At 44.6% G+C, this 576,716-nt stretch overlaps 3 protein-coding genes, 1 long non-coding RNA gene, 1 other non-coding gene and 1 pseudogene across 5 annotated transcripts; 2 read left to right on the plus strand and 4 right to left on the minus strand.

Moving 5' to 3' along the window:
- The first annotated feature begins 12,645 nt into the window (after nt 1-12,645).
- Nucleotides 12,646-417,575, plus strand: LOC142599252 (uncharacterized). Its single transcript, XR_012832881.1, has 3 exons — nt 12,646-12,755; nt 62,555-62,653; nt 417,488-417,575. It is a non-coding gene; the product is annotated as an uncharacterized LOC142599252 (long non-coding RNA).
- Nucleotides 142,410-182,254, minus strand: LOC142599295 (spliceosome-associated protein CWC27 homolog; annotated as a pseudogene).
- On the minus strand, nt 184,247-248,289 carry LOC142599198 (regulator of G-protein signaling 7-binding protein-like). Its single transcript, XM_075739104.1, has 6 exons — nt 247,619-248,289; nt 244,650-244,816; nt 213,274-213,404; nt 190,290-190,437; nt 188,767-188,837; nt 184,247-184,956 (listed from the first exon to the last, which is right to left on the minus strand). The coding sequence occupies exons 1-6, from the start codon at nt 247,769-247,771 to the stop codon at nt 184,865-184,867; spliced, it is 762 nt and encodes a 253-aa protein (XP_075595219.1). The 5' UTR covers nt 247,772-248,289; the 3' UTR covers nt 184,247-184,864.
- On the minus strand, nt 330,118-385,425 carry LOC142599296 (E3 ubiquitin-protein ligase RNF180-like). The gene is given in 11 exon segments (XM_075739168.1): nt 330,118-330,122; nt 330,373-330,469; nt 330,471-330,499; nt 336,933-337,158; nt 376,513-376,544; nt 380,005-380,055; nt 380,058-380,112; nt 380,599-380,768; nt 380,771-380,953; nt 384,376-384,469; nt 385,363-385,425. Coding segments are annotated over 11 exon segments (1,005 nt in total).
- TRNAK-CUU (transfer RNA lysine (anticodon CUU)) lies at nt 408,874-408,946 on the plus strand. The gene has a single exon. It is a non-coding gene; the product is annotated as a tRNA-Lys (tRNA).
- Nucleotides 417,576-558,193: 140,618 nt separating the features above from the next.
- Nucleotides 558,194-559,694, minus strand: LOC142599346 (uncharacterized). Its single transcript, XM_075739213.1, is given in 2 exon segments — nt 558,194-559,250; nt 559,252-559,694. Coding segments are annotated over 2 exon segments (1,500 nt in total).
- Nucleotides 559,695-576,716: the final 17,022 nt, after the last annotated feature.

A 576,716-nucleotide genomic window follows, 5' to 3' on the forward strand; every position in this document is an offset into this window, starting at 1 on the left:
ATTATCAACAACTAGATATCAGTAGTTACTCAGAAAGGAATAGGAAAGATAGTGATTAGACTCTATAAAAGTCTTTAAAAGACTGGTTATATTACCGAGACAAAAAAATATCAGACATGAAGGCCAGTCCTTCAGATGTTCAGAGATCATGGAAAGGCTGAATACTTCTTGGAGAACTTAGAAGCACATTGGTGTAGCTCAGAAGGATCTCAAAATAGCAGTGAAATCCAAGGACCACAAAATTTATGCTGTATGTTATCCTTCATCCTCAAAGAGCTGCATCAATTCCAGTGCTATCCTGCTTCCTTGGGGTCACTCTACACTTCAGGTGAGTCTATTAGTCTACCTCCATCTCATCCATCAATCTTTAAAATATTTACCACCCCCAACACAGAGTTTTAGTAGGACTTACAACTATACAAGACAAAAATGTCTCTGTGGTGGGTTGACCCTGGCTGGGGGCCAGGTGCCCACCAGAGCCGCTCTATCACTCCCCCTCATTCACTAGACAGGGGAGAAAAGGTATAACGAAAAGCTTGTGGGTCGAGATAAGGACAGGGAGAGATCATTCACTAATTATCATCACGAGCAAAACAGACTGAACTGAGAGAGGGAATTCATCTAATTTATTACTAAGCAAAACAGAGTAGAGGAATGAGAAATAAAATCAAATCTTAAAACACCTCCCCCCACCCCTCCCATCTTCCCGGGCTCAACTTCACTCCTGGCTTCAAACCTCTGCCCCCCTCAGCAGCACAGGGGGACGGGGAGTGGGGGTTACGGTCAGTTCATCATGCGGTGCTTCTGCCGCTTCTTAATCCTCAGGGGGAGGACTCCTCTCATCGTTCCCCTGCTCCAGCATGGGGTCCCTCTCATGGGAGACAGTCCTTCACGAACTTCTCCAACGTGAGTCCTTCCCACAGGCTACAGTCCTTCATGAACTGCTCCAGCGTGGGTCTCTCCCATGGGGTGCAGACCTTCAGGAGCAAACTGCTCCAGCATGGGTCCCCCACAGGGTCACAAGTCCTGTCAGCAAACCTGCTCTGGTGTGGGCTCCTCTCTCCACGGGTCCACAGGTCCTGCCAGGAGCTTGCTCCAGCATGGGCTTCCCACGGGGCCACAGCCTCCTTCAGATGCCTCCACCTGCTCCAGCATGGGATCCTCCACAGGCTGCAGGTGGAATCTCTACACCCCCTCATCCTCCCTCCATGGGCTGCAGGGGGACAGCCTGCTTCACCATGGTCTGCAGGGGAATCTTGCTCCGGCGCCTGGAGCACCTCCTCCCCCTCCTTCTGCACTGACCTTGGTGTCTGCAGAGTTTCTTACATCTTCTCACTCCTCTCTCTGGCTGCATAAGCGCTCTCTAACTGTTTTTTTTCTTTCTTAAATATGTTATCACAGAGGCGCAGATTGGCTTGGCCTTGGCCAGCGGTGGGTCCGTCTTGGAGCCGGCTGGCATTGGCTCTATCAGACACAGGGGTAGCTTCTAGCAGCTTCTCACAGAAGCCACCCCTGTAGCCCCCCCCCCGCTACCAAAACCTTGCCATGCAAAACCAACACAGTCTCCTACTGCTCAGCCTTATTTTCCCCGAGTGCTAAACCAGGATATTTTAGCTGACTCCTGCTACATCGGCTCTCTTCACATTTGGTGTTTCTGTTACTCCTTAAAATCACACTTAACAGTAACTAGGATTTCAGAAGCACATAGTGAAATTTAACTAGAGGCCATCAGCAGAGTAATTTTGAAGGCAGGAGGTGCTGCTAACTCCTTTCACAACTTATTTCCAGCTATCAGGAAGAAAATTAACTCTATCCCTGCTGAAACCAGGACAAACAGGTAAAGCAAAAGCCCTGCACACAAGCAAAGCAAAACAAGGAATTCATTCACTAATTCCCAGAGGCAGGCAGGTATTCAGCCATCTCCAGGAAAGAAGGGTGTGATGGGTTGACCCTGGCTGCAGGTCAGGTGCCCACTAAAGCCACTCTATCACTCCCCCTCCTCAACTGGACAGGGGAGAGAAAATATAATGAAAGGCTCATGGGTCAAGATAAGGACAGGGAGAGATCATTTACCATCACAGACAAAACAGACTCAACTTGGGAAAATTAATTTAATTTATTACCAATCAAATCAGAGTAATGAGAAAAAAAAAATCTTAAAAAACACCTTCCCCCCACCCCTCCCTTCTTCCCAGGCTTAACTTCACTCCATAATTCTCTACCTATTCCTCCTGAGCAGCACAGGAGGATGAGGAATGGGGGTTGCTGCCAGTTCATCACAAGTTGCCTCTGCCACTCCATACTCCGCAGGGAAGGACTCCTCACACTCTTCCCCTGCTCCAGCGTGGGGTCCCTCTCACAGGAGACAGTCCTCCACAAACTTCTCCAACACGAGTCCTTCCCACAGGCTACAGTTCTTCACAAACTGCTCCAGTGTGGGTCTCTCCCACAGGGTACAGTCCTTCAGGAACAGGCTGCTCCAGCATGGGTCCCCCACAGGGTCACAAGTCCTGCCAGCAAACCAGCTCTGGTGTGGGATCTTTTCTCTCCACAGATCCTGCCAGGAGCTTGTTCCAGTGCGGGCTTCCCACGGGGCCACAGCCTCCTTCAGGTGCCTCCACCTGCTCCAGCGTGGGGTCCTCCATGGGCTGCAAGTGGATATCTGCTCCACCATCATCCTCTATGGGCTGCAGGGGGACGAACTGCTTCACCATGGTCTTCTCCACAGGCTGCAGGGGGATCTCTGCTCCAGCACCTGGAGCACCTCCTCCCCCTCCTTCTGCACTGACCTTGGTGGCTGCAGAGTTGTTTCTCTCACATCTTCTCACTCCTCTCTTATGGCTGAAATTGCTCCTGGTGATTTTTTGTTTTTTGGTTTTTTTCCCCTTCTTAAATATGTTATCAGAGAGGCGCTTACCACCATTGCTGATTGGCTCAGCCTTGGACATCAGCAGGTCTGTCTTGGAACCAGCTGGCATTGGCTCTGTCGGACATAGGGGAAGCTTCTGGCATCTTCTCACAGAAGCCACCCCTGTAGCCCCCCCTCAGCTATCAAACCCTTGCCACGCAAACCCAATATAATAACACACTGATTATTTTAGTTGTTGCCAAGCAGTTAGGGATTTTTCAGCTTCTCATAGTAGCCTGTCAATGAGAAGGCAAGGGGCACCCAAGACGCTGGAAGGGGAAACAGCCGGGACTGATGACCCAAACTATCCAAAGGGATATGCCATACCATATAACGTCAAGTTTTGTATATAACTGAGGGTTGGCCAGGAGGCAGGGCAGCTCAGGAACTAGCTGAGCATTGGCTTTAAGTGGTGAGAAATTGTGCTGGTTATCACTTGTTTTGTATATTCTTTTATCATTATCCCTCCTCTTCTGTCCTATTAAACTGTCTTTACCTTAACCCATGAGTATTATTTTTTATTTTTCTTTTCCAACTCTCTCTCCTATCCCACTGGGAGGGGAGGGAGTGAGCAAAACATCTGTGTGGTTGTTTTAGCTGCTGGCTGGCTTAAAAAAACAGTTTAATAGTGTCATGGTTATCTCAACCAAAGGGTTTTCTCACTTTTACTCTTCTGATTCTCCCCCATGCCACTGGGGGGGCGGAGTGAGCAAGTGGCTGTGTGGTGCTCAGTTGCCAGCTGGGGTTAAACCACAACAGAGGGGTAAAAAATAAAAAGGATTCACTAAACAGAAAAAAGAGCCTGGTTTGCAAAACAAATGAAAAATGAAGAGTGTTATTTTTCCTCGATCAAATGTGACCAGCAGTAAACACAGAAATCCAAATCCAAAAACTCACCATCCTTCATCAATATCTACTTCAGGTTCAGAAACCTCGTTTTCAGGAATTTCTTCAATTGCCTGGGTTACCTTTGATTTAAATCAACAGTGCCAGTGTCTGAAATACATGGTTTTAGAGAAGTTATATACATTTATACACAACAGGTATATACAACATCTTAAAACTATTTTTATTTTGAGAAATTGTACAATGAGATGGAAGGGAGATCTTTCCTATAAATTTCAGGGACACTGTAGAGAGGCAAGTGAGGGACAGAGAATGCATTGAGAGCACGCACTGAGAACAAGAAAGCACGAGCAAGCAATGTCAAGGCAGCAAAAGCAAGCAGGGAGAGGAGGGGCACACATGTGAAAGTGCAATTTCCTGGCCATCTAGTGAAATCAAACTGCATATTTAAGGAACAAAAACTTGTGGCTACTTACAAAATAAAATAGCTGATTAAATAACACTGATCACTGACAATGAATTTTACTGTTTGAACCTGCTATTTTCTTCTTGTAAAGCAATCCATTGCATAAGTTACAGAGCATTCAAGCATGAAGACCTAGTTTGATTGATATTTATACACTTTGCATTTACATTTTACATTATGTACTGACATTAAAAATTTCAAAGCTTTTAACTTGAATACAATGAACCACCTTAACTAATTCTACATACACAGGTTCTTATGCTCCATACATCAAGTTCATACTGTCTTTCAGCTACAACAAAGTCACTGAATCTCAGGTGACACCTTGTCATGGTTTAACCCCAGGCCAGTAACTGAGCACCACACAGCTGCTCACTCACTCCTCCTCCCACAAGGGTATAAGGAGGAGAATGGAAAAAAAAAACCCTCATGGGTTGAGATAAAGATAGTTTAATAGGATAACAAAGGAAAAGAATAATAACAATATCAATACCAATAACACAAGTGATATACAAATGCAATTGCTCACCACATGTGAAAGGTTAAAAAAAACCAACAACCCACTACTCAACACCCAGTCTGTTTCGGAACAGCAAATCTGCCTCCTGACTAGCTTCCCCAGTTTATATATGGAGCATGACATTATATGGTAGGGAATATCCCTTTGGCCAGTCTGGGTCAGCTGTCCTGGCTATGCTCTCCCAGCTTCTTGTGCACCTGGCAGAGCATGAGAAGCTAAAAAGTCCTTGACTTAGTGTAGACACCACAACTACCTACCAACAACTAAAAACATCAGTGTGTTATCAATATTATTCTCATATTAAATCCAAAACACATGTCCTGGTTTCAGCTGAGAGGATTGATTTTTCTTCATAGTAGCTAGTGTGGGGATATGTTTTGGATTTGTGCTGGAGACAGCATTGATAATATAGAGATGTTTTTGTTCTATGGACCTGTTGTTGAGCAGTGTTTACGCGGGGCCAAGGCCTTTTCTGCTCCTCGCACTGCCCTGCCAGCGGGACGGCTGGGGGTGCACAAGGAGTTGGGAGGGGACATAGACAGTACAGGTGACCCAAACGAGCCAAAGGGGGTATTCCATACCATGTGACATCACGCTCAGCATAAAAGGGGGCTAGCCGGGGAGGGGCAGCAGCAGCTTCAGGACGCGTGGCTCGGGGACAGTCCGGTTTCGGGGCAGGTCTGAGCGTGCGGTCTGAGTTGTACGGTCCTCGGGTGAGAAACTGCATTCTGTATCACCAGTTTCGTATACTCTGTTAAGTACTGTTTTGTTTTGTCTTGTCTTCCCCTCTCCCTTTGCAATCCTAGTAAACTGTCCTTATACCAACCCACCAGGTCTTGTCTTTTTCCTTCCCATTCTCCTCCCCATCCCACTGAGGGGGGGGGGGGGGGGAAGTGAACAAGCGGCTGCGTGGTGCTCAGCTGCCGGCTGGGGTAAAACCACGACAACACACCACTATACCAGCTGCTAGAAAGGAAAAATAACTATCTATCTCAGCTGAAACCAGGACAGTATCCATCCCTTATTCCAAACCAGGACACACCTGAAGATCATACTACAGGTCTTGTTTCTGATCACCTGAGAAGAGATTTTGATTATACAAGAATTGTATGCCTGAGCCTTGTGATGGGAGAGGGGTCGCAGGGTTTTTAAAAAAAAAAAAAAAAAAGGCAGACCATAAGAAAAATTTGCACAGCCCTCTGTTAAGGGCAGGTTTAAGAGGGTTTTTTGAACTTGTTTTCTTTATTTTCTGTTTAATCTTCTGTTTAACATGGGAGAGAGAAAAATTTTTTAAAAAATTGAGCCTGCAAATCATTCAAATTCTATAGCTTTCTATGCTATTGCAAAAAAAATCCATACTTGAAACATCTGAGACAGTAAATCTCTGCCTAAGCTATCAGTTGAAAAACACAACAAAAAACACTAACCCTTTTTAAATGAAATTGGGACCAAAATCACATTACTTTGGCTTGAATAGGAGGGGGAGGAGGTGTTCCAAGTGCTAGAGTAGAGATTCCCCTGTAGGGGAGAGTGTGGTAAGGCAGGCTGTTTCCTTACAGCCTATGGATGATGATGGTGGAGCAGATAGATATCTGCAGCCTGTGGAGGTACATGAAGGAGGCTGTGATGTTGGGGGAAGTCTCTGCTAGACCAAGCTCCTGGCAGGACCTGTGGAGAGAGGAGCTTGTGCTGGAGCAGATTTGCTGGCAGGACTTGTGACCCCATGGGGAACCCATGCTGGAGCAGTCTGGTCCTGAAGGACTGTACCCCATGGAAGAGACCTACACTGAAACAATTTGTGAAGAACTGCAGCCCGTGGGAAGGAATCATGTTGGAGAAGTTCATGGAGGACCATCTCCCATGAGAGGGGCCCCATGCTGGAGCAGGGGAAGAGTGTGAGGAGTCCCTCCCCTGAGGAGGAAGGAGTGGCAGAAACAACATGTGATGAACTGACCATATCCCCTATTTCCTGTCCCTCTGTGCTGCTGGGGGGACTAGGTAGAGAATTCTGGAATAAAGTTAAGCCCGGGAAGAAGGGAGGGGTGGGGGGAAGGTGTTTTAAAATTTGATTTTAATTCTCATTACTCTGTTTCATTTGGTAATAAATTAGATGATTTTTTTTTGAAGTTGAGTCTGTTTTGTCTGTGATAGTAATTGGTGAATGATCTATCCTTGTCCTTATCTTGACCCATGAGCCTCTCATTATATTTTCTCTCCCCTATTCAGTTGAGAAAGGGGAGTGATAGAGCGGTTTTGGTGGGCACCTGGCCTCCAGCCAACCCACCACAGGGACCTAATTTTGTCAAGCTTGATATGAAGGTCAAGACCATCATATAGTGCTGTGGTTCCTTTTTTTTTTCAACTCTATTGCAAAAGATTTGGAGGGACTGCGGTATGCTGACTGTGGCAAATATAAAGCAGTAGCCACTAATCTATTTTTACGTATTAAAAGAGTTGTTTACATTTTTAAAAGGTTGTTCCTACCAATGAGTCTCTCTTCCAGATGTTTTCTTTTGCTTGCTAATTACTTGACTTTATTCATGCAGACATGAAATAATTTTATTGAAGAATTGTTACTAATCAAAATTGAATGTTTTGTTTATATTAAAAAATAGACAGTGTTTGTGGTTTTGAAATGATTGTTTGCAGTTTTCAGAAGTTTTAAAATATGTTAGAAACCCACTGAATGAGTAATCTTGAAAATCCTTCCTGTTGTATTACTTACATTTAATGTGGAGTAATAGGTTATAAGACCTCATGGAGAAATAAAAGCATGTCTTCTTTAAGTCATTTTAATGAAAGGTGCAGAAATATGATGTATACGAGTGCATAACTTTTTTGGTTGACTCACTGAAATTAGTTCAGGTGGATCTGATTATCTTTTGTCTGACCTATGAAAAGGCTTTCCTAGGAGGTAGAGAGAATGAAGTTGAGGATTAGAAAAACTCTCACAGGCAAACACCCAAAAAACAATCTCAAGAGAAAGCTTAAGCTGAAATTTATATTATTTGTGTTAACAGTAAGTGACAACCCTATGAGTGTGATAAAAATACACAAAACTCACATCTTCAGGGGGATTTAACCTATTTGTATGAGAATTATATTTGAGCTGCACTAGATTAATATTCTAGTCAAAAGACATGTATGTCTAAGGATCACATCTTCTTGAAATTCTGCTTATATATATTAAAGTTTGGATCACAGGTTTAAATGGTTTTGGCCAGTACCTGAGGGAATTATTCATGTGGGAGACGGTTTATTATGACCCAGACAATGCGCAGTTACACACAGATCCTGCTGAAGTCCAATTCGCACAACCCACGTGGCAGAAGCTTGTACAGAGCACACCATTGTCATATGCCAATTCATTGGTTGTGATGGACTGGTAAGATTAAGAGGGGCATATGGAGGATAAATTGGCAAGCCAACTCTGGCAATATGAAGAAAGTCTCTCTTCCTCCCTTGTCTTGGCTGTAGAGAAACTGTCCCAGGAGGAGGTCAAGCAATTCAGAGAGGATTTGTCCTACTCCCCACCTGTATGGACCAGTATCTCGGCTATTAGGAGTAAGCATTCCTCTGCTCAAGAGAGAGGGTATAGAGGGTAGACACCACGAGGTATCCTGTGGTTTTACCTGCATGACCACAGAGAGGACATGAGGAAGTGGGATGGAAAACCTGCCGCAACCCTAGAGGCATGAGTACATGTTTTTCCCTGCAATTCAATCACAAATAAGGGTTCTTCCAGGAAAACTGCTGGTCCAGTCTCCAGTGGGCAGTTCCTCAGAAAGAGCAGAAGAGGTGATCTTACTTCTGATCTCATGGAAGGAGCTTCTGATTCGTATTTACAAGAAGTGAGTAACAAGGTTGAGATTTGAACTCACATGGGCCACACAAATCTGCACCAACTGAGACTCCCTGATTCCCATCCATAAGCTGATTCATCAACTGGAGGGTCAGGGAGTGATCAGCAGAACCCACTCACCCTTTAACAGTCCCATATGGCCAGTGCGGAAGTCCAATGGAGAGTGGAGGCTGACCGTAGACTACTGTGGCCTGAATGAAGTCACACCGTCGATGAGTGCTGCTGTGACAGACATGCTGGAACTTCAATATGAACTGGAGTCAAAGGCAGCCAAATGGTATGCCACAATTGATATCGCTAATGCATTTTTCTCGATCCCTTTGGCAGCAGAGTGCAGGCCACAGTTTGCCTTCACTTGGAGGGGCGTCCAGTACACCTGGAATCGACTGCCCCAGGGACAGAAACACAGCCCCACCATTTGCCATGGACTGCTCCAGGCTGCACTGGAAAAGGGTGAAGCCCAAGAGCACCTGCAATACATAGATGACATCATTGTATGGGGCAACTCAGCAGCAGAAGTTTCTGAGAAAGGGAAGAAAATAGTCCAAATCCTTCTGACAGCTGGTTTTGCCATAAAATGAAATAAGATCAAGGGACCTGCACAGGACATCCAATTTTTAGGAATAAAATGGCAAGATGGGCGTCATCAGATCCCAATGGACAATAACAGCTCTGTCTCTGCTGACTAGCAAAACGGAAACACAAGCTTTCTTAGGTGTTGTGGGTTTTTGGAGGATGCGTATTCCAAATTACAGTCTGATTGTAAGCCCTCTTCATGAATTGACCTGGAAGAAGAACAATTTCAAATGTGGCACTTAGCGACAAGCCTTTGAACAAATTAAACAGGAAATAGTCCATGCAGTAGCCCTTGGGCCAGTCCAGGCAGAATAAGATGTGGAAAATATGCTCTGCACCACAGCTGGGGAGAACGGCCCTACCTGGAGTCTCTGGCAGAAAGCACCAGGGGAGAATCAAAGTCCATTGCTGTGGTTTTGGAGTCAGGGATACATACAGAGGGTGCAAGGCCTGCTATACTCCAACTGAAAAAGAGATATTGGCAGCATATGAAGAGGTTAGGGCTGGTTTGGAAGTGATTGGTACTGAAGCACAGCTCCTCTTAGCATCCTGACTGCCGATGTTGGGCTGGATGTCGAAAGAGAGGGTCCCTTCGCATTGTGAGAAAGCATCGAAGGTGGAAGGCTGCTGTATGAAGTCGTACATGACAAGTCACAGAAGCTGCTGAAGGAGAAGGTGAATCCAGTCAGTTTGCAGAGGTGAAAGCCATCCAGCTGGCTCTAGACATTGCTGAAAGAGAAAAGTGACTGATGCTCTACCTCTGTACTGACTCCATGGATGGTGACAAACGCCCTGTGGGGGTGGTTGCAGCAATGGAAACAGAGCAACTGGCAGCTCAGAGGCAAACCCATCTGGGCTGCCCCATTGTGGCAAGATACTGCTGCCCGGCTAGAGAAGCTGGTTGTAAAGGTACGTCATGTAGATGCCCACGTACCCAAGAGTTGGGCCACTGAGGAACATCAGAACAACCAGCAGGTGGATCAGGCTGCTAAGATTGAAGTAGCTCAGGTGGATTTGGACTGGCAACATAGCTCACTGGGCCTATGACACTTCAGGCCATCAAGGAAGGGATGCAACATATAGATGGGCTCGTGATTGAGGGGTGGACTCAACCATGGATGCTATTGCACAGGTTATCCATGAATGTGAAACATGCACTGTGATCAAGCAAGCCAAGTGGTTAAAGCCTCTCTGGTATGAAGGACGATGGTTGAAATATAAATATGGGGAGGCCTGGCAAATATCACACTCCCACAAACCTGCCAAGGCAAGAGCTATGTACTTGTAATGGTCAAAGCAACCACTGGATGGCTGGAAACATATCCTGTGTCCCATGCCACCACCCAGAATACTACCCTGGGCCTTTAAAAGCAAGTCCTGTGGTGGCATGGGACACAGGATATGTCCATGGCACCCCAGAAAGAATTGAGTCATACAATGGGAGTCATTTCCGGAACAGCCTCATATACACCTGGGCTAAAGAGCATGGCATTGAGTGGGCGTATCACATCCCCTACCATGCACCAGCCTCCAGGAAAATCAAACGATACATTGGGTTACACGTTTAGCAAAGGCCACCTGGTTAGTCAACACTAGGGAGTCTGCCAATCAAGCTGGCCCTGCCCAATCGTAACTTTGAGATACTGTAGAAGGAGACAAAGTTCCTGTAGTGCGCATGAAGAATATGTTAGGGAAGGCAGTCTGGCTTACTCTTGCCTCGGGCAAAGGCAAACTCATCCATGGGATTGTTTTTGCTCAAGGACCTGGGTATACTTAGTGAGTAATGCAGAAGGATGAGTAGTCTAATGTTAGGCAATGCCCAACAGACTGGGCATCGGGTTGGCTTTTTTTTCTTTCTGCATATGGTGAGCAATTGCATTTGTGCATTACTTGTTTTATTATTATTATTTTCCTTTGTTATCCTATTAAATTGTCTTTATCTCATCCCACAAGGTTTTTTCCATTCCTCCCTGTGCACTTGAGGAGAGGGAGTGAGAGCAGCTTGGTGGACACCTGACATCCAGCCAAGGTCAACTCACCACAGCTAGTGACATTTATATATCCAGCTATAGCTCAATTATTAGAAGTGTAGTAAGTAGCAGAGTGTTTGACTGCCATCAAATCATCATCTAATTACTATCTAGATTATCATTTAAATAACTGTTTAATTGCCATTCAATTATTGCTTAATCACCATTTGATTACTATCTAATCATAGATTAATTATCATTTGATCATACTTTAATCATTAATAAAACCCTTTTAGTTAACCCAACGATAGCTTGTCTTAATACACCTGTGACAAACTGGCATAGTCATCAGGATGGCGGATTCAATCACTGACTACTGTCGTGGTTTTACCCCAGCCGGCAGCTGAGCACCATGCAGCCGCTCGTTCACTCCCCCCTCATCAGGATGGGGGAGAGAATTGGAAGAGTTAAAGTGAGAAAACTCGTGGGTTGAGATAAAGACAGTTTAATAGGTAAAGCAAAAGCCGCGCGAACAAGGAAAGCAAAGCAAGGAATTCATTCACCGCTTCCCATGGGCAGGCAGGTGTTGAGCCACCTCCAGGAAAGCAGGGCTCTGTCACGCGTAACGGTTACTTGGGAAGACAAACGCCATCGCTCCAAACGCTGCTACCCCCCCTCCTCTTCCCCCAAGCTTGTTATAGACTGAGCATGACATCATATAGTATGGAATATCCCTTTGGTCAGTTTGGGTCACCTGTCCTGTCTGTGTCTCCTCCCAACTTCTTGTGCACCCCCAGCCATCCCGCTGGCAGGGCAGTGCAAGAAGCAGAAAAGGTCTTGGCCCCGTGTAAACACTGCTCAAGAATAAGTCCATAGAACAAAAACATCTCTATATTATCCATGCTGTCTCCAGCACAAATCCAAAACATATCCCCACACTAGCTACTATGAAGAAAATCAATCCTCTCAGCTGAAACCAGGACACTACTTACGGAAGCATAGAGCTAACTCTTCACCAAAATTTTCGGACAATTAGGCGTGTGAAAAGTGGGATAATTGGGATAAGATAAAAAAATCAGTTAAACCTTGCAAGAGGGAAACTGAAAGAGGGTAAAGAGAAGGGAATAATATGCAAAATGTTGGGAATGTGTTTGGGAGCTGCATATCAGTATAAGGAATTGTGGTGGGTTGACCCTCTCTGAGGGCCAGATGCCCACCAGAGCCGCTCTATCACTCCCCTCTTTCATTAGACAGGGGAGAAAAAGTACAACGAAAAAAAAACCTTATGGGTCGAGATAAGGACAGGGAGAGATCATTCACTAATTATCATCACGAGCAAAACAGACTGAACTGAGAGAGGGAATTCATCTTATTTATTACTAAGCAAAACAGAGTAGAGGAATGAGAAATAAAACCAAATCTTAAAACACCTCCCCCCACCCCTCCCATCTTCCCGGGCTCAACTTCACTCCTGGCTTCAAACCTCCGCCCCCCTCAGCGGCACAGGAGGACGGGGAGTGGGGGTTACGGTCAGTTCCTCACGCGGTGTTTCTGCCGCCTCTTCATCCTCAGGGGGAGGACTCCTCTCATCGTTCCCCTGCTCCAGCGTGGGGTCCCTCTCATGGGAGACAGTCGTCCATGAACTTCTCCAACGTGAGTCCTTCCCACAGGCTACAGTCCTTCATGAACTGCTCCAGCGTGGGTCTCTCCCATGGGGTGCAGACCTTCAGGAGCAAACTGCTCCAGCGTGGGTCCCCCACGGGGTCACAAGTCCTGTCAGCAAACCTGCTCTGGCATGGGCTCCTCTCTCCACGGGTCCACAGGTCCTGCCAGAAGCTTGCTCCAGCATGGGCTTCCCACGGGATCACAGCCTCCTTCAGGTGTCTCCACCTGCTCCAGCGTGGGGTCCTCCACAGGTTGTAGGTGGAATCGCTACACCCCCTCATCCTCCCTCCATGGGCTGCAGGGGGACAGCCTGCTTCACCATGGTCTTCACCACGGGCTGCAGGGGAATCTCTGCTCCGGCGCCTGGAGCACCTCCTCCCCCTCCTTCTTCACTGACCTTGGTGGCTGCAGATGGTCTTACATCTTCTCACTCCTCTCTCCGGTTGCAAAAGCGCTCTCTAACTATTTTTGTCTTTCTTAAATATGTTATCACAGAGGCGCTGATTGGCTTGGCCTTGGCCAGCGACGGGTCCATCTTGGAGCCGGCTGGCATTGGCTCTGTCAGACACAGGGGAAGCTTCTAGCAGCTTCTCACAGAAGCCACCCCTGTAGCCCCCCCTGCTACCAAAACCTTGCCACAAAAAACCAACACAGCAATGTAAAGAACAGGAAATGAGTGTGTCACAAGTTGAGATTGAACAAAGAAAGTGATAAGAAATGCTGTTATCTCTGCGAATAGACCAGTTGCAGAAACAACTCCAAAAAAGAAAAACACAGGAAGCTAGAGCATAAACTAGAACTCATGATAATTTGGGCCCTCAACCCCCCCAGATCCTGTGAAAATTTGTAAGCTAATAATTTCTCCGGAAGATTGGGAAGGAGATATTTGGGAGGACCCTGATCAAAAACTTAGTAATGAGAGTGAATTAGGGGCTACCTTAAAGTCTGATTAATCTATTATTAAAACTGAGGTATCTGCTGGACATTAAGGTGGCAACTGGTGAAATTCCATTAAAATCACTCCGTGGGACCCCATTCAACTGGTCAGTCTGCATGAAAAATATGGATAGAAGCCTGGTGAGAGCAAGACTGAATATCTGTGCCATGTCTCCTTAGCTGGAGGAGACTGTATTATGTTAGATCAAGGCGAAGGGGATGGCTTTTGGGGACCAGGAATGTTCTTGAATGAGGGACTAGGCCCTTACACTGAACCACACTCTATTACATGCCAAGTAGCATATTGGGCAGGGGACATAGACCCTCGAGATAGAGGGGAGCCCACTGCTATACCAATAAGATCATTAACAGTGAACTTTCTACTGCTGTTAAAAAAGCAGCCTGCCTCCAGGCTATGAATGACAGGGGTGCACATGGTAATTACCCTATCTTTGCTCCTGTAGACTACTAATGAGGGAAGCCCCTGTTGGTTTAAAACTGTACCTCATTGCAAAAAGGGATGAAATAAGACAAAACATAGAACATAACACTCAGGAGGGTCAGGATGTCCAACCCTGCCTCTGACTCATCCCAACCTGGACAGAATTGATGCATGGCATTGTACATCATAGTTGAGAAATGGGGAAGAGATGAACTGACACCAGCAGGGTGATCCCGAGCTGATACAGACAGCAGACAGATCCAGCAAGTAAGACAGACTCCCCAGAACCCCTGACACTTTCCCCAAACTCATAAACCCCCTGGTGAGGTAGTGGACCCCCAGAAAAGGCATAATGAACTTGGACTGCCAGCCCAGAGGATTGAAGCTTATCAAGGGCGGCCCTCATATTCATGTTCCATTCGGCCCCCAAAGACAACAAGTAAAATTTTAAATTGACACAGGAGCTCAAATTTCAATAATTTCAAGTTTGAATTCCCAAAGAATTAACATTAAGCCTGGCTAAGGAAGGATTAACATAACAGAATTTTCCAGCAAAAGTGAAATATGTCCCGTAGCTACAGTAAACTTGTTATTGCCAGGGGAGAAAAGGATATCAAGGCACCAATTAGCAGCAGTTTCAGGGAAGGAAAATGTTTTAGGCTTTGATGTATTACAAGGATGAGTTTGGAAACTGCTGGATGGTAGTGTTTGGTCTTTTGACTGCCTGGAGTGTCCTTGGTTAGCTGAGTGAAAATTAGCAGCTACCTGTGGGAGTCAGTTAACTGGCATAGTTCGTTTGCTGTGAGCTGCACCCACGCTGCCTGACTCAAAATAACTAATGTCCCTCAGTATCCTATCTCTGCTGCTGCCCAGACAGGTATTGCGGAGGTCATAGCTGACCTAGGGAAAAAAAAGACACATTATCTCCCGTACGCACTCCCCATATAATTTCCCAGTGTGGCCAGTTAAAAAAACAGATGGGAGATGGTGCCTAACCATAGCCTATAGAAAGTTAAATGCAAACACTGCTCCTTTTGCTGCTGCCATCCCCAACATTGCTATCCTCCAAGCTGCTGCTCACCCCTGGATGGCGGTACTAGATGTAAACGATATGTTCTTTATGGTGCCGCTGCAGGAGGAGGATAAAAGAAAATTTGCTTTTACTTGGGACAGGATACAATTTATTTTTAACAGACTTCCTTAGGGCTATAATAATTCACCCACTATAGCTCACACAGTGCTGGCTGAATTGTTGCAAATTGTTTAAATTCCTCCTGAAATTAAGTGTTACCAATACATAGATGATATCTTGATTGGCGGACATTCTCCCGAACTGGTAGGACAAGATGCTGCCGCTGTTTGGCAAGCACTGTATGATGCAGAGGTTGAAGTCCCCCGCAACAAATGCCAGGGACCCAGTAAAGAGGTGAAATTTCTAGGTACCTGGTGGGTAGTTGGGAGTGCTGCTGTACCCTTGGATACCCTAAAGGACCTAGAAAATTCAGAAATGCCTAACAATAGCAAGGAACTGCAATGACTGCTCGGAACTTTAGGATACTGGAGGAAACACATACTAGGATTTTCAATTATAGCATGACCCCTATATTCCCTATTACAGAAAGGAAAGTCATGGGATTTTAGAAAAAAACTTGAAGAGGCAATAAAGACACTAATAGCTGAACTAAGGACCTACCAGTCATTAGAACTGATACATCCACTAGACCCTATAATTGTAGAATGGGGATCTGCAGAACATGGAACCTATTGCAACTTATTCCAGTTAGGACCCAATGGACCTAAATGGCCCCTACTATTCAATTCTACTTCATTTAAGGACACCGAGCAACAGTATTCAGAATGGGAAAAGGATTTATTATCTTTGGTTAGAGCAATAAAACAGGTTGAAAAATTGCACCAAGGACAACCTGTGCAAATCCGAGGCCCCTTTAACCTATTGGACTCAGTCTTGAAGGGATCAGCACCCCCCTGAGGGAATAGCACAGAAACCCACTGTCTGAAAATGGCATGCCTATCTGACAGGAGTGGCAGAAAACATGCATCTTTCTGAAGGGCCTATTAAACCTTCTAAGTTACAAATGACAGTTAACACCAATATACTCATGCTAGTGCAACCCTTCAAACCCTCTCCCATCATCTCTGCTCTCCCTTTTTTGACCAGAAGATTCCATAAAAAATATATGGTTCACAGATGCATCGGCTAAGAGACTAGGGAGGAAATGGAAATACAAAGTGGTCGCCCTGGAGGTGACAATCAGTCAGCAAAGGATCAAAGAAGGAGAAGGTAGTGCCCAAGTAGGAGAATTGCAGGCAGCAGTAATAGCAGCCAAACAGGGAGCTAACAATCTACATGGATTCTTATGCTGTATGGGCTGGTGCAACCCAATGGTTATGTCAGTGGGAAGCCTTAAACTGTGAGGTAAATTGCGTGCCTGTGTGGAGGAAATAATATTGGCAAAATCTTTTAAGTACATCCTGGGAAAAAGAAGAGAATCCCTTAATGGTAAGTTGGGTGAAAGCTCACTCTGATAAACCAGATGTAGCTTGAAAGCGAAACAATTAAGCAGATGCCTTAACCCGCTGTTGTGGTTTAACCGAGCCAGCAACTAAACACCACACAGCCGCTCACTCCCTCCCCCCGCGTCGGGATGGGGGAGAGAATTGGAAAAGTGAAAGTGAGAAAACTCATGGGTTGAGATAAAGACAGTTTAATAGGTAAAGCAAGAGCCACGCAAGCAAGCAAAGCAAGACAAGGAATTTATTCACCACTTCCCATTGACAGGCAGATGTGCAGCCATCTCCAGGAAAGCAGGGCTCTATCACGCATAATTACTTGGGAAGACAAACGCCATCATTCCGAATGTCCCCCTCTTCCTTCTTTTTCCCCTAGCTTTATATGCTGAGCATGACGTCATATCGTATGGAATATCTCTTTGTTCAGTTGGGGTCAGCTGTCCCAGCTGTGTCCCCTCCCAGCTTCTTGTGCACCCCCAGCCTACTCCCTGGTGGGGTGGTGTGAGAAGCAGAAAAGGCCTTGAGGGGCAATGAAGTTGGTAAAGGATCTAGAGAACAGGTCTTATGAGGAGCAGCTGAGGGATCTGGGGGTGTTTAGTCTGGAGAAAAGGAGACTGAGGGGAGACCTTATTGCTCTCTACAACTACCTGAAAGGAGGTTGTAGCGAGGTGGGTGTCGGTCTCTTCTCCCAAGTAACAAGTGATAGGACAAGAGGAAATGGCCTCAAGTTGTGCCAGGGGAGGTTTAGATTGGATATTAAGAAAAATTTCTTCACCAAAAGGGTTATCAATCCTTGGAGCAGGCTGCCCAGAGAGGTGGTTGAGTCACCATCCCTGGAGGTATTTAAAAGACGTGTAGATATGCTCCTTAGGGACACAGTTTAGTGGTGTACTTGGCAGTGCTAGGTTAACGGTTGGACTTGATGATCTTAAAGGTCTTTTCCAACCAAAAGGATTCTATGATTCTATGACTCTGTGTAAGCACTGCTCAACAATAACAAAAACATCTCTATATTATCAACACTGTTTCAAGCACAAATCCAAAACATAGCCTCATACTAGTTACTGTGAAGAAAATTAACTCTATCCCAGCCAAAACCAGCACACCCTCATACATAGTATTAAAATAGAAAACCCAGAACAGGAAGGAGAGTGGTATCGACTGGGAGAATGGCTACATCAACATCTGGGACACATCGGTAGGGAAACTTTGTATTTTTCAGCACAAAGTTGAGGATGGCCTCTCAGTCAAGCCACATGTGCAACTATTATCTCTGAGTGCCCTCAGTGCAGGCTGAAACTTAACACCAATCACCCAGCTAAAGCACCTCCATTACACATAAGCCAAGGCAAAACATTGTGGTCAACCTGGCAAATCGACTACATTGGTCCATTAAAACCATCATCAGGATATAAATATATTTTAACTGAAGTAGAAGTCATTTCAGGATTAATCATGGCTTATATGTGCCAAACGAACACAGGCTGAAATACAGTTTGTGGCTTATCTTCTTGATTTTCAGGATTACCAACACCCAATGTAATGCAAAGTGACAATGGCTCATATTTCTCCATTAAGGAAGTGCAGGAATGGGCAAAACAAGAAGGAATTCAATGGCTATTCCACACTTCCTATTATCCCCAATCAAACAGGATAATAGAGAGAGCAAATGGTTTGTTAAATAAAAATCTTAAACCACATGAACCTCACTGGGATACTTGATTGTCTGAGGTAGTTCAATGGTTAAATAACTGATATGGCCCAACCAGGAGCCCAGTTGGTTGTGCATTTTTTTCCATCAGCACCTCATTAAACACCCCCATCAGATGTAAAAATGTACCCTATTGCCCTTCAATCAGGGCAACCTGTTGTAGTCGAGTTACCACAATTTGGCACTGTCCCAATGACACTAAAAAAACTCTGTGGCCCTTTGGCCTGGGAAGCAAAAGATAGCAGTGGAACTAAAGATGGCATTAGTGCTAGGTGGATATATCCTAGCTATTAACCAAAAGGGATAACTAGTCTGGAGCCACCCTGCTGAGACTTGTGTTACTTTCTCTTTTCAGGAATGATACCGGGAATGATACTGGAATGCCTCCCTTGGAGATCAGACTGATCATTGGAGGGATATTCATCCTTCTCGTAGGAGCAATCATTGTCAACATGAACCAGATCGTGTTTACACTTTGACAAGCCTGTGGTGGGTTGACCCTGGCTAGAGGCCAGGTGCCCACCAGAGATGCTCTATCACTCCCCCTCCTTCACTAGACAGGGGAGAAAAGGTATAATGAAATGCTTGTGGGTTGAAATAAGGACAGGGAGAGATCATTCACTAATTGTCATCATGAGCAAAACAGACCGAACTTAGAGAGGGAATTCATCTAATTTATTACTAAGCAACACAGAGTAGAGGAATGAGAAATAAAACCAAATCTTAAAACACCTCCCCCCACCCCTCCCTTCTTCCCGGGCTCAACTTCACTCCCGGCTTCAAACCTCCGCCCCCCTCAGTGGCACAGGGGGACAGGGAGTGGGGGTTACAGTCAGTTGATCACATGTTTTCTGCCGTTCTTTCATCCTCAGGGGGAGGACTCCCCCACTCCAGCATGGGGTCCCTCTCATGGAAGACAGTCGTCCATGAACTTCTCCAACGTGAGTCCTTCCCACGGGCTACAGTCCTTCATGAACTGCTCCAGCGTGGGTCTCTCCCATGGGGTGCAGACCTTCAGGAGCAAACTGCTCCAGTGTGGGTCCCCCACAGAGTTACAGCCTCCTTCAGGTGCCTCCACCTGCTCCAAGGTGGGGTCCTCCACAGGTTGTAGGTGGAATCTCTACACCCCCTCATCCTTCCTCCATGGGCTGCAGGGGGACAGCCTGCTTCACCATGGTCTTCACCACGGGCTGCAGGGGAATCTCTGCTCCGGCACCTAGAGCACCTCCTCCCCCTCCTTCTGCACTGACCTTGGTGTCTGCAGATGTTCTTACATCTTCTCACTCCTCTCTCTCAGGCTGCAAAAGCTCTCTCTAACTGTTTTTCTCTTTCTTAAATATGTTATCAGAGAGGCGCTGATTGGCTTGGCCTTGGCCAGCGGCGGGTCCATCTTGGAGCCAGCTGGCATTGGCTCTATCAGACACAGGGGAAGCTTCTAATAGCTTCTCACAGAAGCCACCCCTGTAGCCCCCCCTGCTACCAAAACCTTGCCACGCAAACCCAATACAAGCCCAATGCACGGGGTGAAGGCCCTCGCTACTTTTATTTGTGCTAGTGAACACAGTAACTGTAGTACATTCTGCATCATACGTGATTGAAATTGTTGGAAATACAGGAATATTGGGAGAACCAACACAAAAATCTAACAATGACAATCACTGGTAGTCACAATTGTAAAAGCAAATCAGAGTCACCTTATTTCTGCTACACCAGGTGACAGAATCTCTATTGAATGTAAGGTGACAAATTATTCAACAAGAAACACCTATGTGGTCATCAAGAAGATAAATCACACTCAATCAAAAAGCAGAATAGATTGTCCTTCATGCCCAAATCATATAATTAGTTTCCTCTTTAATGACACAATTATAGAAGCAGTTTGCCTGTGGACAGATAAAGGGAGAGAGAGCAAAAATGGACTATACTTAAAGGTCACGCTAACATCTACCCCTAGACCTCACACTATATCAACAACTACCCCTACTACCTATCAACTTACTCCCTATTCTATTATTCCCACAACTGACCAAGCTACATATCCACAAATCCATGATTGGACCCTATGCTATTAAATATACAGGACAATAACAAATCATATTTAACCCATCATGGTCCCTGAAAAAGTTAGAACTGTCTATGTCTAGTAATATCTCTATAGTGCACCCTCAGTGTACTCCCTTCTTGAAAACCTCCTTTTCTGGATGGCTAGCATGGTTACATGGACAAACATTACAGAGAAATGCACAACGTAGAAGGAAAAGGTACATTACAGGAGCTTTAGAAACAGGACTCGGAATATTTAATTGCATGGGTGTAGAGGTACTTGCAAACAAACTAGATACAGCAACCTCTGACTTACACAAGCTAGAACACCCTTTATGATCTTCCTTATTAACTTTAGGAACCAGTTAATGGCTTGCAGCCGATGCTTTCCCCAGATGGGAGCAAAGAAACAAAGCAGACAATCAATGTCTATTAAAGGTGTTAAGCATTGTACAAGCCAACATCTCACTTTCTTTAAGCTTTATTCAGGCCCAATTATGGATACAATCCACTGTTTTTGCAATAGTGAGGGAAGGAGATGAAGGAATTCTCCCAGCAGAAATATGAAAAGTAATATGGAATAATGCCACACAATTTGAAAAAGACTTCCAATCATGGTGGTATTTGGAAAATTTTACATACGACCCACATAAACATGTCACAACCACCTTTGTATTGACAATCCATAGTGCCTCTGTGTACACCATCTATTATTGCCCTAGGATTAAATCATGATGGTACTCTACCCAATGAGTCATAGAACTTGGGCTAGGCAATACAACACCTGGCAAACTATAGACACCGAAGCATGTGCTGTGAGAGAACAAAGGCTTATTTGTGAAAGGAAATACAATAAAAGCCCAAGATATTTGCTTAGATACACAACAAAATGTCTGTCATTTTGAAATTCACCCCAAAGAAGCAACTGATTCTATGCTAGTTTATATAGGGAATGGATGTGTCTGTATAAGAATCCTTTGTGAAAACTTAATTATTAATGGAAATTTTACCTATAATGTGTCCAATCAATCAAATGTATGTGTTTGTAACTTTGTAAACATTACTTAATGTGACTTTAATTATACAGCCCCAGTGATCTCATGCACACTTAAAAGAAAATTACACTCTATCAAGACCTTTTACCTTCCCTCATTGGAATGGAATTGACACTGCTTCACAAGCTACTGGAACATAGAGACTTACAAGCTTTATTGCAAAAGACATTGCAACAAAGCAAAAACACATTGATAACTGTACATCACAATGGAGAAGAAATACACTGCATACTAGAAAGAATGAAGAAGGATGGGGAGCACTGCTAGTGGGAAACCCTATTAGGATGGTCTCAAATGGCAACAGGTGTATTGAACGCCACTTTACATCCCATGATAATAATGTTCGCCCTTGCAGTAATTTGTATTGTTATTGTCTTTTTATATATTTGACTTTGGTTTTTAGCCTGATCAGTATATCTCATTGTAAAATGCACAAAATATCTTGCTACTGATTATGTGAAACCATCTGATTGTGTGGAACTGTCTTATAATTAACCCTTTTAATTTTTGTATTTATCACTTAATCATCCACTAGATAACATGATGCCATTACCGCCTCATATTTATAGCACAGAGGCAAGAGATGACCATACCACTGCTCTGTGAAGTGAATTGACTGTAGTCATGGGTTGGAGTGTGACAGATGCACCCACTCTGACTGAGTGAACAATACTTTGGTTCAGGCATCACCCACAAGTAGGCCTGACTGAAATCAGCCTTGCTGTGCAAACCTTGAGAATTGTGCTAGGCCACATGTTATCAGGAGCTAACAGTACCAGCCTGAGCTGGGACTAGACAAAACTAAAACTGCTCTGGCTGCACATCTGCATGTACACCAAAGAGGAATTTGACTACGAGTCAATCACTTTATGCTATAAATACCTGTAGCCCCCCCCATGGCCCCAAGCCCATTGAGCTCCCCTGTACAGCAGCAGGATGCATGGCAGTGACCTCCCCCTTGAGCAGGGATGCCTCTCAAGGCCTTTGAGGTTGAGAGACCCCTTACCCAGCATCTGATATCTATAATGAGCTAAGTGACATTTTACATTAGGCCTAAAAGTATATCATATGCTAGCAACATTTATATATCCAGCTATAGCTTAATTATTAGAAGTGTAGTAAGTAGTAGAGTGTTTGACTGTCACTGTCAAGTCACTGTCTAATTACCATTCAATTACTGCTTAATCACAATTTGATTACCATTTGATTTTCATTCATTATCATTTGATCATCATTTAATCATTAATAAACCCCTTATAATTAATCCCACAATGATGAATTCACTTAATTCACCTGCAACAGTATGCACAAATACAGAGCTTGTGAAAAGCACTAGCAAAAGATGACTGACATTGCAAAGGTATTCAAGGAATCAACTACAGCAATAGGTCTTAATTTTCAGTAGCATAGAAAAAGCAACACTAAGCCAGATTAACAGCTTTTACTTAAAACAACAGTTCTACTTTTCTATCCTGAGAAGAAAATCATAGGGGAAGGATAAAGAGACTTTTTTGATTCAAGTAACTTCCTCACTTTTATATAAATTTGGGATAATATGGTAAGCAAGCTTCATTACAACACTAATCTAGTATACTGCAACATTTTCTTATTAAAGTTGTACACCAGGAACAACATACATGCCAGTAAAAGTTATACGTTTAAAATATTGTCCTGGGTTCAGCCAGGATAGAGTTAATTTTCAGCAGAAGCTGGGATGGGACACAGCCAGGACAGGTGACCCAAACTAGCCAAAGGGAATATTCCATACCATGTGACATCATGCTCAGTATAAAAGGGGGGCTAGTCGGGGAGGGGCAGCATGGCTCCAGGATGCGTGGCTTGGGGACGGAAGCGGTCTGGCTTCGGTCTGAGTCTGAGCTTGCGGTCTGAGTTGTACAGTCCTTGGGTGAGAAACTGCATTGTATATCACCAGTTGTGTATATTCTGTTAAGTACTGTTGTTGTTATTTCCCTCTCCCTTTGCTGTCCCAGTAAACTGTCCTTATCCCAACCCATGAGGTTTTGCCTTTGTCTTCCCATTCTCCTCCCCATCCCACTGGGGGAGGAGGGGGTGAGCAAGCAGCCGCATGGTGTTCAGCTGCCAGCTGGGGCTAAACCATGACAAATATGTAGAGTGCCAGAAGGTAGAGAGATGTACTCGGATCTCGTTAAAGTGGTAGCAGTAGGAAGTTTTTGAAGATCTTCCAGGTGCCTGGGAACTACAGGGTTTTCTTCCCAAAGTACATTGACAAGTACAGTACAATTCTGCTCTCTCTTCCTCCCGGAGAAACTGATTCTTCTTCATAACACAGCAAGAGGGTGTTACAAATGGCACTTAGAGTAACAAAGCCTAGCACATCAGAAGTTTTCCTGTAAGAGGGACATTCTTTCTCTCAGTTATCTTAAGCTATTGTGGAATGAAGAACAAACTATCGCATGACACCCTCCCCCTTTTTTTTTTTCTCCAACAAGGGAGTTTTGTACAGAACAAAGAAGGTCCTAATTCCTAGAGAACCTAATTCTAAAATATTTTTTCAAGCTCCCTCTATGATCAGTACTAGGTCAATAAAGGATTTTGATACTTGGCTCCTTATAGATTCTAAATGTCCTATTTTTTTTTATTCCTAGGCTCACTTTACCAAGTTAGGTAGATGAGAAAGGTAATCTAAAAAGCCTGCATGCTAAAGAGGAAGCCACCAGAACTGATTAATAGGCAAGTCAGGCTATAGTCAGAAGCCAGATTTACTGGAACAGAACTAGAAATAATTGACTTCTTTAAACAGAAAAATATCAAATTGATGAGGTAGGGCAAAATCAAAATAAGGGACTACAAATCAGTACCTGCCTCTACATCTTTGAAGCATAGGTCTTTGCATGCAGTAAATTTGCACCCAGGTTTCCTATAACTTAGCTGTTGTTGGTTTGTAGCCAATTATGCAGTTGCCTCCTGTCCCTGGAAAGTTTCTGTTGCTGCAGATGCATAGCTGTGTGTCTGCTCTATGCTCCTCTCACTGCTCTCAGTCCCGCTGCTATGCTGCAGGCTCCCTGCTTCTTCCTCTTCTTGCCACTTCCTGCAGGCTAGAAGCTGTCCTCCCTCCCTCAACACAGACAGGTACTTCCAGAGCAGGTGTAATCTCCTCCTCTGCCTACTTACCCCCATTTTGAAGGGCCAAAATGCACAAATGGAAAACAAATGAGTAACTCAACTGCATTTTCTCTTCCTGAAATGGCATGGCCAATGTTGCATGCAAAACCAAAACCCATTTCCTTCCTAAATTTCATTTTATGAAAATAGAAAAGTAGCTCATTCTTTAAAATGCTAATCTTTTATCTCCATAGTTTGTGAAGAGTGTTTCAGTGAAATTGCTTAAGTATCAAGCTGTATTCCACCTTGCAAATATTCCTTCTAAAATTAGACAACAAGGACCAAATTTCCTACTACCAGTGATTTTTTTTTATAGCTTTTGAAGGTAAACTACATTTTATAGTAAATGAAAGCCATAACTTTCAAAATACAGGCTAGCACTAGCTTATACATAAACGACAGCTTTTATCTGAAGTAGCTTAGCCTACTTATTTTTCTACCGCAATCTCCTAACTACATAGCCCTCAATATCTTTTTCTGACTGAAGTTGGAACATCCTGAAAGATAACAGCTGTTACTTACCCATAGGCTTATACTATTTTAGGGCCAAGCACAATGGTCATCAACTGTCTCAACCATCTGCTCTGTATTCAAGATCAAGCAAAGAAATAACTGTGTATATATGTGTGTGTATATGCATGCATATAATAAATTATATATTGAATGTTTCCAAAGACAAGAATTATAGATCATATTCTTTTTCTCTAAGTAACATTGCAAAAACTCTAGGAGACTTAGCTCCAAGAAGCACTATGAGAAAACAAAACCAAAAAAACTACCTGTTGAAGCCTAAAACTGGAATGAAGCAATATGTCGTGGTTTTACCCCAGCCGGCAGCTGAGCACCATGCAGCCGCTCGTTCACTCCGCCCCATCGGGATGGGGGAGAGAACTGGAAGAGTGAAAGTGAGAAAACTCGTGGGTTGAGATAAAGACAGTTTAACAGGTAAAGCAAAAGCCGCGCGCACAAGCAAAGCAAGGAAGTCATTCACCACTTCCCATGGGCAGGCAGGCGTTCAGCCACCTCCAGGAAAGCAGGACTCTGTCACGCGTAACGGTTACTTGGTGACGTGGTTTAGCCCCAGCCGGTATCTAAGTGCCACGCGCCGCTAGCTCACCCCTCCCCCAGCGGGATGGGGAGGAGAACGGAAAAACAACGGCAAAGCCTCAAGGGTTGGGATAAGGGCAGTTTACTGGGACAGCAAGGGAGAGGGAAAACAATCAACGACAGTGCTGATAACAGATAGTAACAATGGGTGATAACAGAGAACGATTTTACCGATCCGACGACCGACCGGACGCTCGACCCGTCCCGGAGCCACCCGACACGCCGAACCCGCCCCTGCCCGACTAGCCCCCTTTTATGGTGAGCATGATGTCACATGGTATGGAATAGCCCCCGGCCAGCTTGGCTCACCTGTCCTGGCTCCTTGGGAAATTAACTCTATCCTTGCCAGAACCAGGACACTTGGGAAGACAAACGCCATCGCTCCAAACGCCGCCGCCCCCCCTCCTCTTCCCCCAAGCTCGTTATAGACTGAGCATGACGTCATATAGTATGGAATATCCCTTTGGTCAGTTTGGGTCACCTGTCCTGTCTGTGTCTCCTCCCAACTTCTTGTGCACCCCCAGCCATCCCGCTGGCAGGGCAGTGTGAGAAGCAGAAAAGGCCTTGGCCCCGTGTAAACACTGCTCAACAATAGGTCCATAGAACAAAAACATCTCTATATTATCCATGCTGTCTCCAGCACAAATCCAAAACATATCCCCACACTAGCTACTATGAAGAAAATCAATCCTCTCAGCTGAAACCAGGACACAATATCAAAAGAATTATTCATTTTTCCTGATCATATTAGAGTTGACTGAAATCAGAATGTTAATTCTGCAGAAAATTGAAAAAAAAAATCTAGCCAAAGAGTTTCAGAACAAAATGTGTAACTCCAGAATTTTTAGGTTACTTCCTTAGAACAAATCAAATTGTTTTATCTAGAAAATTTCTAACAAAATCAAGTCTACGAATACCTTTGAATTTCTAGTTCAAATGTGGCTGAGTATCCACTAATTTGATATGACTGATGGCAACTCCAGAATCTAGGAGCTATAACTTGGGTAACTTTAGGTTGATATCTAATTGCACCCTAAAGACACCATGCATGGTGAAACTATTAGCTTTCCTGGTAAACTATTTGAATATATGCTCAACAAACACCTCTACGCTGTTATCTTGGTCACCACTTGGGCTTCTCTTCAGCAGAATAAATAATTTATACTTTTTAACTTAAAGGAAAGGATGTTCTCCTAGCTTTTATCACCTCCGTCTACTTCAGAAGTCCCTGCAGTTTTTCCACAATCCTTTTGACCATGGACTTCAGAATGAGACATACTGACAGGTTCCAGCATTCCCATAGATCTCTGCTGATGGTGTACTTGGTACCTTAGTTTTAACTCGCCAAGGAACACGAGGTCATCACTGCACTGAGCACTCACATTATTTTACACAATATCTCTAAACCCATCTCTAAGCCACTTCTTTCCAAAATGTCATTCAGTAGTTGTAATATCCTGCAGCTACAACCTGCATTTCTGATTTCCAATTGTATAATCTAGCATTTAGTTGTATTACAAGTTTTTTTAATTGCATTGTGGCCACTTAGGTATTCAATTCCCATTATTTGTAACAGTCTGTTCTCATGTACTCTACCATTTTCTTATAAAGACTTAAGAAAATAAAAATAAGAATGTCAGTGTCTTTAAAACAAATGTTTGATACAAATCTACCTGTCCTATAAACACTGTACCAACTCATTTTTTTATAAATCAAAAAAGTCACCTCTCTTTAAACCTGTATCATCCCCTCTCTCCAGTTTCCCCAAAAGGCAACATAATTAGCTACTACCTACAAAATCACACTAACCAGAATCAGTTAAAGCTTTAGTCTATTTCTTTTCTGAGGAGTGTACCAAACAATGCATTCTGTTATACCTGGTTAGGAATGAAGCAAGGCTAACCCATCTTCATTTCTCTACATCATACCTTTTGCCATGTTTAGACTCTGAAATAGCAGTTCTACAGTTCTTTGGAATTCCCGTAGTTTTCCAATTTTTATTAAAATTGAACACTAGTAGAGCAGAAAACATTCCATTTTCACCCAAGTTCTTGGACTTAAATTAGCTAGGCCTGTTGTCTGAAAATGTTTAACCTTAAAAGATGCTGCCCAACTTCCCTCTTTTTAATGGATGTGAACTTTTTATTCCACTCACATTATGCACGTTCCACATTCCACACACAGAACATAAATACCTATTGAATAATTTTTCATTTTCTATATAATGTTTTTACCATCTCAGTATGGCAGATGACTCAATATATAACCTACCTAGGGTTTTTTCCCCCCTCCTTTTTAATCTAAGCTGTTTAAGAAATGCCTCCTTGCTCACTTTAAGCCTCATGGTAATGCCATCAATACTTCATTGACTTTTGGCCTTTCTTGTTGGTATCTGTATTTTGATTTGACACTTTCTTAGCCACTTCCTTTTTCTTTTTCACTGATTTCATTTTTTTTTTTAATCCAGAATGTTTTCTTTCCAGTGTGAGGCATCCCTGAACAATTCTTATATTTTGATAACACTTCATTCTGCCTTTAATTTTCCAACTCAGTTATACAAATTAAATTAAATCCAATAATGAACACTATTTGCCTGCTAATCTCTAAGCCAGCAATAAAGTAGATCAATGTATCTGAAACAATTCAACTTGCACCTAATGACTAAGAAGTACCTTTTCTCACTTCATCGCAGCAGAAATACCTTCATGATTCATTGCAGTTTTATGTACTTTATGGCGAAGCAGGCCTCAGACATGCAGAAGTATCAGTCTGGAAAATCTTTCAATGTTCCTCTATTTTCTATGATCTCAAGACTAAAATATTCTTTTCATTGATTGTTTCTATACATAAGTTGCAAGAGTTTCTTGACTCCAAGTCTAAGACTGTTTCAGAGATTCATGTCACAAGCCATATAAAGTAAGAATACCCTAGAAGCCTAGAGACATCCACATGACTGAACAGACTCCACACACAATCTGATGGAGACTGTTTGACCTTCTGTAATCCTCCTATTGAATTTGAAAGAAAGCAGATTTTAGCAGATCAAGATTCCATCCCTATGAAATGCAATGGGAAGCAGTGGCTTGAACACAAGACTAAAAGTTAATAACATAACTTTTATCTTGGTTCTGTCACTAAGGATCTACCCACAAGTGAGTAAGCACACACTTGCTACACTGTGCCCTTAACTGATGAGCTGTCAGCAAGAGAAGATAAAAAACTCATGACAGTACTGCTATGGTACACAGTTTCAGTACCTTAGCCATTTTACTGATTCAAGCTCAGTTGTTTTTTGGTTTGGTTAAAGTGTGTGCAAAACCCACTTGTACTGCTTGTTTACTACAGGAGAACTTCCATCTCTCAGCTTTTAGCTGCACCAGTATGAAAGCTTTATATTTCAATATAATTTTAATAGTAGAGTTTTCTACAGTTACCTTTATAACATCATGTCCTGTCCCACTCAGTGGGTTAGGGTGAGGTTAACTTTTAAATTCTCTGTGTGGTAATCAGGAGTAACGACAATTACTCTAGAGGTTCAGACAAATCACAAATTTACTTAAAACTCAGCAGAACTACAAAAGATAGTGGCTTGTCAAAAGATATAACAATACTTAAAACTTAGCAGAACTACGAAAGGTAATGGCTTAGCAAAACTTGTGACGATATTATCTTGATGTGCTGAAAATGAAGTTAGAGACAAAGAGAATGAGAGAGAGAGAGAAAAAGAGAGAGAGAGAGAGAGAAAAGATATCACCACCCTTGGATCCAGCGATGTTCTCTGCTTGTAGTGGTAGTCCTCAGGTGGTGGGCGCATGCCAAGAGCTTGTGTTTCCCCTTTTTATAATCCAAAATGCTCCGCATAGGCGGGGGTCTGTCATCACTGAGCAGGTGCAGTATGTGCTCAGGAATGTTCCAGAAATGAGTCAGTGGGTTGTGGGGGTCTTGGGGGGTCTCACTGTCCCTCCCCACTTCGGGGTCAACTGAGTGATGGCCTTTCATGGGCACGCACGCACAGGACACAGATTGTCTTTTGCCTACATGTTTCAGGAATAGGGGAAGGGGCTCACAAGACAGTATCCTGCCTCCGCAGGTTCTGTCCTTGGCTGAGACAGATGTCTGTGCCATTTCCTCAACATTCCCTTGACATTCCCTCATTATCAGTTTATCCCTGCTTGGGTCAAGATGGATGTTTGCGACATTCATTTTTTATCAGGGCCTTACACATCATATATTCCATGCTTCAGCTTTCTAATAAATCTTTTTTTTTTCTTCTGTATTTTAAATCAGGAATTAATGCTTAGTTAATAAAGAATATAATCAATTGGAAATTTAGCCAAATATTCGAAGTTAAATGAATAAACTTGTTTCTAAGTGCCATGTACTGAAGGTGTCTTGCTGCAAGTAATAAGGGGTCTTCTGAATTTACAAAGTAACTACCTAATTCAAAAAGGAGAAGTTCTATATTCAACTTGACTTTGGCAGAAGAAAAGAACTGATTACAGAAATAAACACTAATTGTGACTTTGGTGTAAGTGACCATATGATTATACTTGCTATGCACAAACACAAAACCACTCCTCTCTCTCTCTAAATATATGTCTCTGTACTTGTATGCTCATGCACACATGTATATAAACCATAACTATATGTATTTATTTAAGCCTATAAAATCTGTAACTAATAAAATATATATGATACACAGACACAAATAAGACCTAGAGAAGCATAGTACCTTATTCAACTGTGATTTAGGGAAAAAGGTGGTTGCATATACTCAAAACTGTAATTTAGATATTCCCCATCCAGTGATGGCAAAGCCCAGTAGATGCTAAAGTTCATTTGATGCCTATATTTCAATCACAAAATGCCTTAGAACTTAGCCTTCCATGCATTTCCAAATTAATCCCAAATCCAGTCTAAACTCCACTGCAATTCAGAGTAGTCACCGCTCCCCTTCTAAACTCTACCTAAGCCCTTAGAGGGGCCCAAATTGCTTGAGGTTAGCCTAACACACGGTTATGCACTGATCCTGGTACAAACAATATCAAACAAGGAGACATTCTTTAAAAACTCAAGTACTTTGGTGGTGCCAGAACTTTACAGATAGCCTCACAGTCAGAGGATTCTCTCAGATAAATGTGAATTTATAATGGAGGAACTATTCAGTGACTGAGCAGCTGAAAGACTATGGTGTATTCTCCATCACTGGACTTGGTATTTTTCTAAAACGTATGCTGTAGTTGAAGGAAGAATTAATTCAGGGAAGTGCTGTTTTCTGTAATAATGAATATTAGATTAAATTATTATTTTTGATGTGTTGTGGTTTAAGCCGGCCAGCAGCTAAAACCACTAGACAACTGTTTGCTTGCTCCCCACACACACAGTGGGATGGAGGAGAGAACAGAAAAGAAAAAAAAGATAAAACTCGTGAGTTGAGATAAAGACAGTTTAATAGGACAGAAAAGGAAAATAATAATAATAATATATACAAAACAAGTGATACACAGCACAATTGCTCACTGACCAAAGGTGATGCTCAGCAAGTTCCTGAGCTGCACCACCTCCCGATCAACCCCCAGTTATATAGGGAGCATGATGTCATATGGTATGGAATATCCCTTTGGTCAGTTTGGGTCAGCTGTCCTGGCTGTGTCCCCTCCCAGCTTCTTGGGCATCCCCGCCTTCTCGTTGGCAGGCCCCTATGAGAAGCTGAAAAGTCCTTGACTGCTTGGCAACAGCTAAAAACATCAGTGTGTTATCAATATTATTCTCATCCTAAATCCAAAACACAGCACTACACCAGCTGCTAGGAAGAAAATTAACTCTATCCCTGCCGAAATCAGGACATGATGGCATAGCATGTTATTTCCCTTTCTATTTTTATGGTATTATAATCACATTGTTTTTATTTTTAACGGCCATTTTATTTCATTTGTTTTTCTGACTTTTCATTCAGCAGCATCAGAGAAAAATTACCAACTGGCTATCATTAAATGATAAAATTATTTAGTAAGTGTTGTTCAAAGTAAACACATCAGAACAAGAAAAAAAAGAAATACTCTTGTTAATTTTACAAAGTAATTTTATAATGTTATAAATAATAAAATCATTCCAAGATTGTCACATAAAAGTTTAATTTTGACATGAGCAGCATCCTTTAACATCTTTTGTCAAAGAGTTTAAGTTTTCCCTTACACTGCTCCCCAGTGTAAACTATTCTAGAAATTATATACATATACCTGTATAATTAAAGAAAATTAAAAGCAAAGTATTTTAACACTGCTTCTGTGAATTTCATAGCAGAATGGATGATGCTAATTTAGTTTAGATAAGCCAAATAAAAATCAAGCTGTAGTTCAATATCATCACTTCATAATGTAAGCTAACAGCCTGGAAAGAAGTCCTGGATTCAATTCTCTCCTATTACAGACAGTCACATTTCTTTTCCCAAATTTATTAATTCCATAAAAAGCACATTCCATATTATCTTTCTTAAATTTATTAATGATAATTTTCAATGCCTATTATATATCATTAGCACCCATGATTTATACGGAAAGGTCATTCTAGAACTGACAAGCAGACACTTCAGTAATATCAGGGACAATAAGGAAGAATCTCTGTTCAGATGATAGATTTCAATTTCTGGTAGATACTCTTGAAAAATGCATAATATTCTGTTCAAGAATTCCAATTTTACATTAAAATATAAGTAGTGTTTCCGAATAGAGAACTCAAATGATAAAACAAAATAATATAAAATGTCATGTTTGTACAACTAATTGATATGCAGAATGTGTGGAAGAATCAAGGGAAATGTCTGCTCTACAATGTCACAGATTTGAAGCCTTTCCTGATATTCCCCCTTCAGCCTCTTGGGGTACCTGCAGAACATACAGTTATTGGAATGGATAGCAAATTCCCCCATTTGGCATATAGATCTAAGACTTTTCTAGGGTTCAAGAATCTTATGCTGTTTCTTGACTTAAACGGGACTTGGTATATTACAGTTTGCAATTAGTACTATAACTCTTTGCTTAAAAAATTTCTGCCCTGAAAGAGTATATGGATGAATTTCCAGTATTTATATATTTTATCTAGGACTTCTGAAAGATTTCAGTGCTGAAATCCGACTGGCATTTTTATTAGAGAGTACGCTGGCAACCATTACTGTCTTTCCATTTCCATAAATCTGAGTGTAAATAAGCAGATCACATAATTAAAGCATCAGATAATTGGCATTCTATTTTAATGTAATTATGCATACTGGAATATAAACTACATTGTATGTTAGCAATCTCAGTACTGAGCAATGAATTCTCACAGGCCGAGACTGATGAAGAATGTTACCATTTTATTTTGTTGGGAGAAGATTAGCAAAACAGCAGGGCCTGCAGACTGAGCATGAAGTATAAACTTGCACAAGGAGAAGATAGATATTAAGGGAAAACCAAAATCTTTCATTAAGGCAACTAAGACAGCTGGAGAGGGAAAAGAAACCCACAAATTTCAAGGCACATAAGCTCTTCTTCAGGTAGTTTATTTTTCTTCCACAGGTTGCCTAATAAATGGTATTAGCTTTCCCTAAAAACTCTCTTCACTTACATTGTTCAGCCACCAGTTACACTACCAGAAACTGCAGATGTATGCATTAGGGCATATATAGAAGCATATATCACAGTTTTAGCTTAAGGCTGATTTTATGCACTATCTGTACTTCTATGTTCACAGCAGATTCTGGAACAGATAGGAGAACCTAAATTTTCCCAGTGTAAGAGAATAACCTAACTTTGGCTAAACATAGGCAATACTGTTAAACTAAAACAAATAAGCAGAAAAACTGCAGGAGACTGCCAGCATCTCTCATCCAGAACCATGGTATATCTATCTAGATTGCAAATGCCTAGCTTAATGCAAGATAGAAATGCATTTACCTTTTTTCTTTTTTGTAATAGTACACCACAATGGTGATTCACAGCTGTTGTAATTAAGAAGTTTTCCTCCTCTTCTGTCACTTGGCTTGCAGGAAGAATTCTTGTTTTAGTCCCGTACTGCATGATCTTCTGACTTAAGTTTCACCTTGTTTCTATCATTCAAGCTTTTGAGATCATCCAATTTTCCATTAGAGTATTCCTGTCTAAGTTATTCCTATCTCATTAACATTACTTTCCAACTTTCTACTATCTACAAACTTCATTTAAGAAACTTTGGGGGTTTTCATATTTAAAGTACTACTTAAAACCTGAAATAAGAACTATCCTAATAAACTTGACTAAAATAATAACTGCTCTTTCAACATAATTTATGTTCTCCTTTAACCAACTTCTTACCTATTTTACAGTTCTTGTTCTAAATTTCCATCTCTTTCACTTTAGCCGTTTCCTCCAGATTAATCCAGAGTAAGTTTTATCATACATATTCAGCCTAGAAAAAAAGATTACTTTTGCTCAGGAAAGACCTAAAGACAGGTTAGTTTGACAGAATCTCCTTTAGTAAACCAATTGTCATGGTTTAACCACCAGGCAGCCAAACACCACACAGCCACTCGCTCACTCTCCCCCTCAGTAGGATGGGGGAGAGAATCAGGGAAAAAAAAGTAAAATTTGTGGCTCGAGATAAAAACAGTTTAATAGGACAGCGAATGAAGACAAAATAATAACAATAATAATGATAAAAGAATATACAAAACAAGTGATGCACAATGCAATTGCTCACCACCCACTTACTGAAAAGCCCAGACTGTTCCTGAGAAGTGATCACACCCCCTCCGGCCAACTCCTCCAGTTTATATAATGAGCATGACATCATATGGTATGGAATATCCCTTTGGCCAGTTTGGGTCAGCTGTCCTGGCTACGCTCCCTCCCAGCTTCTTGTGCACCTCCTTGCTGACAGAGCATGGGAAGCTGAAAAGTCCTTGACTTATTATAAGCGTTACTTAGTAACAACTAAAACGTTAGTGTGTTATCAACATTATTCTCATACTAAAACCAAATCACAGCACCATGCTAGCTACTAGGAAGAACTTTATCCCAACCAAAACCAGGACACCAAATCAACCTATTTTTCTATTCTCTACTAATCTTTGTCTATAATTATTCTTACTTTCAAATCTAGACTATTGTATTATATTGTTCTGCTATCTCACAGAAAGTGAACCAAATCCATCAGTCATTCTGAAAATTTAGAAAGATGGTTTCACCAGATAAGTCAGAGAAGTTCTAATGTCTTAGATAAAAGTACTAAATGCTTTAGAAGTAACATGGATGCTTCCTGTAAAACAATAAAAGTATTGGATGCAATGCAAAGCTCACAAAAAAACAAACCAGAAAGACAACGAATTAAAGTGTGACTAAACAAGGTTTAAGAGGTTATTCAAGCCAAATAACTTTATATCTGTAAACCTAGGGCTGTTAGAATAGATTGTAGAAGGTCATATGTTAGAAGATGTATAAAAGATGCTATGACAAATTTTAAAGATGAAACAGATGAAGGTATTAATGTTAAAATCATAGAATCATAGAATCACAGAATCATAGAATCATAGAATGGTTTGGGCTGGAAGGGACCTCAAAGATCACCTAGTTCCAACCCCCCTGCCATGGGCAGGGACACCCTCCACTAGACCAGGTTGCCCAAGGCCTCATCCAACCTGGTCTTGAACACTTCCAGGGAGGGGGGATACACAACCTCTCTGGGCAACCTGTTCCAGTGCCTCACCACCCTCACAGTAAAGAATTTCTTTCTAACATCTAATCTAAATCGACCCTCCTTCAGCTTAAACTCATTACCCCTTGTCCTGTCACTACACTCCCTGATAAACAGTCCCTCCCCATCTTTCCTGGAGGCCCCATTCAGATACTGGAAGGCTGCAATTAGATCTCCCCAGAGCCTTCTCTTCTCCAGGCTGAACAATCCCAACTCTCTCAGCCTGTCCTCATAGGAGAGGTGCTCCAGCCCTCTTATGAACTTTGTGGCCCTCCTCTGGACTCGCTCCAACAGCTCCATGTCTCTCTTGTACTGGGGCCCCCAGAGCTGGATGCAGTACTCCAGGTGGGGGGGTCTCACAAGAGCGGAGTAGAGGGGCAGGATCACCTCCCTTGACCTGCTGGTCACACTTCTTTTGATGCAGCCCAGGACACGGTTGGCTTTCTGGGCTGCAAGCATGCATTGTTGGCTCACGTTGAGCTTTTCATCCACCAACATCCCCAAGTCCTTCTCCTCAGGGCTGCTCTCAGTCCATTCTCTGCCCATCCTCTAGCAGTGCTTGGGATTGTGCCGACCCATGTGCAAGACCTTGCACTTGGCCTTGTTGAAATTCATGCGGTTCGCACGGGCCCACCTCTCCAGCCTCTCAAGATCCCTTTGGACAGCCTCCTTCCCCTCCAATGTTTTGACCACTACCAGAGAGCTTGGTATTGTCGGCAAACTTGCTGAGGGTGCACTCGATCCCACTGTCCATGTCGCCGACAAAGATGTTAAATAGTGCTGGTCCCAGTACCAACCCCTGAGGAATGCCACTCGTCACCTTTCTCCACTTGGACATTGAGCCGTTGACCACAACTCTTTGAGGGCAACCGTCCAGCCAATTCCTTATCCACCGAGTGGGCCATCCATCGAATCCATGTCTCTCCAATTTAGAGACAAGGATGTCATATGGAACAGTGTCAAATGCTTTTCACAAGTCCAGGTAGATGATGTCTGTTGCTCTTCCCTTGTCCACCAATGCTGTAACCCCATCATAGAAGGCCACCGAGTTTGTCAGGCACGATTTGCCCCTAGTGAAGCCATGTTGGCTGTCACCAATCACCTCCTTTTTTTCTGTGTGCCTGAGCATAGTCTCCAGGAGGGTCTGCTCCATGATCTTGCCAGGCACGGAGGTGAGACTGACTGGCCTGTAGTTCCCTGGGTCTTCCTTGTTTCCCTTCTTAAAAATGGGGGTTATGTTTCCCCTCTTCCAGTCGGCAGGAACTTCGCTGGACTGCCAGGACTTCTCAAATATGATGGAGAGTGGCCTGGCCACTTCATCTGCCAGTTCCCTCAAGACCCGCGGATGCATCTCATCAGGTCCCATGGACTTGTGCACCTTCAGGTTCCTTAGATATTCTCGAACCTGATCTTCTCCTACAGTGGGCAGTTCTGCATTCTCCCAGTCCCTGCCTTTCCCTTCTGTGACTTGGGCAGTGTGGCTCAAGAACCTGCCAGTGAAGACTGAGGGAAAGAAGTCGTTGAGTACCTCAGCCTTCTCCATATCCTGGGAAATCAGGTCACCCATTTCATTCCGGAGGGGACCCATGTTTTCCCTCGTCCTCCTTTTATCACTAACATACCTATAGAAGCTTTTCTTGTTGCCCTTGATGTCCCTGGCCAGACTAATTTCTGTCAGGGCTTTATCTTTCCTAACCTGATCCCTGGCTGCTCAGACAGTTTCTCTGTATTCCTCCCAGGCTACCTGCCCTTGCTTCCACCCTCTGTAGGCTTCCTTTTTTTTGTTTGACTTTGCCCAGGAGCTCCTTGTTCATCCATGGGGGCCTCCTGGCATTGTTGCCTGACTTCCTCTTGGTTGGGATGCATCGCTCCTGAGCTTGGAGGAGGTGACCCTTGAATATTAGCCAGCTGTCTTGGGCCCCTCTTCCTTCCAGGGCTTTGTCCCATGGTATTCTACCAAGCAGGTCCCTGAAGAGGCCAAAGTCTGCTCTCCTCAAGTCCAGGGCAGTGAGCTTAGTGCACGCCCTCCTTGCTGCCCTGAGGATCCTGAATTCCACCATTTCATGGTCACTGCAGCCAAGGCTGCCCTTGAGCTTCACATCCCCTACCAGGCCCTCCTTGTTGGTGAGAACAAGGTCCAGCATGGCACCTCTCCTCGTGGGCTCCTCTATCACTTGGAGGAGGAAGTTGTCAACAACACATTCCAGGAACATCCTGGATTGCTTGTGCCCTGCTGCATTGTCCCTCCAGCAGATGTCGGGGTGGTTGAAGTCCCCCATAAGGACCAGGGCTTGTGAACGTGAGGCTGCTCCTATCTGCCTATAGAGGGCCTCATCCGCTTGATCTCCCTGGTCAGGTGGCCTGTAGCAGACCCCCACTATGATGTCCCCTGCCCCAGCCCTCCCTTTAATCCTGACCCATAGGCTCTCAGTCAGCTCCTCATCCATCCCCAGGTGGAACTCCATGCACTCCAGCTGGTCATTGACATAGAGGGTGACGCCCCCTCCTTGTCTGCCCTGCCTGTCCTTCCTAAAGACCCTGTACCCTTCCATCCCAACACTCCAGTCATAGGAGCTATCCCACCACGTCTCTGTAATGCCAATAAGGTCATAGCCTTGCAGGCAGACACACGTCTCCAGCTCCCCATGCTCCATGCGTTCGCGTAGAGACATTTCACTTGTGCCCCCAATGAGGCTGACATTGGCTGGAGTGGCTGGAATTCTTTTGATGTATTCTCCCAGTGTTTCCCTGTTGGTTCCCGTTGCATCTGGAGCCCCTGGCTCGTCTCCTCTAGGCTTCGAGCATGCTGCAGTGTGTCCAGCACGTCTCTCAGCAATAGGCTGAGGGTCCTCACCAGCACCTTGTCCCTCCAACCTGGGCACATCATCCCACAACATGTCGCTGGCAAGCCTGATGTTATCCCCCTCCCCCTTCGAGCCTAGTTTAAAGCTCTGTCAATGAGCCCTGCTAGTTCCTGGGCAAAGATCCTCTTCCTCCTTTGAGAGAGGTGAATCCCATCAGAGTTCAAGTCTGGTGCCATGTAAGCCATCCCATTGTCAAAGAACCCAAAGTTGTGGTGTTGACACCAGCCACAGAGCCATGCATTTATGGACTGTGTCTGCCTGTTCCTCCCAACATTGCTGCCCTCACCTGGAAGGAGGGAGGAGAATATTACCTGTGCTCCAGATCCCTTCAGTGACTGTCCCAAGACCCTGAAGTCCCTTTTGATTGCTTTTGTGGTACGTGTCTCTGCTTCATCCCCACCCATATGGAGGAGCAGTAGTGGGACTTCTAATATCTGACTTAAGGAGACATTCAGTAAAATCTCAGTAAATTATAAAAAAAAAAGATAAAATATTTTTTACTCTTCAAATGAGACCACACATCTCTTTTGGGCACAATTTCTTTGGAGTAAAAACCTTCATATGATTAAAAGCATCTCAGACGTTTACAAGAAAGCCAGGAACATCTCTTTAGAACAATTAATGCTAAAAATGAATTTCAGAGGAAACATAAAACTTCATTCCTTAGGACCCTCTAATTATTATAAAATCAGCTTATGCCTATTGCTGATGAATTCCTCTCGCACTTCCCTGAGGCAAATGGTACTGGCCACTGGCCAGCCAATTCCACTTGCAGATTCCTACATCAACAATGGAGGCAAAGCCATGTAGGACAGCAGCACATCCCTAATTAAGATTTTCCTATCCAAATCTCACTTTGACCCTCCATTTTACAAAAAGTGTCATCAGTGCTCATGGTTACTAAGTATCAAAACATTTATATCAGCATCAGAGCCTTCAAAAGAAAATTATGTGAGGAACAATGGAATTAACTCTCTCTATACTCTATTAATATCAGTATACCATAGGACGTTTTAAATATCTAAATGGACGGATTAAACTAAGAGCACAATATATGCCAATTACATATCACTATTTCTTGGAAATTGGATAAAACACTTTCTCTGAGTTTTGCCTGCTATTTCCCAACATCTGATAAAAGTTTATAACAGATGGAAGTGATTGCAAAGTGAACAGCACTCCCTTCATGTTCTCCATTCTGCTGATTTAATCACAAACACGCTGAATCTGAGTAATGAAACAATAGACTTGTTGATGAGATCACCAAATGGCTTCCATAAAAACCTATCAGACACTGTAAAATATAGCCATCACAGACGTACAGAATTCTTTTCTAACCTATCATATCACCTGTCTATACAAAATATTAAATTCTGTCATAGGAGCAGCCTTAAATAAAACAAATAGTTAACTTTACTTAATTTGTAATTAGAGTGAAAAGCCAGATTCAAAAAAGAAAATCTTACAAAAAAAATGTTTCATAGAATTAGCTGGCCTAGACATTTCTAGATTTTAGCATCCTTCCCTATTATGAAATGGCAACATTATTCCCAAGTGAGTCTGCTCTGCAGTCTCTGTGTAATGCATATTTTAAACAAATCATATTAAAATGCTCTGCTACTGCAAACTACTACTGTGAACTCTGTTTGAGTACACAGTAGTTAGTAGTTGTATTAACTTAAAAAAAAGGCTCAAAGCACATGCCGAGGTGTTTGCAAGATCAAACTGACTGAAAGACTGGTTAAACATTCTACTCAATCTACTTACTGTATTCCTCCACAAATAAGTACAAATTCTCTTTTTACTACAACTCAAAATGAACAGATCTCTGAAGAGAAACAAAATAACTTAATTCTTCTAAAACCTCAAAATTACGTAAAACTGCTTTTCTATACATAAAAATGTGCACTGGTTCTGGCAAGGATAGAGTTAAATTCACAAGGAGCCAGGACAGGTGAGCCAAGCTGGCCGGGGGCTATTCCATACCATGTGACATCATGCTCACCATAAAAGGGGGCTAGTCGGGCAGGGGCGGGTTTGGCGTGTCGGCGTGGCTCCGGGACGGGTCGAGCGTCCGGTGGGTCGGTCGTCGGGTCGGTAAATCGTTCTCTGTTATCACCCATTGTGAATATCTGTTATCAGCACTGTTGTTGATTGTTTCCCTCTCCCTTGCTGTCCCAGTAAACTGCCCTTATCCCAACCCTTGAGGCTTTGCCGTTGTCTTTTCCGTTCTCCTCCCCATCCTGCCGGGGGAGGAGTGAGCGAGCGGCGCGTGGCACTTAGCTACCCGCTGGGGCTAAACCACGTCAGTCCTTTTTTTGGACCCAACGTGGGGCCCGAAGGGTTGTGATAACGACAAGTCTGACCCAAGTGTGTTAAAACAAAGTTGTTATAAGCATTTATAATGTTATTGAAACAGTCACTGGTCATAATGATGTTCTGTTTGGTCACATGGCTCTGGTTTGTAAACCCGTGTTTACTCTATGCAATCCCTGTGGTGCTGTTTATCACCTCTGGGAGAGGGGTTCGTGTTCTCATGTTGTTGTATTGTGTGATAATGACTTATGATAAGATATCATTGACAGTGATGAGTTTGAGCTGGTATGTGTATGTAGCATTTTGGTCAGGCCCGTACCTTGGTCAATATCTTTCAGAATTGATTAATAATTGGACCCAATCTATGGGGAAGACAGGGGGGGATACCTTCTCCCACTCTTTCACCTCCCCTTTTCCCTTTTTGTTGGTTACAACAATTTTTGAGAATTTTGAATACCCTTTGTCCAGGCCAGTATATTCCTATTGCTAGGTCTCCTGCATGCTTTCCCACTCCTGTTCAGGGTTAGCAAAAATCTTTTCAAGAGTACCACCCAGGGATCTTCCCCAAGGCTGAATGGTCAGGGCTGGCATGGCATGTGGGAGAGTATGGGTGGGTATCTAGAGACCTTTTCACCCCCAATGGTTTGGAGCTTCACTCCCGAACAACTGCAAGACCCTGATAAAATGGTAGAATATTTGAAAGGAAAATGCTGTGGGGATTCCAAGGAGACACAACTGACTGTGCTGTGCTGGGCCCTGGCCACAATCTCTCAAATGCTGCTTGATAGTAGACAGCACCATCCAGAGGGAGAGAGCGGACCCACAGGCACTGCAGCTGCCCAAACCCCCGCAACAGGCACTGCAGTTGAGCCAAAAGATCAACCCATACCAGTATCAGTCACCCCTATACGCAAAAAGAAATACACAAGGAAATTGGTTCGCTTAGTGAAAGATGATGATGAACCGGGGCCATCACGAGAACAAGAAGAAGAGCCAGAACCAGAAGTGATCACCCGATCCCTGTCCCTGAGTGAGCTGCGAGATATGCGGAAAGATTTCAGCCGCCTTCCAGGGGAGCATATTATTACCTGGCTGCTCCGCTGCTGGGATAACGGGGCCAGTAGCCTGGAATTGGAGGGCAGGGAGGCCAAGCAGCTGGGATCCTTGTCTAGGGAAGGGGGCATTGACAAGGCAATTGGGAAGAAGGCACAGGCCCTTAGCTTCTGGAGGCGACTCCTGTCAAGTGTGAGGGAAAGGTATCCTTTCAGTGAAGATGTCGTATGTCGGCCAGGCAAGTGGACCACTATGGAGAGAGGTATTCAATATCTGAGGGAATTAGCTGTGCGGGAGATGGTTTATTATGATCCGGACAATGCACAGTTGCCCACAGACCCCGATGAAGTCCGCTGTACCCGACCCATGTGGCGAAAATTTGTACGAAGTGCACCATCATCGTACGCCAACTCACTGGCACTAATCGACTGGAAGAGTGAAGAGGCACCCACGGTGGACGAAGCGGCTGGCTGACTCCAGCAATATGAAGAGACCCTTTCTTCCTCCCTCATCTTGGCTGTGGAGAAACTGTCTCAGGACGTCCAGCAACTCAAAGAGGATATATCTTACTCCCCACCTGTACAGACCCGCATTTCAGCTGTTAGGAGTAAGCGTTTCTCTGCTCCAGAGAGGGGATATAGAGCATACGCACCACGAGGTATCCTGTGGTTTTTCCTGCGTGACCACGGAGAAGACATGAGGAAATGGGATGGGAAGCCCACCTCAACCCTGCAGGCACGCGTACATGAGCTACAAGGCAAGACAGTCATAAAAAGGCACTCTTCCAGGAAGAATGCTGCTCCAGTTTCCACCGGGCAGCCCCCCAGACCAAGTGAAAGGCCAGATCGCACTTATGATCCTCTCAAAGGGACTTCTAAGTCCTTTTTGCAAGAGGTGAGTAGTGACTATGATGAGCAGGATTAGAGGGGCCCTGCCTCCAGCCAGGTGGAGGAAAGGGACAATAGGGTTTATTGGACTGTGTGGATCCGATGGCCTGGCACATCGAACCCACAGGAGTACAAAGCCCTAGTGGACATGGGTGCACAGTGTATCCTAATGCCATCGAACTATGAAGGGGTGGAACCGATCTCTATTTCTGGTGTGACGGGAGGATCCCAACAGTTGACTCTGGAGGCTGAAGTAAGTCTGGGAATGACTGGGAAAAGCACCCCATTGTGACTGGCCCAGAGGCTCCGTGCATCTTGGGCATAGACTACCTCCAGAAAGGGTATTTCAAAGACCCAAAAGGGTACCAATGGGCTTTTGGAATAGCTGCCTTAGAAGCGGAGGAAATTGAACATTTGTCTAGTTTGCCTGGTCTCTCGGAGGACCCTTCTGTTGTAGGGTTGCTGAAGGTTGAAGAGCAACAGGTGCCGATTGCTACCACAACCGTGCACCGATGGCAATACCGCACCAACAGAGACTCCCTGGTTCCCATCCACAAGCTAATTCATCAACTGGAGGGTCAAGGAGTGATCAGCAGAACCCACTCACCCTTTAACAGTCCCATATGGCCAGTGTGGAAGTCCAAAGGAGAGTGGAGCATGACAGTAGACTATCGTGGCCTGAATGAAGTCACACTGCCCATGAGTGCTGCCGTGCCAGACATCCTGGAACTTCAATATGAACTGGAGTCAAAGGCAGCCAAATGGTATGCCACAATTGATATAGCTAATGCATTTTTCTCAATCCCTTTGGCAGCGGAGTGAAGGCCTTCACTTGGAGAGGTGTCCAGTACACCTGGAATCGACTGCCCCAGGGGTGGAAACACAGCCCCACCATTTGCCGTGGACTGATCCAGGCTGCACTGGTGTCGCGTGAAAGGGTACAAGTCTGATATGTGGCTGAGGGAGGCCCTCCCGTTGAGTCACGAGGTTCAGAAAGGACCCCCTTGCTTTCTAAACTCCTTCTCAGAGAGGAGCCTAGGTGCTGCTAGGTCCAGTCTTAGTCCCAGACTTGGTCAACGGTTTATGTCTAAAGGGTTATGTGTGTAGCCACTTATCAGAGTCAACGTTTGCCTGTCAGAGCCCCACTAAGGACTTTCACTGAAACAGTTTCGCAAAGTTGAAAAGAAAAAATAGGTAATTTATTGAAGCGACAGATATAAAAGTTCGGAATTGCCGTTGATAAATGCACTAACTGCAACGATTTTGAGCTCAAGTTAATAGTTCAGCGCTTTTGTTAATGATAGTTTTCCCGGGGTAACATCCGACATAATCGGAGGTGCAAGTCTTACCAAAGAGGCGTCCCTGCTTGGGGAGGAGAGAGGTCTAGGCCCGTCGACCCGTCCGGATAGTTGGAGTTCTCGTCCTCAGAAAAGAGGATTCTAAATGCCAGATTTATATTTTTGGCGAGGTGGGACTAAGTCAGGTATTGTGTGTCGATTGGCCCTTAACAAGGCTTGTTGTGCAGTTGATCGGGGCTGGGGGGGGAAGTGGCAGAGAACAAAGGCATTCAGTACAGAGGAGCGGTGGTCTGTTTAGTTTTACCAAAGTAAGGTCAAGCTGTGAAGGCTCCCCCTCACCCCAGGCATCACTTAGTTGATTAAGGAGCAGACCTGTCAGGCGCTGCATCTTGTTAAGATGAACAAATTGCTCATCTCCTGCCCCTGTTCAGGTCCAGTGCTTATCAGTGCAAGATAAGCAAGTTGCTCAATCCCTGCTCTCGCCCAAGCTGGACTCCCCCAGGGCCCCTTCTGCTGGGTCATAATGGCCCTGTATTTGGCACCAGCAAGCCTGGACAAGTCTGGCACCCCACATTATCCACCCTGTGACTTTAGTCACAACTCGCCAAGAGGAACATCATATAATTTGGATTTAGGCGGGTTGAGGGATCCATCTCTCTCTCCCGTGTTTTCATTCTCATAATTTTCAATAGGGGATGGTATTAAAGGGACATATTCAGGATCACAGACTTGAAGCATCCTGACTTGTGCAGTTACAGCTCTAGTTATCGTAGTTTTCACACATGACAATCCAATTCCAACAATAACAATCATTATGATAAACATTAATGCATACTGGATTAGATTCTGAATCCATCCACTCACTTTTAATCCAAACCAACTGAAAACTTTTGAAATCCACCCAGTCCACTGCCAGTCTCCTGGTTTCATTTTCTCACGGAGTTCGCGGGTCTGGTCTGCAATTTTTCTCATTTCATCCATCGCTTCGTGCAAGGTAACAGACACATTTGGGATTGAAACACAACAAGTTTCATTGGGATAGGTGTTATTTAGCCACCCACAAACGCCGTTCTCCTTCAATAGTAGTATATCCAAGGCCAATCGATTTTGTAAGGTCATCTGTGAGGTTGCTTGTAGCTGGGTGTTGCTAGCCTCGATGGCAGTTCGTGTCCAATTAGCAAGAGTCTCTACTTGCCACGTTAGATTTTCTATAGAAAGTCGATTGTTAACTATTACTGTCCAGTGACCCCAGAATGCTTTCATGGCTAAATTTATCCTCATTCCCGGTGTATAACAACTTGGCCATGACGTGGGGGGTAATACGTTTCTCTTTGTTCTGTACCCTCTTACTTTTGTCAATGATTGAGTGTAATTAAAAGCTATTGTAGGACATAAACTTGGAAGTCCTAAAGTGCATTCCAACCCATCCCAATAGGGTTGAATGTAATCCGATATCAGTCCATCAGAACATACCCATATGGTCTCAGGTGGTGCAGGTAACATTAGAGTGGTACATGTACTGTTTTCTACTACGCTACGCGTGGAGTGTCCATTCCTATAATGTCTCGTAGGGATTCTACATTTACCAGAATTGTACACTGACCAGACAGTGATGTTTCCAGGCGTCACCTCCTTTTTACAGTCTGGTGCTGGCCCAGGGATTGGAGCACTATAATTATGACACAGACATATACTTCGTAAGGCATGATAGAGGTCTGAGGCAAACCATACCCATAGATAATCATCAATATTGGAGCAATTTATTTTGTTAGTACAATTCCATAACCTGTCTGGTCCCAATGGCGTGGTATATTGGGGTCTCCTCACCCATTGTTCAAAACGTTTTTTGTGATCATTGGTGGTCCATATGCAAGATAAGTTAGTAGATTGTGGGCCACAGTCAGATCCATACTTAGAAGGAAACTCAATACACCATTCAGCTTCTACTGGGACATTATATTGGAATGTAATAGGCAAACCCCAGAACGGCCGAGGAGGCTGATTAAGCCAAGGTACCTCAGTGCAACTGATATTTGCAGGTACATTGTTGTTATCAGCTGCTCTGCGTGGGTTTATCCAAGGATTCTGTGGCCAATATTGCATAGTGCAATTGGTATCCCATATAATGCTAAGGTTAAGGCCCAAGGGATATGTATAGTTTAAAGAAGTAGTATTTTCTACATTCATCCATGTTAAGTCTTGTATTAGTGTCATTTCTTTTCCACAGATCAGACAGTGCTCCACTTAGGTCAAGAGGAATCACCATAAAAGGGAGTCCCTCCGCAGGGGTTGTTGGCATCATTAAGCAAGTAGTGCCCTGAGTCCACTCCATCATCCTAAAAAATCCTTGCATTAGCTTAAAAGCAGTGTTGTCCTGTAACATCTCTAAGGTTCTTTTACTTCTTCGATCATAGTCTCTATGGATCACACACACAATTACTATACCTAACACATATATATATTAAACTTATCCTAAAACTACTCACACATAATAGGCTCATAATCAGAACTTTGGTTACTACTTAACAGTAAATAGTACAAACAGAACAGCAGTAATGATAAACACAGTTAAGCCTGGAATATATTCCAAACCAACATTTTACTAAACGCACAAATTATTTCAACTGTGGCCTCAAACAATATCACAGTTTTGTTAACCATGGCCATATTAAAACTTTGGTTTCCAGATAAGTATGAGAATTAGAAATAGAAATATGCAACAAATAAAAATCAGTAGCCCTTGGGGGCACTCTAGATTGGTGTAGGGGAGTCCGTGATCCCAGGTGCAATTTCCTGTCATTCGGAGTACCTGTGAACACAAAAGAAGTGCTCGGTTTTGATTTGACCGGCAGATATTAGGTTAGAAGGTGGGTACTATCCACCTAGTGCTGATTCGATGGAGTTTTCCAGAACTGTCTTTCGCTTCCCAAGCATAAAGATTCTTTGGAGTTGTTAGTACCATTGCCACTGGCCCAATGTGAGGCATTTTAACCAGCACAGGCTGGCCTGCATAAAAGCCAGTAGGGTATTCCCCAGGTTTTACATCTGCCTTTGGCACTAAAGTTGTGGCAGAAGCACAAAAAGCTTTCATCTTTGGGCAACCGTCTCCGCTCCATCTATTGTTTAATTGATAGATGGCACTGGACAGTCGTAGATGCCATCCAGATTCATGAGTTTTAGCAAATCGCTTGACCAAGCCATTTGTTCGCTCCACAATACCATTGGCTTGGGGGTAGTAAGGAGTATGGAATACCCACCGGATGCCTTCTTCCTTTGCCCAGTCTTGTACTACTGTAGCTGAAAAATGTGACCCGTTATCACTTTGAATCTCTTCAGGAAGGGGAAGTGTACTAAACCATTCCTTCAGACTATGGACTGTGTTTTCACCAGTGGCAGCTGCGACAGCTGTAGCCATGGTAACTCCTGCAATGACTTCCACTCCCACCAGTATGTATTTTTTACCCCCTGAGGGTCATAGTGGGCCAATGTAGTCGATCTGCCAGGTGTGCCACAGTGTTTTCTTGTCCCGGATATGCAGGGGAGGTGCTTTACTTGGATGATCTTTGTTAAGTCGCAGACGACATTGTGAACAGGCAGTTACTACTTGCTCACACAGCTTTACTGATATGGGCCATCCTCGGGCTATACCTTCTCGATACAAATCGGCTCGCCCAGTGTGGCCTCGTTTTATGTGCAACCATTCAAGCAAGCGTTCCCATTCACGCTCATTACTCACGACATCAATTTTCTGTAGTCGTGTGAGGCTATCGACTTGTTGATTGAACTGGGCAGCAATAGAAGCTGATCGATCATGCCCTTTCACCCATCCCATATGCAGCAGCCTTTGTTCTCCTATTTCTAGCAATTGTTTCCAGCTGTCAGTTTGCCAGACTGGGACTCTGTTTACCTGCCAGTCATTGACTGCCCAGTGGCCTACCCACTCTGTGGCTCCTTTAAAAACAGCATATGAGTCGGTGTAGATATGGCTGGCACCATGTCGGGCGGCTAGTAGGACTGCCCTAAGCTCCCCTACTTGTGCACTTCCTTTACCTGTTTCGCTTAACTTTTCCCCCGTGGCCACTTCCAGCACCACGGCCTTATAATTCCACTCATTGTTTTGCCTGTAAGATGATGCATCAGTGAACCATACCCCTTTAAGGTCACTGCCTTCCTTCAGAGGAGGTGCCTCCTGAATTGGAGATGGTTTGCTTGGTGGAGTTTGGAATAACAATGTGCTGCCTATATCTTTCTGCAATTTAGATACTTTAATGCTGCCTTCCGTAATAGGCATGATGTCATTGATACTTTCCAGGTAGGTGTACCATTTACGGACTGTAGGCTTCTGGGCAATGCCTGCAGGTGGTGCCGTACCCTTCCGAACTATATCCAGAAGACGGAAAGGTCCCCGAATGATCACACTCTGTTCTTTTCTTATCTGTTCCACTTTTTTCACTGCTCGCACTAAGGATAGCAAGCCTTTTTCAAGGTCTGAATATCTCATTTCGGTGTCATTGAAAGAATGGGAGCTAAACTCTAGCGGTCTCTCTGGCCCTTCTGGTCCCTTTTGCCATAGGTTACAATGGGAACCATGTTCACTGAATCCCCACTCTACGTGGATAGGGTCAGTCGGGTGCAAGGGGCCTAGCTGTTGAAATAGCCTCAGTTCTCTTATTAACAATTCTAATGCAGTCTTGTGCTGTTTAGTCCATTCCCATGATTTACCTTTCCTGAGCAGATTGTATAAGGGACGGGCAATAATAGAAAAACCAGGGATATGTTTGCGCCAATAGCCTAAGGTTCCCAGAGCTTGCTGTAACTCCTTGATGCTAGATGGATTCCGCCCATGCTCTATTTTTTCCAGAGTGTCGGGGGGAATAGAGGCGGCTCCTTTAATCCACCAAACTCCCAGGAACTTAACCTCCCGGGCAGGTCCCTGACACTTGGATGGGGGAATGTCTAGTCCCAAAGTCATCAATTTTTCTTGTATACCTTCCATGGTATGCCCGACTTCCTCTGAGTTTTCTCCTCCTATCAGTATGTCATCAATATATTGATAGATCGTGACACCCTGTGGGCTGGGAATTTCTGATAAAACCTTCGCCAAAGCATTGTGAGCAATGGTGGGGGAGTGTTTATAACCCTGAGGCAGCCTATTAAAGGTGTACTGTACCCCTTTCCAGGTAAAAGCGAATTGGGTTTTATCGTGTTCCTGGAGTGGGATCATAAAGAACATATCTTTGACATCTAAAGTTGCCATCCATGGGTGCGATGCTCCCTGAATTTGGGTTACTAATTCTGCAATGTTTGGTACGGCTGCTGTTAAAGGTGCAGTATTGGCATTCAATTGCCTATAATCAATTGTAAGCCGCCACTGTCCATTTGGCTTTTTTACTGGCCAGACAGGAGAATTATAGGGGCAGTGTGTGCGAGTGATAATACCTCTTTTTTCTAAATCTGTTACCACCCCGTCAATGCTCGAGTGTGCGGCTGCTGGCAGGGGGTACTGCTTTACATTAGTAATTCTTGATGGGGGTAGAGGTATAGACATCTCTAATAAGTTTATAGCTTTAGTTTCATCCTCTTCAAGCCATGCTATTTCTCCATCACCTCGTCCGGCGAAACTCCAGGGTGCCCCATCGGGGAGTTTCCACACTCTGCCATACAACACATCAAATCCCAATATGTTGGTGTTTGCAACACCGACCAGTACTTCAGTGCGGGTCAATTTGCTCTCGCCTGGGAGCCACAAGGCAATTTTTGCTGTGGGGCATTCCTTTACGATCCCATCAATCCCTGTAAATTTTACCTTACGGCGACCGGGTTTCACATTTAGGCATTCCGCGGTCTCCTTGGTGATTACTGACATTTGAGCACCCGTATCAATGAGGAAATATGTAAAAATTCTCCTTGGTCCTACTGGAATAGCAATGACAGGTTCGTGGTGTTTATCAAAGAGCCATTGTATAGTTAGCACTTGCCGGGCAGGGTGGCTCACTGTCCTCCCCGGGGATGCAAGTTTTTTGTTGGAGTATCTACTAAATCAATCAGCTCCTGCTGTGGGGCTGAGGGCAAGGATCTAACAGGAATCGATTTATTTCCAGCCGTCTGACTTCCCCCCACTGAATCAATTCTTTGGCTTAGTGATTGTACCAGAGCTCGGAGATCAGCAGTGGATGTGCCGTATAGTAATTGTCGTGGCACTCCCATCGCCAAGGCTCTGCGCCACAGATCATTACGTTCCTTATCAAACTTTAGTTTGAACTCTGATTTAGGCTTAGTGGTGTGGACCTGACGAACTCGTCGAGGGGGTGGTTCTGGCGGTTTCCCAGTGGTCGGTCCAATCCAACCCATGCGGCGCCCATAATTCACTATCTCTTGTACAAACTCGCTCCAGGTGGGAATTGACTGATCCCTGTGTCTCCCAACTCGGGGTGCACGGTAAGGTACAGCATTAGCCTCCCCGGTGGCTCTGATCCTATCCTGGACATTAGCTACATATGTCTTTAGGCTGTCCGGGAGGCCACGGATGAGGGGAGTTAACCTTGCTGGGTCAATAGGGGCTAGCATTGGGGATTTCCTTAACACATCCCTCTCATACATTGCTTGTATGCAGGCTGCCTTTTGTACCGACACAGCCAAGTCAGAGAATCCTGATGTTTTGATAACAAGGGGATCTCCTCTTTCTTGCGGGTCTATGCTGCCAGCCCAATAGGCAGCCCGTGTCGTTAATGAATAATTATGATTGCCTGGTGTAGTGGTTAAAAACACTCCAGGGCCCCAATAGCCTCCTGCTTCTTCCTCGCTTAGTAAAATTCGGTCCCCCCCCCGTAAGGGAGACTCGCCACACGTATTCCGTCTCGGACTCCTCCGGGTTCCTGGAATACTTTTCCTGCAACTTTGCTAATTCAGCAGGAGACCAGGGAATAGTGCGTACAGTAGTACGAACATCATCATCCCCCTCATTTGTAGTTTCAGTTTTAATCAGTGGTCGTATAGGCACAGGTTCTGGGGTAAGATCAAAATCTTCCACCGGTTCATCATTATCGTTATCATACCAGATGTCTCCATCCCATGTCTCGGGATCTGCACAGTGTATTAATTTGCGGATCTGTTTAGCCGAGACCGAGGATGGCATTTGATTCAGTAAAAGATTTAACTTTTCCTGCAGTTGTTTTTCTCGCCTTTCCGCTGAGGCTAATAGCATTTTAAGTTCCCTATTTTCTGTTTCTAAGCTTTGGTTTTCAATCACGAGGGCATCTACTCGTGTTCCCAATTTCTCTCTGTTTTCCTTTTCAAAGGTTAATGAAGTTTTCAATACTTCATTTTCTGATTTCAGAGAGGCATATTCTACATCTGCAATTTGTTCGGGGGGAGGGGACTCTTTAATTTCCCTTTGTGCACAGGATAAACAAGCCCCCAACACTGCACAAACAATTCCTTTGCCTTTACCTTTTTTAATCTTTTGCTCACTTCTACACTGTTCTATCCTCTCTATCACTTTGTCCTCATCTTTCCAAAATTTTTGGGCCCATTCTATTCCCGCTTGGGATGGTGCACACTTATATTTTTGCAGCAGTTTATCCATGGCAATCCTGTCCGTGACGCCAATTTTACTGTCGCGTGAAAGGGTACAAGTCTGATATGTGGCTGAGGGAGGCCCTCCCGTTGAGTCACGAGGTTCAGAAAGGACCCCCTTGCTTTCTAAACTCCTTCTCAGAGAGGAGCCTAGGTGCGGCTAGGTCCAGTCTTAGTCCCAGACTTGGTCAACGGTTTATGTCTAAAGGGTTATGTGTGTAGCCACTTATCAGAGTCAACGTTTGCCTGTCAGAGCCCCACTAAGGACTTTCACTGAAACAGTTTCGCAAAGTTGAAAAGAAAAAATAGGTAATTTATTGAAGCGACAGATATAAAAGTTCGGAATTGCCGTTGATAAATGCACTAACTGCAACGATTTTGAGCTCAAGTTAATAGTTCAGCGCTTTTGTGAATGATAGTTTTCCCGGGGTAACATCCGACATAATCGGAGGCGCAAGTCTTACCAAAGAGGCGTCCCTGCTTGGGGAGGAGAGAGGTCTAGGCCCGTCGACCCGTCCGGATAGTTGGAGTTCTCGTCCTCAGAAAAGAGGATTCTAAATGCCAGATTTATATTTTTGGCGAGGTGGGACTAAGTCAGGTATTGTGTGTCGATTGGCCCTTAACAAGGCTTGTTGTGCAGTTGATCGGGGCTGGGGGGGGAAGTGGCAGAGAACAAAGGCATTCAGTACAGAGGAGCGGTGGTCTGTTTAGTTTTACCAAAGTAATGTCAAGCTGTGAAGGCTCCCCCTCACCCCAGGTGTCACTTAGTTGATTAAGGAGCAGACCCGTCAGGCGCTGCATCTTGTTAAGATGAACAAATTGCTCATCTCCTGCCCCTGTTCAGGTCCAGTGCTTATCAGTGCAAGATAAGCAAGTTGCTCAATCCCTGCTCTCGCCCAAGCTGGACTCCCCCAGGGCCCCTTCTGCTGGGTCATAACGGCCCTGTATTCGGCACCAACAAGCCTGGATAAGTCTGGCACCCCACAACTGGAAAAGGGTGAAGCCCCAGAACACCTGCAATACATTGATGACATCATTGTATGGGGCAACTCAGCAGAGGAAGTTTCTGAGAAAGGGAAGAAAATAATCCAAATCCTGCTGCAGGCTGGCTTTGCCATAAAGCGAAGTAAGGTGAAGGGGCCTGCACAGGAAATCCAATTTTCAGGAATAAGGTGGCATGATGGGCAGTGTCAGATCCCAATGGATATTATCAACAAAATAGCAGCCATGTCCCCACCAACCAACAAAAAGGAGACACAGGCCTTCTTAGGCGTTGTGGGTTTCTGGAGAATGCACATTCCGAATTACAGTCTGAATGTAAGCCCTCTCTACCATGTAACCCGGAAGAAGAATGATTTCAAATGGGGCCCTGAGCAACGACAAGCTTTCGAACAAATTAAACAAGAAATAGTTCATGCCATAGCTCTTGGGCCAGTCCGGGCAGGACTATATGTAAAGAATGTGCTGTACACCGCAGCCGGGGAGAATGGCCCTACCTGGAGTCTCTGGCAGAAAGCACCAGGGGAGACTCGAGGTCGACCCCTGGGGTTTTGGAGTCGGGGATACAGAGGATCCGAGGCCCGCTACACTCCAACGGAAAAGGAGATATTGGCAGCCTATGAAGGGGTTCGAGCTGCTTCAGAGGTGATTGGCACTGAAGCACAGCTCCTCTTGGCACCCCGACTGCCAGCGCTGGGCTGGATGTTCAAAGAGAGGGTGCCCTCTAGACATCACGCAACCGATGCTACGTGAAGTGGGTTGCACTGATCACACAACGGGCTCGAATAGGAAGCCCCAGTCGTCCAGGGATTCTGGAAGTGATCACAGACTGGCCAGAAGGGAAAGATTTCGGAATGTCGCCAGAGGAGGAGGTGACATGTGCTGAAGAAGCCCCACCATATAATAAACTGCCAGAAGATGAGAAGCCATATGCCCTCTTCACTGATGGGTCCTGTCGCATTGTGGGAAAGCATCGAAGGTGGAAGGCCGCTGTATGGAGTCCTACACAGCGAGTTGCAGAAGCTGCTGAAGGAGAAGGTGAATCGAGCCAGTTTGTAGAGGTGAAAGCCATCCAGCTGGCTCTAGACGTTGCTGAAAGAGAAAAGCGGCCAATGCTGTACCTCTACACTGACTCACGGATGGTGGCCAATGCCCTGTGGGGGTGGTTACAGCAGTGGAAGCAGAGCAACGGGCAATGCAGAGGCAAACCCATCTGGGCTGCCCCATTGTGGCAAGATATTGCTGCCCGGCTAGAGAAGCTGGTTGTAAAGGTATGTCATGTAGATGCCCATGTACCCAAGAGTCAGGCCACTGAGGAACATCCAAACAACCAGCAGGTGGATCAGGCTGCCAAGATTGAAGTGGCTCAGGTGGATTTGGACTGGCAGCATAAGGGTGAATTATTTCTAGCTCGGTGGGCCCATGAGGCCTCAGGCCATCAAGGAAGAGATGCAACCTATAGGTGGGGTCGTGATCAAGGGGTGGACTTGACCATGGATGCCATCTCACAGGTCATCCATCAATGTGAAACGTGCGCTGCAATCAAGCAAGCCAAGCGGGTAAAGCCTCTGTGGTATGGAGGCCGATGGTTGAAATATAAATATGGGGAAGCATGGCAAGTCGACTACATCACGCTCCCACAAACCCGCCAAGGCAAGCATTATGTTCTTACAATGGTGGAAGCAACCACTGGGTGGTTGGAAACATATCCTGTGCCCCATGGCACTGCCTGGAACTCTATTCTGGGTCTTGAAAAGCAAGTCCTGTGGCGACATGGCACCCCAGACAGAACTGAGTCAGACAATGATGGGACTCATTTTTGGAACAACCTCATAGACACCTGGGCCAAAGAGCATGGCATTGAGTGGGTGTATCACATCCCCTACCATGCGCCAGCCTCTGGGAAAATTGAAAGGTGCAATGGACTGCTAAAAACTACCCTGAGAGCAATGGGTGGTGGGACCCTCAAGCACTGGGACACACATTTAGCAAAGGCCACCTGGTTAGTTAACACTAGGGGATCAGCCAATCCAGCTGGCCCTGCCCAATCAAAACTTCCACGCCCTGTAGAAGGGGATAAAGTTCCTGTAGTGCACATGAAAAATATGTTGGGTAAAACAGTTTGGGTTATCCCTGCTTCAGGCAAAGGCAAGCCCATCTGCAGGATTGCTTTTGCTCAGGGACCAGGGTGCACTTGGTGGGTGATGAGAAAGGATGGGGAAGTCCGATGTGTACCCCAAGGGGATTTGATTTTGGGTGAAAATAGCCAATAATTTAAATTGCATGATGTTAATAGCAATATACTGTATCAACTGTATGACCATAAGAATCACCCAAAACTAATGAAGGATGGACTTTGAAACTGAACAAAGTGCCATGATGATGGAACTAGAACTGCCTTCAGCAACTGGTGCCCAGGATCTTCACTGAAAATCACATCTTTGATGCCCAGACTGTGAGCATGGACCATGCCAGATGCACCAGCCGTGACAACTCCGGGTGCAGCGTGCAACAATCCAGCAGCACGCACCATTGCTCCTGCCCTGAGAGACTCTAATGGCAGATGGAACCCAAAGCCATGGACTAAATGGACTCGACAGACATTTTAGAGCGATAGCCCATAGAGTAAGGCAATGAGATCTGTAAAATAATCTGGGCATGACGTAGATGGTATGGAATAAGGGGTGGATAATGTCTTGGTTCTGGCAAGGATAGAGTTAATTTCCCAAGAAGCCAGGACAGGTGAGCCAAGCTGGCCGGGGACTTTTCCATACCATGTGACATCATGCTCACCATAAAAGGGGGCTAGTCAGGCAGGGGCGGGTTCGGCGTGTCGGCGTGGCTCTGGGATGGGTCGAGCGTCCAGTCAGTTGGTCGTTGGATCGGTAAAATCGTTCTCTGTTATGACCCATTGTTACTATCTGTTATCAGCACTGTTGTTGATTGTTTTCCCTCTCCCTTGCTGTCCCAGTAAACTGCCCTTATCCCAACCCTCGAGGCTTTGCCGTTGTTTTTCCGTTCTCCTCCCCATCCCGCCGGGGGAGGGGTGAGTGAGCAGTGTGTGGCACTTAGCTACCGGCTGGGGCTAAACCATGTCAACATGTCATCAACTTAATGTCAGTTTAAAGTCAAGAAGCAATCACTGAGCCTCACTCAAAGCTAACAAAACCCTCCTCTTTCCAGAAAGTACTATTTTAGCCTTAAAAGGTCCAACAGGGTGATTCATCCAGCCTGAAGATCATTACTGTCTGCCCCCTCTTCTAGAAGCTCCTCTGATCCAGACAAGGGAGAGCAGACTGGAAAGAATTTTTCTGGCAGCAAGAAAAAAAAACCTAGCTGGAGCACTGCCTTCCCCAATCCCTCTTTTGTCACATCAAGGACCACATGTACATGACGCGATGGAGGAGGGACACAGGACTCTCAGGGAAAGTGAAAAGCCAGGATTTCCACTGTCAGAACAATTTCTCTGGCTTACATCATACTTCTTGCCCAGGTATGAGTGGCTCCTGAAGACAGAGAGCGCTAGGTAGAGGCTGGATGAAATACTCTGGTAGCAGCATCCTGCGCCTTGTTTCTCTTTTCCTGTTTAAGGCAGAAAACAGGCATGCACAGTAAATACAGCACTTCAGGGAACTGATCTTCAGAGATGTACTGTGCAATGCATTCACAACAAGCAGGGTAACATTTCAGAAATTCTCTATCTGGAAAAACGATGTAGCTCACTCACCAATCAAACACCATAACTCAGCCTACAACTGCTTTTGTCTCAAAACACAAGGGCAGTTAAGAGGACCATTGAAGAACTCCTTGCCTTATTTTTATGATCCCCTATATCTAAATATGATGACAGAAGAGGCGGACAACATTCAATTGGGATTTCAGTGAGAATGGGCCATCAAGTCCCTCTGGCTGTCCAGTGAAAGAAGACATCCCTCATGTCTCACCACTTCCAAAGTTTGTTCACAATTCAAAATCCAGTCATTAGAGACTGAATGCGATTAGCGATGCTAGATATGGACATTTCATATGGAAGGTGAATTAGAACGTAAATAGAGATTTGAATGAGCCTAAAAATGATATCCAAACAAATATGGGATAGAAATGTCTTCAACAGAAGGAAAGCTACAGGAGTTATTATTTTTCATATGAGAAGGACTTGCAGGTATAAAATGAAACTGCAAGACAGTAGATTTAAAACAAACAAGAGGAAATATTGTCCACACTGCTTAGAATTAAACTGAGGAATGTATTGTCATATCATAGAGATCAAAAGCATGAACAGGTTCAAAGCAGCTAGATCTATTCACGGAAGAAAAATACACCAAAGACCATTAAACACAACAGGACAAATGAACTTTCTGACTAAATAACCCTTAAACTTGAGATTGCTGGAAACAGGAAAAGTTCCCCAGTAGTATCTTAGACTTACCCTACTTCTGGCAACTGTCAGACAGGATATTTGGCTAAATGGATCTTTGATCTAATCAAGCACAGTTTATTCTTAAATCAATTATAACTTCTAAACACCTGAAATTTATTACTTTGAATTAGCAGTACATAAGCGTGGAACGATATTTTCCATACTGGACAGGTCCATGTCTAAAAGTCGAGAAATACATTTGGTTTTTTGCTTGATTTTTGGATGATATACCTTTTATGTAAAAATATTCCTCAGAGAAAGCAATCTGGCATTTTCTCATTTTGAATGGAGAGAAAGTAAGCATTTTCACAGCTCTAAGAAAGATCAGCTTCTTTTTTATGTAACTGGAAAAACCTTGATAGAACTTTGAAAGCAACAGCTGTGGGATATGTAAAGGTAAAACAAACAAACAAACAAAAAGTTTCTATTTTTCATGTAATGCATGAATGGTTACATAAGGAAGGAGTTTAATAAGCACTAGATGGATTTTGAAATATAGTCAAAGCCTGAATAAGTATTTAGGACCTGTGTAAACTTCTTCCATATTGAGCAGTGTTGTGGTTTACCCCCTGCCGGCAACTAAGCACCAGACAGCCGTTCGCTCACTCCCCCCCGTGGCGGGATGGGGGAGAGAATCGGAAGAGTAAAAGTGAGAAAACTCATGGGTTGAGATAAAAACAATTTAATAGGTAAAGTGAAAGTTGTGAGTGTAAGCAAAGACAGACAAGTGTTGTGGTTTAAGCCCTAGCTGGCAGCTGAGCACCACGCAGCCAGTTGCTCACTCCTCCCCCAATGGGATGGGGAGAAGAAAGGGAAAGACAAAGGCAAAACCTCGTGGATTGGGATAAGGACAGTTTATTGGGACAGCAAAGGGAGAGGGAAACAACAACAGTACTGATAACGGAATATAGACAACTGGTGATAACAGAAAGCAATTTACCCCAATCCGCCTCTCCTGGATTAGCCCTCTTTTATGGTGAGCATTACGTCACATGGTATGGAATAGCTCCCTGGCCAGCTTGGCTCACCAGTCCTGGCTCCTTGTGAAAATTAACTCTATCCTCGCCAAAACCAGGACCACCCCCCTTCCTTCCTCTCCCCCCAGCCCCTTATATGCTGAGCGTGACGTCATACGATATGGAATATCCCTTTGGTCAGTTGGGGTCAGCTGTTCTACTTGTGCCTCCTCCCAACTTCTTGTGCACCCCCAGCCTACTCGCTGGCGGGGCAGTGTGAGAAGCATAAAAGGCCTTGACTATTTGTAAGCACTGCTGAATGATAACAAAGCCATCTCTATATTATCAACACTGTTTCCAGCAAAAATCCAAAACTACTGTGAAGAAAAATTAACTCTATCTCAGCAGAAACCAGGACATTATCTACCCCTTATTTCATACCATTTACATCATCCTCAGGTCCGACACTATCCAATGCATCCTCATTAACCACCATCACCCTTCTCATCCCTTGATATAATATGCATATATCATTCCCTTAGTCTGTGGACCACCCTTTTAAAATGTCCATAAAATGTCCACAAAATGTCCATTGAGTTCATTTAGCCCATGACTTTTGTCTCCATCTGTTATGGTGGTCACTCAGGACAGGAGAGGTGGTGTGATGCGTGGAGTTACTGGGCACCAAAGCCATCTCAGGTCGGGTCCACTGCTGCACTTGCATTGCTTCTTGTAAGGCTTGTTCTCCATTGGTTCAGGTGGTTCCTGCTACAGTAATTCCTGTAACATGCAACTCAAGTCCTGGGTTACAACAATTTAAAGATATTTCCATTACAATCTCCACCCCTGGTCCCTTTGGACACGATCATTGGGTTTACCATTGCAATGAACTCTTCCCTTTGCCCCTGCTCCAGCTTGGACTTATCCACAGGCTGCAGTCCCTTAGGGGAGTACCTGCTCCAAGTGGAGCCTTATCCATGAGCCACAGTCTCTCCAGGGGTGAGTCTATGCTGTGGCATAGACTTATCCACAGCCACAGTCGCTTCGAGGTGCACCTGTTCCAGAGTGGCCTTCTCCATTGGCCACAATGCCTTCATAGGTATACTTGCTCCAGCGTGGCCTTGCCCACAGTCACAGTCACTCCAGTCCCTTCAGAAATAAACCTGCCCTGTTGTGGGCTCATCCATGGCCACACACTTTAAGGTGCTCCAGCATGACCCCATGCACAGCCACCAATGCTTCAAGGTGTACCTTCTCCAGCGTGGACTTATCCTTGGGCCACAATCCCTTCAGAGGTATACCTGCTGCAGCAAAGACATAGCCACGGCCACAGACGCTTCAACATATACCTGCTCTGGTGTGGTCTTATTCATGGCTACAGATGCTTCAGGGTGTCCAGGGTGTCCTGGTCCCACATGGACTCATCCACAGGTCACAGTTCCTTTGACTCGAGTGCACATTGGAGTTCCAGCCTGTTCAGTACAGCAGCACAGAAACAGCAGCGATGCCCTGGCCATGTGCCAGCCCAGGCACATCGCCATTGCTGTTATCAACATGTTCCCAGGCCCAGTAGAGTAAGAAGATAAGCAGTACAGCAGTACAGCGAGCAGTGAAAGCAAAAAGCAGACACTAACGAGATCTATACTCTACTATACAGTAAGGCAAGCAAGCCCCATGGCTAGCACAGGGACCTGTCAATTAATAGCTAGACAACACTTTGAGCCCTACGTTGGGTGCCAAAATGACTGTCATGGTTTAGCCACGGCCGGCAACTAAACACCACATAGCCACTTGCTCACTCGCCCCACCGGCAGGATGGGAGACAGAATCAGAAAAGTGAAAGTGAGAAAATTCATGGGTTGAGATAAAGACAGTTTAATAAGTAAAGCAAAACTGCACAAGCAAGCAAAGCAAGACAAGGAATTCATTCACCACTTCCCATCGACTCTGTGTAAGCACTGCTCAACAATAACAAAAACATCTCTATATTATCAACATTGTTTCCAGCACAAATGCAAAATATAGCCCCATACTAGCTACTCTGAAGAAAAATTAACTCTATCTCAACTGAAACCAGGACAAGCAGTTAACACATAACAGTTATGCCATAGCTGATGTAGAGTTATCCAGCAAATGCCTGAAGACTATAGAAGTAATTACACTGATGTATGCACAATCAGGAAAACTCCCTGAGCTTCCCACAGTGTTGAGCACATATTTGTGCGCCCAGTATATTCTGTGCATCTGATGTTTTCCTTTTAACTATAAAATTAGTCCTCCAAATCGCCAACATATTAGCTTCACAGTAAGAACACTAAAAAACAATTCAGCAAGTTAAAGTTCCTATAGCAACGATTAAAATCTGTGAAGTCTGTGAAGAAGAGAAAGTTAGGTCCATTAACTCAGTTATGAATGAATTAAAAAAAAATTACCTGGACTTGTGCAAAGCATTTCACACTGTTCCATATGACATCCTTGTCTCTAAATTGGAGAGACATGGATTTGATGGATGGACCACTTGGTGGATAAGGAATTGGCTGGATGGTCGCACTCAAAGAGTTGTGGTCAATGGCTCAATGTCCAAGTGGAGAACGGTGACGAGTGGTGTTCCTCAGGGGTCGGTACTGGGACATCTTTGTCGGTGACATGGACAGTGGGATCGAGTGTACCCTCAGCAAGTTTGTTAACAACACTAAGCTGTGTGGTGTGGTTGAAACACTGGAGGGAAGTGATGCCATCCAGAGGGACCTTGACAGGCTGGAGAGGTGGGCCCGTGCGAACCGCATGAAGTTCAGCAAGGCCAAGTGCAAGGCCCTGCATATGGGCTGGGGCAATCCCAAGCACAACTACAGGCTGGGTGGAGAATGGATTGAAAGCAGCCCTGAGGAAAAGGACTTCGGGGTATTGGCGGATGAGAAGCATATCATGAGCCAGCAATGCGCGTTTGCAGCCCAGAAAGCCAACCGTGTCCTGGACTGCATCAAAAGAAGCGTGACCAGCAGGTCGAGGGAGGTGATTCTGCCCCTCTACTCCACTCTCGTGAGACCCCACCTGGAGTACTGCATCCAGCTCCTGGGCCCCCAACATAAGGACATTGAACTGTTGGAGCAAGTCCAGAGGAGGGCCACGAAGATGATCAGAGGGCTGGCGTACCAGAAGGCTCCGGGGAGACCTAATTGCGGCCTTCCAGTACCTGAAGGGGACCTACAGGAAATCTGGAGAGCAAATTTTTACAAGGGCTGCATGGTGCTTAGTTGCCAACTGGGGTTAAACCATGACATAGGACAAGGGGTAATGGCTTTAAACTGAAAGAGGGCAGATTTAGATTAGATGTTAGGAAGAAATTCTTTACTGTGAGCGTGGCGAGACACTGGAACAGGTTGCCCAGGGAGGTTGTGGATGCCCCCTCCCTGGAAGTGTTCAAGGCCAGGTTGGATGGGGCTTTGGGCAACCTGGTGTAGTGGAGGGTGTCCCTGCCCATGGCAGGGGGGTTGGAACTAGATGATCTTTGAGGTCCCTTCCAACCCAAACCATTCTGTGATCCCATACAGGAAAAAAATAACTAGTAAGAAGCACAATCTGAGCTCTAGGTTATTTTACAGCAGAATATTTGTGCTGATCTGCTCCTTACCCCAGACGGATTTCACATTCTTATGAAGCAGCTCCATCTCTAATCTCTTCCTTTACCCATTCCCTTCTCACTTGAAGAAAGAACAGCTTCAAAATCCCTCTTACATTATTATCCCACATATATACTACAATTAAGCATGGACTGTATGTGAGCCAGAAAATCATTTTGAAATCTCTTTAAATTGAATAAAAAGGTTTTTTAAATTGAGCTAAAGAAAGTATCAAAGAAATTTCAATCAAATAAAAATATGCTTTATTTTTACAGTAGAACTTAAACTTGACCTGAATCATCTGATATAATAAAAGTTGGCTTCAGATGATCATCTCACCCTCTGATGTAATTAAAAACATTTATTTTGATTTAAAAAGCAAAGCAGGTAATTGACTGATACTGAATATTATTTCTATCAAATCTATTTTATGATGCTTAACATTATTTTTTATTCTAGTAGCAATAACAGAAATAACAGATTGGCATAATTAACCAAGTTAATTATTTCCATTATAAGTAGAGTCTCCAATCCTGCAGACACTTCGTACTTTGCTTTACATCTTGTGGTGGGTCGACCCTGGCTGGACACTAGGTGCCCACCAAAGTCGCTCTATCACTCCCCCTTCTCAAATGGACAGGGGAGAGAAAATATAATGAAAGGCTCGTGGGTCAAGATAAGGACAGGGAGAGATCACTCACCAATTATCGTCATGGGCAAAACAGACTGAACTTAGAAAAATTCATCTAATTTATTACCAAACAAAACAGAGTAGAGTAATGAGAAATAAAATCAAATCTTAAAACACCTTCCCCCACCCCTCCCTTCTTCCCAGGCTTAACTTCACTCCTGATTTGTCTGTCTCCTTCCCTCCAGCGGCACAGAGGGACAGGGAATGGGGGTTGTGGTCAGTTCATCATAAGCTGTCTCTGCTACTCCTTCCTCCTAAGGGGGAGGACTCCTCACACTCTTCCCCTGCTCCACTGTGGGGTCCCTCTCACAGGAGACAGTCCTTCACGAACTTCTCCAACGTGAGCCCTTCCCACGGGCTACAGTCCTTCACAAACTGCTCCAGCATGGGTCTCTCCCATGGGGTGCAGACCTTCAGGAGCAAACTGCTCCAGCGTGGGGTCCCCCACGGGGTCACAAGTCCTGTCAGCAAACCTGCTCCCACGTGGAATTCTCTCTCCATGGGTCCACAGGTCCTGCCAGGAGCTTGCTCCAGCGAGGGCTTCCCACAGGGTCACAGCCTCCTTCAGGTGCCTCCACCTGCTCTGGTGTGGGGTCTTCCATGGTCTGCAGGGTGGACGTCTGCTCCACCATCATCTTCCATGGGCTGCAGGGGGACAACCTGCCTCACCATGGTCGTCACAGACTGCAGGGGAATCTCTGCTCTGGCACCTGTAGCAGCTCCTCCCCTTCCTTCTTCATTGACATTGTTGTTTTCAAAGTTGTTTCTCACATCTTCTCACTCATCTCTCTGGTTGCAAAAACTGCCACTAGTTTTTTGGGTTTTTTTTCATTATTAAACATGTTATCACAGAGGTGCTACCACCATTGCTGACTGGCTTGGCCTTGGCCAGTGGCGGGTCTGTCTTGGAGCTGGCTGGTATTGGCTCTATCAGACCTAAGGGAAGCTTCTAACAACTTCTTGCAGAAGCCACCTCTGTAGACCCAGCCCCACTACCAAACCCTTGCCATGCAAAGCCAATACACATCTAAATAATTCCACTGTGTTATTCAAAGTACAGTATAATTTATTATACCTGTATCTGTGTCCTCGTTTCAGCTGAAATACAGTTAATTTTCTTCATTGTAGCTAGTATGGGGCTATGTTTTGCATTTGTCCTGAAAACAGTGTTGATTGATTGATAATATAGAGATGTTTTAGTTACTGCTGAGCAGTGCTTACACAGAGTCAAGGCCTTTTCTGCTTCTCACACCACCCCACAAGCGAGTAGGCTAGGGGTGCACAAGAAGTTGGGAGGGGACACAGCTGGGACAGCTGACCCCAACTGACCAAAGGGATATTGCATACCATATGACATCATGCTCAGCATATAAGGGGTTGTGGGGAGGGGGGAGCGGGGACATGTGGACTGATGACATTTGTCTTCCCAAGTAACCATTATGCATGATGGAGCCCTGCTTTGCTGGAGAAGACTGAACACCTGCCTGCCGATGGGGAGTAGTGAATGAATTCCATGCTTTGCTTTGCTTTGCTTTGCTTGTGTGCTTTTGCTTTCCCTATTAAACTGTCTTTATCTCAACCCATGAGTTTTCTCACTTTTACTCTTCCAATTGCCTCCCCCAACCTGCCGGGGGGGAGTGAGTGAGCAGCTGTGTGGTGCTTAGTTGCTAGCTGGGTTTAAACCAAAACAATCTGAAAAATATATTAAATTATAAAAAAAATTGTAAGAATATTAATCGTATTATATAGACTTAAAAATCTCGAGACTAAAAGTTTAAAATCTACAAACACTTCCAAACAATTACTTAATCTTATGTTTGAGCATTTGCAAGAGAGTTGTAAGTCGATATCCATGGACTGTGCTTCCATTCCAAGTATTCTGCACTTAGTATTTTCCTCTTTTTAGGTTTCAGTCAATTAAATTTTTGTCTTTACCAGTCTAATTTATTATAAAACAGTTGCCTAAATGTTATATTTAAGCTGGCATAGATATCATTTTTACATTTAGTATCACAAGAACAGGTCTTGTAACAATGCCACCATGACATTAATTTGATCAGTGCTGTTAGAGGGCACTTATTTGTCAAATATAAACATTTTATTATGTAAACAATATTTTTACCATATTTAAGTAAAGTAATTGATTTTAAAAACATCTTCTGAATAATGGAACTGCTTTACTATTGCTTAAATTCCAGAGGAGGGCCACAAAGATGATCAGAGGGCTGGAGCACCTCTCCCATGAGGACAGGCTGAGAGAGTTGGGATTGTTCAGCCTGGAGAAAAGAAGGCTCCGGGGAGACCTTATTGCAGCCTTCCAGTACCTGAAGGGGGCCTACAGGAAAGATGGTGAGGGACTGTTGTCCTGGTTCTAGCAAGGATAGAGTTAATTTCACAAGGAGCCAGGACAGGTGAGCCAAGCTGGCCGGGGGCTATTCCATACCATGTGACGTCATGCTCACCATAAAAGGGGGCTAGTCGGGCAGGGGCGGGCTCGGCATGGCTCCGGATGGGCTGAGTGTCTGGTTGGTTGGTCCTCGGATTGGTAAATCGTTCTCTGTTATCACCCATTGTTACTATCTGTTATCAGCAGTGTTGTTGATTGTTTTCCCTCTCCCTTGCTGTCCCAGTAAACTGCCCTTATCCCAACCCCCGAGGCTTTGCCGTTGTTTTTCCCTTCTCCTCCCCATCCCGCCGGGGGAGGGGTGAGCGAGCTGCCCGTGGCACTTAGCTGCCGGCTGGGGCTAAACCACGTCAACTGTTTATCAGGGAGTCTAGTGATAGGACAAGGGGTAATGGGTTTAAGCTGAAGGAGGGTCGATTTAGATTAGATGTTAGAAAGAAATTCTTTACTGTGAGGGTGGTGAGGCACTGGAACAGGTTGCCCAAAGAGGTTGTGGAGGCCCCATCTCTGGAAGTGTTTAAGGCCAGCTTGGATGAGGCTTTGGGCAACCTGGTCTAGTGGAGGGTGTCCCTGTCCATGGCAAGGGAGTTGGAACTAGATGATCTTTGAGGTCCCTTCCAACCCTAACCATTCTATGATTCTATGATTCTATGAAAGAATTTACTGCATAATATACCAAAACTCCTCATACACTATCAACATTTTTACATGTTTTACACTATAAAGTAATGAAAATTATTCTTGGTACAGATGAGTTCCATTAGACGGACAAGAAAAGCAGTTCAGCTGTAACACTAATGAAATATTTCTATGGTTTGCTGAAGACAGTGCTCATTTGTGTTACAAGACAAATGCTGGTGACTGGACTAGTGGATCCCACCTGTGGAACATCTCATCATCATAAACAATGCTTTTAACAATGTTTCTAATTAAATATGTAATTTTAAGGATGAACCTTGTTTTGTGATAAAATTCTCAGAGTTGATAGAAGTCTATTTGTCCAAAAAGCTGGGATTCTTAGCATTAAACTATATATTATCTCTCAGTTGGTTTGAATTTAAACTGTTTTATTAGCTAAAAATATTGAAGTCTACCCACTAAACCAAAACTCAGAGCTTAACAAGTCAAACAGTTGAAATAATGATAACATCTGGAGGATACCCTTTTAAAAAAAATTCATTTTCTTACTAAAATTACTGGAAGAGAACATTTATTGCCAATCAAGATCAATGAAGTAAAATAATACAATGAAGAAAAATATCAAGATATCATAGCAAGAAGTAGTCTTACTGGAACAATATAAAATTAAAAAGTCTGCCAATAATCTTTCTACTAGGGTGCATCTTCTCTTTTAGTTTGTACATTACACCTGTTATTCACTGCTAGAATAACAAAGGTCACTGAAACACAGAGAATTGATCCCATAGTCTTCAACAGTACTTTTCCTTTATCTAAAAATAAACCAACAACAACAGAAAAAATGAAAGAATTTTAATAGTATTTCTCCTTTCTATCATAAAGTGCATGCATAATAAAATAAAAAATAATACATGTACAGTAATTTAGGTTTTTTACTTAAAAATTCATAGCTACTAACAGAACTATAAGTTACTTCTCTTTTACCACCATTAGCATTTCAGATCTGGTTTTCATTTGTTGATTAGTCAGTAAAATCCTATTCTTATTTTCACTGATCTACTAATGATTATCAATAAATATTCTCAAATTAGGAATGCTAGTTGAAATTTTATGTAAAACTCTTTCTCATGGCTTTTAAGTTACCAAAACTCAAATTCTCACAGCAGTTGTTAGAGTTCATCTGATTTTTACATTTTAAAACTAAAAATACTTTGATGGTTGTAAAATAAATCAATAGTCACTCCTCATTCAAGCTATCTGTATCAAAATTTTATGCTAAACATATTTTATATCTGTAATATCCATGCATTTTCCTAAAAAAAAATGTAATTCATCTCATTCTTAAAAAAGTTGTCAGATAGTAAATGGAAGGATACAGAGTTCACATTCTAAAGAGATAAATACAGACAAAGAAAACAGATAAGACTAAATTGAGATGTGTCAGTCGTTTAACTTGTAGAAAACAAATTTTTATTATTCCTGTTGATTGCCCTAACACTCATTTTTGGGCACCAGGCAGCTTGAGTTATGTTATCTGTGGGCATTTAAACAGTACCAGCAAGTACCTTAACTTTCCAAACTCATTTTTCCATAGAAAGTAGAATGCCAAATAACTGTTTGGAGACGTGAAAATGTAAAAAGAATGATCATAGAATCATAGAATGGTTTGGGTTGCAAGGGACCTCAAAGATCATCTAGTTCCAACCCCTTCTGCTGCGGGCAGGGACACCCTCTACTAGACCAGGTTGCCCAAAGCCCCATCCAACCTGGCCTTAAACACTTCCAGGGAGGGGGCCTCCACAACCTCTCTGGGTAACCTGTTCCAGTGCCTCACCACCCTCACAGTAAATAATTTCTTCCTAACATCTAATCTAAATCGACCCTCCTTCAGCTTGAACTCATTACCCCCTGTCCTGTCACTACACTCCCTGATAAACAGTCCCTCCCCATCTTTCCTGTAGGCCCCCTTCAGGTATTGGAAGGCTGCCATAAGGTCTCCCCAGAGCCTTCTTTTCTCCAGGCTGAACCATCCCAACTCTCTCAGCCTGTCCTCATAGGAGAGGTGCTCCAGCCCTCTGATCAGCTTTGTGGCCCTCCCCTGGACTTGCTCCAACAGCTCCATGTCTCTCCTGTACTGGGGCCCCCAGAGCTGGATGCAGTACTCCAGGTGGGGTCTCACAAGAGTGGAGTAGAGGGGCAGAATCACCTCCCTCGACCTGCTGGTCACGCCTCTTTTGATGCAGCCCAGGGCACGGTTGGCTTTCTGGGCTGCAAGCACGCATTGCCAGCTCATGTTGAGCTTCTCATCAATCAATACCCCCAAGTCCTTCTCCTCAGGGCTGCTCTCAATCCATTCTCTGCCCAGCCTATAGTTGTGTTTGGGATTGCCCCAACCCACATGCAGGACCTTGCACTTGGCCTTGTTGAACTTCATGTGGTTCGCATTGGCTCACCTCTCAAGCCTGTCAAGGTCACTCTTCCCTTATCCAGCAATGCTGTATCCCCATCATAGAATTCCACCAAGTTTGTCAGGCACGATTTGCCCTTAGTAAAGCCATGTTGGCTGTCTCCAGTCACCTCCTTATTTTTCACGTGCCTGAGCATAGCTTCCAAGAGGATCTTATCAGTTTTGCTAATTTAACTTGGTTTAATCATTGCCACTGATTTATTAGATATATTAAGCTGTTAAAAATATTTTTATATGGACTGAGACCTCTATTTTCATTCATTTTATTGTTGCCTGGTCACACAGTATAGGAAAATGGTTATGTCAGGGCTAAATGCCCAGAACATTTGAAGCATCTCATGCTGAAACAACAGCGGTCTTTGTTGGACACCATCTGCTAGCAGAATTATTTATTATTTACAGAATAAATAAAATCATTGTGTGTCTATTAATACAGATGCATTGCACTTCCACAAACTGAATTACATTTATGCTCAGACTACATACTATTAATGTAAGAAGTGTTTCATTTTACATTATGACTGAGCTGGAGTTATAGTGATGCAACACACACGAGATAAGCTTGTTCCATGTGGCCAGATGACTTCAGAAATATTTGATTTTGCTCTTTTGGTTTTTACACAGTCTGCCATGCTTTTAATACCACAAATATTACCTTTCAGTGATCATCCATGTTTTGAATTTGTTAGTATTGCTCATCATTTTGTGTTTTTTCACTAGCTATTAGACATGAGTGAACTGACTTGGCTAAATTATTAATCAGACAAGAAACAGCCCATTAATAAAATCTGCAGACACTAAATAATTATATTCAGTAAGAAAATAGAAATGCATTAAAATACTTATAAAAATTAAAATATGGACGGAAATGAATTCTGTCTTGAAAAGTGCAAGAAAATCATCTGGGAAAAATAGTTAAAAGTACAGATTGTCAATAGGAAGAACCAAATAGTAACATGAAACCCACAGACAATGCAAACAAACCTAATTAAAACCAGCATTGTGGCTATATTCACAGTTCCCTTTAAAATTTTTTGTGGAATTAATATTCTCATCATAACAGTCCTGGCTGAAATTTCATTGTGAAGAATGACATGACAAATGATTTTTGGAAAAGCTAGTTCAAAATTTGTAGCAAACAATTTTTAAAACTGGAGGAAGAAAATGGAAAAAAATCTACTAGGTTACCTAGTTTATCTGCTTCCTCATTTCTACAAGACATGTACTTAAACTGAGAGTACCAAAAAGTGGTATCTGGAATAATCATTTCCTTATGTTTCATAATTTGGAAAATATTTCTGGTATCCAGTTCAAATATTCTAATTCTCCTCTCCTTTCTAGCATCCTGAATCTTTTCTGTTCTTGTCCTTTAAAAACTGCCATAAGTAACATAGAAGCATAGAATCATTTAGGTTGGAAAAGACCGTTAAGATCATCGAGACCAGTCGTTAACCTAACACTACCAAATCCACCACTAAACCACCACATCTACAAGTACCTCCAGGGATGGTGACTCAACCACTTCCCTAGGTAGCCTATTCCAATGCTTGACAACTCTTTCAGTGAAGAAATTTTTCCTAATATCCAATCTAAACCTCCCCTGACGCAACTTGGGAGGCTATTTCCTCTTGTCTTATCACTTCTTACTCGGGAGAAGAGACCGACACCCACCTCTATGCAACCTCCTTTCAGGTAGTTGTACAGAGCAATAAGGTCTCCCCTCAGCCTCCTTTTCTCCAGACTAAACAACCTCAGTTCCCTCAGCCACTCCTCCATAAGACTTGTTCTCTAGATCCTTCACCAGCTTCGTTGCCCTTCTCTGGACATGCTCCAGCACCTCAATGTCCTTCTTGTACTGAGGGGCCCAAAACTGAACACAGTATCTGAGGTGCAGCCTCACCAGTGACGAGTACAGGGGGATGATCACTTCCTTAGTCCTGCTGGCCACACTATTCCTGATACAAGCCAGAAGGCTATTGGCCTTCTTGGCCACCTGGGCACACTGCTGGCTCATATTCAGCCAGCTATCGACCAATCCCTCAGGTCCTTTTCTGCCAGGCAGCTTTCCAGGCACTCTTCCCCAAGCCTGTAGCGTTGCATGGGGTTGTTGTGACCCAAGTGCAGGACCCGGCACTTAGCCTTGTTGAACCTCATACAGTTGGCCTCAGCCCATTGATCCAGCCTGCCCAGATCCCTCTGCAGAGCCTTCCTACCCTCAAGCAGATCAACACTCCCACCCAACTTGGTGTCGTCTGCAAACTTACTGAGGGTGCACTCAATCCCCTCGTCCAGAACATCGATAAAGATATTAAAGAGAACTGGCCCCAATACTGAGCCCTGGAGAACACCACTGGTGACTGGCCACCAACTGGATTTATCTCCATTCACCACAGCTCTTTCCGCCCGACCATCCAGCCAGTTTTTTACCCAGCAAAGCGTATGCCCATTCAAGTCATGAGCAGCCAATTTCTCCAAGAGAATGCTGTGGGAAACAGTGTCAAAGGCTTTACTAAAGTCTAGGTAGACAACATCCACAGCCTTTCCCTCATCCACTAAGTGGGTCACCTTGTCATAGAAGGAGATCAGGTTAGTCAAGCAGGACATGCCTTTCATAAACCCATGCTGACTGGACCTGATCACCTGGTTGTCCTGTATGTGGCATGTGATGGCACTCAAGATGATCTGCTCCATAACCTTCCCCAGCACTGAGGTCAGACTGACAGGCCTGTATTTCCCCAGATCCTCCTTCCGGCCCTTCTTGTGGATGGATGTCACATTGGCTAACCTCCAGTCAACTGGGACCTCCCCGGTTACCCAGGACTGCTGATAAATGATTCAATGTGGCTTGGTGAGCAAACATGCTATTTTACACCCTTAGATGTGAGTAGATAATAAAGCTTTAGAGGTGATCATGTTTCCACTGTATACATACTGAGGTGATCACAAATACAAAATAAATCATATTTGCTTAATATTGAATTAAAATGTCAGTTAAAGCTGCTCAGTAGTAATTAATCTTGTAGTTCTACTATATTAATTCAATTCTTATCATTTTTTGTAAGTCAAACCATATAAAATGTGTTTGGTTAAAATTATATGCAATTATCTTCCTAAACTGAGTGGAATCCAGAGATACCAAAAGATGCACATGCACTTTCCAAACAGATTTTTGGACAGATTAGCACTCAAAATGCATTAAATAATTCTAATGGTAACTGGCTCCTTTTGAGTTTTCCTCATCCCTTATTAGGTATTGTACTTTTTAAAGAAGAAAAAATAAATACAAAATGCCCAATTTGTAAAGAAAAGCTAGATAGCTATTTTCATGAGTTCATAAAGCAATTAATATTTCTAAGTGAATAAAAAGAGAAGTTCCATGATCTATGATGGTGGGTGGTTGTGGCCATTGGAAGACAAAACCAGTAAAAAAAGAGTATTAAATATCTATATGTCTAGTACTCTGCAAGTAACTCATTAATATTCTGTATAAATGCCTTCCAAAACATACTCCTAATTGAGTTTACTATTTACACTGTCACATCCTTAAAATTCTGACTTCCGAGAAAAGGCTGGTCTTCATATTTGATATAATTTAGGGGAGGAAAACAGTCAGTGTTCATAATTTTCTCAAGTAATGTATTAATAAACAGACTGCAGCTCTATAACTGTTTCACTAGTAAAATATTATACATATTTTCTAATTTTCTTGTATAAAAGAATAATCTCACCTACATATCTGTTCTCAGAAATGACCAAACAGTCATGAACCACAGCACATTTTTTTTAAAATAAGTCTTACAAGAACAAAACATAGAAAAGAAAGATAAATAATTATTTATACTACTGACATTTATATTGCAGGTGTGTTGGGTTTGCCTGGCAAGGTTTGGGTAGCGGGGGGGGGGCTATAGGGATGGCTCCTGTGAGAAGCTGCTAGAAGCTTCCCCTGTGTCTGATAGAGCCAATGCCAGCCGGCTCCAGGATGGACCCGCCCCTGGCCAAGGCCAAGCCAATCAGTGCCTCTGTGATAACATATTTAAGAAAGAGAAAAACAGTTAGAGAGCGCTTTTGCAGCCAGAGAGAGGAGGGAGAAGATGTAAGAAACTCTGCAGCCACCAAGGTCAGTGCAGAAGGAGGGGGAGGAGGTGCTCCAGGTGCCGGAGCAGAGATCCCCCTGCAGCCCGTGGTGAAGACCATGGTGAAGCAGGCTGTCCCCCTGCAGCCCATGGAGGGAGGATGATGGGGAGCAGAGATTCCACCTGCAGCCTGTGGAGGATCCCATGCTGGAGCAGGTGGAGGCACCTGAAGGAGGCTGTGACCCCGTGGGAAGCCCGCGCTGGAGCAAGCTCCTGGCAGGACCCGTGGAGAGAGGAGCCCACGCCAGAGCAGGTTTGCTGACAGGACTTGTGACCCCGTGGGGGACCCATGCTCGAGCAGTCTGTTCCTGAAGGTCTGCACCCCGTGGGAGAGAGTCACGTTGGAGAAGTTCATGAAGGACTGTCTCCCGTGAGAGGGACCCCGTGCTGGAGCAGGGGAAAGATGAGAGGAGTCCTCCCCCTGAGGATGAAGAAGCGGCAGAAACACCACATCATGAACTGACCGTAACCCCCATTCCCCGTCCCCCTGTGCCGCTCTGGGGGCAGAGGTTTGAAGCCGGGAGTGAAGTTGAGCCGGGGAAGATGGGAGGGGTGGGGGGATGTGTTTTAAGATTTGGTTTTGTTTCTCATTCCTCTAGTCTGTTTTGCTTAGTAATAAATTAGATGAATTCCCTCTCTAAGTTCAGTTTGTTTTGCTCATGATGATAATTGGTGAGTGATCTCTCCCTGTCCTTATCTCGACCCACAAGTTTTTTATTATACCTTTTCTGCCCTGTTTAGTGAACAAAGGAGTGATAGAGTGGCTCTGGTGGGCACCTGGCCCCCAGCCAGAGTCAACCCACCACAGCAGGAAATTTCACAATTATAAAACCAAACTCTGTTAATTAAAATTTCAGTGACAAAGCAAGCAATACATGCAGAAACTTTCTTGTAACTCATTACTTTACAAATAATTTCCCTTCTTTATCATCTTGCTCAACAAGAGATTTGCATATGAATGTGTGTATAATACAAGCCCTTAAACACCAGCAATAGTTTACTTGATTTTGGTACACATAACATGATAAAAGTATTCCCATTGCATTTTTTAAGTACACTTGATGTAAACAGTGTATATAAAAAGTAATGAAAAATTGAACTGCGCACTTACAGGGAAGTTGTTGTGCTGACATGTTTCATAGAATCATAGAATGGTTTGGGTTGGAAGGGACCTCAAAGATCATCTAGTTCCAACTCCCTTGCCATGGACAGGGACACCCTCCACTAGACCAGGTTGCCCAAAGCCTCATCCAACCTGGCCTTAAACACTTCCAGGGCCTCCACAACCTCTTTAGGCAACCTGTTCCAGTGCCTCACCACCCTCACAGTGAAGAATTTCTTCCTAACATCTAATCTAAATCGACCCTCTTTTAGCTTAAACCCATTACCCCTTGTCCTGTCACTACACTCCCTGATAAACAGTCCCTCACCAGCTTTCCTGTAGGCCCCCTTCAGGTACTGGATGGCTGCAATTAGGTCTCCCCAGAGCCTTCTCTTCTCCAGGCTGAACAATCCCAACTCTCTCAGCCTGTCCTCATGGGAGAGGTGCTCCAGCCCTCTGATCAGTTTTTTCCCCAAGTCCTTCTCCTCAGGGCTGCTCTCAATCCATTCTCTGCCCAGCCTATAGTCGTGCTTGGGATTGCCCTGACCCATGTGCAGGACCTTGCACTTGGCCTTCTTGAACTTCATGTGGTTCGCACGGGCCCACCTCTCAAGCCTGTCAAGATCCCTCTGGATGGCATCCCTTCCCTCCAGTGTGTCGACCACACCTCACAGCTTGGTGTTGTTGGTAAACTTGCTGAGGGTGCACTCAGTCCCGCTGTCCATGTCACTGCTGTCCATGTTGCCAACAAAGATGTTAAACAACGCCAGTTCCAGTACTGACCCTTGAGGAACGCCACTCGTCACCGTTCTCCACTTGGACATTGAGCTGTTAACCACAGCTCTTTGAGTGCGACCATCCAGCCAATTCCTTATCCACTGAGTGGTCCATCCATCGAATCCATGTCTCTCCAATTTAGAGACAAGGATGTCATGCGGGACAGTGTCAAATGCTTTGCATAAGTCCAGCATGTCCCATGGCTGCATAAATCCATCTTTTATGCGGGTTGCCTCCATCTGCTCTTGGGGTTTGGTTTTTTTTTTGTTTTTTTTTTAAAGTTTTAAAGTTTGTTCACAAGTTATTTTGTAGTCTTTCTTTCCTCATTTTTTTTTTTTCCTGATAATGAACCCTGCACTGGGCTGGCTGCTAGCCAGCTACTTTCATGCACTCTTTCTGAAGGTACTTAACATCAGCTTCGTGTGGCTTGGATGCAGAAAAAACTATTCTGTTTTCCTCATGAGAGTCACATTGATTGTCTTAACAGTCTGTGTTCTGCATCAGTGCAACTGTAAAAATCTCCCCAAGTTTTCTGTCTCACTGTGTTACTAGATAAGAAAAACATCATCCAGACCATCTTTGACATAAATATTTGAGAGTCTAAAAAAAAAAAAAAGTTAAAAAAACCCCATGGAGTCAATCTAGTCCCAGCATTTATTTTAGGTACAAAAGTGCTTGATGCTAACTTAGTTATTCATCACAGTCAAGCATTATTGTGTTTGACACCAACTTTGGCTTGTGGCTCATTAATTTTCCAGTAGTTACTCTTGCAACGTTTTTTCCTTCCTTTCTATCAGTTATTTAGGTAGTTGTAGTTTCTACACTAAGTCAAGGACTTGTCAGCATCCCATCAGGTGCACAAGAAGCTGGGAGAGCATAGCCAGGACAGCCGAGCCAGACTGGCCAAAGGGGATATTCCCTGCCATATAATGTCATGCTCAGTATATACCTGGGTGTTGTGGTTTAACCCCAGCTGGCAACTAAGCACCACACAGCTGCTCACTCACTCCCTCCCAACAGGATGGGGGAGAGAATCAGGAGAATAAAAGTGAGAAAACTCGTAGGTTGAGATAAAGACAGTTTAATAGGTAAAGCAAAAGCCACGTGTCCAAGCAAAGCAAGGAATTCATTCACTACTTCCCATCAGCAGGCAGGTGTTCAGCCATCTCCAGGAAACCAGGGCTCCATCATGCATAATGGTTACTTGGGAAGACAAATGTCATCAGTCCACATGTCCCCGCTCCCCCCTCCCCACAACCCCTTATATGCTGAGCATGATGTCATATGTTATGGAATATCCCTTTGGTCAGGTGGAGTCAGCTGTCCTGTCTGTGTCCCCTCCCAGCTTCTTGTGCACACTGACCCTATCTCACTGGTGGGATGGGGTGAGAAGCAAAGGCCTTGACTCTGTGTAAGCACTGCTTAGCAAGAACAAAAACATCCCTGTATTATCAACAGTTTTCAGGACAAATGCAACACATAGCCCCATACTAGCTACTATGAAGAAAATTAACTCTATCCCAGCCAAAATAAGTACAGTGTACAAAAACTTGTTACAGAACAGTGAATGTTAACTGTCTTAAAGCACTGTTCACTCAGATGCCCTCCTTTCAGACAGTGCGAGCAATCTTTTTCTGACCACACCTGTCCCATAGGAGTCTCCAGTGGAGTAGCAATGTTATGTTTTGGTCTCAATTAATGAAAAAAGTACCCTTTCCTCTACTTGGGGGTGTGAGAGAGAGATAGACTACTGGAATCACACCCTGCCTTCCCTGGGACAGGCCCAACAGGCAGGCAGGGTGCATGACATGGAGGATTCCCTATCCTCTCTTGACCTGGCTGAACACAATGGCTTAAGGGAGACGGGGCAATGGCGACAAGTTCCTGCCTGGTGCAGCAGACGCATCTGCCCTGTGACTACCCCGCCTTCCCAGATGCCCTTGCATAACAGGTATGAGGCTCTGCAAGTGGACCTGAACAATAAGGAGGATGATGGTTCATCTAGCTTGGAGGTGTTGCCGAGGTTAAGTTGGCCTACGCGCTGCATCAAAACTGCTTCCATAAAGAAAATAAGACAGGTCATTGTCATAGGAGACTCCCTTCTGAAGGGAACAGAAGGCCCAATACGCAGACTGGACCCAGTTGTCGTGGTTTAGGCCCAGCCAGCAGCAGGGTACCATGCGGCCGCTCGCTCACCCCTCCCCCAGCATGATGGGGAGGAAAAGTATAACAAAAGGATTGGGTCGAGATAAGGACAGGGAGAGATCACTCACTAATTATCGTCACGAGCAAAACAGACTGAACTTAGAAAGGAGATTCATCTAATTTATTACTAAACAAACCAGAGTAGAGCAATGAGAAAATAACATCAACTCTTAAAACACCTCCCCCCACCCCTCCCATCTTCCCTGGCTCAACTTCACTCCTGGCTTCAACCTCCTCCCCGCCTCAGCAGCATGGGGGGGGGGGGGGGGGGGCGGGGAATGGGGGTTACGGTCAGTTCAGCGCACGTTGTTTCTGCCGCTTGTCCTCAGGGGGAGGACTCCTCTCAACGTTCCCCTGCTCCAACATGCAGTCTCTCCCACGGGCTACAGTCCTTCACGAACTGCTCCAGCGTGGTCTCTTCCATGGGGTGCAGACCTTCAGGAACAGACTGCTCCAGTGCTGGGTCCCCCACAGGGTCACAAGTCCTGTCAGCAAACCTGCCCTGGCATGGGCTCCCCTCTCCATGGGTCTACCGGTCCGGCCAGGAACTTGCTCCAGCCTGGGCTTCCCACGAGGCCACAGCCTCCTTCAGGTGCCTCCACCTGCTCCAGCATGGGATCCCCCACAGGCTGCAGGTGGAATCTCTACACCCCCTCATCCTTCCTCCATGGGCTGCAGGGGGACAGCCTGTTTCACCATGGTCTTCTCCATGGGCTGCAGGGGGATCTCTGCTCCGGCGCCTGGAGCACCTCCTCCCCCTCCTTCTTCACTGACCTTGGTGTCTGCAGAGTTTCTTACATCTTCTCACTCCTCTCTCCAGCTGCAAAAACTTCCCCCAACTGTTTGGTTTTTTTTTCTCTTTCTTAAATATGTTATCAGAGAGGCGCTGATTGGCTTGGCCTTGGCCAGGGGCGGGCCCATCTTGGAGCCGGCTGGCATTGCCTCTGTCAGACACAGTGGAAGCTTCTAGCAGCTTCTCACAGGAGCCATCCCTATAGCCCCCACCCGCTACCAAAACCTTGCCACGCAAACCCAACACACCACTTCTTAGCGAAGTCTGCTGTCTCTCTGGGGCTCGAGTTAAAGATGTGAGAGAAAGCTTCCAGCTCTGGTAGGGCCCTCAAATTATTATCCATTGTTGATTTTTCAGGTAGGCAGGGATGAAGTTGCAACAAGAAGTCCAAGGGCAATTGAGAGAGAGACTTTAGGGCCTTGGGACAACTGGTTAAGGGATCAGGGGCACAAGTATTCTCCTCTATCCCTCCAGTTGCAGGGAATGATGAGGGGAGAAACAGGAAGAGCCAGCTTATCAATACCTGGCTCCAGGCCTGGTGTCACTGGCAGGATTTTGGGGATTTTTTTTGATCATGGGTCGGTCTACACGATACCAGGCCGGCTGGCAACGGATGGGGTATACCTGTTTCAAAGGGGGAAAAGGATTTTTGCACCGGAGTTAGCAGGGCTCATTGAAAGAGCTTTAAACTAGATTTGAAGGGGGAAGGGGATAAAAGCAGGCTCGCTAGAGATAAGCCTGGGAGTGGCACACCAATGTTTGTGGGATGGTGTGCTAGCGAGGTCCTTCGGTCTGCCATCTCAGTGAAGGTAGGAGATGGAGACCCATGCGACAGCAAAGACGCAAGGGTTGTTGATGGGTTAGAAACCACGGAAGGTCAGGTAGGAATTAGGGCTTTTCCCCTCAAAAAGGTGGTGGGATCAGTAGCCCAACTGAAGTGCATCTACACCAATGCACACAGCATGGGTAACAAACAGGAGGACCTGGAAGCCATTGTGCAGCGGGAAAGCTATGATATAGTTGCCATCATGGAAACATGGTGGGATGTCTCACACAACTGGAGTGCTGCAATGGATGGCTATAAACTCTTCAGAAGGGATAGGCAAGGAAGGAGAGGTGGTGGGATAGCCATGTATGTTAGGGAGTGTTTTGATTGTTTAGAGCTTGGCGATGGTGATGAAAGGGTTGAGTGTTTATGGGTAAGAATCAGGGGAAAGACCAACAAGGCAGATATCGTGGTGGGAGTCTGTTATAGACCACCCAACCAGGATGAAGAGGCAAATGAAATATTCTATAAGCAGCTGGGAGAAGTCTCACAATTGCTAGCCTTTGTTCTTGTGGGGGACAATTTACCAGATGTCTGCTGGAAATACAATACAGCAGAGAGGAAACAGTCTAGGAGGTTCCTGGAGGGTGTGGAAGATAACTTCCTGGCACAGCTGGTGAGTGAGCCAACTAGGGAAGGCGCCCCACTGGACTTGTTGTTTGCGAACAGAGAAGGACTTGTGGGTGATGTGATGGGTGGAGGCTGTCTTGGGCATAGTGATCATGAAATGATAAAGTTTTTGATCCTTGGAGAAATAAGGAGGGGGGTGAGCAGAACTGGCATCTTGGACTTCTGGAGGGCAGACTTTGGCCTGCTTAGGAGCCTGGTTGACAGAGTCCCTTGGGAGGCAGTCCTGAAGGACAAAGGAGTCCAGGAAGGCTGGACATTCTTCAAGAAGGAAGTCCTAAAGGTGCAGGAGCAGGCCGTCCCCATGTGCCAAAAGATGGGCTGGTGGGGAAGAACACCAGCCTGGCTGAACAGAGCAGCTTTGACTGGGGCTCAGGAAAAAAAGGAGAGTTTATGGCCTTTGGAAGAAGGGACAGGCAACTCAGGAGGACTACAAAGATGTTGTGAGGTTACACAGGTAGAAAATTAGAAGGGCCAAAGTCCAGCTAGAACTTAATCTGGCTACTGCTGTAAAATATAGTAAAAAATGTTTCTATGAATACATTAACAACAATAGGATGACTAAGGAGAATCTCCATCCTTTGTTGGATGTGGGGGGAAAAATAGTGTCAAAGGATGAGGAAAAGGCTGAGGTACTTAATGCCGCCTTTGCCTCAGTCTTTAGCAGTAAGACCAGTTGTTCTCCGGGTACCCAGCCCCTTGAGCTGGAAGACAGGGACAGGGAGCAGAATGAAGCCCCCATAATCCAAGGGGAAATGGTTAGTGACCTGCTACACCTCTTAGACACACACAAGTCTATGGGGCCGGATGGGATCCACCCAGGGGTACTGAGGGAGCTGGTGGAAGTGCTCACCAAGCCACTTTCCATCATTTATCAGCAGTCCTGGCTAACTGGGGAGGTCCCAGTTGACTGGAGGTTAGCCAATGTGATGCCCATCCACAGGAAGGGCCAGAAGGAGGATCCAAGGAACTACAGGCCTGTCGGTCTGACCTCAGTGCCTGGCAAGATCATGGAGCAGACCCTCCTGGAGACTATGCTCAGGCACATGGAAAACAAGGAGGTGATTGGTGACAGCCAACACGGCTTCCCTAAGGGCAAATCGTGCCTGACAAACTCGGTGGCCTTCTATAATGGGGTTACAGCGTTGGTGGACAAGGGAAGAGCGACAGACATCATCTACCTGGACTTGTGCAAAGCATTTGACACTGTTCCATATGACATCCTTGTCTCTAAATTGGAGAGACATGGATTCGATGGATGGACCACTTGGTGGATAAGGAATTGGCTGGACGGTTGCCCTCAAAGAGTTGTGGTCAACGGCTCAATGTCCAAGTGGAGAAAGGTGACGAGTGGCATTCCTCAGGGGTTGGTACTGGGACCGGCACTGTTCAACATCTTTGTCGGCGACATGGACAGTGGGATCGAGTGCACCCTCAGCAAGTTTGCCGACAACACCAAGCTCTCTGGTAGTGGTCAAAACGTTGGAGGGGAAGGAGGCTGTCCAAAGGGATCTTGACAGTCTGGAGAGGTGGGCCCGTGCAAACCACATGAAATTCAACGTGTCCAAGTGCAAGGTTCTGCACATGGGTTGGGGCAATCCCAAGCACTGCTAGAGGATGGGCAGAGAATGGACTGAGAGCAGCCCTGAGGAGAAGGACTTGGGAGTGTTGGTGGATGAAAAGCTCAACGTGAGCCGACAATGCATGCTTGCAGTCCAGAAAGCCAACCGTGTCCTGGGCTGCATCAAAAGAAGTGTGACCAACAGGTCGAGGGAGGTGATCCTGCCCCTCTACTCCACTCTTGTGAGACCCCCCCACCTGGAGTACTGCATACAGCTCTGGGGGCCCCAGTACAGGAGACACATGGAGCTGTTGGAGGGAGTCCAGAGGAGGGCCACAAAGTTCATAAGAGGGCTGGAGCACCTCTCCTATGAGGACAGGCTGAGAGAGTTGGGATTGTTCAGCCTGGAGAAGAGAAGGCTCCGGGGAGACCTTCTAGCAGCCATCCAATACCTGAAGGGGGCTTACAGGAAATCCAGAGAGGAACTTTTTACAAGGGCATGTAGTGACAGGACAAGGGGTAATGGGTTTAAGCTAAAAGAGGTTCGATTTAGATTAGATGTTAGGAAGAAATTCTTTACTGTGAGGGTGGTGAGGCACTGGAACAGGTTGCCCAGAGAGGTTGTGTATCCCCCCTCCCTGGAAGTGTTCAAGGCCAGGTTGGATGGGGCTTTGGGCAACCTGGTCTAGCAGAGGATTCTATGTAGTTTATAGATTCTATGGTTCTGTGTATAGTTTTCTCTCCCTACTTCATCTGCCAGTGTTGCAATAGTAGGATGCAATAGTATGGGCAACCTAGTCTAGTGGAGGATGTCCTGCCCATGGCAGAGCGCTTTGAACTAGATGATCTTTAAGGTCCCTTCCAACCCAAACCATTCTGTGATTCTATGATTCTATGAAACCAGGACAGTATCCACCCTTTATTCTATACCATCCACATCATGTTCACGTCCCAATACACTGCACACGTTCAAATACACGACCGCTTTTCCTGTCTTTTGATATATACAGACAGATATCATTCCCTTAGTCAATGGACCACCACTGTGAATTGTCTGTAAAATGTTCATAAATTTCCACTGAGTTCCTTTAGTCCGTGACTTTGGGCTCCATCTGTCATAACAGTCTCTCAGGGCAGGGGAGATGGTGTGTGATGGTGGATTGTTGCATGTTGCATCTGGAGCTCATAGCTAATGTATCTGGCGTGGCACATGCTCACGGTCTGCAGGTTGAAGATGTCAGTCTCAAGAAAGTTGCTGGGTGCTCGTTACTGAAGCCAGTTCTGGTTTCATCACCTCTGCACCTTGTTCGATTTCATCAAAGTTCATCCTTCATTAATTTGGATAATTCTTACTCTAATATTGTTATTATGACATGAAGCAATCATAAAAATAATGACATGCATTATTATGTAGCAATCAACATCATATAGTTTAAATCATTGGCTATTTGTCGTGGTTTAGCCCCAGCCGGCAGCTGAGCACCATGCGGCTGCTCACTCACACACATACAACCCCCCCGGCGACATGGGGAAGAGAATAGGAAAGACAAAGGCAAAACCTTGTGGGTTAGCATAAGAATAGTTTATTGGGACAGCAAAGGGAGAGGGAAATAACAACAACAGTGCTTAACAGAATATACACAATGGTGATACACAATGCAGTTTCTCACCCAATGACCGTACAACTCAGTACGCACACTCAGACCTCAGACCGCACACTCAGACCCATCCCGAAGCCGGACCGTCCCCAAGCCACACATCCTAGAGCTGCCCCGCCCCTCCCCGACTAGCTCCCTTTTATACTGAGCATGATGTCACATGGTATGGAATACCCCCTTTGGCTAGTTTGGGTCACCTGTCCTGGCTGTGTCCCATCCCAGCTTCTGGTGAAAACTAACTCTATCCTAGCTGAACCCTGGACATTATCCACCCTTTATTCCATACCATCTACCTCATGCCCAGACCTACACTTCCCAATTAATCAACACCATTTTCCCTGTGTTTGAGAGAGATATATACACATATACACGGATATCATCCCCTTAGTCTATAGGCCATCCCTCTATGGTGTCCTTTGAGTTCATTTAACCTGTGACTTTGGGCTCCATCTGTCATAACAGTCTCTCAGGGCAGGAGTGATGACATGTGCTGTTGGATTGCTGCATGCTGCATCTGGAACTCGCAGCTGTGTGCCTGGCGTGGTCCATGCTCATGGTCTGTGGGTTGATGTTGATTTTTCAAGGAAGTTGGTGGGCGCCGATTGCTAAGGCCAGTTCTAGTTCCATCATCATGGTATTCATCCTTCATTAGATTGGGTGATTCTTACTGTAATACTGTTGATACAGCATATAGTAATTGTGGCAATGATAACGTACAATGACAGGGTTATTCAGCAATTAACAACAGACAATTTAATTTATTGGCTATTCTCACCCAAAATCAGATCCCCTTGAGGTACACATCGGACTTCCCCATCCTTCTGCATCACCCACCAAGTGCACTCAGGTCCTAAAGCAAAAGCAATCCCGCATATGTATTTGCTTTTGCCTGAAGCAGGGCTAACCCAGACTGTCTTCCCTAGCACATACTTCATAAGTACTATGGGGACTTTATCCCCTTCTACAGGGCGTGGAAGTTTTCACTGGGCAGGGCCAGCTCGATTAGTAGACCCCCTAGAGTTAACAAACCAGGTGGCTTTTGCTAAATGTGTATCCCAATGTTTGAGGGTTCCACCACTCATTGTTCTCAGTGTAGTCTTTAGCAGTCCATTGTATCGCTCAATTTTCCCAGAAGCTGGTGCATGGTAGGGGATGTGATACACCCACTCAATGCCATGCTCTTTGGCCCAGGTGTCTATGAGGTTGTTCCAGAAATGAGTCCCATTGTCTGACCCATTTCTTTCTGGGGTGCCATGTCTCCACAAGACTTGCTTTTGAAGGCCCAGGATAGTGTTCCAGGCAGTGGCATGGGGCACAGGATATGTTTCCAGCCATCCGGTGGTTGCTTCCACCATTGTAATTACAGAGCACTTTCTCTGGCAGCTTTATGGGAGTGTGATATAATTGATCTTCCAGACCTCCCCATATTTATATTTCAGCCATCATCTTCCATACCACAGAGGCTTTAATTGCTTGACTTGTTTCATCGCAGCGCATGTTTCATATTCATGGATAACCTGTGCAATAGTATCCATGCTCAAGTCCACCTCTTGATCACGAGCCCATCTATATGTTGTATCTATTCCTTGATGGCCTGAGGTGTCATGGGCCCACCGAGCTATAAATAATTCACCCTTATGTTGCCAGTCCAAATCCACCTGAGCCACTTCAATCTGAGCAGCCTGATCCACCTGCTGGTTGTTCTGATGTTCCTCAGTGGCCCGACTCTTGGGTACATGGGCATCTACATGACGTACTTTTACAATCAGCTTCTCCAGCTGTGCAGCAGTATCTTGCCACAATGGGGCAGCCCAGATGGGTTTGCCTCTGAGCTGCCAGTTGCTCTGTTTCCATTGCTGCAACCACCCCCACAGGGCGTTTGTCACCATCCATGGAGTCAGTACAGAGGTCGAGCATGGGCCACTATTCTCTTTCAGCAATGTCTAGAGCCGGCTGGATGGCTTTCACTTCTGCAAACTGGCTCGATTCACCTTCTCCTTCAGCAGCTTCTGCAACTCATCCTGTAGGTCTCCATACAGCAGCCTTCCACCTCCGATGTTTTCCCACAATGCGACAGGACCCATCGGTGAACAGGGCATATGGCTTCTCACTTTCTGGTTGTTTATTATACGGTGGGGCTTCTTCAGCACGTGTCACCTCCTCCTCTGGTGACATTCTGAAATCTTTGCCTTCTGGCCAGTCTGTGATCACTTCCAGAATTCCTGGACGACTGGGGCTTCCTAATCGAGCCCGCTATTTGATCAGTGCAACCCACTTACTCCAGATAGTATCAGTTGCTTGGTGTGTAGAGGGGATCCTCTCTTTGAACATCCAGCCCAGCGCCGGCAGTCGGGGTGCCAGGAGGAGCTGTGCTTCAGTACCAATCACTTCCAAAGCGGCTCGAATCCCTTCATATGCTGCCAATATCTCTTTTTCAGTTGGAGTGTAGCAGGCCTCGAATCCTCTGTATCCCCAACTCCAAAACCCCAGGGGTCGACCTCAAGTCTCCCCTGGTGCTTTCTGCCAGAGACTCCAAGTAGTGCCATTCTCCCCGGCTGTGGTGTTGAGCATGTTTTTTTACATCTGGTCCTACTTGGACTGGCCCAAGGGCTACTGCATGAAATGTTTCCTGTTTAATTTGTTCGAAAGCTTGTCGTTGCTCAGGGCCCCATTTTAAATCATTCTTCTTCTGGGTCATTTGATAAAGAGGACTTAGAATAAAACTGTAATTTGGGATATGCATCCTCCAACAACCCACAGTGCCTAAGAAGGCTTGTGTTTCTTTTTTTTTCCAGTCCACAAATTAGCTTATGGATGGGAATCAGGGAGTCTTGGTTGGTGCAATATTGCACTGTTTTTGTAGCAATTGAAACCTGTTGTTCTTTAACCCTCAGGGACCCCACAACAGAAGGGTCCTCCGAGAGACCAGGCAAAGTAGACAGACGTTCAGTTTCCTCTCACTCCAAGGTAACTATTCCAAAAGCCCACTGGTACCTTTTTGGGTCCTTGAAATACCCTCCCTTGAGGTAGTCTATGCCAAGGAATCATGGAGTCTCTGGGCAAGTCACAATGGAGTGCTTTTCCCAGTCATTCCCAGTTAGACTCACTTCAGCCTCCAGTACAGTTAGCTGTTGGAATCCTCCTGTCACTCCAGAAATAGAGATGGGTTTTGCTCCTTTATAGCTCAATGGCTGTATTGGCTTTGTTGGCAAGGTTTTGGTAGCAGGGAGGCTAAAGGGGGAGGTTTGTGAGAAGCTGCTAGAAGCTTCCCCCATTTCTGACAGAGCCAGTGCCAGCCAGCTCCAAGACGGGCCTGCTGCTGGCCAAGGCCATGCCACTCAGCGATGGTGGTAGCGCTCTGTGATAACATATTTGAGGACAAAAAAAACCCCCCAAAAAAAGTAGGAAGTGCAGCCAGAGAAAGGAGTGAGAATATATTAGAAGAACAACACTGTAGACACCAAGGTCAGTGCAGAAGGAGGGGGAGGAGGTACTCCAGGCACCGGAGCAGAGATCCCCCTGCAGCCCATGGTGAAGACCATGGTGTGGCAGGCTGTCCCCCTGCAGCCCATGGAGGTTGATGGTGAAGCAGAGATTCCACCTGCAGCCCATGGAGGACCCCACGCCAGAGCAGGTGGAGGCACCTGAAGGAGGCTGTGGCCCCGTGGGAAGCCCTCGCTGGAGCAAGCTCCTGGCAGGACCTGTGGACCCATGGAGAGAGGACCCCACGCCAGAGCAGGTTTGCTGGCAGGACTTGTGACCCCGTGGGGGACCCAACACTGGAGCAGTCTGCTCCTGAAGGTCTGCACCCCGTGGGAGAGACTCACGCTGGAGCAGTTTGTGAAGAATTGTAGCCTGTGGGAAGGACTCGCGTTGGAGAAGTTCGTGAAGGACTGTCTCCTGTGAGAGGGACCCCACGCTGGAGCAGGGGAAGAGTGTGAGGAGTCCTCCCCCTGAGGAGGAAGGAGCAGCAGAGACAACGTGTGATGAACTGACCACAACCCCCATTCCCCGTCCCTCTGTGCTGCTGGGTGGGAGTATGTAGAGAATTCGGGAGTGAAGTTGAGCCCGGGAAGAAGGGAGGGGTGGGGGGAGGTGTTTTAAGATTTGATTTTATTTCTCATTGCTCTACTCTGTTTTGTTTGGTAATAAATTAGATGAATTTTTTTCTAAGTTGAGTCTGTTTCACCCATGATGGGAAATGGTGAGTGATCTCTCCCTGTCCTTATGTTCACTCACGAGCCTTTCATTATATTTTCTCTCCCCTGTGCAGTTGAGGAGTGGGAGTGATAGAGTGGCTTTGGTGGGCACCTGGCTCCCAGCCAGGGTCAACCCACCACAAGTTCACAGATGTCAGTCATATAAATGAGGGATATAATGACAAGGATGGAATAAAATCCTAATAATCTATTTCTTCAGATATTCTGAAGAAAAAGGTAGACTTCTAGCATGGTAGCAAAGGATGTATTTATTAAAGCATGTATTGTAAAGAAGTGAAGAGAGAAGCAGCAGAATAAAAGGCAGCTTTGTAAGCATGCTAGGGAAAGGGAAAGCCAGCTGTCACATTTCTAGATGAAAAACTCTGAAAAAGTCTAATTTTAAATAACTATGTTTTGAGGGTAGTCTAACATTTTTCCAGAAAATCATGTCCAGGTAAAACTCTGACATGACAAAAAGAAAAATAACCAGATAGAACAGTGAAAATACATGTACGTGACAGTGCCTATCTAAATTAAGAAAAAAACCCAGCACAGCCTTTCTTAAAATAAATCTTGATAAATTCATGAAAGGGATTGTATAATTTGGTACCTGCAATAGCAGGAGCCTGTTCTGAATGCACTCGAAGGTCCCTTTTATACCTCTGTTCCTAGATTCCTAAATGCTCCCCTACAAGCAGAATAAAATAGGCCTTTGTTTACCCAAGAATTTCCTGGCAGTAAGCATATATTTATTAAAACCACTTCCCACGTGACAAAAGAATAAGCACAAACTTTGCTATCTTGAGGACATAACATTTGCCTATGATCTATTTTTATTACTCATTAACAAACAAATGCCCCCCATTTCCCTACACATGCTTTACAGTCTATGGTGAAAAGCATAAGGTTTGCAGTTCTAACATTGTCATTACATTAGCAATTCTTAATCAAATATGATACTACACAGACAAGGACAAGAAAGATTTTTATCCCACTTATATACAATTTGTTAGAGTTTTTTCCTTTCCTTTACGGAATCAGTGACTGAAAAAGAAGGGGGACAAAGTATCAGAGGGGCTACGTCACTCTTCTCAGGTATCATTAAAAACAAAATCCTTTCTGTCTGTCCTGGTTTCAGCTGAGAGGATTGATTTTTCTTCGTAGTAGCTAGTGTGGGGATATGTTTTGGATTTGTGCTGGAGACAGCACTGATAATATAGAGATGTTTTTGTTCTATGGACCTGTTGTTGAGCAGTGTTTACGCGGGGCCAAGGCCTTTTCTGCTCCTCGCACTGCCCTGCCAGCGGGACGGCTGGGGGTGCACAAGGAGTTGGGAGGGGACATAGACAGTACAGGTGACCCAAACGAGCCAAAGGGGGTATTCCATACCATGTGACATCATGCTCAGCATAAAAGGGGGCTAGCCGGGGAGGGGCAGCAGCAGCTTCAGGACGCGTGGCTCGGGGACAGTCCGGTTTCGGGGCAGGTCTGAGCGTGCGGTCTGAGTTGTACGGTCCTTGGGTGAGAAACTGCATTCTGTATCACCAGTTTCGTATACTCTGTTAAGTACTGTTTTGTTTTGTTTTGTCTTGTCTTCCCCTCTCCCTTTGCAATCCTAGTAAACTGTCCTTATACCAACCCACCAGGTCTTGTCTTTTTCCTTCCCATTCTCCTCCCCATCCCACTGGGGGGGGGGGGGGAAGTGAACAAGCGGCTGCGTGGTGCTCAGCTGCCGGCTGGGGTAAAACCACGACACTGTCAAATCTTGAGATAAAGACTCAAATGTCTAAATGGGGTATCATAAGGGAATTTCTCCACAGGTCTAACTGGCATGAAATTTTGAGAGTTCTCCTTCTTGCTACAGATCGCTCACCAAATTGGTGGGCAGATTGCCCACCAAACTGCTGCGGGAACAACAGCAGTGGAGAGAGGAGTGAGAATATGCAAGAGAAAGAACTATGCAGACACCAAGGTCAGTGAAGCAGGAAGGAGAGGAGGTGCTCCAGGCACCACAGCAGAGATTCCCCTGCAGCCCACAATGAAGACCATGTTGAGGCAAGCTGTGCCCCTGCAGCCCATGGAGGTTAATGGTGGAGCAGATATCCTCCTGCAGCCTGTGGAGGACCCCATGCTGGAACAGGTGGATGTACCTGAAGAAGGCTGTGACCCCCGTGGGAAGCCTGTGCTGGAGCAGGATCCTGGCAGGACCTGTGACCCCATGGGGGACTCATGCTGGAGCAGTCTGTTCCTGAAGGACTGCACCCTGTGGAAAGGACACACACACTGGAGCTGTTCATGAAGAACTGCAGCCCGTGGGAAGGACTCATGTTGGAAAAGTTTGTGGAGGACTGTCTCCTGTGGGAGGGACCCCACTGTGGAGAAGAGGAAGAGTGTGAGGAGGAAAGAGTGGCAGAGACAGTGTGTGATGAACTGACTGCAACCCCCATTCCCCGTCCCCTTGTGCCGCTCAGGGGGAAGAGGTAGAAAATTCCAAAGTAAAGTTGAGCCTGGGAAGAAAGGAGGGGTAGGGGAAAGGTGTTTTAAGATTTTGTTTTATTTCTCATTATTCTACTCTGATTTTATTGGTAATAAATTAACCAATTAAACTAATTTCCCCAAGTCGAGTTTGTTTTGCCCATGGCAGTAATTGCTGAGTGATCTCCCTGTCCTTATCTTGACCCACTAGCCTCTTGTTATATTTGCTCCCCCAATCCAGCTGAGGAGGGGGAGTGATAGAGCAGCTTTGGTGGGTGCCAGCTTGCAGACAGGCTCAACCCTGCACAGTCCTTTCTGGCATCCACGAGGTCACAGCCTCCTTTGGGCACATCTGTTACTGGAAAGCGGCAAAATAATTCACTCTCTAAGACTTATTTTGAAGTTTTAGAAAGCAGGCATTCTTTATTGCAGCGCTGGGTGCATGGGGGATAACTCCACCTAATGTGCACACCCAAAAGACAAAACTAGCAAGTATTTATACTATGTTAATATACATATTCAGTATATTTCCGAGTAGTGCTTATCACATTCATGGATTTTCTGGGAACTCGTTAGCATATGCTAATGTCTTTCGCGCATGTTTGTTGGCACCTCCAGGTGGTCGTCTGGGGTCTTCAGACTCAGTCCTGGTATCACCTAAGCCTTATCCCTCAAGGCTGGTTTTGTGATCACCTTGTAACTTTCTTATCTTTACGCATCTGTTCTTCCAAGGCCGAGCTGTTTAAAATGAGATTGTTCCAGAGCTTCTTATCTTACAACTAATTATTTTCTAAGTTACAATGGTTTCCCTTTTGTTTGGTTACATCTATTGAGCAATGGCTCTAATTGCTTGAATTGATCTTAATATTTCAATATCCACAAGTATCACATCCACCTGCTTTGGTGTGGAGTCCTCCTCAGGCTGCAGGTAGATATCTATCTGTTCCACCATTAACCTCCGTGGGCTGCAGGAGGACAGCCTGCCTCACCATGGTCTTCACCATGGGCTGCAGGGGAATCTCTGCTACCCAACTCTGCCCTCCCCTAAAAAAAAAAAGAACCACCCCTCTCCCCCCCAACACAAATAAAACCCCAAAACCACCAAAAACAAAGTGGAGTTTGCTTTGAAAACCACAGCCTTATCTGAAACAGAAATCACTATATAGTTATTGACCTTTATAAGTAAGAGTATAAAAAAAACCCACTGTCCTGAGGAAGCGTAAGCATAACTACCTCTAGAAGAATTAGAAATTCTGACTGAGAATTTGCATGCCGAATCCTGTGTGTCACTGCAAAACTGCTGCTGAGCTCCTGTTCACTCGCTTCCCGTGGCTCTCAAAGCTTAACTTGGCATCTCTGAAAGTTCTCACTGAAAATGCTTAAATTGTTTATCATCACATACTCCCAAACACATGCAAAACCCCAAAATATCAAAATTAATGGATATTTAAAAAAAACATTAAAATAATGAAAACCATAACTCTTATGACAGCCATGACAAAAATGCAGACCTCAGACAGCACACTCAGACCCATCCCGAAGCCGGACAGTCCCCAAGCCACACATCCTAGAGCTGCCCCGCCCCTCCCCGACTAGCTCCCTTTTATACTGAGCATGATGTCACATGGTATGGAATACCCCCTTTGGCTAGTTTGGGTCACCTGTCCTGGCTGTGTTCCATCCCAGCTTCTGCTGAAAATTAACTCTATCCTAGCCGAACCAAGGACACGTATTCTTCTCACTCTTCACTTTCTTGCCTATTTCTATCCCTCATCCCTTGTTGTTCCCACCCATACTCCTCTCCTGTTTTCTGAGAAGACGATCTCATTTCAACTCCACAGGAAAGACAGAGAGGCAACATTTTTGCTTGAAGCATCTTCATTTGGACCATCTACATACATTAAAGAAAAATGGGGACTAATGTTAGTTACCACATAATCTATAGTGATTAAAAATTTCCTGGGTTTATCTTTTATTTTATGATTTGAGGCAGAACATATAAGAAAGCATTAAAGATCTGCTTATCTGAGGATATATCTCACTATCAAATTGACCCGTCAAGATCATTACTGCTTCATGTTTTAAACTGTCTTATGTCTATTAATGGATGAATATATATTAAACTGTAACTTCTTTAAGATTGATACTTATTTTATTTATCCATTATTTTTCACAAAAGTGTCTAAGTAGCAATTACCAGATTTTCTGGACAATGAACAACCCCTCAGAGTTAATTGTAGACTACAAGTGCATCCTCATCACACATCAAACTGAATATACTAAAAAAAGTATGTAGTTCTGTAAACTACTTATTATAATAAGACCACATCGCAGTCAATGGATGACAAATTGGAACAACTCAGTTATAATGCAGAGAAGCTTCCCTCATGTCCGATAGAGCCAGTTCCAGCTGGCTTCAGGACGGACCCGCCGCTGGGCAAGGCCGAGCCAATCAGTGACAGTGGTAGCACCTCTTTGATAACATATTTAAGAGGAGGAAAAAAACTGCTGCACAACAGCAGCCAGAAGAGAGGAGTGAGAATATGTGAGAGAAACAACTCTGCAGACACCAAGGTCAGTGAAGGAGGAGGTGCTCCAGGTGTCAGAACAGAGATTCCTCTGCAGCTCGTGGTGAAGACCATGGTGAGATAGGCTTCCCCTCTGCAGCCCATGGAGGATGATGGTAAGCAGATATCCACCTGCAGCCTGTGGAGGACTCCACATCGGAGCAGGTAGAAGCACCCAAAGGAGGCTGTGACCCCATGGAGAGCCTGCACTGGAGTGGGCTCCTGGCAGGACCTGTGGGGGACCCACACTGGAGTAGTCTATTCCTGGAGGACTGCACCCCATGAAAAGGACCCACGCTGGAGCAGTTCATGCAATACTGCAGCCTGTGGGAAGGACCCACGTTGGAGAAGTTTGTGGAGGACTGTCTCCTGTGGGAGGGACCCCACACTGGAGCAGGGGAAGAGCATGAGGAGGAAGGAGTAGCAGAGACAACTGACCATAACCCCCATTCCCCATCCCCCTGCACCACTCAGGGGGAGGAGGTAGAGAACTGGGGAGTGAAGTTGAGCCTGGGAAGGAGGGAGGGGTGGGGAAAAGGTGTTTTTAAGATTTGTTTTTATTTCTCATTACTCTGATTTGATTGGTAATAAATTAAATTAATTTCCCAGAGTTGAATTTGTTTTGCCTCTGACAGTAACTGGTGAGTGATCTCCCTGTCCTTATGTCGACCCATGAGCCTTTTGTTATATTTTTTTCTCTCCCCTGTCCTGCTGAGGAGGGGGAGTGATAGAGCAGCTTGGTGGGCACCTGGCAGCCAGCCAAGGTCAACCCACCACATTCCCTCATGTGAGATGTTCTAATGTCCTAATATCCCTGAGGAGTAACAAGCTGACTGGATAGCCATCCTGTAGCATTAGTCCAGCCCTTTAACACTTTCCTGGTAATAAAGGCAGTCTCTAAAATATGCCATCCTCTATAGAGTATAGCAGTACCTGGTTTAGTTATTAGTAAAGGTAGCTTGGGACAAAGACCATTTTATCATGGTATTCTCCAGAAAACAAGATGAAACTACATGAATTTACAAAATCAGTTTCATTTATAGACACACCTATTTTTACTTTTTAACATATTAGAATACAACAGAAACATTATTTTCTAATAATAGTTTCATTTAAAAAGATGTCCTAAACATATGATATTTGGCCTTCATACTTTGATTTTACCAGCATCTTTAATTTTATATTCAAGGTACAGGGCAATACAAAGAATAAATAGCTGTACAGAGAAAAGGGTGAAGCTGGTCATTTATAATTTGCTGCAAAATGCCTGAATAAAAAATCGTACCAGACAGGAAACCATTGTCCATTTATAACAATAGACACAGCTAAAGTTATACAGGTATGCATCTTTGAGCACATATAGAAAAATTACATTTTGAAATTTTCTTTTTATGTTAGGAATTAAAACCTAAAAATGGAAAAGGACTAACAATGTAGTGGGAAAAAAATAAATTCAAAGATTCAAGAAAGATTCAACAGATCTTTCTGTTCTCTGAGAAAGCCAAATATGATGTCTGAAGTTGATATATTTTTCTGTTGTCTTGAGTTACCCTCAAAGTGGAAAGAACAACTACTAAAATTTAAGCAGTCCAAAAAAAACCCAACAGGGCCAAGCAATTTGCATCCAAATATTTTAAAAAAAGAAGCTTAAAGAGATTTCTGAACCATGAGGAATGCTGGTTGCAAATAACAGAACAGGAGGGAAATTCTAGATAAGTGAAGGGAGAAAGGGGGGAGGGAATTGTAATGCTAATTGTTCTTGAGCAAAAATAACAGAACCATTAACACAGAACCATGAAAAATTACTTTAATTTTATTTCTATGGACATAGAGAAATGAGAGACTGCCACCTTGTGTGAAGGAACAAAACACACAATTTCTGGCCAAGTTTACACATGACAAAGACTGGGGAAAAAGTAAAATGCCACAAAAGGAAGGTTAATATTAAATCTACTTAATTTATCATACAAAGTTCAAGGGTGATTTGGTCACAGTTTGCAAGTGAAGTTGGATGTGCTAACAGAAGGATAGCAGACAAAAGTAAAAAAGAGTCTAATGGCTCTAAGATGAAGCAAGGCAAAAGGTGAACCAAAAAGCAGCAGCATTTTTATTTATTTAACAAGAAAGGCAATCAACCAAAGAAAATTTTAGTGATATCTTTCAGAATAAATCTCTACATTAAAATGGAATTTTTTTCCACCAAATGATAAGAGATAAAAGAATTTAAGAGTGTCATGTGTGCTCTATTAGGTAAAACACTAGATTAAATGATCACAGCAGTCTATTAGTTCCAGCAATCATGACACTTGCAGCAGAAGGTTGGAGAATCTAGCTTGAAAGTGCCATGTTTTACTCCCTTGTTCTCAAATAAACTCCTTATTCTCAAACAGACAAATAACTGAGCTGCAAGAAGTTATCCAACTTACCACTCATTTCAAGTAAGTAATCTCACAGAAAGGAAACTGAGGGGAAAAGAAAACAAACTCAAAATTCCTTACCAAAATGTAACAGTAAAGATAAGTTCACACAAAAAAAAGTTAAACATTGTTAATACTTTATTATTAAAAGATTCTATTATATTTATTTATTGCATAAATATCTATAATGAGTATAGATTACACTCAAGCACACAGGGCACTGAAATGGGTTTATGAGCAGGTAATTAATGAATGTATATATAAAAATTACTTTACAAGAGTATAGCAAAATATTAGTCATACTTAATATCCTATCAACATTCTCTGTAAGGTTGCCTCTCAGTACAATGCAGGTATGTTTTCAGAGGTAATAGGTTTTTCTTGTCTCTATGACCATCAACTCCATGTACCGTGCTGTATGTTGAGACCTAATATTTTTACACTACAGTCATTCAATGTAAAATTCAAGAGATCAGTATAGAGGCAGAAACCAATACATATCATCACTGGTTGCATGTCTATGTTGACAACACAGCTGAACAATTAATAAAAAATAAACAGTTACACATGTTTTGCAAGTAAAATGCTTCACTGTTTAAGTGAAGTATGTGTAATCTTAACTGAGACAGTATGCAACCAGAGTTGTCATTTATATCCAAAATAAATTTGAAACTGTGAAGTTTAATGGTAAAATGATTGAACCTGAAGGATATTATTAATACTATTACTATCTCTTAGCTATCTAGATAAAGGTTTAAAACGTTCATGTGGAAAGCAAAACACCATATCATATAATTGCGTTCAATCTTTGCAATAAAACCCAACAGAAAAAAAATTTTAAAAAATATAAATTGAGTAACTTGAATTTCTTTATGAGAGCTTTTGCAGAAACAGCACAAATATTTAACAATATTTAACAAATATGTTTGTGGAAATCCATCAACCGGTGATAAGATATTAACAAAAAACACAGACTGAAATTGCAACTATTACCATTTACAACAAAAATTAGTCTGTTTATGGGAGACACACATACATTGTACACATACACAGTTTTAACTTCCATAGAACCTGCTATATAATTTCTATTTAAAACACAACCATACCCTTCTCATTCTGGTAGTTCACAACTGTGAGGAAACAGTATTGTTATCACAAGAAATCCGGAAAGAACAACTGAAAGACTTTTGTAAGTCTGGATTTGTGAAGTTCACTGCAGAATTTAGTCCAGGAATGATAACCTATAAATATGGTCCACAATGATCCATTTAGCAATACTTGAAAGCATTAAAGATTTAGACCATAAGAACAGTGCAATGCTCAGGGTTTGGTTTGTTCCTTTTTTGGGTAAATATAGAGAATAGATTTCTAAAAGTAAAAATGCATATTTTACAAAGCATCTCCTCAGGAAATGTGTGGGTCAATATAGTATATTCTGGTCTTCAGTTCTAGAAAATACCACTACTTACTTGCTTTTAAATATAAAGATCAAGTTGTCTGTTAAGCTAGAAGAATAATTGCCTTCAACAGAATTGTGAATTTGATTGCTAGAAACATTGAAGAAAGATTTATGAAGAATCATTTAATCTGAAATAGCATTCCTGAAATCAAATCCTTAGGATTCATACAATATCCACCAGAAGTATGCAGGCAGCAATGCAGCAAACAATCTATAATTAATATAAATATATCTGTGAAAAGTCTTGAAAATGTGCCCTTAAAATAAAAGTAGTAGACTAAATACAACTACCATCATCACAGAATCACAGAATCACAGAGTGGTAGGGGTTGGAAGGGACCTCTGGAGATCATCTAGTCCAACCCCCATGCTAGAGCAGGATCACCTAGAGCAGGTTGCACAGGATTGTGTCCAGGCAGGTTTCAAATATCTCCAGAGAAGGAGACTCCACAACCTCTCTGGGCAACCTGGTCCAGTGCTTGGTCACCCTCAAAGTGAAGAAGTTTTTTCTCATATCCAGATGGAACTTCCTGTGTTCCAGTTTGTGCCCGTTGCCTCTTGTCCTGTCACTGGGCGCCACTGAAAAGAGTCTGGCCCCTTCCTCTAGACATCCACCCTTTAGATATTTATAAGCATTGATGAGATCCCCCTCAGTCTTCTCTTCTCCAGGCTAAACAGACCCAGCTCTCAGCCTTTCCTCATACAAGAGATGTTCAAGTCCCCTAATCATCCTCATAGCCCACTGCTGGACTCTCTCCAGTAGTTCCCGGTCTTTCTTGAGCTGGGGAGCCCAGAAATGGACACAGTACTCCAGATGTTGTGGCCTCACCAGGGCAGAGTAGAGGGGGAGGACAACCTCCCTCGACCTGCTGGCCACACTCTTCTTAATCCACCCCAGGATACCATTGACCTTCTTGGCCACGAGGGCACATTGCTGGCTCATGGAGAGCTTGTGGTCCACCAGGACTCCCAGGTCCTTCTCTGCAGCGCTGCTTCCCATCAGGTCAACCCCTAACCTGTGCTGGTGCTTGGGGTTATTCCTCCCTAGGTGCAGGACCCTACACTTGCCCTTATTGAATTTCATACGGTTCCTCTTTGCCCAACTCTCTAGCCTGTCCAGATCTTGCTGAATGGCAGCACAGCCTTCTGGTGTATTGGCCACTCCTCCCAGTTTTGTATCATCAGCAAACTTGCTGAGGTTACCTCTGTCCCCTCGTCCAGGTCATTGATGGATATTTTTGAATAAGACCGGACCAAGCACTCACCCCTGGGGCACACCACTAGCTACAGGCCTCCAACTAGACTCTGCGCCACTTAACGCAACCCTCTGGGCCTTGCCGTTCGGCCAGTTCTCAATCCACCTCACTGTCTACTCATCCAATCCACAATTAGCTATTAAAGTTACTCTCAAATAATTTCGTTTGTCACTTTTTACCAAAGAAAACAGATTTAAACATGAGCATACTGGCAAAAAATGTCTTCAAACTTTCTTCAAATATTCTATGCCCACATTTAGAAGAAATAGGAGAAAACCACAAAGCTAAGAAGGTAAATTATCTAGATACAAATGTATTCACAAAAATCAAACGTACTTTTATACAGAAATTCTTCTTATTATTGTATTTAAGGACAGTCACCATTTAACTTAAAAATTTCAAAGTGATTTAGAAAAGCTGATGTATTATAAATGAAATAACCACCATTTTACTGTGCAAATCTGCTCAGCTCAGAAAGTTGATAATTTATTTTATTATTACCAAACTACCAATTACTACTGTTAACTATTAACTATCAAAAACTTATCACAGCAACCTTTTAGGCAAGAATGGAATTTAACTTCTTTTTATTCATGCAACATTATTAATTATAAAGATTCCACAACCAGACTCTGATAACCAACTTGACTTGTTCTACACAATATTAAAAATATCTATTAGCTATTTGGCTCTTTAATATTTTAATTATTTTACATGACTTACTACATTATACCACAACTTGACTGTCTAGAGACAAACAGCAGATGTGATGGATAAAGAAAATGTTTTCACATACTGTAGTCATCCTTCACTTCAGTACCACTAAGATGTACTGTTCATATTTACAAAAAATGTATTCTGTAATTTTGTAAACAAGAACCTCATAGTGTCTTTTCCCATGCTACTCAACTCTGAAACAAAGAAAGGAAACAGAGTATGAACATTTAGCAACTAAAAAGTACATGGCCATATCACTGTTAAATCCATCTTGTTATGTTACCAAAAAAAAAAAAAAAAAAAAAAATCACATGTGCAGAACTGAGAACACTCCAACACTTTTAAATGATATCTTGCTCACCATATAATCCTAACAATTTGTCATGGTTTTACCTCATCTGTCAGCTAAGCACCACACAACTGCTCACTCACTCCCTGCCCCAGTGGGATGGGGGAGAGAATCGGAAAAGTAAATTGAGAAAACTCATGGGTTCAGATAAAGACAGTTTAATAGGTAAAGCAAAAGCTGCACGCGCAAGCAAAGCAAAACAAGGAATTCATTCACCACTTCCCATGGGCAGGCAGGTGTTCAGCCATCTCCAGGAAAGCAGGGTTCCATCACGCGTAACGGTGACTTGGGAAGACAAACTCCATCACTCCGAACACTGCCACCCCCCACAGTCCTTCCTCTTCCCTAAGCCCCTTATAAGCTGAGCATGACATCATATGGTATGAAATATCCCTTTGGGCAGTTTGGGTCACCTGTCCTGTCTGTGTCCCCTCCCAACTTCTTGTGCACCCCTAGCCTACTCGCTGGCAGGGTGGTGTGAGAAGCAGAAAAGGCCTTGACTCTGTGTAAGCACTGTTCAATAACAACAAAAACATGTCTATATAACAAAAACATCTCTATATTATCAACACTGTTTTCAGCACAAATCCAAAACATAGCCCCATACTAGCTACTATGAAGAAAAATTAACTCTATCTCAGCTGAAACCAGGACACAATTCACTGTATAATAAGGATTACACATTCCCACCTTCCATCATGCTAACTGCATTTTCACAGGTCGTCTACACATCCTTTTTTCCAGGTGAGTGGATGGATGCACAAACTTCACCTAAAAACACACTGACTCTTGCCAATTGGCAGCAGGATGAAATATACCACAGTAACAATCCCATCTTTGTTCCAGGCTAACACTATATCCATTAATATGCTTTGATGCTTAGCCAAGAAAAATATCAGTGCTGGGATTTTGGGGTTTGTGCCCAAACAATCTGGGTTTGTGTTTAATATAGTATAGTTTGCTTTTAAGTTAGTGCCAATCATTGACTCTACAAAGAATATATCAGATTATTTTTTCTTTACAATGAATATTATTAAGGTAAAGAATACAGAAAAATCTAGATTATTTTGAGAAGAATAAATCAACCATGCAATTCTTAGCACTAAGTAAATGGTCTTATTTAGAAAAATAAAGTATTTCTAAAACCAATTCTGAAGTAATCTTTCTTTCCTGTATGTCAGTTATATATGTCTGAAATACTAAATTTCTTGAACAAAATATAAAAATGCAAATGAAAAAGAACACACTAGCTTCTTAAGCTTACAGATAACTTAAGGATTTATTTTTACCAAAGGAAAAGACGATCATCCTTTTCATTTTCTGAAAAAATTAAAAAGAGCACTTCATCAGTTAAAAAGTAACTGATCACCAGTTTTAAAGAAGAGCGGATACAATTTAAAACATTACATTTAACTAAAAATCAAATATTATTGCTTAAAGAAAATTAGTCAGACTGAAGTGTGTCATGCCTCATGCATTGAGGAAAAGGAGTATGTAAATCAAAATAAAATATTACATGTACTTTAAAGCATTAGTACTATAATATTACCTGAGAAGATGAGAAAAATCCCAATAACCAAATGACTTGATAAAACATATGATAAGGATTAATACAAAAGTGAGCACTATTCAAGGATGCCATCCCTGATTGTAATATTAATGTCTAAGTATTTTATGTGGTGTGCTGCAGGCAGAAGGTCATGCACATTTTTGACAGCATTAAAAATTGCTTGTCTTTGACCGCTAGCTTCTGGCCCTTGGCTTTGTAGCTGACTTTTTAAAATTTGATTTACTGGGATTGTATGAGAGATCTATTTTACAAGGAACTCCACAAGCAACTATAACATTGAGACAAAAATGGCAAGAACAAGTGGCCAAGGGGACAGGAAAGGAAGGTGATAATCTCTTGAGACAGCCTTATGAAAAAAAAAACAAGTTGTTACTCAGTCCCAAGGGTGAAGGTCTTATTCTGTCATTTTAGCCAAAATAATCCTTCCTCTCCTTTATCCTTCATACCACACAATGATTGTAAAATTGCAGTTCCAAGGAATTTCAGTGGTTCTCAGGCTTATGTTTATGAACTTTTAATTACATTAATAGTTTCACTGGAATGTAAACATTTGCAGAACTGAGCAATTTCCATATGACTGGATAAATGGCAATATCTGTTAGCAGCTTGGTTTCAAATCCATATTGAATTTATATGCTATAAGTCACTCAAAGCATACTAAATACACACAAATTAATGTGGAAGCATATCAAAACAAACATGTAGGTAGGTATGACTGTAAGGTATTATATGGCCTGCAGTATGGTCTGTGTATGGTATTATTACAAAATCAGGATATCAATACCGGAACAAATATTCAGAAACCATTCCCTTCTTTCAGATACTCTTAAAATGTATAGGACGAAGCCTCTTTCTTTTTTCCTCTTATATCTAAAGTGAATTTGTGTGGTGGGTTGACCTTGGCTGGATGCCAGGTGTCCACCAAGCTGCTCTAGCACTCACCTCCTCAGCAGGACGGGGAGGGGAGAAAATTAGGATGGAAAAAACCCCAAACTCGTGGGTCAAGATAAAGGCAGTTTAACAGAGCAAAAGCAACAGGCCACGCATGGAAGTAAAGAGAAAAAAACAACCAAACAAAAGATATATTCTCTACTTTCCATCAGGGGGGATGTCCAGCCACTTCCCAGGAAGCAGGGCTTCAGTACGCATAGCGGTTGCTCCCGGAACACAAATGTCATAAATAACGAATGCCTCTACTTCCTCCTCCTTTCTCTTAGCTTTTATTGCTGAGCAGACGTCATATGGTATGGAATATCCCTTTGGTCACTTTGGGTCAGCTGTCCTGGCTATGTCCCCTCCCAAGATCTTGCCCACCCCCCACCCTACTGGTGAAGGGGGAATGTCAGAGAGACAGCCTCGATGCTGTGCTGGCACTGCTCAGTAGTAGCCAAAACACTGGTGTGCTGTCAATGCCTTTCTAGCTACCAATACATAGCACAGTACTATGAGGGCTGCTATGGGGAAAATTAACTCCATTTCAGTCAGACCCAATACAATTTCCACCCCTTATTCCATACCATTTGCATCATGCTCAAGTCCCACATAATTTAATACATATATATATCTTCTAACCATTCCATTGTAATTAATTGTCATTACTGAAATCCCCAATTACCAACACTTACAGATTTAACTACATACTTAAACCATCTGTATGCTAAACATACAGATTTATACATTCTCATTATCGACTATCCCCTGTCCTTTAACAGCCAGATATTACTCTCCCATTCCATGGGCTTCATCCACTCCTCCTGTCACCGAAATCCGGGAATAAACCTCGTAACACCAATGTAGTGTTAAAAGGCAGGCATTCTTTATTGCAGCGCTGGATGCACGGGGGATAGCTCCACCCAACGTGCATGCCAGGTGATCACCAACACACAGGTTATGTAGGATCAAAACATACATATTCATCATCTTTCTCAGAAAGGGCAGTCCTATGATAATCATTTCTTAGAATTCATTTCCATATTCTCCTCCCCATCACGCATGCTCAGTGATTTGAGTCGGTGGTCCTCAAGGGTCTCTGGTGGTCATCAGTGGTCTCGCACCCGTGTCCGCTGGGTGACCCTCTTCTTGTGGGCATGCGCAGTACCCTTGCTGTGGATGCACCTGTCCATAACGACTTCATAAGATTAATATCTCCAAGCCTATTGTTCAGTTTGGTAGGGATTGTACATGGAACATAGCAGCATTGTACCTTGCCATGGTCAGTTAGCTTCATTACCTATTACCTTGGTTACAAACTAATTATCTCAACCTGATTCTATAGTTTCTGTTTCACGGTCCCTATCCTACGGTTACACTCCAGATATTCACAAACAGGCTGTGACTTAAGCCCCATCTCTCAAGATGGGTGTTCAGGACAGGAGAAGCAGTATGTTCAATTGTTGGACACCAGCACTGGCTTGGTTTGGGTCATTGTTGCACTCATCTGGTTCCTTGTGAAACTCACTCTGTTGGTTCAGGTTGTTCCTGCTACTTTACTTCCTAGAACATACAACTCGCATCACAGGTTAAATCTCCTTGAGGCACACACTGGGTCTCCCCATCCTCTGCATTACCCACCAAGTACACCCAGATCCTTGAACAAAGACAATCCTACAAATGAGTTTGCCTTTTCCGATGGGAGGAGCAATTCACACTGCCTTCCCCAGCCACTTCCCCTTGTGCACTATGGGGACCTTATCTCCTCCCACAGTATGTAGGGGTTTTGTTTGGGCAGGACCAGGACAGTTAGCAGATCCTCTGGTGGTAACCAGCCAAGTGGCTTCTGCTAAATTGGTATCCCAGTGCTTCAATGCTCCATTGCCCAATGCCCTCAACATAGTCTTTAACAGACCATTATATATCTCTCCATCTTTCCAGAGTGTCGTGGTTTAACCCCAGCCTGTAACTAAGCACCATGCAGCCACTCACTCATCACTCTCCCTCAAAGTAGATGGAGAGGGGAATGGAAAAAAACTTCATTGGTTGAGATAAAGACAATTTAATAGGATAACAAAGAAAGAGAATAATAATAGCAGCACCAGCAGCACCAGTGATGCACAAATGCAATTGCTCGCCACACACAAAAGGAAAATAAAACAATCTGATGCCCAGTGTGTTTCCGAGCAGCGATTCTGCCTCCCAGCTAGCTCACAGAGTTATATAGGAGCATGACGTTCTATGGCAGGGAATATCCATTTGGCCAGTCAGGGTCAGCTCCCCTGGCTATGCTCTCCCAGCTTGTGCACCTGGCAGATGCAGGTCCTTGACTTAGTGTAGACACTAAAACTACCTAGCAACAACTAAAAACATCAGTCTGTTATCAATATTATTCTCATACTAAATCCAAAACACAGCACTATACCAGCCACTAGAATGAAAACTAACTCTATCTCAGCTGAAACCAGGACAGTATCCACCCCTTATTCCATACCATCTACATCATGTCCAGGTCCTATACTTCCCAATAGATTCCAATTAATCGCCATCACTTTTCCTGTCTTTTGATATGTACACACAAATATCATTCCCTTCAGGCTATGGGCCATCCGTCTAAAATATCCGTTGAGTACATTTAGTCCACAAATTTTGGGATCCATCTGTCATAAAAGTCTCTCAGAGCAAGAGAGATGGTGTGTGATTTTTGGATAGAATCTGGAGCTTGTAGCTGATGTATCTGGTGCAGTCCATGCTCACTGTATGTGGGCTGAAGATGTCAGTCTTGAGGAAATTGCTGGGCACTTGTTGCTGAATTCAGTTCTGGTTTCATCACAGCTGCACCTTGCTCAGTTTCATCAGAGTTTCTTCTTCATTAGTCTGGATGATTCTTACTGTAATACCATTGTTATGGCATATAGCAATCATAGTAGTGATGACATAGAGTATTATGTAGCAATAAACATCATACAATTAAAATAATTGACTAGTCTCACCCAAAATCAAATCCCCTTGAGGTACACACCAAACTTCCCCATCCTTTCTCATCACCCACCAAGCGCACCCTGGTCCCTGAGCAAAAGCAATCCCGCAGATGGGCTTGCCTTTGCCTGAAGCAGGGATAACCCAAACTGTTTTACCCAACATATTTTTCATGTGCACTACAGGAACTTTATCCCCTTCTACAGGGCGTGGGAATTTTGATTGGGCAGGGCCAGCTCGATTGGCAGATCCCCTAGTGTTAACTAACCAGGTGGCCTTTGCTAAATGTGTGTCCCAGTGTTTGAGGGTCTCACCACCCATTGCTCTCAGCGCAGTCTTTAGCAGTCCATTGCACCTTTCAATTTTCCCAGAGGCTGGTGCATGGTAGGGGATGTGATACACCCACTCAATGCCATGCTCTTTGGCCCAGGTGTCTATGAGGTTGTTCCGAAAATGAGTCCTGTTGTCTGACTCAATTCTCTCTGGGGTGCCATGTCGCCATAGGACTTGCTTTTCAAGGCCCAGAATAGTGTTCCAGGCAGTGGCATGGGGCACAGGATATGTTTCCAGCCACCCAGCGGTTGCTTCCACCACGGTAAGGACATAGCGCTTGCCTTGCTGGGTTTGTGGGAGTGTGATGTAATTAATCTTCCAGGCCTCCCCATATTTATATTTCAGCCATCGTCCTCCATACCATAGAGGCTTTACCCGCTTGGCTTGCTTGATTGCAGGACACGTTTCACATTAATGGCTAACCTGTGAGATAGCGTCCATGATCAAGTCAACCCCTCGATCACGACCCCACCTATATATTGCATCCCTTCCTTGATGTCCTGAGGCGTCATGGGCCCAGCGAGCTATAAATAATTCACCCTTACGCTGCCAGTCCAAATCCACCTGAGCCACTTCAATCTTGGCAGCCTGATCCACCTGCTGGTTGTTCTGATGTTCCTCAGTGGCCCAACCTGGACATCTATGTGACGTACTTTTACAGCTAGCTTCTCTAGCCGGGAAGCAATATCTTGCCACAATCGGGCAGCCCAGATGGGTTTACCCCTGCGCTGCCAATTGGTCTTCTTCCACTGCTGTAGCCACCCCCATAGGGCATTTGCCACCATCCAGGACTCAGTATAGAGGTAGAGTACTTGCCACTTTTCTCGTTCAGCAATCTTTAGGGCTAGCTGAATGGCTTTCACTTCTGCGAACTGACTTGACTCACCTTCTCCTTCAGTGGCCTCAATGACTTGTCATGTGGGACTCCATACAGCAGCTTTCCACTTCAGATGGTTTCCTCCAACACGACAGGATCCATCAGTAAACAAAGCATAATGCCTTTCATCTTCTAGTAGCTCATTATATGGTGGTGCCTCTTGGGCACGAGCCACCTCCTCAGGCAGTGCTCCAAAATCTCTGCCTTCTGGCCAGTCCATGATCTCTTCCAGGGTTCCTGGGTGGTTGGGTTTCCCCAGTCGAGCTCGTTGTGTGATTGATCACCCACTTACTCCATGTAGCACGAGTTGCATGATGCATAGGTGGGATGTTTCCTTTGAACATCCAGTGTAGCAGGGGCAATCACGGTGCCAAGAGGAGAGATGCTTCTGTACCTACAACTTCTGAAGTGGCTCGAACCCCCTCATATGCTGCTAGGATCTCTTTTTCAGTTGAGATGTAGTGGGCTTCTGATCCATGATACCCCCGGCTCCAAAACGCTAATGGTCGACCTCGGGTTTCTCCTGATGTTTTCTGCCAGAGGCTCCAGGTGAGACCATGCTCCACAGCTGCAGTGTAGAGTACATTTTGCACAGCTGGTCCTCTTCGGACAGGCCCAAGAGCTACTGCATTAGCTATTTCCTGTTCAATATGCTCAAAGACTTGTTGTTGCTAAGGGCTCCAGTCAAAAATAGTTCTTTTTTCGGGTTACTCAACAGAGAGGGCTCACAAGCTGACTATAACCTGGAATATGCATTCTTCAGATCACCAGAAGGCCTAGGAAAGATTGTGTTTCCAGGTTGCTATCTTGTTGACCACATCCATAGGCACACTGCAGTGTCCATCCTGCCATTTTATTCCCAAGAAGTGAATCTCCTGTGCAGGTCCCTTGACCTTGCTTTTCTTTATGATGAAACCAGCTTTCAGAAGAATCTGAATTACTCTTTTTCCCTTCTCAAACACTTCTCCTGCCTTGTTGTCCCGCATGATGCTGTCATCTATGTATTGTAGATGTTCAGGGGCATCATTCTTTTCCACTGCAGTTTGGATTAGTCCATGACACATGGTAGGACTATGCTTCCACCCCTGGGGCAGTCGATTCCAGGTGTATTGGACATCCCTCCATGTGAAAGCAAACTGTGGTCTGCATTCTGCTACCAAAGTAATTGAGAAAAAAAGTACTGGCAATGTCAATTGTAGCATACCACTTGACTGCCTTCGACTCCAGTTCGTATTAGAGCTCTAACATGTTTCGTACAGCAGCACTCAGTGGTGGCGTCACATCTTTCAGGCCACGATAGTCTCCTGTTAACCTCCACTCTCCATCAGACTTTTGCACTGGCCATATGGGACTATTAAAAGTTGAGTAAGTCTTGCTGATGACTCCTGTTGTGGTTTAACCCCAGCCGCAGCTGAGCACCACACGGCTGCTCGTTCACCCCTCCCCCAGCAGGATGGGGAGGAGAATGGGAAAGACAAAGGCAAAACCTCGTGGGTTGGGATAAGGATAGTTTACTGCGTGTCCTGGTTCTGGCAAGGATAGAGTTAATTTCACAAGGAGCCAGGACAGGTGAGCCAAGCTGGCCAGGGGCTATTCCATACCATGGGACGTCATGCTCACCATAAAAGAGGGCTAGTCGAGGAGGGGCAGGCTCGGTGTGGCTCCAGGATGGGCTGAGCGTTTGGTCGGGTCCTGGGATTGTAAATTGCTTTCTGTTATCACCCATTGTGAATATCTGTTATCGGTGCTGCTGTTGATTGTTTCCCTCTCCCTTGCCATCCCAGCAAACTGCCCTTATCCCAACCCAAAGGTTTTGCCTTTGTTTTTCCATTCTCCTCCCCATCCCACCGGGGGAGGGCTGAGCGAGCAGTGGCGTGGTGCTCAGCTGCCGGCTGCCGGCTGGGGCTAAACCACGTCAGACAGTCTGGGTTACTCCTGCTTCGGGCAAAGGCAAGCCCATCTGCAGGATTGCTTTTGCTCAGGGGCCAGGGTGCACTTGGTGGGTGATGAGAAAGGATGGGGAAGTCCGATGTGTACCTCGAGGAGATTTGATTTTGGGTGAGAATAGCCAATACGTTACGTTGCATGATGTTAATTGCTATATGCTGTATCGATGGTATGATCATAAGACAGCTCCATCTTTTCCCATGGGCTGATCCAGACTGAACTGGAACAGCGTGAAGCTCCAGAACACCTGCAATAGATTGATGATAGCACTGTCTGGGACACAATAGCAGCAGAAGTTTTAGAGAAAGGGCAGAACATAGTCCAAACCCTTCTGAAAGCCAGTTTTGCTATAAACCAAGGTAAGATCAAGGGACCTGCACAGGACATCCAGTTTTTAGGAATAAAATGACATGACAAGCATCGTCAGATCCCAATGGATGTGATCAAAAAATAACAACTATGTCTCCGCCAACTAACAAAAAGGAAACACAACCTTTCTTAGGCGTTCCAGGCTCTTGGAGGATGCGTATCCCAAATTACAGTCTGAATTGTAAGCCCTCTTTATCAATCGGCCCAGTAGAAGAATGATTTCAAATGGGGCTCTGAGCAACGACAAGGCTTTGAACAAATTAAGCAGGAAATCGTTCACGCAGTAGCTCTTGGGCCAGTCCGGGCAGGACCAGATGTAAAGAATATGTGCTCTACACTGCAGCCGAGGGGAATGGCCCTACCTGGAGTCTCTGGCAGAAAGCACCAGGGGAGACTTGAGGTTGACCCCTAGGGGTTTGTATTTGAGGACGCAGAGGATTCAAGGCCCACTACACTCCAACTGAAAGAGAGATATTGGCAGCATATGAAGGGGCTTGATCTGCTTCAGAAGTGATTGGTACTGAAGCACAGCTCCTCCTGGCACCCCGACTGCCGGCGCTGGGCTGGATGTTCAAAGAGAGGGTGCCCTCTAGACATCATGCGACCGATGCTACATGGAGCAAGGGGATTGCACTGATCACGCAGTGGGCTCGAACAGGAAACCCCAATCGCCCAGGACTGGCCAGAAGGCAAAGATTTTGGAATGTCGCCAGAGAAGGAGGTGACACGTGCTGAAGAGCCCCCGCCTTATAATAAACTGCCAGAGAATGAGAAGCCATATGCCCTGTTCACTGATGTGTCCTGTCGCATTGTGGGAAAACATCGGAGGTGGAAGGCCGCTGTATGGAGTCCTACACGGCGAGTTGCAGAAGCTGATGAAGGAGAAGGCGAATCGAGCTAGTTTGCAGAAGTGAAAGCCATCCAGCTGGCTCTAGACGTTGCTGAAAGAGCGTAGTGGCCGATGCTCGACCTCCATACTGACTCCATGGATGGTGACAAACGCCCTGTGGGGGTGGTTGCAGCAATGGAAACAGAGCAACTGGCAGCTCAGAGGCAAACCCATCTGGGCTGCCCCATTGTGGCAAGATACTGCTGCACAGCTGGAGAAGCTGATTGTAAAAGTACGTCATGTAGATGCCCACGTACCCAAGAGTCGGGCCACTGAGGAACATCCAAACAACCAGCAGGTGAATCAGGCTGCTCAGATTGAAGTGGCTCAGGTGGATTTGGACTGGCAACATAAGGGTGAATTATTTATAGCTCGTTGGGCCCATGACGCCTCAGGCCGTCAGGGAGGAGATGCAACCTATAGGTGGGGTCGTGATCGAGGGGTGGACTTGACCATGGATGCTATCTCAGAGGTCGTCCATGAATGTGAAACGTGCGCTGCAATCAAGTCAAACAAGCCATGAAAGCCTCCGCGGTATTGAGGACAATGACTGAAAGAGAAATATGGGGAGGCCTGGCAGATTGATCGCATCACGCTCCCACAAACCCAGCAAGGCAAACGCTATGTTCTTACAGTGGTGGAGGCAACCACTGTGTGGCTGGAAACATATCCCGTGCCCCATGCCGCCGCCCGAAACACTATCCTCGGCCTTGAAAAGCAAGTCTTGTGGCAACATGGCACCCCAGAAAGAATTGAGTCAGACAACAGGACTCATTTCCAGAACAACCTCATAGACACCTGGGCCAAAGAGCATGGCATCGAATGAATGTATTAGATGCCCTATCATGCACCAGCCTCTGGGAAAAGCAAAGGCCGCCTGGTTACTTAACGCAAGGGGATCTACCAATCGAAGTGGCCCTGCCCCATCAAAAGTTTCACGACCTGTAGAAGGAGATAAAGTTCCTGTACTGCACATGAAGAATATTTTTGGGAAGACAGTGTCCTGGTTCTGGCTAGGAGAGAGTTAATTTTCAGAAGGAGCCAGGGCAGGTGAGCCAAGCTGGCCAGGGGCTATTCCATACCATGGGACATCATGCTCACCATAAAAGGGGGCCAGTCGGGCAGGGGCGGGCTCGGTGTGGCTCCGGGACGGGCTGAGCATCCGGTCGGTTGGTCGTTGGATCTGTAAAATCGTTCTCTGTTATCACCCATTGTGAATATCTGTTATCAGTACTGTTGTTGATTGTTTCCCTCTCCCTTGCTGTCCCAGTAAACTGCCCTTATCCCAACCCTTGAGGCTTTGCCGTTGTTTTTCCATTCTCCTCCCCATCCCGCCGGGGGAGGAGTGAGTGAGTGGCGCGTGGCACTTAGCTACCCGCTGGGGCTAAACCACGTCAGTCCTTTTTTGGCACCCAACGCGGGGCCCGAAGGGTTGTGATAACGACAAGTCTGACCCAAGTGTGTTAAAACAAAGTTGTTATAAGCATTTATGATGTTATTGAAACAGTCACTGGTCATAATGATGTTCTGTTTGGTCACATGGCTCTGGTTTGTAAACCCGTGTTTACTCTATGCAATCCCTGTGGTGCTGTTTATCACCTCTGGGAGAGGGGTTCGTGTTCTCATGTTGTTGTATTGTGTGATAATGACTTATGATAAGATATCATTGACAGTCATGGGTCTGAGCTGGTATGTGTATGTAGCATTTTGGTCAGGCCCGTACCTCGGTCAATATCTTTCAGAATTGATTAATAATTGGACCCAATCTATGGGGAAGACGGGGGGGATATCTTCTCCCACTCTTTCACCTCCTCTTTTCCCTTTTGGTTGGTTACAACAATTTTTGAGAATTTTGAATACCCTTGGAATGTTCATGCCAGTATATTCCTATTGCTAGGTCTCCTGAATGTTTTCCCACTCCTGTTCAGGGTTAGCAAAAATCTTTTCAAGAGTACCACCCAGGGATCTTCCCCAAGGCTGAATGGTCAGGGCTGGCATGGCATGTGGGAGAGTATGGGCGGGTATCTAGAGACCTTTTTGTCACCAAAATCCGGGAATAAACCTCGTAACACCAATGTAGTGTTAAAAGGCAGGCATTCTTTATTGCAGCGCTGGATGCACAGGGGATAGTTCCACCTAACGTGCATACCTAGCCTACAAACATGCACATATTTATATTCTTCAATACACACATGGTTACAATTACATCACATAGTTACATAGTTACTTCATTATGATTGGTGTAAAACTTTCTCGCTTTGCTTTTAAAGCTATATACTTAAAGAAATTCAGAGAGCATGCCCAGTGAGGGGTGGTCGTACCTTGGAGGTGGGTAGCTTTTAGCATGGAGGTGTGTTTTGGTATTATAATGAGATTATAATGAACAAAGTTCACTCAAAGGACATGATTTTGACAGAAAATGAAATATTATTTGGCTCATGTACCAACCATGCAGTTTATCAGTTCCATGGTACATACCAACCACACAGTTTATCAGTTCCATGGTACCACCAAGCTCTCAGGTCCTCATTCCTAAAATATTTTTCTCATTCCCTACTACTGCTAATAATCTCATCTTGATCCTATCACCACGGTTAAAAAGTTAAACACATCGGTTACATTTTCACCCCCAATGGTTTGGAGCTTCACTCCCAAACAACTGCAAGACCCTGATAAAATGGTGGAATATTTGAAAGGAAAATGCTGTGGGGATTGAAGGAGACACAACTGACTGCGCTGTGCTGGGCCCTGGCCACAATCTATCAAACGCTGCTTGATAGTAGACAGCACCATCCAGAGGGTGAAAGCGGACCCACAGGCACTGCAGCTGCCCAAGCCTCCGCAACAGGCACTGCAGCTGCCCAAACCCCCGCAACAGGCACTGTAGTCGAGCCAAAAGATCAACCCACACCAGTATCAGTCGCCCCTATACGCAAAAAGAAATACACAAGGAAATCGGTTTGCTTAGTGAAAGATGATGATGAACCAGGACCATCACGAGAACAAGAAGAAGAGCCAGAACCAGAAGTGATCACTCGATCCCTGTCCCTGAGTGAGCTGCAAGATATGCGGAAAGATTTCAGCTGCCTTCCAGGGGAGCATATTATTACCTGGCTGCTCCGCTGCTGGGATAACGGGGCCAGTAGCCTGGAATTGGAGGGCAGGGAGGCCAAGCAGCTGGGATCCTTGTCTAGGGAAGGGGGAATTGACAAGGCAATTGGGAAGAAGGCACAGGCCCTTAGCCTCTGGAGGCGCCTCCTGTCAAGTGTGAGGGAAAGGTATCCTTTCAGCGAAGATGTCGTATGTCGGCCAGGCAAGTGGACCACTATGGAGAGAGGTATTCAATATCTGAGGGAATTAGCTGTGCGGGAGATGGTTTATTATGATCCGGACAATGCACAGTTGCCCACAGACCCCGATGAAGTCCACTGTACCCGACCCATGTGGCGAAAATTTGTACGAAGTGCACCATCATCGTACGCCAACTCACTGGCAGTAATCGACTGGAAGAGTGAAGAGGCACCCACGGTGGACGAAGTGGCTGGCTGACTCCAGCAATATGAAGAGACCCTTTCTTCCTCCCTCGTCTCGGCTGTGGAGAAACTGTCTCAGGACGTCCGGCAACTCAAAGAGGATATATCTTACTCCCCACCTGTACAGACCCGCATTTCAGCTGTTAGGAGTAAGCGTTTTTCTGCTCCAGAGAGGGGATATAGAGCATACACACCACGAGGTATCCTGTGGTTTTTCCTGCGTGACCACGGAGAGGACATGAGGAAATGGGATGGGAAGCCCACCTCAACCCTGCGGGCACGCGTACATGAGCTACAAGGCAAGACAGTCATAAAAAGGGACTCTTCCAGAAAGAATGCTGCTCCAGTTTCCACCGGGCAGCCCCCCAGACCACATGAAAGGCCAGATGGCACTTCTGATCCTCTCAAAGGGACTTCTAAGTCCTTTTTGCAAGAGGTGACTAGTGACTATGATGAGCAGGATTAGAGGGGCCCTGCCTCCAGCCAGGTGGAGGAAAGGGACAATAGGGTTTATTGCACTGTGTGGATCTGATGGCCTGGCACATCGAACCCACAAGAGTACAAAGCCCTAGTGGACACGGGTGCACAGTATACGCTAATGCCATCGAACTATGAAGGGGTGGAACCGATATCTATTTCTGGTGTGACGGGGGGATCCCAACAGTTGACTCTGCTGGAGGCTGAAGTAAGTCTAACAGACTTACTTAAGCAGAGGAAATTGAACCATTGTCTAGTCTGCCCGGTCTCTCAGAGGACCCTTCTGTTGTAGGGTTGCTGAAGGTTGAAGAGCAACAGGTGCCAATTGCTACCACAACCGTGCACCGGCGGCAATACCGCACAAACAGAGACTCCCTGGTTCACATCCACAAGCTAATTCGTCAACTGGAGGGTCAGGGAGTGATCAGCAGAACCCACTCACCCTTTAACAGTCCCATATGGCCAGTGCGGAAGTCCAATGGAGAGTGGAGGCTGACAATAGACTATCGTGGCCTGAATGAAGTCACACCGCCCATGAGTGCTGCCGTGCCAGACATCCTGGAACTTCAATATGAACTGGAGTCAAAGGCAGCCAAGTGGTATGCCACAACTGATATAGCTAATGCATTTTTCTCGATCCCTTTGGCAGCAGAGTGCAGGCCACAGTTTGCCTTCACTTGGAGGGGCGTCCAGTACACCTGGAATCGACTGCCCCAGGGGTGGAAACACAGCCCCACCATTTGCCATGGACTGATCCAGGCTGCACTGGAAAAGGGTGAAGCTCCAGAGCACCTGCAATACATTGATGACATCATTGTATGGGGCAGCACGGCAGAAGAAGTTTTTGAGAAAGGGAAGAAAATAATCCAAATCCTGCTGCAGGCTGGCTTTGCCATAAAACAAAGTAAGGTGAAGGGGCCTGCGCAGGAAATCCAATTTTCAGGAATAAGGTGGCATGATGGGCAGCGTCAGATCCCAATGGATATTATCAACAAAATAGCAGCCATGTCCCCACCGACCAACAAAAAGGAGACACAGGCCGCCTTAGGTGTTGTGGGTTTCTGGCGAATGCACATTCCGAATTACAGTCTGATAGTAAGCCCTCTCTACCATGTAACCCGGAAGAAGAATGATTTCAAATGGGGCCCTGAGCAACGACAAGCTTTTGAACAAATTAAACAAGAAATAGTTCATGCCGTAGCTCTTGGGCCAGTCCGGGCAGGACCAGATGTAAAAAATGTGCTGTACACCGCAGCCGGGGAGAATGGCCCTACCTGGAGTCTCTGGCAGAAAGCACCAGGGGAGACTCGAGGTCGACCCCTGGGGTTTTGGAGTAGGGGATATAGAGGATCCGAGGCCTGCTACACTCCAACGGAAAAGGAGATATTGGCAGCCTACGAAGGGGTTCGAGCTGCTTCAGAGGTGATTGGCACTGAAGCACAGCTCCTCTTGGCACCCCGACTGCCAGTGCTGGGTTGGATTTTCGAAGAGAGGGCTCCTTCTACACATCACGCAACCAATGCTACGTGGAGTAAGTGGGTTGCACTGATTACATAGTGGGCTCAAATAGGAAACCCCAATCGCCCAGGAATTCTGGAAGTGATCACAGACTGGCCAGAAGGGAAAGATTTCGGAATGTCGCCAGAGGAGGAGGTGACACGTGCTGAAGAAGCCCCACCGTATAATAAACTAACAGAAGATGAGAAGCCATATGCCCTCTTCACTGATGGGTCCTGTCGCATTGTGGGAAAGCATTGAAGGTGGAAGGCCGCTGTATGGAGTCCTACAGGACGAGTCGCAGAAGCTGCTGAAGGAGAAGGTGAATCGAGCCAGTTTGCAGAGGTGAAAGCCATCCAGCTGGCTTTAGACATTGCTGAAAGAGAAAAGTGGCCGATGCTCGACCTCTATACTGAGTCATGGATGGTGGCCAATGCCCTGTGGGGGTGGTTACAGCAGTGGAAGCAGAGCAACTGGCAGCTCAGAGGCAAACCCATCTGGGCTGCCCCATTGTGGCAAGATATTGCTGCCCGGCTAGAGAAGCTGGTTGTAAAGGTACGTCATGTAGATGCCCATGTACCCAAGAGTCAGGCCACTGAGGAACATCAGAACAACCAGCAGGTAGATCAGGCTGCCAAGATTGAAGTGGCTCAGGTGGATTTGGACTGGCAGCGTAAGGGTGAATTATTTCTAGCTCGCTGGGCCCATGACGCCTCAGGTCATCAAGGAAGAGATGCGACATATAGATGGGTCCATGATCAAGGGGTGGACTTGACCATGGATGCCATCTCCCAGGTCATCCATCAATGTGAAACGTGCGCCGCAATCAAGCAAGCCAAGTGGGTAAAGCCTCTGTGGTATGGAGGCCGATGGTTGAAATATAAATATGGGGAAGCATGGCAAATCGACTACATCACGCTCCCACAAACCCGCCAAGGCAAGCGTTATGTTCTTACAATGGTGGAAGCAACCACTGGGTGGCTGGAAACATATCCTGTGCCCCATGGCACTGCCTGGAACTCTATTCTGGGTCTTGAAAAGCAAGTCCTGTGGCGACATGGCACCCCAGAGAGAATTGAGTCAGACAATGATGGGACTCATTTTCGGAACAACCTCATAGACACCTGGGCCAAAGAGCATGGCATTGAGTGGGTGTATCACATCCCCTACCATGCACCAGCCTCTGGGAAAATTGAAAGGTACAATGGGCTGCTAAAAGCTACCCTCAGAGCAATGGGTGGTGGGACCCTCAAGCACTGGGACACACATTTAGCAAAGGCCACCTGGTTAGTTAACACTAGGGGATCTGCCAATCAAGCTGGCCCTGCCCAGTCAAAACTTCCACGCCCTGTAGAAGGGGATAAAGTTCCTGTAGTGCACATGAAAAATATGTTGGGTAGAACAGTTTGGGTTATCCCTGCTTCAGGCAAAGGCAAGCCCATCTGCGGGATTGCTTTTGCTCAGGGACCAGGCTGCACTTGGTGGGTGATGAAAAAGGATGGGGAAGTCCGGTGTGTACCCCAAGGGGATTTGCTTTTGGGTGAGAATAGCCAATAAATTAAATTGTATGATGTTAATAGCGATATACTGTATCAATGGTATGACCATAAGAATCACCCGAAACTAATGAAGGATGGACTCTGATGAAACTGAGCCAAGTGCCACGATGATGGAACTAGAACTGACTTCAGCAAGTGGTGCCCAGGAACTTCACTGAAAATCACATCTTTGACATCCAGACTGTGAGCATGGACCATACCAGATACACCGGCTGTGAAAACTCCAGATGCAGCATGCAACAATACAGCAGCACGCACCATTGCTCCTGCCCTGAGAGACTGTAATGGCAGATGGAACCCAAAGCCATGGACTAAATGAACTCGATGGACATTTTAGAGGGATGGCCCATAGAGTAAGGCAATGAGATCTGTGAAATAATCTGGGCGTGACGTAGATGGTATGGAATAAGGGGTGGATAATGTCCTGGTTCTGGCAAGGATAGAGTTAATGTTCACAAGGAGCCAGGACAGGTGAGCCAAGCTGGCCAGGGGGCTATTCTATACCATGTGACGTCATGCTCACCATAAATGGGGGCTAGTCGGGCAGGGGCGCAGTTCAGTGTGGCTCTGGGATGGGTTGAGTGTCTCCTGGGGGTCCTTGGATCTGTAAATTGTTTTCTGTTATCACCCATTGTGAATATCTGTTATCAGTAGTGTCGTTGATTGTTTTCCCTCTCCCTTGCTGTCCCAGTAAACTGCCCTTATCCCAACCCTCAAGGCTTTGCCTTTGTTTTTCTGTTCTCCTCCCCATCCTGCTGGGGGAGGGGTGGGTGAGGGAGCAGTGCATGGCACTCAGCTGCCAGCTGGGGCTTAACCAGGTCAGGTATCTAAATACTGGAATAGATTACACTCTCCATCTAAATATGGACCAAACTACACTCTCTCAATATCTACAAATTATGTTGTGGGATGCTGGACTTGTCTAGGCTTGCTGGTGCCGAATACAGGGTCACTGTGAGTCAGCAGGAAGTAGCAGGGTCTGACTTGAGCAAGAGTGCAGATTGAGCAACTTATTTATCTTGCACTGATAAGCACTGGACCTGAACAGGGGCAGGAGATGAGCAATTTGTTCATCTTAACAAGATGCAGCGCCTGACGGGTCTGCTCCTTAATCAACTAAGTGACGCCTGGGGTGAGGGGGAGCCTTCACAGCTTGACGTTACTTTGGTAAAACTAAACAGACCACCGCTCCTCTGTACTGAATGCCTTTGTTCTCTGCCACTTCCCCCCCCAGCCCCGATCAACTGCACAACAAGCCTTGTTAAGGGCCAATCGGCACACAATACCTGACTTAGTCCCACCTCGCCAAAAATATAAATCTGGCATTTAGAATCCTCTTTTCTGAGGACGAGAACTCCAACTATCCGGACGGGTCGACGGGCCTGGACCTCTCTCCTCCCCAAGCAGGGACGCCTCTTTGGTAAGACTTGCGCCTCCGATTATGTCGGATGTTACCCCGGGAAAACTATCATTAACAAAAGTGCTGAACTATTAACTTGAGCTCAAAATTGTTGCAGTTAGTGCATTTATCAATGGCAATTCCGAACTTTTATATCTGTCGCTCCAATAAATTACCTATTTTTCTTTTCAGCTTTGTGAAACTGTTTCAGTGAAAGTCCTTAGTGGGGCTCTGACAGGCAAATGTTGTCTCTGATAAGTGGCTACACACATAATCCTTTAGACGTAAACCGTTGACCAAGTCTGGGACTAAGACTGGACCTAGCCGCACCTAGGCTCCTCTCTGAGAAGGAGTTTAGAAAGCAAAGGAGTCCTTTCTGAACCTCGTGACTCAATGGGAGGACCTCCCTCAGCCACACATCAGACTTGTACCCTTCACCACAAAAGCCTGGAAAGTTTTGTTGGTGAAGATGGAGGCATTGAATGCCTCAGTCTTTCCTGCATACACTGTTACTGAATCACCCACTTCATTCAACAGCAGACCTATATTTTTCTGTGCTTAATCTTTTACTGTTCATATAATGGTAGAAGTTCTTCTAGTTGCCTTTTATGTTCCTTGCCAGTTTCAACTCTAGTCGAGCTTTGGCTTTCCTAACAGCATTCCTACATGCCCTGACAACATTCCCATATTCCTCCTTTGTAGCCTGTCCTCACTTCAATCTCCAGCATACATCCATTTTGTACCAGACAGCAGTCGCAAGTTCCCTGTTTAGCCAGTCTCTTGACACATCTATTTTTTTTTAATCCCAGAGTACTGGGATAGACCATACTTGTGTTTGAAGATGTCAGCTCTCTTGAGCTCATTGGCCATTCAGAGCTGCCTCCTACAGGATACCACCTACCAGTTCCACAAATAAACCCAAGTCTAATTCTCTTGATGTCCCAGGTTTGCACTCTGCTATTTGCCTTCCCCACTTCACTCAGGAACCACTGATAATGATGGAGATACAGAGATGAAAAAGTATTACTGTCCTCCTTAATTCATTACTAAAATATCTTTTTAGTAAACCACTGCTAAAATGGGGACACTTGAAATCTTGTAGAACAGCCTGATTTTTTGGTAAGCTAGAATTATATAAGCTAATTTCTGAGGTCACATCTATCAATAACTTTGCTTTCTGTGGGGAAAACAAATTTATTTAAATCAAAAGACTATATTAGACCACAGAAATTTGGGGAGGGGGGCGGGGTACACTGTACTGTACCCCAACATATGCAAACAAAATTGTTAATGTGTTCACATAACAAACTTCAACATACGATGCATATAACTCCATGCATAAATGACCGAGATACAGGTCATAAACAACAATCCAAGACAATTTTCATGATTGTAAATTAACTGTTTCCTATACTTCAGCTCATATCTTTGATAGGGGTAAAGAATCATGGACAACATATTTTAAAGACTGCATTCCAAAGGAATTTACAGCAACTTCATACTAAATATTTTCTGAAAAACTAGGAGCTTATTAATTTTACAGTGAAACACAGAAGCCAGAAGCATTTTAAGACTGAAATTAAGAATGTTTATACCCAAGAGATAAACCACTTAGAGTAACACTCAAGTTTGTACCTGTGAATGCAAACATGGTGATACATAACACATGTGATTCCCTCAACAGCAAGGAAATGAGAAGTGTAAAAAAAACATTGCATAGAAATGGAACTGTTATAAATAACAAAGAAGTTACAGATTTTCAACAATTGCAAGAATTCTTCCATTCTAGAATTATGGGAGGCTCATTATGATGACTGCATTATAAGCACAAGGTAATAAGTGCACAGTAAATGCATTTAGAACAAAATATTCTGCTATATATTATTAATTTTTAAAAATATTATCAATTCTTCATTTATAGCAATTGCAGATTTACAGAGAGAAGAAAAAGTCTTGATTTAAAGGTCTTAAAAGACTTCCATGAGATCACACATAAAATTGCCTTTGGCTATCCTACGCCACAGTACTATGGAAGAGCTTTAGGAAAGCAATCTTGCATGCTCAGTGTGTCAGTGTTTATTCAGACGCTAAGAAAATGTCATGGTGTCTTAGAACTATATGCATTTTAATATGTTTATTCTACAGTGCTTTTAGATAACTTACTGCATGGTCTGAAATGGACTTAACAAGAACTTGAGCATATCTGCCTAGCATTATTAACTATTTTTATTACTATTGTGCCTAGATGACAAGGTGACAGTGTGGATGCAAGTCATTTGACTAAGTGCAGATATCTATAAGTAAACTAGTTACTTCATCATACCTTTTAACAAATGGAGGGGGAAAAAAAAGTCAGAGGAATTACACCTCAAAAAGTGTTATACACTTATTTTGAGGATGAAGCAAATAATTTCTTGTATATACACACACAGTAGATGTCTAAAGCTTCACAAGATTATTTTTATTATACCTATGACAAGCAACATGCATTCTACATACAAAAACTAGGAATGCAAAGGAGTTGCAATATAGCTACTATTAACTACAATACTGTAGTGGTTTAGCCCCAGCTGGCAGCTGAGCACCACGCAGCTGCTCGTTCACTCCCCACCCCCGCTCCCCTCTCCTGGTGGGATGGGGAGGAGAATTGGAAGGAAAAGGCAAAACCTTGTGGATTGGGATAAGGACAGTTTACTGGGACAGCAAAGGGAGAGGGAAAAAAAAACCCCAACAACAGTACTGATAACGGAATATACAAAACTGGTGATACACAATGCAGTTTCTCACCCAAGGACCGTACAACTCAGACTGCATGCTCAGACCCATCCCGAAGTCAGATCGTCCCCGAGCCGTGCATCCCGGAGCTGTGCATCCCGGAGCTGTGTCGCCCCTCCCTGACTAGTCTCCCTTCTATGCTGAGCATGATGTCACATGGTATGGAATACTCCCTTTGGCTAGTTTGGGTCACCTGTCCTGTCTGCGTCCCCTCCCAACTTCTTGTGCACCCTCAGCCATCCCGCTGGCAGGGCAGTGTGAGAAGCAGAAAAGGCCTTGACTCTGTGTAAGCACTGCTCAACAGCAACAGGTCTATATAACAAAAGCATCCCTGTGTTATCAATAGTGTTTCCAGCACAAATCCAAAACATAGCCCCATACCAGCTACTATGAAGAAAATTAACCCTCTCAGCTGAAACCAGGACAAATACTATTACTATTTATCTCCTTATGATAGCCACTGATGACTTACAAACCAAAAGAAATGCAATTGCTTAGTTCAACTGCACTTCATAGGATTATTAGGAGAAAAATATACAACAGGAAATGCAAACACAGAATTAAATTCAAGTGATGCTAACTACTCAAAAAGAAGAGTCAGCTTTTCTTCCTCAGTACTTGAGCTATTCTAGACACTTATTTCATATTGCTATTTAATAACACATCCATTATAACAGTGCAACTGAAATTGTTGACTGTACAGTGAAAAACTGTAGTCAACTGTACTCTATTTGGACACTGCATGTCTTGCAAACAAGAAGCAGCAAAAATTTTTAAAAGCTAGTAACCATGTGTGTAGCACTTGAGCTCCACCTACAGGATGAAAACAAATGTAAAAATAATATTTTTAATTACCAAACTAGAAGAGGACCATTTACTCTGAAGTCTTCGGACGATCATCTCAAGCCACTGCCATTTCACAAACTTGATTTAATGCTGATAAATTTGATTCCAATTGCAATGATGGCAAACACTTCTTTTATCTGTATACATTCCTTCATGTAAACAGCTATTCTATATTTTGAAGTTTAGATTTAAACTTTCTAAAAAAAACCAAACAAGAGACCTGTGGAATTTCTTTAGCAACTTGCCAGAATGAGTGGCAAATTCTTTTTCCCCAAGGTTTCATATCTAATACAAAATTAGAAAGAGTCTCAAATTATTTTTTAAAACATACACAAAAGGTTCAAATGCATACTGAAATGACTAAAATTAACTTCACCATCTGAGCACTCCAAGTCTGATTGCATTTAGAAGAAGTGGTCTTGGATATCAGTACCATGACTTTGAAAAGATGTCTATTGTTTCCATATTATTTCCCTGAAACAGATGTGTAAACTCCTGACTTCACAAATGGATTTGTATTAAAAGAAACATGACTGATACAAATGAATACGGATTTGTAGAAAAAGTCATGCATGTTAAAAGACACCATTCTGAAAAAAAAATATTTCAATTATTCTATTAACACATTTAAATATCTGATGAGATGAACAATTCTGATAGATATCAGATGTTTCTTGGTCCTCTGATATGTTTGTAGACATTCCCCTTCAAGCGATGTATGGTGGATCCAACTTTTTGTTTGATATTCACACCTCCCACATCACCTGCTCCACACACACTTGGACTACAGTGGGTGGTGAAGTCCAATGAGAATATTATCAATCATCTCCAGTACACTTACAAAAAAAGGTCACTATTCCAGACAATGACACTTGATAATGTTTATCTTGCTTTATCTCATCAGATCTCAAAGTTAATAACACCTTATTTATATCAAACAATACTATACCTTTTATTTTCATGCCAGAGGATGCCAGGCTATCATTTGGAAAATAATAAGAGTCTAGAAATTGATGTTACTTGTGGTACTAAGCAGTGTCTTCCAGGGCTATGGCTCCCAACTGCTAAAAAGTCATCCAATAAAACCCCCTTTTAAGTCAAGATAATCCATTTGGCTATAATACTACTCCTACTTCCCTAAAAGAGTGGAATAACCAGAAACACACCACACCAACCTTCCATGAGCAGAGCCAACAGCTTATGGAATGCCTACACAAATGTATCTGAAAATCGGATAAAATACTATGCGAGCTTGGGCATAGAATATCTCATTCCTAAGAGTATGCACTAGCTTTCTGTTCCCTTCATGCTACAAACTTGCTATTACACCTTAGGCAAGTTTAGTTCTAGCAACCATCCCTGCAAAACCCCACAGACATTTAAACAGATTAGCGGACAGTTTGTTGCACAGATAAGTAGGTAGTAAGAACGTACAGAGTGCAATGTCTTCTGCTATTCCAAAGATGCTGTTTGGCTTCCACGTACCTGAAGGTACTTTTTCAGAGAAAGCTTTCCTTGGAGAACTTTCTGGCTCCTTCCCTACACTATCTAATACAGCTATCTAACAATAATATTTATTTGTCCAATGCTGACCACATAAGAACCTAGCCTAGGTGTCGTGGTTTAACCCAGCCAGCAGCTAAAACAACCACACAGTTGTTCACTCACTTTCCCCTCACAGTGGGATGGGGGAGAGAAACGAAAAGTAAGAAAACAGTAAAACTCATGGGTTGAGATAAAGACAATTTAATAGGACAGAAAGGGAAGAAAATAATAATAATAATAATAATGATAAAAGAATATACAAAACAAGTGATGAACAGCACAATTGCTCACCACCCAAAGCCAATGCTCAGCTAGTTTCTGAGCTGCCCCAGCCAACTCTCCAGTTATATACAGAGCATGATGTTGTATGGTATGGAATATCTCTTTGGTTACTTTGGGTCGCCTGCCCTGGCTGTGTCCCCTCCCAGCTTCTTGGGTGCCCCATGCCTTCTCGTTGGCAGGCCACTATGAGAAGCTGAAAAGTCCTTGACTACTTGGCAACAACTAAAAACATTGGTGTGTTATCAACATTATTCTCATCCTAAATCCAAAACACAGCACTACACCAGCTGCTAGGAAGAAAATTAACTCTGTCCCTGCTGAAACCAGGACACTAGGTCATTCCTAATTGTTTACAAATTCATAAGACTGACTTCACAGATTTTATTAATATTTGTCTCCATGATCAAGGACAGTTCATTGACTCTGAGAAGCTTATACTTATTCTGTATTGAGGAATATTATGAGTAACGTTACAAATATTACTCAGGTCCTGGATTAATCAATGACTGAAGACACAGTACTGAAAAACAGGAACTACTTTCTTCTGCAGTCAGGAAAATGCTTCAGCACAATATTTCTGCAATATTTGAGACTGAAATCTCCCTGATGTATTCTCCTCCCATATACTGACATATAATCATTTTAATTGACACAGGATAAATATTCATGCAATTTACCACTGAGATTATGCATTGATCTCAACTTTATGACTAATAACCAGATTTTGAGATCCAAATTATCCATCATCCTCCTTGATCCCAGTATACTTTCTGTGGACCAGCTGTCTACAGTAGAGATAGTACAGCCACCAACTTCTAAAGCAGCTGCATAGTATGACATCAAAGACGGCAAAAAGGAAAAATAGCCTGAATAAACTGAGCATGACGTCATATGGTATGCAATATCCCTTTGGTCAGTTTGGGTCAGCTGTCCTGTCTGTGTCTCCTCCCAACTTCTTGTTCACCCCCAGCCATCCCGCTGGCAAGGCAGTGCGAGAAGCAGAAAAGGCCTTGGCTCTGTGTAAGCACTGCTCAACAATAGGTCCATAGAACAAAAACACCTCTGTATTATCAACACTGTTTCCAGCACAAATCCAAAACATAGCCCCATACTAGCTACTATGAAGAAAATCAATCCTCTCAGCTGAAACCAGGACATTATCCACCCCTTATTCCATACTATTTACGTCATGCTCAAGTCCCACACAATTCAATACATCCTCATTAACCACCACCACCCTTCTCATCACTTGATAGAATATAATATGCTGATATCATTCCCTTAGTCTGTGGACCACCCTTTTAAAATGTCCGTAAATGTCCACAAAATGTCCATTGGGTTCACTCGTTCCACAACCTTGGGCTCCATCCGCCATGGTGATCACTCAGGACAGGAGAGGTGGTGTGATGCATGGAGTTACTGGGCACCAAAAGCAGCTCGGGTCAGGTCCACTGCTGCACTTGCGCTGCTTCCTGTAAGGCTTGTTCTCCATTGGTTCGGGTGATTTCTGCTACAGTAATTCCTGTAACATGCAACTCAAATCATGGGTTACAACAATTTAAAGGTAAACCCATTACAATCTCCACCCCTGGCCCCTTCGAGTCAGACCATCAAGTTTACCATTGCAATGAACACCTCCCCTTGCCCCTGCTCTGGCTTGGACTTATCCACAGGCTGCAGTCCCTTAGGGGTGTACCTGCTCCAAGTGGAGCCTTATCCATGAGCCACAGTCTCTCCAGGGGTACACCTGCTGCGGCATAGACTTATCCACAGCCACAGTCACTTCGAGGTGCACCTGTTCCAGCATGGCCTTCTCCATGGGCCACAGTGCCTTCATAGGTATACTTGCTCCAGCGTGGCCTTGCCCACAGTCACAGTCGCTTCAGTCCTTTCAGAAATAAACCTGCCCTGTCGTGGGCTCGTCCATGGCCACACACTTTGAAATGTTCCAGCATGACCCCATGCACAGCCACTGATGCTTCAAGGTGTACCTGCTGCAGCATGGACTTATCCTTGCCACAGATGCTTCGAGGTGTACCTTCTCCAGCGTGGACTTATCCTTGGCTCACAATCCTTCCAGAGGTATACCTGCTGCAGCACAGACACAACCAGAGCCACAGACACTTCGAGATATACCTGCTGTGGCACAGACATAACCATGGCCACAGATGCTTCGAGATATACCTGCTGCAGCACGGACACAACCATGGCCACAGATGCTTTGGGGTGTCCTACTCCCAAGTGGACTCATCCACAGGTCACAGTCCCTTCGACTCCAGTGCACACAGGAGTTCCAGCCTGTCCAGGACAGCAGCACAGAAACAGCAGCGATGCCCTGGCCATCTGCCAGCCCAGGCACATCGCCATTGCTGTTATCAACATGTTCCCAGGCACAGCACAGTAAGATGATAAGCAGTACAGCAGTACAGCAAGCAGCGAAAGCACAAAGCAGCCACTAACGAGCACTGGACTCTACTATACAGTAAGGCAAGCAAGCCCCATGGCAAGCACAGGAGCCTGCCAATGAATAGCTAAACAGCTAATACTAAATAGCTAATAACAGCTATAAATTCAATCTAGCACACTCCAACCAACTCTGTCGTTATCTCAAATCCTTCGAGCCCCACGTTGGGCGCCAAAAAAGTCTGTCATGGTTTTACCCCAGCTGGCAGCTGAGCACCATGCAGTCGCTCGCTCACTCCCCCTAGTGGGATGGGGGAGAGAATTGGAAGAGTTAAGGTGAGAAAACTCGTGGGTTGAGATAAAGACAGTTTAATAGGTAAAGCAAAAGCTGCGCGCACAAGCAAAGCAAGACAAGGAATTCATTCACCACTTCCCATGGGCAGGCAGGTGTTCAGCCATCTCCAGGAAAGCAGGGCTCCATCACACATAATGGTTACTTGGGAAGACAAATGCCATCACTCCGAACGCTGCCGCCCCCCTTCTTCCTCTTCCCCCAAGCTCTTTATTAGCTGAGCATGACATCATATGGTATGGAATATCTGTTTGGGTCACTTGTCCTGGCTATGTCCTCTCCCAACTTCTTCTGCACCCCCAGCCATACTGCTGGCAGTGTGAGAAGCAGAAAAGGCCTTGACTCTGTGTAAGCACTGCTCAACAACAGGTCTATATAACAAAAGCATCCCTGTGTTATCAACACTGTTTCCAGCACAAATCCAAAACATAGCCCCATACTAGCTACTGTGAAGAAAATTAACCCTCTCAGCTGAAACCAGGACAAAGTCTCAATACTGGAAGACCATCGTGTGTTACCAGAGATAAAGCAGCTACAAAACTCAATCTTACAACTGTGTAGAAAGTCAAAGTAAAACATGATAAATACATATAAATACTCTTCATTTATAACTCATAGGGGAAAATAAATAGAAAAAGTCCTGTAAGAGGTATCAATAAGTGCCCAGTGTAACAAAAATGTAATTTAACTCTTTAATTTAAACTGTCAAATGAAACTAAGAAATGAGAAAGGCATAGACAATTTCATCTTCCACAGTCGGGGATGGAAGGGTAAATCTAGTGTAATACTAACCTATCAACATAGTTCTGGTTTTGGCAGGGATAGAATTAATTTCCTTTCTAGCAGCTGGTGTAGTACTGTGTTTTGGATTTAGGATGAGAATAATGTTGATAACACACCAATGTTTTTAGCTGTTGCCAAGTAGTCAAGGACTTTTCAGCTTCTCATAGTGGCCTGCCAACGAGAAGGCATGGGGCACCCAAGAAGCTGGGAGGGGACACAGCCAGGGCAGGCGACCCAAAGTAACCAAAGAGATATTCCATACCATACAACATCATGTCCTGTTTAAACTGAGGGGTGGGCTGCATGGCAGCTGGGGGCTGGGGGTCTTGCGCAGCATTGACTTCAGCGTGATAGTGTTTGTCTTCCCAAGTAACCGCTACGTGTGATAGAGCCCTACTTTCCTGGACATGGCTGAACACCTGCCTGCTGTTGGGAAGTGGTGAATGAATTCCTTGTCTTGTTCTCCTTGCGCGTGTGGGCTGGGAGGCTGGGCAACTGGGGGGTCTTGTATAGCATTGACTTCAGGTGCTAAGAAATTGTGCTGTTCATCACTTGTTTTGTGTATATATTATTATTATCCTTTTTGTGTTTCTACTATTAAACTGTTTTTTTCTCAGCCCACAAGTTGTCTCACTTTCAGTCTTCTGATTTTCTCCCTCATCCCACCGGGGTGGGGTGGGGGAGTGAGCAAGCGGCTGCATGGTGCTTAGTTGCCAGCCAGGGCTAAACCATGACAGTCCTTTTTGGCACCCAACGTGGGGCTCAAAGAGTTGAGATAACAACAGATGTGACCAGATAATGTTAAATTAGCTGCAAGCGTACATTATAACAGCTTAATAGTTGCTGGACACAATGTTGTATTATTTGTTCACATGGTTGTGTTATGTGAGTCATTAATATTATGTATTTACTACGGTGCTGTTTAACTTTTCTGGGAGCTGGAGGAGGATGTTCCTTTTGCTGCACAGTGTTCTACTCGCTTATGATTAGATAACATTATTAGTCATGAGAATATTTTGGTTTGTGTATTCAGCATTCCTGTCTCTTCCGTACCGTGGGTGCTATCTCCTAGGAAGTATTATTTCAGACAACATCCAGGTGAGTATGTTACCACCTGGCTGCTCCGATGCTGGGATAATGGGGCCAGTAACCTGGAATTAGAGTCTAGGAAAGCCAAGAAGCTGGGATTCCTGTCTAGGGAAGGGGGCACTGACAATGTGATTGGGAAAAAACACAATCCCACAATCATAGAGTCATCATAGAATCATAGAATGGTTTGGGTTGGAAGGAACCTCAAAGATCATCTAGTTCCAACCCCCTCTGCTGCGGGCAGGGACACCCTCCACTAGACCACATTGCCCAAAGCCCCATCCAACCTGGCCTTAAAGACTTCCAGGGAGGGGGCCTCCACAACCTCTCTGGGTAACCTGTTCCAGTGCCTCACCACCCTCACAGTAAAAAATTTCTTCCTAACATCTAATCTAAATCGACCCTCCTTCAGCTTGAAACCATTACCCCTTGTCCTGTCACTACACTCCCTGATAAACAGTCCCTCACCAGCTTTCCTGTAGGCCCCCTTCAGGTACTGGAAGGCTGCCATAAGGTCTCCCCAGAGCCGCCTTTTCTCCAGGCTGAACCATCCCAACTCTCTCAGCCTGTCCTCATAGGAGAGGTGTTCCAGCCCTCTCATCAGCTTCATGGCCCTCCCCTGGACTTGCTCCAACAGCTCCATGTCTTTCTTGTACCAGGGCCCCCAGAGCTGGATGCAGTACTCCAGGTGGGGGGTTCTCACAAGAGTAGAGGGGCAGAATCACCTCCCTTGACCTGCTGGTCACACTTCTTTTGATGCAGCCCAGGACACGGTTGGCTTTCTGGGCTGCAAGCGCACACTGCCGGCTCATGCTGAGCTTCTCATCAATCAATAATCCCAAGTCCTTCTCCTCAGGGCTGCTCTCAGTCCATTCTCTGCCCAGCCTGTAGTTGTACTTGGGATTGCCCCAACCCACATGCAGGACCTTGCACTTGGCCTTGTTGAACTTCATGTGGTTCGCACGAGCCCACCTCTCCAGCCTGTCAAGGTCCCTCTGGATGGCATCCCTTCCCTCCAGCGTGTCGACCACACCACACAGCTTGGTGTCGTCGGCAAACTTGCTGAGGGTGCGCTCGATCCCACTGTCCATGTTGCCGACAAAGATGTTGAACAGTGCTGGTCCCACTACCGACCCCTGAGGAATGCCACTCGTCACCGTTCTCCACTTGGACATTGAACCATAGACCACAACTCTTTGAGGGCGACCATCCAGCCAATTCTTTATCCACCGAGTGGTCCATCCATCAAATCCATGTCTCTCCAACTTAGAGACAGTGTCAAATGCTTTGCGCAAGTCCAGGTAGATGATGTTAGTTGCTCTTCCCTTATCCACCAGTGCTGTAATGCCATCATAGAAGGTGACCAAATTTTTTAGGCATGATTTCACAAATTCACAGATTCACAGATTGGTAGGGGTTGGAAGGGACCTCTGGAGATCATCTAGTCCAACCTTTCTGATAGAGCTGGGTCACTATAGAGTATGTTGCACAGGATTGCATCCAGACAGGTTTCGAATATCTCCAGAGAATGAGACTCCACTACCTCTCTGGGCAGTCTGTTCCAGTGCTTGGTCACCCTCAAAGTGAAGAAGTTTTTCCTCATATGCAGACGTGTTCCTGTGTTCCAGTTTGTGCCCATTGCCCCTTGTCCTGTCGCTGGGCACCAGTGAAAAGAGTCTGGCCCCTTCCTCTAGGCATCCACCCTTTAGGTATTTATAAGCATTGATGAGATCCCCTCTCAGTCTTCTCTTCTCCAGGCTAAACAGACCCAGCTCTCTCAGCCTTTCCTCATATGAGAGATGCTCCAGTCCCCTAATCATCTTTGTTGACCCCCGCTGGACTCACTCCAGTAGTTCCCTGTCTTTCTTGAACTGAGGAGCCCAGAACTGGACACAGTACTCCAGATGTTGTGGCCTCACCAGGGCAGAGTAGAGGGGGAGGATAACCTCCCTCAACCTGCTGACTGTGCTCTTCTTAATCCACCCCAGGATACCATTGGCCTTCTTGGCCACAAGGGCACATTGCTGGCTCATGCTTAACTTCTTGTCCACCAAGACTCCCAGGTCCTTCTCCGCAGTGCTGCTTCCCAGCAGGTCAACCCCTAACCTGTACTGGTGCTTGGGGGTATTCCTCCCTAGGTGCAGGACCCTACACTTGCCCTTGTTGAATTTCATATGGTTCCTCTCCACCCAACTCTCTAGTCTGTCCAGGTCTCGCTGAATGGCAGCACAGCCTTCTGGTATGTCGGCCACTCCTTCCAGCTTAGTATCGTCAGTGAATTTGCCCTTAGTTAATCCATGTTGGCTGCCATGAATCACATCCTTCTTTTCCATGTGCCTGAGCATAGTCTCCAGGAGGGTCTGCTCCATGACCTTGGCAGGCACGGAGGTGAGATGGACCATTTTATAGTTCCCCAGTTCTTCCTTTTTTCCCTTCTTAAAAATAGGGGTTATGTTTCCCCTTTTCCAGTCAGTGGGAACGTCACCAGACTGCCACAACTTCTCTAATATGATGGACAGCAGCTTAGCCCCTTCATCCGCCAGTTCCCTCAGGACTCACAGATGCATCTCATCAGGTCCCATGGACTTGTGCACCTTCAGGTTCCTTAGATATTCTCGAACCTGATCTTCTCCTACAGTGGGCAGTTCTTCATTCTCCCAGTCCCTGCCTTTGCCTTCTGTGACCTGGGCAGTGTGGCTCAAGCATTTGCCAGTGAAGACTGAGGCAAAGAAGTCATTGAGTACCTCAGCCTTCTCCATATCCTGGGTAACCAGTTCATCCATTTCATTCTGGAGGGGACCCATGTTTTCCCTCGTCCTCCTTTTATCACTGACATACCTATAGAAGCTTTTCTTGTTGTCCTTGATATCCCTGGCCAGATTTAATTCTATCAGGGCTTTGGCTTTCCTAACCTGATCCCTGGCTGCTCGGACAGTTTCTCTGTATTCCTCTGTGTTGGTTTTGCGTGGCAAGGTTTTGGTAGCGGGGGGGCTACAGGGGTGGCTTCTGTGAGAAGCTGTTAGAAGCTACCCCTGTGTCTGATAGAGCCAATGCCAGCCGGCTCCAAGACGGACCCGCCGCTGGCCAAGGCCAAGCCAATCAGCGCCTCTGTGATAACATATTTAAGAAAGAGAAAAACAGTTAGAGGGAGAGCTTTTGCAACCGGAGAGAGGAGTGAGAAGATGTAAGAACATCTGCAGACACCAAGGTCAGTGAAGAAGGAGGGGGAGGAGGTGCTCCAGGCGCCGGAGCAAGATTCCCCTGCAGCCCATGGAGGGAGGATGAGGGGGTGTAGAGATTCCACCTGCAGCCTGTGGAGGACCCCACACCGGAGCAGGTGGAGACACCTGAAGGAGGCTGTGACCCCGTGGGAAGCCCGCACTGGAGCAAGCTCCTGGCAGGACCTGTGGACCCATGGAGAGAGGAGCCCACGCCAGAGCAGGTTTGCTGACAGGACTTGTGACCCCGTGGGGGACCCACGCTGGAGCAGTCTGCTCCTGAAGGTCTGCACCCCGTGGAGGAGACTCACGTTGGAGAAGGTCATGAAGGACTGTCTCCTGTGAGAGGGACCCCACGCTGGAGCGGGGGAACGATGAGTCCTCCCCCTGAGGATGAAGAGGCGGCAGAGACACCGCGTGATGAACTGACCGTAACCCCCACTCCCCGTCCCCCTGTGCCGCTGGGGGGGCGGAGGTTGAAGCCGGGAGTGAAGTTGAGCCCGGGAAGATGGGAGGGGTGGGGGGAGGTGTTTTTAAGATTTGGTTTTATTTCTCATTCCTCTACTCTGTTTTGCTTAGTAATAAATAAGATGAATTCCCTCTCTAAGTTCGGTCTGTTTTGCTCGTGATGATAACTAGTGAGCGATCTCTCCCTGTCCTTATCTCGACCCACAAGCTTTTTGTTATAGTTTTTCTCCCCTGTCTAGTTAAGGAGGGGGAGTGATAGAGCGTCTTTGGTGGGCACCTGGCCTCCAGCCACCGTCAACCCACCACACTCCTTTATCACTTTGAGGAGGAAGTTGTCACCAACACATTCCAGGAACTTCCTGGATTGCTTGCACTCAGCTGCATTGTCCCTCCAACAGATGTCAGGGTGGTTGAAGTCCCCCATAAGGACCAGGGCTTGTGAGCGTGAGGCTGCTCCTATCTGCCTATAGAGGGCTTCATCTGCTCCATCTCCCTGGTCAGGTGGCCTGTAGCAGACCCCCACTATGATGTCCCCTGCCCCTGCCATTCCTTTAATCCTGACCCATAAGCCTCTTGGTTGGCTCCTCATTCATCCCCAGGTGGAGCTCCATGCATTCCAGCTGGTCATTGACATAGAGGGCAACGCCCCCTCCTCTTCTCCCCTGCCTGTCCTTCCTAAAAAGCCTGTATCCTTCCATCCCAACTCTCCAGTCATAGGAGCCATCCCACCACGTCTCTGTAATGCCAATAAGGTCATAGCCCTGCAGGTGTGTGCACCTCTCCAAGTCCTCTTGCTTGTTCCCCATGCTACATGTGTTTGCATAGAGGCATTTCATTTGGGCCCCCGATGAGGCTGACTTACTGGCTGGAATTCCTTTGATGTATTTTTCCAGTGTTTCCCTGTTTGTTCATATTGCCTCTGGAGCCCCTGACTCATCTCCTCTAGACTCCAAGTGTGCTGCAGCATGTCCAGCATGTCTCTGAGCAACAGGCTGAGGGCCCTTGCTGGCACCCCATCCCTCCAACAGAAGAAATATGTTTAGGGAAGACAGTCTGGGTTACTCCTGCTTCGGGTAAAGGCAAACCCATCTGTGGGATTGCTTTTGCTCCAGGACCTGGGTGCACTTTGTTTGGCAGTGCAGAAGGATGAGACAGTCCAATGTATACCTCAGGGGGATTTGATTTTGGGTGAGAAGAGACAATGATTTTAATTCTATAATGTTTACTGCTATAATGTAATGCGTGTCATCATTATTATGATTGCTATTGACGTGGTATAGCCCCAGCCGGCAGCTGAGCACCACGCACTGCTCGCTCACCCCTCCCCCAGCGGGATGGGGAGGAGAACGGAAAAACAACGGCAAAGCCTCGTGGGTTGGGATAAGGACAGTTTACTGGGACAGCAAGGGAGAGGGAAATAATCAACAGCAGTACTGATAACAGATATTCACAATGGGTGATAACAGAAAGCAATTTACCGATCCAAGGACCGACCAACCAGATGCTCAGGCCGTCCTGGAGCCATGCGGAGCCCGCCCCTCCTCGACTAGCCCCCTTTTATGGTGAGCATGATGTCACATGGTATGGAATAACCCCTTGGCCAGCTTGGCTCACCTGTCCTGGCGCCTTGTGAAATTAACTCTATCCTAGCCAGAACCAGGACAGCTATATGCTATAGTAATAGTATTAAAGTAAGAATTATCCAATTTAATGAAGAATGAACTTTGATGAAACTGATCAAAATGCAGAGGTGATGAAACCAGAACTGGCTTTAGCAACGAGCATCCAGCAACTTCCGCGAGACTGACATCTCAACCCGCAGAGCGTGAGCATGGACTACACCGTATGCATCAGCTACAAGTTCCGGATGCAGCATGCAGCAATCCACCATCACACACCATCTTTCCTGCCCTGAAAGATGGTTATGACAGATGGATCCCAAAGTCATGGACTAAAGGAACTCAGTGGACATTTTTGTGGACATTTATGAACATTTTATAGACATTTTACAGTGGTGGTCCATTGACTAAGAAAATTATATCTATGTGTATATATCAAAAAAGACAGAAAAAATGATGTTGATTAATGGCAATATCTTGGAAAATATGGGACCTGGACATGACGTAGATGGTATAGAATAAGGGGTGGATACTGTCCTGGTTTCGGCAGGGCTTGAGTTAATTTTCTTTCTAGCGGCTGGTATAGTGCTGTGGTTTGGATTTACAATGAGAATAATGTTGATAACACACCAATGTTTTTAGTTGTTGCCAAGTAGTCAAGGACTTTTCAGCTTCTCATAGTGGCCTGCCAATGAGAAGGCATGGGGCGCCCAAGAAACTGGGAGGGGCTGCAGCCAGGACAGCTGACCCAAACTGACCAAAGAGATATTCCATACCATATGATTTCATGTCCTCTTTATAACTGGGGGGTGGGTTGAGAGGCTGCGCAGCAGCAGAGCATTGACTTTGGAGTGATGGCATTTGTCTTCCCAAGTAACTGTTATGTGTGATGGAGCCCTGCTTTCCTGGAGATGGCTGAACACCTGCCTGCCCATGGGAAGTGGTGAATGAATTATTTGTCTTGTTCTGCTTGCGCGTGTGGGCTGGGAGGCTGGGCAGCTGGGGGGTCTTGTGTAGCGTTGACTTCAGGTGGTAAGAAATTGTGCTGTTCATCACTTGTTTTGTGTATCATTATTATTATTATTATTATTATTAATTATCCTTTTTGTGTTTGTCCTATTAAACTGTTTTTATTTCAAGTCATGATTTCTCTCACTTTCACTCTTCCAGTTTTCTCCTCCATCCCATCGGGGGTTGGGTGGGGGCGTGAGCGAGCGGCTGCGTGATGCTTAGTTGCCAGCCAGGGCTAAACCATGACAGTTTTAACTGCAAAACTGGAATTTAGCAGAAAATCTAACTGTAAACAAGCTGAAGGACAAACCCCAAAACAAAACATGATAATTACCTGCAACTAGTTGTTTTCTTTTCTATGTTAGTTTCTTCCTCTTGAAGTGGCTGCTTAACAGTTTCACTCATATCAATTTTCAACTTTTTGGCAATGCGTTCTTTTATTCAAAATCTCTCATTGCTAGCAGCTTCACCTTCTACACTATCAACATCTTAATCATGTTCTTCTTCCTCCTTTATTGATTTAAAATGATAAAAACTTCTCTTTTAGCTTTTTTTTTTAACTACAGAATTTTGAATATGGAATGTTTTTTAAAAAAGATAAACTCTTAAAAAATAAACCAAACAAAACTTCGTTTCAAAGCAAACCTTTCAAACAAGTATATCCTTATTTGCTTCAGAGGGAATACAAAATTAGAAATATGATAATTAAACATTTTTTCTTATTCAAATTACATCTTTTTTATATTGCTTAAAAAAAAACCCAAAACTAAAATGTTCTGTTCTAAACTGTAAACCCTTACAGGTCTGCAGAAGACCTCATAGCAATGTGGTATTAATCTGGTTACTGTTCACTGATCCAAAGTTTGATTAAGGCAATACATTAACCATTTCCTTCATTTTCCATTAAAAGGAAACAAAAATCATTAAAAGTTTCCTGCCAGAGGGGTATGCTACAGTCATGACGATTGGACTTGATGATCTTAGGTCTTTTCCAACCTTAAAGATTCTATGATTCTATGATGGGATCGAAGAGGTTTGCCCATCAGTCTCCATGAGGAAATTTACAAATACCACGTTGATCAAAAGAGGTTGTGAAAACCTGTGGAAACAATCATCATCCCCATTTGCTATAGAAGTACTATGCTTCCAGGCCAGAAAGGGGTTAAACCACCTAAGTTCGAAGACATTTGGAGGAAGAAATAAGTCATTCCTCTCAGCAATGAAGCATCAATGTGACTAGACCAAGGGTTCTAAGTTTGACTACTGCACCTCGAAGCTTCCCTGAAGAAGGAAGCCTGCATGAATCTTCATGGAAGGATGCCAGTTCAGAGACGAGATGGCATATCTCTTTATATTTATTTTGGAATGGTACTAATTAGCCAAATAGAAAGCATCACATGCTATGTGATTGTAATTTTAACCACACAGAGAGAAAGGACAGACTTATAAATGGTATTCAAGAGGACCATACTGTATCCAGGAGACTGCCAGGACATCAGCACTTGGAGAGGAACACTCTAAAGACAGTGTACACATCTTGGATGTGACTGACAGGTAGGAGGAGGAGTAGCACAAAGACCATCATGTCCATAAACATGGAGGGAGAGAGGGGAGAAAAATAAAAAGCAGCGAGATGCACAAATTGGGAAGACAAGAGAAAAATCAAGAGCTGGATTTCAGATGCTGAATTTGAGTCACTGTTTAGGAATCTTCAGACTACCAGGCTTTGATTTTAAATTTAGACAAAAGAAGACCAGTCAGGAATAAAAAATGAAATCTGTGAATATTCAGCACAGTAAAATAGCAGAATATTGTCAATGAAATAGCTGAAAGGTTGTTGTGGGGGCTTGTTCTTTTTAAATAAGGGAAAGAGAAAAGTGAAACAGGACCAGCATTTCACCTAATTTCCTATAAAGTTATTGTTTGACAGAGGATATAGTGAAACTTACCAAAGGATTTGCTTGTCATGGAGACAGAATGACAACAGACCTGAATGGCAGGAGGCAGAATCCAGAAAAGGAACATGACACAACTGTGTTCAAGGTGTTTAACAGTCAAGGATGAAGACAGACTTCTGGTGGAGACAAGAGCATTTCACTGAAACACAAGTAGCTGGAGAGGAGAATTTCTAGGAAAAAAAAATGGACAACTCCAGACAAATTGCAATTACTCAGTAGTAAGCTAATTAAAAATTACAAAAATGTGAGTAATGGGAGGGGGATTCCATGGATATTATTTTAAAATGGGAGAGACAAAATAGTTCAACTTGTCCAACTCAGCTGAATCCCCTACTCCCAGAACCTTCTATTCCCCTCACTCTGGACAGGATTTCACCAATTTCTTCTAAAAAAAACCCCAAAAAACAAAAATGAGAAAATATGGTATAACCTTCCTCCTCAACCCCTTCCCTCCTGCAACTCTTTTCTCCTGCCCAGTCTCCTCCTTCAGTCCCTCTTCTGTCCTCATTAACTCCATCTGATCTTGTATCTTTTTAGACTCATTTTTCTGAAGTCTCATTACCAACTAATATACTTAACACATTTCCAGCCCAGAGTGGGCTACATGACAACTTGGAAAGGAAGCAGCTGTTCAGGTGGACGATGGTGTTCCCCTAGTGACACAGAAATGCAAAACTGCCGGTCTGGAAGCTCTACTATTTTTGCTGTTGTTAAGTGAGTAGAGTTGCCCTATTCTTCTGTTTGGTCTTGGAAACAAATATGTAATGAGAGATTTTGTGTCAGAATGACTCATGGCTACTGTATCTAATATAATTTTGAGAAGATTATTGATTGGGGGGTGGTGGTGTAGAATATCAAGTTTTAGCTATCCATAATATTACATGAAGCTTCCTGTTCTTTAACTACCTAGTAAATGGAGAGAGGAAAACAAGTTGCATAGAAAAGGGAAACAGAGGAAGGTCACTGGTGGAAAAAAGTTTCTTTCTTGTGAACACATTATATATAATGTTTTCATTTATGACAGGCACAAAAAGACGCTTAATGAATAGTGATGAGGTATTGTTAATACAAAGGATCTGACTCTCGGAGCATGAAATCTATGACCTTGAGGACTGCAGTAAGAGAAACAGGATGATATTTAATAGCATATAGGGAATAATAACTAGAGTTTCCCTTACATGCTAGAGACTTGTTATTTGGGGGAGGTAGGGAGATATGGAAGAATTATTTGCTCATAGAATGACTATAAAACTACTGACATTGCAGTCATGCAAATGTGAAAGTGATCCTGCGATGTATTAACTGAAATAAATCCAAGAGAGATAATAAAGTACTAGTACCACTTTACAAGGTTCAGTTAGCTGCCTGAAATGCTAGATTCTACCTAATATCATTCAATGAAATGAAATCTAAGGAGAGCATCTGCAGAAAAAGGCCTCCCCATTTCCTACTTCATGACATTATTATAACAGCAGATTAGTTAGTGTCGTGGTTTAGGCCCAGCCGGCAGCAGAGCACCACACGGCCGCTCACTCACCCCTCCCCCAGCGGGATGGGGAGGAGAAGTATAACAAAAAGCTTGGGTCGAGATAAGGACAGGGAGAGATCACTCACTAATTATCGTCACGAGCAAAACAGACTGAACTGAGAGAAGAAATTCATCTAATTTATTACTAAGCAAAACAGACTAGAGGAATGAGAAATAAAATCCAATCTTAAAACACCTCCCCCCACCCCTCCCTTCTTCCCGGGCTCAATTTCACTCCTGCCTTCAACCTCCTCTCTGCCTCAGCGGCACAGGGGGACGGGGAATGGGGGTTACGGTCAGTTCATCACACGGTGTTTCTGCCGCTTCTTCATCCTCAGGGGGAGGACTCCTCTCATCGCCCCCCTGCTACCAAAACCTTGCCACGCAAACTCAACATAGTTAGGCTGAAAAATAAAATCGAAATAAATATACCTAAGATGTCCCTGTTTAATATCCCCCAAATCCAGTTCATTTAACAAAGGGCTATTTGAACATTTGAAGGATCATTAATTAAGTACCATTCTCAGAACCCTTCTAACACTTAAACGCTCCTGTATAGCACGAATTAAAAAGGAGAAGAGTCCAAGAACCTGATATCATACTATGCTTTGTGGAAAAAGCAACAGGAAATAGTTGAAGCAGACTGATTTCTTTTTGTTTAGGCACAAGAATGGGAAAGACTCTGTCTTTCCTTCACTTCCACAGTGCATCAGCTAACAAGGCAGTACCTACGCATGGTGGATAGACATGGAAAACAGTATTTTCAGGATTCAGTTTGGGGAATGGGAGATTATGTTCCCAGTCAAATATTACATCCTTGTCTCAACAGCAACTCAAAGGACTATCCCCATGACCTATAGCTGGAGGCAAAGACATACTTCAGCTAGTAACCTTATTCTGCACCATGTATGACAATCTCCTTTTAATTAAAACATAAAATTATAGAATCATTTAGGTTGGAAAAGACCCTTAAGATCACTGAGTCCAACTGTTAACCTAACATTGCCAAGTCCACCACTAAACCATGTCTCCAAGCGCCACATCTACACAGCTTTTAAATACCTCCAGGGATGGTGACTCAACCACTTTCCTGTGCTTCACAAGCCTTTCGGTGAAGAAATTTTTCCTAATACCAATCTAAACCTCCCCTGGCACAACCTGAGGCTGTTTCCTCTCATCCTATCACTTGTTACCTGGGAAAAGACACAGAATCTCTCACCAAAAGTTTTTAAGAAAATGTCCTGGTTTCAGGTATAATAGAGTTAATTTTCACAAGGAGCCAGGACAGGTGAGTCAAGCTGGCCAGGGGACTATTCCATACCATGTGACATCATGCTCACCATAAAAGGGGGCTAGTCAGGGAGGGGCAGGTCGATGCAGCTCCAGGTCTGTGTGTGGGCTCAGTGTCTGTTCTGTTGTCTGGTTGGTAAATTGCCTTGTGTTATCACCCGTTTTGTATATTCAGTTATAAGTTGTTGTTATTTTCAACTTCCTTTACTGTCCCACTAAACTGTTCTTATCCCAACCCATGAGTTACACCTTTGTCTTCCGATTCTCCTCCCCATCCCACTGGGGGAGGGGTGACCGAGCGGCCACCAATGTGGGGCAAGAAGGGTTGAGATAATGACAGATTTGAAAGGAGCATGTTAAAACAAAGTTGTGATAAGTATTTATAATGTTATTTAAACACTGAATGGTCACAATGGTGTTTTGTTTGGTCATGTGGCTCTCGTATGTAAACCCGTACTTGATGTATATATTCCCTGCATGGTGTTTATCATATCTCGGAGAGGAGTAATGATTTTCATTTTGATGTATTGTGTGATATCGATTTATGATAAGATAACATCGATGGTCATGAGTCTAAGCTAGTATTGGTATGTGGCATTTCTGTCATGCCCATATCTTGGACAACATCTCAGAATTCTTTAATAATCATAGCCAATCGATGGGGAACACAGAGGGGGATACCTTCTCCAAATTGTTCACCTCCCCTTTTTCCTTTTGGTTGGTTACAACAGCTTTTGAGAATTTTGAATACCCTTGGAACATTCAGGCCAGCATGTTCCTATAGCTAGGTCTCCTGCATGTTTTCCAAGTCCTGTTCAGGGTTAGCAAAAAAGTGTTTTAAGAATACCACCCAGGGATCTTCCCCGAGGCTGAATATTCAGGGCTGACATGGCATGTGGGAGAGTATGGGCAGGAGCTTCACTCCTGAACAACTACAGGACCCTGATAAAGTGGTAGAATATTTGAAAGGAAAATGCTGTGGGTATTCCAAGGAGGCATGACTTAATGCACTGTGCTGGGCCCTGGCCACTATCTAGCAAAAACTGCTCGATAGTAGGCAGCATCATCAAGGGGAAGAGAGGGAAAACAGACCAACAGGCAATGCAGATACCCAACCCCCATGACAGGCACTGTGGCTACTCAAACCCCTGTGACAGGGACTGCAGGGGAACCAAAAAACCAACCTGTACTGGTATCAGTCGCCCCTATACACAAGAAGAAATACACCAAGAAATCAGTTGGCTTAGTGAAGGATGATGAACCAGGACCATCACGAGAACAGGAGGAAGAGCCAGAACCAGAAGTGATCACCCGATCCCTGTCCCTGAGTGAGCTGCGAGACATGACAAAAGATTTCAGCTGCCTTCCAGGGGAGCACATCATTACCTGGCTGCTCCGCTGCTGGGATAACGGGGCCAGCAGCCTGGAATTGGAGGGTAGGGAGGCCAAGCAGTTGGGATCCCTGTCTAGGGAAGGGGGCATTGACAAGGTGATTGAGGAAAAAGACACAAGTCCTCAGCCTCAGGAGTCAACTCCTGTCAAGTGTGAAGGAAAGGTACCCCTTCAGTGAAAATGTATGTTGGCCAGGCAAGTGGACCACTATGGAGGGAGGTATTCAATATCTGAGGGAATTAGCTGTGCGGGAGATGGTTTATCATGACCCGGACAATGAGCAGTTACCCACAGTTCCTCCTGGCACCACGACTGCCAGTGTTGGGCTGGATGTTCAAAGAGAAGATCTCCTCTACACATCATGCAACTCATGCTACGTGGAGTAAATGGGTCGCACTGATCACACAGCAGGCTCGAACAGGAAACCCTAATCGTCCAGGAATTCTGGAAGTGATCACAGATTGGCCAGAAGGGAAAGATTTCGGAATGTCACCAGAGGAGAAGGTGACGTGCTGAAGAGGCGGCACTGTATAATAAACTGCCAGAAAGTGAGAAGCAATATGCCCTGTTCACTGATGGATCCTGTCGCATTGTGGGAAAACGTCAGAGGTGGAAGGCTGCTGTATGGAGTCCTAGACAATGAGTTGCAGAAGCTGCTGAAGGAGAAGGTGAATCAAGCCAGTTTGCAGAGGTGAAAGCCATCCAACTGGCTTTATACATTGCTGAACAAGAGACAAACCCATCCGGGCTGCCCCATTGTGGCAAGATATTGCTGCCCGGCTAGAGAAGCTGGTTGTAAAGGTAGGTCATGTAGATGCCCACGTACCCAAGAGTTGGGCCCCTGAGGAACATCAGAACAACCAGCAGGTGGATCGGGCTGCCAAGATTGAAGTGGCTCAGGTGGATTTGGACTGGCAACATAAGGGTGAACTATTTATAGCTTGTCAGGCCCATGACACCTCAGGCCATCAAGGAAGAGATGGAACATATAGATGGGCTCGTGATTGAGGGGTGGACTTGACAATGGATGCTATCTCACAGGTCATCCATCAATGTGAAACATGCGCTGCAATCAAGCAAGCCAAGCGGGTAAAGCCTGTCTGGTATGGAGGACAATGGCTGAAATATAAATATGGGAGACCTGGAAGATTAATTACATCACACTCCCACAAACCCGCCAAGGCAAGCGTTATGTGCTTACAATGGTGGAAGCAACCACCGGATGGCTGGAAACATATCCCGTGCCCCATGCCACCGCCTGAAACACTATCCTGGGCCTTGAAAAAAGTCCTGTGGTGACATGGCACCCCAGAAAGAATTGAGTCAGACAATGGGACTCATTTCTGGAACAATCTCATAGACACCTGGGCCAAAGAGCATGGCATTGAGTGGGTGTATCACATCCCCTACCATGCACCAGCCTCTGGGAAAATCAAGCGATACAATGGACTGCTAAAGACTACTCTGAGCGCAATGGGTGGTGGGACCTTCAAACATTGGGATACACATTTAGCAAAGGCCACCTGATTAGTTAACACTAGGGGATCTCCCAATCAAGCTGGCCCTGCACAATCAAAACTTCCACGTATTGTAAAAGTGGATAAAGTCCCCATACTGCACATGAAGAATATGTTGGGGAAGACAGTTTGGATTACTTCTGCTTTGGGAAAGGCAAAGCCATCTGCTGGGTTCCTTTGCTTTAGGACCCAGATGCACTAGGTGGGTAATGCAGAAGGATGGGGAAGTCCGATGTGTACCTCAAGGGAATTTGATTTTGAATGTGTGTTGGATTTGCATGGCAAGGTTTTGGTAGCGGGGGGGGCTACAGGGGTGGCTTCTGTGAGAAGATGCTAGAAGTTTCCCCCATGTCTGATAGAGCCAATGCCAGCCGGCTCCAAGACAGATCCGCCGCTGGCCAAGGCCAAGCCAATCAGCGCCTCTGTGATAACATATTTAAGAAGGAAAAAAACAGTTAGAGGGAGAGCTTTTGCAACCGGAGAGAGGAGTGAGAAGATGTAAGAAACTCTGCAGACACCAAGGTCAGTGCAGAAGGAGAGGGAGGAGGTGCTCCAGGCGCCGGAGCAAAGAGCCCCCGGCAGCCTGTGGAGAAGACCCACGCTGGAGCAGTTCGTGAAGGACTGTAGCCCGTGAGAGGGACCCCACGTTGGAGCAGGGGAACAATGAGAGGAGTTCTCCCCCTGAGGCGGAAGGAGCGGCAGAAACAACGTGTGATCAACTGATTGCAACCCCCATTTCCCCATCCCCCTGTGCTACTGAGGTGGGAGTAGGTAGAAAGTCAGGAGTGAAGTTGAGCCCGGGAAGAAGGGAGGGGTGGGGGGAGGTGTTTTAAGATTTTATTTTATTTCTCATTCCTCTACTCTGTTTTGCTTAGTAATAAATTAGATGAATTTCCTCTCTCAGTTCAGTCTGTTTTGCTCGTGACGATAATTAGTGAGTGATCTCTCCCTGTCCTTATCTCAACCCATAAGCTTTTTGTTATACTTTTTCTCCCCGTCTAGTGAGTGAGGGGAGTGATAGAGCGGCTCTGGTGGGCACCTGGCCCCCAGCCAGGGTCAACCCACCACAGATTGAGAATAGCCAATAAATTAAATTGTAAGATGTTAATTGCTAAATAACTCTGCTATTTTATGTCATCATTGCTACAGTTGCTATATGCTACATCAATGAGATTACCATAAGAATCACCGAAATTAATGAAGGATGAACTTTGATCAAAGTGAGCAAAGGGCCACAATGATAGAACTAAAACTGATTGGTGCCCAGCAACTTCCTTGAAATTGACATCTTCAACATGCAGACTGCAAGCATGGACCATGCCAGATACACCCGGCCGCAAAGTCTGGATGCGTCATGCAACAATCCAGCAGCACACACCATTTCTCCTGCCCTGAGAGACTGTTATGACAGATGGAGCCCAAAGTCGTGGACTAAATGAACTCAACGGACATTTTGGAGGGATGGCCTATAGACTAATGTAATGATATCTGTGTATGCATATATATCTCTCTCTCAAAGATGGAGAAAGTGGTAGTGATTAATTGGAAGTGTAGGATCTGGGCATGACATAGATGGTATGAAATAAGGGGCGGATAATGTCATGGTTTCAGCTAGGATAGAGTTAATTTTCACAAGGAGCCAGGACAGGTGAGTCAAACTGGCCAAGGGAGTATGCCATACAATGTGACATCATGCTCACCATGTGAGTAGAGTGTCCTGTTGTTGGGTCATTAAATTGCTTTCTGTTATCACTAGTTGTGTATATTCTAAGTACTGGGGTTTTTATTTCCCTCTCCCTTTGCTGTCCCAGTAAACTGTCCTCATCCCAACCCATGAGTTTCACCTTTGTCTTCCGATTCTCCTCCCCATCCCACTGGGGTAGGGGTGAGCGATCAGCTGTGTGGTGCTCAGCTGCCAGCAGGGGCTAAACCAGGACAGGAAACTAAGTATCCCTGAGGCGATGGGGAAGGTCCACACATGAAGAAATAAATGATGAAAAGACAGGAAACAAAAGTTACAAGCAAACAATCAGTTCTTGCAAAGGAGGAAGATCATTAGTGTATATCCACAGTAGTCTGTGCTATGGCTTCAGCTGTTCACTGAACTCAGTAACAAAGCAGGCAAGCAGCCAGGTCACTGAGATTTTTGATAATACTAAGTTACTCAGGATAGTAAAGACAAGAGTAGACTGAAGAACTGCTGAAGGAACTGAATGATGAGACAATAAAATGATAGATGAAGTTTGAAGTAGATAAAACTAAAGCTACACATATGGTGAAAAGGAATCCCACAATACAGGACAAGGAGCTCTAGCTGACCATCAATGATCATAAGCAAATTCTTGGAGTTGATATGTTTTTATGGAATTGTCTCAGCTCAATACTCAACAGTGGTTAAAAAAAGCAAATCAGAAGTTAAGAAGTATAAAAAAAGAAACTGAGAACAAACCAAAGACCATCTTTATGTAAACATATAGATTTACGATTCACCTTCACTTTTAATACATTGTTTAGATTTGGTTGCAAAAAAAAATTTAGAACAGAAAAAGAGTCAAAGAAGAACAACAACAAGAATAACCACAGGTACAGAACAACTGCATGAGCAAAAGTTGAGTAGGCTTTAAAAGTTCAGGATAGAGAAGAGATGGCCTAAGAAGGGATTGTGGTAAAGAGAAGTATAAAGGGACTGACTGCTCACTGTCTCTTCCAGCATAAGAGTTAGAAGCTATCAAATAATAGTAGCAGCCAGGTTCAGAACAAAAAGGGGAGGTACTTCCTTCTTGCAACAGACAGGAGGACATGAACGTAAAAAAAACCCAAAAAAACTAAAACAAACCCCAATCAAAAAAAACCCCAAATAAAAACCCACCACATTACAAAAAGAGACTAAAAGAGCTCTATTAAGGATTACTAAATAGATGAACCAAATCAAACTCTGACAATCCCCTGAACGGAAAGTAGATGGAGACTGGGAGACTATTCAGCAAAACAATGTTTGTCTTGCTTTTATTTTTTGTTGGGCATCCACTGATGGCCACTGTTGGTGACAGCATAGTGGGCTAGAGGAACATTTGGTCCAATTGAGCATTGCCATCCTTACTTTCTTAAAGAGTAGCAAACAAACAATGAGCATACATGATGCTAATTAGGTCTAAAAAAAAAAAGTAAATCTATTCTAGAAATTGGAAATCATGTATTAACCTTTTGACAGCAGGAACTAAGCTTAGATGTGGATCATCCTTCATGAGATCATGACTACTTTTACTTTTTTCCTTCATGCTCTGGTTAAAAAAAAAAAAAAAAGAAAAAAGTGTTATAATTTCAGTTTTTGAGAGAGTAGATGGTAAAAAAAGGGTAATGGTAAGATAAAGATAACTTCTTTATCATTACTTTTAACCTAAGCACTAAGCATAAACACTTCAAACAGTAGAAGAACAGAGAAAGCGTTCATTTCATGTGACTAGTTCTAGAGGAGCATCAAGTCCATGGATTTAAAAGGTATTTTGGCAATAAAAATGCACTTCATTTTAAAGTAAGGAGAAGGAAAAAAAAAAAGATTGTCTAATCATCACAATTATTACACATCATTGTCGTGGTTTAACCCCAGCTGGCAGCTAAGCACCATGCCGCTGCTCACTCACTCCCCTGTGGCGGGATCAGGGGAGACAATCACAAGAGTAAAAGTGAGAAAAACTCATGGGTTGAGATAAAGACAGTTTAATAGGTAAAGCAAAAGCTGCATGTGCAATCAAAGCAAAACAAGGAATTCATTCACTACTTCCCATCAGCAGGCAGGTGTTCAGCCATCTCTAGGAAAGCAGGGCTCCATCACGCGTAATGGTTACTTGGGAAGACAAATGCCATCACTCCAAAGGTCCCGTGCCTCCTTCCTCTTCCCCCATCTCCTTATATGCTGAGCATGACGTCATATGGTATGGAATATCCCTTTGGTCAGTTGGGGTCAGCTGTCCTGTCTGTGTCCCCTCCCAGCTTCTTGTGCACCCCAACCTACTCGCTGGCAGGACGGTGCAAGAAGCAGAAAAGGCCTTGACTCTGTGTAAGCATTACTCAACAACAAAACCATGTCTATATAACAAAAACATGTCTATATTATCAACGCTCTTTTCAGCATAAATCCAAAACATAGCCCCATACTAGCTACTATGAAGAAAATTAACTCTATCCCAGCCAAAACAAGCACAATTATAAAGATACATGGTCAATACATTATATACTTGAGTGAAGAGGTAAATGAATAAGAACGAACTTGACTTTCCAATAATAGCATTTGGCAACTCAGAGAACAATTATGTACAAATCAGTACTTATCACTCGGCAGGATACAAATTACTTCCCTAGGAAGAAAAGGGAAAAAAAAAAAGGAAATTAACCACCTGCAATATACCGTGCAGGAATCATCTACTGAAGCAAATAATCAAATCTAACAACACGTAAGGTCTTCAGATAGAAAGACCGCAGTAAGAAAGCATTTCCTATGATAATCCAAAAAGTACACTGAAATTTCAGACTCAAATCAGACTGAAAATCTATTACAGAAACAGTCTGTAATGTGACCTGAATGTCTCCATTTCAGCTGCATCTTATAATCCTTTTATGAAGATAGCAATAGCGTGGATAATAAAGTATCATAAATTTAAACACACCTTCCATTTTTTATTATGTAGAAAAAAGATGACTAACATTCAGCAACATGAAAAATTACTTCCTTCAACAAGTAATTTGTGTGTGTCTGTTCAAGAGCTACATGGAACCTAAGACAGGTACTTAGCACCTTTGTAAACAGCTCCAAGCAAGTTCAGGAAATTAAATAAGCAGTTTGGACATTGAAAGCTTCAGTTTAACCACTAAGCAACAACCAGTGGGGGCCACACTGTTAGGCCCCAAGTGCCTTAATGGCCCTGAGGAGTCTTACCTGGAACTCCTCGGCCCATGAGCACAATTTCAGATCAGGCCTGGGAATAAAGTCACTGCCTGGGCCATGTCAGAGGTCTACTTATGTCTAAACCCATCTTCTGGATAGGCCCATGTGGTGGGTTGACCCTGGCTGGGGGCCAGGTGCCCACCAGAGCCACTCTATCACTCCCCCTCCTTCACTAGACAGGGGAGAGAAAATATAACGAAAGGCTTGTGGGCCGAGATAAGGACAGGGAGAGATCATTCACCAATTATCATCACAGGCAAGACAGACTGAACTTAGAGAGAAAATTCATCTAATTTATTACTAAGCAAAACAGAGTAGAGGAATGAGAAATAAAATAAAATCTTAAAACACCTCCCCCCACCCCTCCCTTCTTCCCGGGCTCAACTTCACTCCTGACTTTCTACCTACTCCCACCTCAGTAGCACAGGGGGATGGGGAAATGGGGGTTGCAATCAGTTGATCACACGTTGTTTCTGCCGCTCCTTCCGCCTCAGGGGGAGAACTCCTCACACTCTTCCCCTGCTCCAGCATGGGGTCCCTCTCATGGGAGACAGTCCTCCACGAACTTCTCCAATGTGAGTCCTTCCCAGGGGCTACGATTCTTCACAAACTGCTCCAGCATGGGTCTCTCCCACAGGGTGTAGTCCTTCAGGAGCAGACTGCTCCAGCGTGGGTCCCCCACGGGGTCACAAGTCCTGCCAGCAAACCTGCTCTGGCGTGGGCTCCTCTCTCCATGGGTCCACAGGTCCTGCCAGGAGCTTGCTCCAGCGAGGGCTTCCCATGGGGCCACAGCCTCCTTCAGGTGCCTCCACCTGCTCCGGCGTGGGGTCCTCCACGGGCTGCAGGTGGAATCTCTACACCCCCTCATCCTCCCTCCATGGCCTGCAGGGGGACAGCCTGCTTCACCATGGTCTTCACCATGGGCTGCAGGGTGATCTCTGCTCCAGCACCTGGAGCACCTCCTCCCCTTCCTTCTGCACTGACCTTGGTGTCTGCAGAGTTTCTTACATCTTCTCACTCCTCTCTCCGGCTGCAAAAGCTCCCCCCCAAGTTGTTTTTTTTTCCCTTCTTAAATATGTTATCACAGAGGCGTTGATTGGCTTGGCCTTGGCCAGTGGCGGGTCCATCTTGGAGCCGGCTGGCATTGACTCTATCAGACACGGGGGAAGCTTCTAGCAGCTTCTCACAGAAGCCACCCCTGTATCCCCCCCCCCCCCCACTACCAAAACCTTGCCACACAAACCCAATACAGCCCGTTGAAGTCACATCGTAGCCTTGTCTCCAACCGCATCTCTTACTGCTCCCAACTGGACTCTCTAGATGGGGACCTTAGTCTTGGTTATTGCTTACCTTGTCCAGGACTGTTGATAGGTCCTGTTATCAGCAACCAATTCTGCGTGCTATATCCAGACCCTGTAGGACTGTGCCCTGCCAGTGAGCACACTGCCTGTGCTGGACTCACTCTTCGGTCCAGGCTCACCCTCCCTCATGTGGCTATCCTGCTCATGGCACTCCCTGACACAAACGTTCCTAATCCTGTGATCTCTGCTTTCTATAACCTCCTGGGGTACACATTTTCTTTCTAAGACTCTTACCCTCTATAATGTAATAATGTAGAGACTCTCCTGATAAAGAAGACAGAATTTGATCTGTAAAAAAAAAGGTGATGCAAATGAAAAACAGTTGGTCACCACCCTCTGACAGATGCCCAGCCAGTCCCTGAGCAGTGTTTGCGCTCCCCACCCAACTCCCCCTAGCTTTATATGCTGAGCATGATGTCATATGGTACGGAATATCCCTTTGGCTAGTTGGGGTCAGGTGTCCTGGCTATACCCCCTCCCATCTTCTTGTGCATATCCAGCTTTCTTGCTGACAGGGCATGAGAAGCTGAAAAGTCCTTGACTTAGTGTAAGCACTACTTAGCAACAACTAAAACATCAGTGTGTTATCAACATTATTCTCATACTAAATCCAAAACACAGCACTATACCAGCTATTGGGAAGAAAATTAACTCTATCCCAGCCAAAACCAGGACACCTTATTAAGTTGAAACAAGCAAGACTTACTGCATCTGGCAACCAAAAAAATTTACAGATTTTGAATTTGTAGATGTAAGAGAATTCCATTCTCAGCTCTGACATTCAATTTTTGTTACTGAAGAAAGAGAATGAAAGTTGGTGCTGAAGTCCACATACCAAGATTAAGATAATGTCCAGACCTACAGAGATACTGATCTAGAACTATTAGAGACAAGTAGTGAGGTTTGGAAAAGAAGTTTTCATTCTGTTATAAAGAATGAATAGGAATTCTTTCTAAACAGTTGATTTAGTTATTTTCCCAGCTACAGCTAGTCAAGAATTTAGTCAGGACAAATATGATGATAACTTTTATTGCTGTTAACTTTTTTATTGATGTTTTATTGATAACTTTTTGACACAGGTGGTGGAGGAGCCCACAAGGAGAGGAGTGCTGCTGGACCATGTACTACTGAACAAAGAAGAACTGGTTGGGGATGTGAAGGATGGGGGCAGCCTTGGCTGCAGTGACCATGAGATGGTGGAGTTCAGGATCCTGCGTGGAAGGAGCAGGGCAATAAATAGGATTACAACCCTGGAGTTCAGGAGAGCTAACTGTGGCCTCTTCAAAGACCTGCTTGGGAGAACCTCATGGGTTAGGGCTCTAGAAGGTAGGGGGACCCAAGAGAGCTGGTCAATATTCAAGCACCACTTCTTCCGAGCTCAAGATCAATGCATCCTGAAGAGTAGGAAATCAAGCAAAGGAGGCAGGAGACCTGCATGGATGAGCAAGGGGCTCCTGGAAAAAATTCAAAAGGGAAGAAGGAAGTTTACAGAATGTGGCAAAAGGGACTGGCCACTTGGGAGGAATGCAGGAATGTAGTCAGAGAATGTATGGATGCAACAAGGAAGACTAAGGCCCACTTGGAATTAAAACTGCCAGGGGATGTCAAGGACAACAAGAAGGGCTTTTTCAAATACATCAGCAGCAAAAGGAAGACTAGGGAAAATGTGGGCCCGCTGCTGAATGAGGTGGGTGCCTTGGTGATGGAGGATACAGAGAAGGCAGAGTTACTGAATGCCTTCTTTGCTTCAGTCTTTGCTGCTAAGGCCAGCCCTCAGGAAACCCAAACCCTGGAGGTAGGAGAGAAAGTCTTGCAAAAGGAAGACCTTCCCTTGGTTGAGGAGGATAGGGTTAGAGAACATTTAGGCAAACTCGACATCCACAAATCCAATGGGTCCTGATGGGATGCACCCACGAGTGCTCAGGGAGCTGGCAGGTTGTCCTGGGTTCAGTTTGGATAGAGTTTTTCACCAGAAGCTGGGATGGGACACAGCCAGGACAGATGATCCAAACTAGCCAAAGGGGATATTCCATACCATGTGACATCATGCTCAGCATAAAAGGGAGACTAGTCGGGGAAGGGCGACGCGGCTCCAGGACACGTGGCTCGAGACAGTCTGCCTTTGGGACAAGTCTGGGTGTGTGATCTGAGTTGTACCATCATTGGGTGAGAAAATGCATTGTGCGTCACCAGTTCTGTATGTTCTGTTAAGTAGTTGTTGTTATTTCCCTCTCCCTTTGCTGTCCCAGCAAACTGTCCTTATCCCAACCCACGAGGCTATTGCCTTTTCCTTCCCATTCTCCTCCTCATCCCGCCAGAGGTGTGTGTGTAAGTGAGCGACCGTGTGGTGCTCAGCTGCCGGCTGGGGCTAAACTACGACAGTCCTTTTTGGCACCCAACATGGGGCACGAAGGGTTGAGATAATGACAGATTTGACCCAAGTGTGTTAAAACAAAGTTGTTATAAGTATTTATTGTATTATTTTAAGCAGCCATTGGTCACAATGGTGTTTTGTTTGGTCACATGGCTGTGGTATGTAAACCCTTACTTGCTGTATGTACTTCTTGCGGTGCTGTTTATCACCTCTGGGAGAGAGGTCTGTATTCTCATTTTGCTGTACTGTGCGATATCAACTTATGATATAATGACAATCAATGGTCATGAGCTTAAGTTGGTATTTGTATGGGGCTTTGCTGTCATGCCTGTACCTCGGACAACATCTCTCAGAATTGATTAATAATTGCACCCAATCTATGGGGATGACAGAGGAGCGATACTTTCTCCCACTCTTTTACCTCCCCTTTTCCGTTCAGGCTAGTCAGAGCAGCTTTTGAGAATTTTGAATACCCTTGGGATGTTCAAGCCAGCATGTTCCTATATTATGTCTTCTGAATGTGTTTCAAATCTTGTTCAGGGTTACAAAAAAGTATTTTAAGAATATCACCTAGAGATCTTCCCCAAGGCTGAATAGTCAGGGCTGGCATGGCACGTGGGAGAGTATGGGCAGGTATCTAGAGACCTTCTCATCCCCAATGTTTTGGAATTTCACCCCTGAACAACTGCAGGACCCTGATAAAGTGATAGAATATTTGAGAGGAAAATGCTGTGGCTTTTCCAAGGAGGCACAACTTACCACACTGTGCTGGGCCCTGGCAACTATCCAGCAAATACTGCTCAATAGTAGGCAGTACCATCAGGGGGAAGAGAGGGAGAACAGACCACCAGCACGGCCGCTAGCCCAGCCCCCACGACAGGCATGGCGGCTAGCACAGCCCCCATGGCAGGCACTCAAACCCCAGCGACAGACACTGTGGCTACTCAAACCCCTGTGACAGGGACTGCAGGTAAACCAAAAAACCAACCCATACCAGTATCAGTCACCCCTATAGACAAGAAGAAATTGTGGTGGTTTAACCTTGGCTGGATGCCAGGTGTCTACCAAGCTGCTTATCACTCCCTCCTCAGCAAGGCAGGGAAGGGAGAAAAAAATAAGATGGAAAAAACAACCCCAAATTCATGGGTGAAGATAAAGGCGGTTTAACATAGCAAAAGCAAAAGGCCGTGCGTGGAAGCAAAGCAAAAAAAGCAAAAGAGTATTCTCTACTTCCCGTTAGCAGGCAACGTCCGGCCACTTCCTGGGAAGCAGGGCTCCAGTACACGTAGTGGTTGCCCCAGAAGACAAACGCTGTAGAAAAAATGAATGCCCCCGCCCTGTTCCTCCCCCTATCTCTCAGCTTCTTATTGCTGAGCAGACATCATATGGTATGGAATATCCCTTTGGTCAGTTTGGGTCAGCTGTCCTGGCTGTGTCCCCTCCCAAGATCTTGCCCACCCCCAGCCTACTGCTGAGGGGGGAGAAATGTTGGAGAGACAGCCTTGATGTGTGCTGGCACTGCTCAGTAGTAGCCAAAACACTGGTGTGTTATCAACACCTTGCTAGCTACCAATACTCAGCACAGCACTATGAGGGCTGCTATGAGGAAAATTAACTCCATCTCAGCCAGACCCAATACAGTCTCCACCCTTTATGCCATACCATTTGCATCATGCTCAAGCCCCACACTCTTTAATACATATGTATCTTGTAAGCATTCCATTCTATTTAATTCTCATTAACTACTATCTCCAGTCCTTTAACAGATAGATGTTACTCCCCCATTCCATGAGCTTTCTCTGCTCCTCCAGATGTTCATGAACAGGCTATGACTTGGGCCCAATCCATCAAGATGGGTGTTCAGGACAGGAAAAACAGTATGTTCAATTGTTGGGCACCAACACCGGCTTGCTTTGGGTCATTGTTCCACTTGTCTGGCTCCTCGCGAAACTCACTCTTTCTCGGATCAAGTCATTCCTGCTACACTACTTCCTACAACATACAGCTCACATTACAGATTATTTTACTCCAAGGTTAAATCTCCTTGAGGCACACACCAGGTCTCTCCATCCTTATGCATTACCCACCAAGCACACACAAGTCCTTGAGCAAAGACAATCCCAGGAATGGGTTTGCCTTTTCCCATGGGAGGAGCAATTCACAGCACCTTCCCCAGCCACTTCTCCATGTGCACTACGGGGACCTTGTCTCCTCCCACAGTATGTAGGGGTTTTGTTTGGGCAGGACCAGGACCATTAGCAGATCCTCTAGTGTTAACCAGCCAAGTGGCTTCTGCTAAATTGGTATCCCAGTGCTTCCATGCCCCATTGCCCAATGCCCTCAACATAGTCTTTAACAGACCATTCTATCTCTCTCTATCTTTCCTGAGGCTTGTGGGTGATAGGGGATGTGATACAACCCACTCAATGTCATGTTTCTTTGCCCAGGAGCTTATGAGGTTATTTCAAAAATGAGTCTCGTTGTCCGATTCAATTCTCTCTGGGGTACTGTGTCACCATAAAATTTGCCTTTCAAGGCCTAGGATGGTGTTTCGGGCAGTGGCATGGTTTACAGGAAATGTCTCTAGCCAACCAGTAGTTGCTTCCACCATGGTGAGTATGTAGCGCTTGCCTTGGCGTGTTCATGGCAGTGGCCAAATATAGTCAATTTGCCAGGCCTCACCATATCGAAAACCCAGCCACTGCCCTCTATTCCAGGGAGATTTTACTCATGTGACTTGCTTGATTGCAGCACATATTTCACGTTCATGAATGACCTGTGTGATGGCCTCCATGGTCAGGTCCACCCCTCAATCACGAGCCCATCTGTATGTTGCATCTCTCCCTAGATGTCCTGATGTTTCATGGGCCCATCGATCTACAAATAGCTCACCCTTACGCTCCCAGTCCAGGTCCACCTGAGCTACTTCAATTTTGGCAGCCTTGTCTACCTGTTCATTGTTTTGATGTTCTTCAGTGGCACGGCTTTTGGATTTGTGAGCATCTACATGACATACCTTCACAGTCATGTTTTCTACACAGGCAGGGAAGTCCTGCCACAATGCAGCAGCCCAGATGGGTTTGCCCCTGCGCAGCCAATTGGTCTTCCTCCACTGCTAGAGCCACCCTCATAGGGCATTTGCCACCATCCAGGAGTCAGTACAGAGATAGGGTACTGGCCACTTTTCTCGTTCAGCAATCTCTAGGGCTAGCTGAACGGCTTTCACTTCTGCAAACTGACTTGACTCACCTTCTCCTTCAGTGGCCTTAACGACTTGTTGTGTGGGACCCCACACAACAGCTTTCCACTTCAGATGGTTTCCTCCAACACGACAGGATCCATCAGTAAACAAAGCATAATGCCTTTCATCTGCTGATAGCTCATTATATTGTGGTACCTCTTGGGCACGAGCCACCTCCTCAGGCAGTGCTCCAAAATCTCTGCCTTCTGGCCAGTCCACGATCTCTTCCAGGATTCCTGGGCAGTTGGGATTCCCCAGTTGAGCTCAATGCATAATCAGTGCTACCCACTGTATTGGGTTTGCATGGCAAGGTTTTGGTAGCAGAGAGGCTACAGAGGTGGCTTCTGGGAGAAGCTGCTAGAAACTTCCTCTATGTCTGATAGAGCCAATGCCAGAGATCTCCAAGATGAACCTGCTGCTGGCCAAGGCCAAGCCAATCAGCAACAGTGGTAGCATCTCCGTGATAATGTCACCGAAATCGGGAATAAAACTCCTTAACACCAATGTAGTATTAAAGAGCAGGCATTCTTTATTACGGCACTGGATGCACGGGGGATAGCTCCACCTATCATGCATGCTGCCAACTACAACCAGTGAGGGTTATATTGCCCCAAATCATACATATTCATTATATTTCCCAGAACTCATTATAATATTTGCATCTTAATTACGCGAGCGCTTTAAGTCTCTGGTGGTCCCTAGTGGTTTGTTGAAGAGGCGCTTCTGGTGTCCTTTTTCATGAGAGTCTTTCTTCCATATATGGTCATGAGTTGGCTCATCGAGCAATCTTGTCACAGTGTGTTGCAAGAGGTGTTTCCTGACTCTTATCTGGCATCTGTTGTTGGGTCGTTTGTAAGTAATGCTCCAGGATGGAAGTTCTTGCAACAGTTCCCCCCTTTTGAGATTTCTCTATCTCATTAGAGAGATCTCAATACTTTATATATTTTGACTCACCCAGGGTCCTAATTATAGGAATACATTGTATTAATATACAAGTTACCAAGATGATTATAATAATAAGAATGACAGCTATGAAGATTTGTTTAACCCAGGCTAAGTTTGGTAACCAATTTGTCAGCCATGACCAATCCAGCCCTTGTCTTTCTTTAATATCATGGGCTACGTGTTTCAGGTTCTGTATTTTACTCTCTATCAGCTCTGACTTGTCTGTTAGGTTGAAACAGCACATGCCTTCGAATTCTTCACATCCATGATTGTGACGGAGTAATAAATAGTCTATGGCTGCCCTATTTTCTAAAGTGGCTTGCTTTATCTGGCTCAGTTCTTCCTGTATAGCGGATAGTGCTTGAGAGGTGTAATTGATATTTTTCACTAAGGCACGACAGTCATTTCATTATATTATAATTCATAGCAACCCCTACTCCAGGGGCCAGAAATGCAGCTGCTGATATTTCTTCAGGACTAAAGAGCATTACTTCCGCATCACATTCTTCCCCCAATGAGTGGACTGACCTTCTGGGCCTAGTTTCCTGCCTTGTGATATCAGCTGACCTATATAATCGGGGAACTAATCTTCCCGGAGAACAGGGACCTCCGGTACAGTTGGCCGGGATATATGTGTAAGCCATTCTACCACACGGTAAAAACCACCCTTGAGGTAACATGACATGTTTGCGATTGGTTGACATGTCGTATGTCCGATTACAATGTAATGTAGGCTTAGGTCTAGATAATTTATGCAGTTTTGGGAGCAATTAACAAACCTCATGCAACTCTCAGCTGGAAATGAGTTTCCTAGTCTAACCTTGAGCATTTTCCTATTAAACTCTTGACTAACTTTTCCCAAAGCCTCCACTGTGGTTTCACTATGTTGTAAGTCATCTCCTGCTATGGCCCAACACAGTATTTCCCCGGTTGGAAGCCCGGTCTGATGTTGCAGACAATTTTTATTAACGACTTCCCATTGTATGGTTTCTCTGATTGGGCTTGTGCTGTTGTATTGGAAGTGATAATGTTTCAAGGTTCTCAGAGGGGTGGGCACTCCAACAAGGCAGGAAGTGAACACTTTACTAACCAAACTACCAGAATGTAAACAAAAGTTAGAAGTATTAACTACTTTAGTGGCTAATTGTTCCCATAAATTTTCCTCTGGATCCCAGATGGGAAGTTCATATGCATGCCCTTCTGACTCTAAGCTTCTTTTTGATCTCTGTTTCATGTTATTGTGCCCTTGAAGGGAATTTGCCAAATTAATTAAGATCCCTATGGTCAAGAGGAACCTATTGTAAGTTTTAAAATAGCTCTGGGTTACACAAAGATAATTTGTATGATGCATGTCCGTCAGATAGTATAGGTCCTATAATCCCAACCAAGGTAAACAGCAAATACACTGTTTCACGTGACTTGATTGATTTTTATCTTCAAGGGTCCTTCAGAAGTAATTTTCCATTGATCTGGTGGCGCTTTCTTTACCCGTGTATAATGAATCCAAGGTTCAATCTCTCCTACCTTGACTGCTGTATAAGTCGTTAGGAGTACCTGAAAGGATCCTTTCCACTTTTCTCGTAGAGGTTCAGAGTTCCACGTTTTTATGTATACAAAGTCTCTGGGTTGATACTGATGGACAGGAGTGTCCAATGTGAGTGGTCCTGTCAGGACAATGTGTTGTCAGAGAGCTGTAAGGACTTATCCTAGAGAAATCAGATAAAGTTTTAAATCCATTTCCCCCCCTACATTTACTTCCCCTGGGATCAGTGGTGCTTGGTATGGTTTCCCATACAATACCTCATAAGGACTAATTTTGTCCTTAGTCCTTGGCTATATTCTGATTCTTAGAAGAGCTAATGGAAGGGCCTGAGGCCATTTTAAAGAGGTTTCTTGACATATCTTACTAATTTGTCATTTCAGGGTCTGATTCATTCTTTCTACTTTTCCACTTGACTGAGGCCTCCATGGGGTATGTAAATCCCATTTGATACCAAGGATTTTACTTAACTGTTGGACCACATCTGCTACAAAATGTGGGTCCTGATCAAAGGACATTCCTATCAGTACCCCAAACCTTGGTATTATTTCTTTGAGTAACAGCTTAGTTACTTCCCTAGCTTTGTTGGTGCGACAGGGGAAGGCTTCCAGCCATCCTGAGAAGGTATCAACCAATACCAGGAGATATCTATTGCCATTTTGGTAATTCAGAAAAATTAATCTGTCAATATCCAGGGGAATTTCCTTTCCTAGTGGTCCCTGGGAGCGGACTTTTCCTGTTAATGGGATTATTTTTTAAACGAACGAGACATTTTGACTTTACTATCCCAGTCATCCCTACACATATAATCGAATTTTGTAGACTAGAAATCATAGCCTCACTTCCCCAGTGTGTTTCCTTGTGTCTCTTTTCTACAATCTCAGTCATTATCTGCAGTGGAACAATGACTTGTTTCATGGGAGTTATTAACCAACCCTCTCCATTTGTGGTTGCCTTTAACAGTGATGCCAATTGTTGATCTGCCTCATTATAATTAGGGATGCTTTGTTCAGCTGCTTCTTTAGCAGTTTTATCAGCCAATCGGTTGCCCACATTTACTGCGGTTTGCCCGAATTGATGTGCTTTGCAATGCATTATTGCCACCTCTTTAGTTTTCTGAATTCCCTGTAGTAGTTGGAGAATTTCTTCCTTGTATTTAATAGGTGATCCTAGAGCTGACAACAAGCCTCTTTCCTTCCAGATAGCCCCATGTGCGTAGACTATTCCAAATGCATATTTTTGAATCAGTCCATATATTTACCTTTTTCCCTTTAGCTATCTTTAGGGCTTGCTTCAACGCCACCAACTCCGCCTTCTGGGCTGACGTGTTAGTGGGTAGGGTCCCAGCCTCTATTACCTGTGTGGTTGTAACCACTGCATATCTGGCCATCCGTTTTCCATCTTGGACAAAGCTGCTACCACCTGTAAACAGCTCCAAATCAGGATTAATTAATGGTTCATCCCTCAGATCCTGTCTGCTCGAATATATGTGCTCAATGGTTTGCAGACAATCATGGTGCAAGGGTTCAGAGTCCCTCAATTCTGAATTTAAAAACATCACTGGGTTGATTGCTGTGGTGGTTTTAAGTTCCACATCATCCTGTTCTAACAAGAGAACTTGATATTTGAGCATACGGCTTGGAGACAGCCAATGCCCCCCCCCTTTTGCTCTAAGACAGAAATCACCATGTGTAAAACATACACAGTGATTTTTTTGTCCTATAGTTAATTTTCTGGCCTCTTGGATTAAAAGGACGGTTGTGGCTACAGCATGCAGACACCATGGCCATCCTCTACTTACACTGTCCAATTGTTTGGAGAAATATCCCACAGCACTTCTCCATGTTCCCAGTCTCTGATTCAGCATGCCCAGGGCAAGATGTCATCGTTCATGTACAAATAATTCAAAAGGTTTAGACAGATCTGGAAATCCCAGTGCAGGCACTGATATCAAAGCCTTTTCCAAGTCCTTAAAAGCTACTTGGCATTCAGGGGTCCATAGTAGGTGGTTCTCTTTTGACCCCTTCAAAGTTTCATAAAGGGGTTTTACCAACAGTCCATAATTGAGGATCCACAGTCTGCACCATCCGACCATACCCAGAAACGCCCTCAGCTCTTGTACAGTTCTTGGTTCTGGAGTTTGGCAGATCGCCTGTTTTCTATCGGCTCCCAGTCTCCTTTGTCCTTGTCTCAAAACCTGGGATTCTACCAGCCCATACCAAGGGTGTTACTGCATCCTCTACTTCTGCAGGAATTTCTTCCTCTGGTCTTTGTGCATTCTGTAACATAGAAATTCTCACTTCCACAGCTTTTGAATCAGGTATTAACAGTTACACTTCTCCATTCTTAAAAGTTATCTGCACGTCTAATTTGCTCAATAAGTCTCTTCCCATCAAGGGCATTGGGCATTCAGGCTTATATAAAAATTGGTGAGTTACCCATTGTTTTCCTAATTTAAGTTTTAGGGGCTGTAAAAAGGGCCGTTCTTCTCATTTCCCTGTAGCACCAACAACATTTACAGTTTCATGGCTGAAATTCCCCTTACACGTGTTAAGTACAGAATAAGTTGCATGTTTCTTTTCCTTCTCCCTATTATTAAAAACCGTCCATGCTACCTCTAACATCTTTCCCAAATCTCTTGAATCTGCCCCCTCCAGTTTTTTGGAGTTTATTTCTTATATCTGGGGCCGATTGTCCCATAAAGATAAAGGCCAATTGAACAGCCTCTCTTGGTTTCTCAGGGCCCAGATCAGTATATTTCCTGGTAGTGACTTTTAACCGTTCCATGAAGGTGGATGGAGATTCATTTGGTTCCTGCTTAACTTCATATAATTTAGACCAATTGATCGCTTTTGGCATGGTGTGCCTTACGCCAAATAGTATCCATCTTTGCTATCTTGTTAAAAGCCCCCAGGGTTCCGGTTGGTTGGGATCCCACCCTGGATCTGTGGCAGGAAAATTCTGATCTATTGTCCCCTGCAAATCCCCATTAGCATGTGCACCTTCTGCCTGTTTTCAGGCAGTGTTTAATACCATTCTTTTCTCAGTATCATCTGATAATGTATCTAATATCGCCTGTAAATCATTCCAATCAGGATCAGGACCCTCCCCCAGCCTCTGCTGAGGAGCAATTATCAGTTCCAAATCCTCTTCCTCCTCCCGTCCGCATTTTAAACACCACTTCCCAATACTACAAGCAGAGCAACACCATTTTAAATTCTTTCCCCTCCCCTCCTTTTCCAAAGTCAGGACCATAGGGTCCTGCGGAATTATTCCACAATTCCTTTGCCATTCTGTATGGTTTCTCAGGGTAAAGAATAAATCCACATATGGTACTTCATCCCATTTACCCTCCCGTCTACAAAATAACATCAATTGCAATATAGTATTATATCTCAGGGTTCCATTCCTTGGCCATTTCTCCTGATCTTCAAGAGTATACTTCGGCCACCAATTATTGCAATATTCTATTAGCTGTTTCCGAGTGAGGGGGTCCCCCCCAATCTTTCCCCAATGCTTTAACACACATCCTAGGGGGGATCTTTTCAAAATCCCCCCTTCTGCTGAGGGCTTATTGCCCATTATAAAACAACACAAAACATGAAGGCAATACAAAACCAATACAAAATAGCAACAGAACAACAAGACATCCAAGCGAAATACCAAATTCCAGTCCGGGTGTCCTACAGACTTTCGCCCGATAGGATCAAATCCTTCCCTTAGGTACCTTAATAGCCCAACCCTGCGAGGCTTTTGCCACGCCTTACAGGCAGGCAGCCTTAACCCATGCTCTTGGTGCGGGCCTGTCCCGCCACGGTGGTAAGAGCAAATATACAGATCAAATAAGAATGCCTTTACCTTTTCCAGGGGTCTTGCTCAGAGCTCTTCGGTCCGGGGATCAGAGGTTCTCCCCGAGAATTCCCCAGTGCCGGCTGGAGGTCTTGCGATCCCGCGGATCCGTCGAGGTTCAGAAGCAGTGTCCCATCTGGGTTGCCAAAAACTAGCACCGAAATCGGGAATAAAACTCCTTGACACCAATGTAGTATTAAAGAGCAGGCATTCTTTATTACGGCACTGGATGCACGGGGGATAGCTCCACCTATCATGCATGCTGCCAACTACAACCAGTGAGGGTTATATTGCCCCAAATCATACATATTCATTATATTTCCCAGAACTCATTATAATATTTGCATCTTAATTACGCGAGCGCTTTAAGTCTCTGGTGGTCCCTAGTGGTTTGTTGAAGAGGCGCTTCTGGTGTCCTTTTTCATGAGAGTCTTTCTTCCATATATGGTCATGAGTTGGCTCATCGAGCAATCTTGTCACAGTGTGTTGCAAGAGGTGTTTCCTGACTCTTATCTGGCATCTGTTGTTGGGTCGTTTGTAAGTAATGCTCCAGGATGGAAGTTCTTGCAACAATAACATATTTAAGAAGGGGAAAAAAAACCCTAGTAGCAGTTTTTGCAGCTAGAGTGAGAAGATGTGAGAAACTCTGCAGACACCAAGGTCAGTGCAGAAGGAGGGGGAGGAGGTGCTCCAGGTGCCAGAGCAGAGATTCCCCTGCAGCCCATGGTGAAGGCCACGGTGAGGCAGGCTGTCCCCCTGCAGCCCATGGAGGAAGGATGAGGGGGTGTAGAGATTCCACCTACAACCTGTGGAGGACCCCACCTTGGAGCAGGTGGAGGCACCTGAAGGAGGCTGTGGCCCCGTGGGAAGTTCATGCTGGAACAAGCTCCTGGCAGGACCTGTGGACCTGTGGAGAGAGGATCCCACGCCAGAGCAGGTTTGCTGGCAGGATTTGTGACCCTGTCACCGAAATCCAGGAATAAACCTCGTAACACCAATGTAGTGTTAAAAGGCAGGCATTCTTTATTGCAGCGCTGGATGCACGGGGGATAGCTCCACCCAACGTGCATGCCAGGTGATCACCAACACACAGGTTATATAGAATCAAAACATACATATTCATCATCTTCCTCAGGAAAGGCAGTCCTAGGATAATCATTTCTTAGAATCCATTTCCATATTCTCCTCCCCGTCACGCATGCTCAGTGATTTGAGTCGGTGGTCCTCAAGGCGTCTCTGGTGGTCGTCAGTGGTCTCGCACCCGTGTCCGCTGGATGACCCCCTTCATGCAGGCATGCGCAGTATCCTTGTTGTAGGTGCACCTGTCCATAGCAACTTACTTCATAAGATTAATATTCCCGAACCTATTGTCTGGTTGGGTAGGGACTATATATGGAACATAGCAGCATTGTACATTGCCATGGTCAGTTAGCTTCGTTACCTATTACCTTGGTTACAAACTAATTATCTCAAACTGATTCTATAGTTTCTGTTTCACGGTCCCCTATCCTATGGTTACATTTCCCCCCTTTGGAAGTTTTGAAATAATAACTTCTCAATACTTCCACTCATATTTTCCTATCCTAGACACATTACAGATGTTCTTAAACTTGTAACCATAAAATTTACACCCCAACATGTCTGCTCATGTTTTTCTTTTGCAAGTTCTATCATAACTTGTGGGGTCACTATTACCTGATTTTCCGGTGTTACCCACCATCCTTCTGCATTTTGGGATGCCTTTAAGTGCTCTGCCAATTATTCATCCAGTTTACTGTACCTTGCTGTTAAATTTGGAATTTTTACCTGTTTCACTGGTACTAGTGCAAGGATACCTTGTTCTGCAGCCTCCTTTGCAGCTTTATCCGCCAACCGATTACCTATATTGACAGCCGTCTGACCAAATTGATGAGCCTTGCAATGCATTACGGCCACTTCCTTTGGTTTCTGCACATCTTGTAGGAGTTGAAGAACTTCTTCCTTATGTCTTATAGGTGATCCTTGGGCTGATAACAGTCCTCTTTCTTTCCAGATAGCTCCATGAGCATGGATCACACCAAATGCATATTTGGAATCTGTCCATATGTTTACCCTTTTCCCTTCTGCCATCCGTAAAGCCTGCTTTAGCACCACCAGTTATGCTTTCTGCGCTGATGTATTTGCAGGTAGTGTCCCTGACTCCAATATCTTGTCGGTGGTGACAACAGCATACCCGGCTATTCGCCTTCCTTCTTGCACAAAACTGCTTCCATCCGCAAACAGCTCCAGATCAGGATCCTTCAAAGGTTCGTCCTTCAGGTCCGGTCTGCTGGAATAAACTTGTTCAATGGTTAGCAGGCAATCACGTTCCAATTTCTCAGTAGGATTTTCTGTTGACAGGAACATTGCTGCATTTACAATTGCTGTGGTTTTTAATTCCACATCATCTTGTTCCAATAGGACAACCTGGTATTTCAACATTCTGCTAGGGGATAGCCAGTGACCCCCCTTTTGTTCTAAGACAGTTATTACCATATGCGGTACATATACCACTATCTTTTGACCCATAGTCAATTTTCGGGCTTCCTGAATCAGCAGCACTGTTGCTGCCATGGCACGCAAACATCCCGGCCATCCTTTACTCATGGTGTTAAGTTGTTTAGAGAAGTACCCCACCAGTCGCTTCCAGGATCCCAGCCTTTGTGCCAGCACTCCAAGGGCCAGATGTTGCCTTTCGTGTACAAACAGCTCAAAAGGTTTGGTTAGATCAGGTAAACCCAATGCAGGGGCCGTCATCAATGCCTTTTTGAGTTCTTTAAATGATTTATGGCATTCAGGTGTCCAAGTCAGGTATTGATCTTTAGATTCTTTCAGGGCTTCATATAGGGGTTTCACATACAGACCATAATTTAGAATCCAGAGTCGGCACCACCCAATCATTCCCAGAAAGGCTCTCAGTTCCTTTGGACTGTTAGGTTTGGGGATCTGACAAATGGCTGCTTTTCTTTCTTTTCCCAATTGTCTCTGTCCTTGAGATATCTCAAATCCCAAATAAATCACTGCTTCTTTCCCTATCTGGGCATTGTTTCTGGAAACTCTGTATCCTCCTTGGCCCAGGAAATTCAATAAACTGATGGTCATTTCAAAACATGTTTCTTTACTTTCTGCTGCTATCAGGATGTCATCCACATACTGTAATAGCATACCTTCTCCTTGATTCTGTTTCTTCCACATTTCTAACTCTTTTGCCAATTGATTTCCAAATATTGTGGGGCTATTCTTAAATCCTTGTGGAAGCACAGTCCATGTTAGTTGCGTTTTTCGTCCTGTAGCAGGACTTTCCCATTCAAAAGCAAATATGCTTTGACTTTTTGTATCCAGAGGTATGCAAAGGAAGGCATCCTTTAAATCCAGTACAGTAAACCATTTATGTTCCTCTTTCAAAGATGTCAGTAAAGTGTATGGATTGGCCACTACTGGGCGTATATCTTGTACTATTTGATTTACGGCCCTTAAATCCTGAACCAATCTGTATTCCTTACCTCCTGATTTCCTTACTGGTAATATAGGGGTATTATATTCTGATTCACCTTCTGCTAACAGCCCATACTCTAAAAATTTTGTAATTAATTCCTCTAATCCCTTTCGGGCCTCCCACTTAATAGGATACTGTTTTTGTCTTACCGGCTTGGCTCCAGGTTTTAAAGTCACCTTTACCAGTTCTGCCAGTTTGGATCATCCCGGAACTTCACTTGTCCATACCAGGGGGGTAACTGCATTGTCCACCGCTTCTGAAATCTGTTCCTCCTTGGAGGAATCCTGTAACATAAACACTCTCGCCTCTATGGCTTTGATTCTGGTATTAATCAGTAATCTGATTTCTCCATCTTTAAAAATTATTTGTGCATCTAATTCGCTTAATAAATCTCATCCCAATAAAGGCAACGGACATTCAGGCATGTACAAAAATTGATGTGCTACCCACTGTTTTCCCAGCTTAAATTTTATCAGTTTCAAGAAAGGCCAGTTCTCTTTTCACCCCATCGCACCAACAACCTCTGCTGATTTATGGCTGAGTTTTGCTTTACATGTTTATAATTCTCAGTCAAGACTGCCAGATTTTTCCATCCCTTTGCATTTGTCTGACTTCTTTTTCTTTTTCTCTGTTGTTATACACAGCCCAGGCTACTTCAAGCATTTTACCTAAGTCTCTGGACTCGGCCTCTTCCAGTTTCTGGAGTTTTTTCTAGGGCCAATTGTCCCATAAATACAGAGGCCAATTGTATAGCTTCTTCTGTGATGTTTTTTGTTTGTTTGCTTGTGGTTTCGTTTGTGGTTTTTTCTTCTCTGGGTCCAAATTAGTATATTTTCTAGCAGTCACCTTCAGTCTTTCCATAAAGGCTGAAGGGGACTCATTTAATTCTTGTCTCACTTCATAAAGTTTAGGCCAATTAATTGCTTTTGGCATTGCATGTCTAACACCAAACAAAATCCACCTGATACCTAAACATCCCTCTGGGTCCCAGTTCATTAGGGTCCCACTCAGGATTTGTGGATGGAAAATTCTGGTCCACCGTCCCTTGTATAATCCCATTAGCATGGGCTCCTTCCACTTGTTTTCTGGCTGTGTTTAATGCCATTTTCTTTTCAGTGTCTTCCAACAATGCATCCAATATTACTTGCAAATCTTCCCAATCGGGGTTCTGGGTTCTGATTATTGTTTCTACTACTTTGGCAACCCTTTCGGGATCATCCCGATAAGTGCCCGCAGTTTCTTTCCATGCTCTTAAATCAGTTATTGAGAAGGGAACTTTTACCATTACTGGACCCTCATTGCCAACTGTCTGCCGAAGAGGGGCCTGGAGGGGAGTTAATCCGTTTCCTCCCTCTCTTCCCCTTGTCCTCCCAGCAATCGGGCTGAATCCTTCTGCCTCCCCTTCCACAGGAGGGGCAGAAGCATTATTGGCCCCCAGATTTTGATCCCTCTGATCATTTCCTAGCCTTCTGCGAGGTGCAACCAATAATTCAACATCATCATCTTCAAATTCACATTTAAATCACCATTTACCAATATCACAAGCTGAGCAACCTTTTCCAAATTCTTATCAGGTTCCTGCCCCTTTAATGCCATTATCGCAGAACTAGGTGAAACCAATTCACATTGCCTTTGCCATTCCGGATGATTTCACAGTGTGAAAAACAAATCTACATATGCCATTTCATTCCATTTACCTTCCCTTTTACAAAATAGCATCAATTGCAAAATTGTGTTATACTGCAATGTCCCATTCTCCGGCCACTTTTCCCCACTCTCAAGTATACAGTGGCCACCAGTGATTACAATATTCAATCAACTGTTTCCGAGTCAAAGGATCAATATTTCCCAGACCTTTCCAATGTTCCAAAATACATCCCAGTGGTGTTTTTCGTGGGATTGGTTTCTTACTCGGAAAAGTACCCATCTCCCAGGGACTCAGTGGTTGTGATTGTGCACTATCATCACAAACACTAGTCAGAGGGACCCCAACCCGCATTAGAGCTCCCTCAGGGATTTCTCTTGGTGTGGGCCTGTCCCGCCACAGTGGTAAGAGAAATCTCAACCTTGGAGGCTTCCCCTCCCCTGTGGGCCCTGCTCCACAGGCTTTCGCCTAGCAGAGACTTTTACCTGAGATGTCTCCCTAGCCCAACTCTGCGCAGCTTTCACCGTGCCTTACGAGCAGGCCTCCCGGGCTCCTGGTGCGGGCCTGTCCCGCCACGGTGGTGAGAGCCACGGGGCTCCTTGAATAAGGCCTTCAACTTGTGCTCTTGGTGCGGGCCTGTCCCGCCATGATGGTAAGAGTAAATATTCAAAAGAGCAAATATTTAAATCAAATAAGAATGCCTTTACCTCTCCCAGGGGTCTTGCTCAAAGCTCTTCGGTCCGGGGATCAGAGGTTCTCCCCGAGAATTCCCCGGTGCCGGCTGGAGGTCCTGCGATCCCACGGATCCGTCGAGGTTCAAAAGCAGTGTCCCATCTGGGTCGCCAAAAACTGTCACCGAAATCCGGGAATAAACCTCGTAACACCAATGTAGTGTTAAAAGGCAGGCATTCTTTATTGCAGCGCTGGATGCACGGGGGATAGCTCCACCCAACGTGCATGCCAGGTGATCACCAACACACAGGTTATGTAGGATCAAAACATACATATTCATCATCTTCCTCAGAAAAGGCAGTCCTAGGATAATCATTTCTTAGAATCCATTTCCATATTCTCCTCCCCGTCACGCATGCTCAGTGATTTGAGTCGGTGGTCCTCAAGGCGTCTCTGGTGGTCGTCAGTGGTCTCGCACCCGTGTCCGCTGGATGACCCCCTTCATGCAGGCATGCGCAGTATCCTTGTTGTAGGTGCACCTGTCCATAGCAACTTACTTCATAAGATTAATATTCCCGAACCTATTGTCTGGTTGGGTAGGGACTATATATGGAACATAGCAGCATTGTACATTGCCATGGTCAGTTAGCTTCGTTATCTATTACCTTGGTTACAAACTAATTATCTCAACCTGATTCTGTAGTTTCTGTTTCACGGCCACTATCCTACGGTTACAACCCCGTGGGGGACCCACGCTGGAGCAGTCTGCTCCAGAAGGTCTGCACCCTGCGGGAGAGACCCACGTTGGAGCAGTTCGTGAAGAACCGTATCCCGTGAGAGGGACGCCACGCTGGAGCAGGGGAAGAGTGTGAGGAGTCCTCCCCCTGAGGAGGAAGGAGCGGCAGAAACAACGTGTGATCAAATGATTGCAACCCCCATTCCCTGTCCCCCTGTGCGGCTGAGGGAGGAGTAGGTAGAAAGTCGGGAGTGAAGTTAAGCCCGGGAAGAAGGAAGGGGTGGGGGGAGGTGTTTTAAGATTTGATTTTATTTCTCATTCCTCTACGCTGTTTTGCTTGGTAATAAATTAGATGAATTTCCTCTCTCAGTTCAGTCTGTTTTGCTCATGATGATAATTAGCGAGTAATCTCTCCCTGTCCTTATCTCGACCCACAAGCTTTTTGTTATAGCTTTTCTCCCCTGTCTAGTGAATGAGGGGGAGTGATAGAGCGGCTCTGGTGGGCACCTGGCCTCCAGCCAGAGTTAACCCACTACATATCTCCAGAGGTCCCTTCCAACCCCTACCGCTCTGTGAATATGTGAATCTATGAGGATAAGATTTTAAGACTGAGTTGGAAGACCACATGACAACATTGAAACTGGGCTTGTCATGACGGAGATGTTTTATTTTAAACTGAAGAGTGAGTATTTGGGATGAAAGGGAAGAACATCAAAGCAACTGAGTTAAATGCAGTATTAAAAACCAGACATATACCAAGAGCAGAATGACAGATAGGCATGTTAAGGTAAAAAAAAGCATAGTTATCTGACTGGTAAGTTGAAACAAGAAAGAAAAATAATTAAAACTACTGTTGTGATAAACCTCTATTATCATCCTGACTGATACTGTCTCACTGTAATATTGTCCATCACTGTATTTACTGTTGTCTTTTGTATTTTGCCTAAATCCTTAGGGCTGAGGACCATTTATGTTGGTACAGGACTCAGCACCATGTAGTCTAATCACTAATTGAAGCAGGTAGGTACCTGAACCCTATAAGTTGGAAAGCCTAGAGCTCTGGAGAAATCATTTGGTCAGCAGTAGAAATGAGAATGAAAACTTGCCAAAGAAATTTTTAAACTAACCTTATTTAAGTGGCAAAGTTACGTAAGGAAATGTTAGATCAAAGACTACCTATGCAACCTTAGTTCTGTGAATGTGGACAATTCATAACAGTGCAATATTTAATTATGATAATGCACTATTTTTCCCACAATAACACTACCTCATTCTGTGCACAGAATGGATATACATAAGAAAACGGAGCTATTTCAAACTTCAAGTATTTTACCATCAAATCAGATTCTTATAATTAAGGAGGTGAAGAATAATAAAGTACCTATCACCTTCATGAATTTTAAACAGCAGACATAGCTCTACACTATGAAGTATGATACATTATGTTTATGGAAATGTAAAAATTATCATGCAGTAACTGAAGGCACCTTCAAAGTTAGAAAAGTTAAAAACCTCTTTTTTAACATGTCAAAATAGTAGAATCATAAAAACTAAAGTAATTTCTAGTATTATTGTTCAAAACTTAAACATAAGAACAAGATTAAGAACTTTAAAACTTTTCACAAACATGTAAAAAAGGCAATTTTAAGTTGAAAAGAAAAATGAGGATGATTTGTTACAATACCTGACTAACTCTGTTGACTGCTTCCTCTTCTTCAGCTTCTGCTCCAAAGGAAAGCATCTTAAAATTTCTTTAAGAGAGAAAACACATTTTCTAGTGAAACTTTAAATACTATTTTATTAACATTCTATAAACTTTAAATACTTTTATATGTGATTTTAATTTTTTTTCTGCTAAATGTGTCAGTTTTAAACATGTTATTTTGCAATAAACCACCAGTATTTAGAGAGGGATATTTCTATTCTGTTCCTGAGACAGAACAATCAGGATAGTTAAGCATGACTTAGAAAATGTTAAGATGGAATTTAAGAAATTCTGCCTTAACTAACTTTCACAGACTCTTTAATGCCGACAGCTCTGGAAACAGAGCAGTTGCATTTAAAAAAAAATAATTATTCAATCCAGCAACATTCAAGTACCAAACACAAAGTTTTTAAGATATGACAGCTCAGAAAGGTATCAAATGCACACATACATTCACAGCATGTAATTTAAAAAAAATCTTTAAGTTTTTTTCAAAATTAATTTTTTACATTCTGTTGAAACCAGTCAGTTGCAACATGTTCTGTTTCTGTCCAACAGAACTGACAGCATACACACAGTTTAGATTTCCTACTACTTTTCATTGCATGTTTATAACTACCAGATTTCATTCACAAAATCTGAAATTTCCCATGTCAAAGTGCTTGCCTTTTGCTGAGTATTTTAGCGGGAGAAAAGTGGTAGCTGATAAAATGAGTTCAAAAGCCCTAAAGAACTGAGCTATGACCCGGTTACTAGTACGTATTAACTTCAGCGTCATCTCAGTCACAGAAGAATGATTCCATATTCTTGTCTATGGGAAAGGCTTAAGCTACCTTTTACCTCTCTTTTGCAACAATCAGTATGCATGAAACAGTTACAGCTCAGCTGATGCACATATCTGTTCAGAAACAAAGTAGGTTTTGCTAAGATTAGAAAACATTACTCTGTGCATTTTGGTAAAGCCTTGTGTTTCAAAAGCAGGAATAGAAAGTTACCAAGCTGCAAATTAAAGGTAAAAAAGGAATTAACCACCACTTATGTTACATATATTTATTTTGTACCTTTTACTTTGAACTTTTTAGTTTCTTCTGGTTTGTCCTGCTTCAGTTTTGTATTCTGTCTTGGAACAAATGTCATCAAACAGATTAAAAAAAAAAACTTATTAAAAATCAATATTTTAGACACATCTTTAATAAGCATTTTGTTGTAATTAAAGACTTAAATATTTTAAAAAGATATATAAAAAGACATGCCAGGTTTTCATACTAGAACACAGTTGTCTGAACACTACAAAAGAATTTAAAAATGTCAAATTTCAAACCAGAACATACTCACCTCACTACTACTTATTTTGTGTGGACTGAGAGGTCTCTCTTCCTTGTCAACTTCTACTTCAGCCAGTCGTAACATGTTATATATTGTATCCCCTGTAACCTGTCAAATTTACAAAAGAGGTTTGAAAATCCTTGTCTATAATCTTTGTTAATTATTCTATAAAATGCAAGGCAATTATTATGTAAAGAATTTTGAAAATACAAATGATACAGGAAATACTGTAAGCATGGAAGACTTCTAAAAGACAATAAGTACAATGTACAAGTTGGGTTTTTTTAATTTAACAGCAAAAGTTGAAAGAACACAGATAGCTAAACCTGCATTTTTGAGAGTATGCAGGGGAAGATGTCAAATTCTTACTGTGAGTTGTGAAACAGGAAAAATTAAAAAAGCACTGAAAGAAACTAAAGCAATTATTTTTTTATTTCAAGTAAACCATGAAAGTGGGAAATTTATCTTATGTTTTCCATTTTCCTGATTCTTCTTGGGTAATTAGAATTTACAAACAGAATTTTATAAAACATTGCTAGTATTAGATGAACTGATTAATAAGACAGTCATAATAATTTTAGTAAAAGAATATTTGAAGAAAGCACAACACACACAAAAAAGTCTTTTGAAGAACAGCAGCAGCAAAGTAGATAATGATGGGAACAACCCATAGAAACATTTCTACCAGACATGGGAAACAAAGGGAACAAAGACAACTTAGAAAGTAGTGAAATAAGTTTCAAATGTATGTAGCAGCAAACAACACTCAAATACCCTTTGAATACAGAGAAACTCATAGTGGCTTCTGTCAAACTTGAACTAAGACTCTAGTCCGCTTAGTGGACACTTCCAAAGACTGTGTGCTTGCTAAGTTCATCTGAACAACCCAACATAAAGAAAAATTGACTCCCATTATCATGGGGCCCAGCATTTGCCATAGCAACAAGTCCTCTTCAATTAAATCGCAGTTGTTAGTGGAACTCATCCTGGCAAAAATGAAAGAGAAAAGAATGCGATTTAAGTATGCAACTTTAGTTTTTTCCCCACTTCTTTAGCTACTGTGTATTTACATCAATATGCACACACAGAAAATATGCCATTAATTTTCTTTTAAATTCAGACAGTAATAAAACCAAAGTATTTTGTAATTTAATGTCAAGATGTATTTAAAAGCTTCTGTTTTCATCAGAAAAGATTATTAAAAATAATATAATAAATATAATACAATATAATATAATAATCTGATTTGTCGTCTTAGTTCCTATAATAATGCAAACAAGTGAACAATCTTCCAAAAAAAACCAGAAACACATAACCAACAAACACTGAAAAAAAATTAGAAACTAGTAAATTATGTTTCTTTCTATTATTGATATAATAGAAACTCTAACTTCAGTCTTATTAACTTTCTCTTTTTCCCAACCATTGCCTAATAATCAATGGTTAATCATTATTTTTGCTGGAATTAATTCTCTCTCCAATATTAAAAAAATCCAAAGCATTTTTCAAACTGCATTGCAAGTTTTTCTTGTAAAGGTATCATTCTTATTAACCGCTTGTAGGACACTGTGGTGGGTTGACCCTGGCTGGACACCAGGTGCCCACCAAAGCCACTCTATCACTTCCCTCCTCAGCTGAACAGGGGAGAAAAAATATAACAAAAGGTTCACGGTTCGAGATAAGGACAGGGAGAGATCGTTCACCAATTACCGTCACAGACAAAACAGACTCAACTCAGGAAAATTAATTTAATTTATTACCAAACAAATCTTAAAAACACCTTCCCCACACCCCTCCCTTCTTCCTGGGCTCAACTTCACTCCCAAATTCTCTACCTATTTTCCCCAAGCAGCACAGGGGGATGGGGAATGGGGGTTGTTCATCACCTGCTGCTCCTTCCTCCTCAGGGGGAGGACTCCTCACACTCTTCCCCTGCTCCAGCATGGGGTCCCTCTTACAGGAGACAGTCCTCCATGAACTTCTCCAATGTGAGTCCTTCCCAGGGGCTACGATTCTTCACAAACTGCTCCAGCATGGGTCTCTCCCATGGGGTGCAGACCTTCAGGAGCAAACTGCTCCAGCGTGGGTCCCCCACGGGGTCACAAGTCCTGCCAGCAAACCTGCTCTGGCGTGGGCTCCTCTCTCCATGGGTCCACAGGTCCTGCCAGGAGCTTGCTCCAGCGTGGGCTTCCCATGGGGCCACAGCCTCCTTCAGGTGCCTCCACCTGCTCCGACGTGGGGTCCTCCACGGGCTGCAGGTGGAATCTCTACACCCCCTCATCCTTCCTCCATGGGCTGCAGGGGGACAGCCTGCTTCACCATGGTCTTCACCATGGGCTGCAGGGGAATCTCTGCTCAGGTGCCTGGAGCACCTCCTCCTCCTGCTTCTTCACTGACCTTGGTGTCTGCATAGTTTTTCCTCTCACATGTTCTCACTCGTCTCTCCAGCTGCAATTGCTCCTGGTGGGTTTTTTTCCCTTTTTAAACATGCTATCACAGAGGCACTACCACCATCGCTGATTGGCTCGGCCATGGCCAGCAGTGGGTCTGTCTTGGATTTGGCTGGCACTGGCTCTATCAGACATAGGGGCAGCTTCTAGCATCTTCTCACAGAAGCCACCTCTGTAGCCCCCCTGCTACCAAAACCTTGCCATGCAAACCCAATACAGACACAAGAAGACTGTGTCACAGTGTGAGAATTGCACATAAGAAGTTAAAAACACTGGTGTCCACTTATCTCTTATGCAAACATTGTGGATGGAGATCCCCAAGGTTGGTATGAGAAGCAACCGAAGGAGGGAGTCTTATGGCGACAAAACGGCCCTGTTTTGGCTAGAGAATGTGGAATGAAGAGGTAAACGTTTTCTACACATAATATTGAAGGCCCCAGTGCCCGGAGTGAGACCTTTTGCTTAATTATCCATGAAATTAATATTAAAGTTGACACCCCTAAATATGCTAATGAGCTAAAAGAAGTACATGCTAAACATATATGACTACAGTACTCAACTTTCCACCCAAATCATGTTAAACGTCACCCCAGGGAGGGGAAAAGCTAAGGTTAGGGTATAAAGCATATTGAGGAAAGTACCCCTGGGGGGAGAGAAGAGATTGAAGAGGCAGTCAAGGTGCTGTGCTCCTTCTCCTCCACCCAAGATAGGGACGCCTTCTTGGTAAGTGTTGTGCCTTCACCTTTTGGTGAAGAATACCCAGGATAGCATTTTGCTAGCACTATCATCATATATTAGCGCTACTGCAGTAAGTGTATTTATCAACATCACTTCTGAACTCTTTATATCTGTCACTTTAATAAACTTTCTATCTGTTTCAACTTTGTGAAACTGTCTCAGTGAAAGTCCTTTAGGGGGCTCTGACAGGCACGTGTTGACTCTGATAAGTGGCTACACACATAATCCTTTAGACATGAACCGTTGACCAAGTCTGGGACTAAGACTGGACCTAGCCGCACCTAGGCTCCTCTCTGAGAAGGAGTTTAGAAAGCAAGGGAATCCTTTCCGAACCTCGTGACTCAACGGGAGGGCCTCCCTCAGCCACACATCAGACTCATACCCTTTATGTGACACATGGTAACCCAGTGTAGTTTACCTCCCCCATCCGAGTTTGTTGAGTCCAAAGCACATCTTATCTTGCTGTCACAGTAATCCAGGATAGTTCGCTTCCCCCCATCTGCATATACCCTGCACCGGCACCAAGTGGCAGCCAGTTGTGGATGTCATAATTCAGATGGCAGCATTCGCATTACATCAGCGAGTTTGCTAATGACCAAAACAAGACATTGCATATGTATGATATTTTTGTGGTTTAACCCCAGGCGGTAACTAAGCACCACGCAGCCACTTGCTCACCCCTCACCCCCAAGGGGATGGGGAGGAGAATGGAAAAAAAACACCTCATGGGTTGAGATAAAGACAGTTTAATAGTATAACAAATAAAGATAATAATAAAGATAATAAAGATAATAATAATAATCAGTAAATCCAAAACACATCACTATACCAGCTACTAGGAAGAAAATTAACTCTATCCCAGCCAAAACCAGGACAGATATGTTAATCAGCACAAGTTTTATTATCCACCCCTGTGGTGCTTTCCCTTGAGCCTCACCCCTGAGCAGGGTTTGGCTGTGTCTAGTCCCCTTTTTGACTAGTGTCGATGTCCTGTGGCTCCCACCATGGTAACACTACGCTTTCAAGAAAGCCAAAGCTTTTACCTGTTTGTATCATGCCTCATCTCTGAGGGATATACACCTACTTTTCATGTGTAACACTGCTGTATTTAGGGAAAAATCCTAATTCATGTAAAATAACCAGAAGCTCAATAACAGATTGCAATAATACAGTATAGCACAAATCCATATGTTATAGAAGAGTCCAATAAGATCCTCTCGCCAAGTCATGAGGTTCAGACTGGACCTCTTGCTTTCTAAACTTCTCAGAGAAGAGCCTAGGTGCAGCTGGATCCAGTCTTAGCCTCCAAGTCTAAAGAGTTTGGATCCTAGGTTCTGCCACAGAGTAAGTTTATTTCAGCTTGAGCTGGGTATCTCCAAAGAGAGACACTCTCGGTTATTTTCCTGTGCCTTTTAAGGCCTCACAATCTACTACACAAGGTGTTTACGTGCCTGTCCATGGTACATGCACAGACTTTTTGTCTAATCAATTTGTTTAATAGCTGCTTTTCCTCTATGATGACTGGAGTAACGTCTTTCGAATTTTGCCTACTCATGCAGTTTCATCATCCTCCCATCTTATCCACACTTGGGTCTCGTCTGTTTTCTGTTGGCTTGAAATGGAATGGTTTCTCTCTTCGAAGGTCTTTCCCTTGAATTATAGGCTTGGTCCAGTTTATCTCGTTGTGCAAGACTCCCAGTACTTCTCCTTTTCAGCCAAGCAAAGGTTCAACTAAAGTTCAGTTATGGTTTGCGGTCTAAGGCTTCTGCACTCCAGTCACTCATACCAAGCAAAGCCACTCGAGTTTCAGTTCAACCTAATTTTAAGCGATCACGCAATTAATTCTAATATTCTATGAGTAAACTATTTTAATCCCCAAGACCAAATGAAGAAGATTTTCTGGACCATGAGAAGACAGAATAGGACTACTTTCAAAGCACGGTGAAAGCGATGAGTAATATATTAATACCATGGTAGTATCTCAATTCTAAACACTGTGATATTGAGATACCACTAAATTTAAGCAGTGATGCTACTACAGTATTGGCAATATTTGTTTTGTTCTCTGCTCAGGTACCAATCCCTTCCACAAACTTCACTTTTGTGTTACATGCATGAGTCTTCTAGCAGCAGGGAGATGGAAGGCCCAGACAAGCTATGCAGCTTTAGTCATGAGCTTGCTCCATCTGAAATGAAGCAATCAGGCAAAACAGAACACAGCTGTTGTGCATGTATAGCTTCACTCAGGATCTGAGTCTCCTGGTTAAGAGATGAGCCATGCCAGTATCAATAGCAATGAACACATATACAATATTCAGAGACCTTTGCTAAATGAGATACAATGTGCGTAAACAACCTACATTTCTGCATCTGAGATTGTCACATATCAACACCTACTCTTCACTCTTTCCCTCCCTATTTTTCCTTGTGAAGTTCATGCTAGTAAGGTTAGACATTTATCATAATATCAGAATAACTAGATTTAAGAACTCTTCATTCAGAAAGGTATATTCAAAAACACTGAAGCAACACATGAAAGTAATTACTGTATGTGAATAACACTGCATTTCTAATATAAGATTTGCTTTCTTACAACCTAACACAGTAGGAAGAACAACTGATAGAGAATAACTAAAAATTAATGCATAAGATATACAGATATGTACCTTGAAGAGAGCTCTATAGATTGAATCTCCTCCTGATTCAGTACCAGTGGGATAATCTCCCTGCACTATAAAGCCAGGCACTACTCTGAGAAATACTGTTATTGTAATACCCCAAAAAAAGAAATATTTTTAAACAGCCTCCAAAAAAAACCTTCCATATAGATTATGCAGAGTTATCTCGAGTTCCAAAAAACAAGTACCCATTTCCACTGGGTTTCCTCCTCTTCAGCTGTCTTGCTCAGTGTGAATGTGTCGTCTACAAAGTATTGCTGATGACATTTATGAAAAAAATTGTGGTGTCATATGTTTTTGCTGCAAAAGGCACTGCACATCACTGACAAGATGAAATTGATGTTTAAAAGGACAGCTAAAACTACTATATTCTATACCAACCACTATCTCACATATATAGTTATCTATATCCATTTAACAAGTCATTAGCATTTTCAGTCACCAGCATGGAACACAGGTATCATGGTTTAGCCCCAGCTGGCAGCTAAGCACCATACTGTCACTTGTTCACCCCTCCCCCCTTGGTGGGATGGGGAGGAGACTCAGAAGACAAAGGTAAAACTCGTGGGTTAGAATAAGGACAGTTTACTAGGACAGTTGTTCTTCAACCCTGAGCAACCCCATACAGAAGGGTCCTCCGAGACACCAGGAAAGGTAGACAAATTTTCAACTTCCTCTGTCTCCAAGGTAGTTATACCAAATGACCATTGCTACCCTTTTGGGTCCTTGAAATACCCTATCCTGAGGTAGTCTATGCCAAGGATGCATGGAGCCTTTGGGCCAGTCACAATGGGGTGCTTTTGCCACTCATTCCCAGTTAGGCTCACTTCAGCCTCCAGTACAGTTAACTATTGGGATCCCCCTGTCAAACCAGAAATACAGATGGGTTCTGCCCCTTTAAAGCTTGATGACATTAGGGCACACTGTTCACCTTCGTCCACTAGAGCCTTATACTCTTGTGGATCTGACATGCCAGGCCATCGGATCCACACAGTCCAATAAACCCGGTTGTCCCTTTCCTCCACCTAGCTGGAGGCAGGGCCTCCTCTAACCCTGGTCATTGTATTCATTACTCACTTCTTGCAAAAATGACTTAGATGTCCCTTCATGAGGATCATATATATGATTAGGCCTTTCACTCAGTCTGAGGGACTACTCACTGGAAACTGTAGTGGCATTTTTCCTGCATGAATCCCCTTCTGTGTTTGGTTTTCATCACAGCTTATGTACTTGTGCCTCTTGGGTCGAGGTAGGTTTTCCATCCTGTCATTGAAACCCAGGAATAAACCTCGTAACACCAATGTAGTGTTAAAAGGCAGGCATTCTTTATTGCAGCGCTGGATGCACGGGGGATAGCTCCACCCAACGTGCATGCCAGGTGATCACCAACACACAGGTTATGTAGGATCAAAACATACATATTCATCGTTTTTCTCTGAAAAGGCAGTCCTAGGATAATCATTTCTTGGAATTCATTTCCATATTCGCCTCCCCATCACGCATGCTCAGTGATTTGAGTCGGTGGTCCTCAAGGCGTCTCTGGTGGTCGTCAGTGGTCTCGCACCCGTGTCCGCTGGATGACCCCCTTCATGCAGGCATGCGCAGTATCATTGTTGTGGATGCACCTGTCCATAACGACTTCATAAGATTAATATTCCCAAACCTATTGTCCGGTTGGGTAGGGACTGTACATGGAACATAGCAGCATTGTACCTTGCCATGGTCAGTTAGCTTCAATACCTATTACCTTGGTTACAAGCTAATTATCTCAACCTGATTCTATAGTTTCTCTCTCACGGCCCCTATCCTATGGTTACAATCCCACTTCCTCATGTCCTCTCCATGGTCATGCAGGTAAAACCACAGGATGCCTCGTGGTGTCTGCAGAGTTTCTTACATCTTCTCACTCCTCTCTCTGGCTGCAAAAGCTCCCTCTAACTAACTGGTTTTTTCCCTTCTTAAATATGTTATCACAGAGGCGCTGATTGGCTTGGCCTTGGCCAGTGGCAGGTCCGTCTTGGAGCTGGCTGGCATTGGCTCTATCAGACACAGGGGAAGCTTCTAGCAGCTTCTCGCAGAAGCCACCCCTGTAGCCCCCCCCCCCCCCCAAAACCTTGCCATGCAAATCCAACACACCTCTATATCCTCTCTCTTGAGCAGAGGAACGCTTACTCCTAATAGCTGAAATACGGGTCTGTGCAGGTGGGGAGTAGCACATATCCTCTCTGAATTGCTGGAACTCCCGGGACAGTTTCTCCACAGTTGAGACGAGAGAGGAAGAGAAACTCTCTTCATTTTTCCAGAGTCAGCCAGCCACTTCATCCACTGCTGGTGCCTCTTTGCCTTTCCAGTCCATCACTGCTGATGAGTTGGTGTGCTCCATACAAATTTTCACCACATGGGTTGGGTACATTGGACTTCATCGGGGTCTGTGGGCAACTGTGCATTGTCCGGGTCATAATAAACCATCTCCCGCACAGCTAATTCCCTCAGGTATTGGATACCTCGTTCCATGGTGGTCCACTTGCTTGGCCAACATACAACATCTTCGCTGAAAGGATACCTTTCCTTCATGCTTGAAATAAGTTGCCTCCAGAGGCTGAGGGCTTGTGTCTTTTTCCCAATTGCCTTGTCAATGCTCCCTTCCCTAGACAGAGATCCCAGCTGCTTGGACTCCCTGCCCTCCAGTTCCAGGCTACTGGCTCCGTTATCCTAGAATTGGAGCAGCCAGGTAATGATGTGCTCCCTTGGAAGGCTGCTGAAATCTTTCCGCATATCTCACAGCTCACTCAGGGACAGGGATCGAGTGATTACCTCTGGTTCTGCCTCTTCTTCCTGTTCTCCTAATGGCCCTGGTTCATCATCATCCCTTACTAAGCAAACTGATTTCTTGGTGTATTTCTTCTTGTGTATAGGGGCGACTGATACCGGCACAGGTTGTTTTTTTGGTTCAGTTGCACTGCCTGTCGCCAGGGTTTCAGTAGTCACAATGCCTGTAGGTCTGTTCCCTCTCTTCCCCCTGGGGGCACTGCCTAATATTGAGCAGTGTTTGGTAGATACTGGCCAGGGCCCAGCACAGTGCAGTAACTTGTGCCTCCTTGGAATAGCCACAGCATTTTCCTCTCCTTTTCCTTTCCTTTCCTTTCCTTTCCTTTCCTTTCCTTTCCTTTCCTTTCCTTTCCTTTCCTTTCCTTTCCTTTCCTTTCCTTTCCTTTCCTTTCCTTTCCTTTCCTTTCCTTTCCTTTCCTTTCCTTTCCTTTCCTTTCCTTTCCTTTCCTTTCCTTTCCATCACTTTATCAGGGTCCTGTAGTTGTTCAGGAGTCAAGTTCCAAACCATTGGAGGTGAGAAGTTCTCTAGATATTTGCCCATATTCTCCCACATGCCATGCCACCCATGCCTATTCAGCCTCAGGACAGATCTCTGGGTGGTATTCTTAAAACACTTTTTTTGTAACCCTAAGCAAGACCTGGAACATATTCAGGAGACATAGCAGTAGGAGCATGCTGGCTTGAACATCCAAAGGGTATTCAACAGTCTCAAAAGCTGCTGTAACTATCCTGAAGGAAAAAGGGGAGGTGAAAGAGTGGGAGAAAGTATCCCCCTCCTGTCTTCCCCATAGATTGGGTGTGATTATTAAACAATTCTGAGAGATGTAGTCTGAGGTACAGGCATGACAGCAAGGCCCCATACAAATACAATACAAATACCAGTTTAACTTCATGACTATTGATGTAATCATATCATAAGTCGATATCACACAGTACAGCAAAATGAGAATCCTGATCCCTCTCCCAGATATGCTAAACAGTGCCACAGGGAATACATACAGCAAGTAAGAGTTTACATACCATAGCCATGTGAACAAACAAAACACCATTGTGACCAATGACTGTTTACCCGATATAATAAATTCACATAGCAAGTTTTGGTTTTGCACTTTCTGGTCAAATCTGTCTTTATCTCAACCCCTTGTGCCCCACGTTGGCCATCAAAAAGGACTGTCATGGTCTAGCCCCAGCTGGCAGCTAAGAACCACGTGACGGCTCGTTCACACACACCCCCCAGGTGGGATGGGGAGGAGAATCGGAAGACAAAGGTAAAACTTGTGGGTTGGGATAAGGACAGTTTACTGGGACAGCCAAAGAAGATGAAAGTAATAACAATTGTACTTAGAATGTACAAAATGGGTGATACACAATGCAATTTCTCACCTGACAACCCAACAACCATACACAATTACCACTCAGACTGTCCTAGAGCTGCCCAGAGCCACGCCACCCCTCCCCGACTAGCCCCTTTTTATGCTGGGCATGATGTCATATGGTATGGAATACCCTTTTGGCTAGTTTGGGTCACCTGTCCTGGATGTGTATCGTCCCAGCTTCTTGTGAAAATTAACTCTATCCTAGTCGAAACCAGGACAACAGGTATCATCCCTTTCACCACCTATACTGTACGTAAACAGATGATTTTTACGGAATGAAACATGTAATACATTTTGCTCCCTAAGTTATCTTCTTTAATTGATAGATCCACAAACATATATATATATAGATCAGTTAAGGCTTATGAGATCATCAGGAGAAAAAAACAAGGAATAAAAATTTAACTTTACTTGACATATATTTCCAGTTGATTTTTTTTTAATGAACAAACAAAAATATATTCAGTATGCTGCAAGACAAAGCAAATGCTGCAAATGTTGCAGCATAGCTAGGTATTTTCATGAATGGTTATACTCTAGGGTACTCACAAAAGAAATACTCAAATTTATCATACAAAGCATAGGATCGTACACAGCAGTCATACAAATTCAGAAAGGAAATAAAGCCCAGTTTTTCAACACTGAGAATAACTGAACGTAACTCTCAAGACTTACCAAGGGCTAAGAAGTTGATTTACCATTGCAAAAAATCTCCACATTAGATATAGGAACGTGGAACAGGCTTGATCTGTGCTGGAGACACAAATCCCAGACTGCTATTTTTCCTGAACAGAGAAGGACTAAAAGAACTCTTAACTGCCCTATAAATGCATTAATGGGATAATAGCAGCAGCTAGAAAACACATAGATATACTAGGTCCTTCACAAACTCTTGGTACAGTTTTCCCAATAGGGAACTTCTCATTCCGGTACCCACTGCTTCATTGAAGAACATTACATAGAGCTTCAGTCAACAAAAAACTACAGCAAGTGAAACATTAGAAGCACTTATGAAAAAATGAAAAGGTAAAAATGACGGTGATAGGGAAATTAGGTTTTTGGAGGATATCCAAGTATTGCATCACTGCCATTTCATACATTCATTAAAGGAAAAGTTAAACTTTGTAGAGACTTGCTAGAAATAAGCCTTCCCAAGCCTCTGACATACAGCTTTTCAGTAAATACTATGCTATCTATCTACTCCATTTGAGAAAACCAACTAAATATTTATATTTTTTTTTCATTGAGTTCTTTAATAACCTTGAAAAATGTTCTCTTTCTGGGAACTCATTAGTATTTTCTAAATACAAATAAATGAGTTAACATGTTAAATTAAAACATAATTATGACCTCTATTTTACCAAAAAAGCACAAAGATATCAATATTGCACATGAAATCATTTCAACCACTCCTATCCATTCAGTCATCACGTTCCATACAAAGCTGGATGAAATTTCAACATGTTTTTGGTGCTTCTTTTGACCATAATTCTATATTGATATCTCCTGCTGTTGTTCTCAACAAAATCTATAAAAATATAGATAAATGCACCATTAGCTTTATTGCAACTTACTCACTGATCAAAGAATATCATTACTGAGTTAAAAAATACTTCTGAATTCATGACATTAGTAACAGTAGTAGATACTCAAATATACCGAGTAATTATTGTTAGTCCCACATAGTATTTCCAGTACTTAAGATACAGTTCTGAACCAATAAGACTTCAAGGCCAACAACCTGGTACCTGACACATAATAGAAACTTAAGATACTCTTTATCACTTCCACAATGAAACAACGTGGAAAAAGAATAATTATGTCTTAAAACTCCAAAAGCATATACCTCTCTTACAAGACAAGTAATATCATTAAATTCAGTGAGAGATCATAATAAAGTTAAGGTAATGTCTTCGAGAGCTAGAACACCTCAAACTAATTTTAACCAAACCAGCACTACAGCACAGAAACAACTACATCACCACTCCCCCACCATATTCTCCTCACGTGTTTCCCTTCACCCCCTGCAACGTACAATTTCTTCAGACCCCCTTCAAAAGCAACAGCAGTGCACAACCCTCTCACCTGCAATCCCCCCACATGCACAGCGTGCAACCCTTTCACCTGAATAACTCCCACGTGTGCACATAGCGCAGCCCCCTCGCTTGCAAAGTCCCCTCGGAGCACACAATTTCCTCACTCGTACCATCCACAAGTAGCGCAGACCTCCTCAGCAGCACCCCGCCCACACCCCACATGCAACCCCCTCACCTATGCTGCAGTATGGGTCCCCTCCTCTCGACAGTCTGCCTCATGCCCACTGCAACCGAGCCTCATCTTACCGTTAGTGAGGGGCTCCTGGATGTAGTTGTTGCTTGTAAAAAAAAGGTAAAACTTGTGGGTTGGGATAAGGACAGTTTACTGGGACAGCCAAAGAAGATGAAAGTAATAACAATTGTACTTAGAATGTACAAAATGGGTGATACACAATGCAATTTCTCACCCGACAACCCAACAACCATACACGATTACCACTCAGACTGTCCTGGAGCTGCCCAGAGCCGCACCCCCCCCTCCCGGACTAGCCCCTTTTTATGCTGGGCACGATGTCATATGGTATGGAATACCCTTTTGGCTAGTTTGGGTCACCTGTCCTGGATGTGTATCGCCCCAGATTCTTGTGAAAATTTACTCTCCTAGTTGAAAACCAGGACAGCAGAGAATGGATTGATAGTAGCCCTGAGGAGAAGGACTTGGGGGTGTTTGTGGACAAGAAGCTCAACATGAGTCGGCAATGTGCACTCACAGCTCTGAAAGCCAACCATGTCCTGGGCTGCATCAAAAGAAGTGTCACCAGCAGGTCGAGGGAGGTGATTCTGCCCCTCTACTCCGCTCTTGTGAGACCCCACCTGGAGTACTGTGTTCAGCTCTGGGGCCCTCAACATAAGAAGGACATGGTCCTGTTGGAACAAGTCCAGAGGAGAGCCACAAAGATGATCAGAGGGCTGGAGCACCTCTCCTATGAGGAGAGGCTGAGAGAGTTGGGGTTGTTCAGCCTGGAGAAAAGAAGGCTCTGGGGAGACCTTATTGCAGCCTTCCAGTACCTGAAGGGGGCCTACAGGAAAGCTGGGGAGGGACTGTTTATCAGGGAGTGTAGTGACAGGACAAGGGGTAATGGGTTTAAGCTGAAGGAGGGTCGATTTAGATTAGATGTTAGAAAGAAATTCTTTACTGTGAGGGTGGTGAGACACTGGAACAGGTTGCCCAGAGAGGTTGTGGAGGCCCCCTCCCTGGAAGTGTTTAAGACCAGGTTGGATGAGGCTTTGGGCTACCTGGTCTAGTGGAGGGTGTCCCTGCCCATGGCATGGGGGTTAGACTTAGATGATCTTTAAGGTCCCTTTGAACCCAAAGCATTCTATGATTCTATGAATCAGATGGTAGCCTTCCTTAGAAATTACAAAAAAAGCATGAGTTAGTAGCAACTTTATTCAGAGATACCTCTCAGTTCTCCAATATCCAGTTATCTTCTTTCTGAAGTTGTATGAAAAGGTCAAGTGGAAAGACTTTCCTTCAATCGCAGAAATGCTTAAGTTGTAATATAGAAATTAAATATGGGAAAGCAGTAACAAGGATTATAGTATAATTTACTAACAGGTATGGGTATTTTTTGTGTTATGGCTACCTATTACCATCCACATACACTGAAAGAAGAGTATTCATCTGTTTTATTTTGTGCAAAAGCTGATAAGGAGGTTAAAAGTATTGAGAAATAATATAGCAGATTGTATTGGGTTTGTGTGGCAAGGTTTTGGTACTGGGGGGGGGGAGGGCGACAGGGGTGGCTTCTGTGAGAAGATACTAGAAACTTCACCTGTGTCTGGTAGAGCCAATGCCAGCCGGCTCCAAGACGGACCCGCCGCTGGCCAAGGCCAAGCCAATCAGCGCCTCTATGATAACATACTTAAGAAGGGAAAGAAAACAAGTTAGAGGGGGCTTTTGCAGCCAGAGAGAGAGGAGCGAGAAGATGTAAGAAACTCTGCAGACACCAAGGTCAGTGCAGAAGGAGGGGGAGGAGGTGCTCCAGGTGCCGGAGCAGAGATTCCAATGCAGCCCCTGGAGAAGACCATGGTGAAGCAGGCTGTCCCCCTGCAGCCCATGGAAGAAGGATGACGGGGTGTAGAGATTCCACCTGCAGTTTGTGGAGGACCCCACGCCAGAGCAGGTGGAGGCATCTGAAGGAGGCTGTGACCCTGTGGGAAGCTCACGCTGGAGCAAGCTCCTGGCAGGACCTGTGGACCCATGGAGAGAGGAGCCCACGCCAGAGCAGGTTTGCTGGCAGGACTTGTGACCCTGTGGGGGACCCACGTTGGAGCAGTCTGCTCCTGAAGGTCTGCACCCTGCGGGAGAGAGTCACGTTGGAGAAGTTCATGAAGGACTGTCTCCCATGAGAGGGACTCCATGCAGGGGAACAATGAGTCCTCCCCCTGAGGACGAAGAAGCGGCAGAAACACCGTGTGATGAACTGACCGTAACCCCCATCCCCCGTCCCCCTGTGCTGCTGAGAGTGGGGGGGCGGAGGTTGAAGACGGGAGTGAAGTTGAGTCTGGGAAGAAGGGAGGGGTGGGGGGAGGTGTTTTAAGATTTGATTTTATTTCTCATTCCTCTACTGTGTTTTGCTTGGTAATGAATTAGAAGAATTCCCTCTCTCAGTTCAGTCTGTTTTGCTTGTGATGGTAATTAGTGAATGATCTCTCCCTGTCCTTATCTCGACCCATAAGCTTTTCGTTATAGTTTTTCTCCCCTGTCTAGTGAATGAGGGGGAGTGATAGAGTGGCTCTGGTGGGCACCTGGCCCCCAGGCAGGGTCAACCCACCATAGTTGTGCAACTCGTTGTGATGAGATATGATTCATATCAAGAGCTTTGCATAATTAATTAGCATGTTTATATTTGTCTCATTAATGTATATTCCATCGCAATCGATGCAATAAAAATACAAAGATATGAGCTGTCATGTAACTTGGCATGTTAACTTCCATGTGATGATATGTGGTTAGGTACTGCACTAGACACGCTTACTGCTTTAATCTGTCCATCTTCCTTTTAAAGTAGTTGTTAAAGATATCACACTTACCTGATACAGCAATTTCTGTGTGTGTATCAATATAACAAGATTTTAAAGAAATAACACAGATTGCTTGTGTGAAAGATGTATAAAAGCTATTTTCTTTCTCCTTTTCTCTCTCTTGTAGCATTGATGCACATATGGTCTTGTGTTCATACACTTTTTTTGGCTTTAATGTCCACAGGATTAATAAAATATAATCAGCCTGGCTTTTTAACTTATGAACCAAAATTAATTGGTCAATTGTAATTATAGATCATCTCCTCAGACAATATTTTTTAATAGTCATTAGACATCAGGAGTTGTTTTTCCAAAGTTTTAACAGTTGCAAAGCCTGTTGTATTTCTGGGGATAGAATCATAGAGCAAGTCTATCCGTTTGAAGAATTTTAATGAAAACATGTCAGTGCTGCCATCTTTTGGACATTTTTAACAACTTATTATGGAAAAACTAGGATCTGATTAACAAGGACATTGTTCATGAAGGATGTGGGGAAAAATGTCAAAGAATTAATTTTGAAAAAACATCCTGCTGTGGACTTTGATTCCATTCTTCTTAGAAATGCATTCATGCTCACAAGTACACACTGTTTTGTGAGTGTATAGTGGTCGTCTTGTGTTAAATGCTGTGTACTTTCAAGAATAGTTTGTGACTTGAAATCTTATAACACATTGCAGTTACATTTTTCTGTGCTATTTAAAGAATATTACTGTGCTTGCAGCTATATGCTCTTTTAGTATTTAGTCATGTATTCATTGGATAGAATTAATTTTGCTTATGGAAACACAATTTCCATGAGGGCATTTTAGATGTATTCGTCCTCATTGCATTTAAAGTATTTATTTGGGGGCCTGATTATTCAAAAATATATTTTCTGTCTGGGGGACTGAAAGGTGAACAACAGATCAGTCCAACCTGGAAAAAAACCCCAACACTCTGCTGTATCTGAGTGAAAGGAAAATTATTCTTCCAGAGAAATGCTGGAAGCTCAGTTATATGACTTCCTAAAACTGGAATGGTGTGGCTCTGACTGGATCACTGTTCAGAAAGAAAAATTCCTGCCTTTGCCTCTTGGGATTAAACTAGATCTCAATGTTTGGGCCTTAGTATAGACATTACACTAATATTTCTGACAATGTGGGTGTTTCCTTCCTTTTTCAGCAAACAGCACTCTAGGAGAAAAAAAAAATGGTAGAAAAAGCAGTCAGATCAAACTTTTTGGATGCCAGATATAGTTCAGTGAACAGCTATCCCTAACAGACTGCTATTAGTGTACTAATATCCTACCAAAAAACCACAGAGAATATAACTGTATGGGTGTTTCCTGTGACAAGAAAACAATACCTCCTTATCCACCACTAAACCCTTAAGCAGTAAGAAGGAATTTGGTTCCCATTGACATGCTGGGTCATGGTGGAGTGGCAGAAGGGCTCATAGTCACCTTCCTCATGTATTACTGACTACAAGGGTATGGTGACCTGCTCTATATGGCAGTTAAAGATTGTTATGGGTTTCATAGTGTTGCAGTCTAGCACAAGTTTAGTTATGGTGCCTTGCCTATCATCCTGAAATATCAGTACAATGAGTCTGACATTCATATCTATTGCTGCTACTAGCTCTCATTTTAGCATTTATATATTAATCATAATTTTTTTGTCTGTATTTGTAAAAATACAACTTGAAATGGAAAAATTACCAAAACTTTTTGTAGTACTCTGATAACAAAATTAGAAAAAAAAAATATATTCTGGCAATATAACTAGAAACAAGACAACATTTAATGTAAATAAAAAACTTTATTAACGATATAAAGCATTTAACATCTTACAGTCTCAGATAATTCTGGCATGCCCTATAAGAGTTAATACTTAGTGATATGCAGACATCATGCTATAAATTCTTTTGGAAACAAAATGGGTTGGTGTTCTGTTTTACATTGTCATTTACATCTTCTTTTAATAAATTATTTTTTTCCAAAAGCTTGTAGAGATACTATTGGCTTAAAAGGAAATCTGTTACTTCTATGCATTGTACAGTATGTAGATATTATGATTTCTCTGTATTTACAAGTTCTAAGTATTTTCATATATGGTTTTGTGTATCATAAATTAACATATTTTTCTATGAAGCTTTTAAATTGAGATATAGTGGAAGACTAAATACGAATGAGAGCATGAAAAGCAACTGGAAATTTTGTGTAAATTCTGTTACAGTATTGTTTAAATGTTTTAGAACTACAATACTTTTGCTGTTAAATAGTTTTCTAACCTTAAAGACTGTTAGAATACGATCCAGTATTTTAATATGATACTAATAACAGTACTGTACTATGCACAAACTTTTAGCTGTAGTTCAAACAATAAAAATAACTTAAAAATTATCTATTATCCATAATTCATGTGTCTTTTCTCTGAGTGGCCCCTTATTCTGAAAAGGAGGATGGAGCAGAAGAGAAAAGGCAATAGGCTAGTGTAGAAAATATACTTTATAATCAAAAGTAGTAATGTTTATCTTTTCAATGGTCAAATGATAGTGGTTTAATCAAAGTTATGATTTTCTTGGTGTTTCTGTACCTAATCTTCTAACTTGAGACAAGACAACACAGTCCAAAGAATCTTCGCTTCTGTCTTCTTACTAATGGGTAAGGAGTCAAGTTTAGGAGACTGCTATCATCTGTGATGGAAAAAACCCCACATTTTAATACAGCATGTACACATGCACACACACAAAAGACTTTATATCATTCATGTGTCCTAACAGCACCTACAAGATCAAGTAGTAGATCCCATTGTTCTAGGCATAGAGCAAATAATAAACTGATTTTTCTATATAAGAGTCTTAAAATGCTAATTATCAGGATCTCCAAGATAATGCAATAGAAATTTTGGCAAGAATACCAGTTCAATGATGAAAGCTAAAGAAAATTACATCTTCAGTACTGGGAGACCTAAGCCAAAATATTCCTGCATGGATGAATATTAGTGTCACAAATAAAACCTAAAGATAAGTAGTTTGAGATCTTGAAGACATGTAAGGTCAGAAATGTTGATCCTAAGGTTAAATTCTGGCTTAATTTAAAGATGAAAAAAAAAATTGAGTGGTCATTTGTGCACATCAGTGAGAATTTCCATTTAAAACTCCGACATTGGAACATCTTGGCACATCAAGACTAAAAGCACTTCTCTGGGAAAGTTAGCACAATATGCTCACCCTGTTTCTGGTTAGCTTTCTACCTTGTATACTAATTCCTTTTAAATTCATTAAAAATGTATATATTATTGCCTATACTTATGTTAATTCATGCACTGTCAGCAAACTATCTCAAAAAATCTTTATAATTTACTTTGAATTTGAGTCATCTTCAGGTATGGTTTCAGGCTTAGAACTATGCCTCATTATATTCTTATTCTTGTTACATCAGGGATCTAGTTTTGATTGTAGGCTTTAGACACTATTGTAATATAAATACTTAACAATAAGAACATAGGTAAGAGTTCTGAATTTCTTAGCATAGTAATTTTCTGTATTGGGTTTGTGTGGGAAGGTTTTGGTAGTGAGGGGGCTACAGGCATGGCTTCTGTGAGAAGATGCTAGAAGCTTCCCCTATGTCCGATAGAGCCAATGCCAGCCGGCTCCAAGATGGATCCACTGCCAGCCAAGGCTGAGCCAATCAGCAGTGGCGGTAGTGCCTCTGTGACAACATATTTAAGAAGGGGGGAAAACACCAACTTGCAGGAGAAAAGTGGCCGATAGAGAGACGAGTGACAATATGCAACAGCTACAACTCTGCAGACACTAAGGTCAGTGAAGAAGGAGGAGGAGTTCCAGGCACCTGAGCAGAGATTCCCCTGCATCCCATGGTGAGGCAGGCTGCCCCCCTGCAGCCCATGGAGGTTAACAGTGGAGCAGATATCCACCTGCAGCCCGTGGAAGACCCCATGCCAGAGCAGGTGGAGGCACCTGAAGGAGGCTGTGACCCCATGGGAAGCCCGCACTGAAGCAAGCTCCTGGCAGGACCTGTGGATCCGTGGAGAGAGGAGCCCACATGAGAGCAGGTTTGCTGGCAGGACTTGTGACCCCATGGGGGACCCACACTGGAGCAGTCTGCTCCTGAAAGACTGCACCCTGTGGAAAGGATCCACGCTGGAGCAGTTCGTGAAGAACTGTAGCCTGTGGGAAGGACTCACATTGGAGAAGTTCGTGGAGGACTGTCTCCCATGAGAGGGACCCCACGCTGGAGCAGGGGAACAGTGTCAGGAGTCCTCCCTCTGAGGAGGAAGGAGTGGCAGAGACAACGTGTGATGAACTGACCGCAAGCCCCATTCCCCATCTCCCTGTACCGCTGAGGGGGAGGAGGCAGAGAAATTGGGAGTAAAGTTAAGATTGGAAAGAAGGGAAGGTGTTTTTAAGATTTGATTTTATTTCTTATTACTCTACTCTGATTTGATTGGTAATAAATTAAATTAATTTCCCCAAGTCAAGTCTGTTTTGCCTGTGATGATAATTGGTGAATGATTTCTCCCTGTCCTTATCTCGACCCATGAGCCTTTCATTATATTTTCTCCCCCCATCCAGCTGAGGAGGGGGAGTGATAAAGTGGCTTTGGTGGGCACCTGGCCTCCACCACACTTTCCTGCTGTCACTTAAGAGAATTCCATACAAAAAAACAGGTCTGTGAGCAGTCAGTAACATTATGTAAATCTTTTGTGAGCTTACAGTCTTTACTTTCTGGTTGTCACTGAAATCAACAGCAAAACACTCACTCATTTAACTGAAAGCAGGATCAGGTCTTGTAAAGGCCAATTCATTCAATGACATTGTCATCTCATAATCATTCTCTTAAACTGTTCTTGTAATTCATAAAAATGTAAAAATTACAGTCCAGACCACTGGAACAGGCTTCCTAGAGAGGTGGTCAATTCCCCAAGCCTGTCAGTGTTTAAGAGGCATTTGGACAATGCCCTTAAAAACATGCTTTAACTTTTGGGCAGCCCTGAATTGATTAGGCAGTTGGACTAGATGATCGTTGTAGATCCCTTCTAACTGAACTATCCTATCCTATCCTATCCTATCCTATCCTATCCTATCCTATCCTATCCTATCCCATCCTATCCTATCCCATCCTATAGTAATTACCTATAATGTTGGTTGTTTGTTCTATTTACTTATACTGTTATGTAGGTTTAATTTATTAAAGGTCTTGGAATATTAAAAAAATATAAGTGCCCTATGAATAATGAGTATGACTGCCCATTCTTGAGGCATCAATTCTCAGAGGTCACTTGTAAACTATGATCACAGTTGTAGTCTGTGGGAGCAGCAAAAACACCACTTATGATTCCCTGATCCTGGGGCATGTCTAAGAGCTTTTAAAATCTAGCTGACACGTTTCCCATCCTGCTGCACAGGTGATCAGTGATTTTCTGGCCAGTGTAGACACCAGACAGCAGAGAAGAATTCTGTATGCCTTTGTCTCTGTTCTGAATTCAAGTTGGTATATGCTTTATACCCCCAAAATTTGTCTTTTCTTTCCTTATTTCCACCACATTCCTTTCTTCTAGGCTAGGCAGAGACTTTATGACATTTTTCCAGTGTCTGTAATGGCATATCTGTATCATAAGCAATTCCCTTTCTACTTTCAAATAGTTTTCTATCAAGCCATCCTGCCATAAACTCTTACTTTTATAATTAATTCACCTATTCTATATCCATCTTTTACCATATTATGATGAACATTAGGCTGCTTAGTTACTCGGGATAAGATCTAGGACACATTAATCATACTTCATCAACTGCCAGTGTGCAAAGACTACACAGCATTTAAGAAATACACATTATCAAGAAGAAACAAAAAAAGAAAACTATTATCTTTTTAATGTTTTTCACATGAAGAAAGAGAGTCTCTGTAAATGTGGAGTATTTAAGACTGCTGGACCACAAAATGAAGGCCTATTGCCAAATACATGCACAGGGTGGAGATCCTGTCCCCTGTGCATTTGTATAGAGTGCCTCATAGCTGGCTACTGGGAAAAGCAAGCTGTTAGCAGTCTCAAGGCAAGTATCTCTTCTGCATAGAGTCAGTGTCATATCACAGAAGCTACAAGCCTTGCAGAGGTAAAGCAAGTTGCATCACTCAGCAGGATACCTATCATAGTCTGTGCAATTTGCCTTCATCACCTTGGAAAAAGAAAACCTCCTGATACAGGGAATTAGTTGCACTGCTGCCTTCATGTCACCAGGAAAAGTCTATTATTTTATCTATAGATATCTTATCTATAAACTTCCAGAATACCTCATGTGAAACTCAAGAGGACAAAGTTCACATATTAAATTATGGCTCCACTGAATCAGTAGGGAAGGGACTTCACCTAGATTTTTCTTTTTGTAATTTCTATCAAAAACACCCTATATTTTTCAGATCTAATAAAGGTAAAAACTTTAATTATCTTAATTTTCCTTACAAGAAGAAAATATAAAACCTACCTTGATTTTTCAGTGGTAAAGGCATAGTCTCCCTGAGTTTACTTAAAAGGTTTTTCATTTCTCTCATATCTCTGTGAAAACAAAAGTTGAAAGAGATGCAATAGAACAGCAGTTGAAGACTGAATGGGGAATGGCTCACAGTAGAACTTTATATGCTGAAATAATGGAGCAATAAACCAAAGTAAATAATACAAAAATCTATTGGGCAAGCATTTGGTTCAAATACATGTATCAGAAGATGCATACCAAAATAAAGGGCAGTAGATTTAATAAGGGAGCACTTTTAAGTCAGTCTGATTTTAAATAGTAGCGTCTAGTCCAAATTTATGATCCCTGGCCCTTGAGTATCAAATGAGTTGGCGGGCACAACGTGATCCTAGTACCAAAATATGCAATATGCCTTAAAATTAGTACAAGTCAGTACTAATGTTAACTTAATACCCCTTATCAGCATTTTGTAGCTTGTGCCATGAATGTGTTTCATTGTTTATAAGGAAGTTATAATACACATAGCTAATCCATGTCATGTAATCTCCCTGAGCATTAAGTGCAAATTTTAGAAACAGCGCTGTCATTCTCATCCCCTCTTAAGAGGACTTTGGCATGAAATTTGCTAAAAGGCAGAAGATGGAAAATATGATAACAAAATATCATCTTACAAAGCAAGTTACATATGGATATTTTTTGAGAGAGGCCATAAGTTGCAAAAAGATTCCTGTTTTACAGATAGATGGCAGACCAGCAATTTTGTGTGCAGGCTTGTAATGTCTTAAGGCTTTCAGGATTTAAAAACAATGTATTCTTGCCTCATTCATCTACATATAAAATGGTTCTTAGAAATGAAACAGCATGACTTTCTTATTGCTCAGTTTTATTCTCTGAGTTACTCTCAGTAGAACAGAACTTTATTTTATATAAATAGTAACCATAAAAATCTCAACAGAAACTTAATATACAAAACCATCAAAACAGGTAATTTTTGCAAAGAAATGTTGACCTTCAGGATTACTCCCTACTAAAGGGTCTCAGTTTTGTCTTTCAACTGCATAGTTAAGAGGGTAAGAGAAGTCCACTTTGACATATCTCTGGATGATGTTCCCTTCCCCTCTAAGGCTTCCACATTCATAACTGTGGATGGGCAGAAACAACTGACATGAACTAGATTTTGTGCTTTCAATTTATGACTGCAGAACAGCAGGCCAGCAGATTTCAGGTACAAATTAATAACCACTTAAGATAAGACAAAAGCTGCCTCTTTTAGACCTGGTCTGCTAGCACTATAATTTCCTACCCTTTGTTTTTGACAATTGCCCTCTGGTAATTAGTCAAATTAAGGATGTCACTCCTCTCTGTCCTTCTTTTAGGAGTTGCTCTCGGATATGCTAAATGTAACAGAAATGTTAACAGGCTATTTAATATTACTAACACCTTTTATAGTAGCAATACTGTCTGCATAATTGGAAAAGACTAAATAAACCCTAGATAGAAATTTGTTTTATTTAGGAATGAAGTTCTATACATACCTTTCAGTGTTTTCAATATCTGTAGAAACCTGCCATAAATCCTGTTGAATATCTGTTGGTGATAATGACGTGTCTTCTAAAATAGGTACTTCAGCACTCTCCTTCACTTTAGTATCTAGGATCTTGGATGGGGCACAAGGCTCTTTTCCTTTAAAATATTTAAACAAAACATGTATCCCCATTACTTATTAATTAAAATGTATGCTCATATTGCATCATTGATGTTTTGAGCTTGATCTTGCACTGAGTAACTGTTCAGAAAGAGAGTAGACCACACCAATCTGCTAATCAGAGTGCTGCTATATGTTACTTCTACCAAACAAAACTAAGACAAATCCCACACAGGCATGTGTGGAGCTTAGAATTTTACTTAGTATTATGAAGTGTATCAGTGTGGTGGGTCGACCCTGGCTGGGGGCCAGGTGCCCACCAGAGCCGCTCTATCACTCCCCTCCTTCTCTAGACAGGGGAGAAAAGGTATAACTAAAAAAAACTTATGGCTCGAGATAAGGACAGGGAGAGGTCATTCTCTAATTATCATCACGAGCAAAACAGACCGAACTTAGAGAGGGAATTCATCTTATTTATTACTAAGCAAAACACAGTAGAGGAATGAGAAAACCAAATCTTAAAACACCTCCCCCCACCCCTCCCATCTTCCCGGGCTCAACTTCACTCCCAGCTTCAACCTCCGCCCCCCCAGCGGCACAGGGGGACGGGGAGTGGGGGTTACGGTCAGTTCCTCACGCGGTGTTTCTGCCGCTTCTTCATCCTCAGGGGGAGGACTCCTCTCATCGTTCCCCTGCTCCAGTGTGGGGTCCCTCTCATGGGAGACAGTCCTTCACGAACTTCTCCAACGTGAGTCTCCTCCACGGGGTGCAGATCTGCAGGAGCAAACTGCTCCAATGTGGGGTCCCCAATGGGGTCACAAGTCCTGCCAGCAAACCTGCTCCTGCGTGGGATCCTCTCTCCACGGATCCACAGGTCCTGCCAGGAGCTTGCTCCAGCGCGGGCTTCCCACGGGGTCACAGCCTCCTTCAGGTGTCTCCACCTGCTCCGGCGTGGGGTCCTCCACGGGCTGCAGGTGGAATCTCTACACCCCCTCATCCTCCCTCCATGGGCTGCAGGGGGACAGCCTGCTTCACCATGGTCTTCACCACGGGCTGCAGGGGAATCTTGCTCCGGCGCCTGGAGCACCTCCTCCCCCTCCTTCTGCACTGACCTTGGTGTCTGCAGATGTTCTTACATCTTCTCACTCCTCTCTCTGGCTGCAAAAGCTCTCTCTAACTGTTTTCCTCTTTCTTAAATATGTTATCACAGAGGCGCTGATTGGCTTGGCCTTGGCCAGCGGCGGGTCTGTCTTGGAGCCGGCTGGCATTGGCTCTATCAGACACAGGGGTAGCTTCTAGCAGCTTCTCACAGAAGCCACCCCTGTAGCCGCCCCGCTACCAAAACCTTGCCACACAAAACCAACACATTCAGTTAAATTCCAGTGGCTCACATGTGGCACAAAATAAGAGCCAGAGGGCAAAACAGAACAAAATAAATAGGGAACTAGAGCATACATTCTGAAAGCAACTTCCAAAACTTTGACATTAAAGAACATTTCAATCCATGTCTCCTAGTATTACTGCAATACTAAGGGAAAACAAAAGACAAAAATGTGCAGTTTTGTACTTGATTATTTTAAAAGCAATACATAGCTGCCACCATTCACAGCCCAATATGAGTTATATTCTGAATTTCCATGCTTACACTTGCCTAATTCATGCTTACTATATGAAAATGAAATGCAGTGTTGGAATTGAGTGGGGACTTTATGACAGATCTGCCAGGGCTTTTGTCAGAGAGAGAATGGGATAAAGGATGTGGGCCATGATAGTGGAACATGCAAGAGAGTTAAATACTGGTGGGATTTTTTTGTATCTTTGCAAACCTCCTGTGGATTATCTGATGGTATTCCTTTTCTGTAGTGGCAAGTGCAGCCCTGGCACCAAGTACAGGATGGGACAAATTCAACATTAATGTTTAAACTAGTGGTATGAGGAGTTGAATAGGAAATGTTTTTTCATCTCATAATTTTTGCAATTTGATAAATTTTCACATCACGACAAACCTGAGTACTTCCTGTAAGGTTTGACAAAGAACACTAAGAACAAGAACAGCTAATATAGTAGTGGTTATTTAGCCCATTTTTCTGGGACACTAGAGACTAAGGTTGCAGATCATGCTATATTTCTCTTCCACATCACTAATAAGTATCCCAGCTATCAAGCTTGTAATCTGTTGTGTTTTTTTTAAACTAGAAATTCCTGGATCTTAAGAAACTCTTTTTGGGCAGGTTCTCTAAACTGTTGTATTCTAGTAAATTATTACTTTGTTGAAAAGAAAATTTCTTAGCTACTTGTCTGAATGTCAAATAGACATTATTTATACTACAGAGGATATTAATGTTTTCATTATCCTTTAAAGTCAGTAGGAAGCCCTTTTCCCTGCTTCCCCTCCATTAAGTCATCTAACTGTGATTCCAAGAGATGGCATGACTCGACATAACAAGTTTATCATCTATAAAAGAATGATGTCCTGTGTCCTTTCTCTGCTGCTTACTTTGGCATCCACTGATAACTTCTGCTTATCCAGATCCCTCTGTGAGACACTTTTTAACCCATCAAATGGTAGATTACCCCAACAAAAGGAAAAATAAAAGGTGAATAGTTTTCTGAAGTTGCAGTGATTTAAGTCAGGTCAGTAAAGAACCCAGCATGTTCCAGAGCAAGTGCCAGAGAAGGAGGTTGATCATATGGCCAGAAGCAGCGGAAGGGAGGAAGAAGTGAAGGCAAGATAAGGGGGGGGGGGAAGACAGAGAAGAAGGGAACAAGACCTTTCTGGTGGAAACAAGCTTTTATGCTGACTCAATTGCTTGTGTAACAGCAGTCTAAGCCTATTTCCCAGATAATATTTTTTACTGTGTATACTGTAGGTATAACTTCCAAATTCTTTCTAGTTGTTAACTGCAGCTTATGCTGTTATTTTAAGGTAGTTCATATTGTACAATTGTAATTGTTAATTTGTGTAAGCTTCATTATTCATTACTTTTCCCATTACAAGAAGCCCATAACACAATATACTGTTACCAATATCTCACCACTTCTTTGTAAAAGAGGGTTGCCCTAAGGAAACAACCTAATTTGCCACTGATATCACAAGGTGTTATTGCTGGAACTGGGTATTGGCTAATTCTCCTATTATTTTGAAGTGTTATGTTGGAGTTCCAACCTGACCTTTGGTGACATGCTATCAAGAACAACCCTGTCTATAGATGCATCCTTCAGGGATGTGAAGAGTGATTCAATGGAAACAATAATAATACTAGATTAAATAACAGCAAAGGTTCTTTTTCCCAATTTGAGAAGAGAAGCACTGAGACTGTAACATTCTTTTTGTTAGCACAAAGGCAAGCTCTTGCAGATTTAGGAGAATGAATGGCACAGATTTTTAAACTGAAAAGAGCTCTTTACCAGTAGTTCTGTTGTATTGTGAACAATTGATGAAGCCTTCCTTGAATTTCAGAGCATCTGCTCAATCACTTGAAAACAGTTAGAGTCAGCTAATAATAAAGACTTCGCTTGAATAATGTATATGACTCAGGTTTAACATTTCTACTACATGGCACAGACTATAGAGAAACAAAAGCTCTTTAATCTTCTCATCCTTCTAGTGGGGGTAAGGATATCTTTTGTATTACACCTTCTTAAAATAGAGATATGAACCCTAAAGTTTACTTTCAATTTAGTCAGTGGAAAGACTTGTATTAATTTCAGTTGGAGTTTGATCAATGTTTTCAGAGCTGTCCACATTCGGTTGCTGTTCTTGCCAGTCGACTAGACAGAGGCTCTTTTTACTGTGAAATTTTAATATAAAACTTGATGTATTCTTTGTCTTCTAGCCTCTAATTCAGCATATCTTTCTATTTTAAGAAGTGGAAAATGCCTTTGGTATGAAATTAAATTAATTGAATTAAATAATGCTGAAGTTCCCACTTGAGTGACATAAATAAGAGGATAGAAAATGATCAGTTCAGTAAGGCTATATACATCATCTATGACCACTGTGCTTTATGTTCCTTAACTGTTGTGCTCCTTAATGCTTCTGTGGTGATCGCTGTGTTTGCTTCTCTCATGCTACCCTATGCACATACTCTTAATCATCACCTGCTTCCCAGAGAAACTTAGATAATGGAAAAAAAAAATCTATTATAGGTCCTTCAGAGCTAGTTAGATTTCACTGCAGATGAATTGGAAAGATCTTTGAGGGGAATAACAGAATTTTAAAAAGCTGAGAGAATCCTCTCAAAAGGAAGGCAACATTTGTATCAGACTTCTAACCTGGTAATTAGGGATAAATGCACAAGCTCTAGATCACAACCAAAGTAAATGAAGAGGAGAACATAAAAAGGGGAATAGGAAAGAATCATGTAGAAAGTAAAAAGGAAAAAATATGCAAATACGGCAAACAGTCTGATGAACTTAATTCCTGACTTACACTTGGGATCTGCAGAACTCAGATATTGTCTCCCTGGAAATATTATTATAAAGGAAAATGTAATGGGAACAAGAAGTCTGTGGTGGAAATTGTATTTCACTCCTTCCATGACTGTTTTTCTTCTACTCATTTTGGCCTCTTCACAGTGTCCACATGAGAACGAGTGATTCTCTGGATTTTTTAAGTGCTTGTTCCTCCACACCTGTGCTCTCTCATATCTTATCCCTCTTACTTACACATATCTACCAGTCTTTAAATATAATGCTGAGATTGTAGCACATCAGTTAAAAAATCCTTCCTTTCTCCTTCAAAACTGTAAATAGCATGTAATTTAAACAAAGCCAAAACCAAAAATCCCTTCATTGAATTGAGGATTTCTTTTTGTAATCTGTAATATACGCTATCACAGGCTTTTAGGTACTATTTTAAGGAAATATATGTTGTTTTCAAAAAACACATACTGGAAAAACAACAGTTATACTATGAACTTCTTGTATGGTATATGATACACAGTTAACTTGACTTGGTATCATTCTGATGTATCAACAATGCAGGAATGAGTTCAGTCTGGTATTATATCACAAAAAACCTAATGTTTTCTGTCCATAGTATGTAGACATGATTTTTCCCATAAGACTCAATTCTTCCCTTTTTTACCTAAGTATTCAGGTACCTACCATTCTGATTAGTGCAGGTAGTCTTCTGCCCTCAGCTATGTTGCTGTGGTTTAATCCAGCAGGCAGCTAAACACCACACAGCTGTTCGCTCACTCCCCAGCCAGTAGTGGGATAGGGGAGTGAATTGCGGAAAAAAAAAGTAAAAATGGTGGGTTGAGATAAAGACAGATTAATAGAAAAGCAAAGGAAGAGTGTATTGGGTTTGCATGGCTAGGTTTTGGTAGTGGGGGGACTACAGGGGTGGCTTCTGTGAGAAGCTGCTAGAAGCTTCCCCTGTGTCTGATAGAGCCAATTCCAGCTGGCTCCAAGATGGACCCTATGCTGGCCAAGGCCAAGTCAATCAGCAACAGTAGTAGCACATCTGTGATATATTTAAGAAGGGAAAACAACCTAGTGGGAGCTTTTGCAGCCAGAGAGAGGAGTGAGAAGATGTGAGACACTTTGCAGACACCAAGGTCAGTGCAGAAGGAGGGGGAGGAGGTGCTCCAGGCGCCGGAGCAGAGATCACCCTGCAGCCCATGGTGAAGACCATGGTGAAGCAGGCTGTCCCCCTGCAGCCCATGGAAGAAGGATGAGGGGGTGTAGAGATTCCACCTGTAGCCTGTGGAGGACCCCATGCTGGAGCAGGTGGAGGCACCTGAAGGAGGCCGTGACCCTGTGGGAAGCCCTCGCTGGAGCAAGCTCCTGGCAGGACCTGTGGACCCATGGAGAGAGGAGCCTACGTCAGAGCAGGTTTGCTGGCAGGACTTGTGACCCTGTGGGGGACCCACGCTGGAGCAGTCTGCTCCTGAAGGTCTGCACCCCATGGAAGAGACCCATGTTGGAGCAGTTCGTGAAGAACTGCAGCCCGTGGGAAGGGCTCACGTTGGAGAAGTTCGTGAAGGACTGTCTCCTGTGAGAGGGACCCCACACTGGAACAGGGGAAGAGTGTGAGGAGTCCTCCCCCTGAGGAGGAAGGAGCGGCAGAAACACCGCGTGATGAACTGACCGCAACCCCCATTCCCCTTCCCCCTGTGCCAGTCAGGGGGAGTAGGTAGAAATTAGGAGTGAAGTTGAGCCCGGGAAGAAGGGAGGGGTGGGGTGAGGTGTTTTAAGATTTGATTTTATTTCTCATTCCTCTACTCTGTTTTGCTTGGTAATAAATTAGATGAATTTTCTCTCTGAGTCCGTTTTGCCCATGATGGTAATTGGTGAGTGATCTCTCCCTGTCCTTATCTCAACCCACGAGCCTTTTGTTATACTTTTTCTCCCCTGTCTAGTTAGGGAGAGGGAGTGACAGAGTGGCTCTGGTGGGCACCTGGCTTCCAGTCAGGGTAAACCCACCACAAAGAGAAAAAAAAAAACCCACAAAAAGATATATAGAAAACAGGTGATGCACAATGCAATTGCTCACCACCTGCTGACAAATGCCCAGCCAATCCCCAAGCAGCGATCTCCTGCCATAGTTTATATACTGAGCATGATGTCATATCGCACAGAATATCCCTTTGACCAGTTTGGGACAGCTGTCCTGGCTCTGCCTGCTCACAGCTTCTTCTGCACCTCCAGCCTTCCCACCAGCAGGGCATGAGAAGCTGAAAAGTCCTTGACTTAGTGTAAGCACTACTTAGCAACAACTAAAACATCAGTGTGTTATCAACATTATTTTCATACTAAATTCAAAACACAGCACTATACCAGCTATTGGGAAGAAAATTAACTCTATCCCAGATTAAATCTGGACAGTATCCATCCCTTGTGCTATGCCATCTACATCATGCCTAGGTCCCACACTTTCAAATACATACTAATTAATCACCCCTGCTTTTCCTGTCTTTTGATATACATACACAGATATCATTCCCTTAGTCTATGGGCCTTCCCTATAAAATGTCCGCTGAGTTCATGAATTTGGGCTCCATCTGTCATAACAGTCCTTCAGGGCAGGAGAGACAGTGTGTGCTGTTGGATTCCTACATGCTGAAGTCAGTTGTGGTTCCATTATCGCAGCGCTTGTCTAGTTCTATCATCGCTGTGCTTTGCTCGGTTTTGTCAAAGTTCATTCTTTGTTCATCTGGGTGATTCTTACTGTAATACCATTCATATAGCATATAGCCACCATAGAAATGATGATATACAGTATTATATTGAAATTAACATCATAAAATTTAATTTATTGTCTGTTCTCACCCAAAATCAAATCCCCTTGAGGTACACACCGTACTTCCCCAACCTTCCGCATCACCCACCAAGTGCACCCTGGTCCTTGAGAAAAAGCAGTCCGCAGATGGGCTTGCCTTTGCCTGAAGCAGGGATAACCCAAACTGTTTTTCCCAACATATTTTTCATGCGCACTACAGGGACTTTATCCCCTTCCACTGGGCATGCAATTTTTGATTGGGCAGGGCCAGCTTGATTGGTAGATCCCCTAGTGTTAACTAACTAGGTGGCCTTTGCTAAATGTGTGTCCCAATGTTAGAAGGTCCCACCACCCATTGCTCTCAGGGTAGTCTTTAACAGTCCATTGTACCTTTCGATTTTCCCAGAGGCTGGTGCATGGTAGGGGATGTGATACACCCACTCAATGCCATGCTCTTTGGCCCAGGTGTCTATGAGGTTGTTCCGAAAATGAGTCCCGTTGTCTGACTCAATTCTTTCTGAGATGCCATGTTGCCACAAGACTTTTTTTCAAGGCCCAGGATAGTCTTCCAGGTGGTGGCATGGGTCATGGCATATGTTTCCAGCCACACAGTGGTTGCTTCCACCATTGTAAGAATGTAGCGCTTGCCTTGGCGGGTTTGTTGGGAGTGTGATGTAATTAATCTTCCAGGCCTCCCCATATTTATATTTCAGCCATTGTCCTCCATACCAGAGAGGCTTTACCCGCTTGGCTTGCTTGATTACAGTTCATGTTTCACATTGATGGATGACCTGTGAGATGGCGTCCATGCTCAAGTCCACCCCTCGATCACGACCCCACCTATAGGTTGCATCCCTTCCTTGATGTCCTGAGGCGTCATGGGCCCACTGAGCTATAAATAATTCACCCTTATGCTGCCAGTCCAAATCCACCTGAGCCACTTCAATCTGAGCAGCCTGATCCACCTGCTGGTTGTTCTGATGTTCCTCAGTGGCCCGACTCTTGGGTACGTGGGCATCTACGTGACGTACTTTTACAACCATCTTCTCTAGCCGGGCGGCAATATCTTGCCACAATGGGGCAGCCCAGATGAGATTGCCTCTGAGCTGCCAGTTGCTCTGTCTCCATTGCTGAAACCACCCCCACAGGGCATTTGTCACCATCCATGGAGTCAGTACAGAGGTAGAGCATCAGCCACTTTTCTCATTCATCAATGTCTAAAGCTTGCTGGATGGCTTTCACCTCTGCAAAGTGACTCGATTCACCTTGTCCTTCAGTAGATTCTGCAACTCATCATGTAGGACTCCATACAGCAGCCTTCTACCTTTGATTTTTCATGCAGTATGACAGGACCCATCAGGGAACAGGTGCTGTGCTTCAGTACCAATCACCTCTGAAGCAGCTTGATCCCCTTCATATGCTGCCAATATCTCTTTTTCAGTCAGAGTATAGCAGGCCTCGGATCCTCTGTATCCCCGTGTGTTGGTTTTGCGTGGTAAGGTTTTGGTAGCGGGGCGGCTACAGGGGTGGCTTCTGTGAGAAGCTGCTAGAAGCTACCCCTGTGTCTGATAGAGCCAATGCCAGCAGGCTCCAAGATGGACCCGCTGCTGGCCAAGGCCAAGCCAATCAGCGCCTCTGTGATAACATATTTAAGAAAGAGGAAAACAGTTAGAGGGAGCTTTTGCAGCCAGAGAGAGGAGTGAAAAGATGTAAGAAACTCTGCAGACACCAAGGTCAGTGCAGAAGGAGGGGGAGGAGGTGCTCCAGGCGCCGGAGCAGAGATTCCCCTGCAGCCCATGGTGAAGACCATGGTGAAGCAGGCTGTCCCCCTGCAGTCCATGGAGGGAGGATGAGGGGGTGTAGAGATTCCACCTGTAGCCTGTGGAGGACCCCACGCCGGAGCAGGTGGAGGCACCTGAAGGAGGCTGTGACCCCGTGGGAAGCCCACACTGGAGCAAGCCCCTGGCAGGACCTGTGGACCCGTGGAGAGAGGAGCCCACGCCAGGGCAGGTTTGCTGGCAGGACTTGTGACCCTGTGGGGGACCCATGCTGGAGCAGTTTGCTCCTGAAGGTCTGCACCCCATGGAAGCGACCCACGCTGGAGCAGTTCATGAAGGACTGCAGCCCGTGGAGGAGACTCATGTTGGAGAAGGTCGTTAAGGACTGTCTCCCATGAGAGGGACCCCACACTGGAGCAGGGGAACGATAAGAGAATTCCTCCCCCTGAGGATGAAGAAGCGGCAGAAACACCGCGTGATGAACTGACCGTAACCCCCACTCCCCGTCCCCCTGTGCCACTGAGGGGGGCGGAGGTTGAAGCCGGGAGTGAAGTTGAGCCCGGGAAGATGGGAGGGGTGGGGGGAGGTGTTTTAAGATTTGGTTTTATTTCTCATTCCTCTACTCTGTTTTGCTTAGTAATAAATAAGATGAATTCCCTCTCTAAGTTCGGTCTGTTTTGCTCGTGATGATAGAGAATGATCTCTCCCTGTCCTTATCTTGACCCATAAGTTTTTTTCGTTGTACTTTTTCTCCCCTGTCTAGAGAAGGAGGGGAGTGATAGAGCGGCTCTGGTGGGCACCTGGCCCTCAGCCAGGGTCAACCCACCACACCCCGACTCCAAAACCCCAGGGGTTGACCTCGAGTCTCCCCTGGTGCTTTCTGCCAGAGACTCCAGGTAGGGTCATTCTCCACGGTTGCAGTGTAGAGCACATTTTTTACATCTAGTCCTACCCTTACTGGCCCAAGGGCTACTGCATGGACAATTTCTTGTTTAATTTGTTCAAAGGCTTGTTGTCATTCTCAGGGCCTCATTTGAAATTGTTCTTCTTCCAGGTCACTTGATGAAGAGGGCTTACAATCAGACAGTAATTTGGATTATGCATCCTCCAGAAACCCACCACACCCAAGAAAGCTTGTGTTTCCTTTTTACTAGTTGGTGGAGACATGGCTGCGATTTTGCTGATGTGCTGGTTTTGGCTGGGATAGAGTTAATTTTCTTCATAGTAATTAGTATGGGGATATGTTTTGGATTTTTGCTGAAAACAGTGTTGATGCCCTCAGATGTTTTTGTTATTGTTGAGCACTGCTCAGGGATATTCCATACCATGTGACGTTATAGTCCACATATAACACTGAGGGAAGAAAAAGGAAGTGGGGGAGCCGTTCAGAGTGATGTTTTTTTGTCATCCCAAGTAACCATAATGCGTGATGGAGCCCTGCTTTTCTGCAGATGGCTGAACACCTGCCTGCTGATCGGAAGTGCTGAATGAATTCCTTGTCTTGCTTTGCTTACGCTCGCGGCTTTTGCTTTACTTATTAATCTGTCTTTATTTCAATCCATGAGTTTCCTCACTTTTACACTTCCGATTCTCTCCCCCATTGCACCGGGGGAGGAGAGAGTGAGCAGTTGCGTGGTGCTTAGTTGGCGACTGTGGTTAAACCACAGCAGTGGATCACATCCATTGGGATCTGATGGCGTCCATCTTGCCATTTTATTCCTAAAAACTGGATCTCCTGTGCAGGCCCCTTGACCTTACTTTGCTTTATGGTGAAACCAGCTTTCAGAAGGTTTTGGACTATGTTCTTCCCTTTCTCAGAAACTTCTACTTTGTTGCCACATATGATGATGTCATCAATGTATTGCAGGTGCTCTATTCCAGGTTTACTGGATGCCCCTCCAAGTGAAAGCAAACTGTGGCCTGCACTCTGCTGCCAAATGGATGGAGAAAAATGCATTTGTGATATCAGTTGTGGCATACCACTTGACTCCAATTCGTACTGAACTTCTAGCACATCTGGCACGGCAGCACTCATGGATGGTGTGACTTCGTTCAGGCCATAACAGTCTACTGTCAGTCTCCACTCTCCATTGGACTTTTGCATTGGCCTTATGGGACTGTTAAAGGGTGAGCGGGTTCTGCTGATGACTCCCTGGCTCTCTAGTTGACGAATCAGCTTATGGCGGGAGTCAGGGAGTTTCGGTTGGTGTGGTATCGCCACCGGTGCACCGTTGTGGTCGCTCGGCTGCCTCTGAATACAGATTCAGCCACCAATGAATTTAAATACAAAACTGATCTGACTATCATTATTTTATAGCATAAGCCAGTAGTACACCAAACAGCAGAGAAATAACCTTAATCCAATGCACAGAGGTGACAAACCTGTCCTAGTTCTGGCTAGGAGAGAGTTAATTTTCACAAGGAGCCAGGACAGGTGAGCCAAGCTGGCCAGGGGGCTATTCCATACCATGTGACATCATGCTCACCATAAAATGAGGCTAGTCGGGGAAGGGTGGGTTTGGAGTGACTCCCAGACGGTCTGAGTGTGGGCTGAGTGTTTGGTCGGTGAGTAGCTGGATCGGTAAATTGATTTCTGTTATCACCCATTGTGAATATTCCATTATCAGTACTATTGTTGTTATTTCCCTCTCCCTTGCTGTCCCAGTAAACTGTCCTTAACCCAACCCACGAGGTTTTGCCTTTGTCTTTCCCATTCTCCTCCCCATTCTGCCGGGGGAGGCAGAGGGGGGTGAGCAAGCAGCCGTGCGGTGCTCAGCTGCCGGCTGGGGCTAAACCATGTCAGTCCTTTTTGGCACCCAACATGGGGCTCGAGGGGTTGTGATAATGACAAGTCTGACCCAAGTGTGTTAAAACAAAGTTGTTATAAGCATTTATTATATTAGGTAAACAGTTGCTGGTCATAATGGTGTTTTGTTTGTTCACATGATTGTGTTATGTAAATCCTTACTTACTGTATGCATTCCCTGTGGTGCTGTTTATCACCTCTGGGAGAGGGGTTCGGATTCTCATTTTGTTGTATTGTGTGATATCGACTTATGATAACATCGACAGACATGAGTCTGAGCTGGTACTTGTATGTAGCATTTCTGTTATGCCCGTACCTTGGTCAACATCTCTCAGAATTGATTAATAATTGCACCCAATCTATGGGGAAGACGGGTGGGGGGATACCTTCTCCCACTCTTTCACCTCCCCTTTTCCCTTTTGGTTGGTTACAACAGCTTTTGAGAATTTTGAATACCCTTGGGATGTTCAGGCAAGTATATTCCTATTGCTAGGTCTCCTGAATGTTTTCCAAGTCCTGTTCAGGGTTAGCAAAAGTTGTTTTAAGAATACCACCCAGGGATCTTCCCCAAGGCTGAATGGTCAGGGCTGGCATGGCATGTGGGAGAGTATGGGCGGGTATCTAGAGACCTTCTCACCCCCAATGGTTTGGAGCTTCACTCCCGAACAACTGCAAGACCCTGATAAAGTGGTAGAATATTTGAAAGAAAAATGCTGTGGGGATTCTAAGGAGACACAACTTACTGCGCTGTGCTGGGCCCTGGCCACAATCTATCAAACACTGCTTGATAGTAGACAGCACCATCAGGGGGAAGAGAGGGAGAGCAGACCCACAGGCACTGCAGATACCCCAACCTCCGCAACAGGCACTGCAGCTACCCAAACCCCCACAACAGACACTGTGGCTACTCAAACCCCTGTGACAGGGACTGCAGGGGAACCAAAAAACCAACCCATACCAGTATCAATCGCCCCTACACACAAGAAGAAATACACAAGGAAATCAGTTCGCTTAGTGAGGGATGATGATGAACCAGGACCATCACGAGAACAACAAGAAGAGCCAGAACCAGAAGTGATCACTCGATCCCTGTCCGAGTGAGCTGTGAGATATGAGAAAAGATTTCAGCCGCCTTCCAGGGGAGGACATCATTACCTGGCTGCTCTGATGCTGGGATAATGGGGCCAGCAGCCTGGAATTGGAGGGCAGGGAGGCCAAGCAGCTGGGATCCTTGTCTAGGGAAGGGGGCATTGACAAGGCGATTGAGGAAAAAGACACAAGCCCTCAGCCTCTGGCGGTGACTCTGGTCTAGCATGAGGGATAGGTATCCCTTCAGCGAAGATGTTTTATGTCACCCAGGCAAGTGGACCACCATGGAACGAGGTATCCAGTACCTGAGGAAATTAGCTGTGCGGGAGATGGTTTATTATGACCCGGACAACGTGCAGTTACCCACAGACCCTGACGAAGTCCAGTGCACACGACCCATGTGGCAGAAGTTGTATGGAGTGCCCCATCATTGTATGCCATCTCACTGGTAGTAATCGACTGGAAAAGTGATGAGGCACCCACAGTGGACCAGGTGGCTGGCCGACTCTGGCCATATCAAGAGAGTGTCTCTTCCTCCGTCGTCTCGGCTGTGGAGAAACTGTCCCGGGAGTTCCACCAACTCAAAGTGGGTGTGTCCTACTCCCCACCTGTACAGACCAGTATCTCGGCTATTAGGAGTAAGCGTTCCTCTGCTCCATAGAGAGGATATAGAGTCTACACACCACGAGGTACCCTGTGGTTTTACTGGCGCGACCACATAGAGGACATGAGGAAGTGGGATTGAAAACCTACCTCAGCCCTATGGGCACGAGTACATGAGTTGCAAGGCAAGACAGTCATAAAAAGGGATTCTTCCAGGAAAAATGCTGCTCCAGTTTCCAGCGGGCAGCCCCCCAGACCAAGTGAAAGGCCCGATCACACATCATCCTCTTGAAGGGACTTCTAAGTCCTTTTTGCAAGAGGTGAGTAGTGACTATGATGAGCAGGATTAGAGGGGTCCTGCCTCCAGCCAGGTGGAGGAGAAGGACAACAGGGTTTATTGGACTGTGTGGATCCGATGGCCTGGCACGTCAGACCCACAGGAGTACAAGGCCCTAGTGGACATCGGTGCACAGTGTAATTTAATGCCATCGAGCCATGAAGGGGCAGAACCCATCTGTATTTCTGGAGAGACAGGGGGATCCCAACAGTTGACTCTGCTGGAGGCTGAAGTGAGTCTAACTGGGAATGAATGAGTGGCAAAAGCACCCCATTGTGACTGGCCCAGAGGCTCCGTGCATCCTGGGCATAGACTACCTCCAGAGAGGGTATTTCAAAGACCCAAAAGGCTTCCGGTGGGCTTTTGGAATAGCTGCCTTGGAAGCGGAGGAAATTGAACCGTTGTCTAGTCTGCCCAGTCTCTCAGAGGACCCTTCTGTTGTAGGGTGGCTGAGGGTTGAAGAACAACAGGTGCCAATCGCTACCACAACGGTGCACCAGTGGGGCGGCAGTTCCTCACCAACAGAGACTCCCTGATTCCCATCCATAAGCTGATTCGTCAACTGGAGAGTCAGGGAGTGATCAGCAGAACTCGCTCGCCCTTTAACAGTCCCATATGGCCAGTGCAAAAGTCTAATGGAGAGTGGAAAATGACAGTAGACTATTGTGGCCTGAATGAAGTCACACTGCCCATGAGTGCTGCCATGCCAGACATGCTGGAACTTCAATATGAACTAGAGTCAAAGGCAGCCAAGCGGTATGCCACAATTGATATCGCTAATGCATTTTTCTTGATCCCTTTGGCAGCGGAGTGAAGGCCTTCACTTGGAGAGGTGTCCAGTACACCTGGAATCGACTGCCCCAGGGGTGGAAACACAGCCCCACCATTTGCCATGGACTGATCCAGAGTGCACTGGAAAAGGGTGAAGCCCCAGAGCACCTGCAATACATTGATGACATCATTGTATGGATAGCTCAGCAGAAGAAGTTTCTGAGAAAGGGAAAAAAATAATCCAAATCCTGCTGCAGGCTGGCTTTGCCATAAAACGAAGGGGCCTGCACAGAACATCCAGTTTTTAGGAATAAGATGGCATGATGGGCGTTGTCAGATCCCAATGGATGTTATCAACAAAATAGCAGCCATGTCCCCACCAACCAACAAAAAGGAGACACAGGCTTTCTTAGGCGTTGTGGGTTTCTGGCAAATGCACATTCCAAATTACAGTCTGATAGTAAGCCCTCTCTACCACGTAACCAGGAAGAAGAATGATTTCAAATGGGGCCATGAGCAACAACAAGCCTTTGAGCAAATTAAACAGGAAATAGTTCATGCAGTAGCTCTTGGGCCAGTCTGGACTACCTTTTTTTCCTTTTCAGTTCTCTCCCTTATCCCACTGGTTTGGACTGGGGAGACAATCGAGGGAAAAAAGTAAAACTCATGGGTTGAGATAAAGACAGTTTAATAGGACAGAAAAGGAAGGGATAACAATAATAATAGAATATACAAAACATGTGATGCACAATGCCACTACTCACCACCTGCCTACCAATGCCCAGCCAGTCCCCGAGCAGCCATCCCCCACCCAGCTAGCTCCCCCCAGTTATATGCTGAGCATGTCATCATATATTAAGGAATATCACTTTGGCCAGCTTGGGTCAGCTGTCTGACTAATTTCTGTCAGGGCTTTATCTTTCCTAACCTGATCCCTGGCTGCTCAGACAGTTTCTCTGTATTCCTCCCAGGCTACCTGCCCTTGCTTCCAGCCTCTGTAGGCTTCCTTTTTTTTGTTTGACTTTGCCCAGGAGCTCCTTGTTCATCCATGGGGGCCTCCTGGTGTTTTTGCCTGACTTCCTCTTGGTTGGGATGCATCGCTCCTGAGCTTGGAGGAGGTGACCCTTGAATATTAGCCAGCTGTCTTTGGCCCCTCTTCCTTCCAGGGCTTTGTCCCATGGTATTCTACCAAGCAGGTCCCTGAAGAGGCCAAAGTCTGCTCTCCTCAAGTCCAGGGCAGTGAGCTTGCTGTGCGCTCTCCTCGCTGCCCTGAGGATCTTGAATTCCACCATTTCATGGTCACTGCAGCCAAGGCTGCCCTTGAGCTTGACATCCCCTACCAGCCCCTCCTTATTGGTGAGAATAAGGTCCAGCATGGCACCTCTCCTCTCCTCGTGGGCTCCTCTATCACCTGAAGGAGAAAGTTGTCATCGACACATTGCAGCAACTTCCTGGATTGCTTGCACTCAGCTGCATTGTCCCTCCAGCAGATGTCAGGGTGGTTGAAGTCCCCCATAAGGACCAGGGCTTGTGAACGTGAGGCTGCTCCTATCTGCCTATAGAGGGCCTCATCCGCTCAGTCTCCCTGGTCAGGTGGCCTGTAGCAGACCCCCACTATGATGTCCCCTGCCCCAGCCCTCCCTTTAATCCTGACCCATAGGCTCTGGGTCAGCTCCTCATCCATCCCCAGGTGGAGTTCTATGCACTCCAGCTGGTCATTGACATAGAGGGCGATGCCCCCTCCTTGTCTGCCCTGCCTGTCCTTCCTAAAGAGCCTGTACCCTTCCATCCCAACACTCCAGTCATAGGAGCTATCCCACCACGTCTCTGTAATGCCAATAAGGTCATAGCCTTGCAGGCGGGCACACGTCTTCAACGTCTCTTTTCTTCAAGGCTTCCAAATAGACTTTTTGTAAGAATAAACAATATGTAGGCTACAAGCATTAAAGTATTTTACATCTTATTCTGAGAAATTATTCATGTTTAAAGACATCATTTAGAAAAAGACACAGGAAAAATAAGACTTTGAGACAATTTCATACAATCCATTAAATTGGATATTAGGGAAAAAATATTCACTGAAAGGATTGTCAGTCATTGGAACAGGCTTCCCAGGTAAGTGGTTGAGTTACCATCCCTGGAGGTATTTAAAACATGCATATATGTGGTTCTCAGGGACATGGTTTAGTGGTGGACTTGGCAGTGCTAGGTTAACGGTTGGACTTGATGATCTTAAAGATCTTTTCCAACCAAAATAATTCTGATTCTATGATTTTAATAAAATTGTAAGATTCTGGTAATCTAATATATCCTGTACTCATATTTTCCCATAGATATTCAAGTTCTGTTAAAATGTCTCGAGCTATGTGTAAATAACTGAAAGCAGGAATTACCTCTCCTTGGTTGTACACTTCTTTTTCAACAATTACAAACAATATAGTCAATTCACCTGATTCTGGAGCATAAGAATAATATATTCTTGTAACTGTACATGAGAAGTGACTTATTTTGTTCAAATTCAGCATAAATGGCTACCAGCTTCAGTCCTTGTACTTATTTCACAAGGTAACTTTAACTATTTTTACAGCATGTTTTGAACTCCGAAAACACCTCCAGTTCATTTTAACCTTCAGAATTTCTGTCCCCTCTTTTCTTTGATTTGTTATATGGGCTTACTCCCTTAATTAGAAAAATGAGTGCCTTGCTCAAATGCTGCATAGCTAGCTAATAGAATGATTGCGATCTGCAATTTAGGGTTTTAAAAAACATTTTCTAATATATGTAATTATATAACTAAACAAATATATTTGTAGATGATCCTAAGAAATTAGTGGCTTCTATGTAAACATGTATGGGCATTAAACTTTGGTAACTTGCACTTCCACAGTGACATACTATAATGATCCAATGATAGTAATATTTTACAGTTCCTTACAATGAAAGGAATATATTATTATTGTGGATATATGAATCAGCAAATCTCTTTGTTATGTTTGCACATTTTTCACAGTTTTCCACAATGAGAACAATCAACCATTGGAATAGTCTCCCCAAGGAAGTGGTGGATTCCCCAACATTGGACACTTTTAAGATTCAGTTGGACAGGGTGCTGGGCCATCTTGTCTAAATGGTGCTTTTTTCTAGACGGACCTTTTCCCAAGAAAGGTTGGACCAAATGATCCTTGAGATCCCTTCCAGCCTTGTATTATATGATTCTATGATTCAGATGCAATGAAATTCTTTATAAGGTATCAATGAAAAACTTTGATCCCAAAATATTTGTGACTTATCTTCCTTTCCATGAAACTCTAATTCAAATTTTTAAAAGTATTACTGGGTTTAAGACCTGTGTTTGACACTGCCCCCTAAGGCACAAAGCTATATAATTCAAATGATGGAGGGGAACAAATAAAAGCAAAGCCAGTATTAGAAGAAAAGCTCCAGGTCCCAGGTAAGTGAACTCATCTGTTGCTTGACAAAGTCTAAGAAAGATGATTCTATCCAGAGAAGTTCTGCCTGAGTGTGGGAATGATGCAGAAGAAAACTAGGTGAAAAGTGCTAGGGGTAAATAAATGCAGTGAGAAGTTTCAGAAGATTTCCTGGAAGAGATGGAACATGAGCTGCCATCTGCCATATCTGCCATCCCCCCAGTATGTATTTGCTATGACAAAAGGAAAAGCAAGATCCTTAAAGCCATTATGTTAGAGACTGCAGGATGACACAGGAGAGTTTCTCACAGTGCTGCCCTGAAAACTGGACTCTATACCTACCCAGAGTTTTCATGTGATCCTATCCAAGTTGCTTAAACTCAGCTCCTCAAAACAGTTATTGACAAAGTATTTCTAATTCTCTGGTTGCACAACCCAAAGAGTCTTTGCACTCAGCTGCAACTGAAGCTACTGAGAAATTATTCTATAAACACATACAGCACTGCATAAAGTACACTGTGATCTCAGATTCTAAATTAGCACTCTTTAGCTTAATCTCTCTTTGTTCCTTCTTTACAATGGGAAAAATTGCTACTACCTCACTACTCAAGGCAGTTCTGAAGACACTGCCATCAGTGTATAAGTTACTGAGAAAGGTCTGAGGAACAGAAGGATTCTGCCTTTAGAACAGAATTGTGTGCAATAAATACAACATATGACACTGAACAATTAGGTTAAAAGAAAGATGAATGCCCAAATAAATATTAACATGTGTATTAGTTAGCCAGAACTCTTGGGATTTTGGAAAGGAGGAGTAATAAAGTATATGATCAGGTAACCAAAGACTTAATACATACAAAAAAGTTGAATTAAGGCTACTTGGGCACGTTTCATTCTGTCCTTTGCAAACTTTCTGAATATTGAACTTTGCAATCATAATGTATTTTCAACACTGGATTTTTTTGGTCTATGTATCTTAGAAACACATTTATTAGAGAGCACTTACCTTGGTTTACTTACTGCATAACACAGCTAGAATTATTTATGGCTTTTGGCCCCACTGTGACTGTTACATCTCAAAGAAATAACAGACTGTCTGACTTTTCTAGCAGAAGTTGTATGACAGTAGTAAGTTGATCTGAAGTACTGTAAACATGCAAGAAATTTCTGTATAGGAAGCTTGATATATACTATACAGTACATGTAGGAATGTTTTTTCAGTAGAACAGAAAGATAAGAGATGAGAAGATCAGTGCTGTGAAAGACTGAAAATACCCAGATCTCAGCCCTTCAAACTGTAATGTGGTGTTTCATAAAAGAGCATGTTTCCCAGTAGGGAGCATTGGCTGAGGTCCTCTTGGGAAAAGAGCATCAGCATCAGCTCACTGTCTTAACTTTATCAGTTCTATAGTTTGTTTGATAATGTCTAGTCAAGATACCAGTACCCACATTATTATTTATTAGCTGCAGGTTAGTGAGAAAGCCTGCATGTTATTCTACTTGAATCTCTGCTGGCTCCAAAGTAAGAACATAAATTGGTGAAATCTCATGGGAGATTTAAAAAACCCATCAAACCACTTATCCAACAGGCAAGAGGACTAGAAAATAGAAAATATTACATCCAAATGAAAAATATTACCTTCAAAAATGAACTTCAGAACAGCAAGAAATTACATACAGGGAATAACATCAGACGTGCATTTATGAATTAAGCAAAGTTACTACATATTGGAAATATTCACTGTTTCTAAGGTAGTACTCTTTGTAGACAAGGAAAACTTTTTTTGAAATATCACTCGGTGAAAAACTAAACAAGTGAAAAAGTAAAAAAGATATATACTAGCAACAGCACAATATATTTTATAATGGTGAAATTACTGGCTCTTTCATTCCTAGAGGTAATTTATGCACTTTGCCTACACTGCAGTACCATTCTCTGTAAGTAGAGAAATTAAAGAAATGTACGGGTTCATTCTGCTCCTTGGAAAATAGTATGTTCTGGCAGATATAGAGCAGATATAGAATCATAGAATAAATTAGGTTGCAGGGTTGTGTGGTCTAACCCCCTACTGAAAGCAGGGCCAACTTGCATCAGATTGCTCAGGGCTTTGTCCGTTAAAGTTATGAATATCTCCAAGGATGGAGATTTCACAGCCTCTTTGGGTGCCTGTTTCAGTATTTGACTACCTTCACTGTGAAAAAATACTTAACATGTAACTGGAATTTCCCTTTTTGCATGATGCCTTTACAATGCTTCTAGGTGTTGTAAATATCCAAGTATTTAATATATAAGAACAATGTTCTATTGGCTAAGTTCCAAAATTCAATTTATTCAAATCCCTGTGATTATATAATTTTTGCCTATTATTAATTTTTCTCAAAGAATGTCACAGAAACTTAGAGCCAAGTTACTGTGGTTATCTCTGTATGGATAGAGGACAAAAATTACTCTATTTAGTAATGTCAGAATAGCTACCATGACTTTCTATGGTGAGATGAGGAACCAATATATATCAGAAGTATTGCCAGATAGGAACTAAGTTGGTGTAATTTATCTTATCCAACTTTAGACATCTAATAGTTTGATGTTTAGCTTAAGTTAATCATGTAGATTAACTCCATCCAGAGGCAAAAAGGAGAGACAGACACATTGGGGTTACTCAGGTCACCTCAAGCTACTTTCTTTCCACAATTACAGACAGTGGTTTGACAAATGTAGCCAATGGTAGGAAATGTAGTACAATCTGTCTTAAAAAATGATGATTCATTTTAGCAGCTACTGGTATCTTGGTATACGATGGCTCTGTTAATTCTGTCTCTTCATATTTTATATATTTCTTTTCAACTTGAGAAAATCACTGAGAAGCTCAATTGAGCAGTTATAAACCTCTAATTCTTATTTTCATAACAAAAAGTATCACTGGCTGTAGCTGTATCCTATAGATAGATGTGAAAAATACATTACGGGATCTTTCAGCATGACAGAAAATACATAAGGTTAATTACAAGACCTTCATTACAGTTCATTACAGGACTTTGTCTTGTCTTTACCTAGTATATTCTGATGAGAGATTATCTGGGAAAAGAGTAGTTACAATTAGCACTGATAGAGTCCCAATCAGTGCGTGCCATCACAGATTAATGAGGTTACTGAGCAACTTGTTCAGTAAATTATCTGCATTTCTACATCTTCCTTTCAGTAGATGGCTAATCAAACATGAAATTATTAGAGATGCATTTTCACTAAAGAAAGGACATCTCCTTTGTGTGTAAACATACTCTGTGGGGTAGATTTCAGTTCTGAATCTAGTATCTAGTTTTATAAAGGTGGGCAGCTTTTTAACTATAAGATGCTCTTAATATTTATCCATCTTTTGCTATAAGCTGGAATTGCTGGATAAATAACAGGGATACTAAGAGATTAGTTTAGTACTAATACCCTGCCATGTTGCTCCACCAAACACTTACCCAACAAATACCTCAATATGGTCATTATGCTTAAAGTAATCAGTTTCTGCTGACTTAGCTGTTTCTTTCCTAGACTGAAAATTTTCACACCAATGCAGATATCAGTGTGACCAGAATTTTTCTGCTTACTTTAAAGAACTCTTCAAGTTATACAAGTTACTCCTTTTGTTCATCAGTAGCTTATTACATGTGGGCCAACAAAAGGCAAAACATACATACTGTGTGTGAAAGACAGTTGAGAACCAGGATTTCTATGATTCAGCCCAAAAGGCAGTGTGACTAAAGCAGCTGAAATACTGACATCACAGCACTGGAAACATAGGACCCAAGTCATCTAAATCAGAGATCACCTTACACAATTCCTAGGAGCCCACCTGGGAAATGACACTTTACAGTCATCCAAAATATTTGAGAGACTTGCTCATTAGCATGAAATATGAGGTGAACTTCTTTACTACTGTAAGTTATCTGTGTGTTCTCACACTCTTTGTCAGAGTAGGAGGAGCAAATGCTGTGTCTGTAGTATACTCTGAGACTTTGGAGCACTTGAATTGGTGTAAAGTAAATGGCAAGCACAGTGACTTGATTAGACAGCCCCTAAAATGGATCATTCTGGATATGCAAGTAATTTTTGGAAGCATAAATTCAAAATAATGGAACCAAACAAACTCTTGTGTGGCAAAGGGAACAAAAAAAAGAAAACTTACTTTGAGTAACAATTATTTAACAATGATGTATCAAACAGAAGATAGGGACTTTTAAAGGGATTTTAAATCATTAGACAGCCTGTGTTATAGGTCAAGCTCCTTGATACCTTCTATTTTAATTACTGTCCTACTGACATCCTCTGACTACTGAGCATGACTGGAATTACAGTCTGGCTAGACAGATTCTCCTATGAAGAATAACAGGGACACAGGGCATCCTGGCTGTAACTCCTATATAGCTCATAACAAAGCAAACATATGTTAGTGTTGAAACCTGACCTGAAACAAAACACCATGATATGCATGAACTGAATTTTTTCAAAACCTTTCATTTTGTAGTAGTTACTAAAATAAAATGATTAAGATAGCTTGCTCACTGATCTGACTAATGACAGCTAAAACTTTTGGTTTGGGACCACACTTTTAAAAAAATTTTCAGCCTTCTAAACAATCAAGATATTAGTGATACATGCCTAATATGACACTCATATTATGATAATAATGAAATAGAAATACAACTTTTTTTCAGTAGCTGAAAAGTTTCCGTGGTGTAGTTCATTTTACAGTTTGGTGTCTTGTATTTCATGAATATCCACACATGCCCCAAAAGATTGTTCTTTTTTTAAAATCAGCATTTGTATATTTGTGCAATTCAATACCTTTCCGAAGAAACTGCAGCGATCCTAGCAGGCATATAGACTTAAGCATTTCCGTTGTGTACATTTCTAAGCAACACTGCAACTGGATGTATAATCTACAGATTTCAGGATGAATTTCATCATCTTCTGGGCTGCAATAAAAGAGAAAAATTTTAGTTTAGGAATGGGACTGGGAGGACCTGCGAGTCATCCAATCCTCTTCCCTACTGTTTCAAGCAATCACATCATAATCTGCTTCATAAACTATTAAGCTATGTGTATATGATAAAAAAAGCTGTTTCTACCAAACTATATTTAGAAACAATTTTTTAGCTCTATAAAGCTGTCCTGTTTTTGGCTGAGATGATAGAGTTAATTTTCTTTCTAGTAGCTGCTATAGTGCTGTGTTTTGGATTTAGTATGAGAATAATGTTGATAGCACACTGATGGTTTTAGTTGTTGCTAGGTAGTTGCAGCATCTACACTAAGTCAAGGACTTTTCAACTTCTCATAGTGGCCTGCCAATGAGAAGGCAGGGGGCACCCAAGAAACTGGGAGGGGACACAGCCAGGACAGCTGACCATAACTGGCCAAAGGGATATTCCATACCGTATGACATCATGTTCCATATATAACTAGGGGGTTGGCCGGGAGGCAGTTCAGCTCGAGAACTAGCTAAGTATCAGCTTCGGTTGGTGAGAAACTGTGCTGTGCATCACTTGTGTTGTATAATCTATTATTATTATTATTACTACTACTACTACTACTATTATTGTCTTCCTTTTCTGGCCTATTAAACTGTCTTTATCTCAACCTTTTTTACCTTTTTTTTTTTCATTTTGATTCTTTCCCCCATCCCACTTGTGGCAGGGGGAGTGAGTGAATGGCTGTGTGGTTGTTTTAGCTGCCTGCCGGGTTAAAACATGACAGTCCTTTTTGGCACCCAATGTGGGGCTCGAAGGGTTGACATAACAACAAATCTGATCAGAGAGTGTTAAAACAAATTTGTTGTAAGCATTCATTATATTAGTTTAATAGTCACTGGTCACAATGTTGTATTATTTGTTTGCGTGGTTGTGTTAAGTAGTTCTTTAGTTGCATTATGTATTCCCTACAGTGCTGTTTATCACCTCTGGGAGCTGGATGAGAATGTTCCTTTTGCTGCACTGTGTACTACTCGCTTATGATAAGAAAACATTAATGGCCATGAGAATGATTTGGTCTGTGTATTCAGCACTGCTGTCATTTCCATATCTCAGGCACTATCTCCCGGGAATACACTCTCTACCTTTCCTCCGTGGAGAACCAATCTATGGGGGAGACAAGAGGGAATACTTTCACCTTTATCTTCCCTTTCTCCTTCACACTAGTTACAACAGGCTTGAGAATTTTGAATATCCTTGGGATGTTCAAACCAGCATGTTCCAATTGCTATGTCTCCTGAATATATTTCAGGTCTTGTTTAGGGTTAAACAACTATTTAAGAATACCACCCAGAGATCTGCCCCAAGGCTAGATAGTCATGGGTGGTATGGCATGTGGGAGAATATGGGCAGATATCTAGAGAACTTCTCACCTCCAATGGTTTGGAATTTCATTCCCGAACAACTACAGGACCCTAATGAAGTGATAGGATATATTTGAAAAAAGATATACTGTGGCTATTCCAAGGAGGCACAACTTGCCGCACTGTGCTGGGCCTTGGCCACTATCTACTAAACACTGCTTGATATTACGCACTACCCTCAGAGAGAAGAAAGTGAAAAAACCCAACAGGCACTGTGGCTACTCCAAACCCCACAACAGGCACTACAGCTAGCCAAACCCCGGTGACATGCACTGTGGCTACTCAAAACCTGGTGATAAGAAATGCAGCTGAACCACAGAACCAACCCATACCGGTATCAGTCGTCCCTATACAGATGAAGAAATGGACACAAAAGTCAACTCGTTTAGTAAAGGATGACGCAACAGGGCTATCACAAGAACAGGAGGAAGAGACAGAACCAGAGATAACCACCCGATCTCTATCCCTGAGTGAGATGCGAGATATGCAAAAAGATTTCAGTTGTCGATTAGGCGATCAACTTGTCACCTGGCTGCTCCAGTGCTGGGATATCTGGGCCAGTAGCCTGGAATTAGAGAGTAGGGATGCCAAGCAGCTGGGATCCTGTCCTGGTTTCAGCAGGGATAGAGTTAATTTATCTTCCTAGCAGCTGATATAGTGTTGTTTTTCGGATTTAGGATGAGAATAATGTTGATAACAGACTGATGTTTTTAGTTGTTGCCAAGTAGTCAAGGACTTTTCAGCTTCTCCTACTAGCATGCCAACGAGAAGGTGGGGAGTGCCCAAGAAACTGGGAGGGGACACAGCCAGGACAAGTGACCCAAACTGGCCAAAGGGATGTTCCATAACATATAACGTCATGCTCCGTATATAACTGGGGGTGGGCCGGGAGGCATTTTGGCTCAAAAACTAGCTGAATATTGGCTTCAGTTGGTGAGCAATTGTGCTGTGCATAACTTGTGTTGCATATCCTTTTATCATTATTATTATTGTTGTTGTTGTTGTTGTTGTCTTCTTTTTCTGTCCTATTAAACTGTCTTTATCTCAACCCACAAGTTTTGCCTTTTTTTTTTCTTTTCGATTCTCTCCCCATCCCACTCGTGCTGGTGGGAGTGAGCGAATGGCTGTGTGGTTGTTTTAGCTGCCTGCCAGGTTAAACCACGACAAAAGCTCTGGGCTTAAACCAGCTGAACTTGAGTTGTCTTTGGTAAGATTGTATGGTCGTTATTTTCCTCTCTGCATATATTTGGAAAAGGGGTAAATAAGTATCTGAGCTCTCTCCTCTTTGAAAGCTTGTGCAAAGTAATTTCTGTAGATTGAAGGGTTTTTTTGCCATCCAGTTTCTGTTACCCTTGTTCCTGGTGCAGATTCAGAAGGAGATTTCAGGGCCACTTTCATGGTCACTTTTCAGGTTACAAATCCTGGATTAGGCATAATCAACCCTACTTTGAAGACAATCTAATAAGAAACAAGTCAGTTGTAGTCTTTTGGTTCTATAGTTTCTGCCTGAATTTCCTTTTTCCCCCTGTGTTTAAATTATTAGTCATGTGATATTGCACTGTGAGGAGAATGGAAGTTTCAAGATTTTTTTCAGAAGAGTAACAACAATTTTGAAAATAAAAATTGAAATCAAGAGTAATCCTACACCTCCAATTAATTGCTTAGGACACTAAGAAAATAATGTTGTATTGGATCTGGCTGAGATGGAGTTAATTTTCCCCATAGCAGCCCTCATAGTGCTGTGCTGTGTATTGGTAGCGAGCAAGGTGTTGGTAACACACCAGTGCTTCAGCTATTACTGAGCAGTGCTGGCACACCATCAAGGCTGTCTCCAACACTTCTCCCCTCCTCACCAGTAGGCTGGGGGTGGGCAAGATCTTGGGAGGGGACAAATCCAGGACAGCTGACCCAAACTGAGCAAAGGGATATTCCATACCATATGACGTCTGCTCAGCAATAAGAGGCTGAGAGATAGGGGGAGAAACTGGGGGCATTTGTTTTTTTACGTTTGTCTTCTAGAGCAACCGCTATGCATACTGAAGCCCTGCTTCCTGGGAAGTGGCTGGACATTGCCTGCTGATGGGCAGTAGAGAATAATCTTTTGCTTTTGCTTTTCTTCCACGTGCAGCCTTTTGCTGTGTTAAACTGCCTTTATCTTGACCCACGAATTTGGGGTCGGTTTTTTCCATCTTATTTTTCTCCTCTTCCTGTCCTGCTGAGGAGTGGAGTGATAGAGTGGCTTAGTGGACACCTGGCATCCAGCCAAGGTTAAACCACCACAAATGTACCCAGATTAAGGAACCAATTCTCATGCCTGGCTGTAAAATTGGATATCAAATCTCACTTTTGTAGGCTGAGAATGGTGCATGGGAATAAACATACTATTTTATAAACTTAACTGTTTCTGTGAGTGCTAAAGAAGTGATTTACCCAGTCCTACCTGAGAATTAGGTTTCAATGTCCCTTCCAAATGTATTTTCAATAGGCAGTAAGTGGCAAGACTGAAGAGTTAGGATTTCAGCCATTTAATGTTCAGATATTCTTGACATACTTGCTATTGTTTTGCTACATAAGGATGTTAAAAGGTAAGACAACCCCCCAAAACTAGGTTTTATAACAACTAGAGAAACATGCTTTTCTAAATAACCTGAACCTAATGGCATTTCTGAATACTATTGCTAAGAAACAAAAAAAAATATTTCAGCATGCTTTCAGATTTCTAGCCTATGAATAATATAAATGAAGCTTTCACAATAAAAGGTTGCTAGCATTCTTTACAGTTATTGAATTTCCTGTGGTTAAACTGATACTTCAAACGACTCCCCTGTATATGAAATTAGATTAGACTTGTGGATTTCCTCACAGGCACTAAATATCAATCTAGGCCAAACACTGCAAGACCTAGAGCAAACAATGTCTAAACTAGTAAAATAGATTCTTTCTGACCTAAGGTAAGGTCATTATTTATACCTAGATTCAGGGTCACAGAATCACAGAATCACAGAACGGTAGAGATTGGAAGGGACCTCTGGAGATCATCTAGTCCAACCTCCCTGCTAAAGCAGGATCACCTAGAGCAGGTTGCACAGGATTGCATCCAGGTGGGTTTTGAATATCTCCAGAGAAGGAGACTCCACAATCTCTCTGGGCAGCCTGTTCCAGTGCTCTGTCACCCTTAGAGCAAAGAGGTTTTTCCTCATGTTGAGATGGAACTTCCTATGTACCAGTTTGTGCCCATTGCCCCTTGTCCTGTAGGTAGGCAGAAATGAAAAGAGTCTGGCCCCATCCTCTTGACACCCGCCCTTTAGATGTGATGTGATAAGTGTTGATGTGATCCCCTATCAGTCTTCTCTTCTCCAGCCAAAACAGACCCAGTTCTCATGTTATATAACATCATAAAATGATGATGTTTTCATTTTGGTGTGGGGAATTCTGTTTGTTGTTGTTAAGATTGAAGTTTCTGAATTTTGTGTGATGAATGTGGATTTTAATGATAATTCTTAAATATGTGATTCACAGAGGCGAGGGGTGGAATGTGTTGGGTTTGCATGGCAAGGTTTTGGTAGTGGGGGGGCTACAGGGGTGGCTTCTGCGAGAAGCTGCTAGAAGCTTCCCCTAGGTCCGATATAGAGCAAATGCTAGCCGGCTCCAAGATGAATGCGTCACTGGCCAAGGCCGAGCCAATCAGCAGCAATGGTAGTGCCTCTGTGATAACATATTTAAGAAGGAAAAAACAACCTAGTGGGAGCTTTTGCAGCCAGAGAGAGGAGTGAGAAGATGTGAGACACTTTGCAGACACCAAGGTCAGTGCAGAAGGAGGGGGAGGAGGTGCTCCAGGCACTGGAGCAGAGATTCCCCTGCAGCCCATGGTGAAGACCATGGTGAGGCAGGCTGTCCCCCTGCAGCCCATGGAGGAAGGATGAGGGGGTGTAGAGATTCCACCTGTAGCCTGTGGAGGACCCCATGCTGGAGCAGGTGGAGGTACCTGAAGGAGGCTGTGGCCTTGTGGGAAGCCCTCGCTGGAGCAAGCTCCTGGCAGCACCTGTGGACCCGTGGAGAGAGGATCCCACGCAGGAGCAGGTTTGCTGGCAGGACTTGTGACCCCATGGGGGACCCATGCTGGAGCACTCTGTTCCTGAAGGTCTGCATCCCGTGGGAGAGACCCACACCGGAGCAGTTCGTGAAGAACTGCAGCCCGTGGGAAGGACTCATGTTGGAGAAGTTCGACCACCAGGAAACTGCCAGAACCACCCCCTCGATGAGCTCGTCAGGTCCGCAGCATTAAGCTTAAACCAGAGTTCAAATTGAAGTATTGGTCGATGCTCCTAGCACTAACATATTGGGATTCAATGTGTTATATGGCAGAGTGTGGAAACTCCCCGATGAGTCAGTCTGGAGTTTTGCTGGATGAGGTGATGGAGAAATAGCATGGCTTGAAGAGGATGAGCCTAAAGCTATAAATTTATTAGAAATGTCTGTACCTTTACCCCCATCAAAAATTACTAATGTAAAGCAGTACCCCCTGCCAGCAGCCGCACATTCGGGCATTGACGGGGTGGCAACAAATTTGGAAAATAGAGGTATTATTACTCACACACACCCCCCCTATAATTCTCCTGTCTGGCCAGTAAAAAAGCCAAATGGACAGTGGTGGCTTACAATTGATTATAGGCGATTGAATGCCAATACTGCACCTTTAATGGCAGCCATACCAAACATTGCAGAATTAGTAACCCAAACTTGGGAAGTGAAAGATAGCTCTGGAAAACTCCATCGAATCAGTACTAGATGGATAGTACCCACCTTCTAACCTAATATCTGCTGGTCAAATCAAGACCGAGTACTACTTCTTTTGTGTTCACAGGTACTCTGAATGCCAGGAAATTGCACCAGGGATCACGAATTCCCCTATATCGATTTAACATGGCACACTGAGGAAGGGAAATATGTCCTACAATGGACCTCTAAGGGAAATGGAACCATAGATAACTGCAATATTACTAAACCACCAGTAAAGTTTGAGACTGGTGATCTCAAACTTCCACTTCCTCCCCCTATCTCTCAGCCTCTTATTGCTGAGCATGATGTCATATGGTATGGAATATCCCTTTGCTCAGTTTGGGTCAGCTGTCCTGGATTTGTCCCCTCCCAAGATCTTGCCCACCCCCAGCCTACTGGTGAGGAGGGGAGAAGTGTTGGAGACAGCCTTGATGGTGTGCCAGCACTGCTCAGTAATAGCTGAAGCACTGGTGTGTTACCAACACCTTGCTCGCTACCAATACACAGCACAGCACTATGAGGGCTGCTATGGGGAAAATTAACTCCATCTCAGCTAGACCCAATACACCTCTTTAACATGAAAAGATAGAGAGTGACAACTCCACTAAAAAAATTTGATTTTTTTTTCCAAAATAGGTGACAGATGATTTTATTGTACTGCCAAAATGTTGTTTAGAACTGAAAAACACCTTCAGGTTTTCCTGAATTCCCACTGGTGTCCAGCATTCATAGTTCCATTGAAATTAGTGAAACTTAAGACTGTTAGAACAGAACAAAACTTCTGGTCTAATTCTGAATTTAACTTAAAAATTTTAGTCACACATTTACAACAGAGCAGTATTTTGCTATTACTATCAAGAACATTTAAAAATACATGTTGGCGTATTATCTATGGTTAAAAGAATGGCTAAGTTATATAAAGGGTTTGATATATCTTTTTGTAAAAGTATTGTTTTGACAAATTCTATGCTTAACTCTAAGGAAAATACCATTTTTATGAACAGCATCAATAGTTCTAAAATATTATGAGCTAAAAATATATCTAAACATATAATGAAGACTGTTTATTTTAGATATCAGCTAAAGGAAAGTAAACCTTTGGAAAATCAGAAGTGAAAATTAATTAATCAAATTCTGCCTTACACCCCATATATGTACTTCCCATGAAAACCAATGGAAATTGGCTTGATAAGCAGTGGAAAAATCACTGTCCACAAATATTACCCTGTAGGTTGTCTTTTAATTTAGTATCAGAAACACTGCAGTTTAGAAATACACAGCAGCTACAAAAATACCACAAAAAGGATCTGGATACAAGGCCTACCTCAGAGATTATGGTTCTTCTGCTATAATGAAAAATGTGGCAAATAACGCCCTTTAATACTGAGGACAAAAGGCCCCTCTGATTATGGCTCAGGTGCAACAGCCTAATAAACCTGCCTCTGCTTTTGTATCTTAAGCACATCTTTTATTTCTTTATCACTTAACCATTCATCTTTAGAGGTAACAAAAGACTTGGTGATTTATTTTGACCATAAGTAGAAAAGTCATCCAACTACAATGTTTTCTTCTAAATAGATCTTGAGAAAACATTGTTATTTGTGTTCCTCCCATCTGATGGGTCATTTTTTTTTCTTTCTAAAATATATGTTTCACACAAACTGCTGTCAGTTTCAGTATGATATGTTGTTTTTTTGTTCTCTACTAATGCACTGTAATACTGTGATACTACTGTTACACAACATCCCAGTCCAGCCAGAGGAAAAGCAGGGCTAGTTCTTTCTAGTAGACCTATAAATGGTTGCGATGTTGTTTTTATTAAATCAGATTGTTGTTTCAAAGCAGCTAGAACAGCTCTCTCAATAACAGAAGATGTGATCAGATTTTGTTTAGTTAGACCACTGTAAATCTCCAAGTACTCTGATAAGTCTGATGGAGTCATTCTAGATATATGATAAAACAAGTAGAATAAAAACACAGTGCATTGGCTCATATTGTAGAAACTTGTCTAACTCCCAAGTTGATGGCAGTTTAGATATTTCCATGCTAGAAGAGTTTAGCTAGAACTATAACAGTAGGAAATATACTTATCTATTCAAGAAAATCTCACAGACTTCCATAGAAGGTATCTGATAAACCAAGGGCCATGTATGGTCTGCAAATTACAGTAATTTTGAATATGCTGCTGCTTCCTTTTTCTGGCTGGCTTCCCTCTTTCAGAAATACCTCTAAAGGAAAAAAATATAGCATCACTTATTTTATTGAAGTCTTCAACCTTTTTTTCTGTTGAAGTTCTAAAATTCTTTTGGAAACTCACTATATGAGATAATTACTACAAATGCAGTAACCTTTCCTTTAAAATGGATTGATTAATTAATTACTAATTAATTAATACTGTGATTCTTCCACACCCTTGACTTTATGTTATCAGGAGAACAAGTATCAAACGCTGTTTTTAAGAGCTGTACATGTACTTTGCAGCATATCCAGTAGTTGCAGGTGCTATTCAGAAAATGTTTTTTTTTAAAATGATCATAATCACAGATTGGAATTTGCTAGATTTGTTCCATCAGAAGTGAATTTTACTGGCTGAATTAACTCAAGCATGGGCAAGAAGTAAATTACCAGAGGATTATCCAAACTATTCCACTAGAGGACAAACTGATTACCACCAGTTGGCAAAACTTCTTGAACTTGAGCAAAACAGCACTAATATAGGAAATTTTATTCAAACCCACTCCACTTTAGGTAAGACTAGGTGTATTGGGTGTAGGTGGTGTTGGGGAATTTTTATGGTACTCCTCGAGGTGAATTAATCACACATTTGTGCTTAAATATAAAAGAAAAATTTAATGAACAATGCATTGGGCAGTCTCCTACCACCATAAGCAGTTCTACATGGACTCTGCAAAGATGCGGCAGAAGCAGATTCCATATATACACTGGCACCAGCACCAATCCCCTGAGCGGTTGCATAGGGAACCTCAGCCCAGCCCTGGGTCCATCCCCCAGCCCACCTTTGCTGCCTAAAGGTGTCCCCTGAGCACTGTGTCTCTGGCATTCCTGCGTCCAGCCAGTTTAACCCCTTCTGCAGTTGGGCCTTCTTGCCCTCTGTGCCAGATCATTCCTTGGTCACAAATTACCACTGCTGAGCAGTTACAATTTGATTTTCCCCTTTAGTGGCAAGGTTTTGGTAGTGGTGGGAGCTACAGGATGGCCTCTGTGAGAAGAGGTGAGGGGCTGCCCTGTTCTGGACACAGCCAGTTCCAGTCAGTTCCAGCCGGCTCAGAAATGGGCACACAACAAAACACAGCTGAGCCCATCAGCCAAGTGTGTGGCACCTCTTTGAAAATGTATTTTAAAAAGTGCAGAAAATGCCACAGGGAGAGAGGAATAGGGAACAGAGAGAGAAACAAGAGAGGGAACATCAAGGTCAGAGAAAGAAGGAAGTTCTCCATAGCAGAGCAGATATTCCCTGCAGATCACGGAGAGGAACACACCAGAGCAGGTGGATATTCCCAAAAGAACTGCCACCTGTGGAGACCCAAGGCTGGAGCAGATTTTCCTGACAGGACTGCAGCCTGTGGAGGAGCCCACGCTAGAGCAGAGGAAAAGTGTGAGGAGGAAGGAGAGGCAGATAGGAGCTGTTATGGACTGATTGTAACCCCCCATCTTCCCTGCACTGCTCTGGGGGTAGGTAGAGGAGTCTGGAGTGAAGTTGAGCATGGAAAAGGGTTAGAAAAGGTGTTGGTTTAGTGTTTGTCTTTTTGCTTCCCACTACCTGAATTAGTAATTATTTTAATTGGCAATAAATTAGGTTAATCTTCCCCAAGTCAAGCCTGTTTTGCCTGCGTTGTTGGCAAGCAACGTCCCTGTCTTTATCCTGACTCACAAGCTTTCTCATTCCTGTTCTTCCTATTTTCTCCCCATGTCCCACTGAGGGGGGAGTGAGCAAGCAGTTAGGTGGGATTTTGGCTGTTGGCAAAGGCTATCCCTCCACACTAGCTAAGCTTAAAATCCCTGACAGGATACTTCTAAGTACTCAGAATTCCAAGTGAAATTGCACATCTGTTTTTAATTATGCTTCTGAGTTACTCTAAGATTTTCAAAATATAAATGCAGAACTTGACCATCACACCTTTGCAGAAACTAATTCTAAGCCCCCTTTCCATCATTCTTTTCTTCATCTGGCTGTCCCTTGCCAGCTGGAGAGGAGAATGGAAAAAAACCTCATGGGTTGAGATAAAGACAGTTTAATAGGATAACAAAGGAAGAGAACAATATCAATATTAATATCAATAACAAATATAAAACAAGTGATGCACGAATGCAATTGCTCACCACATGCAGAAGGGAAAAAAAATCCTGATGCCCAGTCTGTTCCTGAGCAGCAATTCTGCCTCCTGGCTAGCTTCCCCAGTGGAATACGGAGCATGACATTATATGGTAGGGAATATCCCTTTGGTCAGTCTGGGTCAGCTGTCCTGGCTATGCTCTCCCAGCTTTTTGTGCACCTGGCAGGGTGTGAGAAGCTGAAAAGTCCTTGACTTAGTGTAGACACTACAACTACCTAGCAACAACTAAAAACATCAGTGTCTTATCAATATTATTCTCATACTAAATCCAAAACACAGGACTATACCAGCTACTAGAAAGAAAATTAACTCTATCTCAGCCGAAACCAGGACAACTGCAGGCAGTGGAAACTCATGCTGCTTATGTATTTCCCCTTTGATTTTAATTAAGCTTCTAAGTTCTTTAAAATGTCCCTTAATTATTTACTACTCATTAATAGATGATTTATAAATGCTATACACTCTCATAATCCTTTTCTTTCTTGTAGTCAAGCAATGTGACTGCTACAATTCTAAGGTGAAAGGAAAATGATCCACCAAGCAGATCATTACTAGGTTGCTCAGAATAAGGTAATATTTGGGATGCTGGATGTATCAAATAATTCTAGGAGTGCTTTGAAGAGATCATTCTTATGCTCTGGAGTATTTTTTATCTTTTTAAAAAAAAATATCCAAATACCTCCACATAAAAGTCTTCCAAGTGAAAAAGAAATTGTGGTATAATTTCAGTAGAAGTATCTCACACAGCTCCACCAGATATTTTACAGATCAAATCTATATGAGTAGTTAAGTTAAAAATCGCAGCTGAGAGAATGTGATAAAACTTTAATGTGTCAAAAAAAAAAAAAAAAAGAGAAAAAAAGAAATAGATTAGCTTCCTGAAACATTTAAATTCATATATGGAGAAAGAAATTTTTAAAACCATCTGTTGATAAAATGTGTTCAGAAAACATAAAGAACACAAAGAGCATTTTTTTTCCACTTTTTTTTTTTTAAAATCCTACTCTGGTCTCCACTTGACTTTGTGATCTGCTGTTGCTTTTTTTTCCTCTTTGAAATGCCTATTTCTGCTTGGAAGCAAGGGTGCCTCCACGAAGTCTTCCTTGGGCATCCACTATTCTGTATTAGCAGCTGTACAGACATACTACTCATTTCCGTGTCTTGAATGATGTAAAATGAATAGCAAGGCTGTACACACATTACTTTGGGTAGGTCTGCAGCTAAATTAAATGCCCAGACTTTGGAATGCCCAAGACTTTGAGGCCTTAGTGTTCTTCAACCTGCATGAAAGGACTGCTCCCTCAGCACACAGCCTCACATCACTCAACCTATGTACAGGGCTATGGTTGCATTTGTCATACTATCCCAAAGTACCAAACTCTGTTTTGTTGGTGGTTTTTTTTTGGAGGGGGGTGTAAATGCATATGGGTGGATACTTCTGCTTCACCACAATAACAGCTCCAGAACTTGTGGAAATAATTGGAGACTGCTGTATAAACAAGGCACTTTTTAATATTTTCCATTTAACCATTTCCCACTCTGACGAGGTTACTAACAGCACATTTGCAATGACAGAGATATGAAGTGTCAATTTTTCTTTGCTCACCAATAAATGCAAACTTGTTTTCTTCTGCAAGGGGAAGGCAGTTTCTTCAACAACTTTGAGCACATCATTTAATAAAATATGACAGTATTTGGATTCTTATGCCAAATTTGCTGGCAGGAAATGTTCATGAAGAAAGTATTCATATGAAAGATAAGAACAGCAAGGTAAAAAATGGAACATAAGAGAGAAAAGGAAGAACTACAGTGGATAATTGCTCATGTACAAATAACTGAGTGTATTATTTCTCTTAAAAATTATGTAGAAAACCTAATGTAGATCTGCAAATATATCCAGCAAAGAGGAAATAGTATTCAATATAGCCAGAACTTCAGTATATACTTAATTTTAAAACAGGAATTTAAATATCATTTACTTGATAGTACTGAAAGGATTCCTGATTAAGGAATGCCTAATTGTTGTGGTTTAACCCGGCCAGCAGCTAACAAACCACACAGCCATTCGCTCACACACACCCCCCCCAGTCGGATGGGGGAGAGGATCAAAACTGCAAAAAAAAGTCACAGGCTTGTGGGTTGAGATTAAAGACAGAAAAGGAAGACTAATAATAATAAACAAGTGATGCACAGCACAATTGCTCACCGAGCGAAGCCAATACTCAGCTAGTTCTCGAGCTGCCCTGCCTCCTGGCCCAACCCCAGTTATATACAGAGCATGACGTCATATGGTATGGAATATCCCTTTGGTCAGTTTGGGTCAGCTATCTTGGCTGTGTCCCGTCCCAGCCAGGAAGCTGGGATTCCTGTCTAGGGAAGGGGGCATTGACAAGGTGATTAGGAAAAAGACACAAGCCTCTGGAGGCAACTCTTGTCAGGAGTGAGGGAAAGGTACCCCTTCAGTGAAGGTGATGTATGTCGTTCAGGCAGGTAGACCACCATGGAGAGAGTTATCCAGTATCTGAGGGAATTAGCCATCTGGGAGATGGTTTATTATGACCCAGACAACGTGCAGTTACCCACAGATCCTGACGAAGTCAAATGTACTCGATCCATTTGGTGGAAGTACTGAGCACACCGTGGTTGTAGCCAATTCAGTGGCAGTAATGTACTGGAAAGACGAAGAGGCACCCACAGTGGATGAAGTGGCTGGCCGACTCCAGCAATATGAAGAAAGTCTCTCTTCCTCCCTCGTCTCGGCTGTGTAGAAACTGTCCCAGAAGATCCAGCAACTCGAAGAGGATATGTTCTATTCCCCATCTGTATGGACCAGTATCTCAGCTATTAGGACTAAGTATTCCTCCACTCAAGAGAGAGGATATAGAGGGTACACCCCACAAAGCACACTATGGTTTTACCTTCCTGACCACGGAGAGGACATGAGGAAGTGGGATAGCAAACATACCTCAATCCTAGAGACACGAGTGCATGACATGCAAGGAAAAACAATCACAAAAGGGAATTCTTCCAGGAAAAATACTGCTCCAGTTTCCAATGTGCAGTCTGTCCTGGTTTCAGCTGAGAGTGAGTTAATTTTAATCATAGTAGCTAATATGGAGCTATGTTTTGGATTTGTGCTGGAAACACTATTGATAATATAGAGATGTTTTTGTTATACAGACATGTTTTTCTTGTTGTTGAGCAGTGCTTACACAGAGTCAAGGGCTTTTCTGCTTCTCACACTGCCCTGCCAGCAGTATGGCTGGGAGTGCACAAGAATTTGGGAGGGGACACAGACAGGACAGGTGACCCCAACTGACCAAAGGGATATTCCATACCATATGACATCATGCTCAGCACATAAGGGTCTAGGGGAAGAGGAAGGATGGGGGCGGCAGCGTTCGGAGTGATGGTATTTGTCTTCCCAAGTAACCATTACGTGTGACGGAGCCCTGCTTTCCTGGAGATGGCTGAACACCTGCCTGCTGATGGGAAGTGGTGAAGGAATTCCTTGTCTTGCTTTGCTTGTGCGCATGGCTTTTGCTTTACCTATTAAACTGTCTTTATCTCAACCCATGAGTTTTCTCATTTTCACTCTTCCAATTCTCTCTCCCATCCCGATGGGGGGGGGGGGGGGCAGAGGAGTGAGCGAGTGGCTGCGTGGTGCTCAGCTACCAGCTAGGTAAAACCACAACACAGTCCCACAGATCAAGTGAAAGGCCTAATTGTACTTATGATGCTCTTGAAGGGATTTCTAAGTCATTTTTGCAAGAAGTGAGGAGGGAATATGATGGACAGGATCAGAGGGGCCCTGCCTCCAGCCAGGTGGATGAGAAGAACAACCAGGTTTATTGGACTGTGTGCATCCGATGGCCTGGCATGTCAGATCCACAAGAGTACAAGGCCCTAGTGGACACGGGTGCACAGTGTATGCTGATGACAAAAAGCTATGAAGGGGTGGAACCCATCTGTATTTCTGGAGTGACAGGGGGATCCCAACAGCTAACTGTACTGAAAGCTGAAGTAAGCCTACCTGGGAATGACAGGGAAAAGCACCCCATTGTGACTGGGCCAGAGGATCCATGCATCCTTGGTATAGACTACCTCCAGAGAGGGTATTTCAAGGACCCAAAAGGGTACCAATGGGCTTTTGGAATAGCTGCCGTGGAGACGGAGGAAACTAAACAGTTGTCTACCTTGCCTGGTCTCTAGGAGCACCCTTCTGTTGTGGGGTTACTCAGGGTCGAAGAACAACAGGTGCGAATTGCCAGCACAACAGTGCACCAGCGGTGATACCGCACCAACTGAAACTCCCTGATTCCCATCCACAAGCTGATTCATCAACTGGAGGGTCAGGGAGTCATCAGCAGAACCCACTCACCCTTTAACAGTCCCATATGGCCAGTGCAGAAGTCCAATGGAGAGTGGAGGCTGACAGTAGACTATCGTGGCCTGAATGAAATGCCGCCACTGAGTGCTGCCATGCCAGACATGCTAGAAATTCAGTACGAACTGGAGTCAAAGGCAGACAAGAGACCTGCCACAGTTGATATGGCTAATGCATTTTTCTCGATCCCTTTGGCAGCGGAGTGCAGGCCACAGTTTGCTTTCACTTGGAGGGGTGTCCAGTACACCTGGAATCGACTGCCCCAGGGGTGGAAACAACGCCCCACCATTTGCCATGGACTGATCCAGACTGCACTGGAACAGGGTGAAGCTCCAGAGTGTCTACAATACATTGATGACATCATCATATGGGGCAACAGAGCAGAAGTCATCTCTGAGAAAGGGAAGAAAATAATCCAAATCCTTCTGAAAGCTGGTTTCACCATAAAATGAAGTAAGGTCAAGGGACCTGCACAGGACATCCAGTTTTTAGGAATAAAATGTCAAGATGGACGCAGTCAGATCCCAATGGATGTGATCAACAAAATAGCAGCTCTCTCTCCATCGACTAAAAAAAGGAAACACAAGCTTTCTTAGGCATTGTGGGTTTCTGGAGAAAACATATCTCAAATTACAGTCTGATTGTAAGCCCTTTCTATCAGGTGACTTGGAGGAAGAACAGTTTCAAATGGGGCCCTGAGCAACAACAAGCCTTTGAACGAATAGAATCATAGAAGCATAGAATCATAGAACGGTTTGGGTTGGAAGGGACCTCAAAGATCATCTAGTTCCAACCCCCCTGCCATGGGCAGGGACACCCTCCACTAGACCACGTTGCCCAAAGCCACATCCAACCTGGCCTTGAACGCTTCCAGGGAGGGGGCCTCCACAACCTCTCTGGGCAACCTGTTCCAGTACCTCACCACCCTCACAGTAAAGAATTTCTTCCTCACATCTAATCTAAATTGACCCTCCTTCAGCTTGAACCCATTACCCCTTGTCCTGTCACTACACTCCCTGATAAACAGTCCCTCCCCAGCTTTCCTGTAGGCCCCCTTCAGGTACTGGAAGGCTGCAATTAGATCTCCCCGGAGCCTTCTTTTCTCCAGGCTGAACAACCCCAACTCTCTCAGCCTGTCCTCATAGGAGAGGTGCTCCAGCCCTCTGATCAGCTTTGTGGCCCTCACCTGGACTCGCTCCAACAGCTCCATGTGTCTCTTGTACTGGGGCCCCCAGAGCTGGACACGGTACTCCAGGTGGGGTCTCACAAGAGTGGAGTAGAGGGGCAGGATCACCTCCCTCCACCTGCTGGTCACACAGGAAATTGTCCATGCAGTAGCCTTGGGACAGTTGACGCAGAACCAGATGGTATAAAATGTGCTCTAAACCACAGTCAGGGAGAATGGCCCTACCTGGAGTCTCTGGCAGGAAGCACCAGGGGAGACTCAAGGTCGACACCTGGGGTTTTGGAGTCAGTGATACAGAGGATCTGAAGCCTGCTATACTCCAACTGAAAGAGAGATATTGGCAGCATATGAAGGGGCTTGATCTGCTCCCGAAGTGATTGGTACCGAAGCACAGCCCCTCCTGGGATACCAACTGCCTGTGCTGGGCTGGATACTTAAAGGGAAGATCCCCTCTACACATCATGCTACTGATGCTACGTGGAGTAAGTGGGTTGCACTGATCACGCAGCGGGCTCGAATAAGAAACCCCAATCGTGCAGGAATTCTGGAGACATAGCTGCTATTTTGTTGATTACATCCATTGGCATCTGATGATGCCTGTCTTCCCATTTTATTCTGGATCTCCTGTGCAGGTCCCTTAACCTTACTTCATTTTATGGTGAAACCAGCTTTCAGAAGAATATTGATTATTTTACTCCCTTTCTCAGAGACTTCTTCTGCTGAGGTGCCCCATACAATGATGTCATCAATGTATTGCAGGTGCTCTGGGGCTTCACCCTTTTCCAGTGCAGTCTGGATCAGTCCATGGAAAATGGTGGGGCTGTGTTTCCACCCCTGGGGCAGTCGATTCCAGGTGTACTGGATGCCCCTCCAAGTGAAGGCAAACTGTAGCCTGCACTCTGCTGCCAAAGGGATCGAGAAAAATGCATTAGCTATATCAGTTGTGGCATACCACTTGGCTGCCTTTGACTCCAGTTCATATGGAAGTTCCAGCATCTCTGGCATGGCAGCATTCATGGGTGGCATGACTTCATTCAGGCCACGATAGTCTACTGTCAGTCTCCACTCGCCATTGGACTTCTGCACTGACCATATGGGACTGTTAAAGGGTGAGTGGGTTTTGCTGATCACTCCCTGACCTTCCAGTTGACGAATCAGCTTATGGATAGGAACCAGGGAGTCTCTGTTGGTGCAGTATTGCCACCAGTGCATGGTTGTGGTAGCGATTGGCACCTGTTGTTCTTCGACCCTGAGTAACCCCACAACAGAAGGGTCCTCCGAGAGACCAGGCAAAGTAAATAATGGTTCAATTTCCTCTGTCTTCAAGGCAGCTATTCCAAAAGCGCACTGGTACTCTTTGGGGTCTTTGAAATACCCTTTCCGGAGGTAGTCTATGCCCAGGATGCATGGATCCTCTGGGCCAGTCACAATGTGGTGCTTTTCCCACTCATTCCCAGTTAGACTTACTTCAGCCTCCAACAGAGTCAACTGTTGGGATCCCCCTGTCACTCCAGAAATACAGACAGGTTCTGCCCCTTCATAGCTTGATGGCATTAGGGCACACTGTGCACCCGTGTCCACTAGAGCCCTGTACTCTTGTGGATCTGACGTGCCAGGCCATCGGATCCACACAGTCCAATACACCCTATTGTCCCTTTCCTCCACCTAGCTGGAGGCAGGGCCCCTCTAATCCTGCTCATCATAGTCACTACTCGCTTCTTGCAAAAAAGGACTTAGAAGTCCCTTCAAGAGGATCAGAAGTGCGATCTGGCCTTCCACTTGGTCTGGGGGGCTGCCCGGTGGAAACTGGAGCAGCATTCTTTCTGGAAGAGTCCCTTTTTATGACTGTCTTGCCTTGCAGCTCATGTACGCGTGCCTGTAAGATTGAGGTAGGCTTTCCATCCCACTTCCTCATGTCCTCTCCGTGGTCACGCAGGAAAAACCACAGGGTGCCCTGTGGTGTGCACCCTCTATATCCCCTCTCCGGAGCAGAGGAATGCTTACTCCTAATAGCTGAGACACTGGTCTGTATAGGCGGGGAGTAAGACACATCCTCTCTGAATTGCTGGAACTCCCAGGACAGTTTCTCCACAGCCGAGACGAGGGAGGAAGAAAGGGTCTCTTCATATTGCCAGAGTCGGCCAGCCACTTCGTCCACTGTGGGTGTCTCTTTGCTTTTCCAGTCGATTACTGCCAGTGAGTTGGCGTATGACGATGGTGCACTTCGTACAAATTTCTGCCACATGGGTCGGGTACACTGGACTTCGTCAGGGTCTGTGGGTAACTGCACGTTGTCCGGATCATAATAAACCATCTCCCGCACAGCTAATTCCCTCAGATATTGGATACCTCTCTCCATAGTGGTCCACTTGCCTGGCCGACATATGACATCTTCACTGAAAGGATACCTTTCCCTCACACTTGACAGGAGTCGCCTCCAGAGGCTGAGGGCTTGTGCCTTCTTCCCAATTGCCTTGTCAATGCCCCCTTCCCTAGACAGAGATCCTAGCTGCTTGGCCTCCCTGCCCTCCAATTCCAGGCTACTGGCCCCGTTATCCCAGCAGCGGAGCAGCCAGGTAATGATGTGCTCCCTTGGAAGGCAGCTGAAATCTTTCTGCATATCTTGCAGCTCACTCAGGGACAGGGATCAGGTGATCACTTCTGGTTCTGGCTCTTCTTCCTGTTCTCATGATGGTCCCGGTTCATCATCATCCTCACTAAGCGAGCTGATTTCCTTGTGTATTTCTTTTTGTGTATAGGGGCGACTGATACCGGTACAGGTTGGTTTTTTGGTTCACCTGCAGTCCCTGTCACAGGGGTTTGCGTAGCCACAGTGTCTGTTGCCGGGGTTTGAGTGTCTAGTGCCTGTTGTGGCGGTTGAATTAGCTGCCATGCCTGTTGTGAGGGTTGAACTAGCTGCTGTGCGTGTCGTGGGGGCTGGGCTGGCTGCAGTGCCTGTCATGCCGGTGGGTCTGTTCTCCCTCTCTTCCTCCTGATGGCGATGCCTACTATCGAGCAGTATTTGGTAGTTAGTGGCCAGGGCCCAGCATAGGGCGGTAAGTTGTGCCTCCTTGGAATAACCACAGCATTTTTCTTTCAAATACTCATTTTCAAATCACTCATATTCCAATCACTTCATCAGGGTCCTGTAGTTGTTCGGGGGTGAATTTCCAAAACATTGGGGGTGAGAAGGTCTCTAGATACCTGCCCATACTCTCCCACGTTCCATGCCAGCCCTGACTATTCAGCCTCGGGGAAGATCTCTGGGTGATATTCTTAAAACAATTTTTTGTAACCCTGAACAAGATTTGAAACACATTCAGGAGGCATCATAATAGGAACATGCTGGCTTGAACATCCCAAGGGTATTCAAAATTCTCAAAAGCTGCTCTGACTAGCCTGAACGGAAAAGGGGAGGTGAAACTGTGGGAGAAAGTATCTCCCCCCATCTTTCCCATAGATTGGGTGCGATTATTAATCAATTCAAAAAGATGTTGTCTGAGGTATGGGCATGGCAGCAAAGCCCCATACAAATGCCAACTTAAGCTCATGACCATTGATGGTATCATATCATCAGTATCGCATGGTACAGCAAAATGAGAATCCGTGCCTCTCTCCCAGAGGTGATAAACAGCATCGCAAGAAGTACATACAGCAAGTAAGGGTTTAGATACCACAGCCACGTGACCAAACAAAACACCATTGTGACCAGTGGCTGCTTAAAATAATGCAGTAAATACTTATAACAACTTTGTTTTAACACACTCAGGTCAAATCTGTCGTTATCTCAACCTGTCCTTATCTCAACCCTTTGTGCCCCACTTTGGGTGCCAAAAAAGACGTGGTGTGGTTTAGCCCCAGCCGGCAGCTGCTCATTCCCCCCTCCCCTGGTGGGATGGGGAGGAGAATGGGAAGACAAAGGCAAAACCTCGTGGGTTGGGATAAGGACAGTTTACTGGGACAGCAAAGGGAGAGGGAAATAACAACAGTACTTAACCAAATACACAAAACTGGTAATACACAATGCAGTTTTTCACCCAACTGACCACACAACTAAGATCACATGCTCAGACCCAGCCGGACCATCCCCCGAGCCACAAGCCCTGGAGCTGTGCCGCCTGACTAGCCCCCCTTTTATACTGAGCATGATGTCACATGGTATGGAATATTACCTTTGGCTAGTTTGGGTCACCTGTCCTGGCTGTGTCCCATCCCAGCTTCTGGTGAAAATTAACTCTATCCTAGCTGAACCCAGGACAGTTATAAAAAGGGGACACATACGTTTTTGGCGCGCACTTGCCACCTAAAGGATTACAACTATGAGCAGAGAACGTCGTTGGATTCATGGGTAGTGATAACTTTTTTCTTTTCTCCACTTTCTCTTTTGCTCTCTTTCTCTCTGGCACTCTCTGTCTCTAACTTTGTTTTTGGCACATTAGGGTAATATCATTATAAGTTTTGATAAGCCGTTCTCTTTCATGGTTCCACCGAGTTTTAAGTATTGTTATAACTTTTGCCAAGTTGTTTTCTTTTGTAGTTCCGCTGAGTTTTAAGTAAATTTGTGATTTCTTTGAACCTCTCGAATAATTGTCATTACTCCTGACTACCGCGCAGAGAATTAAAAAAGTTAACCTCACCCTAACCCACCAAGTGGGACAGGACATTAAATTGGCATCACGGACAGGATTCTCTGTTGAGAAGTGGTAAAGAGGTTCCATAAAAGGGATATCAGCCAGAGTGCTGAAGAAAGGAGAACTGATATTCGGTTGAAGCCGAAATCTCCGACAATAGGTCATGGCAATCCATGATAAGCCTGATTTTGACTGCTCCCCGCTGTTGGATTTGTTGAAGAGCTATAAAGCTTGCCCAACCCCAAAAGGGTATAGCTGGGCTAAGGAACATTGGCAGTCCCCAACAACTGTAGCAGAACAGATAAGAGACTTGGCAAAAGAAAATAAGTTTAAACCTGGAAAGGGAAAGGCTGTGGTTTGTGGTGTCTTGGGAGCTGCATTGATAGCTGCCCAGAAGGACAAATGTGTTGTTAAACAAGCTGAGCAGGAGGCAAATGAGTCCCTTCAGGAGCTGGTTAGAAAACTACGGGCAGAACTGGAAATGGAACCGGTGAAACGGCAGCTATCTGAGAAAGCATTAGCAGACGAGAAAAGAATCACAGAAAACTTGAAGGGTAACCTGCGAGATGCTTTTGTAAGGGAAAGAGAGCTGAAGTTGCAGCTCTCTGGCGACCTTGAGAGCGAGCCAGGATTTTCTAGCTTATCAAAAGAAGCCAACCTCATTGCGAGGGAGGTTGCCCCTCACTATCCATGGGAGGAGTTGGGGGCAGTGACGGAACCTGACCCTACTCCCAAGTTCCAGCCACTTACTAAAACTGAAGTTGTGTATGACAGCAAAGACGCGGAACCCGCCATTACCACTAAAGAGATACCTTATACCATTACTGAATTGGCAAAATTGCAGGAAAAATATAGTAGGCAGGCTAAGGAAACTGAGACCAAATATGTGTGGAGGGTCTCCCTGACAGGTGGAGACAGAATAAGGCTTTCGGAGGAAGAGGCTCAGGGATATTGGGGTCCCGGTGTATTTTTGACCATAGATGACAAGCAGGAACTTTGGTCCCTGACCCAAAGGGTGGTGTATTGGGCCGGAGGGTTAGACCCCTTGGAGAGAGGAGATCCTATTGCCATCCCCACCCCTGGAGTAAACCAGCTTACATAGAATATACAGAAGGCGGCTTGCCTCCAATTGATGCATGATAGGTGCCTAGTTCCCCGCCAACCTTCCCCAATGTTGTTGTTTGCCAATCCGGATAGGATGACTCCCTTGATTAGAGGGTTACCTGATTCACTGAAGATTTATGCTGTGCAAATTCAAGACCAACTAAGAGCCACTGTAGCCATGGGACCTCAGGGCGGACTGGGTCTTACCTGGAGGGAAAATTGCACGGGAATTGACTAATTATTGCCAGTGTGTGGGGTATGTCAGGAGGGAGGAGAAGGCACAAGTGGCAGTCCGTAGGGCCAAGACAGAGGAGAAAACGCTCCGCCCCCGAGATAGGAGCCTTGTGGGGGGGGCCCTCAAGAAATCGGTTGTGGAAGGAAGGTCGAGATAAAGGTATTCCCTGAGAATTAATGGATGGCCTACCCCTCCCCCATTTGCAGCTGCTGGTAAAAATGTGGAAATCAATAAATAAAGGCCATCCGGGAAAGGAAAGCGTCCCCACAGCCCCTGTACCTCAGAGACTGACTGCTCCCATGGCTCCCGTGGGGTAGCCCACTGGCCCTCCAGGGTTGGGAAACTTCTTGCACCGTCCCCAGTGAGTGAGCCGGGGGATGGCCGGTGGGTATATTTTAGAAGGCTCACTGAAAACGAGCAGGGGGACCTACTGGTAACCTTTCCCCTAGGTCCCTTTAAGACTCCGATCACTTTTCTGGTAGACACAGGGGCCCAAATGTCTGCTTTAAATGCTGATACCACAGACCGGAGTGGGATTGTCCCTGATAAAAAACAGATATGGGTTACCGATGTGTTCAGATATTCCAAACCCCAACCTACAGCCCGAGTAAAGTGCTGGCTGCTGGGAGACACCACCCCCACCGAGACCACTATGGTATTGGGAGTGCTCCCCACGAATATTTTGGGATTGGATTTATTGAAAGGGAAGTCCTGGACAGACTTGGCAGGGAGGGAGTAGAAGTTCAGGTCTCCGGCACCCCTGATAAAGCTTTTGCAGACTGCCCCTATGCTTCTCCCATCTAAAATCACTTGGGTGATAAGAGAGCTGCAGGAACAGGGGGTAATTATTTAAACTCACTCCCCTTATAACTCCCCAGTGTGGCCAGTTCGCAAACCGAATGGTAAGTGGCAGCTAACAATCAACTATCAGTGCTTAAACACAGGCGCTAGTCCCCTGACAGCGGCCGTGCCTAATATAGCCGAACTGATTGTCGCCATACAGGAACAGCCCCATAAAATTTTAGCCACCTGTGTTGGTTTTGCATGGCAAGGTTTTGGTAGCGGCAGGGGGGCTACAGGGTGGCTTCTGTGAGAAGCTGCTAGAAGCTTCCCCTGTGTCTGATAGAGCCAATGCCAGCCGGCTCCAGGATGGACCCGCCACTGGCCAAGGCCAAGCCAATCAGCGCCTCTGTGATAACATATTTAAGAAAGAGAAAAACAGTTAGAGAGAGCTTTTGCAGCCAGAGAGAGGAGTGAGAAGATGTAAGAACATCTGCAGACACCAAGGTCAGTGCAGAAGGAGGGGGAGGAGGTGCTCCAGGCACCGGAGCAGAGATCTCCCTGCAGCCCCTGGAGAAGACCATGGTGAAGCAGGCTGTCCCCCTGCAGCCCATGGAGGGAGGATGAGGGGGTGTAGAGATTCCACCTGCAGCCCGTGGAGGACCCCACGCCAGAGCAGGTGGAGACACCTGAAGGAGGCTGTGGCCCCGTGGGAAGCCCTCGCTGGAGCAAGCTCCTGGCAGGACCTGTGGACCCATGGAGAGAGGAGCCCACGCCAGAGCAGGTTTGCTGACAGGACTTGTGACCCCGTGGGGGACCCACGCTGGAGCAGTTTGCTCCCGAAGGTCTGCACCCCGTGGAGGAGACTCACGTTGGAGAAGGTCGTGAAGGACTGTCTCCCGTGAGAGGGACCCCACGCTGGAGCAGGGGAACGATGAGAGGAGTCCTCCCCCTGAGGATGAAGAAGCGGCAGAAACACCGCGTGATGAACTGACCGTAACCCCCACTCCCCGTCCCCCTGTGCCACTGAGGGGGGCGGAGGTTGAAGCCGGGAGTTGTCCTGGTTTCAGCTGAGAGGATTGATTTTTCTTCATAGTAGCTAGTGTGGGGATACGTTTTGGATTTGTGGTGGAGACAGCATTGATAATATAGAGATGTTTTTGTTCTATGGACTTATTGTTGAGCAGTGTTTACACGAGGCCAAGGCCTTTTCTGCTTCTTGCACTGCCCTGCCAGCGGGATGGCTGGGGGTGGACAAGAAGTTGGGAGGAGACACAGACAGGACAGGTGACCCAAACTGACCAAAGGGGTATTCCATACTATATGACGTCATGCTCAGTTTATAAGGAGCTTGGAGGAAGAGGAGGGGGGGGGCAGCGGCGTTCGGAGCAATGGCGTTTGTCTTCCCAAGTAACCATTACGCGTGATAGAGCCCTGCTTTCCTGGAGATGGCTGAACACCTGCCTGCCCATGGGAAGTGGTGAATGAATTCCTTGCTTTGCTTTGCTTGTGCGCGCGGCTTTTGCTTTACCTATTAAACTGTTTTTATCTCAACCCATGAGTTTTCTCACTTTAACTCTTCCAATTCTCTTCCCCACCCCAATAGGGGGGGAGTGAACGAGCGGCTGCGTGGTACTCAGCTGCCGGCTGAGGTAAAACCACGACAGTCTTTTTGGCGCCCAACGTGGGGCTCGAAGGGTTCGAGATAATGACAGATTTGATCAGAATGTGCTAGATTGAATTTATAGCTGCTATTAGCTATTTAGTATTAGCTGTTTAGCTATTAATTGTCAGGCTCCTGTGCTTGCCATGGGGCTTGCTTGCCTTACTATCTATTAGAGTCTAGTGCTCGTTAGTGGCTGCTTTGTGCTTTCACTGCTCGCTGTACTGCTGTACTTCTTATCATTTTACTGTGCTGTGCCTGGGAACATTTTGATAACAGCAATGGCGATGCGCCTGGGCTGGCAAATGGCCAGGGCATCGCTGCTGTTTTTGTGCTGCTGTCCTGGACAGGCTGGAACTCCTGTGTGCACTCGAGTCGAAGGGACTGTGACCTGTGGATGATTCCACGTCGGAGCAGGACACCCCAAAGCATCTGTGGCTGTGGTTGCATCTGTGCCGCAGCAGGTATATCTCGAAGTGTCTGGGGCCGTGGTTGCGTCTGTGCCGCAGCAGGTATATCTCGAAGTGTCTGAGGCCGTGGTTGCATCCGTACTGCAGCAGGTATATCTCGAAGTGTCTGGGGCCGTGGTTGCGTCTGTGCCGCAGCAGGTATACCTCTGGAAGGACTGTGAGCCAAGGATGAGTCCATGCTGGAGAGGGTACACCTCGGAGCATCTGTGGCAAGGATAAGTCCATGCTACAGCAGGTACACCTTGGAGCATCAGTGGCTGTGCATGGGTCATGCTGGAACATTTCAAAGTGTGTGGCCATGGACGAGCCCATGATAGGGCAGGTTTATTTCTGAGAGGACTGAAGCGACTGTGACTGTGGGCAAGGCCACGCTGGAGCAAGTGTATCTATGAAGGCATTGTGGCTCATGCAGAAGGCCACGTTGGAACAGGTGCACCTCGAAGCGACTGTGGCTGTGGATAAGTCTATGCCACAGCAGGTGTACCCCTGGAGAAACTGCGGCTCATGGATAAGGCTCCACTTGGAGCAGGTAGACCCCTAAGGGACTGCAGTCTGAGGATAAGTTCAAGCCGGAGCAGGGGCAAGGGGAGGTGTTCATTGCAATTGTAAACTTGATGGTCTGACTCGAAGGGACCAGGGGTGGAGATTGTAATGGAAATACCTTTAAATTGTTGTAACCCATGATTTGAGTTGCTTGTTACAGGAATTACTGTAGCAGAAATCACCTGAACCAATGGAGAACAAGCCTTACAGGGGGCAGCGCAAGTGCAGCAGTGGACCTGACCTGAGCTGGTTTTGGTGCCCAGTAACTCCACGTCAACCACCTCTCCTGTCCTGAGTGACCACCATGGTGGATGGAGCCCAAGGTTGTGGACCAAGTGAACCCAATGGACATTTTGCGGACATTTATGGACATTTTAAAAGGGTGGTCCACAGACTAAGGGAATGATATCAGCATATTATATCAAGGGATGAGAAGGGTGGTGGTGCTTAATGAGGATGTATTGAATTGTGTGGGACCTGAGCATGACGTAAATAGTATGGAATAAGGGGTGGATAATGTCCTGGTTTCAGCTGAGAGGATTGATTTTTCTTCATAGTAGCTAGTGTGGGGATACGTTTTGGATTTGTGGTGGGGACAGCATTGATAATATAGAGATGTTTTTGTTCTATGGACTTATTGTTGAGCAGTGTTTACACGAGGCCAAGGCCTTTTCTGCTTCTTGCACTGCCCTGCCAGCGGGATGGCTGGGGGTGCACAAGAAGTTGGGAGGAGACACAGACAGGACAGGTGACCCAAACTGACCAAAGGGGTATTCCATACTATATGACGTCATGCTCAGTTTATAAGGAGCTTGGAGGAAGAGGAGGGGGGGGGGCAGCGGCGTTCGGAGCAATGGCGTTTGTCTTCCCAAGTAACCATTACGTGTGATAGAGCCCTGCTTTCCTGGAGATGGCTGAACACCTGCCTGCCCATGGGAAGTGGTGAATGAATTCCTTGCTTTGCTTTGCTTGTGCGCGCGGCTTTTGCTTTACCTATTAAACTGTTTTTATCTCAACCCATGAGTTTTCTCACTTTAACTCTTCCAATTCTCTTCCCCATCCTGATGGGGGGGAGTGAACGAGCGGCTGCGTGGTACTCAGCTGCCGGCTGAGGTAAAACCACGACAGGAGTGAAGTTGAGCCCGGGAAGATGGGAGGGGTGGGGGGAGGTGTTTTAAGATTTGGTTTTATTTCTCATTCCTCTACTGTGTTTTGCTTAGTAATAAATAAGATGAATTCCCTCTCTAAGTTCGGTCTGTTTTGCTCATGATGATAATTAGAGAATGACCTCTCCCTGTCCTTATCTCGACCCATAAGGTTTTTTTTAGTTATACCTTTTCTCCCCTGTCTAGAGAAGGAGGGGAGTGATAGAGCGGCTCTGGTGGGCACCTGGCCCCCAGCCAGGGTCGACCCACTACACCACCATTGATGTAAAAAATAGGTTTTTCATGGTTCTTCTACAGGAAGGCGACCGAGATGATAGATTTGCATTTACATGGGAAGGTATACAATATACCTTTACTGGTTTGCCCCAAGGATATCGGCATTCGCCTACCTTGCCACACTACACCCTGGCACAAGCACTATCAGAAATCACCCCCGAGGAGGGAGTTAAAACGTACCAATACATTGATGATATATTGGAGAGGGGGGTCCGATGCCATTGCAGTGGGACAAACACAAAAGAAAATAATTACTCACCTGGAAAGTTTAGAACTTCAGGTTCCGACAGAAAAGGTACAACTCCCCTCCCCTCAGGTGAAGTTCTTAGGTATATGGTGGAAAGGAGGAACAGTGTGTATTCCCCCCCGAAACCTTAGCTACCTTAGAACAGATAAAGATCCCAGAAAACAAAAAGGAGCTGCAACATACCCTGGGCTTGCTGGTATTCTGGAGGAAGCATATTCTGGATTTTTTTGTCATAGCTTGTCCCCTGTACGATTTAACACACAAAAGGGCTACCTGGGATTGGACTCCTGTTCATGAGGAAGCCCTAAAATTATTGGGTTTTGAAGCAGGAACATATCAAGTTTTGGGTCCAATACACCCAACAGATCCGCTCCAAATTGAATGGGGTTTTGCAATTCATGGGGCATCTATACACATGTGGCAGTGTGGACCAGAGGGTCTGACCCGCCCCATTGGGTTTCATTCACGCAGCTTTAAAGATGCAGAAAGCGATACTCAGTCTGGGAGAAAGGTCTTTTTGTGGTCAGTCTAGCCTTGCAGGAGGCTGAAAGAATTATACGACAACAATCCATAATCCTGTGAGGGCCCTTTAAGGTCCTGAAGCCTGTACTGGCAGGCACCCCACCCCCTGTGGGAGTCACACAACAGGAAAAGGTTAGAAAGTGGTATGCCCAGCTAGAGCATTACAGTCACACTTATCAAGTGCAGGAGGGAGCACCCAAGATGCTCCAAATACAGGAAAAATCATCCACTCCCTCAGATGAGGAAACCCCTTCTTCCTACATAAAGGAAGCCCCCTCATTTGAATCCCACCTGAAAAATGTGTGGTTCACTGATGCCTCTTCGAGGAGGGAGGGGAAAATATGGAAGTACCAAGCAGTGGCTCTACACATTGATTCTGGGGAGCAAATTATAACAGAAGGAGAAGGGAGCGCTCAGGTGGGGGAACTGATAGCAGTTTGGAGTGTGATAATGAGACAGACAGACAGTATTGAACCCGTACACATCTACACTGATTCTTATGCCATATTCAAGGGATGTACTGAGTGGCTCTCCTTTTGGGAACAAAATCAGTGGGAAGTAAACTGGGTGCCCGTATGGCAAAGAGAAAAGTGGGAGGAAATATTAAATGTGGCCAAGTGAAAACCCATATTGGCGGGGTGGGTAGCTGCCTACCAAGGGGGAGATCACCCAGCACACATTCTAAATAATCAGGTAGACTCACTCACCCACTTGGCTATGCTGGCAGAACAGAGAGAAGAGGAGAAATGGGAACACTTATTGGAGTGGCTACACGTGAAACGTGGTCACTTGGGAGTCAAAGATCTTCTTAAGGAGGGTGGGAGCAGAGGATGGCCTGTTACCCGAAAGCTGTGTAGCACAGTAATTTCTGCCTGCGGCCTATGCCGTACTAGACTGGAAAAGCATCCCTTACAAGATCCCTGAGGGATGGAAAATGACTATGGGAAACCTGGCAGGTTGATTACATAGGGCCTTTCAAGAAATCAGAAGGGAAATAATATGTGCTTGTTGGAGTGGAAGTAATATCGGGACTCATTCAGGTTGAAGCAGTAGCATGGGCGACCGGGGAAAATACAGTAAAAGGGTTAAGGTTGTGGTTTAGTTTTTTACCTAAACCTAAATCGATTCAATCAGACAATGGCAGCCACTTTACTGCTGGAGTGGTCCAGGAGTGGGCAAAAACTGAGGGAATACAGTGGACATTCCATACCCCCTACTATCCCCAAGCTAACAGGATAGTAGAAAGCACAAATGGACTCCTAAAATGTATCCTGAAGCCTCATGACCCTGGGGAGGGGGTCCGCAAGACTCCCAGATGCCATAGCCAGAGTAAATGGTTGGTGGGGGATAAATGGATGCCCTAAACTTACTGCTTTCTGTCTGACACCCCCCTCCTTGCTCCCTGGAAAGAGGGAGAAAAAGGACCTCGTAAAACCCTTACACTATCCAGGACAACCCGTTCTGGTGGACCTCCCAACAGTGGGGGAGGTGCCTCTGACCCTTAAAACTCCACTGAACACCTATTCATGGATAACTGCTGATGCCCATGGAAAGGAACACAAGATTAATACCAGATGGATTGTCCCATCCTTCTAACTACTGATTTGAAAGAATCGGGATCTTTTCCTTTGTTCTTTTACAGGTCTAACTACTGGGAACATCCTCCACCTCAGAAAGTTGAAGCTGATGCTTTTTTTGGGAATTTGTACTCCTTATCCGTGTGATACAGAGGGCTACATAACCAAACCATGACTGTCAATTCTGCTCAACACTGGCAATTGTGGATTTGGTCCTATGTTCTTTGTCTCTCCCTATGTGTTATAGGAACCACAAGCCAAAATGCCCCAAATCTGGCTTGGGAGTTAGTTCAAGATTTTGTTAGGATGTGGGGTTACCAAAATAAAGGTCTGTGTATTACCCTACCTAGATCAGCCAAAGAAGGCTTAAGGTTTTTTATATCACCTGCAAATCTGTTGTTTAATATGACTAATGCCACCTCTGTAACATTCCTGTCAACAAACTGGATCTTCAAGAATAACTGGGTGTATTTTTGGCTACAGCCAATGATAAGGTCTAATATTTATAGCATTTGGAGTAAACCTCCAAAACAAGCCAAAGATGCAGAGTTGTCTTCAACAGTGGCATGTAAAGCTACCAGCCCACCATTTAATGTCTCAGTTCCTTCTCTGATAGATGGATCAAACCCCTTATTTACTAGCACCAAAGGGAACATACCTGCTGGAAATGTCATCTTTGACAAATACACCAGGACACACTCCTGTTGTTATTACCCATAGGATCCTCTGTTTGATCCATTGGCAAAATTTGATTTCTATGAAGCAAACTATTCTACTCAATGGGACCCAGAATGGTGTATCCTACTCCCGAATAAGACCCATATAACCCCTCGAGACAGAGGTAATTTGATGTGGGCTTGGTCAGGGGCCAAAGTGGGATGAGTTTTTATAGAGCCTAAGTTTGATCCACCCATCAGGGAAGTTGAAAGCCCCCTTTTTAATTATTCTAAGATGATCACTTGTGATTCAGGACCAGGGGATCATTCCAAAACTTGGTTTATTGATAGTCTCAGAACTCTAATTCGAGATATGTGCACATGCTGGGGATATCCTTCAAAGGGATGGTGAAATAGTGACAAAGCTTGCAACATCACTTTTCCCAAAAGTGAAAATCTTAGTAAACAAGAACGGTGTGGAGTACCCTTTACCCATTATCCCCTACAGGGGACACCCTTAAACACCAAACCTATTATATATGCTGTGAATTATATGGATCAATATATCTGTAAAACTAGCATATATCCAGCCCCATTGGGGTTAGCATGGGGATGCTCCAATGGAAAATTTTATTCTTACTTAACATTGGAATAACATGCTGGCCTGAGGTGTGGATTGGGTATCCCTTCTTTGTGTCCATCCCATGTTTATAATTTTACAATACCTGCCCACCAATCACGTAGAGAAGTGGGAAAGGATCCAAAGGCCTGCCCCGAATGGGTGATTAGTGGAGTCCAAACTCCCAATTATTATACTGCATTATTATTATATATATTAATATATATTATTATTACTCTAATTTTTCTAAGTGTCTAGTTGAGCTGAATTAGTTGTCTCTAACTGTTCAATTAGGTATAACCAATGAAGGATTGGGCAGAAGCTATAGCTATTTCACCCTTGAAAGGCAAGGCTTCTCCCTTGATCTTTTTAAGTTGTCTAGTGATACAGAGTAAAATCCTGTTCATCTTACATAAAAACATACAGTGAAATCAAGTAAGATACCATCTTGGTAAGGGGACCAGGATTTGACCCAAAATTGCACTGTCATAAGGATATATGCATCATGTAGAATTTGTGGTCATACATCTCTATGCCTAAAACAGAAACACAAGTTAATGCTTTTGCTGAAAGTTTCCTCAATGTAGTATTTAGCAAAGAGTAAAGCTTTAATTAAACATAAGTAGACTCCTACCCAGAAATTGCTGCTAGTTTTTGATGAGCCTGATAGGCCATCTCACATCCTTGGGTTCGAGATTTGTGCATTTCCGCATGCAGAGATGGACAGGTGATTGAGACATCCCCAATGGAAATGACCAGTTCCCGGTATAGAGCCACCTGGGTATTGAACTCCTGGACAAGCTGAAAAACAAAGAGGATTTACTTACATGAGACATTTAACTACACTGATAAAAACAATCAATTTTTTTAAAAACGTGTGCAATGTAGGGCTTGTTCCTGCTGCTCCCAATTTCATGGCATACAGGATCAAGTGCCTAAGATTTAGTAAATGACTAGGGCCTCCATGCCAGCTGCCTCTTCTGTGAGCTATAAATGTTCATTTGCAGGAAAGTAGTGTTTCTGCTTTTAATCTCTGAAAGTGTTTTGAGTTATTCGTCTTAAATATTAAGCAGACAAAAACCAGCTGTTTTACTAGTAGCATGAGGTTATTTTTTGCTATCATAAAAGAGAAAAATATCTCCAGAAATGATTGCCTTTGCTCCTCCTGCTTCCTGATTAACAGCACATTTAGGGATTGTAATGTAGCATTTGCTTTTACACTGGAGATTTTTCTGATTTATTTTGTAATGATTTCTGTTCTATCACTGGCTTCTAACCCAACTTTCAGACTTAAAACTGATCAGAAGCTATTGAGTGAGAAGATGTACCAGATGATAGGCACTTTCCAGTTAGGATTCTAGAAAGCATTTTTTCCAATGTGGGGGGAAAAAAAACCAAAGTAGTAAATAAACACTTCAACCTTTCCACAGAAATCAAATATCCAGCAGATACACATGTATGATATTGGATAAATGGGTAACTTTTACAGTGATGGAAAGATCATTACTGTTTAGTTCCACCGATCAACTATGTGGGATTATATTTTAAGGAAACAAAGTATTTGCTGTCTTCTGAAAGAAAGCACATCAGACCATTTGCTCCATGTGGTGGCAAGGGTGGAAGGCATGGAGCAATAGAACATAATATTTATTTATTTTTGTTTTGCTAATTTGACCTCAATTTCCAAACTACATAAAAACAGACAAGAGCAACTGCTCATAATTCTGCAACCATCATTACCACCAGGAGTTCAATATATCCCAACATACAAGCATGATAAAAATCTGGATCTGGCACCTGGATTCTATCAGATCTACTAAATTTTAAAGTCAAGCCCTCAAATTCTCATACTCAGAAAATAAATGAGTCACTTCTGCAACATTCTGGCTCTTCATACATCTCACTCTAATTACTCTGTATAACTGAGAATAGTATTGGGACTCATTTTTTGGTCATGCTTTCTTAAATTTCATTGTAAGAGTAGCAAATAGGTTTCTCTGCTTCTGGAGCAGCAAAACAATCCCAATGCATTCTGATACATCTGCAAAAAACCACCCCCAAAACACACACACAAAAAAAAGCACATACCAAACAAAGTCCCAGGCACAATACTTGTACTCTGCTAAACCTGGCTTCAACTCTCATTCTGTAGCTTAAGAGGATGCACGAAAGCAATGGAGAAAAAAAAAAGTACTACAATGTGTTATAGTGTAATTATTCTGCATTAAGAAAAAGAGAAAAGTGTCTCATCCTGCAACTGGTAACTGGTTGCGCCAGACACATTTTGCCAGTTCTCACCTGATATCCCCTGTCTAAATAGAGGACACATTCAACCACCTCAGCATTGCCAAGGAAAACAAAACCATACTGATGTTGCAGCATCAAGACAGAGAAAAAGAAAAAAAAAACATTGTTTTTATCTCCTGAATCTTACTGCATCTTGACAATCCATCTGTAAAACATATTTTATTTCTAATCAGTGAATTCTACCAGATAAACCGTGAAGAAACAAAGCTAGCACTTCTGTTTAACTAACCAAATTATGCTGTCAGGAATGAGAAAAAAGGCAGGACCCAGTAGGATCCACTTGGGTACATTTATAGAGCTACTGTGGTAGCTTTTGTTCCTTGGCACACTGGGAGTTGCTCTTGATTTTGAAGTATCAGAGTGGGTATCTGCCAGCACAGTTTGCAGTATTAGAGGAAAAAAATTGCCAGAATCCAGTAGAACAGAAGTAGCAGATGATATATTTCCAATGCTACTGGACAAAGCTGTAGCAAGATCCAGATTTTTCAAGTAAAGTAGCAGCAACTTCATTTGTTTTCTATTTCTGTCATTGGTGAGAGGAGCAATTTTGAGGCCCAATGTCCAGCTGACTGTAGCCCAAGGAGCCAGATATGGGGTGTATGGTGCTGGTTTGGAGGAAAGTGTCAGGATCCAAACATTTTGAGCATGAATGGAGAAAAATGTCATACCATAATGTGACAGTCCAAAACTAACATGGATGCAGGTGCTTGATCTGAGATTTTACAATTGCAATCAACTACTCCAAGGAGACTGGAAACAGGTACCATGTATGTCAGGCACAGAATTTTGGGGCCTCAAATTCTGAATCCTGCTTTAGAAGGATTTTAGGGCAAGAGTGTGGTTGCTGCACACAAGACAGCAAGCACAGAGTGCACCGATGCAGTAAAGACATCTATTTACCTATTTAGGCTGCAGTGAGTGCAACTCTGGGGACAGATTTGGCCGGATCTAGCAGAATGCAACTTCAGCTGCTTGGCAGCACCTTGAAGGCAGCATGTGCTGGGGCGAGGGCTCCTGCTCGTGCAGGGCCGGGCACCTGGCTCTGGTCCCTACCCTACCTGTCCTGCAGCACCCAGCCTGCTCCTCACAGGTCTCATTTTTCCTTCCCCTCTCCCGTGTTTGAACCGCTACGAGTTAAGCTATAGGGCAGCACCCCCGACGGGGACTGCAGTTTTCAAAACAGTGCAACTGGACATGATGGGAATAGGCAAACTGGCGGGAAGAGCGGCACCACCGCCAGCGACGAGAACACTCGGAAAATATAAAAATTAAGGCAAGCCCTTTTGTGGTACCCACCATCTTGCAGTCATCCAGGGCTCTCTGGGTCTGGTAGGCGCTCTCGTAGTCGCTGCGTTCATCGTCGCGGCCATGCGACGAGGTCTTGCTGCCCCGGAAGATGGAGGCGGAGGAGCGGGGGCGCTTCCCGCGCCCGTTCGGTGCAGAGCTCATGTAGACGCATTCGCTGCGCGGAGCCGCCCGACGTGCGGGGCCCCGCGGACGCAGGCAGCGCCTTCCCCGAAGAGGGGTGCAGGCCCGCCTCGCTCGTCGCCTCGGCCCGCCCAAGATCGCGCTGGTCACGGCAGCGATCGAGGCTGCTGTGGGTGATAGTCTGGCACCTGCGGGAGAGCCCGAGGAGCGCCCTGCAGCATCGCCTTCGCTACCGCGGGGAAAGGCGGAGAGGCTGGCGCCTTCTCTCCTTCAGCAGCATGTCAGTCCCTGCGGAAGCGCGCCCGCCGGTGGTATGCTCTGCCGTCCTCCTTCCAGCAGTCGGCGTGGGGGATGAGAGCGGCCGTGCCCGGCGGAGAAGGGCTCCCATCCAGCAGCCGCCGAAACCTGCCCGATGCTCCCAGCGGGGGAGCCCGCCCGCTGCGCCGCTACGCGCTCCCCCGCGGCGCATGTCGACTGGGCGTCGCCGGTAGCCGCTTGGATGAAGCGCGAACGGCAGCCACTCCCCGGGTCTCGCCACCCTCCTGAGCCCGCCAGCGGCAGTGACGCAGAGCCCGGCCGCCCAGCCGCCCGCCATGGGAGGCGGGTCAGCGCCGGGGCGAAGCGTCCTCTCGGTGCGTGCCCTAAGGAGAAGCTGGGCAGCGCCTCCTCTTCGGGTGGCCGCAGCCTCAGCGGGAACCGCCCCGGGGCCGCCGGGGCAATTTTTATACGCACGTTGGCACATCACCCGTCCAGCTTTTGCCGAAGTTGATACTAATCCTCAAGAAGCTTACTTAGAAAATATTTATCTATTTAACAAAGACTTACTTCACTGCTCAGATTTGTTTTCTTTCACTAAAAAACATCTTATTTTGGGGTTTTAAGAAAAATGTTTGGAGAGTGTGATGCAACTACATTGTAGATTTTATTTGTTCATTGTAGAAAAGATTAAATAATAATTGATTGGAGAAATTGTTCCCTCTGTGCTCCAGCACAACAGTGCAGTTGCAGTTCAACAGGCTGATGCTCACAGTCCTCCCAGGCCTTGGGCACCGGCCCCTCTGATGCAGATGACTGTGGGGCTGTGGCCACACTGTCTGCAGCCACCTTCCCCAGGGCCCCTCGGGGACCCCACTGCCCTGGGGCAAGCTACAGACTGAGCCAGCTTCAGCTCCAGTGCTGGTCCTATTCCTGTCTGCAGCCAGGTAGCTATGGTTGTTTAGGAGTTTATCTCACTTCTGGTATAATTTTATTTTTTCAGGACATTAAATAGAAGTTTTTTATGTTTCAGTAATGTTCTTTATACCAAGGGAACACCAAACGCATCACACACATAAATCCAGTCTTGCCAAGGAGCCTGAACATGCCAGCAATGGCACTCTGGAAGGTTGAGGATCTCTTTTCAGGCTTTGCTGAGCATTACTGTAACACAGAATCCCTGGTATCTTCCTGAGTCTGGACATTGCCTATATCTAGTCTACTTTGAAAATCTTTTTAGTAATTTCCTGCTATTTTCCCAGAAATAGAAGTTACTGGATGTGTGTTAGCGTTGATGGATTTGCAGTGCTTACAAGCACTGTCATCACTTTAGGTAAAACAAAACTGACCTCATAGGAAAGAAATGCTTGAATTTGGTGCTGCATGAACACAAGCTTTGAGCCAGGACATCATATTGCTTCTATACACACACAAACCATTACCTAATGACAAGGGAAATATTTGAATACTGGCAAAAAGCAAAATGAATGCATCTCCTCCTCACATCTATATAGAACAAAACATATATATTCGTAAAGGGAAATTAAAATGTAGTACTATGCCACATTAATGCTAGTGTTTTAATCGGTGTTCATGTCTCAGTCATATGTTCTAGTCTTATTTCAGGTCTCTAAGAGCTACTGTAACACCAATAATAAAATAATACTAATACTAATACTTATACTAAAACCAACAATAACAATAAATCTACCAAAAAGTGCAGCATGTTTGCTTGTACATTGCCTGTCTTGGCTGAACTTCTGGTCCCTTGAAGTCAATGGCAGAAGTCCTACTGACTTAAAAAAGGTCAGAATTTAGTTCCTGGTGATAAATCTGCCCTGTATAAAGCTGAGTCAGAGCTGAGTTTTGCCCTTCGGCCAACATCTGGAACAGTTTTGAAGTCTCATTGACCTACAGCATGTTCACTCCTGATTGATTGTTTATATTTTCAGTATATCCACATTTGGAAGTGGATCTGGTGATTCTTTTGGTAATTTATAAGACCTCATGTTTTCTTAATTCTTCCAGCTGACCTCTGAAATCATCATGGAACATGATGAATTTGATGGCACCCCAGGGATTCATTGGAGAAGCAGGAGTGACAGGGAACAAGTCAGTCTAGGATGCAAAAGAAACAATGATTTTTGTAGGCATCCCAGTTCTCGGGCGGGGGGAAGAGCTACAAGCTAAGCCACCAAATGCTGTCCCCGGGGATGCCAGGAGCAATAAGACTCAGTTTGAAAGTATATACCACCAGGAAAAAAAATGCTCTCCTGAGAAAACAGAGGTGTATATGCTGCAACATTTTCTGAAAAGAGAGAAACATGATTCTTTCCTCTTGTCTGAACTAGAGTTCCTGTCACAAATGGCCTTATTCTAGCTTCCTCTCCTGGTGTTTAATGGATTACAACAAGCAAGGGCTTGCTGTTCCTTCCTGCAGCAGCCTTTAAAGAGCATGGGGAAGTGACCTTGAAATAAGTTCAGGGAGTACTTGGCCTGTTACATAGTCAAATTCTTTGTCAATCTCACAGCTCATTATGAAATAAAAGTAAATATGTAGGTTTTGCTATACCTAGCCTGTATTGTAATTCTAAAAAATTAACTGAGATGAACTTTTTACTTGGGAGTATCTCTTGTTCCATTTTGTTGTAATCTTTGTCTAATCCGTTTATTTCTCTGGTTGCTGGTTTCTGGTAATATTTCACAAGAGTGAGTAAAATGTAATAGACTAGATAAGTTATGAAAGAGATACTAATTAGCTGAGAAATGTGAGATGCCTTTGCAGGGAAAAAAAAGAAGTAAGTGAAAAAGAGGCAAAGGAATAGAGAAGGCAAAAAAGGCCATTTCTGCAGAAAGAGGTACAGAGAGAGAAGAAGAAACCAAGGAAGAGGTACTGAAGAAAACACAGGAAAGTAATTCTGCATGATTTCCTTAAGGCAGAAAAACAAAAAATAAGTTTTAAAGTTTGACTGAAAAAACTTAAGAATAACAACACAGACTTTTTTCACATTTCTTTATTTATTTAAAGAAAGTGAATTGACTGTCTTTCTAAGTAAATATGGTACATTTTAAACAGAGCACAAATTTATTCCCTGGAAATGCAGGGTCAGATCAGTGTCCAGAGGTAAAGTATTTGGTTTTTGCACCAGGCTTCTTGTGGAATAAAATTGTTTAACTCTCATAAATAACAATGTAATAATGCATTTGAGAATCACAGCTTCAGTGGTCATTTCTTTTTTATTAATCATTTCCTCCAGGCCGGGAAGTTAGGGAAAGGAGTGCCATAGGAGGCACTATTCTGGCCCAATTCCATAAATAAGTCTTTTATGGATCCATAGCTGAGCATTAGCCTTCCTGATTTCAGAGATCCTCCAGCAGTGGCAACTCCCTGCACTCCTTCTCAGCCTGTGCTCAGTGCAGGGCTTACCAAGTAAAATCATTTTATAGCAAAGATTGTACATTAGTGGTGGGAAATATTAGTTGTCAAGCTTAGCATAAGTGTTCGCATAACTAACTTAGCATAAGTGACTAAATTTGCCAAAACTGTAGGCCACAAGCAATGAACTTTCACCTAGATATATTGAACTTTTCCTGAACCCTTTCCTAGTTAAGTAAAAGAAGGCCCCAGAGATGGTTTAAGCTGGAAGATAAGGAGGCTACAGCCATCAGCAGAGGCATCAACCCTAGAGATAAGAAATGGCCTGCCTAGAGACAAAGAAAGGACTCAGTGAAGAACGTGAAGACCCCAGACCCTAATATTACTATTGGGCCAAACTGTCACATGAGGGGAAGGGAACTTAGATTGTAAGGGTATAATTGCCCAGGAATTTCTTTGTTCAAGGTCCCTCTGTGGAGGCACCCAGCTCCAGCTGTTACAACTGCTGTACCACCCAAATAAGTTATCTCATGGGATTTAGAGCCTGAAATTCTGCTGTGGGAAACCTAGGGTAAAGAAACTTCCTTAACAGTTTGGTGACCCAAGTGGGACCCTAGATCATCACCTTGGATCCTCTTGTCTCCAGGCATCCAACTGCTGGCAGTGGGTGAGTTCACCTGGGACCTTTGGAGTGGGAGGCACTGAAAGGTGAGTGTTAAATTTCCCTGAGCAGATTTGGTGAAAGTAGTTGCTGCAGCTGTTTTTCATGCATGGCCTGATCAGTGTAAGGCACATGTAGTCGAGTTGTTGTGCGTGGCCTGATCAGTGTAAAGCTGTGGGATGCCGGACTTGTCCAGGCTTGTTGGTGCCGAATACAGGGCCATTATGACCCAGCAGAAGGGGCCCTGGGGGAGTCCAGCTTGGGCGAGAGCAGGGATTGAGCGACTTGCTTATCTTGCACTGATAGGCACTGGACCCGAACAGGGGCAGGAGATGAGCAATTTGTTCATCTTAACAAGATGCAGCGCCTGACGGGTCTGCTCCTTAATCAACTAAGTGACGCCTGGGGTGAGGGGGAGCCTTCACAGCTTGACGTTACTTTGGTAAAACTAAACAGACCACCGCTCCTCTGTACTGAATGCCTTTGTTCTCCGCCACTTCCCCCCACCAGCCCCGATCAACTGCACAACAAGCCTTGTTAAGGGCCAATCGGCACACAATACCTGACTTAGTCCCACCTCGCCAAAAGTATAAATCTGGCATTTAGAATCCTCTTTTTTGAGGACGAGAACTCCAACTATCCGGACGGGTCGACGGGCCTGGACCTCTCTCCTCCCCAAGCAGGGACGCCTCTTTGGTAAGACTTGCGCCTCCGATTATGTCGGATGTTACCCCGGGAAAACTATCATTCACAAAAGCGCTGAACTATTAACTTGAGCTCAAAAGTGTTGCAGTTAGTGCATTTATCAACGGCAATTCCGAACTTTTATATCTGTCGCTCCAATAAATTACCTATTTTTCTTTTCAACTTTGCGAAACTGTTTCAGTGAAAGTCCTTAGTGGGGCTCTGAGAGGCGAACGTTGACTCTGATAAGTGGCTACACACATAACCCTTTAGACATAAACCGTTGACCGAGTCTGGGACTAAGACTGGACCTAGCCGCACCTAGGCTCCTCTCTGAGAAGGAGTTTAGAAAGCAAGGGGGTCCTTTCTGAACCTCGTGACTCAACGGGAGGGCCTCCCTCAGCCACACATCAGACTTGTACCCTTTCATGCGACAAAAGCACACATAGTGGAAGGGGATTTGAGTTCCTCTTAGAGAAAAGTGATGGGAAATATACCCGGCATAGAAAAGGCAATGCCCTTAGCTGAGGTATTACAAAATTGGGACAGAATTTATGGTACAGCAAGTTTGTCAAAAAGCACGCAATAGCATCCTGTAAGGAAGACTGGCCAGCACTTAGAGGAGAGGGGGTGTAGCCCCATGAAGGATCCTTTGAATTAAAAAAAAAGTGGCTGCATTCTGGAGAATTTTGGGAAAATGAAAAATCTCAGCGAATGGATTATTGGTATGTGTGGGATGATTGGGCATATGACCACCATAAAGAGGATGGTGTAAAATGAGTATGAAAACCTTGAGGAAGAACTTTAGCTGCAGCAATTGTTGAGTAATTTATCCAAGGCACCTACAGAGCCGGTCTCTGCACCACCCTATACTCATCCCTCTGTATCACTTGTTGCTTCTGCTGAGCTTTACCTTGTGGTTTCTAATGTTATCCCTAATCCTCTTGCAATGCAGCCAGCAATGGCGGGGGAGGTGGTGGTGGTGGTGGTAAGGGGGGGGGGTGGGGGGTGTGTGTGAAAAATGTTCCTCCTCCACCTCTAGTGTTGTTATTGAGAGAGTTGTTCTGTCCAGACAGAAAGTTAAGGTAATTGAAAAGAATGTTGAATAAACCCTACAGGCAGGGGGAAATCAGACTGCTTGGCCTCAGGTCGATCCTAATTGGGATTATAATAATCAAACAGTTAGAGATAACTGCCAAACAGTGGTTAGAAATCTGATAAATATGATAAGAGTTTGCAAGGAGATAAGAGTAAATTGAACTAAAGTACAGAAACGTAGACAGAGGCCAGAGGAACCCCCCTGTGGCTACTAGGGAAGTTTGCAACAGGCTTTGTTGATGTACCAGGGAATGAATTGGCAGCAAGTGTGTTTGTGGACCAAGCTGCCTCTGACATCTGCAACTCTTTTAAGGATCACATGTCAGGCTGGCAAGGATAAAATTTACAGAAAATTTTAAGTGTGGCAGTGTTTGTATATGATGGTCAAGAGGAAAGGCAGAAAGTGGAGCAAGTGAAAGAGAGAAGGAAGGCGATTTGTTGCTAGTCGCATTGGCAAAAAACTTACAAGAGGCAGGGGCAGAGGAAGAGGAAAGCCAGGTATGGGATTTGGCCCAAGACAAGGGAATAGGGAAAGGAAAATGGGGGAAAATAGAGGGAGAGGATATTATTATCGTGGAAATTTGGGATATATACGACAAGAATGTCTGATAGAGCAAATGCCAGCCGGCTCCAAGACGAACTCGCTGCTGGGCAAGGCTAAGTCAATCAGTGACAGTGGTAGTGCCTCTGTGATAAGAGATTTAAGAAGGGGGAAAAAAACACCACGAGTAATTGCAGTCAGAGAGAGTAGTGAGAATATGTGAGAGAAACAACTCTGCAGACACCAAGGTCAGTGAAGAAGGAGGGGGAGGAAGTGTTCAAGGCACCAGAGCACAGATTCCCCTGCAGCCCATAGGAAAGACCATGGCGAGGCAGGCTGTTCCCCTGCAGCCCATGGAGATTAATGGTGGAGCAGATATCCTCCTGCAGCCTGTGGAGGACCTCACACCAGAGCAGATGGATGCACCCCAAAGGAGTCTTTGACCTTGTGGAAAGCCCATACTGGAGTAAGCTCCTGGCAGGACCTGTGGACCCGTGGAGAGAGGAGCCCACGTTGGAGCAGTCTGTTCCTGAAGGACTGTACCTCTTGGAAGAGACACATGCTGGAGCAGTTCATGAAGAACTGTAGCCCGTAGGAAGGATACACCTTGGAGAATTTCATGGAGGACTGTCTCTCATGAGGGGGACCCCATGCTGGAGTAGGGGAAGAGTGTGAGGAGTCCTCCTCCTGAGGAGGAAGGAGCAGCAGAGACGTGTGACCGCAATCCCCCATTCCCCATCTCCCTGCACCACTCGACGGGAGGAGGTAGAGAAAATTGGGAGTGAAGTTAAGCCTGGGAAGAAGGAAAGGGTGGGGTGAAGGTGTTTTTAAGATTTGGTTTTATTTCTCATTACTCAATTCTGATTTGATTGGTAATAAATTAATTTTCCTGAGTTGACTCTGTCTGGCCCGTGATGGTAACTGGTGAATGATCTCTCCCTGTCCTTATCTCGACCCACGAGCCTTTCGTTATATTTTCTCTCCCCTGTGCAGTTGAGGAGGGGAGTGATAGAGTGGCTTTGGTGGGCACTTATGTCCAGGCAGGGTCAACCCACCACAGTGTTATCACTAAAGGTTCAAATAATGAGCTGAAAATACCAGAAGTATTGAAATCCATACCAACAGAGCTGTGGAGTAAAACCAGCACGGATGTAGGACTCCTGGTTTCAGCTCAACCAGTAAACATTAAAATAAAGGGAGGACCCCCACCGGCTGTGAACCAGTAGCCCATTCCCCAGGAAGCAGAGAAGAGTATCCAAAAGCAAATAGACTGATATTTAGCCCAAGGAATTTTTAAAATACATGTGTCACCTTATAATACTCCTATACTCCCTGTGAAAAAGAACAGACTAAATGAGGATGGGAATCCAGAATACCTTTTTGTACGATATTTGCAGGCAGTTAACCAGCATATAGTGGCTCCTCATCCTGTGGTGCCTGATCCCTCCACTATACTTTTGCAAATACTGCATTGGGCAAAAATATTTTACTATGATTTATCTAACTGCTGCCTTCTTTAGCATCCTGTTAGATGAGGACAGTCAACTTCTGTTTGCCTTCACATAGAAAGGACAACAACTAACCTGGACACATCTGCCAAAAGGGTGTGCAGCGTCTCCTACAGTTTTTTCATGAGTACTGGGAAATGATTTTGATATCTTGCATCGAAGTTAAAAGTTAATCATGATTCTGTAGCTAAGAAGTTGCAGATAGTTTTTCATAGTTCCATAGTTAAGGATGTCACAGATAGTTTTGTAAATAGTTGCTAGGTACTACTAAGGATGGCTATTGTATAGTCCTACCATTATGTTAGTTAATATTCACCCAAACAATGTATCAATTAAGACATGATTGTCAAGAGGTAGAAGCATAACTGATAAATTGTTAGTCTGATCAACAGACCCTGAAGAACCATTTGGGAGTGCCAGAAGTATTGAGAAACTAGGGGAAAGGTAATTTGGGCCAGGGTCTCCGTGACCACTGACCCATGAGCCCCCTATAAGCAGCTGAGAGGTGTCTCATGATTGCTAGCCTTTGTTCTCATGGGGGACTTCAACTTACCAGACGTCTGCTGGAAATACAATACAGCACAGAGGAAATAGTCTAGGAGGTTCCTGGAGGGTGTGGAAGATAGATAACTTCCTGACACAACTGGTGAGTGAGCCAACTAGGGAAGACGCCTCGCTGGACATGTTGTTTGCGAACAGAGAAGGACTTGTGGGTGCTGTGACAGTTGGAGGTCATCTTGGGCATAGAATGATAGAATGATAGAATCATAGAATCGTAGAACGGTTTGGGTTGGAAGGGACCTTAAAGATCATCTAGTTCCAACCCCCCTGCTGCGGGCAGGGACACCCTCCACTAGACCACGTTGCCCAAAGCCTCATCCAACCTAGCGATCATGAAATGATAGAGTTTTTGCTCCTCGGAGAAGTAAGGAGGGGGGGTCGGCAGAACTGCTACCTTGGACTTCCAGAGGGCAGACTTTGTCATGTTTAGGAGACTGGTTGGCAGAGTCCCTTGGGAGGCAGTCCTGAAGGGCAAAGGAGTCCAGGAAGGGTGGACATTCTTCAAGAAGGAAATCTTAAAGATGTAGGAGCAGATCGTCCCCATGTGCCTAAAGACAAGCCAGTGGGGAAGAAGACTGGCCTGGCTGAACTGAGAGCTTTGGCTGGAACTCAGGAAAAACAGGAGAGTTTATGGCCTTTGGAAGAAGGGGCAGGCAACTTAGGAGGACTACAAGGATGTCGTGAGGTTGTGCATGGAGAAAACTAGAAGGGTCAAAGTCCAACAAGTTCTTAATCTGGCTACTGCTGTAAAAGACAATAAAAAATGTTTCTATAAATACATCAACAACAAAAGGATGACTAAGGAGAATCTCCATCTTTAGTTGGATGCAGGGGGGAAACATAGTGGCAAAGGATGAGGAAAAGGCTGAGGTACTTAATGCCTTCTTTGCCTCAGGCTTTAATAGTAAGACCAGTTATTCTCCAGTTACCCAGCCCCCTGAGCTGGAAGACAGGGATGAGGAGCAGAATGAAGCCCCCATAATCCAAGGGGAAGTGGTTAGAGAACTGCTACACCACTTAGACACACACAAGACTATGGGGACAGATGGGATCCCCCCAAGGGTACTGAGGGAGCTGGCAGAAGTGCACACCAAGCCACTTTCCATCATTTATCAGCAGTTCTGGCTCACTGGGGAGGTCCCAGTTGACTGGAGGTTAGCCAATGTGATGCCCATCCACAAGAAAGGCTGGAAGGAGGATCCAGGGAACTACAGGCCTGTCAGTCTGACCTCAGTGCCGGGGAAGTTTATCAAGCGGTTCATCTTGAGTGCCATCACATGGCACATCCAGGATAACCAGGCGATCAGACCCAGTCAACACGGTGTTATGAAAGGCAGGTCCTGCTTGACTAACCTGATCTCTTTCTATGACAAGGTGACCCACTTAGTGGATGAGGGAAAGGCTGTGGATGTTTTTTACCTGGACTTTAGTAAAGCCTTTGACACCATTTCCCACAGCATTCTTCTGGAGAATCTGGCTGCTCATGGTTTGGGCGGGCATACTCTTCCCTTGGTAAAAAACTGTCTGGATGACCAGGCCCAAAGAGTTGTGGTGAATGGAGTTAAATCCAGTTGGTAGCTGGTCACAAGTGGTGTTCCCCAGGGCTCAGCATTGGGACCAGTTCTCTTTAATATCTTCATCAATGATCTGGATGAGGGGATTGAGTGCACCCTCAGTAAGTTTGCAGACGACACCAAGTTGGGTGGGAGTGTTGATCTGCTTGAGGGTAGGAAGGCTCTGCAGAGGGATCTGGACAGGCTGGATCGATGGGCCGAGGCCAACTGTATGAGGTTCAACAAGGCTAAGCACCGGGTCCTGCACTTGGGTCACAACAACCCCATGCAACGCTACAGTCTTGGGGAAGAGTGCCTGGAAAGCTGCCTGGCAGAAAAGGACCTGAGGGATTGGTCGATAGCTGGCTGAATATGAGCCAGCAGTGTGCCCAGGTGGCCAAGAAGGCCAACAGCATCCTGGCTTGTATCAGGAATAGTGTGGCCACCAGGACTAGGGAAGTGATTGTCCCCCTGTACTCGGCACTGGTGAGGCCGCACCTCAAATGCTGTGTTCAGTTTTGGGCCCCTCGATACAAGAAAGACATTGAGGTGCTGGACTGCATCCAAAGAATAGCAACAAAGGTGGTGGAGAGTCTAGAGAACAAGTCTTATGAGGAGTGGCTGAGGGAACTGTGGTTGTTTAGTCTGGAGAAAAGGAGGCTGAGGGGAGGCCTTATCACTCTCTATGGCTACCTGAAAGGAGGTTTTAGCGAGGTGGATGTTGGTCTCTTCTCCCAAGTAACAAGTGATAGGATGAGAGGAAATGGCCTGAAGTTGCGCCAGGGGAGATTTAGATTGGATATTACAAAAGATTCCATTAACAACGGGGCCATAACTTTTGTCTTTAAAATACGCAATGCTTCAGTATAGAACATTGTGCTGGTTTTGGATGGGATAGTGTTTATTTTCTTCATAGTAACTATTATGGGGCTATGCTTTGGTTTTGTGCTGAAAACAGTGTTTTGGTGTTTTGACCCTGACTGGACTCCAGGTGCCCACCAAAGCCGCTTTATCACTCCTCCTCCTCAACTGGACAGGGGAAAGAAAATATAATGAAAGGCCCATGGGTCGAGATAAGGACATGGAGAGATCACTCACCAATTACCATCACAGCCAAAACAGACTCAACTTGAGAAAATAAATTTAATTCATGACCAGTCAAATCAGAGTAATGAGAAATAAAACCAAATCTTAAAACACCTTCCCCCCACCACTCCCTTCTTCCCGGCCTTAATTTTATTGCTGAATTATCAACCTCCTCCCACCGAGCGGCACAGGGGGACGAGGAATAGGGACTGCAGTCACTTCATCACGCATTGTCTCTACCGCTCCTTCCTCCTCAGGGGGAGGACTCCTCACACTCTTCCCCTGCTCCATCATGGGGTCCCTCTCACGGGAGACAGTTCTCCATGAACCTCTCCAACGTGCATCCTTCCACAGGCTGCAGTTCTTCACAAACTGCTTCAGTGTGGATCCTTTTCATGGGGTACAGTCCTTCAGGAACATTGTGGGTACCTCATGGAGTCACAAGTCCTGCCAGCAAACCCGCTCCAGCGTGGGCTCCTCTCTCCACAGTTCGTGCCACGAGCTTGCTCCAGAACGGGCTTCCCACAGGGTCACAAGTCTCCTTTGGGTGCCTCCACCTGCTCCGACGTGGGGACCTCCATGGGCTGCAGGAGGATATCTGCTCCACTGTTAACGTCCATGGGCTGCAGGGGGACAGCCTGCCTCACCACGGTGTTCACCATGGGCTACAGGGGAATCTCTTTTCCAGCACCTGGAGCACCTCCTCCTCCTCCTTCTTCACTGACCTTGGTGTCTGCAGAGATGTTCCTCTCACATATTCTCACTCCTCTGTCCAGCTGCAAAATTGCTCCTTTTTTGTTTTTCCCCCCCCCTCCTTAAATCTGTTAAGAAGCCAGCCCAGTAGCCTCCCCGCTACCAAAAATTTGCCAGTGCAAACCCAATACAAGTGTTGATAATATAGAGATGTTTTAGTTACTGCTGAGCAGTGCTTACACAGAGTCAAGGCCTTTTCTGCTTCTCACACCACCCCACCAGTGAGTACGCTGGGGGTGCACAAGAAGTTGGGAGGGGACACAGCTGGGACAGCTCTACCCCCAACTGTCCAAAGGGATATTCCATACCATATGACGTCATGCTCAGCATATAAAGCTGGGAGAAGCAGCAGGAAGAGAGGTACATTCAGACCGATGACATTTGTCTTCCCAAGTAACTATTACACATGATGGAGCCCTGCTTTCCTGGAAATAGATGTACACCTGTCTGAATATGGGAAGTGTTTAATGAACTCCTTGTCTTGCTTTGCTTGCGTGTGTGGCTTTTGCTTTACCTATTAAACGGTCTTTATCTCAACCCACAAGTTTTCTAACTTTTACTCTTCTGATTCTCTCCCCCATTCCACTAGAGGATAGTAAGCGAGCAGCTGTGTGGTGCTTAGTTGCTGGCTGGGATTAAACCACAGACATTGTTGTGGTTTAACCTGGCAGACAGCTAAAATGACGACACAGTTGTTTGCTCACTTCCCCCTCCCAGTAAAATGGGGGAGAGAATTGAAAATGGGAAAAGGGTAAAAAAAGTCATGGGTTGACATAAAGACAATTTAATAGGACAAAACAAAAAAAAAAGATAATAATAATAAATACACAAAACAAGTGATGAACAGCACAATTTCTCACCACCTGACATCGATGCTTCGCAAGAACCCGAGCTGACCCACCTCCTGGCCCACCCCCCAGTTATATATGGAACATGACATTGTATGGTATGGAATATCCCTTTGGTTAGATTGGGTCAGCTGCCCTGGCTGTGTCCCTTCCCAGCTTCCCGGGCGCACTCCACCTTCTCGTTGGTGGGGCAGTATGAGAAGCTGAAAAGTCCTTGACTGCTTGGCAATAACTAAACCCATCAGTGTGTTATCAACATTATTCTCATCCTAAATCCAAAACACAGCACTACACCAGCAAATAGCAAGAAAATTAACTCTATCCCTGCCAAAACCAGGGCAGACAATGCACAGTGGCTAAAAGGGTTATTTCAAAAGCTTTTGCATAAATCTGAGATATTCACCAAGCCTTCACTTCTGCACCTCAACAAGCAGAAGTGAATCTGAGAGAAAAATAAAATAAAAGGGAAGGAGAACTCTAAGCTACAAATGTCAGTCTTTGAGATGTTTTAAGCTTCAGCCCTGTTAGCACTGCCACTTTCTGTCCCTGCTGTTTTCCCAATGGCATTAGTACTAAGTGTTGTGTAAGTATCAATAGCCTTGTTTATCTTTTGAGCTGCTTTGCAGAGGCTGTTCTTTAGAGACTTCAGAGCCACAGTCCCATTGGAAAAGATATTTCATACTCTTTTCCCAATCCTGAAGACTGCATCCAGAGCTAGCCTGTGTAGGAGAGTGATATACCTCTCAGAAATTATAGCTGCTCAGGTTCTCTATTGGTTCATCAATGCATTGAAGTGAATCAAATTCTAGCTGATCTGTATGTGTCGTCAGAATTGTTTGTTTCCATTTAACTGCAATAAGACTGCTGTTCCAGGAATATTGGTAGCTATAATTATGCAACACCAAGGATTGTGATAGAATGTCCATGGCAAAATCCCGTACTGTAGCCTTTCCCCATATATTTCTTGATGTGTCCCTGAATGGATGTTAGATAGTCATCTTTACTTCTGCTTAGGGAACCAAGTGTTCCTATTGACCGGTAAGAAAAGCGAACAACTTTTTAGAACTCTTACCCAGCCGTGGTCCCACAGCTGTACTGGAGGGACCCAACTGAACTTGTAGGGGAGTTAGAGGTATCGTACTTTTCAGCATGCATCTTACAAATTCCAAAAGTTTTTTAAGAAGATTCTTTTCTGAAGATGCTTGAAAAAAAACATAGCTGTGTTCAAAATAAGAGGGAAAGTCCTCTCATCCATTAGTAGCCGGTTAAAAGAGAACAAACAAAGGATAGAAATAAATGATTCAGTTTTCTCACTGGAGGGACATTAGCAGTCTGGTCCTAGATGCGTCTATGGTACAATTTGTACTATCTAATATATTTGTAACTAGAAATTAAGGTGATAAAATTTGCTTACAGTACTAAAATATTCAGGATAATAAAAATGAAAGCCATCTGCAAGCAGTTGCATAAGACTGTCATGATACTGAGTGATCTTCAGCAATGTTTACATTCTTTTCCTTTCTTACCAAAAGGAAGTAGTAAACTGGAACAGTACAGAGAAGATAAATAAGGATGTCAGTTTTAAATTACTTCCTGATGAAGAATATGTAAATAGACTAGGATGCTTCAGCCAAAACAAGAGATGACTAAGAGGGAAGTTAATAGAGGAAATTAAAACTATGAGAGGCATGGCAGAAGTAAATGGACTGTTGTTAATCAGAGTCTCATAATAAAAGAACTAGAGGACATTAAATAAAATTATCATTACCCCAGAGCATGGATTCAAATAATGGCAGATTCTTGGAAGAAGAATGCAGTAAAGTCTATTAAACTCAAAGATACCACATTTGCCTGCAGAGATCCTTGAACTGCAGGTCCCTGGGGACTGAGAGAGTACACCAGGAAAGTACTGCAATATGCTTGCCCTGTTCTTATGTTCTTTCTTTGCAATTCACCAATTCCTCATTGTTTGACCTTGTCATGATAGGGTAGGTAGACCTTTACTCTATTCTAGTATGCCTGTTCTTATGAGAGATCTTACAATTTGATGACAATGATATCTTCCATTACAATTTTAACTTAGGCATCATAAAAGGATTTTATGTATTTATCAAATAAGATTATGTAAATATTTATCATTTGCCCTCTGAAGACAGTTGGAAATAATACATTGTCCTAGTTAAACCACCCTAGGTAAACTTTGAACTTCTAGCTTTTTGAAGTGGTAGTCCTCTTTCAGCAGGTCACGTAAAAAGAAAACCAGACCAAGACAGAAGATGGAATATATGATGTAAAAGAACATCTAGCAAATTACATTGGGTTTTCATTGGAATCTCACTGCAGTCTGTGCAGTTCAGAACATTCATATGTGATTTGGAAAAGGGATACATAGTGAGCTGATAAAGTTTATTAGTGATACTAAATCGTTCAGTTCACTGATAATAGTAAAGATGAACTTGACAGCTAACAGTTCTCTTGATCAGCGACCTTGAGGAGGCAACAGAATGCACTCTCATCAAGTCTGCAGAGGACAACAAATTGGAAGACTGATTGGTAGAATTAACGGCAGGGCTACCATTCAGAAAGACCTAGACAGGACAGAGAAATGGGCTGAAAGGAACCTTGTGAAATTCAACAAGGTGTTACCTGATATCAAAGGGATAGACAGGTTCTTTTAGGGATCCTTGGCAGAATGACGATGGCACTAAATCGCAGTTACAATTAAAGCTTCATTTTCTTAACAGAATCTTATGATTACTATAGCACAGAATTTATTATTAGAATGGCACAGGATTTCTATAAGCAGAATCAATATAGTACAATCTGTAAGTAGCATAATACAGAAGTTATAATACAACTTAACTTATGATTTCTTATCACCTAGATCCTAACTTAATTTAGCTTATAACTTCTAATCATCTAGACCTTCTGCAGATTGAGTCAAATCTTAATGCATAGTTTGCTGTATCAATATAACAATCTAGACTCAAAAAACATAATAAAGAATACAAGTCACTCAATCCTCAGACAAAGCAGATGATGGTGGAGGTGTCCCTGGCCATTGGGAGGTCATGGGTCTCACTGTCCAGCAGCAGCTCTGGTACAAGTTCCCCATGTAGAACTTGTACCTACTTGATTTTATAGATAGTACTGTTATGGTTCCCTGTTCTGTGATAGGGTCATTAACAACACCTCATTGTCTGGGTGCCTGGGACCTTCAAGGCTGGTAAGGAAGGGAGTAATTGGCCTGGTGCCCAGGAATCTTGAGGCCGGTAAGGAAGGGAAGAAGAAATATGTTTGGTTTGTCTACTGGGTTCACAGGAGATTCAGGGCCTGATAATGAGGGAAAGGGAGCGAATACATGACCTGCTCGGTCACAGAGAATGGCTGCTTGCCTCATAAAACAGAATTGGTTATGCTAACCATATTACCAGGGGTCCAGGAGCAGAGGGTACTGGTCACACCAGGACAAATGCTGAATCCTGCACCTGGAAAGGAAGAGCCCCTAGTAATGACACAGGTTGGGCACTGACCGCCTGGAGAGCAGCTCTCAGGAAAGGTGTCCTGGTTTTGGCTGGAATGGAGTTAATTTTCTTCCTAGTAGCTGGTACAGTGCTGTGTTTTGGATATAGCATGAGAATAATGTTGATAACACACTGATGATTTCGGTGTTGCTACGGAGTGCTTACACTAACTCAAGGACTCTTCAGCTTCTTGAGACTGTTGGAATGGAAGGATATAGGCTCTTTAGGAAGGACAGGCAGGGCAGATGAGGAGGGGGTGTCACCCTCTATGTCATTGACCAGCTGGACTGCATGGAACTCCACCTGGAGATGGATGAGGAGCCAACCAAGAGGCTTATGGGTCAGGATTAAAGAGAGCACAGGGACAGGGGACATCATAGTGGGGGTCTGCTACAGGCCACCTGACCAGGGAGACTGAGCGGATGAGGCCCTCTATAGGCAGATAGGAGCAGCCTCACGCTCACAAGCCCTGGTCCTTATGGGGGACTTCAACCACCCCGACATCTGCTGGAGGGACAACGCAGCTGAGTGCAAGCAATCCAGGAAGTTGCTGCAATGTGTCGATGACAACTTTCTCCTTCAGGTGATAGAGGAGCCCACGAGGAGAGGTGCTATGCTGGATCTTGTTCTCACCACCAAGGAGGGCCTGGTAGGGGATGTCAAGCTCAAGGGAAGCCTTGGCTTCAGTGACCATGAAATGGTGGAATTCAGGATCCTCAGGGCAGCGAGGAGGGCGCACAGCAAGCTCACTGCCCTGGACTTGAGGAGAGCAGACTTTGGCCTCTTCAGGGACCTGCTTGGTAGAATACCATGGGACAAAGCCCTGGAAGGAAGAGGGGCCAAAGACAGCTGGCTAATATTCAAGGGTCACCTCCTCCAAGCTCAGGAGCGATGCATCCCAACCAAGAGGAAGTCAGGCAAAAACACCAGGAGGCCCCCATGGATGAACAAGGAGCTCCTGGGCAAAGTCAAACAAAAAAAAAGAAGCCTACAGAGGCTGGAAGCAAGGGCAGGTAGCCTGGGAGGAATGCAGAGAAAATGTCTGAGCTGCCAAGGATCAGGTTAGAAAAGCTAAAGCCCTGATAGAATTAAATCTGGCCAGGGACATCAAGGGCAACAAGAAAAGCTTCTATAGGTATGTCATCGATAGAAGGAAGACTGGGGAAAACGTGAGCCATCTCTGGAATGAAACGGGTGACCTGGTTACCCAGGATATGGAGAAGGCTGAGGTACTCAATGACTTTTTTGCCTCAGTCTTCACGGGTAAGTATTCTAGACACACTGCCCAAGCCTCAGAAGGCAAAGGCAGGGTCTGGGAGAATGCAGAACCGCCCACTGTAGGAGAAGATCAGGTTCAAGAATATCTAAGGAACCTGAGGGTACACAAGTCCATGGGACCTGATGAGTTGCATCCGCATGTCCTGAGGGAACTGGCGGATGAAGTGGCCAGGCGTCGTCAGATCCCAATGGATGTGATCAACAAAACAGCAGCTATGTCTCCATCAACTAACAAAAGGAAACACAAGCTTTCTTAGGTGCTGTCGGTTTCTGGCGAATGCATATCCCATATTACAGTCTGAACTGTAAGCCTTCTCTATCAGGTGACCCAGAAGAAGAGTGATTTCAAATAGGACTCTGAGCAACAACAAGCTTTTGAACAAATTAAACAGGAAATAGTTCATGCAGTAGCCCTTGGGCCAGTCTGGGCAGAACCAGATATCAAAAATGTGCTCTACATCGCAGCCAGGGAGAATGGCCCTCCCTGGAGTCTCTGGCAGAAAGCACCAGAGGAGACTCGACGTTGACCCCTGGGGTTTTGGAGTCAGGGATACAGAGGATTTGAGGCTCACTACACTCCAACTGAAAAAGAGATATCAGCAGGTTTGAGCCTCTTTGGATGTGTTTGGTACTGAAGCACAGCTCCTCCTGGCACCCTGACTGCGGGTGCTGGGCTGGATGTTCAAAGGGATGATCTCCTCTACACATGATGCAACTGATGCTACTTGGCATTACTAGGTCACACTGATCACACAACAGGCTCTAATAGGAAATCCCAGTCACCTAGGAGTCTTGGAACTGATCACAGACTGGCCAGCAGGGAAAGATTTGAGAATATCACCAGAGGAGGAGGTGATGCATGCTTAAGAGGCCCCACCGTATAATAAACTACCAGAAAAGGAGCTTGCGGGGCTCACTGACACAGGCTTGAAGGGGGAGGGGGATATCAGGCTTGCCTGCAACAAGCTGTGGGATGACACGCCAAGGTTAGACGGATGGGATATGAGCGTGGGCCCTCAGCCTGTTGCTCACAGACATGCTGGGTACACTGCAGCACAGGTGATGTCTTATGGTGATGAGGCAAGGGCTCCTGAGGTAATAGGAACCGACAGGGAAACACCAGTGAAGTACCTCAAAGGAATTCCAGCCACTCCAGTCAGTAAGTCAGTCTCATTGGGGAACAAACTTAAATGCCTCTATGCAAACACACATAGCATGGGGAATAAACAAGAGCTAGAGACGTGCACGAACCTGAAGAGCTATGATCTTACTGGCATCATGGATATGTGGTGGGATGGCTCCTATGACTGGAGTGTTGGGATGGAAGGATACAGGCTCTTTAGGAAGGACAGGCAGGGGAGATGAGGAGGAGGTGTCACCCTCTATGTCAATGACCAGCTGGACTGCATGGAACTCCACCTGGGGATGGATGAGGAGCACACCAAGAGGCTTATGGGCCAGGATTAAAGGGAGCACAGGGACAGGGGACATCATAGTGGGGGTCTGCTACAGGCCACCTGACCAGGGGGGCCGAGCAGATGAGGCCCTCTATAGGCAGATAGGAGCAGCCTCACGCTCACAAGCCCTGGTCCTTATGGGGGAGTTCAACCACCCTGACATCTGCTGGAGGGACAACGCAGCTGAGTGCAAGCAATCCAGGAAGTTGCTGCAATGTGTCGATGACAACTTTCTCCTCCAGGTGATAGAGGAGCCCATGAGGAGAGGTGCTATGCTGGACCTTGTTCTCACCAACAAGGAGGGCCTGGTAGGGGATGTCAAGCTCAAGGGCAGCCTTGGCTGCAGTGACCATGAAATGGTGGAATTCAAGATCCTCAGGGCAGCGAGGAGAGCGCACAGCAAGCTCACTGCCCTGGACTTGAGGAGAGCAGACTTTGGCCTCTTCAGGGACCTGCTTGGTAGAATACCATGGGACAAAGCCCTGGAAGGAAGAGGGGCCCAAGACAGCTGGCTAATATTCAAGAGTCACCTCCTCCAAGCTCAGGAGCGATGCATCCCAACCAAGAGGAAGTCAGGCAAAAACACCAGGAGGCCCCCATGGATGAACAAGGAGCTCCTGGGCAAAGTCAAACAAAAAAAAGGAAGCCTACAGAGGCTGGAAGCAAGGGCAGGTAGCCTGGGAGGAATGCAGAGAAAATGTCTGAGCTGCCAAGGATCAGGTTAGAAAAGCTAAAGCCCTGATAGAATTAAATCTGGCCAGGGACATCAAGGGCAACAAGAAAAGCTTCTATAGGTATGTCATCGATAGAAGGAAGACTGGGGAAAACGTGAGCCATCTCTGGAATGAAACGGGTGACCTGGTTACCCAGGATATGGAGAAGGCTGAGGTACTCAATGACTTTTTTGCCTCAGTCTTCACGGGTAAGTATTCTAGACACACTGCCCAAGCCTCAGAAGGCAAAGGGAGGGACTGGGAGAATGAAGAAACACCTGCTGTTGGAGAAGATTAGATTCGACACCATCTAAGGGACCTGATGAGCTGCATCCGTGGGTATTGAGGGAACTGGTGGATGAAATGGCCAGACCACTCTCCATCATATTTGAGAAGTCGTGGCAATCCAGCAAAGTTCCCACTGACTGGAAGAGGGGAAAAATAACTCCCATTTTTAAGAAGGGAAAAAAGGAAGACCCGGGGAACTATAGGCTAGTTAGTCTCACTTCTGTGCCTGGCAAGATCATGGAGCAGACCCTCCTGGAGACTATGCTCAGGCACATGGAAGATAAGGAGGTGATTGGTGACAGCCACCATGGCTTCCCTAAGGGCAAATCATGGCTGACAAATTTGGTGGCCTTCTATGATGGGGTTACATCATTGGTGGATAAGGGAAGGGCAAGTGACATCATCTACCAGGGCTTGTGCAAGGCATTTGACACTGTCCCGCATGACATCCTTGTCTCTAAATTGGAGAGACATGGATTCGATGGATGGACCACTCGGTGGATAAAGAATTGGCTGGATGGTCGCACTCAAAGAGTTGTGGTCAACGGCTCAATGTCCAAGTCGAGAACAGTGATGAACAGCATTCCTCAGGGGTCGGTACTGGGACTGGCACAGTTTAACATCTTTGTCGGCGACATGGACAGTGGGATCGAGTGCACCCTCAGCAAGTTTGCTGACGACACCAAGCTGTGTGGTGTGGTCGACGCACCGGAGGGAAGGGATGCCATCCAGAGGGACCTTGACAGGCTGGAGAGGTGGGCCCGTGCGAACCTCATGACGTTCAAAAAGACCAAGTGCAGGGTCCTGCATATGGGTCGGCGCAATCCCAAGCACGACTATAGGCTGGGCGAGGAATGGATTGAGAGCAGCCCTGAGGAGAAGGACTTGGGAGTGTTGGTGGAGAAGAAGCTCAACATGACCCAACATTGTGCACTTACAGCCCAGAAAGACAACCATATCCTGGGCTGTATTCAAAACCCTGGGTTAGGGCTCTAGAAGGTGAGGGACCCCAAGATAGCTGGTCAATATTCAAGCACCACTTCCTCCAAGCTCAAGATCGGTGCATCCTGAAGAGTAGGAAATCACGCAAAGGAGGCAGGAGACCTGCATGGATGAGCAAGGAACTCCTGGAAAAAATTCAAAAGGGAAGAAGGAAGTTTACAGAATGTGGACAAAAGGACTGGGCACTTGGGAGGAATGCAGGAATGTAGTCAGAGAATGTATGGATGCAACAAGGAAGACTAAGGCCCACTTGGAATTAAAACTGGCAGGGGATGTCAAGGACAACAAGAAGGGCTTTTTCGAATACATCAGCAACAAAATGTAGACTAGGGAAAATGTGGGCCCGCTGCTGAATGAGGTGGGTGCCCTGGTGATGGAAGACACAGAGAAGCCTTTGCTTCAGTCTTTACTGCTAAGGCCAGCCCTCAGGAGTCCCAAACCCTGGAGGTAGGAGAGAAAGTCTTGCAAAAGGAAGACCTTCCATTGGTTGACGAGGATCGGGTTAGAGAACATCTAGGCAAACTCGACATCCACAAATCCTTGGGCCCTGATGGGATGCACCCACGAGTGCTGAGGGAGCTGGCAGATGTTATTGCGAGGCCACTCTCCATCGTCTTTGAAAGGTCATGGAGAACAGGAGAGGTGCCTGAGGACTGGAGGAAAGCCAATGTCACTCCAGTCTTCAAAAAGGGCAGGAAGGAGGACCCAGGAAACTACAGGCCAGTCAGCCTCACCTCCATCCCTGGAAAAGTGATGGAACAACTTATTCTGGGGGCTATCAATAAGCATGTGGAGGAGAAGAAGGTTATTGGGAGTGGTCAGCATGGATTCACCAAGGGGAAATCATGCCTGACCAATCTGATAGCCTTCTATGATGGCATGACTGGCTGGGTGGATGAAAGGAGAGCAGTGGATGTTGTCTACCTTGACTTCAGTAAGGCTTTTGACACTAGCTCCCATAACATCCTCATAAGCAAGCTTAGGAAGTATGGATTACTTGAGCGGCCAGGGAGGTGGGTTGAGAACTGGCTGAATGGCAGGGCCCAGAGGGTTGTGATAAGCGGCGCAGAGTCTAGTTGGAGGCCTGTATCTAGTGGTGTGCCCCAGGTGTCAGTGTTTGGTCCGGTCTTATTCAACATATTCATCAATGACCTGAACGAGCAGACAGAGTGTACCCTCAGCAAATTTGCTGATGATACTAAGCTGGGAGGAGTGGCTGATACACCAGAAGGCTGCGCTGCCATTCAGTGAGATCTTGAAAGACTAGAGAATTGGGCAAAGAGGAACCATATGAAATTCAATAAGGACAAGTGTAGGGTGCTGCACCTAGGGAAGAACAACCCCAAGCACCAGTACAGGTTAGGGGCTGACCTGCTGGGAAGCAGCGCTGCGGAGAAGGACCTGGGAGTCCTGGTGGACAACAAGCTCTCCACGAGCCAGCAGTGTGCCCTCGTGGCCAAGAAGGCCAATGGTATCCTGGGGTGGATTAAGAAGAGCACAGTCAGCAGGTTGAGGGAGGTTATCCTCCCCCTCTACTTTGCCCTGGTGAGGCCACAACATCTGGAGTACTGTGTCCATTTCTGGGCTCCCCAGTACAAGAAAAATGGGGAACTACTGGAAAGAGTCCAGTGGAGGGCTACAAAGATGATTAGGGGACTTGAACATCTCTTGTATGAGGAAAGGCTGAGAGAGCTGGGTCTGTTTAGCCTGGAGAAGAGAAGACTGAGAGGGGATCTCATCAATGCTTATAAATATCTAAAGGGTGGATGTCAAGAGGAAGGGCCTAGACTCTTTTCAGTGGTGCCCAGTGACAGGACAAGGGGCAATGGGCACAAACTGGAACACAGGAAGTTCCATCTGAATATGAGGGAAAACTTCTTCACTTTGAGGGTGACCGAGCACTGGAACAGGCTGCCCAGAGAGGTTGTGGAGTCTCCTTCTCTGGAGATATTCAAAACCCACCTGGACGCAGTTCTGTGCAACCTGCTCTAGGTGATCCTGCTCTAGCATGGGGGTTGGACTAGATGATCTCCAAAGGTCCCTTCCAAGCCCTACCAATCTGTGAATCTGTAAAAGTGTGACCAGCAGGTCGAGGGAGGTGATTCTCCCCCTCTACTCCACTCTCGTGACACCCCACCTCAAGTACTGCATCCAGCTCTGGGGCCCCCAACATAAGAAAGACATCGAGCTGTTGGAACGAGTCCAGAGGAGGGCCACCAAGATGATCAGAGGACTGGAGCACCTCTCCCATGAGGACAGGCTGAGAGAGTTGGGCTTGTTCAGCCTGGAGAAGAGAGGGCTCCAAGGAGACCTTATAGCAGCCTTCTGGTACCTAAAGGGGGCCTACAAGAAATCTGGAGAGGGACTTTTAAAAAGGCATGCAGTGATAGGACAAGGGGTAATGGCTTTAAACTGAAAGAGGGTAGATTTAGATTAGATATTAGGAAGAAATTCTTTACTGTGAGTGCAGTCAACAGCTCGATGTCCAAGTGGAGATCGGTGACGAGGGGCGTTCCTCAGGGGTCGGTAGTGGGACCGGCACTGTTCAACATTTTTATTGGCAACATGGACAGTGGGATCGAGTGCACCCTCAGCAAGTTTGCTGATGACACCAAGCTGTGTGGTGTGGTCGACACGCTGGAGGGAAGGGATGCCATCCAGAGGGACCTTGACAGGCTGGAGAGGTGAACCCGTGAGAACTGCATGAAGTTCAACAAGGCCAAGTGCAAGGTCCTGCACATGGGTTGGGGCAATCCCAAGCACGACTATAGGCTGGGCGAGGAATGGATTGAAAGCAGCCTTGAGGAGAAAGACTTGGGGGGGTGTTGGTTAATGAGAAGCTCAACATGAGCTGGCAATGCGTGCTTGCAGCCCAGAAAGCCAACCGTGCCCTGGGCTGCATCAAAAGAAGTGTGACCAGCAGGTCGAGGGAGATGATTCTCTCCCTGTATTCTGCTCTCGTGAGACCCCCGAGGAGTACTGTGTCCAGCTCTGATGTGCTCAACATAAGAAGGACTTGAACCTGTTTTTGTGAGTCCATTGGAGGGCTACTGTTCTGTTATCAGCTAGGACAGAATTATTTTTCACAAGGAGCCAAGAGAGGTGAGCCAACCTTTTTCCATACCATGTGACATCATGCTCACCATAAAAGGGGGCAGGTTAGGGAGGGGCAGGTTTTTCGGTGTGTCTCCATGGCGATCTGAGTGTGGGCTGACCGTCCGATCAGTCTTCGGTTTGGTAAATTGCCTTTTGTTATCACCCATTTTGTATACTCTAAATACTGCTGCTGTTATTTCCCTCTCCCTTTTCTGTCCCAGTAAACTGCCCTTATCCCAACCCACGAGGCTTTGCCTTTGTCTTTCCCATTCTCCTCCCCATCCTGCTGGGGGCAGGTGGTGAGCAAGCGGCTGTGTGGTGCTCAGCTGCCGACTGGGGCTAAACCATGACAGCTACAAAGATGATCAGAGGGCTGGAACACCTCTCCTACGAAGACCGTCTGAGAGAGTTGAGGTTCTTCAGCATGAAGGAGAGAAGGCTCCGGGGAGACCTTCTAGCCACCTTCCAGTACCTGAAGGGGGCCTACAAGAAAGCTAGAGACGGACTTCTTACAAGGGCATGTAGTGATAGGACAAGGGTTAATGATTTTAAATTGAAGGAGGGTAGATTGAGATTAGATGTTAGGAAAAAATTCTTCACTGTGAAGGAGGTGAGGCACTGGAACAGGTTGCCCAGAGACGTTGTGTATCCCCCCTCCCTGGAAGTGTTTAATACCAGGTTGGATGAGGCTTTGGGCAACCTGGTCTAGTGGAGGGTGTCCCTGCCCATGGCAGGGGGGTTGGAACTAGATGATCTTTGAGGTCCCTTCCAACCAAAACCATTATATAATTCTATGATTCTATGAAAATGAGAATCAACATGCTCTGTTCACTGATGGGTCCTGTCGCACTGGGAAAGCATTGAAGATGGAAGGCTGCTGTATGGAGTCCTATACCACAAGTCGCAGAAGCTGCTGAAGGAGAAGGTGAATCGAGCCAGTTTGCAGAAGTGAAAGCTATCCAACTAGGTTTAGACATTGCTGAACGAGAAAAGTAGCTCTACCTCTGTATTGACTCATGGATGGTGGCCAATGCCCTCTGGGGGTGGTTACAGCAATGGAAGCAGAGCAACTGGCAGCAAACCCACCTGGGCTGCCCCACTGTGGCAAGATATTTCTGCCTGGCTAGAGAAGCTGATTGTAAAAGTATGTCAGGTAGATGCCCACGTAGAGTCAGGCCACTGAGGAACATCAAAACAACCAGCAGGTGGATCAGGCTGCTAAGACTGAAGCGGCCCAGGTAGATCTGGACTGGCAACGTAAGGGTGGATTATTTATAGCTTGATGGGTCCATGACACCTCAGGCCATCAAGGAAGAGATGCAACATATAGGTGGGTTTGTGATCGAGGGGTGGACTTGACAATGGACACTATTGCACAGGTCATCCATGAATGTGAAACATGCACCGCAATTAAACAAGCCAAGCAGTTAAAGTCTCTCTGGTATGGAGGACAATGGCTGAAATATAAATATGGGGAGGCCTGGCAGATTGATTATATCACACTCCCACAAACCTGCCAAGGCAAGCGCTATGTACTTACAATGGTGGAAGCAACCACCAGATGGCTGGAAACATATCCCGTACCCCATGCCACTGCCCAGAACACTATCCTGGGCCTTGAAAAGCAAGTCCTGTGGTGACATGGTGCCCCAGAGAGAATCGAGTCAGACAACAGGACTCATTTCCAAAACAACCTCATAGACACCTGGGCCAAAGAGCATGGCATTGAGTGGGTGTATCACATCCCCTATCATGCACCAGCCTCTGGAAAAGTTGAAAGGTACAATGGACTGCTAAAAACTATGCTGAGAGTAATGGGTGGTGGGACCTTCAAACATTGGGATACACATTTAGCAAAGACCATTCAGCTAGTTAACACTAGGAGGTCTAGTATTCAAGCTGGCCCTGCCCAATCAAAACTTCCATGTCCTGAAGAAGGGGATAAAGTCCCCGTAGTGCACATCATGTATATGTTGGGGAAGACAGTCTGGGTTACTCCTGCCTTGGGCAAAGGCAAACCCATCCATGGGAATGCTTTTGCTCAATGACCAAGGTGCACTTGGTGGGTAATGTGGAAGGATGAGGCAGGCCAATGTGTACCTTCAGGGGATTTGATTTTGGGTGAGAATAGCCAATGATTTAAATTTTATGATGTTAATTGCTACATAATACTCTATGTCATCGTTATTCTTATTGCTATATTCCATAACAACTGTATTACAGTAAGAATCACCCAGATTACTGCAGGATTAACTTTGATGAAACAGAGCAAAGTGCAGAGGTAATGAAACCAGAACTGGCTTCAGCAATGAGCGCCCAGCAAACAACCCCAGTTCCCTCAGCCACTCCTCATAAGACTTGTTCTCTAGACTCTCCACCACCTTTGTTGCTATTCTTTGGATGCAGTCCAGCACCTCAATGTCTTTCTTGTATCGAGGGGCCCAAAACTGAACACAGCATTCGAGGTGCGGCCTCACCAGTGCCGAGTACAGGGAGACAATCACTTCCCTAGTCCTGGTGGCCACACTATTCCTGATACAAGCCAGGATGCTGTTGGCCTTCTTGGCCACCTGGGCACACTGCTGGCTCATATTCAGCCAGCTATCGACCAATCCCTCAGGTCCTTTTCTGCCAGGCAGCTTTCCAGGCACTCTTCCCCAAGACTGTAGCGTTGCATGGGGTTGTTGTGACCCAAGTGCAGGACCCGGTGCTTAGCCTTGTTGAACCTCATACAGTTGGCCTCGGCCCATCGATCCAGCCTGTCCAGATCCCTCTGCAGAGCCTTCCTACCCTCAAGCAGATCAACACTCCCACCCAACTTGGTGTCGTCTGCAAACTTACTGAGGGTGCACTCGATCCCCTCATCCAGATCATTGATGAAGATATCAAATAGAATGATACTACACAATATGCTGACAGTTCATCTTTTCAGCAAATGGTAATCAGAAGGAATCAACTAATAACCCAAGTTCTGCATCTTAAAGGGACCCTTTTTGTGAAGATTCCCAGAGTAGCACTGTACCTTTTTTTACCCATCCAGATGAGTGCATTTGGATCCAGTAAGGCAGCTAATAGAGGTCTAGCAGCAGGCCTGCTGGCTGTGATACCATGAGACACTAACTCCAGTAAATATTGGAGAAAGAAGCATTCTTTAGTTACAATTCAGTCTATGCATGACTTTAAGTTATCTGTATCATTATTAAATTGCTGTAACAATTTGAGGTTACTCTCAAGTGTGGGCTCACCAGGACTATGTGCCTCCAAGTAGATCACATAAAAGGACACAGTATTTACTTGCACCTTTCATGTGAAACAATTCTAAAGGACTTTATGGTTATTCTATGTAGAGATTAATGAGTTACAGTACCAAACTGCAGCCAGTTCAGCAATCAGTCCACACTTGTTGCTTTACACAGTATTTTCAAATGAAAGTGAAAGAGCATCTATTAAGTTACAAGAAGGATATTAGAAATTATTGTGGGAATCAGGTGCTGAAGAATGGTAGAAGGTAGTTCAGGAGCTTACTTTTCAGGAAGGTACAAGGAAGTTTTTATTTCTAAGGGCATGACCCTGCAAAGTACACTGTGGTTTCATCTAGAAAAGCATGTGAATATATGTATGTAGTCCCTCTGGTATCAGGATTTGTGTGGGAGACCTGTGGTTTTTCAGCAGGTGGTGTATGAACAAGGAGAAATGTTTTGTGGAAGGTGCCATCTGCCAAATGTGATGCAATGGAATGAAATCGTGGGTTTTAAGTTTGCTTAACATTAAGCATGTGCTTATGCTTCTTTGGTGGAGCAGGGCCAGAATGGTCAGTCTCTTATAGATTATAAACTGGTCAGCATCAGAAATTTTCACTTAATCTGAAAAACAGCAGTAAATCAGTAACCAATATTTATTTTTCTTACAGACTGCATAAAATAATTTCTTCACCTCTTTGAGAATATATGTGTGGAATTAAAAATTACAAGTCTAACTACACTGATTGGACTAAATATCTTTTGCCATCTTTTCTTTAATATGCACAAGATTAAGGAGATATAATAATTGAAATTCACCATCACCACGTAGTCGTGGTTGTGACAGAAGTGCATTGTCTGTAATTACAGTATATCTAGTTAGTTTATCTCTACCTAAAGGTGATTGGCTCTATTACTGATCACATTAGGCATAGCATTTTAAAAGCTTTAAGGTTGTTGTAAAACACTTGGTAAATTCCCCTCTTTATATTGACACAAAGTCTTTTAAAAGCTAGGGGTTTTTATGGTCATAGGCTCATGTTTTGCTACATGCAGATATGTAGGTGTGTATGCTCAAATATTATCAGTAATTTTAAATATTTTTTTCATCTATGCCAAGACTGGGATTCTAACTGCAATTTTTTTGTTTGTCTCTAATCTTATGAATATACTGCTCCTATCTCATCAAAGAGAGGGACTCACTCATCTGTTTAGACAAAATTGTTTCTACCTTTTGATCTCAGAAAATACTAAAAAAAAAAAAGTCATGAAAAATTACATAAATGTAACTGACATAGTCTTAAATTCCAGTAATAATTTAATTTAAAATAATTTAACCAGAGTATCTGATAAAGCAATATCCTTAAGTAAATATTTCAAAATATATTGAGTCATAAGAAACATTATATAGATACTAATTATATAAGAAAGAGTTTCTTATATAATTTTTAATAGCACATTACCATGGTTTTATTCTGAAAAAGGCAACAAAGGAGTGTCAAAAATTCAATGTAATATTGGCCCCTTTTGTATATTTACAGCAAGAATTGATGACTGAGGGTGGCTGCATTTTCCTAAATATAGTAGGAGCAACAATTTTGTATGGCATTTTTAAGTGTGTAGCTGTTCCTTTCTTTGAGGTCTAAACAGTAAACTGTTTCTTTGGCTATATTGTTTTACTTTTATTGGTTGTTATTAATTCCAGGGAACAATTAGTTTTAAAAGATTACAAATGCACATAATTAAGACTGTTGCAACTTTGAGAGACATCCTCCATAAGAAAATACCTAAAAGATATAGAGAGGAGGTACTTTTTTTTTTTGGTCCTTTATTGCTTTTTTGAGATACATACTTTTGTAAAAATACAATAACAGTTTGAAGGCTCAAATCTGGTAATTTGGTTTTCCTTAAAGTCTGCCTGTAAAATGCTGTTGATATATGTGGGAGCAAAATCGGGTTCTTTGTAAGGAATTTTCTGGTTAAGTTGATCCTGCGCTGCAAGCTTGTCTTTCTTATCTACAATAGCATTAAAATGTTTGCAATATAATTTGAGTTGTCATATTTTTCAGTCATTTAACTAGATTTTGCTTGGTGGAATTAAATTTTAATTATTTTTTTTAATCAGTGTCTTGTTTGTTATCCTGTCTATTCTGTTTCTGCTTGGGGTGCAGCTGGGGTTTGTTGCATTTTTTACTAAAATTATTATCTCTTTTCATACTAGCAGCCTTTTATTTGTTTCAGTTCATTTCCAGGGAATGAACAGCTTTTGTCAGAAATCATCTTGGGGCAAGGTGTGGAACTTAACACATTCTGATAACAAAGAATACTTAGTGCTGGTGCTGTTAGTTGAGACTAATTAACTGTTGAAGGCAGCACTCAGAAGTGTTTGAGTTTCTTGCCTAGCAGTGGGTATGTTTGTAGCTCTTCTACCTGCCAAAAATCCAGTTATCTTGCTTCCCTTCTGTGGTGGGTTGACCCTGGCTGGATGTTAGGTGTCCACCAGAGCCGCTCTATCACTCCCCTCATTCACTAGACAGGGGAGAAAATATAATGAAAGGCTCATGGGTCAAGATAAGGACAGGGAGAGATCATTCACCAATTACTGTCACAGGCAAAACAGACTCAGCTTGGGACAATTAGTTAAATTTATTACCAGTCAAATCTGAGTAGGACAATGAGAAATAAAACCAAATCTTAAAAACATCTTCCCCCCCATCCCTCCCTTCTTCCCGGGCTTAACTTTATTCCAGAATTCTCTACCTCCTCCCCCCTAGTGGCACAGGGGGACAGGGAATGGGGGTTGCAGTCAGTTCATCACAAGTTGTCTCTGCCGCTCCTTCCTCCTCAGGGGGAGGACTCCTCACACTCTTCCCCTGCTCCAGCATGGGGTGCCTCTCACGGGAGACAGTCCTCCACTAACTTCTCCAATGTGAGTCCTTCCCACGGGCTACAGGTCTTCACGAACTGCTCCAGCGTGGGTCCCTTCCACAGGGTGCAGTCCTTTAGGACCAGTCTGCTCCAGCGTGGGTCCCCCATGGGGTCACAAATCCTGCCAGCAAACCTGCTCTGGTGTGGGCTCCTCTCTCCATAGGTCCACAGGTCCTGCCAAGAGCCTGCTCCAGCGTGAAATCTCCATAGGGTCACAGCCTCCTTCAGGTGCCTCCACCTGCTCCAGCATGGAGTCCTGCAGGTGGGTATCTGCTCCACCATTAACCTCCATGGGCTGCAAGGGGACAACCTGTCTTACCATGGTCTTCTCCAGGGGCTGCAGGGGAATCTCTGCTCTGGTGCCTCGAATGCTTCCTCCCTCTCCTTCTTCACTGACCTTGGTGTCTGCAGAGTTATTTCTCTCACATATTCTCACTCCTCTCCCTGGCTACAATTGCTCTTGGTGGTTTTTTTCCTTCTTAAATATGTTATTACAGAGGCACTACCACCATCACTGACTGGCTCGGCCTTGGCCAGCGGCAAATCTGTCTTGGAGCCGACTGGCATTGGCTCTATCGGACACAGGGGAAGCTTCTAGCAGCTTCTCACAGAAACCACCTCTGTAGACTGCCCTGCTACCGAAACCTTGCCACGCAAACCCAATATGCCTTCACGTGATTTAAAAAAAATTTCCAAACCATAGCTGCACAGGGAGTAGTCGCTGTGAAGCACAACATATTCTTTCACAGCCATGTACCTGACCACAGAAACTATCTACGTTAAGCCTTTACCAGTATACTACATACATACCTGAAATATTTACTGTATGTCAACAACAGCATTACCACGATTACTGATATCGGGTTGGAAAAGGATGATGATGAAGCAGAGTTTTGATTTATTTTGTCCTTTTTAGAGAAAAGTAGTGGTGACAACATGAACCTCTGGGAGGAAGAGTAGCTATTGTAGCTATTATACGACAAGTAACAATCTCAATAGTGCATAGTGTTGCTTTTGTGTATTTGTTTTCAACATCTTTTGCCCTTGGCAACCCCAGCCACTTCATAACTGTGGATTGCACAGTCCGACTCTGTACATGAGGAGTTGCAAACTGCTGGAAAAGACAAAAGTAGGTGTGTTGGTTTTGCATGGCAAGGTTTTGGTAGCGGGGGGGGCTACAGGGGTGGCTTCTGTGAGAAGCTGCTAGAAGCTTCCCCTGTGTCTGACAGAGCCAATGCCAGCCGGCTCCAAGACGGACCCGTCGCTGGCCAAGGCCAAGCCAATCAGCGCCTCTGTGATAACATATTTAAGAAAGAGAAAAACAGTTAGAGAGAGCTTTTGCAGCCTGAGAGAGAGGAGTGAGAAGATGTAAGAACATCTGCAGACACCAAGGTCAGTGAAGAAGGAGGGGGAGGAGGTGCTCCAGGTGCCGGAGCAGAGATCCCCCTGCAGCCCGTGGTGAGGACCATGGTGAAGCAGGCTGTCCCCCTGCAGCCCATGGAGGGAGGATGAGGGGGTGTAGCGATTCTACCTGCTGACCATGGAGGACCCCACGCCGGAGCAGGTGGAGACACCTGAAGGAGGCTGTGGCCCCGTGGGAAGCCTGAGCTAGAGCAAGCTCCTGGCAGGACCTGTGGATCCGTGGAGAGAGGAGCCCGCGCCAGAGCAGGTTTGCTGACAGGACTTGTGACCCTGTGGGGGACCCACGCTGGAGCAGTTTGCTCCTGAAGGTCTGCACCCCGTGGAGGAGACTCACGTTGGAGAAGGCCGTGAAGGACTGTCTCCCGTGAGAGGGACCCCACGCTGGAGCAGGGGAACAACGAGTCCTCCCCCTGAGGATGAAGAAGCGGCAGAAACACCGTGTGATGAACTGACCGTAACCCCCACTCCCCGTCCCCCTGTGCCACTGGCGGGGGGCGGAGGTTGAAGCCGGGAGTGAAGTTGAGCCCGGGAAGATGGGAGGGGTGGGGGGAGGTGTTTTTAAGATTTGGTTTTACTTCTCATTCCTCTACTCTGTTTTGCTTAGTAATAAATAAGATGAATTCCCTCTCTAAGTTCGGTCTGTTTTGCTCGTGATGATAATTAGAGAATGATCTCTCCCTGTCCTTATCTCGACCCGTAAGTTTTTTTTTTCATTGTACCTTTTCTCCCCTGTCTAATGAAAGAGGGGAGTGATAGAGCAGCTCTGGTGGGCACCTGGCCCTCAGCCAGGGTCAACCCACCACAGTAGGACATCAAGAGGATTCTTCTGGTGTTCAGCCCTGCACCCAGGCAGATGCTGAGAGAAAGGAGGCAAGATTTGCTGTAGATTGCTCTGGGCTAGATGTGGAGCAAGACAACAAGCTCTCCTTGGAAATACCCTTTATTTAGCAGAAAGTGCTAAGACAGACAGCATTAGCAGACAGTGAGGTGAAGTTAAAACTGGCTTAACAACCAAGCTCATAGACTTTTGATCAGTGGCACAAAGTCTACGTGGAGGCAAGTAACTAGCAGTGTACCCCAGGGGTCAAAATTGGGTCCTATCCTGTTCAACATCTTCATTAATGATCTGGATGATGGGATAGAGCATACCCTCAGCAAGTTGCAGATGACAAAACTGTGAAGCGTGGCTGATACACCAGTGGGTTGTGCTGCCATCCAGAGAGACCTCAAAAGGCTGGAGAAATGGACTGACAGGAACCTCATGCAGTTCAACAAGTGCAAAGTCCTGCACCTGGGAACAACCCCAGGCACAAGTACATGCCGCGGGCCACCCAGCTAGAAAGCAGCTCTGCAGAAAAGAACCTGGGGGTCCTGGTGGACACCAAGTTGAACATGAGCCAGCAGTGTGCCCTTGCTGCAAAGATGGCTAATGGCATCCTGGGCTGAATTAGGAGGAGTGTTGCCAGCAGGTCAAGGGAGGTGGTCCTTCCCCTCTGCTCAGCATTGATGAGGACACACCTGGAGTGCTATGTCCAGTTCTGGGCTCCCCTGTGCAAGAAAGATATAGAGCTACTAGAGAGAGTCCAGCAAAAGTGCACTAAGATGATTAAGGGACTCGAGCATCTCTCATATGTGATGACTTCACAGAATCACTCATAAGACTTACCAGGTTGAGGACTAGAAAAAGTGCATCCTTCAATAATGGGCAAATAAACCAGAAGGTTCTGAGTAGAACATCATGTTCTTTTCTATACATATCTGTAATTCTCAGGTTGGAACAATTCAAGATTTTTTTTTTTCTCTCACTGGTATCTTGAGTCAATACAATTAATCTCTCTTTGGGTACCAGTTCAAACTTTAAAGGGTTATCTTTCCTCATACTTATTGAAATCTGTGGTTGTTATGGTCCTGTAATGGTAAAGTTTAGAAGAGTAGCAAGGAAAGAATCATAAGAAATCTAGTTGTATTATTCCAGTATGAGTCATCTTACTGTCAGAAATAGATATTCAGAATTTATTATTTAAACTCACTTTGTATTATTTTTTAAATTTTAAAGTCTAAAATCTGATTTTTTACTGGTAAAAATTTGAATTCAATTTTCCAAAAGCACCTCCTAATTTTGGATGCCTCATTTTGGCATTCCCAATATGAAGCTTTACTTCTAAAGGGACTTGATGCAGAAGAACTGAAGATCACCTTTCTCCAAAATAGGTTCTTTAGGATTTCTTATGTTGGGAGCCAAAGCCTGATAAATCTTAAATACACCTATTTATGATGGAATTCAGCAGTTATTCAGATCCCAGCAGAATCAATGGGAGTCATCATTGCAAATATCTAGTTTCTCATATATATGTGCAACTGGATTTTTTGTCTTACAAACTTTTTACATTACTGTAAAAGATATTTTGATGGAATTTCTGAAATGAGTTTTCAAAACTTCCTGCAGCACAATCAAGTTCAAATTTTATATTTACTTACATTTGATTACCCTATGACTGAAAGTAAACTAAACCTCCAGTATCTTAGACATGTTAGGATTTCTTTCTTGCTGTGATGTAATCCTGGAAAATGCATACTGTCAAAATTAACTTAAATCACTTACTTAGTTAAAAGTAACTTAATAATAATCTATTTCATTTTCCATCAAACATTTTCTTCAGTTGAAATATTTCTACATTTCCTGTAAGGCTTTAAAATGTAATCCTATTTGAAAGTACTTTCCAGTGTTATGCTTTGGAAGTTTAACGGTAAAATGTAATCTTTAATTTAGACATTTCACTTTTCATTTGATTATAATTGTATAGAGTGATTTATTATTTTAAAAAAAAAAAAGTGTTCCTAAGAGAAGATTGAAGGTATGCGTAATTCTGTATTGTGATTTCACTAAAATTATTTCATTACAAATTAACAGACAGATCCTACAGGACAAACTTCATCTCTGATACACACTGCAGAAAATGTGCTGAATAAGCTCACAAATCTGATCTGAGGAATGGTCCTGGGCAAGTCATCAGATTGACACTGTAGAACAAAAAGCACAGAGCTTGCTTCTCAAGGAAAGGCTCTCAGCAGGAGAGAATTGCATAGGAAACTAAATAGCTTTTCTTGCCCTTTGAACGTTGTGCAGGGCACTCTACATATTCGGATACACAGTCTCCACTGGCAGTTTAGGGTCAGCTTTTGTCCTCTAATGCTGTCGCGTAAAAGGGTATGAGTCTGATCCTGGCTGAGGGAGGCCTTCCTGTTGAGTCACAAGGTTCGGAAAGGACTCCTTTGCTTTCTAAACTCCTTCTCAGAGAGGAGCCTAGGTGCGGCTAGGTCCAGTCTTAGTCCCAGACTTGGTCAACGGTTCATGTCTAAAGGATTATGTGTGTAGCCACTTATCAGAGTCAACACGTGCCTGTCAGAGCCCCCTAAAGGACTTTCACTGAGACAGTTTCACAAAGTTGAAACAGATAGAAAGTTTATTAAAGTGACAGATATAAAGAGTTCAGAAGTGATGTTGATAAATACACTTACTGCAGTAGCGCTAATATATGATGATAGTGCTAGCAAAATGCTATCCTGGGTATTCTTCACCAAAAGGTGAAGGCACAACACTTACCAAGAAGGCGTCCCTATCTTGGGTGGAGGAGAAGGAGCACAGCACCTTGACTGCCTCTTCAATCTCTTCTCTCCCCCCAGGGGTACTTTCCTCAATATGCTTTATACCCTAACCTTAGCTTTTCCCCTCCCTGGGGTGACGTTTAACATGATTTGGGTGGAAAGTTGAGTACTGTAGTCATATATGTTTAGCATGTACTTCTTTTAGCTCATTAGCATATTTAGGGGTGTCAACTTTAATATTAATTTCATGGATAATTAAGCAAAAGGTCTCACTCCAGACACAGGGGCTTCAAGATTCTATGTAGAGAAACTGTCTGTTTATTCCACATTCTCTAGCCAAAACAGGGCCGTTTTGTCGCCATAAGACTCCCTCCTTCGGTTGCTTCTCATACCAACCTTGGGGATCTCCATCCACAATGTTTGCATAAGAGATAAGTGGACACCAGTGTTTTTAACCTCTTATGTGCAATTCTCACAAATCTACAGGTGTCCCATGCAAGTCCTTGGGAGTTATCCGGGGCATCTGATGGCAGGCATTGATTTTCCTTTTCTTCCTCTTTAAAACATTCCTGAATATTGTCAGTTTTCTTAAGGTCTTTTGCTTGACCTGTGACTGCTGAACTCTACCCAAAGGAGACAAGATGATGTGCTACTATTTTTCATTATTTTTTGCCCTTTGAGGCTGCTCTGCCATGTCAATTAGTTGCTGTGCTGAGGCATGACATACCCCCCCCCGAAACTTTGAACTTATATCCACATAAGAATCTGTTACCTAATTTATTTTACAGCCTTTAACGAAAATTGTGGCAAATGTACACATAAGGAAAATATATGCCTTGCTTAAGAACTACACAAAACATGTTATAGCACTAAATATAAACAAAACCCAAATATCTTTTCAAAATGACTTCTGTGTCCCTGTATACAAGTTCCCTATAAAGGTTCCCAGGAGCCAGAGCATAGTTGGTTCTTGCAAGGAACCAACCATGAAGGTGTGCAAAGTAGCAGATAAGCAAAGGACATCAAAACAGCTGCTGCCAGGGAGGTACTGAATAGCAGTACTGGTTAGCAGTGACAGGTACTGGATGTCTTTCAGCCTGGTCTAGAAAACGGAAGGTCACTGTTAATGGCACAAAACTATTTTACTGACCACTTTGTAGAAAACAACTGACTATTCCCTCAGCTTTGTTTGAGGCTAGTAGGGAATGAGAACAGGAAAAGAAGAGTGGCTTATGAACCTCATCATATCTGAAGATGAAAGCCCTCAAGGTCCTGGCTCAGCTGGCCTGGACCTGGTTTCCTAAGGGCTCTCAGGGGCATAAGGCCTTTGCACATTAATCCTTGGGAGGGAAAGCATGCTCTTTCATTCAGACTTGCTTATGATGCATGAAAAATGTTACTACTGAAAAAAGTCCCACAGGATTGTTTGAGATTTCAAATGTATCTTTTAGCACTTCCTTTAATATTGTAGCAGCTGGCAGTATCCTGTGTGTATTTAACTAAAAAATTTTTAATTTGAAAAATATTCTAGACCTCAATACTACAGTATATCCTGAACAAATATTCCTCTGGTACCCATCAACAATGCTGCCTCCCCTCAGACACATTTTTTAATGTCTATTCTACTTTACAGAATTTGGAAAGACTCCTTCAGATTCATGCCCTCCAAATCTCAATACTAATTTACAAGTGAAATAAAACTCTTCCCATGTTTTCTAGATTGATATTACACAAGTGATACATATAACTAAGATACTGTATTAGTGATGACTTATTTAAATTTGTAGTTTGATTTTAGGATGCAGTAATAATATTCTGACTTTTCACAGGATATCATTTTAAATTAGTAATAATCTATTTCATTTTCCATGAAATGTTTACTTCAGTTGAAATATTTCTACAATTCTGGTAAGGCATTAAAAAGTAATCAGGCAATCACTTAAAATATACTGCACATGTAATCTTTTATCCTCAAACAAAATGATAAAGCAGAAGAAGAAAATGCAATCAGTAAAAAGATCATGGTAAGTCATTTGATATTGATACAAGCATTAAACATTAATTATAGAAACTCCTTTTGACTCTGTCATAAAAAAAGAGTATTAAAATGCTAATCATGTAATGTACTCCAGAGTTTCTGAGCTGGAGAATGAAATTCAGACTGAACAGAAGGGAAATATGCATGTAGACTCACTGTATTACCTTGACGTGGTTTAGCCCCAGCTGGCAGCTGAGCACCACACGCCGCTTGCTCACCCCCTCCTCCCTCGGTGGGATGGGGAGGTGTCGCGTGAAAGGGTACAAGTCTGATATGTGGCTGAGGGAGGCCCTCCCGTTGAGTCACGAGGTTCAGAAAGGACCCCCTTGCTTTCTAAACTCCTTCTCAGAGAGGAGCCTAGGTGCGGCTAGGTCCAGTCTTAGTCCCAGACTTGGTCAACGGTTTATGTCTAAAGGGTTATGTGTGTAGCCACTTATCAGAGTCAACGTTCGCCTCTCAGAGCCCCACCAAGGACTTTCACTGAAACAGTTTCGCAAAGTTGAAAAGAAAAATAGGTAATTTATTGGAGCGACAGATATAAAAGTTCGGAATTGCCGTTGATAAATGCACTAACTGCAACACTTTTGAGCTCAAGTTAATAGTTCAGCGCTTTTGTGAATGATAGTTTTCCCGGGGTAACATCCGACATAATCGGAGGCGCAAGTCTTACCAAAGAGGCGTCCCTGCTTGGGGAGGAGAGAGGTCCAGGCCCGTCGACCCGTCCGGATAGTTGGAGTTCTCGTCCTCAAAAAAGAGGATTCTAAATGCCAGATTTATACTTTTGGCGAGGTGGGACTAAGTCAGGTATTGTGTGTCGATTGGCCCTTAACAAGGCTTGTTGTGCAGTTGATCGGGGTTGGGGGGGAAGTGGCGGAGAACAAAGGCATTCAGTACAGAGGGGCGGTGGTCTGTTTAGTTTTACCAAAGTAACGTCAAGCTGTGAAGGCTCCCCCTCACCCCAGGTGTCACTTAGTTGATTAAGGAGCAGACCCGTCAGGCGCTGCATCTTGTTAAGATGAACAAATTGCTCATCTCCTGCCCCTGTTCGGGTCCAGTGCGTATCAGTGCAAGATAAGCAAGTCGCTCAATCCCTGCTCTCGCCCAAGCTGGACTCCCCCAGGGCCCCTTCTGCTGGGTCATAATGGCCCTGTATTTGGCACCAACAAGCCTGGACAAGTCCGGCACCCCACAGGAAGAGAATGGGAAAAACAAAGGCAAAGCTTTGTGGGTTGGGATAAGGACAGTATACTGGGACAGCTAACATATTCACATTGGGTGATAACAGAAAGCAATTTACCCATCCAACGACCAACCGGACGCTCAGCTCACACTCAGACCATCCCAGAGCCACACCAAACCCACCCCTCCCCGACTAGCCCCCTATTATGGTGAGCATGACGTCACATGATGTGGAATAGCCCCCTGGCCAGCTTGGCTCACCTGTCCTGGCTCCTGGTGAAAATTAACTCTATCCTTGCCAGAACCAGGACATTATCCACCCCTTATTCCATACCATCTACGTCATGCCCAGATTATTCACAGATATCATTCCCTTACTCTATGGGCCATCCCTCTAAAATGTACATCGAGTTCATTTAGCCCATGGCTTTGCATTCCATCTGCCATTAGAGTCTCTCAGAGCAGGAGCAATGGTGCATGCTGCTGGATTGTTGCACGCTGCATCTGGAGTTTTCACAGCTGGTGCATCTGGCATGGTCCATGCTCACAGTCTGGGCATCAAAGATGTGATTTTCAAGGAAGATCCTGGGCACCAGTTGCTGAAGTCAGTTCTAGTTCCATCATCGTGGCACTTTGTTCAGTTTCAAAGTCCATCCTTCATTAGTTTTGGGTGATTCTTATGGTCATACCATTGATACAGTATATAGCTATTAACATCATACAATTTAATTTATTGGCTATTTTCACCCAAAATCAAATCCCCTTGGGGTACACACCGGACTTCCCCATCCTTTCTCATCACCCACCAAGTGCACCCTGGTCCCTGAGCAAAGGCAATCCCGCAGATGGGCTTGCCTTTGCCTGAAGCAGGGATAACCCAAACTGTTTTTCCCAATATATTCTTCATGCGCACTACAGGGACTTCATCCCCTTCCACACTCTTTACATCTGGTCCTGCCTGGACTGGCCCAAGAGCTACGGCATGAACTATTTCTTGTTTAATTTGTTCGAAAGCTTGTCGTTGCTCAGGGCCCCATTTGAAATCATTCTTCTTCCAGGTTACATGGTAGAGAGGGCTTACTATCAGACTGTAATTCGGAATGTGCATTCGCCAGAAACCCAAAACGTCTAAGAAGGCCTGTGTCTCCTTTTTGTTGGTTGGTGGGGACATGGCTGCTATTTTGTTGATAATATCCATAGGGATTTGACGCCGCCCATCATGCCACCTTATGCCTAAAAATTGGATTTCCTGCGCAGGCCCCTTCACCTTACTTTGTTTTATGGCAAAGCCAGCCTGCAGCAGGATTTGGATTATTTTCTTCCCTTTCTCAGAAACTTCCTCTGCTGAGGTGCCCCGTACAATGATGTCATCAATGTATTGCAGGTGCTCTGGGGCTTCACCCTTTTCCAGTGCAGCCTGGATCAGTCCATGGCCAATGGTGGGGCTGTGTTGCCACCCCTGGGGCAGTCGATTCCAGGTGTACTGGACGCCCCTCCAAGTGAAGGCAAACTGTGGCCTGCACTCTGCTGCCAAAGGGATCGAGAAAAATGCATTAGCTATATCAATTGTGGCGTACCACTTGGCTGCCTTTGACTCCAGTTCATATGGAAGTTCCAGCATGTCTGGCACGGCAGCACTCATGGGCAGTGTGACTTCATTCAGGCCACGATAGACTACTGTCAGCCTCCACTCTCCATTGGACTTCCTCACTGGCCATATGGGACTGTTAAAGGGTGAGTGGGTTCTGCTGATCACTCCCTGACCCTCCAGTTGATGAATTAGCTTGTGGATGTGAACCAGGGAGTCTCTGTTGGTGCAGTATTGCCGCCGGTGCACAGTTGTGGTAGCAATCGGCACCTGTTGCTCTTCAACCTTCAGCAACCCTACAACAGAAGGGTCCTCCGAGAGACCAGGCAAACTAGACAAATGTTCAATTTCCTCCGCTTCCAAGGCAGCTATTCCAAAAGCCCACCTGTAACCTTTTGGGTCTTTGAAATACCCTTTCCGGAGGTAGTCTATGCCCAGGATGCATGGAGCCTCCGGCCCAGTCACAATGGGGTGCTTTTGCCACTCATTCCCAGTTAGACTCACTTCAGCCTCCAGCAGAGTCAACTGTTGGGATCCCCCTGTCACTCCAGAAATAGAGATGGGTTCTGCCCCTTCATAGCTCGATGGCATTAGGGTACACTGTGCACCCGTGTCCACTAGGGCCTTGTACTCCTGTGGGTCCAATGTGCCAGGCCATTGGATCCACACAGTCCAATAAACCCTATTGTCCCTTTCCTCCACCTGGCTGGAGGCAGGGCCCCTCTAATCCTGCTCATCATAGTCACTACTCACCTCTTGCAAAAAGGACTTAGAAGTCCGATCTGGCCTTTCACTTGGTCTGGGGGGCTGCCCGGTGGAAGCTGGAGCAGCATTCTTCCTGGAAGAGTCCCTTTTTACAGCTGTCTTGCCTTGTAGCTCATGTACGCGTGCCCGCAGGGTTGAGGTGGGCTTCCCATCCCATTTCCTCGTGTCTTCTCCGTGGTCACGCAGGAAAAACCACAGGATACCTCGTGGTGTGTATGCTCTATATCCCCTCTCTGGAGCAGAAAAACGCTTACTCCTAACAGCTGAAATGCGGGTCTGTACAGGTGGGGAGTAAGATATAGCCTCTTTGAGTTGCCGGACGTCCTGAGACAGTTTCTCCACAGCCGAGACTAGGGAGGAAGAAAGGGTCTCTTCATATTGCCGGAGTCGGCCAGCCACTTCGTCCACTGTTGGTGTCTCTTCACTTTTCCAGTCGATTACTGCCAGTGAGTTGGCGTACGATGATGGTGCACTTCGTACAAATTTTCGCCACATGGGTCGGGTACAGTGGACTTCATCGGGGTCTGTGGGCAACTGTGCATTGTCCGGATCATAATAAACCATCTCCCGCACAGCTAATTCCCTCAGATATTGGATACCTCTCTCCATAGTGGTCCACTTGCCTGGCCGACATACGACATCTTCACTGAAAGGATACCTTTCCCTCACACTTGACAGGAGGCGCCTCCAGAGGCTAAGGGCCTGTGCCTTCTTCCCAATTGCTTTGTCAATGCCCCCTTCCCTAGACAAGGATCCTAGCTGCTTGGCCTCCCTGCCCTCCAGTTCCAGGCTACTGGCCCCATTATCCCAGCAGCGGAGCAGCCAGGTAATAATGTGCTCCCCTGGAAGGCGGCTGAAATCTTTCCGCATATCTCGCAGCTCACTCAGGGACAGGGATTGAGTAATCACTTCTGGTTCTGGCTCTTCTTCTTGTTCTCGTGATGGCCCCGGTTCATCATCATCTTTCACTAAGCGAACCGATTTCCTTGTGTATTTCTTTTTGTGTATAGGGGCAACTGATACTGGTGTGGGTTGATCTTTTGGTTCGACTACAGTGCCTGTTGCGGGGGTTTGGGTAGCTGCAGTGCCTGTTGCGGGGGCCTGGGCAGCTGCAGTGCCTGTGGGTCCGCTCTCTCCCTCTGGATGGTGCTGTCTACTATCAAGCAGTGTTTGTTTGATAGATTGTGGCCAGGACCCAGCACAGCGCAGTAAGTTGTGTCTCCTTAGAATCCCCACAGCATTTTCCTTTCAAATATTCTACCATTTTATCAGGGTCTTGCAGTTGTTCGGGAGTGAAGCTCCAAACCATTGGGGGTGAAAAGGTCTCTAGATACCCACCCATACTCTCCCACATGCCATGCCAGCCCTGACCATTCAGCCTTGGGGAAGATCCCTGGGTGGTACTCTTGAAAAGATTTTTGCTCACCCTGAACAGGAGTGGGAAAGCATTCAGGAGACCTAGCAATAGGAATATATTGGCCTGAACATTCCCAGGGTATTCAAAATACTCAAAAATTGTTGTAACCAACCAAAAGGGAAAAGAGGAGGTGAAAGAGTGGGAGAAGGTATCCCCCCCTGTCTTCCCCATAGATTGGGTCCAATTATTAATCAATTCTGAAAGATATTGACCAAGGTATGGGCCTGACCGAAATGCTACATACACATACCAGCTCAGACCCATGACTGTCAATGATATCTTATCATAAGTCATTATCACACAATACAACAACATGAGAACACGAACCCCTCTCCCAGAGGTGATAAACAGCACCACAGGGATTGCATAGAGTAAACACGGGTTTACAAACCAGAGCCATGTGACCAAACAGAACATCATTATGACCAGTGACTGTTTCAGTAACATTTTAAATGCTTATAACAACTTTGTTTTAACACACTTGGGTCAGACTTGTCGTTATCACAACCCCTCGAGCCCCACGTTGGGCGCCAAAAAGGACTGATGTGGTTTAGCCCCAGCCGGTAGCTAAGTGCCACGCGCCACTCGCTCACCCCTCCCCCGGCGGGATGGGGAGGAGAACGGAAAAACAACGGCAAAGCCTCGGGGGTTGGGATAAGGGCAGTTTACTGGGACAGCAAGGGAGAGGGAAAACAATCAACGACAGTACTGATAACAGATAGTAACAATGGGTGATAACAGAGAACGATTTTACCAATCGGTAAAATCAACCAACCGACCGACCGGATGCTCGACCCCGTCCTCCCGGAGCCACGCCAACACGCCGAACCCGCCCCTGCCCGACTAGCCCCCCTTTTATGGTGAGCATGATGTCACATTGTATGGAATAGCCCCCAGCCAGCTTAGCTCACCTGTCCTGGCTCCTTGGGAAATTAACTCTATCCTTGCCAGAACCAGGACACATATCATATGGGGCACCTCAGCAGAGGAAGTTTCTGAGAAAGGGAAGAAAATAATCCAAATCCTGCTGCAGGCTGGCTTTGCCATAAAATGAAGTAAGGTGAAGGGGCCTGCCCAGGAAATGCAATTTTCAGGAATAAGATGGCATGATGGGCAGCGTCAGATTCCAATGGACATTATCAACAAAGTAGCAGCCATGTCTCCACCGACCACCAAAAAGGAAACACAGGCTTTCTTAGGTGTTGTGGGTTTCTGCTGAATGCATATTCCGAATTACAGTCTGATTTTTAGCCCTCTTTATCAAGTGACCCAGAGGAAGAACGATTTCAAATGGGCCCCTGAGCAACGACAAGCTTTTGAACAAATTAAACAAGAGTTAGTTCATGCCGTAGCTCTTGGACCAGTCCAGGCAGGACCAGATGTAAAGAGTGTGCTCTACACCACAGCCGGGGAGAATGGCCCTACCTGGAGTCTCTGGCAGAAAGCACCAGGGGAGACTCGAGGTCGACCCCTGGGGTTTTGGAGTCGGGGATACAGCGGATCCGAGGCCTGCTACACTCCAACTGAAAGAGAGATATTGGCAGTATATGAAGGGGTTCGAGCTGCTTCAGAGGTGATTGGCACTGAAGCACAGCTCCTCTTGGCACCCCGACTGCCAGTGCTGGGTTGGATTTTCGAAGAGAGGGCTCCTTCTACACGTCATGCAACCGATGCTACGTGGAGTAATAAGTGGGTTGCGCTGATCACACAATGGGCTAGAATAGGAAGCCCCAATCATCCAGGAATTCTGGAAGTGATCATGGACTGGCCAGAAGGGAAAGATTTCGGAATGTCGCCAGAGGAGGAGGTGACACGTGCTGAAGAAGCCCCACCGTATAATAAACTAACAGAAGATGAGAAACCATATGCCCTGTTCGCTGATGGGTCCTGTCTCATCATGGGAAAGCATCGAGGGTGGAAGGCTGCTGTATGGAGTCCTACATGGCGAGTTGCAGAAGCTGCTGAAGGAGAAGGTGAATCGAGCCAGTTTGCAGAGGTGAAAGCCATCCAGCTGGCTTTAGATATTGCTGAAAGAGAAAAGTGGCCAACACTCTACCTCTATACTGACTCATGGATGGTGGGAAATGGCCTGTGGGGGTGGTTACAACAGTGGAAGCAGAGCAACTGGCAGCTCAGAGGCAAACCCATCTGGGCTGCCCCATTGTGGCAAGATATTGCTGCCCGGCTAGAGAAGCTGATTGTAAAAGTACGTCATGTAGATGCCCACGTACCCAAGAGTCAGGCCACTGAGGAACATCAGAACAACCAGCAGGTAGATCAGGCTGCCAAGATTGAAGTGGCTCAGGTGGATTTGGACTGGCAGTGTAAGGGTGAATTATTTCTAGCTCGGTGGGCCCACGACACCTCAGGCCATCAAGGAAGAGATGTGACATATAGATGGGCCCGTGATCGAGGGGTGGACTTGAGCATGGACGCCACCTCACAGGTCATCCATCAATGTGAAACGTGCGCTGCAATCAAGCAAGCCAAGCGGGTAAAGCCTCTGTGGTATGGAGGCCGATGGTTGAAATATAAATATGGGGAAGCATGGCAAATTGACTACATCACGCTCCCACAAACCCGCCAAGGCAAGCATTATGTTCTTACAATGGTGGAAGCAACCACTGGGTGGCTGGAAACATATCCTGTGCCCCATGCCACTGCCCGGAACACTATCCTGGGTCTTGAAAAGCAAGTCCTGTGGCGACATGGCACCCCAGAGAGAATTGAGTCAGACAACGGGACTCATTTTCGGAACAACCTCATAGACACCTGGGCCAAAGAGCATGGTATTGAGTGGGTGTATCACATCCCCTATCATGCACCAGCCTCTGGGAAAGTTGAAAGGTGCAATGGGCTGCTAAAAACCACCCTGAGGGCAATGGGTGGTGGGACCCTCAAACACTGGGACACACATTTAGCAAAGGCCACCTGGTTAGTTAACACTAGGGGATCTGCCAATCGAGCTGGCCCTGCCCAATCAAAATTCCCACGCCCAGTAGAAGGGGATAAAGTTCCTGTAGTGCACATGAAAAATATGTTGGGTAAAACAGTTTGGGTTATCCCTGCTTCAGGCAAAGGCAAGCCCATCTGCGGGATTGCTTTTGCTCAGGGACCAGGGTGCACTTGGTGGGTGATGAGAAAAGATGGGGAAGTCCGGTGTGTACCCCAAGGGGATTTGATTTTGGGTGAAAATAGCCAATAAATTAAATTGCATGATAGTAATAGCAATATACTGTATCAATGGTATGACCATAAGAATCACCCAAAACTAATGAAGGATGGACTTTGAAACTGAGCCAAGTGCCACGATGATGGAACTAGAACTGACTTCAACTGGTGCCCAGGAACTTTATCGAAAAATCACATCTTTGGCATCCAGACTGTGAGCATGGACCATACCAGATACACCGGCTGTGAAGACTCCGGATGCAGCATGCAACAATCCAGCAGCACGCACCATTGCTCCTGCTCTGAGAGACTGTAATGGCAGATGGAACCCAAAACCATGGACTAAATGAACTCGACAGACATTTTAGAGCGATAGCCCATAGAGTAAGGCAATGAGATCTGTAAAATAATCTGGGCATGACGTAGATGGTATGGGATAAGGGGTGGATAATGTCCTGGTTCTGGCAAGGATAGAGTTAATTTCCCAAGGAGCCAGGACAGGTGAGCCAAGCTGGCCGGGGGCTATTCCATACCATGTGACGTCATGCTCACCATAAAAGGGGGCTAGTCGGGCAGGGGCGGGTTCTGCGTGTCGGCATGGCTCTGGGATGGGGTCGAGAGTCCGGTTGGTCGGTCATCGGATCGGTAAAATCGTTCTCTGTTATCACCCATTGTTACTATCTGTTATCAGCACTGTTGTTGATTGTTTTCCCTCTCCCTTGCTGTCCCAGTAAACTGCCCTTATCCCAACCCTCGAGGCTTTGCCGTTGTTTTTCCATTCTCCTCCACATCCCGCCGGGGGAGGGGTGAGCGAGTGGCGCGTGGCACTTAGCTACTGGCTGGGGCTAAACCACGTCAGTTTATTCCAGGTGCTCTGGGGCTTCACCCTTTTCCAGTGCAGCCTGGAGCAGTCCATGGAAAATGGTGGGGCTGTGTTTCCACCCCTGGGGCAGTTGGTTCCAGGTGTACTGGATTCCTCTCCAAGTGAAGGCAAACTGTAGCCTGCACTCTGCTGCCAAAGGGATCGAGAAAAATGCATTACCAATATCAATTGTGGCATACCACTTGGCTGCCTTTGACTCCAGTTCATATGGAAGGTTCCAGCATGTCTGGCATGACAGCACTCATCGGCAGTGTGACTTCATTCAGGCCACTATAGTCTACTGTCATCCTCCACTCTCCATTGGCTTCCGCACTGGCCATATGGGACTGTTAAAGGGTGAGTGGGTTCTGCTGATCACTCCCTGACCCTCCAGTTGATGAATTAGTGTGTGGATGTGAACCAGGGAGTCTCTGTTGGTGCGGTATTGCCACCGGTGCACAGCTATGGTAGCACTTGGCATCTGTTGTTCTTCGACCCTCAGCCACCCTACAACAGAAGGGTCCTCTGAGAGACCGGGCAGACTAGACAACAGTTCAATTTCCTCCACTTCCAAGGCAGCTATTCCAAAAGCTCACCAGTAGCCTTTTGGGTCTTTGAAATACCCTTTCCGGAGGTAGTCTATGCCCAGGATGCATGGAGCCTCCGGCCCAGTCACAATGGGGTGCTTTTGCCACTCATTCCCAGTTAGACTCACTTCAGCCTCCAGCAGAGTCAACTTTAGGGATCCCCCTGTCACTCCAGAAATAGAGATGGGTTCTGCCCCTTCATAGCTCGATGGCATTAGGGTACACTGTGCACCCGTGTCCACTAGAGCCCTGTACTCCTGTGGGTCCAATGTGCCAGGCCATTGGATCCACACAGTCCAATAAACCCTATTGTCCCTTTCCTCCGCCTGGCTGGAGGCAGGGCCCCTCTAATCCTGCTCATCATAGTCACTACTCACCTCTTGCAAAAAGGACTTAGAAGTCCCTTCAAGAGGATCAGAAGTGCGATCTGGCCTTTCACTTGGTCTGGGGGGCTGCCCGGTGGAAACTGGAGCAGCATTCTTCAGAAGTTCTCCTTCCCTTTTATTTTATTTTTCTCTCAGATTCACTTCTGCTTGTTGAGGTGCAGAAGTGAAGGCTTGGTGAATATCTCAGATTTATGCAAAAGCTTTTGAAATAACCCTTTTAGCCACTGTGCATTGTCTGCCCTGGTTTTGGCAGGGATAGAGTTAATTTTCTTGCTATTTGCTGGTGTAGTGCTGTGTTTTGGATTTAGGATGAGAATAATGTTGATAACACACTGATGGGTTTAGTTATTGCCAAGCAGTCAAGGACTTTTCAGCTTCTCATACTGCCCCACCAACGAGAAGGTGGAGTGCGCCCGGGAAGCTGGGAAGGGACACAGCCAGGGCAGCTGACCCAATCTAACCAAAGGGATATTCCATACCATACAATGTCATGTTCCATATATAACTGGGGGGTGGGCCGGGAGGTGGGTCAGCTCGGGTTCTTGCGAAGCATCGATGTCAGGTGGTGAGAAATTGTGCTGTTCATCACTTGTTTTGTGTATTTATTATTATTATCTTTTTTTTTTGTTTTGTCCTATTAAATTGTCTTTATGTCAACCCATGACTTTTTTTACCCTTTTCCCATTTTCAATTCTCTCCCCCATTTTACTGGGAGGGGGAAGTGAGCAAACAACTGTGTCGTCATTTTAGCTGTCTGCCAGGTTAAACCACAACAATGTCTGTGGTTTAATCCCAGCCAGCAACTAAGCACCACACAGCTGCTCGCTTACTATCCTCTAGTGGAATGGGGGAGAGAATCAGAAGAGTAAAAGTTAGAAAACTTGTGGGTTGAGATAAAGACCGTTTAATAGGTAAAGCAAAAGCCACACACGCAAGCAAAGCAAGACAAGGAGTTCATTAAACACTTCCCATATTCAGACAGGTGTACATCTATTTCCAGGAAAGCAGGGCTCCATCATGTGTAATAGTTACTTGGGAAGACAAATGTCATCGGTCTGAATGTACCTCTCTTCCTGCTGCTTCTCCCAGCTTTATATGCTGAGCATGACGTCATATGGTATGGAATATCCCTTTGGACAGTTGGGGGTAGAGCTGTCCCAGCTGTGTCCCCTCCCAACTTCTTGTGCACCCCCAGCGTACTCACTGGTGGGGTGGTGTGAGAAGCAGAAAAGGCCTTGACTCTGTGTAAGCACTGCTCAGCAGTAACTAAAACATCTCTATATTATCAACACTTGTATTGGGTTTGCACTGGCAAATTTTTGGTAGCGGGGAGGCTACTGGGCTGGCTTCTTAACAGATTTAAGGAGGGGGGGGGAAAAACAAAAAAGGAGCAATTTTGCAGCTGGACAGAGGAGTGAGAATATGTGAGAGGAACATCTCTGCAGACACCAAGGTCAGTGAAGAAGGAGGAGGAGGAGGTGCTCCAGGTGCTGGAAAAGAGATTCCCCTGTAGCCCATGGTGAACACCGTGGTGAGGCAGGCTGTCCCCCTGCAGCCCATGGACGTTAACAGTGGAGCAGATATCCTCCTGCAGCCCATGGAGGTCCCCACGTCGGAGCAGGTGGAGGCACCCAAAGGAGACTTGTGACCCTGTGGGAAGCCCGTTCTGGAGCAAGCTCGTGGCACGAACTGTGGAGAGAGGAGCCCACGCTGGAGCGGGTTTGCTGGCAGGACTTGTGACTCCATGAGGTACCCACAATGTTCCTGAAGGACTGTACCCCATGAAAAGGATCCACACTGAAGCAGTTTGTGAAGAACTGCAGCCTGTGGAAGGATGCACGTTGGAGAGGTTCATGGAGAACTGTCTCCCGTGAGAGGGACCCCATGATGGAGCAGGGGAAGAGTGTGAGGAGTCCTCCCCCTGAGGAGGAAGGAGCGGTAGAGACAATGCGTGATGAAGTGACTGCAGTCCCTATTCCTCGTCCCCCTGTGCCGCTCGGTGGGAGGAGGTTGATAATTCAGCAATAAAATTAAGGCCGGGAAGAAGGGAGTGGTGGGGGGAAGGTGTTTTAAGATTTGGTTTTATTTCTCATTACTCTGATTTGACTGGTCATGAATTAAATTTATTTTCTCAAGTTGAGTCTGTTTTGGCTGTGATGGTAATTGGTGAGTGATCTCTCCATGTCCTTATCTCGACCCATGGGCCTTTCATTATATTTTCTTTCCCCTGTCCAGTTGAGGAGGAGGAGTGATAAAGCGGCTTTGGTGGGCACCTGGAGTCCAGTCAGGGTCAAAACACCAAAACACTGTTTTCAGCACAAAACCAAAGCATAGCCCCATAATAGTTACTATGAAGAAAATAAACACTATCCCATCCAAAACCAGCACAATGTTCTATACTGAAGCATTGCGTATTTTAAAGACAAAAGTTATGGCCCCGTTGTTAATGGAATCTTTTGTAATATCCAATCTAAATCTCCCCTGGCGCAACTTCAGGCCATTTCCTCTCATCCTATCACTTGTTACTTGGGAGAAGAGACCAACATCCACCTCGCTAAAACCTCCTTTCAGGTAGCCGTAGGGAGTGATAAGGCCTCCCCTCAGCCTCCTTTTCTCCAGACTAAACAACCACAGTTCCCTCAGCCACTCCTCATAAGACTTGTTCTCTAGACTCTCCACCACCTTTGTTGCTATTCTTTGGATGCAGTCCAGCACCTCAATGTCTTTCTTGTATCGAGGGGCCCAAAACTGAACACAGCATTCGAGGTGCGGCCTCACCAGTGCCGAGTACAGGGGGACAATCACTTCCCTAGTCCTGGTGGCCACACTATTCCTGATACAAGCCAGGATGCTGTTGGCCTTCTTGGCCACCTGGGCACACTGCTGGCTCATATTCAGCCAGCTATCGACCAATCCCTCAGGTCCTTTTCTGCCAGGCAGCTTTCCAGGCACTCTTCCCCAAGACTGTAGCGTTGCATGGGGTTGTTGTGACCCAAGTGCAGGACCCGGTGCTTAGCCTTGTTGAACCTCATACAGTTGGCCTCGGCCCATCGATCCAGCCTGTCCAGATCCCTCTGCAGAGCCTTCCTACCCTCAAGCAGATCAACACTCCCACCCAACTTGGTGTCGTCTGCAAACTTACTGAGGGTGCACTCAATCCCCTCATCCAGATCATTGATGAAGATATTAAAGAGAACTGGTCCCAATGCTGAGCCCTGGGGAACACCACTTGTGACCAGCTACCAACTGGATTTAACTCCATTCACCACAACTCTTTGGGCCTGGTCATCCAGACAGTTTTTTACCAAGGGAAGAGTATGCCCGCCCAAACCATGAGCAGCCAGATTCTCCAGAAGAATGCTGTGGGAAATGGTGTCAAAGGCTTTACTAAAGTCCAGGTAAAAAACATCCACAGCCTTTCCCTCATCCACTAAGTGGGTCACCTTGTCATAGAAAGAGATCAGGTTAGTCAAGCAGGACCTGCCTTTCATAACACCGTGTTGACTGGGTCTGATCGCCTGGTTATCCTGGATGTGCCATGTGATGGCACTCAAGATGAACCGCTTGATAAACTTCCCCGGCACTGAGGTCAGACTGACAGGCCTGTAGTTCCCTGGATCCTCCTTCCAGCCTTTCTTGTGGATGGGCATCACATTGGCTAACCTCCAGTCAACTGGGACCTCCCCAGTGAGCCAGAACTGCTGATAAATGATGGAAAGTGGCTTGGTGTGCACTTCTGCCAGCTCCCTCAGTACCCTTGGGGGGATCCCATCTGTCCCCATAGTCTTGTGTGTGTCTAAGTGGTGTAGCAGTTCTCTAACCACTTCCCCTTGGATTATGGGGGCTTCATTCTGCTCCTCATCCCTGTCTTCCAGCTCAGGGGGCTGGGTAACTGGAGAATAACTGGTCTTACTATTAAAGCCTGAGGCAAAGAAGGCATTAAGTACCTCAGCCTTTTCCTCATCCTTTGCCACTATGTTTCCCCCCTGCATCCAACTAAAGATGGAGATTCTCCTTAGTCATCCTTTTGTTGTTGATGTATTTATAGAAACATTTTTTATTGTCTTTTACAGCAGTAGCCAGATTAAGAACTTGTTGGACTTTGACCCTTCTAGTTTTCTCCATGCACAACCTCACGACATCCTTGTAGTCCTCCTAAGTTGCCTGCCCCTTCTTCCAAAGGCCATAAACTCTCCTGTTTTTCCTGAGTTCCAGCCAAAGCTCTCAGTTCAGCCAGGCCAGTCTTCTTCCCCACTGGCTTGTCTTTAGGCACATGGGGACGATCTGCTCCTACATCTTTAAGATTTCCTTCTTGAAGAATGTCCACCCTTCCTGGACTCCTTTGCCCTTCAGGACTGCCTCCCAAGGGACTCTGCCAACCAGTCTCCTAAACATGACAAAGTCTGCCCTCTGGAAGTCCAAGGTAGCAGTTCTGCCGACCCCCCCTCCTTACTTCTCCGAGGAGCAAAAACTCTATCATTTCATGATCGCTAGGTTGGATGAGGCTTTGGGCAACGTGGTCTAGTGGAGGGTGTCCCTGCCCGCAGCAGGGGGGTTGGAACTAGATGATCTTTAAGGTCCCTTCCAACCCAAACCGTTCTACGATTCTATGATTCTATGATTCTATCATTCTATCATTCTATGCCCAAGATGACCTCCAACTGTCACAGCACCCACAAGTCCTTCTCTGTTCGCAAACAACATGTCCAGCGAGGCGTCTTCCCTAGTTGGCTCACTCACCAGTTGTGTCAGGAAGTTATCTATCTTCCACACCCTCCAGGAACCTCCTAGACTATTTCCTCTGTGCTGTATTGTATTTCCAGCAGACGTCTGGTAAGTTGAAGTCCCCCATGAGAACAAAGGCTAGCAATCATGAGACACCTCTCAGCTGCTTATAGGGGGCTCATGGGTCGGTGGTCACGGAGACCCTGGCCCAAATTACCTTTCCCCTAGTTTCTCAATACTTCTGGCACTCCCAAATGGTTCTTCAGGGTCTGTTGATCAGACTAACAATTTATCAGTTATGCTTCTACCTCTTGACAATCATGTCTTAATTGATACATTGTTTGGGTGAATATTAACTAACATAATGGTAGGACTATACAATAGCCATCCTTAGTAGTACCTAGCAACTATTTACAAAACTATCTGTGACATCCTTAACTATGGAACTATGAAAAACTATCTGCAACTTCTTAGCTACAGAATCATGATTAACTTTTAACTTCGATGCAAGATATCAAAATCATTTCCCAGTACTCATGAAAAAACTGTAGGAGACGCTGCACACCCTTTTGGCAGATGTGTCCAGGTTAGTTGTTGTCCTTTCTATGTGAAGGCAAACAGAAGTTGACTGTCCTCATCTAACAGGATGCTAAAGAAGGCAGCAGTTAGATAAATCATAGTAAAATATTTTTGCCCAATGCAGTATTTGCAAAAGTATAGTGGAGGGATCAGGCACCACAGGATGAGGAGCCACTATATGCTGGTTAACTGCCTGCAAATATCGTACAAAAAGGTATTCTGGATTCCCATCCTCATTTAGTCTGTTCTTTTTCACAGGGAGTATAGGAGTATTATAAGGTGACACATGTATTTTAAAAATTCCTTGGGCTAAATATCAGTCTATTTGCTTTTGGATACTCTTCTCTGCTTCCTGGGGAATGGGCTACTGGTTCACAGCCGGTGGGGGTCCTCCCTTTATTTTAATGTTTACTGGTTGAGCTGAAACCAGGAGTCCTACATCCGTGCTGGTTTTACTCCACAGCTCTGTTGGTATGGATTTCAATACTTCTGGTATTTTCAGCTCATTATTTGAACCTTTAGTGATAACACTGTGGTGGGTTGACCCTGCCTGGACATAAGTGCCCACCAAAGCCACTCTATCACTCCCCTCCTCAACTGCACAGGGGAGAGAAAATATAACAAAAGGCTCGTGGGTCGAGATAAGGACAGGGAGAGATCATTCACCAGTTACCATCACGGGCCAGACAGAGTCAACTCAGGAAAATTAATTTATTACCAATCAAATCAGAATTGAATAATGAGAAATAAAACCAAATCTTAAAAACACCTTCACCCCACCCTTTCCTTCTTCCCAGGCTTAACTTCACTCCCAATTTTCTCTACCTCCTCCCGTCGAGTGGTGCAGGGAGATGGGGAATGGGGGATTGCGGTCACACGTCTCTGCTGCTCCTTCCTCCTCAGGAGGAGGACTCCTCACACTCTTCCCCTACTCCAGCATGGGGTCCCCCTCATGAGAGACAGTCCTCCATGAAATTCTCCAAGGTGTATCCTTCCTACGGGCTACAGTTCTTCATGAACTGCTCCAGCATGTGTCTCTTCCAAGAGGTACAGTCCTTCAGGAACAGACTGCTCCAACGTGGGCTCCTCTCTCCACGGGTCCACAGGTCCTGCCAGGAGCTTACTCCAGTATGGGCTTTCCACAAGGTCAAAGACTCCTTTGGGGTGCATCCATCTGCTCTGGTGTGAGGTCCTCCACAGGCTGCAGGAGGATATCTGCTCCACCATTAATCTCCATGGGCTGCAGGGGAACAGCCTGCCTCGCCATGGTCTTTCCTATGGGCTGCAGGGGAATCTGTGCTCTGGTGCCTTGAACACTTCCTCCCCCTCCTTCTTCACTGACCTTGGTGTCTGCAGAGTTGTTTCTCTCACATATTCTCACTACTCTCTCTGACTGCAATTACTCGTGGTGTTTTTTTCCCCCTTCTTAAATCTCTTATCACAGAGGCACTACCACTGTCACTGATTGACTTAGCCTTGCCCAGCAGCGAGTTCGTCTTGGAGCCGGCTGGCATTTGCTCTATCAGACATTCTTGTCGTATATATCCCAAATTTCCACGATAATAATATCCTCTCCCTCTATTTTCCCCCATTTTCCTTTCCCTATTCCCTTGTCTTGGGCCAAATCCCATACCTGGCTTTCCTCTTCCTCTGCCCCTGCCTCTTGTAAGTTTTTTGCCAATGCGACTAGCAACAAATCGCCTTCCTTCTCTCTTTCACTTGCTCCACTTTCTGCCTTTCCTCTTGACCATCATATACAAACACTGCCACACTTAAAATTTTCTGTAAATTTTATCCTTGCCAGCCTGACATGTGATCCTTAAAAGAGTTGCAGATGTCAGAGGCAGCTTGGTCCACAAACACACTTGCTGCCAATTCATTCCCTGGTACATCAACAAAGCCTGTTGCAAACTTCCCTAGTAGCCACAGGGGGGTTCCTCTGGCCTCTGTCTACGTTTCTGTACTTTAGTTCAATTTACTCTTATCTCCTTGCAAACTCTTATCATATTTATCAGATTTCTAACCACTGTTTGGCAGTTATCTCTAACTGTTTGATTATTATAATCCCAATTAGGATCGACCTGAGGCCAAGCAGTCTGATTTCCCCCTGCCTGTAGGGTTTATTCAACATTCTTTTCAATTACCTTAACTTTCTGTCTGGACAGAACAACTCTCTCAATAACAACACTAGAGGTGGAGGAGGAACATTTTTCACACACACCCCCCACCCCCCCCCCTTACCACCACCACCACCACCTCCCCCGCCATTGCTGGCTGCATTGCAAGAGGATTAGGGATAACATTAGAAACCACAAGGTAAAGCTCAGCAGAAGCAACAAGTGATACAGAGGGATGAGTATAGGGTGGTGCAGAGACCGGCTCTGTAGGTGCCTTGGATAAATTACTCAACAATTGCTGCAGCTAAAGTTCTTCCTCAAGGTTTTCATACTCATTTTACACCATCCTCTTTATGGTGGTCATATGCCCAATCATCCCACACATACCAATAATCCATTCGCTGAGATTTTTCATTTTCCCAAAATTCTCCAGAATGCAGCCACTTTTTTTTTAATTCAAAGGATCCTTCATGGGGCTACACCCCCTCTCCTCTAAGTGCTGGCCAGTCTTCCTTACAGGATGCTATTGCGTGCTTTTTGACAAACTTGCTGTACCATAAATTCTGTCCCAATTTTGTAATACCTCAGCTAAGGGCATTGCCTTTTCTATGCCGGGTATATTTCCCATCACTTTTCTCTAAGAGGAACTCAAATCCCCTTCCACTATGTGTGCTTTTGTCGCATGAAAGGGTACAAGTCTGATGTGTGGCTGAGGGAGGCCCTCCCGTTGAGTCACGAGGTTCAGAAAGGACCCCCTTGCTTTCTAAACTCCTTCTCAGAGAGGAGCCTCGGTGCGGCTAGGTCCAGTCTTAGTCCCAGACTTGGTCAACGGTTTATGTCTAAAGGGTTATGTGTGTAGCCACTTATCAGAGTCAACGTTCGCCTCTCAGAGCCCCACCAAGGACTTTCACTGAAACAGTTTCGCAAAGTTGAAAAGAAAAATAGGTAATTTATTGGAGCGACAGATATAAAAGTTCGGAATTGCCGTTGATAAATGCACTAACTGCAACACTTTTGAGCTCAAGTTAATAGTTCAGCGCTTTTGTGAATGATAGTTTTCCCGGGGTAACATCCGACATAATCGGAGGCGCAAGTCTTACCAAAGAGGCGTCCCTGCTTGGGGAGGAGAGAGGTCCAGGCCCGTCGACCCGTCCGGATAGTTGGAGTTCTCGTCCTCAAAAAAGAGGATTCTAAATGCCAGATTTATACTTTTGGCGAGGTGGGACTAAGTCAGGTATTGTGTGCCGTTTGGCCCTTAACAAGGCTTGTTGTGCAGTTGATCGGGGCTGGGGGGGGGAAGTGGCAGAGAACAAAGGCATTCAGTACAGAGGAGCGGTGGTCTGTTTAGTTTTACCAAAGTAACGTCAAGCTGTGAAGGCTCCCCCTCACCCCAGGCGTCACTTAGTTGATTAAGGAGCAGACCCGTCAGGCGCTGCATCTTGTTAAGATGAACAAATTGCTCATCTCCTGCCCCTGTTCGGGTCCAGTGCCTATCAGTGCAAGATAAGCAAGTCGCTCAATCCCTGCTCTCGCCCAAGCTGGACTCCCCCAGGGCCCCTTCTGCTGGGTCATAATGGCCCTGTATTCGGCACCAACAAGCCTGGACAAGTCCGGCATCCCACAGCTTTACACTGATCAGGCCACGCACAACAACTCGACTACATGTGCCTTACACTGATCAGGCCATGCATGAAAAACAGCTGCAGCAACTACTTTCACCAAATCTGCTCAGGGAAATTTAACACTCACCTTTCAGTGCCTCCCACTCCAAAGGTCCCAGGTGAACTCACCCACTGCCAGCAGTTGGATGCCTGGAGACAAGAGGATCCAAGGTGATGATCTAGGGTCCCACTTGGGTCACCAAACTGTTAAGGAAGTTTCTTTACCCTAGGTTTCCCACAGCAGAATTTCAGGCTCTAAATCCCATGAGATAACTTATTTGGGTGGTACAGCAGTTGTAACAGCTGGAGCTGGGTGCCTCCACAGAGGGACCTTGAACAAAGAAATTCCTGGGCAATTATACCCTTACAATCTAAGTTCCCTTCCCCTCATGTGACAGTTTGGCCCAATAGTAATATTAGGGTCTGGGGTCTTCACGTTCTTCACTGAGTCCTTTCTTTGTCTCTAGGCAGGCCATTTCTTATCTCTAGGGTTGATGCCTCTGCTGATGGCTGTAGCCTCCTTATCTTCCAGCTTAAACCATCTCTGGGGCCTTCTTTTACTTAACTAGGAAAGGGTTCAGGAAAAGTTCAATATATCTAGGTGAAAGTTCATTGCTTGTGGCCTACAGTTTTGGCAAATTTAGTCACTTATGCTAAGTTAGTTATGCGAACACTTATGCTAAGCTTGACAACTAATATTTCCCACCACTAATGTACAATCTTTGCTATAAAATGATTTTACTTGGTAAGCCCTGCACTGAGCACAGGCTGAGAAGGAGTGCAGGGAGTTGCCACTGCTGGAGGATCTCTGAAATCAGGAAGGCTAATGCTCAGCTATGGATCCATAAAAGACTTATTTATGGAATTGGGCCAGAATAGTGCCTCCTATGGCACTCCTTTCCCTAACTTCCCGGCCTGGAGGAAATGATTAATAAAAAAGAAATGACCACTGAAGCTGTGATTCTCAAATGCATTATTACATTGTTATTTATGAGAGTTAAACAATTTTATTCCACAAGAAGCCTGGTGCAAAAACCAAATACTTTACCTCTGGACACTGATCTGACCCTGCATTTCCAGGGAATAAATTTGTGCTCTGTTTAAAATGTACCATATTTACTTAGAAAGACAGTCAATTCACTTTCTTTAAATAAATAAAGAAATGTGAAAAAAGTCTGTGTTGTTATTCTTAAGTTTTTTCAGTCAAACTTTAAAACTTATTTTTTGTTTTTCTGCCTTAAGGAAATCATGCAGAATTACTTTCCTGTGTTTTCTTCAGTACCTCTTCCTTGGTTTCTTCTTCTCTCTCTGTACCTCTTTCTGCAGAAATGGCCTTTTTTGCCTTCTCTATTCCTTTGCCTCTTTTTCACTTACTTCTTTTTTTTCCCTGCAAAGGCATCTCACATTTCTCAGCTAATTAGTATCTCTTTCATAACTTATCTAGTCTATTACATTTTACTCACTCTTGTGAAATATTACCAGAAACCAGCAACCAGAGAAATAAACGGATTAGACAAAGATTACAACAAAATGGAACAAGAGATACTCCCAAGTAAAAAGTTCATCTCAGTTAATTTTTTAGAATTACAATACAGGCTAGGTATAGCAAAACCTACATATTTACTTTTATTTCATAATGAGCTGTGAGATTGACAAAGAATTTGACTATGTAACAGGCCAAGTACTCCCTGAACTTATTTCAAGGTCACTTCCCCATGCTCTTTAAAGGCTGCTGCAGGAAGGAACAGCAAGCCCTTGCTTGTTGTAATCCATTAAACACCAGGAGAGGAAGCTAGAATAAGGCCATTTGTGACAGGAACTCTAGTTCAGACAAGAGGAAAGAATCATGTTTCTCTCTTTTCAGAAAATGTTGCAGCATATACACCTCTGTTTTCTCAGGAGAGCATTTTTTTTCCTGGTGGTATATACTTTCAAACTGAGTCTTATTGCTCCTGGCATCCCCGGGGACAGCATTTGGTGGCTTAGCTTGTAGCTCTTCCCCCCGCCCGAGAACTGGGATGCCTACAAAAATCATTGTTTCTTTTGCATCCTAGACTGACTTGTTCCCTGTCACTCCTGCTTCTCCAATGAATCCCTGGGGTGCCATCAAATTCATCATGTTCCATGATGATTTCAGAGGTCAGCTGGAAGAATTAAGAAAACATGAGGTCTTATAAATTACCAAAAGAATCACCAGATCCACTTCCAAATGTGGATATACTGAAAATATAAACAATCAATCAGGAGTGAACATGCTGTAGGTCAATGAGACTTCAAAACTGTTCCAGATGTTGGCCGAAGGGCAAAACTCAGCTCTGACTCAGCTTTATACAGGGCAGATTTATCACCAGGAACTAAATTCTGACCTTTTTTAAGTCAGTAGGACTTCTGCCATTGACTTCAAGGGACCAGAAGTTCAGCCAAGACAGGCAATGTACAAGCAAACATGCTGCACTTTTTGGTAGATTTATTGTTATTGTTGGTTTTAGTATAAGTATTAGTATTAGTATTATTTTATTATTGGTGTTACAGTAGCTCTTAGAGACCTGAAATAAGACTAGAACATATGACTGAGACATGAACACCGATTAAAACACTAGCATTAATGTGGCATAGTACTACATTTTAATTTCCCTTTACGAATATATATGTTTTGTTCTATATAGATGTGAGGAGGAGATGCATTCATTTTGCTTTTTGCCAGTATTCAAATATTTCCCTTGTCATTAGGTAATGGTTTGTGTGTGTATAGAAGCAATATGATGTCCTGGCTCAAAGCTTGTGTTCATGCAGCACCAAATTCAAGCATTTCTTTCCTATGAGGTCAGTTTTGTTTTACCTAAAGTGATGACAGTGCTTGTAAGCACTGCAAATCCATCAACGCTAACACACATCCAGTAACTTCTATTTCTGGGAAAATAGCAGGAAATTACTAAAAAGATTTTCAAAGTAGACTAGATATAGGCAATGTCCAGACTCAGGAAGATACCAGGGATTCTGTGTTACAGTAATGCTCAGCAAAGCCTGAAAAGAGATCCTCAACCTTCCAGAGTGCCATTGCTGGCATGTTCAGGCTCCTTGGCAAGACTGGATTTATGTGTGTGATGCGTTTGGTGTTCCCTTGGTATAAAGAACATTACTGAAACATAAAAAACTTCTATTTAATGTCCTGAAAAAATAAAATTATACCAGAAGTGAGATAAACTCCTAAACAACCATAGCTACCTGGCTGCAGACAGGAATAGGACCAGCACTGGAGCTGAAGCTGGCTCAGTCTGTAGCTTGCCCCAGGGCAGTGGGGTCCCCGAGGGGCCCTGGGGAAGGTGGCTGCAGACAGTGTGGCCACAGCCCCACAGTCATCTGCATCAGAGGGGCCGGTGCCCAAGGCCTGGGAGGACTGTGAGCATCAGCCTGTTGAACTGCAACTGCACTGTTGTGCTGGAGCACAGAGGGAACAATTTCTCCAATCAATTATTATTTAATCTTTTCTACAATGAACAAATAAAATCTACAATGTAGTTGCATCACACTCTCCAAACATTTTTCTTAAAACCCCAAAATAAGATGTTTTTTAGTGAAAGAAAACAAATCTGAGCAGTGAAGTAAGTCTTTGTTAAATAGATAAATATTTTCTAAGTAAGCTTCTTGAGGATTAGTATCAACTTCGGCAAAAGCTGGACGGGTGATGTGCCAACGTGCGTATAAAAATTGCCCCGGCGGCCCCGGGGCGGTTCCCGCTGAGGCTGCGGCCACCCGAAGAGGAGGCGCTGCCCAGCTTCTCCTTAGGGCACGCACCGAGAGGACGCTTCGCCCCGGCGCTGACCCGCCTCCCATGGCGGGCGGCTGGGCGGCCGGGCTCTGCATCACTGCCGCTGGCGGGCTCAGGAGGGTGGCGAGACCCGGGGAGTGGCTGCCGTTCGCGCTTCATCTAAGCGGCTACCGGCGACGATATTAAGAGATTCCTTAGAAAATAACTCAAAGGCATGGACCGCTGCATCTAACTCTACAATCTGCGTCGATCCAGATAAGTGAGAAACATCTGAGGCCCACTCCTCGCAGTTTGCGTGACGCCATACAACTGCAGCCTTACCTGTTTTGCCAGAACCATCGATAAACACAGTACGAGCATTTTGTAGAGGAACAGAACTCAACAAAGACCGTGGTTGAAGAGGTAAACAGTGCAGAGAACCTAATAAACGATGGCGTGGCAAAGAATACAAAACAACATTAGTATAATCAACCAGTGCAGCCTGAATAGTCAAACTATTACACAATACAACATGAAATTCTTCTTCGGTTAATGGTAGATGAAGGAAGGTAGGTTCTTGTCCCATCAATTGTTGACATTTCAAACGACCATGCGAAAGAAGTCTAGCAATCATTTCTAGGGCAGTGGTCAATGTTTTTGCAAAAGAATGTGGCAAAAATAACCACTCCAAAATGCGTAAAGCATGCTCTTCCTTCCGCACCTTCTCGTCCCACTGACCTAGGAGAGCATATGGTTGAAAGGAATGATAAATGATAAACAATCGAACTGGCAATTGCAGAGAAATTCGATGAGCAAACGTAAAATTAATTTTATCTATCACTGTCTGCAGCGCCGACTAGGCTGCTTCTGTCAATTGTCTAGGAGAAGTTAGTTCAGGATTCCCCTTCAACAACGAAAACAATGGCGACAGTTCGCGTGTCGTTATTCCCAACAGTGGTCGAAGCCAGTTAATTGTCCCCAACAACTTCTGTAAGTCATTTAGAGTACTCACTGTAGTAGCAAGTCGTACAGACTGTGGATATCCATGCAAATCAAGAAGTTTCCAGCCGAGATACCTCCATGGAGGGAGTGATTGTACCTTTTCTGTTGCAATTTGGAGACCGTATCGCCGAAGCTCAGCTACTAAACTGTCGAAAACTCGGGAAAGAGATGATTCAGTTTCCGCAGCCAACAAAATATCGTCCATGTAATGATATAACATGATTGCATCATATGTTTTGCGAATATTTGACAAGGCCTCACTAACAACAATTTGACATATAGTCAGGCTATTTTTCATTCCTTGCGGTAAAACCACCCAATGAAACCATTGCATGGGTCTATCATTATTAATCACAGGAACCGAAAAGGCAAAATGAACACAATCTTCAGGATGTAAATGAATGGTAAAAAAGCAATCTTTTAAGTCAATAACCTTCAAATGCCAATTGTCTGGAATCATAGTGGGATTAGGAGTTCCTGGTTGCAAGGCCCCCATAGGTGCCATCACTGCATTAATAGCTCGGAGGTCCTGCAACAATCTCCATTTGCCAGATTTTTTAGGAATAACAAATATAGGAGTATTCCAAGGGCTCGTGGAGGGAACAATATGGCCTAATTGTAGCTGCTTTTGCACCAATTCATGAGCGCTTTCTAGCCGCTCACCTTTCAAAGGCCACTGATCTACCCATACTGGCTTATCTGATAATCAAGTCAGTTTGAGTCGCGGCTGAACATCAGTGGCCCATGTTAAAAATGTGTCGTTATTGTCATGTTCCATTGTTGCAAGAGATCACGACCCCATAAAGTACATGGCACAGTTAAAACATATGGTTTTAAAACTGCTTGTTTGTTGTCAGGACCTTCCACAATCAAGGAATGCATACTCTGCCAAGGTATCTGTGTCCCTCCAATTCCAGTAACAGCAGCAAACGCCTGTACTAATGGCCATTCCTGTGGCCAGTCCGATCGTTGAATAATAGAAACGTCCGCTCCAGTGTCCACTAGGCCAGTGAACACCCGACCATTTATTCTACAAGTCAACATCGGTTGTCCCATGGTAATCTTCTGTGTCCAAAAAATGCGAGGCAGACCTGTACTACCAAACCCAGAGGACCCCCTTTCGCCAACATGGGCGGAACTTTCAGTTTGAATTTGAGTGTTGGGCAGCAAAAGCAATTGTGCAATTCGCTCTCCAATAGGTATAGTACAAGGTGGCATAGGGGTCCAAACCATAATTCTTATTTCCCCAGTATAATCGGAATCTATGACCCCAGGCAAAACAAATAAACCTGCTCTGGAAGTGGAGGAACGACCGAGCAATAAGGCACATAAACCCTTAGGCAAAGGACCATACACTCCTGTCAGCACTAGATGTACTGACTGATCTCGAATTACTGTGGATTGACTGGTGGCCAGGTCCAATCTGGCGCTGCCTGCTGTGGCTGGTCTGAGAGACTCGACTGTAGTGAGTTGCCAGCGTTCATCTCGCTTATTTGTGCCGGCCATGTCAAGGACCATGCTGGCTGGGGCTGGGGCTGGGGCCTGTTGTGTAGTCTCGGGGCACCGGACCTCGCGCCCCTCCTCCCATTTCCCAAGGTATTCTCAGGGAGCGGATTGCCTTGTTTGTCAAACTTAGAAAGACGTTGATTACCCCAATGGTATCCCTTTTGACAACGAGGGCATAATCGAGCAAGTTGTCTTCCCTGCCCTCCTTGTCCTCGTCCTCCTCTTCTCGCTTTCGGACAATCTTTCTTCACATGCCCTTCCTGACCACAGGAGAAACATTTAGTAGCAGCTCGTGCAACTGCCAACTGTTGAGCTAAGGCAGCAGCTAGCATATCTGCCTTATGTTGCTCAGAGCCCACGTTTTGGCATGCTCTAATAAGATCATTCAAAGTTTTTGCTCGATTACGAATAGGATCAATGGCTCGCCTGCAGTCTGTGTTTGCATTCTCAATAGTGAGCTGAAACAATAACAATTCTGCTGCTTCAGAAGAGTCTATCTGTCTCTGTATAGCAGTTTGTAAACGATCCAAAAATTGTACGTACGGCTCCTGAGGTCCCTGACGAATGGAAGCAAAGGACGACTCTCGCTTGCCAAAATCCAGCACCCGTTGGAGTGCCCTCAAGGCTAACCCTGTGGCTTGGGCAAGAACATTCCGCGATAGTCCAGCCTGTGCTATCCTGGTAGCATAATGCCCTTCTCCCATTAATTCGTCAAGACCAATAGCAGTTCCTGCTGTTAAATTGTCCATCACCTGAACTTGCGCCAGGTCACGGTATTCCGAAAACCACACAGAGTACTGTGCTGCAGACAACACAAGACGTAGGATGGATTTCCAATCTAAGGGTGTCAGTACGTAAGATTCTCCTATAACCTGTAACAAGTTCATTGTGAATGATGCCTGCAAACCATACTCCTTTATCGATTTGCGGACCTCCTTTATTACATCATATGGTAAATGAGCGTATTCGGGGGGTCTATTCGGTTGATACAACACAGGCATGGCTTGAAGAAGCGATATGTCCCCTCTTTTTAGTGCCTCTCTCCGGCACTCGTCAAGTAGTCCACCCGAGATTTTAGACTGAACAGTTCCTTGTAATTGGTAACTCAGGGGGGGGGGTGGGGTGCAGAAGGGGGCGGGCGCGCACCGAGTGGAGGGGGTGGGGGGGTGGGCATCAGGGATATCCGTGAGAGAGTCTTTTGTCTCTGTTGTTGCAAAATCTCTTCTGCTGTGGGGGCAGAAGCAGCCATCGCTTTTACAGGAGTAAGCAGAGGATATAAATCCGGCTCTCGTTCGGGGTCAACGGGACCTGGATCAAAAGGATCCCCAGGGTCTGCTCTGCCCTCCGACAGCGGAGGTTCAGTCACCACCTCAGCATAGTCTGACTCCAACTCAGGATCTATTAATTCAAACGAACGAGATTCTTTTCTTGTATTTGTCTCAGCGGGTGGTAATACGGAGTCATTCACTTTCTGCAATACCTGTTCAGCAGGTAGCAGAGTCCTGAGAGCAGTATAAACCACACGCCAAGTAATCAATATATCATCGGGGAGCTCCAACTGCAAAAGCTGCTTAGCTTGCAGCTCCTCACCAACCTTCTGCCATTGAGTGAGATCATATGAGCCTTTAACAGGGAACCACGGACAATAGTCCCGAATCCATACAAGCAACCTCACCAAATGCAGCGGAGCAACCTTAAAGCCTAGTTCTTGTAAAATATGTTGTAAATTCTCTGTATGCAACTTCTGTTCTCGAGTCGCTGACTGTCCCATAATAAAAAAAAGACAGTCTAAAAAACTTCCCCGTGGCTGCTCACCTGTTTCGTCCAGCGACCGGTGATGAATATGAGCGCTCGATGCAGTGCAATTTCCTCCGTCCAGCTATGCAGGGGTACACCACCGGTAATTTTCCACACTGCTTTTCCTTCTTCTCTTTTCCAAGTCCTTCTTCTATTTTTCAAGTCCCGATTTGGGCGCCATTTGTGGTATATGACAGGCATGGACTCCGTAGGGTGCAAGTACATAATCAACTTTATTGCAGAATTTTCTGATTATATAGTATTTCTTGTTAAAAGGGGAGGCTCTTTTATTCCCCAATCATCACCCGATTCGTGTTCGCCGCAAGATCTGTTATTCTGTTTTTCTCTTGCACCTGGCGGGCGCCTGGCTGTCTGTTCTCAGCTCCTTATCTCCTGGATTCGGCCAGTCACATGTTATTTATGAGCTACTGAAGAATGCAAGGTCTGTTTTGTGCATATCTTTTCTTTGAACCGCTGTTTTTCGCTGCTTTAGCGCACAGGTGGAAATCGCACATTTCCCACGCCGTCTTTATTCGCTAAAGCGTTGTTCTCCACAGTTGGGAGGTGGGGCAGCTCAGGATCTTCTGGAGCATCGACGTCAGGTGGTGAGCAATTGTGCTGTTCATCACTAGTTATTTTTATTTTTATTTTTATTTTTATTTTTATTTTTATTTTTATTTTTATTTTTATTTTTATTTTTATTTTTATTTTTATTTTTATTTTTATTTTTATTATTCTTGTCTTACTTTTTGTGTCCTATTAAACTGTCTTTATCTCAACCTATGAGTTTTACTTTTTTTTTCCTATTTTCAATTCCCCAATCCCAGTCTGGGGGAAAGTGAGCAAACAGCTGTGTGGTTGTTCTAGCTGCTGGCCGAGTTAAACCACAACAGTCCTTTTGATGCCCAATGTGGGACTTGAAGGGTTGAGATAACGACAGATCTGACCAGAGCGTGTTAAAACAAATTAGTTGTAAGCATTCATTATATTAGTTTAATAGTTACTGGACACAACATTGTATTGTTCATTTGCATGGCTGTGTCATGTAAGTCCTTACTTGTATTATGTATTTCCTAGGGTGCTGTTTATCTTTTCTGGGAGCTGGATGAGAATGTTCCTTTTGCTGCACGATGTTCTACTTGCTTATGATAAGTTAACATTATTGGCGATGAGAATGATTTGGTCTATGTATCCTGCATTGCTGTCATTTCCGTACCTTGGGCACTATCTCCCAGGAATTATTAGGAATCACACTCTACCTTTTTTCCTTGGAGAAGCAATCTATGGGGGAGACAGGGGGGAACACCTTCACCTTCAACTTCTCTTTCTCCTTCAGGCTGGTTACAACAGAATTCTTGAGAATTTTGAATACACTTGGGATGTTCAGACCTGCATGCTTTGACTGCTAGGTCTCCTGAATGTGTTTCAGGTCTTGTTCAGGCTTAAACAACTATTTAAAAAGATCACCCAGAGATCTGCCCCGAGGATGGATAGTTATGAGTGGCAGGGTGTGTGGGGTAGCATAGGGAAATGCTTAGGACGGTGGGCACCTTCAGTGTTTTCGAACTTCACCCCTGAACAAGTGCAGAATCCTGAATGGCTAGTAGAATATTTAGGAAAAATATGCTGTCACTCTGGCAATTACAGAGAGACACAAATCACTGCAATGTGCTGGGACCTGGCCCATGCCTAGTGAGTTCTGTTCAACACTATTCAGTAACCTCAAAGGGAAGAGAAGGTCTCTGGATCTGATGACAAAAACACAGGCACTGCGGCTACTCCAACCCCAGCAACAAGCACTGCAGCCATTCCAACCCCCACGACAGGAAATGCAGCCACTCCAACCCCCATGAAAAGGACTGCGGCCACTCCAGCCCCAGTGACAGGCACCATGACCACTCCAACCCTGGTGGCAGGCACTGCAGCCACTCCAACCCCAGCGGCAGGCACTGCGGCTGAACCAAAAAACCAACCTGTGCCTGCATCAGTTGCCCCTCTACACAAGAAGAAATACACGAAAAAATCAGTTTGCATTAATAAGGGATGACGATGAACCACAGTCATCACAAGAACAGGAGGAAGAGGCAGAACCAGAGGCAAACACCCGATCCCTGTCCCCGAGTAAGCTGTGAGATGTGCGAAAAGATTTCAGTCATCACCCAGGCAAGCACATTATCACCTGGCTGCTCTGATGCTGGGGGTTCCCAACAGCTAACTGTATTGGAGGCCAAAGTGAATGGGAATGAGTGGCAAAAGGATGCCATTGTGACTGGCCCAGAGGCTCCGTGCATCCTGGGCATAGACTACCTCAGGAGAGGATATTTCAAAGACCCAAAAGGGTACCGATGATCTTTTGGCATAGCTGCTATGGAGTCAGAGGAAATTGAACAGTTTTCTACTATGTCCGGTCTCTCAGAGGACCCTTCTGCTGTGGGGTTACTCAGGGTCAAAGAACAACAGGTGCCAATCGCTACGACAACGGTGCACTGGCAGCAATATTGCACCAACTGAGACTCCCTGAGTCCCATCCATGAGCTGATCTGTCAAGTGGAGAACCAAGGAGTGATCAGTAGAACTTGTTCACCCTTTAACAGTCTCATATTGCCAGTGCGAAAGTCTAATGGAGAATGACAGTAGACTATCATGGCATGAATGAAGTCACATTGCCGATGAATGCTGCTGTTCCAGACGTGCTACAACTTCAATATGAACTGAAGGCAGACAAGTGGTATGCCACAACTGATATGGCTAATACATTTTTCTCAGTCCCTTTGGCAGCAGAGTGCAGGCCTGTAAGGCCCTGATAACAAGTGAATGTCGCAAACATCCATCTTGACCCAAGCAGGGATAAACTGATAATGACGGAATGTGGCAGACATCCATCTCGGCCAAGGACAGAACCTGTGGAGGCAGGATACTGTCTTGTGAGCCCCTTCCCCTATTCCTGAAACATGTAGGCAAAAGACCATCTGTGTCCTGTGCGTGCATGCCCATGAAAGACCATTACTCAGTTGACCCCAAAGTGGGGAGGGACAGTGAGACCCCCAAGACCCCTACAACCCACTGACTCATTTCTGGAACATTCCTAAGCACATACTGTGCCTGCTCAGTGATGACAGACCCCCACCTATGTGGAGCATTTTCGATTATAAAAAGAGGAAACAAGTTTTCGGCATGCGCCCATCACCTGAGGACTACAACTATGAGCAGAAAACATCGCTGGATCCAAGGGTGGTGATATCTTTTCTCTCTCTCTCTTTCTTTCTCTCTCTTTCTTTTCCTCTCTATCACTCTATCTCTAACTTCATTTTCGGCACATCAAGATAATATCGTCACAAGTTTTGCTAAGCCATTACCTTTCATAGTTCTGCTAAGTTTTAAGTATTGTTATAATTTTTGCAAAGCCACTATCTTTTGTAGTTCTGCTGAGTTTTAATTTGTGATTTGTGTGAACCTCTAGAGTAACTGTCGTTACTCCTGATTACCGTACAGAGAATTTAAAAGTTAATCTCACCCTAACCCACCGAGTGGGACAGGACAAAGCCACAGTTTGCTTTCACTTGGAGGGGCATCCAATACACCTGGAATCGACTGCCCCAGACGTGGAAACACAGCCCCACCATTTGCCATGGACTGATCCAGACTGCACTGGAATAGGGTGAAGCTCCAGAACACCTGCAATACATTGATGACATCATCGTATAAGGCAACAGAGCAGAAGAAGTTTCTGAGAAAGGGAAGAAAATAGTCCAAATCCTTCTGAAAGTCATTTTCACCATATGTCCTGGTTTCAGCTGAGAGTTAGTTTTCTTCATAGTAGCTAGTATGGAGCTATGTTTTGGACTTGTGCTGGAAATGGTGTTGATAATATAGAGATGTTTTTGTTATATAGACAAGTTTTTATTGTTGTTGAGCAGTGCTTACACAGAGTAGAGGCCTTTTCTGCTTCTCGCACCACCTTGCAAGCGGGATGGCTGGGGGTGCACAAGATGCTGGGAGGGGACACAGGACAGCTGACCCCAACTGACCAAAGGGATATTCTATACCATATGACATCATGCTCAGCTTATGAGGAGCTTGGGGGAAGAAGAAGGGGGGAGTGGTGGTGATCGGAGTGGTGGTGATCAGAGTGATGGTGTTTGTCTTCCCAAGTAACCGTTACGTGTGATGGAGCCCTGCTTTCCTGGAGATGGCTGAACACCTGCCTGCCAATGGGCGACAGTCCTTTTTGGTGCCCAATGTGGGGCTCGAAGGGTTCGAGATAACGACAGATTTGATTGGACTGTGCTAGATTGAATTTATAGCTGTTATTAGCTATTTAGTAATAGCTGTTATTAGCTATTTAGTAGTAGCTGTTTAGCTATTAATTGGCAGGCTCCTGTGCTTGCCATGGGGCTTCCTTGCCTTACTGTATAGTAGAGTCCAGTGCTCGTTAGTGGCTGCTTTTTGCTTTCGCTGCTCGCTGTACTGCTGTACTGCTTATCATCTTACTGTGCTGTGCCTGGGAACATGTTGATAACAGCAATGGCGATGCGCCTGGGCTGGCAGATGGCCAGGGCATCGCTGCTGTTTCTGTGCTGCTATCCTGGACAGGCTGGAACTCCTGTGTGCACTGGAGTTGAAGGGACCTGTGACCTTTGGATGAGTCCACGTGGGAGTAGGACACCCCAAAGCATCTGTGGCCATGGTTGTGTCTGTGCCACAGCAGGTATATCTCGAAGTGTCTGTGGCTCTGGTTGTGTCTGTGCTGCAGCAGGTATACCTCTGGAAGGATTGTGAGCCAAGGATAAGTCCACGCTGGAACAGGTACACCTCGAAGCATCAGTGGCTGTGCATGGGGTCATGCTGGAACATTTCAAAGTGTGTGGCCATGGACGAGCCCACGACAGGGCAGGTTTATTTCTGAAAGGACGGAAGGGACTGTGACTGTGGGTGAGGCCATGCTGGAGCAGGTATACCTATGAAGGCATTGTGGCCCATGGAGAAGGCTACTCTGGAACAGGTGCAGCACCTCGAAGCGACTGTGGCTGTGGATAAGTCTATGCCACAGCAGGTGTACCCCTGGAGAGACTGTGGCTCCACTTGGAGCAAGTACACCCCTAAGGGACTGCAGTCTGTGGATAAGTCCAAGCCAGAGCAGGGGCAAGGGGAGGTGTTCATTGCAATGGTAAACTTGATGGTCTGACTCGAAGGGGCCAGGGGTGGAGATTGTAATGGGTTTACCTTTAAATTGTTGTAACCCATGATTTGAGTTGCATGTTACAGGAATTACTGTAGCAGAAATCACCCGAACCAATGGAGAACAAGCCTTACAGGAAGCAGCGCAAGTGCAGCAGTGGACCCGACCTGAGCTGCTTTTGGTGCCCGGTAACTCCACGCATCACACCACCTCTCCTGTCCTGAGTGACCACCATGGCGGATGGAGCCCAAGGTTGTGGAACGAGTGAACCCAATGGACATTTTGTGGACATTTACGGACATTTTAAAAGGGTGGTCCACAGACTAAGGGAATGATATCAGCATATTATATTCTATCAAGGGATGAGAAGGGTGGTGGTGGTTAATGAGGATGTATTGAATTGTGTGGGACCTGAGCATGACGTAAATAGTATGGAATAAGGGGTGGATAATGTCCTGGTTTCAGCTGAGAGAGAGTTAATTTTCTTCATAGTAGCTAGTATGGGGATATGTTTTGGATTTGTGCTGGAAACAGTGTTGATAATACAGAGGTGTTTTTGTTCTATGGACCTACTGTTGAGCAGTGCTTACACAGAGCCAAGGTCTTTTCTGCTTCTCGCACTGCCCTGCCAGCGGGATGGCTGGGGGTGAACAAGATGTTGGGAGGAGACACAGTCAGGACAGGTGACCCCAACTGACCAAAGGGATATTCCATACTATATGACATCATGCTCAGTTCATAGGAGGCTTGGGGAAGAGGAAGGATGAGGGCGGCAGCGTTCGGAGTGATGGTATTTCTCTTCCCAAGTAACCGTTACGCGTGATGGAGCCCTGCTTTCCAGGACATGGCTGAACATCTGCCTGCTGATGGGAAGGGGTGAATGAATTCCTTGTCTTGCTTTGCTTGTGCACATGGCTTTTGCTTTACCTATTAAACTGTCTTTATCTCAACCCATGAGTTTTCTCACTTTCACTCTTCTGATTGTCTCCCCCATCCCGACAGGGGGAGGAGTGAGCGACCGGCAGCATGGTGCTCAGCTGCTGGCTGGGGTAAAACCACAACACCATAAAATGAAATAAGGTCAAGGGACCTGCACAGGAGATACAGTTATTAGGAATAAATGGCAAGATAGGCATTGTCAGATCCCAATGAATGTGATCAACAAAATAGCAGCCATGTCTCCACTAACCAACAAAAAGGAAACACAAGCTTTCTTAGGCATTGTGGGTTTCTGGAGAATGCATATTCCAAATTACAGTCTCATTGTAAGCCCTCTCTACCACGTAATCCACAAGAAAAACAATTTAAAATGAGGCTCTGAGCAACGACAAGCTTTTGAACAAATTAAACAGGAAATAGGTCATGCAGTAGCCCTTGGGCCAGTCCAGGTAAGAGCAGATGTAAAAAATGTGCTGTACATCACAGCCAGGGAGAATGGCCCTCCCTGGAGTCTCTGGCAGAAAGCACCAGGGGAGACTTGAGGTCGACCCCTGGTGTTTTGGAGCCAGGGATACAGAGGATCCAAGGCCCGCTACACTCCAACTGAAAAAGAGATATTGGCAGTATATGAAGGGGTTGGAGCTGTTCCCAAAGTGATTGGTGCTAAAGCACAGCTCCTCCTGCACCTGGACTGCCAGTGTTGGGCATGATATTTAAAGGGAGGGTCCTTTCCTCTACACACCATGTATCTGATGCTACGTGGAGTAAGCGGGTCGCACAGATAACACAACAGGCTCAAATAGGAAACCCCAGTCATCTAGGAATTCTGGACGTGATCATGGACTGGCCAGAAGCCAAAGAGTTCAGAATGTCACCAGAAGAATAGGTGATACATGCTGAAGAGGCCCCGCTGTATAATAAACTGCCAGAACATGAGAAGCCATATGCCCTGTTCACTGATGGGTCCTGTCACATTGTGGGAAAACATCGGAGGTGGAAGGCTGCTATATGAAGTCCTACATGATGAGTCACAGAAGCTACTGAAGGACAAGGTGAATCAAGTCAGTTTGCAGAGGTGAAAGCTATCTAACTAGCTTTAGATACTGCTGAACCAGAAATGTCACCGGTGCTCGACCTCTGTACTGACTCCATGGATGGTGACAAATGCCCTGTGGGAGTGGTTACAGCAATGGAAGCACAGCAACTGGCAGCTTCAGTAGCTGAGGTAGCTTCAGTTTCTAGAGATGATGTGATTAAAACACTGTAATACAGTTCCTGTTACAGTGCATTCTGCTGCCAAAGGGATCGAGAAAAATGCATTAGCTATATCAGTTGTGGCATATCACCTGGCTGCCTTCAACTCCAACTCGTATTGAAGTTCTGGAATGTCCGGCACGGCAGCACTCATTGGCAGCGTGACTTCATTCAGGCCACAATAGTCTACTGTCAGTCTCCACTCTCCATTAGACTTTCGTACTGGCCATATGGGACTGTTAAAGGGTGAGTGGGTTCTGCTGACCATTCCCTGGCTCTCCAGTTGACGAATCAACTTATGGATGGAAATCAGGGAGTCTCGGTTGGTGCAATATTGCCACCAGTGCACTGTTGTGGTACGGATCAGCACCTGTTATTTTTCAACTCTCAGCAACCCCACAACAGAAGGGTCCTCCGAGAGTCGGTGCACAGTGGACAGATGTTCAGTTTCCTCCGACTCTGAAGCAGCTATGCCAAAAGCCCATCAGTACCTTTTTGGCTTGTTGAAATACCCTCTCCTGAGGGAGTCTATGCCAAGGATGCATGGAGCCTCTGGGAAGACACAATGGGGTGCTTTTGCTGCTCATTACCAGTTAGGCTCACTTTAGCTTCCAATACTGTTAGCTGTTGGGATCTCCCTGTCACTCCAGAAATACAGATGTGTTGTACCCCTTTATAGCTTGATGGCATTAGGATACACTGTGCACCAGTGTCCACTCAAGCCTTTTACTCTTGACAATCTGACGTGCCAGGGCATGGAATACACACAGTCCAGTAAACCTGGTTGTCCCTTTCCTCCACCTGGCTGGAGGCAGGGCCCCTCTAGTCCTAGTCATAGTATTCGTTACTCACTTCCTGCAAAAATGACTTAGAAGTCTCCTCAAGAGCATCATAAGTAGGATCAGGTCTTCCACTCAGTCTGGGGAATTGTCCAATGGAAACTGGAGCAGCATTTTTCCTGGAAGAATCCCCTTTAGAAATTTTTTTTCCTTGCAACTCATGTAGTCATGCCTCTAGTGTCAAGGTAGGCTTTCCATCCCACTTCCTCATGTCCTCTCCGTGGTCACACAGGCAAAACCACAGGGTGCCTCACGGTGTGTACCCTCTTTATCCTCTCTCTTGAGCAGAGGAACATTTACTCCTAATAGCTGAGATGATAGTGGTTCGTACAGGTGGGGAGTAAGACATATCGTCTCTGAATTGCTGGAACTCCTGGGACAGTTTCTCCACAGCCAAGACGAGGGAGTAAATGAAACTTTCTTCATATTGTCAGAGTTGTCCAGCCACTTCATCCACTGTTGGCCGCTCTTTGTCTTCCCAGTCCATCACTGCTAACAAGTGTGTGTACGATTGTGCATTCTGTACAAGCTTCCTCCACATGGGTCATGTGCACTGGACTTCATCAGGATCTGTGGGTAACTGCACGTTGTCTGGGTCATAATCAACCATCTCCCACACATCTATATCCCTCAGGTACTGGATACCTCGTTCCATGGTGGTCCACTTGCTTGGCTGACATACAACATCTTTGAAGGTATATTTTTCCCTCATACTTGAAATAAGTTGCCTCCAGAGGCTGAGGGCTTGTGCATTTTTCCTAATCCATTGTCAATGCCCCCTTCCCTAGACAGGGATCCCAGCTGCTTGGCTTCCCTACCCTCTAATTCCAGGCTACTGGCCCCGTTATCCCAGCATTGGAGTAGCCAGGTGATAATGTGCTTGCCTAATCAAGGACTGAAATCTTTTCGCATCTCTCACAGCTTAGTCGAGGACAGGGATCAGGTAATTACCTCTGGTTCTGGCTCTTCCTCCTGATCTCATGTGGACCCTGGTTCATCGTCATCCATTATTATTAAAGCAAAGTGATTTTCTTGTGTATTTCTTCTTGTGTACAGGGGCACCTGATACCGGCACAAGTTGTTTTTCTGGTTCAGCTGCAGTCCCTGTCACCAAGGCTGGAGTGGCTGCAGTTCCCATTGTGTGGGCTGGAGTGGCTGCAATGCTTCTTGCAGTACTTGGGCATCTACATGATGTACTTTTACAACCAGCTTCTCTAGCCAGGAACCAATATATTGCCACAATGGGACAGCCTAGATGGCTTTGTCTCTGCGCTGCCAGTGTCTCTGCTTCCATTGCTGTAACCACCTTGTCCTAGTTTCGGCAGGGACAGAGTTAATTTTCTTCCTAGCAGCTGGTATAGTGCCATGTTTTGTATATAGGATGAGAATAACGTTGATAACACACTGATGTTTTTAGTTGTTGCTAAGCAGTAAAGGACTTAGGAAACTGACTGAGGCAGTCAGCCTCATCAAGGCCACAACTGAAATGCCACTACACAAATGCATGGACCATGGGGAATAAACAAGAGGAGCTGGAGACGTGTGTGCGCCTGCAAGGCTATGACCTTACTGGCATTACGGAGACATGGTGGGATGGCTCCTATGACTGGAGAGTTGGGATGGAAGGATACAGGCTCTTTAGGAAGGATAGGCAGGGCAGACGAGGGGGTGTTGCCCTCTATGTCAATGACCAGCTGGAGTGCATGGAGCTCCACCTGGGGATGGATGAGGAGCTGACCCAGAGCCTATGGGTCAGGATTAAAGGGAGCACAGGGACAGGGGACATCATAGTGGGGGTCTGCTACAGGCCACCTGACCAGGGAGACTGAGCGGATGAGGCCCTCTATAGGCAGATAGGAGCAGCCTCACGCTCACAAGCCCTGGTCCTTATGGGGGACTTCAACCACCCTGACATCTGCTGGAGGGACAACGCAGCTGAGTGCAAGCAGTCCAGGAAGTTCCTGGAATGTGTCAATGACAACTTCCTCCTCCAGGTGATAGAGGAGCCCATGAGGAGAGGTGCTATGCTGGACCTTGTTCTCACCAACAAGGAGGGCCTGGTAGGGGATGTGAAGCTCAAGGGCAGCCTTGGCTGCTGTGACCACGAAATGGTGGAATTCAAGATCCTCAGGGCAGCGAGGAGGGCGTGCACTAAGCTCACTGCCCTGGACTTGAGGAGAGCAGACTTTGGCCTCTTCAGGGACCTGCTTGGTAGAATACCGTGGGACAAAGCCCTGGAAGGAAGAGGGGCCCAAGACAGCTGGCTAATATTCAAGAGTCACCTCCTCCAAGCTCAGGAGCGATGCATCCCAACCAAGAGGAAGTCAGGCAAAAACACCAGGAGGCCCCCATGGATGAACAAGGAGCTCCTGGGCAAAGTCAAACAAAAAAAAAGGAAGCCTACAGAGGCTGGAAGCAAGGGCAGGTAGCCTGGGAGGAATACAGAGAAACTGTCTGAGCAGCCAGGGATCAGGTTAGGAAAGCCAAAGCCCTGAAAGAAATTAGTCTGGCCAGGGACTATGTTATCATGTCAGTGATAAAAGGAGAATGAGGGAAAATGTGGATCCCCTCCAGAATGAAACGGTTGACATGGTTACCCAGGATATGGAGAAGGCTGAGGTACTCAACGACTTCTTTCCCTCAGTCTTCACCGGCAAGTGCTTGAGCCACACTGCCCAGGTCACAGAAGGCAAAGGCAGGGACTGGGAGAATGCAGAACTGCCCACTGTAGGAGAAGATCAGGTTCGAGAATATCTAAGGAACCTGAAGGTGCACAAGTCCATGGGACCTGATGAGTTGCATCTGCAGGTCTTGAGGGAACTGGCGGATGAAGTGGCCAGGCCACTCTCCATCATATTTGAGAAGTCCTGGCAGTCCAGCAAAGTTCCCACCGAAAAGGGGAAACATAACCCCCAACCCCCATTTTTAAGAAGGGAAAAAAGGAAGACCCAGGGAACTACAGGCCAGTCAGTCTCACCTCCGTGCCTGGCAAGATTATGGAGCAGACCCTCCTGGAAAGTATGCTCAGGCACATGGAAGATAAGGAGGTGAATGGTGACAGCCACCATGGCTTCACTAAGGGCAAATCGTGCCTGACAAACTTGGTGGCCTTCTATGATGGGGTTACAGCATCCGTGGATAAGGGAAGGGCAACTGACGTCATCTACCTGGACTTGTGCAAGGCATTTGACACTGTCCCGCATGACATCCTTGTCTCTAAACTGGAGAGACATGGATTCGATGGGTGGACCACTCGGTGGATAAGGAATTGGCTGGATGGTCGCACTCAAAGAGTTGTGGTCAACGGCTCAATGTCCAAGTGGAGAACAGTGACGAGTGGCGTTCCTCAGGGTGTCGATTGGGACCGGCACTGTTTAACATCTTTGTCGGCAACATGGACAGTGGGATTGAGTGCACCCTCAGCAAGTTTGCTGATGACACCAAGCTGTGTGGTGTGGTCGACACGCTGGAGGGAAGGGATGCCATCCAGAGGGACCTTGACAGGCTGGAGAGGTGGGCCCGTGCGAATGGCATGAAGTTCAACAAGGCCAAGTACAAGGTCCTGCACGTGGGTCAGGGCAATCCCAAGCACGACTATAGGCTGGGCGAGGAATGGATTGAAAGCATCCCTGAGGAGAAGCACTTGGGGGTATTGATTGATTGATGAGAAGCTCAACATGAGCCAGCAGTGTGCGCTTGCAGCCCAGAAAGCCAACCGTGTCCTGGGCTGCATCAAAAGAAGTGTGACCAGCAGGTCGAGGGAGGTGATCCTGCCCCTCTACTCTGCTCTTGTGAGACCCCACCTGGAATACTGCGTCCAGCTCTGGGGGCCCCAGTACAGGAGAGACATGGAGCTGTTGGAGCGAGTCCAGGTGAGGGCCACGAAGCTGATCAGAGGGCTGGAGCACCTCTCCTATGAGGACAGGCTGAGAGAGTTGGGGTTGTGTAGCCTGGAGAAGAGAAGGCTCTGGGGAGATCTAATTGCAGCTTACCAGTTTCTGAATGGGGCCTCCAGGAAAGATGGTGAGGGACTGTTTATCAGGGAGTGTAGTGACAGGACAAGGGGTAATGGGTTCAAGCTGAAGGAGGGTGGATTTAGATTAGATGTTAGGAAGAAATTCTTCACTGTGAGGGTGGTGAGGCACTGGAACAGGTTTCCCAGAGAGGTTGTGGAGGCCCCCTCCCTGGAAGTGTTTAAGGCCAGGTTGGATGAGGCTTTGGGCAATGTGGTCTAGTGGAGGGTGTCCCTGTCCATGGCAGGGGGGTTGGAACTAGATGATCTTTGAAGTCCCTTCCAAACCAAACCATTCTATGATTCTATGATGATTCTATGACTTTTCAGCTTCTCATACTGGCCTGCCAACAAGAAGGTGGGGGGGCGCCCAAGAAGCTGGAGGGGACACAGCCAGTACAACTGACCTTGTCTTTAGCTCACAGTGAACGGCTCTGTGGTTGTTTTAGCTGCGTGTCGGCTTACACCATGACACTGTCTCAGTCTGTTTTTTGAATGCCTGCACTTGGCTACACCATAGTCACTGTCGAATGAAGTATTGCCTTCTCAATTTAAATTATCTTTATCACTTCTTTTAATCCACATGTCTGGTATCAAATTACTTTTGGAGATTTACCCTTTGTGAACTTTCTGTGATTGTACAGTGTTTATAGAATGCAACTCCAATTTAATGGCATGCAAAGGATACACTCATGATCTTATTAAAATATAAATATAAGATAGTAGGATCTGATCAAGCTTATTTCTCTTTAACTGTCCTAACTATACTATTTATTTATTTTGAAATCTATTTAAGGAAATAGTTATTTTAGGTGGGTTTTTTTATTGTGCAATTACATTTTTTAAAAGTTACCAATACTCAAAACAATAACTAATGTAATATCTTTGTTTATCTTGTATAAAACTAAAGACATTTTAGAGGAATATTTTAAATTAGCTTGTTAACTTACACATATATTAAAAATCTGAAAAGTAAAAGAAGGTTGGCTTTCATTCTTGAATAGCGTTTCTGTTTTATCATTAACCTATCCTTGACCAAATAGAGCATACCATATATAGAGCAATGGCATATGTAATGCTTATGGAAGAAATGTGAATTCTGTTACTGATTTTAACTGGAAAAAAGCACAGTGCGGTATAAGGATAAACTACTCTGGAGCAATTTTCATGAGCTGAAAGCACAGAAGTTCTAAAGTGCTGAAGTGTTTTGTATAAAAACTCCGAAGCTATGGAAGTTTTGAGGGTTTTTGGTTTTTTTTTTTAGTTAGAAGATAATTCTACATTCCTCATGGAAATTCTAATATGAAAGAAGATTCACATATTGATTAGAAAATTTCTTTGGCTAATTGAATCAGTTCAGGAAAAAAAGTAAGGAAAAAGAAAAGATGCTTGATTTTATCCAGCAGTCCTGCAAATTTGAGAAATTCTAAATTAGTTCAAACTGATAAATCTTTTATATAATCTAAGTGTATTGGGTCTGGCTGAGATGGAGTTAATTCTCCCCATAGCAGCCCTCATAGTGCTGTGGTGTGTATTGGTAGCTAGCAAGGTGTTGATAACACACCAGTGTTTTGGCTGCTGCTGAGCAGTGCTGGCACAGCATCAAGGCTGTCTCTCCAACATTTCTCCCCTCCTCACCAGTAGGCTGGGGGTGGGCAAGATCTTGGGAGGGGACATAGCCAGGACAGCTGACCCCAACTGACCAAAGGGATATTCCATACCATATGATGTCTGCTCAACAATAAAAGCTAAGAGAAAGGAGGGGGAAGTGGGGGCATTCGTTATTTATAACATTTGTCTTCCAGAGCAATCGCTACACGTATTGAAGCCCTGCTTCCTGGGAAGTGGCTGGACATCACTTGCTGATGGGAAGCAGAGAATAAATCTTTTGTTTTGTTTTCGCATGCGACCTTTGCTTTTGCTTTATTAAACTGCCTTTATCTTGACCCACGATTTTTTTTTCCATCTTATTTTGTCCCCCCCATTCCTGCTGAGGAGTAGAGTGACAGAGTGGCTTGGTGGACACCTGGCATCCAGACAAGGTTAACCCACCACACTAAGCTTCTCCACAGCCATCTTTCTCTCCTTGCATCCCAATCAAATTCTGAGATCTGATTTTATCAGGTCTGGCATCTCTAATGAGTGGTTTACATGTTCGATGTTTACCATTTTTGTATCTGGAGTATTAAAACAGTATTCTGGAAGAGGTTTTGTCATATGGAAAACTTGAATCATATGAAGTTTGAAAATAGCTGCTAGATTATCGGTGACCACTGCACTTGTTGGATATGAACTAGAAAAAAGAGCACATGCATTTCTAACAGAGCTGCAGAATTTCTTCTTTGATAATGCAGTACTGTCTTACAAAGAGGCAGTTATTCTCACATTCAAAAACTGCATGTTTCCATCACTTTCTAAGCACTGTAATCATATCCCTTTTCACTCCAGTCACTCCACTCATGTCATCCACTCTGTTCTTCCTCCCGTTCTTTATATTTTGCCTTCTGCAACTCTAACCTCTTATTAGGCTGTTACCTTCCTAATTAAACAAAAATTAATCTAAAAGTAGCCTCTTTTTCCCTACTGCTCTCAGTGATATTAGGGTTTACATTTGCGAGGGCATCTATTACGGTGTCAGAAGTCTTTTGCTGCCAGTATGCTCAGCCATCTATGCCTGTGTCCTGGGTTCAGCTAGGATAGAGTTAGTTCTCACCAGAAGCTGAGATGGGACACAGCCAGGACAGGTGACCCAAACTAGCCAAAGGGAGTATTCCATACCATGTGACATCATGCTCAGTATAAAAGGGGGGCTAGTCGGGGAGGGGCGTCGCGGCTCTAGGATGTGTGGCTTGGGGACGGTCTGGCTTCAGGACGGGCCTGAGCGTGCGGTCTGAGTTCTATGGTCGTTGGGTGAGAAACTGCATTGTGTATCACCAGTTTTGTGTATTCGGTTAAGTACCGTTGTTATTTCCCTCTCCATTTGCTGTCCCAGTAAACTGTCCTTATCTCAACCCACGAGGTTTTGCCTTTGTCTTCCCATTCTCCTCCCCATCCCACTGGGGGAGGAGGGGGTGAGCAAGCCAGCGGCTGCGTGGTGCTCAGCTGCTGGCTGGGGCTAAACCACGACAGCCTGTAAAGTCCCTGGGAGGCTCCTGAGGCAGGGAACATAAGCAAAGTTAAGAATACCAAATATGGAACTTTAGATGGTGCCAAGCACAATTTAGATGCGAGCCTGAAAAAGCAGTCCAGGAAGAAAAGATTATAACTTGCATTTTGAAGCAACACAAACCCTGCAGTCACTTTTCAGATAAAAAGTCAGAGGAAAGAGACATGGCAGTGACACTTGTATTTAAGAAGGCAAAGACAAAGTTTCAGACAGCTATGTGATTCAGATTTCCTGTTAAATAGCTCTAAACATGTTCCCATTCAGTTTGGGACTTTTAGGCTATCCTTTGGAGACATGTAAATCTAGCATTCTGAATTACCTCTGTGGAATAACATGCCCAATTTTCAGGTAGCACAGTACTGAAGCTGTATGCCCTCTCTAGATCTTCCTTTTAGTTTTAATTATTTATGTTTTGTACAAAGTTCAGCATGGTAGGTTTTCACATTTATGAAAGACATAATTCAGATGACATTATAGCACATATATGAACTGTCACATACATAATGTAATGGATTACAATAAAACAATAAGCTCAGCATGAACATTAACTACATTAACTGCTGTTAGAGAAAGGAGATCCTCATTTTTGTTTTTCCTGCCAATAGCTTCCCCCATATATATTATATATATAATACCAAAGATGATCTACCAGTCCTCAAACTTTTCAAGTCTGCTCATTTTTGATGGCTATGAGCATTTCTTGTTATTTTCAGTATCAAATCATAACCTTGTGTGACACGGTTTTATAAGTGGAGGACGAGAACTTATCAAATTTGACCTGTGGAAAGGCCTGGGTAGACTCACAAAAGAATTATAAAAAGGATGTCCTGGTTTATTTTTTTCACATACTTTTAGAAGCAATCTATATTGTTCTTATAAACAGGAAAAATATATCTGCTAGCAAGACTCAGCACTATAGAAAGCAGCTATATAAATAAACATAGATGAGGCCTGGTGAAGAAAGGCCAGTAGGAAACATGGGTAAACAGTAAATCACACATTTCAGTGCTCTAACTTAAACATTTCTGTGGTTGTTAACTGAAAAACATTTAAGTGTTAAAGTAGCAACAAGAAGACTAAGCTTTCTTCATATAACAAACAGAAAAAAAAGCTAACCCCCCCACAGCTTTATTCCATTTCATACATATAAAACAAGCAATACAGAATAAAATCATAGAATCATAGAATGGTTAGGGCTGGAAGGGACCTCAAAGATCATCTAGTTCCAACCCCCTCTGCTGCGGGCAGGGACACCCTCCACTAGACCACGTTGCCCAAAGCCTCATCCAACCTGGTCTCAAACACTTTCAGGGATGGGGCCTCCACAACCTCTCTGGGCAACCTGTTCCAGTACCTCACCACCCTCACAGTAAAGAATTCCTTTCTAACATCTAATCTAAATCCACCCTCCTTCAGCTTGAACCCATTACCCTTTGTCCTGTCACTACACTCCCTGATAAACAGTCCCTCTCCAGCTTTCCTGTAGGCCCCCTTCAGATACTGGAAGGCTGCAATTAGATCTCCCCAGAGCCTTCTTTTCTCCAGGTTGCACAACCCCAACTCTCTCAGCCTGTCCTCATAGGAGAGGTGCTCCAGCCCTCTGATCAGCTTCGTGGCCCTCCCCTGGACTCGCTCCAACAGCTCCATGTCTCTCTTGTACTGGGGCCCCCAGAGCTGGACGCAGTATTCCAGGTGGGGTCTCACCAGAGCGGAGTAGAGGGGCAGGATCACCTCCCTCGACCTGCTGGTCACACCTCTTTTGATGCAGCCCAGGGCACGGTTGGCTTTCTGGGCTGCAAGCGCACACTGCTGGCTCATGTTGAGCTTCTCATCAACCAACACCCCCCCAAGTGCTTTTCCTCAGGGATGCTTTCAATCCATTCCTCGCCCAGCCTGTAGTCGTGCTTGGGATTGCCCTGACCCATGTGCAGGACCTTGCACTTGGCCTTCTTGAACTTCATGGGGTTCGCACGGGCCCACCTCTCCAGCCTGTCAAGGTCCCTCTGGATGGCATCCCTTCCCTCCAGCGTGTCGACCACACCACACGGTGTCATCAGCAAACTTGCTGAGGGTGCACTCGATCCCACTGTCCATGTTGCCAACAAAGATGTTAAACAGTGCCGGTCCCAGTACTGACCCCTGAGGAACGCCACTCGTCACCGTTCTCCACTTGGACATTGAGCCGTTGACCACAACAATAAAATATATGATATTATTCCAATTTTATTTATATGAATTCTTTTATAAAAAAGACTGAATCTGATTTTTTGGGGGAGAGGTCTTTATTGACCACACTCAGAACCGGTAAACTTTTTCCAGAGTAATTTTCTTTATTCCACTATGCAGACACAATTTTTTCCAAACTACATGCAATTATCCTGGTAATGAACACAAAATTAAAGATTTAAGAATAAATAAAAAAGTACACACAAATTGTCTTTTTACAGTTTGCAGTTTATCTTTAGATTCAAAGCACTGTGTATGAGTCACACAAGGAGAATTTAACTCAGCTCTACTTTAATAATCATCCATGTCTGATTTCCTATGGCATGGATTAGCTAGAAACTTATTTTCAAATACTGTACTCAAGACTGAGTGAAGTTTAGGGAAAAATTAAAAAAAACTTACCTTCAATAACTCTGAAGACTTTCTTGCAGCTTGGCAGAGGCCATTTTGCAGAACTTGATTTTTGAAAACTTTCTTTTAACTTCAAATATTCCATAGGGGAAAAAAGATTTGGTAGAGTTGTTTAATTCTACAATAACTAATGGAAAAGAATGTATACATCAATGCTGTAAATATAGCAATAATTTACATACATTTATACTACAAAATAAAAATGCCTTATCTATTGTGTAATCCTTTTTTTGATTATAACATCTCTTAAAGTGTTTTAAAATCACAGAAACACAAACATTTCCAGATATAGGAAGAACAAGTCCTAAACATGCTGTTTTGATTCTATTCCTCTGAAGTAAAGCATTTAGGAAAGATTACGTCAAATTCTAGCAAAATGAAGTACATAATAAATCAGGCTATTTAACTTACAAAACCATGATGACATCTATGAATAAAAATGAATCAAAATGAATGAATAAAAATCTATCAAACTGACTGTTCATGTTAGTTTTTAACACAGTCATTCAGTAACAGCCAGTAATGCAAGGAGAGGGGAAAAGTCTGAATAAAATTTCGAGATTTTTTTTAATGCTGTGGATTAACAAGAATTAAGAACACATTTGTAGAATGATTAATGATACATTGCAAGAGTTGACATAACTTCTTAATCTCAAGAAATCATTAACTCCTCAAGATATAATTTGGGGGAATATCTACATGGACTGCAACTCATAACTGTCAAAATTAACCTAACCATAGCGATACAACAATGGAAAACAGCTTAAAAATAACCATATTTTCCTACCACAGAAAATAAATGATATGCTGATAACAGAGTTGCCAAGCTAGTATTTAACAGGGAAAACTTCAAAAACCCCAGTTTTGGCCCTTCAAACCATCATGGCTCCAGATAAATACTAATAATAACAGCTGCTACCACAATTCCTTCTGTACCTTAAAAGAAAGAAAAGGCCCTTCACAGATCTTTGAAAAGGCTTATGTGTTATTACTTTACCTGGTTCATTGCAATTTTACATACTTTTTCAATAATAAATATTTTATGAAAGGGATTATTCTTATTCTAAAAATTGTCCTGTATTTCCCTATGTCAGAAAGCAGGTGGAACAAGGCTAGACAACATATGCAGAGTACAAAAATCCCCATATCCTTCTATCTCATTATGTGAGAACAGTGCTACTGCACCTATAAACCTCTGTCAGTGAAGGGAAAGAGGCCATTTTTTCTCCTAAATGTAAAAGGAACAAGCTGTGTATTTTTCACTAGTGGTTTTTAATTTTTATATAAGAGCTTTATATGCTACTGAACATATTTCGATTAAGTACTATTCAGATTTAGAGAAATAGCCTCTGATGAGACTCTGGTTGCTGCTCACAACATCAACTGAAGAGAATTTTAGTTTCCTTCTAGAGACCATACAAATTGATTCAGTTCTTTCAACGTTACTGTCCAAATTTAAACATTGAAACCTCTGGTGAGGCATCAAATTCCTGTTTTTCAGAAAAGGCAGTGGTGACAACTCTTACTGGCTTATAGAAGGTTGCTTGGTTAGGCTTTTAATGAAAGAACCTTTCAGGCTGACCAGACCACCTATCTTACTATATGTGACTCTTTCCCTGCCATGTGCTTGGAGCTCTCGTGCACAAACAGCACACTGAATCTGTGTTTCTCCAAAGTGGTGGATTTATTGTACATGAGTGTCAGATCTGACCCTTCTTGGAAACACTTAAGATAAATGAAACTTTATATGAATGGAAGTGTACAAGCCAATCCCTGGCTCATTCTTTCCCTTGATATGAGAGGCATTTAAAAGACAGAATTACTTGAAGTGTGTTGCTGTTCAAAATCTGTTGGTTTAGGTGTACCCTGGGCACTCTGTCATCTGACCAGACATGAGTTTATCCTGATGGGAGAAGGGCTTTTAAGAAAGCCTTTAAGAAAGATGGGAATGCATGGCAGACACCATCAGAGCAACATATCTGAACTGGAACTCACTCTCAAGGGAACCGGTGGAAAAGGCTCACTTGAAGGGTGCAACAGGCCAGAGGAAGTATCCTCGTGGGTCACATCTGGCTTCCTAGCTCTGGGTTAAGCACTCTTTTTCTTCATAATTGGTGGATAATTGACCTGTTAGCCTTCATCTTTTTTTGATGTGTTACATGCATCCTTATGTTGCAGTCATATTCAGTTTGCTAAATTGTACAAGCTAAAAACTAAACTTCTGAATATATCCTTAAATGGGGGGGGGGGTTTGAGATACCCAATGTAAAAAAAAAAAAGCAGTTATATGTAAGGAAAGCTGCAGAAAGTATCCAGAATAAATTAGTGAGGGAAATAAGACATCCAGACTGTAGGATTAGAGAAATATGTAAAGAATGCTAGCAATTCTGCTTCATTGGCTGCACAAACCTATAACAGCAGTGACTTTAGCATAACCTTTAAAAGGCTTAATAAATCTCCTGAGTAAAAAAAATATTTACCACCCTTTACATTGGTCTAGCACGATCCATCTTCCCTAATGTGTTGATTTTATTACTTTCTCTAAGGATATGATATCATCATCAATATTTCTGGGTTGATTTAAAAGCTGCTCAACACGTTATGCATTGGGAAATTGCAAAATATTTTTCTTAACATATGTATAATAAAATAAAGTGAATTTAGTGTATTTATTTTCAAATATATTGCTAAGTCAAACATATATTGCTATATATTGAATAGCAATATTGAAAAATCTGCTGTAAGGCCATATGGATGTCGTGGTTTTACCCCAACCGGCAGCTGAGCACCACGCAGCCGCTCGTTCACTCCCCCCCATCGGGAGATAAAGACAGTTTAATAGGTAAAGCAAAAGCCACGTGCACAAGCAAAGCAAGACAAGGAATTCATTCACCCCTTCCCATGGGCAGGCAGATGTTCAGCCATCTCCAGGAAAGCAGGGCTCCATCACACGTAACGGTTAATTGGGAAGACAAATACCATCACTCCGAATGCCCCCCCCCTCCCCCAAGCTCCTCATAAGCTGAGCATGATGTCATATGGTATGGAATATCCCTTTGGTCAGTTTGGGTCAGCTGTCCTGTCTGTGTCTCCTCCCAACTTCTTGTTCACCCCCAGCCATCCCGCTGGCAGGGCAGTGCGAGAAGCAGAAAAGGCCTTGGCTCTGTGTAAGCACTGCTCAACAGTAGGTCCATAGAACAAAAACACCTCTGTATTATCAACACTGTTTCCAGCACAAATCCAAAACATAGCCCCATACTAGCTACTATGAAGAAAATTAACCCTCTCAGCTGAAACCAGGACAATGGATTTCTCTCATCTGAAGTTGTTTATCTCATATACTCTCATGGCTTTCTATTTATAGTAGACTCTGTTTACATATTTATAACACTGTATTTACACTTTAGCTACACAAAAACATTTCCTCAATAAAACTACATACCTTTGTAATATTTTCACAGAATGGGTTAGGTTGGAAGGGACCTTTTGAGATCAACTAGTCCAACATCCCTGCTCAAGCAGGGTCAGCTACAGTAGTTTGTCCAGGACCATGTCCAGTCACATTTTTAGTATCTCCACAGATGGAGACTCCCCAATGTCTCTGGGCAACCTATTCCAGTCCTCTGGTACCCTCACAGCAAAAAAGTGTTTGCCTGTGTTCAGATGAAATTTCATGTGTTTCACTTTGTACCCATTGTCTCTTGTCCTGTCAGTGGACACCACTGAGAAGAGTCTGACTCCCTCTTCTTCATTCCTTCCCATCAGGTATTTATTCACATTGTACATTAAGTATGCAAAGGCTACAAAAAATCCTGGTAATCTTTCACTTAAATGACAGTATTTTAAAGGTGTTGTAAAGGTTTGTAAATACATTTTAGTAAGCATCCATATTCTCTCTTTGTGCTCTTCCAGCAATTACAGCAGGGTTACAACATGGGTAAGGTGGTGGATAAGGGAAGAGTGACAGACGTCATCTACCTGGGATTGTGCAAAGCATTTGACACTGTGCTTGTTTCTAAATTGGAGACACATGCATTCGATGGATGGACCACTCGATGGATAAGGAATTGGCTAGACAGTCGCACTCAAAGAGTTGTGGTCAATGGCTCAATGTCCAAGTGGAGAACCCTGACGAGTGGTGTTCCTCAGGGGTTGGTACTGGGACCGGCACTGTTCAACATCTTTGTTGGCAACATGGACAGTGGGATCGAGCGCACCCTCAGCAAGTTTGCCGACGACACCAAGCTGTGTGGTGTGGTCGACACGCTGGAGGGAAGGGATGCCATCCAGAGGGACCTTGACAGGCTGGAGAGGTGGGCCCGTGCGAACCCCATGAAGTTCAACAAGGCCAAGTGCAAGGTCCTGCACGTGGGTCGGTGCAATCCCAAGCACGACTATAGGCTGGGCGAGGAATGGATTGAAAGCATCCCTGAGGAGAAGCACTTGGGGGGGTGTTGGTTGATGAGAAGCTCAACATGAGCCAGCAGTGTGCGCTTGCAGCCCAGAAAGCCAACCGTGCCCTGGGCTGCATCAAAATAAGTGTGACCAGCAGGTCAAGGGAGGTGATCCTGCCCCTCTACTCCGATCTGGTGAGACCCCACCTGGAGTACTGCATCCAGCTCTGGGGTCCCCAGTACAGGAGAGACATCGAGCTGTTGGAGCGAGTCCAGAGGAGGGCCACAAAGTTCATAAGAGGGCTGGAGCACCTCTCCTATGAGGACAGGCTGAGAGAGTTGGGGTTGTTCAGCCTGGAGAAGAGAAGGCTCTGGGGAGATCTAATTGTGGCCTTCCGGTACCTGAAGGGGGCCTACAGGAAAGATGGTCAGGGATTGTTTATCAGGGAGTGTAGTGACAGGACAAGGGGTAATGGGTTCAAGCTGAAGGAGGGTGGATTTAGATTAGATGTTAGGAAGAAATTCTTTACTGTGAGGGAGGTGAGGCACTGGAACAGGTTGCCCAGAGAGGTTGTGGAGGCCCCATCCCTGAAAGTGTTTGAGACCAGGTTGGATGAGGCTTTGGGCAATGTGGTCTAGTGGAGGGTGTCCCTGTCCATGGCATGGGGGTTGGACCTAGATGATCTTTAAGGTCTCTTCCAACCTAAACTATTCTATGATGATTCTATGACAATCATGATTCTATTTTACTGCAGCAACTCTGTTAAATAACTTTTCCTTTTTTAAATAGCCCTACAACAACTAAAAGCAATTCTTTATTGGTAAAACGCACTTCATCTGTACATCAAATCCAAAGGAGCATCAAACATTAAGCAAATCAAATAAGAACAGCTTGAAGCCTCTATATACCAACCAGGCAGGATTCTGAGAGTGTTCAGCCTTCAGCTTTTTGTCCGTTTTCTCTGCTGCAGTGCTGACATAGTCCCTATCCCTGGCCACCAGCAAGTCCCCATTGAACCATCCTGGGGCAACTAGTTTGCCTGAAAAATGCCTCCTTCCCGCCCAAATGAGTTCTTATTTAGTCCAGTCAGTACCTCAAACTGATCTGCCATCAAATTATATAAAGTTGTACCTGTGCATTGGAAGAGGCTGCGCACAACCAGAAAGAGAAGCTGAGCAGCTCTGCTAATCAGTGTGAAATCATACTTTAATCTGCATCCCCAGCCTGTCATCATCACTGCACTCCCAGTTCAAACAGGATGACTGCATGATCTCTGCAGCATGCAAAAATAAACAAGCATTCCTGTATGACTGTCATTTTCATTATTTTGTGACCTGTCTATGTACAGTTTTAAGTGCTATAAAGGGCCTAGCTCCAGATATCATAGTGGAATTTTATCCATGGTGCTTGAATTTACCTTTTTGAACTCCAGGCATAAAAGACTGACTCATGTTGCTCCAGGTATTCCATCTACAGCACTACTTACCCTCTCTTATCCTTATACCCTTTCTGACATCAAACACCACTTACCCACCATGTTTTCCTACTGGTAAAAGTCAGGAACACTAGAGATGATGATATAAGAGGCCAGGAAAGGAGAATTTTAAAACAAGATTAGTTAATAGAATTCTATAGTTCTGGCAGCCTTTATTTTCACTTGTAGTTAAATTAAAGTAATTAAAAAGAAAGAACATTATTTTTTTTGTCATTAAGTTAGTAATTTTTAAAATGCTTTTGTGGCAAGATATTTTGAGAAAATGTTTATAATGTTTAGAGTTTGTGATTATTTAGCAAGAGGAAACCAAAGAAATGCCAAATATCAGAACCTCAATTAAAAAAAAAAATCACAAATTTTTAAAATATGCATCCAGAATAGTTTCTTGCCACTTAAGAAAGCCTGCATGGAATAGTCTTAGGAAGAGTTAAAGGCAAAGAAAACCTCACAATGGATAACATGACCAAATTTTGCTCTGCATGGATTTTGGATGTACCCCATTGCATATTATTACTTCTTTTTAGAAGAGACTATTTTTATTACTATATTTGGTTAGCAGGGTTTTATTATCCTTTTAATGACATATTTATTCAGACCAGAAATACAGGAAGGAAAAGCTACAAATATTTTTCTGTACTCTAAAAACAGTACATTTTTATACCTGTTTGGAAAAAGACTCTGGCAATTATAGTTCGACACAGTGGACATGGAGTGCTGGCTGGATTGTCTTTGGCAAGCATCCTTAAGCAAGGTTCACAAAAGACGTGGTGGCATGGATAGCACATGTAAGGATTGAAATAAACATCCAGGCACACTGCACAGAGATAGCTTTCTTTATCTCCTCTGAGTTCATGCTCATCATCTGTTTGCAGGTTATCATTTGCAGTCTGCAAGAAGAAAAAGGAAAAGAAAACATCTCTTCACAGCTCAGCTCATAACTATTTTGGATAAACCAATTGGCAGGAAGATGACTTTAAATAATGCCTAAGAAGTCAGTACACATATGTGATATCCTTAATTTTTAATATAGGTTACTTTTAATGAGATGATGTAACATACAGATAAGACAGGAATGTCACAACAAGCATTCTGTGGGAAAGGAGAACGAAAATTATATGAGAGAGTAAAAGAAGGAAATAACACAACCAAAAAGACTGACTAAAAATGTACTATGGTCAGATTTCTTCTTTTAAAACAAATTTTAACAATTTATTTGTAACTTTATTATCAAAATAACTGGCTACTTTCCCAAGAAAGGCAAACCAAAACAAAAATCCCTAAAAATAACCTGTGCATTGTTCTGCCTTTGAAAGGTGATTTGTGAAGGGCATGTTTCAGCAAGAATAATGATGCACAGTTTGAAACAAGCCTGTCGTGGTTTAACCCCAGCCGACAACTAAGCAGCACACAGCCGCTTGCTCACTCCTCCCCTTGTCGGGATGGGGGAGAGAATTGGAAAAGTTAAAGTGAGAAAATTCATGGGCTGAGATAAAGACAGTTTAATAGGTAAAGCAAAAGCTGCACACACAAGCAAAGCAAAATAAGGAATTCATTCACTGCTTCCCATCAGCAGGCAGGTGTTCAGCCATCTCCAGGAAAGCAGGGCTCCATCACACGTAACAGTTACTTGGGAAGACAAATGCCATCACTCCAAATGTCCCCCTCTTTCTTACTTCTTCTTCCCCTAGCTTTATATGCAGAGCATGACATCATATGGTATGGAATATCCCTTTGGTCAGCTGTCCCGGCTGTGTCCCCTTCCAGCTTCTTGTGCACCCCCAGCCTACTCACTGGCAGGGTGATGTGAGAAGCAGAAAAGTCCTTGACACTGTGTAAAGCACTGCTCAGCAATAACAAAAACAACCCTGTGTTATCAACACAGTTTTCAGCACAAATCCAAAACATCGCCCCATACTAGCTACTATGAAGAAAATTAACTCTATCCCAGACAAAACCAGCACAAAGCCACAACTTTATTACTACAATGCAGAATCGTAATGTAGAAAGTCTAGGAACTCCTAACATTTTTGGCAAGTGCTTTTTTTTTGCCAGCACGTATGTTCTCAATTTCCATGTGTTATATTTTTAGGGAGATATAGTTGGACTTCCCATATGGTGTATATGCCATATGAGCATAAGAACTTCTGTATATTGCCAGGTTCCTGCTTTGCTCTTTTATGATGACTAAACCTTTCCTTGTAATCTGAAGATTTTATACTAATAGCATGCAGGGGTTTTGGCTTAAGGGAATTTTTTTTTTTCATCTCTATGGGAGCCACACAAGAGACACTTTGCTCTAGCTCCTCTATCCATACTCTGTTTCACAGCTAACAGAACCCAACATAGCCCAATATCTGAGACCCACCAAGAAAGAGCCAAGACAGAGGAGGGTGTCAGACACTGCTGAGTGTCAAATCTCTTCTCTTATGCCTCTTGTTCTAAACTCCCAGCCTTAGCGTTACACTTTCCAGAATACCAGGTGCCAAAAGGGCTTATAAATTCTGGCCTGCTGTGACACCAATGCATGGAGACAGCTCAGGTTTAGCACTGTGTCCAAACATAAGTTCTTGTGCAACCCTGAGCGTCGATTCCTATGTGGCTCTTGTAGCACTTAGCACTTATTACTCCAGCTTGATTTTCTCCATGCCAGATTTGAGATGAGTCCAGTGTGTACTGAAATTTACTGCAGAGGCAACTAGGCTGTACTGACATGCAGCTAGTGTAGGTCTGGCTGGGACTAGCTTCTAAAGAAGCTAGTGCCAGCCAGTAATAGCTGGGACTATTACTTCTAGCTCCATGATATAGGAAAGAGTGTTAGAGCAGCACTGGATTACAACTAATTGGTAATACTATTTAACCCAGACTGTCTCTATGCTTACAGCACAAACAACCCACATCAGAACAGAATGGCAAAAAGTAATTGAGAGTTGACTACAGCTAAGTAATTTTAGAATGAAGAAAGACTCATAACATGGTTTCTTTGACAAAAATTAGAAAATAATTTGTCACAGAAAGTGAGGAAAGTAGTCTGAACTTAATACATGACAGAGATTATTTCAGCAGAAATTAGGAAACACTAATACATTGTGACAATAACACACACACCCCCCCCTCAACTCAGCCATGTAAGGACAAAATCATAATTAAAAGCTAGCATGAAACCAAAAGATAGGGAATGGGGAAGCAAGCTTTTGCTGACTGATTTTGATAAACACTGATCAGAAAGGAACTATATAATGTGTAAAGAGGAGCTGCCTGTCTCATTGGCTGCAAGTTAAAGATCTTGCATGAGCAATTAAGCAAATGAGGGACCTAGAGGCAAAATGGCTGAATATTCAAGGGTAATGGTTGGTTCTGAGGTAGGTTTGTAATCAGGGTAAGATGAACAGACAGAAGAATCTGAGAGTCAATTGCAATTAGAAAGCAGATCAAAACTATTCTAATGTTCAAACTAGACTCTAGTTAAGATTAATTAATTAATGTCTTTTCTACAGCTTTGTGCCCCTTCTCAAAACATCTATCTATGCATCATTTAGTACCACAAAGCTAAAATCAGAGCAATTTCCTTATGCAAGAAGCTAATGCAAAATAATTTAAACAGGCATTATTTTTTGTTTGCAATTAAGCAGTGCCTAAATGTTCCAGCTAGAGCCAGAGCTTTGGTGTTTGAGAGCTTTACAAGCATAAACCAGAATGTCATTCTTTTAGAATTACAGCATAGACAAAATTGTAGACATCGAGGACAATGATGGGCGTAAAAGATTGCCAAATACTAACAGGAAAACCTTGAAAGCAAAACAATACTATTACTCCTAAATGAAAGAAAGGTAAGAGCCCTCAAAAGTTTCCCAAGTCACTTGGGAACTGCTAATACTGACTGTATCACCTGACTGTAATCACTGATATTTCACTGGGTGGATGTCAGAAGGATGTTAACAAAAAAAAAAAAAAGAAGAAAAAAGAGAGGAACAAAGGATCAACTTCTGCTTGAAAAGCCTATAAAGAATGTTAGCTAACATAAGGAGTCTAACACAGTTTGGCTGGACTACATGAAAGTATTTGATTTAGTCCCACGTTCAGAGAGAACACATGCACCAATGAATAACATGACATTTAATGTAAGATTTACTTATAAGTATGTGAAAGACCTAGAACTAGTGGATGCAGACACTAACAAAAGATCCTAAATGTATGTTCCCAGTAAAAGGAAGTTCAGAGTAAAATCTGGAAGCATGATCAGAACAGTCATAAAACTAAATAAAACACACAAAACATTTACCCCAAGATGCCAAACTACAAAAAAACCTTGCAAAACTCTTCATTTTAAACTGACCAATTTAGAAAGCTTTGTAAGCTCAAAAATGTCCACAGTTAAAGGGAATGATTACTGAGAAAAAAAATCAATTGTATACTTCACGAGATTATTTTGCAGAAGTAACTGCCTGAAATAAAACTGGGAAAAAATACATAAAACTTTACTTCATAGAAATATTAATTCAGCAAAGATTAATGATCAAAGGTGGAATTTTTTAAAAGGCTTTGAAGTTAAGTAAATGCTTTCCATATATTTCACTTTTTAAACAGAAGAATTAAAGCCTAAAGATACTTGTGTATGCTTCACCAATGCAGATAACTCCAAGTTAATCAGTAGTTGACTTATTAGTGCATAATAACTGTGCCAATAAATTGCCCTGAAATGATTGCAGAAGAATATAAATGCCTCATAGGGCTACATTCTCTAACCCTTCTACTAACCAAGAGTTGAAACAGAAGAATGCCATGGACTCTTCTTTCCCATCTAAATGAAATTAGTGTGAAAGTAGAATTATGGATAAGCCATAAAGCATGGACATGCCATTTTCAGGGGAGTGCTTTACAGTGTTGTGGTACCAAGAATGATAAATAATCTGTATATTCTGGGATGGGATGTGCTAAGGAGCATAGTGCTGTGCAGTATGGAGGACTAGAGGAACACTTAGCAGTGTGAGGTGCTGGCCGGAGTCATAACGCGCACTGTGAAATGACTGGGCATTAAATAGCATGAGAGGGTGCAGAAAATTGTGTAAGAGTGATAGAGAGCCCTGTGGAACAGAGACTGGGGAAGCAAGACAGATGCATTATTAGTGTGTGGCCAAACAAATACATCCAAAAGTTCCCTTAAAATGAGAAATGCTCTTGATGCTTGCCATAAAACTGTGGAGATTCCATTCTAGACTGCATTTGTAATATGAGTGATTACATGCTCCACTGGACAATGATAATCTTTTTCAATAATTCTTTACCAAAAGATACTGACATATGTGGTGATCAGAATATATATTCTGTTAGATGCTACTTAGGCTGGTTAGGAGGGGAAAAATATCTTTCTGTCCTTGTACACTTAATGTAAAGGTGGATAAAAATGTAGTCTCTTTGCAGAGGCAACTTCTTCACTGCTCTCTTACATGAGCAGTACCTCAAAAGGGGAGCAGTGGTGTGGGAGGCTCAAGAATACATAAAGCCACATTTTCACTCCTACAAACCAGAAGGCAGATCTGATTTGCTGCACATTTGCACGCCTCACATTTTGAAAGAGAGCAGTATGCATATTCTCCCTTGTTCTCTTGGAAGCTGCCTCCTGGTAGTCTGTTCCAAGCTATTCGTAAGCTGGACATAAATAATCTACAATGATTTGCAGCTCTAAAATAGACTTTAAGCCTTCAGTTACACTATATAATTAGAACCACACACCCCAGGTCAGAAAATGTTTGAAAGAATGAATATAGATCCTATTTTATGCAGAAATGGATCAAGAAGAAATAAATACTTCTTGGTTGCTGCTGGAAAAAAAAATAAATCAGTGGTTTTAGCCTGATTTCCTACAGAAATGCAGTTTATGAGTGCCATGTCTATCCATCTGTCAGGTGGTCATACAACAGCTTTTGAACCCATTAGTCAATTATAACCAAATCTCACAGAAGGCTTGAGACCTCAGGTATATTTGCTTCCTGAAAATTTCATTAAAATTGACAGCTAGATTGAGTAGGGAGACTGAAATGAGTTCCATCACTATGGGAAAGTCTGTAGGTGCTTTGTTGCTTTGAACAGAATTGATCTAGCCTATTTTCTGCAGACTAAACTGATGACTTTTTATGGAGTTTCAAAAGCAAACTCAGAAAACAAACTCAAGTCCAATTTTAAAATGTAGGAAAAAACCCTATCAAAAATCTTTACTAGCTAAACTAGCAGTTCTTCCAAATCAGGTGACATGGTTTAGTCCCAGCTGGCAGCTGAGCACCATGCAGCCGCTCACTCACCCCTCCCCTGGTGGGATGGGGAGGAGAATGGGAAAGACAAAGGCAAAACCTCATGGGTTGGGATAAGGACAGTTTACTGGGACAGCAAAGGGAGAGGGAAATAACAACAGTACTGATAACGGAATATACACAACGAGGGATAACACAAGGCAATTTACCGATCCAATGACCAACCGGACACTCAACCCACTCTCAGCCCGTCCCAGAGCCGCACCAAACCCGCCCCTCCCCAACTAGCCTGCTTTTATGGTGAGCATGATGTCACATGGTATGGAATAGCCCTCTGATCAGCTTGGCTCACCTGTCCTGGCTCCTTGTGAAAATTAACTCTATCCTAGCCAGAACCAGGACATCAGGCCATTGGGGTTTGTATGCCTTTGAGCACTCTGTCTTGGTTGACTGGTATAATGAATGCAAAAGGGCATCTTTTCAGGCTTCTGGCAAACCTAAGCTTGAAACATATAAATCATAATAGGGCAGAGGTGCCAATGCCCATAGCTTAAATATCTGTACAAATCAATAATTCACTCTGAACTATCTGCACTCTAAATTTCTCCCCATACAACATTTCAGAAATATCCAAAGGCAAGCCAAAAACTTCAAAGCAGAACAAAGCAGCCTAAGCTGGTTTAACCCCAGCCAGTAAATAAGCACCACACAGCATCTTGCTCACCCCCCTCCTCAAGGGCATGGGGAGGAGAATGGAAAAAAAAAAACCCTAAACCCAAAAACCCCACCAAAAACTCGTGGGTTGAGATAAAGACAGTTTAATAGGATAACAAAGGAAGAGAATAATAACAATAACAATTGCAATAATATATAAAACCAGTGATGCATGAATGCAATTGCTCACCACATGCAGAAGGGAAAAAAAACCCTGATGCCCAATCTGTGTCTGAGCAGTGATTCTGCCTCCCAGCTAGCTTCTCCAGTTATATATGGAGCACGACATTATATGGTAGGGAATATCCCTTTGGCCAGTCTGGGTCAGCTGTCCTGGCTATGCTCTCCCAGCTTCTTGTGCACTTGGCGGGGCATGAGAAGCTGAAAAGTCCTTGACTTAGTGTAGACACTACAACTACCTAGCAACAACTAAAACCATCAGTGTGTTATCCATATTATTTTCATACTAAATCCAAAACACAGCACTATACCAGCTACTAGAAAGAAAATTAACTCTATCTCAGCTGAAACCAGGACAGCAGCTCTCTGGAGCTACCTACTGCCAGGAGTCACGTCCTCCCTTCAGACTCTCTCTTCTGCATTTTGGTTGGATAAATTTCTCAAGGGGAAACAACTGAAGGTAATTTTCTTCAGAGAGAACTTTTTTTTAAAGATAACAGTGGGTTGGTTTTGTTTTATTTTGTGTCATTTAGAAGTAGCTTTAGGCAATGGAGTTGTTCATCTTGTGTGATAAAGTGCTTTGCAGACCATGGCTTCTAAGGCAACTAATGATAGGATACCTATACTTTTTGTATATGAGGCTCTAAAGAGACAATAATAAATGAATAGAATAAGCAATGAAAGTGAAAATCAGAATATTCTCAACAGATATTTGCACTCTAATCTCTATTTAGCTTCTTCCATGTTCCAGAGAAAATAAATTGCCTATCTTCCTGCTTCTCAGAGAAGATATGCTCCTTAACACTCTAATTCCCTTTCCCTTTCTATTTGAGTTATCAAAGGTTGTTCTGAGGTCAAGTTTATTCATGAAGACTACTACTTTTCAGACTTGAAAAGACTTTTTGACCCTCCAAACTTTGTTTTTTCCATACTCTAGCAGTTTGCCTAATCAAATATGCTTTATTTGATTTGTCTAATCAAATATATGTAACACATACTAACTTCTCTCTATCAATCTTTAATTGTTTCTATCTTTAGGTAATGATGGCTACAATAGTATTACTACAATCTTTTCTTAATCCTGAATGATGTCATAATGAACAACACAGGCAAGTTAAATTTCTTTAGTTAAAGTTCACTGAATTATTATGCATAAGCCATAGCTGAGAAAATTAAGTATCAGGTTTTTAATGTTTAGTGTATCCAAACATTATACATGCTACAAACAGAGCCAGGTCAATAACTAGGTTTTCACTGAGTTTATCATACTCCTGCCTTTGATAATTATCCAGTCTATTATTTTAGTATCTGAGCACTTCACCAGCACAACTCATCACAGCTTGTCTGGTTAGCTGAATTTATTTTCTCTAATATGCATTAACATTTTTTGTACTTGCCTACTGTGACTTTGTACTATTGCCAACCTACTCAGCTATGATAAACTTGTGAAGTTCTGCACAGTGCTGTTTGGACTTGACTAGGTGACTGCCTTTGCACAAATCACTGGTGAGTCATTAGAAGTTCCAAGTCTGTTAGCCACAAATTAAAATGCATGTGGAAAAATAGGATAGCTTACAGAAAAGATACTGGAGATTAAGAAAGTAAGCCAATAGCCGGGAGATGCTCATAGAGAGCAAATGATGCTTGTTAGTTACAAACCCTAACATGTGAGCTGGCACTAGTACTGTTTTCTTTTATTCAGGTGCAGTAAGACAGTTAGGAGGGAGGATCAAAGGTGCTGACAGGGCTGTGCATAGTCAACAACTCTTTGAGAAATGCTCTGAGTTCATTACTCTTCTTAACAGTTGAAAGATGTTATATTGTGCACCCTGAAATATAAATATATTTTATCATATGCTGGCCTGGAAAATTTAGCTTGAAGATATTGTTGAAGCATAAAGAAGGAGATAGGAAGGGAGACAATTTTTTTGGTCACAGATGGAAACACTTAGGATATGAACTAGGAGCTGAGCAACTGATATGCATGGACACAGGGCCTTGCTTAAGCGTTTACAAACACCATCTGGAGCAGCTGTACTGGAAACTATTCCTTATGATCAGTAAGCAAGAAATCAAGTGTCCAGAGCCAAGGAATTATGCATTTCATTTAACCCATGTGATGTTGCCCCTTTGATGAGGCCATTCACATCATCAGCAGAGCAGAGGCCTCACCAATGGAAGATGTAGGGAAATGACAACTCTGTCAATTCTATGGAACCTTGTAAGACCAAAAAAATCTTTGAGTATTGAATGCCAGGATGCCTTCATACCCACAGAGTAAATGTGCATATAGAAAACCATTTGAATAATATAGCTTGTGCTTGCCCAAAAGGAATTTCTTCTCTTATTGCCTACACAGGTTGCTTTTAAAGGCTCTCCTGAAATTCTGTACATGTTCTCTTCTAGAATAACATACCTAAGTTTGAACATCTACAATTTAAAATTGACATTGAAAACCAGAGAGGGCACAACAAAAACATATAAAAGCCTAAAATACATCCTACAACAGAAGGCAAAGGAATTTAATCAACTTGATTTTTTAAAATCTACAATAAAAAGGAATAATAAGATGCCACATCTTACAGATGCAATTAACACTTCAAATTGAAAATAAGCCACAAATTTGAAGTGAGAACAATAACATCTTAAATGGATTATCAATGTGATAAACTCTCCACCACTTACAGGCTACATTTGCAGGCTATTTTTTCCAAAATAGCTAATCTCATGTTTATAAATTAATGCAGTAGGTATAAGACACTGAGTGCAAAGCCTACAGGAGGCTATTTATCAGTGGATAACTACTACAGCCCAGCTGCAGGCAGAAGTTAACTAAGAGATGGTGCTAGCACCGAAATGGCTGTATTAATTCAGCACTCTACCGAACATCAAGCCCATTGTCATACATGAGCACTTCACTAGAATCTAAGTAGGTTCAGCCTGCATTTTTCTTCTCTGGAGAAGCAGTTATCTTCAAAAAATATCAAGGTGATCTGACAATATCTGACTTTCATAGACCTAAATATATTAGAAAAACCAAAAAAAACGCATGACTTTTACTTACTTACCCAGAGTGAAATTAAAGTTTTACAGGGTATGTTTATTTAGTCTGATTGTTCAAGGAACCATGTCCTTTTTGCAGACTTCATTAAGTTTTACTCTTCCTACAAAAGTAATTAAGAAAGATTATTAAGAGCATTTTTTAAACTTCAGGTTAGAGATTCATTGAGAGTTACAGAACTATAGTAACCTCAGTAAGCTGTTAATGACAAACATTGTTTAATATTAGTTAAATGAATCATTAATATGATTTCTTTAAAGTAAAAGAACAATTTGAGGAAATGACTGGAGTACTTTAAGAAAAATAAATTTATAAAATAGCTTGATGCATGGAAAGTTAACCAATTTGTCTCACTGAACTATTTTTACTTCAGCAGATCTTTAATATTATTTATGTCAGGAGATAAAGGCTTATTTTGTGGAAAAGGTGAAAAACAAACCCACAAAAACAGGTAAAGGAGAGGAAAACAATCTAGTATCCTCTAGATACTATGAGGACAGTCTGAGAGAGTTGGGGTTGTTCACCCTGAAGGAGAGAAGGCTCTGGGGAGACCTTATGGCAGACTTCCAGTACTTGAAGTGGGCTACAAGAAATCTGGAGAGGGACTGTTTACAAGGGCAAGTAGTGATAGGAGAAGGGGTGATGGTTTTAATCTAAAAGAGAGTAGATATTATTAGATATTAGGAAAAAAATTCTTTACTGTGAGGGTGGTGAGGCACTGGAACAGGTTGCCCAGAGAAGTTGTGGAGGCCCCCTCCCTGGAAGTGTTCAAGGCCAGGTTGGATGAGGCTTTGGGCACCCTGGTCTCGTGGAGGGTGTCCCTGCCCACTCCAGGGGGGTGGACCTAGATGATCTTTGAGGTCCCTTCCAACCGAAACCATTCTATGATTCTATGATGCTATATTCAACAGATGCCCAGCTGAAGGATCAAGGTTAGGCATACCATAATGCACATCCAGGTAAATGCAGACAGAGGCACAGTTAATTTATCTGGATTAAATTCTTCTTTCAAGTCATAGTTGTAATGGTTCTTACCTAAATTCTATTCTATCTGAAAAATAAAAGGAAGAACTCTCTCACTTCTGTCCCGGCCTGTGTTGGAAATGTGTATTATTACTGTGTTAATAAAATTTGAGTGATAGTGTAGCCACCACGATTCATGACTGAAAGGAAGGTCATGCTAATGTAATACTACTAAGGAAGTGTGTAAAATTTATTTAAAGAAATTGTTGAAAAGGCCAGTCATGAGAGTTAAATTCAGCAAACCCATCTTTCTGTCCAAAACAGTGACAAGTCATCTATAACCATATCTAGTGGCCAGAAACTCTGTGTAACTTTCATTGTGTTGATCTTTTGATAATTGTTTGCATACAGCTCTATTACAGAACTGTAACTTGGAGCTGGCAAATCCCAGGAACAATGAAGCTTTGGTAGGAAACTTAACATTTATAGAATGATGTTTTTATTTATAAATCTGTGTTCCAGAAGTAGAGATACATTGAGTTATAAACAGTTTGTAAATGCTGTTCAGAACAGGAGTGGACCTCCATCTCCAACGAGCCCTCCTCCCATGTAATCTACTCCACTTTCTGCTGTATAGTGCTGGGGAATAGACCTATTTTAATAAGAGTATGTGTTCTGCACAAAAAGGGCCTTTTATAGGCTATCTATTAACTCAGATTGTGTCATGCATCACTGTAATTTGCTTTAGATTTATGATGAATGACAAGAAGAATTTCAGATGCGTTGTTTGATATACTATGACTATATTTATGCAAAATTGCCAAAATATAGCAGCACTGTTCCAGACATCTTTTTACAGACATTTTGTTTTGAGTATTTCCCTGACAGAGTAATACTATATACATTCATGCAAAGTGTAGAAGTAGAATGGAAAAATAAATGCATACAATTGTTATTTCAGTGCTGCAAATCTCTTTGTTAAAATTAAAAGATGTGCTATTTTTACAGGTATAACATTAATATTTCACCAGAAAGAGTTTATTGATTCTCTAGCTTTTTATGTATGTGAATTGACAGGACTCTATCTTTTTACGATGTACCAGAACAACTACTAGGTTTTACTAGAGAGCAGTTGTACTCTTGTACTAGAGAGGAGGACTCTTCAGATGTAGATAGTAACTGCTTTGATCTAACTAATAGAAGGCAATCTTTGTGCTTGCAGCTTATTTACTACTTCAGGTCTATCATTTAACCTTGCAGTCCATATATGTCTGTAAAACTCAGCAGTATGTTTAGCACACGTTACTACTAGTTCTACATCATTTCCAAGTGCAAAGGAGATCTGTAATAACAAAAAGGAGGAACAGTACTGTCTATTTATTTTTTTTTTCAACTTCTGTAAAAAAAGAGCCTTGTGTTTTCTCTGCATGGAATTGACACGAGAAGGGCCAACACAACCTTTTATCTGTTATTTAGGCATTGTATCAAGGCTCTAGGAGATTCATAGAAGTTTTTGCAGGCCTCTGCAAATGAATTTTCCCCCTCTTTGGTTGAAATACTGGTTATAATAAAGATGAATGATTATAAATACTTGCTTTATTGTTAGGTGTAGTTACACTAATAGCTGTGCCTGGATGCTATACTCTGCATATTTTTTTTGCTGCGAAGCTTCATTTGCCAACTTAGCTGTAATGCTCACATCATTCTCTTAAATGTCTGACCTGGTTTTGGCCAGGATAGAATTAATTTTCTTCCTAGTAGCTGGTATAGTGTTGTGTTTTGGATTTGGGATGAGAATAATGTTGATAACACAGTGACATTTTGGTTGTTGCTAAGCAATGTTTGCCAAGTCAAGGACTTTTCAGCTTCTCATACTGCTCTGCCAGCAAGGAGGTGGGAGGGGACACAGCCAGAACAGCTGACCCAAACTGACCAAAGGGATATTCCATACCATATGACATCATGCTCCATATATTACTGGGGGGAAAAGCTGGCTAGGGGTGTGATTGCTGCTCGGGGACGGGCTGGGCATTGGTCAATGCATGGTGAGCAATTGCATTGTGCATCACTCGTTTTGTATATTCTATCATTATTATTGTTATTATTTTCTCTTCCTTTGCTGTCCTATTAAACTGTCTCTGTCTCACCACAGAAGTTTTATGGGTTTTTTTATTCTCCTCCCCATCTCACTGGGGAGGGGAGGAGTGAGTGAGGGGCTGCGTGGTGCTCAGTTGCCATCTGGGGTTAAACCACGACAATGCCTGAATAAAAAAATCTGTGTATATTATCAAGTGCAAAATCAAAACAAAAATGAAGATAGGCTTGTAACATGGCTCTTATTTCTTATAAACTACTTCAAGGATGGGTATAAATATTAAAGCATTAAGATGACTGTAATTCAAGTTCTTTGAGTAATATTTATTCCAGTGGCCTGTCTCTGAATTCATCTTGATAATTAAATTATTTTAATAGAAATAATACTTTATGATAATTGAATGAATCATAGAATCATAGAATCATAGAATCATAGAATCATAGAATCATAGAATCATAGAATGGTTTGGGTTTGAAGGGACCTTAAAGATCATCTAGTTCCAACCCCCTCTGCTGCGGGCAGGGACACCCTCCACTAGACCACGTTGCCCAAAGCCACATCCAACCTGGCCTTAAACACTTCCAGGGATGGGGCATCCACAACCTCTCTGGGCAACCTGTTCCAGTGCCTCACCACCCTCACAATAAAGAATTTCTTCCTAACATCTCATCTAAATCGACCCTCCTTCAGCTTAAACCCATTACCCCTTGTCCTGTCACTACATTCCCTGATAAACAGTCCCTCCCCAGCTTTCCTGTAGGCCCCCTTCAGGTACCGGAAGGCTGCAATTAGATCTCCCCAGAGCCTTCTCCAGGCTGAACAATCCCAACTCTCTCAGCCTGTCCTCATAGGAGAGGTGCTCCAGCCCTCTTAGCTTCGTGGCCCTCCTCTGGACTCTCTCCAACAGCTCCATGTCTCTCCTGTACTGGGGCCCCCAGAGCTGGATGCAGTACTCCAGGTGGGGTCTCACCAGAGCAGAGTAGAGGGGCAGGATCACCTCCCTCGACCTGCTGGTCACACTTCTTCTGATGCAGCCCAGGATGTGGTTGGCTTTCTGGGCTGCAATCATGCATTGCTGGCTCATGTTGAGCTTATCCACCAGCATCTCTTTATGTTTCCCCTCTTCCAGTCAGTGGGAACTTCGCCAGACTGCCAGGACTTCTCAAAGATGATGGAGAGTGGCCTGGCCACTTCATCCGCCAGTTCCCTCAAGACCCGCGGATGCAACTCATCAGGTCCCACGGACTTGTGCACCTTCAGGTTCCTTAGATATTCTCGAACCTGATCTTCTCCTACAGTGGGCGGTTCTGCATTCTCCCAGTCCCTGCCTTCTGTGACCTGGGCAGTGTGGCTCAAGCACTTGCCAGTGAAGACTGAGGGAAAGAAGTCATTGAGTACCTCAGCCTTCTCCGTATCCTGGGCAACCAGGTCACCCATTTCATTCCGGAGGGGACCCACATTTTCCCTCGTCCTCCTTTTATCACTAACATACCTATAGAAGCTTCTCTTGTTGTCCTTGACATCCCTGGCCAGACTAATTTCTGTCAGGGCTTTGGCTTTCCTAACCTGATCCCTGGCTGCTCGGACAGTTTCTCTGTATTCCTCCCAGGCTACCTGCCCTTGCTTCCACCCTCTGTGGGCTTCCTTTTTTTTTTGTTTGACTTTGCCCAGGAGCTCCTTGTTCATCCATGGGGGCCTCCTGGTGTTTTTGCCTGACTTCCTCTTGGTTGGGATGCATCGCTCCTGAGCTTGGAGGAGGTGACCCTTGAATATTAGCCAGCTGTCTTGGGCCCCTCTTCCTTCCAGGGCTTTGTCCCATGGTATTCTACCAAGCAGGTCCCTGAAGAGGCCAAAGTCTGCTCTCCTCAAGTCCAGGGCAGTGAGCTTGCTGTGCGCCCTCCTCGCTGCCCTGAGGATTTTGAATTCCACCATTTCATGGTCACTGCAGCCAAGGCTGCCCTTGAGCTTGACATCCCCTACCAGGCCCTCCTTGTTGGTGAGAACAAGATCCAGCATGGCACCTCTCCTCGTGGGCTCCTCTATCAGTTGGAGGAGAAAGTTGTCATCAACACATTGCAGCAACTTCCTGGATTGCTTGCACTCAGCTGCATTGTCCCTCCAGCAGATGTCAGGGTGGTTGAAGTCCCCCATAAGGACCAGGGCTTGTGAGCGTGAGGCTGCTCCTATCTGCCTCTAGAGGGCCTCATCCGCTTGGTCTCCCTCGTCAGGTGGCCTGTAGCAGACCCCCACTATGATGTCCCCTGCCCCAGCCCTCCCTTTAATCCTGACCTGTAATCTCTCAGTCAGCTCCTCATCCATCCCCAGGTGGAACTCCACGCACTCCAGCTGGTCATTGACATAGAGGGTGACGTCCCCTCTTCGCCTGCCCTGCCTGTCCTTCCTAAAGAGCCTGTACCCTTCCATCTCAACACTCCAGTCATAGGAGCTATCCCACCATGTCTCTGTAATGCCAATAAGGTCATAGCCTTGCAGGCGCGCACATGTCTTCGACGTCTCCAACTCCTCTTGTTTATTCCCCATGCTCCGTGCATTCGTGTAGAGGCATTTCACTTGGGCCCCCGATGAGGCTGACTTATTGGCTGGGGTGGCTGGAATTCCTTTGATGTATCTTCCCAGTGTTACCCTGTTGGTTCCTGTTGCATCTGGAGCCCCTGGCTCGTCTCCTCTAGGCTTCAAGCGTGCTGCAGTGTGTCCAGCACATCTCTCAGCAATAGGCTGAGGGCCCTCGCCAGCACCCCATCCCTCCAACCTGGGCACATCATCCCACAACATGTCGCTGGCAAGCCTGATGATGTTATCCCCCTCCCCCTTCGAGCCTAGTTTAAAGCTCTGTCAATGAGCCCTGCTAGTTCCTGGGCAAAGATCCTCTTCCCCCTTTGAGAGAGATGAACCCCATCAGGGTTCATCAGGCCTGGTGCCGTGTAGGCCATCCCATTGTCAAAGAACCCAAAGTTGTGGCGTTGACACCAGCCATGGAGCCATGCATTTATAGACTGTGTCCGCCTGTTTCTCCCACCATTTCTGCCCTTAACTGGAAGGAGGGAGCAGAATATTACCTGCGCCCCCAAATCCTTCAGTGACTGTCCCAAGAGCCTGAAGTCCCTTTTGATTGCTTTTGCACTACATGTCTCTGCTTCATCCCCACCCACATGGAGGAGCAGCAGTGGGTAATAGTCAGAGGGGCATACCAGGCTGGGGAGTTTCCTAGCGATGTCCTTGACATGGGCCCCGGGGAGGCAGCAGACTTCCCTAAGAGGAAGGTCTGCCCTGCATATCAGGCACTCTGTACCCTTCAGAAGGGAGTCCCCTAAAACTATAACCCTCCTTTTCTTCTTTGTTGGGGTGGTCACAACCCGAGGCATGGGCCTTTTGGGCCTAGGTGCTACCTCTGGTGTAGCTTGACTGTCATCCATATCCTCCTTTGAGTGGCCTTCCACAGCCAGAGCCTCGTACCTGTTGTACAGGGGTACATGGGAAGGCGAGGTGGGTGAGGAGAAGGTTCGCCTGCCATGTCGAGCGTGGACTTGTTTCCATTCACTCCTCCCTTTGAGGCTACTGCCTTCTGCCTGGCAAGGGGAGGATACAGGGTCCCCTTCACTTTGGCTTTGGTCTGTTAGTTGTCCCTGTTTCTGCCTCAGGGAGGGTAGAGCTTGGCTCCACCAGTCTATCTCTCTCTCAGCCTCTCTGATGCTCCTTAACCTCTCCACTTCTTCATGGAGTTCTGCCACCAGGCTGAGCAGATCATCCACCTGGTCACACCTCAGGCAGCCAATCTCACCATTGCCATCCTCTGCCACTGCCAAGCTCAGACACTCCCTGCAGCCTGAGAGCTGGGTGGCTGCATGTTTCTGTGGCAGCTCTGTCTGCGTTGCTACATGCCTTCTCGCAAGCACAGAGGTTAGAGCTTTCTGCTGGGTGGGTGCCATGGCTAAACTCCTTCTGTGAGAGAGTGATGACCACCAATGGACTCCCCTCTTGAGCAGGTAGACTGACTAGGCCCTGCCTGCGTGAACTGACACACCACGCTCTGTTCACCGTGCTCCGGGTCACTAGAGCTCCCTAGGCTGCTTCTTACAGGCATCAGGGGTGGGCGCTGTTGCTTTGGCAATGCCCAGGTCTCGTCAGCGGTTCCTGCAAGAGCAGCTGGCTTGTGGCGGGTCTCTTCTGCCTCGCTGGCATTTCCCTGCCTCTGGAAAGTCAGGAAAACCCTCTGTGTGCCTAGATTTGCTGCTCTGCTGTGGGTCAGGCCGGCACCGGAGCTGCACTCTTCGGCAACTGACTGTCCAGAAATGGACATGAAAGTAAACTCATTTAGTAAAGGACGATGAAACAGGGCCATCATAAGAGCAGGAGGAAGAGTAGAACCAGAAAAAACTAGACAATCCCTATTCCTGAGTGAGCTGTAAAATATGCTGAAAGATTTCAGTCATTGATTAGGCAAGCAACTTGTCACCTGGCTACTCTGATGCTAGGATAGAGGGGCCAGTAGCCTGGAATTAGAGGGTAGAGAAACCAATCAGCTGGGATCCCTGTCAAGGGAAGGAGTCACTGCCAAGATGATTGGAAAAGGGACACAAGTCCTCAGCCTCTGGTGGTGACTCTTGTCAGGTTTGAGGGAAAGGTATCCCTTCAAGGAAGATGTTATATGTCATCCAGGCAAGTGGACCACCATGGAGAGAGGTATCCAGAACCTGAGGGAATTAGCCATGCAGGAGATGGTTTATAATGATTCGGACAAGAAAATCTCTCTTCCTCCCTAAGGACCTCTGTCTCAGCTGTGGAAAGACTGTACAAGAAATCCAAAAACCTATCTGAGAAACTGTCCTGGGAGATCTGGTAACTCAAAGAGGATATGTCCTGTTCCCCGCTTGTATGGACCAGTATCTCAGCTATTAGGAGTAAGCATTCCTCTGCTCAAGAGAGAGGATATAGAGGGTATACACCACAAGACACCCTGTGGTTTTACCTGCATGACCACAGAGAGGACATGAGGAAGTGGGATGGAAAACCTACCTCTACCCCAGAGGCACAATTACATGAGTTGCAAGGAAAAACAATCACAAAAAGGCATTCTTCCAGAAAAAAATGTCACTCCAGTTTAGAGCGGAAAGTCTCAAAGACAGAGTAGAAGGCCTGATCTTAATTATGATGTTAATAATGGGACTTCAGATTCATATTTACAAAAAGTGAGTAAGGAATACTATGACCGGGACTAGAGGGGCCCTGCCTCTGGACAGGTGGAGGAAAAGGACAACCGGGCTTATTGGGCTTATTGACCTGTCGCATTGTGGGAAAACATCAGAGGTGGGAGGCTGCTGTATGGAGTCCTACATGATGAGTTGCAGAAGCTGCTGAAGGACAAGTTGAATAGAGTCAATTTGCAGAGGTGAAAGCCATCCAACTAACTTTAGGCATTGCTGAACCTGAAAAGTAGCCACTAAATTTGTATCCTGATGTTTGAAGGTCCCACCACTCATTGCTCTCTGTAACCGTCTGCAGATATCCACCCTGCAGCCTGTGGAGCACCCCACGCTGGAGCAGGTAGATGTGCCCTGAAGGAGGCTGTGACCCTGTGGAGAGCCCATGCTGGAGCAGGCTCTTGGCAGGACTTCTGACCCCATGGGGGACCCATGCTGGAGCAGTCTGTTCCTGAAGGGCTGAACCCTGTGGAAAGGTCCCATGCTGGAGCAGTTCATGAAGAACTGCTGCCTGTGGGAAGGACCAGCATTGGAGAGGTTTGTGGAGGACTGTCGCCCATGGGAGGGATCCCATGCTGGAGCAGGCAAAAAGTGTGAGGAGGAAGGAGTGGCAGAGACAACGTGTGATGAACTGACTGCAACCCTCATTCACCATGTAGAGAGGTAGAGAAGCTGGGAGTGAAGAAGGGAGGGGTGGGGGAAAGGTTTGTTTAGGTTTGTTCAGGTTTGTTCTTATTTCTCATTATCCTATTCCGCTGTTAATTGGCAAGAAATTAAATTAATTTCCCCTATTCAAGTATGTTTTGCCTGTGATGGCAATTGCTGAGTGATCTCCCTGTCCTTATCTTAACCCACGAGCCTTTTGTCATATTTTCTCTCCCCTGTCCAGTTGAGGAGGGGGAGTGATAGAGTAACTTGGTGGGCACCTGGCAGACAGCCAAAGTCAATCCACCACAATAAAGAACAAGCTGGATGACTAAATAACAAAATTTGTCTTCTGCTCAACATTTCAGGGGTGTACACTGATACAGTCCATGTTTAGGAGATAGAATCAGACTTCTGCTTGCTTAGAACATCTTGGACAACAGTCTTCTAGAGGAAGTCTCACTGCCAGTTACTAAGGTGTGATCCATTGCTTGTAACATTACAGTATCACTCTTGACAACATCCAGTGCTATAAGCTGATGTCGACTGAACATAATTCTTTTTCGCTGACTCACAGGGTATGTGAGAAGGGACCTGCCTCAAGACCAGCTCCCATGTCTCTCTCTTCAGATGGGATGTGAGACACAAAGACAAGTCAGGGGAAGGGCCACCATGGAGCATTGCTGTTGCAGTACTCAACAAAAAAGATTACTTTTTTGGTGGGAGGCTGGAGCTGAATTGGTCTTGCTCTAACAAAATTAATCCACGTTCTGCTTTGCTGTGTAGGACAGCAGAAACAAATGTTTCTTTATTTTTGAGAAAATGTTCACAGCAATAAGTTATGATTCTACTACCATGGGCATTCTTTCATTCAGGTGTATTTTGTGTCTTTCCTGTAACATTTACATTCAGACTGCACTCTAACCTGGAATTTATCTTTCTATTACTAGCAAAATATAAAACCAGCAATATATTTCATTAATGAAGGGATCTGTACAGAAATGCTCTTTGTGTTCTCATTTTCACAGATAAATTATTCTTTTGATAAAATAATGTTTTGTAAGAAGCAAATGTGCTTCAAACTTTGTGAACTGATTGCACTGTAACAGGAACTGTATTACAGTATTTTAATCACATCATCTCCAGAAACTGAAACTACTCCAACACATTGTAATTGAAGAATTTCAATTTCTTTGTAATTTTATGTGATGAATACATTTCATCTATGTTCATCTCCCAGTAGAGCTCCAACTAACTTTCTTCCCTGTTTTTCTTCCATTTTTGCTTACATGCACAAATAATTAAAATTATTAACTTTCTTTACAAGGCTCACATTCTTACAGGAAGATTAAAACAAAACTACAAAATTAAAACAAAACCAACAAAAATATTTTGGTAAAGGACAATTAATAATAAAAGATCACCTACAAAAAGGTTAGAAAATCCTCAATAGATAAATTCTAACATAGTGACAATATCTATAGCTAATTACATTTCCATAGAAATCTTCATCAGCATTTGCTGAAGCTTCATTCAGACTGATTAGGTCTTCCTGAAGCTCCTTTAGAAAAGTGTTCATTTCTCTTACTGACCTCCCTAAGAGTTACAGAAAAATACAGTCAACTAGAACATACAGGGAAGACATTTTTCTAATTAAGAATAAAGAAAGCAACAAATTGTCAATCAATCACAGCTGTAGTATCTGGATATCTGAAACTGCTAAAAATAGAATAAGAAGAAAATGCTCAATAATTATTTTAGCACTCCAAGAAAATACAACCGATAAAAAGTAACAATAAATAGAATTTGAAAACAGTGCTTATACTTCTGGCTGTAACATAGAGACAGAGAATTAAAGCAAATAATTTTGATATTCAATTAACCAATTAGCCAATATCTGGAGAATTCAGTAGTCAAACAGAACCAGCAGCCACATAAAGACTAAGTTAAAAAAAAAAAAAGTATACTTGGAATAATGGAATAAACTTTGGGAAAAAAACAAACAAAACCCCACTTTACAATAGTTATTGCTAAATTTAACAGACTCTCCTCCTTCCCTCTCCTTCTTAAGGCTCACAAAAGAAAGAAGACCCAAGTTTCTTTTCAATAGAGTGACCTAATTTGGACTTCCACGTTGAAACAGTAATTAAGAACCCCAAAGCAGTAATGCATATCAGTGCACTGCTGTGCACAAGCTAATAAACTTTTCCTCTCAATGAGGATCATTAGTTTGTGGGCATAAGGCATCATTAGTATGGCAAGGATAATTCCTATTCCATAGATAACTTGGGTATATCTACACTATTGTCATGGTTTAACCCGGCTGGCAGCTAAAACAACCACATAGCTGTTTGCTCATACCCCCCCTCCCAGTGGGATGAGGGAGAGAATTGAAAATTTTATTATTTTTTTTTAAAGTAATACTCGTGGATTGAGATAAAGACAGTTTAATAGGACAGAAAAGGAAGATGATGATGATGATGATGATAATATACAAAACAAGTGATGAACAGCACAATTTCTCACCACCTGAAGCCAATGCTCAGCAAGTCCTGGAGCTGCCCTGCCTCCCAGCCCACCCCCAGGTATATACTGACCATGACGTCATATGGTATGGAATATCCCTTTGGCCAATTTGGGTCAGTTGTCCTGGCTGTGTCCCCTCCCTCTCATTGGCAGGGCAGTATGAGAAGCTGAAAAGTCCTTGACTGCTTGGCAACAACTAAAAACATCAGTGTGTTATCAACATTGTTATCATCCTAAACCCAAAACACAGCACTATACCAGCTGTCAGAAAGAAAATTAACTCTATCCCTGCCGAAATCAGGACATCTATACTGCATTGTGCATTGTAGATATAGTCAATGTCATTTGTTCGTAGTAGCTCCATTAACTTTTTTCAAGAACTGCATAATATAGAAAAATCTGTGCTTAAGTAGGCAAACAGGAATTTATCACAGAAGAATGTATTCAGGCGAAATCAACATAGAGAAAGCCAGAGAAAGCTTCCTTCATATTTTGTAAATTTTCCTCAGCAGTTGAAAAGTTGAGTAATACATCAAGTAGAATCTTCCTATTTTTGCTTACATCAATACAGCTACAATGGAGATAGAAAATCAGTGTAACTGGTCAGCTAAAGTCAAGCACAATGCTGATTATAACTGCCCTGGTCAAGAGCTGTGACACCAATTTAGACATTCATCACTGCCTGTCCCTCATGTACCCATGGTCCTTTGGATGTCAACATCTGTAAAGATGCAGGATCCACTAAACAACAGGAATTTGACCAAAATTTCTATATTGCTGAAATGATCATACGAAAATGCTGCAAAGGGGGATCTGTGAAAGCACAGAAGTGTGTGTGCATCAAAGAAACCATCAAAGAAAGATACCATAATGTATTTAAAAAAATAATTTAAAATTACTCCTGCTCTTTCATGGGAGTTTAGCCTGCATTACTGCAGAAAAGAGGCAATGATGAGATGCTGCCCTGTTAAAGGGATGCAGTTCGTTCTACTGTTCCTAATCTCTGACTTTTATTTCACACTGAGTTTCTTTGTTACTGAATTTACTGGGAATATACTGCTTTGGTCAAACAGTACTTTAAAGGGTCATTCAAAAAAAATCACACTCAGACAACCTCTCATAGGAAGAATCCACTTCAAAGCCATGTTACGTATGAACGTTTTAATAGGAACTGTGGTATATGGGAAAGGGGAGACTAAATCACCTTCCTTTATACAATTTCAAGTTCTGCATCCCAAATATCATCCCATATGCTCAGGTCATACTCTTAGCCATGCAGTACCTACTCATAGTTTCATGCTGTAAAAATCACCATGCTGGTGTGCTGTAGCAGATATAGCCCTTATATCAGTTCAGACACTTTGACCTGACAAAGGAGACATTCGGGATCTGATTACATCTTCAGACTGTGGGGCACCATCTGACCCAGAGCCAAGTGATTTGCAGGATGAACACTCTGGGGGGGAGTGAGCTCTAAGCAGAGTGCACAGGATGAGAGCCACTAGGCTTCAGGTCAGAGGATGACTCCTTGGCCCTCTTTCAGCAACTACAAATTTACCCACTATGTCTAAATGCCTGACCTAGATCTATTCAAACTAGCGCAGGGTGGAAATATGATCTGCAGTGGTTAAAAGGTCTTAGAATTATATAAAACAAGACTGAAAGACTATCTGGATCACTCAGCCCGGTAGTCTAAAATTGTGAGTAATAAGACAGGACATCCACAGACTGCCTACTCCACAGCCACAGATCCCAATCCCCCCATCCTGAAACAAGTTTTAGATTTGTACCAAAAGGCAAAAGCAAAAATTACAACCTAGCAAACTAAGAGGAAGGAAATAAATGACATAACATTGGGAAGGAAACTATGATTTGTCCAGAATTCACCAGTTCAACCTGTGTGAAAAATTTCTTCCTGGCACCGAATCTAGTGACTAGGTTACTCCTGAGAGTGTAAATATGACACATTAACCCAGAATCTGAGAAATTAATGCCAAAGCATTCTGCCTACTTCATCTCTAGGTGTGGCAAATTTCCAATGCTTGGTGACTTTCTAAGTGCCTAAGTATTGTACAAACAAAACCTCAAATCCAATGGTATAAAAAAAAAAATCGTGCAGACTGGTTCTTTCTTACCTCTGCCATGGTAGGAATGATACTTTGAAAAGAAAGGACCTCAGATATTGCCTTTGAGAAAAGGTTTCTTTAGAATATGACTTTGCTCTTATTTTTCACAAAAAGAACATTTAATTGTCTGTGTTTACAAGAAAAGCACATAACCCGACAATCTGAATGATACACTTTTCTTGCTCTGTATTTCAAAAGGACAATCTTCCAGAAGTTTAAAAGGTTCACACACTAACCTGAAACAGATGCTGGTGTCTCAATTTTCTCCGTAGGTAAGATTACCTACACTCCTTTACAGTACAGATGCCATCATTTAGCTCTTCACTTGTATCAAATGAGATTACAGGTCAAGATCCTGAACTTTATAATGGAAAAAACCTTCAACTACTGATTTCATGAAATGTGTGGCTGTATACATCATAATTGCCAGAATGACAATCTAAGATAATTCCTTGTAATAGAGCTGGAATTCTTTTGAGAATCCAAAGGCTAACACAATTCTTAAATCAACTACAATCTAAACTTATTTCAGTTAAAAATTGGAAAACTTTTTTACAAAGTATCAAGATATTCTGGTCAAAAATCCAGGAGAAGTCTTCAGAGAACACAATAATTACCTTTATTCTCCCAGGTTTGAGCATGAACTGTTTTAACCTCAGTTTTCAGTATGGCAAGACAAATGTATGTTACTAACAGAAATCGCTTTTCTAGACAGCTACTGTAAAGTGTGAATCCATTTTACCCAACTTGAAAAAGGTTCATTATTTTTCAATTAGTTAAAGCTTCAAATGACACTACTTATCCCCAAACCATTTGCAACAGTCATGTGATGAACTGACCATAACCCCCATTCCCCATCCCCCTGTGATGCTGGGAGGAAGTAGGTAGAGAATTCAGGAGGAAAGTTGAGCACAGGAAGAAGGGAGGGGTGAGGGGAGGTGTTAAGATTTGGGTTTATTTCTCATTGCTCTACTCTGTTTTGCTCAGTAATAAATTAGATGATTTTTTTTTTTCTAAGTTCAGTCTGTTTTGCCCATGATGGTAACTGATGAATGATCTCTCCCTGTCCTTATCTCAACCCATGAGCCTTTCATTATATTTTTCTCTCCCTTGTCCACTTGAGGAGGGGGAGTGTTAGAGCGGCTTTGGTGGGCACCTGGCCTCACCAGGGTCAACCCATCACAGTAAGTAAACAAGAATTCCGCCAATAACCCTGCAAAACAAACATATCATTGCTTCATTAAATTTAACCTTTTGTAACACTGTACATCTGGAAATATCTTGTGACAAATCACTAGCCACTGTCCGCTGCCATTCTGATATGGACTAATCCTGCATTCTGCATGGGCAACTTTCTGTTTTTAGGACATCTGTCAGGGCTGTGATTAACTGTCATCAGTACAAAGACAGCTAGCTCTTTGCACAGTCATTTATATCTAGCAGGTCTCATAGGACAGATCCAGAATCACATGAAACTTGATCTTAAGTTTTCAGGGCCAATTCGATAAATGAGAAGCCTAGCCATGTTCATACAGTGCGAAGAAATAAATTTAGCACATCAGAGACACTTCTGTGCAATGTTAGCTCAAATACTTCTGCATGATGAACCCAGAAACAGGAATGTATGGTGAAGACACCTGAGTGACCCTTCCTAGATTCAGGTTGATTCATATAGAAGCATTCAGATGGTCTTGCATCATGCTCTTTCCTGATGGTGCAAACCATGGAATCAACTTGTAGCCCTCAGTGCATTCATGCTAATTGTCCTGTGATGACAGAGAGGACAGCAAAGGAACTCAGGAATGCTTGCAGAATTCAGCTTGCTCCCCAACAGACTTATTAGACATGAGTTCAGCACTGGCCAGGCCAGATCCAGAATGATTAAATGTACAAGAATCAAAATGCCTTTTCAGCACGGCTGGAGAATCCATTTTACTTGGGTTTTTCACCATTTCCACCACTTGAAACACCACCGGATACCTAGTGCTCCAGATAATGAAGTACCTAGGCTGTTGTGTTGGTTTTGTGTGGCAAGGTTTTGGTAGCGGGGGGGCTACAGGGGTGGCTTCTGTGAGAAGCTGCTAGAAGCTTCCCCTGTGTCTGATAGAGCCAATGCCAGCCGGCTCCAAGATGGACCCACCGCTGGCCAAGGCCAAGCCAATCAGCGCCTCTGTGATAACATATTTAAGAAAGAGAAAAACAGTTAGAGAGAGCTTTTGCAGCCAGAGGAGTGAGAAGATGTAAGAACATCTGCAGACACCAAGGTCAGTGAAGAAGGAGGGGGAGGAGGTGCTCCAGGCGCCGGAGCAAGATTCCCCTGCAGCCCGTGGTGAAGACCATGGTGAAGCAGGCTGTCCCCCTGCAGCCCATGGAGGAAGGATGAGGGGGTGTAGCGATTCCACCTGCAGCCCGTGGAGGACCCCACGCCGGAGCAGGTGGAGGCACCTGAAGGAGGCTGCGACCCTGTGGGAAGCCCGCGCTGGAGCAAGCTCCTGGCAGGACCTGTGGATCCGTGGAGAGAGGAGCCCACGCCAGAGCAGGTTTGCTGACAGGACTTGTGACCCCGTGGGGGACCCACGCTGGAGCAGTTTGCTCCTGAAGGTCTGCACCCCGTGGAGGAGACTCACGTTGGAGAAGGCCGTGAAGGACTGTCTCCCGTGAGAGGGACCCCACACTGGAGCGGGGGAACGATGAGTCCTCCCCCTGAGGATGAAGAAGCGGCAGAAACACCGCGTGATGAACTGACCGTAACCCCCACTCCCTGTCCCCCTATGCCACTGAGGGGGGCGGAGGTTGAAGCCGGGAGTGAAGTTGAGCCCGGGAAGATGGGAGGGGTGGGGGGAGGTGTTTTTAAGATTTGGTTTTATTTCTCATTCCTCTGCTCTGTTTTGCTTAGTAATAAATAAGATGAATTCCCTCTCTAAGTTCGGTCTGTTTTGCTCGTGATGATAATTAGAGAATGATCTCTCCCTGTCCTTATCTCGACCCATAAGGGTTTTTTTTGTTTTTTTTTCATTGTACCTTTTCTCCCCTGTCTAATGAAAGAGGGGAGTGATAGAGTGGCTCTGGTGGGCACCTGGCCCTCAGCCAGGGTCAACCCACCACAGCTGTGCTCAGTATTCTCAAAGAAAAACCTCTGCCTGGAAAACATGACATGCTTAGTTTTGCATCAGATCAAATTTAAATTTGAATTAGCATACCTAATCTCATGTATCTTATCTCACAGCCCCTGGTCTGTCAGTATTTCTAGCATGAATATAGCATGTCATTTTTCCTCCCAAAAGGCTCTAAAAACTTTTCCTCACACTGTAATCTCCCTGAACTGTCTAACCATTAATCCCCATGGCACCAATTTCAGACACAGTGAGTAAAGAATACACATTTCTAATTTTGTTAAGTAAATTGAGTTGGTCATGTGCTCCTTCATACACGAGGTATTGTTGAGCATTTCATAGAATCATAGAGTCATAGAATCATTTAGGTTGGAAAAGACCCCTAAGATCATTGAGTACAACCATTAACCTAACACTGCCAAGTCCAGCACTAAACCATGTCCCTAAATGCCACATCTACACATTTTTTGAATACCTCCAGGGATGGTGACTCAACCGCTTCCCTGGGCAGCCTGTTCCAATGCTTGACAACTCTTTCGGTGAAGAATTTTTTTCCTAATATCCAATCTAAACCTCCCCTGACACAACTTGAGACCATTTCCTCTTGTCCTATCACTTGTTACATGGGAGAAGAGACCAACATCCACCTCGCTACAACCTCCTTTCAGGTGGTTGTAGAGAGCAATAAGGTCTCCCCTGAGCCTGGGTACCTCCCCTGGGTACCTGGAAGACAACTGGTCTTACTACTAAAGCCTGAGGCAAAGAAGGCATTAAGTACCTCAGCCTTTTCCTCATCCTTTGCCACTATGTTTCCCCCCTGCATCCAACTAAAGATGGAGATTCTCCTTAGTCATCCTTTTGTTGTTGATGTATTTATAGAAACATTTTTTATTGTCTTTTACAGCAGTAGCCAGATTAAGAACTTGTTGGACTTTGACCCTTCTAATTTCCTCCCTGCATAGCCTAACAACATCTTTGTAGTCCTCCTGGGTTGCCTGTCCCTTCTTCCAAAGATCATAAACTCTCCTGTTTTTTCCCTGAGTTCCAGCCAAAGCTGTTAGTTCAGCCAGGCTGGTGTTCTTCCCCACCGGCTTGTCTTTTGGCACATGGGGACGATCTGCTCCTACATCTTTAAGATTTCCTTCTTGAAGAATGTCCACCCTTCCTGGACTCCTTTGCCCTTCAGGACTGCCTCCCAAGGGACTCTGCCAACCAGTCTCCTAAACATGACAAAATCTGCCCTCTGGAAGTCCAAGGTAGCAGTTCTGCTGACCTCCCCCTCCTTTCTTCTCCAAGAATCGAAAACTCTATCATTTCATGATGTCTATGCCCAAGACAGCCTCCAACCATCACATCATCCACAAGTCCTTCTCTGTTCACAAAAAACAGGTCTAACAGGGCCCCTTCCCTAGTTGGCTCACTCACCAGCTGTGCCAGGAAGTTATCTTCCACACCCTCCAGGAACCTCCTAGACTGTTTCCTCTCTGCTGTATTGTATTTCCAGCAGATGTCTGGTAAGTTGAAATCCTTCATGAGGATTATTCATGAGGGATTACTGAGTTTACTGAAAAGCATCTAATACTTTTGAAGTTCTGTGAAACAAAGATGCTAGGATACTCTACCTCCTAAAGCGTTCATTAAAAATTCTACAAATCACTTCTACAGAAAAGTTACACAGCTAAACAAAATGTTGCTTACAAACCAAATGGTTTAGTAAGAATTTAGCAATATTTAAAGCAAAGATATGGTTCTATAGCAGTTTTTATGGGGAGCTCTTACAGTTCTTATGCTCTTAGCCACCATAACCATGTATTTAGTGTGACTGCACAGTGTACACAGGTACATTTCTACATTTCACTTCATTTCTGTCCTTCCAGAATGTGATTCCCTTTCTTCCAATTTGTGACTAGCATATGCAAGCTTCTGTACCTCAAGAACTAATGTAATTTGTGGGCAACAAATCATCTGTGATGATGGCTATTGTTTAGATATAGAGTAGTCTTTTCCAAAACAACACTATTGAAAAAAAGAATATGAAATAATTTTTATAGACTGGAATGTCTAATGCAGTATAAGGAAGATAAGCTAAGCCAAGCCATTACAGAATCATAGAATGGTTTGGGTTGGAAGGGACCTTAAACATCATCTAGTTCCACCCCCCCTGCCATGGCCAGGAATACCTTCCACTAGACCAGGTTGCTCAAAGCCCCATCCAACCTGGCCCTAAAGGCTTCCAGGGATGGGGCATCCACAACTTCTCTGGGCAACCTGTTCATGGAAAGAATTAATCAAGCACAAGAATTAGCCTTAATATACTGGCAAAATTTTTACTTTCACTTATGTAATTGTTGGTATCCACATATTTGGCATCATTATAATTTGATGTTATTGCTAGAACAATATTCTATGACAACTATGCAGTGTTGAAATAATTTGGCCGTATACCTTTTGCTAATTTATCAATGTGATTACTGCAGTGCACCATGTTTCTGAAATCTGTTATTCCTAAGAAAAAAACAACAGCAGGAAAAACACTCTCATTGATTGACAATACAAGAGCACAGCATGCTACGATGTAATATAATTGTTATTAATGAGGCAATGCAATAGCTAAAGCTATGCTAGTATTCCCAGAACACATTCTCTTTCAGAGCACATTTTTTCATTTTCAGAAATTCCTACATGGCATTAATAATTTGCTAAATTAAATAAAATACCACTGACTGAAGTTCTCTAAAACAGGCTGGACATTTTTTCAGCTATCAAATGATAAAAATATAATAACTTCTGCAATTTCAGTTTAGTTTTAAACATACTTGTAGTGAGTAGTTAATTGTAACTATGTGTATGATGTACTGCCCTGTCCACTCAGGCTACATTTAGCACAAAAGTAAGGAGCCAAACATGAGAGTGTGTCCTGGTTTCAACTGAGAGGATTGATTTTCTTCATAGTAGCTAGTGTGGGGCTATGTTTTGGATCTGTGCTGGAGACAAAGTGAGACAGAGTGAAAATCTGTCTTTCCTAGAACCAACTGAGGACTAAGTTTGATCTCAGGTTGCATCTTCAGACTACAGTTATCCAATCTAGTTTATCCAACACTAAACTAGAGGAGTTTCCTTAGAGAAACTCCTCAGATGATAGGAAAATAGAGGATGTTCTTGGATAAGTCATGGAAATGGACACAATTTGCTTTTTACTAATATGTCTTAACTTGCCTCTTTCTTAAAAGGAGAAACAAAGTCAAGTGAAGAAAAGATACTCTCCATTCTGTGTGCTCCATATCCCCCACCAAGTTCCTTGCCTCTTTATTCAACATCTGAATATAAGTGTGAGTTGACAGGCACCATTTCTTGTCTTTGCTTAGATTTCACTTTGTTCTACTCAAATTTCACTTGTGTGTGTGTATATGTCATGGTTTAACCAGACAAGCAGCTAAAACACACAGCCGTTCACTCACTCCCCCCTACATCAGTGGGATTGGGGAGACAACTAAAAAGAAAAAAGTAAAACTCATGGGTTGAGATAAAGACAATTTAATAGGACAGAAAAGGAAAATAATATTAATAATAATAATGATGATGATGACGATGATAAAAGAATATACAAAACAAGTGATGCACAGAACAATTGCTCACCACCTGGAGCCGATGCTCAGCTAGTTCCTGAGCCATGCTACCTCCCAGCCAATCATCCAGTTACATAATGAGCATGACATCATATGGTATGGAATATCCCTTTGGCCAGTCTGTGTCGGCTGTCCTGGCTGTGTCCCCTCCCAGCTTCTTCGGCGCCCCCCGCCTTCTCATTGGCAGGGCAGTATGAGAACCTGAAAAGTCCTTGACTGCTTGGCAACAACTAAAACCATCAGTGTGTTATCAACATTATTCTCATCCTAAATCCAAAACACAGCACTACACCAGCTGCTAGGAAGAAAATTAACTCTATCCCAGCCAAAACCAGGACAAAAGGCAAGCAGAGTTTCTTCCTGGAAAATCCCTGGCAAATTTATCCCACTGGTTATTATTAACACCAAATTATGTAAAAGACATATCAAACAGTAGAAAAGGTCGGGTCAGACAACATCCTCAAAAGCTGTAATCACAAATAACAGCATGAAAAGACTGCAGCTAAAAGTAATTAAACTCTAAAGTGTTGTGGTTTAAAGACTTGCAACAGGAGCTCCACATACACCTCAGAAACTGGTAGCTTTCACATGCTGTTTCCCTCAGATATATCTTCCACAGAAATCACAACTGCAAGTTAACAAAGCTAAAAGTCATACATTTGGGAATGAATCCATCATTTTTAATAAATCCTTGTTGATCCAATTTATAATCAGTGACAGAATTAATCTCCTAATTACAAAAGTCACCATGTAGTAACAATTTACAACCAAAACAAAAGCAAAGATAGACAAGTTTTGGCTCAGAAGCCACACATACATAAAATTTCTCCCCTCCATGTATCATCTAGTTAAATAACGATACTGTCTCTTACTTGTAACCATGTAACCCTGTAACACAGTATTGCCACTGCTAGGACCAGCCACAAGCTTTGTACTTAACTTGCAAGGCCTCAGGGCTGAGGCTTGCCAGGCTTGCTCCTGAACTCCTGCTGAACTTTCCTTGCCCTGCCTGCCACTTGGCTTTACTTAGTTTAGCTGTGACAGCAATTTCTCTAACTGACCAGATGTCTGTGGCTAATGTGTTTTACTTTCATCATCTTTGTATGGTACAACCAGATAGCAGTTATTACATGCAGAATGAGGTATTTATAATTCTAATATAATGATGTAGTGTAAATGTGGTAGATGCACCCGCCCCGACAAAGCCCATGGGAAAACCTTCCCGCCACAGGTTGAATTATGCCCACAGGGCAGCGGCCATTTCAGTTGACAGGAGACAAAGCTGAGGTCTTCGGCCAATAGGAGACCTACGTGACCGTATGATGTGGTTCAGCCCCAGCCAGCAGCTGAGCACCACACCGCCGCTCGCTCACCCCTCCCCTGGTGGGATGGGGAAGAGAAAGGAAAAACAAAGGCAAAGCCTCGTGGGTTGGGATAAGGACAGTTTACTGGGACAGCAAAGGGAGAGGGAAACAACAACAACAGTACTGACAACAGATATTCACAATGGGTGATAACAGATATTCACAATGGGTGATAACAGAAAACAATTTACAGATCCAAGGACGGACCCACCGGACCCTCAGCCCATCCCGGAGCCACACTGAGCCTGCCCCTCCTCAACTAGCCCCCTTTTATGATGAGCATGACATCACATGGTATGGAATAGCCCCCTGGCCAGCTTGGCTCACCTGTCCTGGCTCCTGGTGAAAATTAACTCTATCCTTGCCAGAACCAGGACATTATCCACCCTTTATTCTATACCATCTACATCATGCCCAGATTATTTCGCAGATCTCATTCCCTTACTCTATGGGCCATCCCTCTAAAATGTCCATCGAGTTCATTTAGTCCATGGCTTTGCATTCCATCTGTCACTACAGTCTCTCAGGGGAGGAACAATGGTGCGTGCTGCTGGATTGTTGCACGCTGCATCTGGAGTTTTCACGGCTGGTGTATCTGGCATGGTCCATGCTCACAGTCTGGGCATCAAAGATGTGATTTTCAAGGAAGATCCTGGGCACCACTTGCTGAAGGCAGTTCTAGTTCCATCATCGCGGCACTTGGCTCAGTTTCATCAGAGTCCATCCTTCATTAGTTTCGGGTGATTCTTATGGTCATACCATTGATACAGTATATCGCTATTAACATCATACAATTTAATTTATTGGCTATTTTCACCCAAAATCAAATCCCCTTGGGGTACACACCGGACTTCCCCATCCTTTCTCATCACCCACCAAGTGCACCCTGGTCCCTGAGCAAAAGCAATCCCACAGATGGGCTTGCCTTTGCCTGAAGCAGGGATAACCCAAACTGTTTTTCCCAATATATTCTTCATGCGCACTACAGGGACTTTATCCCCTTCCACTGGGCATGCAATTTTTGATTGGGCAGGGCCAGCTTGATTGGTAGACCCCCTAGTGTTAACTAACCAGGTGGCCTTTGCTAAATGTGTGTCCCAGTGTTTGAGGGTCCCACCACCCATTGCTCTCAGGGTAGTTTTTAACAGTCCATTGTACCTTTCAATTTTCCCAGAGGCCGGTGCATGGTAGGAGGGGATGTGATACACCCACTCAATGCCATGCTCTTTGGCCCAGGTGTCTATGAGGTTGTTCCAAAAATGAGTCCCGTTGTCTGACTCAATTCTTTCTGGGGTGCCATGTCGCCACAGGACTTGCTTTTCAAGACCCAGAATAGTGTTCCGGGCAGTGCCATGGGGCACAGGATATGTTTCCAGCCACCCAGTGGTTGCTTCCACCATTGTGAGGATGTAGCGTTTGCCTTGGCAGGTTTGTGGGAGTGTGATGTAGTCGATCTGCCAGGCCTCCCCATATTTATATTTCAGCTATCGGCCTCCATACCACAGAGGCTTTACCCACTTGGCTTGCTTGATTGCAGCGCATGTTTCACATTGATGGATGACCTGTGAGATGGCATCCATGGTCAAGACCAGCCCTCGATCACAGGCCCATCTATATGTTTCATCTCTTCCTTGATGGCCTGAGGCCTCATGGGCCCACCGAGCTATAAATAGTTCACCCTTATGCTGCCAGTCCAAATCCACCTGAGCCACTTGAATCTTAGCAGCCTGATCCACCTGCTGGTTGTTCTGATGTTCCTCAGTGGCTCGACTCTTGGGTACGTGGGCATCTACATGACGTACCTTTACAACCAGCTTCTCTAGCCGGGCAGCAATATCTTACCACAATGGGGCAGCCCAGATGGGTTTGCCTCTGAGCTGCCAGTTGCTCTGCTTCCACTGCTGTAACCACCCCCACAGGGCATTGGCCACCATCCATGAGTCAGTATAGAGGTCGAGCATTGGCCACTTTTCTCTTTCAGCAATGTCTAGAGCCAGCTGGATGGCTTTCACCTCTGCAAACTGGCTCCATTCACCTTCTTCAGCAGCTTCTGCAACTCGTCGTGTAGGTCTCCATACAGCAGCCTTCTACCTCCGATGCTTTCCCACGATGAGACAGGACCCATCAGTGAAGAGGGCATATGGTTTCCTATCCTCTGTTAGTTTATTATACAGGAGGGGCTTCTTCAGCACGTGTCATCTCTGGCGACATTATGAACTCTTTGCCTTCTGGCCAGTCCATGATCACTTCCAGAATTCCTGGGCAATTGGGGATTCCTATTCGAGCCCACTGTGTAATCAGTGCAACCCACTTATTACTCCATGTAGCATCGGATGCATGACGTGTAGAAGGAGCCCTCTCTTTGAACATCCAGCCCAACAGTGGCATTTGGGGTGCCAAGAGGAGCTGTGCTTCAGTGCCAATGACCTCTGAAGCAGCTCGAACCCCTTCATATACTGCCAATATCTCTCTTTCAGTTGGAGTGTAGCGGGCCTCGGATCCTCTATATCCCCGACTCCAAAACCCCAGGGGTCGACCTCGAGTCTCCCCTGGTGCTTTCTGCCAGAGACTCCAGGTAGGGCCATTCTCCCCGGCTGCGGTGTAGAGCACATTCTCTACATCTGGTACTGCCTGGAATGGCCCAAAGGCTACTGCATGGACTATTTTCTATTTAATTTGTTCGAAAGCTTGTCGTTGCTCAGGGCCCCATTTGAAATCATTCTTCTTCCGGGTTACATGGTAGAGAGGGCTTACTATCAGACTGTAATTTGGAATGTGCATTCGCCAGAAACCCACAACACCTAAGAAAGCCTGTGTCTCCTTTTTGTTGGTCGGTGGAGACATGGCTGCTATTTTGTTGATAATATCCATTGGGATCTGACGCTGCCCATCATGCCATCTTATTCCTGAAAATTGGATTTCCTGTGCAGGCCCCTTCACCTTACTTTGTTTTATCGCAAAGCCAGCCTGCAGCAGGATTTGGATTGTTTTCTTCCCTTTCTCAGAAACTTCCTCTGCTGAGTTGCCCCATACGATGATGTCATCAATGTATTGCAGGTGCTCTGGGGCTTCACCCTTTTCCAGTGCAGTCTGGATCAGTCCATGGCAAATGGTGGGGCTGTGTTTCCACCCCTGGGGCAGTCGATTCCAGGTGTACTGGACGCCCCTCCAAGTGAAGGCAAACTGTGGCCTGCACTCTGCTGCCAAAGGGATCGAGAAAAATGCATTGGCTATATCAATTGTGGCGTACCACTTGGCTGCCTTTGACTCCAGTTCATATGGAAGTTCCAGGATGTCTGGCACGGCAGCACTTATGGGCAGTGTGACTTCATTCAGGCCACGATAGTCTACCGTCAGCCTCCACTCTCCATTGGACTTCCGCACTGGCCATATGGGACTGTTAAAGGGTGAGTGGGTTCTGCTGATCACTCCCTGACCCTCCAGTTGACGAATCAGCTTGTGGATGGGAACCAGGGAGTCTCTGTTTGTGCAGTATTGCCGCCGGTGCACAGTTGTGGTAGCAATCAGCACCTGTTGTTCTTCAACCTTCAGCAACCCTACAACAGAAGGGTCCTCTGAGAGACCGGGCAAAGTAGACAATGGTTCAGTTTCCTCTGCTTCCAAGGCAGCTATTCCAAAAGCCCATTGGTACCCTTTTGGGTCTTTGAAATACCCTTTCCGGAGGTAGTCTATGCCCAGGATGCCTCTGGGCCAGTCACAATGGGGTGCTTTTGCCACTCATTCCCAGTTAGACTCACTTCAGCCTCTAGCAGAGTCAACTGTTGGGATCCCCCTGTCACTCCAGAAATACAGATGGATTCTGCCCCTTCATAGCTCGATGGCATTAGGGTACACTGTGCACCCGTGTCCACTAGGGCCTTGTACTCCTGTGGGTCCAATGTGCCAGGCCATTGGATCCACACAGTCCAATAAACCCGGTTGTCCCTTTCCTCCGCCTGGCTGGAGGCAGGGCCCCTCTAATCCTGCTCATCATAGTCACTACTCACCTCTTGCAAAAAGGACTTAGAAGTCCCTTCACAAGTATCATAAGTACAATCAGCTCTTCCACTCAGTCTAGGGGGCTGCCCGGTGGAAACTGGAGCAGCATTCTTCCTGGAAGAATCCCTTTTTATGAGTGTTTTGCTTTGCTCCTCACATACTCATGCCCGTAGGGTTGAGGTGGTTTTTCCATCCCACTTGCTCATGTCCTCTCCGTGATCATATAGGAAAAACCACAGGATACCTCGTGGTGTGTATGCTCTATATCCTCTCTTTTGAGGAGAGGAACACTTACTCCTAATATCCGAGATACTGGTCTATACAGTTGGGTAGTAGGACATATGCTCTTTGAGTTGCCAGACCTCCCGGGACAGTTTCTCCACAGCCGAGACAAGGGAGGAAGAAAGGCTCTCTTCATATTGCCGGAGTCGGCCAGCCACTTCATCCACTGTTGGTGTCTCTTCACTTTTCCAGTCTATTACGGCCAGTGAGTTGGCATACGATGATGGTTTCGCTCCATACAAATTTTTGCCACATGGGTCGGGTACATTGGACTTCATCAGGATCTGTGGGTAACTGTGCGTTGTCCGGGTCATAATAAACCATCTCCCACACAGCTAATTCCCTCAGATATTGGATACCTCTCTCCATGTTGGTCCACTTGCCTGGCTGACATACAGCATCTTCACTGAAGGGATACCTTTCCCTCACACTTGACAGGAGTCGCCTCCAGAGGCTGAGGGCTTTTGTCTTTTTCCTCAATCACCTTGTCAATGCCCCCTTCCCTAGACAGGGATCCTAGCTGCTTGGCCTCCCTGCCCTCCGGTTCCAGGCTACTGGCCCCCATTATCCCAGCATCAGAGTAGCCAGGTAATCATGTGCTCCCCTGGGAGGCAGCTGATATCTTTCCGCATATCTCGCAGCTCTCTCAGGGACAGGGATCGAGTGATTATCTCTGGTTCTGGCTCTTCTTCCTGTTCTCGTGATGGTCCCGGTTCATCATCATCCTTCACTAAGCGAACCGATTTCCTTGTGTATTTATTCTTGTGTATAGGGGCAACTGATACTGGTACGGGTTGATGTTTTGGCTCATCTACAGTGCCTATCACCAGGGTTTGGGTATCTGCAGTGCCTGTGGGTCTGTTCTCCCTCTCTTCCCCCTAAGGGCCCTGCCTACTATCGAGCAGTGTTTGGTAGATAGTGGCCAGGGCCCAGCACAGCGCAGTAAGTTGTGTCTCCTTGGAATAGCCACAGCATTTTCATTTCAAATATTCTACCACTTTATCAGGGTCCTGTAGTTGTTCAGGAGTGAAGCTCCAAACCATTGGGGGTGAGAAGGTCTCTAGATACCTACCCATACTCTTCCACATGCCATGCCAGCCCTGACCATTCAGCCTTGGGGAAGATCCCTGGGTGGTACTCTTGAAACAATTTTTGCTAACCCCGAACAGGAGTGGGAAAGCATGCAGGAGACCTAGCAATAGGAATATACTGGCCTGGACAAAGGGTATTCAAAATTCTCAAAAATTGTTGTAACCAACGAAACAGGAAAAGGGGAGGTGAAAGAGCGGGATAAGGTTTCCCCCCATCTTCCCCATAGATTGGGTGTGATTATTGAATAATTCTGAGAGATGTTGTCCAAGGTATGGGCATGACAGAAATGCCACATATGAACACCAGCCTAGGCTCATGACCATTGATGGTATCATAAGTCGATATCACACAGTACAACAAAATGAGAACAGGAACCCCTCTCCCAGAGGTGATAAGCAACACGGCAGGGATTACATATAGTAAGTACAGATTTACATGTCACAGCCACGTGAACAAACAAAACATCATTGTGACTAGCAACTGTTTAAATAACATTATAAGAACTTATCACAACTTAACACGCTCTCGTCAGATCTGTTGTTATCACAACCCTTCAAGCCCCACATTGGGTGCCAAAAAGGACTGTTGTGGTTTAACGCCATCTGGAAGCTGAGCACTACATGGCCACCTCTCCCTGGCAGGATGGGGAGGGGAATGGGAAGACAAAGGCAAACGTCATGGGTTGGGATAAGGACAGTTTACTGGGACAGCAAAGGGAGAGGGAAATAATGACAACAGTACTTATAATGGAATATACACGACAGGGGATAACACAAGGCAATTTACTGATCCAATGACTGACCGGACGCTCAGCCCACACTCAGACCGTCCCAGAGCCGTCCCTCCCTGACTAGCCGCCTTTTATGGTGAGCATGACATCACATGGTATGGAATAGCCCCTTGGCCAGTTTGGCTCACCTGTCCTGGCTCCTTGTGAAAATTAACTCTATCCTAGCCAAAACCAGGACAGTATGTAATTAGGATTGTCTTTTTTCCCTCGTGTTTCCTCTTAAATACAAATATGACAGTGTAAGAAAAATAATTAGAAACATATATACACATGGAAAAGAGACAAACATAGATTAAGTGAATTGACTAAGGTCACATGTTAAACCTTTGAAGCCTAGTGCCTTCACTACAAGACTGTGAGTTGCTAGAGAACATCGGTATGGACTTGAAAACTCAAGGCTATAGGGCAAGATAAGAGCACCAGACAGTGTGGATAAACAGTGCAGTATCTCACCCACCTGTTTATCCTAAGTTGAGATTAACACTGGGAGCATGAAAGCAAGCTCACTTCATGGAAAATGACTATTAGTCACCTTTGTAAGACAGACACTTGCATGTTTTAGTAAAGATACCAAAGAACTGGTGATGTGTCAAGTTATAAAATGAAGCAAAAAGGCCAGTAATATTTATTTCAGATGGATCAGGATCATTTCCAAGAGGATACTGCAGTTTTGAAGCTAGCTATATAGTCTCCCTCTATGTAAAATGATTATGAACAGAAATAAAATAAAACTGAGGGAGTAAGAAATGGTATTTCTGTCTGAGATCTTTCAGAATATTATTACAAACTTCAGATGTCAGAAAACAATGCAAACAAATAACAACATATACACAAAAGGGAATTTGTAACAGAAATACTTCATCTTCTTAGCTATAGCAACAATAACAAGAACCATTATTAATACTGGCAGTTCCTAAACTTAAGTAGTTATTGTCATACTCTAACAAAACCTAAAAATCCCCCACGAACAGAAATGTGCATACAGACCCACACACACAAAATGAAGGTATCCTCTTCACAGGCTGTCCTGGTTTCAGCTACGATAGAGATAATTTTCTTTCTAGTAGCTAGTATAGTCCTGTGTTTTGGATTTAGTATGAGAATAATGTTGATAACACACTGATGGTTTTAGTTGTTGCCAGGTAGTTGTAGTGTCTACACTAAGTCAAGGAATTTTCAGATTCTCATGCCCTGCCAGGTGCGCAAGAAGCTAGGAGAGCATAGCCAGGACAGCTGACCCAGACTGACCAAAGGGATATTCCCTACCATATAATGTCATGCTCCGTATATAACTGGGGAAGCTAGCCGGGAGGCAGATCCGCTGCTCAGAAACAGATTGGGCATCAGTTTGGTGTTTTTTTTCTTCCGCATGTGGTGAGCAATTGCTTTTGTGCATCACTTGTTTTATTATTATTATTATTATTATAATTATTGTTGTTGTTACTGTTATTATTATTATTCTCTTCCTTTGATATCTTATTACTGTCTTTATATCAACCCATGAGGTTTTTTTCCATTCTCCTCCCCATCCCCTTGAGGGGGGAGGGGGGAGTGAGCAGCTGCGTGGTGCTTAGCTGCCAGCTGGGGCAAAACTACCACACAGGCATTAAGAGCTTTCCCTTGCAGAGCAGATGCAGGAAGCTTGGGTCCCTCTGCTGTTAGCAGGTGTGGTGGGTTGACCCTGGCTGCAAGTCAGGTGCCCACCAAAGCCACTCTATCAATCCCCCTCCTGAAGAGGACAGGGGAGAGAAAATATAATGAAAGGCTGATGGGTCAAGATCAGGACAGGGAGAGATCATTCACCAATTACCATCACGGGCAAAACAGACTCAACTTAGAAAAAAATAATATAATTTATTACCAAGCAAAACAGAGTAATGAGAAATAAAAACAAATCTTAAAACACCTCCCACCGCCCCTCCCTTCTTCCCAGGCTCAACTTTACTCCTGGGCTCAACTTTACTCAGTTCATCACGCATTGTTTCTGCCGCTCCTTCCTCCTCAGGGGGAGGACTCCTCACACTCTTCCCCTGCTCCAGCGTGGGGTCCCTCTCATGGGAGACAGTCCTTCACGAACTTCTCCAACATGAGTCCTTCCCACGGGCTACAGTTCTTCACGAACTGCTCCAGCGTGGGTCTCTTCCATGGGGTGCAGACCTTCAGGAGCAAACTTCTCCAGTGTGGGTCCCCCACGGGGTCACAAATCCTGCCAGCAAACCTGCTCCAGCATGGGCTCCACTCTCCATGGGTCCACAGGTCCTGTCAGGAGCCTGCTCCAGCCTCCTTCGGGTGCCCCCACCTGCTCCTGCGTGGGATCCTCCATGAGCTGCAGGGGAATCTCTGCTCCCCATCATCCTCCATGGGCTGCAGGTGGACAGCCTGCTTCACCATGGTCTTCACCACAGATTGCAGGGGAATCTCTGCTATGGTGCCTGGAGGAGCACCTCCTCCCCCTCCTCCTTCACTGATCTTGGTGTCTACAGAGTTGTTTCTCTTACATATTCTCACTCCTCTCCTTGGCTGCAAAAACACTCGCTCCTTTTTTTTTTTTTTTTCCCTTCTTAAATATGTTATCACAGAGATGCTACCACTGTTGCTGATTGGCTTGGCCTTGGCCAGTGGTGGGTCTGTCTTGGAGCCGGCTGGTATTGGCTCTATTGGACCTAGGGGAAGCTTCTAGCAGCTTCTCGCAGAAGACACCCCTGTAGCCCCCCCGCTACCAAAACCTTGCCATACAAACCCAAAACAGCAGACTAGCTCAGTCCCACACCTACTCCACAGAGCCTTCACCAGCATAGGCCTCCGGAGCCAAGTGCAGGTCAGGAGCTCACAGAATTGCTCCTATTTACAATCCAAGGTTTAGCTACTTCAACTTAATAATAGTGTGCATTTTGCCACAACACAACATTTATGGACATATTTTGGCTTACTGAAAGACATAAAAACAACTTGACAGATAAAGTTATCACACTACAAAATAAACTTAGAGAAGTATCCTATGCATTTGCAAAGAAAGTCCAAAGTCTGAACAGGTCTCTTCTCTCATACTGCTCCCCAGAAAAGCTTTAATTGAAGATAAAAATGAGATGCACAGTACCTTTAACAGAGAGAGCTTAGAAGAGATTCACCTCACATCAGGGTTCTGCTGTATTGAAGTGCTTCTTAAAAGAGCACTTAAATGAAATACTTCCCAGTGTCATTTATCAAAACTTTTTCACTCCATCCACTCAGAGGTTTATGCTTTCTTCTCTTTGTGAAGTTTTACTCTCTGATTGCTTAAGCATACAAGGTAAATATGCTGGAAATCATGGTTATGAAGTACCACAGATCATCTTCCTAACATAAGTATCACTGTAACAAAATGAACATTTTTACAAGGAGGGGTGTCAGAACACTGAAGAAAAAGGACAGCAAGTGGAACTTGCAAGAAAAGGGAGGATACTTAGGCTGGCACTGGAGAGGGGAGCTGCCACGAAAAGGAGTCCATGGCAGAGGAGCATCACCTTTTGCAACATGTCAGACTGTACAGAGGATATGATTTTCCAGATCCACATTCTCCTGGGAAGATACCACAGTGATGGGAAACAGCCACACATGGTGCTTGACAGAGAGTCTGAAAAGTACAGTTTTTTAGGTCTGTTTAAATATTCCCTGCCACAGTCATAGACTTTCAGCAAGATTAAAGAAATCTATGATGTCCTTCGAGGAAACAAAATCAAAATAACTTCCCCTCAAAACTACTGTTTGAAACCAGATAATTTTACATATTTATTTTTTAATTTTTTTGTACTTTGTAAACTGTATGCTTACTGATTAGACATACCAGATTTAAAAACAGTATATCATTTGCTATATGAAACTTAAAAATAATGTAGAGGAATTGGTTAGGCATGGTTTAACAAGAAAAATATTTGAACGTATATTTTTCTTTCTCCAGTTGCCATAAATTAGGAAAATTTGTACAATATTTTGTTCTCGAAAGTAACATCTGGCAAAGATGAAGGTGGCTGGAAAGACTGCAATTGACATGACTGTGCAAATGCTCATATATACTGTGCTTTTGCATCATTTCATTCAACATAAACAATGAGGCTTGGAATTTTTAAAGCCATTTTAGGAACTCTGACACCTAATAATCTTGAAACTCACTAGAAAACAGGCATTCAGTATTAAGACATCCAGATCTTGGAAAGGCTATTTACTCTCAGTATCAGAAAGGCATTTTACAAAATAAGAACAAGTTTTCAAAATATCACAATGCCAATTTAAATCTTTCTTTAAACAAAACAAAAAAATCTTCCAAAGATGAAAGAATATATGCATGCCATACTGAAAAGTCTTATAATATGTCTCAGGCACATCACATTTTCAAGCTGGTTTTTATATTTAACTGAGAGCCTCTATGTAACTCTCAATCCTGATTTCACTGCTCTGCTTTAATTCTGTAATATATTCTAAAGGCTCTGTTGACTGTATGTACGAAAGAGCCAGAAATCACTCGGTGCCTGAGCAGAGTGGAACTGTATGAGGAATAGTAAGGATGAAAATCATTTAGGTACAAAGGACTAATGAAAGATCCATATATGAACTATTGGTCCTATATATCATATTGTATGAAATGCAAACTAATGAAAACAATTTAATATCTAACCTAAGTACAGTCCATTCAAATAAGCTTAGCATTTCTAAATAAGGCATAAGTATTAAATTAAACTTGACTGTTATCAAATGTAAAGCAATCCCATAAAAAAAATATCTGTGAAATAAGGTTTACATGAGCTTTACACGAGCTTTACACGTCACTGTACTTCAGCTATGGAATATTCTAAGATTATGACAACGACATACCTACCCAAAGTGGGAATGATTTCTTGAGTAGATACTACTTCTCTGATGAAAGTTAGTATGTTTGCTCTCCCTGGTCAAACAGTATTTTGTAGCAAGAATTTTGAGAGGAGAAATTTTCTTTTAAAGGCATACATATCATTAGTCTTTTTACTGAATTTCAGAGCAAACAATAGCTGCTATTCATTTTAAGATATATTCCTGGTCTTCCTCCCCTCCCCCCACCAAAAATTGCACAATCATCTATGATCTTTAATTCTGTTCTTCTTTAGATGGTTTGAATTTATAAGAATATGTAACATGCATGTTAGATTTGTAGACAAAATATTTAGCTACTGAAGACTAATATTGTAAATAGCAAAAATAAATTCTTTACAGAAAAAAATGTTTACATTAAATAATAAATATAAACATATTTTTAAAAATAAATTTTGTTTAACTGTAAAGATAACCCAAAATGCCATTACTTAAAAGTTAGTAAATCCTGAAATGCTAGTGTTTCTCATTTATAAGATTTGTATGTTTAAATTTCCTTTAATCACATTGATTAAATTTTACTGTATTTCTTCCCACATCAAATTTGTTATTACATCACAAAACAATAAGAAGGCCAACAGAAACTAGTTATATATACCCACCAAGATTTGAGTTTACACAGAAAAAAATGATTGAGTTGAATTATAAAAACTACATGTAGGAAGAGGTCATAAATCTTTTCTTGCAGGATACCTGACACTAGACAACCACGTTAAACCAATATTAAGAGACAGCATTAAAAAAAAAAGTCAGAATGATTTATAAAAGCAAGCCAAAATTTACCAAAAAAATATATATTTAATTTTAAACACCTACTTGTTTCTGTAGCCACTATTCTTGCCTTCTTTGTTTTCTCCTTAGCTTTTCAACTTGTTTCTTTCTCTCTTATTCAGCTTTTGGTTGAAGGAAATACTAGTAGGCTGCACAAGACCAACAGGTGTGATATATTGTTCCTCTTCTACAGCACTTGTAGATGAAGAAAGGTTCATCACAGAAGGTGACCCATCCAGCAGTGGCACTCCCAGAAGATTGTCCAGTAACTTCAAAATCACATTCACTTTCTGTTTCTCTATGTACTAATGTGGTAAAGGAAGTAACTCAAAATCTTTTTTGTAGTTTGTCAGCATTGGAACTATATTGGCCCTGAAAAGCATTACCATCTTTCCTACTGGACTCTAATCACAAGCCACTTTGTGTGTAAACAGGTGGATTTTCATTTTGGCCATGGTAAATCATTCCCATACTGGAAGTTTCACATAATGCAGGTGACAAAGCAAGTCTCTCTCTGATATTTAAATTCAAACTATGTGATCTTATGTGAAAAGGTTTTACAGTGCATGCATCATTCATAGGAGAGGAAACAGAAATATTTCTTTTTTGATTTAATGCCTCTAAGGGAATTTTTTACTTTTCATCTCAAATCTGGGAGCTCTTACTTCTAGACAAAGTGCTTCTGTTAGTCTTCCAGTACCATTATTATTTCTGGCCATGTATGAAAGCCATTGTTTTTTTATTTCCAAAGTTGCAGTTACCACTTCATGGTGAGTATCCTCGCTAAAACCAGACTGAATTTTGCAGAGAGGTGTTTTCCTGATTTTGCCAATTTGACAGAGAAAGCTGGCTGATAGTCAGTCCGACTTTTGCAGAAATGTATATTTACTAACTGTGCACAGGAACATTTTGTGTTGCAAACAAAGTTAAAGACCCCTAAGCAGGCTTCACGGAATGGACAGTGCAGTTTTCCAATTGTCTGCTGTGCCTATTGACAAAAAAAGAAAAAAAAAAACACCCAACACATTCATTGCAAATATATTATTAAGAAATCATTACTAGAGTTACTTTTCTCCTTTAATAAAAGGGTTTATTTTTTGTTTTTCAAGCACAAGACAAGAGACTGCCCAGCAAAAAGAAAATCCACCATAAATAATGTTCCGGTCAAAACTCTGCTTGCTGCAGTGATAACTAAATCTAGAACGAACACACATTTCAAAATGTAGGGGCTTTAAAATATTTTTTAAATGTGTCCATAGATAGAATAATGCTGCAATACTAATGAAAACATTAGATCCTTTAATGCAGTGAAATCAATTTACCATGTTAATCTGGAATTGGCAAGCACAATTTCTCAGCTGAGTTTTCTGAGTGCTGAGTACATTTCTTGCATACTAAGTACAGTGGAAGGAGATTTCTCACAAAGAGAATATAGCTTTTTACTTTGCTTACCCACAAAAGCTTGAAATGGTACTTGTATTTTGGTGTATGCAGTATTACAACATAACCTGTGTGCCAATACCATAACATATCCTTAATACTCCATCTATAAGGAGACAGTTATTTTCATTATTTGTAATTCTATCAATCCTAAAGTCACTTTTTCAAAAGAAAATACATATCAAAGATCTATAAACTCCTACATATTTGCAGAACTTTTAGTATTTTCAGTAAATATATTCATCTGTTCAGCAGAAACATTTCTGAGGATTAAAGTTATGCAAGTGTTTGTAGGATCAAAACCCAGATGAGAAACAACATTACCAACTCCAGTCACACATTACTCACTAGTGTGCCTAAAGTGGGGTTGATCCATGAATACAGATATTGTCCAACATTTCTAGTTAAAGCATTACTTTCACTTGGTAATGTCTTTGCAAGGTAGTTTGGGAAGATGGTTCCATGACTAATGCTTGTCTGAGTGTAAGCTTCAGAAAGTTTCAGTAAAACCAGTTTTGCAGTTTCAGAAAAAACTTGCATGGGAAAAAAGGTTATTTTTCACATGCAATGCTAGAAAAAGTTCTGGAAACACTTCTTTGAGACACTCCTGTGTTGTGGGCTAAAACCTCAAAATTTCACAAAGTATCAAAGATGTGTCTTTTATTGCACCTATGAGAATCGTAGTTTACATATGCTCAAAGGCTTTCAAATCTCTGAAAATTCCTTGAACATGCAGAGTCTTTCTCAGTTTATAAGGCTGATCAACTTGTGCATATGCCATTCCTAAATAAGAATTAAGCTGGTTCAGATTTACTGTGCCTCCCACACTCCATTTCCCAGATGCCATGGGATAGGCTCTAAATTCAGGAAAAGCACTTTCTAGTGTCTTTAGTGAGTCTTGCTGGCACTCAGGCACTATGGAATAGTAACCTCGATCTCCAAATGGAGAGGAGGAATGATCCATTAAGGTTAGGGAAGAAGACTAGGAGCCTGGCAAAAATGGGAAAGCAAGAGGCGGCAGGGAAGAAAAAGGACATTTCTATGTCCTATGTGCACAGAGACTGGGAGATGAGGTGCAGTACAAGGGAGTCTGGGAGTGATTTAGCATGAGCTTGGCAATGGACTGTGGAAACATTTACTCAGTAAAAGAAGTAACAGCCTACGAGTGGAGGAGGTGGTAGGGGTAATATCAGCGAGATCTGAAAAGGAGCTGAGGGTACACAGACTTAATGATGGCCTGCATAAAGAGGAAAAACTGGGAAGGGTTAGCCAAAAAAGCTAAAATAAGTGATGGGGAAAAGAAAATGCAGATCAATAAAGGTCACTAACAGCACTAGCTAGCTATTTATAATTATTGAAGATTATCTATACACTAATATGTGCATGAAACCCAATGAGATTGGTTAAAGAAAAGGGACAGATGGCAAAATAGAACTGTCTGGGAAGCAATGGGTTGTTACAGCCTGCAAATAGACTTTGTGCTTATGTAAAATGATTTAGCCTTTGATTCAGGAGTCCAGGAGGATCTGGGAATATGTCAGAGTTGTTTTAAAACCCCACACATTTATATATAAACCCACAGGATCTTACAGAGAAGTTAGAAGTGAATGAGGCAAGAGTTCCCAAGATATTAAAGGACAAAATGAACGCTAAGATGCTGAAGGTGTTCATAGAGAATTGCATTCTCTGCCACCAGAGGACCATTGCTCCTCTGCAATCTTGAGCAAATATGTTAAACCTTTTCTGAGCAATCTATGGGGTTTTTTATTTCCCAGGTCTCCAACTTGACCCTCTAGGCTTTCAAATGCAGAAGGCTGGCCATTTACAGCTAAAGGTGAAAAGAATAATGTTTGTATCAATATTAATTCCAATTATACTGAAATAATATAACACACAAAGTACTATTAAAAATTGCGTCCTTATGGTCAGGCATTCAAGATCAGGCAATTCTGCAAAGTGGGAAAATACCTCATCACCTCTAATTTCCACATACCCCCCAAGATTAATGTTTCTGAAACAGACACATTATTCTGTCATGCACTATTGAAGTGTAAGAGATCATTAATTTTAAGAAGAGCTTAATTACTGCTTAACAAAAGAAAATATGGAGTAAAACAATGAAGGAAGGGGAAACAAATTTTCTTAATATTTGAATGCTTAGTTTTACAGTCAGCACAATTTTTTCTGTATCATTTTTAGAGTGGATTTGCTTAGATCAGAAGTTGTTACTTGCAATATAGTAAAACTTAGACACTGAAGTCTAAGCAGAAAGGAATCCAGATAGAATTTGCCTCTCAAAATCACAGACTAATCAGAGAAAAACTGCAGGGCAAAAGAAAACCACTGTTTCTGCTTATATCTATGCAATAACATTAATTTCTAGACCTAAAATAACTTAAAGAAAATACTCAACTGAAGCAATCATTACAACAGGAAAGTTATGAGATGGTTTGCAATTTCAAATGGGCAGTTAAAACTCAAAAGCAGTGACCGGCTTGTCATCAGACCTTTGAATTTGCAGGAAGGCAACTTCATATGACAAAACAGCACATGAAATGTAAAAGACACATCATATTCCAACAACTGATCTGTAATAAACCCTCAGTCCAGTTTTATGAGAAACATTCTCCTTAGAATTACTGTCAACATATGTGTTGGTACTTCAAGATACGATGATCAAGACAAACCCAAACCCAAAGCCTAGATAATTAATATAATTTTAAGCACTGACAAAATATACAGAGGTCCCCATGACAGTTATTTGGACAAATGTAAATAATACCATCTATAAATGGTCAGGAACAGAATTTATCACTTCTAGGTTTTGTGCATACATAAAAAAACATTTAAGAGGAAAAAAAGCTTCTGCAAATGGTAATGATAGAAGTTACTGAGAAAAAAATACCTAAATTAGAAGGTGTCTCTGATATATATGGACATTGTCAGAAAAGTGCCCTTGAAATTTGTTCCCTTTTTAATGATGCATTTCACCCACTCTGGAATGGCTTCTAAGTTCACATGCCATACGTTGCAAGACTCTTGAGCAGCAGTTGAAGGTTGTGATGTCTGTTAAAAAAAGAAATATTGTACTGATATTCAACATTCATGTAAGCTTTTTTTGTTTTCCAGTAAAGACAGGACAAATTTAAGTTCTAATTTATATGAAGACTGTGGTCAAATAAGGCAGACAGGGGTTTCCCAGAGCCAGGGAAACCCGAGGAAGAGTAGAGAGACTCGCCAGGGACCGACAGCTCTCGTGAGCAAGGCTGATGTGGCCTGCGTGAGGCTGATGTGGCTTGGGCATTGCCAGGAGCAACTGCGGGAGATTTAAATGGCCCTAGGGAGCGCTAGCAACCTGGAGCACTGCGAACATGGCACGGCAAGTCAGTCAGGGGGTGGTGTGGCAGTTCGTGTGGCAGTTTGCACCCTGTAATCTGCTTGTAGGCCCACAGCCCAGGGAAGCGCTCTAGGTCTCCACCAAAATGGTGGACACTCACCTCAGAGCTATAGCCAGTGTTCCTACAGAGAGCATATCCCCTGAGATGACTGACACATCCACCCAGATGGAAGTGGTAAGGAAGGAGACTTCACTACAGGCAGTTGGTTGCAGTGAGCGCCCAGATCCTTCTCCTGGTGAAAAGGTAAGTACTTGCACACGATGTGCACAGGTTGATGATCTGCTACATCAGGTGGCTGAGTTGCAGGAAACAGTCAAAAGGCTGTGTAGTATTAGGGGAGCCAAGACAGAGATAAATAGGTGGTTTCATAACCAAGTTCCTGTAGTGGGCACCACAGAGAATGAGGCACCTTGGATCCTGGTGATCCACAAATGTAGGGCTCCACTTCAGTCTTCACCATCCAGCTTCACAACCAAAACCAGATATGAAGCCCTAACAGCTGTAGACACCCACGAGCAAGATGTGCAAGGAGAAATTGTACCAGCGGCACACAGTGGATACCGTAAAAAGAAATGACAAGTGCTCATAGTGGGTGACTCTGTTAAGGGGCACCAAGGCACCCATCTGCCAACCTGACAGGGAGGTATGAGAGGTATGCTGCCTTCCGGGAACCAAGATCCGAGATGTCACGGAGAGGGTGCCACAACTTGTCAAGAGCACAGACTACTATCCACTGCTACTCTTTCATGTGGGCATGAATGGCACTGCAAGACAGAACCTGGGTAGAATGAAGACTATAAAGCCCTGGGGTTGCAAGTGAAAAACATTGGTGCCCAAGTTATCTTTTCCTCCATTCTACCAGTGGGAGGGAAGGGGGCAGCCAGACATAGACATATAATGTATATCAACTCCTGGCTACATAACTGGTGCCATCACGAGGGCTTTGGCTTTTATGACAATGGGACATTCTTTGACTATAACCTCTTAGAGAGGGATGGGATCCACCCATGTAGAAGAGGCAAGGGAATCTTTGGCAGCAGGCTGGCCAACTTGGTGAAGATGGCTTTAAACTCAAGGATTCAGGGGGTGGGGTCGAAAAATGGCAAAGCCTATGCCATTGCATACAACTGGGGAATAAGCCAGGCCAACCAAAGCAGCAACAAATCTCCTGTAACTGCCTCCCAAGATGAGAACCAGAAAGCCAACTGCCTCAAGGGTGTTTGTGGCTATGGTGGACCTTCTTGCACCCCTCCAGGGAAACCTCCATGCTCAATTACCTCTCTAAAATGCCTGTACACCAATGCACACAGCATTGGGAATAAACATGAAGAACTAGAGGTCTGTGTGCGGTCGCAGGGCCATGATCTCATTGCAATTACAGAGACATGGTGGGATAGCTCACGTGACTGGAATGCCGTCATGGATGGCTACGTACTTTTTAGGAGAGACAGGCCAGCAAGGTGAGGTGGTGGAGTTGCTCTTTATGTGAGAGAGCAACTGGAATGTATTGAGCTCTGCCTAGGGGTGGATGAAGAATGAGTCGAGAGCTTATGGGTAAGAATGAAGGGGCAGGCTAATATGGGTGACACTGTTGTGGGTGTTTACTACAGGCCACCTGATCAGGAAGAGGAAGTCGATGCGGCCTTCTACAGACAGCTGGAGGTAGCCTCATGATCACAGGCCCTGGTCCTCATAGGGGACCTCAACCACCCTGATATTTGCTGGAAAGGCAACACGGCCAGGCACGCACAGTCCAGGAGGTTCCTGCAGAGCATTGATGACAACTTGTTGACACAGGTGGTGGAGGAGGCCACGAGGAGAGGGGTGCTGCTGGACCTTGTACTACCAAACAAAGAAGGATTGGTTGGGGATGTGAAGGATGGGGGCAGCCTTGGCTGCAGTGACCATGAGATGGTGGAGTTCAGGATCCTGCATGGAAGGAGCAGGGCAGTAAGTAGGACTACAACCCCAGACTTCAGGAGAGCTAACTGTGGCCTCTTCAAAGACCTGCTTGGGAAAATCCCATGGGTTAGGGCTCTAGAAGGCAAGGGGGCCCAAGAGAGCTGGTCAATATTCAAGCACCACTTCCTCTGAGCTCAAGATCGGGGCATCTCAAAGAACAGAAAGACAAGCAAAGGAGGCAGGGGACCTGCATGGATGAGCAAGGAGCTCCTGGAACAACTCAAAGGGAAGAAGGAAGTTTACAGAATGTGGAAAAAGGGACTGGCTACTTGGGAGGAATATAGGAATGTAGTCAGAGAATGTAAGGGTGCAACGAGGAAAGCTAAGGCCAACTTGGAATTAAATCTGGCAAGGGATGTCAAGGACAACAAGAAGGGCTTCTTCAAGTACATCAGCAGCAAAAGGAAGACTAGGGAAAATGTGGGCCCGCTGCTGAATGAGGTGGGTGCCCTGGTGATGGAGGATACAGAGAAGGCAGAGTTACTGAATGCCTTCTTTGCTTCAGTCTTGACTGCTAAGGCCGGCCCTCAGGAATCCCATACCCTGGAGGTAGGAGAGAAAGTCTTGCAAAAGGAAGACCTTCCATTGGTTGACGAGGATCAGGTTGGAGAACATCTAGGCAAAGTCAACATCCACAAGGCCATGGGCCCTGATGGGATGCACCCACGAGTGCTCAGGGAGCTGGCAGATGTTATTGCAAGGCCACTCTCCATCATCTTTGAAAGGTCATGGAGAACAGGAGAGGTGCCTGAGGACTGGAGGAAAGCCAATGTCACTCCGGTCTTCAAAAAGGGCAAGAAAGAGGACCCAGGAAACTACAGGCCAGTCAGCCTCACCTCCATCCCTGGAAAGGTGATGGAACAGCTCATTCTGGGGGTCATCTCTAAGCGTGTGGAGGAGAAGAAGGTTATTGGGAGTGGTCAACATGGATTCACCAAGGGGAAATCATGCCTGACCAATCTGATAGCCTTCTATGATGGCATGACCAGCTGGGTGGATGAAGGGAGAGCAGTGGATGTTGTCTATTGACTTCAGTAAGGCTTTTGACACCGTCTCTCATAACATCCTTGCTAGCAAGCTTAGGAAGTGTGGGTTGGATGAGTGGCCAGGGAGGTGGGTTGAGAACTGGCTGAATGGCAGAGCCCAGAGGGTTGTGATAAGCAGCACAGAGTCTAGTTGGAGTCCTGTATCTAGTGGTGTGACCCAAGGGTCAGTGCTTGGTCTGTTCTTATTCATAGAATCATAGAATCATAGAATGGTTTGGGTTGGAAGGGACCTTAGAGATCATCTAGTTCCAACCCCCTCTGCTGCGAGCAGGGACACCCTCCACTAGACCATGTTGCCCAAAGCCTCATCCAACCTGGCCTTAAACACTTCCAGGGAGGGGGCCTCCACAACCTCTCTGGGCAACCTGTTCCAGTGCCTCACCACTCTCACAGTGAAGAATTTCTTTCTAACATCTAATCTAAATCGACCCTCCTTCAGCTTAAACCCATTACCCTTTCTCCTGTCACTACACTCCCTGATAAACAGTCCCTCTCCAGCTTTCCTGTAGGCCCCCTTCAGGTACTGGAAGGCCGCAATTAGATCTCCCCGGAGCCTTCTCTTCTCCAGGCTGAACCATCCGAACTCTCTCAGCCTGTCCTCATAGGAGAGGTGCTCCAGCCCTCTGATCAGCTTTGTGGCCCTCACCTGGACTCGCTCCAACAGCTCCATGTCTCTCCTGTACTGGGGCCCCCAGAGCTGGATGCAGTACTCCAGGTGGGGTCTCACCAGATCGGAGTAGAGGGGCAGGATCACCTCCCTCGACCTGCTGGTCACACTTATTTTGATGCAGCCCAGGGCACGGTTGGCTTTCTGGGCTGCAAGCGCACACTGCCAGCTCATGTTGAGCTTCTCATCAGTCAGTATGAATATTCAAAATATTCATCAACGGCCTGGACGAGGGGACAGAGTGTACCCTCAGCAAATTTGCTGATGACACTAAACTGGGAGGCGTGGCTGATACACCAGAAGGCTGCGCTGCCATTCAGTGAGATCTTGAAAAACTAGACAGTTGGTCAAAGAGGAACCATATGAAATTCAATAAGGGCAAGCGTAGGGTCCTGCACCTAGGGAAGGACAACCCCAGGCACCAGTAAAGGTTGGGGTTAACCTGCTGGGAAGTAGCACTGAGGAGAAGGACCTGGGAGTCCTGGTCAACAACAAGCTGAAGACGAGAAGACTGAGAAGGGGTCTTATCAGTACTTATAAATATCTAAAGGGTGGATGTCTAGAGGAAGGGGCCAGACTCTTCTCAGTGGTGCCCAGTGACAGGACAAGGGGCAATGGGCACAAACCGTAACACAGGAAGTTCCATCTGAATATGAGGAAAAACTTCTTTACTCTGAGGCTGACCGAGTACTGGAACAGTCTGCCCAGAGAGGTTGTGGAGTCGTCTCCTCTGGAGATATTCAAAACCTGCCTGGATGTAATCCTGTGCAACCTGCTCTAGGTGATCCTGCTGTGGCAGGTGGGTTGGACTAGATGATCTCCAGAGGTCCCTTCCAACCCCTACCAATCTGTGAATACTGCACAACTATGCTACAAATAGTTTTAAATTCATTTTCCAACACTTAGAATAACTAGCTGAGAAACCAGGGACTCTTAGTAACTTTTGAGTTTTTACTACAATGATGCGACCAACTGAAGAGAAAATAAAATCTAAAATAATTTCATATTTAAGAACAGTGCTGGTTTTTAGCTGAGTTTCAGAACTGTAGCATTTCACTAACTGATACTAAAATAAATACAATTATCTAACTATCCTTTAGCACAAAAGTGATACAAGTGTAATTAAATCTTTTAATATGGTTTAGAATGTCAGTAAAGATATAAAGGTGGCTAAAATATAAGGAAATTCTGGTGAGTGTTAAAGTCTTAAAATCAGTTGTTAAAAGTTATGAACATGGAAAATTGCTGACTCCTATGTTATGAAAGTCATGGGAATAAAAGTTTTATTATGCTGAAAATTGAAAGTGAGGCTATACACAGAAGACAGAAGCTTTGAAAAACTCTCCAATAACACCAGATAGATGTGTTTGCCATGTCTATACTATCATCTTCCTCCTATCTATGGAGAGTACTCGTATTTCAACTTGGATATAATTCTGATTTAAAGTGTTTATACTGCATTTGTAACTTCAGCATTTGGTTTTAGGATTTGTTCTAAGATTTTTCTCTTTTATTTCAGCTATGTATTTGATTGAAGGCCTAAAATTCAACAGGGAAAGCAGACATACTAAAAATATTGCTCTTCTCATCTTAGTACAATCTTTGCCTCCCAGTGTCTCGGAAAGTAGCGTTAAATTAAGTTTTTTTTATCTCTTATCGACATAATTACAGAAGGAGCTCTTTCACTCTTGTGCACAATGAAGGTGGATCTCCACTAGCAATTGAAAGCTCCACCATGGGGCATTCATGTAACAGACAAAGATACCACTACAGTTTTTCCATGAAAGAAGGTCAAATTTTCTACACGCACACACTCAAAAAAACCTTCAAACCATGCACAAAATAAAAACCCCTCAAGTATAAAGCATGAAAAATATTCCAGAACCTCATGCTCTGTAAGCAGAGCGCACTGTGAGAAAACTAATCATAAAAATGGTAAAAAAAACCTACCAAGCAATTAATCTCCTTTCTAACAGTATATATACATTAGGAGATCAAGATCACACCTGTACTATGGGTAGCTAACTCCATCCATGTTAACCCTAGATCCTGAAATACAGGAGAGCACAGTGCAGTGACAACAAAGTCCACTTGGACCTAGAAATACTAAAGGCATATTTGTATTGAACTTACACCTCCGCTTGAAAGGTGGGTCTTACTAGTTGGATGCAGTGTCACAGACCACATGGAAACACTTGTACTGCTGCTGGACCCAACTGAATGTGTCAGCAGAGCTACGCTGGCTTAGGAAATCTGCATTAGGCTGGAGTTTACAAAGATGACCCCTTCTACAAAACAAAACAGCATGTAAAAAAACATTTGCTACAAGAATTGAAATTGAAAAAATTATTTATATACTTTGCATTGTGAGAAAGACAAGAATATATTCAGCTAATTTAATAACAACATGTCCTCAAAACTTGTATAGGAAAGGAGATATTTCTAATATATAAGGGACAGGACAATCTTTGCCTTCTTGCAATAACAGGCAGGTATGTCAACCACAGACATGTACGATCTCTGAAAGAACAATGATACACTGCAACCGAGGTGTTCCTTCTAAATTTGTAAGTCTCCATGTTGTCCATAATCTGGGCTTTGAATTTACAAATGCAATAAGTCCACTAATAAGGAACTAGCAATACAATATTTAAGAGCAAGATCAAACAATTGATTTAAATGGATTAAAGATGAAAAGATTTTCATTAAAGTTATTCTTGTAAAGAAATATCTACATTTTTATATATTTAAATTTTCAGGTAGTATCTAAGACTTAGTATTTCTTGGGTCAAAATACTGCTGATTTTGGAAACACTTTTGATTTTGTTACTTATTCAAAAGGAATAATATTACTGCTACATGCGTTTGGTTTGCATGGCAAAGTTTTGGTAGCAGGGAGGCTGAAGGAGTGGCTTCTATGAGAAGATGCCAGAAGCTTCCCTTATGTCCAATACAGCCAATGCCAGCCATCTCCAAGACAGACCCACTCTTGGCCAAAGCTGAGTCAATCAGTGGCGGTGGTAGCGACTCTGTGATAACATATTTAATAAGGGAGAAAAAACTGCTGTGCAATGGCAGCCGGAGGAGAGGAGTGAGAATATGTGAGAGAAACAACTCTTCAGACACCAAGGTCAATGAAGAAGGAGGGGGAGGGGGTGCTCCAGGCACCGGAGCAGAGATTCCCCTGCAGCCCGTGGTGAAGACCATGGTGAAGCAGGCTGTCCCCCTGCAGGCCATGGAGGTCCACAGTGGAACAGATATCCACCTGCAGGCTGTGGAGGACCCCATGCTGGAGCAGATGGATGTGCCCGAAGAAGGTTGTGATCCCATGGAGAGCCTGCGCTGGAGCAGGCTCCTGGCAGGACCTGTGACCCCATAGAGAGAGGAGCCCACACCAGAGCAGGTTTTCTGGCAGGACTTGTGACCCCGTGGGGGACCCACGCTGGAGCAGTCTGCTCCTGAAGGTCTGCACCCCATGGAAATGACCCATGCTGGAGCAGTTCGTGAAGAACTGTAGCCCGTGGGAAGGACTCATGTTGGAGAAGTTCATGGAGGACTGTCTCACGTAGGAGGGACTCCATGCTGGAGCAGGGGAAGAGTGTGAGTAGGAAGGAGTGGCAGAGACAATGCGTGATGAACTGACCACAACCCCAATTCCCCATCCCCCTGCACCACTCGGTGGGAGGAGGTAGAGAAATTGGGAGTAAAGTTGAGCCTGGAAAGAAGGGAGGGGTGCGGGGAAGGTGTTTTAAGATTTGTTTTTATTTCTCATTATGCTACTCTGATTTTATTGGTAATAAGTTAAATTAATTTCCTTGAGTTGTGTCTGCTTTCCCCCTGATGGTGATTGCTGAGTGATCTCCCTGTCCTTATCTCAACCCATGAGCCTTTCTTATTTACAGATTTATTTTATTCACTGAATGGTAGGGATTGGAAGGGACCTCTGGAGGTCATCTAGTCCAACTCACCTGCTAAAGCAGGGTCACCTAGAGCATGTTATATTTCATTATATTTTCTCTCCCTTGTCCAGCTGAGGAGGAGGAGGAGTGATAGAGCGGCTTGGTGGGCACCTGGCGTCCAGCCAAGGTCAACTCACCACATACATACACTTTTGCTTCAGTAATTTTATAAAGCCATTTTAAAACTTCTATATTGTAGGAGAGTTACATCATGACCAGGGGCAGAATATACTTAAAGAAAATTGAGTTTTTTACCTTTAAAATAAATCCCAAATGCAGATCCTAAAGCCAATGCAAAAATAGGTTTTCTATCGGTTTTCATATTAATATTTAGTCTTCTACTATAAATGATTTCTAAAGTACGTGAAAGATAGGCTTTCTTTCACTTCTTTACATCCCCAAGAAAACTAAATTAACATTAGAAAAAGGCAAAGAAAAAGACGATGAAAAGATTTTCTTCTTGCTGAGTCCTGAGATGGATGTATCTGGTAGTCTAAAGCTCATATTCAGCTAACAAAGTGCATTAAGACTCCAGAAGTTTAACAAGAGAAAGACATAGCCAATGGTAAAAAAATATGTAGCCTACTGAACATGCTCCATGTTACAAATGTACATCAGGCAAGGGGCACATCCTGTTCTACTGCAAACATGTTGAAAACATTTGATTTCTGACTACTGAACTAAATATATACAGATTATTAAAATGGGGTTTATTAATAATGCTAATTATCTCAGGATCTTAAAAAAATAACAACTTCATTTCTACCTCTATTGGTTATACCCTTCACCAGTGCCAAAAAGAATGTTGTCGCATTTCTAGTGCGTTTAAAAAAAAAGATCAACACCTTCATTCTATTTGCTTTTTTGCTTTGATTCAACATCATAGGATGTAAGCACAGCCTTCTTGGCATATTTGGAAAGACTCTAACTCTTTATGATAACTAACTGCCATTATAAAGTAGCAGGAAATACTCTGTCATTGTTTTATTCCATATAATTATTTTTCTGTTTATATTAATGAAAATGATGTAAATTGCTAAGTGGTATTTTAACCTGGCAGGGCATCATCCCCCTCAGGGCAGGCTAATCTTCTGAACTATTTTTGTGCATATACTATCCCCCACTTTTTCAAAATTAAGAACAAAAGCATCTGATGTAGGAATATTTGACGCAGTTAACTACCACAGTGGAAATTAGTATCAGTATTTAAAACACACCTTAGAAACAAAAGAGTTCTCTGTTAAGAGACATTAAACCAAAAAATGAGTGTATTAAAACTGTCAAAAATAGAACACATTTTTATATAAAGAAAGGTAACAATATATACTTTACACAAGCTAGTAGACAAATGTATCATGAATACCAGCCTTCATGTTGCACAACATAAAGGTGATTGCTGCCTACTTCTACAGTAGCATTATTGCTTACATTACTCTCTATGGAATTGTCCATATTTTAGTATTTATCTCCATAGGAGATAAATTACTAAGTGAAGGCAAGTCTAATACTTCTCCCTTATTTAAAACCAATGGCACTGGAAAAAGTTACAGACCCCCTCCAGACACTATACTTACTTCGGATGGTTCTTTTCCATGACGTTTTGCAAGGAAAACAGAATTTGCTATATATTTTCTACGTCTCCAGCAACATAGCACATCAGCCTCTTGGTTACTGATTTCAACTTGTGATTCTTCAACTCTGTGTATGTCTATCTGTAAGGATCACAAAAACATACAATTCAGTCATCTGCTGAAACCACACATTTTCCTCTTGCAACTCTGAAGTATATCAGTAGTCGCTTCACTATAGAGGAGACTTTGTATAGCATGCCACCTAGACATTTTAAATAGCAAAGTGAAATGGTTGTTTTTATTTCCAGGTTGCATACAGAACTAGAAAGCAACAATAACAAAAACCCAAATAAAAAAAATAAACCAACTTTCTCAATGTTTAGACAAAAGCCAAGAGGACTTCAGTTTTCCCAGAATGTCCATAAAAATAAGTCATTTTTATCCTACATATTAAACACACACACATATATGTGAGATGCCACATAACAAAAATGAATGCTGACATAAACCCAAAGAAAACAGACTGTTTTCTCAACGTGTTCCTGGAGGCGTGCTCCCTTAAATTATTTTGTGCAGGAGGATCAGTGCTACTGGTGCAACAGAGCTTTTCACAGACCTGAATCGACCTCCTTGTAAAACAGACACCTAAATTAAGACAACCATAAGGACAAGACAAATATTTTTCTCTCTTTGTGCCTTGCCATGTTCCAATGTCTCTCTGTTCTTCTCTAATCTGTTTCCAAAGCCTTCCCTTTTTGCCATGCCTTCTCCAAAGGTCCTCCAACTCCTCTTTCTACCTACTTCTGTTTTTACTCCCTTGTGATAGCTACATGAGAAAACTGAGATGATCTTTTACATCTACACACTCAACTAAATCATTATGCTAGGGTTATGCCTAACAGTGCTAAAGTGCACAGTGCTTACTGACAGGGAAGCTGGGCGATAAAACTTAAGACCAGTACTAAATGAATCTCTTTTCTTCCATAGTCCAAACATCCAATTTTTCAATTCTTGCAATAACTTCATTTGTATTTAGTTTTCATTAACTAAAGATACTCTGAGGTCCTCAAAATAGGTTTTCTGTACAGCAATTTGGCTTATCGAGCCACAGACCTTTGCATTTTCCCCATTTCTACTTTTCCCTCTTCTGCCTTGTTTTCTGAATGAACAAGACACACACACATTGGTTATTCATTGTTTTTTCGTTTATATCTGAGGTCATCTTTCAGCAGATTTCCTACTTTTTCTAAATATGTAAAGAGTCTGAAATATAGTTTGACAAGGAAGAACTAAAACAATGTGTGCATACATTAGACTCCTAACTCAAGTGTACATGCATCTTTTAATAACCAGATCCATGCTAAGCTTAGAAAGTGAAATTAAGGCAAACATTAAATCTTTTCTTGCAATGTCATAATAAATTAAATTTTTTTTTGGTGGACATTCCATTTCTCTTCATTTCTAGATAAATGAACATAAGTAGTTAATGTAAGTTAAGATGGCCAAGGAAAAGATCATGGAACAGATGCTTACAGAAAAGGCAGAATTTACACTGGAAGTCTATCTTGTTCATGACAAAAATTTGATGATTCAAATGCCTCAACTTAAGCAGAATCTCTCTCAAATTTTTATTAACCTCACTCTATCTGTGCTTAGTGCTAATATTTTCTGTACCAGAAAATTTTTGAAAGTAGAACATATAAAAATGTTGGACTTCTCTATGAATGACTTTTACTTAAAAAAAGGCAAATTCAGGCTCCGAAAGAATTTTACAAGCAGTGTGTATCACTTTGCTGTGATAAATGCAGCATTAGACTTCACAAGGTATTGAAGTAGTGATTACCAGTTATGAATTTGTTTGTATCACTCAAACACCTTAAAGCTATTCTAATTTTTATTTTTTTTTCAATTTCAAAACTCTCCTGGTTTCAGCTGAGAGGGTTAATTGTCTTCATAGTAGCTAGTATGGGGCTATGTTTTGGATTTGTGCTGGAAACAGTGTAGATAATATAGAGATGTTTTTGTTATATAGACCTGTTGTTGAGCAGTGCTTACACAAAGTCAAGGCCTTTTCTGCCTCTCGCACTGCCCTGCCAGCAGGATGGCTGGGGGTGCACGAGAAGCTGGGAGGGGACACAGACAGGACAGGTGACCCCAACTGACCAAAGGGATATTCCATACCATATGACATCATGCTCAGCTTATGAGGAGCTTGGGGGAGGGGGGGGGGCATTCAGAGTGATGGCGTTTGTCTTCCCAAGTAACCGTTACGTGTGATGGAGCCCTGCTTTCCTGGAGATGGCTGAACATCTGCCTGCCCATGGGAAGTGCTGAAGGAATTCCTTGTCTTGCTTTGCTTGTGCGCGCAGCTTTTACTTTACCTATTAAACTGTCTTTATCTCAACCCATGAGTTTTCTCATTTTCACTCTTCCAATTCTCTCCCCCATCCTGATGGGAGGAGTGAGCGAGTGGCTGCATGGTGCTCAGCTGTCAGCTGGGGTAAAACCATGACACACACTAAAGAAGTCTTGATCTTGAACCTCTTTTAATTGGAATCAGATATTTTAGGCTAACTTTCTTCTGTCATTTTTTGTACCTTTATAATTTTTTGTTATTTCAGTCTTATCTAAGAGCATATAGTTAATATTGTACAATAGACACAACATTATTAGCATGAAACATTTTTATAAATTAATTTCTGTGTTTCCAGTAAGGAATGTTTCAGAATTACTTGTAGTGACAGTATTAGGAATTTTACCTCATCCTACCATTTAGTGTTTTCTGCAGGAGGGAAATTCCCTTTAATCATTTCTTGATTATAGTGTTGCAAAGGAACGTGCCAGGGATAAAAATATATCTTTTCAGAGGAAGAAGCACAATGTAACTTAACTGACCAAGGAAATCCCCTGTTGATTTAAATTTGCCTAAGATCTCATTGGCGTGAAGGTGACCTCCTGAGATTACATGTGCCAATATCTTCCCTTTCCTGCTCCTCCATGTTTCTGATACCACTTGGGCATACCCCTCCCACCCACTGTGCTCCCTACGGTCTCCTGGATCTGTCACTGACAAAGTGGCATCAAGACAAATGCTGCCAGTGGCCATAGGAACAAGTGTTCAGGCCCTATTTACATAGTGGTTCTGGCAGATTTGCAACAAATTCAGTCACCAAATTTAGTCAACGGCAGAAGTACTTTCCAATAGCAACTTTAAGTAGCATTGCAGGAAGGGTCAGACCTCTAAAGCCAGGAAAGTCTTTTTGTAAAGGTTTTTTTTATGGATTTGGTGGTTCTTTTTTTCTCTCAAATATTTTAACATTCTCTGGCAAAATTATATGCATGTCAGCAATATTAAGTTTAATTTCAGGTCAGAATAAGCTGTGTCTGTATTTTCACCATCAGTTGATCTGCTTCTCATTTTCTGGAGAGCTCAACTTTGGATACTTGGGTATCTCTAAAATTTGAAGCATATGTAATCATTAAATACTTTTGCAGACATAATAAAGGAGACTCCTAAGTCCTAACAATAAAGACAAACTTCCTGAATAGTGTTACTTTTAATTATTATGCTCAAAAATTCCATATTTTCTTTTTTACCATTGCTCATTAAATGTGCACTCTCAGTAAGATTACTCCCTTGGGTGATATGCATTATTTAGTGTCAAGATATGTTAACAAAGCAGCTCAATTTTCAGAATAGCTAATAGATGTTCCATTGAAAAGAAAACTCAAATAAATCTCCAGAAAACCCCATTTTGTCTCCACTGCTGTTTCTTTAAGCACATAAAGCAAAATATACACTGCATATATGGCAGGGGGGTTGGAACTAGATGATCTTTGAGGTCCCTTCCAACCCAAACCATTCTATGATTCTATGATTCTATGATTCTATGATTCTATGATATTGAGAGAATGATCTTTATTTTTTAAAGGAAAACAATATTTAGCCTTGAGAAATACTGTGATGTGAAACAGCAGTAGCTGTCTGCCAGAAACTCCATCTGATGTCAGAGGAATGGGGTGTTTGCCAGCTAAGAGGTCTTATGTCAAGGGGTTAAATAGATGGGCCATTGGGCTATTGTGCAGTGCTCTCTTATAGCATACAAACTACATAATGAAATGGTCTTCAATGTCTAAATTTAGGCATTTGCAAATGAGTTATAGTTTTAAGCTCTTGTCCATTTTTATTAACTTGAGTCTTCCTGTTGATCCTGACAGTTGTGTAACAGGGCTGTGGCTTAAATATTTTCTGAGAAAAAGTATTTTCAAAAGGACTTGCATTTCAGTTTCTTACATTTTATACAGCAAATAAATATACTTATTTATCCAGTCATAACTTTCAGATATATTTATAGCAACAGCTTTGCACTGCTCTGCTTTCCTTACATGAGTTAAGAGGACTAATCAAAACAATAAGATTTTCCTTGGCTGGCTGAACACAAGACTGTAAGTTTGCTAAAGCCAGCACAAGGGAGGCAGGGAATGTGCAGAAGTGGGGCAAGTCTGCTCTTCTTTGGCAGGAAAGCACTCATAGCCCAACCTATGCAGCTGACTATAAACTACCAGCTCTAGAGTCCCTGCCCGTGCCTTAGTAAAACAGATCTGGGGCCAGCGACTGCGTCTTTATGGTTATCAGCTTTCTGTTGTGTCTTGGGGTTGCAAAATGAACTTACAGTGCACTTGCATTGCTCCCCTGCATATGTAAAGAGGAAACTTGTTTCTGTGAGATGCTCCATGTGCAGTAGTGCCCAGTTGAGGGGCAGGACAGCCGTGCAACACCACCACTGCCAGCGTCCAGGGAGGACGAAAAGAGGCTCTGCTGGGGCTGAACTCCTTTCTCTCGCCACAAAGCCACGAAGTGGTTTATAGCTTCTTAGTGAAGAGCTCAGAAAGTTTCTCATGTGCAAATCTCAACTATAGAATTACACAAGCCACACAATTCAGATTTGATTTTTCAGTGACCAAAGTTTCTACATTTGGTCTGGTGTATACAGAAAATTAGGAACATGTTGCAAAATTCACCTGGAAACCCCTAGCACTGAGGGAGGAAGACCCAAGGTCATTCCATCTGATTTCCATCCCAGGTTTGGAGGCTAAGTTTATGGGACTATGACACTGATAATTGATGTGCAGTACTTCAGGAAGGAAAATGAAATGCTTTCAGAGCTTGATAAAGCTTGATAAAGCTTTAGTTAGGCTGCATCTGAATATGCAAGTGGATCCACAGCAAATTATTTCCAAGCGTACTTTTTGTTTCTTCATGGGATAATTCATTAGACTAGCAGAAAAGAGATTTCCAGCTGAATATAAATATGTTATGAGAACACTGAAATGTCTTCAGTTGAGTTTTGCAGGATATATACCAATTAGTGTGAGCAGAATATTTAGGTTTCTCTCACTTCAGTGGTGAGTTGTTCTTGCAGAAACCAAGGTGCCATTAACATTAAGTTCAAACCATTGCCTGCAAATGCTTTCAGAAATGAAATACACAGTAAAACTATTTTTCTAGTATGGAACTACATGTTTCCTCTAAGAGATATTAGCACTAGAGAAGACTGCAGCTACTCACTAGGTGGGAAATGACCAATTTCATTTTTCACAATTAGCCACTTCAATATTGACAATTTGACATAGTTTGAGTACAGCATCTGGCATTCCTCATCAAATGGAGGGAACATGTTTTTGACATATACTACATAAAAGGTGCTGTAACACTCTCACTAGTGAAAAATGGGGCACACACTGATTATTCTGCCCCAGTTGCAGCACAGAGGTGTGTAACTATTAGGGAGGGGGAGAAAGCACACACACAGCTCACTGGATGACTGGCTAAATGCATCCTTGCTCTGATTTCTTCAAGTTCAGCCAAACCCCACTGGAGATGAATAGGAACCATTGCACAGAGAAATCTCAACCTAAAGGATATTTTTTTGGAGTTGTCTCAAAGTATCCCAGGATTTACATAGGCATTCATTGGGTGAAGTCATTTCTACACTACAGTCTGTTACTGAATTATTCAGTTTTATATTGAGTCTAAATTATGCAAGTGCTTCAGAAGCATGCATCAATACCATTATGCAGACTAAAAGAATATACAATCTCTTTACTTAATTAAAATAAACAGATGTGGGCACAGCTGCAGTGCAGGCATCTCCACTTCAGGAGACTATCCTGGCCTTTTTCTGCCTGCAAGGATCACTCAGGGCTGCTTGCTGTGGATGCTCAAGTACGCAGCTTTCTCCAGCTGTTTCTAGCACTCTCCCTTCCACACTCACTTTAGTCCAACTGACTATTGTCCAGTGCTGGCAAAATTTCCAGGACAGATGGAGGCTGTTGAAGGACAAGAAAAGAAAATGCCTCTTTCTGGACAGTAAAGCACAGAGACAGTGTGCAATGAAAAATTAATATACACTAAACAGTCTTGATAAGTTTCCAGAGCAGAAAATACTCTCTCCCTAAGTCGGAATGTACCCAACCACAGATGACTGGCATCTGTGTCTTCCTCTGCCTCAGGCACTGAGGTATGATAGCAATCCAAATTTATCTCCCTAAAGACTTAAATCAAGTGAATAAGACACGTTATCTATCACCATCACTGAATGTCACTGTAGCCCTGCTTTTAAAAAAAAAAAAAAGAGCATGGTGGAAAGCAGGGAATGCCTTGCTGTATCAGGAGAGAAGGCTGCACTCCCACAGAGATCACATGACTGGGGCTATGATAGGAGTTGCTTTAGTTTTGGCCTCAAAACCGGCAGATGAGTATCTTGTCAGAAAATGTCACTCATTTATGTAAACTTTATTTGAACGACTAGCTTCAGTTCAAACACATTGCCTTTTTGAAAATATAATAATTGCAAACCAGAAGAGCAAAGGAAACTCGTAACAATATGTTCAAGAAAATATTTTATGAAATTTGTATGTTCCAACTCCCTGTACTGTAAATAGACTATCAACACAGTTTCAGGGCTGAATCTTGCTGCATTTGATTTGTTACAAAGTCCCTTGATGTTTTCATGAATAGATTTCCTACTTGTCTAAGCTTTAATTATTTTCTTCATTTTAAAGAATAATCCCATGAAATCTGAGACAAAGTTAATGGGATGTCTTAACCTCTGCAGAATACACACACACATAATTAAAGATGAGATTCTGAATGTGAAGGCAAGTCAAATTGGAGGGGCTTATTTGTTCACTTCAAGTCATCTTTTGCTTGTATATTACAGATATATCTGAATTTGGTGTCTGTGAGAAGAACTTGCTGTGGTATTTAGACCAGTGCAGTTCTAACAAGTCAGTCCAAGTGCCATTCACAATAAATTAGCACCTCTTTCAGCCTCATCAGAGAGCAGAGATCCCAGGCATGGGGGTGGCTGCAGGAGGAGGCTTTTTGCCTTACTTGAGCTCCCCAGGATCAACCATCTCAGGAGTAGCCTGAGGTTCCCAGGCTTCACTGCCTCCTAGGGAGCAGCAATGAGCAACACCCTCTTCATTTTACTCCCTAGTGCCTAATAGATCCAGTGTCCATAGATTGAGAATTACCGGTATAATCATGTTATAACAATTTTTGGAACATAAATAGAAAAAAAAAATTAAGCCTCTTCAGCTGCTTTCATGTAATACTTAAACTAGCTATACTTCTAGATATTAAATATTGACACAAGTGTTACCTACATTTGGAAATAACAGTATGATTGACTGGGTTAGCAAACGCATTTTGTTTGGAGTTTCGGGTTTTTTTCTATTTGTTTTCTTCTTTGGGTTGTATTTACATAACAGTGTTCAACTTTCTGATGAACAGTTATAGAAAAATTCAATCCTTTATTTTTTAGTTTCTAACAAACTACGAGCTCATTATACTGTTCTACATTGGCAAACTAGTTTCTATCAAGAAATTTCAGACCAGTTGTTCCCAGGGCATTCAGCCCCCTGAGCTGGAAGACAGGGACAGAGAGCAGAATAAACCCTCCATAATCCAGGAGGAAGCAGTTAACAACCTGCTACACCACCTGGACACTCACAAGTCTATGGGGCTGGATGGGATCCACCCGAGAGTGCTGAGGGGGCTGGTGGAGGAGCTTGCCAAGCCACTCTCCATCATTTATCAACAGTCCTGGTTAACAGGGGTGGTCCCAGATGACCAGAGGCTTGCCAATGTTACGCCCATCTACAAGAAGGGCCAGAAGGAGGATCCGGGGAAATACAGGCCTGTCAGTCTGACCTCGGTACCGGGGAAGATTATGGAGCGGTTCATTTTGAGTGCGCTCACCAGGCATGTGCAGGACAACCGGGGATCAGGCCCAGCCAGCATGGGTTCATAAAAGGCAGGTCCTGCCTGACCAACCTGATCTCCTTCTATGACCAGGTGACCCGCCTAGTGGATGAGGGAAAGGCTGTGGATGTTTTCTACCTGGACTTTAGTAAGCTTTCGATACTGTCTCCCACAGCATTCTCCTAGAGAAGCTGGTGGCTCATGGCTTAGACAGGTGCACTCTTTGCTGGGTAAAAAAATTGGCTGGAAGGCCGAGCCCAGAGAGTAGTGGTGAATGGAGTTAAATCCAGCTGGTAGCCGGTCACAAGCGGTGCTCCCCAGGGCTCAGTCTTGGGGCCAGTCTTGTTTAATATCTTTATCAATGATCTGGACAAGGGGATCGAGTGCACCCTCAGTAAGTTTGCAGATGACACCAAGTTGGGTGGGAGTGTCGATCTGCTCGAGGGTAGGAAGGCTCTGCAGAGGGACCTGGACAGGCTGGATCGATGGGCTGAGGCCAACTGTATGAGGTTCAACAAGGCCAAGTGCTGGGTCCTGCACTTGGGTCACAACAACCCCATGTAACACTAGAGTCTTGGGGAAGAGTGGCTGGAAAGCTACCTGGAGGAAAAGGACCTGGGGGTGCTGGTTGACAGCCAGCTGAACATGAGCCAGCAGTGTGCCCAGGTGGCCAAGAAGGCCAACAGCATCCTGGCTTGTATCAGAAATAGTGTGGCCAGCAGGACTAGGGATGTGATAGTGCCCCTGTACTCGGCTCTGGTGAGGCTGCACCTCGAGTACTGTGTTGAGTTTTGGGCCCCTCACTACAAGAAGGACACTGAGGTGCTGGAGCGTGTCCAAAGAAGGGCAACAAGGCTGGTGAAGGGTCTAGAGAACAGGTCTGATGAGGAGTGGCTGAGGGAACTGAGATTGTTTAGCCCAGAGAAAAGGAGGCTGAGGGGAGACCTTATTGCTCTCTACAACTACCTGAAAGGAGATTGTAGCCATGTGTGTGTTGGTCTCTTCTCCCAAGTAACTAGCAAAAGGACAAGAGGAAATGGTCTCAAGTTGTGTCAGGGGAGGTTTAGATTGGATATTAGGAAAAATTTCTTCACCGAAAGAGTGGTCAGGCATTGGAACAGGCTGCCCAGAGAGATAGTGGAGTCACCATCCCTGGAGGTGTTTGAAAAACATGTAGACATGGCACTTCGGGACATGGTTTAGTAGACATGGTGGTGTTAGGTCAACGGTTGGACTTGATGATCTTAGAGGTCTTTTCCAACCTTAAAGATAATATGATTCTATAATTCTAAGCATAAGACTGCTTAAATGGACATTTTAATCTGATTGTTTCATCCATATATTAATACCATGGTGTGCTGGTTTTGGTTGGGATAGAGTTAATTTTCTTCATAGTAGCTAGTATGGGGCTATGTTTTGGATTTGTGCTGAAAACAGTGTAGATAATATAGAGATGTTTTTGCTGCTGTTGAGCAGTGCTTACACAGAGTCAAGGCCTTTTCTGCTTCACACACTGCCCCACCAGCTGGATGGCTGGGGGTGCACAAGAAGTTGGGAGGGGACACAGACAGGACAGTTGACCCAAATTGACCAAAGGGATATTGCATACCATATGACATCATGTTCAGCATATAAAGCTGGGGGAAGAAGAAGGAAGGGACACACATGTTCGGAGTGATGGCATTTGTCTTCCCAAGTAACCGTTACGCATGATGGAGCCCTGCTTTCCTGGAGATGGCTAAACATCTGCCTGCCCATGGGAAGTGGTGAATGAATTCCTTGTTTTGCTTTGCTTGTGTGCGCGGCTTTTGCTTTACCTATTAAACTGTCTTTATCTCAACCCATGAGTTTTCTCACTTTCACTCTTCTGATTCTCTCCACCATCCCGATAAGGGGGAGTGAGTAAGCGGCTGCGCGGTGCCTAGCTGCCAGCTAGGTCAAAACCACAACACTTGGCCACCACAATGTTGCAATTCTTGACTGAATCCCTTAAAAGCAAGGGTTGTTTTTAATGTTACACTTAGAGTTAGTCTGAGATAACCTGGTTTGGGGTTTTTTTCATTCATGACCACAGGGGAGGCCTAAATTCCATCCCTGAGTAATGAAAGGGATGTTCTTATCTCACTACTAGAAACAGAATCTCCCGCATTTCAATTACTTGTAAGATGAAGTCAAGTATGTCTATACTCAAAAGTGTACTTGCAAGACTGAGATAACCAGACAGCTTAAAATAATTTAGGACAGTGACACAGGATATAAGTCACATTTCCAATGGACACAATGGATCTACCCCAAAAAACACCAGTCTGATCACTGCTTTTATGAGAAATTCTTCTAAATAAATTTGGGCCATCCCAAATAGAAAATAATATTTCTTCTTTATATTAGTCATCCAGTTCTGAGTATGAAAGAATCATCTTTCTTTTCCTGGGTCTGTTTATATTTTGGTGATGTACTTACATTACCCCAAAAAACACCAGTCTGATCACTGCTTTTATGAGAAATTCTTCTAAATAAATTTGGGCCATCCCAAATAGAAAATAATATTTCTTCTTTATATTAGTCATCCAGTTCTGAGTATGAAAGAATCATCTTTCTTTTCCTGGGTCTGTTTATATTTTGGTGATGTACTTACATTAAAGTGAACACATTTATGTTTGTATTTTGTGGTGTGCTGAACTAGTTCACAATGTTCAATAGTCATAAATTCTGTTAGAAACATGACAGATATTGAAAGACATTAATTTTGTTGAATTTTTCTTTTTGTATGGTCCAAGCAGCATTATCTTTCCGTACAAACACATTTGAAGGTATCTTTGCAAATAATTAAGCATTTTCATTCTGCACTTTCTTTGTGGTACAAAGGAAGACATAGTATTGTACAGTGTCACTTTCACTGCCCTGGAATGATTACAGTAATTCATTTTTTTTCAGGTGGAACAATATAAAAAAAAATCTTATTTCCTCATGATTACTTCCTCTCAGCAGTTCATTAAGACTTGCTATTACTGAGGAAAGCGGAGGATTTAGCACTGGTCTTATTGTTGAACCCAAATGTAGCAGAGCAGGCAACAATTTTAGATGTTAGAATTGAGGTTCATAGAAGAGTAATTGCATCTGAATAAATGAAAAATTGTAAGACTGCTTTCAGTCAGGCAGATAAGGCAAAAATAGGAAAGAGCTGCAAATTACCCACACTACCCCTATGTTCACTTACAACATCTGGCTCATTAAAAAGTTAAATTAGTTTACTTCTCTGTAACTTGCACTTTGCTATTCTTAGAGAGGAAAACTAGGAGCAACGTGAAGATAACTGAAGTCAACTAATATCATTGTTTAATGGTATAATGGTGTATTGGGTTTGCATTGCAAGGTTTTGGTAGCGGGGGGGATACAGGGGTGCTTCTGCAAGAAGCTGCTAGAAGCTTCCCCTGTGTCTGGTAGAGCCAATGCCAGCCGGCTCCAAGATGGACCCACCGCTGGCCAAGGCTTAGCCAATCAGCGCCTCTCTAATAACATATTTAAGAAGGGAAAAAAACCAACCTAGGGGGAGCTTTTGCAGCTGGAAAGAGGAGTGAAAAGATGTAAGAAACTCTGCAGACGCCAAGGTCAGTGCAGAAGGAGGGGGAGGAGGTGCTCCAGGCACCGGAGCAGAGATCCCCCTGCAGCCCGTGGAGAAGACCATGGTGAAGCAGGCTGTCCCCCTGCAGCCCATGGAGGAAGGATGAGGGGGTGTAGAGATTCCACCTGCAGCCCGTGGAGGACCCCACGCCAGAGCAGGTGGAGGCACCCAAAGGAGGCTGTGACCCTGTGGGAAGCCTGCGCTGGAGCAGTCTGCTCCTGAAGGTCTGCACCCCATGGGAGTGACCCATGCTGGAGCAATTCATGAAGAACTGTAGCTCGTGGGAAGGACTCACGTTGGAGAAGTTCGTGAAGGACTGTCTCCTGTGAGAGTGACGTGGTTTAGCCCCAGCCGGTAGCTAAGTGCCACGCGCCGCTCGCTCACCCCTCCCCCGGCGGGATGGGGAGGAGAACAGAAAAAACACCGGCAAAGCCTCGAGGGTTGGGATAAGGGCAGTTTACTGGGACAGCAAGGGAGAGGGAAAACAATCAACAACAGTGCTGATAACAGATAGTAACAATGGGTGATAACAGAGAACGATTTTACCGATCCGACGACCGACCGGACGCTCGACCCGTCCCGCAGCCACGCCGACACGCCGAACCCGCCCCTGCCCGACTAGCCCCCTTTTATGGTGAGCATGATGTCACATGGTATGGAATAGCCCCCGGCCAGCTTGGCTCACCTGTCCTGGCTCCTTGGGAAATTAACTCTATCCTTGCCAGAACCAGGACATTATCCACCCCTTATTCCATACCATCTACGTCATGCCCAGATTATTTTACAGATCTCATTGCCTTACTCTATGGGCTATCGCTCTAAAATGTCTGTCGAGTTCATTTAGTCCATGGATTTGGGTTCCATCTGCCATTACAGTCTCTCAGAGCAGGAGCAATGGTGCTGGATTGTTGCATGCTGCATCCGGAGTCTTCACAGCCGGTGTATCTGGTATGGTCCATGCTCACAGTCTGGATGCCAAAGATGTGATTTTTCGATGAAGTTTCTGGGCACCAGTTGAAGGCAGTTCTAGTTCCATCATCGTGGCACTTTGTTCAGTTTCAAAGTCCATCCTTCATTAGTTTTGGGTGATTCTTATGGTCATACCATTGATACAGTATATCGCTATTAATATCATGCAATTTAATTTATTGGCTATTTTCACCCAAAATCAAATCCCCTTGGGGTACACACCGGACTTCCCCATCCTTTCTCATCACCCACCAAGTGCACCCTGGTCCCTGAGCAAAAGCAATCCCGCAGATGGGCTTGCCTTTGCCTGAAGCAGGGATAACCCAAACTGTTTTTCCCAATATATTCTTCATGTGCACTACAGGAACTTTATCCCCTTCTACTGGGCGTGAGAATTTTGACTGGGCAGGGCCAGCTCGATTGGCAGATCCCCTAGTGTTAACTAACCAGGTGGCCTTTGCTAAATGCGTATCCCAGTGTTTGAGGGTCCCACCACCCATTGCTCTCAGGGTGGTTTTTAGCAGCCCATTGCACCTTTCAACTTTCCCAGAGGCTGGCGCATGGTAGGGGATGTGATACACCCACTCAATGCCATGCTCTTTGGCCCAGGTGTCTATGAGGTTGTTCCGAAAAAGAGTCCCGTTGTCTGACTCAATTCTCTCTGGGGTGCCGTGTCGCCACAGGACTTGCTTTTCAAGACCCAGAATAGTGTTCCGGGCAGTGCCATGGGGCACAGGATATGTTTCCAACCACCCAGTGGTTGCTTCCACCATTGTAAGAACATAATGCTTGCCTTGGCGGGTTTGTGGGAGCGTGATGTAGTCAATTTGCCATGCTTCCCCATATTTATATTTCAACCATCGGCCTCCATACCACAGAGGCTTTACCCGCTTGGCTTGCTTGATTGCAGCGCACGTTTCACATTGATGGATGACCTGTGAGATGGCGTCCATGCTCAACTCCACCGCTCGATCACGGGCCCATCTATATGTCGCATCTCTTCCTTGATGACCTGAAGTGTCATGGGCCCACTGAGCTATAAATAATTCACCCTTATGCTGCCAGTCCAAATCCACCTGAGCCACTTCAATCTTGGCAGCCTGATCTACCTGCTGGTTGTTCTGATGTTCCTCAGAGGCCCGACTCTTGGGTACATGGGCGTCTACATGACGTACCTTTACAACCAGCTTCTCTAGCCGGGCAGCAATATCTTGCCACAGTGGGGCAGCCCAGATGGGTTTGCCTCTGAGCTGCCAGTTGCTCCACTTCCACTGCTGTAACCACCCCCACAGGGCATTGGCCACCATCCATGAGTCAGTGTAGAGGTACAGCATTGGCCACTTTTCTCTTTCAGCAATATCTAAAGCCAGCTGGATGGCTTTCACCTCTGCAAACTGGCTCGATTCACCTTCTCCTTCAGCAGCTTCTGCAACTCGCCGTGTAGGACTCCATACAGCGGCCTTCCACCTTCGATGCTTTCCCACGATGCGACAGGACCCATCAGTGAAGAGGGCATATGGTTTCTCATCTTCTGTTAGTTTATTATACGGTGGGGCTTCTTCAGCACATGTCACCTCCTCCTCTGGCGACATTCCGAAATCTTTCCCTTCTGGCCAGTCTGTGATCACTTCCAGAATCCCTGGACGATTGGGGCTTCCTATTCGAGCCCGTTGTGTGATCAGCGCAACCCACTTACTCCACGTAGCATCGGTTGCATGATGTGTAGAAGGAGCCCTCTCTTTGAACATCCAACCCAGCACTGGCAGTCGAGGTGCCAAGAGGAGCTCTGCTTCAGTGCCAATCACCTCTGAAGCAGCTCGAACCCCTTCGTAGGCTGCCAATATCTCCTTTTCCGTTGGAGTGTAGTGGGCCTCGGATCCTCTATATCCCCGGCTCCAAAACCCCAGGGGTCGACCTCGAGTCTCCCCTGGTGCTTTCTGCCAGAGACTCCAGGTAGGGCCATTCTCCCCGGCTGCGGTGTACAGCACATTTTTTACATCTGGTCCTGCCCGGCTAGCTCAGTCGGTAGAGCATGAGACTCTTAATCTCAGGGTCGTGGGTTCGAGCCCCACGTTGGGCGCCAAAAAGGACTGACGTGGTTTAGCCCCAGCCGGTAGCTAAGTGCCACGCGCCACTCGCTCACCCCTCCCCCGGCGGGATGGGGAGGAGAACAGAAAAAACACCGGCAAAGCCTCGAGGGTTGGGATAAGGGCAGTTTACTGGGACAGCAAGGGAGAGGGGAACAATCAACAACAGTGCTGATAACAGATAGTAACAATGGGTGATAACAGAGAACGATTTTACCGATCCGACGACCGACCGGACGCTCGACCCGTCCCGCAGCCACGCCGACACGCCGAACCCGCCCCTGCCCGACTAGCCCCCTTTTATGGTGAGCATGATGTCACATGGTATGGAATAGCCCCCGGCCAGCTTGGCTCACCTGTCCTGGCTCCTTGGGAAATTAACTCTATCCTTGCCAGAACCAGGACAGAGAGGGACCCCACACTGGAACAGGGGAAGAGTGTGAGGAGTCCTCCCCCTGAGGGGGAAGGAAAGGTAGAAACAAGGTGTGATCAACTGACCACAACCCCCATTCCCCATCCCCCTGTGCTGCTGAGGGGGGAGGAGGTTGAAGCCGGGAGTGAAGTTGAGCCCGGGAAGAAGGGAGGGGTTGGGGGAGGTGTTTTAAGATTTGGGTTTATTTCTCATTCCTCTACTCTGTTTTGCTTGGTAATAAATTAGATGAATTTCCTCTCTCAGTTCAGTCTGTTTTGCTCGTGACGATAATTAGTGAGTGATCTCTCCCTGTCCTTATCTCAACCCACAAGGTTTTCATTATACCTTTTCTCCCGTCTAGTGAAGGAGGGGGAATGATAGAGCGGCTCTGGTGGGCACCTGGCCTCCAGCCAGGGTCAACCCACCACAAATGGCTGTCTTCTCACATTTCTCCCCTCCCCACATGTGCTTAGTTGTCCTCATTTCCTTCCTTCCCACAACCCCTTTCCCTCCAGCTCTGGCTACACAATCTGCCCATTCTTGCAAATGTCAATGCGACTCAGTAAAAACCTCATAAAACTACCCAATTTTCCTGCTGACTTTTTCAATGGTTCAGGATTGAATGGGTGCCAGAGCTGGCACAAGATCCATAACAGGAGTGTATGGCCAGAGGAAAGGCAATGAGATGAAAACTGACATGATCCTTCCTTAATTCGGCAGCACTAACCCGTTAATTTACATTATTGCATCTCCCAGAATCAAACCTTCAGAGAATTTCTAGATCTGCTGGGAAAATGGTGTGAGGGGAAAAAAGGACTGGCAGTTCCTCCAGTGAACAGCGAGGAGGATGTGAATGCTGACCACTCAGCTGCAGGGAGAGAAAAGGGAGTCAACACGATTAAATCCTGCATTCTTCACTGACCTCAAACCCAAGAGACTTGTGCAATGGAAAGTAATTCAGGTTATTCTGGATGATTAAAAATATAAAGATGAGTTTGTAGAAACAAAATCAGAAAGGCTCAGGTGCAGAATAAGATAAAACTTGCAAGGAATGTCATGTGTAGGAAAAAGTATCTGTAAGGATGCTATCAATAAAAGGAAGGGCCAGCAGAGTTGTTCTGCTGTTCAGGAAATTGGGTGAGTTTTTGATGGATAACACTGAAGAGGCTAAAATGTTCAATTACCTTTTGCATCTGCCCTCTGTAAAAAGGTTAGCTGAAACACAGCAGATGCTAATAACCAGTAAAAGAGGTAAGAGCTCACCCTCTGGTAACAAAGAGAAATGTTTACACATTGGCTGGGCTTGATGAAATACTGAGATGCTTAAAGAACTGATCAATGAAGTCTCATGCCTGTTAATGCTTATCTTTGAGAGCTTATGTAGTACAGGGAACATACTACATTACTAGAAGAGGCAAGCACAAGCCTATCTTTGAAAGGGAAAAAGGAGGACCTGGGAGTTATTGAACCACAGGCTTAGCTTCAGTTCCTGAAAAAATATTGAAGCTAATAGGCTGTTTATTTGCAGGCAGCTAAAATTTAATAGGAAGATGAGCAACAGTCAACATGGCTTTCTCTAGAACAAACTGTGTCAAACCAATCTTATTTCTTACTTTTACAAAGTAAAAATCTTTGATGTCAGAGGGGAAATAACAAATGCCAATTATTTTAATTTTAATGTCTTTAGTGCTTCTCTTATTCTCATTATGAATCTCCTTCTCTACAGGTCTTTAAGAAAGACTTGAACTGCTCCCTGCCAGAGAAGATGTAAGTATAGTCGATCCTGTCCTCAGGCCAGAGGTTAGTGGGAGATTAGGGCTGGTGAAATCCAGTCCAGCTTGTCTGCATCTCTGATGAGTTAAAAAGTAGATTCAATGACACTTTCACTCTTCACAATAAAATAAGAAATAATATAAATACTTAAGCCTTAAATGAAGATCAACTTGAATAAATTTGATGTGATTGCAAGGTAGTTATGCTATTCAAATACACAGTGCTATGAGCGGCATTTCCTATTAACTTAAGTGTAATGAAACAGTGTTAACTAGGGCCCTCATAAAGGAGCTACTAATTACTATGAGATTTGCTTTGTTTTACTGAACAAGTCTAAGGCTGAATAGGCTTCAGTCCAAACTCTTACGTTAAATTTATTTTCTGAGTTTTAAGGACACCATTTTGTAACCATTGCTCTGTACTATCCATAGGCTGCTCAAGAAGCAGGTTACAGATACCAAGCAGCAAAGATTAGAAATGACAGGGAAAGTAATCTCAGTTTCCTGCTGGGAAGTGACTGTATCAAGAGTTGTCTTTTCCCTGAGAAGTGAAGACACACATCTGCTATGTGAAAGGGGCACACTCAAGCTGAGTGTTCACTATGAGAAATGCGTGCCCCAAAGTGCACCCTGTACACCTATTCCCTGTGAAGGGCACACTGCAGCATGCTGCAGCCCTCTGCTCACGTGCACAGATTTTCCTGGAAAAAAAACCTAGATGAACTGGGCAATGGATTGCTGCCATGTCTCCTTCTGGCATGGACTATGCAGGCCAGGGACATTTGGGGATACTCCCTGCCCAGACAGACCAGAAAAATCTTGAAAAGGCAGTTTAGCAAAGCTTTGCAATGTGACTCCTGAGAGCTCTGTGTCCCACAACTCTATTGTGCTGCAGCTATAGTGAAGCCTTTCAAAGTATCTCGCTGTGTTTCGTCACTACCAACCTGAACTATTACTCCTTGCACTAGCCTTTTTCTTTTCTTTTTTTTTTTTTCTTTTGGAGGCCATGCCTTTTCATCTTAGTTGTTTCCAAAAGTTATGGTAGATAAAGCCCTTGATGATTAAAACTCTTCTAAAATCTAGCTGAGCCTCAAATTTCCCAATGTTTTGCCTCCCAAGAATCAGCTATAATATGGACTGGCCCTTTTCTCTCTGATTAAACTGTCTTTCTGTAAAGTGATTAAATCTTATTATGACAAGAGCAATAATGATAAGGTTACCAAAATTCTATATCAGCATTAATTAGTATGGTATTGACTGACAAATAATTCCTGAAGAATCACAAGAAGCATTTAATAAAGCTTCTAATAATGCCTGCAGGTTTTGAGGACTTTCTTTATGCCACCAGTATAAACAAATTAGTGTGTCAATCATTGTTTTAATCTCCGGCATGCTTTTAATTTTTAGACTTGAACAAACATACTTTTAGTATGAATGAAAAATCAGTCAGCAAAAATGTTTTAAAATCTCAGTGTCTGGTTTCTAGCCTTTTTAAACCATATCTGTTCTTCTGTCTCTTCAACCCCAGTCCCCATACAGACTAAAGGAAAAACTTCATAGTACCTCCAGGCAGAGATTTGGTGGAAAATGAACTACATTGGGAAACATGAAACAGTCCTTGCTGAAAAACAATGTTCTCTGTTACTTCTGTTAAAGATTATTTTCTACATATAAGGTAAACTGGCCCTCTAGTTTGGTTTCACTTCTCCAAGATACTTAAGCATGTTCATAGCTTTGATCATGCATGACAAATTCTGAGACAGGCCTTTACTTCTTAATGTCACTTAGCATAAAAATCTCATTTTGGAACAATGAATTGTTTTATTTGATGGGTTTTAAGGAAGGGCTTATACTTAATTTTAAAGTAAAAGAAGGAAAACAACTTGTAAGAGGCACGGAAACATCAGAAAGGACTACACAAGTTTGGTGAAATGCTAGAAGAAATTTGAGCAGGAGTCTCCTCACAGGAAGGTACTTAATTACATCAGAATACTGGAATAGAGACACTCAGTAAAGCAGTGAATGGCTTTTAAGTCCAGAGCACTGTGAAGTCTACCTACATCCCCGGAGTAATGCAAATTGGTTGCATGCAAAGGAGGAGTGTCCTGGTTTTCAGCTAGGATAGAGTTAATTTTCACAAGAAGCTGGGAGGGGACACAGCCAGGACAGGTGACCCAAACTAGCCAAAAGGGGTATTCCATACCATATGATGTCATGCTCAGCATATAAAGGGGGCTAGCTGGGGAGGAGGGGCGGCTGCGTCCGGTCGGGTGAGCAAATTGCACTGTGTTATCACTCATTTTGTATACTCTATTATAAGTACTGTTGTTATTTTCCTCTTCCTTTGCTATCCTAGTAAACTGTCCTTATCCCAACTCACGAGATTTACCTTTATCGTCCCATTCTCCTCCCCATCCCACAGTGGTTAACTGCCGACTGGGGCTAAACCATGAAATTCCTTTTTGGCGCCCAATGTGGGGCCCGAAGGGTTGAGATAATGACATATCTGACCAGAGTGTGTTAGAACACAGTTGTTATATGCATTTATTATATTAGGTAAACAGTTGCTGGTAATAAGGCTGTTTTGTTTGTTCACATGGCTGTGGTATGTAAATCCATACTTACTGTATGTATTCCCTGCAGCACTGTTTATCATGTCTGGGAGAGGGATAAGGATTTTCATTTTGCTGTACTGTGTAATATTGACTTATGATATGATAACATCATTGGTCATGAGGTTAAGCTGGTATTTGTATGTGGCATTGCTGTCATGCCCGTACCTTGGACAGCATCTCTCAGAACTGAGTAATAAACACACCCAATCTATGGGGAAGATGGGGGGGAAACTTTCTCCCACTCTTTCACCTCCCCTTTTTCCTTCAGGCTGGTTACAACAGCTTTTGAGAATTTTGAATATCCTTGGGATGTTCAAGCCAGCATGCTCCTATTGCTAGGTCTCCTGAATGTGTTTCAAGTCTTGTTTAGGGTCACAAAATTTGTTTTAAGAATACCACCCAGAGATCTGCCCCGAGACTGGATAGTCATGGGTGGTATGGCATGTGGGAGTATGTATGGACCAGTATCTCAGCTCTTAGGAGTAAGCGTTCCTCTGCTCAAGAGAGAGGATATAGAGGGTACACACCACGAGGCACCCTGTGGTTTTACCTGTGTGACCATGGAGAGGACATGAGGAAGAGGGATGGAAAACCTACCTTGACCCTAGAGGCACGAGTACATGAGTTGCAAGGAAAAATAATTGCAAAAGGGGATTCTTCCAGGAAAAAATGCTCCTCCAGTCTCCAGTGGGCAGTTCCCTACACAGAGTAGGAGGACTAATCTTACTTCTAATCTTATGGATGGAGCTTCTAATTGGTATTTACAAGAAGTGAGTAACAAGGATAAGATTCAAACCCACATGCACCACACAAATCCATTTGTTGGTAACAAATGCTATGACCAGGACTAGAGGGGCCCTGCCTCCAGCCAAATGGAGGAGAGGGACAACCAGGTTTATTGGACTGTGTGGATCCGATGGCCTGGCACGTCAGATCCACAAGAGTATAAGGCTCGAGTGGACACCAGTGAACAGTGTACACTAATGCCATCAAGCTATGAAGGGGCAGAATCCATCTGTATTTCTGGACTGATGGGGGATCCCAACAGTTAACTGTAGTGGAGGCTGAAGTGAGTCTGAGAATGAGTGCAAAAGCACCCCATTGTGACTGGCCCAGAGGCTCCATGCATCCTTGGCATAGGCTACCTCAGGAGAGGGTAATTCAAGGATCCAAAAGGGGTTTAAGCTGCTTCGGAAGTGATTGATACTGAAGCAAAGCTCCTCCTAGCACCCCAACTTTCAGTTCTCGGCTGGATGTTCAAAGGCAGGGTTCCCTCTACACATCATGCAACCGATGCTATGTGGACTAAGTGGGTCACGCTGATTACACAGCAGGCTCTAAAAGGAAACCCCAGTCACCCAGGAAGTGATCATGGACTGGCGAGAAGGCAAAGATTTCTGAATACCACCAGAGGAGGAGGTGATGTGCTGAAGAAGCCCCACTGTATAATAAACTACCAGAAAATGAGAAGCAATATGCCCTGTTCACTGATTGGTCCTGTGTCGCATAAAGGATAAGAGTCTGATGCGTGGCTGAGGAAGGCCCTCCCGTTGAGTCACGAGGTTCAGAAAGGACCCCCTTGCTTTCTAAACTCCTCAGAGAGGAGCCTAGGTGCGGCTAGGTCCAGTGTTAGCCCCAGACTTAGTCAAAGGTTTATGTCTAAAGGATTATGTGTGTAGCCACATATCAGAGTCAACGTGTGCCTGTCAGAGCTCCCTAAAAGACTTTCACTGAGGCAGTGCGAAAGTCTAATGGAGAGTGGAGACTGACAGTAGACTATTGTGGCCTGAATGAAATCACGCTGCCAATGAGTGCTGCCGTGCCAGACATGCTGGAACTTCCATATGAACTGGAGTCAAAGGCAGCCAAGTGGTACGCCACAATTGATATAGCTAATGCATTTTTCTCAATCCCTTTGGTAGCCGAGTGCAGGCCACAGTTTGCCTTCACTTGGAGGGGCATCCAGTACACCTGGAATCGACTGCCCCAGGGGTGGAAACACAGCCCCACCATTTGCCATGGACTGATCCAGACTGCACTGGAACAGGGTGAAGCTCCAGAGCACCTGCAATACATTGATGCTATCATCATATGGGGCAACTCAGCAGCAGAAGTTTCTGAGAAAGGGAAGGAAACAGTCCGAATCCTTCTGAAAGTCACTTTTGCCATAAAATGAAGTAAGGTCAAGGGACCTGCACAGGAGATCCAGTTTTTAGGATTAAAATGGGAAGATGGGCATCGTCAGATCCCAATGGATGCGATGAACAAAATAGCAGCTATGTCTGCAGTGACCAACAAAAAGGAAACACAAGCTTTCTTAGGCATTGGGAGGTTTTGGAGGATGCATATTCCAAATTCAGGTCTGATTGTAAGCCCCCTCTACCACGTAACCCGGAAGAAGAATGATTTCAAATGGGGCCCTGAGCAACAACAAGACTTTGAACAAAATAAACAGAAAACAGTTCATGGAGTAGCCCTTGGGCTGGTCCAAGCAGGACCAGATGTGAAAAGTGTGCTGTATATCGCAGCCGGGGAGAATGGCCCTACCTGGAGACTCTGGCAGAAAGCACCAGGGGAGACTCGAGGTTGACCCCTGGGGTTCTGGAGTCAGGGATGCAGAGGATCTAAGGCCTGTTATCCTCCAACTGAAAAAGAGATATTGGCAGCATATGAAGGCATTCGAGCTGCTTTGGAAGTGATTGATACCGATGCACAGCTCCTCCTGGCACCCCGACTGCCAGTGCTGGGCTGGATGTTCAAAGGCAGGGCCCCCTCTACACATCCTGCAACTGATGCTACGTGGAGTAAATGGGTTGCAATGATAACACAGCAGGCTCGAATAGGAAATCCCAATTGCCCAGAAATCTCAGAAGTGGTCATGGACTGGCCAGAAGGCAAAGATTTTGGAATGTCACCAGAGGAGGAGGTGACTCATGCTGAAGAAGCCCCACTGTGTAGTAAACTGCCAAAAATGAGAAGTCATACGCCCTGCTCACTGATGGCTCCTGTCACATTGTGGGAAAGCATCGGAGGTGGAAGGCTGCTGTATGGAGTCCTACACGGTGAGTCGCAGAAGCTGATGAAGGAGAAGGTGAATCGAGCCAGTTTGCAGAGGTGAAAGCCATCCAGGTGGCTTTAGACATTGCTGAACGAGAAAAGTGGCCGATACTCTATCTTTTGGTGGGTTGACCCTGGCTGGAGGCCAGGTACCCACCAAAACTGCTCTATCACTCCCCCTTCTCAAATGGGCAGGGGAGAAAAAATATAACGAGAGGCTCGTGGGTCGAGATACGGACAGGGAGAGATCGTTCACCAGTTATGGTCACGGGCAAAACAGTCTCAACTTAGAAAAAATCAATCCAATTTGTTACCAAGCAAACAGAGTAGAGCAATGAGAAATAAAATCAAATCTTAAAGCACTTTCCCCCACCCCTCCCATCTTCCCCGGCTCAACTTTACCCCTGAATTCTCTACCTCCTCCTTCCCAGCGGCACAGGGGGACAGGAATGGGGGTTGCAGTCAGTTCATCACAAGTTGTCTCTGCCGCTCCTTCCTCCTCAAGGGGAGGACTTCTCACACTCTTCCCCTGCTCCAGCGTGGGGTCTCTCTCACGGGAGACAGTCCTCCACTAACTTCTCCAATGTGAGTCCTTCCCACGGGCTACAGGTGTTCACAAACTGCTCCACTGTGGGTCTCTTTCACGGGGGGCAAACCTTCAGGACCAGACTGCTCCAGCGTGGGTCCCCCACAGGGTCACAAGTCCTGCCAGCAAACCTGCTCTGGCGTGACCTCCTCTCTACACGGGTCCACAGGTCCGGCCAGGAGCTTGCTCCAGCATGGGCTTCCCACAGGGTCACAGCCTCCTTCAGGTGTCTCCACCTGCTCCAGCATGAGGTCCTCCATGGGCTGCAGGTGGAATCTCTACACCCCCTCATCCTTCCTCTATGGGCTGCAGGGGGACAGCTTGCTTCACCATGGTCTTCTCCAGGGGCTGCAGGGGGATCTCTGCTCCGGCGCCTGGAGCACCTCCTCCCCCTCCTTCTGCACTGACCTTGGTGTCTGCAAAGTTTCTCACATCTTCTCACTCCTCTCTCTGCGGCTGCAAAAGCTGCCGCTAGGTTCTTTTTTCCCTTCTTAAATATGTTATCACAGAGGCGCTGATTGGCTTGGCCTTGGCCAGCGGCGAGTTCATCTTGGAGCCGGCTGGCACTGGCTCTGTTGGACAAAGGGGGAGGTTCTAGCAGCTTCTTGCAGAAACCGTCCCTGTAGCCCCCCCCGCTACCAAAACTTTGCCATGCAAACCCAAACCAATCTCTATAGTGACTCATGGATGGTGACAAATGCCATGTGGTGGTGGTTACAGCAATAGAAGCAGGGCAACTGGCAACGCAGAGGCAAACCCATCTGGGCTGCCGCATTGTGGCAAGATATTGCTGCCCGGCTAGAGAACCTAACTGTAAAAGTATGTCACAATAATGCCCACGTACTCGAGTCAGGCAACTGAGGACCATCAAAACAACCAGCAGGTGGATCAGGCTGCCAAGATTGAAGTGGCTCAGGTGGATTTGGACTGGCTACGTAAAGGTGAATTATTTATAGCTCCGTGGGCCCATGACACCTCAGGCCATCAAGGAAGAGATGAAACATATCAATGGGCCCATGATCAAGGGGTAGACTTGAGCATGGACGCTATTTCACAGGTCATCCATGAATGTGAAACATGTCCTGCAATCAAGCAAGCCAAGCGGGTAAAGCCTCTGTGGTATGGAGGACGATGGCTGAAATATAAATATGGGGAGGCCTGGCAGATTGATTATATCACACTCCCACAAACCCGCCAAGGCAAGTGCTGTGTACTTACAATGGTGGAAGCAACCACCAGATGGCTGGAAACATATCCCGTACCCCATGCCACCGCCCGAAACACTATCCTCGGCCTTGAAAAGCAAGTCCTGTGGCGACATGGCACCCCAGAAAGAGTTGAGTCAGACAACGGGACTCATTTCTGAAACAACCTCATAGACACCTGGGCCAAAAAGTATGGCATTGAGTGGGTGTATCACATCCCCTGCCATGCACCAGCCTCTGGGAAAATCAAGCGATACAATGGACTGCTAAAGACTACACCGAGAACAATGGATGGTGGGACCCTCAAACAGTGGGACACACATTTAGCAAAGGCCACCTGGTTAGTCAATACTAGAGGATCTACCAATCAAGCTGGCCCTGCCCAATCAAAACTTCCATGCCCAGTGGAAGGGGATAAAGTTCCTGTAGTGCGCATGAAGAATATGATGGGGAAGACAGTCTGGATTATCCCTGCTTCAGGCAAAGGCAAACCCATCCGTGGGATTGCTTTTGCTCAAGGACCTGGGTGTACTTGGTGGGTGATGCGGAAGGATGGAGAAGTTTGATGTGTACCTCAAGAGGATTTGGTTTTGGGTGAGAACGTACAATAAATTAAATTGTATGATGTTTATTGATAAATAACCCTACCATTCTATGTCTTCACTACTACAATTGCTATATGGTGTATTAATGGTAGTACAGTAAGAATCACCCACATTACCCAAACTTTGATGAAACCGAGCAAAGTACAGCAATGATGGACCTAGAACTGTCTTCAGCAACCGGCGCCCAGCAACTTCCTTGAAATTGACATCTTCAACCAGCCGACCACGAGCAGTGACCCCGCTAGATACACTAGCCACAAGCTCCAGATGCAGCATGCAACAATCCACCATTACACACCATCTCTCCTGCCCTGAAAGACTGTTATGACAGAGCCCACATTCATGCAGAAGAAAGACATCATCGAGCTGTTGGAGCAAGTCCAGAGGAGGGCCATGAAGCTGATTGGAGGGCTGGAGCACCTCTCCCGTGAGGACAGGCTGAGAGAGTTGGGGTTGTTCAGCCTGGAGAAGAGAAGGCTCCGGGGAGACCTTATTGCAGCCTTCCGGTACCTGAAGGGGGCCTACAGGAAAGCTGGGGAGGGACTGTTTATCAGGGAGTGTAGTGACAGGACAAAGGGTAATGGCTTTAAACTAAAAGAGGGTAGATTTAGATTAGATGTTAGGAAGAAATTCTTTACTGTGAGGGAGGTGAGGCACTGGAACAGGTTGCCCAGAGAGGTTGTGGAGGCCCCCTCCCTGGAAGTGTTCAAGGCCAGGTTGGATGGGGCTTTGGGCAACGTGGTCTAGTGGAGGGTGTCCCTGCCTGTGGCAGAGGGGGTGGAACTAGATGATCTTTGAGGTCCCTTCAACCCAAACCGTTCTATGATTCTATGACTAAATGAACTCATCAGACATTTTAGAAGGATGGCCTATAGACTAAGGGAAGGATATCTGTGTATGTGTGTGGTGTGTGTGTGTATATATATCTCTCAAAGACAGGAAAAGTGGTGGTGATTAATTGGAAAGTGTAGGATCTGGGCATGACCTATATGGTATAGAATAAGTGGTGGATTATGTCCTGGTTTTCAGCTAGGATGGAGTTAATTTTCACAAACTGGGACAGGACACAGCCAGGACAGGTGACCTAAACTAGCCAAAGGGGTATTCCATACCTTATGACATCATGATCAGCAGAAAAAGGGGGCTAGCTGGGGAGGGGCACATTTCCGCACGGCTCCAGGACGGGCTGCCTGTGGGCTGAGTGTCCGGTCAGTCGTCAGGATAGAAATTGTGTTGTGTATAACCCATTTTGTGTATTCTAAGTTCTGTTATTGTTATTTTCCTCTTCCTTTGCTGTCCTAGTAAACTGTCCTTATCCCAACTCACGAGATTTACCTTTTTCTTCCGATTCTCCTCCCCATCCCTCCGTTGGGGGAGGGGTGAGCGAGTGGCCTTGTGGTGCTTAGCTGCCAACTGGGGATAAACCACGACAAGGAGAAACGAGAACAAGTATGCAATGGACAGTTTGCTTCTGAGTTGCCTTTTGCCACTTAGCTCACAGGAATATGAAGTGTTCAAAGGAATCAGCTCTTTCATAGGATATACACCACATTTGGCATCAGCATTTCCACTTCCAAGACCAAGAATTATTTTCTCAAAATTTAGCCTGTACATTTAGAAATATTCATATTTTTACTTCTGCCTATGTTAAGCGTCTAACTTGGGTACGACACAGAAAAGAATACTTAGGAGTCTGTGTTCCTTATATCTGGAGAGAGAGAGGCACTTCCCTTTGTCTCATTTCTTGGGCAGAGAGTATGCAAGGATAGCAGCTTTATCAGATGTGACTACATTGGGACTATCTGTGATAGTTACTCTGCTAGATTAAAGTTTTTAAAACCTGTTCTCGGCACACGGTGAAGTCCATTGCTGAGTAGTACACACAGCAAGTTTCTTTGGTGTAAACATTTCCTAAGACCCCTATTGAACAGTGACCATGCAAGCTCTCGTCATGCAGCTGTGGGGGATCTCTGGGTCCGAACATCATTCTGGTTATCTGCCCTGGGATTACTGATGGCATCACAGATGAGGAAGAGTCCCTCAGCAAAAGACTGCAGTCTTAATGTCATATGCAGAACATCATAGAATCATAGAATGGTTTGGGTTGGAAGGGACCTTTAAAGGTCATCTAGTCCAACCCCCCCCCCCCCCCCGTAACGAGCAGGGACATCTTCAACTAGATCAGGTTGCTCAGAGCCCCATTCAACCTGACCTTGAATGTTTCCAGGGATGGGGCATCTACCACCTCTCTGGGCAGCCTGTTCCAGTGTTTCACCATCCTCATCATAAAAAAATTCTTCCTTATATCTAGTCTGAATCTACCCTCTTTTAGTTTAAAACCATTACCCCTTGTCCTATCACTACAGGCCCTACTAAAAAGTCTGTCCCCGTATTTCTTACAAGCCCCCTTTAAGTATTGAAATGCTGCAATAAGAGCTCCCCGGAGCCTTCTCTTCTCCAGGCTGAACAACCCCAACTCTCTCAGCCTGTCCTCATAGGAGAGGTGCTCCAGCCCTCCGATCAGCTTCGTGGCCCTCCTCTGGACCCACTCCAATAGGTCTTTTCTGTACTGAGGACTCCAGAGCTGGACACAGTAATCCAGGTGGGGTCTCACAAGAGCGGAGTAGAGGGGCAGGATCACCTCCCTCGACCTGCTGGCCACGCTTCTTTTGATGCAGCCCAGGGCACGGTTGGCTTTCTGGGCTGCAAGCGCACACTGCCAGCTCATGCTGAGCTTCTCATCAATCAATACCCCCAAGTCCTTCTCCTCAGGGCTGCTCTCAATCCATTCTCCGCCCAGGCTGTAGTTGTGCTTGGGATTGCCCCAACCCATGTGCGGGACCTTGCACTTGGCCTTGTTGAACTTCATGAGGTTCACACGGGCTCACCTCTCCAGCCTGTCAAGGTCCCTCTGGATGGCATCCCTTCCCTCCAGCGTGTCGACCACACCACACAGCTTGGTGTCGTCGGCAAACTTGCTGAGGGTGCACTCGATCCCACTGTCCATGTTGCCGACAAAGATGTTGAACAGTGCCGGTCCCAGTACCGACCCCTGAGGAACGCCACTCGTCACTGATTGGTGCATTGGTAAGGGAGACTCAATGAAATTGTCCAAGAAATTTCCTGCCTGGTTTCAGAGGCACTAAAAGGGAGTTGTCCTCTTGTATCTCAGAGAACAATGCCTGCATTCTTGCTTAGGCTGTACAAAGGCCATACATTAAAGACGGAAGGCACGCCTTTTTAATGTCTCCTTCCTCCCATAGGGACCATGTACAGACAAGCCATATGAGGTTATTATGGTGTGAAAGCAGAACATAATCAAGGTTTTGTTTGGCAATTTTTTTTCCCCCCAAAAAGAGAATGTTATTTTGTGTTTCTTTGGCAACTGGTAGTGAGATAAGCAAAGCATCAAACAGTGGCAGGAATGCCAAAAAAATAGAAACAAATATGCTTTTTCTATTTCTATTCTCTTCTCCCTAGCACGTGCTACTTCTTTTCACTTTCAGTGAATAATTAGAAAATGGAAGACAACTCAAGTGCTGTCTTAGGAGAGCATGTGGAACAGGAACCAGGCTTGTTTACCATTATCAAGACTTGACATGACACTGCTCTCTGTGTAGTCCAAAAGAACAGTGCAAAGTTTTACCTTCAAACTTCTCATTAAAAATAATGGAAGTCAGCAGAGAACACCAGCATGTTCATTGTAACATTTTAATTTGCAAGTTCTTCTTTTACTAACTGCAAATCAAGCAGAAAAGCATTGATTTACATGAATGATAACAGATGTTAAAGGAATGCCTATTATTAGGAAAAATATACAGTGAAAATATGGCAATCGGTAATAGCAGGGTGTGAGTTTGAAGGCTGTTTAAGCATTGGCATATTTTAAAACATATAGATAAGACACAGTGTCTTATTAATGCATACCCTGACACTGTGCATTACTGTTGGAAGATGAACACAATATTTTGCTTTTCATTTTATGAAAAAATTAAAACCAGAGTTTTGACAGTTTATAAACACATCTTCTAAGGTTGAATGTTAATGATGAAAATGTTAGGAAATAGGAATAGGAAAAATGATATTTTGGGAAAAGGAAAAGCAAAGCACACACAACTGGAGGAAATACTTCATTTGTTAAATACCAGTCATAAAGGTCCAAAATGTGAGAGCACTGAATAGCAATCTAACATGCTGCTTTGGAAAAAACTCAAATGACTCATAAATGACTCAAATGACTGAGTTGCCCCTATAGTGGAAAGAAACGTTGGGTGGGAAGACACATCCCACCCTCTTACTGACTTTTCCTTCGGGTATTCCAGAGTGACGTGGTTTAGCCCCAGCCGGTAGCTAAGTGCCACGCGCCGCTCGCTCACCCCTCCCCCGGCGGGATGTGGAGGAGAACGGAAAAACAACGGCAAAGCCTCGGGGGTTGGGATAAGGGCAGTTTACTGGGACAGCAAGGGAGAGGGAAAACAATCAACAACAGTGCTGATAACAGATAGTAACAATGGGTGATAACAGAGAACGATTTTACCGATCCGACGACCGACCGACCGACCGACCGGACGCTCGACCCGTCCCGCAGCCACGCCGACACGCCGAACCCGCCCCTGCCCGACTAGCCCCCTTTTATGGTGAGCATGATGTCACATGGTATGGAATAGCCCCCGGCCAGCTTGGCTCACCTGTCCTGGCTCCTTGGGAAATTAACTCTATCCTTGCCAGAACCAGGACACAGGGCTGGGAGAGGGAGAAGAGCAATGCCCTGTTTCACTGCTTAAATTTGCCTGGCTTGTAGTGCTCCCAACAACGCAGAAACAGAGCAACCTGTTTGTCATTGCAGCTTGCTGTCAGCAGGGCTCAGTTTTTCCTCTGCCTCCACCTTCCCAGGAGGATTCTCTTGTCCCTTGTAACTTTAGAGGCATTCATTACGTGCAGGTTGATTTCACTGCATGGAGAGGTGCCATGGAAAAAATTAACGTGAGCTAAGGCACATCAAAATTTCAACATATGTTCTTCTGGTAGCCAGGCTCCCTTTGGGGTGACACAACAGTACATGGCTTTAACAGTTCTTTAACTGAGCAGAAAAAAGCACAGTCAAATCTAATAGCTGGAGGCTGAAGGCAAAGAAATTCACACTGGAAATAAAGCTGACATTTGTAAAAGAATACATAACTAAATATTGAAACAATATGTGGTGGAGTCTCTGTCTGCCAGCCTCTTTACATCAAGACCAGGCCATGTGATGTTGATGTTCTGACTCGACACTCATGATAGCTTTTTCCTTTAAGATCTGTAAACCAACAGAATTAAGTATTTTGTAATGGTTAAAACTGTATGTTAGCAAAACAGATGACAACTTAATATTTAACATCCCCCTAAGCTTTTGAAAGGATTCTAATTTGTTAGACTTTTTTGTATGGTTGGCGTGGTTTAGCCCCAGCTGGCAGCTGAGCACCACATGGCTGCTTGCTCACCCCTCCCCACCCCGGCGGGATGAGGAGGAGAATGGGAAGACAAAGGTGAAACTCGTGGGTTGGGATAAGGACAGTTTACTGGGACAGCAAAGGGAGAGGGAAATAATGACAACAGTACTTATAACAGAATATATACAACGGGTGATAACACAAGACCCGACGACCGACCAGACGCTCAGCCCACACTCAGATGGTCCCGGAGCCATGCAGAAACCCACTCCTCCCTGACTAGCCCCCTTTTATGGTGAGCATGACATCACATGGTATGGAATACCCCCTTGGCCAGTTTGGCTCACCTGTCCTGGCTCCTTATGAAAATTGACTCTATCCTAGCAGAAACCAGGACAATGATGAAAAGCATTTCAGTTTGATTATAAATTTACCCTAAGTAAAGTTCTTAACCAGATATTTGAGAATTGATTTATGTTTTGTCTTGCCATGAAAACATATCAGAAGTCCCTTATTTCTTTATATTAAAATACGTGTAACATTTAAGCATCATTAACTTTGATTGGTTGTATTGATTACCAAAACTAACGTATCTATTTACCATTAAGTTTGCAGTGTTTGCAACTGAGTTCAGCGAATTGTCACACTCCTGCATTGTGCACACCTTCCACTTGAGGAGATAGCAAAAAACCTTGTCCTTTAACAGTAGAAGTGTCCAGGAGGCTTGGCCTGAACAACTGAGGGAACAAAAAGAAAATAAAAGTTACTACAGCTTCCCTGGCAGATCCTCCTTTATACCAAGTGTAGTCCATGAGAAGACTCCCACTGATTTTGACAGGCTCCAAGGAGCCTGAGGATGTGTTGTCTTCAGCTGAAGCCTTTACAAAAACCTGAGCACTAAAGCTATCAGCAGAAAGGCAAAAAACCTGATCCTGCTGCACTAGTGCTGCCCATAAAAAAACCAAAAAAACCCAACAACCAAAACCAACTTAAAGCTTAGGTACAGGGACTACCAAAATGGATGCTGCAGGGGCAGGAGGAGCTGAAAACAACAGATGAGAGCAAATGCTTTTTCTCCGTAAGCTAAGTCAGCATCTGTAACAGTTCCTTCAGGTCACCACTGAGTACAGCTACTCATACTTGCTAACCTACTCCCACCGAAACACATGTTTTTTCAACATCCTGAGATCAGAGATCCTCCTGGGTTTTCCAACCTGAGGTGAAAACATAGCAGCTGGCCCTTACATATGGGTAACACATTATCCAAATACACTAAGCTCAGAATGTGAACTGACACTTGGGCAACACCAGCACTGGCTCCTTTTGAAGGTGAAACAAATCACCCTCTTCTGATTATGTGAGCGTACCTGTAAGCTATGTTATGAAGCTGAAGCTTCCTAAACTTCGGGGCGTGGGGGGGAAGAAGTTCCAGTTAGTTTAAATCTCCACGTATTTGTCAGAGATTCCTTTTTCACTGGAGTCATAGAATCATAGAAAGGAAGCAGAACAGCAGCAGTAGCAATAGATTGAGACACTGAGTAATATATAAGCTTTTATTTTTCCACTGTCATAAAAACACTATATTATATTTTAATTCATAGAATCATAGAATGGTTTGGGTTGGAAGGGACCTCAAAGATCATCTAGTTCCAACCCCCCTGCCACAGGCAGGGACACCCTCCACTAGACCACGTTGCCCAAAGCCCCATCCAACCTGGTCTTTAACACTTCCGGGGGGGGGCATCCACAACCTCTCTGGGCAACCTGTTCCAGTGCCTCACCTCCCTCACAGTAAAGAATTTCTTTCTAACATCTAATCTAAATCCACCCTCCTTCAGCTTAAACCCATTACCCCTTGTCCTGTCACTACACTCCCTGATAAACAGTCCCTCCCCAGCTTTCCTGTCGGCCCCCTTCAGGTACTGGAAGGCCACAATTAGATCTCCCCAGAGCCTTCTCTTCTCCAGGCTGAACAACCCCAACTCTCTCAGCCTGTCCTCATAGGAGAGGTGCTCCAGCCCTCTGATCAGCTTCGTGGCCCTCCCCTGGACTCGCTCCAACAGCTCCATGTCTCTCCTGTACTGGGGCCCCCAGAGCTGGACACAGTACTCCAGGTGGGGGTCTCACCAGAGCGGAGTAGAGGGGCAGGATCACCTCCCTCGACCTGCTGGTCACACCTCTTTTGATGCAGCCCAGGGCACCAGGAACACCACTCGTCACTGGTCTCCACTTGGACATTGAGCCATTGACCACAAGTCTTTCAGTGTGACCATCCAGCCAATTCCTTATCCGCCGAGTGGTCCATCCATCGAATCCATGTCTCTCCAATTTAGAGACAAGGATGTCGTGCGGGACAGTGTCACATGCCTTGCACAAGTCCAGGGAGATGACGTCAGTTGCTCTTCCCTTATCCACTGACGCTGTAACTCCATCATAGACGGCCACCAAGTTTGTCAGGCACGATTTGCCCTTAGTGAAGCCATGGTGGCTGTCACCAATCACCTCCTTATTTTCCATCTGCCTCAGCATACTCTCCAGGAGAATCTGCTCCATGATCTTGCCAGGCACGGAGGTGAGACTGACCGGCCTATAGTTCCCCGGGTCTTCCTTTTTTCCCTTCTTAAAAATGGGGGTTATGTTTCCCCTTTTCCAGTCAGTGGGAACTTCACTGAGTCACGAAATTTCTATCAAGCTACCATCTGGCAAGTTTGCCTTTCAAAAAGTATTTTCAACGATGTTTTCAGCTCATGAAAAGGAAACTGATGGTAGGAATGGTATAGTGTGAACTACAGCTCTGCTGAAATGAGGAAAGCAATTATATCTAGTAAGGAGATAATATGTATTAGAGCTAGGGGGAGAGAGATAAAGCCAACAAAAGGGCTCTGTTATGCTTGTACCTCACAATCTAAGCTTAGAGTAACAGTGTATGTAGAGTTTTATATATTTCAGAGCAACATAAGACTTAGATCGTATTTGGAAGAGTTACTGTTATTCAGATAGAGTGAGATCTGATTTTTAAAGTAGAAATAACATACAAGGCACTGAAAAACATTGGGCTAAATTATCAGCAGGAATCAGTATAGTTTTCTGGTTTACACCCTTCATTATCTGCCTTTATATTTAATTTACTAGTTAATCTGAATGAACATGTATATTTTTAATCATGTGCGGTTAATTGTCTTTTTTTTTTTTTTTTTTTTAAAAGGCAAATCACCTTTAAAGCCACCAGTGATTTTGTTTGTCTAAAGAATAAGAACTGATGACAGGATCTGCCACTAAGTGTGGTGAGTTGACCTTGTCTGGACGCCAGGTGCCCACCAAGCTGCTCTATCACTCCCCCTCCTCAGCAGGACAGGGAGGGGAGAAAATAAGATGGAAAAAACTCATGGGTCAAGATAAAGGCAGTTCAATAAAAGCAAAAGCAAAGGTCGCACGCAGAAGCAAAGGAAAACAAAAGAATTATTCTCTATTTCCCATCAGCCCGCAATGTCTGGCCACTTCATGGGAAGCAGGGCTTCAGTACGCATAGCGGTTGCTTTGGAAGACAAACATAAATAACAACTGTCCCCCCTTCCTCCTCCTTTCTCTTAGCTTTTATTGCTGAGCAGATGTCATACGGTATGGAATATCCCTTTGGTCAGTTGGGGTCAGCTGTCCTGGCTATGTCCCCTCCCAAGATCTTGCCCATCCCCAGCCTAGTGGCCTTTGGGGGCGGGGGGGGATGTTGGAGAAACAGCCTTGATGCTGTGCCAGCACTGCTCAGCAGTAGCCAAAACACTGGTGTGTTATCAACACCTTGCTAGCTACCAATACTCAGCATAGCACTATGAGGGCTGCTATGGGGAAAATTAACTCCATCTCAGCCAGACCCAATACAGTAAGGAAGGATATGAGCAGGGATTCACAGAGCACCTGAAGAAATTAAATGGGAAGAAAAAGGGTAGTGCATCATTGTGCTTTCAAAAGCAGCACCTCAGAGAAAGGAGTACAGCAGCCCTTGTTCCAAAGGTTGATAGATTTTGATTCAATTAATTTCCAGATAATGTAATTCTTATTAACTACAGGTTTGTTTCTTCTTGTGGATCCATTAGTTGGCATGACTTCTGACTTGTGTTTATCAATAAGAGCAGGGAATAAGAATGAGACCTGCTGCTGGTAAAGAGAAATTCAGGTTTTAAAAAATAATCAAGATTTTTTTTTTCCTTTGGGGACAGTCTACATTGCCCTGATAACTAGATGTCCTGAAATTTGTTGTGAAAATAGATGGGGAAAAATGAAAGCTGCCAATAGCCTTTTAGCTGAGGCAGTTGCTTGAGAAAGCCATGTTGTGCAAGAGAGCCATGTTCAAAGCCCCTCCTCTGCCTAATCTGGTGGAGGGAGTTGTACCTCGATATCTACTGAGATACTGTCCTAACTACACAGCTTCAGAGTTAATTTCTTCTTCTGTCTCTCTCCTGCAGTGAATTCCCTACAGCAGGGTGGTCCTGACAAGAGGCCCCTTACTCCAATGGGATCTGAAAAACCACATCCAAGCCCCGGTCAAGAAGCAAGCGAGAAATCTCTGCCTCACCTCGCCCCTAGTTGTGACCAGGGATCCCACTGATGCCGACTGACAACATTACTGTCAAATCCCGACTATTTACATGAGAAATTTTCTTTGAATTAACCAGATATTTTTTTTTTTCATAAAAAATTCCAGGTAAGTGCCAGTAGCCACGAATGTCCAGATGACACAGCCCTGTCTTCCCAGCTGCTCCTGAAGGAGTAGTCCATCAAATCCTGGCATCCGCTTGCTCCCCTTATTGGGCTGGTTTTACTGTAACAGTCAGAGGGTGGAGCGCAGTAATTAATTAACAAAAGGAAATAAGATATAGGTGCTTGTAGGAATTATCAGTAAAATGCGATACCAGGTATAAAAATCAGTGCTCTATAGCCAGGCTTTCTTGGATGTTTTAGTTCACACAAGGATCAATCGTTTCTCCAGTTTGTACATCCTAATGTTAAATCTTATGACTTCTCTGTTTTCCTCAAAACACAGCAAGAAAAATAAATAAATCCCCTTTTCTTCCACAGTAGCTTTGTCTCATTAAAGCACCAAATGAGGGCCTCAGGATCTATCCAGTTACACCGAGGGTGGATAGCTGCAAGGCTTGGCATTATTTATCAGCAATGACATTTCTAAGGCCAGCTGGCTTTGCTTATCGTTTTAACTTTGGTGTTCTCATATCAGTTTGGGTGCAAGTAAATGAGTTTAAGTGAGGGTATTTGTTCCCTTTTCTGTCTTTTGAAGGTTGCGCTGGTGTTACTATTATGTTTGTTTTGTTCCTGTAACATTTGGGAGTAGAAGGATGATGCAGCGCAGACTGGATATGATAACTTCACTGTCTGCACAAACTCTTCCCTAAGACAAATTGCAAAGTAGCTGATCAGAATAACTCAGAGGTGGTGCTCCAGTGCCAGAATCTTCTTTCTCCAGAAGTCCATTAAACCAAGCCAGCTGAATTACAGGCATTAAGGAATGTACAAAGTAACAGAACAGAGACCTGGGTGTTTGTTTGGGGCACTTGTCTAGTATGTATTACCATAGTTTCAAGATAACATGTATTTTTTAAGTATCTGATAAAGATGCTATTTTGAGGTTGTGTTTTGTTTTGGAGAAAACCTGCACTGAGATAGAAATAAGAGGTTATATCTGCACTGTTCTTAGGAGCTCAACAACTTCCCAGATCCAGGTTCATATTCCACCTGGAGGACATGTACAGCCCAGGCTATACAAAGCCAGATAATACTTCTGCAAAGGTTGATGGGGTGATACACAGCTGTGGCCAGACCAGGCCAGACAGTATCTTTAGTCTGTTGACACTGCAGAAATTGTTCAGCAGGACTTGCTGTAAGGGCTCGACATGCTGAATGTCTCAGCTCTTGTTCCCCTGCTCCTCTCACAGCTCAACCCAGAGCTCTCTCACATCAGCGCCTGATCTCAGTTCACACCCTCATGACACAGTAGGAGAGGAGCATGGACTTAAACAAAACCTAGAGGGATGCTTTATTATTGATTTTATATTTACAGATATTGAGCTTTAATTATGAGATGAAGTTTGTTCAGTTTCTTTTTGCCCTCTTACATTACAGATGGAGCTGTAATAGGTTTCACTGTGCTTTTTGTCCTTTGGCAGACAGTGGTTCTCCAGTGTTTGTTATACACTTCAGTTGTTTAAGATCTTTTGTTCAGAGTTTAAATTGGTATGGATAATGTGGCTCCACGTGTCCTTTCTGATCACATCTTCCAGCATTTTCTTTAATGGTGGTTTGTACTTCTAAGAACCAACACAAACCGACAAGGCAAGTGAGATCAAGAATCACCAATTTAAGTTTCTCCAACCTGGGCATTTAAGCAACAGAAGCCTGAGGTTGCTTGCACCCCATCCCAAATGTCGGGAGAGGAATTGCTAAGAGATTTACAAGAAATATTGCTAACTCCAGGCACACGTCTTTATCACTAACTCATTTTGGAGAAGGAGCAGCTGGTTAGGAACCACTTATAAGGAGCTTCTGTCCAGGTGTGCTCCAGAAAGCAGAGCACTCTCCTACTGTGTGGGTGAGAAGGTCCATACCTGCTTTTCTCTGTTGGTAATGAGGTGTGTTTTCACTGTTCTTTGTTCTCCTTGGAATGCATTGCCCCTGACATGTGGTCCCTCTTTACAAGTACTACAGCTACCTCTGCCTTCCTAGAGGTGTGATTCCAGTGACGAGTGGTGTCCCCCCCTCAGGGGTCTGTATTGGGACCAGTACTGTTTAATACCTTCATCAACAACATAGACAGTGGTGATATCTATAAAGTAGAATTTTCCACTTTACGGGGACAGAAATGTGTTTGGGTTAGTGCTTAGACACTGTTTAATTTAGGGTTAAATGCACTACCTTGCTTTGCTAACGACTATACCTTTGAAGAAGAGACGAAAGACCGATAAAAAGCATGCTTTGCTAAAGAGTATCCTTGAAGGAGAGCTGAAAAACTGATAAAAAGGAACCATCCTGCCCCAGAAGGCGCTGAGAGCTGAGTGATTGCCAGAGAGGCCTGAAGTCAACAAAAATCGGCAGTAACTAGGGGAAGGGAAAGGTGGCTGGGGGAGTTCGTGACCACCTACCCAGTTAAAGGACTATGCAAATTACACCACCCCCCCCCACACACACATCCTCAAGGAGCATGCATGCTAATTTAAAGATGCTTGACCAATAGTAGATGATGCGGTAATTAGCATAAATTTAGGTGGATTTTTCTAATCCTGTAACAAGATAAATATGTGGTAGATTCTGTGTGTAGGGTGCTAGCTTTGTGGAATTACCACCTAGCGCCCATCTCTGCGCAGACATGAAATAAATAAAATACCTCTGCTCTGTGTGTATATTGGCATATTGCACACTGGGTAAATGATCACACTTTTGGGACAACACCTGTGCCTATCGAGCCACAGTGCAGTACTCTCAGAGGACTGTGGTTGAGGCAGGGACCCAAACTGCATTTGAGGACACCCTGGTTGAGATAGGGACCCGAACAACAACTACAGTAATTGCCCCAGTAGTGAAAAAGGAACAGTGGACCAGGAGGTCAACGGGTCCATATCATCGATCAGTAAGGGAGGAGGAAGAAGAGGAGAAAAGGTTTGGTCAGGAAGCCTGTCCTTCAACGAAGAAATGGGAGGAAGGAGTGAGAGAATTCAAACAGGAAGCAGAAACTACCCAGTCCCTAACCTCATCAGAACTTTGAGACATGCAGAAAGATTACAGTTGCTAGCCAGGTGAGCGGATTGATGCCTGGCTGCTTTGATGTTGGGATAACGGGGCTGACAGTCAGCAATTGGAAGGTAGGGAAGCCCAAAAGCTGGGATCCCTTGCTAGAAACCAGGGGAACTGAGAGAGGAATGGGAAAAGAGGCAGCAATTTGCAGTCTCTGGAGACGACTCCTCTCAAGTGTGAGGGCAAGATACCCATTTAAGGAAGATCTTGTGAACTCCCCAGGAAAGTGGACCACGGCAGATGAAGGCATCCAGTACCTGAGAGAATTAGCGGTGCTCGAAGTTATCTACAGTGATCTAGATGATGATGAGGTCTCCAAAGATCCAGAGGATGTCCTGTGCACATGGGCCATGTGGAGGAAGGTGATTCAAAGTGCCCCAGCGTCATATTCTAACAGCTTGGCAGTGATGTATTGCCTGGACATGGACACACCAACTGTGGAGAAGGTGTCGTCTTGGCTCCAAAACTTCGAATAAATCCCTGTACCTCCTCATCCCTACAGGCCAGTGTGTTGGCTGTCGGGGGACCTCAAGAAATCAGTCCTCTCCTGCCCCGGTTATAGGGAAAGGGAGCCCAAGGCACATGCTGCATGACGCACTCTGGTTCTTCTTGTGTGACCAAGGGGAGAACATGAGGAAGTGGGATGGTGAACCCACTTTCAAGCTGGAAGCCCATGTACGCAAACCGAGAGGGAAGACAGCTGTTAAGAAGGGGTCACCCAAGAAGGCTGTCACCATAGTTGCTGCAGAGACACAAGAAGGCAATCAGTGATCTCCCAGACATAGAACTAAAATCACCTCCCTTGATCCTGGTGAGGGGTCTTCTGCTCTGGCACTGCGAGGATCAGACAGTGAATTCTCTGACCAGGAACAGGAACAGAGGGTCCCTGCCTTGGGCCAGGAAGAGGAAAGGGATGACCGGGTATACTGGACTGTGTGGATGCGATGGCCTGGCACGTCAGACCTCCAGGACTATAAGGCTCTAGTAGACACTGTTACACAGTGTATGCTGGTGACATCAGGGTATAGGGGCACAGAAGCCATCTGGATCTCTGGAGTGACAGGGGGATGCCAAGAATTGTCTGTATTGGAGGCTGAGGTGGGTTTAACAGGGGACAAGTGGGAGAAGCACCCCACTGTGACTGGCCCAGAGGCCCCTTGTATCCTTGGCATAGATTACCTCAGGAGAGGGTACTTCAAGGACCCAAAGGGGTACTGATAGGCATTTAGTGTAGCCACTGTGAATACAGAGAAGATCAAATGGCTATCATCTACCCTGTCTGGCGTCTCAGAAGATCCCTTTGTTTTGGGATTGCTGCGAGTTGAAGAACAGCAGGTGCCAACTGCTACCAGGATGGTGCACTGGCAGCAATATCGCACAAACAGAGACTCCCTGCGTCCCATCCATGAGTTGATTCATCAACTGTGTGGTGGTTTACCCTCGGCTGGACGCTGAGTGTCCACCAAGCCGCTCTATCACTCCCCTCGTTCACTAGACAGGGGAGAAAAAGTATAACGAAAAGCTTGTGGGTCGAGATAAGGACAGGGAGAGATCACTCACTAATTATCATCACGAGGAAAAACGGACTGAACTGAGAGAGGAAATTCATCTAATTTATTACTAAGCAAAACAGAGTAGAGGAATGAGAAATAAAACCAAATCTTAAAACACCTCCCCCCACCCCTCCCATCTTCCCGGGCTCAACTTCACTCCTGGCTTCAACCTCCGCCCCCCCTCAGCGGCACAGGGGGACGGGGAATGGGGCTTACGGTCAGTTCAACACACGTTGTTTCTGCCGCTTCTTCCTCCTCAGGGTGAGGACTCCTCTCATCGTTCCCCTGCTCCAGCATGGAGTCCCTCCCACGGGAGACAGTCCTTCACGAACTGCTCCAGCGTGGGCCTCTCCCACGGGGTGCAGACATTCAGGAGCAAACTGCCCCAATGTGGGGTCCCCCACAGGGTCTCAAGTCCTGCCAGCAAACCTGCTCTGGCATGGGCTCCTCTCTCCACGGGTCCACAGGTCCGGCCAGGAGCTTGCTCCAGCATGGGCTTCCCACGGGCCACAGCCTCCTTTGGGTGCCTCCACCTGCTCCGGCGTGGGGTCCTCCACAGGCTGCAGGTGGAATCTCTACACCCCCTCATCCTTCCTCCATGGGCTGCAGGGGGACAGCCTGCCTCACCATGGTCTTCTCCAGGGGCTGCAGGGGGATCTCTGCTCCGGCGCCTGGAGCACCTCCTCCCCCTCCTTCTGCACTGACCTTGGCGTCTGCAGAGTTTCTTACATCTTCTCACTCCTCTCTCCGGCTGCAAAAGCTCTCCCTAACTGTTTTTTTTCCCCTTCTTAAATGCGTTATCACAGAGGCGCTGATTGGCTTGGCCTTGGCCAGCGGCGGGTCCGTCTTGGAGCCGGCTGGCATTGGCTCTACCAGACACAGGGGAAGCTTCTAGCAGCTTCTCGCAGAAGCCACCCCTCTAGCCCCCCCCCGCTACCAAACCTTGCCATGCAAACCCAACACAAAGCCCGGGAGGCATCAGCAAGACCCACTCAACTTTTAATAGTCCCATATGGCCAGTGCTAAAGTCTGATGGAGAGTGGAGGTTAACAGTAGATAATTGTGGCCTGAACGAAGTGACGCCACCACTGAGTGCTGCTGTACCAGACATGTTAGAGCTCCAATATGAACTGGAGTCAAAAGCAGCTAAGTGGTATGCTACAATTGACATTGCCATTGTGTTATTTTCAGATAACAAGATAAATATGTGGTAGATTCTGTGTGTAGGGTGCTAGCTTTGTGGAATTATCACCTAGCGCCCATCTCTGCGCAGACATGAAATAAATAAAATACCTCTGCTCTGTGTGTATATTGGCGTACTGTACACCGGGTAAACGATCCCACTTTTGGAACAACAGTGGGATTGAGTGCACCCTCAGCAAGTTTGCAGACAACAAGTTGTAGATGTCCCTGCTCATTGCAGAGGGGGGGTTGGACTAGATGACCTTTAAAGGTCCCTTCCAACCCAAACTGTTCATGATTCTATGATGAAAAGAGATATATTATTGCCACTTAAAAGATATGTCAGAAATTCTTCAACTACTTTGTAAAAAAATTATGACTATTTTAATTTGGATACCAAATAATGGCATTTTTCCAGGTAGTGGTATGATGATCAATGCTGAGCCACTCAGCGTTGCACTCAGTGAATGTATGCACAAAAGTCTGTGATTACCTTTTCTTAAAGGACAGAGCAGAAACAAAGACTGAAGTTAGGGGAAGAAGAGAAGGCAAATTCATCTTAATTTACTACAGGATGCAGCAAGCCTTTAAAATGTAATATGTATGGGTGAGATGAAGAGTTTGTCAATAAAACAAACACAGTCATAACCTGTAGAGGATGCCAATGAGCCAAGGAGTAGAGAGAGGCTGCAGAAGGAGGAAGCAGGCTGACAAGATGGTAGAGCAGGGAAGGCTAATGACAAAGGGTGGCTGCCTGAAGAGGACACAGAGTGCCCTTGAGTATGACAGTGTTGTCAAGGATTAAAAGATTTTGGACGGGAAGCCAGTGGACAGAGCTGATGGAGGGGAGTTAACATTCACACATGCAGACAATGGAGATTAATTAAAAAATGAGGGCTGAGTTTTTGAGGAATGTAGAACCTGGAAATGAGAGTTTGAAAGACATATGGGGAAATTTGAATAGGACAGTAGAAGTAAGAGGAAGAAAGAGGAAGAGATCACTTGGGAGACAGGTCAGTGCTGATCAACAAGGTAAGAAGAGCACAACAAAAGAGAGAAACAACTTAGACCTCAGAAAGACTCATCAACAGGAGTGTGAGCTTGCCATATTAATAGCCATTCCCCAGTATCTGTATTCAGAATAACATTTATTATTGTCTTTGACTGTAACCATATCTATAAATTAAAGTATGCCTGAAACTATTCTTCAGCCCTGGCCATGTGCTGCAGAGAGCCCATGTCCACATTATTAAATACTCTTACCTGCCAGAGAAGAGTAGTTCTGTGCAAATTGTCTGTTGGGAATGGTCTGTAGCTCCTCCTAATTCCTAAACTGTGGCTTAGGAATTGTTTGGGAAAATGCTATTAGGCACAGGTTAAGTGTGTGTCAAGGATACTCTAGTAATTTGACAGTTTGGATACTAGTGCTCCAAAACTTTTAAAGTTTTATGAAGATGCTTGTATACGTATACGAATTTATTTTGGCCAGTCCAGAGTTTCTTGCTGAAGATGGCTATGCATGTCTGATTAGGTAAGCTGTATAGTAACAGGATGAAAATTGTAGGCTCAAGTTGCTGAGAAGGCATGGCAGGGTTCTGCATTGGTGGTATGATCAATAGCAACTGCAAAGTACTACTCCAGGGCAGTACCCTGTGCAGGGTGCTATTTGTGGGAAGGCAGAATATTAAACATAAGGGGACCTTCATCCTCTGGAGATGAGACAGACACCGGCACAGCTTAGACCCACTAGATTCTGAAGTAGGTGCAGTCCAGAATTTAGGTCCAAATACAGCACGTTAAGGATTACCCAGAAAGAAGCAGAAGATAATTCTAAAAGAGGTATATTTTGATTCCAATTCCATTATATCAGGGACCTGCTGAATATTTTAATCTTTACCATTTCAGATTAACAGGACATGGAATTAAACATGTCTTTCCATTGGTGGGTATTTTCATCATATGGATTCTGAGTGTCTCACTAAATTATTAAACTCACAGTCTTTATGGGGGACTGAGGCTGTAAGTTTAATGTAAAATTAATCTACCAGTTAAAGAATATTTCACATTCACACACTCTGGGGAAAAAAGAAGCCTGTCATCACAGTGGGCTGTAGCAGCTGTGAGTAACCAGCTGTCTCATTCCAGCTACCTAGGAGACCACCACAGATCAATAGCTATTGTCCAGTGACTTTCTTTTGTAAGAATCAACACAAATAAGAGGATAAATTGGAAAGAAATTGAATTACCTTTATTTCAAATGAAATTCATTACCCAAGTGTGGTAGACTAGAAATACATTTAGCAGGAAGCCAGACTTGAAACACTTCTGAGCAGGAAAAAGAGTTGATGTGTCATCTCAGCCAACAGAGCATGTTGCCTCCAGAGAGTGCATGAGCAGCACCAGCTTCTGCAGAGGACGCTGCAAGAGACTGTGTAGAGAGGAAAAGCAATTCCACAATGGTTGGAAAACAGCTTTTTATTCTGCACAACCTGAAGTCTGCCTAATGACCTGAAGAGCTAGGTATTTCATCTCCAACAATCTTCTTCTCAGTCCTTCTCTTCCCCACTGCCTATCCGCTTTTCTGCAGCTCGGGGTGTTCTTTTTACATCTCCAAGTGTCTTTGTGAGGATTCACCTCTGAGCTGTAGCTTGATAATCACAGTCTCGTGGTTGTCATCACTGTATCCACTGCATCTAGATAAGTTGTATAACGAAAATAATTTGTCCATGTTGTTCAGCTAACAAAAGTATCCAATTACTGTGTTCTGTGTTGCAAAGGTATTGCAGTTATGTGAGAGAATTCAGAGAAGGGTTCTGCTTTTTTTAAAATATTCATGAATCCAAAAGGTACAATTTTACCAGAAATATTTTCTGTAAATAGGGAAATTAAACAGAAAGTGTTATTTCATATTCATTACATCAACATGAGCCGGCAGTGTGCGCTTGCAGCCCAGAAAGCCAACCGTGTCCTGGGCTGCATCAAAAGAGGTGTGACCAGCAGGTCGAGGGAGGTGATCCTGCCCCTCTACTCCGCTCTGGTGAGACCCCCACCTGGAGTACTGCGTCCAGCTCTGGGGGCCCCAGTACAGGAGAGACATGGAGCTGTTGGAGCGAGTCCAGGGGAGGGCCACGAAGCTGATCGGAGGGCTGGAGCACCTCTCCTATGAGGACAGGCTGAGAGAGTTGGGGTTGTTCAGCCTGGAGAAGAGAAGGCTCTGGGGAGATCTAATTGTGGCCTTCCAGTACCTGAAGGGGGCCGACAGGAAAGCTGGGGAGGGACTGTTTATCAGGGAGTGTAGTAACAGGACAAGGGGTAATGGGTCTAAGCTGAAGGAGGGTCGATTTAGATTTGATGTTAGAAAGAAATTCTTTACTGTGAGGGAGGTGAGGCACTGGAACAGGTTGCCCAGAGAGGTTGTGGAGGCCCCCTCCCTTGGAAGTGTTTAAGGCCAGGTTGGATGAGGCTTTGGGCAACGTGGTCTAGTGGAGGGTGTCCCTGCCTGCAGCAGAGGGGGTTGGAACTAGATGATCTTTAAGGTCCCTTGAAACCCAAACCATTCTATGATTCTATGATTTAGGAAAACAGTCATCTAATGCAGCAGTATAAACAATAGATAAGCAGAATGCTTAATGCAAAGAAAGACTTCTATAACTCTCATCCTTCCTATCTGTCCTGGTTTCGGCAGGGATAGAGTTAATTTTCTTTCTGGCAGCTGGTGTAGTGCTGTGTTTTGGATTTAGGATGAGAATAATGTTGATAACACAGTGATGTTTTTAGTTGTTGCCAAGTAGTCAGGGACTTTTCAGCTTCTCCTACTGCCTTGCCAACAAGAAGGCGGGGGGTGCCCAAGAAGCTGGGAGGGGACACAGCTGGGACAGCTGACCCAAACTGATCAAAGGGATATTCCATACCATGCAACGTCATGTTCCGTTTATAGCTGGGGGCCTTGCACGGCAGCTGGGGGCCTGGCGTGGCAGCTGGAGGTCTTACGCAGCATCGACTTCAAGTGGTGAGAAATTGTGCTGTTCATCACTTGTTTTTTATATATTATTATTATTATTGTTATTATCTTTTTGTTTGTTTGTTTGTCCTATTAAACTGTTTTTATCTCAACCCACGAGTTTTCTCACTTTCACTCTTCCAATTCTCTCCCTCATCCCGCCGGGGGGGAGTGAGCGAGCGGCTGTGTGGTGCTTAGTTGCCAGCCGGGGCTAAACCACGACACTGTCATCTGGATTAGGATAAACTGTTAACTTGGCTAGACTTTTCCACATATGGCTGCGTTTGTTGCAGTATCTACTGTTGAGTTATTGCTGCTCAGCTTGATTATTTAGCATACAGGACAAACAAACAAACAGAAAAGGAGAATAAAACAATAATTTATAGATAGTCTATAATACTTCTTACAACCACATTCAAAAAGAGTCCTGATCAGTTCACTAGGGAATTTCTGTCCCAAAAAGAAACTAAACTCATGAAGAACATTTGCCATAAGCATCATATTGTGATTAAGGTTCTATGTATAAGGAGGTTGCATATAATTTTTGTTCGTAGGGACAAAACTGCTCTTCTGGGTATGTTCTCACACTGAGAGACTCTTTTGGTATTCCTGTTAGAACAGGTGATGGATGTAGCTTGAAAGCTTCAGGGATTCCTAATGTAAAAATTAAAGAGGTTCTCTTCACCTGTGTTTTTCTTTTCTTTGGGAACTCTGACTCCAAATAGTTCTTTCCTCTTTATAACCCCTCTATCCTGGCTTTTTCCCCTCTTCCTTTGCCCTCGGTTTTCTACAGTACATTTAACTTCTGACCGTTTGTAGAATTACTGGTGCAGTTGATCAGTGTCTGTGCTGACTTTCTTTATGCATATTTGTCCTGGTTTTGGCTAGGATAGAGTTAATTTTCACAAGAAGCTGGGACCGGACACAGCCAGGACAGGTGACCCAGACTAGCCAAAGGGGTATTCCATACCATATGATGTCATGCTCAGCATAAAAAGGGGCTAGTCAGGGAGAGGCTGTGGGACTCCGGCACCATCTGAATGTGTGGTCGTTGTGTCATCGGGTGAGATATTGCATTGTGTATCACCCATTTTGTATATTCTGTTATAAGTTCTGTCGTTGTTATTTCACTCTCCCTTTGTCTGTCCCAGTAAACTGTCCTTATCCCAACCCACGAGTTTTACCTTTGTCTTACGATTCTCCTCCCCATCCCACTGGGGCGGGAGGGGGGGGGTAGTGGTGGTGATGGTGGTGGTGGTGAGCGAGCGGCCTCGTGGTGCTCAGCTGCCAGCTGGGGCTAAACCACGACAATATTGCATAGTTAAAATTCCCTTTAGAGGATTCCACATTTCTAACCATTTACCACTAGTGATCCAACAGGGACACCTAGTGTCAGAAAATGGTGATTAGTCTTCAAACAGCTCATAACGATGAGGTAGGGAATTATCGTAAGAGACATTTTCCATTTCTGCAAATTTCATTCAAAGAGTAACCGTTCGATCAAAATTAAACTTTTGTGATTTGCAGCACTGTCCCAGTTGTGTAGGGACACTGAAGAATCCTCATTAAAGTTGTTGCTGCTTTACTCGCAGAATTGGCCTTCTGCAGCTGGTGTGGCAAATCTCCCCAAGTATGCAAACTACTGCTGCTGCTTCTGGATAGCAAATACCAGCTTTTGAACCTAATTCAAATCCCATTGAAACTGATGGAAAGGCTCTTGTTTCAACATCTGTGGATTACTGTTGCATTTCATGGACTCAAACAAAAAGACCAAGAGTCCTATTAAGTCTATGAAAGTGAGGTGGATCCACATAATGTACTACCAAAGCTAACACAGCAATCAAATCAGCCCAATCAAAGTGGCACCAGCATCAGCAGATGGATTTTCAAATACTTTTAGCCTCAGAAAACATACAAATATGTCATTAAGAACAAAATTAATCTTCATCAGTGATGGAGTTCAAAACAGAAAAACCTCAAAGACCTGCTAAGCTATTTGCATTCATTAACATTCCAGTTTCATTGCAGTAGAGGTGGGGAACCTGCAAAATTCACTTTGCAGAAAGGATTAAATTCCTTAAGTCAGTTCCTTTGAGGTTTTCCTAATTTTGCTAAATAGTTTCCACCTTCCAATCTTTTTTTTTAGCATTAAAAAAAAATCTAGGATGGAGATGATAGGAAGAAACTCTTAGGAAACTCCATGAATCACAGTTTAATAAGTAGTAGAAGGTTTGAACTAGTAAAGTCCATTTCCAGCTTTCCTTACATATGATTGGTAATCGCATAATGGTAGGGGTTGGAAGGGACCTCTGGAGATCATCTAGTCCAACCCCCCTGCTAAAGCAGGATCACCTAGACCAGGTTGCACAGGATCACGTCCAGGTGGGTTTTGAATATCTCCAGAGGAGACGACTCCACAACCTCTCTGGGCAACCTGTTCCAGTGCTCGGTCACCCTCAGAGTAAAGAGGGGTTTTTTTTTTTTTTTTCCCCCCTCATATTCAGATGGAACTTCCTGTGTTCCAGTTTGTGCCCGTTGCCCCTTGTCCTGTCACTGGGTACCACTGAAAAGAGTCTGGCCCCTTCCTCTTGACATCCACCCTTTAGGTATTTATAAGCATTGATGAGATCCCCTCTCAGTCTTCTCTTCTCCAGGCTAAACAGATGCAGATCTCTCAGCCTTTCCTCATAAGAGAGATGCTCCAGTCCCCTAATCATCCTCATAGCCCTCTGCTGGACTCTCTCCAGTAGTTCCCGGTCTTTCTTGAACTGGGGAGCCCAGAAATGGACACAGTACTCCAGGTGTGGCCTCACCAGGGCAGAGTAGAGGGGGAGGATAACCTCCCTCGACCTGCTGGCCACACTCTTCTTAATGCATCCCAGGATACCATTGGCCTTCTTGGCCACGAGGGCACATTGCTGGCTCATGGAGAGCTTGTTGTCCACCAGGACTCCCAGGTCCTTCTCCGCAGTGCTGCTTCCCAGCAGGTCAACCCCTAACCTGTACTGGTGCCTGGGGTTGTTCTTCCCTAGGTGCAGGACCCTACACTTGCCCTTATTGAATTTCATACGGTTCCTCTTTGCCCAACTGTCTAGTTTTTCAAGATCTCACTGAATGGCAGCGCAGCCTTCTGGTGTATCAGCCACTCCTCCCAGCTTAGTATCATCAGCAAATTTGCTGAGGGTCCGCTCTGTCCCCTCGTCCAGGTCATTGATGGATATTTTTGAATAAGACCGGACCAAGCACTCACCCCTGGGGCACACCACTAGCTACAGGCCTTCAACTAGACTCTGCGCTGCTTATCACAACCCTCTGGGCTCTGCCATTCAGCCAGTTCTCAACCCACCTCCCTGGCCACTCATCCAACCCACACTTCCTAAGCTTGCTAACAAGGATGTTATGAGAGACGGTGTCAAAAGCCTTGCTGACGTCGAGGTAGACAACATCCACTGCTCTCCCTTCATCCACCCAGCCGATCATGCCATCATAGAAGGCTATCAGATTGGTCAGGCATGATTTCCCCTTGGTGAATCCATGTTGACTACTCCCAATAACCTTCTTCTCCTCCACATGCTTAGAGATGACCCCCAGAATAAGTTGTTCCATCACCTTTCCAGGTATGGAGGTAAGGCTGACTGGCCTGTAGTTTCCTGGGTCCTCCTTCCTGCCCTTTTTGAAGATCGGAGTGACATTGGCTTTCCTCCAGTCCTCAGGCACCTCTCCTGTTCTCCATGACCTTTCAAAGAGGATGGAGAGTGGCATAGCAATGACATCTGCCAGCTCCCTGAGCACTCGTGGGTGCATCCCAATCGGGGCCCAAGGATTTGTGGATGTCGAGTTTGCCTAGATGATCTCTAACCTGATCCTCGTCAACCAAGGGAAAGTATCCCTTTCTCAAGACTTTGTCTCCTACCTCCAGGGTCTGGGATTCCAGAGGGCCGGCCTTAGCAGTCAAGACTGAAGCAAAGGCAGCATTCAGTAACTCTGCCTTCTCTGTATCCTCCATCACCAGGGCACCCACCTCATTCAGCAGCGGGCCCACATTTTCCCTAGTCTTCCTTTTGCTGCTGATGTATTTGAAAAAGCCCTTCTTGTTGTCCTTGACATCCCTTGCCAGATTAATAGACAATCAGAGATCATTTGGCAGGCAAAATGAGGAGCAACGATGCCTCTCTAGCCACTTCTTTCCCTGTGCGTTCAGAGGCGAGAAACTGTTCACAACTATTTCAACCAGAATGCTAACTTCTCAGAAAATACATTATTCTGAATCAAATCTTTGTCCAGAAATACAGAAAAATATTTCAATTGTTCCTTTTTAGTGTGACTCACTGTAGAAGGACTGGTAAACTTTTCTTCTGATTTAATGTATTATTTGAAGAAATAATATGATGATACAACATCATCAAGAGAAACTGAACCACAATTAATACCTCCTAATTCAACATTTGAAGGAGTTCTAAATATGCTAGCCCTTTGCCAGGTCTTGTGGGGACTCATGCAAAATCCTGTCAGCCGTCACAATACATATGTGAATTTCATGGCGATTTATACTGTATAGATGCTGAGAAAGATGGAACATTCCCAATTCTTAAATGAATATTATTTGTATGACCTAAACTTAATCTTTTGTTAGCTATTCCAGATTTGCTATAGGTCAGGTTTCAAGAGCTGTTCTTGCCATTAGTCTGTCCGATCAAGAACCATTAAAAAAGGCAGCTCAAGTTGAAGACAGCTAGTGTTATTTTAGAATTGCTAGATGAACATGACAAGGTATTGGCTGACCTACAACTTGAGTGATATTGTTACTGTAATGGGACAAAATATATGCTGGAAAATATTAAAATCTCTTGATCTTTTATACAGAAAGGAAAACCCCAATTCCTTCATTTTGCCCTAAAGCTGAAAAGCAACAGATAGACATGCTAGTAAAATGTTATACTTGTTACTCATCAGTATCGTAGGGTCTGAATAGACCTCTTGAACAATCTCAGCTTTCTGATGTTATCATGTGCCTTGTGAAGCCTGAGTTCTCTCCCTTTAAGCCTCAGTTTCTTTAGTTGTGCAGTTGAACAAGAATCGCATCTTTCAGTGAAGAAAGAGGGCTTCTAGCTGTGATGGGTTGACCCTGGGCTCCTCTCTCCATGAGGTCACAGGTTCTGCCAGGAGCCTGACCCAGCGCGGGGTCTCCACGGGGTCACAGCTTCCTTTGGGCACATGCTGGAGCAGTTTGTGAAGAACTGCAGCCCGTGGGAAGAACCGACATTGGAGAAGTTCGTGGAGGACTGACTCCCGTGGGTGGGACCCCATGCTGGAGCACAGGAAGAGTGTGAGGAGGAAGGAGAGGCAATTACAACGTGTGATGAACTGACCGCAACCCCCATTCCCCATCCCCCTGTGCTGCTCAGGGGGAGGAGGTAGAGAAATTGGGAGTGAAGTTGAGACCAGGAAGAAGGGAGGGGTGGGGGGAAGGTGTTTTGAGATTTGTTCTTATTTCTCATTATCCTACTCTGATTTGATTGGTAATAAAATAAGCTAATTTCCCCAAGTCGAGTCTGTTTTGCCCATGATGGTAATTGCTGAGTGATCTCTCCCTGTCCTTATCTCGACCCACAAGTCTTTTGTTATATTTTCTCTCCCCTGTCCAGTTGAGGAGGGGGAGTGATAGAGTGGCTTGGTGGGCACCTGGCAGCCAACCAAGGTCAACCCACCACAGTTCTTTTTGGTGCCCTCATTAGCTTCTATATCCCAGAAGATGTACAGTGGGACAGGCAACTGATCAGGTAATGTTTTACTCCATGTTTGCACCAGTAGAACTCAACTGAAAGAACCAAAAGTTGCATCAGCATCGAATTAGTGTGTGAGGATGAAATCATGCTGTAAGACGCTAAAGAGGATTTGGAGACCACATCCTAATTTATTCCAGAAAATCAAATTGTGGATCCTTACAGCATGATGGAGATAAGGACAGGGAGAGATCACTCACCAATTATCGTGAGGGCGAGCTCTAGGAGTGGAGTCCTTACTGGGAAAAGTGGTGAGATATATCAGGCAAGCGCTTGAGACTGCACCCCATGAGAAGATCCACAATTTGATTTTCTGGAATAAATTAGGATGTGGTCTCCAAATCCTCTTTAGCGTCTTACAGCATGATTTCATCCTCACACACTAATTCGATGCTGATGCAACTTTTGGTTCTTTCAGTTGAGTTCTACTGGTGCAAACATGGAGTAAAACATTACCTGATCAGTTGCCTGTCCCACTGTACATCTTCTGGGATATAGAAGCTAATGAGGGCACCAAAAAGAACTGTGGTGGGTTGACCTTGGTTGGCTGCCAGGTGCCCACCAAGCCACTCTATCACTCCCCCTCCTCAACTGGACAGGGGAGAGAAAATATAACAAAAGACTTGTGGGTCGAGATAAGGACAGGGAGAGATCACTCAGCAATTACCATCATGGGCAAAACAGACTCGACTTGGGGAAATTAGCTTATTTTATTACCAATCAAATCAGAGTAGGATAATGAGAAATAAGAACAAATCTCAAAACACCTTCCCCCCACCCCTCCCTTCTTCCTGGTCTCAACTTCACTCCCAATTTCTCTACCTCCTCCCCCTGAGCAGCACAGGGGGATGGGGAATGGGGGTTGCGGTCAGTTCATCACACGTTGTAATTGCCTCTCCTTCCTCCTCACACTCTTCCTGTGCTCCAGCATGGGGTCCCACCCACGGGAGTCAGTCCTCCACGAACTTCTCCAATGTCGGTTCTTCCCACGGGCTGCAGTTCTTCACAAACTGCTCCAGCATGTGCCCAAAGGAAGCTGTGACCCCGTGGAGACCCCGCGCTGGGTCAGGCTCCTGGCAGAACCTGTGACCTCATGGAGAGAGGAGCCCAGGGTCAACCCATCACAGCTAGAAGCCCTCTTTCTTCACTGAAAGATGCGATTCTTGTTCAACTGCACAACTAAAGAAACTGAGGCTTAAAGGGAGAGAACTCAGGCTTCACAAGGCACATGATAACATCAGAAAGCTGAGATTGTTCAAGAGGTCTATTCAGACCCTACGATACTGATGAGTAACAAGTATAACATTTTACTAGCATGTCTATCTGTTGCTTTTCAGCTTTAGGGCAAAATGAAGGAATTGGGGTTTTCCTTTCTGTATAAAAGATCAAGAGATTTTAATATTTTCCAGCATATATTTTGTCCCATTACAGTAACAATATCACTCAAGTTGTAGGTCAGCCAATACCTTGTCATGTTCATCTAGCAATTCTAAAATAACACTAGCTGTCTTCAACTTGAGCTGCCTTTTTTAATGGTTCTTGATCGGACAGACTAATGGCAAGAACAGCTCTTGAAACCTGACCTATAGCAAATCTGGAATAGCTAACAAAAGATTAAGTTTAGGTCATACAAATAATATTCATTTAAGAATTGGGAATGTTCCATCTTTCTCAGCATCTATACAGTATAAATCGCCATGAAATTCACATATGTATTGTGACGGCTGACAGGATTTTGCATGAGTCCCCACAAGACCTGGCAAAGGGCTAGCATATTTAGAACTCCTTCAAATGTTGAATTAGGAGGTATTAATTGTGGTTCAGTTTCTCTTGATGATGTTGTATCATCATATTATTTCTTCAAATAATACATTAAATCAGAAGAAAAGTTTACCAGTCCTTCTACAGTGAGTCACACTAAAAAGGAACAATTGAAATATTTTTCTGTATTTCTGGACAAAGATTTGATTCAGAATAATGTATTTTCTGAGAAGTTAGCATTCTGGTTGAAATAGTTGTGAACAGTTTCTCGCCTCTGAACGCACAGGGAAAGAAGTGGCTAGAGAGGCATCGTTGCTCCTCATTTTGCCTGCCAAATGATCTCTGATTGTCTATTAATCTGGCAAGGGATGTCAAGGACAACAAGAAGGGCTTTTTCAAATACATCAGCAGCAAAAGGAAGACTAGGGAAAATGTGGGCCCGCTGCTGAATGAGGTGGGTGCCCTGGTGATGGAGGATACAGAGAAGGCAGAGTTACTGAATGCTGCCTTTGCTTCAGTCTTGACTGCTAAGGCCGGCCCTCTGGAATCCCAGACCCTGGAGGTAGGAGACAAAGTCTTGAGAAAGGGATACTTTCCCTTGGTTGACGAGGATCAGGTTAGAGATCATCTAGGCAAACTCGACATCCACAAATCCTTGGGCCCCGATTGGGATGCACCCACGAGTGCTCAGGGAGCTGGCAGATGTCATTGCTATGCCACTCTCCATCCTCTTTGAAAGGTCATGGAGAACAGGAGAGGTGCCTGAGGACTGGAGGAAAGCCAATGTCACTCCGATCTTCAAAAAGGGCAGGAAGGAGGACCCAGGAAACTACAGGCCAGTCAGCCTTACCTCCATACCTGGAAAGGTGATGGAACAACTTATTCTGGGGGTCATCTCTAAGCATGTGGAGGAGAAGAAGGTTATTGGGAGTAGTCAACATGGATTCACCAAGGGGAAATCATGCCTGACCAATCTGATAGCCTTCTATGATGGCATGATCGGCTGGGTGGATGAAGGGAGAGCAGTGGATGTTGTCTACCTCGACGTCAGCAAGGCTTTTGACACCGTCTCTCATAACATCCTTGTTAGCAAGCTTAGGAAGTGTGGGTTGGATGAGTGGCCAGGGAGGTGGGTTGAGAACTGGCTGAATGGCAGAGCCCAGAGGGTTGTGATAAGCAGCGCAGAGTCTAGTTGAAGGCCTGTAGCTAGTGGTGTGCCCCAGGGGTGAGTGCTTGGTCCGGTCTTATTCAAAAATATCCATCAATGACCTGGACGAGGGGACAGAGCGGACCCTCAGCAAATTTGCTGATGATACTAAGCTGGGAGGAGTGGCTGATACACCAGAAGGCTGCGCTGCCATTCAGTGAGATCTTGAAAAACTAGACAGTTGGGCAAAGAGGAACCGTATGAAATTCAATAAGGGCAAGTGTAGGGTCCTGCACCTAGGGAAGAACAACCCCAGGCACCAGTACAGGTTAGGGGTTGACCTGCTGGGAAGCAGCACTGCGGAGAAGGACCTGGGAGTCCTGGTGGACAACAAGCTCTCCATGAGCCAGCAATGTGCCCTCGTGGCCAAGAAGGCCAATGGTATCCTGGGATGCATTAAGAAGAGTGTGGCCAGCAGGTCGAGGGAGGTTATCCTCCCCCTCTACTCTGCCCTGGTGAGGCCACACCTGGAGTACTGTGTCCATTTCTGGGCTCCCCAGTTCAAGAAAGACCGGGAACTACTGGAGAGAGTCCAGCAGAGGGCTATGAGGATGATTAGGGGACTGGAGCATCTCTCTTATGAGGAAAGGCTGAGAGATCTGCATCTGTTTAGCCTGGAGAAGAGAAGACTGAGAGGGGATCTCATCAATGCTTATAAATACCTAAAGGGTGGATGTCAAGAGGAAGGGGCCAGACTCTTTTCAGTGGTACCCAGTGACAGGACAAGGGGCAACGGGCACAAACTGGAACACAGGAAGTTCCATCTGAATATGAGGGGGGAAAAAAAAAAAAAAAACCCCTCTTTACTCTGAGGGTGACCGAGCACTGGAACAGGTTGCCCAGAGAGGTTGTGGAGTCGTCTCCTCTGGAGATATTCAAAACCCACCTGGACGTGATCCTGTGCAACCTGGTCTAGGTGATCCTGCTTTAGCAGGGGGGTTGGACTAGATGATCTCCAGAGGTCCCTTCCAACCCCTACCATTATGCGATTACCAATCATATGTAAGGAAAGCTGGAAATGGACTTTACTAGTTCAAACCTTCTACTACTTATTAAACTGTGATTCATGGAGTTTCCTAAGAGTTTCTTCCTATCATCTCCATCCTAGATTTTTTTTTAATGCTAAAAAAAAGATTGGAAGGTGGAAACTATTTAGCAAAATTAGGAAAACCTCAAAGGAACTGACTTAAGGAATTTAATCCTTTCTGCAAAGTGAATTTTGCAGGTTCCCCACCTCTACTGCAATGAAACTGGAATGTTAATGAATGCAAATAGCTTAGCAGGTCTTTGAGGTTTTTCTGTTTTGAACTCCATCACTGATGAAGATTAATTTTGTTCTTAATGACATATTTGTATGTTTTCTGAGGCTAAAAGTATTTGAAAATCCATCTGCTGATGCTGGTGCCACTTTGATTGGGCTGATTTGATTGCTGTGTTAGCTTTGGTAGTACATTATGTGGATCCACCTCACTTTCATAGACTTAATAGGACTCTTGGTCTTTTTGTTTGAGTCCATGAAATGCAACAGTAATCCACAGATGTTGAAACAAGAGCCTTTCCATCAGTTTCAATGGGATTTGAATTAGGTTCAAAAGCTGGTATTTGCTATCCAGAAGCAGCAGCAGTAGTTTGCATACTTGGGGAGATTTGCCACACCAGCTGCAGAAGGCCAATTCTGCGAGTAAAGCAGCAACAACTTTAATGAGGATTCTTCAGTGTCCCTACACAACTGGGACAGTGCTGCAAATCACAAAAGTTTAATTTTGATCGAACGGTTACTCTTTGAATGAAATTTGCAGAAATGGAAAATGTCTCTTACGATAATTCCCTACCTCATCGTTATGAGCTGTTTGAAGACTAATCACCATTTTCTGACACTAGGTGTCCCTGTTGGATCACTAGTGGTAAATGGTTAGAAATGTGGAATCCTCTAAAGGGAATTTTAACTATGCAATATTGTCGTGGTTTAGCCCCAGCTGGCAGCTGAGCACCACGAGGCCGCTCGCTCACCACCACCACCATCACCACCACTACCCCCCCCCTCCCGCCCCAGTGGGATGGGGAGGAGAATCGTAAGACAAAGGTAAAACTCGTGGGTTGGGATAAGGACAGTTTACTGGGACAGACAAAGGGAGAGTGAAATAACAACGACAGAACTTATAACAGAATATACAAAATGGGTGATACACAATGCAATATCTCACCCGATGACACAACGACCACACATTCAGATGGTGCCGGAGTCCCACAGCCTCTCCCTGACTAGCCCCTTTTTATGCTGAGCATGACATCATATGGTATGGAATACCCCTTTGGCTAGTCTGGGTCACCTGTCCTGGCTGTGTCCGGTCCCAGCTTCTTGTGAAAATTAACTCTATCCTAGCCAAAACCAGGACAAATATGCATAAAGAAAGTCAGCACAGACACTGATCAACTGCACCAGTAATTCTACAAACGGTCAGAAGTTAAATGTACTGTAGAAAACCGAGGGCAAAGGAAGAGGGGAAAAAGCCAGGATAGAGGGGTTATAAAGAGGAAAGAACTATTTGGAGTCAGAGTTCCCAAAGAAAAGAAAAACACAGGTGAAGAGAACCTCTTTAATTTTTACATTAGGAATCCCTGAAGCTTTCAAGCTACATCCATCACCTGTTCTAACAGGAATACCAAAAGAGTCTCTCAGTGTGAGAACATACCCAGAAGAGCAGTTTTGTCCCTACGAACAAAAATTATATGCAACCTCCTTATACATAGAACCTTAATCACAATATGATGCTTATGGCAAATGTTCTTCATGAGTTTAGTTTCTTTTTGGGACAGAAATTCCCTAGTGAACTGATCAGGACTCTTTTTGAATGTGGTTGTAAGAAGTATTATAGACTATCTATAAATTATTGTTTTATTCTCCTTTTCTGTTTGTTTGTTTGTCCTGTATGCTAAATAATCAAGCTGAGCAGCAATAACTCAACAGTAGATACTGCAACAAACGCAGCCATATGTGGAAAAGTCTAGCCAAGTTAACAGTTTATCCTAATCCAGATGACAGTGTCGTGGTTTAGCCCCGGCTGGCAACTAAGCACCACACAGCCGCTCGCTCACTCCCCCCCGGCGGGATGAGGGAGAGAATTGGAAGAGTGAAAGTGAGAAAACTCGTGGGTTGAGATAAAAACAGTTTAATAGGACAAACAAACAAACAAAAAGATAATAACAATAATAATAATAATATATAAAAAACAAGTGATGAACAGCACAATTTCTCACCACTTGAAGTCGATGCTGCGTAAGACCTCCAGCTGCCACGCCAGGCCCCCAGCTGCCGTGCAAGGCCCCCAGCTATAAACGGAACATGACGTTGCATGGTATGGAATATCCCTTTGATCAGTTTGGGTCAGCTGTCCCAGCTGTGTCCCCTCCCAGCTTCTTGGGCACCCCCCGCCTTCTTGTTGGCAAGGCAGTAGGAGAAGCTGAAAAGTCCCTGACTACTTGGCAACAACTAAAAACATCACTGTGTTATCAACATTATTCTCATCCTAAATCCAAAACACAGCACTACACCAGCTGCCAGAAAGAAAATTAACTCTATCCCTGCCGAAACCAGGACAGATAGGAAGGATGAGAGTTATAGAAGTCTTTCTTTGCATTAAGCATTCTGCTTATCTATTGTTTATACTGCTGCATTAGATGACTGTTTTCCTAAATCATAGAATCATAGAATGGTTTGGGTTTCAAGGGACCTTAAAGATCATCTAGTTCCAACCCCCTCTGCTGCAGGCAGGGACACCCTCCACTAGACCACGTTGCCCAAAGCCTCATCCAACCTGGCCTTAAACACTTCCAAGGGAGGGGGCCTCCACAACCTCTCTGGGCAACCTGTTCCAGTGCCTCACCTCCCTCACAGTAAAGAATTTCTTTCTAACATCAAATCTAAATCGACCCTCCTTCAGCTTAGACCCATTACCCCTTGTCCTGTTACTACACTCCCTGATAAACAGTCCCTCCCCAGCTTTCCTGTCGGCCCCCTTCAGGTACTGGAAGGCCACAATTAGATCTCCCCAGAGCCTTCTCTTCTCCAGGCTGAACAACCCCAACTCTCTCAGCCTGTCCTCATAGGAGAGGTGCTCCAGCCCTCCGATCAGCTTCGTGGCCCTCCCCTGGACTCGCTCCAACAGCTCCATGTCTCTCCTGTACTGGGGCCCCCAGAGCTGGACGCAGTACTCCAGGTGGGGGTCTCACCAGAGCGGAGTAGAGGGGCAGGATCACCTCCCTCGACCTGCTGGTCACACCTCTTTTGATGCAGCCCAGGACACGGTTGGCTTTCTGGGCTGCAAGCGCACACTGCCGGCTCATGTTGATGTAATGAATATGAAATAACACTTTCTGTTTAATTTCCCTATTTACAGAAAATATTTCTGGTAAAATTGTACCTTTTGGATTCATGAATATTTTAAAAAAAGCAGAACCCTTCTCTGAATTCTCTCACATAACTGCAATACCTTTGCAACACAGAACACAGTAATTGGATACTTTTGTTAGCTGAACAACATGGACAAATTATTTTCGTTATACAACTTATCTAGATGCAGTGGATACAGTGATGACAACCACGAGACTGTGATTATCAAGCTACAGCTCAGAGGTGAATCCTCACAAAGACACTTGGAGATGTAAAAAGAACACCCCGAGCTGCAGAAAAGCGGATAGGCAGTGGGGAAGAGAAGGACTGAGAAGAAGATTGTTGGAGATGAAATACCTAGCTCTTCAGGTCATTAGGCAGACTTCAGGTTGTGCAGAATAAAAAGCTGTTTTCCAACCATTGTGGAATTGCTTTTCCTCTCTACACAGTCTCTTGCAGCGTCCTCTGCAGAAGCTGGTGCTGCTCATGCACTCTCTGGAGGCAACATGCTCTGTTGGCTGAGATGACACATCAACTCTTTTTCCTGCTCAGAAGTGTTTCAAGTCTGGCTTCCTGCTAAATGTATTTCTAGTCTACCACACTTGGGTAATGAATTTCATTTGAAATAAAGGTAATTCAATTTCTTTCCAATTTATCCTCTTATTTGTGTTGATTCTTACAAAAGAAAGTCACTGGACAATAGCTATTGATCTGTGGTGGTCTCCTAGGTAGCTGGAATGAGACAGCTGGTTACTCACAGCTGCTACAGCCCACTGTGATGACAGGCTTCTTTTTTCCCCAGAGTGTGTGAATGTGAAATATTCTTTAACTGGTAGATTAATTTTACATTAAACTTACAGCCTCAGTCCCCCATAAAGACTGTGAGTTTAATAATTTAGTGAGACACTCAGAATCCATATGATGAAAATACCCACCAATGGAAAGACATGTTTAATTCCATGTCCTGTTAATCTGAAATGGTAAAGATTAAAATATTCAGCAGGTCCCTGATATAATGGAATTGGAATCAAAATATACCTCTTTTAGAATTATCTTCTGCTTCTTTCTGGGTAATCCTTAACGTGCTGTATTTGGACCTAAATTCTGGACTGCACCTACTTCAGAATCTAGTGGGTCTAAGCTGTGCCGGTGTCTGTCTCATCTCCAGAGGATGAAGGTCCCCTTATGTTTAATATTCTGCCTTCCCACAAATAGCACCCTGCACAGGGTACTGCCCTGGAGTAGTACTTTGCAGTTGCTATTGATCATACCACCAATGCAGAACCCTGCCATGCCTTCTCAGCAACTTGAGCCTACAATTTTCATCCTGTTACTATACAGCTTACCTAATCAGACATGCATAGCCATCTTCAGCAAGAAACTCTGGACTGGCCAAAATAAATTCGTATACGTATACAAGCATCTTCATAAAACTTTAAAAGTTTTGGAGCACTAGTATCCAAACTGTCAAATTACTAGAGTATCCTTGACACACACTTAACCTGTGCCTAATAGCATTTTCCCAAACAATTCCTAAGCCACAGTTTAGGAATTAGGAGGAGCTACAGACCATTCCCAACAGACAATTTGCACAGAACTACTCTTCTCTGGCAGGTAAGAGTATTTAATAATGTGGACATGGGCTCTCTGCAGCACATGGCCAGGGCTGAAGAATAGTTTCAGGCATACTTTAATTTATAGATATGGTTACAGTCAAAGACAATAATAAATGTTATTCTGAATACAGATACTGGGGAATGGCTATTAATATGGCAAGCTCACACTCCTGTTGATGAGTCTTTCTGAGGTCTAAGTTGTTTCTCTCTTTTGTTGTGCTCTTCTTACCTTGTTGATCAGCACTGACCTGTCTCCCAAGTGATCTCTTCCTCTTTCTTCCTCTTACTTCTACTGTCCTATTCAAATTTCCCCATATGTCTTTCAAACTCTCATTTCCAGGTTCTACATTCCTCAAAAACTCAGCCCTCATTTTTTAATTAATCTCCATTGTCTGCATGTGTGAATGTTAACTCCCCTCCATCAGCTCTGTCCACTGGCTTCCCGTCCAAAATCTTTTAATCCTTGACAACACTGTCATACTCAAGGGCACTCTGTGTCCTCTTCAGGCAGCCACCCTTTGTCATTAGCCTTCCCTGCTCTACCATCTTGTCAGCCTGCTTCCTCCTTCTGCAGCCTCTCTCTACTCCTTGGCTCATTGGCATCCTCTACAGGTTATGACTGTGTTTGTTTTATTGACAAACTCTTCATCTCACCCATACATATTACATTTTAAAGGCTTGCTGCATCCTGTAGTAAATTAAGATGAATTTGCCTTCTCTTCTTCCCCTAACTTCAGTCTTTGTTTCTGCTCTGTCCTTTAAGAAAAGGTAATCACAGACTTTTGTGCATACATTCACTGAGTGCAACGCTGAGTGGCTCAGCATTGATCATCATACCACTACCTGGAAAAATGCCATTATTTGGTATCCAAATTAAAATAGTCATAATTTTTTTACAAAGTAGTTGAAGAATTTCTGACATATCTTTTAAGTGGCAATAATATATCTCTTTTCATCATAGAATCATGAACAGTTTGGGTTGGAAGGGACCTTTAAAGGTCATCTAGTCCAACCCCCCCTCTGCAATGAGCAGGGACATCTACAACTTGTTGTCTGCAAACTTGCTGAGGGTGCACTCAATCCCACTGTTGTTCCAAAAGTGGGATCGTTTACCCGGTGTACAGTACGCCAATATACACACAGAGCAGAGGTATTTTATTTATTTCATGTCTGCGCAGAGATGGGCGCTAGGTGATAATTCCACAAAGCTAGCACCCTACACACAGAATCTACCACATATTTATCTTGTTATCTGAAAATAACACAATGGCAATGTCAATTGTAGCATACCACTTAGCTGCTTTTGACTCCAGTTCATATTGGAGCTCTAACATGTCTGGTACAGCAGCACTCAGTGGTGGCGTCACTTCGTTCAGGCCACAATTATCTACTGTTAACCTCCACTCTCCATCAGACTTTAGCACTGGCCATATGGGACTATTAAAAGTTGAGTGGGTCTTGCTGATGCCTCCCGGGCTTTGTGTTGGGTTTGCATGGCAAGGTTTTGGTAGCGGGGGGGGGCTAGAGGGGTGGCTTCTGCGAGAAGCTGCTAGAAGCTTCCCCTGTGTCTGGTAGAGCCAATGCCAGCCGGCTCCAAGACGGACCCGCCGCTGGCCAAGGCCAAGCCAATCAGCGCCTCTGTGATAACGCATTTAAGAAGGGGAAAAAAAAACAGTTAGGGAGAGCTTTTGCAGCCGGAGAGAGGAGTGAGAAGATGTAAGAAACTCTGCAGACGCCAAGGTCAGTGCAGAAGGAGGGGGAGGAGGTGCTCCAGGCGCCGGAGCAGAGATCCCCCTGCAGCCCCTGGAGAAGACCATGGTGAGGCAGGCTGTCCCCCTGCAGCCCATGGAGGAAGGATGAGGGGGTGTAGAGATTCCACCTGCAGCCTGTGGAGGACCCCACGCCGGAGCAGGTGGAGGCACCCAAAGGAGGCTGTGGCCCGTGGGAAGCCCATGCTGGAGCAAGCTCCTGGCCGGACCTGTGGACCCGTGGAGAGAGGAGCCCATGCCAGAGCAGGTTTGCTGGCAGGACTTGAGACCCTGTGGGGGACCCCACATTGGGGCAGTTTGCTCCTGAATGTCTGCACCCCGTGGGAGAGGCCCACGCTGGAGCAGTTCGTGAAGGACTGTCTCCCGTGGGAGGGACTCCATGCTGGAGCAGGGGAACGATGAGAGGAGTCCTCACCCTGAGGAGGAAGAAGCGGCAGAAACAACGTGTGTTGAACTGACCGTAAGCCCCATTCCCCGTCCCCCTGTGCCGCTGAGGGGGGGCGGAGGTTGAAGCCAGGAGTGAAGTTGAGCCCGGGAAGATGGGAGGGGTGGGGGGAGGTGTTTTAAGATTTGGTTTTATTTCTCATTCCTCTACTCTGTTTTGCTTAGTAATAAATTAGATGAATTTCCTCTCTCAGTTCAGTCCGTTTTTCCTCGTGACGATAATTAGTGAGTGATCTCTCCCTGTCCTTATCTCGACCCACAAGCTTTTCGTTATACTTTTTCTCCCCTGTCTAGTGAACGAGGGGAGTGATAGAGCGGCTTGGTGGACACTCAGCGTCCAGCCGAGGGTAAACCACCACACAGTTGATGAATCAACTCATGGATGGGACGCAGGGAGTCTCTGTTTGTGCGATATTGCTGCCAGTGCACCATCCTGGTAGCAGTTGGCACCTGCTGTTCTTCAACTCGCAGCAATCCCAAAAACAAAGGGATCTTCTGAGACGCCAGACAGGGTAGATGATAGCCATTTGATCTTCTCTGTATTCACAGTGGCTACACTAAATGCCTATCAGTACCCCTTTGGGTCCTTGAAGTACCCTCTCCTGAGGTAATCTATGCCAAGGATACAAGGGGCCTCTGGGCCAGTCACAGTGGGGTGCTTCTCCCACTTGTCCCCTGTTAAACCCACCTCAGCCTCCAATACAGACAATTCTTGGCATCCCCCTGTCACTCCAGAGATCCAGATGGCTTCTGTGCCCCTATACCCTGATGTCACCAGCATACACTGTGTAACAGTGTCTACTAGAGCCTTATAGTCCTGGAGGTCTGACGTGCCAGGCCATCGCATCCACACAGTCCAGTATACCCGGTCATCCCTTTCCTCTTCCTGGCCCAAGGCAGGGACCCTCTGTTCCTGTTCCTGGTCAGAGAATTCACTGTCTGATCCTCGCAGTGCCAGAGCAGAAGACCCCTCACCAGGATCAAGGGAGGTGATTTTAGTTCTATGTCTGGGAGATCACTGATTGCCTTCTTGTGTCTCTGCAGCAACTATGGTGACAGCCTTCTTGGGTGACCCCTTCTTAACAGCTGTCTTCCCTCTCGGTTTGCGTACATGGGCTTCCAGCTTGAAAGTGGGTTCACCATCCCACTTCCTCATGTTCTCCCCTTGGTCACACAAGAAGAACCAGAGTGCGTCATGCAGCATGTGCCTTGGGCTCCCTTTCCCTATAACCGGGGCAGGAGAGGACTGATTTCTTGAGGTCCCCCGACAGCCAACACACTGGCCTGTAGGGATGAGGAGGTACAGGGATTTATTCGAAGTTTTGGAGCCAAGACGACACCTTCTCCACAGTTGGTGTGTCCATGTCCAGGCAATACATCACTGCCAAGCTGTTAGAATATGACGCTGGGGCACTTTGAATCACCTTCCTCCACATGGCCCATGTGCACAGGACATCCTCTGGATCTTTGGAGACCTCATCATCATCTAGATCACTGTAGATAACTTCGAGCACCGCTAATTCTCTCAGGTACTGGATGCCTTCATCTGCCGTGGTCCACTTTCCTGGGGAGTTCACAAGATCTTCCTTAAATGGGTATCTTGCCCTCACACTTGAGAGGAGTCGTCTCCAGAGACTGCAAATTGCTGCCTCTTTTCCCATTCCTCTCTCAGTTCCCCTGGTTTCTAGCAAGGGATCCCAGCTTTTGGGCTTCCCTACCTTCCAATTGCTGACTGTCAGCCCCGTTATCCCAACATCAAAGCAGCCAGGCATCAATCCGCTCACCTGGCTAGCAACTGTAATCTTTCTGCATGTCTCAAAGTTCTGATGAGGTTAGGGACTGGGTAGTTTCTGCTTCCTGTTTGAATTCTCTCACTCCTTCCTCCCATTTCTTCGTTGAAGGACAGGCTTCCTGACCAAACCTTTTCTCCTCTTCTTCCTCCTCCCTTACTGATCGATGATATGGACCCGTTGACCTCCTGGTCCACTGTTCCTTTTTCACTACTGGGGCAATTACTGTAGTTGTTGTTTGGGTCCCTATCTCAACCAGGGTGTCCTCAAATGCAGTTTGGGTCCCTGCCTCAACCACAGTCCTCTGAGAGTACTGCACTGTGGCTCGATAGGCACAGGTGTTGTCCCAAAAGTGTGATCATTTACCCAGTGTGCAATATGCCAATATACACACAGAGCAGAGGTATTTTATTTATTTCATGTCTGCGCAGAGATGGGCGCTAGGTGGTAATTCCACAAAGCTAGCACCCTACACACAGAATCTACCACATATTTATCTTGTTACAGGATTAGAAAAATCCACCTAAATTTATGCTAATTACCGCATCATCTACTATTGGTCAAGCATCTTTAAATTAGCATGCATGCTCCTTGAGGATGTGGGGGGGGTGGTGGTGTAATTTGCATAGTCCTTTAACTGGGTAGGTGGTCACGAACTCCCCCAGCCACCTTTCCCTTCCCCTAGTTACTGCCGATTTTTGTTGACTTCAGGCCTCTCTGGCAATCACCCAGCTCTCAGCGCCTTCTGGGGCAGGATGGTTCCTTTTTATCAGTTTTTCAGCTCTCCTTCAAGGATACTCTTTAGCAAAGCATGCTTTTTATCGGTCTTTCGTCTCTTCTTCAAAGGTATAGTCGTTAGCAAAGCAAGGTAGTGCATTTAACCCTAAATTAAACAGTGTCTAAGCACTAACCCAAACACATTTCTGTCCCCGTAAAGTGGAAAATTCTACTTTATAGATATCACCACTGTCTATGTCGTTGATGAAGGTATTAAACAGTACTGGTCCCAATACAGACCCCTGAGGGGGGGACACCACTCGTCACTGGAATCACACCTCTAGGAAGGCAGAGGTAGCTGTAGTACTTGTAAAGAGGGACCACATGTCAGGGGCAATGCATTCCAAGGAGAACAAAGAACAGTGAAAACACACCTCATTACCAACAGAGAAAAGCAGGTATGGACCTTCTCACCCACACAGTAGGAGAGTGCTCTGCTTTCTGGAGCACACCTGGACAGAAGCTCCTTATAAGTGGTTCCTAACCAGCTGCTCCTTCTCCAAAATGAGTTAGTGATAAAGACGTGTGCCTGGAGTTAGCAATATTTCTTGTAAATCTCTTAGCAATTCCTCTCCCGACATTTGGGATGGGGTGCAAGCAACCTCAGGCTTCTGTTGCTTAAATGCCCAGGTTGGAGAAACTTAAATTGGTGATTCTTGATCTCACTTGCCTTGTCGGTTTGTGTTGGTTCTTAGAAGTACAAACCACCATTAAAGAAAATGCTGGAAGATGTGATCAGAAAGGACACGTGGAGCCACATTATCCATACCAATTTAAACTCTGAACAAAAGATCTTAAACAACTGAAGTGTATAACAAACACTGGAGAACCACTGTCTGCCAAAGGACAAAAAGCACAGTGAAACCTATTACAGCTCCATCTGTAATGTAAGAGGGCAAAAAGAAACTGAACAAACTTCATCTCATAATTAAAGCTCAATATCTGTAAATATAAAATCAATAATAAAGCATCCCTCTAGGTTTTGTTTAAGTCCATGCTCCTCTCCTACTGTGTCATGAGGGTGTGAACTGAGATCAGGCGCTGATGTGAGAGAGCTCTGGGTTGAGCTGTGAGAGGAGCAGGGGAACAAGAGCTGAGACATTCAGCATGTCGAGCCCTTACAGCAAGTCCTGCTGAACAATTTCTGCAGTGTCAACAGACTAAAGATACTGTCTGGCCTGGTCTGGCCACAGCTGTGTATCACCCCATCAACCTTTGCAGAAGTATTATCTGGCTTTGTATAGCCTGGGCTGTACATGTCCTCCAGGTGGAATATGAACCTGGATCTGGGAAGTTGTTGAGCTCCTAAGAACAGTGCAGATATAACCTCTTATTTCTATCTCAGTGCAGGTTTTCTCCAAAACAAAACACAACCTCAAAATAGCATCTTTATCAGATACTTAAAAAATACATGTTATCTTGAAACTATGGTAATACATACTAGACAAGTGCCCCAAACAAACACCCAGGTCTCTGTTCTGTTACTTTGTACATTCCTTAATGCCTGTAATTCAGCTGGCTTGGTTTAATGGACTTCTGGAGAAAGAAGATTCTGGCACTGGAGCACCACCTCTGAGTTATTCTGATCAGCTACTTTGCAATTTGTCTTAGGGAAGAGTTTGTGCAGACAGTGAAGTTATCATATCCAGTCTGCGCTGCATCATCCTTCTACTCCCAAATGTTACAGGAACAAAACAAACATAATAGTAACACCAGCGCAACCTTCAAAAGACAGAAAAGGGAACAAATACCCTCACTTAAACTCATTTACTTGCACCCAAACTGATATGAGAACACCAAAGTTAAAACGATAAGCAAAGCCAGCTGGCCTTAGAAATGTCATTGCTGATAAATAATGCCAAGCCTTGCAGCTATCCACCCTCGGTGTAACTGGATAGATCCTGAGGCCCTCATTTGGTGCTTTAATGAGACAAAGCTACTGTGGAAGAAAAGGGGATTTATTTATTTTTCTTGCTGTGTTTTGAGGAAAACAGAGAAGTCATAAGATTTAACATTAGGATGTACAAACTGGAGAAACGATTGATCCTTGTGTGAACTAAAACATCCAAGAAAGCCTGGCTATAGAGCACTGATTTTTATACCTGGTATCGCATTTTACTGATAATTCCTACAAGCACCTATATCTTATTTCCTTTTGTTAATTAATTACTGCGCTCCACCCTCTGACTGTTACAGTAAAACCAGCCCAATAAGGGGAGCAAGCGGATGCCAGGATTTGATGGACTACTCCTTCAGGAGCAGCTGGGAAGACAGGGCTGTGTCATCTGGACATTCGTGGCTACTGGCACTTACCTGGAATTTTTTATGAAAAAAAAAAATATCTGGTTAATTCAAAGAAAATTTCTCATGTAAATAGTCGGGATTTGACAGTAATGTTGTCAGTCGGCATCAGTGGGATCCCTGGTCACAACTAGGGGCGAGGTGAGGCAGAGATTTCTCGCTTGCTTCTTGACCGGGGCTTGGATGTGGTTTTTCAGATCCCATTGGAGTAAGGGGCCTCTTGTCAGGACCACCCTGCTGTAGGGAATTCACTGCAGGAGAGAGACAGAAGAAGAAATTAACTCTGAAGCTGTGTAGTTAGGACAGTATCTCAGTAGATATCGAGGTACAACTCCCTCCACCAGATTAGGCAGAGGAGGGGCTTTGAACATGGCTCTCTTGCACAACATGGCTTTCTCAAGCAACTGCCTCAGCTAAAAGGCTATTGGCAGCTTTCATTTTTTCCCATCTATTTTCACAACAAATTTCAGGACATCTAGTTATCAGGGCAATGTAGACTGTCCCCAAAGGAAAAAAAAATCTTGATTATTTTTTAAAACCTGAATTTCTCTTTACCAGCAGCAGGTCTCATTCTTATTCCCTGCTCTTATTGATAAACACAAGTCAGAAGTCATGCCAACTAATGGATCCACAAGAAGAAACAAACCTGTAGTTAATAAGAATTACATTATCTGGAAATTAATTGAATCAAAATCTATCAACCTTTGGAACAAGGGCTGCTGTACTCCTTTCTCTGAGGTGCTGCTTTTGAAAGCACAATGATGCACTACCCTTTTTCTTCCCATTTAATTTCTTCAGGTGCTCTGTGAATCCCTGCTCATATCCTTCCTTACTGTATTGGGTCTGGCTGAGATGGAGTTAATTTTCCCCATAGCAGCCCTCATAGTGCTATGCTGAGTATTGGTAGCTAGCAAGGTGTTGATAACACACCAGTGTTTTGGCTACTGCTGAGCAGTGCTGGCACAGCATCAAGGCTGTTTCTCCAACATCCCCCCCCGCCCCCAAAGGCCACTAGGCTGGGGATGGGCAAGATCTTGGGAGGGGACATAGCCAGGACAGCTGACCCCAACTGACCAAAGGGATATTCCATACCGTATGACATCTGCTCAGCAATAAAAGCTAAGAGAAAGGAGGAGGAAGGGGGGGACAGTTGTTATTTATGTTTGTCTTCCAAAGCAACCGCTATGCGTACTGAAGCCCTGCTTCCCATGAAGTGGCCAGACATTGCGGGCTGATGGGAAATAGAGAATAATTCTTTTGTTTTCCTTTGCTTCTGCGTGCGACCTTTGCTTTTGCTTTTATTGAACTGCCTTTATCTTGACCCATGAGTTTTTTCCATCTTATTTTCTCCCCTCCCTGTCCTGCTGAGGAGGGGGAGTGATAGAGCAGCTTGGTGGGCACCTGGCGTCCAGACAAGGTCAACTCACCACACTTAGTGGCAGATCCTGTCATCAGTTCTTATTCTTTAGACAAACAAAATCACTGGTGGCTTTAAAGGTGATTTGCCTTTTAAAAAAAAAAAAAAAAAAAAGACTATTAACCGCACATGATTAAAAATATACATGTTCATTCAGATTAACTAGTAAATTAAATATAAAGGCAGATAATGAAGGGTGTAAACCAGAAAACTATACTGATTCCTGCTGATAATTTAGCCCAATGTTTTTCAGTGCCTTGTATGTTATTTCTACTTTAAAAATCAGATCTCACTCTATCTGAATAACAGTAACTCTTCCAAATACGATCTAAGTCTTATGTTGCTCTGAAATATATAAAACTCTACATACACTGTTACTCTAAGCTTAGATTGTGAGGTACAAGCATAACAGAGCCCTTTTGTTGGCTTTATCTCTCTCCCCCTAGCTCTAATACATATTATCTCCTTACTAGATATAATTGCTTTCCTCATTTCAGCAGAGCTGTAGTTCACACTATACCATTCCTACCATCAGTTTCCTTTTCATGAGCTGAAAACATCGTTGAAAATACTTTTTGAAAGGCAAACTTGCCAGATGGTAGCTTGATAGAAATTTCGTGACTCAGTGAAGTTCCCACTGACTGGAAAAGGGGAAACATAACCCCCATTTTTAAGAAGGGAAAAAAGGAAGACCCGGGGAACTATAGGCCGGTCAGTCTCACCTCCGTGCCTGGCAAGATCATGGAGCAGATTCTCCTGGAGAGTATGCTGAGGCAGATGGAAAATAAGGAGGTGATTGGTGACAGCCAACATGGCTTCACTAAGGGCAAATCGTGCCTGACAAACTTGGTGGCCGTCTATGATGGAGTTACAGCGTCAGTGGATAAGGGAAGAGCAACTGACGTCATCTCCCTGGACTTGTGCAAGGCATGTGACACTGTCCCGCACGACATCCTTGTCTCTAAATTGGAGAGACATGGATTCGATGGATGGACCACTCGGCGGATAAGGAATTGGCTGGATGGTCACACTGAAAGACTTGTGGTCAATGGCTCAATGTCCAAGTGGAGACCAGTGACGAGTGGTGTTCCTGGTGCCCTGGGCTGCATCAAAAGAGGTGTGACCAGCAGGTCGAGGGAGGTGATCCTGCCCCTCTACTCCGCTCTGGTGAGACCCCCACCTGGAGTACTGTGTCCAGCTCTGGGGGCCCCAGTACAGGAGAGACATGGAGCTGTTGGAGCGAGTCCAGGGGAGGGCCACGAAGCTGATCAGAGGGCTGGAGCACCTCTCCTATGAGGACAGGCTGAGAGAGTTGGGGTTGTTCAGCCTGGAGAAGAGAAGGCTCTGGGGAGATCTAATTGTGGCCTTCCAGTACCTGAAGGGGGCCTACAGGAGAGATGGGGAGGGACTGTTTATCAGGGAGTGTAGTGACAGGACAAGGGGTAATGGGTTTAAGCTGAAGGAGGGTGGATTTAGATTAGATGTTAGAAAGAAATTCTTTACTGTGAGGGAGGTGAGGCACTGGAACAGGTTGCCCAGAGAGGTTGTGGATGCCCCCCCCGGAAGTGTTAAAGACCAGGTTGGATGGGGCTTTGGGCAACGTGGTCTAGTGGAGGGTGTCCCTGCCTGTGGCAGGGGGGTTGGAACTAGATGATCTTTGAGGTCCCTTCCAACCCAAACCATTCTATGATTCTATGAATTAAAATATAATATAGTGTTTTTATGACAGTGGAAAAATAAAAGCTTATATATTACTCAGTGTCTCAATCTATTGCTACTGCTGCTGTTCTGCTTCCTTTCTATGATTCTATGACTCCAGTGAAAAAGGAATCTCTGACAAATACGTGGAGATTTAAACTAACTGGAACTTCTTCCCCCCCACGCCCCGAAGTTTAGGAAGCTTCAGCTTCATAACATAGCTTACAGGTACGCTCACATAATCAGAAGAGGGTGATTTGTTTCACCTTCAAAAGGAGCCAGTGCTGGTGTTGCCCAAGTGTCAGTTCACATTCTGAGCTTAGTGTATTTGGATAATGTGTTACCCATATGTAAGGGCCAGCTGCTATGTTTTCACCTCAGGTTGGAAAACCCAGGAGGATCTCTGATCTCAGGATGTTGAAAAAACATGTGTTTCGGTGGGAGTAGGTTAGCAAGTATGAGTAGCTGTACTCAGTGGTGACCTGAAGGAACTGTTACAGATGCTGACTTAGCTTACGGAGAAAAAGCATTTGCTCTCATCTGTTGTTTTCAGCTCCTCCTGCCCCTGCAGCATCCATTTTGGTAGTCCCTGTACCTAAGCTTTAAGTTGGTTTTGGTTGTTGGGTTTTTTTGGGTTTTTTATGGGCAGCACTAGTGCAGCAGGATCAGGTTTTTTGCCTTTCTGCTGATAGCTTTAGTGCTCAGGTTTTTGTAAAGGCTTCAGCTGAAGACAACACATCCTCAGGCTCCTTGGAGCCTGTCAAAATCAGTGGGAGTCTTCTCATGGACTACACTTGGTATAAAGGAGGATCTGCCAGGGAAGCTGTAGTAACTTTTATTTTCTTTTTGTTCCCTCAGTTGTTCAGGCCAAGCCTCCTGGACACTTCTACTGTTAAAGGACAAGGTTTTTTGCTATCTCCTCAAGTGGAAGGTGTGCACAATGCAGGAGTGTGACAATTCGCTGAACTCAGTTGCAAACACTGCAAACTTAATGGTAAATAGATACGTTAGTTTTGGTAATCAATACAACCAATCAAAGTTAATGATGCTTAAATGTTACACGTATTTTAATATAAAGAAATAAGGGACTTCTGATATGTTTTCATGGCAAGACAAAACATAAATCAATTCTCAAATATCTGGTTAAGAACTTTACTTAGGGTAAATTTATAATCAAACTGAAATGCTTTTCATCATTGTCCTGGTTTCTGCTAGGATAGAGTCAATTTTCATAAGGAGCCAGGACAGGTGAGCCAAACTGGCCAAGGGGGTATTCCATACCATGTGATGTCATGCTCACCATAAAAGGGGGCTAGTCAGGGAGGAGTGGGTTTCTGCATGGCTCCGGGACCATCTGAGTGTGGGCTGAGCGTCTGGTCGGTCGTCGGGTCTTGTGTTATCACCCGTTGTATATATTCTGTTATAAGTACTGTTGTCATTATTTCCCTCTCCCTTTGCTGTCCCAGTAAACTGTCCTTATCCCAACCCACGAGTTTCACCTTTGTCTTCCCATTCTCCTCCTCATCCCGCCGGGGTGGGGAGGGGTGAGCAAGCAGCCATGTGGTGCTCAGCTGCCAGCTGGGGCTAAACCACGCCAACCATACAAAAAAGTCTAACAAATTAGAATCCTTTCAAAAGCTTAGGGGGATGTTAAATATTAAGTTGTCATCTGTTTTGCTAACATACAGTTTTAACCATTACAAAATACTTAATTCTGTTGGTTTACAGATCTTAAAGGAAAAAGCTATCATGAGTGTCGAGTCAGAACATCAACATCACATGGCCTGGTCTTGATGTAAAGAGGCTGGCAGACAGAGACTCCACCACATATTGTTTCAATATTTAGTTATGTATTCTTTTACAAATGTCAGCTTTATTTCCAGTGTGAATTTCTTTGCCTTCAGCCTCCAGCTATTAGATTTGACTGTGCTTTTTTCTGCTCAGTTAAAGAACTGTTAAAGCCATGTACTGTTGTGTCACCCCAAAGGGAGCCTGGCTACCAGAAGAACATATGTTGAAATTTTGATGTGCCTTAGCTCACGTTAATTTTTTCCATGGCACCTCTCCATGCAGTGAAATCAACCTGCACGTAATGAATGCCTCTAAAGTTACAAGGGACAAGAGAATCCTCCTGGGAAGGTGGAGGCAGAGGAAAAACTGAGCCCTGCTGACAGCAAGCTGCAATGACAAACAGGTTGCTCTGTTTCTGCGTTGTTGGGAGCACTACAAGCCAGGCAAATTTAAGCAGTGAAACAGGGCATTGCTCTTCTCCCTCTCCCAGCCCTGTGTCCTGGTTCTGGCAAGGATAGAGTTAATTTCCCAAGGAGCCAGGACAGGTGAGCCAAGCTGGCCGGGGGCTATTCCATACCATGTGACATCATGCTCACCATAAAAGGGGGCTAGTCGGGCAGGGGCGGGTTCGGCGTGTCGGCGTGGCTGCGGGACGGGTCGAGCGTCCGGTCGGTCGGTCGGTCGGTCGTCGGATCGGTAAAATCGTTCTCTGTTATCACCCATTGTTACTATCTGTTATCAGCACTGTTGTTGATTGTTTTCCCTCTCCCTTGCTGTCCCAGTAAACTGCCCTTATCCCAACCCCCGAGGCTTTGCCGTTGTTTTTTCCGTTCTCCTCCACATCCCGCCGGGGGAGGGGTGAGCGAGCGGCGCGTGGCACTTAGCTACCGGCTGGGGCTAAACCACGTCACTCTGGAATACCCGAAGGAAAAGTCAGTAAGAGGGTGGGATGTGTCTTCCCACCCAACGTTTCTTTCCACTATAGGGGCAACTCAGTCATTTGAGTCATTTATGAGTCATTTGAGTTTTTTCCAAAGCAGCATGTTAGATTGCTATTCAGTGCTCTCACATTTTGGACCTTTATGACTGGTATTTAACAAATGAAGTATTTCCTCCAGTTGTGTGTGCTTTGCTTTTCCTTTTCCCAAAATATCATTTTTCCTATTCCTATTTCCTAACATTTTCATCATTAACATTCAACCTTAGAAGATGTGTTTATAAACTGTCAAAACTCTGGTTTTAATTTTTTCATAAAAATGAAAAGCAAAATATTGTGTTCATCTTCCAACAGTAATGCACAGTGTCAGGGTATGCATTAATAAGACACTGTGTCTTATCTATATGTTTTAAAATATGCCAATGCTTAAACAGCCTTCAAACTCACACCCTGCTATTACCGATTGCCATATTTTCACTGTATATTTTTCCTAATAATAGGCATTCCTTTAACATCTGTTATCATTCATGTAAATCAATGCTTTTCTGCTTGATTTGCAGTTAGTAAAAGAAGAACTTGCAAATTAAAATGTTACAATGAACATGCTGGTGTTCTCTGCTGACTTCCATTATTTTTAATGAGAAGTTTGAAGGTAAAACTTTGCACTGTTCTTTTGGACTACACAGAGAGCAGTGTCATGTCAAGTCTTGATAATGGTAAACAAGCCTGGTTCCTGTTCCACATGCTCTCCTAAGACAGCACTTGAGTTGTCTTCCATTTTCTAATTATTCACTGAAAGTGAAAAGAAGTAGCACGTGCTAGGGAGAAGAGAATAGAAATAGAAAAAGCATATTTGTTTCTATTTTTTTGGCATTCCTGCCACTGTTTGATGCTTTGCTTATCTCACTACCAGTTGCCAAAGAAACACAAAATAACATTCTCTTTTTGGGGGGAAAAAAAATTGCCAAACAAAACCTTGATTATGTTCTGCTTTCACACCATAATAACCTCATATGGCTTGTCTGTACATGGTCCCTATGGGAGGAAGGAGACATTAAAAAGGCGTGCCTTCCGTCTTTAATGTATGGCCTTTGTACAGCCTAAGCAAGAATGCAGGCATTGTTCTCTGAGATACAAGAGGACAACTCCCTTTTAGTGCCTCTGAAACCAGGCAGGAAATTTCTTGGACAATTTCATTGAGTCTCCCTTACCAATGCACCAATCAGTGACGAGTGGCGTTCCTCAGGGGTCGGTACTGGGACCGGCACTGTTCAACATCTTTGTCGGCAACATGGACAGTGGGATCGAGTGCACCCTCAGCAAGTTTGCCGACGACACCAAGCTGTGTGGTGTGGTCGACACGCTGGAGGGAAGGGATGCCATCCAGAGGGACCTTGACAGGCTGGAGAGGTGAGCCCGTGTGAACCTCATGAAGTTCAACAAGGCCAAGTGCAAGGTCCCGCACATGGGTTGGGGCAATCCCAAGCACAACTACAGCCTGGGCGGAGAATGGATTGAGAGCAGCCCTGAGGAGAAGGACTTGGGGGTATTGATTGATGAGAAGCTCAGCATGAGCTGGCAGTGTGCGCTTGCAGCCCAGAAAGCCAACCGTGCCCTGGGCTGCATCAAAAGAAGCGTGGCCAGCAGGTCGAGGGAGGTGATCCTGCCCCTCTACTCCGCTCTTGTGAGACCCCACCTGGATTACTGTGTCCAGCTCTGGAGTCCTCAGTACAGAAAAGACCTATTGGAGTGGGTCCAGAGGAGGGCCACGAAGCTGATCGGAGGGCTGGAGCACCTCTCCTATGAGGACAGGCTGAGAGAGTTGGGGTTGTTCAGCCTGGAGAAGAGAAGGCTCCGGGGAGCTCTTATTGCAGCATTTCAATACTTAAAGGGGGCTTGTAAGAAATACGGGGACAGACTTTTTAGTAGGGCCTGTAGTGATAGGACAAGGGGTAATGGTTTTAAACTAAAAGAGGGTAGATTCAGACTAGATATAAGGAAGAATTTTTTTATGATGAGGATGGTGAAACACTGGAACAGGCTGCCCAGAGAGGTGGTAGATGCCCCATCCCTGGAAACATTCAAGGTCAGGTTGAATGGGGCTCTGAGCAACCTGATCTAGTTGAAGATGTCCCTGCTCGTTACGGGGGGGGGGGGGGGGGTTGGACTAGATGACCTTTAAAGGTCCCTTCCAACCCAAACCATTCTATGATTCTATGATGTTCTGCATATGACATTGACTGCAGTCTTTTGCTGAGGGACTCTTCCTCATCTGTGATGCCATCAGTAATCCCAGGGCAGATAACCGGAATGATGTTCGGACCCAGAGATCCCCCACAGCTGCATGACGAGAGCTTGCATGGTCACTGTTCAATAGGGGTCTTAGGAAATGTTTACACCAAAGAAACTTGCTGTGTGTACTACTCAGCAATGGACTTCACCGTGTGCCGAGAACAGGTTTTAAAAACTTTAATCTAGCAGAGTAACTATCACAGATAGTCCCAATGTAGTCACATCTGATAAAGCTGCTATCCTTGCATACTCTCTGCCCAAGAAATGAGACAAAGGGAAGTGCCTCTCTCTCTCCAGATATAAGGAACACAGACTCCTAAGTATTCTTTTCTGTGTCGTACCCAAGTTAGACGCTTAACATAGGCAGAAGTAAAAATATGAATATTTCTAAATGTACAGGCTAAATTTTGAGAAAATAATTCTTGGTCTTGGAAGTGGAAATGCTGATGCCAAATGTGGTGTATATCCTATGAAAGAGCTGATTCCTTTGAACACTTCATATTCCTGTGAGCTAAGTGGCAAAAGGCAACTCAGAAGCAAACTGTCCATTGCATACTTGTTCTCGTTTCTCCTTGTCGTGGTTTATCCCCAGTTGGCAGCTAAGCACCACAAGGCCACTCGCTCACCCCTCCCCCAACGGAGGGATGGGGAGGAGAATCGGAAGAAAAAGGTAAATCTCGTGAGTTGGGATAAGGACAGTTTACTAGGACAGCAAAGGAAGAGGAAAATAACAATAACAGAACTTAGAATACACAAAATGGGTTATACACAACACAATTTCTATCCTGACGACTGACCGGACACTCAGCCCACAGGCAGCCCGTCCTGGAGCCGTGCGGAAATGTGCCCCTCCCCAGCTAGCCCCCTTTTTCTGCTGATCATGATGTCATAAGGTATGGAATACCCCTTTGGCTAGTTTAGGTCACCTGTCCTGGCTGTGTCCTGTCCCAGTTTGTGAAAATTAACTCCATCCTAGCTGAAAACCAGGACATAATCCACCACTTATTCTATACCATATAGGTCATGCCCAGATCCTACACTTTCCAATTAATCACCACCACTTTTCCTGTCTTTGAGAGATATATATACACACACACACCACACACACACACACACACACATACACAGATATCCTTCCCTTAGTCTATAGGCCATCCTTCTAAAATGTCTGATGAGTTCATTTAGTCATAGAATCATAGAACGGTTTGGGTTGAAGGGACCTCAAAGATCATCTAGTTCCAACCCCCTCTGCTGCAGGCAGGGACACCCTCCACTAGACCACGTTGCCCAAAGCCCCATCCAACCTGGCCTTGAACACTTCCAGGGAGGGGGCCTCCACAACCTCTCTGGGCAACCTGTTCCAGTGCCTCACCTCCCTCACAGTAAAGAATTTCTTCCTAACATCTAATCTAAATCTACCCTCTTTTAGTTTAAAGCCATTACCCTTTGTCCTGTCACTACACTCCCTGATAAACAGTCCCTCCCCAGCTTTCCTGTAGGCCCCCTTCAGGTACCGGAAGGCTGCAATAAGGTCTCCCCGGAGCCTTCTCTTCTCCAGGCTGAACAACCCCAACTCTCTCAGCCTGTCCTCACGGGAGAGGTGCTCCAGCCCTCCAATCAGCTTCATGGCCCTCCTCTGGACTTGCTCCAACAGCTCGATGATGTCTTTCTTCTGCATGAATGTGGGCTCTGTCATAACAGTCTTTCAGGGCAGGAGAGATGGTGTGTAATGGTGGATTGTTGCATGCTGCATCTGGAGCTTGTGGCTAGTGTATCTAGCGGGGTCACTGCTCGTGGTCGGCTGGTTGAAGATGTCAATTTCAAGGAAGTTGCTGGGCGCCGGTTGCTGAAGACAGTTCTAGGTCCATCATTGCTGTACTTTGCTCGGTTTCATCAAAGTTTGGGTAATGTGGGTGATTCTTACTGTACTACCATTAATACACCATATAGCAATTGTAGTAGTGAAGACATAGAATGGTAGGGTTATTTATCAATAAACATCATACAATTTAATTTATTGTACGTTCTCACCCAAAACCAAATCCTCTTGAGGTACACATCAAACTTCTCCATCCTTCCGCATCACCCACCAAGTACACCCAGGTCCTTGAGCAAAAGCAATCCCACGGATGGGTTTGCCTTTGCCTGAAGCAGGGATAATCCAGACTGTCTTCCCCAGCATATTCTTCATGCGCACTACAGGAACTTTATCCCCTTCCACTGGGCGTGGAAGTTTTGATTGGGCAGGGCCAGCTTGATTGGTAGATCCTCTAGTATTGACTAACCAGGTGGCCTTTGCTAAATGTGTGTCCCAGTGTTTGAGGGTCCCACCACCCATTGTTCTCGGTGTAGTCTTTAGCAGTCCATTGTATCGCTTGATTTTCCCAGAGGCTGGTGCATGGCAGGGGATGTGATACACCCACTCAATGCCATACTTTTTGGCCCAGGTGTCTATGAGGTTGTTTCAGAAATGAGTCCCGTTGTCTGACTCAACTCTTTCTGGGGTGCCATGTCGCCACAGGACTTGCTTTTCAAGGCCGAGGATAGTGTTTCGGGCGGTGGCATGGGGTACGGGATATGTTTCCAGCCATCTGGTGGTTGCTTCCACCATTGTAAGTACACAGCACTTGCCTTGGCGGGTTTGTGGGAGTGTGATATAATCAATCTGCCAGGCCTCCCCATATTTATATTTCAGCCATCGTCCTCCATACCACAGAGGCTTTACCCGCTTGGCTTGCTTGATTGCAGGACATGTTTCACATTCATGGATGACCTGTGAAATAGCGTCCATGCTCAAGTCTACCCCTTGATCATGGGCCCATTGATATGTTTCATCTCTTCCTTGATGGCCTGAGGTGTCATGGGCCCACGGAGCTATAAATAATTCACCTTTACGTAGCCAGTCCAAATCCACCTGAGCCACTTCAATCTTGGCAGCCTGATCCACCTGCTGGTTGTTTTGATGGTCCTCAGTTGCCTGACTCGAGTACGTGGGCATTATTGTGACATACTTTTACAGTTAGGTTCTCTAGCCGGGCAGCAATATCTTGCCACAATGCGGCAGCCCAGATGGGTTTGCCTCTGCGTTGCCAGTTGCCCTGCTTCTATTGCTGTAACCACCACCACATGGCATTTGTCACCATCCATGAGTCACTATAGAGATTGGTTTGGGTTTGCATGGCAAAGTTTTGGTAGCGGGGGGGGCTACAGGGACGGTTTCTGCAAGAAGCTGCTAGAACCTCCCCCTTTGTCCAACAGAGCCAGTGCCAGCCGGCTCCAAGATGAACTCGCCGCTGGCCAAGGCCAAGCCAATCAGCGCCTCTGTGATAACATATTTAAGAAGGGAAAAAAGAACCTAGCGGCAGCTTTTGCAGCCGCAGAGAGAGGAGTGAGAAGATGTGAGAAACTTTGCAGACACCAAGGTCAGTGCAGAAGGAGGGGGAGGAGGTGCTCCAGGCGCCGGAGCAGAGATCCCCCTGCAGCCCCTGGAGAAGACCATGGTGAAGCAAGCTGTCCCCCTGCAGCCCATAGAGGAAGGATGAGGGGGTGTAGAGATTCCACCTGCAGCCCATGGAGGACCTCATGCTGGAGCAGGTGGAGACACCTGAAGGAGGCTGTGACCCTGTGGGAAGCCCATGCTGGAGCAAGCTCCTGGCTGGACCTGTGGACCCGTGTAGAGAGGAGGTCACGCCAGAGCAGGTTTGCTGGCAGGACTTGTGACCCTGTGGGGGACCCACGCTGGAGCAGTCTGGTCCTGAAGGTTTGCCCCCCGTGAAAGAGACCCACAGTGGAGCAGTTTGTGAACACCTGTAGCCCGTGGGAAGGACTCACATTGGAGAAGTTAGTGGAGGACTGTCTCCCGTGAGAGAGACCCCACGCTGGAGCAGGGGAAGAGTGTGAGAAGTCCTTCCCTTGAGGAGGAAGGAGCGGCAGAGACAACTTGTGATGAACTGACTGCAACCCCCATTCCTGTCCCCCTGTGCCGCTGGGAAGGAGGAGGTAGAGAATTCAGGGGTAAAGTTGAGCCGGGGAAGATGGGAGGGGTGGGGGAAAGTGCTTTAAGATTTGATTTTATTTCTCATTGCTCTACTCTGTTTGCTTGGTAACAAATTGGATTGATTTTTTCTAAGTTGAGACTGTTTTGCCCGTGACCATAACTGGTGAACGATCTCTCCCTGTCCGTATCTCGACCCACGAGCCTCTCGTTATATTTTTTCTCCCCTGCCCATTTGAGAAGGGGGAGTGATAGAGCAGTTTTGGTGGGTACCTGGCCTCCAGCCAGGGTCAACCCACCAAAAGATAGAGTATCGGCCACTTTTCTCGTTCAGCAATGTCTAAAGCCACCTGGATGGCTTTCACCTCTGCAAACTGGCTCGATTCACCTTCTCCTTCATCAGCTTCTGCGACTCACCGTGTAGGACTCCATACAGCAGCCTTCCACCTCCGATGCTTTCCCACAATGTGACAGGAGCCATCAGTGAGCAGGGCGTATGACTTCTCATTTTTGGCAGTTTACTACACAGTGGGGCTTCTTCAGCATGAGTCACCTCCTCCTCTGGTGACATTCCAAAATCTTTGCCTTCTGGCCAGTCCATGACCACTTCTGAGATTTCTGGGCAATTGGGATTTCCTATTCGAGCCTGCTGTGTTATCATTGCAACCCATTTACTCCACGTAGCATCAGTTGCAGGATGTGTAGAGGGGGCCCTGCCTTTGAACATCCAGCCCAGCACTGGCAGTCGGGGTGCCAGGAGGAGCTGTGCATCGGTATCAATCACTTCCAAAGCAGCTCGAATGCCTTCATATGCTGCCAATATCTCTTTTTCAGTTGGAGGATAACAGGCCTTAGATCCTCTGCATCCCTGACTCCAGAACCCCAGGGGTCAACCTCGAGTCTCCCCTGGTGCTTTCTGCCAGAGTCTCCAGGTAGGGCCATTCTCCCCGGCTGCGATATACAGCACACTTTTCACATCTGGTCCTGCTTGGACCAGCCCAAGGGCTACTCCATGAACTGTTTTCTGTTTATTTTGTTCAAAGTCTTGTTGTTGCTCAGGGCCCCATTTGAAATCATTCTTCTTCCGGGTTACGTGGTAGAGGGGGCTTACAATCAGACCTGAATTTGGAATATGCATCCTCCAAAACCTCCCAATGCCTAAGAAAGCTTGTGTTTCCTTTTTGTTGGTCACTGCAGACATAGCTGCTATTTTGTTCATCGCATCCATTGGGATCTGACGATGCCCATCTTCCCATTTTAATCCTAAAAACTGGATCTCCTGTGCAGGTCCCTTGACCTTACTTCATTTTATGGCAAAAGTGACTTTCAGAAGGATTCGGACTGTTTCCTTCCCTTTCTCAGAAACTTCTGCTGCTGAGTTGCCCCATATGATGATAGCATCAATGTATTGCAGGTGCTCTGGAGCTTCACCCTGTTCCAGTGCAGTCTGGATCAGTCCATGGCAAATGGTGGGGCTGTGTTTCCACCCCTGGGGCAGTCGATTCCAGGTGTACTGGATGCCCCTCCAAGTGAAGGCAAACTGTGGCCTGCACTCGGCTACCAAAGGGATTGAGAAAAATGCATTAGCTATATCAATTGTGGCGTACCACTTGGCTGCCTTTGACTCCAGTTCATATGGAAGTTCCAGCATGTCTGGCACGGCAGCACTCGTTGGCAGCGTGATTTCATTCAGGCCACAATAGTCTACTGTCAGTCTCCACTCTCCATTAGACTTTCGCACTGCCTCAGTGAAAGTCTTTTAGGGAGCTCTGACAGGCACACGTTGACTCTGATATGTGGCTACACACATAATCCTTTAGACATAAACCTTTGACTAAGTCTGGGGCTAACACTGGACCTAGCCGCACCTAGGCTCCTCTCTGAGGAGTTTAGAAAGCAAGGGGGTCCTTTCTGAACCTCGTGACTCAACGGGAGGGCCTTCCTCAGCCACGCATCAGACTCTTATCCTTTATGCGACACAGGACCAATCAGTGAACAGGGCATATTGCTTCTCATTTTCTGGTAGTTTATTATACAGTGGGGCTTCTTCAGCACATCACCTCCTCCTCTGGTGGTATTCAGAAATCTGCCTTCTCGCCAGTCCATGATCACTTCCTGGGTGACTGGGGTTTCCTTTTAGAGCCTGCTGTGTAATCAGCGTGACCCACTTAGTCCACATAGCATCGGTTGCATGATGTGTAGAGGGAACCCTGCCTTTGAACATCCAGCCGAGAACTGAAAGTTGGGGTGCTAGGAGGAGCTTTGCTTCAGTATCAATCACTTCCGAAGCAGCTTAAACCCCTTTTGGATCCTTGAATTACCCTCTCCTGAGGTAGCCTATGCCAAGGATGCATGGAGCCTCTGGGCCAGTCACAATGGGGTGCTTTTGCACTCATTCTCAGACTCACTTCAGCCTCCACTACAGTTAACTGTTGGGATCCCCCATCAGTCCAGAAATACAGATGGATTCTGCCCCTTCATAGCTTGATGGCATTAGTGTACACTGTTCACTGGTGTCCACTCGAGCCTTATACTCTTGTGGATCTGACGTGCCAGGCCATCGGATCCACACAGTCCAATAAACCTGGTTGTCCCTCTCCTCCATTTGGCTGGAGGCAGGGCCCCTCTAGTCCTGGTCATAGCATTTGTTACCAACAAATGGATTTGTGTGGTGCATGTGGGTTTGAATCTTATCCTTGTTACTCACTTCTTGTAAATACCAATTAGAAGCTCCATCCATAAGATTAGAAGTAAGATTAGTCCTCCTACTCTGTGTAGGGAACTGCCCACTGGAGACTGGAGGAGCATTTTTTCCTGGAAGAATCCCCTTTTGCAATTATTTTTCCTTGCAACTCATGTACTCGTGCCTCTAGGGTCAAGGTAGGTTTTCCATCCCTCTTCCTCATGTCCTCTCCATGGTCACACAGGTAAAACCACAGGGTGCCTCGTGGTGTGTACCCTCTATATCCTCTCTCTTGAGCAGAGGAACGCTTACTCCTAAGAGCTGAGATACTGGTCTGTACAAGCAGGAAAATGGACATATCCTTTTTGATTTGACGGACCTCCCGGGACAGTTTCTCCAACAGGTTTTTGGATTTTTCAGACAGTCTTTCCATGGCTGAGACACAGGCCTGTAGGGAGGAAGAGAGATATTTTTCATATTTCTGGAGTTGGCCAACCACTTCATTCATTGTTGGTGCATCTTCCCGGACAGTACTGACAATGATTTGGCATACGCTGGCAGTGTGCTCTGTACAAACCTCTGCCACATGGGTCAGGTATATTTGACTTCATCTCGTTCTGTGGGTAACTGCACATTTTCCAGGTCATAATAAACCATCTCCTGCACAGCAAATTCCCTCAGGTACCGGATACCTGTCTCCATGGTGGTCTTCTTGCCTGGACAAAATATAACATCTTCTTTGAAGGGGTACCTTTCCGTCATGCTTGACAAGAGTCACCTCCAGAGGCTGAGGGCTCGTGTCCCTTTTCCAATTGCCTTGTCAGTGATCCCTTCTCTGGACAGGGATCCCAGCTGCTTGGCTTCCCTACTCTCTAATTCCAGGCTACTGGCCCCATTATCCTAGCATCGGAGCAGCCACATGCCAAGTTGCTGATCTAATCGACGACTACAATCTTTTCTCATATCTCACAGTTGACTCGGGGATAGGGATTAGGTGGTTATCTCTGGTTCTGTCTCTTCCTCCTGTTCTTGTGATGGCCCTGTTTTGTGTTTCGTCATCCTTTATTAAATGAGTTGACTTTCGTGTCCATTTCTTCTTGTGTGTGGAGGCTTCTCATAGCAGTACAGGTTAGTTCTTTGGTTCAGCTACAATGCTTATGGCCACAGTTTGAGTAGCCACAGTGCATGTCACTGGGGTTTGAGTAGCTGCATTGCCTGTTGCAGAGGTTGATCTTGAGGTGGTATTATTAAACAGTTGTTTAAATCTAAACAAGACCTGAACCATATTCAGGAGACCTAGCAATAGAAGCATGCTGGTCTGAACATCCCAAGGATATTCAACATTCTCAAGAGCCATTGTAATTAGCCTGGAGAAGAAGGGGAAGGTGAAGGAAGGTGTCTGCCCCACATATTGGCTCTCTGAGGAGAAAAAGTAAAAATTGTAATTATTAATAGCTTCTGACAGATGGCTCCCAAAGTATGGAGATGAAACTGTCACTGTTGCTGTGCTGCTGCTTAAAAAAAATAGAAAACTGGTCTGACTACCAATGATTTTATCATACCATAAGTCAATAGTACACTGAACAGCAGAGCAATAACCTTAATTCAACACCCAGAGGTGACAAACCACACATAAATACTAATAACCAGTATATATGCAAGTAAGGTGTTAAATAACACATTTCTGAGAACAACTCTGAGAAGAAATAAAATATCATTGTGACCAATGGACTAGTGACGATTAAGCTAATATAATGAAAGCTTATAACAAATTTGGTTTAATATGCTCTGGTCAGATCTGTCGTTATCTCAACCCTTCATGCCCTACGTTGCGGGGCAAAAAGGACTGTCATGGTTTATCTCCAGCTGGTATCTGAGCCCCATGCAGCTGCTTGATCACCCATCCCTCCCCAAGGGGATGGGGAGGAGAACGGGGAAAAAAACCCTCATGGGTTGAGATAAAGAGAGTTTAATAGGATAACAAAGGAAGAGAATAATAATAATAATAAAGTGATGATCAAATGCAATTGTTCACCACATGCAGAAGGGAAAAAAACCCAACCCAATGCCCAGTCTGTTTCTGACCAGCAATTCTGCCTCCAAGCTAGCTTCCCCAGTTATATAAAGGAGCATGACATTATATGGTAGGGAATATCCCTTTGGCTAGTCTGGTTCAGCTGTCCTGGCTATGCTCTCCCAGCTTCTTGTGCACCTGGCAGGGCGTGAAAAGATGAAAAATCCTTGATTTAGTGTAAACACTACAACTACCTAGAAACAACTAAAAACATCAGTGTGTTATCAACATTATTCTCATACTAAATCCAAAACACAGCACTATACCAGCTACTAGAATGAAAATTAACTCTATTCCAGCTGAAACCAGGACACAAGATAAAGGCAGTTTAATTAAGCAAAAGCCACATGCAGAAGGAAAGGAAAACAAAAGATATTCTCTCCTTCCCATCAGCAGGTGATGTCCAGCCACTTCACGGGAAGCAGGGCTTCAGTACACATAGCAGTTGCTCCAGAAGACAAACATTGTAAATAATGAATGCTCCCCCTTTCCTTCTCCTTTCTCTTAGCATTTATTGCTGAGCAGATGTCATATGGTATGGAATATCCCTTTGGACAGTTTGGGTCAGCTGTCCTGGCTATGTCACCTCCCAAGATCTTGCTCACCCCTAGCCTACTGCTGATGGGGGGGAAAGAAATGTTGGAGAGACAACCCTGATGCTGTGTGAGCATGACTCAGTAGTAGCCAAACCACTGGTGTGTTATCAACACCTTGCTAGCTACCAATACAAAGCACAGAGGGCTGCTATGGGGAAAATTAACTCCATCTCAGCCAGACTCAACACATAGAATCATAGAATCATTTAGGTTGGAAAAAACCTTTAAGGGCAAGGAAGCTGGTGAAGGGTCTAGAGAACAGGTCTAATGAGGAGCACCTGAGGGAACTGGGGTTTTTTAGTCTGGAGAAAAGGAGGCTGAGGGGAGACTTTATTGCTCTCTACAACTACCTGAAAGGAGGTTGTAGCCAGGTGGGTGTTGGTCTCTTCTCCCAAGTAACAAGCAGTAGGACAAGAGGAAATGGCCTCAAGTTGCATCAGGGGAAGTTTAGATTGGATATTAGGAAAAATTTCTTCACCAAAAGGGTTATCAAGCACTGGAAAAGGCTGCCTAGGGAAGTGGTTGAGTCACCATCCCTGTAGGTATTGAAAGGATGTGTAGATGTAGTGCTAAGTGACATGGTTTAGTGGTTGGACTTGATGATCTTAAAGGATTTTTCCAACCAAAATGATTCTATGATTTTATTATTCTATGATTCTATGAAGGTGTTTTAAGATTTTATTTTATTTCTCATTATCCTACTGTGATTCAATTTGTAATAAATTAAATTAATTTCCCCGAGTTGAGTCTGTTTTGCCTGTGATGGTAATTGCTGAGTGATCTCCCTGTCCTTATCTCTACCCACAAGCCTTTCATTGTATTTTTCTCCTCCTGTCCAGCTGAGGAGGGGGAGTGATAGTGTGTCCAGCCAAGGTCAACCCACCACACCCTGTAACTCTGTTTTTCCCTGTTTGCTTGAAAAGGAACTGGAACAGCTGCAAATGTCTCAACCTCAAGGAGCTGGGTCCCACCTCAGGAGATCACAGCTTTCCATGCGGAGTCTTCTTGCCTTTTTCAGGAGCACAGGTAGTGTTTTCCTCAATCCCGTCAGTGGCGGGGAAGAATACTGAAAGGAACAGGAAAAGCCAGCTGATCAACATGTGGCTCAGAGGCTGGTGCCACCAGTGGAATTTTGGGTTTTTTGATCATGGGGAGGTTTACATGGCACCGGGCCTGCTGGCAACTGATGGAGTTCAGCTATCTCAAAAGGGAAAAGGATTCTCGCTCATGAGTTGGCAGGGCTCATCAAGAGGGCTTTAAACTAGGATTGAAGGGGGAAGGCAACACAACCAGGCTCACCAGAGAGGAGCCTAGGGATGGCATGCCAATGTTGGAGGTGAAATCGAAAGCCCAGCTCAAGTGCATCTATACCAATGCACACAGCTTGGGCAACAAACAGGAGGAGCTGGAAGCCATTGTGCAGCAGGGTAGCTATGGCTTAGTCGCATCACAGAAACGTGGTGGGATGACTCTCATGACTGGAGTGCTGCAGTGGATGCCTATAAGCTCTTCAGAAGGGAGAGGCAGGGAAGGAGAGGTGGTGGGGTGGCTCTGTATGTTAAGGAGTGTTTCAATTGTATAGCGCTCAGCGATTGTGATGATAAGGTCGAGTGCTTATGTGTAAGGATGAGAGGGAAGGCCAACAAGGCAGATATCCTGCTCGGAGTCTGTTACAGACCACCCAACCAGGATGAAGAGGCAGATGAAGCATTCTACAAGTGGCTGACAGTAGTCTCACAATCGCTAGCCCTTGTTCTCGTGGGGGACTTCAACTTACCAGACGTCTGCTGGAAATACAACATAGCAGAGAGGAAACAGTCTAGGAGGTTCCTAGAGTGTGTGGAAGATAACTTCCTGATACAGCTGGTAAGTGAGCTACCAGGGGAGGTGTCTCATTCAACCTGCTGTTTACCAACAGAGAAGGACTGGTGGGAGATGTGGTGGTCGGAGGCCGTCTTGAGCTTAGCGACCATGAAATGATAGTTTTCAATTCATGGTGAAGGAAGGAAGGGGGTCAGCAAAACCGCTACCATGGACTTCCAGAGGACAGACTTTGGCCTGCTCAGGACACTGGTTGAGAGAGTCGCTGGAAGAAAGTGCTGAAGGGCAAAGGGGTCCAGGAAGGTTGGGCATTCTTCAAGAAGGAAGTCTTAAAGGCGCAGGAGCAAGCCGTCCCCACGTGCTGTAAGATGAACCGGTGGGGAAGACGACCAGCCTGGCTGAACAGGGAGCTTTGGCTGGGACTCAGGGGAAAAAAGGAGAGTCTACCACTCTTGGAAGAAGGGGCAGGCAACTCAAGAAGAATACAGGGATCTTGTTAGGTCATGCAGAGAGAAAATGAGAAAGGCAAAAGCCCAGCTAGAACTCAATCTGGCCACTGCTGTAAGGGATAACAAAAAATGTTTTTACGAATACATTAACAACAAAAAGAGGGCCAAGGAGAATCTCCACTCTTTATTGGATGCGGAGGGGAACATGGCCACCAAGGATGGGGAAAAGGCTGAGGTACTTAATGCCTTCTTTGCCTCAGTCTTTAATAGTCAGGCCAGTTGTCCCCAGGGCATTCAGCCCCCTGAGCTGGAAGACAGGGACAGAGAGCAGAATAAACTCTCCATAATCCAGGAGGAAGCAGTTAATGACCTGCTACACCACCTGGACACTCACAAGTCTATGGGGCTGGATGGGATCCACCCGAGAGTACTGAGGGAGCTGGCGGAGGAGCTTGCCAAGCCACTCTCCATCATTTATCAACAGTCCTGGTTAACAGGGGCGGTCCCAGATGACCAGAGGCTTGCCAACGTGATGCCCATCTACAGGAAGGGCCAGAAGGAGGATCCGGGGAAATACAGCCTGACCTCGGTACCGGGGAAGATTATGGAGCAGTTCATTTTGAGTGCGCTCACCAGGCATGTGCAGGACAACCAGGGGATCAGGCCCAGCCAGCATGGGTTCATAAAAGGCAGGTCCTGCTTGACCAACCTTCTATGACCAGGTGACCCGCCTAGTGGATGAGGGAAAGGCTGTGGATGTTGTTTACCTGGACTTTAGTAAAACCTTTGATACTGTCTCCCACAGCATTCTCCTGGAGAAGCTGGTGGCTCATGGCTTAGACAGGTGCACTCTTTGCTGGGTAAAAAACTGGCTGGAAGGCCGAGCCCAGAGAGTAGTGGTGAATGGAGTTAAATCCAGTTAGCAGCCAGTCACAAGCGGTGCTCCCCAGGGCTCAGTCTTGGGGCCAGTCTTGTTTAATATCTTTATCAATGATCTGGATGAGGGGATCGAGTGCACCCTCAGTAAGTTTGCAGATGACACCAAGTTGGGTGGGAGTGTCGATCTGCTTGAGGGTAGGAAGGCTCTGCAGAGGGACCTGGACAGGCTGGATCGATGGGCTGAGGCCAACTGTATGAGGTTCAACAATGCCAAGTGCTGGGTCCTGCACTTGGGTCACAACAACCCCATGTAACACTACAGTCTTGGGGAAGAGTGGCTGGAAAGCTACCTGGAGGAAAAGGACCTGGGGGTGCTGGTTGACAGCTGGCTGAACATGAGCCAGCAGTGTGCCCAGGTGGCCAAGAAGGCCAACAACATCCTGGCTTGTATCAGGAATAGTGTGGCCAGCAGGACTAGGGAAGTGATTGTGCCCCTTTGTACTCAGTTCTGGTGAGGCTGCACCTCGAGTACTGTGTTCCCTTTTGGGCCCCTCAGTACAAGAAGGACACTGAGGTGCTGGAGCGTGTCCAAAGAAGGGCAACAAAGCTGGTGAAGGGTCTAGAGAACAAGTCTGATGAGGAGTGGCTGAGGGAACTGAGATTGTTTAGCCTGGTTTCTCCAGGAGGCTCAGGGGAGACCTTATTGCTCTCTACAACTACCTGAAAGGAGATTGTAGCCAGGTGGATGTCGGTCTCTTCTCCCAAGTAACAAGTGATAGGACAAGAGGAAATGGTCTCAAGTTGTGTCAGGGGAGGTTTACATTGGATATTAGGAAAAATTTCTTCACCGAAAGAGTGGTCAGGCATTGGAACAGGCTGCCCAGAGAGATGGTGGAATCACCATCCCTGGAGGTATTCAAAAAACATGTAGATGTGGCACTTTGGGACATGGTTTAGTAGACATGGTGGTGTTAGGTCAACGGTTGGACTTGATGATCTTAGAGGTCTTTTCCAACCTTAAAGATTCTATGATCCTTCTATGATTCTATGATCCTGCAAAATTACTGGGCCCAGGTGTAATAACTTGTTTGGTATCAAGACTCCTTTGAAGATGTAGTTCATGGGAATTCTTTTCCTCTCCACAGGTGAGAGGTTTCATTAAACAGGGGCAATGGGCAGTGGAGTGGGTTCTGATGGAATTTGTAACTTCGGTCCAGATCTCATTAAGTATTTCTTCATAAATTCTACTGGGCCATTACAATCCCTGTGTTACTCCAAAAACCTGAAATGTCAGTGTGACTTTCCAATTCTTTTCCTCACAGCAGATGCAGAGAAATTCACTAAGGTAAATATAATGCGAGATAAGTGAGAGTATGGCACAGATGAGGGAAATTTGAGATGTCCATTACAAGAAACTTCAGCATTGCATTTTTGCAACTAGAATAAAATCCTTAAGACTTGTGCAGAACACAATATTTGCCTTACCTTCTTCCTAAGAAACATATTACAATGTTTTGCAAAATAAAGTTTTTACCCTTAAAAGAATTTGTGTTTTGAAAAAACTACATTTCTATTGCAAAGTTGTTATGATTGAAAGCTTTTGAACAGCTGTAGGATGCAGTGCTTATTAGAGAACGTAGTCATTGGGGATTAACTGCCATCATAACTCCAGTACAAGCTAACTACTGTTTTGCTTTGTTGTAACATGGCTTCCAATTAAATTCTCCAGTTCCTCTGTCTAAATAAGTTTTATCTTGGTAGCACCATTTAAAATTAACAGGGTTATTCCCAGTTGAAGCAACAGTATGCAAGAATGCAAATAAACCTGTCTTTTAACATCCTTTCAGCACCATTTGGACATGACAGATGTCTCCTGTCACCGTCAGAGCCAACTACCAGAGCTAGAGAGAATGATTTTAACTGTGTCTTGTTTCCTACCCTTAGAAGAATTTGTTGAGAACTGCCTCAACTCTAGTATGACTTTGGGAAGTTGATTCTCCGGATACATGAACTGCAACAAGAGATTTAATGTCAAGAACCTTCTCTATTTGAAGACAAAGCCCATTAAAAATTCAAGGATAACGTCTGTTGTCCTTAGGGAAAGACATGATACCATTAAACTATCAGAGTCAAGCATACAATGAGTAGAGAACAATAAAAAATTGAGGACAGCTTTAACTGGTCTGTTGCCAGAATCGATGCTTTATGTACAGGTGCTGGGGCTGTGCCAGGAGATAATCCACTGCCATCATGGGCCACCGGGGAGAGAGAATTCCTAATTCTGAGGCTCACACTTGGTGACAAGTGGTTCCACTGGCTCAATAGCTGCACTGAGGGGAAAAAAGGTAATATAATACTGGAGTAGTCCTGGAAACATCTAGCTATAGTTAAACTTAGGCAGAGCAGGCTTAGTCAAAACGTGCTTTTTTCCCCAAAATTAATTTGAAGGGTTTTGATCTGACATAGCCATTGACAATGGTCCATCATGTTCATGCAGTAAAAGGTGAATCTAAAGTATTTTTTTCACATTACTATTGGGTAGTGCTAGGATGTGTGTTAATGTAACATCCACTAAATTCGTAAATGGCCTCCAGAGAGGAAATGTTCCTCATAGCTGATGTAGAGTGATCGAGGTCAAGGTTGAACGCTACTCACTTTGAAGCATATTAGAGGTCATTAAAGACATCAAGTGGTCATAAAAGCCTGAAACACTCAATTAGAAGTTGTTCCTTTAAATTGCTCTAGTAATTATGTTTTAGAGAGAAAAATCTATGAAGATGATTAGGACAGTTTGCACAACTCAGATTTATACGCCATTCAATTATGCAATTTTTCATGCTTGGGTTATATTCGCAGCTGAGACACTAATATAGATATGGTTATTATATAAATATATTAAGTTTAGAATCTTGAACTCTGGGAAAATAAAGTTGGAAATCTATCGAGATATTCTCCAAATGCAAGAGACAGCCAGAATTCAGATGTACTAAATCAAGCCCATTTAATCATCATCTCAATATCCTTTTGTATATTTATTCTGCAGCTATTTTGCAGTCTACTGATCTCCCTCACATTTTGTACTGAAGGTTTCCTACTCATGTAGGCTCCAAGACGGACCCGCCGCTGGCCAAGGCCAAGCCAATCAGTGCCTCTGTGATAACATATTTAAGAATGAGAAAAACAGTTAGAGAGCGCTTTTGCAGCCAGAGAGAGGAGTGAGAAGATGTAAGAACATCTGCAGACATCAAGGTCAGTGCAGAAGGAGGGGGAGGAGGTGCTCCAGGCGCCGGAGCAGAGATCCCCCTGCAGCCCCTGGAGAAGACCATGGTGAGGCAGGCTGTCCCCATGCAGCCCAAGGAGGAAGGATGAGGGGGTGTAGCAATTCCACCTGCAGCCCGTGGAGGACCCCACACTGGAGCAGGTGGAGGCACCCGAAGGAGGCTGTGGCCCATGGGAAGCCCATGCTGGAGCAAGTTCCTGGCAGGACCTGTGGACCCGTGGAGAGAAGACCCCATGTTGGAGCAGGTTTGCTGGCAGGACTTGTGACCCCGTGGGGGACCCCACATTGGGGCAGTTTGCTCCTGAATGTCTGCACCCTGCGGGGAGAGGCCCACGCTGGAGCAGTTCGTGAAGGACTGTAGCCCGTGAGAGGGACCCCACGCTGTAGCAGGGGAATGATGAGAGGAGTCCTTCCCCTGAGGAGGAAGGAGCGGCAGAAACAGCACGTGATGAACTGACCGTAACCCCCATTCCCCGTCCCCCTGTGCTGCTGACGGGGGGCGGAGGTTGAAACTGGGAAGATGGGAGGGGTGGGGGGAGGTGTTTTAAGATTTGATTTTATTTCTCATTCCTCTACTCTGTTTTGCTTAGTAATAAATTAGATGAATCTCCTCTCTCAGTTCAGTCTGTTTTGCTCGTGACGATAATTAGTGAGTGATCTCTCCCTGTCCTTATCTCAACCCATAAGCTTTCTGTTATACCTTTTCTCCCCTGTCTAGTGAATGAGGGGAAATGATAGAGTGGCTCTGGTGGGCACCTGGCCCCCAGCCAGGGTCAACCCACCACAGAGGTCTGCAGTGGAAAAGGAGGGTGTTTTGTATGGCTGATGTAGGATTCAGACTGCTTTATCTAATGTTGATTGCCTATTTTAGTAAAAATCTGTGTGTACCTGATTTGAACCTAAATGCTTGTTATTAAACCCTGCTTCTTTATAGATTGTCATGTAATAATAATTTAAATATTAAAAAACATATTTCACTATATCCAAAGACTTAGAAAGGTAGTGTGGAAAAAATCAAATTTGACATTTAAATTATAATATCATCTGAGGGTATTTTTAGAAAAGCAAATGCTAATAACTGGTTTTGTTCTTCACTGTCATGTTTATACTGTGTTTGCTTTTCCTACTCTCTGCTTTGTTTTAGACCCTAAAATCTTCCTCTGGGTCCCATCTGTCAGAAACACACCTGGAGATTAGAGATTATTGCTGAACATTTTCCAGGGTAGGTATTCAACAGGAAGACAAATCTGAGTGATCTTTGACCTTTCTAAAGTATACTTATCCTTTGTATTACTCTGCCAATCTGTAAAAAAGGCTTTTGAATCTCAGAGCTTTTAAACTTTCATTTGCTTGCAGTTCTGCATGTTTATGAATGTCATATGCCCTGTTCAGGTTTTAAAGTGTTTTTGTAAAAAATATAGAAGCTTAGCTATAAGAAAACTTATATTAACTAGAAAGCTGCTTAAGGCCTAGAAATGTTTTAAAGCCTATAATCGTGGGAAAGGGGTTTCTAATCAAGGTAATAGGTAATGAAGCTAACTGACCATGGCAATGTACAATGCTGCTACGTTCCTTGTACAGTCCCTACCCAACCGGACAATAGGCCCGGGAATATTAATCTTATGAAGTAAGTTGTAATGGACAAGTGTATCCACAGCAAGGATACTGCACATGCCTGCAAGAAGAGGGTCATCCAGTGAACACGGGTGCGAGACCACTGACGACCCCCAGAGACCCCTGAGGACCACCAACTCAAATCACTGAGCATGTGTGACGGGGAGGAGAATATGGAAATGGATTCCAAGAAATGATTATCATAGGACTGCCTTTTCTCGGAAAAATAATGAATATGTATATTTTGATTCTATATAACCTGTATGTTGGTGATCACCTGGCATGCACGTTTGGTGGAGCTATTTCCCCCGTGCATCCAGCGCTGCAATAAGGCAAACCTAGGGTAACTCGCATCTGGTAAATTTCTTATACCCTTGTACAGATGGCGACCCAGATGGGACCCTAGGATGCAAAAGGAAGGAGCACCAGCTAATTCTTTGGACAAACCCCTGACCAACGCTCATTGCCGGCAAAATAGGTGAGTTCACCTAAGAGACTTGGACACAGGTGTTTCCAGATGATACTGGGAGTACTCTTGTGTTTAAACTTGCTAAAAGATTTGGTAAGAGGAAAAGAAGTAAGAAATGGGAAATACACCCAGCGTTGAAAGGGGGACGCCCCTTGCTGAGGTTTTGGAAAATTGGAATAAGGTTTATGGGGCACAGACTTTGCAAAAGAAAAGACTGATTGTGTTGTGTCAGGAGGAATGGCCATTCCTAACTCGAACTCGAGGGGGAGGACCTATGGATATTTGGCCCCCACAAAGGAACTTTTAAGCCCCATAAGTTAAAGTTTTTAAGGACTATTTTAGAAGATACTGCAAGTCAAAATATTGATTATTGGTATATTTGGTATGATTGGTCTTGTCAAAGACGTAAGCCATCTAAACCACGGGTAAGCCCACTTCCCTCTGCCCCTGAGGCCGAGGAAACTGACCTTCCCCAAGCAGGGATGTTTCCCATGAAATTGGATTACATCCCAAATCCCAGAGCAGGAACTTCAGGAGGAGCTCCTCCTGATGTCCCTGCAGTGACTGCTGTGATGCGCCACGAACCTTGGAAACAAGGTGATTTGATTATGTGGCAAAGCAAAATGCCAAGATTAAGAGATGATGCGGAAAAATGTGCGCAAATGCTATCTGGAATAGTCACTGATTATACACCTAATTGGAGTGACATGAAAACTTTGTTGAGAGAACTATTCCAGATGGATGAGCGAGATAAAATTTTTCAAAAGGACCAAGAAATTGCTCAGAGGGGTCAAGGATTAAATCCCTGGCCCACTGAGGACCCTAATTGGAATTTAGCCACAACCGATGGAATGCAAGCTTATCGGGCAGCCATCGGACAATTATTGGAGGCCATATGGCAATGTGGCGAAAGAGTTACAAATTGGACAAAGGTCCTTGAATGCAGACAAAAACCTGATGAACACCCCAGCGATTATTGGATAAGATTGAAAACTACCTTGTTGAAATACGGGGGAATGACTAGAGAAAATTTTCAAGAACCATTGGCTATTAGTGTATTTGTGGAGCAGTCTTCTCCTGATATAAATAAGTATTTTAAAAAGCACATGCCCGGGTGGCAAGGGGAAACCCTGACTAAAATACTGCGTATTGCTGCGTTTGTTTTTGATGGTAGAGATGAAGAAAAACAAAAGAGAGAGAACGAGAGAAATAAACAGGAAAGAAAACGAGAGCGACAGGAAAAAGAGAGAGAAATTAGTTTGTTGGCTGCAGCAATTACACAGAATTATCAATCAAGAGGAAGGGGCAGAGGAATTTCAAGGGGAACGCCAAGAGGAAGGGGACGTGGGGGAAGGGCTCCCTTTCTTTCTTCTCTTAACCAATCTAATCCTAATACTTTAGAGTGTTTTTATTGTGGGAATATAGGACATATCCAGCGGGAGTGCCCACTCCGCCCAGTAAGTGCTGGACGAGGATCAAATCCACCGTATCCACCGCGCCCTCACTCACAATAGAAAATTAATGAGCTGAATTCCATGCTTGCCGAAGGACTGCGAAAATGTCGAATGAAGGAGTGAAGGTAAATGAGTATGGACAAATTACTGCAAAGGTAAACGGACTTTTTGTTGAATTTTTAGTAGACACAGGAGCAACTTTGTCCCTTTTGAATTATGCACTCCCACAAACATTGATTTCTAAAGAGAAGGTACTTATAAGAGGGGTTGTTGGACAAGAAATAAAATATATTTCAACCCCACTTCCAATTACCATTGCAGAGAAAATGGTATGGGGAAGATTTGTGATATCTCCAAATTCACCTGTGTCTTTGCTAGGACGTGATCTTTTGCAGGAATTTGGTACTCAAATACTCCTTGCTCCGGCTGGAATCAAGTTAATAATCATGGGATTGGAAATTGTGCAAATTCCACAAGAAGAAGAATCGGCTTTTAAAATCACAAAAGGACTTGAAGCAGTTCCCTGGGAACTATGGAGCAGCTCTGGTGATGATATAGGATTATTGTTATCTGCAGAACCAGTAATAATTAAAACAAAAGGAGGGTCACCTCCATCAATTAAACAGTACCCGATTGCAGATGGGGCTATCCCAAGTATTCAAAAACAGATTGCAGTTTTCTTAGAAAAAGGAATACTCAAGGAATGCCAAAGTCCATATAATACTCCAATCTTGCCAGTAAGTAAACATCGATTAGATAAAGATGGGGATCCAGAATTTAGATTTGTTCAAGATCTCCGTGCAGTAAATGAGCATGTAATTTCCCCACACCCTGTTGTCCCTGACCCAAATTTAATTCTTACCCAAATACCTGTATGGGCACAATATTTTACTGTTTTGGATTTAACAGGAGCATTTTTCAGTATACCTATTGCTGAAGAAAGTCAATTGATTTTTGCCTTCACTTGGCAAGGGAAACAGTTGACTTGGACACGCTTGCCACAAGGGTTTACTAGTTCACCAACCATCTTTTCTCAAATTCTCAGAAACGATCTAAGAGACTTAAAATTTTCTGGGGGTTCTGTTTTGATTCAATAGGTTGATGATTCGTTACTAGCAAGCCATACGGCTGAAGATTGTATGCGGGAGACTGAATATTTGTGCATCCAACTTGCAAAAAAGGGTCACCGTGCATCTCTATCCAAACTGCAACTCTGTCAACAACAGGTAAAGTATCTGGGGTTTATTCTTAAACCAGGGAGGAGTAGATCCAGAACGGGTAAGAGCTATACAAGAAATTCCCAGACCAGTAACAAAGAAACAATTAAGGGGATTTTTAGGACAAGTAGGATATTGTAGGCCATGGATTCCTGGATTCAGTGAAATAGCAAAACCTCTTAATGAGGCAACAAAAAATGAGGAAGTGGAACCAATAGCTTGGGGTCCTGAACGAGAAAAAGCCTTTTGTGCATTAAAGGGAGCATTAATGCAAGCTCCAGCTTTGGGGCTTCCAGACTATTCTAAACCCTTTAAACTTTATTGCACAGAAAACAAAGGAACAGCAAATGGAGTTTTAGTTGAAACTTTAGGGCCACATGAAAGACCTATAGCCTATTATTCTTGCACATTAGATTCAGTAGCAAGAGGAACTCCGTTTTGCATAAGAGCTGTGGCTACTGCTGCTGAGTTAGTAGAAAAAAGCCGGAACATAGTCTTGGGACATCCCCTAGTAGTCTGTGTGCCACATGAAGCTGAAATATTATTGAAACAATATGCCGAGAAAGCACTTTCTCCACAAAGGGCACATAAACATGAACTAATACTTTTGCTTGCTGACAATTGAAGATTGGAAAGATGTAACACTTTGAATCCTGCCACCTTAATGCCACTGCCCACGGATGGAGAAAAGGATGAACATGATTGTGAACAGGTGATCAAAATGACGAGCAAACCACGAGACGACCTACGAGATCAGCCTTTGGATAACCCAGATATGAACTTGTTTACCGACGGCTCCTCCTATTATGAAGAAGGATGGAAATGTACAGGGTTTGTTGTTACCATGGAAACTAAGGTATTGTTAGCAGGACCTTTGCCTCCCAGTCTAGGTGCTCAAGGCGCAGAGATCGTTGCCCTCACGAAAGCTGCACAATATGAGATCGGAATACGGGTTAATTTGTATACTGACTCTAAGTATGCGTTTGGAGTTTGTCATGCTACAGGAATGCTGTGGAAAGAAAGGGGGTTTCTCACATCAGCAGGTAAAACGATCGCCCATGGACAACAGATTAAAGAACTTTTGGAGGCGATCCAATTACCATCTGAACTGGCAGTAATATATATTAAAGCACACACCAACCAAGAGAATCAATTGGCAAAAGGGAACGAGCTCGCGGACCAGGCTGCAAAAGCGGCAGCCCGACAAGTCATCTTTGCAATGACACTGACCCATCAAGGAGAGCTCGACCGGGAATTACCAGACATGCAGAAACTGTATGAGGAACTTCCTGAGGAAGACAGCCAGCTCTGGGAGAAGCTGGGAGCTGAACAGCAGAATGGACAATGGTCTCTAGGGGGTAAACCATTACTCCCAAAAAGGTATTTAATACCGATCGCGCGATGGCACCATGAGAAAACCCATGGTGGACCTGAGAATATAGCTTTGAGAGTACAGAGACTGTGGGCAGCACCAGGGATTTATGCTGCTATTAAGAGAGTTTGCGAAGGGTGTCGACTGTGCAAACAGTATGCCTCTTTGAAAATCAAGGCACCAGCAGGAAAGCGACCTCCAGCAACATATCCTTTTCAAAAACTACAAATTGACTACGCGGAGATGCCTAGGGCTATGGGATATGCTTATTTACTTGTGATCATTGATCAGCTTTCGGGCTGGGTGGAGGCTTTCCCAACTCGAAAGAATGACTCAAAAGCAGTGGTTAAAGCTCTGTTAAAAGAGATAATACCTAGATATGGAGTTCCTGAAATAATTGACTCGGACAGGGGAGCACATTTCTCTGCCGCAATTTTAGTGCAAATTTATCATTCATTAAATATCAAGATGCAATTGCACGCACCTTATCATCCACAATCGTCAGGACAAGTAGAAAGGATGAATAGGACGATCAAAGACAAATTGGTTAAGACCTGTAAACAAACTGGCTTGAAGTGGCCAGAAGCATTAAATTTAGTACTTTGGGACATTAGAAATACACCAAGGCAACCAGTAGGTGTATCTCCAGCAGAAGTTTTATTTGGGAGAATTTTAGCAGTACCTGGAACTTATATTCCAGCAAAAACAAGCCTTTTGGATGGAGATGAACAGGTAACTCAATATTTATTGTATTTGCAAAATTCTTTTATGCAATTACGAAATCATGCTTATTGGTATCAAGGGATAACACCTGAAATTCAGGTACACAATATTCAACCAGGGGATAAAGTGTATATAAAGAATTTAAAACGGAAAAATAGATTTGAGCCCAAATGGGAAGGACCTTACATGGTGTTATTAACCTCCTTTTATGCTGTAAAGGTACAAGGAAAAGAGACGTGGATCCATCACTCACATGTGCTTAAAGATTCCACGACAGAATGAAAATCAACGCACTGCTGTATTTGCTGATTTGTTTTCTCTTGAGTAAGAGTGATATACCTTGTGGACAAAGTTCATCCTGCGATACCGAGATGCAATTACAAAAGGAACCATAATACAATATAGTAATACTAGTCTCTGGGAGCAAACCTTTTGTAAAGTTTGGGGAACTAAGAATGCAAAAGGGGAAAATATTGTAGCGGGTAGAGATACTGAGATTGTATGGAATCCTTTTTTTAATCCTAATGTTTTTCTAGAATTTTGTGTTGGATTTGTGATGGGAGATCCTGAGAATGGAACGGAATCATCAAGAAGTTATACATGGAATATGTATCCATATCACACATATATATATGAGCCGCAAACAGGAACAGGAACCTGGTGTGTCAACCATCACTTATGGGTAATGACAGAGGGTAAACATAATGATTGGTGTTGTATCAATTTGAATCTGACGAGTCCATCCTTTTTTGTAATGTATTACATTATTAAAGATGGGTTTAGGAATTTTCTGGTAGCACATGATTATGAATTTCCATGGGGTTTTCAAACTGGCATTTCTGATACTGACAAAATAATGACCAAATCTAGATTAAGTAAACGAAGTTTAGTTGGAAATGAAGAAGAAACTTTTTGGTTAAATAACACTCACGTTTCCTTAATGAAGTCCTTTGCGAAGAATTTGAATTATACTGAATGTTGGCTTTGTGCATCTTTACCAAAATCTGTAGGTCGAGGGTTTGATTTAATTGGTATTCCAATTCCGAAGGATTCAGTTTGGGAAAAGTTTTGGAGAAATACCTCTATAACGACTAAATATGAGGAGCAAATATTAACCATCAGAATTCCTCCTTTAGACGAATATCATAACATCCTCTGTGTAGAGAGATGCTACCCCCCAGAGAACTGGACTCGGCAGTTTTGTCTTAATCACGCTTTTGTGGGAAATTGGACTAAATGCAACACAACTAATCATATTAAATCTCGCTTGAGCTGGGCTTGGAGGGGACCAAAGGCACTAGGACTATTTTGGTTATGTGGTGACAAAGCTTATAAAGTCCTCCCACCACGCTGGGGAGGAATTTGCACTCTAGGACTGGTAACTGTGGATTTACAAATTCTCCCTAAAACTATAAATGTTCCAATCTGGCATCGCACCTTTTTAACTCGTGTTAAAAGGACCAATAACCCACTAATAGAAAAACCCTCAGGATTTCACTCTTTTCTCCGATGGTTCATACCATCTTTAGGGGTAAGTGAACTGGAAAAAGCGATTTTAAACATATCGGGGGAAATTGAAAAATTGGCAAATTATACCGCTCATGGGTTAACAACCTTGCAAATTGAAATTGCAGAACTTTCAAAAATTACCCTACAAAATCATATGGCCTTAGATATGATGTTAGCATCACAAGGTGGAGTTTGTACAATGCTAAATGTGAGTTGTTGCATGTATGTAGATCATTCAGGGGAATTACTGACTGACGTACATAAAATCTGGGAGATTAGTTCTCAAATGCGACAAGTACAAAAAGACGATACATCTTGAGGTTTTACTGATACTGTGTCGTGGTTGACTTCCTGGGCTCCTGATTTATCTGTGTGGCTCAAAAAGGCACTTGCTGTAGCAGCCTTAGTGATCATAGGGATTGTAAGTATAATAGTGATTTTTCAATGTTGCATAACCTGTTTTTCTAGTAGAGTAGCAAAATTACAAGGAGCTTGGAGATATAAAGAATTGCAGGGATGCAATGAAAACAAAAGGAGGGAATTGTAAAAAATATAGAAGCTTAGCTATAAGAAAACTTATATTAACTAGAAAGCTGCTTAAGGCCTAGAACTGTTTTAAAGCCTATAATCATGGGAAAGGGGTTTGTAATCAAGGTAATAGGTAATGAAGCTAACTGACCATGGCAATGTACAATGCTGCTACGTTCCTTGTACAGTCCCTACCCAACCGGACAATAGGCCCGGGAATATTAATCTTATGAAGTAAGTTGTAATGGACAAGTGTATCCACAGCAAGGATACTGTGCATGCCTGCAAGAGGGTCATCCAGCGAACACGGGTGCGAGACCACTGACGACCCCCAGAGACCCCTGAGGACCACCAACTCAAATCACTGAGCATGTGTGACGGGGAGGAGAATATGGAAATGGATTCCAAGAAATGATTATCATAGGACTGCCTTTTCTCGGAAAAATAATGAATATGTATATTTTGATTCTATATAACCTGTATGTTGGTGATCACCTGGCATGCACGTTTGGTGGAGCTATTTCCCCCGTGCATCCAGCGCTGCAATAAAGCAAACCTAGGGTAACTCACGTCTGGTAGATTTTTCTTTAACAGTTTTAGGGCAATTTGCAATTAAAGAAAAAGATCATATCTAAGACTTCAAGTACATATATTTTAGCAGTGTAAAATGAGATTAAAGATACTATTTTTGTCTCTAATCTTACTTTCTTCATTTTCAAGACAAAATGGTATTAACTCATTTATGTGTAACTGACTCGCCAAAGCAGCAGCACTTCCATCCTCATATTTTCAATAATCAGCAATCTACCTTCATTAATTTGTCAAAAAGTAAAGACATGGGAAAAAAAAATCTGTGGGATGTTTGCCATAACAGCAAAGGGGTTTGCTTTAAATAATTATTACTTTCCTATAACTCATAGTTTAGACAAAAGGCCGGGGGAACCGAACTTTCATTTATTATTTTTTTCAGCAGAGTAATTAATTTAAAAATCCCAAATGTTGCTAACACATAAATCGATATCAGCAGTAACCAAGGAGTTGAATGCCAGCCAGAAACTTGGTATTGCTTCTTGCCTGACTGCTGAAGGTGTGACAGTTTCCTGCTTCTCCAGCCATGGTCTTGGGGGCTGGATGGGCTGTAAGGTCAGGGCAAGTTGCCTGCAGCTGGTACACAGTGCCCCACTAAACAGTTTCACTTGCATTTTCTTTTAAAAGGTATATGTGAAATGTGTGTAGTAGCCTACAAGACTCTTGGAAGGGTTACAGTGTGTTGCAGATGGAGTCATGCACTTCACTCATAAGAGAGAAGCAACAATATACTTCATATAAAACAGTGAATTAACAAAGTTCAACGGTAAATGCGACAGTGGTTTAATAAGATTTGATGGCAAGGTACACTTGATTATTTACTGCATAGAGGGACAGGGTCAGACAAAACAGATTGGGAGACCCTCCTGTCGAGTCATGAGGTTCAGAAAGGACCCCCTTGCTTCCTAAACTCGTTCTCAGAGAGGAATCTAGATGCGGCTGGATTCAGTCCTAGTCCCAGACTTGGTCAATGTTTTATGTCTAAAGGACTATATATGCGCAATCAATCCTTTATATCACTTAGCCAAGATTTCAAAGTTTAGCATGCTATTAGTCACTTACTGAGAATCTGTTGCAGCAAGGAATCTCTCAACCTCGAGGCACAACCTTGAGAGGTGTCCCTAGTCAAGGGGAGATCCTGGCATGCAGCCCACTGCTGTGCAGGAGAGCTCAATGAGCTCTGGGCTGTCCACTATTTGTAGAGTAAGATGATTGACTTATAGTCATATTTGCATACCAGCAAGATGTCTGGGTCACTGTTCCAGACAACCCTTGGCTACCATATTGCCATCTGTCCCCCAAAGTCCAGCGTAAGCTGGATGCAGCCATCATGACCCCCACTGATGGTTAAGACTTGAGGGGGGTGAGGGGAGCACACCGCCACACAATGATCCTAAAAGTTTCATTTTCAGGACACAATGATTTTCAATGAGATTCCATCTGATGTATTTCTTCTCATGAAATTCAATGTGACAGGGAATTTTTTTCCAATTTAAAGTGGGCTGTTGATGTTACCTAGTGATTCTCCCCTTCTGGGTGTCTCACATTTCCATATTAAATTAAATCAAATCAAGTTTTTGCTTACTTCGCAAATAAAAAGCTAGCCCTGTAGAGTCAGCATCTATTATTACTTATATTAGTTTTTTATCTTTTCAATCACCATAAAAGAGTCAACAAAATAAATTATTACTGGTTTAAAGCCAACATATGTGTTGTAAATAGTTAAACTGAAAAAACAGGTGGAAAGCATGGTTTTGTTTGCAACTGTTCTGTTACCTGTGAGGACCTCTGAAATGGAAAGTATTAAGCTTGACTATATAGGTATAGCTCATGTTGGTAGGTATTTACACAGTCAAGGATGAGCTGACCACATTTTGTTTTCTTTCATGGATTCACCTCATTCTGCCAGAAGAACACTGCAGATAATTGCTTTATAATGTGCATTTGTCCTGGGTTCGGCTAGGATAGAGGTTTTTTTTTCCAGAAACTGGGATGGGACACAGCCAGGACAGGTGACCCAAACTAGTCAAAGGGGTATTCCATACCATATGACAGTCATGCCCAGTATAAAAGGGGGCTAGTCAGGGAGGGGCTGCATGGCTCCAGGACTCAAGGCTCGGGGACAGTCTGGCTTTGGAACGGGTCTGAGTGTGCGGTCTGAGTTGTACAGTTTTTGGGTGAGAAACTGAATTGTGTATCACCCATTTTGTATATTCTGTTATAAGTACTGTTGGTATTTCCCTCTTCTTTTGCTGTCCCAGTTATCTGTCCTTATCCCAATCCACGAGTTTTACCTTTGTCTTCCAATTCTCCTCCCTGTCCTACTGGGGGGGAGGGGTGAGCAAGCGTCTGCGTGGTACTCAGCTGCTGGCTGGGGCTAAACCACGACAGTCCTTTTTGGTGCCCAACGTGGGGCACGAAGGGTTCAGATAATGACAGATCTGACGAGAGTGTGTTAAAACAAAGTTGTGATAAGTATTTACTGTATTATTTAAACAGTCGCTGGTAACAATGGTGTTTTGTTTGATCACATGGCTGTGGTATTTAAATCCTTACTTATCGTATGTATTCCTTGCAGTGCTGTTTATCACATCTGGGAGAGAGGTCAGGATTCTCATTTTGCTGTACTGTGGACTATCAATTTATGGTATAACATCACTGGTCATGAGCTTAAGCTGTTATTTGTATGTCCATACCTCGGACGACATCTTTTTGAATTGATTAATAATCGCACCCAATCTATGGGGAAGACATTGGGTGGGGATATATTCTCCCGCTCTTTCACCTCCTCTTTTTCCTTCAGGCTAGTCACAGCAGCTTTTGAGAATTTTGAATATCCTTGGGATGTTCAAGCCAGCATGTTCCTATTGCTAGGTCTCCTGAACATGTTTCAAGTCCTGTTTAGGGTTACAAAAATTTGTCTTAAGAATACCACCCAGGGATCTTCCCCAAGGCTGAATAGTCAGGGTTGGCATGGCATGTGGGAGAATATGGGCAGGTATCTAGAGAATTTCTTGCCTCCAATGGACTGGAACTTCACCCCCGAACAACTACAGGACCCTGATAAAGTGGTGGAATATTTGAAAGGAAAATGCTGTGGCTATTCCAAGGAGGCACAACTTACTGCACTGTGCTGGGCCCTAGCCACTATCTAGCAAAAACTGCTTGATAATAGGCAGTGCCCTCAGGGGGAAGAGAGGGAAAACAGTGACAGGGACTGTGGCTACTCAAACCCTAGTAACAAGCACTGACACTACTCAAACCGCAGTGACAGGCCCTGCAGCTGAGCCAAAAAAACAACCCGTACGGATATCAGTTGCCCCTATACACAAAAAGAAATACACCAAGAAATCAGTTTGCTGAGTGAAGGATGATGATGAACCAGGACCATCACGAGAACAGGAAGAAGAGCCAGAACCAGAGGTAATCACTCGATCCCTGTCCCTGAGTGAGCTGCGAGATATGCGGAAAGATTTCAGCTGCCTTCCAGGGGAGCACATCATTACCTGGCTGCTCCGATGCTGGGATAACGGGGCCAGTAGCCTGGAACTGGAGGGCAGGGAGGCCAAGCAGCTGGGATCCCTGTCTAGGGAAGGGGGCATTGACAAGGCGATTGGAGAAAAAGGCACAGGCCCTCAGCCTCTGGAGGCGACTCCTGTCAAGTGTGAGGGAAAGGTATCCCTTCAGTGAAGATGATGTATGTTGGCCAGGCAAGCGGACCACCATGGAACGAGGTATCCAGAACCTGAGGGAATTAGCTTTGTGGGAGATGGTTTATTATGATCCGGACAATGCACAGTTACCCACAGACCCCGATGAAGTCCAATGTACCTGACCCATGTGGCAGAAGTTTGTATGGAGTGCACCATGGTTGTATGCCAACTCACTGGCAGTAATCGAGTGGAAAAGTGAAGAGGCACCAACAGTGGATGAAGTGGCTGGCCGACTCCAGCAATATGAAGAAAGTCTCTCTTCTTCCCTTGTCTCGGCTGTGGAGAAACTGTCCTGGGAGTTCTAGCAATTCAGAGAGGATATGTCTTACTCCCCACCTGTACAGACCCGTATTTCAGCTGTTAGGAGTAAGCGTTCCTCTGCTCAGGAGAGGGGATATAGAGCATACACACCACGAGGTATCCTGTGGATTTACCTGCGTGACCACGGAGAGGACATGAGGAAGTGGGATGGGAAACCTACCTCGACCCTAGAGGCACAAGTGAGCTGCAAGGCAAAACAATCACAAAGGGGGATTCATGGTGTTCATGTAATCAATTTTCACACCTCAGGTAACAGCATTCCAGAACTGAATGATGTTCTGTAACCTCACCGCACAGATTGAAACATTGGCTAATGCAACTCGCATCAGGTGGGAAGAATTTAACATACAATTACAGGCAACATCGAAAATGGCATTACAGAACAGACTGACATTAGATTTGTTGCTGTTGCATGAAAATGGAGTGTGTGGATAGTTGAACTTAGCTAATGACACTTCCTGTATCCATATATCAAATGTAACACAAATTCTTAATGAACAATTAGACCACATGAAGCATGTGGCAAGAGCTTCCTTAGGGGAAGCAACGCTTACTCCTAATAGCTGAGATACTGGTCCGTACAGCTGAAAAGTCCTTGACTTACTTAGTGTAAGCACTACAACTACCTAGCAACAGCTAAAAACATCATTGTGTTATCAACATTATTCTCATCCTAAATCCAAACCACAGCATTATACCAGCTACTGGAACAAAACTTCCAAATGAAGAAGAAACAAAACTTCCAAATGGAGAATGCAGAACCGCCCACTGTAGGAGAAGATCAGGTTCGAGAATATCTAAGGAACCTGAAGGTGCACAAGTCCATGGGACCTGATGAGTTGCATCCGCAGGTCTTGAGGGAACTGGCGGATGAAGTGGCCAGGCCACTCTCCATCATATTTGAGAAGTCCTGGCAGTCCGGCGAAGTTCCCACTGACTGGAAGAGGGGAAACATAACCCCCATTTTTAAGAAGGGAAACAAGGAAGACCCAGGGAACTAGAGGCCGGTCAGTCTCACCTCCGTGCCTGGCAAGATCATGGAGCAGACCCTCCTGGAGACTATGCTCAGGCACATGGAAGATAAGGAGGTGATTGGTGACAGCCAACATGGCTTCACTAGGGGCAAATCGTGCCTGAACAAACTTGGTGGCCTTCTAGGATGGGGTTACAGCTTCAGTGGACAAGGGAAGGGCAACTGACGTCATCTACCTGGACTTGTGCAAGGCGTTTGAGACTGTCCCACACGACTTCCTTGTCTCTAAATTGGAGAGACATGGATTCGATGGATGGCCCACTTGGTGGATAAGGAATTGGCTGGATGGTCGCCCTCAAAGAGTTGTGGTCAACTGTTCAATGTCCAAGTGGAGAATGGTGATGAGTGGTGTTCCTCAGGGGTCGGTACTGGGACCGGCACTGTTCAACATCTTTGTCAGCAACATGGACAGTGGGATCGAGTGCACCCTCAGCAAGTTTTCTAACACCACCAAGCTGTGTGGTGTGGTCGACACGCTGGAGGGAAGGGATGCCATCCAGAGGGACCTTGACAGGCTGGAGAGGTGGGCCCGTGCGAATGGCATGAAGTTCAACAAGGCCAAGTGCAAGGTCCTGCACGTGGGTCGGCGCAATCCCAAGCAGAAATACAGGCTGGATGGATTCAGAGTAGCCCCGAGGAGAAGGACTTGGGGGTATTGATTGATGAGAAGCTCAGCATGAGCTGGCAGTGTGCGCTTGCAGCCCAGAAAGCCAACCATGTCCTGGGCTGCATCAAAAGTGTGACCAGCAGGTCGAGGGAGGTGATCCTCCCCCTCTACTCCAATCTAGTGAGACCCCCACCTGGAGTACTGCATCCAGCTCTGGGGGCCCCAGCACAAGAAAGGCATTGAACTGTTGGAGTGAGTCCAGAGGAGGGCCACAAAGTTGATAAGAGGGGCCTACAGGAAAGATGGAGAGGGACTGTTTATCAGGGAATGTAGTGACAGGACAGGGGGTAATGGGTTTAAGCTGAAGGAGAGTCGATTTCGATTGGATGTTAGAAAGAAATTCTTTATTGTGAGGGTGGTGAGGCACTGGAACAGGTTGCCCAGAGAGGTTGTGGAGGCCCCATCCCTGGAAGTGTTTAAGGCCAGGTTGGATGGGGCTTTGGGCAACCTAGTCTAGTGGAAGGTGTCCCTGCCCACTCCAGCGTGGGGTCCTCCACGGGCTGCAGGTGGATATCTGCTCCACCATCATCCTCCATGGGCTGCAGGAGGATGGCCTGCCTCACCATGGTCTTCTCCATGGACTGTAGGGGAATCTCTGCTCCGGCACCTGGAGCACCTCCTCCCCTTCCTTCTTCACTGACCTTGGTGTCAGCAAAGTTGTTTCTCTCACATCTTCTCACTCCTCTCTCTGGCTGCAAAAAACTGTTCCTTTTTTTTTTTTCCCCCACACTTCTTAAATATCTTATCACAGAGGCATTTCCACCATTGCTGACTGGCTTGGTCGTGGCCAGTGGCAGGTCCATCTTGGAGCCAACTGACACTGGCTCTGTTGGACATAGGGAAAGCTTCTAGCAGCTTCTCACAGAAGCCACCCCCGTAGCCCCCCTGCTACCAAAACCTTGCCATGCAAACCCAATACACCATTCCCAAGTGATAGGGGAAGCAAGAGCCAGGCACATTAAGGGAGTGCCTTAACCCTCTGATCTGCTTCCTTTCACAATCCACACCCATCTCATCCTGGATTGGCATGTGGCCCAGGAAAGGGGAGGAAATCGCCCTTAAGTATCAAGCAGCTCAAGACAGGGAGGTGGTTTCGTTGCACCACCACAAGACTATACATTAACAGTCACAACTTTTATGCCTTAGTTAATGCTTTAGGAGATTCTTAGAATATTGTATATCTACCAATCAATGCTCCAGCAAGTCCCATGGTGCCACATGTGTGAAAGACATATAGAGAGCTATAAAAATACATTGTTGATAATGTTTGAATAAGACATGGAAATACGCAGGTGTCCTGTCCACAGTGTTAGCACAGCTGCAGCACTTTATTAAAACAGCGGATCATATGCTCTGAAAGCTGCTGAGCGCTGAGTAGGATCCAGTCCCCTGCTGAACTTGACAGTAGCGTCACTGAACTTTAGATCAGCTCCTTGCTGAGTACCAGACAAATACAATGAGACCAATGGAAGTTGCTTATGCTTAGTGTCTATCAAAGCTTGACTCAATGGAACTAAGATGAGACAGAAAATAAGACATTTCCGTGGTTGCACTGGCAGGTCCACATAGTTTAACTTCACTGCTTACTCAGCTGATCCATTAAATACTATGGGCTTGCAACAAGCAGAGAGGATGGGGAAAATGATGGTTGTGTCAGAGATCCATGATAAAATGCAGGGATGATCCTCAGGCCTTGGTCAGCCAGAGTAGTTCGACATATTTAGTTTCTTGATAAAGGGTCTTGGCAATAGTCACCATCTGATTCACATTATTAATTCCCTATCTGACATCGGCTGGAAAAGAGAGATGTTCTTTTATTTTCTGGCACAATGGCAATAGTAGACAGATTAACTTCCAGACAGGAGGGGGAAAAAGAAGAAAATGAGGTAAGTAGTATAAAATAAACGCAGCACCTGGGTGACTTAAAAAAAAACATGCCAGCAGCTCGTCTTGAAGTCAACTGTCCAGCCTGATTTCATGTGAAATGAGGAGCTTTGCTCTTTGAATCAGCTTCATTTTAATTCTGTATAGAGTCAAGCTATTCTGATCTGCAGCAGATGTCAAGCACAGTGTGAGGTAACACTGTGGCATATCCTTTTATTTCTCAGCATAAAAAGAACAAGGAATTTACACCAGGTGATGGTGGACCATTACAGACGTAAAAGGCTTCTCTTGCAAGAAGGGTGTTCAGTTTGCAAACAGGCATCAAAATAATTTCTCAGCTACAAGTCAGTTTACCATTTTAGACAGAACTCTCATTTTTTTTACAGTAATGTGCACAAATTTGCCTTATATCATAAATTGCTTGTAGATTACTGTGAGACTGTGATAGTCCTCAGTAACAGTGAAATACAGCTTCTACAGTTGTCCTGGTTTTGGCTGGGGTAGAGTTAATTTTCTTCCTAATACCTGGTATAGCGCTTTATTTTGGATTTAGTATGAAAATAATGTTGATAACACACTAACGTTTAGTTGTTTCTAAGCAGTGTTTACAATTAAGTCAAGGACTTTTCAGATTCCAGGGCCCTGCCAGCAAGGAGGCATGAGGCTTCCGCAGGAGGTGCACAAGAAGGTGGGAGAGAGCACAGCCAGGACAGCTGACCCAAAGTGGCCAAAAAGATATTCCATACCATATGATGTCATTCTCAGTATGTAAGCTGAGGGGAGTTGGCCGGGGAGAGGTATGAGAGATTAACATTTATTCAGAGTATTGGGAAGTATAGGACATGGGCATGACATAGATGGTATGGAATAAGGGGTGGATATTGTCCTGGTTTCGACTGAGAAGACAGAGTTAATTTTCTTCATAGTAGCTAGTATGGGGCTATGATTTCATAGAATCATAGAATCATAGAATCATAGAATAGTTTGGGTTGGAAGGGACCTCAAAGATCATCTAGTTCCAACCCCCCCTGCCACAGGCAGGGACACCCTCCACTAGACCAGGTTGCCCAAAGCCTCATCCAACCTGGCCTTAAACACTTCCAGGGAGGAGGCATCCACAACCTCTCTGGGCAATCTGTTCCAGTGCCTCACCACCCTCACAGTAAAGAATTTCTTCCTAACATCTAATCTAAATCGACCCTCCTTCAGCTTAAACCCATTACGCCTTGTCCTGTCACTACATGCCCTTGTAAACAGTCCCTCACCATCTGTCCTGTAGGCCCCCTTCAGGTACTGGATGGCTGCAATTAGATCTCCCGGGAGCCTTCTCTTCTCCAGGCTGAACAACCCCAACTCTCTCAGCCTGTCCTCATAGGAGAGGTGCTCCAGCCATCTGATCAGCTTCGTGGCCCTCCCCTGGACTTGCTCCAACAGCTCCATGTCTCTCCTGTACTGGGGCACCCAGAGCTGGATGCAGTACTCAGGGTGGGGGTCTCACAAGAGTGGAGTAGAGGGGCAGGATCACCTCCCTTGACCTGCTGGTCACACCTCTTTTGATGCAGCCCAGGACATGGTTGGCTTTCTGGGCTGCAAGAGCACACTGCCGGCTCATGTTGAGCTTCTCATCAATCAATACCCCCAAGTCCTTCTCCTCAGGGCTGCTTTCAATCCATTCCTCGCCCAGCCTATAGTCGTGCTTGGGATTGCGCCGACCCACATGCTGGACCTTGCCCTTGGCCTTGTTGAACTTCATGTGGTTCGCACGGGCCCACCTCTCCAGCCTGTCAAGGTCCCTCTGGATGGCATCCCTTCCCTCCAGCGTGTCGACCACACCACACAGCTTGGTGTCATTGACAAACTTGCTGAGGGTGCACTCGATCCCACTGTCCATGTTGCCAACAAAGATGTTAAATGGCGCCAGTCCCAGTACTGACCCCTGAGGAACGCCACTCATCACTGGTCTCCACTTGGACATTGAGCCGTTGACCACAACTCTTTGAGTGCGACCATCCAGCCAATTCCTTATCCACCGAGTGGGCCATCCATCGAATCCATGTCTCTCCAATTTAGAGACAAGGATGTCGTGTGGGACAGTGTCAAATGCCTTGCACAAGTCCAGGTAGATGACGTCAGTTGCCCTTCCCTTATCCACTGATGCTGTAACCCCATCCTAGAAGGCCACCAAGTTTGTCAGGCACGATTTGCCCCTAGTGACGCCATGGTGGCTGTCACCAATCACCTCCTTATCTTCCATGTGCCTGAGCATAGTCTCCAGGAGGGTCTGCTCCATGATCTTGCCAGGCACGGAGGTGAGACTGACCGGCCTGTAGTTCCCTGGGTCTTCCTTTTTTCCCTTCTTAAAAATGGGGGTTATGTTTCCCCTTTTCCAGTCAGCGGGAACTTCGCTGGACTGCCCGGACTTCTCAAAGATGATGGAGAGTGGATTAGCAACTTCATCCGCCAGTTCCCTCAGGACCCGTGGATGCAACTCATCAGGTCCAATGGACTTGTGCACCTTCAGGTTCCTTAGATATTCTCAAACCTGGTCTTCTCCTACAGTGGGCGGTTCTGCATTCTCCCAGTCCCTGCCTTCTGCGACCTGGGCACTGTGGCTCAAGCACTTGCCAGTGAAGACTGAGGCAAAGAAATCTTTGAATACCTCAGCCTTCTCCATATCCTGGGTAACCAGGTCACCCGTTTCATTCTGGAGGGGACCCATGTTTTCCCTCATACTCCTCTTACCACTAACATATTTATAGAAGCTTTTCTTGTTGTCCTTGACATCCCTGGCCAGACTAATTTCTATCAGGGCTTTGGCTTTCCTAACCTGATCCCTGGCTGCTCGGACAGTTTCTCTGTATTCCTCCCAGGCTACCTGCCCTTGCTTCCACCCTCTGTGGGCTTCCTTTTTTTGTTTGACTTTGCCCAGGAGCTCCTTGTTCATCCATGGAGGCCTCTTGGTGTTTTTGCTTGACTTCCTCTTGGTTGGGATGCATCGCTCCTGAGCTTGGAGGAGGTGACCCTTGAATATTAGCCAGCTATCTTGGGCCCCTCTTCCTTCCAGGGCTTTGTCCCATGGTATTCTACCAAGCAAATCCCTGAAGAGGCCAAAGTCTGCTCTCCTCAAGTCCAGGGTAGTGAGCTTGCTGTGTGCCCTCCTCGCTGCCCTGAGGATCTTGAACTCCACCATTTCGTGGTCACTGCAGCCAAGGCTGCCCTTGAGCTTCACATCCCCTACCAGGCCCTCCTTATTGGTGAGAACAAGGTCCAGCATGGCACCTCTCCTCATGGGCTCCTCTATCAGTTGGAGGAGAAAGTTGTCATCAACACATTCCAGGAACTTCCTGGATTGCTTGCACTCAGCTGCATTGTCCCTCCAGCAGATGTCGGGGTGGTTGAACTCCCCCATAAGGACCAGGGCTTGTGAACGTGAGGCTGCTCCTATCTGCCTATAGAGGGCCTCATCCGCTTGGTCTACCTGGTCAGGTGGCCTGTAGCAGACCCCCACTATGGTGTCCCCTGTCCCTGCCCTCCCTTTAATCCTGACCCATAGGCTCTCGGTTGGCTCCTCATCAATCCCCAGGTGGAGCTCCATGCACTCCAGCTGGTTATGATACTGTTGTTCTTAAAAACATATACATTAAGAGCACATAATAATTAAGTCATCTTAGGTCTATATATTATGTGCAATGCAAGGTCATGAATCACTCTCCATCTATTCACATTTTCCTCAATGAGAATAAAATATAGCAGTAACTGGAAATGTAGATTACATAATATTATGATAAACTTATAAAGCACTGTTCTAGCTAAAATTCTCTTTAGTAATTATGAGCTATGCATAATAATAGAGAGATAGGAATGACAGGATAAAGGGATAGATCAAAGAAAAACATCTAGACCCTGTGCAAACACCAGGAACTTATACTTAGCATGGATCATGCCAGTTTATCTTTTTTGTCATATCAATGGCCTTAAAAGTTGCAAAGCATTATTATTTTGTAAGAGATAATAACATTTACCTTTTCATTATTTTTTTAAGAGGTTTAAAATCTGAGCCCAGCCATACAGGCTGCCAATTCACAGGGTAGAAACCTCTTGCAGGAGTCAAGTTGGACAGGGTACTGGAATCTTTCTTAAATCAATTACTGATTCTCCTTAGGTGGTTCTGGATCTTTCTCTTCTCACCTCAAATGTTTGTTTCTACTTTTATTTTACCAGAGGTATCTGCTACTGCAGTGCTTCTAAATAGTTTTCAATTCATGGTGAAGGAAGGAAGGGGGTCAGCAAAACCGCTACCATGGACTTCCAGAGGACAGACTTTGGCCTGCTCAGGACACTGGTTGAGAGAGTCGCTGGAAGAAAGTGCTGAAGGGCAAAGGGGTCCAGGAAGGTTGGGCATTCTTCAAGAAGGAAGTCTTAAAGGCGCAGGAGCAAGCCGTCCCCACGTGCTGTAAGATGAACCGGTGGGGAAGACGACCAGCCTGGCTGAACAGGGAGCTTTGGCTGGGACTCAGGGGAAAAAAGGAGAGTCTACCACTCTTGGAAGAAGGGGCAGGCAACTCAAGAAGAATACAGGGATCTTGTTAGGTCATGCAGAGAGAAAATGAGAAAGGCAAAAGCCCAGCTAGAACTCAATCTGGCCACTGCTGTAAGGGATAACAAAAAATGTTTTTACGAATACATTAACAACAAAAAGAGGGCCAAGGAGAATCTCCACTCTTTATTGGATGCGGAGGGGAACATGGCCACCAAGGATGGGGAAAAGGCTGAGGTACTTAATGCCTTCTTTGCCTCAGTCTTTAATAGTCAGGCCAGTTGTCCCCAGGGCATTCAGCCCCCTGAGCTGGAAGACAGGGACAGAGAGCAGAATAAACTCTCCATAATCCAGGAGGAAGCAGTTAATGACCTGCTACACCACCTGGACACTCACAAGTCTATGGGGCTGGATGGGATCCACCCGAGAGTACTGAGGGAGCTGGCGGAGGAGCTTGCCAAGCCACTCTCCATCATTTATCAACAGTCCTGGTTAACAGGGGCGGTCCCAGATGACCAGAGGCTTGCCAACGTGATGCCCATCTACAGGAAGGGCCAGAAGGAGGATCCGGGGAAATACAGCCTGACCTCGGTACCGGGGAAGATTATGGAGCAGTTCATTTTGAGTGCGCTCACCAGGCATGTGCAGGACAACCAGGGGATCAGGCCCAGCCAGCATGGGTTCATAAAAGGCAGGTCCTGCTTGACCAACCTTCTATGACCAGGTGACCCGCCTAGTGGATGAGGGAAAGGCTGTGGATGTTGTTTACCTGGACTTTAGTAAAACCTTTGATACTGTCTCCCACAGCATTCTCCTGGAGAAGCTGGTGGCTCATGGCTTAGACAGGTGCACTCTTTGCTGGGTAAAAAACTGGCTGGAAGGCCGAGCCCAGAGAGTAGTGGTGAATGGAGTTAAATCCAGTTAGCAGCCAGTCACAAGCGGTGCTCCCCAGGGCTCAGTCTTGGGGCCAGTCTTGTTTAATATCTTTATCAATGATCTGGATGAGGGGATCGAGTGCACCCTCAGTAAGTTTGCAGATGACACCAAGTTGGGTGGGAGTGTCGATCTGCTTGAGGGTAGGAAGGCTCTGCAGAGGGACCTGGACAGGCTGGATCGATGGGCTGAGGCCAACTGTATGAGGTTCAACAATGCCAAGTGCTGGGTCCTGCACTTGGGTCACAACAACCCCATGTAACACTACAGTCTTGGGGAAGAGTGGCTGGAAAGCTACCTGGAGGAAAAGGACCTGGGGGTGCTGGTTGACAGCTGGCTGAACATGAGCCAGCAGTGTGCCCAGGTGGCCAAGAAGGCCAACAACATCCTGGCTTGTATCAGGAATAGTGTGGCCAGCAGGACTAGGGAAGTGATTGTGCCCCTTTGTACTCAGTTCTGGTGAGGCTGCACCTCGAGTACTGTGTTCCCTTTTGGGCCCCTCAGTACAAGAAGGACACTGAGGTGCTGGAGCGTGTCCAAAGAAGGGCAACAAAGCTGGTGAAGGGTCTAGAGAACAAGTCTGATGAGGAGTGGCTGAGGGAACTGAGATTGTTTAGCCTGGTTTCTCCAGGAGGCTCAGGGGAGACCTTATTGCTCTCTACAACTACCTGAAAGGAGATTGTAGCCAGGTGGATGTCGGTCTCTTCTCCCAAGTAACAAGTGATAGGACAAGAGGAAATGGTCTCAAGTTGTGTCAGGGGAGGTTTACATTGGATATTAGGAAAAATTTCTTCACCGAAAGAGTGGTCAGGCATTGGAACAGGCTGCCCAGAGAGATGGTGGAATCACCATCCCTGGAGGTATTCAAAAAACATGTAGATGTGGCACTTTGGGACATGGTTTAGTAGACATGGTGGTGTTAGGTCAACGGTTGGACTTGATGATCTTAGAGGTCTTTTCCAACCTTAAAGATTCTATGATCCTTCTATGATTCTATGATCCTGCAAAATTACTGGGCCCAGGTGTAATAACTTGTTTGGTATCAAGACTCCTTTGAAGATGTAGTTCATGGGAATTCTTTTCCTCTCCACAGGTGAGAGGTTTCATTAAACAGGGGCAATGGGCAGTGGAGTGGGTTCTGATGGAATTTGTAACTTCGGTCCAGATCTCATTAAGTATTTCTTCATAAATTCTACTGGGCCATTACAATCCCTGTGTTACTCCAAAAACCTGAAATGTCAGTGTGACTTTCCAATTCTTTTCCTCACAGCAGATGCAGAGAAATTCACTAAGGTAAATATAATGCGAGATAAGTGAGAGTATGGCACAGATGAGGGAAATTTGAGATGTCCATTACAAGAAACTTCAGCATTGCATTTTTGCAACTAGAATAAAATCCTTAAGACTTGTGCAGAACACAATATTTGCCTTACCTTCTTCCTAAGAAACATATTACAATGTTTTGCAAAATAAAGTTTTTACCCTTAAAAGAATTTGTGTTTTGAAAAAACTACATTTCTATTGCAAAGTTGTTATGATTGAAAGCTTTTGAACAGCTGTAGGATGCAGTGCTTATTAGAGAACGTAGTCATTGGGGATTAACTGCCATCATAACTCCAGTACAAGCTAACTACTGTTTTGCTTTGTTGTAACATGGCTTCCAATTAAATTCTCCAGTTCCTCTGTCTAAATAAGTTTTATCTTGGTAGCACCATTTAAAATTAACAGGGTTATTCCCAGTTGAAGCAACAGTATGCAAGAATGCAAATAAACCTGTCTTTTAACATCCTTTCAGCACCATTTGGACATGACAGATGTCTCCTGTCACCGTCAGAGCCAACTACCAGAGCTAGAGAGAATGATTTTAACTGTGTCTTGTTTCCTACCCTTAGAAGAATTTGTTGAGAACTGCCTCAACTCTAGTATGACTTTGGGAAGTTGATTCTCCGGATACATGAACTGCAACAAGAGATTTAATGTCAAGAACCTTCTCTATTTGAAGACAAAGCCCATTAAAAATTCAAGGATAACGTCTGTTGTCCTTAGGGAAAGACATGATACCATTAAACTATCAGAGTCAAGCATACAATGAGTAGAGAACAATAAAAAATTGAGGACAGCTTTAACTGGTCTGTTGCCAGAATCGATGCTTTATGTACAGGTGCTGGGGCTGTGCCAGGAGATAATCCACTGCCATCATGGGCCACCGGGGAGAGAGAATTCCTAATTCTGAGGCTCACACTTGGTGACAAGTGGTTCCACTGGCTCAATAGCTGCACTGAGGGGAAAAAAGGTAATATAATACTGGAGTAGTCCTGGAAACATCTAGCTATAGTTAAACTTAGGCAGAGCAGGCTTAGTCAAAACGTGCTTTTTTCCCCAAAATTAATTTGAAGGGTTTTGATCTGACATAGCCATTGACAATGGTCCATCATGTTCATGCAGTAAAAGGTGAATCTAAAGTATTTTTTTCACATTACTATTGGGTAGTGCTAGGATGTGTGTTAATGTAACATCCACTAAATTCGTAAATGGCCTCCAGAGAGGAAATGTTCCTCATAGCTGATGTAGAGTGATCGAGGTCAAGGTTGAACGCTACTCACTTTGAAGCATATTAGAGGTCATTAAAGACATCAAGTGGTCATAAAAGCCTGAAACACTCAATTAGAAGTTGTTCCTTTAAATTGCTCTAGTAATTATGTTTTAGAGAGAAAAATCTATGAAGATGATTAGGACAGTTTGCACAACTCAGATTTATACGCCATTCAATTATGCAATTTTTCATGCTTGGGTTATATTCGCAGCTGAGACACTAATATAGATATGGTTATTATATAAATATATTAAGTTTAGAATCTTGAACTCTGGGAAAATAAAGTTGGAAATCTATCGAGATATTCTCCAAATGCAAGAGACAGCCAGAATTCAGATGTACTAAATCAAGCCCATTTAATCATCATCTCAATATCCTTTTGTATATTTATTCTGCAGCTATTTTGCAGTCTACTGATCTCCCTCACATTTTGTACTGAAGGTTTCCTACTCATGTAGGCTCCAAGACGGACCCGCCGCTGGCCAAGGCCAAGCCAATCAGTGCCTCTGTGATAACATATTTAAGAATGAGAAAAACAGTTAGAGAGCGCTTTTGCAGCCAGAGAGAGGAGTGAGAAGATGTAAGAACATCTGCAGACATCAAGGTCAGTGCAGAAGGAGGGGGAGGAGGTGCTCCAGGCGCCGGAGCAGAGATCCCCCTGCAGCCCCTGGAGAAGACCATGGTGAGGCAGGCTGTCCCCATGCAGCCCAAGGAGGAAGGATGAGGGGGTGTAGCAATTCCACCTGCAGCCCGTGGAGGACCCCACACTGGAGCAGGTGGAGGCACCCGAAGGAGGCTGTGGCCCATGGGAAGCCCATGCTGGAGCAAGTTCCTGGCAGGACCTGTGGACCCGTGGAGAGAAGACCCCATGTTGGAGCAGGTTTGCTGGCAGGACTTGTGACCCCGTGGGGGACCCCACATTGGGGCAGTTTGCTCCTGAATGTCTGCACCCTGCGGGGAGAGGCCCACGCTGGAGCAGTTCGTGAAGGACTGTAGCCCGTGAGAGGGACCCCACGCTGTAGCAGGGGAATGATGAGAGGAGTCCTTCCCCTGAGGAGGAAGGAGCGGCAGAAACAGCACGTGATGAACTGACCGTAACCCCCATTCCCCGTCCCCCTGTGCTGCTGACGGGGGGCGGAGGTTGAAACTGGGAAGATGGGAGGGGTGGGGGGAGGTGTTTTAAGATTTGATTTTATTTCTCATTCCTCTACTCTGTTTTGCTTAGTAATAAATTAGATGAATCTCCTCTCTCAGTTCAGTCTGTTTTGCTCGTGACGATAATTAGTGAGTGATCTCTCCCTGTCCTTATCTCAACCCATAAGCTTTCTGTTATACCTTTTCTCCCCTGTCTAGTGAATGAGGGGAAATGATAGAGTGGCTCTGGTGGGCACCTGGCCCCCAGCCAGGGTCAACCCACCACAGAGGTCTGCAGTGGAAAAGGAGGGTGTTTTGTATGGCTGATGTAGGATTCAGACTGCTTTATCTAATGTTGATTGCCTATTTTAGTAAAAATCTGTGTGTACCTGATTTGAACCTAAATGCTTGTTATTAAACCCTGCTTCTTTATAGATTGTCATGTAATAATAATTTAAATATTAAAAAACATATTTCACTATATCCAAAGACTTAGAAAGGTAGTGTGGAAAAAAATCAAATTTGACATTTAAATTATAATATCATCTGAGGGTATTTTTAGAAAAGCAAATGCTAATAACTGGTTTTGTTCTTCACTGTCATGTTTATACTGTGTTTGCTTTTCCTACTCTCTGCTTTGTTTTAGACCCTAAAATCTTCCTCTGGGTCCCATCTGTCAGAAACACACCTGGAGATTAGAGATTATTGCTGAACATTTTCCAGGGTAGGTATTCAACAGGAAGACAAATCTGAGTGATCTTTGACCTTTCTAAAGTATACTTATCCTTTGTATTACTCTGCCAATCTGTAAAAAAGGCTTTTGAATCTCAGAGCTTTTAAACTTTCATTTGCTTGCAGTTCTGCATGTTTATGAATGTCATATGCCCTGTTCAGGTTTTAAAGTGTTTTTGTAAAAAATATAGAAGCTTAGCTATAAGAAAACTTATATTAACTAGAAAGCTGCTTAAGGCCTAGAAATGTTTTAAAGCCTATAATCGTGGGAAAGGGGTTTCTAATCAAGGTAATAGGTAATGAAGCTAACTGACCATGGCAATGTACAATGCTGCTACGTTCCTTGTACAGTCCCTACCCAACCGGACAATAGGCCCGGGAATATTAATCTTATGAAGTAAGTTGTAATGGACAAGTGTATCCACAGCAAGGATACTGCACATGCCTGCAAGAAGAGGGTCATCCAGTGAACACGGGTGCGAGACCACTGACGACCCCCAGAGACCCCTGAGGACCACCAACTCAAATCACTGAGCATGTGTGACGGGGAGGAGAATATGGAAATGGATTCCAAGAAATGATTATCATAGGACTGCCTTTTCTCGGAAAAATAATGAATATGTATATTTTGATTCTATATAACCTGTATGTTGGTGATCACCTGGCATGCACGTTTGGTGGAGCTATTTCCCCCGTGCATCCAGCGCTGCAATAAAGCATACCTAGGGTAACTCACGTCTGGTAGATTTTTCTTTAACAGATGGCGACCCAGATGGGACCCTAGGACGCAAGAGGAAGGAGCACCAGTTAATTCTCTGGACAAACCCATGACCAGCGCTCATTGCCGGCAAAATAGGTGAGTTCACCTAAGAGACTTGGACACGGGTCTTTCCAGATGATACTGGGAGTACTCTTGTGTTTAAACTTGCTGAAAGATTTGGTAAGAGGAAAAGAAGTAAGAAATGGGAAATACACCCAGCGTTGAAAGGGGGACGCCCCTTGCTGAGGTTTTGGAAAATTGGAATAAGGTTTATGGGGCACAGACTTTGCAAAAGAAAAGACTGATTGTGTTGTGTCAGGAGGAATGGCCATTCCTAACTCGAACTCGAGGGGGAGGACCTATGGATATTTGGCCTTCCAAAGGAACTTTTAAGCCCCATAAGTTAAAGTTTTTAAGGACTATTTCAGAAGATACTGCAAGTCAAAATATTGATTATTGGTATATTTGGTATGATTGGTCTTGTCAAAGACGTAAGCCATCTAAACCACGGGTAAGCCCACTTCCCTCTGCCCCTGAGGCCGAGGAAACTGACCTTCCCCAAGCAGGGATGTTTCCCATGAAATTGGATTACATCCCAAATCCCAGAGCAGGAACTTCAGGAGGAGCTCCTCCTGATGTCCCTGCAGTGACTGCTGTGATGCGCCACGAACCTTGGAAACAAGGTGATTTGATTATGTGGCAAAGCAAAATGCCAAGATTAAGAGATGATGCGGAAAAATGTGCGCAAATGCTATCTGGAATAGTCACTGATTATACACCTAATTGGAGTGACATGAAAACTTTGTTGAGAGAACTATTCCAGATGGATGAGCGAGATAAAATTTTTCAAAAGGACCAAGAAATTGCTCAGAGGGGTCAAGGATTAAATCCCTGGCCCACTGAGGACCCTAATTGGAATTTAGCCACAACCGATGGAATGCAAGCTTATCGGGCAGCCATCGGACAATTATTGGAGGCCATATGGCAATGTGGCGAAAGAGTTACAAATTGGACAAAGGTCCTTGAATGCAGACAAAAACCTGATGAACACCCCAGCGATTATTGGATAAGATTGAAAACTACCTTGTTGAAATACGGGGGAATGACTAGAGAAAATTTTCAAGAACCATTGGCTATTAGTGTATTTGTGGAGCAGTCTTCTCCTGATATAAATAAGTATTTTAAAAAGCACATGCCCGGGTGGCAAGGGGAAACCCTGACTAAAATACTGCGTATTGCTGCGTTTGTTTTTGATGGTAGAGATGAAGAAAAACAAAAGAGAGAGAACGAGAGAAATAAACAGGAAAGAAAACGAGAGCGACAGGAAAAAGAGAGAGAAATTAGTTTGTTGGCTGCAGCAATTACACAGAATTATCAATCAAGAGGAAGGGGCAGAGGAATTTCAAGGGGAACGCCAAGAGGAAGGGGACGTGGGGGAAGGGCTCCCTTTCTTTCTTCTCTTAACCAATCTAATCCTAATACTTTAGAGTGTTTTTATTGTGGGAATATAGGACATATCCAGCGGGAGTGCCCACTCCGCCCAGTAAGTGCTGGACGAGGATCAAATCCACCGTATCCACCGCGCCCTCACTCACAATAGAAAATTAATGAGCTGAATTCCATGCTTGCCGAAGGACTGCGAAAATGTCGAATGAAGGAGTGAAGGTAAATGAGTATGGACAAATTACTGCAAAGGTAAACGGACTTTTTGTTGAATTTTTAGTAGACACAGGAGCAACTTTGTCCCTTTTGAATTATGCACTCCCACAAACATTGATTTCTAAAGAGAAGGTACTTATAAGAGGGGTTGTTGGACAAGAAATAAAATATATTTCAACCCCACTTCCAATTACCATTGCAGAGAAAATGGTATGGGGAAGATTTGTGATATCTCCAAATTCACCTGTGTCTTTGCTAGGACGTGATCTTTTGCAGGAATTTGGTACTCAAATACTCCTTGCTCCGGCTGGAATCAAGTTAATAATCATGGGATTGGAAATTGTGCAAATTCCACAAGAAGAAGAATCGGCTTTTAAAATCACAAAAGGACTTGAAGCAGTTCCCTGGGAACTATGGAGCAGCTCTGGTGATGATATAGGATTATTGTTATCTGCAGAACCAGTAATAATTAAAACAAAAGGAGGGTCACCTCCATCAATTAAACAGTACCCGATTGCAGATGGGGCTATCCCAAGTATTCAAAAACAGATTGCAGTTTTCTTAGAAAAAGGAATACTCAAGGAATGCCAAAGTCCATATAATACTCCAATCTTGCCAGTAAGTAAACATCGATTAGATAAAGATGGGGATCCAGAATTTAGATTTGTTCAAGATCTCCGTGCAGTAAATGAGCATGTAATTTCCCCACACCCTGTTGTCCCTGACCCAAATTTAATTCTTACCCAAATACCTGTATGGGCACAATATTTTACTGTTTTGGATTTAACAGGAGCATTTTTCAGTATACCTATTGCTGAAGAAAGTCAATTGATTTTTGCCTTCACTTGGCAAGGGAAACAGTTGACTTGGACACGCTTGCCACAAGGGTTTACTAGTTCACCAACCATCTTTTCTCAAATTCTCAGAAACGATCTAAGAGACTTAAAATTTTCTGGGGGTTCTGTTTTGATTCAATAGGTTGATGATTCGTTACTAGCAAGCCATACGGCTGAAGATTGTATGCGGGAGACTGAATATTTGTGCATCCAACTTGCAAAAAAGGGTCACCGTGCATCTCTATCCAAACTGCAACTCTGTCAACAACAGGTAAAGTATCTGGGGTTTATTCTTAAACCAGGGAGGAGTAGATCCAGAACGGGTAAGAGCTATACAAGAAATTCCCAGACCAGTAACAAAGAAACAATTAAGGGGATTTTTAGGACAAGTAGGATATTGTAGGCCATGGATTCCTGGATTCAGTGAAATAGCAAAACCTCTTAATGAGGCAACAAAAAATGAGGAAGTGGAACCAATAGCTTGGGGTCCTGAACGAGAAAAAGCCTTTTGTGCATTAAAGGGAGCATTAATGCAAGCTCCAGCTTTGGGGCTTCCAGACTATTCTAAACCCTTTAAACTTTATTGCACAGAAAACAAAGGAACAGCAAATGGAGTTTTAGTTGAAACTTTAGGGCCACATGAAAGACCTATAGCCTATTATTCTTGCACATTAGATTCAGTAGCAAGAGGAACTCCGTTTTGCATAAGAGCTGTGGCTACTGCTGCTGAGTTAGTAGAAAAAAGCCGGAACATAGTCTTGGGACATCCCCTAGTAGTCTGTGTGCCACATGAAGCTGAAATATTATTGAAACAATATGCCGAGAAAGCACTTTCTCCACAAAGGGCACATAAACATGAACTAATACTTTTGCTTGCTGACAATTGAAGATTGGAAAGATGTAACACTTTGAATCCTGCCACCTTAATGCCACTGCCCACGGATGGAGAAAAGGATGAACATGATTGTGAACAGGTGATCAAAATGACGAGCAAACCACGAGACGACCTACGAGATCAGCCTTTGGATAACCCAGATATGAACTTGTTTACCGACGGCTCCTCCTATTATGAAGAAGGATGGAAATGTACAGGGTTTGTTGTTACCATGGAAACTAAGGTATTGTTAGCAGGACCTTTGCCTCCCAGTCTAGGTGCTCAAGGCGCAGAGATCGTTGCCCTCACGAAAGCTGCACAATATGAGATCGGAATACGGGTTAATTTGTATACTGACTCTAAGTATGCGTTTGGAGTTTGTCATGCTACAGGAATGCTGTGGAAAGAAAGGGGGTTTCTCACATCAGCAGGTAAAACGATCGCCCATGGACAACAGATTAAAGAACTTTTGGAGGCGATCCAATTACCATCTGAACTGGCAGTAATATATATTAAAGCACACACCAACCAAGAGAATCAATTGGCAAAAGGGAACGAGCTCGCGGGACCAGGCTGCAAAAGCGGCAGCCCGACAAGTCATCTTTGCAATGACACTGACCCATCAAGGAGAGCTCGACCGGGAATTACCAGACATGCAGAAACTGTATGAGGAACTTCCTGAGGAAGACAGCCAGCTCTGGGAGAAGCTGGGAGCTGAACAGCAGAATGGACAATGGTCTCTAGGGGGTAAACCATTACTCCCAAAAAGGTATTTAATACCGATCGCGCGATGGCACCATGAGAAAACCCATGGTGGACCTGAGAATATAGCTTTGAGAGTACAGAGACTGTGGGCAGCACCAGGGATTTATGCTGCTATTAAGAGAGTTTGCGAAGGGTGTCGACTGTGCAAACAGTATGCCTCTTTGAAAATCAAGGCACCAGCAGGAAAGCGACCTCCAGCAACATATCCTTTTCAAAAACTACAAATTGACTACGCGGAGATGCCTAGGGCTATGGGATATGCTTATTTACTTGTGATCATTGATCAGCTTTCGGGCTGGGTGGAGGCTTTCCCAACTCGAAAGAATGACTCAAAAGCAGTGGTTAAAGCTCTGTTAAAAGAGATAATACCTAGATATGGAGTTCCTGAAATAATTGACTCGGACAGGGGAGCACATTTCTCTGCCGCAATTTTAGTGCAAATTTATCATTCATTAAATATCAAGATGCAATTGCACGCACCTTATCATCCACAATCGTCAGGACAAGTAGAAAGGATGAATAGGACGATCAAAGACAAATTGGTTAAGACCTGTAAACAAACTGGCTTGAAGTGGCCAGAAGCATTAAATTTAGTACTTTGGGACATTAGAAATACACCAAGGCAACCAGTAGGTGTATCTCCAGCAGAAGTTTTATTTGGGAGAATTTTAGCAGTACCTGGAACTTATATTCCAGCAAAAACAAGCCTTTTGGATGGAGATGAACAGGTAACTCAATATTTATTGTATTTGCAAAATTCTTTTATGCAATTACGAAATCATGCTTATTGGTATCAAGGGATAACACCTGAAATTCAGGTACACAATATTCAACCAGGGGATAAAGTGTATATAAAGAATTTAAAACGGAAAAATAGATTTGAGCCCAAATGGGAAGGACCTTACATGGTGTTATTAACCTCCTTTTATGCTGTAAAGGTACAAGGAAAAGAGACGTGGATCCATCACTCACATGTGCTTAAAGATTCCACGACAGAATGAAAATCAACGCACTGCTGTATTTGCTGATTTGTTTTCTCTTGAGTAAGAGTGATATACCTTGTGGACAAAGTTCATCCTGCGATACCGAGATGCAATTACAAAAGGAACCATAATACAATATAGTAATACTAGTCTCTGGGAGCAAACCTTTTGTAAAGTTTGGGGAACTAAGAATGCAAAAGGGGAAAATATTGTAGCGGGTAGAGATACTGAGATTGTATGGAATCCTTTTTTTAATCCTAATGTTTTTCTAGAATTTTGTGTTGGATTTGTGATGGGAGATCCTGAGAATGGAACGGAATCATCAAGAAGTTATACATGGAATATGTATCCATATCACACATATATATATGAGCCGCAAACAGGAACAGGAACCTGGTGTGTCAACCATCACTTATGGGTAATGACAGAGGGTAAACATAATGATTGGTGTTGTATCAATTTGAATCTGACGAGTCCATCCTTTTTTGTAATGTATTACATTATTAAAGATGGGTTTAGGAATTTTCTGGTAGCACATGATTATGAATTTCCATGGGGTTTTCAAACTGGCATTTCTGATACTGACAAAATAATGACCAAATCTAGATTAAGTAAACGAAGTTTAGTTGGAAATGAAGAAGAAACTTTTTGGTTAAATAACACTCACGTTTCCTTAATGAAGTCCTTTGCGAAGAATTTGAATTATACTGAATGTTGGCTTTGTGCATCTTTACCAAAATCTGTAGGTCGAGGGTTTGATTTAATTGGTATTCCAATTCCGAAGGATTCAGTTTGGGAAAAGTTTTGGAGAAATACCTCTATAACGACTAAATATGAGGAGCAAATATTAACCATCAGAATTCCTCCTTTAGACGAATATCATAACATCCTCTGTGTAGAGAGATGCTACCCCCCAGAGAACTGGACTCGGCAGTTTTGTCTTAATCACGCTTTTGTGGGAAATTGGACTAAATGCAACACAACTAATCATATTAAATCTCGCTTGAGCTGGGCTTGGAGGGGACCAAAGGCACTAGGACTATTTTGGTTATGTGGTGACAAAGCTTATAAAGTCCTCCCACCACGCTGGGGAGGAATTTGCACTCTAGGACTGGTAACTGTGGATTTACAAATTCTCCCTAAAACTATAAATGTTCCAATCTGGCATCGCACCTTTTTAACTCGTGTTAAAAGGACCAATAACCCACTAATAGAAAAACCCTCAGGATTTCACTCTTTTCTCCGATGGTTCATACCATCTTTAGGGGTAAGTGAACTGGAAAAAGCGATTTTAAACATATCGGGGGAAATTGAAAAATTGGCAAATTATACCGCTCATGGGTTAACAACCTTGCAAATTGAAATTGCAGAACTTTCAAAAATTACCCTACAAAATCATATGGCCTTAGATATGATGTTAGCATCACAAGGTGGAGTTTGTACAATGCTAAATGTGAGTTGTTGCATGTATGTAGATCATTCAGGGGAATTACTGACTGACGTACATAAAATCTGGGAGATTAGTTCTCAAATGCGACAAGTACAAAAAGACGATACATCTTGAGGTTTTACTGATACTGTGTCGTGGTTGACTTCCTGGGCTCCTGATTTATCTGTGTGGCTCAAAAAGGCACTTGCTGTAGCAGCCTTAGTGATCATAGGGATTGTAAGTATAATAGTGATTTTTCAATGTTGCATAACCTGTTTTTCTAGTAGAGTAGCAAAATTACAAGGAGCTTGGAGATATAAAGAATTGCAGGGATGCAATGAAAACAAAAGGAGGGAATTGTAAAAAATATAGAAGCTTAGCTATAAGAAAACTTATATTAACTAGAAAGCTGCTTAAGGCCTAGAACTGTTTTAAAGCCTATAATCATGGGAAAGGGGTTTGTAATCAAGGTAATAGGTAATGAAGCTAACTGACCATGGCAATGTACAATGCTGCTACGTTCCTTGTACAGTCCCTACCCAACCGGACAATAGGCCCGGGAATATTAATCTTATGAAGTAAGTTGTAATGGACAAGTGTATCCACAGCAAGGATACTGTGCATGCCTGCAAGAGGGTCATCCAGCGAACACGGGTGCGAGACCACTGACGACCCCCAGAGACCCCTGAGGACCACCAACTCAAATCACTGAGCATGTGTGACGGGGAGGAGAATATGGAAATGGATTCCAAGAAATGATTATCATAGGACTGCCTTTTCTCGGAAAAATAATGAATATGTATATTTTGATTCTATATAACCTGTATGTTGGTGATCACCTGGCATGCACGTTTGGTGGAGCTATTTCCCCCGTGCATCCAGCGCTGCAATAAAGCAAACCTAGGGTAACTCACGTCTGGTAGATTTTTCTTTAACAGTTTTAGGGCAATTTGCAATTAAAGAAAAAGATCATATCTAAGACTTCAAGTACATATATTTTAGCAGTGTAAAATGAGATTAAAGATACTATTTTTGTCTCTAATCTTACTTTCTTCATTTTCAAGACAAAATGGTATTAACTCATTTATGTGTAACTGACTCGCCAAAGCAGCAGCACTTCCATCCTCATATTTTCAATAATCAGCAATCTACCTTCATTAATTTGTCAAAAAGTAAAGACATGGGAAAAAAAAATCTGTGGGATGTTTGCCATAACAGCAAAGGGGTTTGCTTTAAATAATTATTACTTTCCTATAACTCATAGTTTAGACAAAAGGCCGGGGGAACCGAACTTTCATTTATTATTTTTTTCAGCAGAGTAATTAATTTAAAAATCCCAAATGTTGCTAACACATAAATCGATATCAGCAGTAACCAAGGAGTTGAATGCCAGCCAGAAACTTGGTATTGCTTCTTGCCTGACTGCTGAAGGTGTGACAGTTTCCTGCTTCTCCAGCCATGGTCTTGGGGGCTGGATGGGCTGTAAGGTCAGGGCAAGTTGCCTGCAGCTGGTACACAGTGCCCCACTAAACAGTTTCACTTGCATTTTCTTTTAAAAGGTATATGTGAAATGTGTGTAGTAGCCTACAAGACTCTTGGAAGGGTTACAGTGTGTTGCAGATGGAGTCATGCACTTCACTCATAAGAGAGAAGCAACAATATACTTCATATAAAACAGTGAATTAACAAAGTTCAACGGTAAATGCGACAGTGGTTTAATAAGATTTGATGGCAAGGTACACTTGATTATTTACTGCATAGAGGGACAGGGTCAGACAAAACAGATTGGGAGACCCTCCTGTCGAGTCATGAGGTTCAGAAAGGACCCCCTTGCTTCCTAAACTCGTTCTCAGAGAGGAATCTAGATGCGGCTGGATTCAGTCCTAGTCCCAGACTTGGTCAATGTTTTATGTCTAAAGGACTATATATGCGCAATCAATCCTTTATATCACTTAGCCAAGATTTCAAAGTTTAGCATGCTATTAGTCACTTACTGAGAATCTGTTGCAGCAAGGAATCTCTCAACCTCGAGGCACAACCTTGAGAGGTGTCCCTAGTCAAGGGGAGATCCTGGCATGCAGCCCACTGCTGTGCAGGAGAGCTCAATGAGCTCTGGGCTGTCCACTATTTGTAGAGTAAGATGATTGACTTATAGTCATATTTGCATACCAGCAAGATGTCTGGGTCACTGTTCCAGACAACCCTTGGCTACCATATTGCCATCTGTCCCCCAAAGTCCAGCGTAAGCTGGATGCAGCCATCATGACCCCCACTGATGGTTAAGACTTGAGGGGGGTGAGGGGAGCACACCGCCACACAATGATCCTAAAAGTTTCATTTTCAGGACACAATGATTTTCAATGAGATTCCATCTGATGTATTTCTTCTCATGAAATTCAATGTGACAGGGAATTTTTTTCCAATTTAAAGTGGGCTGTTGATGTTACCTAGTGATTCTCCCCTTCTGGGTGTCTCACATTTCCATATTAAATTAAATCAAATCAAGTTTTTGCTTACTTCGCAAATAAAAAGCTAGCCCTGTAGAGTCAGCATCTATTATTACTTATATTAGTTTTTTATCTTTTCAATCACCATAAAAGAGTCAACAAAATAAATTATTACTGGTTTAAAGCCAACATATGTGTTGTAAATAGTTAAACTGAAAAACAGGTGGAAAGCATGGTTTTGTTTGCAACTGTTCTGTTACCTGTGAGGACCTCTGAAATGGAAAGTATTAAGCTTGACTATATAGGTATAGCTCATGTTGGTAGGTATTTACACAGTCAAGGATGAGCTGACCACATTTTGTTTTCTTTCATGGATTCACCTCATTCTGCCAGAAGAACACTGCAGATAATTGCTTTATAATGTGCATTTGTCCTGGGTTCGGCTAGGATAGAGGTTTTTTTTTTCCAGAAACTGGGATGGGACACAGCCAGGACAGGTGACCCAAACTAGTCAAAGGGGTATTCCATACCATATGACAGTCATGCCCAGTATAAAAGGGGGCTAGTCAGGGAGGGGCTGCATGGCTCCAGGACTCAAGGCTCGGGGACAGTCTGGCTTTGGAACGGGTCTGAGTGTGCGGTCTGAGTTGTACAGTTTTTGGGTGAGAAACTGAATTGTGTATCACCCATTTTGTATATTCTGTTATAAGTACTGTTGGTATTTCCCTCTTCTTTTGCTGTCCCAGTTATCTGTCCTTATCCCAATCCACGAGTTTTACCTTTGTCTTCCAATTCTCCTCCCTGTCCTACTGGGGGGGAGGGGTGAGCAAGCGTCTGCGTGGTACTCAGCTGCTGGCTGGGGCTAAACCACGACAGTCCTTTTTGGTGCCCAACGTGGGGCACGAAGGGTTCAGATAATGACAGATCTGACGAGAGTGTGTTAAAACAAAGTTGTGATAAGTATTTACTGTATTATTTAAACAGTCGCTGGTAACAATGGTGTTTTGTTTGATCACATGGCTGTGGTATTTAAATCCTTACTTATCGTATGTATTCCTTGCAGTGCTGTTTATCACATCTGGGAGAGAGGTCAGGATTCTCATTTTGCTGTACTGTGGACTATCAATTTATGGTATAACATCACTGGTCATGAGCTTAAGCTGTTATTTGTATGTCCATACCTCGGACGACATCTTTTTGAATTGATTAATAATCGCACCCAATCTATGGGGAAGACATTGGGTGGGGATATATTCTCCCGCTCTTTCACCTCCTCTTTTTCCTTCAGGCTAGTCACAGCAGCTTTTGAGAATTTTGAATATCCTTGGGATGTTCAAGCCAGCATGTTCCTATTGCTAGGTCTCCTGAACATGTTTCAAGTCCTGTTTAGGGTTACAAAAATTTGTCTTAAGAATACCACCCAGGGATCTTCCCCAAGGCTGAATAGTCAGGGTTGGCATGGCATGTGGGAGAATATGGGCAGGTATCTAGAGAATTTCTTGCCTCCAATGGACTGGAACTTCACCCCCGAACAACTACAGGACCCTGATAAAGTGGTGGAATATTTGAAAGGAAAATGCTGTGGCTATTCCAAGGAGGCACAACTTACTGCACTGTGCTGGGCCCTAGCCACTATCTAGCAAAAACTGCTTGATAATAGGCAGTGCCCTCAGGGGGAAGAGAGGGAAAACAGTGACAGGGACTGTGGCTACTCAAACCCTAGTAACAAGCACTGACACTACTCAAACCGCAGTGACAGGCCCTGCAGCTGAGCCAAAAAAACAACCCGTACGGATATCAGTTGCCCCTATACACAAAAAGAAATACACCAAGAAATCAGTTTGCTGAGTGAAGGATGATGATGAACCAGGACCATCACGAGAACAGGAAGAAGAGCCAGAACCAGAGGTAATCACTCGATCCCTGTCCCTGAGTGAGCTGCGAGATATGCGGAAAGATTTCAGCTGCCTTCCAGGGGAGCACATCATTACCTGGCTGCTCCGATGCTGGGATAACGGGGCCAGTAGCCTGGAACTGGAGGGCAGGGAGGCCAAGCAGCTGGGATCCCTGTCTAGGGAAGGGGGCATTGACAAGGCGATTGGAGAAAAAGGCACAGGCCCTCAGCCTCTGGAGGCGACTCCTGTCAAGTGTGAGGGAAAGGTATCCCTTCAGTGAAGATGATGTATGTTGGCCAGGCAAGCGGACCACCATGGAACGAGGTATCCAGAACCTGAGGGAATTAGCTTTGTGGGAGATGGTTTATTATGATCCGGACAATGCACAGTTACCCACAGACCCCGATGAAGTCCAATGTACCTGACCCATGTGGCAGAAGTTTGTATGGAGTGCACCATGGTTGTATGCCAACTCACTGGCAGTAATCGAGTGGAAAAGTGAAGAGGCACCAACAGTGGATGAAGTGGCTGGCCGACTCCAGCAATATGAAGAAAGTCTCTCTTCTTCCCTTGTCTCGGCTGTGGAGAAACTGTCCTGGGAGTTCTAGCAATTCAGAGAGGATATGTCTTACTCCCCACCTGTACAGACCCGTATTTCAGCTGTTAGGAGTAAGCGTTCCTCTGCTCAGGAGAGGGGATATAGAGCATACACACCACGAGGTATCCTGTGGATTTACCTGCGTGACCACGGAGAGGACATGAGGAAGTGGGATGGGAAACCTACCTCGACCCTAGAGGCACAAGTGAGCTGCAAGGCAAAACAATCACAAAGGGGGATTCATGGTGTTCATGTAATCAATTTTCACACCTCAGGTAACAGCATTCCAGAACTGAATGATGTTCTGTAACCTCACCGCACAGATTGAAACATTGGCTAATGCAACTCGCATCAGGTGGGAAGAATTTAACATACAATTACAGGCAACATCAAAAATGGCATTACAGAACAGACTGACATTAGATTTGTTGCTGTTGCATGAAAATGGAGTGTGTGGATAGTTGAACTTAGCTAATGACACTTCCTGTATCCATATATCAAATGTAACACAAATTCTTAATGAACAATTAGACCACATGAAGCATGTGGCAAGAGCTTCCTTAGGGGAAGCAACGCTTACTCCTAATAGCTGAGATACTGGTCCGTACAGCTGAAAAGTCCTTGACTTACTTAGTGTAAGCACTACAACTACCTAGCAACAGCTAAAAACATCATTGTGTTATCAACATTATTCTCATCCTAAATCCAAACCACAGCATTATACCAGCTACTGGAACAAAACTTCCAAATGAAGAAGAAACAAAACTTCCAAATGGAGAATGCAGAACCGCCCACTGTAGGAGAAGATCAGGTTCGAGAATATCTAAGGAACCTGAAGGTGCACAAGTCCATGGGACCTGATGAGTTGCATCCGCAGGTCTTGAGGGAACTGGCGGATGAAGTGGCCAGGCCACTCTCCATCATATTTGAGAAGTCCTGGCAGTCCGGCGAAGTTCCCACTGACTGGAAGAGGGGAAACATAACCCCCATTTTTAAGAAGGGAAACAAGGAAGACCCAGGGAACTAGAGGCCGGTCAGTCTCACCTCCGTGCCTGGCAAGATCATGGAGCAGACCCTCCTGGAGACTATGCTCAGGCACATGGAAGATAAGGAGGTGATTGGTGACAGCCAACATGGCTTCACTAGGGGCAAATCGTGCCTGAACAAACTTGGTGGCCTTCTAGGATGGGGTTACAGCTTCAGTGGACAAGGGAAGGGCAACTGACGTCATCTACCTGGACTTGTGCAAGGCGTTTGAGACTGTCCCACACGACTTCCTTGTCTCTAAATTGGAGAGACATGGATTCGATGGATGGCCCACTTGGTGGATAAGGAATTGGCTGGATGGTCGCCCTCAAAGAGTTGTGGTCAACTGTTCAATGTCCAAGTGGAGAATGGTGATGAGTGGTGTTCCTCAGGGGTCGGTACTGGGACCGGCACTGTTCAACATCTTTGTCAGCAACATGGACAGTGGGATCGAGTGCACCCTCAGCAAGTTTTCTAACACCACCAAGCTGTGTGGTGTGGTCGACACGCTGGAGGGAAGGGATGCCATCCAGAGGGACCTTGACAGGCTGGAGAGGTGGGCCCGTGCGAATGGCATGAAGTTCAACAAGGCCAAGTGCAAGGTCCTGCACGTGGGTCGGCGCAATCCCAAGCAGAAATACAGGCTGGATGGATTCAGAGTAGCCCCGAGGAGAAGGACTTGGGGGTATTGATTGATGAGAAGCTCAGCATGAGCTGGCAGTGTGCGCTTGCAGCCCAGAAAGCCAACCGTGTCCTGGGCTGCATCAAAAGTGTGACCAGCAGGTCGAGGGAGGTGATCCTCCCCCTCTACTCCAATCTAGTGAGACCCCCACCTGGAGTACTGCATCCAGCTCTGGGGGCCCCAGCACAAGAAAGGCATTGAACTGTTGGAGTGAGTCCAGAGGAGGGCCACAAAGTTGATAAGAGGGGCCTACAGGAAAGATGGAGAGGGACTGTTTATCAGGGAATGTAGTGACAGGACAGGGGGTAATGGGTTTAAGCTGAAGGAGAGTCGATTTCGATTGGATGTTAGAAAGAAATTCTTTATTGTGAGGGTGGTGAGGCACTGGAACAGGTTGCCCAGAGAGGTTGTGGAGGCCCCATCCCTGGAAGTGTTTAAGGCCAGGTTGGATGGGGCTTTGGGCAACCTAGTCTAGTGGAAGGTGTCCCTGCCCACTCCAGCGTGGGGTCCTCCACGGGCTGCAGGTGGATATCTGCTCCACCATCATCCTCCATGGGCTGCAGGAGGATGGCCTGCCTCACCATGGTCTTCTCCATGGACTGTAGGGGAATCTCTGCTCCGGCACCTGGAGCACCTCCTCCCCTTCCTTCTTCACTGACCTTGGTGTCAGCAAAGTTGTTTCTCTCACATCTTCTCACTCCTCTCTCTGGCTGCAAAAAACTGTTCCTTTTTTTTTTTTCCCCCACACTTCTTAAATATCTTATCACAGAGGCATTTCCACCATTGCTGACTGGCTTGGTCGTGGCCAGTGGCAGGTCCATCTTGGAGCCAACTGACACTGGCTCTGTTGGACATAGGGAAAGCTTCTAGCAGCTTCTCACAGAAGCCACCCCCGTAGCCCCCCTGCTACCAAAACCTTGCCATGCAAACCCAATACACCATTCCCAAGTGATAGGGGAAGCAAGAGCCAGGCACATTAAGGGAGTGCCTTAACCCTCTGATCTGCTTCCTTTCACAATCCACACCCATCTCATCCTGGATTGGCATGTGGCCCAGGAAAGGGGAGGAAATCGCCCTTAAGTATCAAGCAGCTCAAGACAGGGAGGTGGTTTCGTTGCACCACCACAAGACTATACATTAACAGTCACAACTTTTATGCCTTAGTTAATGCTTTAGGAGATTCTTAGAATATTGTATATCTACCAATCAATGCTCCAGCAAGTCCCATGGTGCCACATGTGTGAAAGACATATAGAGAGCTATAAAAATACATTGTTGATAATGTTTGAATAAGACATGGAAATACGCAGGTGTCCTGTCCACAGTGTTAGCACAGCTGCAGCACTTTATTAAAACAGCGGATCATATGCTCTGAAAGCTGCTGAGCGCTGAGTAGGATCCAGTCCCCTGCTGAACTTGACAGTAGCGTCACTGAACTTTAGATCAGCTCCTTGCTGAGTACCAGACAAATACAATGAGACCAATGGAAGTTGCTTATGCTTAGTGTCTATCAAAGCTTGACTCAATGGAACTAAGATGAGACAGAAAATAAGACATTTCCGTGGTTGCACTGGCAGGTCCACATAGTTTAACTTCACTGCTTACTCAGCTGATCCATTAAATACTATGGGCTTGCAACAAGCAGAGAGGATGGGGAAAATGATGGTTGTGTCAGAGATCCATGATAAAATGCAGGGATGATCCTCAGGCCTTGGTCAGCCAGAGTAGTTCGACATATTTAGTTTCTTGATAAAGGGTCTTGGCAATAGTCACCATCTGATTCACATTATTAATTCCCTATCTGACATCGGCTGGAAAAGAGAGATGTTCTTTTATTTTCTGGCACAATGGCAATAGTAGACAGATTAACTTCCAGACAGGAGGGGGAAAAAGAAGAAAATGAGGTAAGTAGTATAAAATAAACGCAGCACCTGGGTGACTTAAAAAAAAACATGCCAGCAGCTCGTCTTGAAGTCAACTGTCCAGCCTGATTTCATGTGAAATGAGGAGCTTTGCTCTTTGAATCAGCTTCATTTTAATTCTGTATAGAGTCAAGCTATTCTGATCTGCAGCAGATGTCAAGCACAGTGTGAGGTAACACTGTGGCATATCCTTTTATTTCTCAGCATAAAAAGAACAAGGAATTTACACCAGGTGATGGTGGACCATTACAGACGTAAAAGGCTTCTCTTGCAAGAAGGGTGTTCAGTTTGCAAACAGGCATCAAAATAATTTCTCAGCTACAAGTCAGTTTACCATTTTAGACAGAACTCTCATTTTTTTACAGTAATGTGCACAAATTTGCCTTATATCATAAATTGCTTGTAGATTACTGTGAGACTGTGATAGTCCTCAGTAACAGTGAAATACAGCTTCTACAGTTGTCCTGGTTTTGGCTGGGGTAGAGTTAATTTTCTTCCTAATACCTGGTATAGCGCTTTATTTTGGATTTAGTATGAAAATAATGTTGATAACACACTAACGTTTAGTTGTTTCTAAGCAGTGTTTACAATTAAGTCAAGGACTTTTCAGATTCCAGGGCCCTGCCAGCAAGGAGGCATGAGGCTTCCGCAGGAGGTGCACAAGAAGGTGGGAGAGAGCACAGCCAGGACAGCTGACCCAAAGTGGCCAAAAAGATATTCCATACCATATGATGTCATTCTCAGTATGTAAGCTGAGGGGAGTTGGCCGGGGAGAGGTATGAGAGATTAACATTTATTCAGAGTATTGGGAAGTATAGGACATGGGCATGACATAGATGGTATGGAATAAGGGGTGGATATTGTCCTGGTTTCGACTGAGAAGACAGAGTTAATTTTCTTCATAGTAGCTAGTATGGGGCTATGATTTCATAGAATCATAGAATCATAGAATCATAGAATAGTTTGGGTTGGAAGGGACCTCAAAGATCATCTAGTTCCAACCCCCCCTGCCACAGGCAGGGACACCCCTCCACTAGACCAGGTTGCCCAAAGCCTCATCCAACCTGGCCTTAAACACTTCCAGGGAGGAGGCATCCACAACCTCTCTGGGCAATCTGTTCCAGTGCCTCACCACCCTCACAGTAAAGAATTTCTTCCTAACATCTAATCTAAATCGACCCTCCTTCAGCTTAAACCCATTACGCCTTGTCCTGTCACTACATGCCCTTGTAAACAGTCCCTCACCATCTGTCCTGTAGGCCCCCTTCAGGTACTGGATGGCTGCAATTAGATCTCCCGGGAGCCTTCTCTTCTCCAGGCTGAACAACCCCAACTCTCTCAGCCTGTCCTCATAGGAGAGGTGCTCCAGCCATCTGATCAGCTTCGTGGCCCTCCCCTGGACTTGCTCCAACAGCTCCATGTCTCTCCTGTACTGGGGCACCCAGAGCTGGATGCAGTACTCAGGGTGGGGGTCTCACAAGAGTGGAGTAGAGGGGCAGGATCACCTCCCTTGACCTGCTGGTCACACCTCTTTTGATGCAGCCCAGGACATGGTTGGCTTTCTGGGCTGCAAGAGCACACTGCCGGCTCATGTTGAGCTTCTCATCAATCAATACCCCCAAGTCCTTCTCCTCAGGGCTGCTTTCAATCCATTCCTCGCCCAGCCTATAGTCGTGCTTGGGATTGCGCCGACCCACATGCTGGACCTTGCCCTTGGCCTTGTTGAACTTCATGTGGTTCGCACGGGCCCACCTCTCCAGCCTGTCAAGGTCCCTCTGGATGGCATCCCTTCCCTCCAGCGTGTCGACCACACCACACAGCTTGGTGTCATTGACAAACTTGCTGAGGGTGCACTCGATCCCACTGTCCATGTTGCCAACAAAGATGTTAAATGGCGCCAGTCCCAGTACTGACCCCTGAGGAACGCCACTCATCACTGGTCTCCACTTGGACATTGAGCCGTTGACCACAACTCTTTGAGTGCGACCATCCAGCCAATTCCTTATCCACCGAGTGGGCCATCCATCGAATCCATGTCTCTCCAATTTAGAGACAAGGATGTCGTGTGGGACAGTGTCAAATGCCTTGCACAAGTCCAGGTAGATGACGTCAGTTGCCCTTCCCTTATCCACTGATGCTGTAACCCCATCCTAGAAGGCCACCAAGTTTGTCAGGCACGATTTGCCCCTAGTGACGCCATGGTGGCTGTCACCAATCACCTCCTTATCTTCCATGTGCCTGAGCATAGTCTCCAGGAGGGTCTGCTCCATGATCTTGCCAGGCACGGAGGTGAGACTGACCGGCCTGTAGTTCCCTGGGTCTTCCTTTTTTCCCTTCTTAAAAATGGGGGTTATGTTTCCCCTTTTCCAGTCAGCGGGAACTTCGCTGGACTGCCCGGACTTCTCAAAGATGATGGAGAGTGGATTAGCAACTTCATCCGCCAGTTCCCTCAGGACCCGTGGATGCAACTCATCAGGTCCAATGGACTTGTGCACCTTCAGGTTCCTTAGATATTCTCAAACCTGGTCTTCTCCTACAGTGGGCGGTTCTGCATTCTCCCAGTCCCTGCCTTCTGCGACCTGGGCACTGTGGCTCAAGCACTTGCCAGTGAAGACTGAGGCAAAGAAATCTTTGAATACCTCAGCCTTCTCCATATCCTGGGTAACCAGGTCACCCGTTTCATTCTGGAGGGGACCCATGTTTTCCCTCATACTCCTCTTACCACTAACATATTTATAGAAGCTTTTCTTGTTGTCCTTGACATCCCTGGCCAGACTAATTTCTATCAGGGCTTTGGCTTTCCTAACCTGATCCCTGGCTGCTCGGACAGTTTCTCTGTATTCCTCCCAGGCTACCTGCCCTTGCTTCCACCCTCTGTGGGCTTCCTTTTTTTGTTTGACTTTGCCCAGGAGCTCCTTGTTCATCCATGGAGGCCTCTTGGTGTTTTTGCTTGACTTCCTCTTGGTTGGGATGCATCGCTCCTGAGCTTGGAGGAGGTGACCCTTGAATATTAGCCAGCTATCTTGGGCCCCTCTTCCTTCCAGGGCTTTGTCCCATGGTATTCTACCAAGCAAATCCCTGAAGAGGCCAAAGTCTGCTCTCCTCAAGTCCAGGGTAGTGAGCTTGCTGTGTGCCCTCCTCGCTGCCCTGAGGATCTTGAACTCCACCATTTCGTGGTCACTGCAGCCAAGGCTGCCCTTGAGCTTCACATCCCCTACCAGGCCCTCCTTATTGGTGAGAACAAGGTCCAGCATGGCACCTCTCCTCATGGGCTCCTCTATCAGTTGGAGGAGAAAGTTGTCATCAACACATTCCAGGAACTTCCTGGATTGCTTGCACTCAGCTGCATTGTCCCTCCAGCAGATGTCGGGGTGGTTGAACTCCCCCATAAGGACCAGGGCTTGTGAACGTGAGGCTGCTCCTATCTGCCTATAGAGGGCCTCATCCGCTTGGTCTACCTGGTCAGGTGGCCTGTAGCAGACCCCCACTATGGTGTCCCCTGTCCCTGCCCTCCCTTTAATCCTGACCCATAGGCTCTCGGTTGGCTCCTCATCAATCCCCAGGTGGAGCTCCATGCACTCCAGCTGGTTATGATACTGTTGTTCTTAAAAACATATACATTAAGAGCACATAATAATTAAGTCATCTTAGGTCTATATATTATGTGCAATGCAAGGTCATGAATCACTCTCCATCTATTCACATTTTCCTCAATGAGAATAAAATATAGCAGTAACTGGAAATGTAGATTACATAATATTATGATAAACTTATAAAGCACTGTTCTAGCTAAAATTCTCTTTAGTAATTATGAGCTATGCATAATAATAGAGAGATAGGAATGACAGGATAAAGGGATAGATCAAAGAAAAACATCTAGACCCTGTGCAAACACCAGGAACTTATACTTAGCATGGATCATGCCAGTTTATCTTTTTTGTCATATCAATGGCCTTAAAAGTTGCAAAGCATTATTATTTTGTAAGAGATAATAACATTTACCTTTTCATTATTTTTTTAAGAGGTTTAAAATCTGAGCCCAGCCATACAGGCTGCCAATTCACAGGGTAGAAACCTCTTGCAGGAGTCAAGTTGGACAGGGTACTGGAATCTTTCTTAAATCAATTACTGATTCTCCTTAGGTGGTTCTGGATCTTTCTCTTCTCACCTCAAATGTTTGTTTCTACTTTTATTTTACCAGAGGTATCTGCTACTGCAGTGCTTCTAAATGTCACATGAATTATGTGTGCATGCTTTGTCACTTTTTTTTTTAAAGGAACCATATATTGATTAGTATTTAAAAGAAAAGCCTAATAACATACCAAAAACATCAAGTGGATTAAAAAAAAATAAAATGAACTATCAAAAGTCATCCAAACTCTCTTCCCCTTCTACAAGAAGAAATAAAGTGCTAAAGGAGTGTCCACAACTATTCTTTTGGATACATGTGGGTCAGTTAAAGTAAATGTGTGTGACAAGGCTACACACATCTACTCAGTCATCCAATTCCACGTTTTGCATTTACTCAATGCCAAACAGTTTTGAGACTATTTTATTCTACAGCATTTGTACACTGCAGTTTTCTGTCTGAGGAACCTGCTTCCAGAGGAGGGCCACGAAGCACCTCTCCTATGAGGACAGGCTGAGAGAGTTGGGGTTGTTCAGCCTGGAGAAAAGAAGGCTCCAGGGAGACCTTATTGCAGCCTTCCAGTACCTGAAGGGGGCCTACAGGAAAGCTGGGGAGGGACTGTTTATCAGGGAGTGTAGTGACAGGACAAGGGGTAATGGGTTCAAGCTGAAGGAGGGTCGATATAGATTAGATATTAGGAAGAATTTCTTCACTGTGAGAGTGGTGAGGCACTGGAACAGGTTGCCCAGAGAGGTTGTGGAGGCCTCCTCCCTGGAAGTGTTTAAGACCAGGTTGGATGGGGCTTTGGGCAACGTGGTCTAGTGGAGGGTGTCCCTGCCTGTGGCAGGGGGGGTTGGAACTAGATGATCTTTGAGGTCCCTTCCAACCCAAGCCATTCTGTGATTCTGTGATTCTGTGATTCTGTGATTCCCTGAAGTCTTACAAAAATAAGTTAAATTATGAAACGTTCACGGATTACGTCAGACAAAAATAGCACAATTGCATGTTATCTAATCCAGATATCTTAATCTAAATCAATGCTCCTTATTACGAGTTCTTTGCATTTGGAAAAGGTTCTATGCAAGCATATAGCTCAATAGCTGTTCAGGTAAAACACGTAATCCAATATAATAAAGATTGGTTTAAATATGAGAAATTTGGCCTGCCATGACATTTTGGTAAGCTTTAGCTCCCCACATTTTTCAATAAACTCTTTTTATAGTGCATTAGTATTATAATGTCCAGATTTTGTGAACAGATAATGCTTATTTTGACAACATTTTCCAAGACTCAAAAGGAATTCAGAAGCATAAACATTGTGGCTGCAAAGATTGTCATCAAAGCGTTTTCCTTTTTTGATACAAGAGAGAAATTTTCCAAGAACAACAGATGAACCAAATTCCAAGGGAAAGAATTTAGTCTGACACAAGTGAATCACATAATTGGTTCTATAACTGAATAACAGATCTAAAATTTACCATTTTTTTCCTTTTGTCTTGTTCTGTGGGAGGTTCCTCATCTTCTGTTACATTGGGCTCTTCAAAATGAGACATTAACATGCAGCTAAGAATGGGAATAAAATAGTTTTAACATACACTATTGTCATGGTTTAGCTCCAGCTGGCAGCTAAGCACCATGCAGCAATTCACTCACTCCCCGCCCCCTCCATGGGAAGGGGAGAAGAATCGGAAGAAAAAGGTAAAACTCATGGACTGGGATAAGGACAGTTTACTAGGACAGCAAAGGAAGAGGGAAATAACAACAACAGTACTGATAACAGAATATACAAAGCAGGTGATACACAATGCAGTTTGCTCACCGCCCAGAACCCGATGCCCAGCCTGTCCTTGAGCAGTGACTCCTCTGCCCTGGCCAGCTCCCCCCTTATAAACTGAGCATGATGTCATAGTATCGATTATCCCTTTGGGTAGTTTGGGTTAGTATTCCTGGATGTGTCCCCTCCCAGCTTCCTGTGAAAATTAACTCTATCCTAGTCAAAAACCAGGAAAACTATCATTAAAAATTATTTCAAAGCAGTTTTAAAAATACAGGACAGATATGAGAGAGTTTGATGAAAATCAGGCAATCTCTGTGTCCTGGTTCTGGCAAGGATAGAGTTAATTTTCACAAGGAGCCAGGACAGGTGAGCCAGGCTGGCCGGGGGCTATTCCATACCATGTGATGTCAGGCTCACCATAAAAGGGGGCCGCAGGGGTGGGTTCGGGACGGGTTGAGTGTCTCGGTGGTCAGTCCTGGGATCGGTAAATCGTTCTGTGTTATCACCCATTGTGAATATCTGTTATCAGCACTGTTGTTGATTGTTTTCCCTCTCCCTTGCTGTCCCAGTAAACTGCCCTTATCCCAACCCTCGAGGCTTTGCCGTTGTTTTTCCGTTCTCCTCCCCATCCCGCCCGGGGAGGGGTGAGCGAGCGGCGCGTGGCACTTAGCTACCGGCTGGGGCTAAACCACGTCACTCTGTTAGCAAGCCTTTTTATTTTCCTGAGGAAAATGAATCTAAAGAAGCACTCTGTATCCTATCGACATGAAAAATCAAAGTGGCACATATGTAAAACTAGCAAAGATTTCTCATTACATTCATGTTTTTTTCTGTGAGATCTTTAACAAGAGGATCTGAAAAAACATACGGTCACTGCCATTGGTTCTAGACACTAAAATCTGCAAGACACTGAACACTAAATGTTTAGGTGGACAGAAATGAGTTAGCTTCTGCAGTCATTTATTTAAAGGTTATTTTTTCTAGGCAGATAAAACAAGGCTTTTAAACTTTTTTTTTTGTTTTGCTCCACCCCCAACTGATAGGTAGCAATATGCACAAGAGTAATATTTTTTTTTTTTTGTGGTAAGTATAAAAAAAGAAACTATGAAAAAAACTAGTTTAAATGCCAGAGTTTTTTCTGTCTCTTCAAATAGTTTGAATGGACTTTATAAAGACATTGGTGAAAGCTATCCTATAGCAAACATGCTTTCCATTCACCTTGCATTCTCTACATTGGAAGAATGCGCAAATATTCTATCACTTTAGCAATTATATCCTAGAAAATCTGCTTTAAAAGCCAAAAGGATGTAAAAATTCATTCAGGTGACAGCAACTTGCCACTGTGCATTAGGTATATTTTATGGCAGGAAGGACACGATCCACATATTACAAAGCACCAGGACAGATGCACATTATCACTCATTTTCAGCTCTATACTATTGTGCATTTTTAATTTCTGCATTCAGCTACAGGAACATTTCACCTGTTAGTGAAGTTGAATAACTTGCTTTAAAGGATATCTGTTACTAAAAAAAGCTGTGATTTTATGTGAAAATGTTCAGATTTACTCTGTTCATTTATTCAGTTCTCTATTAAAAGGTGAAACACTTGCTAAACAGCATGGCAGTAGAGTCAAATGTTAACACAGAAGCCATTTCCAACAAAAGGATTAGTTATTTCAAAACACTACAGCAAATCTCATGTCTCCTCTCCTCATAAATGACATGATTTCTTGCAACTCAGTTTAAAGAAAGGAGACAAAAATGTCAATTGCAAAAACATACAAAATGAAATAAAATTTTTCAGACCTCAATACATTTTAAGTACCACAAAGAGTAATTAAAAAAACTAAAGTGGGGGGGATAAAAATAATTTAAAAAAAAAGAGAAGCAAGATGATAAAATTGGGATATATGTAAACATTGGTGAGACAAGACTAGAGCAATGGAATGCTCCCCTTTCCAGAAAGTCCATAAAGCTTTCTTGTAATTATCATTACAATGCAAAACATAAATGCTAGGAAACCTGGCTGAGTGGAATTGCTTTGTACTGTAAGCCAGGGCACTGTGTAATTATTTTCATAACCTGATCAAAATTCCATCTAAAAACTAAGACCTTTATCTCTGTGTTTGCATTTGGAAAGGCTCTTCTAGAATCTCATTGCTCTAACTACAACAGTTTCTTCAAATTTCTAGTTTAAATGTATTCATGATCAGCTTACACTTAAGTCAATGCTGTCATTTCATTTGTACAGTTTTCCTTGTGCATGTTTACCCCCTCTTCATCCTTTATAGGCTGCAGTTCTATAGTGCCTCAGCCTTGATTTTCCTATACTAAACATGCATGCTGTTTTAGTCTCTGCACTAAGGTAATTAGATGTTATGATAATCAGTGGAGCACACAATATTTTTCTGAACCAGTTCAGACTTAAATTCATTCTTCTTCAACCTGGAGAGCCAGAATAATGCACACGACTCCAGATGAGTACTCTCACTTTATTTACTTTCAGATGATGTTGGAATGTGTAACACAAATGTCAGAATCTTTCAAACAGCCTATTCAGTATCCGTCAAGAAATATGCCCTTGATTCAGTATGCCTATATTTTATAATGCAAAAACAATGTCCAGAATTTGGAAAAGTACAGTGACAAGTTCTAAAAACCTTCATGCTTAAAATATGAAATTAACTAGGACAAAGTTTTATTTATTTCTCTGTGAGAACTCTTTTCAACAAGTGCTGGCAAAGCAACATGGTTAGAAATAGAAGGGACTCTATAATGTTGGTTCTGATAGTAAATAAAACACAGTGCCAAAGCACATTTCCAGACTTGTGAGTTAAATGTTCTGATAAATAGTTAGGAAAAAAAATGTACCTTTGCAAGCAATTCTTGGGCATAGTTCAGGTTTAGCATTAGTGTGGACCATTCTCAGCACACACTTGTGTGCAGACCACCTGTTTAGGAGGAGGAAAACTTAATAGCTTGCATGCAGACTGTTCTGTGCCAGCTGGCTTCAGTGCCAGCAAACATCTCCTAAGCAATGAATTAATTAGTCCAGATACAGTCTGTTCCATCACCAGGTAATTATCTGAAAGTTAGAAAATGTTTGATTCTTAGCAACCAGTAAATACTGTTATTAGAATATATTATGCAGAGCACCTGTTTTTTTCTGCCTTACAACTCTCCATCATTCTAAAACTATGTAATCATTGCAGAGAAAAAACAACACTAAGGTCTCTGTCCAAAAAAAAGTACTTATTATTCAGTGGTTTTTTTTTACTTCTCCAGCTTTGATGCAATACCACCAATAACCTGGGAGTCAGTAGGAGACAAATGAGTGTGGTTCTGGGTGGCAGTGCACTGAGCACCCTGACACCCACCACCCCTTCCTGCCATAAATGAACCCTTGCTCCTGGCTCTGGAAACAGCCTTTTCAGGTATGCCCTGTAGCAGCAAGTGTGTTAAGTGGAACAACTGAAGGGGGAGAATTGTTCTTGTGGAATAGGTTTCCAAGTTCTCTAGGCCGTAAAGTACTGTATACTAGGTACACTCAATGAAGCAGAGGCATTTAGGAAAAGATCTTGGTTAAACTCCAGATGACATACTCAAAGAAATTCTGAGCTACCACTTGTCAACTTATAAGCCTGTTGAATTGCAGTTTTAGATATAAAATAGTCAAGTGAGCAAAAAGCAAAGCTAATCATATGAACATTTTAAGACCTCATTTAGTAGATAATGAACAATATAAAGTTTTATCGATTGTCATTTTAAGCCCTCTCTTCCCCATTACAATTATTTTTCTTAAGACCAAGAATTTCTTTTCTTCCTAAAACACCCACTATTGTGATAACAGAACTCTTATGAGCATATCTCAACTGCCTACAGATTTTTCCAATCAAAACACTACATATATAACAACACTACTACTGTCAAACACAAAAAAATTAATTAGATTTTCCACTTACTCTTTGTATGTTCCTGTTTCAGTATCTTCAGTCATAACATCATGCAGTCCTTCAACCGAAATGTTGATGATACCACAAAATTTATCTTGGATAACACTGGAAAAGAACAGGAAAATGACTTAGCTAAAGGAACTAAACAGGAAATTTTCTTGATAACTGTAGAGGACATTTACTAAGCAGTATTTGCATTGCTTACTGCTTGGCTGAGCGTGCTATCAAGCAATTAATTAAATATTTTTTTTTTTAATTACACAAATGGCTTAAAGTTTTCAGAAATATGCAAGAAACATTAATTTTGAAAGTGTTTTTTCTTTAATAGAATGAAACCTTATGTGCCGCTGTTGAGAATCTAGAAATAATTGCAAATTGAATAAAAGAAAAAAGACATTAGAACAGGACTCAAGAATTGAGTGGGGAAGGCATGCTCCTGTGAGTAGAGAGGTCAGGGTACTGCCTTCTATTCCTAACACATTTACACATTTTCTTCCATCACTATGCAATGCAAAATCTACGCATAAACCCTTGAGCAAAGGGCAGCTTGTAAAGATGGTACACTTCCCTCTTGTTTTCTCTGTCCAGCCTTATTTCTTCACTCTCCTAAGCAGTTGAATGACTCTCCATGGAGGGTGAAAAATGTCTGCACCCAGTTCAGCACAAAAGCAATTTCCCCAACTAGTGAGAAAGGTGGGGGCAGGATTTCTCTGCTTAGACACAGACACCTCCTGCTATTTGAAGCACTAGGGCAAGACAAATGCAAAGGGCTAGCAGGTATCACTCCGGACTTAAAAGAGATAAGCACCTTTCCCCAGCATGAGTTGAAGGCCAGACTGAATACCCCCACAACACCTAAAATGACACTAAAAACTTATGTTTAGACACTTGCCCCTGCCTTGAGAATTTACATGTCTGTAGGGTAAGAAGGGCATAGAACCATGATCTCTCCAACCATGACAGAGGAGGAGAAAGGTGTTTGACTCAATGAAGGTATAGCCTTTTCATCTGCTGCAGGGCTAAATAGGTTCAATCTATTCAGGGGGCTACTTTAATTAACCAACATGTAAATAAATATTGCAGGCATACTACTCATTAACTCTATGGGTTTTTTCCAGACTTGCAGATTGATAGGAGGAACGCACAGGGAGGCCTATTTGATTAACTTGTGTTTCCAATGATATGTGATATTTCTAGAAGAAATTGAGGACAGTGGTTGAAGACCCAAAATAAAATAGAATAAAAGCTTTGCAAAGGAAAATACAGACTACATCTGTTCTGAAAAAAGTGATATACTGTCTATTTCTAATACATGCAACTATCCAAAATTTTTATTATCCTGAGGTTTTATGCAAAAATTCAGAATTTGGATTTCAATTATGTAGATACACACTGTAAATAAAGCTTTATTATTAGCTTAATAGAACATATATCATGATAAATTTTTAGGGGTTGGCGTGGTTTAGCCCCAGCCAGCAGCTGAGCACCACATGGCCACTCACTCACCTCTCCCCTGTTGGAATGGGGAGGAGAATGGGAAAGACAAAGGCAAAAGCTCCTGGGTTGAGATAAGGACACTTTACTGGGACAGCAAGGGAGAGGGAACCAACAGCAGTACCAATAACAGAATATTCAAAATGAGTGATAACAGAAAGCAATTTACCAATCTGAGGACTGACTAACCAGATGCTCAGCCCACACTCAGACCATCCCAGAACTGCCCCAAACCCGCCCCTCCCCGACTAGCCCCCTTTTATGGTGAGCATGACATCACATGGTATGGAATAGCCCCCTGGCCAGCTTGGCACACCTGTCCTGGCTCCTGGTGAAAATCAACTCTATCCTATCCAAAAGGACATTATCCACCCCTTATTCTATAACATCTATGTCATGCACAGATCATACACAGATATCATTCCCTTAGTCTATGGGCCATCCCTCTAAAATGTCCATCGAGTTCATTTAGCCCATGACTTTGGGTTCCATCTGTCATGACAATTTTTCAGGGCAGGAGCAACGGTGTGTGCTGCTGGATTGTCGCACGCTGCATCTAGAGTTTCATTGCTGGTGTATCTGGCATGGTCCATGCTCGCAATCTGGATGTCAAAGATGTGATTTTTCGATAAAGTTCCTGGGCACCAGTTGAAGTCAGTTCTAGTTCCATCATCGTGGCACTTGGCTCAGTTTCCAAGTCCATCCTTCATTAGTTTTGGGTGATTCTTATGGTCATACCATTGATACAGTATATCGCTATTAACATCATGCAATTTAATTTATTGGCTATTTTCACCCAAAATCAAATCCCCTTGAGGGATTTCCCCATCCTTTCTCATCACCCACCAAGTGCACCCTGGTCCCTGAGCAAAAGCAATCCCGCAGATGGGCTTGCCTTTGCCTGAAGCAGGGATAACCCAAACTGTTTTACCCAACCTATTTTTCATGCACACTACAGGAACTTTATCCCCTTCTACTGGGCGTGGAAATTTTGATTGGGCAAGGCCAGCTCGATTGGCAGATCCCCTAGTGTTAACTAACCAGGTGGCCTTTGCTAAATGTGTGTCCCAGTGTTTGAGGGTCCCACCACCCATTGCTCTCAGGGTAGCTTTTAGCAGTCCATTGTATCGTTCAATTTTCCCAGAGGCTGGTGCATGATAGGGGATGTGATACACCCACTCAATGCCCTGCTCTTTGGCCCAGGTGTCTATGAGGTTGTTCCGAAAATGAGTCCCACTGTCTGACTCAATTCTCTCTGGGGTCCCATGTGGACTTGCTTTTCAAGACCCAGGATAGTGTTCCGGGCAGTTGCATGGGGTATGTTTCCAGACATCCAGTGGTTGCTTCCACCATTGTAAGAACATAATGCTTGCCTTGGCGGGTTTGTGGGAGCATGATGTAGTCAATTTGCCATGCTTCCCCATATTTATATTTCAACCATCGGCCTCCATACCACAGAGGCTTTACCCACTTGGCTTGCTTGATTGCAGCGCACGTTTCACATTGATGGATGACCTGTGAGATGGCATCCATGCTCAAGTCCACCCCTTGATCACGGGCCCATCTATATGTTGCATCTCTTCCTTGATGGCCTGAGGTGTCATGGGCCCATGGAGCTATAAATAATTCACCCTTATGTTGCCAGTCCAAATCCACCTGAGCCACTTCAATCTTGGCAGCCTGATCCACCTGCTGGTTGTTTTGATGTTCCTCAGTGGCCCGACTCTTGGGTACGTGGGCGTTATTGTGACATACTTTTACAACTAGCTTCTCTAGCCAGGCAGCAATATCTTGCCGCAATGGGGCAGCCCAGATGGGTTTGCCTCTGAGCTGCCAGTTGCTCTGTTTCCATTGCTGCAACCACCCCCACAGGGCGTTTGTCACCATCCAGGAGTCCGTATAAAGGTAGAGCATCAGCCACTTTTCTCATTCATCAATGTCTAAAGCCAGGTGGATGGCTTTCACTTGTGCAAACTGGCTCGATTCACCTTCTCCTTCAGCAGCTTCTGCAACTTCTCGTGTAGGACTCCATACAGCGTTCATCCACCTCCGATGTTTTCCCACAATGCGACAGGACCCATCAGTGAACAGGGCATATTGCTTCTCATCTTCTGTTAGTTTATTAGACAGTGGGACCTGTCACCTCCTCTGGTGACATTCTGAAATCTCTGCCTTGTGGCCAGTCTGTGATCACTTCTAAGATTCCTGGGCGATTGGGGTTTCCTATTCAAGCCTGCTGTGTAATCAGTGCGACCCGCTTACTCCACGTAGCATCGGTTGCATGATGTGTGGAAAGGGCCCTCTCTTTGAACATCCAGCCCAGCACTGGCAGTTGTGGTGCCAGGAGGAGCTGTGCTTCAGTGCCAATCACCTCTGAAGCAGCTCGAAACCCTTCATAGGCTGCCAATATCTCCTTTTCCGTTGGAGTGTAGCGGGCCTCGGATCCTCTGTATCCCCGACTCCAAAACCCCAGGGGTCGGCCTCGAGTCTCCCCTGGTGCTTTCTGCCAGAGACTCCAGGTAGGGCCATTCTCCCCGGCTGCGGTGTACAGCACATTTTTTACATCTGGCCCTGCCCGGACTGGCCCAAGAGCTACGGCATGAACTATTTCTTGTTTAATTTGTTCGAAAGCTTGTCGTTGCTCAGGGCCCCATTTGAAATCATTCTTCTTTCAGGTTACATGGTAGAGAGGGCTTGCTATCAGACTGTAATTTGGAATGTGCATTCTCCAGAAACCCACACCACCTAAGAAGGGCTGTGTCTCCTTTTTGTTGGTTGGTGGGGACATGGCTGCTATTTTGTTGATAATATCCATAGGGATCTGACGCTGCCCATCATGCCATCTTATTCCTAAAAATTGGATTTCCTGCACAGGCCCCTTGACCTTACTTCGGTTTATGGCAAAACCAGCCTGCAGCAGGATTTGGATTGTTTTCTTCCCTTTCTCAGAAACTTCTTCTGCTGAGTTGCCCCATACAATGATGTCATCAATGTATTGCAGGTGTTCTAGCGTCTCAGCCTGTTCCAGTGCAGCCTGGATCAGTCCATGGCAAATGGTGGGGCTGTGTTTCCACCCCGGGGCAGAGAATTCCAGGTGTACTGGATGCCTCTCTAAGTGAAAGCAAACTGTGGCCTGCACTCTGCCGCCAAAGGGATTGAGAAAAATGAATTAGCGATATCATTTGTGGCATACCATTTGGCTGCCTTTGACTCCAGTTCATATGGAAGTTCCAGCATGTCTGGCACGGCAGCATTCATGGGCGGCATGACTTCATTCAGGCCATGATAGTCTACCATCACCCTCCACTCTCCATTGGACTTCCTCACTGGCCATATGGGACAGCTGAAGGGTGAGCAGGTTCTTGTCAAACTTCTGCCACATAGGTCGGGTACACTGGATTTCATCAGGGTCTGTGGGTAACTGTATGTTGTCCAGGTCATAATAAACCATCTCCCACAAAGCTAATTCCCTCAGATATTGGATACCATGGTGGTCCACTTGCCTGGATGACATACAACATCTTCACTGAAGGGATACCTTTTCCTCATGCTTGACAGGAGTCACCTCCAGAGGCTGAGGGCCTGTGCCTTCTTCCCAATTGCCTTGTCAATGCCCCCTTCCCTAGACAGGGATCCCAGCTGCTTGGCCTCCCTACCCTCCAATTCCAGGCTGCTGGCCCCGTTATCCCAGCAGCGGAGCAGCCAGATAATGATGTGCTCCCCTGGAAGGCAGCTGAAATCTTTCCGCATATCTCGCAGCTCACTCAGGGACAGGGATCGAGTGATTATCTCTGGTTCTGGCTCTTCTTCCTGTTCTCGTGATCATCCCAGTTCATCATCATCCTTCACTAAGTGAAGTGATTTCCTTGTGTATTTCTTCTTGTGTATAGGGGTGACTGATACCAGGAAGGGGTTGGTGTTTTGGCTCAGCCACAGTGCCTGTTGCAGGGGTTTGGGTAGCTGTAGTGCCTGTGGGTCTGTTCTCCCTCTCTTCCCTCTGGATGGTGCTGTCTGCTATCAAGCAGTGTTTGATAGATCGTGGCCAGGGCCCAGCACAGTGCAGTAAGTTGTGTCTCTTTAGAATACCCACAGCATTTTTCTTTCAAATATTCCACCACTTTATCAGGGTCTTGCAGTTGTTCAGGAGTGAAGCTCCAAACCACTGGGGGTGAGAAGGTCTCTAGATACCTGCCCATACTCTCCCACATGCCATGCCAGCCCTGACCATTCAGCCTTGGGGAAGATCCCTGGGTGGTATTCTTAATGTTTGGTAACCCTGAACAGGACTTGGAAAACATTCAGGAGACCTAGCAATAGGAATATACTGGCCTGAACATTCCCAGGGTATTCAAAATTCTCAAAAATTGTTGTAACCAGCCAAAAGGGAAAAGGGGAGGTGAAAGAGTGGGAGAAGGTATCCCCCCCTGCCTTCCCCATAGATTGGGTCCAATTATTAATCAATTCTGAGAGATGTTAGTCCAAGGTACGGGCATGTCAGAAATGCTACATATAAGTACCAGCTTAGACTCATGACCATTGATGTTATCTTATGATAAGTCATTATCACACAGTACAACAATATGAGAACAGGAACCCCTCTCCCAGAGGTGATAAACAGCACCGCAGGGATTACATAAAGTAAACGCGGGTTTACAAACCAGAGCCATGGGACCAAACAAAACATCATTGTGACTAGTGACTGTTTCAATAACATTATAAATGCTCATAACAACTTTGTTTTAACATGCTCAGGTCAGATCTATCATTATCACAACCCTTCTTGCCCCATGTTGAGCACCGAAAAAGGATTGACGTGGTTTAGCTCCAGCCAGCAGCTGAGCACCACACGACTGCTTGCTTACCTCTCCCCCAGTAGGATGAGGAGAAGAATGGGAAAGACAAAGGCAAAAGCTCCTGGGTTGGGATAAGGACAGTTTACTGGGACAGCAAGGGAGAGGGAAACAACAACAGTACTGATAACAGATATTCACAATGGGTGATAACAGAAAGCAATTTACTGATCTGATGACCGACCGACCGGAGGCTCAGCCCACACTCAGACTGTCTGGGAGCCACTCCAAACCCACCCCTTCTCAACTAGCCCCCTTTTATGGTGAGCATGATGTCACATGGTATGGAATAGCCCCTGGTCAGCTTGGCTCACCTGTCCTGGCTCCTTGTGAAAATTAACTCTATCCTAGCCAGAACCAGGACAGGGTACTTAAATAAAATGGTCCCCGTGTCTGCCATGCATCTTCCTCAGCCTATCAGAAAGGGAAGAAAAATTCTGCATGGGAAAACATACTTTTTTAGACATTAAAAGGAAGAGGAGAAAATCTTTTCTGCTTTTCTACACTTGCCAGGATGAAGCAATAAACACCAGAAAAGGGAAAAGCTTTATTTCATATGTTTACTTGTATACAGTACATTTACAAAAAATTAATTAATTTTTTATTCTTATTTCATTAGCCAGGTGTATAGGTGGAATGGAACAATGGAGATTAATTTACACATACTGCGAGCAATGTAAATGCACAATTTCCCCCTCCCTTTGGAGCTGCACAGTGCTAAGGAGCTCCTAAAAAACAGTAATGAAGCTGCTAAGACATTTCCAGGTGAATCTTATGGCTGACCATAAATTTGCTAAATTGGAATCTAGTAATAGACTGGTCACTGAATGGAAGCTTATGTGCCATTTTGCTTCACGAGGGCAGACTCATTTGAGTTTTCTCAACCTTTGCCCACTTCCAAAAATCCTATCTTACACAGGCACGGCAGGATATCTACTAATGAAAACTTAGTTAACTAGCTTCCACTGAAATTTAAGTCCATTATGGCTGAAATATGAATATAAAATTGAAAATTTAGAATATAGCACTTAAAACTGCGTCCAAGTCACAGAAGGCAAAGGCAGGGACTGGGAGAATGAAGAACCACCCACTGAAGGTGAAGATCAGGTCTGAGAATATCTAAGGAACCTGAAGGTGCACAAGTCCATGGGACCTGATGAGATGCATCCGCGGGTCCTGGGGGAAGTGGTAGATGAAGTTGCTAAGGCACTATCCATCATATTTGAGAAGTTGTGACAGTCCAGTGAAGTTCCCACTGACTGGAAAAGGGGAAACATAACCCTGTCCCGATCCAATATCGGGGAGGTTTCGATACGATCCCAAGAGCGAGATTAAGACACAAACGAGGTCAAATGCCGTATACCAGAAACAGTTTTTATTATGAAAAGAGTTAAAAAAAAAAGAAAAGGTAAAGGTAACTGATAAGAGCGATAGGACAGGGCAGAAAAGAAAGGCAGAAAACCAAGCAAGACTCCGGGATAGAATCACAAGAATAGTCACCGCCACGAGTCCACAGTGTCTCGGTGTGGGGGGGGAAGGGGTCCAAATCTCTCGTTCTGCGACGGCGGACGAAGAGGCGGGTCCACAGCGTCTCGGAGGTCCGTCTCGGGAGAGTCCAAATCCCTTGCTCTGTGGAGGTGGGCGAAGGCGCGCCATCCTCATCTTGGCGGTCCCCTTTTATACTTGTGGTGGTCTTCACGATGGCACGTACGACACGGCTTCCACATTCCTGCACATGCGTACACACAGTTCCAGCCCCATTCTTCACAGGACTGTTATCTGACGCCGCGTAATCCGGCAAGGCGTTTTTCGAAGATTGAAAGTCTCGACGACCGGGCAATCGTCCTTATGACCCAGCAATCGTCCTTACGACCCGGCAATTGCCCTTATGGCACTCAGTAGTTGAAGGGGTTTCCCGCTTGAGCAAAGCGATCTTTGAGACAAAAGTTCTTTCAGTCCGGTTTCTCACACCACCCCGTGGCTCAAAGATTGCTTCAGGACCCATGGCGGTTTTGAGAAAAGATAGTTATATAGAAAAAGGTTGGAAAAGAGCACCTCATACAATTCGCACTACTGACAGTGTGGATCGACGTACGGCATGAATTTGCTTAACACCGTTGGGTGAAACAGTAGTTACAAACTGCCTGTTGGTTACAACACGTTGAATCAATTGTACAAAACATGGAGTAATACATGGTAAAAACATCAGCATGGCAAAACCACATAACAAGTAGAATAAGATTCGCTTAACCCAGGGGCCACCTGGGAGCCAGGAGAATAAGTCAATGTCCCAGCCTTTCCATGTCTGAACAGGGACATGGGCCAGCTTCCGTATTCCTGTGGCAATTTGTTTGACAACTTTCCCATTGTCATCAATCTTTAAGCAACAGTTAGAATCATTTAATTTACCATAGACGCCCCCTTCTTCAGCTAACAGGTAATCGAGAACCATACGATGTTGAAATATTGCTGCTCGCATTTGCGTGGCTTGGTCCGCTAATAGGTCAAGAGCATGGGCTGTCTCATTGGTAATAATCTCTAGGACAGCTTGCAATCGAATAATGCGGTTTAAATTGTAGATAGGTTCTCGAGCACCGCTAACCCACTCATTGGGGTTCCAGGTGGCAGGTCCATAATGTTCTACGATACGTTGAGGGGTCCACTCATCTTTGCCCCAGGTTTGACTACTTCTACTTGCTATAGAGGTATCAATGGACCGCCGATGACGATTGAGATCATCATATACCTTAACACCCAACCTGTCACCTTCATTTTCCGGGAGTAGGAAAAACCAGGGGCGAATTGCTCCCACATAACACACCCCAGTCCAATTTGCCGGTAACAATTTATAAGCATGTCGTGGTTTTACCCCAGCTGGCAGCTGAGCACCACGCAGCCGCTTGTTCACTTCCCCCCCCCCCCCCCCTCAGTGGGATGGGGAGGAGAATGGGAAGGAAAAAGACAAGACCTGGTGGGTTGGTATAAGGACAGTTTACTAGGATTGCAAAGGGAGAGGGGAAGACAAGACAAAACAAAACAAAACAGTACTTAACAGAGTATACGAAACTGGTGATACAGAATGCAGTTTCTCACCCGAGGACCGTACAACTCAGACCGCACGCTCAGATCTGCCCCGAAACCGGACTGTCCCCGAGCCACGCGTCCTGAAGCTGCTGCTGCCCCTCCCCGGCTAGCCCCCTTTTATGCTGAGCATGATGTCACATGGTATGGAATACCCCCTTTGGCTCGTTTGGGTCACCTGTACTGTCTATGTCCCCTCCCAACTCCTTGTGCACCCCCAGCTGTCCCGCTGGCAGGGCAGTGTGAGGAGCAGAAAAGGCCTTGGCCCCGCGTAAACACTGCTCAACAACAGGTCCATAGAACAAAAACATCTCTATATTATCAGTGCTGTCTCCAGCACAAATCCAAAACATATCCCCACACTAGCTACTACGAAGAAAAATCAATCCTCTCAGCTGAAACCAGGACATTATCCACCCCTTATTCCATACTATTTACATCATGCTTAGGTCCCACACAATTCAATACATCCTCATTAACCACTACCACCTTTCTCATCCCTTAATAGTATATTAATATCATTCCCTTAGTCTGTGGACTACCCTCTTAAAATGTCAATAAATGTCCACAAAATGTCCATTGGGTTCACTTGGTCCACAACCTTGGGCTCCATCCACCATGGTGGTCACTCAGGACAGGACAGGTGGTTGACATGTGGAGTTATTGGGCACCAAAACCAGCTCAGGTCAGGTCCACTGCTGCACTTGCGCTGCTTCCTGTAAGGCTTGTTCTCTATTGGTTCAGGTGGTTTCTGCTACAGTAATTCCTGTAACAAGCAACTCAAATCATGGGTTACAACAATTTAAAGGTATTTCCATTACAATCTCCACCCCTGGTCCCTTCGAGTCAGACCATCAAGTTTATCATTGCAATGAACACCTCCCCTTGCCCCTGCTCCAGCTTGAACTTATCCTCAGACTGCGGTCCCTTAGGGGTGTACCTGCTCCAAGTGGAGCCTTATCCATGAGACACAGTTTCTCCAGGGGTACACCTGCTGTGGCATAGACGCAACCACGGCCCCAGACGCTTTGAGATATACCTGCTGCGGCACCAGTTGCTAAGGCCAGTTCTAATTCCATCATCGCAGTATTCATCCTTCGTTAATTTAGCTGATTCTTACTGTAATACCATTGATATAGCATATAACAATTATAGTAATGATAAGATACGACAGGGTTATTTTAACAGTTAACAATATACATTCCAATTTATTGGCTATTCTCACCTAGAATCAGATCCCCTTGAGGTACACATCGGACTTCCCCATCTTTCCGCATCACCCACCAGGTGCACCCAGGTCCTTGAGCAAAAGCAATCCCACGGATGGGTTTGCCTTTGCCTGAAGCAGGGCTAACCCAGACTGTCTTCCCTAACAAATTCTTCATGCGCACTACAGGAACTTTGTCTCCTTCTACAGGCTGTGGAAGTTTTGATTGTGCAGGGCCAGCTCGACTGGTAGACCCCCTAGTATTAACTAACCAGGTGGCCTTCGCTAAATGTGTGTCCCAATGTTTGAAAGTCCCACCACCCATTGCTCTCAATGTAGTTTTTAGCAGTCCATTGTATCGTTCAACTTTCCCGGAGGCTGGTGCATGATAGGGTATGTGATATACCCACTCAATACCATGCTCTTTGGCCCAGGTGTCTATGAGGTTGTTCCGGAAATGAGTCCCATTGTCTGATTCGATCCTCTCTGGGGTGCCATGTCGCCACAGGACTTGCTTTTCAAGGCCCAGGATAGTGTTCCGGGCAGTGGCGTGGGGTACGGAATATGTTTCCAGCCACCCAGTGGTTGCTTCCACCATTGTAAGAACATAACGCTTGCCTTGGCGGGTTTGTGGGAGTGTGATGTAATCAATCTGCCATGCCTCCCCGTATTTATATTTCAGCCACCGTCCTCCATACCAGACAGGCTTAACCCGCTTGGCCTGCTTAATGGCAGCGCATGTTTCACATTCATGGATAACCTGTGAGATAGCATCCATGGTCAAGTCCACCCCTCGATCACGGGCCCATCTATATGTCGCATCTCTTCCTTGATGGCCTGACGTGTCATGGGCCCACCGAGCTATAAATAATTCACCTTTATGTTGCCAGTCCAAATCCACCTGAGCCACCTCAATCTGAGCAGCCTGATCCACCTGCTGGTTGTTTTGATGTTCCTCAGTAGCCCTACTCTTGGGTACGTGGGCATCCACATGACGCACTTTCACAACAAGCTTCTCTAGCCGGGCAGCAATATCTTGCCATAATTCGGCAGCCCAAATGGGTTTGCCTCTGCGCTGCCAGTTGCTCCGCTTCCACTGCTGTAACCACCCCCACAGAGCATTGGCCACCATCCATGAATCAGTATAGAGGTAAAGCATCGGCCACTTCTCTCTTTCAGCAATGTCTAAAGCCAGCTGGATGGCTTTCACCTCTGCAAACTGGCTCGATTCGCCTTCTCCTTCTGCAGCTTCCGTGACTCGCCGTGTAGGACTCCATACAGCGGCCTTCCACCTTCGATGCTTTCCCACGATGCGACAGGACCCATCAGTGAAGAGGGCATATGGCTTCTCATCTTCTGTTAGTTTATTATACAGTGGGGCTTCTTCAGCACGTGTCACCTCCTCCTCTGGTGACATTCCAAAGTCTTTGCCTTCTGGCCAGTCTGTGATCAGTTCCAGAATTCCTGGGCGATTGGGGTTTCCTATTCGAGCTCGTTGTGTGATCAGTGCAACCCACTTACTCCACGTAGCATCGGTTGCATGGTATGTAGAGGGAGCCCTCTTTTTGAACATCCAACCCAGCACTGGCAGTCGAGGTGCCAGGAGGAGCTGTGCTTCGGTGCCAATCACTTCTGAAGCAGATCGAACCCCTTCATATGCTGCCAATATCTCTTTTTCAGTTGGAGTGTAGCGGGCCTCGGATCCTCTGTATCCCCGACTCCAAAACCCCAGGGGTCGACCTCGAGTCTCCCCTGGTGTTTTCTGCCAAAGACTCCAGGTAGGGCCATTCTCCCCAGCTGCGGTGTACAGCACATTTTTTACATCTGGTCCTGCCCGGACTGGCCCAAGGGCCACCGCATGAACTATTTCTTGTTTAATTTGTTCAAAGGCTTGTCGTTGCTCAGGGCCCCATTCAAAATCGTTCTTCTTCCGGGTTACATGGTAGAGAGGGCTTACAATGAGACTGTAATTCGGAATGTGCATTCGCCAGAAGCCCACAACGCCTAGAAAAGCTTGTGTCTCCTTTTTATTGGTTGGCGGAGACATGGCTGCTATTTTGTTAATCACATCCATTGGGATCTGACGACGCCCATCTTGCCATTTTATTCCTAAAAACTGAATCTCCTGTGCAGGTCCCTTGACCTTACTTCGCTTTATGGCAAAACCAGCTTTCAGAAGGATTTGGATTATTTTCTTCCCTTTCTCAAAAACTTCTTCTGCCGTGCTGCCCCATACAATGATGTCATCAATGTATTGCAAATGTTCTGGAGCTTCACCCCGTTCCAATGCACTCTGGATCAGTCCATGGCAAATAGTGGGGCTGTGTTTCCACCCCTGGGGCAGTCGATTCCAGGTGTACTGGACGCCCCTCCAAGTGAAGGCAAACTGTGGCCTGCACTCTGCTGCCAAAGGGATCGAGAAAAATGCATTAGCGATATCAATTGTGGCATACCACTTGGCTGCCTTTGACTCCAGTTCATATTGAAGTTCCAGCATATCCGGCACGGCAGCGCTCATGGGCGGTGTGACTTCATTCAGGCCACGATAGTCTACCGTCAGCCTCCACTCGCCATTGGACTTCCGCACTGGCCATATGGGGCTGTTAAAGGGTGAGCGGGTTCTGCTGATCACTCCTTGGCTCTCCAGTTGACGAATCAGCTTATGGATGGGAATCAGGGAGTCTCGGTTGGTGCGATATTGCCGCCGGTGCACCGTTGTGGTAGCGATTGGCACCTGTTGTTCTTCAATCCTCAGCAACCCCACAATAGAAGGGTCCTCTGAGAGTCCAGGCAAAGTAGATAATGGTTCAATTTTCTCCGTCTCCAAGGCAGCTATACCAAAAGCCCATCTATACCCTTTTGGGTCCTTGAAATACCCTTTCCGGAGGTAGTCTATGCCCAGGATGCATGGAGCCTTTGGGCCAGTCACAATGGGGTGCTTTTCCCAGTCCTTCCCAGTTAGACTTACTTCAGCTTCCAGTAAAGTCAGCTGTTGCGATCCCCCTGTCACTCCAGAAATAGAGATGTGTTCTGCTCCTTCATAGCTTGATGGCATTAAAGTACACTGTGCACCGGTGTCCACTAGAGCTTTGTACTCCTGTGGATCTGACGTGCCAGGCCATCGGATCCACACAGTCCAGTAAACCCGATTGTCCCTTTCCTCCACCTGGCTGGAGGCAGGGCCCCTCTAATCCTGCTCATCATATTCGCTACTCACTTCTTGCAAAAAGGACTTGGAAGTCCCTTCAAGAGGATCATACATATGAGTAGGCCTTCCACTCGCTCTGGGGAACTGCCCACTGGAAACTGGAGCGGCATTTTTCCTGGAAGAATTCCCTTTTGTGGCTGTTTTACTTTGCAGCTCATGTACTCGTGCCCGTAGCATTGAGGTAGGCTTTCCATCCCACTTCCTCATGTCCTCTCCATGGTCACACAGGTAAAACCACAGGGTACCTCGTGGTGTGTACCCTCTATATCCTCTCTCTTGAACAGAGAAATGCTTGCTCTGAATAGCCGAAACACTGGTCCGTACAGGTGGGGAATAAGACATATCCTCTCTAAGTTGCTGGAACTCCCGGGACAGTTTCTGGGACAGTTTCTCCACCGCCGAAATGAGGGAGGAAGAGAGACTTTCTTCATACTGACGGAGTCGGCCAGCCACTTCATCCACTGTTGGTGCCTCTTCAGGTTTCCAGTCCATTACTGCTAGTGAGTTGGCGTACGATGATGGTGCACTTCGCACAAACTTCCGCCACATGGGTCGTGTGCACTGGACTTCATCAGGGTCTGTGGGTAACTGCGCATTGTCTGGATCATAATAAACCAACTCCCGCACAGCTAATTCCCTCAGGTACTGGATACCTCGCTCCATGGTGGTCCACTTGCTTGGCCGACATACAACATCTTCACTGAAAGGATACCTTTCCTTCACACTTGACAAGAGTCTCCTCCAGAGGCTGAGAGTTTGTGTCTTTTTCCCAATTGCCTTGTCAATGCCCCCTTCCTTGGACAGGGATCCCAACTGTTTGGCCTCCCTGCCGTCTAATTCCAGGCTACTGGCCCCATTATCCCAGCATCGGAGCAGCCAGGTAATGATGTGCTCACCTGGATGGCGGCTGAAATCTTTTCTCATATCTCGCAACTCACTCTGGGACAGGGATCGAGTGATTACCTCTGGTTCTGGCTCTTCCTCCTGTGATGGTCCTGGTTCATCATCATCCTTCACTAAGCGAACTGATTTCTTTGTGTATTTCTTCTTCTGTATAGGGGCGACTGATACTGGTACTGGTTGGTTTTCTGGTTCACCTTCAGTCTCTGTCACAAGGGTTTGAGTAGCTACAGTGTCTGTTGCAGGGATTCGGGTAGCCACAGGGGTTGGGGTAGCCGCTGTGCCTGTCACGGGGGTTTGGGTAGCTGTCGTGCCTGGTGTGAGGTCTGGAATAGCCGCGGGGGTTGGGGTCGCTGCGGTGCCTCTTGAGGGATCTGGAGTAGCCGTGGGTGTTGAGGTAGCTGCCATGCCTGTTGTGGGGGCTGGGGTAGCTGCGGTGTCAGTGGGTTTGTTTTCCCTCTCTTTCCCCTGATGACACTGCCTATTATCGAGCAGTGTTTGGTAGATCGAGGCCAGGGCCCAGCACAGTGCAGTAAGTTGTGCCTCCTTGGAATAGCCACAGCATTTTCCCTTCAAATATTCTATCACTTTCTCAGGGTTCTGTAGTTGTTCGGGGGTAAAGTTCCAAAACATTGGGGGTGAGAAGGTCTCTAGATATCTGCCCACACACTCCCACATGCCATGCCAGCCCTGACTATTCAGCCTCGGGGCAGGTGTCTGAGTGATATTCTTAAAACATCTTTTTGCAACCTTAAACAAAACTTGAAACACAATCAGGAGACATAATAATATGAACACAATGGTTTGAACATCCCAAGAATAATCAAAATTTTCAAAAGCTGCTGCAACTAACCTATAGGGAAAAAGGGGAATGAAAGAGCAGGAGTAAGTATCCCCCTCTGTCTTCCCTGTGGATTGAATGCGATTATTAATCAATTCAAAGAGATATCCAAGGCATGGGCATGACAGCAAAACCCAATACAAGTACCAAATTAAACTCATAATCATTGATGTTATCATATCATAAGTTGATATCACACAATACAGCAACATGAGAACCTGGACCCCTCTCCCGGAGGTGATAAACAGCAACATTGCAAGAAATGCATACACCACGTAGGGGTTTAGATACCACAGCCACGTGATGAAATAAAACACCATTGTGACCACCGGCTATTTAAAATAATACAATAAATACTTATAACAACTTTGTTTTAACACACTAGGGGCAGATCTGTCATTATCTCAACCCTTCGAGCCCCACGTTGGGCGCCAAAAAGACTGTCGTGGTTTTACCCCAGCTGGCAGCTGAGCACCACGCAGCCGCTTGTTCACTCCCCCCCCCCCCCCCCCTCAGTGGGATGGGGAGGAGAATGGGAAGGAAAAAGACAAGACCTGGTGGGTTGGTATAAGGACAGTTTACTAGGATTGCAAAGGGAGAGGGGAAGACAAGACAAAACAAAACAAAACAGTACTTAACAGAGTATACGAAACTGGTGATACAGAATGCAGTTTCTCACCCGAGGACCGTACAACTCAGACCGCACGCTCAGATCTGCCCCGAAACCGGACTGTCCCCGAGCCACGCGTCCTGAAGCTGCTGCTGCCCCTCCCCGGCTAGCCCCCTTTTATGCTGAGCATGATGTCACATGGTATGGAATACCCCCTTTGGCTCGTTTGGGTCACCTGTACTGTCTATGTCCCCTCCCAACTCCTTGTGCACCCCCAGCCGTCCCGCTGGCAGGGCAGTGTGAGGAGCAGAAAAGGCCTTGGCCCCGCGTAAACACTGCTCAACAACAGGTCCATAGAACAAAAACATCTCTATATTATCAGTGCTGTCTCCAGCACAGATCCAAAACATATCCCCACACTAGCTACTACGAAGAAAAATCAATCCTCTCAGCTGAAACCAGGACAAAGCAGAATGACCACATACCCAATAATGTCCCTTCAGAGCACGATGCCTGTTGGCAAAGGGGCTCCATGAGTTTGACCCTTTTGGATTGTCCCAATAATTGCCTTGTGCCCACGGACTCGGGGGGGTTATGGGGGAGTTATTTGAAGTACAATTAGTACAGTAATAGGCTCCTACCGAACTATTATATGAACAGGAACAATTCATTAACCCTCCCCAGTGGGACCTTAAGCTCCCATCTGGGGACCAGAATCCCTCCGGATACCAAATACCACCTGTTTCATTTTGCCATCTCCAGTCCATCCTCCCTGTGGAAGTACTACCATAGCTGTAAGTCAATTTACAGTTAGACCGTCCTAGGTAGTTTCCAGTATTGATGTTGTTGGAGGCTAATACAGTATTCTCCACAAGCTGGGTATCGTACTGGCCAGGGCAGTGATGTGCTGTCTTCTCAATAGGTATCATTTTTAATTTCACTGTAGTTGCTCACCAACCATTCAGGGGAAATGGGGATAGCGGTCCATGGCCAACGTTCTAAACCTAACGGTCCACCACAAACCCAACACTTAGTAAGATTAAAAGCATTAGCTACTTGTTGGCCTAAAATAACAAATTCATTTTGCCATAACAATTTTGGGGAGGGGGGAGTGCAGAAGTTTCCCCCGATATTAAAGATGGCGATAATGGCCAGCCAGAACACCATTTGCGATAGTACACTACGCATCCTATAAAGATTAACAAAAACTCCCCAGGTGATCAGCAACTTCAAGTGTTTGTGAATTCCTTCAGACAGGCTCTGGAACTTTCACCTGAAAGAGAAAAGAAAATAAACTCGGTTCCCTTCCAGGAACCGGAAGAGTGTGGTGGTTAGAAGGATGGAATAATCCACCTTGTGTTAATCTTGTATTCCTTCCCATGGGCATCTTTTGCTTTCCAGGCATACTTATTCATTGGGGTTTCCAGTACCAGGGGTACGGCCCCCACAGTGGGGAGCTCGACCAAAACGGGCTGGCCTGGGAAGTGCGACGGATTCTTGGGACAATCAGAGCCGCATGGGGCTGGCATAATGGTTGGAGCCTTTGGACAAAATGCTGTTATTTTTGGGCATCCATTTATTCCCCAACGACTGTTGACACCAGTAACTGCATCCCATAGTCGTTCAGTCCATCCGGGCTTATGCGGCTTAAGAAAGTGCTTCAACAAACCATTAGTTCTTTCTACAATTCCATTCACCTGTGGATAATATAGAGTATGGTGTACCCACGAGATTCCTTCCCCAGTTGCCCACTCCTGGACTATTTTAGCAGTAAAGTGAGAACCATTATCCGACTGAATCGACCGTGGTTTGGGGAAGGTGCCAAACCACTCTTTCAATGCCTTTACCATGTTCTCTCCAGTAGCTCTGGCAAATGCTTCAGCTTGGGCCAACACTACCTCCACTCCAACCAACACGTAATGCTTTCCTTCCGACTTCCGGAAAGGACCAATATAGTCCACTTGCCAGGTTTCCCACAGCCTTTTCCCCTCCCTCAAGTGTAGGGGATCGTCTTCCAGGGGGTGTCTTTCTAAACGGGTACGACATTGTTCGCAAGCGGACACACAAGTCTTACATTCCTCCCTAGTAACGAGCCAACCTCGAGCTTGGGCCTCACAGTAGAGGTCTTTGATCCCTGAATGCTTCCTCTTTACATGTAACCATTCCAACAATCGCTCCCAGTCTTCTGCTATTTGGGCAGTCTGGAGGGGAGCTAACCGGGCTAACTCATCAGCTTTGCCATTCCATTGGCTAACAGGGGTATTATCCTGTTGATGGGAAGCCACCCAGGCTACCGCAAACTTTCCTTGTCTAGCAATGGTCAAGATATCCTGCCACTTCTCTTTCTGCCATATAGGTATCCTGTTGACTTCCCACTCGTTTTGCTCCCAGAATGGAAGCCATTCAGTACATCCTTTAAATACAGCATAAGAGTCAGTATAGATATAGACAGGAGAGGTAGATTGGGCTTCGTGTTGGAAAATGCTCCACACTGCAACTAATTCCCCTACTTGAGCACTGCCTTCCCCTTCAGTGATTATTTGTTTATCTGCGTCTACGCGGAGTGCTACAGCTCGATATTTCCAAGTTTTTCCTTCTCGCTTAGACAAGGCATCAGTAAACCAAGCATTCTGCAACTGCTCGGAAAATGGAGGGGCCACTTGTATTACAGGAGGAAGTTCAGCTGTTTCTCTATCTGGGCCCACCTCTTCTTGGATGGTTAACCTCTTTGTGGCTCCCTCAGACACTGTAAAAATGTCACAATAGTGTTCTATCTGGGCATACCATTTCCGCACAGAGGCTCTCTGAGCCACCCCGTCAGGGGGTGGAGTTCCTGCTAAAATCATTTTGATTACCTTAAAGGGGCCTCTAAGTACCAATGGCTGTTGCCGAATAGTTCGTTCAGCCTCTCTCAAGGCTAAACTGACTACAAACAAGCCCTTTTCCCAGGTTGTGTATCTTTTTTCGGCATCTTTAAAACTACGGGAGTAGAACCCGATAGGCCGAGTGGGTCCCTCAGGACCCTTTTGCCATAGATGTATTGACAGTCTGGTCTTGGCAAATCCCCATTCAATATGGACAGGGTCGGTGGGGTGAATGGGACCAAGAGCTTGATGGGCAGTTGCTTCAAACACTAGCAATTGCAATGCTTCTTCGTGGGGTTCAGTCCATTCCCACTGGGCCCCTTTTCGCAACAAGTCATACAATGGTCTTGCAATAATCGAAAAATCAGGAATATGCCTTCTCCAAAACACAAGTAATCCTAATACATGTTGCAAATCCTTTTTTGACTCTGGCATTTTAATCTGATCTAATGAGGAAAGGGTGTCCGATGGAATGCATGTCATTCCTCCTTTCCACCAGATTCCTAAAAACTTTACCTCATTTGAGGGTGTTTGTATCTTCTCCGGTGGAATTTTCAACCCCAAACTTTCTAAGTGGGAAATTATATTATCCTGAGTTATCTGAACTTTCTCTATTTCATCCCCTCCCACTAGAATGTCATCGATATATTGGTAAACACTGACTTCCTTCTCTGCTTGGACTACCTCTAGCTCCTGCGCTAACGCGTGGTGGGCTAGAGTGGGGGAATGCTTATATCCCTGTGGGAGTCGGGTGAAAGTGAATTGTTGGCCTTCCCACGTAAAAGCAAAGCGATCTTGGTCCTCAGGCTGCAGGGGAACCATAAAAAACATGTCTTTAACATCCACTGTCGCCATGACCGGGTGGGCTCGTTCCCAGATTGTAGCTATAAGCTCGGCAATGTTCGGTACCGCTGCTGTCAATGGACCAGTATTTGCATTGAGCCTGCGATAATCTACCGTTAATCTCCATGTGCCATTAGGTTTTCTTACTTAGGTTTTCTTACTTCTTTTTAGGGGGAAGTAGTGGCGCAGCTTGTAGCAGCCGAATATCTACAGTGGGGGAGCCAAATGACCATTGTCTCCCTTTATTATCAATCCAGGTCTTCCCTTTCAGAACATCAAGTCCCAAGAGGTTGAATGGAAGCTCTCCCACTACCATAGCCACTGTAGTGGCACTATCTTCTCCCGGCAGACGCAGGCTGACCATTGCCAATGCCTGTGGTTGAACATTGCCAAATGCATCTGCCACAAACAGTGTTTGCTTGGAGGATGTAACTCCACAATTAGCAGCATCTTTTGTTTTTAATAGCTGAAATTTGAGCACCAGTATCTATCAAAAACGTGACCAGAACTTGTTTTGGTCCTACAAGGCCAGTAATTAGCAAATCACCCTGGTCATTCTCAGTGAGCTGTCTGATATGTATCCAACCTTCGCCCCTCCGCTCACCACTGAAGGGCGAAGGATCTAGTTTCCCGCTGGGTTTTGGGAGGCATTTATTTCTGATAAATCAATCAAGGAGGGTGCACTGGGAGCAGTATCCTCAAAATACACTTCTCCATTTGCCGATTTAGTGGGCCATCCTGTTACCAACTTTTCTAATTTGTCTGTTGGCAGTCTGTCCATTAAGTCACACGCAATCCCCTTCTGTTGTCCCTCCGCCCACAGTCTATTACGTCTGTTCGGGATATCTCTCCCTCTTGGTGGTTTGGAGAGAGGTACTCTCCTATCATTCCCGGGGCGTGGAACTATTTTTACTTCCGCTCGCCTCAAGCCCCTGGGGTCCGTTTTGGCAGTTGGAGGGTTAACAGGGCTATACTTGCGCCCATAATTGATCAGTTCTTGGGACACCTCCCCCCAGGTCCACATTTTCCTGTCCAAGGGTCGGCGGTGCAGTGTAAGTCCTTCTAAAGCAGCCGCAACTCTGTCGCCTTGGGGCATTGCTTGTATTTTTCCCTGTAATTGTATACCAATTGGTTTCAAGGAATCGGGGAGTCCCCTTATAAGGGGGGTCATCTGTTCGGGATCTACTGGCATCATCATTGGGGACTCCTGTCTAGGTTCCAACTTTCGGTCATACATCATCTGCAGACAAGCTGCCTTCTGCACACTCTCTACTAATTGATCCACAGTCCCCGTAATCGCCAGAGGGTCCCCGCCCTCCAGGGGGTTCAAGCCACCTGCCCAATAGGCTGCCCGCTGGGTCAGAGAGCAGGGGGCACGGTGGTTCCCAGTAGTTAAAAACACTTCTGGTCCCCAATACCCTTCCGCCTCTCTTTCACTTAACAGAATCTGGTCCCCCCCAGACAGCGACACTCTCCACACATACTCCGTTTCTGATTCCTTAGGGGTTCGGCCAAATTCCTTCTTTAGTTTCATCAACTCGACAGCAGTATAAGGGACTTCCTTGGTTGTAACTTGGGGGGACTGGTCCTGCTCATCATCATAAATGTACTCGGTCTTGACCAAGGGTCGCAGCGAAAGCGGTTCTAATTTCTCTACTTTCTCTTTTGCTGCCTGCAAAGGGGTAGCCAATTTCAGATCTTGGGGGAATTTCCTCACAGGTAGTATCCGCAAGGAGCTGCTCCTTAAGGGCAGTTTGCAAATATTTCACTTGATCCTTTTCCGCCTTAAGTTGTTCTTTTAATTCTGCCACTTGCCCCTGAAGGGACCGGGTAAGGCTTTTAAGGGATTCGATAGTCAGGGACTCCGCAGTACAGCAATGATCTCTAGCCTCTACCGCGGCAGCCAAACTAGCACCAAGAACGGCACAAATAATCGCTTTGCCTTTTCCTGCTCTTAGTCTCGCATCTTTGTGCAAGGTGCCCATTCGGTCAACCACGCTCTGCAAATTATGCCAATTTCTCTGAGCCCAGTCCACCCCGGGCACAGAGGGCCGCGCTCTATGTTTCTCCAGAAAATCAAACAAAACTTCCCTTCCCGAAGGAACGGTTCTGTCACCCCTCATTTTGTTTAAAGCGGGGAAGCGGTCGTCTCAGGAAGGCAGCACGCAAGTTTCAAACAAAACAACAAGCCCGCCCCCCTTACGTTCCTGAGAGGTCTCACGTATTTGGTAAACAATACGGCACACAAGTTTCAAATAAAGCACAAGCCCACCCCTCCCTTTACGTTCCGGAGAGGACGAGCTTTTATTCAAAGCGGGGAAGCGGTCGTCTCAGGAAGGCAGCACGTAAGTTTCAAACAAAACAATAAGCCCGCCCCCCTTACGTTCCTGAGAGGTACACGCGTTATGCAAAACAGGGTAAAATGCGGCACTCTCACTTCGAGGGATCCTGTCCGTGACGCCAATTTAAATGTCCCGATCCAAAATCAGGGAGGTTTCGATACGATCCCAAGAGCGAGATTAAGACACAAACGAGGTCAAATGCCGTATACCAGAAACAGTTTTATTATGAAAAGAGTAAAAAAAAGGAAAAGGTAAAGGTAACCGATAAGAGCGATAGGACAGGGCAGAAAAGAAAGGCAGAAAACCAAGCAAGACTCCGGGATAGAATCACAAGAATAGTCACCGCCACGAGTCCACAGTGTCTCGGTGTGGGGGGGGAAGGGGTCCAAATCTCTCGTTCTGCGACGGCGGACGAAGAGGCGGGTCCACAGCGTCTCGGAGGTCCGTCTCGGGAGAGTCCAAATCCCTTGCTCTGTGGAGGTGGGCGAAGGCGCGCCATCCTCATCTTGGCGGTCCCCTTTTATACTCGTGGTGGTCTTCACGATGGCACGTACGACACGGCTTCCACATTCCTGCACATGCGTACACACAGTTCCAGCCCCATTCTTCACAGGACTGTTATCTGACGCCGCGTGATCTTGCAAGGCGTTTTTCGAAGATTGAAAGTCTCCACGACCCGGCAATCGTCCTTACGACCCGGCAATCGTCCTTAGGATAAGGGCAATTGCACTCAGTAGTTGAAGGGGTTTCCCGCTTGAGCAAAGCGATCTTTGAGACAAAAGTTCTTTCAGTCCGGTTTCTCACAGGCTGTCAAAATAATGCAAGCAAATGCTAGCATAGGCAAGAAGTAAAAAAAGCATTGAAAAGCTGAAAATGCCCTTATATGAAAACTATGGTATACTCTTACTACATAATACTATGTGCTTTTCTAGAAACTCCACCGTAAAAAAAATTACTATGGACACTGGAAAACATGCTGAATTTACAAAAAAAAAAGGTAAAGCTTTTATAAAAAAAAGAGAAAAAACAAAAGAGCCATAATGAAGGCATACATGCAAAAAACTTGATATAATAAAAGTAAATCCTAATCTTGTAAGGTAGTTGTGCCTGCTTTTGCAAAACAGCTTATTGATTAGAAAAGTGGAGATGGGAAGCTTCAGCTCAGTTCATATCTTAGGACATTGAAACACCACAGTCCCCATGTTCTGGGGGACTATGATAACCACCAAACTTCAGGATGGGATGGCCTTCAATTCAGTCTATTAAAGCTAGGCAACTATCTCGCCAAAAATGAAAGAAGGATGAGAAAGAGCATGACTATACTTTAGTAGAAGGGGCAAACAGTTGCTTGCAGAGAAGCCTGCATTTTAGAAGAGCAAAAAAGGTATTTTATTTCGGCATTGAACACAGTGGCAGTTTCTATCTTTTCTAGAAACAAGGCTTGGAGCCCAAATCAGCCCCTCTCACCTAAGTACAGGTTCCTGATCCAAGTACCTTCATTTGTATCAAAATAATTTTTTCTACTCAATTTATACATATATCCTCAGAAAAAGTGTTGTTGAATCCTAAAAGAATGACCTGATGATAGGCTTCAAATGAATGAATGGTTTGTACCAGGCCTACTACAAGTGCACAAGCAGGAAAGGAATGAGTTCAGATGCAACACTGCAGAACATCTCCTTTTGTTTGCTTCAGGTAACCTCCCTGCAAAAGCACTAACACCTGCCAATTATGCTTATATTTCTGTTGACTGTGTTAACCTGTGGTTGCCTGTCTCTGACTACTAACTCTTCCAGGTATAAAGTACATATAGCTGAACATGGTCTTTATTTCCCAATTGACACTTACAAAATACACAGCAAACTCCAGGAAAAAGATAAACAAAACCCTCCCAAACAAGAAAACTCAAGATTATCTGGGGTTTAGTAGCATCTATATATTTTAATACATATGCTTTGTCACTTCATGGCTTAAGATTTTTTTATTATTTTTTTTTAATTGGCATTATCACACCAAGTATAATTTTGATGGGATTTTAGTTTTTTAATATAAAAGGAAATTTTTACTGAAGTCTTTCCTGTACAGTTTCAGCAGCATTTAAAGTAATAGCTCTGCGTTTATATCAAAATCATTTAGGTGCAAGATATTTTTTTTTATAACTGTATTATGCTTTCATCCAGTTTCTAATATTTAACAATCAATACAAGAAAAAAGATTCAGATACTTACTACACTCCAGAAACTGTTTTAGCCCTTCAAACACTGCACGTAGAAAACCCTGAAAAATATATAAGTATGTGTCTTAAAGATGAAGCTCATTTTGCACTGTATTGCAAGAAGAAAGTTGAGTCAAACTGAAGTCAGTTCAGATGCGTTATTAGCTCAGACATCACCTTATCACTTTTAACTAAACTAATTTATTATCTTGGACAAGCAATTTCCTTATGAAACAAATAATTAGCTATCTAGGAGACTGCATAGATTATCCAAACTGACCTTATTAGCACCACACAAACAGCATAGCATCTCTAATAGGAAGTGGTGTATGTAAATATAGACATATGCTTTACAATCTCCTTATCCAGTTCTTTCCTGTTCTCAACTTCCTAGTTTAGGATGTAGCTCTTCGGTACCCAATTCTTCCAGCAAAGCAGGCGTAACCATGGGATAGGGGCCGTGAAACAGAAACTATAGAATCAGGTTGAGATAATTAGTTTGTAACCAAGGTAATAGGTAATAAAGCTAATTGACCATGGCAATGTACAATGCTGCTATGTTCCATGTACAGTCCCTACCAAACTGAACAATAGGCTTGGAGATATTAATCTTATGAAATCGTTATGGACAGGTGCATCCACAGCAACAGTACTGCGCATGCCCACAAGAAGAGGGTCACCCAGCGAACATGGGTGCGAGACCACTGACGACCACCAGAGACCCCTGAGGACCACCGACTCAAATCACTGAGCATGCGTGACAGGGAGGAGAATATGGAAATGGATTCTAAGAAATGATTATCATAGGACTGCCCTTTCTGAGAAAAACAATGAATATGTATGTTTTGATCCTACATAACCTGTGTGTTGGTGATCACCTGGCATGCATGTTGGGTGGAGCTATCCCCCGTGCATCCAGCGCTGCAATAAAGAATGCCTGCCTTTTAACACTACATTGGTGTTATGAGGTTTATTCCTGGATTTCGGTGACAGTTTCTGGCGACCCAGATGGGACACTGCTTTTGAACCTCGACGGATCTGTGGGATCACAGGACCTCCAGCCGGCACCGGGGAATTCTCAGGGAGAACCTCCGATCCCCGGACTGAAGAGCTTTGAGCAAGATACCTGGGAGAGGTAAAGGCATTCTTATTTGACTTGAATATTTGCTCTTTTGAATACTTGCTCTTACCACCGTGGCGGGACAGGCCCGCACCAAGAGCACAAGTTGAAGGCCTTATTCAAGGAGCCCCATGGCTCTCACCACCGTGGCGGGACAGGCCCGCACCAGGAGCACGGGAGGCCTGCTCGTAAGGCGCAGTGAAAGCTGCGCAGAGTTGGGCTAGGGAGACGTCTCAGGTAAAAGTCTCTGCTAGGCGAAAGCCTGTGGAGCAGGGCCCACAGGGGAGGGGAAGCCTCCAAGGTTGAGATTTCTCTTACCACTATGGCAGGACAGGCCCGCACCGAGAGAAATCCCTGAGGGAGCTCTAATGCGGGTTGGGGTCCCTCTGACTAGTGCTTGTGATTGACAGTGCACAATCACAACCACTGAGTCCCTGGGAGATGGGTACTTTTCCGAGTAAGAAACCAATCCCACGAAAAACACCACTGGGATGTATTTTGGAACATTGGAAAGATCTGGGAAAAATTGATCCTTTGACTCGGAAACAATTGACTGAATATTGTAATCACTGGTGGCCACTGTATACTTTAGAGAGTGGGGAAAAGTGGCCGGAGAATGGGACATTGCAGTATAACACAATTTTGCAATTGATGCTATTTTGTAAAAGGGAAGGTAAATGGAATGAAATGGCATATGTAGATTTGTTTTTCACACTGCGAAATCATCCGGAATGGCAAAGGCAATGTGAATTGGTTTCACCTAGTTCTGTGGTAATGGCATTAAAGGGGCAGGAACCTGATAAGAATTTGAAAAAAGGTTGCTCAGCTTGTGATATTGGTAAACGGTGTTTTAAATGTGAATTTGAAGATGATGATGTTGAATTATTGGTTGCACCTCGCAGAAGGCTAGGAAATGATCAGAGGGATCAAAATCTGGGGGCCAATAATGCTTCTGCCCCTCCTGTGGAAGGGGAGGCAGAAGGATTCAGCCTGGTTGCTGGGAGGACAAGGGGAAGAGGGGGAGGAGACGGATTAACTCCCCTCCAGGCCCCTCTTCAACAGGCAGTTGGTAATGAGGGTCTGGTAATGGTAAAAGTTCCCTTCTCAATAACTGATTTAAGAGCATGGAAAGAAACTGCAGGCACTTATTGAGATGATCTTGAAAGAGTTGCCAAAGTATTTGAAACAATAATCAGAACCCAGAACCCCGATTGGGAAGATTTGCAAGTAATATTGGATACTTTGTTGGAAGACACTGAAAAGAAAATGGTGTTAAATATGGCCAGAAAACAAGTGGAAGGAGCTCATGCTAATGGGATTATACAAGGGACAGTGGACCAGAATTTTCCATCCACAAATCCTGAGTGGGACCCTAATCAACCGGGGCCCAGAGGGATGCTGACTAGGTACCAGAAGTGGATTTTGTTTGGTGTTAGACATGCAATGCCAAAAGCAATTAATTGGTCCAAACTTTATGAAGTGAGACAAGAATTAAATGAGTCCCCTTCAGCCTTTATGGAAAGACTGAAGGTGACTGCTAGAAAATACACTAATTTGGACCCAGAAAAACCAGAGGAAGCTATACAATTGGCCTCTATATTTATGGGACAATCAGCCCCAGACATAAGGAAAAAGCTCCAGAAATTGGAAGGGGCTGAGTCCAGAGACTTAGGTAAAATGCTTGAAGTAGCCTGGACTGTGTATAACAACAGAGAAAAAGAAAAAGAAGTCAGACAAATGCAAAGGGATGGAAAAATTCTGGCAATCTTGACTGAGAATAATAAACATGTAAAGTGAAACTCAGCCATAAATCAGCAGAGGGTGTTGGTGCGACAGGGCGAAAAGAGAACTGGCCTTTCTTGAAACTGTTAAAATTTAAACTGGGAAAACAGTGGGTAACACATCAATTTTTGTACATGCCCGAATGTCCGTTGCCTTTATTGGGATGAGATTTATTAAGCAAATTAGATGCACAAATAATTTTTAAAGATGGAGAAATCAGATTACTAATACCAGAATCGAAAGCCATAGAGGCGAGAGTGTTTATATTACAGGATTCCTCCAAGGAGGAACAGATTCCAGAAGCGGTGGACAATGCAGTTATCCCCCTGGTATGGGCAAGTGGAGTTCCGGGACGATCCAAACTGGCAGAACTGGTAAAGGTGACTTTAAAACCTGGGGCCAAGCCGGTAAGACAAAAACAGTATCCTATTAAGTGGGAGCCTTGAAAGGGATTAGAGGAATTAATCACAAAATTTTTAGAATATGGGCTGTTAGTAGAATGTGAATCAGAATATAATATCCCTATATTACCAGTAAGGAAAACAGGAGGCAAGGAATACCGATTAGTTCAGGATCTGAGGGCCATAAATCAGATAGTTCAAGATATACACCCAGTAGTGGCCAATCCATACACTTTACTGACATCTTTGAAAGAGGAACATAAATGGTTTACTGTACTGGATTTAAAGGATGCCTTCTTTTGCATACCTCTAGATACAAAAGGTCAAAGTGTATTTGCTTTTGAATGGGAAAGTCCTGCTACAGGATGAAAGACACAACTAACGTGGACTGTGCTTCCACAAGGATTTAAGAATAGCCCCACAATATTTGGAAATCAATTGGCAAAAAAGTTAGAAATGTGGAAGAAACAGAATCAAGGAGAAGGTATACTATTACAGTATGTGGATGACATTCTGATAGCAGCAGGAAGCAAAGAAACATGTTTTGAAATGACCATCAGTTTATTGAATTTCCTGGGCCAAGGAAGATACAGAGTTTCCAGAAACAAGGCCCAGATAGGGAAAGAAGCAGTGATTTATTTGGGATTTGAGATGTCTGAAGGACAGAGACAATTGGGAAAAGAAAGAAAAGCAGCCATTTGTCAGATCCCCGAACCTAACAGCCCAAAGGAACTGAGAGCCTTTCTGGGAATGATTGGGTGGTGTCGACTCTGGATTCTAAATTATGGACTGTATGTGAAACCCCTATATGAAGCCCTGAAGGAATCCAAAGACCAATATTTGATTTGGACACCTGAATGCCACAAATCATTTAAAGAACTCAAAAAGGCATTAATGATGGCCCCAGCATTGGGTTTACCTGATCTAACCAGACCTTTTGAGCTGTTTGTGCATGAAAGGCAACATTTGGCCCTTGGAGTGCTGGCGCAATGTGGAGAACAACGCTTTAGCGAATAAAGACGGCGTGGGAAATGTGCGATTTCGACCCGTGCACTAAAGCAGCGAAAAACAACGGTTCAAAGAAAAGATATGCACAAAACACACCTTGCATTCTTCAGTAGCTCGTAAATAACATGTGACTGGCTGAATCCAGGAGATAAGGAGCTGAGAACAGACAGGCAGGCACCCGCCAGGTGCAAGAGAAAAACAGAATAACAGATCTTGCGGGGAACACGAATCGGGTGATGATTGGGTGTGGTGGGTTGACCCTGGCTGGGGGCCAGGTGCCCACCAGAGCCGCTCTATCACTCCCCTCATTCATTAGACAGGGGAGAAAAGGTACAATGAAAAGCTTGTGGGTTGAGATAAGGACAGGGAGAGATCACTCACTAATTATCGTCACGAGCAAAACAGACTGAACTGAGAGAGGGAATTCTTCTAATTTATTACTAGGCAAAACAGAGTAGAGGAATGAGAAATAAAACCAAATCTTAAAACACCTCCCCCCACCCCTCCCTTCTTCCCGGGCTTAACTTCACTCCCGGCTTCAACCGCCTCCCCCCTCAGCAGCACAGGGGGACAGAGAATGGGGGTTACGGTCAGTTCAGTGCACATTCTTTCTGCCACTTCTTCATCCTCAGGGGGAGGACTCCTCTCATCGTTCCCCTGCTCCAGCGTGGGGTCCCTCTCACGGGAGACAGTCCTTCACGACCTTCTCCAACGTGAGTCTCCTCCACGGGGTGCAGACCTTCAGGAGCAGACTGCTCCAGCGTGGGTCCCCCACGGGGTCACAAGTCCTGTCAGCAAACCTGCTCTGGCGTGGGCTCCTCTCTCCACAGATCCACAGGTCCTGCCAGGAGCTTGCTCCAGCGCGGACTTCCCACGGGGCCACAGCCTCCTTCAGGTGCCTCCACCTGCTCCAAGGTGGGGTCCTCCACAGGCTGCAGGTGGAATCTCTACACCCCCTCATCCTCCCTCCATGGGCTGCAGGGGGACAGCTTGCTTCACCATGGTCTTCACCATAGGCTGCAGGGGGATCTCTGCTCTGGCACCTGGAGCACCTCCTCCTCCTCCTTCTGCACTGACCTTGGTGGCTGCAGAGTTTCTTACATCTTCTCACTCCTCTCTCTGCGGCTGCAAAAGCTCTCTCTCTAACTGTTTTTTTCCCTTCTTAAATATGTTATCACAGAGGCGCTGATTGGCTTGGCCTTGGCCAGCGGCAGGTCCTTCCTGGAGCCGGCTGGCATTAGCTCTATCAGACACAGGGGAAGCTTCTAGCAGCTTCTCACAGAAGCCACCCCTGTAGCCCCCCCGCTACCAAAACCTTGCCACGCAAATCCAACACAGATGGAAAAAAGAACTCATGGATCAAGGTAAAGGCAGTTTAATAAAGAAAAAGCAAAGGCTGCATGCAGAAGCAAACAAATTTATTCTCTACTTCCCATCAGCATGCAATGTCCAGCCACTTCCTAGGAAGCAGGGCTTCAGTATGCAAATGTTGCAGTAATGAATGCCCCCCTCCTCCTCCTCTCTCTTAGCTTTTATTGCTGAGCAGACATCATATGGTATGGAATATCCCTTTGGTCACTTTGGGTCAGCTGTCCTGGCTATGTCCCCTCCCAAGATCTTGCCCATCCCCAGCCTACTGGTGGTGGTGGGGGGAATGTTGGAGAGAGAGCCTTGATGCTGTGCCAGCACTGCTCAGTAGTAGCCAAAACACCGGTGTGTTATCAACACCTTGCTAGCTACCAATACACAGCACAGCACTATGAGGACTGGTATGGGGAAAATTAACTCCATCCTAGCCAGACCAATACAGGCTTCAAAAAATTATCTTTTCTCCTCATTGCCTCCTCTCCCACAATATTTAAACTATTTGTCTTACAGCATAGTTAACATCTGAATCAGCTTACTCTGGGATACAGTTAGCAGTTACATGCCTGTATCTAATAAAACCAGTACTGAACAATATCTCCAGTGAAACTTTATTTTGATGATAGCTGCAAACCCTGGCTTTTTGCCTCAAATTATTTTAAATATAGAATGACAAATAGTTTCCAATTAGTCAGCACTGAACAAATCTTAGATTTAATTCACATTACAATTTCCAAACAGTGCTTATTGTTAAAGAAAAATTCTACCAGACGTGAGTTACCCTAGGTTTGCTTTATTGCAGCGCTGGATGCACGGGGGAAATAGCTCCACCAAACGTGCATGCCAGGTGATCACCAACATACAGGTTATATAGAATCAAAATATACATATTCATTATTTTTCCGAGAAAAGGCAGTCCTACGATAATAATTTCTTGGAATCCATTTCCATATTCACCTCCCCGTCACGCATGCTCAGTGATTTGAGTTGGTGGTCCTCAGGGGTCTCTGGGGGTCGTCAGTGGTCTCGCACCCGTGTTCGCTGGATGACCCTCTTCTTGCAGGCATGCGCAGTATCCTTGCTGTGGATACACTTGTCCATAGCAACTTACTTCATAAGATTAATATTCCCGGGCCTATTGTCCGGTTGGGTAGGGACTGTACAAGGAACGTAGCAGCATTGTACATTGCCATGGTCAGTTAGCTATTACCTTGATTAGAAACCCCTTTCCCATGATTATAGTCTTTAAAACAGTTCTAGGCCTTAAGCAGCTTTCTAGTTAATATAAGTTTTCTTATAGCTAAGCTTCTATATTTTTACACTTATCTGATAAAGATATTTGAAGTAAAAGAGAAGATAAAAAAATTCTCATTCAGTTATGGTAGCACTTGAGTTTCAAAGTGGAAGGAAGAAACTGCACTTAGTCTGCTACACATTAGATCAACAGAGTCAAAAGCACATATTACCTGCTTATTTAGTTCATTTGACTGAGTAAAGTAGACAGCAGAAACATGTCTTATCTGTAAGCATGACCTCATAATCTTCAAGTACCATATTACATGATGTCCTGGTTTCAGCAGGGATAGTTAATTTTCTTCCTAGAAGCTGGTATAGTGCTGTGGTTTGGATTTAGGATGAGAATAATGTTGATAACACACTGATGGTTTTAGTTGTTGCCAAGCAGTCAAGGACTTTTCAGCTTCTCATATTGCCCTGCCAACGAGAAGGCGGGGGGCACCCAAGATGCTGGGAGGGGACACAGCCAAGACAGCTGACCCAAACTGAACAAAGGGGTATTCCATACCATATGATGTCATGCTCTGTATATAACTGGTGGGTTGGCCAGGAGGCAGTTCGGCTCAGGAACTAGCTTAGCATTGGCTTCAGGTGATGAGAAATTGTGCTGTGCATCATTTGCTTTGTATATTCTATTTCTATATCTATTTTTATTTTTATTTTTGTTGTTATTATTATTATTGTTATAAATCACCAAGGGGAGCTGCTCCAGTGCTGGCCCGACCCGCAGCAGAGCGGCAGATCTCACGTAGAGGGGGTTTCCTGAGGCAGGGAAATGCCGGGGGAGCCGAGAGACCCGCCAGGAGCTGGCAGCTCTCGGTAGAGGTGCTGAGGAGGCCTGGGTGTTGCCAGAGCAATAGCAGCCACCCCCACGCCTATAAAAAGCAGCCTAGAGAACACTAGCGACCCAGACCATGTCGCATCAGTTTGAGCAGGTGGGTGTAGTTACCCTACCAGCTCAAGAGGTGAGTTCAATTGGTGTTTGTCACCCTCTCACAAGAAGCTTAGCTATGGTATCCACCCGGCAGAAAGCTCTAACCTCTGTGCTCGCCAGAAGGCATGTGGCAACCCAGAAAGAGCTCCCATGAAAACATGCAGCCATGCAGGTCTCAGGTTGCAGGGAGTGCCAGAGCCTGTCACTGGGAATGGATGGCAGTAGTGAGAATGGCTGTGAGGTGTGACCAGGTGGATGATCTGCTCAGCCTGGTGGCAGAACTACGAGAAGTAGAAAGGTTACGGAGCATCAAAGAGGCTGAGAAAGAGATAGACTGGTGGAGCCAAGCTCTGCCCTCCCTAAGACAGAAACAGGGACAGCCACCAGAAAAAACACAAGATCAAGGGGACCCTGTATCCTCCCCCTGCGAGGATGAAGGCAGAAAACAAAGGTAGGGAGTGGGAGGCTTAAAGGAAAGGAGTGAATGGAAAGTTCATCATCGGGGAGACAGGCAAACCTCCTCCTTGTCCACCTTGCCCTCTCAGGTGCCTCTGCACAATAGGTGTAAGGATGACAGTCCACCTAAACCGGAGGTGTCGCCAAAGTCAGAAAGGCTTACCCCCTGTATGATGAGCACCTCCATGAGGAAAAAAAGGCAGGTTATAATTGTAGGTGACTCCTTTCTGAATGAAACAGAGGGTCCAACATGCCAGACAGACCCTCCTCAGAGAAATCTGCTGCCTCCATGGGACCTGGGTTAGGGACATCATTAGGAAACTTCCTAGCCTGGTATGGCCCTCGGACTGTTATCCACTACTGCTCTTCCATGTGGGTGGTGATGAAGCTGCAACGTGTAGTCCAAGAGCAATCAAAAAGAGACTTCAGGGCCTTGGGATGGTTGGCAAGGGAATCTGGTGCACAGGTTATTTTTTCCTCTCTCCTTCCAGTTGTGGGCAGCGACACTGGAAGAAACAGAAGGACTCAGTCTATTAATACATGACTCCGTGGCTGGTGTCACCACCACAATTTTGGGTTTTCCAATAATGGGATGGCCTATATGACACCAGGCTTGCTGACGTCAGATGGGATTCACCTTTCTCAAAGGGGGAAGAGGGTCTTTGCTCAGGAGCTTGTGGGGCTCATTGACAGAGCTTTAAACTAGGCTTGAAGGGAGGGAGGGGGATAATAACAGACTTGCCTGCAACAAGCTCTGGGATGACACGCCAAGGTTAGAGAGAGACGGGGTGCCAGCAAGGACCCTCAGTCTGTTGCTGAGAGGCGTGCTGGACACACTGCAGCATGCTCGAAGTCTTACGGAAATGAGCCAGGGGCTTCTGAGGTAATAGGAGCCAACAGGGAAACACTGGTAAAATACATCAAAGGAATTCCAGCCACTCCAGCCAGTAAGTCAGCTTCATCTGGGGCCCAACTGAAATGCCTCTATGCAAACGCACATAGCACGGGGAATAAACAAGAGGAGTTGGAGACGTGTGCATGCCTGCAGGGCTATGATCTTATTGGCATTACAGAGATGTGGTGGGATTGCTCCTATGACTGGAGTGTTGGGATGGAAGGATATAGGCTCTTTAGGAAGGACAGGTAGGAGAGATGAGGAGGGCGTGTCGCCCTCTATGTCAATGACCAGCTGGAGTGCATGGAGCTCCACCTGGGGATGGATGAGGAGCTGACTGAGAGATTATGGGTCAGGATTAAAGGGAGGGCTGGGTGGGGACATCATAGTGGGGGTCTGCTACAGGCCACCTGATCAGGAAGAGCGAGCGGATGAGGCCCTCTATAGGCAGATAGGAGCAGCCTCACATTCACAAGCCCTGGTCCTCATGGGGGACTTCAATCACCCTGATTCAATCACAATTTGGTGGCCTTCTACGATGGTGTTAGAGCATTGGTAGATAAGGGAAGAGCAACTGACATCATCTACCTGGACTTGTGCAAGGCATTTGACACTGTCCTGCATGACATCCTTGTCTCTAAATTGGAGAGACATGGATTTGAGGGATAGACCACTCAGTGGATAAGGAATTGGCTGGATGGTCGCCCTCAAAGAGTTGTGGTCAACGGCTCAATGTCCAAGTGGAGAACAGTGATGAGTGGCGTCCCTCAGGGGTCGGTACTGGGACCGGCACTGTTCAACATCTTTGTCAGCAACATGGACAGCGGGATCGAGTGCACCCTCAGCAAGTTTGCCGACGACACCAAGCTGTGTGGTGTGGTCGACACGCTGGAGGGAAGGGATGCTGTGTGGTGTGATCGACACGCTGGAGGGACCTTGACAGGCTGGAGAGGTGGGCCCGTGCGAACCGCATGAAGTTCAACAAGGCCAAGTGCAAAGTCCTGCACGTGGGTCAGGGCAATCCCAAGCACAGCTACAGGCTGGGTGAGGAATGGATTGAAAGCAGCCCTGAGGAGAAGGACTTGGGGGTATTGATTGATGAGAAGCTCTACATGAGCTGGCAGTGTGTGCTTGCAGCCCAGAAAGCCAATTGTTTCCTGGGCTGCATCAAAAGAAGTGTGACCAGCAGGTCGAGGGAGGTGATTCTGCCCCTCTACTCTGCTCTTGTGAGACCCCACTGTGTTCAGGTCTGGGGTCCCCAACATAAGAAGGACATGGACCTGTTGGAGTGAGTCCAGAAGAAGGCCACGAAGCTGATCAGAGGGCTGGAGCACCTCTCCTATGAGGACAGGCTGAGAGAGTTGGGGTTGTTCAGCCTGGAGAAGAGAAGGCTCTGGGGAGATCTAATTGCAGCCTTCCAGTACCTGAAGGGGGCCTACAGGAAAGCTGGGGAGGGACTGTTTATCAGGGAGTGTAGTGACAGGACAAGCGGTAATGGGTTTAAGCTGAAGGAGGGTCGATTTAGATTAGATGTTAGGAAGAAATTCTTTACTGTGAGGGTGGTGAGGCACTGGAACAGGTTGCCCAGAGAGGATGTGGGTGCCCCATCCCTGGAAGTGTTCAAGGCCAGGTTGGATGAGGCTTTGGGCAACGTGGTCTAGTGGAGGGTGTCCCTGCCTGCAGCAGGGGGGTTGGAACTAGGTGATCTTTGAGGTCCCTTCTAACCCAAACCATTCTATGGTTCTGTTATTATTATTATCATCTTCCTTTTCTGTCCTATTAAACTGTCTTTACCTCAGCCCATGAGGTTTACTTTTTTTTTTAACTTTTTTCATTTTTGATTTTTCCCCATGCCACGGGGGGAGGGGTGGGGGGAGGAAGTGAATGAACGGCTATGGGGGTTTTTTAGCTGCTGGATGGGTTAAACAACAACGCATGAAGAATTTATTAAGTGTTTCTAAAGCTGAACTAAAAAATGTTGACATACCCTCTGTAACTATTTATCTGAAAGCATCAAGAAAAGTTTGTGATCTGTTACTTACCCTTTTAGAATTTTTAGCTTTGAATGTCTACGTTCTATGAGAAAGGTTTTCTGACTGTCCAAGAGAAGTCATATGCCACTCAACAGATATGAATTCCTTTTACCAGGAGACAGAAGAAGCAGATGTCAAAGTTGTTCAATTTTGCCTTTATTAAAAATAAAGAAATCCTTAAATGTGAACCCTGTAGTGCCAGATGCTCAGAAAATTTCCTTTTCCCACCTAAAGTTCAAAAAACTGAACATACAGTGTTCACAACACAGCGAACCTAGATACACTAAAAACTGTCATTCATTTCAAATTGGATGATACAGGAACTTTGCATACTGAACACATGCACAAGTTAAAACCCAACATTTTAGCATAAAAAGACTGCTTAAAGAGTATGCTTATTAGAATGAAATTCAATGGTATTTTTGACAAGAACTGCCTTAGAAAATGAAAAAAACCCAAACTGTTATAAGCCTTTTCTTCATATCTGAAGTTGTCTCACTTTCCAAACAAAAGAATATACAAAAAAAATATAAAAAAAAAATGGAGCATTAACAGTATTTACAGTTGCATATCCAGGCTGAAATAACATCATCTTGATTTAGGTGAGCTCTAGAAAACAAGTCACTAACTTGCTCTTTCTTTATTTCTTTGGAATAAATGCCTGTGAATATACCAAAACCTGTATTGTACAAGTAGTCAGATCATGTATAATAGCCTAATAAATTTCAAAATATTAATACAAATATTTCCTATACAGAGATTATATTCATCCATACCTATACATGGCAGAGAGAGGAAAAAAACTGGTTTTACAGACACACATCTCATAGAACATATCATCATCTGAGTCCTGTCCTATTACAGGAGCCAGCCTTCAGTTCCTCAGAGCTGTAATGACTAAAATTTCACCTTAATGATTTCAGTGCCAGAAATTTTTTTCAACATATATGAATAGGTAAACCTTCAGAAATATACTTCATTATCTGCACTATAAACTTTTCTTTAAAATGAAGAAATAAAATGAAGTTTTGAAAATTCAAATGTAGTATCTAATCTAAGGTATTTAACTCACTAAATTCAGCTAACCGCAAAATTAAAAAATCTAAAATTGGATTGGAGATGCAACAGTCAACATCCAAAGGTAAATCTGTGTTCTAATCAATGGATTCTTACAATGGACAATGTAAGCTGCAGCAGACAAGATTTGGCATTTTCATTCACATCTTACCTTTTAATTAACCTGGAGAAAGAAGTTGATCTGGAAAAACCCCAAGCATAAATACACTCCCACTAATGATAAAAGCCAAAATACTGTGGTATGGAAGTCAAAAAAACAGTGTTTTTTAAAAACTATTGTGTTGGGTTTGTGTTGCAAGGTTTTGGTAGCAGGGCGGCTACAGGGGTGGCTTCTGTGAGAAGCTGCTAGAAGCTTCCCCTGTGTCTGATAGAGCCAATGCCAGCCGGCTCCAAAACAGACCCACCGCTGGCCAAGGGCAAGCCAATCAGCGCCTCTGTGATAACATATTTAAGAAAGAGAAAAACAGTCAGAGAGAGCTTTTGCAGCCAGAGAGAGGAGTGAGAAGATGTAAGAAACTCTGCAGCCACCAAGGTCAGTGCAGAAAGAGGGGGAGGAGGTGCTCCAGGTGCCGGAGCAGAGATCCCCCTGCAGCCCCTGGAGAAGACCATGGTGAAGCAGGCTGTCCCCTGCAGCCCATGGAGGAAGGATGAGGGGGTGTAGAGATTCCACCTGCAGCCTGTGGAGGACCCCACGCTGGAGCAGGTGGAGACACCTGAAGGAGGCTGTGGGCCTGTGGGAAGCCTGAGCTGGAGCAAGCTCCTGGCAGCACCTGTGGACCCGTGGAGAGAGGAGCCCATGCCAGAGCAGGTTTGCTGGCAGGACTTGTGACCCCTATGGGGGACCCCACGTTAGAGCAGTTTGCTCCTGAATGTCTGCACCCCATGGGAGAGACCCACGCTGGAGCAGTTCATGAAGGACTGTAGCCTGTGGGAGAGACTCACGTTGGAGAAGTTTGTGAAGGACTGTCTCCCGTGAGAGGGACCCCACACTGGAGCAGGGGAACGATGAGAGGAGTCCTCCCCCTGAGGATGAAGAAGCGGCAGAAAGAATGTGGGCTGAACTGACCATAACCCCCATTCCCTGTCCCCCTGTGCCGCTGAGGCGGGGAGGAGGTTGAAGCCGGGAGTGAAGTTGAGCTTGGGAAGAAGGGAGGGGTGGGGGGAGGTGTTTTAAGATTTGGTTTTATTTCTCATTTCTCTACTCTGTTTTGCCTAGTAATATATTAGATGAATTCCCTCTCTCAGTTCAGTCTGTTTTGCTCGTGATGATAATTAGTGAGTGATGTCTCCCTGTCCTTATCTCGACCCACAAGCTTTTCGTTGTGCCTTTTCTCCCCTGTCTAATGAAGGAGGGGAGTGATAGAGCGGCTCTGGTGGACACCTGGCCCCCAGCCAGGGTCAACCCACCACAACTATATTGAATTATGAATCCAGAGCACTCTTCCAAAAACACTGCAATTTCACATATAATAAGATCTGCTGTACAACATGATAATAGAATCATAGAATGATAGAATGGTTTGGGTTGGAAGGGACCTCAAAGATCATCCAGTTCCAACCCCCCTGCAATGGGCAGGGACACCCTCCACTAGACCAGGTTGCCCAAAGCCCCATCCAAACTGGTCTTAAACACTTCCAGGGAGGGGGCATCCACAACCTCTCTGGGCAACCTGTTCCAGTGCCTCACCACCCTCACAGTGAAGAATTTCTTTCTAATATCTAATCTAAATCGACCCTCCTTCAGCTTAAACCCATTACCCCTTGTCCTGTCACTACACTCCCTGATAAACAGTCCCTCCCCATCTCTCCTGTAGGCCCCCTTCAGGTACTGGAAGGCCACAATTAGGTGTCCCCGGAGCCTTCTTTTCTCCAGGCTGAACAACCCCAACTCTCTCAGCCTGTCCTCATAGGAGAGGTGCTCCAGCCCTCTGATCAGCTTCGTGGCCCTCCTCTGGACTCGCTCCAACAGCTCCATGTCTCTCCTGTACTGGGGACCCCAGAGCTGGGTGCAGTACTCCAGGTGGGGGGGTCTCACCAGAGCAGAGTAGAGGGGCAGGATCACCTCCCTCGACCTGCTGGTCATGCTGGTTTTGATGCAGCCCAGGACACAGTTAGCTTTCTGGGCTGCAAGAGCACACTGCCGGCTCATGTTGAGCTTCTCATAAGCAATACCCCCAAGTCCTTCTCCTCGAGGCTGCTCTCAATCCATTCCTCGCCCAGC

The sequence above is a fragment of the Balearica regulorum genome, chromosome W (genome assembly GCF_011004875.1).
Source record: "Balearica regulorum gibbericeps isolate bBalReg1 chromosome W, bBalReg1.pri, whole genome shotgun sequence".
Taxonomy (NCBI): domain Eukaryota; kingdom Metazoa; phylum Chordata; class Aves; order Gruiformes; family Gruidae; genus Balearica; species Balearica regulorum.

What these genes read in the sequence shown, in the direction of transcription:
- LOC142599198 (XM_075739104.1), bottom strand. Translation starts at nt 247,771, where the DNA reads ATGAGCTCTGCACCGAACGGGCGCGGGAAGCGCCCCCGCTCCTCCGCC. An exon ending in AAACTAGCAGCAATTTCTGG is followed by an intron (nt 213,405 to 244,649) that starts GTAGGAGTCTAC and finishes CTTTTATTGCAG; the next exon opens with CCCAGAAGATGATGAAATTC. An exon ending in GATATTGAAAACACTGAAAG is followed by an intron (nt 188,838 to 190,289) that starts GTATGTATAGAA and finishes TTGTTTTCACAG; the next exon opens with AGATATGAGAGAAATGAAAA.